At 41.7% G+C, this 568,839-nt stretch overlaps 7 protein-coding genes and 6 long non-coding RNA genes across 90 annotated transcripts; 6 read left to right on the top strand and 7 right to left on the bottom strand.

Annotated features, from left to right (window-relative positions):
• Positions 1–5,957: 5,957 nt before the first annotated feature.
• Positions 5,958–213,702, top strand: EHBP1 (EH domain binding protein 1). Of its 31 annotated transcripts, none has more exons than XM_086879111.1 (25): positions 5,958–6,225; positions 7,274–7,686; positions 34,527–34,584; positions 43,096–43,191; positions 52,052–52,105; positions 83,240–83,421; positions 85,285–85,424; positions 91,345–91,449; positions 92,155–92,277; positions 100,315–100,567; positions 106,977–107,160; positions 132,445–132,623; positions 133,253–133,301; positions 139,362–140,276; positions 142,187–142,330; positions 159,768–159,915; positions 167,390–167,506; positions 170,325–170,452; positions 173,137–173,278; positions 173,429–173,535; positions 176,207–176,330; positions 203,727–203,826; positions 204,947–205,020; positions 212,414–212,528; positions 212,646–213,702. In XM_086879111.1, exons 2-25 carry the CDS (start codon positions 7,583–7,585, stop codon positions 212,734–212,736), a joined length of 3,732 nt encoding a protein of 1,243 aa, XP_086735237.1. In that variant the 5' UTR covers positions 5,958–6,225; positions 7,274–7,582; the 3' UTR covers positions 212,737–213,702. The 31 variants fall into 31 exon arrangements, with proteins under 31 accessions (XP_086735237.1, XP_086735238.1, XP_086735240.1 ...); XM_086879112.1 differs by having other exon boundaries at positions 173,140–173,278; XM_086879114.1 differs by having other exon boundaries at positions 170,328–170,452.
• LOC147655126 (uncharacterized) lies at positions 207,978–213,121 on the bottom strand. The gene is made up of 3 exons (XR_015283825.1): positions 212,090–213,121; positions 210,362–211,583; positions 207,978–210,114 (listed from the first exon to the last, which is right to left on the bottom strand). It is a non-coding gene; the product is annotated as an uncharacterized LOC147655126 (long non-coding RNA).
• A 2,474-nt stretch (positions 213,703–216,176) lies between the features above and the next one.
• Positions 216,177–220,540, top strand: OTX1 (orthodenticle homeobox 1). The gene is made up of 4 exons (XM_086879146.1): positions 216,177–216,254; positions 217,390–217,876; positions 218,395–218,546; positions 219,217–220,540. The coding sequence occupies exons 2-4, from the start codon at positions 217,780–217,782 to the stop codon at positions 219,973–219,975; spliced, it is 1,008 nt and encodes a 335-aa protein (XP_086735272.1). The 5' UTR covers positions 216,177–216,254; positions 217,390–217,779; the 3' UTR covers positions 219,976–220,540.
• Positions 220,541–221,369: 829 nt separating this feature from the next.
• On the top strand, positions 221,370–231,154 carry LOC147655127 (uncharacterized). The gene is made up of 4 exons (XR_015283826.1): positions 221,370–226,212; positions 227,567–227,596; positions 228,144–228,297; positions 228,436–231,154. It is a non-coding gene; the product is annotated as an uncharacterized LOC147655127 (long non-coding RNA).
• WDPCP (WD repeat containing planar cell polarity effector) lies at positions 224,950–372,509 on the bottom strand. Of its 16 annotated transcripts, XM_086879157.1 has the most exons (23): positions 372,255–372,481; positions 370,055–370,136; positions 359,416–359,525; positions 358,668–358,764; positions 354,961–355,022; positions 354,736–354,832; positions 352,213–352,298; positions 327,182–327,266; positions 325,479–325,523; positions 322,128–322,198; positions 321,818–321,877; positions 313,546–313,660; positions 310,106–310,239; positions 305,642–305,833; positions 296,360–296,969; positions 292,075–292,263; positions 289,479–289,602; positions 270,623–270,686; positions 264,538–264,640; positions 240,155–240,290; positions 233,536–233,630; positions 232,012–232,040; positions 224,950–226,032 (listed from the first exon to the last, which is right to left on the bottom strand). In XM_086879157.1, exons 8-23 carry the CDS (start codon positions 327,240–327,242, stop codon positions 225,982–225,984), a joined length of 2,079 nt encoding a protein of 692 aa, XP_086735283.1. In that variant the 5' UTR covers positions 327,243–327,266; positions 352,213–352,298; positions 354,736–354,832; positions 354,961–355,022; positions 358,668–358,764; positions 359,416–359,525; positions 370,055–370,136; positions 372,255–372,481; the 3' UTR covers positions 224,950–225,981. The 16 variants fall into 16 exon arrangements, with proteins under 16 accessions (XP_086735283.1, XP_086735274.1, XP_086735281.1 ...); XM_086879148.1 differs by lacking the exons at positions 352,213–352,298; positions 354,736–354,832; positions 354,961–355,022 and adding an exon at positions 238,740–238,874; XM_086879155.1 differs by lacking the exons at positions 352,213–352,298; positions 354,736–354,832; positions 354,961–355,022.
• On the top strand, positions 372,485–383,998 carry MDH1 (malate dehydrogenase 1). Its single transcript, XM_023923240.2, has 9 exons — positions 372,485–372,781; positions 378,162–378,260; positions 378,545–378,641; positions 379,602–379,777; positions 381,101–381,223; positions 381,336–381,512; positions 382,587–382,700; positions 382,911–383,000; positions 383,356–383,998. Exons 1-9 carry the CDS (start codon positions 372,779–372,781, stop codon positions 383,479–383,481), a joined length of 1,005 nt encoding a protein of 334 aa, XP_023779008.1. The 5' UTR covers positions 372,485–372,778; the 3' UTR covers positions 383,482–383,998.
• Positions 383,999–388,417: 4,419 nt separating this feature from the next.
• Positions 388,418–394,168, bottom strand: LOC147655128 (uncharacterized). Its single transcript, XR_015282573.1, has 3 exons — positions 394,093–394,168; positions 390,051–390,177; positions 388,418–388,662 (listed from the first exon to the last, which is right to left on the bottom strand). It is a non-coding gene; the product is annotated as an uncharacterized LOC147655128 (long non-coding RNA).
• Positions 394,169–405,589: 11,421 nt separating this feature from the next.
• On the bottom strand, positions 405,590–407,476 carry LOC147655129 (uncharacterized). Its single transcript, XR_015283827.1, has 2 exons — positions 406,970–407,476; positions 405,590–405,732 (listed from the first exon to the last, which is right to left on the bottom strand). It is a non-coding gene; the product is annotated as an uncharacterized LOC147655129 (long non-coding RNA).
• A 2,655-nt stretch (positions 407,477–410,131) lies between these two features.
• LOC111926539 (uncharacterized) lies at positions 410,132–412,235 on the bottom strand. Of its 4 annotated transcripts, none has more exons than XR_015283828.1 (3): positions 411,996–412,235; positions 411,178–411,578; positions 410,132–411,076 (listed from the first exon to the last, which is right to left on the bottom strand). It is a non-coding gene; the product is annotated as an uncharacterized LOC111926539 (long non-coding RNA). The 4 variants fall into 4 exon arrangements; XR_002863046.2 differs by having other exon boundaries at positions 411,178–411,320; positions 411,996–412,228; XR_002863047.2 differs by lacking the exon at positions 411,996–412,235 and having other exon boundaries at positions 411,178–411,320; positions 411,447–411,989.
• Positions 412,236–412,307: 72 nt separating this feature from the next.
• UGP2 (UDP-glucose pyrophosphorylase 2) lies at positions 412,308–432,738 on the top strand. 5 transcript variants are annotated; one of them, XM_086879195.1, is made up of 12 exons: positions 412,308–412,380; positions 418,484–418,611; positions 419,140–419,247; positions 422,379–422,498; positions 422,577–422,687; positions 426,074–426,259; positions 427,757–427,890; positions 428,530–428,827; positions 429,807–430,004; positions 430,193–430,435; positions 430,819–430,923; positions 431,655–432,738. In XM_086879195.1, exons 6-12 carry the CDS (start codon positions 426,179–426,181, stop codon positions 431,760–431,762), a joined length of 1,167 nt encoding a protein of 388 aa, XP_086735321.1. In that variant the 5' UTR covers positions 412,308–412,380; positions 418,484–418,611; positions 419,140–419,247; positions 422,379–422,498; positions 422,577–422,687; positions 426,074–426,178; the 3' UTR covers positions 431,763–432,738. The 5 variants fall into 5 exon arrangements, with proteins under 5 accessions (XP_086735321.1, XP_086735319.1, XP_086735323.1 ...); XM_086879192.1 differs by lacking the exon at positions 412,308–412,380 and adding an exon at positions 412,767–412,956; XM_086879193.1 differs by having other exon boundaries at positions 412,310–412,380; positions 422,379–422,687.
• A 2-nt stretch (positions 432,739–432,740) lies between these two features.
• On the bottom strand, positions 432,741–479,882 carry VPS54 (VPS54 subunit of GARP complex). Of its 7 annotated transcripts, none has more exons than XM_086879169.1 (25): positions 479,695–479,870; positions 479,277–479,360; positions 470,895–471,056; positions 469,951–470,056; positions 469,815–469,859; positions 468,321–468,399; positions 465,635–465,669; positions 464,191–464,322; positions 461,378–461,763; positions 457,379–457,505; positions 456,228–456,335; positions 453,866–453,921; positions 452,257–452,353; positions 451,447–451,784; positions 449,455–449,584; positions 448,831–449,012; positions 448,006–448,118; positions 446,636–446,699; positions 444,570–444,675; positions 441,183–441,270; positions 440,164–440,285; positions 439,979–440,059; positions 436,660–436,767; positions 435,725–435,819; positions 432,741–433,937 (listed from the first exon to the last, which is right to left on the bottom strand). In XM_086879169.1, exons 8-25 carry the CDS (start codon positions 464,314–464,316, stop codon positions 433,832–433,834), a joined length of 2,433 nt encoding a protein of 810 aa, XP_086735295.1. In that variant the 5' UTR covers positions 464,317–464,322; positions 465,635–465,669; positions 468,321–468,399; positions 469,815–469,859; positions 469,951–470,056; positions 470,895–471,056; positions 479,277–479,360; positions 479,695–479,870; the 3' UTR covers positions 432,741–433,831. The 7 variants fall into 7 exon arrangements, with proteins under 7 accessions (XP_086735295.1, XP_086735293.1, XP_086735290.1 ...); XM_086879167.1 differs by having other exon boundaries at positions 464,191–464,248; positions 479,695–479,838; XM_086879164.1 differs by having other exon boundaries at positions 469,815–470,056; positions 479,695–479,882.
• LOC147655130 (uncharacterized) lies at positions 473,517–493,563 on the top strand. Its single transcript, XR_015283829.1, has 3 exons — positions 473,517–473,585; positions 476,658–478,750; positions 490,967–493,563. It is a non-coding gene; the product is annotated as an uncharacterized LOC147655130 (long non-coding RNA).
• Positions 493,490–536,696, bottom strand: PELI1 (pellino E3 ubiquitin protein ligase 1). Of its 20 annotated transcripts, none has more exons than XM_086879187.1 (12): positions 536,347–536,650; positions 528,195–528,337; positions 527,650–527,844; positions 526,509–526,619; positions 524,013–524,177; positions 502,690–502,919; positions 501,385–501,529; positions 501,013–501,142; positions 499,377–499,478; positions 497,203–497,400; positions 496,898–497,086; positions 493,490–495,920 (listed from the first exon to the last, which is right to left on the bottom strand). In XM_086879187.1, exons 7-12 carry the CDS (start codon positions 501,453–501,455, stop codon positions 495,354–495,356), a joined length of 1,257 nt encoding a protein of 418 aa, XP_086735313.1. In that variant the 5' UTR covers positions 501,456–501,529; positions 502,690–502,919; positions 524,013–524,177; positions 526,509–526,619; positions 527,650–527,844; positions 528,195–528,337; positions 536,347–536,650; the 3' UTR covers positions 493,490–495,353. The 20 variants fall into 20 exon arrangements, with proteins under 20 accessions (XP_086735313.1, XP_086735314.1, XP_086735304.1 ...); XM_086879188.1 differs by having other exon boundaries at positions 528,195–528,333; positions 536,347–536,640; XM_086879178.1 differs by lacking the exon at positions 502,690–502,919 and having other exon boundaries at positions 536,347–536,671.
• Positions 536,697–568,839: the final 32,143 nt, after the last annotated feature.

The following is a 568,839-nucleotide window of genomic DNA, read 5'->3' on the forward strand; positions in this document are numbered from 1 at the left end:
GCCACCCCAGGTCCCTCAGCTGCTCCTCCTCAGAACTGTGCTCCAGACTCTTCCTTTACTGCCCTTCTCCAAACACTCTCCAGCACCTCAGTGTCTTTTTTGTCCTGGGGGCTCAAACTGAACACAGGACTCAAGGTGTGGCCTTACCAGTGCCTAGTGCAGGCAGTGATCACTGCCCTGCTCCTGCTGGCCACATTATGTGCTGTTTATTCTAAAATGAGAGGGAGGAAGGCATTCTTTGCCTCATTAGTGCTGCAGGATGTTGTATACAAGCATAATTATACTCTGCAAAAAGGCCAGGGAGACCACACAGGAAGGGTATTGAAAAACTGGAAAGGGTACAGGAGACACCGAGCATGATAAAAAATTGGAAGTTGCTATTTATGGACAAAATACAAGCTGCTCCTTCTGTTTTTTCGATTTTTTTTTTTTTTTTTTTTTTTTTTTTTTTGAGAAGACAGAAGCAAGGGCTACTAAAAGGTGCAAAACAATTTAATGGGTATCAAAAGGTAATGACAAAGCAAGGATCACTAAAAGGTGCAAACAATTTAATGGGTATCAAAAGGTAATGACAAAGCAAGGATCACTAAAAGGTGCAAACAATTTAATGGGTATCAAAAGGTAATGACAAAATTCATTCAGAGCTTTGCAAGCTGACTGACAAGCAAGTTGATAATAAACTTGGAGGAAGCATCACTGATCCAGAGTGTTCTGATCTGGAGCAAGGAAATGTTTTTTGTAGCGTGGGGTCTCCCCCATCAGCACCCCATCTTTGCTCTTGCTTCCACAGGCTGAATTGCATTTTGACTTCTGAATTTCAGGAATGCAACTCCTGTCCTTGCCCTCCTCTGCAGATAAATACAGCACGCCCTTTACCGCTGAGTGCTGTGGGAAGAATGTCAGCCAGACAAGAGAGGGGAGATAAAAGAAAGACAGGTGAGGATGTTTTTCATCTGCTCTTTTTCTGAACCATCCTGCTTGACTTTGCCTACAAGACTTTGGGCAGTGGGGTTAAGAGGAGCAGGCCAGGGGTACCCGGTGCCTCTGGGGTGGCATAATGAAGCTGGTCACAGGAGAGCAAAGGGGCTGTGACATGAGGCTGCCTCTTGGGAAACTGACATTTTGGGTACCTCTCCTGGCACAGAGTCTGGAGGGAAGGCACAACAGGGTCTCACCAACCACAGCAAGGAGAACAAACAATCTGTAAGAAAGAAGTGCTGGTGAGTTACCCCAGCTCCTGGCTCTGCAGATTGCTTTTGGCAGCAGGGCTCTCCGAGGGGGCAGGCTCTGGATTTCACAGGGTGGGTGCCTGTACACAGCTCTGCTGGGATCTGGCCTGGGCTGGGAGTGCTGTACAGCTGAGCTGGTCCATAGGCAAGAGCCAGGCTGGGCTGCCTGCCTCAGCCTCGGCAAGAGTGGTAACCAAACACAAGCCCACCAGAATGCATCCTAACATCTACTACTTTTGCTGGCAAGGCAAGAACAAATGGTGGTGCTTCTTAAGTGTGTGTGCCTTGGGCACAGCTGGGAGTGTTGCTGAAATGATCTGCTTTCGGTCTAGGCTGTGATAGGAGCTGGGCTGTCTGGTTCTGCAGTGTGGGATTTGCCTTTTCCCAGCTGCCAGTCTCAAAGTCAAGCTTTCACAGCACAAATAAAATGGGATATTGCACACACACTACTCCTTTCAACTATCACTGATATTTAGCAGAGGGAATATTCAGAATATTATTCCCTCCAACACAGAATGGCTGCTGGGTGTTACCAGACCATGTGAAATGACATCTGAGTGGAATTTTATCAGCAACAAACAAGAAACAAATGAAGAATGGAGGCTTAAAAAAATTCCTTTTTTTTTCCTATCTATACTGTGATTTGTTATGTATATCTATACACATATATACATATACACATGGATTTTTTAATTATTGTTGGGATCTGAAGAAACAAAGAAAATGAGCAGACAGTGTAATGTTACTTGTTACAGAACAGAATGTTATGGTGTCAAACACCAGTTAGGGACATCTTGGGGAGCATGAGGATGGTATTTTACACATATTACTGTGGTCAGTGCAAATTCTGCACTACTTTCATTAACAGAGGATCAAAGGTTTGATGGGATCTAGAAATACAAGGAGGTTAAAACATGGCAGGTGTAGGTAACCTCATGTACACAGACCTTTGCCTCAGAAAGCAGAATGTTCCTGCAAATCTGACATAATCCAATTCCTTGATTTCCTCAGTGACATTTCTGCAGGCTCACGTACAGAAGGACAGGGAAATTGAGATTTATGACAGCTATTCCTAGCAAAGGTCATTTCTCGAATGGTGAACAACATGTCCTTAGTCACACTGATGACGAGGCGTTGAAGGATAAGGGAGAGGCTGGAGAGCTTTAATGCTTGACAGGGAATAACAGAAATAGAGCATAGATCATCTCTCTACTTGGGCCAGGAAGCTTGAATTCTTCCACCACCAGTCAAAGCCAGAGAGCAGGAGGCAAAATCCAGAAAAAAAAAATACACAGGGATTTCTGTGGAGATTGTGAGGGAGTCTGAGTGTCCAGATAGCAAGGGGAAAAGAGAAGCCACAGAGCATGAGTTTTTGGATAGTAAAGGTATCCTCAGTGAAATCAGCTGCTTATAAAGAACGGGGTCAGGTTGCTCTGGGGCCTCCCTACTCAGCCCCACCAACTTCCCAGTTTGAGCAGTTGGCAGCATCCTGTCCTATACCACTTCCAGAACAACACAGATGATACACAAACAACTCAAATACACACAAATACACTTCCTCAGCTTTCCTTCCATAGGCAAGGAAGGCAACAGGAAGGCAGCAGATGTCACGTGCATATGGTTTAAATAGATTGTGTCATACATATTAAATAATAAGACTGTACCCCTCTATTCATCATGACTATTTTTCCTGTTTGCATAAGAGAATTTGACACTGTACATAAAATGAAGCACCATTTTTTTTTGTAATCAGGACCCTTCTGGGAGTTAAACAAGAGTTGTTCACTCAGCTACTGACCTTAAAAGAGAGCATTGGGTACCTTGGTTTAACCAGCTTTGCTTGTTTTCAAGCTCATAATATTGGATTAAGTAAGAATGAGGCCGTTTCCCCAAAGCTTGGCTCAGATTCTGAGCTGAGCTGAGGTTTGAGCTGGGTAATTGTCACAAACCAGGCTTGTGGCCAGCAGGACCAGTCAAGAGATATTTGCAATATGAAGTCAACACGGGGGTTCCTTGCTGACCCATCTGAGTGCTCTGACCCAAGGAGGAGCTTGGGGACTCTTCATCCATGCCCCTGCTAATCCCTTTTTGCCATTTATTGGTGCCTCTGGGCTGTGAGCTGGCAGCAGAAGTCACAAGAGCTTTTGAGTTGGTCTGATGATAGATTCAGTCCAGTAACCTGAGAATGCTGTGGTGGCCTCTAGCTTCCAATCTGTAGCTAAAGATCTTGCCCTTCCTCCCATAGTAATTCCTCACATCCTCTGAAATCTCCTAAGGCTTTCCCCAAACTTGCAAGAACTGAGGATGGCTGCTCTTAAAAACTGTAAAATAGATAATTTGTAGGATAATTGCCTGTGTTGTATTTTTCCACATACAACAAAGGCAAAAGCAGCCTTACACCATGTACCCCCCAGGCCTGGTGTAACTTGAATCCAAAAGCTATGAAGGAAATGGAAAATGTTAATAAATAATGATGTTTGAAACACAAGTCACTGAACAAACCACCAGACCATCTGTGTTTATTCCACTGGGCAGAAAATGTATATTTTACAATTATTACTTACTATATATTTACTTACTATTATTACTTAATATATATTTATTATATTATTTATTTTACTTTACTTTCCTTAGTTTGAGACAGTAAGATCTTGGTCATAGGTATGTCTTAGGAATTAGCCTGGGTGCTGCAGGTTATTCAGGAGGTAAATCAGATAAGCTCACGGATTAACTTTTGGTAATAGAATATTGTTGTAAAGACAACTTTTATAAAATCAGCACAACTGATTACTTGATATTTCACTGGTATGAAGAACCAAGGTTCTCCTCAGGGACACCAGAATTTTGAATTGCCTTGCTTGATCCACTTCACAGCTGCCAGTTTTCCATCTGGTATTTTCCAAGTCAGAACCAAGCATTCGTGTGCTCCATACTGCATGTTCTCAGTCTGATGTGTTCTGGAAATTCTGGCCTCATTTCCCAAATCCTAAGCAGGTGATCTGCACTTAAAAAGCCCAGTGATGTCTCCCTCAAGTGTGTTGGAATTACCCTGTGTTACCAGCTGCAAAACTGGGACAGATATGTTAATACAAATGTACAAAATCTTCAAATTTTAACTTCAAAAATATTCAGGGAGGAAAAAACCCCAAGATTTTCCAAGAAAATCTGTATGAGTAGTACAACTATCTGCAACATTTCAGTGTAACACTTTAAAAAAAGGAGAACCACTGCCTCTTCCAGGACAGCTCCAAGTGCACACCCTCTGGCAGCTGGGGTAAAGGCTGAAGAGTAATACATTATAAGCAAAGGGCTGACCTTTTCAATAGCCTAAATATTCAACCTCTCCAAAGTAACTTAGCTCAGCTTAGGCCTGTAGCCATCCACACATTCTTTCTCTCCTTTCACTCCAGCCACTAAATGCTGGCAGCCTCTTCGATATGCCAGCATAGCGAGAGGCAGCTTAGGGGAAAGGAGGAAAACACTGGGATAAGGAGCTTCCCAGACTGTGGATCAGGTTCGGACTCTATTCGGTTTGTCGTAGGAAAGAGCACAGAGGACTGCAAAGCCCCGAGGCTTCAATTTTACAGCTGCTCTCGGAGCTCCACTGCACTATCTTCCTTATTTCCCTGTGCTTCCACTTGATAGCTGGCTTAATTTCTGACTTGGCTGGCTGATAGGTTTAGGATTAACTCCCAGAGATCGCACAACCACGTTACCCCGACTCTGGAATTCACCTACAGCAAATGGCACTTTGGGATCCCAACCTTAAACACACCTGTACAGGTGTCCAGAGGGCAGGTGGGGCAACAGGCAGCGGGCACCAGAGTAAGGCACGGGTTAATTTTAGATTAATGCTGGAACCCGCACCGAAGGTTTGCATCTGGGTCCCGACACCTCCCTCATGGCACTGCAGTGTTGGAGAAGCGCTCAGCCAGCGTGGCTAAGGGGAATTCACAGCCGCATCCCACAGGGATCACCGCTCTCGCTGCTCCGTTCTCCCCTGCGGATACTTTAATATCAAACTGCGCAGAACATCCAGCCCCCGCCGCCTGGGTGCCGTTCCCTGAGCACGCAGGCTAAACCAGCCAAGAAACACCGTCCTGCCTGTGGTGTTCCATTTCCATCAATTTCCCATCCGCAACCGAACTCGGGAGCGCCAAAAGGACCGGGGCCTGTGCTGCAGGACTCGGGTCAGGCCCGGCGCTTGACCAGCCCCTCCGCGCGGGGACTGTCCCTCGCCGCGGTTCCTCCTCCCCTCCCGACGCCTCCATCCGGGGCCGCTCACTCCCTTCAGCCGCCCCACGCCCACCTCGCGGGAGACATCGTTGGTTCCCTCCCCGGCTCCCTCCGTCCCTGCCCCGGCCCTTCCCTTCCCGCCGCTCCCCGGCCCTGGGGCGGCGGCGAGTCCTGGGGGCGGCGGCGGGGCCACGCCCATTCCCTGACAGCCCGCTCCTCGCGCCGCGCCCTTAGGAAGCGCCGTAGCCAATCGCCGGGCGTCTTCGCGCTGACAGACGGCCGTACTGACCTATAGAGTAGCCCCGCCTCTTCAGGCTCTCTGACCAGTCAGAGCAGAGGTAGAGCGGGAGATGCGGGAGCTCACCACCTCCCCCCTCCGCTGCTCGGGATGATTGACAGGCACAGTATCCACAGGACTGCGGAGGGCCCGCGATGGGGCCAATGGCGCGGCAGGGGCGGGGCCCCGGCGGGCGGCGGGGGCGGCGGAGCGGCGGGGCGGGGTGAGGCGCGGCGCAGCGCCGGCAGGAGGGCGATGGTGGCGGCGTGAGGCGCGCTGCGACCCGCGCTGTCTGCCCGGCCGGCGCGGAGAGCGGCGGGGGAGCGGTGCTCGCCATGAGGCTGCGGGAGGACGGGGACAGCCGCAGGGCGCTGCCGGCGGCGGGGCTGCTGCAGTAATGGGCAGCGGCAGCGCTGACTCTCGCCTGCCGTGTGGTGCCAGCGCGCCCGCCCGGCGGGACCGCCCGCGAGGAGCCGGCGGCAGGTGAGTGCCGCACGGGGAGCCGCCCGTCCCTTCCCGCAGCCGCCGCTCCTTTCCTTGCACCCCGCCGGTGGCGTTTTAATTTTTAAACGGCTTCGGCTCCCGGCCAAGGGCGGGGGGCGCTGCCCCGGCGGGCTGGGCGCGGAGGTGACACGGGCTGCTGAGGCGGAGCGGGGCGCTCCTCGCCCCGGGGCTCCGTGGGGACCCCCCCTTCCCAGGGGCCGTTCTGCTTCAGGTAGTCGCCTCGCCAGCCTTGCTGCCATCCTACCCTCACTTCTCGCCAGCTGCGGCCAGCTTGTGCTTCCCTATATTCCTATTGAAAAGGCTTTTCCCTCCGCACCCAGCGCAGATGCTGCTTTCTTTCGAGGGAGGAGACCCACCTGTGTTTCTCTCCCTTTTCACCTCCCTGATGATCATTCCTCAGTGCAGGATGGAGAGACATTTCCATTTCAACATGATGCAGCGAGGAAGATGGGGGATCCTGGGTAGCCAGGACTCGGGAAATGCCCCTTCCTCTCTTGTCCTCCTCCTCACCCTGGCACAGGCATTTGGGCAGCAACACTCCCTTTCTGTCTTCTTGGCTGATCCTTCTCTTTGGACAGAGAAATGAAAGCTGGAGGTGTGTTACAGGAAACAACTGTTACACCTTTTGTCATCAAGACAAAGAACTTCATCTCCCCGTGTCCCTCCCTCTGGGTGCATATTGGCAGCACCTCAGCCACTTTGCATTGCTTCCCGGAGATGCTTCACAAGGATTCGGTGTGGCCCTGAACTGCCCCTTTTTGTTGTTGTTGCCAATTATGATGCTGCTGATAATAGGATATGTTGATATGATTCTGAACAGTCTCGTGGTTTGAATTCCTGAAATTGCTGCAGTATTTTTATTTATTTAATTGAGGGGGAATGTGTGTAAGTGAGTGACAACAGGAAGGGGGTATGTTTTTGTGGTTGATTGTAGTTGTTTGAAAGGTACGAGATCACGTGCAATTGCAGCACTTAGTATGTAGTGTTTTAACCAATGCCTTCTCTCCCTGTCTTATTTGTCTTCCAGTCCTGCAGTCTTCCCTTCGCCTACTGTGTGAAGAATGATGATTCCATGAGGGAACTTCTCTTCCATTACCTGTCTACTGCTACTGCATGCTGCTCCTGACCAGTGATGAGCCATTCCGCTAGACTGGGATTTACCCTGAGGAGGGGAGAGGCAGAATATGAATTGTAGACATCCCATCAAGTTTCTCACACACTCTTTTTACTGTGTCTGTATATAAATCTGCTAATATCAAGCACACACGCTCTTTGAAACCTACATTGGTATTCACGCAGTTGCTGCTGTGTAAGAGGACTGGTATTTCTCACCATCATGGCTTCAGTTTGGAAAAGACTGCAGCGTGTTGGGAAACATGCATCCAAGTTCCAGTTTGTGGCCTCTTACCAGGAATTGATGGTTGAGTGCACCAAAAAATGGTAAGAAGCAGCTCATGTTGTTGTAAAAAACGATGGAGTAAGTTGCTGGTGCTGAAATAGGAAGGATGTGGCTCGCTGTGTTTTGTGTGGTAGGTGCATTGCTCTCGCATCCCCTTACCTTCTCTTGCCAGCCCATTGCAGAAGTAGCTGCATGAGCTGTTCTTCTCAGTGACTACTGGCTTTGCTGCATGGTTACCCTGGAATCCTGCTGGATTTGTTCTGTGCTATTGATTTTCTAGGCTGGCATTGTTTTTACCTTGCAGAGGAGGGTAGTTTGTTAGCCTGCATCTGTGACTTGGCGTGGTTTTGGTTGTTGGGTTTTTAGTGCGGCTTTTTTGTTGTTTTTTTATTTTTTTAAATTTTTTTAAAAAAATATTTCCCATGAGCTGTTTTCCAACTTCCAATTCAGCTTGGTGACACTGAGGGTTATCTACAGACACTTGTGTTTTTTGACAAACTTTGTGTTTTTGGAGGCTTTGGAGATCAGTCCTGGACATAGTGGTCATGGACATATGGGTTGGATGCCCATTTTGATTTTTGACTTCCTTACCTGAGGAGGTCATGTTTCTCCTTCTTTTTCATTTTTTCTTTCCAGCTTTTAACAGGAAGAGGCAAGAGGCAGGTCTTTGGGAATTGTCTTAATGCGTTTGTTTAGTCAGACAGGAATTTTGGGTGATGGTGGTCCAGTTGGATGGCTTTGGAGCTGACTAGACAGCAGTTAATGGTGTGGGTCTGGCACATCATCTTTCCTGTGCAAAATGAGCTTAAGTAAATCTTCTAGGCAAGACTAGAAGCAGCTTTTAAATAGCCAAGGGGAGATCTCCATTATATAAATGCTTAACTGCTGTTTTATATGTTTGGAATATTGATATTACTGACATAATTCCTCACGTTAGTGTGAGCATGTAGTGTCAGGGGAAGAAAAAAATACTTTCCAGACCTTGTGGACTGAGATGTTCAAATTGCCTTGTAATAAACTGCAGGCTCCTTTCTAATACTTGGCCTTTCTTCTTGTTGGCAAGTTTGGCACTTGCATTGGCTGCTTTCACTGGTTATGAGTAATTGCCTCTACAAACTTAAATTCTATCTCTTGGAGTAGGAAATAGCTGTCAAATATGCTGGAAGGCTGCACACTGCTCTGCCTTAAAGAAACACTGTCAGGTTAAACATTTTGGATTTTTTTTTTTTTTTAGGAAGTTGTCTTCATTCCTAGAATGTTTAAGAAACAGAATTGTTCTGGAAGTTGAACTTGCTTTCACAGAATAAACTACAAATGAAAATATTATAGAAGTTGAAAAAGAGTGTCCTGATTATCTCATGGGACCTCCTGTCCCAAAGAGGCCAAGGAGTTTTTCACAGTGATTTTAGTTGATTAGGTTGATTTCAGCAGTTTGGTTTATTACTTATTACGTTCTGTTTGCATGAACTAAGCTGTTTTAGGTTTCGTTTTCATTTTGATTCACTTGTTGCTGAGAATTTGCAGAATGCTTCAGCACTGAAGTATAAGTCCTGCAGAGAAATGTTTGCATTGGAATTGCAGCTAACCCTTCCTTGGTTTAAGAGAAAGTCATACACAAAAGTTCTTATGTGAAATACCTTATTATTTTAGAAACAGGCACATTATTGGTTAATCATAACTGAGAGTGCCCACCTAGCAAAATGTCTGTGCATGGAGTAGTGAGAGAGCCATTCAAAACCTCAGATATGGAACTAATGTTTTGCAAAAAGGTCATCCTTCTGAACCTTCATTTTACATTCTTGAGTTTAAATATAGACAAGATCAGTGCTTGTGTTGGTTATTACAAAGGAACATTATGGTGGTGAAATGTGGATGAATTCTAGGAAAAATCACAATAGGGAAAAACATAACTCACAAAGTCCTTTGACTGTAAGCTTTTTGATTCTGCTTCCTGTTATTTTTGAGAATCTAAACAAAAATGTTCCTTAAGCATGCAACCTAAAATATTATATTTCTGCCGTAAATCAAACTTCCTAAATCAAACTTCTATAGAAACAAAGGGTTAAATATTTATGTATTTTGAGATCCTTCAACTAAGTGTTTCCTTAACTTTGGAGAAGATGCAGTTTCTGTGCATGCTGACAGGATCACTGCTTCATCTGTTTCTAAGTCTTGGCTCAGAGTTTGGCCCATGTGAGAACAAAACACAAGAAATGAGCTCCATATGCTGTTCTTGCTGAAAGCACTCAGTATATATTAAGTGTCAGTTCTGTAGTCTGTAGTTTGTTTGATTGAAATGTAGTAAGCAGTAAGTTATTTTAATGTACTGGCATTTTAACAATGCAGTGTTTCTGGAGGAAAAGAATGCTCCATTCATATTTTAAAATAAATGACAACACAGTCATAAACACACTGGAACTGAGAAATGTCTGTGAGCAAGGATTGTGCATGACCAAAACAGGCTGTGTGCCTCTTTGTGAACTGCTATCTTCTGTTAGGTTTGCATTTGTCTGGCTCTTCAAAAAATGACCTCTGTTAGAATATTTTTGTACTGATTGTGGATGGTTTGCAAGGTTGGATGAACTTCTGATTGGCTTTAACACTCTGTGTTTCCTCTGGACTTGTATTGATTGGAGTTTTTGTTTGTTTTTGTTTTAGTTTGTTTTTTTTTAAATTTGGTTTTTAAAATAGCTCCTGCTCTTTTTTTTTCTCGCATTTTCATGGCACTGTGAGAAGTTGCCACTGCTATGGTGTTGCTGCTTAACTTTTTAAAGGATTATATCTAGGTACAGCAGCATTTAGCCAGATTGGGCTGAAACCTTTTCTTGCTTTCTCTCCTGTCTATAATTTCTGATTCTTGTCCCTGCTAGTGATTATGGACAGCCACTCTCAAATGATTGCTTTTCATTGGTGTTGTGTTTGGGGGAGATAGGTCGTGATGGAGTGTCCAGTGCTGTCACTGTTCCTTATTTTTCAGATAATTAACAGGACTGAGTCACTTCTGTGGCATTTTGGCAGCTGCCACTGACCCAGACCTAATTATTGTGGCTGCTCAGTACCTTTGAAAAATTGAACAGTTGGTTTATTTAGAACCATTCATTAAAAATAAATAAATAAACAGATGTAGTCTTGGTCTTTAATATGGATTAGTGACTCCTGCTACTGCAAAAACATAATACTTTGCATTAATCATATAAGCAGTTGATTTTTTTTGAAAGGTGCTTGCTTGAAAGTGCTGGAGTGTGTCATCCTCTGTTTACCCTTGGACTAAGCTGGGGCAGCTCAGGATTTTCCACACAGCCTCACCATTGAACTGCAGCCCTGGCCTGAAAGGACCACGTGTGATACGAGGGAGTTAATTCAGTGCTTATCCTCAGTGCAGTCATTGAATAAAACCAGAAATCAGTCTCATTCATTTTGCTTAGGCTTCTACAGAAACAGCTGGATTTCCTGCTCTGTGCTGTCAGGGCAGAGGGTTGCTGTGTGGGGCAGGAGTGTGCTGGGCATTCCTGGCAGGTGGAGTGCTGTGACTTATGCAGGGGACCCAGTCCAGTTGCCTGAACATTGGTGTCAGACCCTCGTTGGGATGCCTTTGGGTTTACTGCCGGTCCCAGCTGCCAGTTTGAAGAAGCCCAGGTCTCCTGTTGATTCTGGTTCAAGCTGCCAGCCTGGCATGAATCTCTTGTATACCCTGGGGCTGCCCAGCTGCTGGAGGCCTCTGTTCAGGCAGCTGAGTTGCAGCTTGTCTGAGATCCAGGCTCAGCAGAGGAGGAAACTCCTCCTTTGGACCAGAGGTCAGTCCCAGTACTTGGACCTGAAGCTCTGATAGCAGTTTTATAGAGCTGATGAAACATCTACTGCTGAGCACATGAGCTCCTTAGGGTGGCTTTTTTGTTTCCTTATTGTTGTGTGATATCTCACAAGTCAAGGACTCCATGGAGGCTTCAAATGTAATATTGACTGGTTTCCACAGAGAATGGCTGAACTTAGAGAGTTGAGGTTGCCAAGTTCCTAACTTGTTGTTTACTGGTCGCTTTTATGAGCAAGAAAGCTGCTCACCTCAACATAGGCACTAGCTGCTCACAAAGGCTGGAAAAGAATAAACATAGAGGCTTTTATACAGGATTTGTATTCAGGGGTTGCTTTAGAGAGAAAGAAATGTGTTATTTTTGTACAATGCTTATAATGTCTGTCATTTCTTACGTGAACTGCTTTGCTTTTAAATCCTGCTAACAAATACAGTGAGCTATGATGTTTAAAAGGGTTAAATTTTTCATATGTTCAGAAGCTTTAACTGAAGACAGGCTTCATGGCCATGAGGCAAGTTGCCTGTTTTTATATCGATTAGGTATGGTCTGAAGTAGGTTCTCTCTTTTCAAATACACATATTTCTCTTTTGGAAATGAAGTAAGGCTTAATCTCTTTTTTTTTTTTTTTTTATCCCAAAAGGCTTTAGCCATCTGTTTTCCTCTTCTATTGTAGTTTCATAACTGGATGCTGCAGGAATCTTAAGATTTGGCATGCATTGTGCATGGGAGAGAAATGAGCTTTTTGAGATTCCACGGTTCACAGTGATCTGCTTGCCTTCTGCTTGCTGCTTTCCAGCAAACCCCTCAGTGCCGAAGGCCACCAAAAGAACTGGGCTTAACTGGTTGCTGTAGAAGAATCCTTGTTTGCCTGCATGGGGTCAGGCTGTCACATTGCTCAATTAATTTTCTTGCTTTGCACGGTTGTTAGAGGGGATTTCATGAGTACCTAAATGCATTTGACTATAAAGGATGATCATATTGAATCTCTTTGAATTAGTTTTGCTGTGCACTGTGCTGTTGTGTCATGGGCTTGCTCTGCAGAGTTTTTGATCAGATTGGGGTGTTGGTGATGTAGGTGTACTGTAGCATGTATAATTTGTGCAAGGAAAGCACCATGCAGTTTCTCCTGTGTTTTGTCTTCTGTTCTTCTCAATGAAATTGTACTCTGACCTTATACTTTTTATTGAGTTCTGATTCCACACTAAATAATGTCCATTTACAAATGCACTTCAACATTTTCTTTGTCATTCATTTCTGGTTTTGACCGAGGATTTTTTGTGGGCTTAAACTGTGTGTCAAACGTACTCTTTCCAAATAATCACCACCAGCTGCCTTACAGCTGTCTTCCGCCTTTCTCTCTGCAGTCAATTAAAACACATTTACTATCCACACACAAAAGCAATTCTTCTCTGTCATTTTGCATCTCTCTTCTTTGTATCCAAAAAAAAAAAAAAAAAATCCTTCATTGCAGGATTTTAGAAAACCTAGATTCGCTCCTATGGACTCTTGCCTGATTTCTGTCGGCAGGTTGTCTACCAATCCCAACTTCTTAATGCCAGCTGCTTTCCTTCCCTACCTTGCCAAGCTCCCCTCCTAACCCTTTTTACAGCCTCGGGTGTGTTCCATGGAGCACAAATAAGGGATTTCTCATCAAAGTTGCTGGCTGCAAAGACATTTCAGTAGGAAAGGTACGGGTGTTCGTGAAATCTTTCTTGCTGATGACTTTTTAGGTTGTCAGTGCTGCCCATTTATACCCATTTTCTATTTGTAGCGAGGTTTTAGGAATGCTTGTGACTCAGTGTCCAGTTTATAAAAGAATGCGTTGATGGATGCAGGCACAAAGTATCTGTAGGGTAGAAAGATTATAAATTCTTGTTCTGAATTCTGTTTGTCTCTGAGAGACACATTTCTTTAGAGCAAGTCCTTGTTCCCTGCCCTAGCAGTAACAAAAATGATTAGCAAAAGCAGAAAATGTTTGATTGTATCCAGGTGTAGACAATTTTCATTTAATGGTCAGAGTGTTGAAGATGTCTCCTTGAATGAATAAAATGCACTAACTTATATTCTAACATAACTTTATTTTTTGAGAGAGAAACTCTGTGTGTGTGTGTGTATAGCTTTCTCATGGAACTCTTGGAGCAATTAAAACCTTGCTCTGTTCCTGCAGGCACAGTGGTGCACACATGCAGTAAAGAATGTGTGCTGTTGATTTGAACCTAGTGGACTTGAACTGCAATAAAGATTTACATTTTTTTCTTGGGTTGGATCCTTGTGAATATTCTTTTCAGCTGTTTGTGCTATGAGGTGAAATAAAATTAAATATTATGACATTGTGTAGGCCTCATGAGCTGAGTTTGCCATCTCTTAGACGGTTCAGGCTGTTTAGTGCCAGTGTGTTGCTTCAATTAGTTTTTAATTGGTTGGAGAGAGCTGAAGTCCCTTTCACAGTTTAGTGTGAATAAGGAGAGAAGGAGGAGGAGGAGGAGGCTGGTAATGTTGACTAAATCTGAGAAAACTCTTCTTATAAAACAAACCCTTCAGCTACGGTAGTAAAAGCATTCTGCTTGGGTGGCTTTCTGAGAATATGGGGGCGGGTGTGTGTGTGTTTATTTACTTCTAAAAGCTTTCCCAGTTTACTCTGAGGAGAGTGTGTGAAGTGTGTGTTTGTTTCCCTTGCCCCTCTCTCTCCTTTCACTCCTTGGGGCAGAAGCTGGCCCTGGCAGGCTGTTTGCTACCTTGTGGGACATTCCTTGAGCTATCCTCTGCACAAAGTCTGTCTTGTGTGTCCTGGAGTGGACTCTGAAATACAGGAACTGTGCAGATGAACTTTTGTTCCTTATTTTAAGATATGCGCAGAGCAGTAGGGTAAATAAAGCTGTCCTTGTTTTCTTCCTCTTGTCTTTATTTGAAAAATGTCTTTCTGCAGCATACAGTTTCTGTAAGTGCACCAGAGCCTCTCATCTGGAAGCTGTGTGTTTTGGCAGTTGAGGTATAGGGTAGCTGTGGCTTTTGGCACCTGGAGAGGTATTGCAGGGATTTGGGAACCGTGGGTTAAGGACGAGCTAAAATTAGCAGAGCCATAACTAACATTGCTGTTGTCTAAGGCTCTGACTCATGAGGTTTTCTGGATTCAGGAGTGGAGCTGGATGTCACTATCCCTAAGCAGCAGTCGAGCTCTGCCCTGAAGCAGAGGCAGTGTGACAGTGAGGCTGCGAGGTGTGTTAGTATTAAGTGCCATCAACTTCAGCTCCCATTTGTGAACTGCAGCAGCTGAGGAGCAGGCACACCTCCCTTATGCTGCCCTGATGCAATGGGGAGGAAAATCTGCCAGAGCGGTGAGATGAGCCACAGCTTCAGGCAAGAGCATCTTAGAGTGCTTCAGCTAAATCAACCAGATCCTGAGTCAGTGCCCTGTGCTGTCACTGTAGGGCTTCAAAGTGCACAAGCTTTTGAGATGAATCAGAAGTACGTGCCCTTCTGAACTACAGTTTCTAGCTGCCTGCAGACCTGTAAAGATGAGCAGCGCAGAAGTAATTCTCGTTTGCCTGTTGAGGTTCTTTTTGTAGTGGAGAGTCATTATTGGGGGTTCTTCTTGTTTCTAATTTATTATTATTTAAGGAGACTTTCTTGAGGATTACTCCAAAGCTACGGCCAGGCTCTGCAGCTGCTTAACTGTCTGCAGCTGCTGAGCTGCAGTTTCTGTGGCTCTGTGTATTTATTTTAGCACAAACTGGTTTCGGGTTTTATTTCATGTGCACGCTCCTGCAGACGTTCTGTGGGCTTTGTTTTGGGCGAGCTGCTGTATCAGCTTAACGGCACACAAGCAGCTCTGACCTTTCATTTCTAATGGATCTGTTTTGAAAAATGACTTTGGTGCTGACCAAACATCACAAGGGCAAAATAATTTCTAGTTCCAGGAACAACTGAATTAGAGCAATCCAGGGTATTTTAAGACTCTCTCCTACCACATCAGTTTTGGCTCCTGTAGTGCTGCTGCTCATTTCCTGTGTGCCACCTCCACAAGCACCTGTAATGAGCAGTCACCCTTCATGTTCAGTGGCTTCTTTTCTCACCCAAGAGGTGCTGTTTGTTGCCTTGGTGCTGTAGGACGGGTCAGAGCTGTCTGGGGCTGCCAGATGGGTGGCACTGGCTGCTGTGGTGGGAGATGTGGGTTCTGATGGGTGTGCAGCTTTGCTGGGAGTGTATATTCATCTGCTCCTGTTGGGACAAGCCCCGTCACCTTTCGCCTAGGCCAGGCAGACGAAAGACATTCCCTAAGTCAGCTCTTCCATTAGATATGTTGCTGCCTGATGCCCCAGGATGATAGCAAGGCTTGACCTTTCTTTAGGGCTAAGACTGGTGCTGTCACGCCTGTTTTTACATCTGGTGTCGTAAACTAACTTTCCCCTCCCAGCTGTGCTTGGGAAGAGTATTTGCATAGCCAGTACTGCTAATACCAAAAGCTGTACTGAATGAAGTAACTGGAGAATCTGGATCATTGAATCTAGTTGGCAGCACATTGTACTCTGCCACTCAGCGAGTATTGTGAATTTCCTTGACTTCCAGTGTCTGCTTATTGAGTAAACTCTGAATCCCTTTGTTTATGTCAGTACACAGGAAGAGATTTAAAAGAACAAAAAAGAGCTGTCAGAACTTCTCTCTTCCAGCAAAGATCTAACTCAGATCTGTAAATTTCAAAACCAAACTGTTGCTGATTTATCTTTGGTTTATTAGCAAAGTATTTAACCTTGACAGCTCCTGGTGACACCTGGCATGGTTTTAGCTTTGGAGTTACAGCTCTGGCCATGCTGACAGGTGGGCAAAGGTATTTGGCTGTGTTTTCTAGCTGTACCTGTCTTTTTATCAGTTGTGTCTCTTGGAAATCTGATTTAGTGGTTTGTCATTTCCTGTAGGTAAATTGAGCAATAGTTGTATAAAGGTGTGAAAAATTTCAAGAGAACAAGATTTCTTAACTTCTTTTTCTCTTCAAGAGCAGATCTTAACTGGATAGAGTGCTTGGAGTAAGTGTCTCTTGAGTGAGTGAATTCCCCTTGCATTCCTTCATCTTTGACATGTAAGAAAATTTTAAGAATGAGAAAGGCCTGACCCATTTTTTACCACTTCCTCTCATACCACAAAAATTGAAAGAATTTATAACAGTGTTACTTGGTTTGGAGGCATATTTAGGATGGCTTTTTTTTACTGTTAACACTTTTTGAAAGATACTTTTTAAAAACACAATGGTGTTCACACACCCCTTCTATCTCCCCCCACCCCCTCCTTCTTTTGGGGTTTGTGCATGTGGGAAAGGGAATTAGGGTTGTAAGCTCTGCTTTTATATATTTGTTTGCTGGTGGGTTTTTTGTCTTTATTGCTAAAATTTACTTTATTCCCAGAAGATGGCTACTCTGAGCTCCAGTGTCTACATATCCATTCAAGATACTGGGACAGACAGACAGTCTTAAAACAATAAAGGGATTACTTCCTTTTCCATAGATTAATTTTTTTCCCTGTACTAAATGGGATTTGATTTTTAAAAATTCTTAACTGAAGGCTCACCAAGAGTAATCTTAACACTCTGAATTCTCATAGCCACTGATGCAATCAAGGGAGGTTTTGCTGGAGGACTGACAGTGTCTGATCACCCATAGTGCTAGAATTCTAAACGTGCACTGCTTGAGACATGGTGCTTTCTTTAGTCTGTGACTGTAAGGCTGTCCTGTCACTGGTGGGGGGGAAAGGCAACTTTTCCTTCCTGCTCCCACACATCCTTCCCTCTTTTCTGGGAAGAAAAGCTGAAAGTGTGCAGCTGCTGCCAGGAGAGTGCTGGAGTAGGGCCCTACAGAGAGCTGTGTGTGAGGGACTGGTCCTGACACATCACCTGCTACCTGTGGGGCTGTGGCAGCCCCCTGTGCCCCACTGCCCTGTCAGAGCCTGCCACAGCTCCACACCAACACTGCTGCCACTCTCCCAGAGAGCCAGGACATCCTTTTTCTCCAGGCATACAACGCTGTTGTGGTTGACAGGTCCATGATGTCAGTGGTTAGGGTTTTCTGCTGTGTTGTTGTTTTTGAACCTTGGGCCTCTCCCTTATTTTTAAGCTTTGCTTCATAGAGGGAAAGTTTTTTTGTGATGTTAAAACATGCCTGAGTTTTCTGTCTGGCCAGCAAATTTAGCATTGCATCGGAAAGTTTCAGCAGGCAATTTCAATTAAGGTTTGCAGGGGTGGAAATCTCCAGCTATTATTTCCATGGGTTGTGTGACAAAGGGCCTCTGGACAGAAGAGAGGAGTTTTGGTCAGGCCCTATGGCTGCAGGTAAAAATCCAGTACATTCTGACTTTTATTACACTGGAGAATCTGCAAGGGCAAAAGCTGCTGGCTGCCCAGCCTCTTTCCCTGTGCCTGGAACTAGGGTTTGTGTCAGTTTGTGCTTCCATGTGGCCATTTGTGCAGTGTATTTTTGGAGCAGGGAGCTACTAGATACATTTCTGTGCTTCTATGCTCCCCATCTGTTCCTGGAGCCACCTCCTGCTCTAGCTGCCTGGGGAGAAGCTGTATTGCAAGGGAAAATGGCAGTAAAAGCAGGCATTACCTGCATTTTCAGTGTGAGGGTTATCCAGTCCTGGTTCTGGGTGTTCATCTGACCCATCAGCAGTCATTCAGTATTGCTGGCAGTGGCTAATGTTGTAGTACAGTGGCAGGTGACAGTGCAGTCCCTTGTCTCTTTTCCTGTTGCTCTACTGGAAACAGGAATTTTTGCCCATAGCTTCAGTGCTGTTGGCTGGAGTGGACCCTAATAAAGCATTTACAGTACACAAAGCGTGCTTCCTCCTGGGCACAAAAAAAATGCTGACTTCAGTAAATAAATTTGTTTCAGACAAACTTCTTAGGGAACTAGATCATGTGCTGTAGGGGGAAGAATAATACTACTTTTAGCAACAGCTGTTAAAAAGGAGGATGCGTACTTGACTTGCAGTTAATGGTAAAGTCAACGAACTGTAATTTAAAAAAAAAGAAAATAATCTTGAGCTATTCTTGACTATAGGAAGACTGCAATTTATCCTGATTTGTTTGTGTTCACCTCATTGTGAGAAATGTCACTACCTCTTATGGTTGACAACCCCATTAAGACCTAGAGAAGCAGAAACCTGCTGCCTTGTTAACCTCATGGAATGAGTGTTCTACCCTCGTCTTCCTCCTGTGCTGTGACATAGATGAGCTTAGAGAAGCCTTGGTAGGTCTTCTGTGGAGTTAGTTTCTTCTTTGCTGCCCTAGGAAGCCTTTTAAAATGGTCAGCCTTGCAGCTTTTTCATGGAATATTCACCTGTCTTGTTTCAGCATTGCTTAGAGATGGGCAGGATGGGCTGTGAGGTGATCTGAGCTGGTGGGGAAGCAGCAGGGGAGTGGGGGAGTGAGGAGCAGAACGTGAGGCTTTTCTCCCTGTTTGAATGTCTTCTGGTCAGTGTGTACAGGGTAAACAAGGCAGATCCTGATGGGTTTGGAGATACAAGAACAGAGACTTAAATGTGAGCAACCAGTGTGTGAAACAAAAGTAATTATTTCAGAGAAGAGCCACAGAGCCTTCTTGTGTTTTTCTGCCAACATCATCTCTGATTAGCTTGGGTTTTATTGGTGGGATCTCAGCTCCTGATACTGAGCATCCCTTCCAGTAAAGAAGTTAAGGTGGGAAGAGGAAGGTTTACGGAACTTAAAGAAGGTTTCTAACACATGACAAAGAAGTGTCACCTGAGCATAATAAGTACAGGCATACAGTTCAAGATGTGGTGTGTATGTATAAAATCAATGTATGTAATGGAACCATTTTCAGGGGATGGAAAGCTTGGATGTTTATGGTGAATAGCAAAAGGACTGGCTGTTGCTACTAAGGGACAACTTTTGTCCACATTTGGTTACTCTGGGAGACTTCCAGGTGTGCTGTGGCGCACATGGGCTGAGCAGGGCCGGAAATCTCGCTTTCTTTACAACCTCAAGCCTTCTTGCTGGTTAATTAACTTTGAAATAGTGAAGCTTTTTATGTTACTGAAATACTCAAAATTGTAGCAAGCCCCCAGGCCTTTGTTCTTCCATTGAATACAATCTCCATAATCAGCTGTAATCAGATTTTTGTGTTTTATTCAGGCAGATGTTTGCTGACCCAGGCCATGGAAAATTCTTATGACCAAGTGTGCCCTCTTTAAAATGGGAACTCACTGTGTCACATTGAGCTTTCAGACTTGATTTTGCTGATCAAGCAATGTGCACATGTGTGCTTGGACCTTGTCTGGAGGCAGCAGCTCCATGGTTTTACTGTGCCTGAGCAGTCATATATGGCACACAATCCCTATGCTTTGCCAAACACATATGAGTGCTTCAGTTTCATAATTCATGATAATCACAGTTCTTTCAGAAACGGTTTTAAAGGGGAGGTTCCATCTTCCCCTGGTGAATGCTCATTAGGATTTCACCTCTTTTTGAGTGAGTGAACGAAGAAATCTAAATTTAAAGTGTTCTGGGAATTCTTTTCTGTGCTGAATGAAAACAAACTGCTTTATTTAAATATTTCTACCTTTAGGGCACAGGTAGAGAAAGTCTGGCTATTGATATGATATTAAAAAATTCTGAGTATTCTTTTTATATTCATTTTCTAAGACTTACAGCTTTGCAAATAAAACTGCAGTATGTGTCAAGCCTTCCCCCATGCAGTTTTATTCAATTCAAATTTATGTTTCAATATCTTCAAGCTGATGCATCTTTTTATTGTCATCATATTGTATTTTCCTCACTGTATCTCTGTACATGGTTTTCCATCCTGGTGCCATATTCCAGTTTCCAGGTGGCTGATGTGAAAAGGAAAGGAATAATGCAGCATACACAATATACACATGTACTCTGGAACTTTAATTTTTTTCTATCCCAATGCAAGTTCCCAGTCACAGCATAGAAATTTCAGATGGTGCTCTCTGTCTTTCTTCAGATGTAGCCAGAAGCAGCAGAATGATTTTTAAGAACACTGAAACTAGAAGAGCTTGCAAAGCTGTACAGGCTTACAGTTACTAAAAGTGGTAGTAAAAGTTATTCTTGTTCCTTATGTAAATAGTTCAGTGTCAGTCAGTTTAGCACCTTCTTTTGTTCAGAGCAGACTTGATAATTGATAATTTTTGATAAATTTTGGACATTTTTCTCTATTTAGGTTTTTTTTTACTTGGAGGGTGGAATAGTCTTTGTTTTTCTTTCTTCTGGAGTGTGGTCTAATGGTAGAAACAAAAGTCAGAAAATCCTGGTTCTGCACTAGGCTTCCTTCCAGCTTCCCTTGTAACTGTGCACAAAAGGCATCTTTTCTATCACTCCCTAATTTGTGTGCACGAATCATCTTTCATCAACTTTTCTACATTTCACATCCACGGTTACTTATAAGAAGGATTTATATCTCCTGTTAAAGGCCAGATGGTAGCAGCTCTCTGTTCAGTGGTAATGGTGTAAAACTACAAAATGACACTTTGCTGTGTGGAAATAAAGTGCTAACGATTTCTCTGTGCAAAAATTCTGCAGCCACACAGCTCCATTACTAATCCAGTCTTACAAGACTGATGTGTAATAGAGAAAAATGATCCCTGTTTTAAGTCTCTGGAACTGAGATACAGAGAAATTGTGCAGAAGGTGCAAGAAACACTCTCTGTACTGATAGGAATTGTACAAGTGCAGATTTATGATAGCAAGGTGCTACGTAACTGAAGAAAAAGCTGCAAGTTATGCTTCACAAACTTAAAAGAGTGGCCCCTCCCTTTCTCATTTTTCAATATGAATCATGTTAATAATGAGCTTTTTTACAGGTGTGTTTGGTCAGAGTGGAAACTGTTGTAGGTCACAGTATTGAGGTAGAGCAGGACCAGTGGAGTATGTGAGAAAAATGGAATCGATAACTGTGGAGGGGAGATGACCAGTGATCATTGATCTACAGTTACTGGTTTTTGGAAGGTTTTTGTTGTGGGGAAGGTTTTTTGTTTGTTTTCTATTTGCTGTTCAAATTACACATCCAAGGGGTGATATGTAATTAAGAGTTGTATTCACACTCTCTGGATTAGAATTGCTGATCTTTTTTTACCCCCCTCTCTACATTGCTGTAGAATTTATTCTGTAATTTATTTTCTGCTTGGACTTTGTATTATAGCTTTTTCTTTCCTATCACATCCATAATATTGGTCCCAAAATGTAATGCTTCTGGAAGAATGTGAATATCGTGGGGGTGAAGGGAGACATTTTATTTCCTACTGTTAAAAAAAAAAATGCCAAGAAATCTATGCAGTGTGTTTGTTGCTATTACTTTACTTGTTTATTGGTCCATCATATCTGTCCTGTGACTTATTGTAGGAAGAGATAGGGTAGCACATGAGACGTTTGAAATATTTATGAGGCTAAACTGCCAGAATGGCTCTGAGTTTGGTCAGAGACAGACTGTGTTTTTGCCTCTTGACTGTCTCGAGAGAAGCAAACCCCCATCTCCATTCAGAATTGCCAGTCTGGTTTTGTGGCTCATTCTTGAAGACCAGGATTTTACAGAAATCAAATACTTCAAAGGCAGAAGAAAAACATAAGTACTTGTTTTATGTCTGGTGTTGTTAATAATGTGATGAAGCTGGCCATGTGTCATCTATATTTTCCTGGGTTTTTTTCTCTTTGACTGAACTTTTTCTCTGCATTGTTTCAGCAATGTGAGGTGATGTTGCAAAAGCCAGTGTCTGGCTCTGATTTACACTTGGACTTCATTTTCTCCAAAACACTTACTTCCATTGGCTTTGAAGTTTAAGGGTTTTGGTGTCCCAAAACATTTTTTCCCATCGGCTGCATTGAAGTGAGTGAATAAATTCACACCTCATTTGGTGCTGTATTGCTTGTCAGGCTGCAGAGCAAACAAACACAAACCCTGTATATGTCAAAACTTACCCCTGGCTGAACAGACAGAGCAAGGAGAAATAAATCTCCTGACTTCCTGCAGTGGAAGGGGCTAAAGGCTTTGGCCTGCCAGGTCTCCTGTCTGTCTCTGTCCGGGCTGGCTCCAGCTGAAGCTGCAGTGCTGAGCACAGAGGTTTCAGTTCCTCAGATGGATGGCTTTAGGGAAGGAAAGTGGCTGAGAAAGTGTTGGTGCTGCACAGGGTAGTGAGTGAAACAGCAAGAACTCGCTGTGCCAGTGCCCATCTGTCAAAGCTGGAGGGACAAGGTTAACAGATCGAGCGGAGGTGGATGTTCTGTGGAAGGTCTTGTCTGTGCTCAGAAAGTGGAAGAGTTAAGGAGAGCTGACTTAAAGCATAAAGTGCATGAATGAAGCCTTGCTGAGTTACACTCAATTCAAGAGATTTGCTCATCACTTGTGGTAGCCTTGATTTTCCTGAGTGCTGCTCCATGGGCCTGCCCTTTCTCTTGGGAGCTCTTGTGGGGGTGAGCACATGTGTGTGCAGTGCTGGCCCTGCCAAGCCTGGCCTTCCATCTGAACACTCCAGAAGAAAATATGTAAAAATTTTGCAGGCTTCAACTTTTGAGCCTTGTTTGTTTTAAAGATGAAAAGTGCATTTTGTATAAAATACGCTGAAATATGTGGAAAATCTTATTTTGCAGAATTCAAGGAGTTTGTGTGCCCACGCATCTCTATTGTCCATGTTGATGATTCTGCACATAGCTGGTTCCCCCCACCCCCCCAATGCTCTATGAACTCTGCACAGCTAAAATTGATTCTCATTCCCTTGATGGTTGGCTTGCAGAGTGGATTTTATTAATTTGGCTGCTTTGACCTTAACTAGACAAATGTATTAAAATTCCTGTTTGAAACAGAATAATTTACAGCAACTTATCATAATTTCATTTACTGTAATACTCTTCTGAAAGCTTGAAATTAAAATTTTTCCTCCTGTTTATCCTCATTTAGTACTAGATACTGCAGCCCTTAATCTGGTAGGAGATGTGTGCCTTTCACTGTAAGGACACTGTTCCTCACTTAGCACAACGAGGTGTTGCAGTAGGTTTGAGAGGCTTTGTCTTTTTCTTTCCGTGGATGGCTCTCATCCCTTTGCCAGATTAAGAGTGTATTTTCCTCCAGAAACCAGTCTAGCTTCCCTTTTTATTCACCTTTCTGCTTCCAAGGAGAACTTCTTTACACACCAGACACATTTGTATTTACAGATAAAAAATTTTTGAATTAGAGTAAAATTGAAATCTAGGGTGAAACAAAATACTTAATCTTTTAAGCTGTACGCACTGTGGGATAGAGTGGCTCTGTCTCTTTATCCCTTTGCCTCATTTAATGGTACAAGACTGGAATCCAGCCTGCAAGATATCAAATCCACATAATGAAAAATCTGGCCAGCACCCAGGTGTCTTCTCTGGCTGAAGATGTTGCTTTACAACTACCCCACGGTACAGCCCTTCAGCTGTGTAAAGAAGCTAGCAGACTAAAACACAAACAGGCATTTCACAATAGAATGGAAAAGGTACAGGTTCTGTCTGTTTTAAGCTGAGATAAAATACCATCCATGACAGCACAGAAAGAAAAGAGAAGGCAACACAGTAATCAAGGTAGTGGCTGGCTTTAGTCTTGGTCCCCAGTTAAAAATTTGACTTTGAAGAAGTTGATTATTTGTGTCTATGTGTCTTCATTGGGAATGTAAGTAAGGAAAGGACAGTGTTAATTTTTAGCAGCTTAAATCTCAACAATTCTGTGTATAAAGGACCTTGAGGAGTGTCCTCCTGGTGGTTGTTAGTAACCAGAGTGGGTACAGCCTGGGGTACTGAAATAAAAGTGAAGGACCACTACTCAGTTCCCTCTGTAGGGATGCTGGGACAAAGGGCTGCCAGGCTCTGTTGTTGGGAGTGTCTGACTTGAGTGAAAGTTAGTTGTAACAGAAAAATATTTTATAGGAAGATTATTTTAAGAAATTCCAACAGAAAAACCTGTCTGGCTGAAAGGTACTATTTTTTTGTGTGTTTTCAGCATCAAGCTGAATTCAGCTTTAATGTAGGTACAGTAAGTTTGCTTTTTTAAGTGAAAACCATGCTTAAAGGAGTCAGAATTAATATGCTGTTCCTTTCCAGTTTAGCTGATCTTGAAATGAATACTTAAAATCCAATTCAAATTTCTGCTAGGCATCTTACAAGCAGCAGTTATTGGCAAAATCTGTCTAGGTCCTTAATTGTTGCTGTTATTTTTTTAAATTTAATTTAATTTTATTTTACATTTAATTTTTATTATTTTACATTTCAAAATAGAGGTCTTTTAGTTACGTTGGTGGTGGTGGTTTTTTGGGTTTTGTGTTTTTTGCTGTTTTTTTTGTTTCCTCCCCCCTTTTTTGTTTTCAGTTTATTTTTTACCGTATCAAGCCCCTAATGTTGGCAGGAGGTTTTGCTTTGTTTGAAGTATCCACCAATAAACATACCTTTTTTCCTAGCCAATACTTGCTGCTGGATATAAGCCATGGGTGTTATTTTGAAGGCATTAATTAAAAGGCTTGGTCAGTTTTAACTTACTAAAAATAATGCAAATTTTTAGACTTTGGGTGTACAAAGAACTGTTGAGCTGTAAATGGAAATAATCTGTGTTGTTTTTGAGATTGACTTCTGTAATCAGAAGTGGCAACTTTTGTTTCAGGAGGCAGCTTGGAAGCAGTGTAACAATGTAATTAAACAGACTGAGCTAGAAGAGGAGGAATTATTCTAATTATGCAGTCTTTGGAACAGTTATTTAGCTGCAAATACCAATTGAATAATTTTATTTCTTATGTCCATACCTCCATCTTAAAACAGCTCTTGAAAGGTCATCAGCATGAAATGGGGCATCTCCTGGGAAATGATCATGGCAGTTTCCAGTTCCCTGGAAACCACATACAAAAATTTTGTAAATCTAGTAATTTTTTCATTAACATCCAAGAAAATCATAGCTTTGATGTTGACAACCATCTACATATAGCTTACTGCTGCTAAATTTGCCACATTAGCTCATTCTCGATTTTTATGTTTTGACAGTCTCACTAAGCTTGGAGAAGACGAGGTCAATTGAGGCTCTGGGTTTTTTTGTTTTGCTTGGTGTGCAAATGTGTGACTTTGGTTGGGATGCAAGTTATAGTGCAAGGTTCTTGTGTTTCTCTGTGGTGCTTTGAGGCTCTGCCTGCTTCAGAGATTTGCAGTAGCTGGTGCATTATTGCAGTTGGTAGAATGTTCTGGTTTTGTGCCCCTGGAGGGTGACAGAAAGCTGTGTTGCTTCCACTGGCACCCCAGCTGTTGAGGAGTGCTCCTCCCAGGAGCTGGGTGCTTTGCTGAGAGCAGATGATTCAGTCCTGCTTGGGCATACAGGCAAGGGGATGCCAGAATCAGGGCAGAGAAAGCTGTTTACAATCTCATCCTTCAGCGCCTTCCTTCCCCAAAAGTGGGTTCATACTGCTTGATGCCATGCCTGTTGTGGCTGTGGCCAAGAGCACCGGGCAATATTTTCTAAGTCTGCTCTCCCAGGCAGCGACAGGGCAAAGGAGCTAGCACAGCTTGCCATGGTTTCACTAGGCCCTCTCCACACCCCCCACCCCGTTCTTTTTTTTTTCTCCTTGTGATATTAATTTGCAAAAGCAAAAGGAGGCTGCTGACAGATGAGGAAGCTTTAATTGGGGAGCTCACTCTGCATAAGCCAGGAGTGCCTATCTCTCAAAATAAATATGGATTAATTTAGGGCTCAGTAGAGTGATCATTTGGAAAACTAAATATGAGTTTGTATCACACCAACCCTTCCACACTGCTCCTGTGGCAGGACACAGCATACCAGGAATCTGCCCCTCAGTTTACCAAATGCTTGTGTTAGGCTAAAGTCTTCTGCGGGGTTCTGTGTAACTCCAGGGTTTGCACTGTCTTTATATCTTCAAGCAAAGATTGCTAAGCAAGCTTATTCAAGCTTTTCAACCCTACAAGTATCAGAGGCAAACTGCTGTGTGTCTTAGCACACATTTGGTTCTTGTAGATATCAGCCTTTTTTTTTTCCTAGCTTGTGTAACCATCTCAGTTCCATAATCTGGGCACCTGAGATGGTGATTAGAATTTAATCTTCCAGACAAACTCTATGAATTGGTACCATTCCACCCATGCTGCCCACTCAGAGGCTTTTAGTGTGTTCACAATTTCTGTGCGTCTTCAAATGGTAGAAGTTGCTTTGTGTAATCTAAAACATGCCCTTAAGTAAGAAAGACAAACAAAACCCTTGTGCTCTTGGTTTGGAAGGGAGCTTTAAAAGAAACAAGGTGCCAGATTCTTCTGCTCCTGCATTTGCAGAACTGTAATCTTAGGGATGTGTCCGTGGACAGCAAGTAGAGAAGGAGGCATTAATGCACTGTAGCTGCTGAAACTTGCTTTGTCCGAGTCCTAATGTGGACACTGGAATTTCTGTAGAACAGGAGTATAAAGCTTTGTTCATGTATCTGTGTGTAAATGTCAAACTTGCTCAGTCAGTAAGAACAGCAAAGATCATCCTTCTCTTTAATTGCTCATGGTAGGCTATGCAGAATTTCTTAAATATTTTAGACAAATTGGAGAAGGAAGTGTCTGTTGTGAATAGTTGATGTTCCTGAAACTGTGGTTTTGGTGCAAGATACAATTTTCTGTTCTAGAGGACTGACAGAAAAATAATTTCTAATCTCTGTTTTTTGCAGACTGAAAACCAGTAAAGCCTTCTGTTTGAATGCTATTTGACACAGAAATAAGTTATGCAAAAGGGAATAGGTCCAATTAAAACTGACAGTGGTGTGCCAAAAAGTCTCTTGCATATTTTTTAGTACAAAAAGGTATCATTTACGTGGGAATTTTAAATGGGTTGAAACTCTGTCAGTCAAAGAGTTCCATTTCAGTTATTTTTTAAAATACTTTCTATCATGAGAATGCACCTAACAGTTATACTTCAGTGCTTTAAAATAAGAAGGGGTAACACTCAATTGGTCATCTTCAGTAATGCCTGTAAATTATTGTATAGAGATGACTTTTGGTCTATAGGTGGAGGTATGAGTAGGACTAGAAGGGGGAGGCTTGATGTTGCTCAGTGTCTGTCTTGAAATTTTCTGGATGCTGTATAGTCAGTGAGGACAGGAGATGGAATTTGAATTCAAAATTCCTTGCTCAGTTTGCTAAAACTCTTTCTGGAATTCTTGTTACTGATCTGTTTTATTGTGTAATGGCACAGTGGACCCCGAGAGGGGCAGGTGATGCTGACCAGCGGTGTCTGCTGAGGGAGGGGTGGGATGTGGAGGTGCTGGGGGGCTGCATTTGGGTTCCAGAGCAGGGAGATGGTCAGGCACTCACCTTCTCACACCAGCTTTGAAATGCACTGTTATGCCTGAGGTGAAATAGCGTGTTTTTTTTCTGGCTGTTTGTGTTTATTCACATGGCATTTGTCAGGCCCCAGCTCTGCAGGGAAGGGGGATCAGCACGATGAGTTCAGCGGGTTCACAGCAGGTCAGGCCCCAGTGGGCTGTGCAGGCAGGTTTGTGTAGTTCCTCCTGCTCTGCTCTGCTCTGCTCAGAAGGAACAACCTACCAACTTGAAACAGAAAGGTCTGGGATTTTTTGGTTTTAAAAAAAACATTGTTTTTTTTCCTTATTGTTGAAATGTAGAATAAATGTACTTGGAAAAGAGCATAAAAAGGAAGATCAGGCATCTGAAAAAGATCTGGCTCATGGCAGCAACTTCCTGTGAAATTTCCACTGTAAAGCAACACTTTCCATTCAAGGTTTGTCTGAATGGCCCTGCTAGCCTGTGCTCCTCCCTGCCAGTCAGCCTGAGCGGAACTGACTGGGGAGGTTGGTATTACAAACAAGCTTTCCTGGAGCAGCTCCTGGGTTTCTTAGCCATGGTTTGGTTTAGAGTGCTGTGTGGTGTTAGTGAGCTCTGGTGTGGTAGGCTGTGTGGGGTAAACATGTGGACAGAGCATCGCTGGAGTGAATGCCTGCCTAAGGGGAGTGTCTGTGATTGTGCCAGGGGGAGATAAGGAAGCCACGTGTGGCCCTTCTTGTGCAGTACTCAACCCCCCCGGTGACATTTGGACCAAGCAAAGAAAGCTTCCACGTGGAGAGCAGCTGGATGGATGGGACCTGAAATTCAGGGATTAGTCAAAGCTTCTTTGTGGTAGTGCCAAAAGGATGGTAGAGAACACAATTTCTGAAGACCAGGGTCAGTTTGTGGGTTCTGCAATGTAAAATTCTCTTACAAAAAGCTTTAAGACAAGACTTTGTTAGATAGTTCTGGAGAGGTTTCTTTGCTGCAGTAACTCTTGGAAAAATGAAGTAAAATCTGCCCTTGTCACTTCTTTCTGAATAATAGATGAACTTGGGTTTTGTTTAATTCAGCTCATCCTGCAAACTTCATTTGTGTTTGGTTTGAGAAAACCAAGTAATCGGCAGTACATGCTACACATTCCACACTCAGCCTCGCAAATAGACGCTGTGCAGATCCAGTAGGTCTGACTGCACTCGTAAAATAGGTCAGAGTGTCTTGCTCTTTCCCTATTTTGTATAAACCAAGAAAAGCCAGACTAGAGCTTCTAGTAAAAGTAAAGCATAGTCTTGAGATGCAGGTGTTGTAGAGGCCAGTCTATTTAGCAGCAGATGTATTAAAAATCTAAAATTCACTTCACAGGGGGATTTCTGGTCTTTCAACGCGCTTGTGTAGTCTTGAAAAAATCTGTAGAGACCTCTGGTGGGAAGAAATGGAGGAACTTTCTGTGCTAGAAAGTGAAAATGTAGAGATGGATGGATGGATGTCAGCTGTGACGTCGTCTTGCTTTCCCTGTTTTAATGATTTCTCTTTTGAAATTTCCCAGGCTTGTTAAAACTACTGAATAGTTTTAATGATAGAAGAACAAACTTTGCCTTATTTTAGGGGCTTGATGCAAAGTTCACAGTAAGTAGTATCGAGAGAATGCTCCGATAGTCTGACATAACTCTGGGATGGCACAGGCCTTACCCAGGAATCTTTCACTTCCACCATGGAATTTAAGGTGATGTGGAGAAGAAGACCCCAGACCCCTTCCTGAAATGCGCAACTTTCTTTTGTAATCTTATAAAATTACAAAATCTTACAATTGTTCATCTTACAGTTATCTCAGAGGGGTTTTACCTGCACTGTGTTTTATTCTCCTCCTAATGTCTCTGGCTTTTGCCATCAGTGCTGTACCTGCACTCAGCAAGAGGACTCATTTGGCAAATGCATCAATGCATGACATCATTCCTACAGTATCACTGGGCCTGTTTAAAGCATTGGCAGTATTTGATTGCACTTCCTGCAGTTGTAGGCAGCTGTGAAATTTCATTGATTGTGGTGAACAGGAAATTCTGAGGGGAAAAAAACCTCAGTGCAAGGCTTGCAAAAGGCCGTGGCCTGATTAGATCCTTGGCTAATGGTAATACATGGCAATAGTGCAGGACCTAGTGCAGAAGACTGCACTGCAAAGAGCGCTTTTCAAAGTAATTAGCTGTAAAATGAGGAAAAGCAACGTTCATTTCAAATTAATGGTGGTATAGAACCAACCACATTTATTTTTAAGAGACCATTAGACAGCCTTGCTGGCTTTTCAGCAGTCATGTAGAAAGCTGTATGCTGGTGGGGCGGGAGGATTGGTCCCTAATGGAAATTGTGCATGGCATGCTGGGTTGCACAATGCAGAAGGGACAAAAGGTTATTAAAAAAAAATTCTTATCAGAAGTACTTTGACATTAGTCCTCAAGAAATTATTTTTATCCTTCAATAGGTGCATCTGCATGCTATTGTGCTAACACTGCTGCTTCTCTTATTAATTATACTCTTTTAAGCTTGCTTCACAAGAGTAATCTAGCAGCCTGTGAACTAATTAATGCAGTTCAAATGTAACATAGTAAAAATAAAACAGCTCAGCTGAAAAAGAAAGAAAAGGAGAGGGGATAAGCAAAACTCAACACTTCGGCAGTTTGATGCCAAAACAAACTTGCAAGGCTGTACAGTGTGGGGTAGGTACAAAAAAGATATCTTCTACATTTCAGGCATTTAACAGTTATTGAGTGTTATGAAATGTAGCAGTACCTTGCTACTAAGAAATCCTGTTACTTGCTTTCCCAGCTTTAGCAAAAGGTTGTTAATCACTGGTCTTGCTGTTGGCTTCAGTGGTCTGAATTAAAGTTAAGTGCATTTACAATTCTTTCCAACAACAGATTCTAACCCCAAGTCTTCTACAGCTTTTTGTCATTGAACATTAAGTTTAGTGGAGCATTATGTCCTGGGTAATGTTATCAGCTTCTGCTAAAAGGTTTACAAAACAAGAGTTCACAGGAGACTGATACATTTCATGTTCTTCCTTTACAAGTGATGTTTGGAGAGTTCCGTAATCAAAATATTGTGCCAAACACTTCCTAGAATGGTCAAACCAACCCACAAAAGACCTTGAATCTTGCACAACCTCCTTTCAGTTGGTAAAATTTGTAGTGTATGAGGTGCTGATCAGATGACAGTTTTTTTCCAATATGCAGGATGTTTTTATTTCATTATTTAATAGTTGTGGATATGGCAAAGTTTTATTCCAGTATTTATTTTTTTTTTCTTTTCTTTTTTTCTTTTTTTCTTTTTTCACATGGGTTGTTTCAATGGGAAAATGGAAGGTACCAGAATCATGACTTTCATCTGACAGGAAATTCAGGCTTGGTTTTGAATTATAAGTGTTTTATAAATCTGTATTTTGGATCCCATGTTAATTGTTTAGTATGCAGGGCAGTGATGAATCTCTTTTTCTGAGCCAGAAACCTTGAAATCAATCTTCTCTGCTTCTTTGTTAAGTTTCACTTGTAAATAATTAATTAAGTTTACTACTTGAAAGTAGTAAAGAACTGTCTTTCTTCAAGAGTAGTTTTTTTGTGAAACACACAATAATGAGTAAATACCAAATACAGGTTTATGGTAAGTTTTAGAAAATATGATCTTTTGGAACCAAGCTGGATCCTTCAACCCTTGCCACTGGATCCATGCTCTTCCCAATGACAGTACCTGATGTCCCAGTGCTGATGGCTTCCTTTAGCAGCTCCCTCTTCCAGGGAAGTGCTGCTGCTTTGGCAAGGCTGCCTTGGTGGGAAACGCACAGCACCTCCAAGGCAATGGTGGCAGGTTCCAGCACAGTATTAAACATTTCTGCTGAAAGGTCAGTGGTGTTGAACTGATAGATTGACACAATTACTTTAATGGGGAAATGTAGTGTCCGGCTAAAACCCAGTTCTCTTCTTCTACTCCAAATCCATTGTCTTTAGGTTAGCAGTGTGTTATTCCTTGCTGTAGGCATACTGGCTTTGCTGAATAAGTGACTGGCTAAAAGCTGGTGGGTTAAAGAAATGAGAAATGTCATTTGTACAGCACAGGAAATTATTATTATTTTTTAATTGCTGACCATTAACATTTGTTCAGCTTGCATCATTGTGGATTTTGTATTTGGAATGATATCCAAGTTCAATAAGTAAACTTATAAAGATACTAAAACTGGTCTCCAGACTAATTCTTCAGAGGTGGTTTTATTTGCTTTGATTATTGACTAATGAGCAGCTAGGTTTATGATGTTTAAAGGAGGGGAGAAGTCTAAAGTAGGAAATACTACCTAATGCTTTCAATTAGCAATGTGCATTATGTGATATTGGCCATTTCCTAGCACTGAGATATTATTAATAACCTTGAATGCAAATTTGCTGACTAAAATATGAACTGGGCTTTTTCTTCTAGAGGTATATTGGCATAGGAGAGCAATGAACAGACTGTGGTAGGAAAGGTTGCTCTTGGTGTAGTAGTCAAACAGTTATATGAAGATATTTTAGAATTGTTGGATTTTAGGATTGTTGGATTTGTTTGATCTATTTAAAATTTGGATTTCTTCCTTGAAGAAAATCCCTTAGAAGAACTGCTGTGGTTTTTGTTAGGTTTCAGTGAAGCATGTGGTGTACAGAGTGGGGACACTCATCCTTTGGGGTATTTTCTTCCCTTCTCATCCCATTTAATTTTGCTAATTTTTCAATCTCCATATTGTGAAGATCTTCCTTGTTTTTTTTGATAAAGTACCTCTGGGTGTGAATTTCTCTCATACTTGAAGCTGAAGGAGTAAAATATTCTCAATACTTAACAAAGTAAATATACTGGTGAGAGAAATGAGGGGAGCAAATGCTGCTCCTGCTCGTCCGTCAGCGTGGCTTGGTCCTCTCAGTCTGAATTAAAACTTTAATTGGCTACTGCATGTTGGTGCATTTCTGTATATTCCTGGCAGAAGGAGTTCTTCAGGACTGGGAAATGTTGCTGGCATGGGTTTGGATTGCATTGCTTGGGGGGTGTGTTGTTTTTCCCTGGTGGCACAAATACAGTTCCCGTCAAAGGGCTGGTGCTGGTGTAAGCCAAAGATGAGAACCCTCCACCAAGTGAACAAAGAGCTTTCAAGTCCAACAGGATGACCAAGCAAAATTTTGCAGAAATTGTGAGCAGGGTCAGCCTGCAATTTAAGTCACGTAAACAAGGCCACAAGAGTGAATTTACAGTTTAAAATACAGCAGATTATTTCACTTTCAAAAAAAAAAAAAAAAAATTAAGCTTGTGTCCTCATTTCCTTTGCATGATCTGCCTTTTTGGGAGAGCTTTAGTTCTGGTGGGGTTTAAATGTGAATCATGGGTGAGGTATTGTTTTTATTGTAATATGCAGAAATGATCAACAGCTCAATTGAAAAGTATGTATGAAAGGAAATATGGCCAGTACTTCAGTGCCTAAAATGATTATTAAACCAGTTGGGGTTTCATTTGAAAAGTTAGTTATTAAGTAGGTAGTCTTCCTATGATGAAATAGCAATGGGAACACTGCCTTTACTCAGAATATTTCTGTGGGGATTTTGGGTGCATTTTTTAATTGTGATTTGAATGTATTGTGTCTTTCCTTTTTCTTGGCTACACCCATCTTCCCACTATGATTTATTTTGCTGTTTGCTTTAGAAATGCAAGGATTCTTACACTGATGTCTCAAAATTCTGAGCAGTAATTTTTTTCCAGGCAGAGTTGCATATGCAGGTTTAGTACTTTTAAGTGGAGATGTGAACTCCATTGAAAATCATTTGTGGGTGGATTTGCAGCTGGGCTTCATGAAGGATTTCAGGTCATCAGCCAGAAAACAAAGCTGGAATGGTGTCAGGAGTCTGCACCAGAGGGTTATAGGTCTGGAAGTGGGACCAGAAGTGTGGTCCCAATCATACAATGGGAAGTGTATCATGGGGGGAGGGTGGGAAGTCAGGAAGTTAAGTCAGTATCAAAAATCACTCAGACATAACTGTAAAACTAATGAGGTAGATATAATAAGGGTAAACTACTAACCGATAAATAACTCCTAAGAAATTTAAAGAGAAAATAGTTTGTACTGGAAGGGTTGTTTATTGAGGTTTCCATCTATATTCATTGCAAATCCCAAATAAACAATTGCTTGGGAAACCACACTGATTTTCAGTATGTTTGTCCTTCGGAACATAAGTTGAGGAAGTGCTGATTTAACTGTTGTTGTCCAAGGAGATTTTGAGGAGTAATACAGGACTTGATTCTCCTGTTCTTTAAGTTATTCAAGTAGAAAAATTATCCTTTGTGTAAGAAAAAGTGAAATTACCTGTTTTCTTTGCTACTTGCAAGTGACTTTAATATATCTGTGTAGAAATTCAAGCTAAAATTTGCATTAGTGTTTATTTTGGCTACTGGAATGTTTCCATGTTCCATGAAAGAGTCTGGGTCCTGTTCTCTGCCCCATGGAAGAGTTTCTCAGGTGTGCTGCTGGCTCTGGGGAAATGTCCACAGGCAAGGAGAGCAGGAGGACAATGATGACATTACTGTGTGAACTGGAGGACAACCTTTATCTATAAATACACATTATTTTTCCTGTTAAATGGCTGATGCTGAGAGTGGTTTTTATATGAGCTATATTTAAAAGAGCATGTTATCCACTAAGGATGTCATTATGTGTTGCAAGAGTTTTAATATAAACAGTTTATATATATTGATCTTGTTGTATTTTAAGCTGTTTCTTCCTTATCTTCAACAGGCAGCCAGATAAACTAGTGGTGGTTTGGACAAGAAGAAGCAGAAGAAAATCCTCTAAGGTCAGTTGATTTCTTATTAAGTCACAACTTTAGTGACAAATGGGGTCAGTGGTTTGAGGGAGCAGCCAAATAAATAAATAAATGAGAAGTATTTTAGTTGTTGAATTTTCTTTTTAACTCAATTTGTACATAAAGTTCAGAATAAACTGCTGTTGATGTCAGTGCTAATTTATGGGAACCCTTAACTCTGATTTTAGCTTTGGTTATTTGTTTAGCAGAACTGTATTACCATCAATTCAATTCAGTTATTAATTGCTAGACCTAATTAGAAAGGAGAATTGGTTTCTATACAACAAGTGTAATAAAAAAAAAACTAATTAAAAAAAGTAATAAAGAATCTGACATCCCTGCAATAGGCAGATAAAGCCTGAATAAGAGGCTATTTCACCTGAAATGCTACAAATAAAAAAGAATAAAAACAGGGTCTTTCAGCCCAGTAGTGTGTCTTTGAAGTGAATATTCACATTTTATTTCTACAAACAGTGTGGACAAACCTGTGAATTTGTGTTTCATGAGTAATAACTTGGTAGTCTGAAGAATAGAAAGCTCTGAATGAAGTCTCTCCAGTTTCTGATAAAGTTTGTCTTTCCTGGGGATGGGAGTGCATGCTGATTCTCCCCTTCCCTGGAGAATCTCCTCTTCTCTTTGAGATGACTTGGTCTTAGTTGCTCATGTGGCTTCTTAGCCTGGTTGGATTTATTGCTAATGATCTTGTCAGAGAGGAAATTTTGGAAGTTATAATAATTGTTTGACTCTTCAGTTAAAAAAAAAGATGGTCTAAGCTTCTTTTTTTTTTGTATGTGTATTTGTGTAATACAAAATGATATTTCAGTGAACTCTGTAATAATGGAGAGAAGGCATCCATGATAGAGAAGATACCTTGAAATAATTGTGTTGAAGAACTTAAGTATTTAGAAAATGGGATACACAGTTTTCTATCCTGCTCAGGAGAGACTTAGGGTTTATTTTTTACTGGTATTCCTCTTTTTCTGGCCTGTTTTTCTGATTGCCATGCATATTTGTTGTATTTTGTCTTTTTACTTGAGGTATAAGCTATTCCAAGCTATTTTAGATGAAGACTGGTTCCTGACTGCACAACTAAATGCTGTGCATCCAAAATTCTGCTTCAGGTTTTGAAAACCCAAAGGTATTACCTGATGAGTAAACAAGGGTGTGAGCTCAGTCTGGTACCTGTTCCTGTTCCATGTTCCATACTCATCAGCAAAGCCAGTCAGACTATTCCTGTTTCACTGAAGCATCAGCTATCTCAAGTTCCTTTGAATTTACACGGTGTGTATCTAGGCAGGAAGTGCTGATGTCAGTAACTGATGTCTGATGTGGCTCACTCTATGATAACCTCTCTGATTTAGTTTCATTTAATTTCATTTCTGTTGCACACAGAGATAAAAGTTATGTCAAACAGTAAGTGCAGTGCTTAAACAAGCTTTGTAACCCTGAAAAGCTTGGTGATAAACAAGGTATTTGTTCATAAATGACTGTTTTGTTGGGATTCAGAAACAGAACCTGTAAGAGAAGTCCAGCATGGCTTTGTGAAATGATGGGTTTCTGCCTGTCATTTTATAGGATCCAAATGACAGCATTTCCCTGAGGCTACAGGGTTTTCTGGCATTAGCTCAGCCTTCTGGGCTTTACGTTTTTTCAGCTGGGCCATAAAGTTCCATGATATGATCTCACTTTTGGTCACCAGGCAGTAAACTGGCAGATTTAAACCTGAGACTCAGAAAAGTCTCTGGCTGACTTAAGTCATGTTTAGTAAGATCCCACAAAGGTACTTTGAAAGTTGAGTGGCCCCGAAACCTGGGCAGTGCATAGAGTTAATTTTAAAGCTTAGGTAGTTGATGTGACTTGAGTGGTTTGGGTCAAAAATTGTAGATCAATAAATATTCTTGATCTCTTAGTCATCCTGCCAGTAAAATACGTTATTCAACGTACTTGTTTCATCTAATTGCTTTATTGGAAACAAGTCAAATGAATATTTCCTCTCTTTTTATTTTTGGTGGACACTGGGTTCAGTGAGTACAAAGCATTAATAATTGTCTATGTTTTTCAGCTTCTTGGGTGGGAGGAAGGGAGGGATGAGATTTTAGCTTACTGTAAAGATGTGAAGACATTTTTGGAGGTTATGTTTTCTGAACTTTTAGGTCATTAGGGTTAATGAGGGGTATTGCCAGCAGATAGTTCACAAACTCACAAACATGGTCCTTTGGATGCTCTTCAGCAGTTCTGTGTCTCATTTCTACTGGGAAAGTACAAGAGATGTATTGAGCAAAAATGTTGTGCAACTGGAAGATGGAGCTATGGATGTCCACTGGGATGCCTGCTCTAACTGGTGTGATTTAAAATGCTGTTGAGCTGAAAGCTGAGTTCTTGATGTCCTTTGAAACCCTTGTTTTTGTGGGTTTTCAGGATTTTGATATGCCTCCTGCCCCACATTCTCTTTTTCCAAATAAACTACAGTGATCCCTTTATTAAAAGAAATAGAGGCATCATGTGCAGGAGTCTGAATATTTTTCTTCTTACAGTGGGAAACATGGAATAGGAGCTGTAGATATGTTTAATTACATTAAGTTTCGAAGTGTTGCAAATGAAAAGCAAATACTCATTTTGAAAGAGCATATAAATAGCAGTCTGATGGGTGGATGGATACAAGACCATAAATATATCCAGCAGTTACTGACCTTAATGCAGATTTAAGTTACTTACAGTTCTATTTTGGGACCTGCTCTCCATGGGCAAGTCTAATTTCAATGTATTTCATGAGGTGTGTCAAGACGAGGTGGCTCTGTGTGATTTGGCATCCCCATTGTGTGTGCCAGGAATTTACATAAGATGGTGATTTGCACTTCTGCTGTGCTTGGCAGAATTACTGTGCAGTCCTAGAACCAAAATGAACTTTCAGCTTGGGGAGGGTGGGAGTTCCCTGTCTGCTGGTGCAAATGTCGTCTGTTTGCAAAATCAGGTACGCTCTTGAAGCTTTATTTAGATGCTGTTCCGCATCCATGGTTTACAGAAGGTGCAGCTGTGGACTTGTTTAACTCTTTTTCTGGCACACTGGAAAGTTGCCTGCCCAGGTTTTCAGGCCCTGGACTTTTGGACCTCTCTCTCTCTCTCTTTTTTTCTTTTTTTTTTTTTTTTTTTTTTTTTTTTTTTTGAGTGGTGGAAGTATGTCTTTGTTCTACTGTAGACCAAGGGAAAAATGTGTTGAAAATATGTTTACCTTTATTTCACTGAGATGCTCTCAAATTTCCAGGCTTTGAACTAAGAAATTTCAGTTTGACAATAGATGTTGCCATGATGTCAAGGAGGTACTTTCTACTATTCCTGTGAACATGCAGAGGCTTATGGTTGAATTACACACCTCAGAAAAATCAAATTTGCACTTGCTTCTGAGAGCCTGACAGAATTATTCTTCAAAGATTCTTTTCATATAAAAGCTGAAAGAAGGTGCCTTGCCTTGATTTCAGTACTTCTGTTGCAGGTTTATGAAAAATGGTTTAAGCACAAAGGAGAAGGAACAATGCTGAGAAGAGGGAAAGAACTTGAGCAGTGAGAAGTAAGAGCCAAGAGAGGCAAAGGGGCAGGGAGTAAAAGGAATCCCTTGTACACAACAGCAGTGTGGCCAGCATTTTTCCAATGTTCCATCAATATTGCCATCAATAAAGCAGCAGCTGGATCGCCTGTTTTGCTGTCCTTGGCAATCTGTTGCCTTTTCTGGCTACTTTATTGCCCAGTGCCAGCCCTGCCTGGCCCTGGCAGGCTGGAGTTCCAAAGGCGTGTTGTGACCCTGACATGCTGGAGACCACCACAGTTCAATAGTGCCACTCATGGGGCTTCTCAGTTTTTTAGTAAAGTTACAAGATCATGCTGTGATTGTAATCCCTGACTGTAAACTGGAGGTCATTAGTACTCTTCTTTATTTCTGGGAGTCACATAAAGTTAACTTGTGGTGACGTTCTGAGGTGCAGTGATGGCTGTCCCAGAAAATGATAAGAAAAATAACTCTGTGTTCAGGTTTTTTTGTTTGTCTGGGCTTTGATTTTTTTAATTTGGTTGGTTGTTTTTCTTTTGTAGTAAGAAATCATATAGATGATGTGAGAAACTGATTGAAGAAATGGGGCAGAGGCTCTTTATCTGAGCATCATCTACTGTAGATGGTGAATAAGGCAAGATTTGGTGAACAAAATAGCATGAACCATGTATTTACTGCATGATGTATTCATCATGTATGTCATGAATGTGTGTGTGTGTGAAATCAAGCTTGAAGAAATAGCCCAGTCCTAGAGAACAAGTGGTGGTGATGAGTTTTTGCTCATTCCCCAAGCTTAGCAGTCTTTCTGTAGCTTTTTAGCAGTAATGCCCATATGCACAATGACAGTTGTAACACACGTGCGTGCCGATGAATTGAAGACATTCATGGGAAGACCTGTGGGAATCCACTGGTTTCCTTGTCTGCTCTAAAGGAGCACTGACAGCAATGTGTTGATCAAAGGCTGCCTGGAGTTTCCAGGGCTTTGAGCTTCCTTCTTTGGCACGTGCTGGGTTTTTTGGACTGCATCCCAGGGTATGAGTGTGACTGGAGCGTTGTTCTGCTGCCCAGCCTTTTTAACTGGTGGGCCAAGCACAGGGATTTCAAGATGATCGTGGGGGGGATGCAAGCTGTAGTCTGGAGTATGGTCTTTAATTTGTCTCCCTTTGTGACACTGAACTGCAGTTCAGAAGAACAAGAAGAAGCCTTTCACAAACTGCTGGTTTCCTCTGGTCTGAGGGAATTGGCAGCTTTTCCCAGTCCATTCTTTTTCCAGTAGGTCTGTTAAAAGCCATATACAACTCTGGCTGTCTGGGATGGTGAATGACTTTGGTGAGATGCATCACGTGGAGCAAATCCTTGGTGTTCCAATATTCCAAAGCCATACTGCTGGCATGGAGGCACCAGATGAAGGATCTAGCTGATCTAGTCAGCTCTTCCTCTTGAGGTTTTTTTGGTTTTTTTCCTGTCTAAGTGTTCTGCCTGGATAACACTGAAGAAGAGGGATTATCCTTACAAGCTGAGCTGCCCTAAGCACTGCTGGAGCCAGCTGAGCTCCTCCTGGCTTCTTGTGCCCTGAACAGCCTGTCACACTGACAAGTAGCAGAGCTGGCCTGATCACAGGCAGCTGGCAAAATTTTATAAGGAAAAAAAAATCAGAAGTTTGCTGGCTCACAATAAAGCCACTCTTGTGGCTGCAGGTGAGGAATAATCCTAGGTCTGTTTCATATGAGTTTTGCTTTTAAAACCCAATATTGACAGCTTGGCAATAAGAACATATTTTTTATGCACAAATATAAGCTGTTCCATAATTTGCAGCAGGGTCAAAATATTATGGTCAGCTCTAGTATCTTACTGAAAAGTAGCATGAGATTGTCCTGCACAACAGGAGGAGGCAAGGTGGTAGTGAAGAAAGCAGAAAAAGAGATGAAGCATCTGAAAGTGCAAGCTCCTGAAATAATGTAGCATCAAGTCTGTCATTCCAGTTCAAGCACAGCAAAACAGCAGAGATGTTCTCATCACAGGTGGTGGATTGCAAAGCTGGCTGCCTGGATTGGAACTGTTGTTTTAAAGAGAAAAATGAATCTTAGAACTGGATAGTCTGAAGTGTCCATGCAAGTCTGTAGGCTTATCTCCACTGCCTTATCTTTAAGAGATTTTCTCCTCTCCCAGTCATCAGTTTTGTGCCAGAGCAGTGGCGTAGGTTGGACAATGTCATTCACAGCCCTACTCTATTTATAGGGTATTTCAGCAGCCCCTCCTGTAGCTCCTGTTTCCAGATTTAAAAGCTTTCATGCTATATTGTCTTCTCTCATTTTCTACTGGCAGAAAAAGGAAAGAGTTGCCTTTTGCTTTGAAATGCAGCAGAGCACTTCTCTTTCCAGACCATGGTTCCCATCCCTCAGATCTGGAGACAAGTCAGGCAGGGCTGTGAGTGAGGCACCTGCCTAAGTAGAAAAGTCTGTCTAAGCAGAAGTTACTTCTACTTAGCTGCCCTTGCCTTGACTTCCAAGACAATGGGAGATGGCTGGTGAAGACCAGTAGCAAATGAGGAAAAAGTGGGTCTAAAGGCACAAGCATCCAATGGAAAATGGAATTAGAGGAGAGGATTAGGGTGGAAATGTACTGTGCAGATGCAGCATCTCGCCTCGGCTGAGCCCTGACAGCCAGTCCTTGTCACCTGCAGTGGTGGCCGGATCCAGCTCCAAGTCAAGGTTTATAATTCAGCTTTTTGATACAGGCCAGATGTAACTTGAAGAAACAGCAACACCGAGGTGCCTGGCGTGAGAAATGTTGCATTAGAATAACACTCTGCATCTTAATTTTAAATTACTGTCATTTGCCAGTCCTCTGTGTTTCTCTGGCTTTGCTTTCCCCTTTCCCTTTCTCCTTCCCAACAACCCAGACAGTCCTTTTGATGTTACATTTTTCTGTCATGCTGTTTGTGTGATACAATATTTATTTTTCAAAGCCTGAGGAAGACTTTGTAACATTCATGATCATAGAACAGCTTTGCTTTAAAAGCTCATTAGTTAGAGCTTGTCTCCTGGTTGTTGCTTTCAGTGACAGAAAAACATATATATCCCTGTGTGTTTATTGTGTCTCACTGACTTTCCTGGTGGGAGGAAATGCTGACAAAGGGCTTGAAGTGAAGTGTTGACTGCACCGGTGAATGCTCATTTTCTAGGTTTTTTTAATAGATGGAACAAGTAATCCTCAGCTGAGCAGGCTGGCAGTGCCTTGACCTCGGACAGGAAAAGTTTGACATAATTGTCTGTATTGACCAAACCCATCAGGAAAACACAGGTTTCAGACACACCATGAACTCCAATTATTTTTGTGCAAACTGGTACCTGGAAAGAGGATGGAGTGGCCCCTATGGAGGAGAGAAGTTAGTGATTTTACAAGATGCTTCCAGAGGATATGGCAGTGAGCTTGTGCCTGGCTCTGGATCACTGCCTCGTGTCTGCTGAAGATCTCTGTGGGCAAGCTGGGAGTGATTCAGGGGGCTGCAGGTTCTGTGGGACAGACACACAAACTGCAGCTCCAGAGTCTGTGGTAGTAGTGACATCTACTGTGGTGTGTTTTGCTGGTCACAAAATACCTTTTTCTTGTAAAATATATAAGTTTTGTTTGTGTTATTTGGTGTTGTTTTCTGTTGTTCAGAAAGTGCATCCAGGCCCTCTTTAGAATAATGAGATTAGACTGAAATTCATGCAGTAAAACCACTAGAAATTGGGTTCTTTCAAGTTGCTCTTATTTTAAAATTTCCTTTTTTTTTAGGTGCTCCAAGTTTCTACTCTGCAAGCACAAAGCATAGACACTCACTGAAAAATCTGATCTAATAAGGCCTCTTTGGGAGCTGCAGTTTCAAGCAGAACACCAAAGATAAAAAAATATGTGATAAAACCAAAGGAGAGCTGGCAGCATTTGGCACTCCCTGCTGTACATGGTCGCAGAGAGCTGCTGCCTCCAAAGGGATGGGGCTGCTTCTTCAGCTTTGTCTTTCTCACTTAGGTACAGCAAAGTCATCCTTCAAGCTGCTCAGGCTACCTCAACATCCCTAAGAACCTGAGTCACAGGTCTTGCTAACCTTATTAAAGCAGAAATATGTTCTAATATTCTAATATTCAATTTGAATCTGAAGTTCTGAGCATTGGAAGGAGTATAAAATTGCAATGACTGATGCTCTAGAATTATAAAAAGAAGAAAGCCAAGTTAATTGGCTTCAGGTAGCAGTAAATAGATTGCACAGTCTTTCCTGATAAAACATCCACATGTTTCTAATAACACCCTGGCTAAGTAGCTGTCACTTCTGCAGCAGCATCCTTCCCTCATTTGTCTTACAGCATCACAAAATAGATTAAGTTACGCTTGGAAAAAGGCATACTTATTCCAAACCAGAGCAGAAATGCTCACACTAATCCAAACTGATGCTCAAAGGTAGACAGGTCCTCAGTCTATTTAACTGTTGGGTTTTTGTTATATTTTCTAGGTGTAGGTACCCAGCATATTAATTCTTTAAAAATTAAGTGTTTTAGTAGAATTATAAATCAAAGTTTTCACTTTTCTTTCTGCACGTAAAACTTCTTGCTCCATTTATGTGTAAATGTGATTAGACCTGCACTATGTGTTGTACACAAAACAATACTCAGCTTGCTACAGAAGTTCTGACCTTACAGCCTTAATTTTTGTAAGGTTTTGAGTGTCCTGACCTGTGCTATGTAATAAAAAAGCTGAGTTTATGATATTGTGAGGAACAGCTTTAGTTCAATGGAAAGGTCTGAGTTTCCGTACTGTCATTTTTAATTGTGTCCTTTGAAGTGTTCAGTAGAGTCATGGGTTTAAGAGCGTGACTCTATTTGAGTCAGTGATATGTTACTTTTACCTGCATGCCCTGGGTCCTGTGGGAGTCAAGTCATCACTTTTATAATGGCTTTAACTGGGTATTTTTCTTCCTTTAGGCACACAGCTGGCAGCCTGGAATCAAGAACCCATACCGTGGGGTGGTGGTATGGCCTGTACCTGAAAATGTTGAAATTACTGTGACTCTCTTCAAGGTATGTTTTTTTGAAAGCATAATCCTTACTATTTCCTAAAAAATACATTAAAAATTCAGTCTGGAAATTTTTAGATTATAGTCACAAGGTCTAATCTTGCTGGTTTTATGTCATTAACCACACAGCCTTACATTCTCAGTTCAAATCTGGGTGAGAGGGATGGTCTGTTCCCTGCCAAAGCTGACTTCTGTAGTTTAGTTGACACACTGAAATACCCACTGAGCTGATTATGGCGAGGCATTGGCACAGAGTCCAGCACATGTGTAACTGTGCACGTAGTACATGTGTAAGGACTTGGCATGGGTTACAGCCTGGTAGGTTTTCTCTAAATACTGGAAGGCAGAAGTTGTCATAACACAGTCATTTCTAGACTTCCTTGTTCAGTTTCAGTGCACACTATTGGCTGCAACAGAATCCAGCTCCTCATTTCCCATTATTTAGAATGCTACACAACCATCACAGTGCTGATGTGATTGCAGCTGTAAGAGTGGGTGTGCAGTATTTGAGCAGCACAGAGAATTATAAGATTTACAGGGAAATTTTTTATTTTTTTGAACTTATTTTGCATTTGTTCTACTAAAAAAAATGCTTATTTGTGTGGCTGTGAAGCAGGAGGAGGAAGTTATGCTTGAACTTATTTCTCAAATATCATTGGGCAAGGCCCTTTCTGCATAAAGATAAACAATGTAGCTTTGCATGCATGACAGTGTAGGAGGCTGAAGATTTCAGAGATTTTCATTCCATAGTTTTTCCTCGTTCTTTACTCTGGTGCCTTCATCTACATTCTGGCTGTTCTTATGCTTAGCTGCTCCCTTTGCAGCTTAGGGCAACGGTAACATACTTCTTTCTAATTAGCAATATTTGTATTTTTTTGTCTTGGGGAATTTCCTGAGCTTGGATGTGGCTTCTGATTAGCCTTAGAATGGGAATTAATTACTTGGTTCATTAAAATTAAAAAAAGGGGTTGCCTTATTTTCCCCCCACTTTTTTTAATTCCTGCCCTTGGGATGAACACAAACTTCTCAGGTTGGCAGTGATCATAAACTATCATAAACTTGTCTCTCAGCAAACACGTAGTCTTCAAATGAGATTGAAAACTTCACTACCAAAAATTGGTAGGATCTCTGCTTGGACTAAGAAAATTGTCAGCTTTATGTGGCAATGCTACGTGTCTGTACAATCTGAATGTGGTTATGCAACACTGTAAATGTTTCTTGATATTTTCAACATTTAAAGTGAAGCAGAAATGTACATAAATCTTGATGGTGATTATGATGTTACCTGAAGGATGAGAAATAAAGTTTTTTTTGGGTACAGCTCTGTGATACTGTGGCTTTGGAATGAAGGTGTCTTCCAGCCTTCTCTTGCCATTCCATTTTTTATATACAATTTACATTTGTACTGATTCAGGGTTCTGTTACGTAGAACAGCTCAGCAGCCTTGTTAGTTGTGTAACTGAGACTGAGTAGTAAGGGATGGAAGGGCCTCTGGAGCCAGTGTCAGGTATTAAAAAAGCTTAATTTTACCCTGCAGGCAGATCTGTTCACTAGACTTCTTCCTCTACCCTAAAAATGAGCCTGCCTGTCACAAGAATTGGTCTGGGAAGAGGAGTGTGAATAACCCCAGCAGCTGTGCCTACTGTAAATGGTACTCACTGGTCTCTGGGGGAGTGAGCACTGGATTTATAATCAAAATGTTGAGAACCCTCACACTATCAGACAGCTCTTACTATAAAATCTGCTCTAATTGATCCTCCAGCTCTAACAAGAGTGTCTGTAAGTGGCCAGGTACCCTTTGTTCTCTGTAAGGGAATGCATGGGTGGCACAGAGCAGTTTGTTGAGCAGGCTGTGTGATGGCCCAGGGGTGCTGTACCTGTGTCAGAGCAGCAGCCTGCCTGCCTGAGCTGTGAGGGCCAGGGGATTGCAGGCAGAAGATGGTGTTGGCCCAGTTCAGGCTGTGCCCAGTCCCCTGATGGCTTTGTTGGCTCTGTGGTGCTTCAGCTGCAGCACAGGACGTGTCCCAGCACCCACTGAGCTGGCATTTCTGTAGTTGTAGGTTCTGGACAAAGGCAGTCAAAAAGAACTGGCTGTTTGTCACACAGCTGGTGCATTGTGTGGGCAGCGCTGGAGCAGTGGGAAGTGTGTGATGGCACTCTGCAGCCGCCTTTCTGGAGCTGACTGGGAAGTTGGGTATTTATATTGTTCCTTCCTCTAGAAGAAAGGGGACAAAAAGGCTGAAAACAGTAAAGCTCAGAAAAAGAGGCTGCTCATCTTGCAGTTCTGTAAAATTCCTTTTTGGAGCCAACCCTCTGCGTAGGAGGGTGATTATTGAAGGGTTGGCACTTTGCAGTACGTGCACTCGACCTGGCCTTGTTTAACAACCAGGAGCTGTTCGCTTTCACCACCACCTGAGAAGCTCAGGGAGCTGCTGCCTCCGTGTCCACCCTGGCAGAGCCCAGAGCTGGGAGCTGGCTGCTCCCACAGAGCTGTGTAGCAATCACAGATAACAAATGAGTGCTGTTGGGAATGGAAGGAGGGGGCTCCAGACAGACAGCTATGTGTTGTGGGAAATGATTCACACACTAGTGGCAGTGCATTCGTAAGTGGCTGTTGAAATGTGTTGCTGGTAGGATTAGGAGATAAGTCAAGGTTTCAAGTGCTGATGAGAATGTTAAGAGTCTCCTCTCCAGCAGTCAGCTGTGGACACTTGAGAGCTGGCTAAGCAAAATGCCTGTGATCAGTCAACAGATGAGATATTCTGCATTATCTGCACAGCCCTACTTTGGGTGTTACCTTGTTTACGACAACATATTTGTAATTCTTGCACAAGCAAAGTACTGAAGAGATTACAACCTTCATTTAGAAAACTTTAACTTCAAGTAATTTTAAGCTTTTGTTTGTTTGTTTCAATTAATTCTGGGCTGCTGGTAAAATTTCATAGTGTCCTGGAGTCATGTGGGGAAAAGCATCGTATGGATATATTGATCCAGCTTCCCTTGACTAGCTGTAGCTCCTGCCCATCCAGCCACTGAAGTGCTAATTACATAAAAAATTCCATCTGTTCTGAAAGTTTAACTTTTTCCTTTGCTGAGCTCCACACTGATGTTTAGTTATGCCTTGGGTTTTTCAACCAAACTGGGGAGAAAGAAACATCATGAAACAATAAGCCTATTGTGCATTTGAAATCCATAATTTGTGGTGCTTTCATGGAAAGATTCACAAGTGCCAGAAAAGCCAGAGCTGAATTTCCACTTTTTTTTTTTACCGTGGTTGTGCTCCAGAAGTTAATTTTTTAGAGTCCTTACATTAGGAAAGTTTAACTACTATGTGTGAAAACTTGTATACTTTTCTGTGGGTTTATTTACAAACAGAGATCTTTATCAGCTGAGAGAGATTTTAAACCAGAAATTTTCAGTGCTTTTGGTAAAGCTAAATGAACATCAATTGTACCATGAGGATTTAAATTGCGACATCATTATTTTCTAGCTCAAAAGCAAAGTGACTTCCTGAGCAAAAATGTTTGTTCTTCAGGAGTAAGCATGGACTTTGCTTCATTGGATTACACAAAACACTTGTTTTGTCAGTAATGTACATGGTTTAGCACACCAATGTCCATTGCAACGGCAGGGACCATTACCAACTCTTAATTCCAAGGTTTGAAAAAGACATTTTTAAAGGCATAGCTTTCTAAGCACACACACAAAAAAGTTATGTGTAAAATAAGAATTAAATAGATGTTCAAGGCATACTTGTGTAGTTGAAAGTATTCCTGTCCCCACATATTACTCAGAAAAAATCCCTGTCATTCTTCTTGAAAGCCCAAGTCTATCATGCTTTGATTTTATAGAATAATAATTGTCCATGCAGGAACACAGCACCAAAGGCAATGTGTTCTTAGGGGAGGAAAAAAAAGAACCCAAATCAGCCCCAAACCTCTTCATAATGCCATTTCTTGTAAGTAAGGACCAAGTTCAGGTTCAGAATATACTTATTTCAGTTTAGGAGGGACCAGGGTCTTGACCAGATACTATGGAGAATATTCCATTGGAGCGAAAACCAGTTCCATAGGCAAGGTGTTGTGTGTCAGACATAAAAATCATAAGCTTGGGGGAATAAGCACATTTGCATATAAAAAAGTTAAATTGTTAAAAATGTAAAGGATTAGTGGGGGACTAATTTTAAAAAAATATTAAAAAAAAAAGAAAAAGATATTCAATGCTTGCTGCCTTTCTCAGAGGCTTTACAGTAAAGTGTGAGCTTGGTGTGGTGATGCACAGGGATGTTTCTGCTGGTCTCCTCAAAGCTCCCTGCTTCCTGGCAGCTCCAATTAAAGCTGATCACAGTTGTATGTGATTTTCTAGACTAATCAGACCTCTGTAATCGGCACTGAAAGCAATAAGAACTGGGTCAAATTCTGAGTCTTGTGCAGTTTCAAGCAGGCAAGTACAAAAGCTGAGGACAGATGCTGGAGTACCCAGAGCATCTGCTGCAGGTCACTGGTAAAGGGAGATCACACACCCTGTCAGCGTTTGATGTGATTCACTGTGACAGTCCTTAAGTAGTTATTCCCCAAGAAGAAAGACTGAAGATTAAGGCTGGTATGAAGTGATCTAATTGAAAGACAAGCTTCAAAAACCAGGAACGCTTAGGGAGGAAGCATGGGGAAGGAAAGGAGGAGGGGACTAACAGTCTGAAGGTCTTCCCTACCCACTTGCCTGCTGATTAGGAAATGCAGCAGTCCCCTGATATGTCCTTTGTTCCTATTACAATAAATGCAAAAATAAATCTGAATATAACCTGAATTTTTGGAGAACTTTTACCTTTGTTCAGTCATCTGAAACCACTTTGTCCTCTGCAGAAAAGATCTAGTCCTTGACAGAATGGATTCATGATGGGCTGAACAACAGAGAACAGAAAAATGTATCTGACATGTCCTTTCTCTTCCTAATCCCAGAAGAGTTGACTTTTTGGGTAGTTGGCATGTAGATGGGTAGAATGGTGTCACAGAAAGAAGCTGAGGGGTGGGATTGCAAAGAAAAGCTGATGTCCTGTCTCTTGCATAGTTCCCTACTATTTGCTTCTTACCTGAGTGTTACTTTTGGCACACTAAGGTCATCTTGTGAGACAAGAAAGAGAGGAAAAAAGGGTAGAGAAAAAAAGGCTCTAAAACTTAGTTGAAGATGCTGAAAGGGAACATCAAACTGAGACAGGAAAATGGGACCCATGTCTTGGTATTAAAAATGATGGATTTTTTTTTTCTCATAGTAAAATGAAGAGGAGCAACAGGCTGTTCAATCCATTTGCCCTAATGTTTTGTTTTCAGTTCTTGGTGAAACCATAGTGAGTGCTGGATAGAGTGTAATTCTGCATCTGAGGTATACTGGTGAAGCAAATACACATTATTAAAAAAAAAAAATCTTTTGCCAATTCCCATTATTTTACAGCGAGATGTGAGGCAATTTGATCCTTAATCTTTTTAAGTAATTTTCATTATCATTTGCTTTTAGGAAATAGGAATGAGGTCTGTTTATAACTCTTGACTTTAGGTACTCCCAGCTTGTATCTGCTTGAAGGTGAGGTGAGGTTTTGTGTGCCCTGTTACCAGAGAGTGCTTTCATACAGTACTGGAGCTTTCCAAAGGCTGCTATAACCATTACTTCTGGAGTTATTCTTCTTTGGAATAGCATTTTTTTCCCTAAAGCATAGTCTCCTGTATAGTCCTCAAATAATAGTTTGCTAAATACATCACATGAGTTTTATGTGGGGAATGAATGGAGAATATGGATTAGCCAGTGAGGGAAGTATGTGGTGGTGTGGATTTTTTACTGATATTTGCTCTCTTCAAATCCAAAATAAGATGAACCATTAGCCAGATTTATAGAAACATCACCTGTTATGGAGACCACATGAGGAAATGTCAGCCCCAAATGTAACATGTTATTTGCAGTAGAAACTGTTATAACTATAATCATACAAGAAACTGTGTTATAACTATAATCATACATGTATCTGTTTACATGACCACACAATAAAGTCCTAAGTTAATCAGAAATAGGACTCTATGCTGTTCCTTGGACTTCTCATAAAAGCATTTTAGTGGAAGAGTGAAGCCACTTACATGTCTGTTGCGAGGAAATCCTGATGCTTATATATATAAAATTATTCAGGGTTTCCTCTTTCTGGAGACATTTAAAAACTAATAAGAAACTTTTTTTTTTTTTTTAAATCTGGATTTGGCTTTAAATCTCAGATATCCTACACATATGCAAAGTGTTCATGTATCAGCATATTTAATACTCTCTGAATATGTGGTAAGACTGTTCATGAGAGAAGTCCTTGAAGCTTTTAAGAGTTGTTTTGGGGCAATACACTGCATTTATCTTCCTAAAGTGTTCACAACTTGCTTTCAAGTGTGTGCTAAAATGTTGAACATTAAGGAGTCTTTGCATTATACAGTGTTATTTTGCTCTGTCAGATGATCAGAAATACTCAGCAGAGCACCTGGTTCTGTAGCCCTCAGAGGTATGAGTTTTATTGCCACTGACAGAGAGCTTGGTTTGACTTTGTAGATTATTGCCTTGCAGAAATAAAACAGGGAGCGTTTTGTTTGTTACGTGGGATAAAATATTTGACTTATTATAATATAAAATATTTGGATTAATATAATATAATGGAATATAATATAAAATATTGGAAGCAGTTTTAGGTCAGCCTGTGAGCTTGTCCTAATAGCTTTTGGGGGAGTTAGGGGAAAGAAATTTAGCAGGATGAAATATTTAAGAGTTGAGTCACTTACTATGGAGTAACTTATTAAAACAAAAAGTGGTTAATGATCCCATTAAATCTCATTATGTCATTTCATGCTGTATCAAAGGAAGCAATTAAACAGAAAGGTAATTGCCCCAGGTTAACTCCTAAAAAATGTAAGTATTTAATAGCTGGATTACAGAAAGTTACATCTGTAGAATTTATACAGTATACACCAAACCCGTAGGTATGATGTACTTTATTTACATAATGCAGAATTCCACAAACCTGATTAATGTGATGGAGTGATAATTACATAATCTGATATTTACAAGATATGAATTGGAACATGGAGATACCTCAGTATAATTTTGTATGTATCTACTTGCCCTTCTGTCCTTATGGTTACTGATACAGCATGTTTTGACACTCATTTGCAGTATTTAAATTATTATCCTTTTTTAAAAAAAACTCTTAAGAGATTTATTCACCTATAAAAACAAATCATCGGTTTTGACATAAGTTTTTAGCAACATCTCATGTTCTTTCACTGGAAGTGTTTTACAGGGGGGCTGCATTTTGGCTGGGTTTTGGAGGAAGGATGCACAAGAGGAGATGGGGTAATATCCTCCTACAGGTGTTACTGTAGTTCATCCAAAGAGGAGGTTCATTTAAGAGCACACTTCCCAAGTATTTTGTGTGCTGGAAAAATTAAAGAAAAAAATATTTTTTTTTCTCTGGTTGTTGGTGCTATAAGCTTGTTACTTACAAAATATTTTATGTATTCAGAGAAAACTAGCTAGAAAGTGGCACAGTACTTCTTCCTTATTGTTTGACTTCAAAGCAAAACTGAAGTGAAACAAGGGTTAAAACAAAGACTAAGATAAGGTGAGTCAATAAGATTTAGTGTGAGGCTTGTAGCATTCTGGAAAGAAAAGGAAGATGGTACTAAGGGATATAATATAGTAGGAAAAAATCTTGATGCATTTTGTTAATTTAAAGCAGCAAGATGGAATTGCTGTGCTTGCTGTAGTGTCAGGACCAGTTGCCAAACAGAAGCAAGAAAACTGAGATGCTGAGGGGGTCTGATATATGACATTGGGAAATGCTGATGATATGGAAATGAGATTTACTTCCAAACACCTATGGCATGCAAACATCAGAGGAGAATTGAGTGTTTTCCTGTAACTAGAAATAATAGGATAGAATTGAGGTATAGCAAAAGCAGGTTTCATGTCAAAAGAAAGACTTGAGACACATTTTCTTAGTGTGAGACTCTATTTTGCATGAGGAGTAGAAATTTTGCTGCAGTTGTTCAGAACTCAGACTGGATGATGAAATTTTTTTTTAAAAAAAGTATGTTGTTTAAAGTAAGATCCTTGGTAGAGGATTGAGGGGAACAACTTAGTGTCCTCTCCACTGTTATTTTACTTTCAGACAACAACAATACAGACCACTCCAGCAGACTGAAAGCTCATTAAATTAAAAAAAAAAAAAAAAAAGCGCCAAATATATGAACTTCATTGTTATTTTTCTTCCTGTTAGTGAAAATGTTTTCTGATCCTCACATGTGATATGATAGAAATGTTGTGAACTCAGTATAAGTATTGAAGACATCTGCAGTGGAAGGAGGTGCTGTGCTGAAGCTGTGACTTTGGATCTCTCTTGTGCTCATAGAATCCGGGCCTGAGGAGGTTGGGGTGTGCATCTACTCACTCCAGATGGAAGCAAGTGGCTCCCTCCACTGTTACCTTCAAGATTTGGGTTTGTTTGGTTTATCTGGGATGTGAAACTTGAGAATTAAAGAGAGATTTTTTTTTTCCCTGTTTATTTCCCTCCCTGAATAAAAGGAAACAGAATTACAGGCCTTCAACAGCATCAACCTCATGTTTGTATCTGTAAAAGTCTCTATTAAATCCTCACTGGCAGTTTTACCCCAATTTGTTCATCATATAGTGGACATTCTATAAAGCCTACATCCTAGCTAAAATATTTCCCTCTGGCATCTTCTGTGGGTAAAAATAATTCAGACTGTATGAAAATCTTGGCTGTGTTGCAGTCTCTTGCATCCTGGATTATTTTTAGACTCAAGTTCTCTGGTTTGTTTTTCTAGGATCCCCATGCTGAAGAGTTTGAAGACAAGGAATGGATGTTTGTCATAGAGAATGTAAGCTGGAATGTTTTCTATATATACTGTTTTTCTATACATACAAGACTGAATAATTTAAAAAGATTAAAGGGTGTCCAGATGCTGAAAAAATCTTGAATAAAATTTGAGCAGCTGAACCACTGTAAATCCTAGCTCTGTAGTAATGAAGGCTTATTAAAATACCTATTGTTACATTACAATTAAAATACAGGAGAGGGGAGTGCTTAATTTTTTCCCTGCAAGCATCAGTCTGCCTTGCATTAGTTTGCTGTGAGCAGTGGAGTGAACAAGTTCGAGCTGGGTCATGACTCACTGTTTTATGGGCTGTGACACATTACTTGTGTATGAGCAGGGCGGTGAACAAGTCAGAGCTGGGTTATGACATCTGTATGTCCCAAATGGCAGCTCTGGGCTGGAGTGCCACTCTCTAGGGGAGAGCAGGGGCTCGTTGCTTGCCTTTGATGGGTGAGTAATTTGGGGCAGGATGGAGCAGCCGTGGTCACACAGTGAGGAGTGCGAGTCGTGAGCTGCTCCCTGGGATCCCTCTGCATGTCCTGTGCACAGAGTGAAAACCCAAAAGCTGCTCCTGCGAGTCTCTGACTCCTCCAAGCCAGGAGCTCCCAGAACTTGACAGAGAGCTGAGTTCCTGAGGGCTGTGCAAACAAGAGGTTTGGCCAAACTGCAGTGCCTGACATTGCAGAGAGCAAGTGCTTCATGAAGTACTTTTTTCCTTTCCCTTTTCTGTGCTGGGCCACAGCTTCCGCTCTGGGGCTGAAAAAAGGGGAAGCTGCTTTACCTGGGGTTTTCTTGAAAAAGGAACATTGTCTTCAAATAGATTTTAAAAGTTTGTGGTAGCAAGGTAGTGTTCATTGCTCATAAATATAGTTTCATTATGAGCTGTTTCTCAGGAAGATGATTTCATTTTTATGTTGTTTTTAAACAAAAAAGAAATTGCTCTTCTACCAAGTACTACCACATAGCACTGAAGTGTGGGGAAGCAATGGATTTTGCCTTTTTTACCTAAAAATGCTGCTTTTTCTTGTCAATATTGGAAAATTATTTGAATGTCTAAAGCTAAGGTTTATTCTTATCACAAGTAACTGAACATTTAAAAAGGCTGAAAGCAAAGTGCTTTATTTATACTTTCGTTCTAAATGTCAAGTTTCTATTTTCACATGAGACACTTGTTAACACAAAACACAGTTTAGTTACTGAGTTACTGTTTCCTGGAGTTTCCTTTTCTTTCTCACATAGTTTATTTTAATCGGGGAAGTCTCCATCCTCAATTGTCACCATACAAGTGGCTCTGGATAAAACAATGTCAGTGCATTTCTCAGCCAGCCCCTCTGGGTATAGCTGGATTTCCTGTGACGTTGCAGATGATATTTTTCAGGGTTTTATATGAGGCATGTAGACTGAGTTTGTGTCCTGCTTTCTTTACATGTCTGTGTATTCCATGCAGAGGTGGCTGCAGACCATCTGCTGCCTGCTCTCTGCCTCACGCCTTTGCTGAGCCTTGTAGGGCAATCCTCTGTTACATGGGAACTTCTTTACAACCTCAGCTGTGCTGTTAGTTCATCTCACAAGAGCTGCCAAATAGTCACTGGCAGGTAGATGTTTATTCTTTGATTGGAGGACATAGAAATAATATCCTCAGAATAATAAATTTAACAGTTTTATTACAAAAAATACTGAGAGCTAAAGAAACTATAAAGCTGGCTGCTTTCTTTTTATTTTTTTTTTTTTTCCCTTTTTTTTTTTTTTTTTTTGCCGGAAGAGATGGAGAAACTCTTTTCCCAGGGTAACAGCTCCACTTAGTGGTGGATGAAAACATGTTCATCGGTTCGAGCAAGACGCAAATGTTCCAATGGCTGGCTGACATTCCAGAGCATGCAACACCTGCTTGTTAGAAACAGGGGAGGCAGGAGGTTGTTCTCCTCACTCCTTAAATTATAGGTATTTGCCCTCTTTGGGCCTAAAGTGTCATTTGCCTGGTTTTACAACAATATATTTGTTATTTACCTGACAAGACCAGGTGACCTTTGGGGAAGACAGGGACATTCAGAGTCCTTTGGGACCTTTTCTGTTTTGTCCAGGGATGATTTCTGCCCTGAGAAGCTGCAGGGCTTCCTTTCCTCTTTGATCACCAATACTCAGAACACAAAATACTGAAGTCTGAAGAGCTTAGGGCTGTGCTTTAGTTGTAAAGCTATGTAAATTCTGCTAAAATTTTTGAGTTTGTTTCTTTTTTTTAATTAGTATTAAAGTCAGTCTCCAAAATTATTTTGTTTTGCTTCAGTATGGCTGAGCAAAGACCAGGTAGAAGAGATATACAACTGCAGTTTGATACCTTTGCAGGCAGATGCTACCAAATTCCAAGGTCCCAGGTGGAAGGGCAGCTTTGAAACAAAGACTTAACCCCCGAGAAGAGTTCAGCTGACCTGAAGTTTTGGGCTGTGTTTCTTGCTGTCTTCAGGTTGTTTATCTAATGGAATGAGAAAGGGATAGGAGGGAAGAGAGGAGGTTTAAATTGGTCCAAAGATGTGGAAGCTTTCACTGGTTCTATGCACAAGAACTTTGTGCCAAATAAAGGTATCTGAAGCAATGGAAAAATGTCATTTTGCTTCCTAGCATGCTCAAAGCATGGAAAAGTATTTAAGAACATCCACTGAAGACAAACCATACTGTTTACTTGTTTGCTGGCAGTTTTATAGACAGTTGCTTCCTACATTCTTAATGAAACTGTGAAAGAGTCATGGAATGTTATCCGACTTGAAAATGCACAGACTGTGAAACAAGTTTCCCAGCTTTTTGTCAAAAATATATTTGAGCTCATGTTTGTGTCTCTTAATAGCATAGTAATATATTCCAAAGTTAATAGTAGGCTTCTCTATCTTCCCACCTGTGCTTATGTTTCACCGTTGTCCATAGGTCATTCCCAGGGCTCAGGGCTATGGTGAGCAAGCCCTTTCCAGTAGGAAATTCCACTGACAATAATTGCTGTTATTCCTGACACGAACTGTAGCCCTCTTTTTATGTGGCAGGCCTATTAAAACTTGGTCTTCGCTAATTCCAGGCCTACAGGCTTGGCAGATGAATGGAGAAAAATGCTCTGCCTGTTGTTGAAGCTTTGCTCATGGATTCCTGTGAGTTGGAGCTGGAGCCAGCCTCACCTGTCTTGCACTGTTGCCACAAGGCAGCATAATTCCAGACAAACACTTGCATAAACAGTTTAAAAAAACATAAAAAATAATTAAGGTGGGCTCTCTGCAGCACTGCCAGTCAGCCTCTTCCAGTGTTCCATTGTCCATGTTGTGGGGAATCATTCTGGCCCAGATCTTGGTTGATACTCTTGAGGCTGCTCATTTTCTTAGCAATTACAGCTCTGGAGAACAGTCTTTGCTCCGTGTGGCTGGAGGCTTCCTCCTTCTTTCCTCTGACTAATCGACCCCAATAATGTGACAGTGTTTGCATGTGGGATTTCACTTCCCATGATTGCATTAGCAGGTCATTAGCATTCTCTCTCCACGGATTTGTTTATGTGGCTGAGAGCTCAGTGTCCTGCTCTGCTCCTGCTGCCCATGGCTTTCAGGAAGTAGCTGTGCCCAGCTCTGCTTGCACCCTGTCACTGGCCTGGGGAAGCATTCCAGGCAGAATTTCCAGGCTGTTCTTGTACTGATACATTGGAAACTGGACTGACTTCTGCATCTGTCCTTTCTAGAGAGTCCTTGAAAAAGCTTTGATGCCTTTTTAGACAATATTTTCTAATAATGCCCATTTGAATAGACCCACTCAAACTTCTGGAATGAGAGAAAAAAGGAGTCTATAGAGTTTGCTGTTCAAGCTGGCCTTGAGGGAAAAGTTGCAAAGAGTAACGAGTTTAGGCTGAAAATACAAGATCTGACTTTTCCTTCTGTCTGTTGTTCTTGTAGCTTCAGGAGCCCCAGCCTAGAAAGAGTTCTGAATTGACCTCCACTCAAATATCAGCAAAGCCTCAAAATAAAAGAAACATTACAATATGTTACAGAACAATTGACATAAACCAGCTTCATTTTATTGGAACATATGTGTTCTTTTGTGGTTGTCATCCCCCAGTCCACCCTTCCCCCCGTCACCTCTGAAATCCTGAATCATGGTTATGATGATTTCTCATTTTGAATGCCCTGGAGCGTGTTTTATCCCTCAAAGGTTTGGGGAGATTATTTCTCTCTCTTAAAATGCCTGGCATAGCACCACAAATGGTGATCATAACATCACAAAGGTGATAAATAAGGTGAAAGTAACAGGAAAGAGAGGGCAGGTGGTGGGACATAGAAATGAATCTGTTTTTAGTCTTAAAGGAGACCAATTTTAAATGTGATACAATAAAATGAGGTATTAGCAAAAAGTTTTCATCAGATACAGCTCTGAATATGTTGTTTTCCAGATGAAGCTTTTAGAGAAATAACTCATTTGAATAGGAACAGTAATTAGCCCAGATTTTGTGGGTGATTGAGTACCTTTTACTACAGAACTGCTGGAACACTTAACTCTCCAAGGGCAAGTTTTGCCCTACGTCTAAATGAAAGTCCAAGTCTAATCTTCCCACCTGTTTCTGGAAGTAGATGTTGGGAAGCAAATGCCGGCATAGCATAGGGAATTGAAATTCTGAGTACTGCTGATGCCATTTGCTGGAAAAACCTGGGGAAAAGACTGACATAGGAACAGGACAAATTCCTTACTAGCTGATCAGTTGCTATATAAGAATTTATTACTGAATCTTGGGTATTTCTTCTAGTGCATCTTTGTAGCATGTGAGAGCTTAAGTTTAAATTGGCTATTTCCTTTATTTAAGAAACAGTAGTAAAAGCCTCTCTATCCATTTGTTTTGTACTTTTTGCTTGAAGTAATGTTTTGCTTAAAATAATAATTGATCGGGTTAGATTTTTCCTGAATTAAATGTCTGCATTTAATATATTTAGAATAGCTCATAGTTCAGACATGCTTTCTTGGTCCTTTAATTCCCCTGTCATATTCTGCTGTGTGTGATTATGTGAACTGTGACTAGCTGCCTGTGTAAATTAGGCTGAGAATTCTGGTTTAGATATAGCTAGGAATTAAATGCTGCTTTGTCAGCTGTCTCACTCTTGTTCTGCTTTAAATGTAATAGAGATTCAGAAAACCTGTTTTACTTTTAGTTTTTGCTTACATTAAATATTTAGCACTTTGTTCTAGTTGAGAAATCTCCGAGATTAGGCCTTTGGAGCAAAACTTGCAGAAATTGTTGTCTTGATTGGCTGCTCTGGCTGTAAGGGAGCCGGGCTAGGAAATCTTTCTCAGAGGCCTGATCCTGTGCTTTTCCAGTAATACACTGTTGTTCCTTCTGTGCTCCATGATGGCCTTTCTGGGCAGTTTTAACTAAAAGGGAAATGCTATCAAGGGCAGGGTCCTGGCTGTGGAAAGGAGCAGGAGAGAGGCTTCTGCACAGGGTGGATCACTCTGGTTTGGGGTGTCTGAGAGTCACACAGGGACTCCCCTGTGTGCACACTGACCCTGCGGGAGTTCCTTACTTAAACAATCCCCTTGGATTTGGCATCTTCTCTGAAAAGTACAGAAGATAGTGGAAGTGGATTGCATGCTTCAGTTCTGATGGAGAAATTCTATACCACAGGCTGTAGGATAAGTAAACCACCACCTGTATTTAGGGCAAGTGTTACATGAGGAAGGTGTGAAAGACTCTGGGTATTTTCCCCTCTACATGGCCCAGCACAAAGGAGAGGCACCAGCAGCCCTGGTTCCAGGCAGGCATTTTGAGGGCAAGAGCTCCATAAATGGTTCTGAACAGCACAGATAATTAATTGACATTTTGACCCACAGCCACTACTGTATCCCCAGGCAAAGCCTGCTAGTGTTCACTTAGGACATACAACTTACTGTCTGCAATGACATTTTTCTTCTGACCAACCCAAGACTGTGCTCAGATCACCTGGAATTAAGTCCACTGTGAATCCTTTTTGTCATTAATACATAATAACCTATTAAAGCAGAGCTGAGACATGACAACAATCTTATTTAAAATAAGAATTTTAGAGAAATCATCAAAATAACTACTAATATCTCTAATTAACTAATTAACTTTTTACACTATAATAGCTTTTTTTCTATCCTGACTGAAATGTGAGTTCATCAAACTCTTCTTTACTGTGTTTTTTCAAAAACAGTTATGAAAATTTCCTTTTGTTATTCAATCTTTATCTCCTAAGTGAAATGCAGTGTCCAAACTGTCCTTTAAATAGTGTTGCTTCTGATGCTGCCTTAATAGCTGCACTAAGTGCATCTATATCAAATATAATTTGACAGATGCTATGGCAGTTTTGAAAACTATATTTCAGCATTTTGGCTTAACATTTTCTGGTGAAGGAGACATCTCATTTTCTGGTGTTTATGCTACAGTTACATGGGAGGGTCCTGCAAGTGGCAGCTGGAAAGAGCAAGCCCCTGGGCTCCAGGGAGAGCGCCCTGGGTGTGAGGCTCTGGCTTAGTGCCTCACAAAGTGTGGTACACCAACATACGTGGCAACATTTAATTTCTACAGTTATTATTGATTCACAGCAGTAAGGTACAACTGTTTTCTAAATTGCTTAGAACCATTTTGTTTGGGTTTTTGAGAGGAGGCTATTTCCTTCTGGAGGAATCTGTCTCCTGTAGCTGAGTTGTACAAGGCAGCTGATTGGAGTTGCTATCAGTGGTGTCCTTTGCCAGCTGGAGGGGGGAAGCTGATAAACAAGGCAGACAGCTTTGGAAACAAGCCTCTAATGCTACATTAGGCATTTTTAAAACCAGCAGTGTGTTTCAGCCACTCTTAGCATATGTTTATTCATGGAAAATCAGCAGAAAAATACACTGGCCAGCGCATGCAAGAGCCAGAGTCTGCATGAGGTCGTTTCTTTCTCAGACATCAAATACGATGTATCAAAATAAGAGTGTCTTGGTAATTGTTTTACAGTGGGGTTCTAATCATACTCCAGGCATAAGCTGAGACAAACAACTTGCCTTTCAATAGAAAAGTACTTGCTTTTTAGCTTGTCCAGCTTGCCACATTTTTTCTGGTTTTATGTTTCTGAGTGTGTTTTCACATCTCCATACAGTCATGGCTGTGTGTTTGCTCTTGACGCAGTTCAGAAAATCATTATGTAAAATAACACTCTCTGGGGCAGCATTATGATGGATAAATTTCATTTTTGACCTGGTAACTGTATGGTGTTAAAAAACCAGCATATACTGCTGCCATATAGTACAAAATATTCAGTGTGGAAAATGGGAAAAATGGCAGTGCATTTAATGGAAAATATTTTTGACATAAGTCACCTTCAAAGGCAGGTAATCTGGGAGTCAAATTGAATATTTTGCTTGATTTGAGATAATACCTTGCAATTGCATGTGCTCATGATACAGAAATATGTGTCAAAAAAAGAATTAAAATATCCATTATTGTGTAAAATGTAGCTCTGGATTAAGTAACTGGATAGGATTGTACATGAAAGTAGTTGTAATTTAACTGAAAGCATATTATTTAAAAATAGTGGCCACCAGCAGAACTATAGCCAGCTGACAGGAAAATAAGAGTTCTGGCCTCCTGAAAACCCTTGTTATTAAGAAAACCATCTGGCAGTGTAATAGCTCTGAGTGTTATTTCTTTCAGCCTCTTATCTTTGGTTGTTAGCTGTCTTAATAGAGTTTAATATAATAGAAATTAATTGACCTCCGTAACTTAATTGATGCCATTTCATTCATTTTCTTCCCAGCATATTCTTCATTCTAAATTGATGCTACACCATCATATTGTGTTTTCATGTGAAGTTTCTCCTTTCTCATTGTTCTGCATTATCAGTATCTGAGCCAATATCTGAAATCAAATGGTTTCTTGAACCTTGACAGGCAGTAGAAACAAACTTTTTCTGGTTTATCTTAAGTATGGTGGCAACCTGAGTCTTGGCTGGAAAGATTGCCTGAATAAAATGGTATTGAATAAGGTGCTCTAAAGGGCATTTTGTAACTTATCAGTGTTTTCTCTGTTTCCACATATTAGCAAATATATAAGATTAAACTGAATTTTTGCCAAGTGTATGACTCATACAGAGATGTACCCCTGAACTCAAAGGTTGCTGTTCTAAGCACAGTGGACTATATGTCCTGGTTCTGGCCAGGACAGGGTTAATTTTTGCAGTCTGAGTGGGAAACAGAGTAGAATGATTTTCCCCAGTTTCACTCTCCTTTTTCCTCCTTCAGGCCTGTTACAACAGCTTTTGAGAATTTTGTGTTTCCCCTGGATGCTAAGGAAAGCATTTTCTTGTTGCTATGTCTGCTATGACTTCTCAGTGCAGTCTGCATCTGCTTAGAGTCAGGACAGAGATTTCTGGGAAGGTCATTCAAAGATCTGCCCCAAGGGTGGACAGTCATGAGTGCCATGGCATGTGGGAGAAAATGGGCCAGTATTTGGGTAAATTTTCTGCTCTGATGGTTTGGAAGTTCACCCCTGAACAACAACGGGACGCTGGTGAAGTGACAGAATATTTGCAAGGAGAATGCTGTGGCAACTCCAGAGAGGAGCAACTTCTTGCAGTGTGCTGGGTCCTGGCTGCTCTTCACTGGACACAGTTCAATACTGGACAGCATCCTCAGGGGGAGGGGGAAATCAGACCTACAGGCACTGTGGCCACTCAAACTGAGCTGAGCCAGAGTGACAGCCTGTAGCAGTAGGTCCTGTACAGAAGGGAAAATCCAAGACCAAATCATTTTGCATAGTGAGGGGTGAAGAGGAAGCAGAGCCATCACAACAGGAGGAAGAGGCAGGGCCAGAGACAATCACCTGATCCCTATCCCAGACTGAGCTGTGAGATAAAGATTTCAGCTGCCAGTCTGCTGAGCCCCTGGTGTCCTGGCTGCTCCAGTGCTGAGATATCATGGCCCATGGTATGGAAACCAAGCACCTGGGATCCCTGGAATGTGGGCATTGACAAGGGGATTGGGAAGAGGACAGAAACTCTTGTGTCTCTGGAGGCCACTCCTCCCAAGTGTGAGGGAAAGATCTCCCAAGGATGATCTACTAGTACACACAGGCATGTGGGGTGCCGTGGAGGAAGGTACCTGGTACCCGAGACAATCAGCTGTGCTGGAGGTAGTCTATAAGGGTTCAAATTACAAGAGTCCCCTGTAGATCCAGATGAGGTCCATAGGACACAATCCATGTGGTGGAAATTTGTATGGAGCGTGTCATTGTTGTGTGCCAACTCACTGGCTTTGCTGTCAATGAAAGGAGAGCAAACAGTGCTTCAGGTGACTGCCCTACTCCAGCAATATGAAAACCATCTCTTTGCCTCCCCAACAACCTGTGCCTGAGCTGTGGAAAGACAATCCAGGACTGTGGACAGACTGGAAAGACTTGAGTACAGAGGAAATGTCCTGTGTCCCACCAGTACAGACCAGAGTCTCTGCTACTGGGAGCACCCTGCTTCTTGAGAGAGAGGGCTCACACCACGAGGTACCCTGGGGCTTTATCTCCCTGATCACAGAGAGAACAAGAGGAAATGGGATGGAAAACCCACCTGTGCCCTGGCAACATGGGTGTGTGAGTTGAGAGAAGAATGACCGTCAGAGGAAATTCCTCAAGGGTAAATGCTGCTGCAGTTTCCAGTGGGCAAGTCCCCAGACAGGAGGGGGCAGGCAGGGAGTGAGTGGAGCATGGTTTGGAGAGTCTCATTGGGAACACTGAATCAGGGAGAACCATTCCTTATCCACAGCACTATACTTCAGCAGTTATATATATATATAGAGAGAGAGAGAGAGATAGATATAGATATACATATACATATACATATATGTATAAAAATCATGATTTGTTTAAAGCCTGAAGGTGCTACAGTTGTGTGTTACATTGCACTGTTAAATAGCAGTATTTCTGCTTCTGGAGGGTTTTCTGTAGAGTAGAACTGAGAACAAACCAACCTGCCCTTCCTGGCAGAATGAGCAAGATGGATGGCAGGTTTTCCAAGTTTGATTTAATACCATGTGCAGCATAGCCTGAGATACAGCTAAAAGTGTCTGACTTTTAGGACTTCACCTGCTAAAAATAAATACATTTAATAGTTTTCATAGATTTTCTTTAAATACTCAGTTTTTATAGTTTTAATGGTTTATCCTATAAGAGTATTCTGCTCAGCAAGGGATAAGATTAAAGAAACTCTTAAAGCTTTCCTCCCTAAAGCAAAACAACTCCATGAAACAGTCTCCAGTCACAGGAAGGGACAGCACAAAATTCAAAGAACACATACAATATTACATGCACATACAAACCAGAAGTGATGTTGAAAATTGTGTGAAGAATTGTGTCTCCTATTTTTATCTGTAAAGTAGACCCCTGAAATGAAAATTAGTTCTATCTGCTTTTTTTTTCCCTGTTGAAAAGTGAGACATTATTTGAAATGGGAGATTCGGTAGTGCTTTCCCCTTTTTGAGTGCTAAATAAATTCTGCAAAGAATACAAAAAGAACATAGAAATCAACTATCATCAAAATCTGTATGTGACAAATCCCTATACCTTTTCGCCTCTCTTCCCCAGTCCCAGGTTGTTTGGGTAACTTTCCCCCAATGCTACTGTTCCAGTATTTGCTTTCCTCTTTTGTGTAGTTCCATGAAAATGAGAAGTTCAAGGTGCAAGACATGGCAGATGACAATGGAAGGGGAGACCCAGGGAGGCTGGATGGGCAGGCACTGCTGGCAGCAGGGAGAACATGGCTCTTCAGCTTTTTATACTTTGGAGCCAAACCCTTTCAGAAATGAAGAGAATTGTGTCTGTCTTCATCAATTACATTCAAATATTTTCTTGGTATTTTCATTGCAATTGCAAGATGGAAGGTAGGTGTTATTTTAAGTGACAGCTGGATTTCTGGAAGTCATGCCATGGATGGACATGATCTGGGAAGACACATCTGGGTAGTCTTTAGTCTCATCCCTATCATACAAAACTTCTGTGTCTCATGGCATGTTCAAAGCCTTTTTCCTGTAGTAGCAAAATTGCCACAATTTTTAAAAAGACACCTCTCTTCTTCATTGGGGGAAAAAAAAAATCTGTCTTGGTGCACTGAAAAACGAGAAGAAGGAAGTCGAGGGGAGGTAATTCTGCCTTTCTTCTCAGTACTGGAGAGGCCTCATCTGGAGTGCTGTGTCCACTTCTGAGCCCCTCTGTACAAGAGGGTCCTGGAGTGAATGCACAGGAGGGCCATGGAGATGTTGTGGGGACTGGAACATCTCCGTTGTGAGGGAGGCTGAGGGAGCTGGGCCTGTTTAGGCTAAAGAAGACTGTGAGGGGCTCTTAGCAATGTGTATCAGTATTTGAAGGAGGGTATCAAGGGGATGGAGCCAGGCTCGTCTTGGTGGTGCCAAGCAAAAGGATGAGAGGCAACAGGCAGGAACTGGAACAAAGGAAGCCCTACCTGAACATGAGGAGGAAAACTTCACTGTGACGGTGACTAAATGCTAGACAGGTTGCCCAGAGAGGTGGTGGAGTCTCCCTCACTGGAGATGGACATCCATCTGGACAAAATCCTGAGTAACAATGCTCTAAGGGGACCCTTCTTGAACAGTGAGGTTGGACTAGATGATCCCAGCTATGGTCCTTCCCCACCTTGCCTACTTGGTGAATCTGTGATTCTTTGAAAGGGGTTTTACTTTGGTTGTGGTTGTTTTTCTATCTGTCAGGCAAAGATGAGCTGGAGTAACAGGCGGTGGTTTAGAGCTGGTGGTATGTGGCAATACCGTATCTATATGGAAATATATACAGTTGTGTGGGTGGGATGGAATGTTTGTGCTGAAGAGTGATCTGTAAGGGGCATGGTTGCTTCAAATCGCTGAGTAATGCTGAAGATATTCATCACTACCACTCCAGCAAAGAGCTCTGCATTATCTCCAGGTTCAGTATGAGATTAACAATCTTTAACTCAGTTTGATTTGAAACTGGGTATGGTGGCACAAGAAACAGCGTTTATTCTCCCCATCTTGTGTGAAACCCCCACTCTGTGGCACCCTTCTCGTCCCTCTGCTAGCTGGTTATTAAGGCTGGTCTCCACTGGTGCACAGTGATGAGCAACGTGATGGCAGAAATTCTGAAGCCAGAATAAATGCTGAATAAATATAAATGCTGATACAGACTGGTGAGAAACAGGAACATCTTCTGTGTGGTGGTGCCGGCTATTAGACTGGACCTTAGAATTTGAAAGGAAGGAAATGAAATGGTGTGGGACCACCATCTCTTAGCGTCTGGATTTCCCCCAAAGATTTAAATCAGGGCAGAGTTTAATCCACCCTGAGCAGTGTGCCCTGGTGAAAGCCTGTGCAGAACACTAACTTTGCATAGTGCTGGCAGTGTGCTACAACCACTTGATGGCAGCCTTTGATTTGGTACATGCCTCATTAGCCGGAGCACAGTGCAGTGTGGCTGTAGTATTTGTAATGGAATAACACGTAAGAACTAAAGACTGCAAGGTATCTGGTTAATGTAGAGATGAAATGAATGAAACAGCAAGGCTAAGCTTTCCTGACCCTTCATGAGAGAATAGATGAAAAAAGGAAGAATGAGGTATTGTGCCGAAGGGAGATGATGAAATTCAAGATCCACACACATAATCTCTGGCTCAGCCTCTGAAATGTTAATCCCTGGCTAGAATTATTTGAGCTGTAGATTGCAGTTTATCATCAAAATGGCACTGTGTCAAACAATACTTCTTGTATGTGTGATGTTTAGAACTATCCAATTTTAATATAAAATGGTTCACAGAGCACTGTCTAACATTTAAGTAGCAACTCGTTAAGATTAGGTTATTTTTGCTTATTTATGTAGACTCGTGGTAGTCATGTAGATTTCTATTCCATTGATCAATCTTCAGGTATTTTAGCTATAGAGTATGTTTAAAGGAGTGACCTGTTTTGATCAGAACAGTGACAGGTGATGGGACTTGATAGTAATTATAACACAAAGTGGCCAGAATGGGTTTTTTTGAGGTGCTCAGTTAATTTTTAAAATTAGGAAATCTGCCAAAAAATTGTTGATGGCTTAGAAATCCCCAAGATTTAAGAATAAAGTTTTGCTGGGTTGTGCAAACAATTATTTTGAGGTTACAAAAAATATTTTCTCATTATGTTTTACAAGCTAGAATGCCCTTCAGGTTTTTCTTTACTTGCTTTTAAAGTATGCCAGTAGAGGGAGTAGAAAAATTACCATCCAGTAAAGATAAAATATTCAGCACTAAAATTCAGCCCTTTCTTCTTTAGAAATCTTAGTTTTCATACTGAAATCTGTTACTGAAAATAAAAGAAGATAAGCCCAGTTCAGATAGTTTCTGAAATGTAAGGCTGTGTGAGAGAGCGTAAGTATTAGACAAGAATGTTTAAATCCAAATATATATTTAGAAATATGAATTGCAATAGCAGGTTTCTTTTCCCCTGAAACTTATGGTTTGTTGGAAACTCAGAAAGTGATTTTATTGTTATACCAGATCCCAACATGTTTTAGTGCATGCTAAGTAATTAATTTCTCTGCATTTATTTTGAAAAGTGGCCTCTATATAAATGTGCAATTAAATCATGTGAGGCTTCTGTGAACAGTTTAAAACTGGGGGAGAGTTGTTCTATTGTCTCACAGTTTTTTTCTTGCTAAAGGTGAAAGACTGAGGAGAAGGGAGGAAGTGGTGGCGTGTGAATCATGCCAGCCTGGCAAATTTGTAATTCCTCTGCGGCAATTGTTTCAGAAAGTGCTGAGTTTTGAAGCGGAAACTATTTGGGATCTTCACGTGTTTAAAAAAGTCTGTTTCTCTGTGGTGGTGGTAATTAAAATCTCCTCTAAAAATATGCCAGTATCAACAAGAGATTTTCCAAGTGTTCGGCGTGTTTGGTTCGCAGGTATATGCCCGGCGCTTTGGGATCGCAGGCCTGACTGAGCAGTTGTGATGGCTGTGAACTGAACTATGAAGGAGACATTTGTCTTGGAGTGGGACCTTTTGTGTTAATCCTTCCAACCTTTATATCCAAGCATTTCGGGATGATATTTAGTCAACGAATAACTTGTATTGTGCACTTGTGATCCCTCTCCATCAGAAACGGGTGACTGTGTGGAATAAATATCAGATAAGAATTTTTATTTTATTTTTTATTTTTCCTGCACTGTGGCCATTTTTCCTCAGAGGCTGGTGCTTTAGTAGCGCATATTGTTTCTAGATTGGGATTTGTAAATGGGTACTCAGGAGATGAACATCATTGCATTGACTGTATCTGTTTATTTGTGCATGCAGTTGTTTTCTGTACATCCAAGATAAACATGTTATCAGAGTATTTCTGAGCATGGATATTCACGTCTTAAAATTACACATACCAGTGAAGCTTCACTGCAGTCTGCACAGCCCAGACACAGTAGGCACAGAGTATATAAACACAGTCACTGGTTTTGCTGCTTTAGAAAAGGTATTTTTCTCCTCTGGCTGCCTTTTGCATGTCTCTGTGGTGTGAGTTGCTACATAAGATTGCTGGTTTTGGTTTTTGCTGCTGCATCAGCCTTGGTATTTTAGCTGTTCGGGCTTGCACTCTGCCTTGCTGAGGTTGTGCCTCTGTGTGAGTTCTGTGAGTTACAAGGAAAACATCCATGCTTTCAGAAATGGGCACGGGACAACATTGCACAGAGGCATATTTTGTGCTGCAGCATCTATTTTTAATAGATGCTTGAAGTTTTTTGCAACTTAGAACCAGTCATCCCTTAGCTGAGTCTTTGGTTTTGGGTTTCTTTGAGTTAAAAATATTTTTAAAACTTTACTAGAATCAAGAAAGCTGTGCTTCATTCTTTCACATGGCTGTGAAAGATGAGACTTGTGTTTGATAAATGAGGAGTTCAAATTTGGTTTGATAGTGGCCTATTACCAGGTATTCTGACCCCTAAATTACCTATGAATTTTTGAGGGCCAGGTTTGATTAATTTAGTAACACTGAGCTACTTAAATGTTTAAACTTCCATTACATTCAAGATGCCTGATTAAAATTCTTGTGTCCCGTTTTGCAGCATGGTGCTAATTAAACGTAAAATCTGTCTTTAAACCAGAAATTGTACAGAAGCAAGTCACAACAAATCTTGATAGTGTTTTGTGTTCTGGCTGGAAATGGTATGAACAGCTTTTAGATTTTTCCAGGATTTGTACATGGATTTCACTGTCAGGGTTTAAAAATTATTTTCTTCTAAGTTAAGATTTCAAGTCACTGAACATAAAAGGAACAAAAGAGTTTTTTAACTTCTTGTCTCCAAATTTTTTTCCAAGTAATTCTTCTGTATTTTAGAGCTGCAGATATCAGGAAAGAAAATAAATCCACATTTACGTACAGCGCCTGTGGATTTTTTTACTGAAGCAGAGCTAATGGCTGTCAAAAGAACTTCTTTCTGAGCTTACTGTGATGTCTGGCTTCTGTATTTCTTTATAAGGAGTGTTCTAAAAATAAACAGCGGTAATCAGTCTCTGTTATGATTTTAACTCGAAGTTTATCTTTCAAGGAACCCCAAATTTAGGTGCCTGAGCAAATTTTGACTGGATAGCATCGAACCCCGAACAGATTTTTGCTGTACATGTGAGCTTCTGCATTCCTGAGCTAATTGGATGTAAAGTGTCACGTACAATTGTAGTATCTATTGGTGAACCTGGGCAGACAATAATAATTACTAGGTTGAAGCTTGTTTTCTGTTGAAGCCCAACAGTATACCCTAGTTTTTGTTTAGGATAGCTCTGGTTTAATGCTAGTTTACAATTATTACTCATGGGGCATTATCATTTCAGATCTGTGCATCTACTTTTAAGGTATGCCAATTGCTGTAATTAATTAAAGTGCTGCAGATGCTGCTGGTTAAGCCAATTTAAAGAACAGAGCGTGAATTTCCAGTTATGTGAGCTAGATAATGATAATGCCTTAACGTGGCAGTCGCTCCTGTGAGCCAATTACTGCTCAGATAGCTGAAGCAGGGCTGTGGTTCACTCTCTGCCTCCATCCATTCTGAGAAGACACGTCTCCTTTTTTATGCCTTTTGCTGCTGAGTAATCTCAGTTTTCCTCCCTGGTTATGGGGTGGTCCGACTGACAGCTTTTACTCTTAATAAGCTTAGAGGTAATAATCCCAGTCCTGTAGGTCACATGTACAATATGCCTTTTAGTTTCATTTTTTCCTGTTCTAGTTTTGCCAAAACATCAGGCTCCCTGTAATATTATATGAGTGCTGATGCTGACTACCTGGGACTGAAGCACTACTTTCTGATAATTGATTAATGCATATGTCTCGTAAGTGCTTCTACGTAACAATAATTATGAGATTAAGTCTGCTTATGTTTGTGGGGTTTTTTAGTTTTGTTTTTTTATTTGCTTTTATCGTGGAATAATTTAAAGTGTGTATGGATCAAATATTAAGTTAATTAGCACTGATATTTTTTTCGAATCCATGAATTATGTTAACTTCACAGCCAAAAAGTAGAAAAGAAAATACTTTCATTCAGTATTTATTAATACTGAATAAGATACTCAGTATTTATTAATTTATTGTTGTGTTTGTTCTAGATAGTGACACGATATATTAATAAACAAACCATCAGGAACATCTTTGCCTTTTGTACATATGTGAACTTTGTTCTAGGGGAGTTTCAGAATTGTTGACAGTGCTTGTGCCTGTAACACTCCAGGAATGTTCATGGGGTAGCTGGAATATGGAGAATAACACCCTTTTAAAAGAATGTGTGAAAACCGATTATTTGAAACTGGCATTTACTTTGAAGCACTTACTTTTACAAGTTATAAATTGTGCAAGTCTAATAATAATAAATTTAGTTCGTTTTAAGAAGTGGGGAGTGGTGTAATGTGTGACATACCCGCTGTTTGACTTGCCAGTGCCCAATTTAAAATTTCAGGCTTAGACTGGGGAGAACCTGTGCCATGAAACATTTCTGTATTTTCCAAGACAGCTCTCGGACTTGTGTCAGGTAGGTTTGAGCAGGGCTGCTGACGTGCCAGTGCCCTCAGGAGTGGCAGCACCGCGGAGAGGCTGAACCTGAAGGAAATGCGTGCGGCCGAGTTCATATGCAAAGTGGGGAGAGAGTGGAATTTTCCCAGAATCGAAGCAGAAAGAACAGGTTTTCATCCTGGATCTGTAAAAGTAAAGCCTTAAAGGTCTGGGAGGCCTCAGGGAGCCTGGGGAGATGCATGGAGAATGGGCCCTGGAGAGAAACAGGGGAACATTGTTTTGTGGTGGGTGAAGCTTGGGCCCAGACAGAGAAGGAGGAGGAAATTGGCTGCAAAGGAGAGTCCATAATTTCTGTGAGGGAGTGGAAGAGAACAGAGTGCACTACTTAGATGTCTCTGGCCTCATTCCAGAGAATGGAAATAAAGACAAGAAAGTGCATGTGAGCATTTATTACTTTGTCCTTTTGTGTGTTCTTATGTGACCTGAAGCAAAGGGGAAAAAAAAAAAAGTTTTTGGAGCTCCTTAAAGAAAAAAAAATTATATTTGTCTCAGTTCAACCATCCTCTGTCTGCAAGGAGCTGAGTTCACACAGACTGGAGCAGGAAGAGTAAATCTCCACATAATACTGCATAAAAATGCAATCCCATGTGATGGCTGCACCGTTCTCAGTATGCTGCTGTCAAAACAGGTGGTTTCCTGTTCCGTCCTCCCTGCTCCCCACTTTGTGTACAGCAGCCCCTCTGTGTGCCCATGCTGGTGTTCTCCTGGCCTTTGGAGAGCTCTGTCTGACCCAGCTGAAACATCGTGGGTTTTTTTTCTGGGTGAGTTTTCTTCTGGTTTAGGGAGAGGAACTGGGTCATGAAAGAAGAGCCAGTAAAGTGCCATGGCTGGTGCAAGGCAGGAGCCTGTGGCTGGAAAAGTGGGATTGGGTTTTGGTTTGGAGACAGACACTGTCTGATGGCTACAGGTGGAAGTTGTCCCATTGTGTCTGTGCTCTGGATGAGGGCCATCGGGAGGGATGTTCCTGGGGTCCCTCATGCTTCTCGTGCCCAGCAGGATCCCCCAGCCTGTGCTGCAGTGGGGCTGCTCCACGTGGGCCTGGCTGCCTTCACTGGCCCATTTCTGTCTGCTCCCTTTAGTGCTGGAGGGACCTTCCTCCAGATGGGTTATTGGGCTCTTCAGGTACCTGCCAGCTAGCAGGCATCTCCCTTCATGGGGAACAGAGACCTTTCACTCAGAGACCATGCAGTAACCTGCTTGGTCAAATTTCCATCTGTTCTCTCCTGTTATCCTCTCATGCAGCACTGTGATATTTCAGGGGCACCCTTAGTAATCACCTGCTTCCATGTGGAACACTAGCTGTCCTTTCTAAGCCTAACTTGCATCAAGATTCCCTTGCTTTGGCTGTTTCTAGCCTCATGCTGTGGGAGGACTCTCTCTCCTTGGCAGTGAAATTGCAGAGTCTAAGTTCATTCTTTCATTTTGGTGATGTGCAAGAAAGATACTGAACAGACTTATTTTTGTGGCATAGGAACATTATCAGAAGTTTTATATGACCACCAGTTGTTGCTGAAAGTTTAGAAAAGAATGAATGTGTGGCCAGACCTCCTCCTAGCCCAAGTAAGAGCTGCCCTCACTGTGTATGGTTACACTAAAAATAAATCCCCTCTTGCAAAAGTATCACAATGTTCTGCCTGCATGCGTGTTTCTGTGGGCTCGTGTTTGTTTTCATGCGCTGTAAACCCCAAGATAGAATCTCCTGGTTTATAAGGGCTAATAATTTGTTCCCAAATTTAACAAGGTGCTTAGTCACATGGCTTTCTTTAACTTGGTTTAATTACAAGTAGTTTGTGTACTTAAAGTTAGGCTTGCACTTAAATACCTTGCTGAACTGAGGTGCATCCTTTTTGGTGTTGCTCTGTCACTGTGTTTAATAGACGTGGAGCATTTATGGGCCTTACTGAGGAGCATTTATGCACATGTTATCCTGTGATAGCTGGAGTCAATGACAGCAAATCAGGGCTAAGTTCTCAGTTCTGACTGGCTGTAAATTTACATAAGACTTCTCCAGTACATCTATTTTTGTTGAATTTTTGATGTAATAAAAGACAAATTCTGTAATTATGATTTGTTGTCTGTCCTGCTTAATTTTGCAGTCATTTTTAGAAAAAGTTTTATAATGCAAGGTATGTTTAAAGAAATCAAATTGTGGGGCAGAACTTGAAAATTCCTTTTTATTATATTCAGTTTGAAATAACAATTGTTGTTTGTTAAGACTGCACCAGATTGCTTTGGGACACAAAGCACTCAATGCCCAGTACTTGCTGAGAGGAAAAAACCCAAAACGGCTGTATCAAGTTTTTTGCAATTAAAAATCTGGAAAAACTTGTTTAAGAAACTATTAGCCCAAGAACATGCATCTTTTGTCAGTATAATATGCAGCTCTGAATACAACTCTTTTTATCAAGAGTGCAGTGTTTCATATTTAATCAACGTAAAATTGAGTGCTTCCCTCCCATGAATGTAACACAGATCAAGTCTCAGCCAAAGCAAATAAAAGAATGAATGCTTTGTTAATCATCCATAACTAATTTGTGCATACACAGAAAAAATGAAATCTGTTTTTGACAAGACCTTTTTCATAGGAACAGCAAGGGAGAATTGAACATGTAATGTGCATTAGTAATAGAGAATAGCAATGGGAAGATCTGAGGTGTTTGCTTCAGACGACTTCTATTTCTTGATAGTAACAGTATTTAACAGAAACCTAAGATAAGAGAAGGGTGGCTTTTTAACTTGTTTGCCGAAATGTAATAAGACAAACCTGTGCTGAAGCAGACATAGATGGATTCTTGTATGCCTTGCCATATATTCATAAGTATTGCAGGGAACTGCCACATATCTCTGTGACAAACTCAGCTAATAGATAATACACAGTGAAGAAAATGTTAAATGCATTGCTTCTTTGCACAGGCAATATGATTGTGTTGCTCTACTGACAGTGTGGTTATGGTTGATGGGGCAGCTTCATTACAAACCCCTGTTTTCAGGCTATTGCAGCATCAAAAAAAAAATAAAAAAAATCACCCATTCGACTGAAATTTTCTATGCTTGTCAGCCTTGAGGTGAATTTTACTTTAAGTACAAAGTTAGAAGAAATCCATTTAGCTATTTCCCTGATTGAAACAAATTTGGAGAGAGTGAGGGAGGGAAGAATGGGCTTTCAAAACCTTGAGGTTTGTGTTTATTGCTGAGATGCATTTTGGAATGCTTTATGTTTATCCTTGCTGTTAAAATACATACTATGTTGTTTATAAACATAGATATAAATAAATAACTGCACCTGCACCACACACTATTCCCGCTGCTGTGTGTGCACAGGGTGTGACAGCTGAGGTGCCTGACATGTGTGAGCTTGTCCCTATTCCAGCTTCACACAGATGTGAATTTTCAGCTGCCTCCCTTTTGCCCTGCTTGTGTTCCCACCCTTTGCCCCCTGCTTCTTCTTGCCAGCATCAGACTCGGCTCGCCCATCAGCAGGGCAGCACTGGTGAGATCCGCAGATCCCGTGGCTTTTTCTCCTTCCTGAGCTCTGCAGAGCAGCGTGCTGTGCACAGGAACCATCCCCTGCCAGCCACACTGCTCTGACATAACAGCTGGGAGGAGACTTGCATATTAAAGCTGTATCATGGAGGTTTTGCCCCTGATAGCGAGCTGCAGGTTTGGATAATAGAAATAGTAATAAAGTGGCATGGGCAAGAGAACTGTCTTTTGGAATGGAGTCAAAGGCAATCCTTCCTTGGAAGGCTGACTGTTCCAGAGGGGATGTTGTAGTGAGGATCACAGCCACAGAGCTGAGGGCAGTGGTGGCCTCGCAGTGTGTCCCCTTGGTGGCAGTGGGAGATACAAGGAGAGGGAAGAGCAACAGCAGGTCCAGCAATTTCTCTGTATTTTGAGGCACTTTTCCAACTGTGTTGTATCCTGTTGTTGTTATGTATTCTGGTGATTTTGGCACATGCTGTGAAGCTGTGAGCAAGATGCAAAAGAATATAAAAACCACAGTCATGAATTTAATAATGGAGATACATTCATGCTGCAATAATATTGCTGATGTGTTCACTTTGAAGAACATTATTCTGTCTTTTATGAAGTGGTTTTTTGGCCTATCTCTGAGAAATTCCTGAATCAGTAACTTGACCTGGAGTCTCTGGTTCTGCCTAGAGGAATGTTCATGGTGTGAGCATCACTGCTCAGCACACAGCCATCAGGTGTTACAGACCATTCAGCCATTTGCTCCGGGCTTTTGCAGTTAAGGTTCAACTTGCAGTATGGAAAAAATACAAAGAATCAATAATATCTTCCATTGACACTCTTGCAGGCTTTTCTCTGTGGTAAACCTTGCAAACTTTGTCATTTAACATCGTGCATTTGCTCTATGGAAGTTATTGTCAGATGATAACAACTGGTTGACGACACACTGGTATTTTGAAAATCCTACTTTAACATTATATCTATGCTAAATAATTAAGTCTTACTCTGGAAAGATGAAAGTATATAAGGTTGTTGGAGAAGTTAATCTTTTCACCTTGTTTCTTCTTTGAGGAGTTTTACATCAAACTTGCTTCCTTGTTGGAGATTACAAAGAAGCTGAATAATGTGTTTACATTTGCAAGTTTGTTTAAATAATTAAGAGTTAATTCTGGGGCCTGTATCACGTACACTTTCCTGCATGGTATTTGTTTCCTCAGGACAAGGTTTGCAGGTAGGCTTGGCCTGAGGTGCAGAAACTGTTCTTACTATTAAATTGAATTCACATTAAATATTCGCTTCTGAGCTTGAGGTATTATTTCAAACCAGCCTTTTTAACATTAAGGATTCTGGTTATTTGGCTTGAAGTGACACCAAGACAAAGTAAGGAAATTTAGAGACTGGAATGGAAAGAGAAAAGAAGCTGTAATCAACAGAAGGGCTTTTCATATCTGAAACTAACAATAAATCAGGAACCAGTTTACCCCTTTTTTTAAAAAAATAAGTCAATTATTTTCCCTTAAAGACTGACTTCTGTTAGGGGACACTAGCTGGACATCTCTCTTGTATAGCTCTTTGAAAGTGAAGTAGCACCATTCATGGGAGACCTTTGCACACAGCAGAGGAGTGAATCAGGACAGTGGAAGCTTCCTGTCAGGCGAAGTAGAGCTGAAGTGCCAGGCATTGATAAGTGAGTTTAAATGTAAACTTTGTAACAGCTATTGCCTATTATTTTAAAACAAAAACCAGAGAAGAAACTCTGAGTCCCTTTATTTGATACATGACAAAATGTGGAGTTATGAGCTGCTAAGCAGTAAATAAAATCATGGTTATAAAGTCAGCTACCCTGTCCTCCCCCTGGAAAGGAGGAGGTCACACAAGAGAAGTGTGTTTCTTACACCAGTTTCTGCTAAATGTTTGGCAGCTAACTTTATCATCTGCTGTTTCTCCTTCTCTAACATTAGGTGAATTATCTGTATTTCTACTTTTTGTTGAAGCTAAGTCTACAGAAACACTATACAGTTATACAGCAAACGCTTCAAAAGCAGGGAGGAACATGAGCCCAGCCTAGGGAAAGGGAGCTGCTCCTGGGAGCAGAGGGCACAGTGTGAAGGATCCAGCAGGCACACAGCTCCCAGGAAATGAGGGACTGTTGGCCTTTGCTGAACTGCCAGCCCTGCATGCTGTGCTTTTCCCAACAGCTACGCCTGCCACATGTCAGCAGTCAGTATCTAGACTACTTTAAATCTGCTGCTTTGGGAGGAAAGGTTTGAGGATGTAAGCAGCCAGTTGGTGATAATAAATTTCACTGCCATCTTCAACTGAACTTCCACATGCTTGTGGCCCACATCCATGGCAAAGTAAAATTGTACAGGAGTTTACAGTAGGAGTTACTCTTACAGTTTTTGTTATATAAAAATGATTTTTTCTTGATGTCTTTTGCTTGCTAATGGTTGTTACGTGGTAGTTCACACAGGCTTGCACACAGCTGTACCCTGTTCCTTAGTAGACCTGGGGGACATGGTCACATCCCTGGCTGCTGTGGCATTTGGGGAAAGGAAAGGAATGGACAGTCCCTAATGTGGAGTGATCCCAACAGCAGAAAGTGAATGGCTGTGAAAGGGAAGTGGAACCATTGGGGCATTAGTAAGCTCAGCATGCTGGGATCTAGACTTTGCAGGAAAGGATGTCCTTCTGTTGCTGCTAAGGGAAACAGGATAGTCATGTATTCCAGGGCTCTTGAGTGGTACAGCACAAGCTGTGGCTCTGCAAACACGAGCAAAAATTAATGTACTTTGCAAAGATACAGTAATGCTTGTGTCAGTCTGAGTTTAGCTGATCAAAGGCATCTAAGAGTAAATTTAAACCTGTCATAGAAGAAGAGAAACTTGCACAGCATCTCTAGGGGAAGTAATCTGAAAGAGCAAAAAAAGCTACAAATACTAAAGGGAATATTTCTCAACTCACTTATCAATCTCCTGTATACTTCTGTGGGAGAGTGTTCAGGCATTGTTCCTACATGACTAAAGAGTCCAAGAGAGAAAGCAATTGAAGATGCTATAAATGGAAACATAAAGCAGTTATCCATGTCCTATGCAAGGTTCAGTATTTCAGGGTTCGATAGTTATCTGCTACTTATTAAAATTACCTAGTTCACCTGTAACTTTTTTCTCTGTTTTTCTTTGTAAGCAGCAAGCCCACTTTAGAAGGGGATACCTGTTTCATACACATGGTCTATTAATAAATAGCTCAACTAAAATTTTAATCATGCACATATTTTGCCATGTATCCAGTAGCTGTCTAAGAAGCTTAATAGTATTTTCTGCTGGCAAAACAGGACCTCTGAATTTTCTTGGTGCTATTCTGCATAGTGTAGATGAATTACCTCAATTTATTAGGTATTGTTTCTTTTTCTCAACTTCCTGTCTGATGTTAATCATTGGAGATTTCCAGAGTCTGTGAATGCAGAGGATTAGCCTGCGAAGATGAATGGTTTGTTGTTACCTACAGCAGGTCAGTTGTGCACACCCACGGGTATGATTTTGGTCAGAAAGAACCTTTCACTACCTGCCTCAGTCTCTTGGGGTGCCACTGAAATCTCATGGAGCCATAAGAAGACAAAAGCTCAAGTAGCATATAGTGTTTTCTCTTTGCTTACTGAAATTATTGTCTCTGCTTATGCTACATCAGAAACAATGTGTGGTGCTTCCAATATAATGATTCATCAGTGTACATGCACTGTTAAAACCAAAATGTTGGTGTTTCTTGATGGAGTCTTCAAGCTTTAACCTAAGATATGACTAGTGTGATAAATAGTTTGGTAGAAGGGCTTTGGTTTTGACAAGGACAAAGGTCACTTTGTGAGGATAACAAATATATATTTATGTCATTAAGGGTAGCTGTTTCAATGTTTAAAAATGTTTTGTTTCATTCCAAGCCTTCATGTCTAGGGCTCCAGTGTTTCTGATATGTGCAGAATTTTTTAAACATTAAATTCTCCATTCAAATGCATCATAATTCTTAATAATATTCTGGATACCTTGAACCATTATTTGCTTTTAAACAAGTTTTCAGCAGAGATCGTGTTGCCTTCATTCGGTCCTCCAAATCTCCCATCCGCCTGTCTAAATTATTTTAACTGACATAGTTTCTAATTTACTCTCTCCAGTTGAGAGAGCTCCCTGTAGCTTGTCTATTTTAGCATTTAATTGCTGTATACTCTCCCAAATTAAATTCTGTAGTGATCCATTTTGCTCTGCTGGTGAAGCAGTGATCTTTTCATCTGAGCAAGATGGTGCGTGTGGCTCAGGCGCAGGGCTGGCATCCCACGCCGGGAGAGGGAGAACCTTCCAGCTCCTCTCTGCTGCTGGGTGGGGGCTGCAGGGGCAGGGGACAGCTCCAAAACAGTCCCCATTTAATTCTGAAGCCAAAGGAGAGGGAAGGCCATTGTTTCTCTCAATGAGTTTTTAGACCTGGACAAATTGCTTTGTCAATTATTTTCTGCCAAAGTTTGCTTCTCCTTAAAATCTGCATATCTTTGTGGGCTTTTTAGCATTCACTTTTGTAAAAGATGAGAAGGGAGTCCCTAAAAATATTATGCTGTACATTTTCCTTGTTTGTGAGAAAGACAATAAAAATTATTGTTCCTTTTGACAAAATAATATCCAGTAAGGAAACTTGTTGTCTTCCCTAGTTAAGGTGTCCTTTTTTGGATAATGTTTGTACAGTGATTGCTAATTACTTAATATATTTCTATTAAAGGGGGACCATTTGCTATCCTAAATAGTCCTAAATAATTAAGAACTTAAGTAGTTTTTGACCTGGTTTCTGCTGAATGGAAATGTTTTCCTGTTATTTCTCAATATGTGCATGTGTAAAGGAGGGCGCTGGAGCCTCGGGGGTTACAGACAGCACAGCGGGGTCGCAGCTCTGTGTAGGCAAGCTGAGTTCAGGTGTGCAGAGGTAAAACACATCCTGCTGATTTCTCTGGGGGGAGTCTTTCCCCAGCCCAAATAACCCAGAGGAATATACCCCATGAACAAAACCCAGCCAATATTTTTGATTCTGTGTAGCTCTAGAAGCTTGGAGGCAGTTTAACAGAAAATACAAAGTTGTTTCTTCCTTATTTGCACCTCTTATATTAACCTTGAAGAAGACTTGCCAGTCAGTTGGTAAGTGCAGGATACACGATCTTAAAAAATACATTTTTAAGGAAAGAAGGCTGCATGAAATTCACATTACAGCATTATTTGTCTTTCCTATAAATTGAGAATGTGAGTTCAGACCTTTCGTGTGAAGGTGTTAATCTTTTGGCTTGCTTCCTTTGGAACAGAGCTGGGCACTGTTTAATAGTGTGACATGTCTGTCATCTGTGAGCATCATATTCCCAGTAAAAATGAGCTGTTTGTTTTACAGCTGTGGTCCAGGCTCTCTGCACCGAGTTCCTTAGAGTATTTTAGTCCTGTTTGTTGTGAAAGGATCTCTTTAGTAGGGAAAGATGGGGATGATTCCTAGACAAGGCTCGTGGTACATAGCACTGCTCCACATTGTTCTTGTTGCAGAAGGAGATCGGGCTGTGGGAATTCTTTATGCCAGGCAGATATTTATAGAAGGGTGATACTTCCTGTGTAGTAAGTTTTGGGATGCCTGACACTGCTCAGTCAGGAATGTTGTGGCAGGAATAATGCATGGTTGCATTACTGAAAAGGAATTTGTGTGATAAATGGGTCTGGCCCTGTATCTGTGTCAGTAAATGCAGCTTTGCTGGTTTCATTTGAGTAGTTTGGCCAGTGTTCATTTTCCCTTCTCCAGCCTCAAGCTTTGTAATATGATGGTCATTTGAGGGTTTGTGGAAGGAACTTAAAATGCTGGGGAGGGATAGTGTTGGGCACTGCTCCTTGAAAAACCACTCACAGCTTTTTGCAGTCCTGTTTGCAGTGTGTGTCTGTGTGTGCTGTCAGTCCCCAGGCTTTGGCAGAGCCGAGCACAAGGTGAGAGCTCGTCTGAGCCTGGCCCTGCACTCGCAGCTTGTGATTCCTGTGGCTTCAGATTGACCAAAATTTGTCATTCTGATGGCACTGCTGAATTACACTTCTGTTGCTATCTGAGGTGACAATGTTTTTAAAGTCTGTGCAAACTCAACCAGCATGCTTAGAAATTGGGAACTACCTGAGTTCATTATTACTGATATTTTTCTGTACAAAAAAGGAATGCAACTTTTATTGATTTACTGAGTACTGCTTGTTCTACATATTTCTTTGTCTGAATTCAGAAATCAAAGTACTCCAGGGTGTTGGCAAATCTTTCTGTTTTCTGTAATAAATTTTGTTTCCCTAGCTTTGAGTTTGTCTTCTTATTCCATAGTTTTAAAAATTTTCTCTGATTTTTCCTGAAGTACCAGGATGCATAAGTGTCAACCACTCAGTGGGCATAGTGCAGAGCCAGCCATGTGCTTCATCCTGCTGCTTTGCTAGCTGGGAATAGCTGATACAGCTTGGTGTACTGCCTAGATGGGGTTATTTCACCCAAAATATGGTGTATGTTTGAGGCATTTTGGGGACTGTGGGGAGTAGGAGGAGGAGACTCTCAAGGGAAGTGAAGTTGCTTGTGAGAGAAAAGTGTAGAGTACAAAAGCAGAAATTCCCTAACACAGGAGAGAAGGATGGAGGAGTATTGCTGTGTGTTTATGTGCAGCCTTTACTCTTAAGTGAATTACAATGATCACTTTTGCAAACAATGTACTTTTAAATACTATGCAGGTTTCTCAGAGCCTGTGTGACTGTATGTTTAATTGACCCAACACAGCCATTATTCTGTAGTGCAAGAAGATAGGCCTGCTGTAGTTCCTGCTAACATGCCAAGTAGTTATATTTTTAATAATTTATTAATGATTTCTAGAAGAATCTAGGTGTGCTGTTTCACTTGTTAGAAAACTATACAGTGACAAATATGAAACAGCAAAAAATGGTTGTTGACCAATGCTCCACCTATTCTCTTATGAGTTCAGCAGTGCCCATTCTCAGTCTCAGTAGGATGTTTGAGCTGGAAGATAACATAGAGGTATTTGTATTTTACTGGCATTGTATGTTATCTTCTGTCTTTCTGCAACATTCAGATATCATAGCTGATTTTATTTGCATAAAGCATCGCCTTTTTTAAAAGTACAGGGTTTTCTAATTGCTGTTTCCTTACAGAATGTGCTCAGTCTTCACTATTAAGTGTTGCATTTTGTCACTTCTTTTATTATTGCGTTGAATTGTTTCTCTCTTGTGACTTCAAAACTGACTTTTCATGCCACCCTTTCACAAAACAGGATGTGGCAGCCCTGGTAGTCACATGAATGTAAAACACCTGGAGGCATAACAGAGCCTTACACAGTTTAAACTTTGATTATATAGGCAAAACCAGGAAAGCTGAGCCATTAAAACATTTGCACTGGGATTCCTGCTTGACTTTCCACATGGTCATATGAGACACAAGTAAACACCAGACCAGAGTATCCTACCTAAGTGGGCTTCTCTTTGGAATAACTCATTCCAGTTTACTGCTCAGCTTTTTCTGTCTGCTCCATTCTTGGATTATTTTACCCCTGCTAATTTAAGAGTTACCTTGCAACAAAGTGTCTCTGTGTTTCTGGAGTAACTCAGATTCTGCTACAGGAAGCATGTAGGTTTTTTGGAAGAAAATGCTACTGTCTTTGTAAGAAGTTGTTATAGCATGCTCTGACATTTAAAGACAATTTTTTGGAAATTGGTTGTGTGAGAGAAGAAAACATAATCCATTGGGAAATCAGTCATGGACCTAAACATCTTGAGAATATTCTTTTAAGGTGTAAACAGTTTTTCGTGATCTACTTATACTTGTAAAGCTTAAAAGGAGAAAACATTGGAAAACTTCTAATGGACTTCACTTTCTGGAAGAGTAGGGAGGATATTCTTAAACTTGCATGTGAAGCAAAATAAGACTTGAAAGATCAGACACTGCCTATTTTTTTTATTTGAGGGGGTTTTTTTGTATGATAAATGTGCAAATTTGGATTTTTGTTGGCAATGGGAACTTGGAAAGTCAGCTTCTGTCTTTGGCCTGCAAAAACGTTATGAAAATAATTCATTTTTTAGGAAGACTGAATTCCATTGCCAAATGTATCTTGTTCTTCACAGCACATCAGGATATGTAGTGATAGGAAAATCTTCATGCTCATGGCTGGCTTCTTCTCTTTGTCCTGGCACACTGCTGCCTGCATTCTCATCTCCCTTTTCCTCTAAAGCAGCTAACACCAGAAGATTCTGTTAGGAACTGCTGATGATCATCTTCACTGGGAGAAGTTTCCTTATTCTCTTCCTTTTCCTTATTCTCTTCCTTATTCATGTCTCTTATTCACTCCAGATAATCTGAAGGTGCAAATGACAAGATGATCATTTGTACAATAAGTAGATACTAAGTGAAAATGTAATTTTACATAATTTCAAAATTTTTCTGCCTTGCTAGCTGTGTCTAGGTTTTGCATGCTTGCAAGTTTAAGGTTGTGTTCTTTCTCTTCAGAGCCACCATTGAATTGGAGATTGAGCTAACTTATCATGTTTGCTTTGACTTTTTAGTAAAATCACTTTGATGAAGACAACATAACAGATTTACCAGATTAGATGGTGTGTTTGTAACAAGAGAAAGTAGCTCTGCCCCCAAGTACCCCTGTTTTTTGGAGTCGCTGAAGCATATTGGTGTTTCCTATGGTGCTTCCCCCAAGGGACTTAGTGGGAGGTCTGTGTGTTGCTCTCATGGCATTGGGTGCATATAGCAGGTGAGCCAGCACTGAGAAGGCATTTGTAGCTACACAAGGAAATAAATCCAGATCTTTGTTGAATTGGGGATATTCACAGCTGCTGAGAAATGATTTTCGTAGTCAGACTGAGAGGAGCACATCGGAATACAGGCATGGTGTGGCTGAACAATGATTCATCTGGAAGGCTGCAAGCAAGTACCCAGATTCATGATTTGTTCTAAGATCTGTTGATCTTGCTAAGATCAACATCTTACTGTCAACATCAACTATTCAAAATATTCCAAGATGAGTTGTCTAAGATCCTGTTGGGTGTAGATGCCTGAGCAGGCACTGCCATAAACCTTGCATTTGGTATAACGAGTTATAATGTTAGTTGTTCTAAAGGTATGATATAATAACAGATTATTATTATTATTATTAATATCTGTGTAATAATGGAAACTTCCTGATCGTTCTTTCCATTTTACACATTGTCAGAACCTTGGACCTTAATCTTGCTCTTTGATTGACAACTGCAGCCAGGAAAAGAGCACTCGTATTGTTTGTGAGAGTCGCATCTGTTCAACTTGATTCAGCTGAGAGTATTTGCATATTCTTAAGTATTTCTTCTGAGAGGGCCTAAATCCTTCTCAAGTGTTTGATGCATTTTTGAAATTCATTCATAAGGTATCTACATGCACTAATAGTTCTGTATAATATTGCTGTGCATAATCTGTCAGATAAGGCCTAGTTTTTTAAACAAGGTATTCTTTGGGGATGACATATTACATTCTGACTTATTCTACTGGGCAGAAATGTCAAGTACTTTGAAAAAGAATGCTTGAATGTTTTGATTGAATTAGTATTCTTTATTCAACACAAATTGTCAACTGCAGTAAAATGTAGTCTTACTGTGAAAACATTTTTCAAAAGAATTAATGGCAAGGTTTTTTTTGTTTTATTTTTCATTACTGGAGTTTTTTTTTACATAAAATCATCCCTTTCCTGCTAATGATGATATTAGCTAGAACAAGGGAGTAGATTCTTAGATGCATTTTAGATTAATTAGTCTGAATTGTTAAACCATAAGCAACACCTTCATAATGAAATACAACTTAGGCTTTTCAAATAAAATTTTGGCTTTTATCTTTATATGTTTTGCTCTTTATTTTTTCCTTGCAAAATTTTTATCAGTGTTTTTGGAAGTATTGTCAACTTTAGTTTCAGAAACCTTTCACTCTTGATAGTACACGTACAACACTAATGAGAAAAAGCACTGCTCTGAAAAGTACTCAGGTATTATATTTGAGCATGGAACACAAGCTAGATGACCTCAAACCATTATGCAAAGAAATGCATGCATGGTTGAAACCTATGTCTTCCATAGGCTGGAAGTTCCAGTTCCAGAACTATCCAGGTTTGGACAGAGCAAGTCCAATTTGCTGGGAAAAGAAATGGAAATATATTCCCAGCAGTTTAACTGGATGTGTGCTGTGGATCTGCTTCAAGCTCAAGCCATCAAAGACATCCTAGGTCTTTTCATGGGACACCACTAATAACAATGGACAACCTTTTTTTTCTTTTTTTTTCCCCAATTGCACTAAGGAAGTGTTCATAGTCCCACCACCATGAGTGACTGACATAGTTTAAGAAATGGTTTTCTGTCGCTTGACAGGGCCATAGTGTTTTTTTTTAAAAAAATCCCCAAAACCAAACCAAAACAACAGAAAAACAACAAAAAACAAACAAGCAAAAAACCCCATCAGATTTAATAAGTGCATTTTTTGTTTTGTGCACATGCAGGTTTTAGTGTAACAGCACCTTTTACATTAACTTTGTTTCTCTTTTGCTTTCAGGAATCTCCTTCTGGACGTAGAAAAGCACTTGCCACCAGCAGCATCAACATGAAGCAATATGCCAGCCCCATGCCTACACAGACAGATGTCAGGTTAAAATTCAAGCCTTTGTCTAAGAAAGTGGTATCTGCCACACTACAGTTCTCCTTATCTTGTATTTTCCTGAGGGAAGGAAAAGCCACGTAAGTTGCTGTTTGTTGTTTTTTTTTTTTTTTAAACCAGATAGCCTGCTTTGTGTTGCTTTTCAAAGAATCCTTTGGATAAAGAGCTCTTTCTATATAGAATGGTGGAATTTGAGAGTATCCTTCAGCATACCTATCATTCCTGCCATACTTGGTTTCTTAACTGAGTAAAAGTTGTTTCTAACTCTGTTTTCAGCCTTGTGTTCTTCAGAGACAAATGGCTTGTGCTTTACTCTTACAGATATTTTAACTAACAACAATTTAAAAGTATCTACAGGTCTGAAATGAGTGGAAGTGTGTGTTTAATGTGCATGTGTGTGTTCAACATTTGGCAGATTTCAAGCTAGCCCACTGATATTTCACAAAGAATGCAATAAGGACAAAGCCAGTTGGAAGGTGAGGGAGGGTGGAGTCAGAGTAAAGATTTTGGGTTGAGCACAAGAACATCCTGTGGAAAGAGTTCCCTTGGGCTCTGATTACCACTTCCTTGACTCACTCACTTGATTCTGTCCCTTATTTCAATGGCCTTTAGAGGGCAAAGGATACAGATTATTTTTGCAGATGCTGTAACCTTTCCTGCAGTTTCTGTCAGATTCTAGGTGTTGGATATTCATGTGGCTGGAGAATGGATTGTTTGTCACAGTCCTAGTTTCAGCTAGGGTAGTTTTGTTTTGCCTTTCTGTCTCTAGAATATGGCAGTGTGAGAATGGCAGAACAAAAAGAGATAGATGGGGAAGCTGTTCTAATGATTCTTCTGTCTCTTCCTAAATTTCTTTTTCTTTCCAAAAGACTAACAGTTTACTTCTAGCTTTCAATATTCTGAATGTATTTTTAGACATTGCCCACTGCAATATATGCCCAAAACACATTACATGAGCTCCTTTCCAGGCTGCCATGTTAAAACATTTTGACACAAAAATTACTTTATCTGCGTGCTTTGAAAGCCACAGATGCATTCCTTACTATTAATTCCTATGACTGTTTCCCTTCTCTGACTAACCTGTTGTAAACCACATCTTGGCATACCATATAAAAAAGATATTTTTGAAGTATTTAGGTGTGATTTAACATGGTTAAAATGCAGCTGAAAATGAGGATGGAAGAAGTCATCAGCTGATAGGCTCTTAAACTTAAAACTGAGCAACCAGCATCCATGAACTATACAGTAAATAGCTATATTATGCTGTTTCTGGGTTTTGAGGCCATAATTTGTAAAAATGAATCAATTTAGGTTTGCATGTATCTTCTTCCCATGGAAACTGGTAGGTTTCAGACTGAAGACTGTAAGTCAGGCAGATTCTAAGTTATTGACAGGGCTTTCATAGTACCTTGAACAAGGGATGTGAAAAACCTGCTCTTTATGAAAGCACTGGAGCATTTCCAGTATGTGCAAATAGACACTGCCTTTTAATCTTGTTAATAATTTCAGATATTTAGAAAAGGGATTTTAATTTCTGTAGCAGCATCAGGAGTTATGAATGAATGTAGATACTGCTTGCAGCATGTGGGCAGTAGGTCTGACCAAGCATTTTCATTTTAACCAAAGCAGACCAGGCAAGCATTTACCAGCCTTTCTGGGCTGGCTTAAAAATTTAGGAAGCAGTTGTTAAGGTAGCTCTTGATGCAAAGCAGGATTTTTTTTACCCTTTACAATTTTGATAATTTAAAACTTTCCCTTCAGTAACTGATATATATTTATGAGTGTGTTCATTTTTTTTTCACTGTATTCAAGATCAGATCTGATATCATAGACCTCCGTGAAGAAAACATCAAAATATTTAAAGAATTTTAAAGAATGCAGTAATACCAGATGTGGTATTAACAAGCTGCATTTTAGTCCCTGATGTAATGTTTTTTATTTAGGGATGAAGACATGCAAAGCCTGGCTAGTTTGATGAGTATGAAACAAGCTGATATTGGTAACCTAGATGATTTTGAGGAAGACAATGAAGAAGATGAAGAAAACAGAGTGAATCAAGAGGAAAAGGCTGCAAAAATTACAGGTTGGTTTTACCACAGGCATTGTAAAATATAGTTTCTTTTGCTAATTGTCCCATGTTTTAATTGTCCCATGTTATTTATCCTTACGCTGTATTTTTATTTCACTTTAAGAAAATCCTAATGACCAAAACAATATTTAGGATAGCTTGATTGAAGAGGAACCCATCCATAACTCAATGAAGCTTGGATTATGAATCCAAGAGTGTTGGTTTGTGTCTGTGTGTCCTGTTTTTTGGAGAGAATTGACTAAATAGGTAGCATTTTAGGGAAGCAAAGAACCAGTATGAACAGAGGAGCAGAAAAAGCAGAGGGAAAGGGTCAGTGAACGAGAAGACAAGAGGAGAGGCTCAAGTGAAATGATGAAGGCAGTTTGTGGGAATAACTGCGAAATGAGTTGTGCCATGGACAGATGCTGAGGTTCTGCTCAATAACATGGCAATTCCAGGCTGCAGATTGCTGCCTTTTGGGTGGGGGTATCTCACGGAAAAGAAATCAGGAGGCTGTTAAAGGACTTTAATGAATTTGATAGTGAAGTTGTTTGAAGTGAGATAGTGTAACCACATTTGAATTGCTGATGAAAATGCTTAGTGTGTCCAGGATAGCTGAACTAATCGAGGCAAGTCAGATCAGGATGAGATGGTGTTAAATTGTTGGTAGAGATCAGTGTGTAGTATTGCTCCAGATGGGTTCTGTAGGAGCTCTTTGTGTAAAGAATCAGGAAAAGAAAATTAACTTCTGGTGCCAGACTTTATAACTTCCAACGCTCTTTTAAAATGTCTGAAATAAAGGGATCCTTCTCCAAAGTGGGGGAAGAGAATCCCAAGTGGAGAAGTGAATTGTCAATCTGTTCTTGAAAATTCAGAGAAACATCGGTTCACTGTTATGAAACATTACTTTCATCACTTCTTTTTGAGCTTTCATTGCAATCAAAAGGTTCAGCCTGAAGCAGTTATTACTTAGTTACATTTAGTGTTGTGAAAGGATGCAAATATGTTTTCTGTATGCTTTACATATTCAATTAAACATTTTTTACCCTGGCCAAATCTCTAGTTATGCTGTATGTGTCTGGCACAGAGCATAATGGAAAGTCTGGAATGAAATATCTGAGAAACCAAGATAATGTATTCTTGGTCAGGGAGCAGAGATATACCAGTCTGGTCACACTGAAATCATTCTACAAAGACTTCTTTCCCAGTGTAACCAGAATAAATCAGATCACAACATCAAACAAAACCTGACATGTTCACCAGGCCATTGGATAATCCAGAGTAGGCCAAATTAAGGAGAGGTAATGTACAGTCTATAGAAACTCCTGTGCTCAAGGGTTTTATTAGGATCAGCCTGGGTACTGCGTTGAGGACTACAGAAAAACCATATGCAGAAGGACAGCAGGTGAAAAGCATCAGATCTTGCTTCTCAACACTTGTTTTTGCAGCATTCAACAAGGCTACAGGTGATTCCTAAAGAGGCAAAAATCTGATCTAGCTTACACTAGGCTGTCTACTATCCTTTGGGTATGGAGTGAACACCCCTGCAGATAGATGGGAAGAGTGAGCTGGCTGATGTGCAACACAAGCTATTTCAGAGTCATTTCAGCTTTTCCATCTGCCATTGCAAAGGCCAAAATGATCTGTTGAAAATTAACAATACCTCCTTGAAAGGCAGAAGTAATAAATACTTCTGGAATACACAATTTCTGTGCCTTGCTCAGCCTGCTCTGATACTGTTTTCTCACTGTACAAGGTGGGAGCACTGAGTTGGTCTTTTTGTAAATGAATCGTGATGTGGGGAAGGTCAGCCTGGGACTTTTTCTTCTTATGTTGGTAACAACAGCTAAGTTGCTTTATGAGCCTGGCTAGCTTTTCCCTCCTTTGGGATGGAGAGGGATGTTGAAGGGGAATGAGTGCATGAAATTTCCCAAGCAAATGGGAGAACATGAAACATCGGGCAGTAAGTAAACATTAATAAATAAGATGTAAAGTATCTATTTCAACATGTGTTCAAGACTGATTTCATTGGCAATTGCAGTGACTCCTGTAATAAATATAATGAATGGGGAAAGCTAGGAGAAGAGCTGAGGAAGCAAGGGAGAAAGAGGTAGGAATCATGGTAGAAAATCAGGAAAAAGTTTAGAAAGAAGGAAATGTAACAAAACTGATGTAGCCAAGAACTCTTTCAAAAACAGTGTTCACAGAATACCATAAAGTTAATTGAGGAAGTTACATAACCCTTTTAAAAGCTTTCTGCTACCAACATTTTCTCCTCTTGTGCTGTGTTGGGTGTTGGCAGCTGAGGAGCTGGAATGCTTCACTGACTCAGAGTGCCCCGCGGCAAATCCCTCACCTTGGTGCGCCTGTTTTCCCAACTGTAAAACGGGGATACTGCCTGTAACACCTCACAGGAACGATGGGAGCAGTACACAGCTCATGTTTGTAATTGGGCTTGGAAAAGTAAAGTGCAGGTAGCAAAGAGGGGAGGGATTGTTCTCCTACCTTTGACTACAGGTTTTCTCACAGAAACAAGGGATGGCTTGATGGCAGAAAAGTTATCGTTCCCAAGGTTGCAAAAGGTGCTGCAAGTCTTTTATCAGACACTGCTTCTTTTTGCAGCGTACAAAAATTTTTGTTGGTTTTGTTTGTGGCTTTTTTTCATTGTGCTGAAGTTGCAGTTTCATAGATGAACATATATATCCACTGCTGGGAGAACAAGGGAGGTCTGCTATGTGGGGCTCTAGATGGTGCAGGTGAGTTAGGAAATGCTGCTTCTCTTCCTTGATGGGTTGCTTAACTTTGAGTAGGTATCTGTGCCTCTGTTTCTTCAGCTATGAAGTAGGTGGTGCAATACTGACTAACCTCAAAAGCACTGTGGAATTTGGGGTGGTCAACATGGAACTGTTGCCATACGACTGACCAGACTGAAAGATGTTTTCCTTTCCAAGCACTACTTTCACTTGGAAAAATCTCCCTCCTTCTCAGGCTTTCCCCCTCTTCCTTCCCAGTATTTCTTCTTGAAATTTTTCATGTGTTAAAGCTGTATCTCCCCCAGCTATTCTGTGTGAAGTTGAAAATTGTTTGTTGCCTTGAATTATTTTTCAAATATTTAGTTTCTACACTGTCAATATACATGGATTTAAATCTCCCAGAATTTTAAATCTCCTGTGCTTAGTCTTCAGTGGAACACAAGACAGCTCGTGCTTGAAGAAAATGTGCCTCACAACTCACAAACAGGGCAGTAATAAATATGTTGCTTCTCTTAATGTTTTAATTCCTACTTAGAGCCTCATGCTGGGGTTAATAGCTGCCTCCTGCTCCATCTGCCCAGGAGCACAGTGGCTGTCCTGGGGCACCACATGGAATCAGCAATGTGCCCATGTGCTACCTATTGCAGGAGTCTGAATCCCAGCATGTTTCAAGAGCAAGCTTCTGGATAACAATGTGTGCAACCCTTTTTTGCAATTTAAAAAACCATACCTCTCCTGACAGCTTGTAGTATATTTCCTCTTTTTCTTTGTCAGGATCACCAAGCTGCTTGGAAAAAAATAAAAAAGAAAGAGAGAAGAATTAAAAAAACCCCCAAAAACCAAACCAGTGATTTATGTGACATACTTGTAGAACAAGCTAATGTGTGTTTGTAGATAATGAGATTTATAAAAGATAATATGGGATATAAATCTCCAACCTACCATTTCCATACTCCAAAATATGACATAAACCATTTAATATTGTAATGAGAAACATTGTAGTGCATATGGGTGTTTAGGTTGGCAGATAAGACCAGGTGATTCAGACCACATCAAAGAACTCCCTCTTTTTAAAGCTCTGAACTTAATTTGTTATTTTCTGACAATAAAAACTGAATTATAATTGTTTTGGGTTTTTTTTTACATGCTGACATAATAAATTGTAAATCATGTCAGCATCTGAGCCTGTTTTTAACTACTAATTCGTTAGTACTGCTGTTTTATGAGGTCAGCTCTGTTTTATTTGAATACAGAAAAATATGTTCCATTGTCTATCTCAAGTCTTAAAAATTCCCAGAAGATAGTATTACATTATGCTGACTTCTCAGGTGTATGTATGGTTTTTTATTGAGAAAGGTAAGTTTTGGGGTAGTTTTCGTGTTATTTTTTAGGATAATAGTCTTGTATTTTGGAGCCAAAAATAAGGAAGTGAGGATGATTAAATTAACTCTGTGTAGACAGATATAAGTGTAATCCCATGTAAGCACATTTATGCTTTAAGGTCAGGATCAGGTGGGAGGTGCATTACAGAGGAATTCTGCTTGAGGTTTGTCACTGTCAGCATTTAGGATGTCCAGTAGATATTGGCAGAGGAGGTAATTTTCCTTGGTAATTTTCAGATCATCTTTGTAAAGCCGTTTAAATTTGCCAAAGTAACTTTTTATCCTTGTAACAGAAATACTATCAGGTTCTGGTCTGCTTTGGGCTTCAGGTTCTTTGAAGGCATGAAATCAGGAGGGGTGTCAGTGTGTCAGCTATAAAAAAACCAAGAAGCAGCCCCCCTGACTAGGAAATTCTGAGTGGCCATGAACACCAGCATGCATTGGGACAGTCAGGATACTACTCAATTTTTACCTAAGTTCAATATCTTGCTGCCTAAAACTAGTTCACTGAATAAAGACAAAATTTTGCTTTCCCAAACAAAAGCCAGATGAGAAAAAGTCAAGTTCAAAACAGCAGTAAACTAAAAGTGTTATTGAGAGGTAACTTCTGTACACAAGAAATTAAACTTTAAAGGAAATACAAGAATGACTGGCATGAAAGCTTTAACTTCACTGGTGACACCAGAAGGCATCATTTATTTCACTGGGAAAAGACAGGAGATGAAAAAGACTGTCAGTGGGGCAGTGATACTCCACAAGCAGGATCATCTCTCCTGCACAGGTTTCTCTTGCCTGTTTGTCATCTGGAAAGATGAGGAAAGCTGTCCCTTCTCCACAGAAACTTACGCTCAGGTCTCTCAGAGATGCCCCAGGCTCAATCCCCATTACTACAGAAGCTCCATTTGTCAGATGCTGTGGATGGGATTGCGTTAGGGGGGAGCAGAGAGGAATTTTTCCCCTTGGGACAGAAGCCTCTCAGAACTAGTTGTTTTTTTGTTTCTTGCCTTCCAGAATTATGGAGTCTTCCCCATCTTGACTAGAATCAAACATTAACACATTTTAAAAATCGCTAGTTCATGGCAATTCAGAGCTCTCCATTATGGACAGAAGGTGAAATAGGATTTTAACAAACAGCAAGGTACTACTTATGTAGTATTACAATGAAAATTCAACTGATATATACATTCAGTTTGCATTCTCCTGGCACATACTGATCATGTATTTTAGAACTACTTAGGTAAATTCAGTTTGTCATAGATCAGAATGTAATGATGACTAATCATAAATATTAAACAATTAGAGTGTGTATATAAATAAAATAAAAAAAAACCATAAAAATGCATGTTGTATAGGTTAGTTTTCTGTAACCTTATGGGTTTGGGAGAGAGAGAAATTGTTTATCCTGGGTTGGGGTGGGGGGGCTGGTTTGTGTAGATTGACAATGTTTCATATTCAGGTTTTCTTCATGAGCAGGAAAAATCTTTAAATTATATCTAGTACATCTATCTAAAATTTCAACTGATGTGCATAATACTCATCCTCATAAAACTAACTATTGTTGCTGACACCATAACCTGGCTAGGTTTTGTTTATGTCTTGTTAACTGGGTTTCATATTAAATTATCCCTGAAGCACCTACACAGGTACTTTGCTGTAGTTATATAATTGTAAGGATTCGTTCTAAATCTATTCTTTTACCCTCTCTCCCTCGCTCTCTCTTTCTGGTAACAGTGTTCGTTCCACTTCTGTTTCATTAAATGCCCTTACCTTACATTTGTCTTGACTGGCTTCTATTTACAGAAATTGTAAACCAGTTGAATGCTCTGAGCAGCTTAGATGAAGATCAAGATGACTGCATAAAGCGAGCAAATATGCCTTCAGCTAAATCAGCCAGTTCCTCTGAAGGTCTATGAGCTTTCATCCTTTCTTTCTGTTTCTGATTGTATTTACTGTGACCCATTACCTTTTGACTCCTGCCTGTATTCAGCTGTCAGTTTTATCTCTGTGCTTCCACCCAGCATGACTCTCAGTAATTTGTAGTGCATCCAACAGGTAACAACATGATAGAGAAAGAGCCTGTCTCCGCTACAGCTCCGTTGTCATCTGATAATGAACAAGAAAGAAAAAAAATTACATAAAAAAAGAAAGAGAAACCACCAGACCCTAAGCTTAAAACATTAGTTGTGTAGTCAGTAATTCTTGACCTTTCTAAAGTGACAAAATGTCCTCTTTCTGCTTTTATGTGCACGTTACATCCAAAAATTAAAATTTCCTGCCGATAGTTAGCATGTATGTGAATAATCAAAATCACCGTATTTAGCTTGTTAGATGTTCTGCAACGTTTATTTAATGAAGAAAAGAGAAGGCTTTTTTAGAAGTCATTTCTGTTACATAATGTTCTGATCAGAAAATAGAAGTTTCATTCATTTCACCTTTTTTTTTTTCCCTTTGTTGATGTACTTACTGGACTGTGTTAACTTAGTCGTGCAGTTCGTGCCATACCCTGGTGCAGTGTTTCGAGGGACTGTTGACACGGGGCTTTTTGAGCTCCAGATATGTTGGATGAACAGTTTGTATCTATTGTAAAACAATATTCCAATTTGTTTGTAGAGCTTATCAATAAGCTTAATTTTCTGGATGAAGGGGAGCAAGACCTGGCCAACTCCAGCACGAACCCTTTTGGTGATCCTGACGCAGCAGAATTAAATCCATTTGGAGACCCTGATGTAGAAGGTAATGAATTTCTTTTACATAATTCATTGCTACTTGCAAATGCTTTGTGAAACATGATTTTTATTTCTGTAGGGCTAGAAATGTAAAATTTTAATTGATTAAATACAATTATTTCATGTAGCACTGAGGTAGCAATAGCAATGGTCCAGTTGCCACTAGAAAATTGATTTATCCTTTGAGGCACACCCTTTGTATTGAGGTGCATTCTGTGTATTTGCCACTGGGGGCTACCAGTTGAAGCAGAGACTTTTAGACCTATCAGGTGTGTTACTAGGACTCACCTTATGTGGTATGAATGAGCAACACATTCTGTCAGACAACCCTGCTCCACGTGGGTGATGGTTTCTATGATAATTTCCTTCACTGCAATCTTCTGCATCACAGCTATTCTTGGTTAGCACTAATCTTCATTATTACAATTTAATTTTCCCTCTTTTATTCTTCCTTTTTTTTTGCTTTTATAGCTTCCTCAGTTAAGCCTTCTGGCATTGTGCCTTGCACCACATGCTAGGTGTTAATCCCCTTTCCAGACTGACATGCCCATTCTTGTTCCACTTGGGTGAGATGTACAACCCCTGTAAATTTTTAATCTGATAAGATTTTGGCCGTGAGGCCAGAAGGGAGCACCAGGACAGCAAACATCTCTGCTGTCCTCAACTCCATGCCCAGATATGCAGGCTCCCATCTACTGGATGTTTCACTTCTAGCTTGCAGTTGCTCAAAAGGCCAATTCATAGTTAATTCCCAAGTTTAAAGCTGTATTCAACCTTTCCTGTTCAAAGCTCCAGGACTTTTCTTCCTACAGAAAATTCCAAGTCACTCTCTTATGGCAGTGGAGAAGAATCACACTGAGCAGGAGCAGCCCAGGGTGCATCCAGGGGATTTCTAAGGTCAGGTCAAAGAGAATGGGCTTCCAGGCTGTAGTTTACACCTGTGGTCACTCACTTTCTTTGGACAAGCTGAATGTTTACTCACAACAAAGTTTTTCTGCCTTCAGAGTCCACAGAGAATGATGTGGGTGGGGATCAAGTCCTGTCATACTTTGGCTGTGGTGTGACTCACAGCTTGTATTTCTGAAGCAGGGACATTGCACTATCTTCTGTATTTGGCAACTGAAGCCATAAAGCCACTATCTCCCTATTATCAAGTTGTCAGGTTTTTCTAGAGCTGCAGAAGTGAGTTGTTTCAGCTTTGTAGATACCAATTTAGGTTTAGGTTCTGGTGTCCTAATCTTTGGCTTTCCTGTCTGTCCCTTGACAGTGAATTCCCTTAGGATCATGGAAGGAAACAGAATAAGTGGGAATGTAAATCCCTCTGGTAGTCCATAAAAAAGTTGCTCTAAGAGATTCAGCCTATGTTCCTTTCCTCCTTTCTACTTCAGAAAGGAGAGCTCCCTTCTCCATGGAAAAAGCTGTATAAGTCCCATCCTACCTAAATTGCTTTTTCCAAACCCAGCTTTTCTTTCCAGAGAGAACCCATTCTGGAAGAAAGCAGTGGGTGTTCTGGCCACAAAATGCAGTCACTCTTTCTCCTCTTGGGGACAGAGAGAAACAGCTGGTATTGTTTCTTGCTACTGGAGATGCTTGATAACTTGTAGCAAGCTCATTATGAGCAGCCTACATCCAAGACATCAGCCTGCTTGCCTTCCTAAAACACTCTCAGCATATCAGGGGAATGTTTTTTTCAGTTGACTGTGATTCTTTTGGTGACATCTGCCTTTACAGTATTCTTCAGTCAGAGGTGTGAACACTTTTCCATTTCTCTGGGTCTGTTCTGTGTACTTGGGGCAGTCTCTGTGATCAGACTCTTGGGTCCCATCTACAGCTGTGGGCAGCAGCGCTGAGTTATTGGGTGTGTGAATACCAAGTATTACTCCCACACAGTCACTGCCATGCAGCAGTCAACATACCATAACAGGACAGTGACTGGGATAAACAGGGTGTCACTAGATTCTTCCTACTGTGTCATAAAACGTTTTATATTTGGGAGGAGTGGACCTTCAATAAGGTTCATGTGACAGTGTCTTCCTGGAGCACTAAACCAGGCTGAAAGATCTGAAAGATCAGCTGAAAGAGTGATTCCAACCTGTCAGACAAAGAGTTGGACATCTGGTGTGGCATTTTTAAAGCTATTATGTTTTGATGAGTGGCTCCCAAGGGATCCTTCTTTTTACCTCAGACACCTCTGAGAATCACTGGTTCTTGCACTCCAGACCTGTCTTGTCCCTCTAATGGGAACTGGTTGTGTTCCCATTACCTTGCCTGGCCTTCTTGATGTGTACCTTTCCTCCAGTCCTCTTCCTCCACAGAAAGTTGAGGGGGAGAAAAAAATGGTGCTGAGGCAAATTAAAGAAGATGGTTTTGGTCTTCAGCAACAGTAGGAGTCTGCTGTGTGTTTCTGTGGCTAGTTGGATCAGTGTCTCTATGGGGAGCACCTAGACATTACCATTTTGAGATTTCCCTTTGTTTTGAAATGCATTTTGAGGCTACGCAATATCGTAGCTGTTCTCATCCTGTTGCCCAACTGCTGAAGGCTGCCCTGTTTGTGTCCCATTATTCACTCATGATTCTTTTATTCTGAGACCTCAGTGGAACTTTTATTACTGCCATCTCTTTCTAGGAAGCTCTTTGAGACTGCCTGCTTGTTTGCTTTTGCATCCCGAAGTGAATGTAACCTTTTTGGTGGCCACCCCAGAAGCTTGAGAGCATGACAGAGGTTCAGGAGTTTAAGGCAGGCTTTCTCCTACAGGCTTAAAGAGTCACATTACCTGTTTCACTTGTCTTGTGATCTGCTTAAATCAAGAGATTAACTTTTTATTGTGTGCAGGGATGAAGTATTTTTCTGTTCACTTACATGTTAGTCTCTTTATCTTTTTATCTGGACAAGGCATAATCTGGAACTTAGACTTTGCGAAAGTTCAGAGTCTTCTGTAGAATTTGTTACTTAATTTCCCCAAGACGTGCAGAGCAGCCAGCTGGAGCCTCCTTTCCTGACTACTTTGCCATCAGATGTGAGGAGGCATGATGTGCTATTTGGCAGAGATATTCCTAGGATATTCCTATCAAGCCTGTAGTGTGTGTGCTCAGAGTCACCCAGAGTATGAATATGTATGTATTGACAGTCACTCAAAGACAAAGGAGGATTACTTGCCAGTATATACTTGTTTCCTAGACAGATATTTCTTGTGCCTGTTCACAAACCAGCTACTTTCCCTCTATCTTCCTAATCCCCTAATCACTTAACCCTGGGAATGTGGGGTGGAGAGAAACTAAAGGCGTGAGTGTCTCCAGCACCCGTGTGCACGCTGTAGGTGTGGTGTGTGGCAGAGGGTCATCAGCAAGCTGGCTCTGGATGCTGCTGGGATTTAGAAAGTGCTCAGTGTCAGTGATTTTACACACACAGCAGAGTGAATGTGCATATGAACAACTCACCTCAAAAAAATTGTCAGATGTGTTTCTTGGCTGACATGTCAAATTGACGCTTATTCGCTCTACATCTACTAGGTCAGCTAGACATTAGAAATCTGGGAAAATCAAAAAATCATCTCTTTGAACAGTGTATCTCTACAGCTTTATACTAGAAAACCTTTACATGATAATATGAGGACTGCCTTTTGGATTTTTAGCCACAGTACAACATTATAAAATTAGTTAATTTCTGTGCAAAGTATTTACGGGGGGAAGTCAGCATGTACAACAAATGAAAGTAGAAAACCATAACACACTTTTATCACTCCAGATATTTTTTTTTAATTTGCTGGGGAATACAAATTTTTAAGTTGCATATAACCTGTACAACACACACAAGACATGAGGATAACTCTTTGCTGGCACCCTCTGTCATTTAGATCACCATTTTCTTCAGCAGTGTTATTTCATCACCTTGTGTGGACTTCTGAGCTCCCTGCAGCATGTTTTACACTGAAAATGAAAACAATGTTACAGTGCAGCAGCAAACCCCAAATTGTTCAAGGGTAGTCCTGCACACAGAGCAGGAGGAAAATGGTGATTCTGTCCCTTCTATTTCTTAATGAAAAGCAGTGTGTTGTGAGTGTTTGAATAAAAGGATCAGAAAATCACCAGTGGTGATCCCATACGGGGATGTCAGTCTTTACTCTTTCTAGAAGCACTGGGCAGCTCCATCTCTACTCTGTGCTGTTTGTTTGGTGCTCACATGCCATGGTGCCCGTGTGCCTGCCTGCCAGTCAGGCAGCCAGTGGCGTAACCGAGTACCTTTCACATGTGGCTTCTTCTTTCATCCTCTGCCAAGGGGAAAGTGGTATGCGCGATGTTTTGGTGGAGGTTTTGTTTGGTTTTAAGGGATGTGTCACAATATGTTTGTGTTACAAAAGGCAAGTGGGTTGAAGGGCAGGGTGAGTTCTGGAGATGCTCTGGCTGATTGTGCAGATAGGTAGTGCCAGAATGATTATTATCACAAGCAGTCTTTCTCAGTGGAGTTAGAGCAAGTAATATTTCCAGAATCTGGCACAAGAGCAGCTGGTGCTTCTACTGTAGTAATACTTCTACCTCTCTTGTTGTCACTCCTACCCCTGTGGCTTTATTGCTTAATCATGCAAAATTATTTTGTGTTTGACCCTTGATGTGCCAAACTGGAAGCATATATTTCTTTTTTTTATTTTTTAAAAAATTTGTACCAGCGTAGAGACTGGTGTCCTGTGTGGATCTCTGATGAATGATGTGGGGAAAGCAGGGGAATATGTGCTGCCTTCTAAATGTAAAAGCAGCTACAAGAGGGAAATAGACCCATTCTAAGCTGTTGTGTGTTTAGCTTGCCAAAGTGCACTTCTCAGCATCGCTAGCTCTTTGAGAAAATGAGTCTGTTACAGAAAAGTGACAGGTGACAGTGGGTGTGGCTTTAAGAGCAGAGGTGTTGAGTCATCATCATAACAACTTAATTTGCTATAGAGAGGCTTGTGATGACCAACATTTGACACAAAACTAGTTCTAAAGGGTTTCAGAGATCCCATGGGAGAGAACCTGTTTGGGTTCAGGTAGGGACCCTTGTGGGAACCCTCCCTCTCTGTAGGGACATTAAAGGAAGCAGAAGGAAAATAGTATCCTGGATGGCAAGAATAGAGAGAATGAGTAGCCAAGTTAAGGGTCAAGTCAGGGCTCTAGCTGAGCCTCTACAAAATCCTGCCTATAAAAGTGTCTTGAGAATGATATTTTTATAAGCTTTATTAATTTCAGCCTGCATGTAGGAATGTGTGAAATATTTTAGTTAATAAGAAGCCAGAGGTATCTGAGGACTTACACGTAACACTGTAAGGCCAAACATGTAGTTCCTGTTGAGCCAATGAAAAAGAAAAATAATTTTGTCATAGTTAGGGTTACAGCACTTGATCCAGTGTCGAAATAGAAAGAATTGCAAAAACCATTTGCATTGCCCCTTAAAATTTATCAGATTTAAACAAGCATTTAACTCATTGTTTCCAGGAGACACTTAAATTAAAAATAAAAGTTTACACCATAGTTTTAAGAGGTTGTTTCCCTGAATGTTTTTAACTTCAGGATATATTACTGACTTTCCTTCTTGTGGGTTATCAGAAGGTTTCCCTCAGGTATGATAATGTGTATTTATCAACTGATTCCTGTGCAGGTGCAATGATCCATCATATGGAGTTGCAGAAGCAGCTATTCGTAGTTGCCCACTCTCTTGATAAAATATTCTAATATCTGAGCAAAGTTTAAAGTAGTAAAAAGTTTGGTTAAAGCTTTGTCAATAAGCCACACTATTTGAACAAGGTATCAGTCCTTTTATCTGCATTTCATTAGTTATTTTTGCTTTTTGTATGGAACTGTCTTCTGAGGACACATCTCCAAAGCACTTCTGCTTGCTCTAGTTCACCAAATCACTAAATGTTTGGGTAATATTTGAGTAGTATTCTGACCACTATGAGCTTCAAGGCATGAGCAGTATGCATGTAGGGTATGTGTAGCATATACTGTATATACAGTATACAGTAAGGGTGGGATTTGACTCCTCTGACTTTAAAAACAGTTTGGAAATATGTCTGTAAGCTTTGAGTGTCAAGGAGTCATCTCAGCTGCAAATACCCACACTGAGGACATCTCAGGGCAAGCAGAGTGAAGCTTTTATTTGCCTTGACCACCTGCATTGGACACTAAAATGACCTGAGTCTATATAGAACCACTTTTCCAGTTTAGCTTAAAGTAAATGTACAAATATATTTTAGATATTGGGCTCTGCTCTGATACATTTAATCTATAGTACTCCGATGGATTCTTGCTTGATTTGATCATCTTTGTGTTTTTAAGAATTTCTGCCTTAAATGCTCTCTTCCCTTGTCAGTTAAGCTATAGACCTTGGATATTCTTTCACTGTGGCTTTCTCTGAAACAGCTTTCTTAAAAGGGTGTGGGTTTATGATCACATCACCACATAAACTAGGGTTAATACACATCACCTGCTGTGCAATAACTGCACTTTCTCCCAGGGTAAGTTCCCAGTAGTTTGCTCCCTTTTCTTGAGGGGTAAGCATTTACTCTGGGGTAGGAGTGAACACTTGCACTACAGCTGACACACTGCAAACACACACCCTTTTTCCTGCAGCTGTTTGTGTTCCTGCTCCAGCATGGGTCTCCTCCACAGGCTGCAGGTGGATCTCTGTAGTCCTGAGAAGAGCTAAAGCCTTCCCTGCTCCGAGCCTTTGCCCTGATCTAGGGACTAGTCCAGTGCATAGATAGGTGAAGTTGCTACCTGCAGCTAGGGATTGCATTCCTATCCAACTAGGAATGGCTCTGGTTCACACTGTAGGCTAGAGCTGGTCACACTGCTGGGGTAGGGCTTTCCATCACCTTGGGCTGTGCTAATGGCTGGGTTCAGGGTGAGCTGGATGTTTGCTGTCAGTGTTTGAACACTCACATTTTCTAGCAATTCACCAGGATTAGCAGCTTTGGTACATCATCCATCCAAACTCAGATAAGCACGGTGCTTCCCTTTGTTCTTTGTGTCACTAGAGGTTTTGTCTTCCCAAATATTTCTTCAGTCCATCTTATTTTTTAGACTCTTGTTCAAAATAACTTAGAGTTGTTCTGTTAAACCTTAAAAGTATGTTTAGTTCAGTTTAGTAACCATACTTCTGAAAAATACACATTTTTCATGAAGAATAACGTGGATATGATTATTGAAAGTTAGATTTTAATGACATTGCATTGAAGTTCCTATTTGTGTAGATTTTGAAAGTCCATCACATGCAGTATTGAACAGAGCTGCTGTTTATTTGGTGCTGCAAGAGGAGTAAAATTAACATTACTAAGTGTCTTTGTAACAAATGTTGTATTGCTGTATGGGGATTGCATTATTCAGTATCCAGAAGCCATTCACTGTAGAATAACAGATGCCACAGAAAGGACATTACACAGAGAACAGCATGCAGCTCCAGCTTGCCAATAACTTTTTGTTGTGCAGCCCAAATAAAAGATGAGTGATTTGGTTATCTGCCACTTTAGGGTTAATTTAAATTAATTTTTACAGAGAGATTATGTGTTGTTACAAGGGGCAGATATGCTTTGAAATGTAATTACTGGTCGTACTTAATAGCTCATTTTTAGTTTGGTAATTTTAAGAAATGAAAAGGCCACCTACTTACTATCACCATTTTTAAATCCAGCAATATTATGAAATACAGAATGTCTTTTTTCTTTATTGAAAGCTCAAAGAAATAATTAGGAATATTTTGTTAGGACACAAATTGGCTAGTAGTTTTTTTTGAAAATGCTTTAATATCTGTTGTGATGCCATTTATATGACAAACAAGAAAACTAATAACTAATGTTGAAAGAGCTGTAAGTAAACTCTTTCAGTGAGAAAATGAAGCCTATTCAATATAGTCTAAATTAAAAGACCTTTTAAAAGGCCTATTTTTGAATAAACAAGCATGAAAATTCACCTAAGGCTCTTTGTGTTTTGAGAGTTAAGAAGTAGACCTTTTCATATGCCTTCAAATTTTTAATTCATTGAATCTGTTTAATGTTATTTTTTTGTTATTTGATAGAACTTCACCCTGAAAGAGCTTCATCTTCAAAGCCAGAAGAAAGTTTCTGTGTTGACAGTTACAATCCCTTCAAGGATGAAGATGCCCCAGAGTACTTAAACCCATTTGATGAGCCGGATCACCCGCCAGAAGCACCTGGAAGTGTAAGAGATTCTCTTCCACAACCTGCAAAAAGGAAAAATGTCAGGCCAGTGGATATGAGCAAATACCTCTATGCAGATACCTCTAAGGCTGAGGAGGAAGAGCTGGATGAGTAAGTATGATTCTCCATCTTTCAGCAGCTTTGCAGGCATTAGTAGTGGGATCCCTGGCTTAATCTTGAGGTGTATTGGGTTGAAGCATGGTGATCCTTAATCACCTCCTTAGGACAGACTCATCCTTGGGGAGCTCAGCAGCAGGAAATACCATGCCCCCAGGTCATGCTATTCAGCTGAACATGATCAGTGAGGAAACTTTCCTTCGCCTTATTGATAACAAACGACTTGATAGGGAACAGGTCTGTGGACCTTTCTGACACTTCATGCCCTGACAATTGCAAATGAGCCAGAAATTAAAGGAGCAACAGAGCTTGGGCCTTCCTCTCCTATTTGCCATTATTTTTACTACATAAAATAATAGTTTTTGCCAATGATAACAGGGAGTTTGTTTTATCTTGATGCAGTATGTAAAAAGGGAGAGCATTTTGCAATCTGCATAGCACATTTTTGAGAATCTCATAAACTGAATATATATGGGGAAGATAACACTATATGTGCATACTTAGGTAGTTTCTTTCAGCATATAAAACTTCCATAAACTCACACTGATTGTCTTGTATTATAGTATAGCATCTATCAGGAAGGGAGAGCTTTTTGCAATTCCTGCACAGCTTGGGAGGTTGGAAGCTGTATCCTTAATCCTTGTTTGTGGTCATTAGTCACCAACCACACCACTCATGAGGCAGTTTATGGTGATTACAGCTGAGCAATTTTACAGACAACAATTCTAATTAATATTTAACTTTACATTATTTAATGAGATTTATCGTGGCATGACATTTGCATTACTTTAATATTAACAGAGGTATGGTATCATCATCTTTCTGTTTCTCTGTTGGTAGCTGTGGTCTAGGAAATGGAAGGATTCCCAGGCACTCTAATAGAAACATATGAAGGGCTCTGCAGAGTTTTTCCTTCTAAAGCTCTGCAGCCATGGATTTAATGTTGATATTTGGTCTGTGAAAAATAAAAGCAGCTCTGCCAGCTCCATTTGTCAGGACAGTGCCTGAATAAACAACACTGGCTGCTGTGTCTTCAGAGCACAGTGTGATCACACTGGCAGCCACACCAGGCATTCCTGGTCATTCCCTGGTCACCAGAATCCATAGGGAATAAAAATGTGTGTATTTTACACCCACCAAGATACAGGTATACCTCTATACCTCTACCTCTACCTCTCAGCAAAGACTGAGAGGAGCAGAAAGAGAAAAAGCCACATGGATGAGCAAGTGAAGAATTTTTTCTGTTTGCTGTTCATGCTTCCATTTCCACCTTAAGCACATCTTTGCCAATGGGGCTTGTTGGCAGGGCTGTAACCCTTCATTTTGCTGTGTACTGGACTTTAGCCCTTGGTTAACAGCAGCCTCCTTCTTGTTTCAATGACTCCATTTGCTTCATTGTATTTTTTTTCCCCAAAGATAAAAATAAATTCCCCATAGGTGGATTCTACTTGAACACAAAGGTGGTCTGTATTCTCATGGTAAAGCAGAGTCCCATGGGAAGATCAAAGGATAAAGAGTCAGTAAACACTGTAAAACCAATTTTTTACATCTTTTACATAAGTCTTTTATGTTCTGACCCCCAAAGTAACCTTCCTCTCCACATTTTCCTCTGAAGTTACAGGAGCAATACATCATACAAAAAGACTTGGAGACCATTTGTTGAGTGCATTGGGTAGAAACGTGGCAAGGAGAACCCTTGAATGTTTATACTGAAACTCCCTCGAGGAATAAGCATAATAATAAAAGTCCAGTCTGGAAACATAGGACATCTAATATTAGATCACATCTGCAAACACTATTTTGACTCATCTCATGTTCTTAATTTTCAAATTTTTAAGTAGAAAGCTTCTGCTGATGCAGGGTCTGGTGAGCACCAAAGACAAAATTTTCACAGGCAGTGCCAGTTGGTGGTTTTTGAGTGCCTTAAGTCATGAGGGTTTGTGTCCAGATATGTATTGTTTTTACTGACTGTGAATATTGATGCTTTTATTATCTACATAAGTGGGTAGTCTTCTTCCAAGCCTGTTGAAGTCTAGGTTTCCATGTCAATTTGTGGGAGATAGTTCCATAAGAAAACATGATCTCTAATGGAATGTGTTTCTTTTGTTGATTGTAAATAAATTCCCTTTCCAATCCCTTACTGTCTCCTCTGCTGGCTTATCAAAACAACAATTAATAGCATTGGATTTACCTGCCATTAACATTTGTTGTCTTGTCTGTCTCTAGCATGTTCACCTTTCCTTGTCACTTGTCTGAGTGCTAACTTTTTCGATCTCTCTTCATACAGAAGTCTCTTCATCTCTCTAATCATTTCCACCGCCCGTCTCTGGACCTTGTTATTTCTTCTGCTATGTGTCTATTTTAAGATGTCTTGACTTGGCCTGAGCAGTGTATTCAAGACAAAACTGAACAACTGAGTCCTATCATGAGAATAGAAAACTTTGCATGTTATTTTCAACCTCTCATAACATCTTGTCTTTTGATTTTTTAAAAATTCTGTTCCATTTTTGACTACCACTGCTTAAGGGCAGTCTCCAGGTGTCCTTTTGAACCTATAGGTGGAAGGCATGAAATGGAAGAAATGGAAGGCTCCTGATTTATTGATTAGCAGGAAATACAATGTATTTTTACCCCCATGTCTTAAATGTTTAATTTGCGTTCACTTAATGTACTGCTTGGCATTTTCCTCTTACATGTTGTGTGAAATGCAGTGTTGTGTCCTGAGAACATGGACACACCAGTTAGCATCAGGACCCTTGTCCTCCTCTGCTCTGGCAGATACCTAGTTCTGATTCTGGACTCGGAGCTTACACGAAGTGCCCCAAGAGCTGAACTCTGACTCCAGTTTTGTAACAGACTCTCACTGTAATCCTGTAAAAGGTACTTGGCCTCAGTGCACCTCTGTGAAGGATTTACCTTGGGTAATTTGCTTCATTGGAATGTATTTTACTAATACATTTGACTAATACATAATGTTTGTGAAGAGAACTAACACTTCATAACACACACACAAAGCCCAGTCATGGACTCATGTAAGCATCGCGAGGCATTGTGTGGCACAGAGGGACCTAGGTGAGCCAGAACATCTACTCTGCTGCAAAACTGCTCTCAAAACATACTTCCTCTGGCTAATTTCTCATACCTACCTAAAGACAAGGGACACATTTTCCTCTTGTTGCTTTGGACATTTCACTCTTAGTGGAAGATAGTGCTTTTGCCTTTTTTTGAATTTCTTACATTAAAATCCACCTGTTAGTGAAGGAGGGCACACCTTGTGAAGTTAATTATTTGAAAATAGCACAGCTCACAACTGCTTCATGTATAATGCTTTCAACCTTAGTACTTCTAGTTGGCAATATTGCCTGACCTTTTAGCCCTGCCATGATGACAGCTTTGGGTTTCCTCCTCAGTAAAATGTTTATTTTTTAATTTTTTTTTCAGCTAACTGGTAAGACTGATCAAAATAATTTTTAAATTGGTCAGAATAAAACTTGCATTCCAATATAATTTGTCTCAGTGGCTTCTTATCTCTTTAATCACTGTATGGCTTAGAATTATGCTGTGTAATTGGCAAGGCTATCCAGTTGCTATCTGCTGAAGTTGCCTGTTGCACAAGAAGCCACAAGCCATTTTGTCACATTGTCAGTGACAGTTTAATGCCAGGTATCTTGTCAGGTCTGAAATGTTTTAATTTTGTGGAGGACAGTCTAGTGTCTCTTCAGACAAATCATTTTATGTGAATCCATTAAATAACTTCACAGAGCCAGTAAATATGGGGCTGGCCTCAGAGAAAAGTGCTTTAATATTTTCCAGCTAAGGCTCTTTTCAACCAGACTTTTCAGATGCTTAATTTCTTGTAGAGCTGTGTGGAAGCTGTTGGACTAAACTCTGCTGTGTGTATCAGTTCTTCATGACTACAAACCTCATAGTTTGTTCAGGAAAGAACCATTTTGGTTGTTTTTTTGTGTATTGGTATTATTTTTCAAAAATCTTGCTCTATATTTGTAAGACCAATTAAGGGTAGTACAGAGAGGAAAGTAGAAGGTAGCACATGTGCATGTCTGTTCTGTGCATGTACCTGTGTCTGTTTCTGTGACCAAAATGTGGGGGTTTAGTCTGGCTTTCAGGCAAGTTCTTCTCTAGAGAAGAAGGCTTCTCTCCTTATAGCACTTCCTTCTGGTGGGTACAGTTCTTCAGGATGACACCTGCAGTGCAGGCAGTTCTAGAGCTTAAAAGTTCAAAAGATGATTCTTCCAAGCCTGTTTACTCTCACTGATAAGGTGTTGGGCTTTTTCTCATACCGAAATAATTTTAACACCTTACAAATACACCTTTCTAATTCAGAGGTAAATTCCTGCCAAACATGCTGTGCCTGTTGGCTGTTCCGAAGGCTGACTTGTTGAACTAAATAAAACCTTGTGCTGTCCTATAGAATGCATTGTTCTCCAGCCTTTATCTCTTTTATCTTCATTTTCACCTCCCTTTGAACTCTCTGGTGTCTGAAGGCAGCTGACCTGGGCTGTCAGCTAAATTAGAGCTACTGACAACTGCATGCATTCTCCACTCCAGCCTGAATACCTCCTTTTCCTACTGCCTTCCATGGAAAACACCTTTCTGTTTATTTATTTAATTTATTTCATTTTATTTATTTATTTAATTTATTTAATTTTATTTAAATTATTTATTTAAATTTGTTACTTTGGTTGCCTTTAGTTTTGATTGCACTGGTGGCTTTGCACTTCACAGGCAGCAAAGTGGAAACACCTGAAAGTTGCCTTCAGTCAACAAATGAGTTATTTTAGTGTTAGTCTTTCCTTTTGCTTCAGAAGTTGGATATCTTTTTCTGTAAGGAGCAGAAGCAGCAGGTTCTTAGAAAGGTCTGGAGATTTTGTGCCTGATTTTCACTTACGTGCTTTGGTAAACATTGCCTTTCAAAAGCAGATTTCTGTGATGTGCGTTATTAATTACTTGCTTTTTCTCAGTGAGAACAGGATGACTGTAAATTGCAATAAAATAAACTCTAAAGTTTGTCTATGAGACTGAAAGATATTTTCATATTACAAGTACAAAGGAGAGAAATTTGGTGTTGTGTGGAAGGCAACTGGATGAATAGTTGTTTTTTTACTGCTGCTGTAGTTCTTAAAAATAGTGTGTGCTGGCTCCTGACCCTTATCCTGAGAGGGAACTTGTGAATGGATCTAGCTAGGTAGGCCCTTATCTAATACATTAGTGTTTCCATCCAAAGTTGAATTCTAAGGGACTTCAAGGGACTGAGGTTATTTGTTGTGGTTGGTTACACTGCATGTAATAACTGTATGCAACTAGATTGTTTGGAATCATAGTTTGAGATATGTGATAAATATATGTTCCATGAGAAAGAGGGACTAGAAAAGAATAAACTAACTGTCCAGATTTTGATTGCAAAATATGAAAAGCAAATAGTATTAAAAAGGAAATAATTCAGTGCAAAAAAAGATTTCCTTAAATATCCTTGCAGGATACAAAGCTGCTGGCTCTACTAAGTGTGTAGAAGCCATTATTTGATATATTATTGATTGGTTGATATTTGATGTATCAAGCTATCATAAAATTTGGCTGTGGAGGTATTTATTTATTTATTTATTTAGGGTAGTACAAATGCAGAGTTGGAACATGAACACACAAATTAAGGATAATTCTTTGGACTGCATTTGCTTGGTGGAAGATGCTTACTCTGTAATGCTCTCAAATAAGGTTTGGTTATAAAAAGCACTTTCAAAATAGACAGGTGATTCCTGCTTATGTCTGCAGAGACATATATGCAAGTCAGATGTGGATTTCTTACACTATTCTCTTACCTAAGGAGTGTTCTTAAAATGGTGTGGTGCCTGTAAACTACAGAGTTTGAAATATACTTGAGGCTGAATGTGTACCCGTGGAGGCCAAACTTTTCAAAACTGGACAGCCAAGAGTGAGGCCTCTAAAGCCCTGTGGGAGCATGACTGTACCAGTGGGATGATTCTTAATTGTTCTAACCAAGCTGTCTTTATTCTGTTCATTAGAGTGTTAAACACCCAGCAGCTTCACTCACATTCTTTGGTATTGATCTTGTCATAAAATCAGATCACTCTTTGATAGATAGCAAAGTATAATTGAAGAATTAGCTTTATGCAGTTGATAAAACTTCTGCAATTTACAGGACTTTATAAAAAATATGGAAATTATGACTGAATAATGCAGTTTTAGCTGTTGTAACTCACTTTTCAATTGTATGAAAATGTAGTATTTAAAAGTGTATAAAGGTTAAACATTCTTATGTGGGATAATAAAAGCATTTTAGTCATTGGCTTTCCTAAGCAGGTCTTATTTTTGGTTTTATTTCCAAGGAGATAGCAAAGAAATGTGTTTCCCTTCTTTTAATTAGATCAAATCCATTTTATGAACCAAAATCAAGCCCTGCTTTAATTAAAGTTGCTCTGCAAGAACCAGAAAAGAAGATGAAAAGAAAGGCTCCTGAACCCCCAAACCTCTTGCCAAAGACAGAGATGGGCATGGGTGAGAACATTTCAGCAATTCCTGCATCAAGGGAGCTTTCCTCCTCTCCTAAGGTAAGCTTTTCTTACCAAAATTTTGTCTTTGTTCGTAACAGTACCTTTCTGTGCATTGTAAACATCCTGTTTATTTCCGCAGGCATTTTAAATGCTTTGCCAGTATTTAATAAGGTATTGGCTTGTCTCTATTCACTTGGATCATAGGGAGGAGTAGGAGCTTGTATTTTTTCTTTCAGGATTTAATGACAACAGTAACAGCATCTGCAGTTTCAAAGAAGTGAATCTTCTAGTAACCAATGTTACAGAACAGCTGGATATGCTGTGGAGAAGGAAGAAAATCATGTTGAACAGTGCTTTGTCCTGATCTAGTTTAATGCTCCTAAACCTTGCCTCTGTTGAAGAGTCTGTCTCCACATTTCTGTCATAAATCTGGGTTTTAAAAGCTTAGTACTGGATACAGTTTATTTGTATTGGGATTAATATATGTCCAATTCCAAAGCTATGTTGAAGTAATCTAAAAAAAGAAAAAAAAAAGAAAAATTAGTCTACCTTAAGATAAGGTTAACTGTTTACTAGGAATGTCCAGACTAAAGATACTTACATATGCACATCCATTTATGTTTCTCATGGGAAAATCAGAGTTAATTTCAGTGGAAGAGGTAACGTGAGGTGTGGGTGTTTTATTACTGCAACAGCCAACTTCTGTCAGTGTGGATTTCAGCTCCAGTGTTTCAGCAGTTAGCACCACTTGTGCTTTTTCTTTAAGCAAAGTAAGCATTTAATAGCATAAGTTAACAGACCTTTCTTAGAAATGAATGCCATATGTTGTTTTAAAGGTAGGAAGATGAGGACAGAACACCTCCCTTCCAGTGTGTCTTGCCCAGTGTATTCACATTATCCTCTGGTTTGCCTTGAATCAGAGCTGTTGTACTCCACTTCCAGAACTGAGGGAAGCTACTTGTCATATCTATCATTTCATTGTGTAATTACTCAGCCAGATTGCTCACATGTCCTTGTCCACTCAGGCTCTGATCTTGTTGTCATTTTACCACTCAATCAGGCTAAAGAGTATGAGACTAGAAACCCAATCTCTGTCTGCTCACTGCAAAACAGAACAGCGGGGTAAGACCACAAGTACACTTCACAAGTTATTCTTCATATGCAAAGCTAAAACCAGGGATATATGAAATCAAAGCACAGCAGTTTTATAACACTCTGAAATGGGGTTCAGCCCTGTTAGTTGCAATTTCTGTATGAGTTTCTGCAAGAAAAGTGACACATTATTTGATTTCTGGTGGAGTCTGGCTCTTGAGTCAAGCAGAATGGCCAAAGCAAAGCTTTCTGGTACTACCAAGACTGTGAAGAGACATGTGTGGAGATTTTTATCAGATTGTTTGGTGGAAATCATGTCCCCTTTGCTCATTGTTTGAAAGGTGGTTTTTTTGCAGATGTGTATCCAAGGAAATGTGTCTCTCTGTTTTATAAGTGTCCTCACTGTGCTGAAATAACATGTTAGTACCAAGTTTGGTTGTTGTAGTTTTTGTCTTCCCTAGATCAAGCTTTAGCATGTCATAAAGTTGGAATTGATTAAGAAAAGATTCAGGATTGAATTATCTGAGAAGACCGTGCTGTTATGGACAGTCAGGTAGTTCCTGCTTTTCTGTGTGGTGTTACCTGGTGAATTTTTTTGGTGCCTGCCTGCTTACAGCCCACCTTTCTGCCCCTGAGGCACTGCTGAGATCAGCAGAGGTCCACGTACTGAAACACTGATTTTCATTAGGGCTGGGAGGGAAGGTGGAGCTCCGTGCTCACATGTTCTTTTATAGGAAAGCTTTAATTAATTTTTTTAACAGGATTTTGGAGGATAGGAGACATTAGGGAAGGGTCCAAGGCAGATGCAGGGCCCTGGTTTATTATATTACAGTAGAAAGTTTTGCTGAGTGGGTGTGTTAAAATATTGTACGGTCACTTGCAATGCAGAAAGCTTTCTGTAAGCGTAGTCTCTTTTCTGTGCTTGAATTGTTTTGCACTCAGATCAAAAGCACTTTACTTGGAATGCTTTTTGAAATTTGGAAAAGTACTGGCATTTAAAAGAAAAGAAACTTTTTTCTCACAGAACAGTACAAAACAGTGCCCAGGTGGGACTTGGAGTGTTGGCACAAATGACTTGTTTATTGCTCAATAATAGAGACAATGTTTGGCAACTCCAGAAAAACTTCCATCCAAAGGTATAGGCACTATATAAACATGAACGTAGTACATGCCCTTATGTAGGAGATTAGTCCTATAGAGGTAAACTTAGGTAGAAGGAGGTTAAATCATGTGTCTTAGTGTTCTGTCCAAGTTTGCTGTGCACAGAAGGCTTTGTGAGTTATACCAGTGGCTAAGTGGTTTCAGCAGGTTCAATTCCTTGTCTTGGTGGTTGTCATAGGAAATGTCTGTGGAGCAGAAATGCTAATCTTTAAACTACACAAACGCAGCATTAATATTCAGAACTTCAGAGTTTAAGGAAAGATATTCCAAAAGCTCCTTTGCAAGTCTTTGTCAAAGTATTTGATGCTCATTTTTCCTTCACATCCTATCAGTGTTTGTCATGTTGGCTGAATCCAAAAAACACAAACACTCATTGCCATCTACACACCAGCAAATTTATTAAGTGATGAGCAGTCAGTTACCTGTGGTAGCAAACCCTTTCTAAGCCTCTTCAGTGTCTTCCCCTTGAGCAGGCCCTTTTGATCACTTAAAGATCTCCTGTCAGCTGTATTGGTGAGGAAGGGTCAATTATCTATCTTAGATAAAGGCAGGGTTTAGCACTCTGTAGAGGTCCAGCTCTTCAGCTCACAGAATTAGCTAAGTATTTGCTATATCTGAGTTTGGAGGAAGTTTTGCTTTGGAATGTTTTTATCTATTCACACTTCCTAAAGGAATATCTTAATTCTCTCCTGTTTTGTGTACCTCCTCCAAACTAATCTGAGTCATCAGAGAGAGCTTAAAATGCAGAGTCTGAGATCTGGAGTTACCCCACAGTTAATCATCTCAAATGACTTGAAAACTATGGTATGCTGACTCTGTTTAGGTGAGTCTGACAAAGTGCAAAGCTGTAATTAAGCTCTTCAGTCATCAAACTTCTACAGTGCTGTCAAGCCCAACTGTGCTGAAGCCTTGTTGTGCATGTTACTGTCATACATCTGTTACTGTTCTTTACACGGTTTGGATAACCAGGTTCTGCCTTTCACAGAGGTGATAAACATTAAATTTCCCCCACTTGCTGACTTTGTGGAAAAAAATGTGGTCTCAGTCTCAAAATGTGGTATCAGACCAGTACATAGCATGTGTATTGGTGCTCATCATTGCTTTAGCTGATTACAAAATACACATAAGAACTCAAGCAGGGTGAAGTCTCAGCCAGTTTCAAATCTCCTCTCCGCATGATGTTGAATTTATTTGAAAGAAGATCCCAGAGCTGGCAACTATGTCTCGAGGTAGAGGAGCTAAAGCAGTCTGTCTCTCCACAATCAAGGATTTTATTGTCCTTGTGAGAATGAGGGGGCAGGAATGCTACTGAATTTAAGTAGGAGGTAAAGAATTATTTACTAGGGAACAGGAAGAAACAGGTAAGCTTCTTCAACCATAGTTATTTTTAAGTGTTAGAAGAAAATACTTCTTGTCCTGGATTAACATATACTCTTTGACTCCTTTGAAGGATAGTATATGCCCTTCACTTGAGGAAACAATTCTGAGAGAGGCTTTTCTTGGGATTTGGTATATTCAGTTTATTGCCAGACTTTAGCTAAAGCTCTTGTTGATGTCTCATGAAACCAGGAGTTTTCTGCCATTACCATTAACTTACTGAGAGCAAACGTGTTATATTTGGTGAATCCAGCTTGGTCTCGCATCCTTTCTCCCACCTTCAGGGTCTGGAAGCCTGTGTTGGTTAAGACATGCCTTACAGAGTAGCTGCTGCAGGCTGACAAGCTGCCAGCCTGGGATTTGGGAGCTCCCAGAGTTCCATCTCACAGTTGCCTGCCCAGAATCTCTCAGTAAATGAAACTCCTGCACTCCATCATGGGGATAGATGTTTCTCTGGCAATACATGATTATAAGAACAGACATAAAGTTGATATCAGACCAAAAGATGCTTTTTGAACTATACCTTGAATGGATTTTTAGTTATTCCTTGCAACTGATGAAGGTGTATGGCACCAGGACAGGATGATAAATCAGCTTAAGACTATCAGTATTGTATACACCATTTTTGCCTTTATTAAGGTCATGGTGTTGCTAGTAGTCATGAAAACACTGGAATTGGTTTTGGTGCTCTTAGATAAGAACTTGTGATGGCCTTTTAAGTCAGTGGATGATGAGAATACACATTCACATAGCAGCCCAAAGCCAATAGTAACATCTCAGTTTGTCATTATCATTGTTAAAGCTCTCTCTGTCTCTCATTTTATAACTAAAATTAATTGTTTTGCATGCCAAGTAATAATCTGCTCTCTCATGCCAGACAAGCTAGCTGGTTTAAGCTCTAATGAAACATTTACAGGAAATACAGAATCATTTTCTGCATGACATGTAATGATCCACCTCCATGCAGTATCCTTGGTAATCTGCTGTGTATCTGCAATGCTTCAGGATGTTCAGGCTGTCCAGAAAGATTTCTGCCTGATAGTCAGTTTGTCCTTCAAGCAGCAAAGCAGGTACAAATTTCTTCCTTATCAAAGAAGATAAATTCTCAGATACTTCTTGAGGGAACAACAAGGAACCTGTAATTTATTTTTTTTTCCTCATTCATTCTAAGCCAGAATAAATGCTTAGAGCACAAAACATGTAGTTTTAGTGGAAGGGGGAGAAGTGGCAGCTTCCCCTACAGCTCCCAAGATATCAGGGTTCCTAAAGTCTCCAGCTGCTTGATTTCTCCACTTTTATTTACCTTAAGCTTACCAACCTTATGTGACCAAACAGTAGCAAGTCTTCCTCCTACAACACACATGCAGTAATGCAGCTGAGTGGAGGAATGACAGTAAATTCCACATGGGAGATGAAGATCACTCACTGTCCCTTGGTATCAAAAGTATCTCCAGTTGTTCATTCACATAGGAACTTCCCAGCTCTCTGGAACATCTTCTTCCTTGATTTTGCTCCTTTTCAGCTTCAAATTTGCTACAAAGGAGCCGTACAGCTTCTTTTCATGAAATTTTTGTCACTCCCTTTGTAGACAGATGGTTCAAGCCCAAGAAAGACCTGGAAGGTACTGGATAGAATTGGAAAATATCTGCTCTAATGAACTTAAATTAAAAAAAAAAAAAAGGTACTCTGAGAAAATCTTTGCATGCAGCCCAAAGACATTTTTTCCTTTAATAGCAAGAAAGACAAGCTGCACACATAATATGAACAGAGAGATAGTGAGATAATCATATGGAAGCACAGACGAGTCATTCAACTTGCTCCTTTTCAAGTGTTAAAGGATAAAAGAGGTTCCATTTTTTTAATCCAATACTTAAGTAATTCCCTATTACTGTTTTCATGAGTTTTAAATGGTGTTTATGAACTTGACTATGTTGCCCTCATATTATTCCCATGATTTGTGCTAACATCAAGACTGTAGAGGAAACCAAGCCCTTCCATGTTCTGTGTGGCTTTCTGCCCTTCTGACTGAAGTATCTTGTGCCCATGCTGTCACAAAGATTTAGGTGCTGCGCTGTAGTCACATTATCTCTAAGAGAGATGCTTCCTTCAGAATTTGAGGGTTAAAACCATCAACAATTTGCCCAAATGTTCCTGTAGCAGGAGTTTTTCCTAGGACTGAAGCTGAGCTGAGCTGCTTCCATGTTCAGCCTCTTATTTCCCTCTTTGTCCCAGAAGCTGGAGTATTACCTGGATGGAAACACATCAACGTGGTGGCTCATGCCACCCTGTATGTTCTGCTCCACAGGGAACTGGTCCAGGCTGTGTGCTGGACCAAGGGCCAGAGAAAGGCACTGCTTTCTGTGACGATTAAATGCTGCCCAGGAGCTGTGAATGGGATCCTTCCCTCTGTCATGAGCTCCTTATGCCTGGTGCTAAGCGAATCTCTTGAACCAGATTTTGAACTGTGGTGGTTTGTTTGTTGTTGGTTTGTTTTGTTTTTTTTCTCAAGTTCACAGCTTTATCCAACCCAGATAAATTAACAGAGCTGTTGGCCTGACTGAAGTGCCATGCAGCTGAGAGAGTGATGCTTTCTGTCACATGAACTATCCTAAACAAACAGTTCTCTGTAAGGTCAAGTCTTAGGTGGCTCAACTGAGGACTCAAAATCATTAGCATACAGTAATCTGGAGGTGGATTTTTTGTGGACCTCAGTTTTTATTCAAAAAAATATATATATGCTATTATACAAAGGGTATTAATAAAAATGCATTTGTAACCATAATTTGAACACTTAATTTGGCAACTTTAAGTGCTGCTATTTAAGTGTTTGACTTTTTCTTCTTTAGGTCCTTATTAGTAGTGGGGATGCAGATAACAGGTCTCCAGAGCTGTCCTGGAAAAATATTTTTCATTGCAAATTAATATACATAATGTTCAGGTTGATAAATGTTTGACTGCTTCTGCCATTTTCATAATTGCTCTTTAAGGTATTTGTGCATTATTGGTGCAATGGTAGCTCCTGCTGAAATGGATGGAAACTTTGTCAGTGCCTGCAGCAGTTCTGGGTTGCACCAGTTACCATTTCTGCAAAATCCCTTTGCAAGTTAAGGTTTGGTAACTGCATCAACGTTGTGACATTCCAGCCTTGCTTTTCATATTTTAAATTTAACTTACCAAATTATAGATCTTAGATTTGTTGTCATAAAATGCTACTTCAGTATTTGTGGAAAAGGTGCACTGAGATTTCTGGAGTGCTGCATTTCCTAAATATCAGTGCTTCCACGGCAGTTTGGTTTCCCTCCCAGACAAGGGGATTGGGCACAGCCACTCCTTGGCACAGCTGAAGCAGTCCAGGCCTCCCCAGACATCTAAATGACAGCTGCACTGGGCCAGCTCTGGTGAGATCTAGGCCATCTTCTGGGAGATGTTGTCTGAAAATCCTTACCCCCAGTGAGCACCTTTTATTTTACTCTATTTCCTGTAAGTTATTTGCCTTCTCTTCTCTGGCAGAAAGGAGCTGTGGGGAAGCAGGCAGATGGCACAAGACCACGGGTTCCTGATGTAGGTGCTGGAGACCCTTCTGTGGTTTGTGACCTGGAGGGCTTTGATTCTCATGCTGGGCTTCACAGACTCATGTTGAGTTCAAGCTTTGCTCTTTAAAAAGTGGAAGAATTAAGGAACACTTCTCCTCTCCTAAGGCCTTCTTAAACCATCATCAAAACAAAAATCCTCAAAATCTTTGCAACAAAAACCTGGAAAAAAAAAATCTGTCTTTTTTCTGTACAGTTTTGATACCTTATTTTCAGGTTCCTTAACAGGAGCCACACATGCAGAGTACAGGACAGCTTTTAAAGTGAAAACTTGATTCTTTCCAATGTTCCCCTGCACGTAACAAGGACCTCAGCACAATTTATAGAAGTTGACATTGTGGCATGTGAGCTGTTACCTCAGGCTGAGGCCTGTTTAGATAAAGTCCTGGGTGCTCTCTCCCCCATCCGTGGCTCATCCATGGCCCCCGTGCAGCCCTCAGTGAAAGGAGCACATTAACAATGTGCCTGGTTCTCTGCTTGCCTGAGGGATGGGTTTGGTTCATCCTGGTTGGCAAGCACCCCAAATTGGAAATAAGTGTGCATGAATAAACACTGCTTTGCTTCTGTCATGATGAGTTATGGACATATTACAAAAATAATTATCTTCCCTTCATAAATCAGTCTGATAGTTAACTTTGGTTTGCTTACTAATTCACTGTTCCTGCTAAGTGTTCTTTGGTTTGGGTCAGATGCTTAAGCATAGGAATAAATCACAGGTCTAAGCCAGAATGCTTTTTGTTGCAAGAAAAGAAAGTCTAAAACCAAAATAGATGCCATTTGTAAGCAGATCTGTGGTGCAATGATGCCCCTAAAATAATATATTTGTATTATTCTGCCGTGCTTTGTAGAAGTATTTTTAGATAGAATTTTGCCTAATTTATTTAAAATTGTGATCACCATTAGTTTTAGGTGGGCAGGTTAGTGAAACAGATTTGTGAAGCTAGATATACTCAAAGGTAAAATCCAGAAGAAAAAGGGAATCCATAGGTGCCAGAAGCCCAGCCTTGGGGCGTGTGAAACGCTCAGGTATTCTATGTGTATGTTGCAGTCATACCCACCAGCAAATGCAAGTTAAGCACAAACCTTTTTAAAGGGAGAGAAAATCGAGTCAGTTAGAAGGAAAATGTTGTATTCCTGAGTTGCAAGGAGAAATGTGTTGCCAATTCATACTGCAACAGAGCTCTGGTGACAAGAGGCTGCATAATAAAGCGAGTACTTGTGCGATAGTGCCGGCACACTAGCTGCATGTTCTACAAGAGCATTTTTTAGCCATGTTCAACAGTGTGCCTGCTATCGCTCCTCCATTTGTTGAATTCAGGATGACCTTTGCATGAATAAAGTCAAATAGGATTAAGGCAGGAATTTTCAACAATGGGAAAGAGCAACAGATGTAGCCGACTTTGAACGTGGGAGGATTGTTGATGCACGGTTGCCTAAAGGGAGTGTCTGTGGTGACAAAAAAAGGGGGGGAAAAACCCAACAATTTCCTAAAATATTAACCGCATAAAAGAAAAGAAAATAAATAGAAAACAGTCCAAAGGAACTGAGTGATTCTGGTTTTTGTTGGCATCAAGCTCAAGGCAGGGTTTTTTGATTCACTGCCTCCTTTTAAATCTATTTCTCTCTATTCTTTCAGCAGAACTCTGTTCTCTGCAACTGTCACTATATGAGCTGTCTGAGGGGTTTGTGGCATGTACCTTATTTTTAGATTCACATTTTTTCTGAGTTGTTCTAAGGAAAACAAAAATGGAGTATACAGGAAAAAAGAGATGTTGTTTTGCTGGAGAACCAGCCATTTGAATGCAAAATCCAGATCCTGCTAATATTTTATGGTTTGATTTGTCCTGTGCAGAAGCATATAGCTGGATCTCAAGTGAATACAGTGCAAGCACTCTGTAATAAAGTGGAATAATAAAGTGGCACCCTTAATAAATGGGAAAAAAAGGTTAAAAATATATTTAAAGCAAGAACTCCTTCTGATTCAACTTAAGTAATTTTATGTGTCATTATATATACCAAGTCAGTTTTTATCTCAATAAAAAGAGGACATGCAAATGTATTTTAGTTTTTATTTTACTTTCATTATTGACAAGAGCTGCTCTGCAGTTTAGCAGATAATTGTGTTAACATCTGAATGATACTTCATAGTTTGTAGTAATGAGTAATGCACAGAATTTAGATATCATTCATATGTCTAATTCAGACAAATCAGCTTTGAAAGGCATGTGTAGGAAAAGCTTTTAAAGTGTGAATGAAATCATGTGCTCTAGCTCAATGAAAGGGCTTTAAAGGAGCTAGCTAGAAACCAAAGCCATTAAGGAAATCACCTTGTAAATGTTACAAAAAATATTGGTGAGCTTAATATATTAGCTCAACTTTAATATTTAAAAGCTTGATTAAGCACTCACTGATTAAATGCTTACACCACTTTAAAGAGAGCTATGGTGTTGAGAGGGCAGTCTCTCACAGGGTAGAAATCATTTGGATTCAGAGGATGTAGCATGGTGAAACATCTTCTAATACAACTTATCTTGCCTCTCCCCATACTCCTTTAGAGCAGAGCTTGCTGGGGTGAGCTGTGAGTTCCCACTCGCAGATGCTGTGCCACAGGATACTCAGTAGTTGTAACATGTCTGCCATCCCCAAAATAAGGAGTGTTTCAACAGACACAAACACCCCCCTCACCCAAACACAAATAAAATCAAAACAAAAAAATTACCCCAAAACCCCCTGCTGTTACCTGGGGTGGAATATCTTGAAGAACACAACTCTCTAGGTACCAGAGGCTTCATTACTATTTTTTTTACTTTGGTAAAGGTCTTGTAATGTTTAATTTTGAGACTAGGAGCAACTTCATATGCATGCCTGGCATCTTTAGCACCAAGAGCACATCACTGTTGCTTGCATGGTGTGGATCAATGCCCACTGTGGCTGTAGAAAGTTGCCTTTTTTATTTCCCTGCGGGCTGAGTGTGGGGACCGACGTTAAGCTTACAGATGTGTACACAACTGCTCAAATTGTGCCTGCATAACTGGGGGAGAGGCTGTCACAGGCACACAGCACAGCCACAGAAATACATTTTGAAGGGACGTTTGGATGCTGACTATTACACACCTGAATTTTCCTGAGCATTCTTGAGACTTAATGCAGAGTCCACTGAAGGCAAGGGGGAGTTGAGGTCCTCTAGTTGCCCCTCAGTTTTGTCCCAGAGCAGTGAAATCTTTCCACCCAAGGTTCCAGGAGTGTGAACTGGGGCAGGTTAGAGTTGTTTCTAACCCCTTGGTTTCTTTTGTATGCTGAAAGGGCAAGCCACAAGGAGGAGTACACTCACTTTTTCTTGGGTAGGCTAGCTAAAATCTTCATTCTTCCTCACTTCATCAACACCTTTTGAATAGGCTTTGAAAAGAGGAACTGTAATCTTAAAGCCTTGTAAGAGTCATGTTTCTTGGTTTGCTTCAATGCAAATACATCCTTAGAATCTAACTCAGCCAAACAACCTCTAAAATGTCCTAAAATGTTATACCACCATAAAAAATTATAAATAAAAAGAGTGTTCTATTTTTGTATTCTTTCTTTTTTTTCCAATTAGCTGCCTTGTATTTTATGCCTCTGGAGCATAATGAAAGTAATTTTACTTAAAAAACACATAGTCAGAATGTGTTGTTGTTATTTCAGGTAAGCTTGGGGTGGTTTTTATATATTGAGAGGAGCGTATATTTTCTTTCTGAGTGTGTATATAGATACATACAAAGGTATAGCTATTATATGTATACCTTTATAGCAATAAATAAGTATTATGTATATATATGCCTTTATATAAAAAAAATATATGTTTATTATCTACAGTCAATCTTTCTGGAAAGTGAATTCAGACACCAATCCAATAGAGGTGGCTTATAATTCAATCATAATTCAAGTGTTTTGTTCTAGAATCAGCTTCATAACTCAACCATATTCCATAACACCATGAGCCCTCTTCCTAACATTGCCAAAGTGCTCTTAGGAACTCTGTGAGAAGCTTTGTTTTTATCACTGTAAAGCAATGTTACAGAATTGGTGTTTTTCTAAAGTGCTCTCCTGGCCCTCTGTGCTATTGGTAAATCGTCTGTCGTGGTTGTCATTGACAGCAGTGACTCAGTGACATAATGGGATTCAATCTTTTATTGAGACATGGGTGCAGATCAGAACCCAATCGATAGGCTTACATATGAAAAACATGGCAAACCAAATATTGTTGCAATGCTCAGCGTGGTTGTAACTGTAACCACAACTTTTCCACTCTATCTAAAATGTTAAAGGAATATTGCCACTAGCATTTAAAAAACAAACAAACAAAAGTAAGAAGAAAAATTGCTTTTGAGGGGTTTTCAGGGAAGGAGTTGTCTCTGCAAATGCATTTAACTGGTTTTATTTCTTTTATTTTATTTAACTGGTATATTTCTATATAGCAACAAGATTAGGCTTTTATAAAGAAGTTGTTTGGGGTTTTCTTTTAGGACAGTGTTTTTTTTCTGTGTTTACATACTTACCATTATTTTCAAAGGTAGTACCGGAATGTGGAATAGGTGTGAATAATAGAAGATAATTCCAATGAGAGCCTCCAGATTTTTGAAATGTTCTTGCATTTCTGGTCTCCTTGGATATATAAGTGGTTGATTTTAAATCCCAACCTGTCTTTTTTTGCAAGCATTAAAGAGTCACGGAATGCATACAACACATGGGACATTATAGGGTTACCTTGAGAGAACTTCCATCTCTTTTGGAAGTGTTTCCTTCCCTTTTTGGAGGAAACCAGTACTATGACTAGTCCCCAGACATACAAATTTATTGCTCTGGATTTTGGGTCTTGTGTGAGTTTCGGTATTTTGGGGTTTTTTTGAGTACAAATGAAATGTAATTCATCCTTCATCACCTCAGTCTCACTTTCTCTGGCAGTTGCTCTGCCAGCATTTCATGCCCAATGCAGAAGAAAAAGAATAAAGCAAGATGATGCAGTAGGCCTATTTTCTGACCAGATTTCACATCCTTAAGAACTTTAACATTGTCCTTGCTGCTACCTCTGCATGACTAATGGACTGTGTGGATCCTCAGACAGGTGATCTAAATGACACTGGAAAATGCTTATCTGCTTGGAACTATTTGAGAAATAGATTCACATTAAAAAAAAAAGGGTTTAAATGGGTTATTTTCATCTTTATTGAGCAAAAAGAGAGTAAGAGATCAAATCCTACTATAGTCTTATTTTGTTTTGTCCTCAGCTTAGAAGATACATTTAAAAACTGGTGATAAGTTTGTCTATGAGTAGTAGGTTTCGATTCCATAAGAATTGACCTTTTTTTTGTAGTGGTTAGTTACAAATATTTGCTTTTGTCTGATTTTGGACATAAAATGCCTCTGTAGTGTTCCATAACTTAGGGACAGAGATAGCATTCCTCAATCTGCTTGCAGCATGTTAGACTTCTGTTCTGAAAAGTCTTCTTAATAGCCAGGCTCTACCAGCTGCAACAGAGGTTTTGGGAGACAGATGAGACCAACCTTGCCTACCTGAACTCCTCCTCCTGCTTCCTCCCACCCACTCCCAAACTTGCAGAAGGGATTGTTAAGTACCAGCACCAAACACTGCCAAGGTTTTATGAACAGGAGAAAATAAAAAATCACTGCTAAATTTTTTTTAAGTATTTACATGTGGTAAAGAAAAAAAACTTACGTGAATGTAACTCATTGAGAACCTAAAGTATGACTAAATCAGCATGCACACTCTGTCAACTTGTCATTCTCCCCCTAGAGCTTCAGCACTTCTGTTTGAGTGCTCTGTAAGTTTTATTGTAACTGTAGGGAAAATTGCTCTTTGACCTCCCCTCCTGTACAGCTTTAAAGGGAAGGTAGATGTTAATCAAATTACATTGCTGTGCTTGTTTCCTAGTCATGTCTTGGCTGGTGCTTCTGAATGTTGCCTAGAAGTGTGAAAAGCTTGTGTTTTTAATTTGATGGGTCCTACACCTTTAAATAATTTGTAGAAGCTCGTGTAACTTGGAACTAATGCTCAGTATTAGAACAGACTTCGTAGATGCCACTGGAAGCTTATTTAGAGCAGTTGGCTTTTATAAATTTACCACAGTTAGAAATTGCAGCTAGTTTGCTGTGTTACCAGAGCTCTCCCTTTACATTAACTTTCTCTTCCCTTTATTCTCCCCATTTCAAAGACTGTCATAATCATTTAATCTCTCATTATGCAATTAGATATGTTGCTACACATTTATTAGCAAACTTTCTGTCAGACTAGTAGTAATGCTCTAATTTACACTTCCCAAAGCATGGAAATTCCTGTGTAGGAATGAAGGCTCCCTTCTTTTCCATCCACCACCTATCCCGAGGTGCTTGTGCAGTGAAAAGTATTGCAGGAGACTGAGATGTGTGAGTGATAAGTTCTCTACATGTTGTAACAGCTGGACATGATCAGACATGTTGAAGATGATGTATGAGGCTTGAGTGTGAGTTTTCTGCATTTGTGCTAGCTGAAGGTTTACCCTCTGTAGCTTCTTTGGGCTTCTCTGATAAATCTCATCTCATGCCCCCATGCAAGAAAGAGCAGTTGATGCCTTCCCCTGATGCTCCTTCTAATATCTGTCTGAAAGACTGAAGTTTTCTGGTGTAGTCCTTCTGTCCAGGTGTTTCCTAGTTCTGCCTGCAGATGAGTGTTTGGAGTCACAAGCAGCTCAAACCCAACACATTAATCATTGCATCATCTGGGGACCAATAGAGAACCTGGCAGGAATGCTTAGTTTTATTTTACACACTGTGTAAACTAAGTCCAAAAGGCACTTGAAATGTAACACTCTCTTCCATTTGTGGAAGCTTGAAGGCATAACTCCACTTAAAGATTTTAATCCGATGGACATTAATGTATTTGGGATCCAGTGATGTCATCTGCCTGTCACTGGGAGTTAGTGACAGTTAATGCATGGATTAATGATTGGAACAGTGTTGAAAGACTGGGGAGTCATGGATCTGTATCTCTGGTACTGTCTGAGAAGTACAGACTCCAATCAGCAATGCCTATGGAGTTGTCTGTTCAGGAAAACCCATCAGGCCATTATCTGGCTCCTGTGCTCACGAGTATTGTGTACACTGCAGGAGTAACAGTGCATGCTGAAAGCCCTGTCTGGTTCTTCACATCACCCTGTTGTAGCAGTATCCTTCTTTTCTCACTCAGCTTGGAATACTCCATGTACGTATGAGCCACAAAATTTGTTTCTCAAAGTTGAAATCAGCATTTTGTCTCAAGTCTTTTACGATTACAATAGTGTATATATTACAATATAATATTGTAATATAATACTATTACAATTTGCTGTGTAATGTTTTGCTCAAAGTGGGTTTTTTTTATTTATTTCACAAAATACTTTTTCATGGGGGAATTTAAACCAAGGAAAAGGAACAAATTCTGTAGTTCCAAATATCAAGCTATTTTTAAAAAATGTTAACGTAAGTACTATGTCAAGTTAATGAAAAAAGCTATCTCTGTGGACAATGTACTAATACTTAATTCAAAATTTTATGGAGTAGATCCTAGGGATCATTTAGGAGTTCTACATGTGCTAAAAAAAAATGAAACCCAGAAGATTTGACTGCTGTGCATTGCTGTAACACCCCTGGAACGTGGCTAACGCCCAATTACTGCATGCTTAGACTTGGATGGGAATTACAATTGAGCTGTAAAATATTTTGACAGTTTCCAACTGTTGTGTGGTTATTAGCCAGGCATCATAAGAGAATGAAATAGTGATTTGATTAGGTTTGTATCACAATCTGCTTAAACAAGGACTTTCAACATAAACATGTAGTGTAAAGTGTTAATCAGAGGCAGTATTTAATTATTAGCAGCTTTTCTTGAGTTCTGCAGGAGAGAATTCCTCTCTTCCAAAGATTTTGATTTCTTAAATGAGACTTGCCATACCTTTATGCTTCAGCTTTTCATTTACAAGCTTTTACTTGTTGAGTGCTAAAAGCATAACCACACCAAATTTAATTTGTTGCATGAAAATTATGTGTGTATTTTTCAAGAGGATAGATTTGACAGTGTTGAAGCTAGAAAAGCTTGTGTTAATTACATATTATAAAACAAAAAGGATATTTTCATTTAACATGTATTTCTCCTTTTAGCTGAACAAGTCCTAGCAATTAGCAAATTTGAATAATGTAAGAATTCCTGGAAAAATATATGTTAAGCCAAGTGGCACTTGAATTGCTGGTACTTCTACATGTATTTTTATTTTGAAATGAAACTAATAAAGCAAAAATATTCAAACTGCATGCAAATTAAGCTCCAGATTGTGCCAGTCTTGTTATGTTCATTAAGCCATTGAATCCTTGAGTAGTGGCTGTTATTCCGTGGGGACTATTCACAGAATAAGGGACTATTCAGAGAGGTAAAGATAACAATCTGCCTTCACACTGCTTAAATAATGCTCATTCTGTTGGGCGACTAAAGCAAGAATATTCAAGCCTGTCATTCCTTAATTTTTCACTTGCTTTGTTTAGTAATGCTTTTTTTGTTTTCTGTGTTGTTTATGAATGGTGCTTGAGAGTGAAGCATTCTGTTTCTGGTAGGGAAGGCTTTTTCAAGTGTTGGCATCCTGTCTTTTCTTTAAAAAACCTTCTAAGATAATCTTTGTCTCTCAGTTCAGTCTGTGACATCTCTGCTGTGGCTGAGAGCTGATTTGGTTACCAGTGTTGCTTACATGTTGCTGTGTGCCTAAATGCCTCATTTCACCCAGCTGGAATTGGTGGGGTTTTTCTGACTGTTGTCCTGAGTTTGACCTGAACTCTCACCTTGCAGATGACAAAACCTTTGTAACATATCCTAGATTTTAAAGTGGCTTTGTGACTCTGTGCAAATGTGCTGACGGGGAGAGAGCCTTCCTCTCTGGCAGTCCTCATGAGGGGCAGTTCCAGTGGTGGGGTTATCCTCAATAGCCAGTCTCCTAAACAACTCAGAGAGCTGTAACGTGAACAGTTTTTAATTTGGAGAGTTGTTAGTGGTTATGGAACTTCCTGTGTATTCAGATAGCTGTGTGCCAGGAAAAAAAGCAAAATATGCTGTGCTTGCAAGGAGATCTGATTGACATAGGGGAATTGGTGCATGAGTTGCTTATGGAACGATTAATACCAGGACCTCCATGCTGGTATTAACTTTTAAAATGGGAAATAGGGTTTTTTTTTGGTAGGTGATTGAACAGAGAGGCCAGTGTGAAGTGTTGCATGGTGGGAATTAGGTGTTTTCCAGCTTGCTTCCTCTGCGGCCAGAGCATGGAAGGAAGCTCTGCCAGGCTCCTGGTCCCTGCTGAATGGCAGCAGCCCATGTGAGCTGTAGGCTCTGGAGGTAAGGGACACAGAAAATGTTGGTCTGAAGCACATCCAAAAGATCTTTCTGCTTGCACAAAGGCTAAGTTCTCCTTTACAAAATGAAGGATTTCTGCAACCTGTTGTTAAACAGCAATGAAACATCCATGGACTTCTCAGGCAGTCTTGAGTGCTTCATTATACTGCATTAGAGATTGCTTCTCCTGATGTCTGACCTCTAGCAACTAAAGCCTGTAACTTTGGTTTAGTAAACACTGATGTGGGGGTCAAAGAGTTTGCTTTCTTCTTTGAATTTTACATACTTGATGACTGACCATGCTACCTTCCTCTATCTTGGTACCATAAATGACCAAAATGTGCTTCAGCTTTCTTCATGCTTTCCCCCGCTCCCCACTCCAATCTTTCTTTGGGCTCATCTTCCTTGCACTCTTCTTCAGGGAAAACTGGATATAAAATTTTTGTTGTGGTTTTGTTGATGCTGTATGGAGTGGGAGAGTCTGTCTGTGTCTTGCCGGCTTTATTCCTGTCTGTACATCTCAGTACAAAGTTTGTCTTTTTCACAGCAACCTGATGTTGTTGACTTTATGTTCAGCTTGAACAGACTGTTTCCCCCATATCCTTTTGTGAAGAGCTGTTACCTAACCAGTTCTTCCTCATCCTGCATTTATGTAAATGATTACTCCTTCCTATGTTTCACTTGTACCTATTGAATTTCATACTGCTTTTTTCAGAACTTTACTCCTTTTTATGTTACTGAAGTTCTTCTAGTGCATTCAGTGTCCCTCTCAGCTTCTTGTCCAGTGCATCATTCACCTTCCCAATTCAGACTTGCACCTAATCTAAGAAATACTCTTGCAGAACCCCTTTTAATGCATAATCCCAAGAATCACTTAAAACTAGTCTTGGATATAGTTTTCCAGCCCGTTTTGCACCTATCTGAGTCTCATTAAAGCTCTGTTTTCCATGCTTCCTTTTATGAGAGCATCTTGATCAATTAAAAGAGCTTAGCTTCATCTGTAACCTGTTATTTGATGCTTCTCTATTCCCTGCTTCCCTCTTGTAGAAGCAACTTGGACTACTAGTCATGATTTGTTGATGACAAATTAATGTTTGTTGCTTGTCTTCTTTTAACTTTCTTATTCTAAGAAGGAGCTTAATTATTTGTTCCACCTCTTTTTAATTTGCTTGTCTGCATTCTTGCTATTTGTCCTTTATCTTATGCATTTAAAGACTAGAAGGAAATGTAGTCTTTTCCTACTCTTCTAATATTCTCCCCTGTGTTCAAGTTTCCAAACTGACCATTAATTTTGGATGTTGTTTCATATTGGTTCTTCCAGTACCTTAGGATTACATTAAATGTGTTCAGCTGATCTGAAAGCTTGTGGCTTATCTAAGCTGTTTCCACATGGGGCTGAAATCTGACCTTTCTGTATCTGTATGAGTAATGCAAGTCTTCAACTTCCATCTGATTTGTGGAATAAAGACAGATGTAGAAAATAGTACTGAGCATTTCAGATGTAGAAAAAAGTACTGAGCATTTCAGATGTCTCCCCATCATCTGTGGACAGCTTCTCCTTACCACTGAGGAGGGAAGCAATACTTTTGTTTATCTCCATCTTGTGATTGTTTGCATAGAGTCAGCCGCCTATGCAGTAGTTTATAAAGGCAAAAACTTGTATCCATGAAGTTCTCATTTATCTCTTGCTGTCCTCAGGAGCTTTAAGTATATCCATCTTTATGCCTGGTGCCAGCTCATGGGTACCAGCACCTTATTCAGGACTGTAAAATACACCGATTTTATTTCTACAAGAGATGTACTGTGGCCTTCAGAGGTACTGTGACATCAATACTGGGCTTAAAAAATACTGAGTCCTCTAAGCACACCCAAAAAGAGATTGTTTTCCTTTGTTACTGCACATACCTGCACAAATCTGGCATCTGTGTTGTGTTCTCAAGTATTTAAAACAAAGATTTCTCATAGGTAAAGGCTAATGCTTCCATAAATCTGCCTATGGTTGTGCATTAATGCAAATGATGCAGTAGATTTACAAAATAGGTAACTATAAAGTTCTGAGCAATGTCACCTTTAATGAGCCAACATCAGAAGGTTGCCTGAAAACCATGTCTGTTGAAATGTTCTGAAGAGTGGGATAATGACTTGTGTTTATTTAATGGCTCTGTCAAAAGAAATTCCTGCAAAAGCAACAAGAGTTCACTGTTTTGAGGAGGAATTGGCAGTGACTCTCATTTTTAGTTTGCCTTGTGCTTTCTTTTAGAAGAGATTCTTGTGACCTTTTCTGACAAGCTCTAACACTTCCATTGTTTGCTGCAGGCCTTTGAAATGTGGCAGAGATAGCCTTGGGCCCAGGGAGGTGCGTTTTGCTAGTTCAGTTCACATTTAACAAAGTTAAAAGCTTTGAAAATTGCTATTCCTCATCTGTGGTTTAAGTTGCTTAATTCTGGCAACCTGCCCAAAACCCTGAACGTTCCCATCGTGGCAGAGAGCCAGGGATTGTGAACCAGCAGCATCCTGGTAGCTCATCTGGGCTTCCAGCACAGATTATATGAGAGCAGAGCGTTCAGCCCACATGCCACCGGGACAGCTGGAGGAAGGAAGGTGGACACAAGGAAACTGCCTGTCTTCTGAGAGCAGAAAAATGAGGCCCCATCCCTGCATGTCATCTGTTCATACTGTTACATTATAAATACGTGTAATCATCAGAGACCGAGCTCCGTGTTCGCTTCTGCTTAATGGTATGAGTTACATACCTTTTCTTGAGATTTTTAATTGAAAACACGGTGTTCAAAACAAAGATTATGCAACCTCAGGGAAGAGAAGCTAGGTGAGCCTCGTCCAATCCCTTTTTAATAGTTCAGTCTGAGAAGGAGATCACTGTAACTTTTTTCCTGGCTGTACTGACCATCAGGTGAAATTACTTCCGCATAAGTAACCAATTCATTATGTTGCCTCAGATTTGTTTCTCTTTTACTAGTTCATTAACATAATCTCCTTGCAATTAGCTAATAAATTTAGGGCTTCTCAGCCTGGTGAGGTAGCTGCCCACACTCCTGTGCGGTCCTGTTCTTCTCTGCTAAGAACATCCACGGGGGAGGTTGTCATCTGGAAATAAATTGTCTGTCTTGCTCTTAATTGATTGCCACGAGCAGACAGCCTTGTGTCCTGTTGCGCAAGCGAGGCAATTGTCCAGCAGTTGATGTGTTGTGAATTTTGGTTCTGAAGGTTTAGAATTTAGTTCTGAATTCTTGGGTTCTTTCATCCTTTTAATCCCTGACGATGAAAACCAAACCAAAACCAAAAAAGGCTTAGCTAAGAAAATGTTACTTCATTACTAGACAAAGTAGAAGGCAAAAGGAGGCTACCAGATAATTACAAAAGTTACAAAATGAAGTACTTAGCAGTAGCCTTTGTTACTGCAGTCTCTCCCATCTTTGTGCACTGGATACCTGTAGGTTATATATGTGTGCATGTTTCATTTGTATGATCACATGCTGTAATTTTCTACCAGACCATTTCCTCAGCGCTCAAAGTAACCAGAGGCAGCCATCTGCAGGCTTGCTTTCCTTTCTTTGCCCAGGCATGGTTTGGAAAAGCTCTTTCCAGGCTCCTGGCCATCAAAATATATAACAGGCAACTGAAAACCTTTTTGCATAAAATAATCAGACCTGCTTGACCAACTGCTAACTTGAGGTGTGTCCCAAGGATTTCACCTTCCTCTTCACCTTGCCACGTTCAAACATGAGAGCATCGTGTCAGCTCAGGCAGATGTCTAAATGTTGGGTTGTGATTGAACATGGACTGGTTTGGTTGTGCCAAAATTAAACCTGTAAAGTGATAAGCAATTAAAAGCTTATGCCTAAGGCTTTTGAGATAAAAGTTTATATTTTATTGCATATCCACATTAGCTGTAGGCACAATTAGAAGAGTGAAGAAGGTGAAGTTTTAAGATGTCTGCTGCTGATGAAACCTGGAGGTTACCTAAATGCTTGTTATTAATCATATATAGGAAATAAATTCAGTGAATCTGTAACTTGTGTCTAGCAGCTGGGTTTTTATATCTCCTTTATTTTTAGGGACAGTAGGAACCAGAGTCATTTTGCACCATGCAAATAGAGAGCACAGAGTTAAAGAATGTACTCCTAAACTGGTAAATTTGTTTATCAGAGTAACAGAATAGCAGAACTAACATTTCTTTTTAGGAAATGTGTATTTTCTAATACATGCATGATCTTCCCTTACTAGAAGCAAAGAGCAGTGTCACTTTTATTTTGATGTGTCACTAAATTAATTGTAATCTTATGGTGACCTGCTATGGAAAAAATACCTAACCACCCTAAGTAAAGAACATCTCAGCACAGCTGGGTCATGAGCATGTTTTCTCTATTTTTGGAATAAAACAGAAAGCAGTTCTATTCTATCTTTGCAGGCTCTTTCCATATTGTATTTGATATTCCTGTTACTAGTAAAAACTTTTGACTTTGGCCCAGACTGTTTCACAGCCCAGAATAAACAAAATTGAATGCATGTTGGACATATACAGACCTTGCCAAAGGCATAAATTCTATTAATTGAGTCATATTCAATTTCTAATACTCCCAAGCTAATGGGACATTCCTATGGGTGAAGTCCTGTGTTATTTAAAAAATAATATTTTAGAATATAATTTTGAGGATATAAAATTATCTATTTGTCTGAAACGTATTTGGTGTCTTGTCTTTCTATTGCACCTTTATACAGCCTTTCAGACTGTTCAGGTGAGTTTCCTGAATGTCATCTACACCCAGCCACATGCTGCACATTTTCACTCACCTTACTTTTCACTTTTCACTTGTGCCTTACTTTCATTTACCTTATCTTGCATTTTGATGGTTGCACAATTTTCAGTGAGCCCAGACAGCTTTGTGGTTTTGATAGGGGTACGGGAAAATCCCTTTTATTTTGCTCAGTCAAATAAGTTAGAGGCCAGCCTGTACTTGCCTCTTGAGGGGGAAAAAAACTTGCTTGTTCATTGTTTGTAGGTCTTCCCTATTCTGACTTTCAGCTCTATCTCAATCTGAGCTTCCTCTCCTGCAGTTAATTACCAGTCCTGGGTTGTTGTCTCAGCTCCTTTCCTCTTCTAGCAGTTGTGTTTGTTAATATAAAACTCAAACCACATAAACCTTCCACCTAGATTACAAATCTTTTTTTTTTCCCCCCTTACTCCTCTCAGCATATTTCTCTTCTAGGCTTCAACACTCTTGCTTTCTTTAAACACCTCTACCCCCCATGCAACTTGTCTACAAGCCCTTGAGGTCCTCAGGGCTTGAGGTCCTGAGCCCCTAAAGTCTTCATCCTGGCTGTGTCACAGTCCCAAAGCCCCATGTTCTCATCACAGTTCCAGTCTTGATTTTCTTCTCCTGAGTGTTGGGCTGTGTGTCAGAGGTGCAGCTCGACCCTGGCTCTGTGAGCCATCGCTGTGCCTGGTGCTGGGTTCCTCAGAGCAGCAAAAACAACTATTTGAATATTTTCAAGTGTGGGGATGCAGCCTAATACTTGAAGCTATTGTCCTCTTGTTAGCATAGAGTAATGGTCTGATGGGATAATCTCCCAAGAGAAAAAATGCATACACTATGAAACATATTAACTGAGCTTCCAGAATGTGTAAAAAGAAGAATAGAGCCTTCAGTGCTTTTGTTGAGTGTGAAACGAAGATATCCTGAAGCCAGTGCTGACTCCAGCTGATAAATCCATCCACATGATGCTGCGTTTAGATCTGAGCTACCGTGTGAGGGACGAGCTCTGGAACCTCTGCGCTCGCCGTGCGGTTGCTCCACGGCTGGACAGAAGCCAGTTGTGTTAGATTCCATGACCTGTTGATCAGTGAGCAGCTCTGGCAATCTGGTGTGGATATCTTGGGCTTTTTATATCATTTCCAGCCGAGTTCGCAGGGACTTCGGCTTTTGAGCTCGAAAAGGCAACTCATGACCGCTGTGTCGTTCAGAAGAATTGTGTGGTCAGTGCTGAAAATAAGGATGTAAGAAAAAGGTTATTAAATTTTCATTTCATCTGATTAGTTCCTGCCAATCATGTAGAGCAAATACATGCTAGAAATAGGCACTTGGTAGTAATTGTGTTTGCACCAAGCCAGTAATTAATGTGTCCAATGTACAAATATGGAAAGAATGTTTTGCATAATGATTTTTCACACTCGTGAAAAAGAACCAAAAACTAACATTTGTTAACTCCTCTGAAGGCATGTCCAAGTGCTCATACACAGTTCTGCCTTTACTTCTGTATTTCCATTGTGTCTGGAGTTGAATGCTTTTATCATAGATTAAATAACGAAAGCTTTGACGCAGGTGGTGATTAGGAGCATAACATTGTGATAGTATTAACTTCACCTTTATCAAAAAAACATGGACTAATAAGAGTGAAAAGAAAACCTTATACAACTTCTGCTTTATCAGGTAAGAGAAAAGAAAATTGTGCGTGGTATGCACGTTATGCATGTCCTAAATCTTCTGTATTCTGGATGAAGTGCTTTTAGAAAATCTAACACAAGTGGAAAGATGAACACAGAAAAAAGCTCCAGTCTAAATATAGATTTTCAAGTAATTGCAGTCTATCTCTTTAAACATTGATAATTTTAAAATAAATTTTAAAATAAAGTGTGAAATTCTGCTAAATTTATTGTTTTAATACCTTTGTGTTTCCTTCTGTAAAGCCTGGTTTTAAATTCAGGTACATCTTCAGTTTGTTAGTGAAGTAATTAAAGCATTTAAATGGCAATATTGCCTAAGGCAATTTCAGAGTTAACCAGAAAGCATTTAGGTGGTGACTGGAAAATACACCATTTTTGTTGAGAGTTTCATCAAATAGTATTAAGTCTTTCTAATTAACGTTTAATATATCTCTGTGACTTGAAGAAGTAGCTTTTTTCATTAATAATTTGTTAAAATATCACCTTTCCACAATTCGATAGTGCTATTTTAGTTATTTTCCCTCAGTAGTGATATTTCAATATATATAACTTATAATAGCAAATATATTTTAAGTAATACAGCACCTTAAATTTGAGGTCAATGATTAGTTACTGGGTTCTGCTTCAAGTTGTAAAGAAAACAAGAGAAAAACAACATCTTAATTACTTCACTGAATCTGGAGTAACAGTCTGGCAGCTGCTACGTGAAATTTGTTTCTCTGATTAAAATCTTGTGTGTGGTAAAGTTTATGATTTAATGCTGCTTTTCCTTCCCTATTTTGTGTATCCCTGTTAAAGCTGTTAATTCAGTGTATTTGGAGATATTTGTATCATTGTTAATGGATTCGTTCATGCCGATTTGAATTGTTGACAGGATTACAAAATGTAAGCACTTTCTAACAAGTTATTTTGTACATATGATGTGGCATTAAAAAAAAAAAAATCTCAGCAAGATATACCTTTTGAACTTTGTAAATGAGTTAGCAGTGCTTCTGTCTGGTGAGGAGGGTAGTGTGTTTATACAACAACTTTTTAGGGCTGATTGTGACAGTAAATGAAAAATTACTTCCCTGGCTCTGTGAACTCTTACTTTCCCCAGAAGCAGTGAAAACAAATGAGCTGATAGCAGCTAATTGCTGAGCACTGACAGGCTTCAGTCAAGGGGGGGCATCGTTGGTCTTTCAGAAATTGACAATAACAAGTAAATCCATTTGACCATAAACTTAAGTGGCTGTGATACAGTAAATTACTTGCTCTTAATTTGTCTTAATTTGGGAACTCTTTAGCTCTAAAGTGCATCGAGAGCTTGTTTGTTGTGTATATATGCTTTTAATTATATTACATTGAATGAATAGGGGATGTCAGTTCTTTCACTATAATTCAGATGTAGGATTTGCATCAGTCACATTCTGCCTGTTTGATTAAATCTAAGGAGTCTTAAAAATGATAGTATTATTTTTCTAGGGAAATAAGAAGTGTATATGTCTTGAAAACATCTGCTGCAATCAGTATGCTGAATTTGAGGAGCAGCGGATAGTCTGACAAATACCAAATGCCCGAAGTGTTCTATTTTATTTCTTGGCTTATGCCCACAAAAATGTTTCTAAAAGGATCAAAATAACCTTTTTTAAAATGGTTGTTATTAGCTAATGATGATCTAATGGTTGTTAGCTAGTGCCACTTGTTAGAAACCATCCTCTGATAACAGTTTTCATCTGAAATTCCTTTTCCATGTAGAAAAGCTAAAGCCTGGAAGAGGCGGCTCTTCCGGTACGGTTGGAAGTGGCTGTTCAGAAACACGGTGCCATAATTACCTTTATGCAATCACTCACTGGCACAGAAAGGGCACCAAAAACTCTCCTCTGGAGCCTGTACCAGAGGAATCCATCAATCCTATGTCGTGACTTTGATTGTGAAAGGGTTTGTGGGGACGCTTTGCCACGGCTGCATTTTGGGAAGTATTTCTAAGGCTGTGTATCACAGGCTGTGCAGGGCTGTGCCGTGTTTCAGCACTGGTACAGTTCTTGGCCTCTTCCCCTGTGTAGATCTGGAATCCTGTATATCTGCATCCTTGGGAGACAAGTGCCTAGGGCAACAACTGTAGATAATAACTTGCGATTTGTGTCTTTTGCAAGTTACAGTCATTGTAAACTGACAGCTGTGAAGGACCTAAACTCACATCAAAGGATACAGATCATCTAGTTAGGTCAATTAATGTTAATTCTCATCTCCCATTAAATTCTTTTATCTTCTCTCTTTTTCTTCTCTTTTTTTTCCAGCCAAGCCCAATACCAAGTCCTGTTTTGGGGAGAAAGCCAAATGCTAGTCAGTCACTGCTCGTGTGGTGCAAAGAAGTTACAAAAAACTATAGGGGAGTGAAAATCACCAATTTTACCACGTCGTGGAGGAATGGTTTATCCTTTTGTGCAATATTACATCACTTTAGACCAGACCTAATGTAAGTTGTGTACTCTTTGCCTGCATAAGCCAACTCTCATAGAAATACTGAACAATTTTTAAACTTAAAAATCAGATACCAGTGCGTTTTAGGTGCTGAACTGTTTTCACCCTTTGCTTTCAAGCAGGGAACCGTCCTTTCTAAGAAACCAGGTTTATGAATGCTCAAACTTTGTGACCTCTTTGCTCTCCCTTGTTGCATAAACAATTATTTCTCCCCTCTCTGTGATTTGTTTTTCTCTTCTTAATCTTATACAAAGAACTGACTTCAAGATGATTATGAGAATTGCGCCAGTGTTGAAATGAGATGAGAGGAATAAGCTCTTTGTATGCTGACAAGGACGGATTACCTCCTGGTAAATTTGGTTGTCAAGGCTGGCCTCTAGTCCCTGCCTTAACTTCTTTTTTAGATGGAGAGCTTCAGGCGATGAAACATGTAATCGGTGTTTATTTATTTATTTATTTATTCCTTTAATTTTCCACACTATTAGTTTTGTTGATTGAATTGCTGTGAAATTGCTAGTTACTGTATGATATTATTGTATGTCAAATTTTTAGATTTAGTTTGTTTTAAAAACTGCTGCTTTTATCAAATACTGTATATACCCACTGTGCCATTTTCTCCCTCAGTGACTACAAGTCCCTGAATCCTCAAGATATTAAAGAGAACAACAAAAAGGTAAGAACTGCCAGGCAAAGAAAAACCAAAAAACCTTCCAAAAAAACCCATAGCATCAATTTTGACTTCACTGCAGGTTTTTATTAATTTTGGGAAAGTGCAGTTGTTTTGTAAGGTCATAACTGCAGCTCACAGAAGGTATTCGACCTCCCGCCGTTCAAATCGGATGCATTATTGACTCGGGTTTGTCATGGTTTTAACATTCACAACAAGTGCGAGGCTGGCATTCGAGTTTAATATTTGTGTGGCCTACATTAACTGTGAGAGCAGAGGAAGGGCCTGACCAGCCTTCTGTGAGCACTGCTCTGATTTTTCCAATCAGCCACGTAATTAAAAAAATGAAAAATGTAACTGCTTTTGGACTGTGGCACATGAGGCTTCTCTTGCTGTTGCATTAACAAGGCTCTGGTAACTGGGCACAGCTGATGTTGCTTTGATGGTGATTGTTATATTTTTAAAGATGAAATTTTATACCTATTCTTATGCTGCATCAGCTGAATGATGGGCACAACATGGGAGGTTTAGGATAAAAGGTATTACTTTACAAATAAATGCTAGCAAAAAAGTTAAACGCCTTGTGCTGTGCAACTGTTTTAAACTACTCTTTGTAGGTGCAAGATATAAAAAGTTTCTCTGGAAGAAGCAGGAATTCAGCTTGGGAATCACCAGAAGACTGTTTATTTCTGCTCACTATTTTAGACATGTTACAAGCTTCAGTTGGGCCCTAGGGACATGTTTAGAAATTACAATTTTCATGTGAGTCACTGATAATAAAATTGTTCCTGAAGATCATCTGAAAATTGTTTTAAGTATCAGGCTTCTTAATGCTGTGATTTTATTTTTATACTGCTTTAAAAGGCACTAAATTTAACTGGGATGAAGGTACAAAAATATACTTTGAATAAATTAACCAAGTTCAATATTGTATAGCAAACATATCTACAATCTAGTATTATTTACTTACGTGGAATTTCTGAAAGTACTTTATTAAAATTCATGTTGTTTATATTTTAATGTGCCTGCGCACTTATATGTTAGGCAGGGAGTTACTTGTCTTTAATTTAGTACTTAAGTATTATAAATAATGAAATATCCCCAAACTGCTCCTATCTAATGAGTATTTGGCTGATGATATTTTTTTTTCATAATAATAGGAGGACTTAAAATGACCTAAGTGGATTATCTGTGACATCACAGTATTTTCTGTGACCATATGTTTTTGTACTTCAAGTTTTGTTGAGCGTCTGGCCTAATTAAGCCGGATTATAAAAAAAGAAAGAATAGATTATTAATTAAAAATGTTAGCAATATGATCAGTCATCTTTTCTTTGTGAAACTGTGGTGGCAAACAGTGAACTTTTTGGCCTGTCTTTCTAACAGGATATAGTTCCCAGAATTGAAGAAATAGTGATTGTTGTTATTGTGCAGTTTTTTTCTTTCATCACTTTGCCAGCCTTTGCCTGACAGCTACACTGAGTATCTCAGTTGCTTCCTGCAGATTTATTTCCTGGTCTCACACAGTTCTGCCAGATAACCCCGTGTGCCCTTGGTTGGAGTGAATGCAGCACTGCCAACAATGGCTGCCTAGAAATTCCATGCAGATATGTAGCACATTTGACAATGATTCCTCCTAACCAATTAAAATAACATCTTTGGATGAATAGGATGATTTTCTTTGTCTGAAACAGCTCTTTTTTTTTTTTTTTCTTTTTTTTTTTCTTTTTTTTTCATGTTTTTCTGGCTCTCCCCCTCTCCCCAAAAGGAAAACCATAGATTAAAGGTTAACCCATAGGAGTGTATCTTTTAGAAGTGCATGACCTTGTTTGTATTTTAATAGAAAAAAGGAGAAATCTTAAGAGACAACTATTTCAGTGCAAACACTGAGTATAATTAGAGATGGAAATACGCTCTTACAAAAGGCACATCATTGGAGGTTCTTTATAACACATACCAAGCACTTGCCAATTGGGTGCTGCCACTGATGCTGAATATAAAAGGGTATTTACCTGTGACATCTGATCTTGGCCAATATGTCAGTGTGTTACAGAGCTGGGAAATGATTGGAATAATGCCTGTGGTGCTTGTGCTGATGGATCCCAATTGATGTCTGTCAATCAGCTTGTCAGTAAATTTAAAAAAAGAAAAAACTTCATTGGGAGATAGGTAAATAGGCTTTAGTGTCCTGAATATACATACATGAAAAAAATCCCAAACAACTACTACATTGGCATCAGTCTGGATTGGAAGATATTTTTGGTGCACATTGCAATTCAAATTTCTATCAGGAACAAAAGAGAAACCAGGATTATCTTGGAGAAAATTACAAACACTACAGGGATACTTTCCCAGCTGGTCCAAAGAGTTGTGCTTCTGCTTAAATCTCAGATGTAGCTAACTACCCATATTGTCTTCCTAGTAGCATTAAACAGCTAATTTAATTTAATATATCTATTTGATAATTATTAAATAATAATTAAATTTAAATTAATAAAAAATATATTAAAATTACAGCATACTGGCACTACAGTTCCTTATCATCAATAGAAATATTTGTGTCGCTAATAATGTGTCCTGCACTTTAAAAATATAAACTAAATATAATACTATATAATACTATATAATACTAAACAAGACTTGGGCTGGATCTTTGACAAGATGAAGGAATGAGAAGTAGAAGGGCACAACAGAGTGGTTCTAATAATGAATTTCTGGTTTAATTAATGTTTTGAGAAGCTTATTTCATTTACTGTGTGGGTATATCTTTTGGATGTTCAATTGGCACTTTTAATTTTTATGATGCTTCCCAGTTCTTGACCACTTCTACCAAATTCCTCAATACATTTGAAATTGAGTGATCATGTTAATAAAATATTCAATTTTTAAAAGGAATCCTTTTAAATTATACATTTAAATAGAAGAATTCAGACTCACAAGGGTAGTATTGAGTCAAAATGGAAAATATTCCTTACCTTGAAGTTGGAGCTATGTTTTTATAATAGGTGTTCATGCTCACCTCTACAATTTGATTCCACGAAGTCCTAAGAACATATCTAATTGCATGTGTAGGAGATGCTTGTTGGCATCAGTAGGATCATGTAGGAGCAGAGTTAAACATGCAGAGAAATAAACATTTGCAAAAACTGAGGCTGAGTTATGCCTTTGTTTAACAAAAATAATTTGACTTGGAAAATTTACTGTTAATACCGTGTTACCAACTAGATAGAAATATGATGCATTTATAAATATGTTGGAATATCAGGAAGCTCCCAGCTTTTCTAGCAGTGAAGGAGAGCTCATCACATACTGCTGTATGGGCAGACACATCCAGAACACACAATTGCTATTTCTAGAGCTACTGGCTGTAGAACATTGGTGTGCCAATCTACATATTTAGTGTACTTTGAAAGGAGAGAAGCAAAAATACAGATGAGAGTGAGAGGGAATGGGAAATAGGTGTCAGGCATCAGCAGGAAATAACTGTGTTCAATCCCAGGCATCACCAGAACTGAGCAGCCAACAAAAAGTGACTGCAGCTGTGCTGAGAATATCCATCATTCCAAATTCAATCCTGCTGTAGTGTTCTTCTAAGGTAGAAGTAGGTACTTCTAAGCAAGTACCTTTCCTGACAATCCTGAAACACTGTCCCTGCCTTCATTTTATAGACCCTGGGAGATACTCGTAGAATTTAGTTTTATTAGCATGTAAATAAGAAATTGAGAGTATAAAAGGGGTTTAGGTTAGGTCATGACTATGGGCTTTGGCTGCCCTGGACTGCCTGTGCCTGTCCTGTCATTCTTCAGATGGTAACTCCTACTACCTGCAGTGTGGGATAACAAGTTATTTATGCCACTGAATCAGCACTGACCCACTTAGCAAACAACACATCCTGGTGTTACCTTTAGTCTACAGACAACGCAGATGGCTGGCTACGTGTTTGTGCCCAGCCTGGTTTCTATTGTCATGTGAACATTCATCATTCCTGGTATCTGCCATGCCTTAGGCTGCCCACCCAAATCCCTGCACTGCTGTCCCTTAACTCACTGCTCTCTGCTCCTCATATCTATTCAGTTCCACCCATCTTGTCTCTCTCTCCTCCAAAGCCAGCCTGATCCTGCTCCTCCAGCTCTGTTTCCCAAGATGCTGTAAATGGCAGCTGTCCCTCTTCTCCCATCTGAGTTGCTGCCATTCCCTCCCACCTCTCATTCTACATCTGAGTTTTTATCAGCAAATACATCAGTCAGGTTTGCCACTGCTGCTCCTATATCTAAGCATAGCTCTGTGTTTATAAATGGCATAACAGTCTCTCATAATAACCTTCCCAAGAAATACCACACCAAATACCAACAATGATTTTAGGCTAAATTATTTTGCATGGGGAGAGAGCCAGAAGAGCTTCAAAATAAATTATTCAGACAATTTCTATGTCTAAACAAACTCTGTCAATCATTTGTTATAATGATAGAAAAATTACTTCACCTAAAGTGCTTTGGAAAGTTACACCTGAGCATGAGGGGAGGTATGCAGAATTTCAGGAAGGTAAATTCCAGCTTTTGGAAGCAGAGTTTGAAAAGCAGCTGAAATGAGAACTATTTGACCATTGAGTAGGGAATGACATTGCAAGGAGCAGAGAGCCTCCTTTTCTCAGAGCAAGGAAAATATCCAGGTTTGCCAGGAGCAGTCCAGCCCAGCCCCACATTCTGTTTCACTGTTGAATACTTAGTAATATGAAAACCAAGAAGATTTAAAAAAGCAACCCATAATTGTTCTACTTTTTTTTTCTCTATTCTTCTAAAACTAAAGAAATTAAGGAAAAAATGTAAAGTTGAAGAGTTGAAGCCAGTGATGTGTGTTTCCTTGTGAAAGGACAGATTTCTCATCCATGTCTTAAATTTAGCATCTGCTTTTGTTCAAAACAGTGTAGGATCAACTGTGAACATTGTAAGCCCCTTCAGGAGACGGTGAAAAGGAGCTGCAGGATTCCTGGGGGAGGAGAAGCCCACATGCTTTAACTGAGTGCATCTACGCTAACAGGAGGCCTTTTAAAGGCTTCCTTGAAACACAATATTGTCTTCCAAGGTTAATCCAGGATAGTAATAATTAATTGTAAATTGAGAAACGGCTTTAATTCTTCAAAACTAGAAAAACCTGATGCACCAAGCCCACTCACTTAAAGGGCCAGCGGTAAAAGAAGACAATGTGGCCTCACAAAGCAGGAGGCTTGCAACTGTTTAGCTTTTAGAAAGTAAAGTGAAATGGGAATGATTTTCACTCTCTCTTTCTTATTAATTTAGCATCAACAAATGTTTTTAAAGTGCATTTGCTTGATGGATTAATGTGATTTATGTCTAGTGTCAAGTAATCTGTGGTGGTGTTCTTTTTGGCTATCTGGACATAGTTTTTCATCAGCAGGAATCACTGCAATTACATGACCAATAGAAGGCAGAAGGTTGATCATCAGTGATAAAGCTCAAGATGGATTAGTGTCGTGTTTCTTATATCTTTGTTCCTTATCTTAAAAAGCCATCCTGAGTTCCTTTTTTTTTTATGGTCCAACTCTTAGACTTTTTTTGTTTGCTTGTTTCCTGCTACTTGAGTGAGAAACATTTAATATATTGGTAGGATTTCCTAGTGCAAAAAGGGTTTTCAATCTGGGGTTTCATGAATAGCTGTTTACTCATAGAAGTGTCACAATTTTGAGTAACAAAAGATTTTAGTATAGTATGACATTGACGTATGTTAAAAATATTTAAAACAATGCCATTTGAGTGTTTTTGCTGGTTACATTCTCTCAGTTGGCTTTGCTGTGAAGATATCCCGGGACATACGTAGAAGCCCTCAGGAAAAATCAATGAGCTGGATGTTGGATAGTGCACCAAAAAGAAGTAATGACAATAATGAAGCCAAAAGAATAATAAGTAATAGTCAGAGCCACGTTCTCCCTGTAAACACTGGATGTGTTTTAGGCTTGCTTGTTTTGACAGAAACTTCCACTTGCATTCTTGAGATGTTATGATAGGTAAGAAACTGCCACACTCATCTTTATTTTGTCTGTCTTTAAAGGCTTATGACGGGTTTGCCAGCTTGGGAATATCGCGATTGCTGGAGCCTTCGGACATGGTTTTGTTAGCCATCCCTGACAAACTGACTGTTATGACCTATCTCTATCAGATAAGGGCACATTTCTGCGGCCAGGAACTGAACGTGGTTCAGATAGAGGAGAACAGCAGTAAGAGCACATACAAAGTGGGTAACTACGAAACGGACACAAACAGTTCCGTGGACCAGGAAAAGTTCTACGCGGAGCTGAGCGACCTGAACCGGGAGCCCGAGCTGCAGCCACCAGACAGTGGCTTGGCAGACTTTGCCTCGCAGGACGACTCTGTGTTTGTAAATGACAGCGGCGTTGGCGAATCTGAGAGCGAGCATCAGACTCCTGATGACCATTTAAGCCCAAGCACAGCTTCCCCTTCTTCACGCAGGACTCGAAGTGACACGGATCCACAGAAATCCCAGCAGAGCTCTGGAAGGACTTCTGCATCTGAAGAAATTGGGAAGTGTAGCAGTACAGAGACAACACAAGTGCAGCCTGTGTTGGGAAGGAAAAAATTGCTGATAACTGACACTTTAGACTTCAGTGACTTAGCACATGTCAGTGATCAAAAAGAGGATATGTCTCCCACAGTTGTTTGTGAAGATAACAACAAGAAGAGACACCAGAGCTTAGACAGTACCCCTGGTTTCTCAGAGCAAGAAAAGCTGGGATGCATAGGATCTACAGAGAGCACAAGAGCAGATCCCAGTTCACCTGTCACAAAACCAAGTTTATCTCCTACTTCTAAGCCTGGATACTCCTATAATATGGATACAGATCTTGCAAAGAAACCACATGCTTCTCCGAGGCAAACAGAATCTGATTCTGACAGTGATGCCAGAACAGCTTTAAATCATGCAGATCAAACTGCAAAAACAGCCCAGGTAAGACATTTGTGAATTAGGGTGGAGGTGCTGTTCAAGTTCTTTCTCTGTGTTTGTAATTTACACCAAATCTTCAGCATAAATGGTGAACTGAACAGTGTATTTTTATTTTTGGGCAATAAATATTTTGCCTGAGAAGTAGGTGGTGCTGAAAAACAATCATTACATGAAAAATTAATTTATAGAAATTGTCCCACTGTTGATCTTTCCAATCTCTCTCCAATTAAAGAAATTTGTGTTCTCAATTATCTCAAAGATGGCTCCAAAGCTTTTGCCACTGTCTGTTGCAACTCATTTCCTTGGAGTGTTGCATACTGAAGCAAAAACTGGAAAACTATATCAGTTCATTAGGAAATGAATTGAATAAGCTTTGAATACCTTAAAATTTACTAAAGATATTTCAAAATCTTGTCTGGGAAGCCACAGAGTCTCATGAACATAGCCAGGATGATGAGGTAGAAACTCCAGACTGTTAAATTATGCTGCTTTCCATTGAGTGGCCTAAGGCATGTTACTTCACCACAATGTCATTTTCCTTTCTATAAAGATAACAGTGTATGCCCACCTACCTTGCAGATTTATTGTGAGAATGGAAGTTGAATATTACATATATGCTGAGTATTATCAATAAATCATATCATCATAAAAATATGTAAAACATGTTATCACCTCCACTTACAAAAATGCCAAAGCAGGCTTATAATTTTACCCCTGTGAAGTTTTCTTGAATTTGGGCTTTGTGCCATTAGCTCTGGTAAGAAAATAATATATCCAGTCTTTTGGTAGTGTGAATTGCTTCAAATATTTTTATGGGTTTTTTTCCTGAGTAAGCACCATAAACATAATATTATTGCAAGAGAAGCAGTCTATAGATGAGTGACAATGGCCAAATATTGGTTCCAGAGCCAGCTAATTTCTTTCCTTTAATCAGTGAAGTCTTGTGAGGTTTCTTTTCATCATCATCATCGTCATCATCATCTTTGTGTACTGGATGAGAAAGGAGCTTGGCCCATATAGAATAAAAGAGCAGGAGGAGACATGAAGATTTTCATGGACAAGGGTGTAACAGGCCAAGAAAAATCAAGAGTTGGCTTTAAAGGCAGTTCTTTGTTGTTAATTATTGGTGCATTTGCACATGGGCTCCCTCTGAACCTACACCCAGTTGTTGGTTAGAGTCAACCACCTCCATTTCCACGTGGTTGTTGTAGGTAACACCTGTCCCAGCCCTAGCCATGTAAAGGCCTAGAGATGCATTTTCCCACTCTCCATAGTTGCCCTTGACTAGGAAACCAGCCCTTGGGAGTGTGTCTGCCTGGGAGCTGCTCATGTCGTCATGTTGCCTGTGCAGAACCCCCTTTTGCTATTTCTGCTCTGCAAATGTGCTCCTTTGTATGAAGAGGGGACTTTGTTGTGCATATTTATAAATTCAGTAGAAGAAGATTTTTTGCAGGGTTTTTTGCCTTGTACCCATCCTCTTTGTGTTCAATTTAAGTTATGAGTGAGTGGTACCCATATAAATAGCCAACAAAGCATTTTTGTTGAAGCCATATTTGCATACATATTAAAGTAAATAAGTAAACACATAGCATGTTTGACATGGCTTCTGTGAAGCCAGCTGGGATTTTTCCACAGTTGCAGTTTAAAGGCATTAAATGTTGATAGAAATTAAGTTTTAAGGGGAAGGAAGAGAACTCCTATTTACATTATAAAGGCCTATAACTTTTTTTTTTTTTTTTTTTACATTTTGATCATCTCTTCATTTCTACAGAACGCTCTGTCACCTCATGAAGTCATAATTCATGTGGCTCCTGACCTTTATTGTATAGGAAGGCCGCTGGCTATTAACTACTGTGTAAACATTCAGTACCCTGAGGCTGCCTTGCTGTTAATTATATTTCTTTATTTTTAAGCAACGTATGTTGTCAAGACAGGAAGAACTTAAAGAACGAGCGAGAGTTCTGCTTGAGCAAGCAAGAAGAGATGCAGCATTAAAGGCAGGGAATAAACAGCTAACCAGTACCCTCATCCCAGCCCGCAATAAGCAGCTGAACGATGTAAGAAACATTGGCCAGTCTTGCAGTTTACAGAGTTAAAATGCATTGTGTGTGCTGTCGTTGGGGGGGGACGTGTCCTTGCGGAACATTTCTTCTCCGCGTTTGACGTGTCGTGTGTCCTTCATTCACTTTTAAAACCTGTTTCTCCTGATGTTATGGCCAATAGAAAGGTGCCTCCCACTTCCCTAGAAGCGGAAGTCTGGGAGCACCTTCATTGATTGGCACTGCAGTTTCTGGTGGGATGAAACTCAAACATTTCTTGTTAAACGATAGTGAGGTAATTTGTGCTATTTCTGATTACTTCTCTTTCAGTTAATGTAAATCATTTCCTTGAGCCTCTGATGTGAGCTCCTTGCTGCTTTAGAAGTGTTGTTGCAGTGAATGGAGCTGCTTGTGTCAGTCTTGTAAAAGAGTTGATGAAACGATTCCTTTTTATCACCAAAGTTGATTATGCTGGTGAGGGGGGAAAGTGGAGCTGGGGAATGAGCTCCAGTGTTGAAGCAGCTGTGGTTGCATCTCCAGTGGCTTTCATGGTGACCTGGAAGGATCCCTACTCTCTGGAGATGAAAGCTAATTAATTTTTATGCAAACCTTTGCAATGCAGGTTTTGTGATTCTAACTATTGCATGTTAGAGACTGTACTGGCAACTGAGAATGTAAATGTGACTGAAAAATAATGCTACAGAGAAAGGCTGGAATCTTTACAGATTCCCTCCTTTCAGAGCCAAGTCCTGAGAGGCAGATTCTGCTCTTTACAGGAATGGGATCATACCATCAAAAAATGAAGACAGTGATTTGCATGTTTCACTTTATTTTCTTAATTCTCTTGGATCCATGCTGGCTCTCCTTTTTTGTAGAAATTCCTCTCTGTAGACTTACACTTCATTTTACTTTGAAATATATTTGTATATGCAGACAAGTCTTATTTATATACTTATTTGTATAATGATATATAAACTTAACTTTTCTTACTTTGTTTTTTAAGTTTTTCCTGGATATGTATATTTTAGTATAAATTTCACTTTGGATTTTTTTCTAAATTACCTTTTCATAAAGAAAACACCATCAGAGGAAAATTAGTATAGGCAGCTACTCAGGCAGAAACAACTGCAATTAAAGTTGCCTAACATTTTTTATTACAAGCTCCTATTTTCAAAAGTTTTACAACTTTGCTAGTATTTCATTGTTTGAGCTGAAATCTTCCCTGTCAGCTCTTCTGCCCCAGGGTAGTATTTTTAAATATTTTTTTTAATGCCAAAAAAATCCCTGTTCAACTCTTTTTCTGTATTAGATTGGACAAAGCATTGTTTTACTCATATTAAAAATAGATAAAATTCAGAAAGATGGTCAGATTCCCTTGAAAAATCTGTTCAAAACAGTCATGTTAATACCACAGTCCTGTCAGAGAGCTTTGAAGATCAGAAAAGTTCCTAAGTGTCGGTCAAAATTGTCTGCATGGACACTGCCCAGCAAGATCATCTTTTACCATTGCTCTCCTACGGATCAAAGTCCCTCCTGATGCAGGTCATAGTATTGGGAGGCAAAACTTTCTCTTTTAGACTCAAACTCTTGATAATGAAATCCAAACAGGAATAAAAGGAGCTGCCCCAGTGACATACAGAGAAAAGAGGTGCCTTGGGTAGGTGGAAATGGGAAGTTAGACAATAATGAAGATGGTGTCCAGGCCATGAAAACCAGCTGAAGGGCAGGAGATGGTGAAGGGTTTTCAGGGTGAGAGTTAGGACTGTAGTTCAGGCAGCCAGATTACCCATGGGACCTTACTTCATTTGTTACAGAAGCTGAAAAATGAATTAGAAACCGGCAGGAAGGGGAAGGGCAATCTTTTAAGGCAGCTTGGCATAGCCAGAGTTTCTTACTGCCTCCATCTGAAGCTCAAGGAGAACTGTCCTGGAACCATGAATGGTCCTGGCCACTCTGAACAAACTGTAGTGGGCACTCTTGACTTGAGTTGATTGTCACATAAGAATGGCAAAAGCCCCTCAGCTCTGAAGTGTGTTGTGGAGATGTGATTTGGAGACTCTTACAGTTGGTATATAATAATATACATTATATAAAGCTGTGTATAGCATAGATGTATGTTATTTACATATCCCTACACATGCAATATTCTGAAAGAGAGTGCATGTGTGCGTCAACATCTATAGGTATATGATAAAACAATGATTTCTGTTTTCCTTTAACACACTTGATATTAGTAGAGATGAGGCATTTCCATTTGATGTAGTTCTGCCAGTTTTCTACAGGTCATTGCTCATTTGATTGTTCGCATATAGCACAGGCTTATTTCTATTCATGGCTTTTTGGTCATTAAGGTTAATAATAAGAACTTTGACTCAAAGCAGTGTTGTATGTGTCAGTGTGCAGTAATGTGTAGTAGTGTGTTATCCAAATGAGAGTTGTGATAATGAGAATAAGCATTTAGTAGTGGAAATTGGACAAGGCTCATTTTCAGGATGGATTGAGATTCAAAAGAAAATGGTTTAAAACAGGAAGATCTAATTTTAAATAAGAAAACTTTGAAGAGATAGTTCAGGGACAATACTTTTGAAAGTAACTCTTGAAGTTTGCAATTGCACCTTCTTTCATACCTTCTCAGAAAGAGCTTTAAGCATGCTAGTCTTTCAGGCTGTGCTCTGTCAGTCACCCCAGCTAAGCAAAGCCTGTGGAGTCATTAGTGACTTTAGAAAAGTCTCATCTCCTAGGCCTTGCTGTTTCCACTTTCCATGTGTCATGTGAGAACCAGGAGTTCCAGCTTTCCCAGTGTCCAGGTGAGAGCAGCGTTCAGTGCGTGGGGTTGGACAGTGTCCACGGTGAGGACGGGATGTGGTGCTGCTCAGGGTCAGCAACACGGAGGAAATTTCCAAATCCCTACCATGGCCATAAATACAGGTTTATTTGGTGTGTCCCCACCTGACAGTGTTCCTCTTTCTCCTCTAAGCACGGAGCACATTTCTCATTTCTCCCATTTCTTCCCTCCTTCCAGCATGGTAGAGGTTTTTTCAGTGTTATGTCTGCTTATTTGGTGCTTCTCAGAAGCCTTCAGTCTCAAGCTGTATGCATGCCAGACGGCATGGGGAGGTATGTGTGCAGGTATTTGAAGTTTTAAGAGGAGACTGCATTGATCAGAACCTCCTTGAAATCATGCTCATGGTTTGGGAAGATCATAGCTGTGTCATTAAAATTGATGCAGCCCTTTGGAGACTGGAAGAATTAGCTTAAGAGCTCTGTGAACAGTTACTGATCCCCTCATGGATCCCTTTCTCTATGGTAGATTTATAAACAACTCAGCCTTTCTGCTTGCTTTCTTGATGTATGTGTGCATGTGGTGACTCTTTTACGAGATGCTTCTGTCATTTGCAATCTGATATAGCAGCTGTAATCACTTAGCTTTTAACCAGGAGAGCCTTTTTATTAGCTTACTCATTTTTATTTAACTTGCCTTTTCTCATGGTGAATATCACAGGGCTAGAAGGGACATATCTGCTCCCACCAGATGCTGTAAAATATCAACCTGCAGTGATGGTTGTTAGCAGCAGCAGCATGGCTGGAATGTGATGTTGGAAAGGTGAGGAGATTGGAGCTGGACTATGCAACCTATGCAGCAAAGTCACAGGCTAGAGTGACCACAATGAGTGGGAAATATTCAGAAGTCATGGCCCTAAATGGCCTTCTAGGGAGGGGAATCCTCATCTGCAGAACATGGGGTGGAATCTCTAATTCCTGAATCTCAGCATAACTCTGCTGTCAGCAAATATCTGTAAAGGCCGTTGGCAAAATCTTCTTATTTTCTTTTAGTGACTGGGCCACATAAAGAATGGAAATTTACTGCAGCTGCCATTTACTCTCCAAACTCAAATGGCTATGGTTATGGAGTCAGCATGATTACAGAGAATGGAATTAGGAGTTAAGAAATGCACAGGCAACTTTAATTAACCTCCTTTGTGTATATGCATTATGATGTAGTCTTTAATTATGTGATCACATACTATTTTCCCCAAAGCAATTGTGTCTCATTTTCCTCAGAGGATAGAGGTGATGTAGAAGAAGGCTGTTTGTCCAGAGGACCTCTGTGCTTTTGATTGCAGAAATTGGAAGGTGTACGACAAACGAAGCAGGGACTGCAAGGAGTGAAAAGATGAGGTCATGGTTAAGGTGCTTGAAAAGAATTAAACGTATTTCTGCCTTTACCTGAGTTCCTGATCAGTGCCACTAAATCTTTTGAGCCAAACATCCTCCAGGTGGTCACTATTTGTGTGTCCTTCCTTTCTGGATTGCTTTGAGGCAAAGGTTTGATTTGCAGATACATTAAGCATCCAGATCTGTCAGGTAAATCAATTGGAGTTGTGCTTGAGACATATAAAGGGCTGTATGAAAGCTTAGTATACTGAAAAAAAATCCAAGTAATAGGCTTCCCAGAGCAAGCACCCAGTGATAGATCCTTTTAGCTGGATCTCTCCGTCTCAGTTCTCATCAGAAGAGCAGGGTAATAACTCCTCCACGGCTTGTTGTGAGAAGGCAATGTGATTAATGCTCTTGAGGCTCTTAAATACCATAGAGGTGGGCACTGTAGAAAGAAACCAAGAAGTTAACAATTCTGTCCTCAGAGCAAGATTTGAATATTGTGGTGTATATAATAATGCTATGTATTGATGGGCCTGCATATTGAACAGTGAAAATAAACCAAAGGACTTAACACCACTGGGTAGAGCTCAGGTCTGGGCTGAAGACCAGGAGATAGTGAAAGTAAAAGGTGGTGCCACAATAAGACTTTGTTTTAGAGGCTACAAAGCAGGATGAAAATTAGGATTATGCCCACTAGCTTTATTTCTGGCATCCCCTAAATCCTGTGTCAAATTCTTCTAACTTGTTTTTGTAAGGTGGACAGCTTTAGCGGGGAATGCTGTATCTAATGGAATTCATGAAAAATAGGGCTAATCTGGCAAAGGATGTGCTTTTCTCCCTACCAGGGGCTACAGATAGTTTCTGAAGTTATCTGGATTTTGCATGAGCTAAGGGTTCCACCTTGGTGAATTTAGGTGCAGGACTGGGCCACCTATATATGGATTTGGCCAAAAATTTTGCATATTTAGGATCTTTCTCGATTCTGGGATGCAGGAGTTCAATAACATGATACCTGGAGGGAATCAATCTGTCTTCTGCCTTTTGTGAAATAGGAAAATAGTCATTCTTTTTTCAGAACAGCATTCAAGTACAACTACACTAAAAATTGTGAGGGACTCCATTTGAACACTAAGAATTTAAAATAAAAAAAGAATAATACAAACTGACTTGGAGGGGGGGTGGTTTGGAGAGTAATTCTGAGGCTGCTGCTGTGCTTAAGTGCAACTGTTGCTACCCTGCTTTCTGTACAGAGAAAGATTTGGGTTTAATTATCTCTGGTACCATTATTTTATATTTATTCAAGTTGAATGGCAGCAGTAGCTGCCTCAATGTGTATATATTGAAAATAAAAAAGAAAGATTTGAAAGAGCAGTGCCAATTACGTTTAACTCTTTCAGTAGATTTTGCAGATACAAAGTACTTGACCAAAAAAACTGTTTCCTCCAAGCGAACACAGTGCGCAGAGGGCAGAGGAATGGCTGTGCTGTGAGATTGTTTCTCCTTGCTCAGAATACTGCTTTTTATTGCTCCCTTGCTCAAAGGACTTGTTGCAGCTGTATCTAATTCATTTTTAATAAGCTCTTTCTACTTCAGGTGTCAATCTGTTGTGCCCATTACTTTTCATTTTCATAAATATTTGAGTGCAGAATGATAACTTTTTTTTTTTTTTTTTTTTGCGTGCACTGGACTAGTGGAAATGGAAGTTCTTTTTAGAAAGGCTTCAGAAACTGACAGAATCTGAAAGGAGATGAGTTTTTATGATCTTTAATTTTGGTTGCATACATTTGCACAGATACCAGATATGCTAACTGCAATAAAATAAAAACAAAGCATTATTTTAAATGCTCAGAAAAAAACCACTTTAATAAATTATCCCATTTATTGATTGTGTCTGGCAATAATCTGCTGCTCCTCTGAACTAATGAAGTCCAAACTGTCCAAACTTATCTCCAGTAAGAAAACTGTAGCCAGCATGGAATTGTACTGAAAACAAATTCTGAGTAGACAGCAAAAATAGAATATTTCAATTTGATTGAAAGGTGCCTTAAACTCAAGGTAGAAATGTGAGTGTTCTTTCCTCCAATTATATTTTCAGGTTCTTGAAAATGAGTACAAAATAGCTTCATTTAGTATTTTTCTGTGTCAAACCAGAATCCCTACTTCTGCTGCATTAGGAAAGGTATCCAGTTCACTGCTGGATTTTTTGAAGTCTCCTCAGTTGGAAAATAAATGTCTGTAATTGAGGTGGTAATGTTAATTCATTAAAGGAAATACTTTCAAGTTATTCCTATCTTGTTTTTCTTTAAAAAAATAGATTAAAAAACTGATCTTTATTAATTAAACATCTAGCATGAATTTATTGAGGTGTAGGACTTTGCAGGTGGCAACCTTGGTCTTTTAATATTAATTGGAAAATATTGATTGAAAAAAGACTAGTCTGTCATGCTGATAATTGCAGCCAGATTTAGATATGATCATTAGATCTTCCCAAGATTATAAAGAAGGCGTTACCATCTAATTGGTAAAAAGATTGAACATTATTTTGGTAATCCCTGAGCTTTGGTAACTTATTCCCTGTTGTTCATTTATATGTCTTGCCTGTATGCCACTATAAAGTGGTTAAGTATGGTGTAAGCTGATAAGACTGTGCCATAGAGTATTTACATTTCATGAGCATTCCAAGTTTTATAGTTGTTTTAAAAATATACTTTTCCCTTAACTGGGGGTTAGACCTGCTCACTGAACACTTCAAACCCACAGCTGACCTGGTGTTTACTTCTTTATAGTGACACGCTAAGGTTGAGATAGTCTGATCTCAGTTCCTTGATGGCAGGAACAAGCAACTTGTTTTATTTAATGTTCCTCAATACATGAAAAATAAAAATAATCTGTAACTTTCCAAAAGGGTTCTACATCTTTTGGCTTCATATTTGGTCTGTTTAAGCACTTTCTTACTATAAAGTTGTGATATTTCACTGTACAAAAATATTGCTGTAGACAAGTCCATGACATAGCCAGGAAAATAAATCAATTAGAGCAAGTAAACTAATTTTTAAGAAGAATTAGTATGCACCATCAGTTTTATAGCAGGAAGGATTTCCTGGATAAAGCATAACCTTTGATAATGCACGGCAAATGTTAGCAGTTACAGTTTAAGATACAAATGCTTGAGCTTCTCAGCTGATTTTTATTGCTGTTATTTCTATAAGATGTATCTCTTTACACCAGTTAAGGATCTGGCCTAAATGTATAAATTTATTTATTATGTGGCTGTAAATTCAAGGTGCTGCACAGTCTGCAGCCGTACCACTAACTCGCACGCTGATAGAAAATAAGCTGGCAGTTTATTAATGGAATTTTAAGATCATCTGAACAAAATTGGTTCCTAAATTGTAGCGTCTTCTATTCATTTATAAATATTAGCAAAAAAAGAAACAAAAAGTCTCTGTTTCAGAGCTATCCCTTTGTGTGCAGAGTGAGACCCGGGTTTCTCAGCCCCTGGAATGCTCTTTTTCTATCGCTGCTAATAGCTGTGGACGTTTTCCGTGTGGATGTTCAGTACACGGTGTTGTGAATCCCAGGATGATATCGCCATTACTTAGAGCTGTATTTTGCATTGCCTATTCTGTGATTGCTCAGCATGCACAAGGGTAGAGTTAAAATCTTTATTCATTTCATTTAAAAATGTTTCTTTTGTTCTCCTTATCGTGTTCTGGCTTTCCCAAGGATATATGCCTTGAACGAAAAGTCACATGTGCATTACTAATTGTGTGCCATTGTATTTACAGTTCCTAGTGGTGGCACTGTGAAGCTACTAATTCTTTTGCTTCACTTGATGTAAAATAATCTGAGTGTCTTTGATAGCAGTGAAACAGTATTAATTGTTTTGTACATTTCTTGGTCACTCTTCTTAGGTGGTCTTCATAATCTATTAGAACTTTCAGCCAGATTTTTGTAATGTCATGCCTCCAGCAGTGATTAAATTGGTAATTAATGAACAGTCCTTGGCAACATAAACCACATCCCGTTAATTTTCCCTTTTGAGTTTTTCGAAGTTGTCGTCTCTGTCAGAAAGCATTGCGCCACCTTGCTACGGCCCCTTGGCATGGAACCACGGCGACGGGATTTTTTGCAGCCATTAGTAGATCAGAGCAGTAATTTCACAGTATTTTGGTCAGGGTAATTATAGTACCAAGTACCGAGTAGAGTTGGGAATTCACACAAGAAGTCCAGAAATACCAGGTGAGCTTCCTTGTGTTCACTGGGACGTTATGATTAGTTTAATTGGGCTTTGTTTGATTTCAGCCGCGGAGACTCTTTGTGCCACGGCACTGCAGCCACTTTCCACTTTAGTGTTTCTGACCTGCATTGACAGGAACTGGTGCAAAAATGAGCTCTTTGAAGTGGGACTCTTTGGAGAGGACACTGAAAAAGGGGAAGAGTGATGTGTAAGTAGTGTACTGTAGCAAAGCGCGACACCAGGCCAAACACCCTGCGCTTTGCGGGTGATGTGATTCAAATTCTTTCATATTTTCAACCAGAACAGATAACATTTCTGCTAAATCTGTGCAAATCTCGAGTAAATTACTGCATTTAAAAACACAATCTGTTTTTAATCGCTGGCTTTTACGTAGCACCTGCTGTTCTACCTTCCTTTGAAGATACAGTTGTTTCTCTCACCAGAAATTCTGTGAATCGTCTATTTAGTCCTGCAAACAAATCTGGGCGAATGCATTAATGAGACTGCAGCTGCACTTAGCAGTTCACATGTCACAAAATAGTAGGTAAAGGCATTCATACTTGAGTGACTGACTATAGGTGTAGTGGCCTTCAGCAGTACATTGTGCACATTAAACTTTAAATAGTCACTTGCCTGTTGGCTTCTGAATGAAAGGACTGTCACTGGTCACTTCTCCTAAAGCCTTAATGAAACCAAATAGTTTGCTACGAGTTTGGGCCTAACCATTGGGGTGTTTCATGCAGTCTTGTCAGTTGATGTTCATGAATTGACTTGAACGAAGATCAAAGTGTTTCTCAAAATGGAGAAGCGGGGAGAGAGACAGCTCCTTCAATTGCACCACAAGAGCTAATCAAGCCATCAGTTCTTTATGCACTCTGCGTGCCTTTAGAATTTAATACCCAATGGTTTGTCAGGACAAATTGAAATTCGGGGGTTGGCGGGGAGCGGGGGGGAGGTGGGGAACGTCCCTCCTCGGCCTGCTGAAAATAAAATAAGCGCTTCACTCTTCTGGAGGATCGTTTCGATAAATTTTATCATTTAATGTAAAACTGCAATGTTGATTAAACGTTTGGGGTTGAAAAAAGGAAGTTACGGCGAAGGATTCAATGCACCTTAGCCCTGAGTAAAGATTCAGGTTCAAAGTGAAAGAGAAACTAAACTCGGGGTGATTTTTTTGTTTCTTTGATTGCTAATGAACTTTTTTTTTTTTTTTTTTGCCGAGACATTTTAAATTGGATTCAGAAGATAGATTTTTGAGTGTCAGTTAAAACAAAGTCATGTGAAAATGCCTCTCTTTCTGCCTCCCTCCCCTTCTCTCTTTTTAATTGATATGATTTAGGCAGAGGAAAATGGTAAGGGGGATTTTTCTATTGCAGAAGCAATTTTTAAGGGATTTAGTCTTATTTAGCCTGAAGGTCTTCACACTAATGAGAGCACTTAAGTTACGTCCAGGCGTTGATTAGACAGCTCATCTATCAACTGGAGCATGAGAATTTGTATTTTAGGTACCTTTTATACATTATAAAATTTTTTTTATTACTTTAGACTTTATTTTCTACAAATCTTTAATTGCCTTCTTTCACATGCAAGGTGTCTGTAACTCAGCTGACAGAGTACAAATGCAAACAGGGAAATACTCAATCGTTTGATGTTGAGTACATTTTGATACATTTTGATATTACCGAAATTTTGACAATATTGAAACTGTATCTGTAGAAATTTGCGTTCTGGATGCAAATTGCTACCAAGATACATTCCTTAAACCACCACAACCTCCCTCTAAGTCTAAATGCATTTATTCAGAAATCACAAAATTGTATATGTATTTTTAAATGCCCAGCTACTCCCCCCACCCCCAAATTGTGAATGCTCTCTCTACCTGTAGTTTTTTTGCCATGTTTAAAACACAATAGCATCTTAATTATTTTCTGAACCATTCTGAAAAGTACAGCTTTTGTAACTTTTTGACATTTCAGGTTTAAAAAAAATTAAAACGTTGCCACCAGCTTGCACTATGAGCAGCCTGTAATAACAGTTAAAAAAGCTTTCTGAACTATTTGACAAGATTTCTTAGTGCTGAGGCCATATGCTGTAGCCTTTAAGCTATTTCTTCCTATCAGTTTCATTATCACCTGCCTCTGAGTCTCCAATATCATCAGTAAGCACATGCAGAATCATAATTATGCCATGTACAAGTTCTTTGATAACATGTACAGTTTTCTTCTTAATTCTTTATCAAATGCATTGATCGTGGCATGTGTGCATTGATCCAGGTCCACCATCTGGCTGTGTGTGATAAGCACAGTGGCATCTTTGCATTTCCACTGTCATTCATTGCGCTACAATTTGGCTGCAGGGGAGTAGTGGCTGGGATTAGCCCTGTTCTGCTACTTACTTGCATTTTAAGTTGACACCTCTACAGCGGCTCAGACCACATTACAAACTGAAACACATACGCACGACTTAGTGATGTGACACTCCTCAATAAGCTTACTCCACTAGCTACTCAACAATCTGTAATTGGATTTGTAGGAATAACAGCAAAAGATTTCCTAAGAATTGCTGGGGACAGAAGGTGAAGTTTTCTCATTATTGGCAAAAGGCTAGGTATAGATCTTAGGCGATTGGTATTTTCCATTAAAAAAACCTGCCAGCAGTTTGCAGGACTTTTTAAAAAAAACAAACCACCAGCAAAATAGGGTCCAGGGAGATGTAGGGTTTGCACTTGTTCTTTTCATTCTCATCACATAGAAGCAGACAGGGATCTCGTTACCCTCCCCCAAAAATTGAGAGAAGCAGGGGGGGGAAGGAAAACCAACTTTCGGAGGCTCCCTGCAGCCCGCTGGCTTTGTTCGGCTGGGAGTGACCCGGGAGCATTCCTCAGGAGGGCACGTCCCCTCCCTTGGCGCGGGGCTGCCCGCCCGAGGAGGAAGCTTCCCAGGATGGCAGTCTGAGAGATGCTGCTCTCCAGCTTACGCATCCCATACACTTGCCAAAAGTCTTTGTTTCATAACACTACCTTTTTTTCTTTTTTTTTTTTTTTTTTTCTTTTTTTTTTTTTCTTTTTTAAATTATCAAGTCAAGTTTACACAAGAGAAAATCCCTTAAGTGGAGCTCGACGAATGTTGACTCCTACAATGAGTAAGCAGCTTTCTTAACTTCTGTCTGTAACTCAGCTGTGGAAAGGCACAGAAAACTCCATCTTTAGCCCGTTCATCTCGGATCAGACGTCCTGCCCTGTCTGGATGATGGCACTATTTTAGGATATTTCTGAGTCTGCATGCTTCAGCCCCTCTTTGGGGGTCATGCCAATAGCGCTGACAGTCACGATGACAGGCAGAACAAGCTCATGGATCCCAGCACCTTAGGTGATTGTTGACCTTAATTATACTTCCTGGAAGGGGGAGAGCACAAACTTGCCTAAGCGGGGAAAATTCCAGGAAAGAAATTAGTGGAGGCCTTTGTCTCTGCTTTTGGTTTAGGTCAACTTTCTCCGTGGTGTTTCCTGGGAGCCCTGTGGTCGGCAGGGCTGCCCTCGCAGGGTTCTCTGGGAGAGCAGCTCGCGCTCTGCACCAGCGCGAGCGAGCGACGACAGAAGGAAAACACAAGGTGTTTTTTGGAATTGGGGATCTCAGCCTGCCCCTGAAACTTGCCGTAGAGCCAAGTGCAGTGTGAAACAGACGAGATCACCTCTGTCACAGAGATGTGCAGCTCCGAAATGGTTAAATGGGTTAAATCTTATTTATCTGAATAGAACTTGGGGGCTGTTTAGCAGAATGCTCCAGCACAAATACCTGTGGTTCACTTTGACGTTACAATTTTTTTGTTGGTTTCTTTACTTATAAATACTTGAACTGTTAGACCTTTTACTTTTTTCTCTGAGAAAGATGTATTTGTACCAGATTAGAAAAGCTAAACTGTTTCTTTACATTGAATAATCAGCCTGTCATGACAAATCTATCTACTTCTGCATGAGTAGGTGCCAGTTTGACTAGCTTCTTTTAGGCTCACACTGGGTTTTAAGCTGGATCCGTGTGCATGACTGGCAGTGCATTTGTTGGACCAGATCTAAGGAGCCAGAGAGCGTTCAGCTCCTTTTTGCCTACAAAAGAGCAGCCAGACAACCAGCAAGAGGCCTTGGATGTAGCACAAGGTGATACTTACTTAGTCAGACATTCTTTTTTTCAAATATTTTTTTTTTCCATTCAGTAAACTAAGAGTTTTTCAGTTTCACAATGACACAAGGAATTAAATTATCAGTGGATTGTTTTTCTACAGCCACCGTTCTTCACACAGAAATAGTGTACTTAGTGAATTGTAGGTTTTCCAGAACAACATAAAATAATTTTTAAAATTAAAAAATAAAAACAGACTAAATTGCTGGCTACTTCTTTAAAAATGCCTCCTTAGTTTAAGGAGATATTTTCCATTTTACAGCCACACCACCCCATTTTATTGTGAATTTTGGGAGCTTCTTTTTCTTAAGGGGGACAACTTTGTTAAGATATTGTTTGTGATTCTTCTGATTTTAGACTTTGAGCTACTTCTGTGTTCATTCTGTCTTGTTTCATCAGTGTATCTGTGCCATAGCTCCTAAGCCAATAGCTACTTAAGCAATTTGATACTTTTTGTGATATGCATTCATGAAAAAAATATTTTCAAGCTACATGCAGTTTATGGATAGTGAGGTAGCTGATGTAGACACCAGGCAGAAGGCAGAAAATACCCAAGATGTTTATGTCTGTCTTTGCTTACCACCTCCTACGATCTGAATAGCCACAGAAATCCAAAGCCACTTTTGTTTATGCCGAGTGTTCCTTGCTTAGCAATCCATATTTTGCTCACTACCTGTGTATTTTGAGCTGTTCCGAAGCAGTGGTAGAGACCAAACATAAATGTGATCCCCAGGGTGATCAGAGATTTAATCTGACCAGATGGGACAAACTTGAGAAAGATTTTGACTTTCCACTCTGTTTTGCAACAAGAAAGGCTGTTTTTTTTTTCTCCCGTCCTTTCTTTGTTAGCAAAGGCAGAGATCAGGCCATCCCCAGAGGAATGAGCAGGTGTGGCCATTTACAAGCATGTCTGGTTATATTATAAACCAACATAAGAAAAGTTTGAAATGGTTTGAAAAGATCTGCTAAACAGTTTTAATGTTTCATCCCAAATCCTATTTACTCAAACAAGAGCCGATCAAGGTCACAGTACAACCCAGCCTGCTCAAACCTTTAAAGCTCGTGTAATTTTATTTATTTTTATTTATTTATTTATTTTTTTTATTCTGTCTTCTCTTCTAACTGAATAGGTACATTTTGGTAATCCTTGCCTCTGGACAAGCACAGAAGTCTTTCTTTCTGAATGGCTAATAACAGAGCCGTTCTTCCTGTCTAATGATGAAAGAGGTGGCAGTCAGGTTCTTTCTCTTAGATGTACTGTGCACTCACGGCTGACCACGAACCATTTTGAAACCTCCAGCTTCAGGAATCGCTCCCTCTCATACAATTCTGGTTTGATTTTGTTGCTGTGGGTTATAAGTACATTCCCAAATTTTTTAAATTTTACTTTTGTCCCCCAGTTTATGGGCACAGTAAAGAATTTACCTTTTAAATGTCAAACAAATGCAGTTCGCCAGATTAATTTTTCTTTAATATAGTGAAAGGATGATACATTATCAGAATTCGGGTGTAAAGTCAGTTTGGATCCTCCCAAAATTCTACCAAAGGAGGACTGATAATCCCTGGCAAAGGTTTTGTGTTTTTTTTTTCTTTTTCATATAAGAAGATTGCAAAATTTTTAGTCATTTAAGGAGACGGTTTTAAGGGGGTGTGGGGTTTTTTTTTGCCCTGAAAGACTCCACCACTCAATATTTTCCTGAGTTGGGCAGCTCTCAGCTGGCTGGGTAATGATCTCAGAAACTGCCCTGCCAGTGTTTCACATTTGAATTCACCTTCCCAAATCCACGGCATAATTTTTGGCCAAAGTAATGTCAGTCACTGCCGTCTGCGGCGAGTACAAACAGGACCCCCTAATGGCAGCCATTTTTATTTGTTTCTTAAGATCCAAAGGCTGCTGAAAGAACAATTGGATAAAGTTGAGGATTGGAGAAGCTTGATTTTCTTGTTCCAGTGAAATGAAACTCCCGTCCTTTTTTTTCTTCCCCTTTCCCTTAAAAGCCGGAGTCAGCTAGGGGGTTGTAGCTGTGTCAAAGCCGTTGGGATGCCACTGCTGATCACTTTAATTACTAGGACTAAGGAGGATAAAATTAAAAGTAGCACCATTGAAGCAGTGGAAGAAAGCTTGCCGAGATGTCAGTGAACTGTGAAATATAAAAATTGCATACCAATACATTTTTATAGGAGGGAAACAAGGAATTACATTACTTATTCGTGAAGAGTTTGTCCTTAAATAGTGAAGTTTTCCTCACTGTGCATCTGCATGGCAGATCTTTAAACCATTACAAAATAGTTGGGGGGAAATAACAAAGAAAACTGTAATGTCTCTGGCATGTCAGATTCGTGTCAGAGGGTGGAAGATTTTACCGAGTTTTCTTTTCAGCTGTACAGGGAAAAATAAGTCACTGGATGTGTGTTTGCTTGGTCCTTTCTTGGTGCAGTGCTTCTTTTCATATCTCCTGGGTTGTTTTATTGTTTTTATTTTTTTTTTGTTCATGCCTCTGTACCTCTCTCAAGTGCTTTCCTTTCCAAATTCCAGCTTGAAATGCCATTTAACTATTTTTCTGTACCTCAAAACTTAATCTATCTACTTTTTCAGCTCTCAGTTTCATTGCTCCTTCTTACCAGTGATTCTTCTGCCAAGCTCAGTAACCGAGGGTTCAAATACCTGAATTGAATTTAAGCAAGAACTAGGCTGGTTTTTTCCCTTATCCGCTGGTGATGATTGGCTTAATCAGCACAAACACAAGCCACCATAATCTGTGTTTGCTTGGAGATCCCCAGGATGTTAATGACTATGCTAATAATTCAGGATACAAGTTCTCTTTCAGAAGAAGGGGAGGAAAGGAGATGGGAGAAATCAGACAGCTCAGTTTAGGGCATTTTTGTCACAAACACGTAACTGGCCCTATTTTAAATTACACGTGCTGAAGTAGATTAAATTGTTTGACGATAAACCACATGAAAACCTTAATTTTGTACATTTGTTCTTAGAAGTCATTTAAGACCACAAGTTCCTATATCCAAGGAATTAGGAATATTAGAGATTTGAGCAGTTTTATTTCAAGTAAAATTCAATGTAATTAATGTTACCAAATACTGTGGGTTGAAATAAAACCATTTGCTGTGTCAGTTGGCTGGCTGGAAATTAAATTAAATTGATCTATTATATTGCATGGGGGGCAGGGAAGGGGGTGAGCTTTCCAGTTGTCTTTCTAATGTGTACTTTACCAAATAAATTTTTGATAGAACTGTTGCTCTGTGCCTTCTGGGAAGTTAAAGGGTGAGAAAGCAAACAAAGCCCATGTGCCATCCCGCTGCCTCGCAGGGCTCAGGCAGAATTGTCTTTCCAGGGGAGGATATTAGGAGAAAAGTAAATCAAGGCAATCTGATAGGGAATGGGGACTCTGTCACTCAGAGGCAAGATATTGTGCTGTGTCCATATACTTTGTTTACTGTAGGGTTTTATGAGTTGTAACCTGCCCATGCAAGCTGTTAATGAGGCTAAATCTTTCTGCTTGAGGATTGAATTACAGCACACCTCTGGGCTAATGGTTATAAACAGAAAGTCCCATTAGGGCTGCATTCTGATTCAGTCATTTGCATTTTTTCTATTGTGCCGGGAACAATGCTGAGTAAATAGCTACAAACAAACAATTTACATGGAAATGGATAAAATGTACCTAATTAGTATTTTGCGCTTGTTTTATTAATGATTGCTTAAACTAAATAGCACTTAGCAACAGCTCTCACCAGGCTCTGCAGGTGTGGGATGCTCAAGTTTCTGGGTTGGTGGGATGGCTGCCAGAATGGCTCTCCAAAATTAGGCAGTTTGTTATATTCTATTTAGTTCAGGTCAACAGCCTATACATGGGATTTATCCAGGTCATTATGTCAACAATACATAAACTTACTGGCAGGTTAGCTTTAAGCCAAGCACTGACTTTGTTGAACTTTATGAAAATTTCTGATGTTGAGGAAGGGGAAAACCAGGCCTAACTCTGCAAAAAATTCCATCCTTAAGGTGAAAACTGAAAAGGTTTCCCTTATGGAGACTGTGGAGCCTTATAGATATGTTTAAACCCATCTTTTTATGAAGGTTTTTTTTTATCATGGTGGCTTAGTCTTTTACAGAATTTCATGCTGCAGGACTTTGTTTATTTATGTAATTTAAACATTATCATGCTTCTAAGTTATGAGTTTTAGTGGTACAGCACTATCTGGCATGGTTCCAGTATGATTTCTTTAATTATTGACCAGAACCCCACTAGTAGCATGTTTTAAAGAGATGCAAAGTCTTTTCTGCTGTGAGAGCATCTATTGTTCTATAAGCACTTTTCATTAGGAGGTTTTTTTTTTGGTTTTTTATAAAGAAATTTATCCACTGAAGTCAAGGAACATGCCTCAGATTTGATGCCACTTTATACTTTGAAGTCAACTTGGTGCTTGGAGTAACCAAGATAAATATCTGGCTTCTCAGTTCAGTTTTGTGACAGAATGCTACTCAGAAGAGTAATTCAATTTAGTAGCCACGGTAAAATTTCACTCAAATCACTCGTTGGGTGTGATTACTTTGAGACTAAAGTGTCTGCAAATTTTCATCAAGGTGTTTTTGTAGAACATAATTTATAAAAGCTTTACATTGAAAATCATCAGGTTTCTAATGCAGTAATAATTTGGGGAATGCTTAAAAAAAAAAAAATAATCTGACGCATGGATGTCTTTAAAAATTGTGGTGTGACACCCAACTGATATCGAGCGTCCTATTTATAATGTGGGCCAAGCACCATGCTGTAAACCAGTTCCTATCATGATGATCAGATTGAGAATGAAATTGCATTTCTGTCAATTACTGAGTTGGCAACTGTTCAATATATCTTAGCAGCAAGATGAAGAGCGGCGTCGGCAGCTGAGAGAGAGAGCTCGTCAGCTAATAGCAGAAGCTCGATCTGGAGTGAAGATGTCAGAACTTCCCAGCTACACTGAAATGGCTGCAGAAAAGTTGAAAGAAAGGTCAAAGGCATCTGGAGGTGAGCTGAGGAACCTTGTATCTTATTCCTATGGCAACCTAGAAACCAGAGACCTTTTTGGGTATCACTTTTATTCACACTTCAAAACGTTGTTGTTCATCAGGTGAACGTATCAAAAGACCTGGCCATAGATGTGTTTCCTAAATCTACCTTGTGTCACTTAATTTCCAACAGTTAAAAGAAAAGCATACACGGGATTGAAAGGAAAATATGTTCTGTGAATGAGTAGCTCATATTGGCCCATTATTTACAGATTTCTCATTACCCACAGTTTTTTAGAGTTTCATGGTTGTTAGTGTTCTTCAATATATATGTTTATATAGGAACATGGGCGTAAATTGGGGGGAAAACAACATTTGAAATATTTAAGAAATATTTTTTATTACATATTGTTAAATGTTATATATAAATAATAAATACATGTTATTTTTTTATTAAATGTGTTCAAAAGAAGAGACTTTTAAAGGTGGCCAGTGAGAAGTGGGGGCAGCAACCTTTTGATTTTGAACAGAAGTCTTTTGCTTTCTTTTACAGGTTTTGGGTTGTAATTTTGCTATAATGTTATTAAACTGACTTTGAAATACCATTAAAATTCATATACCTGCCAGTGCTATGAGCTGGAGTAATGTAGTGTCACTCAAACTCAAATGGGTGCTGAGCACACGTTTCGGTGCAGGCTTCTTGCTCTCTTAATGTCTTCTACACATTCTAAGGCAAATAGTGTTTCTCAAACTAACTTGTAATCATAAACCAGTGTGTAAGGAAAATTCAGCTTGATACTAACAATGCATGTAGGTTCAACAAAAATATTTATTTCTTCTCCACTACACGTATTTTGTATGCATAAATATTTAAATACAGTCTTACTGCACCCTAAGCCCTACACTTCTGTTCTATTTAACACCAAAGAGAAAGCAGTGAGTTGTGCATCTCCCTTTGAGTCTGGTCTTCAGTTTTACACTCTTTGCCCCATAAACCAAGTTTTCCAACATAACTCTCTTTTGTGACAAATAGAGAAATTACATCCTTGATGGCAGTAAGTCAGGCTGAGCCAAATGACACAGGACTTGAGTATTATATAGGCCATGGTGTTCCTCATCCCTCTTCAGAGTTCATGACTCCCCAGCCTACATTATTTCATTACTTCCTCCTCACTGTTTCATCGTGCCTGTACATGGCTTTTCCTTCTCTGAGAGTAAGGTCTTTGTCTGGTTCTGCCCTGGGTGCTCAGCTGGATAGCAGTGACCCTGTTTTGTTCCAGTGACTCAGTTGTAGACTTGCTAAATATCCCAGTGTGCTGCTTTCTGGCATGTGGTTGTCCTGTTCATATTTTCATCTGTATTTTGCCATTGCTCTTCCTGCCCTTCATGCAATTTGTAAACAGTCTGAGAGGTAGCTGTGCTTATATATTAAAATAAATCGGTATTTGTAGAGGGAGATTGCATATGCACCCAGAGAATTTAGTGTTACTGAAAGACCAGATGGTATCAGAACTGATGACAACTCATTTATAAAATTATCACCACTCTACCTATTGGGTTTTATCCAATGCAACAATTTCATAGCTTTCTACTTTTGCTCTGATTTGTACTTCCTACTTAGATTTTTCTTCATTCATACAGTAGTTTGGCCAATCTATTTGAACTTCTCTTGGACCTAAAGTTTTCATTCCCTGTCTTGCTTTATCCCTCTTTTCATGTCAGTGTGCATTTTATAGCATTTTCTTCTACTTCCTCCTCCTGAAAAATCTTTCCTTATGGCACATCTTCCACATAATTCTACCACACCACTGGTATTTTCAGGTGCTACACCAAATCTCCCCTAAAGAAATTAATTCTTCTAAAATGTAGTAGTTCTGTGAAATGTCACCAACACTTAACAGACCAAATTAATTGGAATTACTTCTGGATTTAGTCTCCTTAGTTTTTCAATTTCCACCAAAAATGAGAATTTAATAGACAGTCTCCTTATTACTACTGGACTTTGAATGTTTCCCCTAACTGCATTCACATTTTTATTGTGTAGAGTCCTGTATTCCCTACACAATACCCAAGACAAGCTTATTATCTTGTGTCTTCCAAGCTCTCTTGTCCATTATACATCATTAATCTCTTCTTCTGCATTGATTGCAATTACTTTTTGATTTACAAAAAGGGAATGTACTAAACAATTTTACTCTCGATTCAATTATTTGAGAAAAAAAGTGACTTTTCAGCTCTGGGATTCTGGAGTCTTAAAAGAGTAACTTCTTCCTTGCAACTGTAGGTAAAAGCATGATCTCTTTCATTGTTTCTATATGCTCATTAAGAATTTCATGCTTTGGCACTGGTGCAATATTCTTTGTTAAAAGGCTTTATTTAACCAAGGTCTGAGAAACTCAAATGACTACGGCAAGTTGAAACTTTTCTGGATAAGCAGCATCCCCAGCTATGAAATCCAGTCTTTTTCATAGGTTATTTGGCATGTGAGACAGAAAACACTTTTTCCTGCCAACTGCCAGAGGGTTTGGGATGGCAGCTTCAAATTTATTAGATGTCCTACTAGCTTCAGGCTGATAAGTGGATGCCTTGAGATGGATCCAGGGACAGTATCGAGATAGAGATCCAAATATCCCCCCTTTTCCTAGCAGCAGTGGGACAAAGGAATTGACATATTATCTAGGAATTGTCCCTGAGCAGTGGAACACCCGTCTGCTCTTCTCAGATTTGGGTGGTGTGTTTTCTTTACTCTCTGGCACATCTCCATCCTTTATTTGAGCTGGTGTTGGTGTGAGGAAGTGGCTCGGACCCAGGGGTGGTGAGGACAGGGTATGTTCAAGATTTCACTTCTGAGGCAATGATCTTCAGGGAATGTGCATGGTGGCACAGCCTTACTCATCAGGCTTAGTCTCCAACTCATGGAACAAGTGTTAGGTCCTTAATATTTTTAGTAGACAGTATTTCTATCTGTCGACAGTTACTGCTGTAATTTCTTGTCCTGACATCGGATTTCTTGTACATGGAACCAGTATTTCAACTCTGCTTTTCTTCCATTCCCCGCCTTTGCTGCCTTTATTGCTGTGCACAGGCTCCTGTCACATCCTGTAGCCTTAAAGCAAACTCTGTACCTGAAAGTAAATAAATATCTCAACATCCACAAGCCTGCAGGACTTCCCAGAGAAAATGCTGAAGGCTGGAGATACCTTCCCTGAAGAGTGAGTACTTTTTGTGCAGCTTCTCCCAGTAACGTGATCCAGCCCCCATCAATGCTTCTGCTTCATTATGAAAATTATTCCTTTTTCATTTAATCTAGAAATTGATGCAGTCAGCTGCAAATCCTTCACATGTGGACCGGCTTAAACCAAATCAAGAGAATATGAGTTTAACCACAAATTAGGCCTGACCTTGATCAGATGTAAGAGCTATAAAATGCCTCTGGGTCCCTTTCCACCATTATTCTGGCATTTCCACATGGTTCCAAAGGATACTTATTTCTCTCTCTGCAGTCCAGACTGCAATCCATGCTGTGCAGGAGATGGTCAGTACTGTTAAGTTGTTGACTCAATCCTTTATCTTTTGTTTTGTTCATTGATTCATGACATAGTAAAGCTTTACTGTCTTTCTAGGATTCAAATTTAAATACTTTTCAAGGAAGCAGTTCTTCAGTCATTTTCTAAAGTCTGCCCTGGTTCTAGACCAAGTGCTTTAAGTTTTTTGCACTAGCAATTTGTTCTTTTCATAAAAGATATCTGTTATCTCTTCGTCATGTTGTTCCTTTTATCATTTATAATTGCAAAATCTTGTTGTAACATGCTCCCTAAACACATTTCCCTTTTAATACACTGGAAGAACATTGAACTGGAAAAAAACCCTAGAGTAATTTAAATCAAGGGATCTAGATTTTTAAAGATACTCGAAAAATGTTGAAATGACTTCAAATTACTGCTTTTAATTGATTTTTTTAAAATAAAGTGTAAATGTCCTGATAATCATATTCAGTCAAAGTCTGCCAACTTTAAATTAAATACTAGATCAGGTCATTATCTGATACTAGAAACTGGTGTCTTCCACGTTGCCATCTCTTTTGTTTCCTAAAATGATGGTGTCAAAGGCAGTGCTTCTGATCTCATCTCGCTATATTAAATTAAAGAAAATCAAATTATCTAATATAAGCATTCCCTTAGTATGCAGGAGTCTTAAACCCTGTCATCTTGTTTAGATTGTTTTGACATGTCTAGCATCTGGTGGGATGACTAGTAGCTGAGAGCTGACCTTGTGAGCTGACTCCTTTGGGTGATTCCAAAAGTCATCGCCTGCTTCTAGGCTCCAGGTGGATTTGGTTTCCCTCTGCTGTGAAGGTGTCTCTCTTTCTTCCCTTCTACCTCTTCCAAATGTAGCCCAGTCATGCTTTCAGTGTCCCCCTGTGAACTCCAGGATGTATTTGACAGTAGCATGGCCTGAGTGCCACTGGATTTCTCCAACACCATCATGAAGGATTTGTAATTGTGTGCAAAGTGAAGCACCTCATCAGAAACAGTAGAGCAGCTTTGAAGGAAATTCAAAACCATCAGATTTGCTGCTGTTGTTGCTTTACCATTCTCTGTTTTCTCTTCAGTCTGCTTTTTATCCCTTTACTGTTTGTCCTTTTATCTACTTCATGAAGATCATTCTGTGCAGTTCTGCTTTGTTCACTTACCTCTGCACTTCTGAAACCACGGGGAGTCCAGATCTCAGGATCGCCTGTGTGAGTTTAAGTGGAAACAGAAGGGGCGTCTCAGAGAGCTGGGAGTGTTTCTGCCCACCCACTTCCACACCTGAAGCACAATCAGTCCCAGGTCTGGTCACAGATCTTGGATTGACTGGCAAGACATGTTCTTCTCCATCACTCTGGTTCAATATGGGACAGCTTGAAAGAAAGCTGAGTCTTCTAGAGACCAAGGGGAACACATGGAGGGGAGCCCAGGGAAGGCATGGTGCTCAGCTGAAGCACAGGGGTGCTGCTCCGTCACACACACAACTGATCTTGGATAAGACACTGAAGTGGGAGCTTCCTTCTGTCTGTTGCAGCAAGAGCCTTACCCTATGTCAGGAGAGGTCTGTGGAAGTTGTTGGTTAGTTACAGGGGAATTGAGAGAGAAGATGGTTAGAAAAAAGTAATAGACATTAAAAAAATCAACAGGCTTCTAAAATGGGAATTATAGGTACTGTAGAGGTGAAAGGATAAAGATACAGTTGTATGACCTTCATTACAGCAGTGTGGGCCTAAAGTGTAAGCTTCAGGGCTAGGAATGAGGTTGAGTGTGTTTCCAAGACATGAATGATCAGCACCAATCCTGGTCCAAACCTCTGTGATTCAGAATTTATCATGGTACTCTATTTAGGATCCTTTATGTTTATATGATGTTTGAATATACCCATGTCCTGTATTTATAACTTGTATTTTTTTCTTGTCTTAGATATTTTAAAGTTCATTTAGTTACTTTCTCTTTTGACAGACTTTAGCCAACTCTTCTTTATCATTCTTACACATGTGCACACATACATAGGGAAAAAAAATGTTAGTGTAAGTCTGAACAAGTGTAGATAGCATTTGATATGAGACTTAAAAGTGAGTAAATACAATGCATCTACTTACTTTGAAAGTATTAATCTAGCTTTTATGGACTTGAATTTCATTATATATTTGTATTGAAAATGTGAGTCAGGATTTTTTTCTGGGTTCCGCTTTACAATTCAGAACTTGCTATTTGATCTTCTTCAGGTTACTTACTCTTTCTGTGCCGTAATTTAGGTACATCATCATCATCATAATTGTAATTATAATAATCACCTACTTCATAAAACATTATGGGGCTCATTTACGAGTGATATTCATAAGCTGCTCTGAGAAACTTGGTAGAAAGATCCCATAAAATATAATTACAATTATTATTTTATTTAAAATATGTTTAGCTTACAAACAAAGCTGATGAAAAGTTGTGCAGTAAAGCACTTTTAACTTATTCATCAATGGCTTGGATGAAGGGGCAGATGCCTGCTCAGCAAGTTCACTGGTGCACGAAGCTGGGAGCAGTGGCCGATACCCCAGGGTGCTGAGAGCCCTTCAGAGGGACCTGGACAGGCTGAGATGGGCAGGGAAGAACCTCCTGAAATTCAACCAGGGCAAGTGCAGGGTCCTGCACGTGGGGAGGAACAAGCCCAGGCACCAGCACAGGCTGGGGGTGACCTGCTGGGCAGCAGCTCTGCAGAGAAGGACCTGGGGGTGCTGGTGGACACCCAGCTGTCCATGGGCCAGCAGTGCCCTGGGGGACAAGAAAGCCAAGGGGATCCTGGGCTGCATTGGGAACTGCATTGGCAGCAGGTCAGGGAGATGATCCTGCCCCTCTACTGAGCCCTGGTGAGGCCAGTCTGGAGTGCTGTGTCCAGCTCTGGCATCCTCAGGGCAAGAGAGACACGGAGCTCCTGGAGAGGGTCCAGCAGAGGGTGACAAAGATGATGAAGGGACTGGAGCACCTCAGTTCTGAGGAGAGGCTGAGGGAGCTGGGCCTGTTCAGCCTGGAGAAGAGACACTGAGAGGGAACCTCATCAATGTCTGTCAGTGTCTGCAGGGAGGGGCCCCAGGATGGACCAGGCTCTGCTCGGCGGTGCCGGGCAAAGGGACAAGAGGCAACAGTGAGAAACTGAGGCACAGGAATGAGGAGGAAGAACTTTCCTGTGCAGTGCCCAAGCACTGGGACAGATTACCCAGAAAGGTTGTGAAGTCTCCCTCACTGGGAATATTCAAGAACCATCTGGATGCAATCCTGTGCCACGTGCTCTGGGATGGCCCTGCCTGAGCAGGGAAGTTTGACCAGATGACCCACAGGGTCCATTCCAGCCTGCCCCATCCTGTGCATTTGGGAAAGCAGCAGTTCATTGCTGTACTCTCACTGCACCTGACATAGCTGCTTATTGAGCATGATGTTCCAGGGGGTAGCATTCCTCCTTGTACTAGAAGAACACTGGCAAGTACAAAGTGATCACTGCTCTGGGATGCACTGTACAAGGTGAAGAGTAGCAAGTCTCAACAAGCTGGGAACTCAGTACCTGGAGCCTTTCTCAGGAGACAGGAACTCAAGGTCCTTCTGCTGCCCAGAGACATCTGAACCTGCCACATGGCAGCTTTGGCATCCATTCTGCAATATGGAGAACTGGGAACCCGGGGGAAACCATTTTGATTCAAGTTACCCAGAGGTTCAGTGCAGAGAACAGACGCTGCTGAGGCCAGACTGCCTTTATTGGAGCAGGAGTTTCCAGCAGAGACCCCCATATGTTTAATGAATTGCCTCAGTTTAAAGATAAATCCAGAAGTGGACAGACTGGAGTCTTCTTCCAGACTTATTTATTTATTTTCATTTTTTCATAACTCAGCTTGTTCTCTGAAGCATTCATTTTTTTCAGTGATGTGTTGCATGTACATATGAAAATACTAACCTTAATGCTGTGTGTTCCTACAGATGAGGATGAGGATGATGATAATATTGAGATAGATACTAATGAGGAGGCTCCTGAATGCTCTGTTACTGGAGGTGGAGATGAACTTACTAACCTAGAAAATGACCTTGATTCAACGGGTAATTTAAATAATGGCTATTTTGTGTATTTTGCATGACTAACACTCCATCATCATATAAATACTGATGTGCTGCTTGTCCCTCTGTCAGCTTTATTCCTGTGTGCCTTTTCAGGTCTTTTAAACCCTAATGTTTAATATCCTGCATTCATGTTTAGTTGAAATTTAAAATTAACGAAATCATTATTTCCAACAATGTCAGATTTAAATGTCTCCTGTTCTTTTGATGGGGAAGTGCACCTAGGTCACATTGGTAAAGCAGAGCCACCTGAAAGCACCCTGCCTGGGTTGTGCCAGGTAGGCAGAGGGATGAGCAGTGGTGTGGGTGACTGCCACCCTACACTGCCATCCTGGCCCATCTGCTCAGGGAAGAGGAGCAAATGTGGTTTTCTGTGTTCATATAGACTTGGTATCTCTCTGGTTCCTTCCCAAGGACCAATTCTTGTGTTTACACCTTGTTGCCCCAGTGAGGGTATGCAGGTATAAATATGAGCAGAAGCAGTCTTATTTACTTAACAGTGTTCAAATAAGAGGTTTTATAAACATGTGAAGTCCACAGGAGTGTTATTCCACCCCCTTTCAAAAATCTTTAAGCCCAGCTGGAGTTTAGGTGATAAATGTGGTGCTTTGTAAATTGGAATCTTACAGTTAGCTCAGGCCTGGAGTAACTTGGCCAGCACAGGACTGTGTCTTGAAACAGGCAGAGCAAGAGAAAATATCTTCAGCATCCTTTGGCTTGATTCTGCCCGTGCCAGCTAGACCCAAATGTGTAGTCCATAATAAGTTAAATCAGAACCTTATTTAGTGTTTTTTTATTTGTAAATTAAACCAACAGTGATGTGTATATGGCATGTTCTAGTCTTGCTTGCATGCCAAAGATTCGAGTCATGTCCTTTATTTTTTTTTCTATTTGAGGATTTCCAGACACATAAGAAAATATATTTAGTGTTTCCAGCACTTGAACTGAGCTTACTTAAATCACAATCCTGTCAAATGATTTTCCAATAAAAACTGGTTAATTTTAGGAGGAATACAAACTGAATAAGCGCATATTCCTGTCCCATTGCTGCCCCAGTGACCTACCAACATTTGTTTCTGTGGGCTGCAGGTACCTTTTAAAGAATACAAACCCACTGCCCAGTGCTCCATGTCCACCATGGGGAGACATTCTGAAAAAAAACTGGGACATTATTTTGCAGTTCAGTCTGCACAGTAGCCAAAGGTACAGACAAGTAAGAAAGAAGATGGGCAGTAATACAGTAAACAGTCTAGTGCTGTGATAGAAATCAGACTACGTGGATTTTAGTTTAAATCTTCCAATCATACCAAGTTCTAATAAAGGATGAATGTCCTGGGAACACCCAAAAATACAGCTATTAAGGGACATTTCACATTTGGGATCATTATGGACCATCTTAATTAGTCCCCTGCTGAATCTTAGCCCCTCTCATCTCTCTCAAGAAAACTTTATTTTTACTCTTTCTTGGTTCGAAGTATCGCTTCTGTCTGTATTTGTCAGTACTTCTACGTGTTGTGAACCTCTTATTTCATAGTTATTACATGGAGTTTATGCATAAACCCACCAGAATGTGCATGTACTTACATGTGAGCCTCAATTAAGGACACCCTGACTGGGTGTGCCAGAGGAAAGGGAAACTATCCTGCTTCATAATCCAGCCCAGCCCATGGCTGCTGGAGACAGGCAGCGTTCGACTGCCTGCATGCCAAAAATGTTTCGGCTAATATGCATTGGAGTACTCCAAACCCTGGAAGGAGCTGTGTGGCTAAACAGTCATGACTCCACTTTCCACACCAGCTGGAAGTCACCAGCCTGCAGTGAAAAACTCACGTTGTGCACGTGGGAAACCACAGGAACTATTTTTCCCTCTGCCTGTGACCCAAGGCCCAGGTGTAAGTGCATCCCATGTGCAGGTGATGCTCCCCTGGCTCCAGTGCAGGGGTGATTCCTCACATAGGGCTGCATGCAGAGCGTGTGTCTGGGGGCTCCTGTGCCAGTGTTCCTCTGCCTCCTTGCCCAGGGACTGCTCCACAGTCCTGTGCTGTTAATAACTTGTTATTAACACCTTCCTCCTCCTTACGTGTGAGCATAGGTAACTACATGTGTAGGTGTGTCACAAATTAATACAGTCAATATTCACATACAGAATGAGCATTAGTGGATTAGTGGGAGGCAAATTCTCAATTGCTATTTATTTGGGCTCTGATCCAAATTACTAAAATTTATTTAAAAATTTGGGGGCTTCAGCAGACTTCGAGTCTGTCCCTTTGGTGCAGTTCTGAAGCATTTTATGACTTCCAGTTTCAACATACTCTATGAATCACAGTAAAGTATTACTAGAAAGTAGTCTTTTTTGATACTGAAATTTTATGAGAAGCTGTGCCAAGAAGCCTTAGGATGAATTACTAGTTCATAAACTTAAGGGGTTATCGGTATGTAAATTATATGATAAATTGTCATCTTTAAATAAATGGCTTTTTAACTGTGTTTTTATACCAAAATGTAGGTATGTATCTGTTGGGAGTTACTTTAAATGTTATCTACTTTCTGTATTTTTCATCTGCTGTCTGCAAGCATGTTTACTTGTTCAGCTGAGTGTCCTGTATGTTTTCCAAGAAAAAAAATAATCTATGTATGTTACACAAACCTGCACCAATCACAAAAACAATTAATTTTATTTTTTTTAAGTTCAGAATGATAGCAAAGTGAATTAAATCTACCTTTTAAATTGCTACATTGTTGTAGCAAGTCTGCATTGAAATGCATCTCACTCTGTTGTATGTGGTATTTGCATATTTAGCAGAACAAAACAGTAAGTTGGTGGATTTGAAGCTGAAGAAGCTCCTAGAAGCTCAGCCACAGGTGGCAAATTCACTCTCCAGTGCTGCTCAGAAAACTGTAACAGATAGCTCAGAGCAAGACATTAAGGTAAGTTTTGCTTAATACTTTTGTTTTGGTACCTCTGTGTTATGATTGAGGGTTTGTATTTTGTGAGGAGGAAAGTAATTTCTTACCAAATCTTTCCAAGTCAGAAACACAGAAAATCTTCATGGCAGTGCAGTTACATGGTTTGCAATGCACTGGGTTTTTTCCTGTTGATTTATCAACACATTTTCTTTATTTTTTTTTTCTTTTTTTTATTTTTCCTTTTTAATATTTTTTTTTTCATCTTGATACTTGTCATTGGCAGAACAGTAACAGATATAAGAAGCTCTCTCAATTCTGCCTGCTCAGGTTGTTACTGATATCAGAAATGTAGCACGGGCTCCATCCTGCTGCTGGTGCAATCAGCAGCCAGACTGCCTGACTCAAATGGGAGTGGGGTTGGACTCTCAGAGATTTGGTTCCCTCCCAGTCCTGGTCCTCTGTTTTTCCTATATTAAAATTAAGCTGCGGTACACTTTAAGGGCTTACATACTTTGGGTGCTCGATGAGTGCTTCTGAGAAAAACAGACACGAGTATGTGGTGTATATGGGCACTTTGCCTATTCTTAATGTTCACCACTTCAGCATAAAGTGCCCACCAATCAATTTTCCATTTCATTTTCTTAATTAGACCCCTTGTGTTCTCGCTATTCTATTTTTTTAAAATAGTCCCTGTATGTCATTAATATCCCTATGGCTCTGGGGCACTTCCAGTTGGGTATAACTTTTCACCCACCTGCAGTCTGTGGGGAGAGCACTGCTGACTGAAAGGATTTCCTTCCCCAGATACAGAGATGCTTTGAAGTCCCAAAACAATGACTTTCATTGCTTTTCCCTTACACTGTCGGTTCCTATAAATTGGTGATGAAAGTGTGTGGCAGCAGCAGAGGACTTTCGGTCTCTATCTTTGAACAAAAGGAAGCCTGGATCAAGTCTGATTTTTGCGTTCAATTTAGCTTTCTGCAGTGGATTTAATGCAAAATGAAGCTGGCCCAAGAATAATACAATGGATTGAAAAGGCTAACTGAATTAGTGGGCTTAGAGGAATACATTTGTAAAGTGGCAGAAGTCCCCAGTCATAAAAAGGTTTCTTAAAATGGGATTTACTAGCTAATCACACTGATATTTTAGCATGTTGCCAGGCCTAAAAAATTAGCCATGTTTGTTTATTTTGGTAAAGACTCTGGTTTAGGCTGTCAGATGGTTATTATACTAATAACAGGAAACCACCTTTTATTTAACCAAAATCTTATAACCACCTGATCAGTGCAGCTGGAAAGTCATCCAGAGGTATAAGCAATACTTGTTTAAGCCTTAATTCTGTGAAATGACATACAGGCTGTCTCTTAGAGTAATTTGGTATCACCTAACCTGACAAAAATGGTATTTCTCTTTATGAAAAGCATTTGTGAAGAAGTTGATTCTTTTTAAGGTACTCCCACAAAAAGGTGCAACTTAACAGTTTATCTCTGCGTGCGTCTTTTCTAAGGAAGAGTTGAAAGGCGGCGTTATAAGGAATATATGGTGTCCATCTGTTCTCATGGAGCTCTTGGCATTGAGGTGGATTTGTTTTTTAATAAAATGCAGTTTACAGGTTTCTAAATGAGGCATTCTGTGTTTGTGGAAAAGGATAAACTGTTACCTTCCCTTGGGGATTGTGTATCCCCGGCCTCCTTGAGGCGAGAGAATAGGCCGTTGGAGAACTCCCTCATTACCAATTGTCTCAATGCAGAGGAAGGGCAAAGTCTTGGTAGCTTTTGATAACCAGTTTCAGCATTCAGCAGGCTTAGCTATTAGTCATGCATCTTAGCCTTTCCCTATTTACTTTCAAAACACTTAATAAAAATAATAAAAGATTAGGTATAAAATGAAATATTTGTTTGGTACACAGCACCTCGGTATCTGCAGCTTCCACACACCACAGTGGTTCAGTCTTCTGGGATATTTCGTGTTGATAGAATCATTTGAATTTGTTACCAGTATTAACATAGGAAGCCCTGGAAAAGATAATTGTAGTTTCCTTAGCTGTAAAGGGCTTACTTACAAATCTGGCTTTGGAAAGTTATAGCTGATGAAATGCAGTTCAGTGGGGTAGCATTATAATCCTACCTTTTAGACTTCATCCAGCATTAGTGGTTTATCTCAATGGGCATAAAATTAGAAACTAGTTCTTCTTGTCATACAAGTCTATAGGACTAGAGAAAACGACAGATTTCTGTACCGGGCAGGGAGAGAGGCTGAAGGCAACACGCTTTAAAACGATACAGATCATGTTCAGGGGCAGAGACGCCGCGACTTGGCAGCAGCACACGTGGAGCTTGGCACAGAAAAGGCGCAAAGGAGCGATTTTTTGTTTAAAATCGGCATCGCTGGCGAATGCCGGTCACAATGAAGAGGTCTGCTTGGTAAAGAAGTGGAGAGTTCTGCAGGAGGGTGCCCACAGAGCAAAAAGCCAGTCCTTGCCACCACATATTAAACAAAAAAAAAAAGTAAAAAAGGAAAAGTTAATCACTCTTCTGCTTTTTTCCCTGCAGCTGATACTTCCATCCAATATAAACCACGGCCTGAGTTGTGAAATCCATTCTGTAAAAGCTGTGTCCTGTCCCCTCACAAAAACGTACCTTTCAAATTAATGTCTTCCCGCTTGTAAACAAAAGAAACTGTTGTGTGTCTGGTTTTTTTCCCAGCAGAATGGAACAGAGGAACATCGTGCTGAGCGATCACAAAAAGCAGCAGAACGGTTTAGAAATCCTGTTGTGTTCAGCAAGGACTCGACCGTCAGGAAAACTCAGCTCCAGTCTTTCAGTCAATACGTGGAGAGCAGACCAGGTAGGAGAAAATATAAAACCTGTTTTCCCATCTTATGATTTAATAATATTTAACAATAAATATATGAAAACCCGATAATGTAAGTCCACATTTCAATACATAAATATCAAGCTTTATAATAATTTTACATGTCTTTTCCCTTTTTTCAAGAGATGAAAAGGCAGAGATCAATACAGGAAGATACAAAGAGAGGAAATGAGGAGAAGGCTGCGATAGCTGAGACTCAGAGGAAGCCATCAGAAGATGAAGTGCTTAATGTATATTAATTTTTTGTCTGGTTTCATGATTGCTGATAATTCCAAACTGTATGTGGAAATAGTGCCTTTATTTGTTAAAATGAGATGTTAGGGTTTTTTAGATGTCAATCTCCAGTGCATTCAAAGCAGAGTGAGAGGGGTGCACTGTTGAATTAGTCTGCAGTGTGGTGATAATTGTCAGATAAAAAAAATGAATTTTTCAGAGTTCCACAGCCCCAGCTTCCTTGAGACATTTCCATCAGGGCACTTCCCATAAAGAGATTCCAGTATTGATCTACCGGGAGGATTTTAATTATTACAATAGCAGATACCGCAGAGCTGCAGTTAGAGGGAAGAGTCACATGAGACCTGCTAGAATTTCTCAGCCAACCCATTTTGTTGGCTTGGGTTAATGGGTGTTCAACCTTTCCATTATCCAGATCAGCCGTGAATTACTAGCTGAATGATGTTTGCATTAATATAATATATATGGTAATTTCTTCACTTAATTAACGGGGAGGTTCAGCTCAGTAGGGGTATGGGCTGATCATGTGTAAAATTGATTTGTGAGGGAAATATTTGATAGACCGCAGGGAGAAAGCTGGTTTTGATGGACAGCTGCGGGACAGAAGCAGGAAGAACCAAGTTTTAACCTGAATTTTTTTTGTCTGAAAGCGCAACACAGCCTTTGAGGGTGGTTGTTTGTTGCTCTCCACAGTTTATCTGAACACATTTGTCATTTTTGCTGAGGCAATCTGGAACTGAGTAGCAATTTTGTACCGCTGTCATATCTACACCAAAACATCGAACTTTTTACGAGCTGGAGTTATTTTTAGCCCAGTTGTACTTTTGCAGAGCTGAAAAGGTCTGGCACAGTGAGTTCACATTATATATGCAGATGATACACATGAACTCTTGGGATATTACAGCCTGACACAGCATTTCTTTTCATCTTCTAATAGCAATTGTTAACAATTATACATGCTGACATTAGGGAAGTTTTCACACTATTTTCAATTAATTATACTTGATGAAAGGCAATATATTGCACATCACTTCAACTCCCCAGACTGACTTTTTTTCTTTCTTCAGGGTCTGCTCTCAGGGAGTTTTGGTTTTGTTGTTGCTGTTTTTCTGGCTATACAACAGGTAGAAAAGTGTTTTGCATTAGGGACACTGCTGTTGACTTTTGTGTAGGAAGAGAGGAACCAAATTATTGTCCTTAAATTTGGATAACCCAAATTTCAAAGTTCAGTGCTAGTTACTGGTCCTGGCAGCTCAGCCATGCTGTTAACTTTCACTTTGAACATGTCTTTATTTGAAATAATATCCTGATGTATTTATTATGCCTCTTGCCTGAATATGAAGCTGATTTGATTATTTCAGACGCATTTACAGAAAAAACAGTTGAAAATGTTCACTGAAAGTATCTGAGTCCCTTATGAAGCAACAAGTTAGTTGTTTCCTAGTAGGGAAATAAGTCTCAAAAAAAAAAAGCCTGTGTATTTTTCTGTTCACAAAGGACAGTGATTTTTGTTTCATCCTTTACAGGGTGTAGATGAAACATGAAATATTTTCGTCAGAGTTTTTTTTTTACCTATTTAAAACATTCACCCAGGCTCTGGGTCAGGCGTAGGAGGAAAAAAGTGCATGGAAGGTTACTTGGAAGGAGTAGCATGTTTTTCTTAACTTATGCAAAAACATGCTTCAGGAATGACATTTCAGCATGGGGTACAGCCACAACACTGTGTGAAAGTTGTTGAGCCATATGAGAATAACTTGGAGGTACTGAACACCTTTGCTTGAGCCCCTACAAGACAGCCAAATAGCTTTGGAAACACTTGGAGCTGTGTGATCCACACTTGGAGCCGCTGAGATGTGCAGGGCAGTGCTGAGGAGTTGCAGGGTACAAGAGGCAAACTTGTCTTGTTAGAGTGTTCCCACTCTAACTTCTTGGTAAAGTTCGGTAGGATTTATCAGCGTGGCATCCCTGGACTGCCTCCTGGCCAGGTGTGACTGGTGCAGAGGCAGGACAGCACCTGAGTGCCTGCCCAGGGCCTTGTCACCACTTTCCAGGACAAGAGTTGCAGTTAATTAGTGGTGTTTTTGCAGATCACCCTGTGGGCAGGCCAGTTCCTTCAGCCAGAGAAACCCAGAGGGGCAGGATGGCCCAGGCTGGGGGCCCTCAGTGCTACAGTTGGCTCAGAAGAGCTAAACAAGCCAGGGATCTTGTTTGGGGTTTGGTTTTAATCTTAAAAGCCCACTTCTTAATTGTCATTAGATACTCTTGTGCTAGTGTTTCTAGCCTAGAAAGTTAACATTTTAAAACTGAATCACACCTGAATGGAGTAGAAATGGCACATTAAATAGTGCTTTATTTGTATTACCTTTCTTTTCATGGCATTTTGTTACAGCAGCTTTTATGCACTTAGAAATAAATTACAGGAATTTCAAAATAACTGCCAGCTAGTAAAAAACTGCAGAATCAAATGTTCCCTAAAGAAAAAAACAGGGTGCTTTAATAAACAAATAAGGACATTTGGCAAAATTGTAAAGTTTATGAAATGTGTTAGCTTTTTGGTAGTGAGCATGATATTTGGTTGTTTAGGTAAGTGCCTTACTAAGTGTTTGTGGAAAGGAAAAATGCAACTTACAAGTGATGTTTTTTCTTCTTGTTTGTTCTCTTTAACAGAAAGGGTTCAAAGACACCAGTCAGTATGTTGTAGGAGAATTGGCAGCACTAGAGAATGAGCAAAAGCAAATTGACACCCGTGCCGCGCTGGTGGAGAAGCGCCTTCGCTATCTCATGGACACAGGTACGGTGCCCAATTACACTGTAAACAGTTTTGGCAAATTGAGCGTTCACAAACTCTTATAGAGTTTTGGAAGTGTGAATCTTTGAAGCCTGAATGTTCAGCAAAACTGCCTTGAAAATAAAAAGGCTGCGATTTGCAGCCACCTCTCTGGGCCCTGGTGATAAGAGTGCCTTCATGGGAAGTGATAACTTGCCCTGATACCGTGTGAGCCAGCACTATTGAACAGTGTGCTCATCCATGCAGAGTTGGAATACACATCTGTGCCTCATTGATATGCCACTGCTTAAAAAAAAAAAAAAAAAAAAAAAAAAAAGTAAGATCTTCACTGTTCTACTGATTCAGTGGGAAAAAAAATTTGGCCAGCTAAAGCCATGTACTGCATGAAGCAGCATAGTACATGGAGGAAGGCTCCATTGACTAGATCACTGAAATTTAAGAATACTACCTGGGTACTGATGCTCCACAATTATTTTATTTGTTTATTTTCAGGAGGGTGGGTTTTAAAAATCTGTGATACTTGGTGTTGTAGGTGCCATTGAAAGGATTAAAATATATGGGCAGTTTTTTGTTAAAAGCATAATGATTGTGACTTCAATGATGAACTTTAGATGGGTATTAAGTGCTGGTGGTCATCAGAAGTGGAGAGGTTAAACCATAGCAATTGGAAACAAAAAGTGCTTTCGTGTTTCAAAAATAAATAGTGTTGTAGGTCCAAAAAAGGTTCTTCCTGTCCAGGGGAAAAAAAGTTAGTTGATCCAGATTACTTTGTGGGTAAGTTGTCTTTGTAAGTTATATGGATATCTGATGTTATAAACTTGAAGCCTGTCTTTAACTGAAATAATAGGTTTTAAAGTAAACTTGAAGCAGTGTTATGTTTTGAAATACAGATGAATTGACTTTAGTTAAAGTTCAGTACTTTGAAATGAGCCTGCCACTCGTATCCAAGTATTAGGGTGTTTTTTTCAATGTGTTTACCTTCTCATGTGCTGAGGTTGTTTGATTTCTTAAACTATGTTTACAAAAACATGTAATTCAGAAACTGTTTCCATGCTGAGTGGATGCTTGTTTAGTAGGACTTTTACGTATGATGGTCTTTTGAAATACTTTTTCAAATGCATTCCATCTTGATCTTTAGTTATTTATCTAAAAAAAAGTGTGTCTTATCCTCCACATTCTTGTGAACTTTTTTATATTTGTGAAATGTATGTTCTGCACAAAAGAGCCAGTACAATATTTCACAAGTCTTATATGTACTCCAGATAGTACCTACAGATACATATGGAGTCATCAGCATAGCACTTGGGGATTTTAAAAACTCTAATAACCATGTTATTATTTTATTTCTGTCATTTAGTCCATTTTAAAAGAGATTTCTTACTGATTCTAATTTCTTGTATTTTGAAGTATGACTGAAGTTGCTAAATTCTTCCTATCAGACCCATGATGAGGTTAATTTTTTTTATAAGTATCATGCATAAAATAGGAGTCTAGCACACAGCTGGAGAGTAAGTGTAGTTTATAGGTTTGTGACTGGAATACTGGTAAATATCCATCACTTCTTGTAATGGGGAGAAGAGGACAAGTGGTGAAGTCATAATAAAATATTTACTTTTACTTTTAACATTTCCTGAGCATTCAGGATTTAATTTAAAGCAATGGATTTGACAAGTCAATTATGAACATCTTATTTATGTTCTCAGCTAAAAAATGCAATTTAGGAGAAAACATGTGAAAACTGGACTTTTTAACCTATAGTTATAGCCTTGAAAGCAGGGCTTCTCAAACTTCTCTAACTGTGGTTCACATCTTACCAGAAAGCCTTCAGAGGATCTGGTGAATCTCATCTCATTAGTGACTCTCTTTGTCAGGATGGCACTTGGTTTTCTCCCATACCTCTCAATGGGAAGTAATTCCTCAAGCAGACAAGTTAGGAGCTTGTGCCCATGTCTTTATCCCAGCTTCCTCTATTGGAGTCTGGGCAGCTTCACCCCAGTGTCTGACTGAGAAGAGGGATCTGGAAACAAAAATTATGAGTCAACAGCGTATAGCCTGCCAGCTTGCCAGGGGCCACCAAGTGGTCTGTAAAGCCAAGTCTGAAGGAAGAAAGTAACCACAGCATGGTAGCTAGCAAAGCCCTGAAGGGCTGTTGATGATGATCTTGGGATTTTGCAAATACTCCCTTAGGTGTTGGTGCATACCAGAAAGATGACAAATACAGAATGCTGCCAGCTCTCAGATATTTGGGGTTTCTGAAAATGCAGGCTTTAGAAAAAAGGAAGACACTTGGGCATGTGTAGCAGAAAGATCCTGAAAACTCAACATGAAGTACAAGAGTCACTAATGAATTGGTTTAATAATTAACACTTTTCTTTAATCACATCTCTTTCTTAATTTTGTAGTGCTTGGGGGTGTAATATTGGAGAACCTCAGGCAAGTAAAGGTTTTTGCTGACCTTATTTCTCAGCAGTTGAAGGAGGGTACCATGCTTGTACATTTGTGTCAGGAAGGGCTTACACTGAGTGATCCTAGCAACTGTTTGGAGGGTCATAGTCCCCATCAGTGTGGGAGCACATTTGGTATTGGGATTTTCAGCATTGTTTCGATGTGTGCCAGGACCATGCAAGATAAATTAAACAACTGAGAGACTCCCATCATGACAGTCATTTGCCTTGAAGTTAACTTCAGGAAGAAGGTAGAGCATGGTCTGCTCAACCCTGTTGTGTCTGCTTGGGACTACGTATTTTCCTTCTCCACTGTGCTTGGCCTGGTTGTTTATTAAGAATTAGGAAGAAAGCACTGTCTTTTCCTTCTCATCCTTCTCCAGCACAGAACTGGGGGTGTTTTTTTCCAGTGGGGAGACTCTTTGCCACCTGGCAGCTCTTCATCCTTAAGAGTTCGGGAGTCCTTTTTGTTGCTTAGCCAGGAGGGATTTTTTTTCAGGCGGCAGCTTGAACATTGTTCTGTATCATTCATTTCAAATCACACATTCATTTCACAGAAAAAGATTTTTGTATCCTCTTCCCATGTATCAAAACATTAGTTTTAATGTTCCATCTGTCTTGGTGGGAATTTCTTTACTATGGGCTAGTGATAAGACCAGAAAGATATAGTGACTAACCGTTGGACACTGCAGGCTTTGATAAACGTGGAAGAAATCATATGTTTTCACCAAAAGAGAAGCAACTGTAAGTATAAATAAGATATATTCTTGGTTAGATTCCAGTTAATGGCATTGTTTGACTTTGTTAGATATTTCACTTAGGTTTTAGAGAAAGTTTCTAGCACTTAGGATTGCAAATAAAAGGTTGAAAATGCCACCCTGGCTTTGATAGGGGCACAGTGGCTGTGGGTATCTGGGAAAAGTGGATCCTGGAGGTTCTCAATGCCCCACTCCCTTTCTGGCATGAACAAGGAGGAGAGGAGTCCTTGACACAACTGCTCTCCATTCCCTAGCATGCAGCCTGGGTTGCAGAGTATCCATTCCACCACTGCCCTAGGAGCTGCTGCCCTCCATAAGGGAAAGGCATCTGATGAAAATGGGGCTGTAGGAGGACAGCCTAGGTCCTTGTCTGCACATGCATTGCCATTTTCCTGCTCTGCTAGGAAGCTTTTTTGGCTGGGGAAGACAAGTTTCTGGCTGTTGGCCAGAAGGGAGCTGATACTTCCAAAGTTCGTCAGCTAGGCACAGAGTTTGGAACTGGCTGAAGCTTTGCATTTCCGGTGCCAGCTGCTCATGATTTGACTAGAAGCACTTTCCTAAGATGTGTGACAAAATAAAAGTTATTAAAATTCCTGGGTTGCTGATTTCCATTTGAATCTGAGTAGTAACACTTTTATTAACATCCAGTAATTTATGTCAGCGGTGGTGTAACCTCAGTCCTTAGTCTTCGCACGTATAATGAAAATGTAACCTCACCTTGTTCCAGCGCAGTGTGGCTACTGCTCCATTGCAAAGCTGTGAGGGGAATCAGTGCTTCAGTGCCCTGAGCTCCCTGGAATAACTTCATGGCACAGCTGTTGCTGTCGGGATATCGGTAAGGGTTTATAGGAGGGATTTTGCAACATCCGCCCTATGAAGCACAACACCACAAAAAACTTGCTGGGTGCAAGTTTTTAGAGAACAGGCAGCCCAGATGATCAAGTAAGAGGAATGAGTTGGATGATGGAGTATAAAAATCATGATCTAATATCATTGATTTTTCTTCTTCCTCTGTTATAATGGCTTGAAACTAAATGATGACAGAGGTAGGATTATCTTGCTTTCTTTGGGATTGTATTTCCCATGTCGTGCCTAACCTGCTATGGGTAAAATAGTTTTGTGTGTGCCTCTGATAGTGTCTTCCTCCACTGCAAATTCTTTTATCATTGCATTTTAAGGTTTCCATTATCTTGATATCCAAGTGCCAATTAAAATGCAGAATTATCACATAGCACAATTAAAATAAAAGTCAAAGAATCCTGGTCCACAAATCTCTTATCTGAAATTTATCTCTTTTTCAGTCACTGTTTCTTCACTAATTGCAAAAACAAATATTTGAAAAAAAATTGTAGCTATCAGATATTTTGTTATCTGGCCACAGGGTATGAAGTGTTTTTAATTGTTTTTCTGATTAACTTCAAGCTCCCAAATTCAAGTAGAAGCATATTTGTGTTTTCCATGTGAGATTCTGTACCTTACTAATGGATGAGTATGTCTGTGGTCCTGTACAAGGATTAATGAAATAAAAAAAAACCCTCTGCCGTTGCTGATTGACCACTGATGGTAAATGTAATTGAATTAGCAGTGCACTAAAATAAATGTAGACAAAATAAATATAGACAAGAAAATCTGGTGAAAGCTTCTGTAATGTTTTAGATTAATAGGCATACAGAATTCTTCACATTTTTTATTACGTTGTCCCTAGATGAATTCAAAGTAATTGGGGTGGTTAATTTTATTTACACAGAGCCGTTCACAGCGCATTAAATAATAGAGATAATTGAACAAGAATTGTCAAGTGTGTACTGATATCAGACATATTACAGAAGGGAATGTGCATAAAACTTCATTTCTATGCAGCCATTGTTTATGGTAATTAAGTACACAGATTTATCCCTTGGTTGCCTTCCAAGCTTATGGCAACTGCTATTGTTGTGCTCCATTAATATGTAATCAGGAAATAGTTTAATTTTCTAATCTGCAGTTTGAGAATTCACTTTCTAACAACTCTTAATTACTGCATTGCCCTAATGATGCTCATGGTTAGGAAAACTGAACCAATAAACTCCATGGAAGAAGCCAGAGGGGATTATACTTCCAGAGGTGGTGCTTACTTAATAAACTTGTTATGCCTTCACCAGAGGGAGCTCAGTGTCCTTCAAAAGCAACTAATTTTATATTTCAGAGTTGTACATACCCACGGTGCGAAGAGTTAACGCGCGGCGTGCGGTGGGGGTGGCTGCAAACGTGATTCACTAGAGAACCAGATAAGCGATACTATCACCATTTTGGTATTTTTCCTACTTTATACTAATTCTGGAGTTTAATTGCACAGGAAATAATGCAGGTGGTTTAATCTATTGTTTTAAACTGTCCTCGTGGGTTTATTTTCGTCAAGTTTGTTTTCGTTCATTAGCCACGTTAGCTAAACGCGGTATCGTGAAATCTTGCAAAGGCAGATAAGCTCTATATATTGACAAGTATCTCATAGTTACTGTTTTCAGGGTGAATCTTAAACTGTAAAGGGATTTTTTTCTTAGTAATTTGCATTCTCCACTGGCCCATCATTCACCTTGATTGCTATTTCCGTGCTGCTGCTGTACCTAGTGCAACTGTAATGACAACACTGAAGTTATTTTGGGTCTGTGCTATTGCTCTATGATGACAATCCAGCCACTGGGATGTTGCAGTCTATCTGTGCTGACCCTGCCCAGGAGCATATGGTCTTAATGAGATCTGTAAAATGGGAGTTAACATCTGCTGAGACTCACCATTGCTGTGGTATAATACACCTTGGTGGTTCCTCTTAGTGTAGCTAGTCCTGTGGGGTGCATCTTGACAAGTTCTGCCTTTTTCGTGGCAATTAACTGTGGCTTGAGAGTCTTTTACACATTTATCTTCTGAGTTTGGGGTGTTGTTTATTTTTCTTCAGCTTGCACCCAATTTCAATACTGCATGTACTCAAAATGGGGCAGGATTGCCATCTCCCAGCCACGTTTCACCCCTCCTTTTTCAGTGCATGAGCTTCCTTGTCAGTAGGACTAATTACACAGTGAACCAAAAAACAAACATTAGAAAACCTGTAAACACATATGTTGTGTCACTGCAAATTAACTCTTACCAATCAAAAAAGCAGCATACGCTTTGTTGTCACATGTGAAAGGAAAGTCACATGTATTAATTAGTTAGCATTTTACACAGCTTTGAAGATATAAAGGACTGAGGTTTGTAAGAGGGAAACATTTGAATTTCATAGAAAAGGAAAAAGGTTGAGCTGAAAAAGTACAGGCACAAAAAGAGTGTTAAAATAGCTGATTTTAGTCTCTTGCAACAGAATTAAGTTTTCCCTTCTCATATTAAATCTCATCCTGGGATGAATTTGTATTCAGTCTTTTTGTTGTAATATTTTGTACTGTTCTTTGGCTTTTGCCAGTGTCAGGGCACTAAAACTTGGGTCCCAGGAGAAATTCTCTTCCTTCTAAATGTATAAAATAAAATGGACATGTGCAAAAGGTTTTAAAGTGATAGCATTTATGTATTGCACACAGCAGTGTATGGATATATATGCTGTGTTTTGTTTTAATAGCAGTCCAGGACACATATATAATGGTATGTTACAGTCTCCAAGTACGTATTTAATTAAACCATACAAGTTGTCTAGCATCAGATAATAAGAAATAACACAGCTTTCTGCTTGTCTGGCTGTGTAGCTTCGGAGCCATAAAATGCGCAGTTTCCTTCTATCGGAGTACATGTAGGAAAAAAGGGGAGACAAAAGTGCTGGCTGACCATCAGGTAGCTGAGAGCCAGGGCTGTTGTGTCAGCACCAGAGTTTCCCTCTATCTCCCTCATCTTCATCGCAGTCAACAGCTGTGGTGAGCCTGTGCCTTACAGCTATATTATCTGGAAGCCAGGTCTAGAATATATTTTTTTCTTGGGCAGCAGCAGTATCTGGCTGGTTCTTTGGACAGCTTCAGGGCTGGCTGACTGACACCATTGTTAAGCACGCTCGTGTCTGTGAAACTGGTTTTTGGAACCGTCTCAGGGTCAAGTTGCCAGTAAACTGTGTAAGTTGCTTTGTGCTTCAGGATGCTTTTTTTTTTTTTTTTGCTTTCTCTCACCTATTTGAATGATGAAGAATGAACTCTCTGTCAGGTTAACAGAATCAGTCTCTGTGCTTATTGCTTGTGATTATAATGCATAAGGGTGACTTGTTTTGGATATTCCTGTGTCTACTGTATTGCCTCAAAGGATAGGTCATTGACTGATTAGTAACCTCTTTGCATAATTTTCCCTTGTGAACTCATTCAAGAGTGAATTTTCTACCTATGCTGTTGCATTAAAATCTGCATAGAAAGACAAAAAGAACTTCTACCAGAACAAGCTGTTATGCCCAGAGATAAAGCATGCATTCAGAGGGCTGAAAATGGAAGCAAATAGATAAACATGTATGTATCATCAGGATTCTTTTCTGCACTAGGCGAAAACAAAGATGTGGATGAGATTCTCTGTTCCATTTGGTGACTGCATTGCTGCTCTGGTGTCCCTGGGACGCTCATTCCCAACTGTACTCAAATAAATGGCTTTTAATTTTTTTTAACCTGTGAGATGTGTTTGTCCATTAAGTTTTCCAGCAAGCAGAAGTGCAAGGTGGTATTCAAACATGCTGCAGCAAAGCACATGCATTCAGAAAAATACATCTTCCTTTATTTGTGGGATGACTCAGAAATACTGCTATAACCCAGGCTGTTAATGTATACAGAAAGAGCCAAATGCTGAGATGGGAGAAGCAGAGGTAGCTCACTTGAAATGAATTAAATGATCTCAGTTTTAGAGCAGAAGGAGCTGTAATCTTACACTCCCTGTTTTCGTTCATAACCACAGCTTCTGAGCTGGAGCGTGTGGGGACACTTTCAGGCACTGAGCTTTTGTACTCAGTAGTAAAGTATGGGCTGAGACCAGACCTCCAATCTCAGCTCTTTTACAATTGCTGTAGATTGCCTACTAATATGTAGATTGCATACTAATATACTAATACTAAATATTGCACCTGTACAGGCAGCTTTCTTAGGGGATGGATATCCTAAAATAGACCTGTATGGCTGTACAGAACACATCTCTGCATCAGGTTAGTGGTGAAAAACATTTGGAAGTAGGATCCGTGCCCCCTGATTTCCCTACACCCAAAATGTTTCACCTTTGAGAATTTAAATATTATTTCTGCTTAGGAGTCAAACTGCTCATCATCACCCTAGTTTGACTAAAGATTTAAGCTGAAGTACGTGAGCAGCATAGAATACATTTCTTGCTCAGAAACACAAACAGCTAGCCAGGCTCTAAGTATATTATCAGGCAAGTTCTTTCAGAAACGTATTGCTAAAGAAGCTTAACATTAATTATTGTAACTTTGGGAAGATTACATCCACACTAGCCTTGTAAGAAGCAGCATACACTTCTTGACCTCCAATGCTAGAGCTTTAAGACACAAGAATGGCATTTTACCAACTTTAATGGGATAACCAGTATTAATCTTTCAGCAGTAAGGGAAGAAAAAGTGTTTAGAGTATAATACCCTTCTGAGTTCTGATAGAGGCTGCCTGTTGTGTGTACTGCAGTCATAATTCATTTGTTTCTCTCTGTTGTTTTGGTTTTGTTTCCTTAATTATTTAAGGAGAAAATCATACTAGATTTTTTTTTTAACTAGCCAATTTACATATTGGCTTCTAGCCCCAGCCGTTCTTTCTGTTTGAATGCCAACTTTTTTATGTGGTCTGTTTTTTAAAATTTCTTGCCAGCAATATTTGTGAGAGCTCTGCTGTATGTCTAGTAAAGAAAAGCACGAGAAGTTGCAATTGCCAAGTTGCAGACCTTCCAAAATTAATGGGTTTCCCTCACTTCAATTGAATACACGGTCTGCGAAGTAGAAAGAAAAAGATGTACAGTATGAATGGGAGCTCGTATCTCCCCTCGTAGCTGCACTGCTTGGGAAACACTGGAGTCTGCCTCTGCCGAGGTCAGTTGTTTACCTTACATAAATCTGGAGTAAAAGTTAGAGTTTCACAAGGCATTCTTAATTAAAAATTAGGTTGATGCTGATGTGTGCTTTGTAGAATCCATAATGATCAACTCCCAAATAAAGAAACTGCAGCAGGATTTCAAGCACATCTCTATTTACATAGTTCAGCACATGAGATTGCTGGATTATGATTAATTTTAATAGCTACATTAAAAAATACATCTAACATCATTCTTAATTAGAATAATCTCTAAAGCCAGTTAAATGTTTCAGAAGACAAACAGTTTAATTAGCTAACCTACAGAGGCTCCCCTCCCCCAAATGTGCAGTAGTCTTAGACTTGGTGTTAGCCTTTCAAGCAGTCTTAAACAATCGGATGAAAAGGGATTTTAGGAAGATTAGAGGACGGGATGCTTTAGACGTTGTCCGTTAATCATGAGATATGCACCATCTACAAAGTTTCACAAAGAAATGAGAATTTAAATAAAATTTACTTTGGTTATCTAGTTAGCATGAATTACAAGTTATAACATCCAGTGATAAGACTATTTAATAAATGTATTCTTTTAATTGTTGATATGAGCAAAAGTACATGCTGGGGTGTAGTAGCAAGTGATATACCAGATTAACATTCTGAAAGGGACAATGCTTTTTTTCCCAGAAACCAGGCCTTTGTTGAACTATCCCAGGGTGCCACTAGAATTTTTTTTTTTTAAGGGATTCAACTGAAACTTCAAATAGAATTGTTAGAGTTGGATCTTCAATTTCTCCCCTACCCGTCTTCAAAGTGGTTTCTTTTTACTTTTTTTGTTTTGTTTTAATTTAAGAAAGATTACTTCTGGGGCTTAGTGTTTTGTTGGTTTTTTTATTTGCTCAGGTACTACTTTTCTTTTTTTTTCCCAGACCTAAGGAAGGCTAAACAATTTATACCTTCCTCTCCTCTGCTTTTGTGTTTTCTGCTTGATTTCTTCTTAGTTTAAAATTAGAGGATTTTTTTTTTTTAAATCTAAAGTCTACTGGGAGGCAATAGGTACTTGCAAACCTTTTTTCTGAATCTGCTACATAAATTCTCCTTTCTTATTTTTCTTGGAAGATCTGCCATTGTCCTTTTAATTGTTGAAGCCAAAAAATTTATGTTTCTCACCTAAAATCAGTTGCAGCAGCACCAGCAGCATCCGAACACTTCTTTTCTAGACTGAGGTGGCTTTATTTTAAATAAGTCCCCTGGCTTTCAGTCCCTATCTACCAACCCTGGGGGGGACTGCTTACCTGTGCAAAAAAGCAAAGGCCAGCTATTAAACAGGAGACATTGACCTCCTTTCACTCAAGTCCCCTGAATTTGTGACAAACAGATCCATAGTGTATGGAGCCCCTTGGGAAAATGCAAATGTCAGCAAATCACCTCTTTTAACATGGGCAGGCTCCAGCCCAGTGTCACACCTACTCTGGGATGTTGGAAAGGTGTGTGTGTGTGTGTGTATGAGAGGTAAGAACTCGAGACAAAAACAAAAAGAGGGGAAAAGAGAGGAGAAAAGAGACAATGCTGGATATCCACAAGTTGGCTGATGTGACCCTGTGCCACCTACCAGTGTGCTGGCTGTGACCCAGCGACGTGATACTCCAGCAAGCTGAAAGAGATGGCTGTCTCTGCTTTCTTTTGGCCTCCCAAGACAGCTGCCTGGTAGGGACCAAATGGCAGGGAAGAAGAATATCTGCCTCACACCTGCTTTCTCCAAACTGCCTGCCACAATGCCACCGTGCCCACCAGGCTCCCCTGGGAGGCAGTCCTGCCCCTGGCCCCCTCTCCATGGAATACCAGGACAGGATAGTTCAGATAGTTTTCTCTTCTTCAAAACATCATTAGGATTGAAAAAATGAATCTCTTGCTTGCACATTTTGCATAAATACATGGTAAGTTATCAATTGATGTTCAAATAGCTTAATTGAGTTTGAGGGGGGAAAGGTCATTTAATTGGTCTATTGAAATGTTAACAGAAACAGATATGGCAAGGGATAGACTTTAATGGCTGCAGTGTGGCACTGATGTCTGCATTCACTTGCAAAATTGTTAATTAGGGCACTTTGGTAGTTCATTTGCTTTTGTATTGATGTGCTTAGTCCAACGAGAGAAATTGGGTTTTATATGGCATTTACTTGGTGCAGCAGAGGTTCTCCATACAGTCAGCAATGAGGAAAATGTGTAAATCAGAATTGGGTTATGATTTGTGACAGTGTCTTCATTAACATCCTGCTGGTTATGGCAGTCATTTTCTAATGGCTAGGGTATTTTTGCATGTGATTAAGTTTGATACGTTTGGTTTCTTTTTATTTTTAATCATTGTAGTTGTGGACCTGAATGATGCTTTAATAGTGATTTTTTTGAAGTTAGATATACAAATCTTTTTAATCTAGATAAGAACAAAATGCACAGCAAAACAAGGAATTACATATCTGTTTTGGGTAAGCCCTGGAAGGAGGTGTTATCTCCTTAAATGCATACCAAAAGAATATATGCAGTTGCAATTCCTGCCCCACAGTCATCAGAGCCAGTGAAATTACAAAACCACTCCTTAGTTGTGCCTTAGTTCCATCGAGCCTCCCTTACAGAACATAAACCTTTAAGGTATTGGCATTTTGTCTGTGGGAATGGTGAAATTGCATGGAGTGTCCACTAGCATTTTTTGAGGGCGGTAATTGCAAGGATTAATCCGGGTGCTGTTTCCTAATAGACTTGCTGGATGCAAAGCTTTATATTTGCCTTGGCTGGAAGAATGCTGTATTGAGTACAGTTTATAATAATACACTATACCCTAGGTACTCTGTATAAACAGAGGCAGCAAGAAAAAAAAAAAGGGGAAATGCAAGTGGCTGTGAATCATCACTTTTACACCAGGGATCCTGTTGTCCTACCAGAACAAGCTGGGAGAGAAGAGGACATTTTGCAGCAAGTAATGTGCTGATTTTAGCAGCTCCCAATTGAAAAGGACTTTTAGTTCATTTTCCGTATATTGTACTTTCACATTTGGGTGCCGCTTCTGCCGCTTGCTTCAGCCTTCGGGGCTTTGCTCTGTAGTTTTTGATGGGGCATTTATTTAAACTCTAGGCATTCCTGTAGTCAGAGTGGACATTGGCTTCATTCACTCATATGTATTTGGGAAAGTACTTACATGAAGATCACAAATATGCGCAGCACAGCTATCTAGTTCTGCAAGTTTAATCCCAGCCCCAGAAAGTTCCATTGTGGCCCTATGCAAATGTATTTACATAGGAATGGGTCTTGGGTCCTTTAAGAAAGGCAACAAAGTTGGAAGACTGAGGCCAACAAATAAATGAAAGTTTCTCTAAATCCATTGGATAATAGAGGCAGTGTTAAGGCTAACCACAGTGTTGAACTAAACAGAGGGATTACTCCTGGGTTTTGCATCAGTTGTTTTCTGCCGGGTGGCCTCACTTGTCAAAAAAAAAAAAAAAAAAAAAGAAAAAAAAAAAAGTTTAACGGGCAAACATTCACATGGCACATTGAGAAAAGAAGTATGCTTAATTCCATCAAAGCTCAGAAATCAGTCATTAATTTATTCTAACCTCCGATTGTTGGTCATTTGTGAAACATCTGGCCTTTAAGTCATAAGAACCTAAACATAAATACAATGTGAGTTCTCCTGAGGATGGAAGCTGGGTGTAGTGGGGGTGCCGTGTCAGCCTATGTACGTGAGCACGAGTGCACACATGTGTGTGTATTGCAGAGCCTGCAACTGCCACTTCATTTTGGAGACTTCGAAACATATTAAAATGAATCCTTCAGTTAATTTACTCTCAAAATTAGATTATTGTTCATTTGCATCTTGGAAAAGTTCTGCCATTCAAAAGAGTCTCTTTCTTCATGGTGGGTTAACAGTTAGATATTTAGCAATCTTGCAGCTTGCTAGTCAGAAATAGTTTCTAATGAAGTTGAAATTTGAGATAGAAAATATATAAAAGCTTTCAGGAAAGACATACCCTATTTTCCATATGGCTAAGTAATTGTTATGATATTTGTTTTAAAGCTGGACTTAGACACTCCTGACTGCCCTCTAATTTGATATGGCTGGTCCCGGCGATTCTTCTGAAGGAAACTTTCGTAGTAGAATGCAGTGAAGGAGATAAATAATTTTGCAGCTATAAGCACATGGCAAAGTATAGAAAATAATTCGGTCGCCCTTACTGTCATGCAGATAACAGTCTTCAGGTTATTTGCTTCTGCTGGGAGTTGGAACCCAAGTGAAAAGGAACTGAATGTTTAAATGGAGATTTGAAATAAAGGTAGCATCTCGGAGCTGACAAAATTTTGCCTTTTGTTAAGAGTAAAACTGCTATTTAATTCTCAGGGTTAGGGTGTTGTTTTTATTTGTGGAAGAATTATAGTTCCTCACGTAGCTCAAATGTAGCAACATCTCCTGTGATGAAATTTCTTGTGTTTCACACGAGTGAAATGAAAGGCATAGAGTGAAATTAGATTATAAATATGATGGAAAAATTTAGATGTGTCAATCCACATGGGAATCTCAGAGCTTTCAGTTTGCAGGCACTTGCCTTCTTGTACTTATTTTTTGTTTGTTTTTTAAAGACCTCTGTGGCCTGACCATTTGCTTTTCTTGCTCAGCAGAGGCTGCCTGCAGCTCTCAGGCTGTTTTGACAGTAGAGATAATGATGCTGTCCAAATGCATAACAAAAAGAAAGAATTTTGAAGGTTTTCTATAAAGCAGCTCTCTCCCTCAATATTTTTCCTTTCCTCCTTGCTAAGTAAAGATATATTGAGTCTGCACTCCATTGTGAAATTTACTGTATTCCAAATCAAGATCCATTGTGTCTCCTTCCAAACTGGGTTTTATCCTTTCCTACTAAAAGGATATCTGTGATTTGGCAGCATGGCACACATTATAATAAAAGAAAAAAAAATCTGATGGGTGAATTAGGGGTGACTTGATATATTTTTAGCCTTGTCCCTGCCACAGTATGGCTGGAATTTGGTGATGTGGATGGGAAGCATGTGGGAACCCGTGGGCACTCACATGTTGCACAGTGCGTGTACGAGCGCGCGTGTATGCCCTACCCACCAACACAGTACGTAAAAAGTCACGTTTCAACTTTGTTAAAGCACTCATTTCCAAGGCACTGATGTCCAAAGTATTGGTAGGATAGTGGAGATGAGAGGGGGAAAAAAAAAATCTCTTTAAACAGCTTGTGAAATGTAATGTTTGAAACGGTTCTTTGAGAACGTGCAGATTATGGCTTGTGTAGTGACTCTTCCCAGCTCTCTGGGAAATGAGCTGTTGACATTCTTTTGGGTCATCATCCGAGATAGGAGGGCAACCACAAGGATTTAGCAGATAAATTCATCCAAAAAGACCTTTATCCATTTCATTGCAACTTGGAAACGTTCATGTCGAATAGCAGCATTAATGTAGCCCTTTTAGCCCTTCAAAGTGAGCCTTATGTTTAAAAAAAATAATAAAAAAAAATGACCAGAGTAATAACTTCTATAGGTCTTCTAAGAGGTAATTCATTATTTACATAATTCTGGAGCATAAACCCATCTTCCCTTCAAGAGGCTCTGAAATAGAATTGAGGCTCTTATACAGAGTCTCTTTTGAATTCTAATCAACTGGATCTGTCTCAAATTCATTTCTAGTTTATTGTAAACAGTGGAATTTAAATTAATTTCTTCTTATCTTGTCTTTTGAAGAAAACTAGGAGCATGTTTAAAAGGTTTTATTTTTAAGTGTAGCTCAGACTTTATTTTATTTGGCTATTTTGGGGGGCTTTGGGGGTTTTTTAACTTTATAAACCAGGTGTCAGGCAGAATGGGCTTTGACAGCCAGATGACAATTATGCATTAGCATAGGTGATTATGAAATAAATAGGAAAAAAAATTACTTTTTTTTTTTTTTTTACTTGAACTCAAATGATACTATGAATGCAAGGCAAGGTTCCCACAATGCACTGTGAAAACCTAGGCTAACAACCACCCCGCTGCGTTGAAAACCCCAAAAAAAGACAAAAGCACAATGAAATAGAAAGCTTACCACCGGTAGCTTTCAAAACGACAAACTAGGCAAACTATACATCTCCACCACTCCAATTTTGTCAGAATGCTAATGAGCTTGCTCTGATCTTTACTCGGCTTCCCGTGTTTTCTACATCTTCAAGGACCACATGGCGCTAGCAAAATAAAGACAACTAAATGAGAATTTCGAATGCTTTTTGTGTTGGGACCTGGTGCCTTTCAGTTGACGCACTCGTTGAATATTCTCAACTTAAAAGCGTACAACAGGGGGCTGGGTATGAACTTTTTAGCAGGGGGAAATTTGTACAAAAGTAAATGAGTGTGATGAGGAAAATATGAGAAAAATTTCTGATTAATTTCCACTCTATAATATCAATGACACCTTCAGCCCCTCTCATACTCCTCTAACAAGAGATGCTGATAAAAGATGAATGATTCTGTGTTGTTCGCAGTGAATGTTTAGTGGTTTTTTAATAGCGGCATTCTACATAAAAGACACCAGGAAGTACTCCGCATTAGCAGTTGAGATCACTAGTTAATAGGATGATGTCTTTTAGCTTTTGTCACAAGATTATTAGAAAGGATGGGTTTCTGTTCTCATCCCGACATACTTTAGAGTGCTTGTTGAGCACAAGTGCTAAAATACAGGTTTCTCGGTATTGTTTCGCATGCAAAGTAAAAGCTCTTTAAATGCAACACCTTTTACTTTTTTTTTTTACCAGGTGATTTTTGTCATTGATCTCTTATTTGCCCCCTTTAGCTGTATTAATCACTTGGAGTGGTCTGCTTCTCAATGGGGGCTTGATGATGTATATGTGTATAGATTCACTATCAAAAAATAAATCCCTTATATGCTCTGCCCCTTCACAACCCTGATTATCGAGCTGTATTTACCAGCCTGTATTATACCATCTTGAATGCTCCTTACTGGAGTCGCCCAGTCTGCAAGAGAAATCCGCACTAGAGTAGGGAGGGGTGAGCTAGGAGGAGGCATCCTATTCCCTAAGCCAAATTTCATCTTTCAAAAACAATTGAATTCACAGTTCTCTTTGGAATTCCCAGAAGTAAATGCAGATTTGTATTCACCAGTGTCAGGGCTTGGGGAGGAAAATGATGAATGTTCAGTTTTGCCTGAGAGATGAATTTAAAAATTGGTTTTGTTGCCTCTTCAAGCTTGCAAGCAGACAGTATGAAAAATATCTGTGCATGTACAAAAGGAGGAAAAAAAAAAATCATGGTCCTTTCATACATTTCATATCTTGCCTAAATGAGGAAGAATGAATCAGTAACACCATAAGTTTTATAGCAGTTTGTCAGCCTTGCTCTCCTGCACTGCCGTTGTGCGTGGGTCAGCAAGATTAATCTCAGGTGAACCGAGAACTTGCCAAACCACGAGAGTTGATAATGAGTTGACCAACCATGTTGTGAAAGAGAAAGGTGCACATCCCAAAGCAGAGCAGGAGGAAGGACAGTATAATTACAGCCTTCCTGGCAAGACAGAAAATGTAAAAGTATCACTGAAAGCAACACTTTTGATGCTTTTTACATTTAGCATAAGCAAGTGAAAGCAGTTCAGAGAAGTTCTAGATACGTGAATGCTACATATGTGGTACTGGTTTGGGTCCCTGCAGGTGCTGGTTTGTAACCTTCTCTATTGGAAATACCTAACAACTAGGAGACTGGAAGGATATTACTGATAGCAGTTTGTGTTGGGTGGAAGGAAAGGTTTCTGACTTAAGCAAAAGATTTTTACTCTAACATGATAACAGTTCACAAAACTATGCCTTGGTAGTTACTGCTTGTTTTGAAAGCAAAGCGATACTCCAAAGCATTTGTTGAGATGTGTCTCTCTCCATTGTGTAGAAATGTTAACTTGCTGCCAGGGTTGTGGTAATGGGAGTTTTGACAACTACCAAAACCCCGGGTGAAAGAAGTGCAATGACACTATGGCTGAGGTCTCGTTCACAATATGGTAACTGTGCCTCTCTGTTGCATCCAAGTGTGACTTGGCTGACCTGGGGCCTGCAGAGCTCTCTGGAGATGTCTGCTGAGACACACAGTGCAAAGTCATTCATCAGAGTTTGTTAATGCAAATAAACTGGTTCACCAGTGAGCTTATTTTCTGACAGGAGTCTTCAGGGCCCAGATCACAACACATAGACAAATTTCTGCCCAAGTATGCATTTTGTATTTGCCATAATCATGCATTTTATGAGTGATTGAGAACATCTTGAGTTCTTGGGGTTTTTCATCCTCTCTCCAGTTTCCCTTCTGTCATGTTGCCTCCACAGTCTCTGACTGGCAAACTCCTTCCAATATCCATCTGTCCCTTTCCATTAACAGTTCCTGCAAAACGGATTTGCCTTTGGTAAAGAAAGACTGTCTGGCCATGCTTTTCCAATTACCCAGTGTTTCTACAGCTGAGAAGCTTCCACAAAACAAACCTCAGAGTTTGTCTCTAGTTCACCACATCTCTTCAGTCTTAGGTCTGTGCATTGGTAGGCAAAAGTTCACAGGAGGTGACCTTTCCAAGACCAAACGTGGGCAGCATGCGTGTTCAGCCTTCCCAGGCCAAATTCATTAAATCATTAAAGCGGCTCAGCAGCAGCAGTGACCATATTTGTTTTTTTCTCCAAGTAACACAGAGTCCCATTGGCTGGAGGGACTGAGTGATAAGTCAGCCTCCTCTCCATGCACTTCCCTGGCTTTTGTAGCCTCATCATTGCCTTCAAAGAACCTGTCAACAGGTTGAAGCCAGCTTGGAGAGTCCAAGTAGAGCATTGCCTGCATAGCAGGAGACTACTCTGGGAGAGCCTTAGGCACTGTGAATAGGCTTGCAAGCCTTCCAAAAGTCTTACAAGACCCAACAGACACTTGCTTCTTTTAACTGATTTCCATCTTTCTTTGTGGTGTTGCAGTATAAATGCTCTTTCATGTGGTAGGCATAGTGTTTGGCTTTCTGCCTGGAGTTAGCTTTCTCTACAATCAGTGTCTGCTGCAAAGTGAAGGCGAGGAGAAAGGCCCTTCGGTCACCCTGAGGCTCCTGGCCCACAGTGCCACTGCAGAGACCACTGTTGTTTTTTCTTGGGTTTCTCCCATATACCACCAAAAACACCTTTTCTATCAAAACTGGAAGCTGAGGGGCCTTGGGACACCTCAACCTAGCTGAACTCACCCAGCTAGCCCTGGGAAGGTTTGGATCCCAGAAGTACAAACCTGCCAACTCCCAGTAAGAGTACACATTTTCATTAATACAGATACAAGGTCACATTCGTTGCTTTCATCATCTCACTTCAGGCAGTTGCTTGGGTTAAATTTAGCCCTGTCCATCAAAGAAGTAACTTTATAATGTCCACTACCCATTTCCAGCTCCAGGAGAATCTGTTCTGAAGGAAGTAAAGCAACATTTGGTAAAAATGGAATAATATGCTACCTAGTAGAGCATACTCCAGTGACTTTTAGGTAAACAGCCTCTCACTTCTGTATCTTACCCAGCTATCACTTGCCATATGAACAGGTAGTAAACTGTTCTAAGGTGTAGTTATGAGGTGTAGAGAAATTACTATCAGTCATGACAAAGCATTCAACTCTACTTGTAAATCTGCAAGTGAAATAATTCATCTGCCATACCATCATCCCTCTCATGCTGGATTTCCAAGCATAACCTACCCTTTTTTCCATCATTTCCAAAGTCTGAGTGTATCAGTTAATAGTGCATGTTTTCCTGTGCTTAAATTTCTTAGGAAATTGTGCTATGGGAGAAAATTTGGGTACATAGAGTAGCAGAGGGTGATAAAGCACAAGTGTTGGTTTTACTCAGTGCTAGGATTCAACGCAGGCAATTGTCCTTGAGGCATCACTTTCTTACAGGAATCCCCAGGTATTCCAGTTGAATCTCACCTTTTGTTGCCTGAATTCTGGGGCACAAAGTTTCTTGGTCTGGATTGATGGTCTGATATTTAAAATATATTCATAATCTTTATCCAGTCCAGGCATTCTGTTTTGGTTGGTTTTCTGTTCTTTTCTACTGGCTGCTGTGATGACTCGTCATGTAGAGAAAATCAGTGGTCTTTCAGGTTTTATCTTTCACAATTTGTCTTTTTGTGGAAGTTTCACATGTGATAATTTCAGGCTACCCAGATTGCAGGCCACAAATGTTTGTCTTCCTATGAGTCAGTCCCACTGCAGGTAAATAAATCCTCACACGTGCCGAGATGTGGTCAGAACCCTGACCTTCTGTTTACACAGCTCTTAAAATTTTAAATAGCCTCTCTGATTTTTTTTTAGGTTTCAGAAACGAAAGAAATTATAAGTTTCCTGCTTGATATTAAACTAATTTGATGTGTGCTTGTGATAAAGGCATTTCCTTTGTGGCAGCTCCATTTCATTAGGGTTACAGTACTTTTGGGGGCTGAAATAGAGTCAGACAATGTGCTGCAATGTAACTCTGCCTGGCAGATTCTTGGCAGTCGATTCCTACCTTTATGAGACTCCATTGTGTGGACATCAATGTCTCCTTCTCAACTGCTCTCAGACAGCAAGTTAGTGGCCATGAATTTGCCTTTCTAATGTTCTTAGGCGTTTTCCTATCCAGCTCGAACTCAAAAACTTGCACGAGGGTTTCATCTGCTAGCTACCACTTCTGCAATGGCATCTAAATAACAGTTCCACCTGCTTATCTGTTGCTGGCTCTTCTTGTTCATTTGCAGTGGTTTTTAATAACTGAGGAGGTCTTCCTGCTCTGAAAGAAGAAAATACTCTGGGAGAAAGCTGGGTATGGTAATCTCAAATGGGAGGCCTGAAGCTCGAGTTGGAGCAGTCCATCCATTCATGCTGTAAGGGTTCTGTTTTGACACTGATTCCTTGGAAAAAATACTTTATCCAAAATCTGAAGTTTTCCACCAAAGGTAGCCCTCTGAAAGCAGAGGAGGGTGATTTTTCAAAAAAAAATTTCAAAAAAATTTACCTGAATTTCACTCAGTGAAAAACTGTAGACCACTGGTCATTTAAAATTTTTCACTGTAGCTTTCAGTTGTGTCAGAGGCATTTTGCAGTAGGTCTCATGTAACTCTACTGTACAAAAAGTATCTGTTGTAAATATAGGCTTTTCTGCTTAAGTATTTGTAAAATTCAGTAGCTCATATGAAAAACAAGAGCTCATCTGTACATAAGCTGTTCACAGTGAGCAAGATGAGAAAACTATTAAAATCAGTGGGAAGTCTGCTGCTGACTTGGAAGCGTTTGAGACCTTCCACCAGCCTTTGTTAGCAATGTGAGGTTGGTCAGCTAAAACACCCAGCACTGTTTCTCATCCCTTGCCGTGTTCCCTTTCAGTAAAACTGTAATGGCCACAGCAGATCAGCTCCACAGTCTGGTCCAGAACACTCCACTGTAGTGGGACAGGTGTGAGTTGAACCTAGGCAGGGGAAAGAATCTATGCAAGGGCCAGTCACAGGCTAACCTGGCCCCAGGGAACATTTAATTTAACCTCTAAAAATTAAAGGTTAGCTTCTGTCCTAAAGCAGGAGGATCCAGTTCCTACCTCCCATGGGTTTTTGTTTGTTTATTTGAATATTTATTGCTGCAGCTTTGCCTTTCCATATTCAACACTCAACCTGGTTTTAATTCTTGCTGAGCTCTTAGTTTCAACATTGCCTCGTGGCGACGAGTTCTACCGGTAAATGATGAGGCTTTGAGGAAGGATCATTCTTTTTATCGGTTTTAAACACACCACCTTCAATTTCAGTGAATTTCCCCAGGTTCTTACGAGACAAGATGAGACACATCCTAGAACTATTCTTTATTTGCCATTCATGTTCTCCTTCAGGTAAACAAGCCGATCTCTGAATCAAGTCCACTTGCTCCTAATACACAAACTTGTAAAAACTCGTCCCTATGATTGGGTGAATGCAACTTTTTTTTTTTTAAGCAGACAAATAAAGACTGGGGTATGTTTTCAAAAGACCTTCCTGTTAAATTTGTGGAATTCACTGGCATTTGAACGGCTCTCAGTAGTCACCAAGCTTCTGTCAACTACAAAATAGCCCAGAAAGAGGAGCAGAGCGAAGTCGGCCAGTTTTTGTTGTTATTTGCCCCGCTCCAGTTCCCATGCACTGGCATTCTCCTGCTGGCCTCTTCACCCAAGTGTGTTGAGTGAAGAAAGCTTCTTCTATTCTGTTTTAAAACTGTGTGTAAACATCAGCAAATGGATGAAGAATGGGCTCTGTCTTAAGTAGGTTGTTTTTCATGTAGTTCTGTTGAGGTAAATGGGGAGACATGGGAAGGTTTCTGTGTTTAACCATGACACCATGGCACACACACTACACACAGTGCAAATAAAATTTAAAAACAATTACTACTTAAGACGGCATACAGAGTGATTTCTGTAAACCTGTTATTTCTTGCCAGACTGAATGGGCTGGTTTGGGATGCTGATATAAAGCCTTTATTATTTATCCTCTACAGGTTGTAATTCATTTTTGCACAACAGCTAAATACATTTACATTTAAGGATTTTAAAAAATATTAATCTATTGTCTTATCATGACAGATTTACGATGGTATAAAGTGTAGAGGAGTTACTGTATTCATCCATTTACACTGTAAACTAATCTTGTCCCTGCATGTTGTTGCTTTTTCTTCCTTTTAAGTGGTATTCTCAGTGTTTTGTAGCACTTACTTCTCTGTTTTCTTAGCAATGTACAGGTTTACTATGTTAATCCATATTGGGTTTACCTAATGTCTAGCTGCCCAAACGGCTTAAAAATAATGGGTCTAATGGTACATACATACACTGGTAGCTGGCTGAGTTTGAAAGTACTTTCCATAGGAAAAGAAAAAAAAATTCTTTCAGATTGAATCAGAAGAGACATTTGTCAAGATGCTTCTTATTTAAATAATTTAAGATATAATTAGCTGACAGTGTAAACAAAAATCCATTTGTAAATCCAGAAGAATATGAAGGAACATGTGTTTGTAAAAGACTGTCAGGAAGCTGTACTACATTAAAATAAGCTAGTTGCTTATATTGTTCTGAGAAAATGGTAATGTGTTTGTTACCACGTGTTTCTTGAGTATTGTAGAAGAAAATTGACTCAAGTTGATTTCAAATAACAATCAGAAATATGTGTGATGAGCCACAGGAGAAAGGAAAAGTATTTGGGGTTGTGGTTTGTTGGTTGTTTTTTTTCTTGGCTATCACTAAAATTCTCACTATCAGTACTTTGGCTATCACTAAAATTTGTTCCAGTAAGGAACAAAATTACCAAACTTTACGCTGCAGCCTTTACTGAATCCTGAGCAGGAGCTATTACAGCTTGGAATCGCAACTCAGAAGCCAGTAGGAGCTTCTCATATCTGAGGGCAGAATTTAATGTCTTGTGCTATTTGAGGCTTGGTGTTGGGCTCATTCCTAATCATTGAGGAGGGTTCTGGTAGATGTCAAGTGAAGAGAAGAATAGAGCACGCATCCTTCACCACTCAAGCCAGACAATGAAATTAGAAAATGGCACTGGGAGTTGATGTGAGAGAATTCCCTTGGATTCCTAGAGGAAGAATAAAACAAGAATGAATTAATTAAAAAAAAAAAAAAAAAAAAAAAGTAGAAAAGAAAAGAGTCGGGGTGGGGGGAGACAGAAAGGAAGAGAGGAAAAAGAAAATAAATGAGAGAAACCCTGCCAGAAGCCTCCTCAGGTTAAAGTCCGACATTAAAAACTGTATTGACTTTTCACATAAAGGCGCGTGTACTCACTGTTTCATCTGAGTTTCTGGTGCTGCATTTTTCAAATCTCTTACCGAGCAGTTTGCATGCATATGATGTTTGCAGCACTGCCCGCTCTTATTTGAAGACTGTTTTCAGAAGTCATTATTGAACTATAGGATAAAAAGGTATAAGCATAATTACGTGTTAAAGAGAATAAATATGTTCTGCTAGATAGTTAACCAGATGAGGTTAAACAAGATAAGATGAATTCTGGTCTTTTTAGAAAACTGGCAGTCTTCATTTTAAGCTACAATGTAAAGTGCTTTATCCTGAGATTAGGTATTGTGGCAGAAGCTAAAACTGCCTTTTTCCCCTAACCATGCCAGAATACAACCTCCTTTTCTTTCTGCGCTAACAAGACTGCTTTACCACCACAGCCCACTCTAAGTAATTAAATCAATCCTTTGTACTTACCGTATTCTCCTCTAGTGACGGTACTAGATCTGATTATATGCTTCATGCATATTCAAAGTACAGCACTGACAGCTCTTTAATGAGCTCTTACTTAATCAGTACGAACAATGTTCATCTTGTTCTTTTTTTCCTCATACATTAGAGCTAGGAACAGTTGGGGAAAAAATGAAACATCCAGCATTCATTTGAAAAATATATTGTACTTTGAAAAGTGTCTAAGCTGGAGAAGTTGCATTCTGCCCTTTAAAAGTCTGATGGACAAATTGGATTACTAGTATTGGATTAAATAACAAATGGTTAGAGGAGAAATGAGAAAAGCTCGCTGTGATCACAGGCTTTAATATTTTTTGTTACTTATAAAGCTGAAGGGGTCTTTAACCAGTTATTAAAGTCAGGATTAATTTGTAATGGTCCAACTTACTAGCTTTAAAAGGGTTTTGTTGTTGTTGTTTATCAAAAACAATAGTGTAATGCATGTATTATGGAAAAAATTTAAGTTTAAGATCTGTGGGCTATTTATAGATTTTCAGCATCTTGTACTGGCTTAGATAAGGGGTTTGCATGTGTGGGATCGATTTGTTCTCAAGCATGGGGTTTTTTGCTTCATTTAAATAATCTGTACAGTTTGTTGTGGGTTTTTTCCCCAAGAACAACACAGATACTTTCCCAATTTAAATTTTCAAGCACTTGTAGCAAGTCAATTAAATACTTGTTTTACACTTGGAAAGTGGAAACAACAGCCACCCCAGCAGCAGCTTGGGTTTTACAGAGTGAAACCATATTGAAGAAAGGCTTTTTCTAAATTTTTTTTTAGAAATTGTAAATGTGGGTTTAGCTTGCAGTGTTGCTGCAGTAAGAGCACTCACTTTTTCTTTTTTGAAAGTGTTTCATGTGCATCCTTTCACCAAGTAGAAAAATGAAGTAATGCTCTAATGCTAGTGTATTTGCCGAAGAGTTTTTTTAAATTTCTTATATATGGGAGTTCATCTTTATTTTGCTTACTTGAAAGAATTTGTTTCAGCTCTGTGCACAAGAATTTAAAAGCTGACAGTCAACAAATAAAATATCAGCATTGACTACTATTAATATTGCACACATGTGTCATTTCACTGATCAAAAAGGCTTTCGCTGGGGTAAAATTGGCCTTTTTCCAAATTGCAAGCTTTTTCTCAGCTTTTTCTTTTTTGCTCTTTCTTCTTTTGTTGCTGCCCGGGGATTTGTGCCTATCGCAGCCGATATCACATGACCGGTGTCAGGGCATCACATGGGTCCAAAGCGAATACAAAAACAGATTTAAAATTCTGTAAAAACAATCAAGACTTTGTTAATTCACTTTTAAACCAGCCCATTCTATGGATATTGCATGTGCTTTGGTGTCAGCACAGATATATTAAAATAGGCACCTGTGCAGATCTGACATGACAGCTCCAAGCTTTACCCAGATCTTTTCTCATTACATGTTGCAACTAACTGTGTTTAGGAGGAATGCATTAATAGAAAGAAGATTATGTCTTAAGTTTATGTTCTTAACCTGAAATTGCGTGGTACGAAAGTCAACGAAGTCAGATCCACCATTGAGCCAAACACTTTGGAGACATTTATCTCTCCCATTTCTTTTTCAAGGCTTGCAAAATTAAATGCAGCAAGGGCTTGTATTTATAATCTTTCAGCCAGACATCCCAGCCCACCCCAAAACTAAGAAATTGATTGAAATATTACTGTAGTCACAGATGTTTTGCCACATTGCTAGGAAAAAAAATCTCATGCATTACAGAATAGACTGGTCATTTTGCAAGGGTGAAAAAAAAAGGAAAAAAATCCCCTTCTTCTTGATGACTCCCCTAAATAAGTTTCAACTATTTGGTGCATTTCAGCGAAAGGTTGGTAATACTGATTATTATCTGCTTCTAAATGCAGACCCTGTTAGGTGGACCAGTATAGCAGCAAGGCCTTTGATCTGTAACTTACCAAAAATACCAAAGTGTACTGAACTGCTGAGTTTTGTTGTAAATGCCGTGGTGTGGTATTTTACACACAAAACCTGAAGTGGAGATACCGGGGGGAGAGCATTTCTACACGTCAGATTTCTTCCTTCATTGCTCCATTGCCCCAGGAGCTGGGCCCTGCTGCTTTTGTGTGGAAAAGCACTGTGGGTCCATCCACACTTTGGGATGCTCTGCCCTTTCTGTCTCACTGTTGTGTCTCTTCTAGAAAATTGTGGCCCTAAAAGCACCGTTCTGGGAAATTTCATTGACCAGGCACTTTTCCCAGGTAGATAAGTGGATGTGGGTGGATGTCTCCTATCAGAAAGGAGAGCATGCCAAATGTAACCTTTTCCTACTGTGTGGGTCCACCAGTTCCACCCCAAGCTGACCCACTTCCCTATTCATCCTCTTTTCCTGCCCTTGTGTGGATGCCTCATGGCCACTGCAGAGGGGATCAAAAGAGTTTGAAAAGGTTGATAAATGAAAAGAGAGAAGGCTGGAAGGCTTCCCTTGCAGGCAGGAGGCTCACAGCCTGGTGAGAATGCGATTCTCCACCTACGTCTGGGCTTGCACACTATTGTGGCATTGGAGTGTGAACATGCACGTGGTGAAACACTCCCATCCAGAAACTCAATGCTTTGATTTAGGGCAAAATGATATTTTTCAGGTGTCTTTCCAGCTCCAGGTGCTGCAAAAGGCTTCTCTGCAACTAGGGACCCTATGGTTTAAGTTAGTAAGATAGCATCCCCAAGTGTGCAGCACTTCGCATCAGAGATTTCAAACCCCTTTTACAAACACCTCTTAATTAATTGATTAACTCTCAGCACCCTTGCAGGATCAGTACAGGTGTTTATTACCATATTGCACACAAGGTGCTTAAACTCAGACGTCTACCCACACTCTCCCAATGAAGCACTATCAAAGCTAGGAAACAAACTCACATGACCAACCTCATGCTCCTTTGCTTCTATTCCAAGTTTATTCCTAGATTCATTTTAACCCCGTGGAATGTGCGAGTTCCATAATTCAGTGAGGACCATGTAGGCCTTGCTCTTCACCTCAGCTTGAGGGATGCGAATGGCAGGTTTCCAGAGCAGCACAGCCTCCACAAAGGACTTTCTCCAAGTCACTGAGCTCAGAGAGGGTGAAATTTGACTCAGCAGTCCTGCAACGTGGAAAGGACAGCCAGGAGCCTTCTGGAAACTCATCTGCTTTTTGCTCATGGTACAGGGGTGGTGACACAGAGTCTTAGAGAGTCTGGTGGAGCTTAGCACTGCCTGCAGGTGGATATGAAGAGTCCTGATGCTGATCCTGCCTGGGATGGATGGGGGCTAGGGAAAGGGGTACTACTCCATGCATACACATATGGCACTCTTGGGTACCTGGACCCAAGATTTTTTGTATTTGTGCAGCTGCTCCCTTTGGTTGCATGTTGAGGAGAGGAGCAGCTCTTTCCAGCTCATCTGGAAGAGTGGCCATGAAGACAGAAGCTGAGCAGGTGCCCACACTTTACCAAGAGTTCAGGATTAGCATCTCCTCTGCAGCTACTTTGATCCCTGCCACATCATCCTGACTGTGCTGGGTTTGCATGGGTGGAGTGGATCTTGCCTACAGGGATTGTTTTTGTGTTTGGTGATGACCAGACGTCTTTTAGCAGTAAGAGTTTTTCACTGGAAGCGTTGCAATTATATAGTTCATTTGGGAGAATTTAAAATACACAGTCCTTTTAAAAGGTATTTATTTAGGTCAGGGCATCAGCATGATAAAGAACACTAAAATGTATCCTGGAGGATGACTGCTTTCAAAGATTTATTTATAAAGCAGGCAGGACTTGCAATTATATGATATTTTTACCATTTGAGAATATGCCGTGTCATGCTCAGTGATACTGGCAACTGATACTCCAAAACCTGAAGTGAAAATATGTACCTCAGTTTGTGAAATGCCACATAAATAATGAAGTTCTTTTGATTGCAGGAAGAAACACAGAAGAAGAAGAATCTATGATGCAGGAGTGGTTCATGCTGGTTAATAAGAAGAATGCCTTAATAAGACGAATGAACCAGCTTTCTCTTCTGTAAGTACAGATGAACGTACATATTTACAAAAGGATGATTTACTCTTCAGAAAGATGTAAAACTTTTTTTACTCTACCCTTTAGGCTTCAAAAAAAAAAAACCCTCAAAAGTGAGTAGTGTGGATGTGTTACACATCGAGTAACTTGTTTTTCTCATATTTCAGACTTGAAAATGAGAAGCATGCAATGACACAAGATTAGCAAGAGCTGTGAAAAAAGAAATTAAAGAAATATTAAGCACTGTTAGATTTTCAAAAGCCCAACAGTAGAATAAAATTACATTTTAGAAATGCACAGATAGATTTGGATTGTGCCTCAGATGAGACAGATGAAGTCTATTCAGAGAGAGAGCCAAATTTGAGTCACTACCTGCTTTGTAGAAAATCCTCAGTCCCATCTCTGCTGAAGGGATGTCAGTAAATCAGTCATAGTGCAGTGATACCACTGATACTGCAAAGTAAGGACAAATGAACCTTTTCTCACTGGCAGTGTTGAGGAAGGGAGAAGGTGCTGCTCATTTTTAGAGGCATTCTGCCCTGAGTGCTTCTCTTCCAGCTTCTTTCAGTTTGATATTTCTTTCCATAATGCCACCTAGTGTAGATGCCTGCATACTTCCCTGGGAAGAGCCTCTGCTCACCTATCTCCTGCTGGGTCTGAACTTGACAGAGGATTTTACCTGCAAAATATTAAGCTTTCTAATCCCTTGTCTAATTTTTATTGTTGATTAGGGCAGAATGTATATAGAATAATACTTCCAGTATCACATTATCTTGGTGAAGAGGTTGAGGCTGGAATTTGCTCATTAGATCTAGGGGAATATTTTATAATTTGGACATTCCACAACAGCCGTTCCAGAGATGAATATGAAATAATTGCATCCTGTAGTGCAGTGGAGTTAAACTGACAGAATTAAAGCTGACCTTACATGAAATGAAAAGGCCCTGTTCCTGAATAGGCCACCTGAGCCAGATTTTAAGTTTGTGTATCATTTGTTTGGAGTAGCTTAAAGTTAAAGAGAAAAGTCAGTTGCGAGTCCTAAAATCAATGTAAGTTAAAGGTGCTTTTAAGTGTTTAATGATTTAGTAATTAACATATTGATGAACATTTGCAACTTGCCTAGGGAAAAAGAACATGACCTAGAAAGGCGCTACGAGCTGCTGAACCGGGAGCTAAGAGCAATGCTGGCTATTGAAGGTAAGAGCAGTGCTGGGGGCTGAGGGGGAAAAGTGCTCACTGCAGGACAGGTTTGGCACCTGGAAGTGCCAAAGGTGGAGGCTCCTCTGAAGCCCATCAGTAATGCTGATATTTACATCACTTCAACTGATAGCACCCAGCAAGTGTGCTGAGGCTGCAATCCCCTTAATAAGTTTTCTTAAGGATTTTAAAAAAAAATGAATTAAAAATATCCGAGGTATGGGACAAAGTAAGGTCTTGTTGCAATAAACTTTGCAAACGAAGTGATGAGGAAGTAGAGAGTGTGTCTGGGGTTTACAGGTTTTTGTTGCAGTGGTGCTCTCTTGGCTCTCCTGCGGCATCGTGCTGCTTTTGGTGCCGCAGAAAAAGGAAGGGGTGAGCCACAGAAGAGGCCCTCTTCCTTTGAATGTTTCAGACCTGTTCTACAACAGTAACTCACTGGGGGGGAAAAAGTCTCATTGGTTTTGGTGGTAAAACACTACGTTTGTCGAGTAAATATTTCATCACAAGCACCAGCAGGATTAGTGCGATCCTTTGCACAGAGTTTCTCCCTTCTCTGTGACTCTCCCCAGTTTAGTCACCTCACCTGAATGGAGGTAACACTCAGGGGAAGATTGACATGGGATAAATGAAACAATTGCACCCTTTCCATAGGGCTTTCCAGTGAATTGTACAATAATCCTTGGGATGATTCACAATAAAAAATAAACATCCAGATAGCTTAAACCATTGCTTGCATTATTTTCTTATTTAAATATCTTAAGTGTTTTCTAATGCTGCACCACTTATACCTCTCAGTCACAAATGCTGCCTTACAGTTCAAAGATGTTTGCTTTAAAGTTAATCCTTTGGGCTCTGTAAAATGGACCTTTTGTCCAATCAATGCAAATTGATTTTGCTATTCTGTATTGACCTCTCAACCCTTTGACTGTCCATGGTAATTTCTTTCTTCACCTGATAAGGTACCTGATCCATAATAAATCAATTCTAATTAGTTTGGAGACTTCACTGGGAGCATAAGTTTGTTGGAAAAAAGCAGCAGGTTTCAGGTAGCTTTTTCATATCTCTCCATCTGTAGTTATATTTTTTGCATAAGATTGTCTTCACTATATTCTTGGATAATCCTGAGTCATAAATATATACATTGCTTTTTGCAGAGACAAGCTAGATTAATTTGGAATCGTACTGATGAAATATTTAAAACGTAAAAACTAGAGAGGAACTAAGAGATCCTGGATTTAAATCTAAATTTCCGATGTTTAATTGCCTCATACGTGTGTACTGCCTCGGAATGTCCTAGCAGCAGCCTTTGAATGTCTAGCAGCTTGTGCCATTTACACATTGTCTGGAACAAAAATGTTTTTTAATTTCTTTTTGTAAGTTCAGAGAGGGATGCCCAAACTCCAGAAAATTATAATTTTTTTCCTCTCTCTCCTTTTTTGGTTTTTTTTTTTTCTGTTTTTTTTTTCCTTTTTTTAATATGCTAGTGGTAATATAGTAAACAGAGGTTTAGGATTCAAACAAAAGTGATGGAGAATTTTGGTTATTTTGGAGGATTTTTTTTTATTATTTATGCAACAAAGTTCTCATTTATCATTTTAGCTCTCAGTGAGATTACTGGTTTTCTAGAACTTTTAACAGTTACCTGCTTTTACCCAAAAAAAATATTAAAGGAGAAACTCTTCCAGGAAAACACCTGTGAAAACTCAAATACGCATTTGTGGCATCTCGTCTCTCGATGGGTGCATCAGTGTTTAGTGTGTTCAGACGATGCAAAGATGCCGTTTTTGGGAAGCACTGCTAAAACCACACCATTTGCAATGTGATTTCTCTGGAGAAGCAGGGGCTGCCCGGCCAGCCCAGCACTGTCGGCTCCGAAGCCATTTAGCTGATTGCTAATGAGTGCTTGGGCTCTCTGAAAGAGTTGAAAAGACAGATCTCACTTTTGCCAGCACCAGTTCCAAAACAGAAGTATAAGGGCAGGGAAAAAAATCCATATGTGTATATATACACATGCACATATATATGTGTGTGTATATATATATATGTAACAGGATGGGAGCGGTTTGTTTGTCTAAAAGAAAAACAAGAACGCACCAACCCAAACTGGAACTTTAAGAAGTCTTTGAAAGGTGGTAATTACTGTTTTGGTAAATTGCTCTAACTCTTCCACGCGTGACTATGCTGTTTAAAAATCTGTCAACCAATTTACTTAGCTGGTTGATGAGAGGGGGGAGGAAAAAAAGGAGAGGAAAGCGCTTTGCAGAAGGTGGGAGCCTGCTGATGGCAGATAAAGGCGGCTGTGCCGTGCCTGCTTGGGCAGCGTGCGGGCAGCGCTGGCGGCCGGAGGCGCTCCCCGTTCGGATGTTCAGTGATGTGGAGACTGTGGCTCCTTCCCGGCCGCTCATCTGCAGGCACCGGGAGCTGAATGGCCTCTTGGAGGGTTACGGCACTTCACGAGGAGCACATGAATGACCCAGGGTGGTTAAAAAAAAGGCATGCTCCCCCCCTCCCCCACGGAGCCGTAGAGATAAGAAAGGGAGAGTTAACGCACTGCCTGCTCCCAGCTAGAAAGTGTTCCCCTTGGACTGGAAACCCCTCACTAACAGGCCAGAGAAAATGCAGCTAAACGGGGTCCCGTTCTCACCTCTGCACCTCCCCGGGTGTCCTGCCTGGCTCTTTGGAGCCAGCTGCTCCTGTACACAAGGTGTTGCTTTTCAGAGCCTGGTTTTTACTGCGGCTGCAGCCGAGTGCCGGGATGCCTCACTTGCAGCTACCTTTCCTCTCACTCCTTTCTTTTATATTTTTTTTTTCAGTCGAGTTTTAATGCCTCCTTAGAAAAGATAAGTTCATTTTTGCACACCTTGGGGTGGTGTGTTCATTTTCTGCCCAAGAAATGGATCTTCTTTCGGATTTTGTACATCTTGATTTATTCTTGGCTTATAGTTTGAAGTGGGTGCTCTTCTAAAAGGATTTATGCATAGGTTCACTATTTTTGTAGTTATGGTTTATATGATAAGCTTTTTATATTTAAAATCAATATGTAATCCTGTGGAGGAGCTTATCCTCTAAAACCCCATTTGTAAATCTATTTTAGCTTTGTTACACCGCGCAGCCACAGTATTCCATAGATTGATTAGGTTCAGCAGCAGAATCCTATCAAATGGCCTGCTCTGATGATGATGCAAACTCTTTCAGGATTGCTAGTTGACTGGAACTAAAGATAAGACCTGACTGCAATCCCCCAATGTGCTCTTTACAAAACTAGTGTTAATTTTCATCAAAGTGCCAGGCTTATTTATTATAGTAGCAAGGTTGAAGGTTTTACTACGAGAACTTTCGACCATTTCTATTAAAGCATTTCTATGGGAACTGGACGTCTGTTTGCTCAAAGTAATTATCAGTTTAAGCAGTGGGGGAAAAAGGAAAAAGACAATATGAAGTCAATGAAGATGAATAATTGAAAACATTCTTACTTCAATGTGAATTTAGCAAACTCTGTCATTTTAAACTGCCCGTTGCAAGTGGTGGCACGGGGGCTTTAGCTTTCAACACTTTTAGCTCATATACAGCCTCAGAGCTTAATCCTATTTTTGTCCAGAGTGTAGCTTTTATAACAGTATTATTCTGAAATCTTCAAATTAATCACAGCCCATATTGTAGCTTCCCAGAGCTGCAGTCAGCCTGGGTAACTATATGTGACAGGTGTTACAGGTAATCCTGGCTTAAAAGGCACAACAGGTAGGAATCAAACTTGAACACAGTTGCTTTTTTTAAACATAGGGATGCTTCCCAAAACTGCTGCCCAGCAGTATTTTGTTGGATAAAACAAAACTGCAAGGTAGTCACCTATAAAATGTTATTTAAATACTTGGAGTCAGTTATCCTTTTAACCAATTGCTGCTTGACTCTTTATTTATTTTGCAGGGAGGAAAGGCAGACTCCTTTTCTAGAAATGGAAGTAAAATTGCAAGGGAATGTTTCTGCCAGCAGGTTTTCCCATGGTGTATTTCAAACATTAATAATAAGCAAACGCAGAAAAAACAAACAAAAACCAAAACAAATACACAGTTTTGTTTCATGAAATCCTAATAGGACATTATTTACTTCACAAGGTTGTAAGATAATCAACAAAACCTGTAGCACTTGGGAAAGGACTTAACAGGGGAAAATAGTGAGGGACTGAGCAAATCATAAATACTGAAATATTCTGACTTGTTTGCTCTTTCTAAAACTAAAGTTGCTGTTGCAACTGGAGAACGGGGGATGAACAAACAAACAAACAAAAAAGCTTTAAAAATAAGAAGTGAAAACCATCAAAATTGCAAAAAATTATATAAATTCCAGGAAGGGACAGTGGATTTCAAATCCGTTTTCATCCAGAGCCCAGATGTGCCGGGGAGAATGAGTCCCAGCACAATTCCCAGCAAAGCCAGGGGAAAGTGAACCTGGAAGTTGGGGACCACGTCTGGGGGGAAGCAAACAGCCTTGAAATCCTCTGCCATGTGTCTCTCTCTCCTTTTCTGTCTGGATTGCTGCCGTGGCCCTTTTCAGGACGGTGTTGTCATGCTGAGATCTCATTGCTTGTGAGGGGCTTTATTTGTGGGGCAAAAAGCTCCGGTTTGGGGAGGCTCTGACGCGCAGAGTGGCAGAGCAGTGTGTTTTAAATGGGTTGAAGTCAAGGAGTTTTGACCAAAAGGAACAGAAGGGAAAGCAGTAGTGAAAATCGAGAGACCTGCTCCAAGAGGTAGCCCCTAAAAGGCTGCTACCCAAATTAAAGCAGCTTTGTGGCAGGAAAAAATGGCTTGGATTACCAGTAATTTTGGCTGCTAACTCCACTTCTAATCTGTGTACACCTGAGAAGGGTGGAGGGGAAAGGACACGTTTTAAAAAAAAAAAAAATATATATATATATAAATGAAAAGAAGGAGAAGCAGGAAAAGAATGAGGAAAAATAAAAACTCGCGGGAAGTTTGGGCAGTGCCCTGCCAGGCCGGTGCTCGGGGAAGGGCTCTGGTGGCCCGCAGGACGTGGCCGTGCGGGCTCGCTGCTCGCAGCGCCTGCACACACGCGTGGCCCGGCTTTTCCTGCGTGCTGCTTTTCCTGCGTGCTGCTTTTCCTGCGTGCTGCTTTTCCTGCGTGCTGCTTTTCCTGCGTGCTGCTTTTCCTGCGTGGCCCGGCTTTTCCTGCGTGCTGCTTTTCCTGCGTGCTGCTTTTCCTGCGTGCTGCTTTTCCTGCGTGCTGCTTTTCCTGCGTGCTGCTTTTCCTGCGTGCTGCTTTTCCTGCGTGCTGCTTTTCCTGCGTGCTGCTTTTCCTGCGTGGCCTGGCTTTTCCTGCGTGCTGCTTTTCCTGCGTGCTGCTTTTCCTGCGTGCTGCTTTTCCTGCGTGCTGCTTTTCCTGCGTGCTGCTTTTCCCGAGGCTCGCCCGTGGGCCCGGCTGCCCGGGCAGACGGCGAGGAGGGCGCGATAAAAGCGCTTACACATTCCTGCCTTTCTGCCGCTCTTCCAACCTTCATTGCATGATGATGCATCTAATTTTTAATTTGTAAATACAAGGCTGAATTCCCTCTAGCACCACTTGCTTTCATAAAGCTTCTGAGCAGTTTGCTGTCTTGAATAAATTTGGCTTTGGAGGGGGGTCAGGGGGATTTGAACCACCGCATTCTTGCGGGGTTTGTGAAGATTCACATGGTAACCGGTGGGGAGCATTGTTCGGCTTATCTGAATAAGCACCAGCCATGTGAGTTTTAACATGATCGCCCAGGGCAATGGAGAGCTCGGGTGGGTGGGGGAGAGAGCCAAAAGGACTGCACCCTCTCTCCCCTTCGCCTTCGGGAAGCGCGGCCGGGGAGGAGGAGGAGGAAGACACCGCCGGGCCGGTGGCGATGGCTTCTCCCGGTGGTTGGTTGGGGTTTTTTTTGGAGCTGGTGTCCTCTTTCCCTCCCGCTCCTCAATTGTCCTGCTATCTCCCTCATAATCTACTGCTCCTGCTTTTCATTGTTTACCTTCTTAATGAGGGAGGCGGGGAAGGCTGGGGCTTGACTGACAGCGACAAGCCCTCGCGGTGTGGCTGGAGAGCCGGAGGCTGCGGGCGGCCCCGGCCGGAGGAATCCCTTTGGGAATAGCGGGGCTGCCCGCCCGCCGCTGCCTGCCGGGGCTGGAGGGGCCCCGCGATATTCTGTAGCAAGTGTATTTTTACTTCAAAGTGGGAAATGCTAATTAAGCGATACCTGCCTTTAAAGTTAGCGCGCAGCATATGGCGCGCTGTGTGAGATTCCTCCGGCCGCAGAGAGGAGCCGGGCTGCGGGAGCGGGCATTCATTCCTCCGGGAGGGCAGAGCCGGCCGTGCCCGCCAGCAGGCACAGACGTGGGGGAAAACAAACCGAATTTTACACTAAAAAAAAAAAAAGGAAAGGAAAGAAAAGAAACCCCCACCCAAACGACCCCAAAATCTCTGCTGCGCTCCCCCAAGCCAAGGGGGGCGAAACGCTGCCGGGCTGTGCTTGTCTCCGAGCTAGCTCCGCCGGGGAGAGGCCGGGCCGGGCTGTGCCAGGCTGGGTTGGACTGCACCGGGCCAGGCTGTGCCAGGCTGCGTTGGGCCGGGCTGTGCCGGGCTGTACCGGGCTGTACCGGGCTGTGCCGGGCTGTGCCGGGCTGTACCGGGCTATACCGGGCTGTACCGGGCTGTGCCGGGCTGTGCCGGGCTGTACCGGGCTGTGCCGGGCTGTACCGGGCTGTACCGGGCTGTGCCGGGATGTACCGGGCTGTGCCGGGCTGTGCCGGGCTGTGCCGGGCCGTGCCGGGCCGTACCGGGCCGTGCCGGGCCGTGCCGGGCCGTACCGGGCCGTGCCGGGCCGTACCGGGCCGTGCCGGGCCGTGCCGGGCCGTGCCGGGCCGTACCGGGCCGTGCCGGGCCGTACCGGGCTATGCCGGGCTGTGCCGGGCTGTGCCGGGATGTGCCGGGCTGTGCCGGGCTGTGCCGGGCTGTACCGGGCTGTGCCGGGATGTACCGGGCTGTACCGGGCTGTGCCGGGCTGTGCCGGGCTGTGCCGGGATGTACCGGGCTGTACCGGGCTGTGCCGGGCTGTGCCGGGCTGTGCCGGGATGTACCGGGCTGTACCGGGCTGTGCCGGGCTGTACCGGGCTGTGCCGGGCTGTACCGGGCTGTGCCGGGCTGTACCGGGCTATACCGGGCTGTGCCGGGCTGTGCCGGGCTGTGCCGGGCTGTACCGGGCTGTACCGGGATGTACCGGGCTGTGCCGGGATGTGCCGGGCTGTGCCGGGCTGTGCCGGGCTGTGCCGGGCTGTGCCGGGCTGTGCCGGGCTGTACCGGGCCGTGCCGGGCCGTGCCGGCCGCCGCTCTCACCGCTGCTCTTGTTGTGCTTCCCCCGCAGACTGGCAGAAGACCGAGGCGCAGAAGAGGCGAGAGCAGCTCTTGCTGGACGAACTCGTTATTCTCGTTAACAAACGGGACGCGCTGGTCAGGGACCTGGACGCCCAGGAGAAGCAGTGAGTCGGGCAGAGGGGGGGTCCCCGCGGAAAGTTTGGTCCAAGTCCGCGGGCGCCGTGGCCGTGGGGAGCGGGGATCCCGCACAGCCCCTCACTCACCGCCGCCTCTTTCCGCAGGGCCGAGGAAGAGGACGAGCATTTGGAGAGGACCCTCGAGCAAAACAAAGGCAAGATGGCCAAGAAGGAAGAGAAATGCGTTCTCCAGTGAGCGGCCTTCCCGTGGCGGCAGCGAAATCTCAGCGCGGCTCTCTTATGTTCTTGAAATGCCGACATGAGACTGGGAAAAACAAAAAAAAAAACAAAAAAAAAAAAAAAACAAGAAAGAAAAAAAGAAAAAGATGTTTTGAAAAAAAAAATTAAACTTTTTTCCATTTTCTTAGGCCAGATCTAGGCTGCGCCGGGCCCCACTCCGTTGTTTTTTGTTTTCCATTCAAGCGAACTCGCGTTGTCCCATGATTTCCGTGTGGGCTCAGCTCTCCTGCCGAAAGCGTTGGAAATGGAATCGCCGAGACCCCTGGCGTGCGGGCGATGCCGGAGATGGGCGGAAGGAGGAGAAGAAATAGTCTGTCCTGGTTTCTGTAGCTGGAGGAGGGCTGAGTTTTGAAATAAAAATGTTTTTGTCGTAATAGGATTAGAGAGGGGGATATAGGAAAAAAAAAAAATCATTGGGAATGGTTTCATCTAGTCCTGCCATATGTAATACTTAATAAGCTACCTACATTTTATAGTTGGGTCAGATCCACCCCAGTTATTATTAAAAATGTGCTGTATTTACCAGTGGTTTATTACATCAGTTTTACATTTCCCCGGGAGTAGAGCCGAGCTGCTCTGGTTTACTCGGGGGGCTTCTCCCCCAGAGCTGGCACAAAACCCTGGGAGCGGCTGCGAGCGGAGTGGGGCAGCCCGGGACAGAGAGCGGCCCGGCCCGGGACAGCGCGGCTCTTCCCACCCGCGTCCCCCCGCGGGCCGGACCGGACCGGACCGGACCGGACCGGACCGCTCCGCGTTATTTATTGCGCCCGGCCGCGTTCCCCACCGCAGCCCGCCCCGTCCGTGTGCCCCCAAGCGTGTCCTGCGCTCGCATCGTCCCTTCGTGGAGCTCGTCTCGTTTATTTATTACAACACCGAGTCATATATAAAATTTTCAATAAAACCCGAATCTTTCTTACCGTAACTGCCGCTTTCCTCTTTACCTGGGAAACTCCCTTCACCCCTCCCGCCTTCGGTGGGCCGGGAGGGGGCTCGGGGGGCGGGAAGGGAGCGATCCCGGCGGGGGGGGCAGCGGAGCTCCGCGTCCCGGGCCGCCCCGGCCGCCGCCGCTTCGCCAACGCAACGAAACCCGGCGGGCGGAAAAGTTTTTCGTTTGATTTTAATAAAACGCAACTCGGGGAGGGGGAGGTAAAACTTTTCCCCGCGGGGCCGATGCCGCCCGCCAGCGGCGTGGGGGATGCGCGCAAGGAACGCGGGCGCGGAGCGCGGAGCGGGCGGGAGGAGCCCGAACCCTGCGGGGTCGCGGCTGCCGCTCCGGGAGGGATCGGGACAGCGCCCGCGGCTCCTGCTGCTGCTGCCCGCGGCTCCTGCTGCTGCTGCCCGCGGCTCCTGCTGCTGCCCGCGGCTCCTGCTGCTGCCCGCGGCCCGCTCCGCGCTGCGCCCTGCCGCTCTCGCCAAAAAGAGTCCCCCGTGGAGCAGGGAAGCGCCCGGTTTTGTGCGAGCGGCCGCCGGTGCCGCAGGATGAACCGGCCTGGGGGACCGGGGGCTGCCCCGGGGCGCGCAGGTGGATTTGGCCCCGCGCTAAGTTTGGGAAGATGCGCGGAACACCCCGGCACCGAGGGGGCTGGGGCAGCGGGCTCCGCCGTGCTCTTCTGCCTTCCCGTAAAAACACGGGAGCTGGGAACGGCAGGAAACACTCCGAGGGCTCCGCGGCTGCGGAGGGGAGAGAGAGGCAGCAGAGCCCGCGGCGCTGCCTGCCCGGCCGGGCACCGGGAGCTGCTGAGCCCCTTGGGGCGAGGGGGGCCGCGGACGGGCATCCTCTCCTCCTGGGGGTGCCGGTGTTTGCCTAGCGTTTAAAGCGAAAAAAGTAACTCAGTCTTTGGGCTGAGGGAAAAGTTAAGTGCGTGTGTCCCCCGTCCTTCGCCCCCAGCCCGGCAAGCCGGCCGCAGGAGGCCGGACAGAACTGCCCCTGCCCTTCTCCGGGGCCGGGGTCGCGCAGCCCGGCCCCCCCGGCCCCCCCCGGCCACCCGCGGCTCCCGCCCTGCCCGACCTTACCTGGGCACAGCGGGGAGGGCGCCGGCTCCGTCCGGCGGAGGGAACGGGGGATCGGAGTGGCCGGGACCGTCACCTCGGGGGGGTGGCGAGCCCCGCGCCCGCCCTGCCCGCAGCCCCCGGCCGAGCCTGCGGGGAGGCGTCCGCAATTGGGGATTGGGTAACCGCGGGAGTTGCGGGAGGCTTAGGGGGGGCATGGATACTCCCTGGTGGGGGGGGGGGGGAAGAGCCTCGGGGGGAGCTGCTGCCCGCCAGGAACCGGGCTGCCCCGGCTGGGCGAAGTGATGGGAAGGCGGCGGGGGCGGGGGGAGCGCAGCCCGAGCCAGGAACTGCCCCGGCAGGACCGGGGCAAAACTGGGGAGAGGGCCTGGAAGGGGGGAGAACTGCCCCCGCAAACTCTTCCTCCTCCCTCCTCCTCCTGCCTTTGCTTTTTTTTTTTTTTTTTTTTTTTTTTTTTTTTTTTTTTTTTTTTTGTGAATGGGCCGCGGCGCCTTTCTTACGGGGAGAAGCGCCCCGTGTCTCTGACTTTTGCGGGCTAGCTCGCTAACCTCCTTCGCTCTCTACTCATCGGCTCCCTCCCGGCCGGCTTAGACGTCTCCCTCCTGGAGCAGGAAAAAGATTTGAAAAGAATGGAAAAAAAAACTCCAACAACAACAAAATAAAATGGGGGGTAAAGTCTTCCCCCCGGGAGACCGCGCTCCGATCGGGGCCGGCGGGCAGCGCCTTTGAACATTAGCTCGCTTTCAGCTCCGCTGCAATTAGAGGGAGTTGATTTGGGGAGACCAACAAAAGCCGCGCACCGGAGCCTCTTTAGAGGTCCGGGGCCGCTCCGCCGCCGCCGCCCCGAGCAGGAGCGGAGCCCCGCGGAGCCCCGGTGTCACCGAGCCCCTCTCCCCGCCCCGCCCGCTCGGCCCCGCCGTGCGCAGCAGCCCCGAAATTCGGGGCACGCGGGGAAAGGTGCGGTCGCTGTAGTTTTATTGGGATTTTAAAGCACAAAGTTCGGGAGAGCCCGCGGGCATCGGGATGGGGGGGGCGCGACACCGCCTCCCCTCCTCAGGAGCTCCCTCCGTGCCGGCGGAGGCGGCGGCCGAAACTTTTCCTGCGGTCTCCCCGGGCGCCAGGGACGCGCAGGGCGGCGTGGGGGCATCCCGAGGGAGGGAGCAGAGCTGCGCGGGGCCCCGCACGCCCGCCCCCCGCAGCCCTGGCCCGGCCGGCCGGCGCTCCGCGGTGCCGGGCTCGGTGCGCGGGGGAGCGCGGAGCGGCGCGGGGCGGTGCGGAGGAGCCGTCGCCCCGCGCTGCCATTGCCCGGGCGGCTGTCAGTCAGGCGGGGAGCGGCCGGGGATTGGCGCCGGGCTGGTTACGCAGTTGCTTTGCGCGCACATACAAGGGTAGGGCCGGGGGTAGGTGATCAATCCTCATCAGGGCCGCGGCTCCATCGCCCCGACAGCGCGGGCCGCCGGCAAGGTAACGCGGGGCACCCCGACAAGTCGGGGGTGCGCGGCTCGGCTTCGGGCAGCGCCCCCCCGGCCCCCCTCCCCAGCCCGCCTCTCACCTGCCTGCCCCCCTCGCTCCCTCCCCCCGCCGCGCCCCCTCCGCGCCCCCCGCCCGCTCCGCCCCGCGCTGCCCCGCGCAGCCCCCGCCGCCGCCGGGCGGGCGCTCAGTCGCTCCGCAGGTGGCCGCGCAGGTGAGGCGGGCGGGGGCGGCGGGCACCGCGCTCACCGACGGGGCGGGCGGCGGCGCCGGGACGGAGCGTAGCGGGCCCGCGGCGCCGTGGGCAGGGAGGGGTGGTGAGCACGGCCGGGCCGGGGCCGCCTCGGGATTTTTTTTCTTCTTCCCTCTCTTCTCCACTTTTATTTCCCTCCTCTTCCCCGCTCTCTCCTCCCGGGACGGGCCCGCTCCGCCGCGTCCCTGACAAAGTTATGCAACGCCGGCTCCCGGCGCTGCCACCCGACCTGCGCCCGGCCCCGGCCTAGGGGGGCACCGCGAAGCGCGCCCGGCGCCCCCCGGCCCGCGGTGCCCCGCTGCCCCGGCTGGGGGGGAGTTCTCTCAGCCTGGGCAGCGGGGGCTGCCCCCGGGGCTCGACGAGGCCGCCCGGGGTCTCTCCGCTCCTTCCTCTCCTCCGCCTTATTTCGCCCCCGAGCCCGGGCGCTGCCGGCTCTCTCGTGCCGTGTCCCCCCCGCCGGCCCTGCCGGAGCCCCCCGGGCGGGCCCCGCCGCCGTCCCGTCCCGGCTGCCCGCGCTGTCGGCTGCCGGCGCGCTCTTTTTTCCTTTTCCCCTTTTTAACTCTTATCCATTTCTAATTAAAACGTCCCCGTCTGCTCGCTTTTAAATTAATTATACTTCCCTCCTCTGATACCTCCTTTTGATTCCTAATCCAATTATCTTTTTAAATAATTGCTTTATCTCCCCCGATCGCCGGGCACTGTTGCCGCTCGGCACTTGCGCGCGACTCGCCTTCGTTTAAAATAAAATAATAATAAAATTAACAATCGGAAGCCGCCCTGGCGGAGCCCCCGCGCCGGGTGGGCGCAGCCCCGCGGGAGCCCCCGGCAGCTCTCGGGCGGTGAAACCTCACCCGCTTCTCTCCGCTCTCTCCCCAGGCGCTCCGGCCTCGGCTCTGCGCGGGGAAGAAATCTGCCTGTTTCTCGATCCTCGTTGTTATTTTGATTTTTTTTTTTTTTTCCTTCGTTTTTATTTTTCTCTCACTTCACCTGCGATCTCTCGAGGACCTCGTGGCGGTGACGGCGGGACGGAACGAAAAAATTTCCTTTCACACCGACTTTGTGCTCCGTTTTTTAATAGTCGTTGGCTTTAAAAGCTTTTTTTGCCTCTCGTTTGGGTATTTTTTCGGGGGCTCTTTTTGTCAGTGTTTTTTTTTTTTTTTTTCCTTTTATTTGCCCCTTCCCCACACCACACTTTCGATTTGATTTTTTTTTTTTTTTTTTTTTTTTTCCTGCGGGACTTTGGAGGAAAACTGCCCGGCTTCTAGCATGATGTCTTACCTCAAACAGCCTCCTTACGGCATGAACGGGCTGGGGCTCACGGGCCCCGCCATGGACCTGCTGCATCCCTCCGTGGGGTATCCGGGTGAGTGCCGCGCACCGTGGCCCCCCCAGTCCCCCATCCTCCAGCGAGCGGAGCGGGAGAACTTCCCTCCCGTGCGGGTTTGGAGGAGCTGGTGGGACCGTGGGGTTTAGGGTGGGTTGTGGGCTGGTTGTTTGCCTGCACTCCTGCCTGGGGACATTGGGGTCTAGCTGAATTTCCGCCTGTTTTACCCCTGGGGTGTCTTCGTTATCCCAGGGATATTTAAGGATAAAGAACTTTCAAATTGAACAAAAAAAGAAAAAAAAGAAAAGAAGTAATTAATTTCCACACAACGAAATCTCCCCGTAGTTCCCGCTGGAGCCAGGCCTGACCCTTCTCCAGCCCTGTGCCCCTCGCCCTGCCCGCAGCGGGACGGGGTCCGGCAGCCGGGGGTGTGCGGGGACACTGCTGCTCCTCGGGGTGCGCCTCCGGCCCCGGGCCCGGGGTCCCCGGGGCTCCCCCCGTGCCGGGGAGTGCGGGAGGTGCGTGGGGGCCCAGCGTGACCGGCGCTCATCCCGCAGCCACCCCGCGGAAGCAGCGGAGGGAGCGCACCACCTTCACCCGCTCGCAGCTGGACGTGCTGGAGGCGCTCTTTGCCAAGACCCGCTACCCTGACATCTTCATGCGGGAGGAGGTCGCCCTGAAGATCAACCTGCCCGAATCCCGAGTCCAGGTACCGGACCTGCGTGGGGAATCCTGCTCCGCTGTGGGATGGGGGATGCAGAAGCACCCCAGCTCAGCGGGTGCTGTGCGGACCGGCTGCTCCATCCACACTTATCCCTGTTTCCTCGGGCCACGGATGCGTGGGGGTTCCCATCTGCTCGTCTGTCCCACTCTGGGGACATTTGGCCAAAGAGGGAGCATTTATCTTTTATTTTTTATTCTCTTGTATTACTTTTATTTTTATTAATATTTTTTCCATCACCCTCCACCTGCTCCAGGGCACGGCAGCCCTACCACCTGGTAGGTGCTTCCCAGAGATATTTCCTTTGGGCAAGGGTCAATGGATACCCAGGGGGTCGGGATGTGCAGGCAGCACCCGATGCAGATTTGTCCCCCAAATCCATATTTTGTCACTGTGTCAGGGATATGCACGAGCTGGGACGCTGCAGCCTTTGACCCTGGCCATCCTTGCTTTTGGCAGGCTGCGGGGCGGCCGGGCAGGGCTGGGATGATATCTGGGGGTGCGAGGAGTGCGCAGTGTGGGTGGGCGCTGGGCGCACCGGTGCCGGGGTGAGGGTGGCTGGGTGCTCGCAGGCCGAGGAGCCCCTCCCGGGGCTGTCTGGGGCCCTGCTCACCCCGCCGCGCTCCTTGCTCCCCTGCACCCCGTTTTCTCCCCGCAGGTCTGGTTCAAGAACCGCCGCGCCAAGTGCCGGCAGCAGCAGCAGAGCGGCAGCGGGGCCAAGAGCCGCCCGGCCAAGAAGAAATCGTCGCCCGCTCGGGAGAGCTCGGGTTCGGAGAGCAGCGGGCAGTTCACGCCGCCGGCAGCGGCCTCCAGCTCCGCCTCGTCTTCCTCCTCCAGCTCGGCCTCCTCAGCCCCGGTGGGCGCCCCGGCCTCTCTCAGCACCCCGGCATCGTCCATCTGGAGCCCGGCTTCCATCTCTCCCGGCGCGGCTCCCGCGGGGGTGACGGTGCCCGAGCCGCTGCCGCCGGCCGCCGCCTCCTGCATGCAGCGGGCCGGCCCCGCCGCCCCGGCCGCCTCCGCCTCCTACCCCGTGTCCTACAGCCAGGGCGGGGGGTACGGCCAGGGCTACCCCGCGCCGCCCTCCTCGTCCTACTTCGGGGGCGTGGATTGCAGCTCCTACCTGGCGCCCATGCACTCCCACCACCACCCCCACCAGCTCAGCCCCATGGGGCCCTCCTCGGTGCCGGGCCACCACCACCACCACCCGCTGAGCCAGAGCTCGGGCCACCACCACCATCACCACCACCACCACCACCACCAAGGTTACGGCGGCACGGGGCTGCCCTTCAACTCCTCCGACTGCCTGGACTACAAGGAGCCCGCCGCCGCCGCCGCCGCCTCCTGGAAGCTCAACTTCAACTCCCCCGACTGCCTTGACTACAAGGACCAGGCGTCCTGGCGCTTCCAGGTCTTGTGAGGGACCGGTCACCATCCCCCCCAAGCTGCCGCTGACCCCCCAGCCGGGGACTCCCCACCGCCTCCTGGGCAGGACTCTGGCTGCTCCTCCTCCTCCTCCTCTTCCTCCCTCTTCGTTAGCAGTGGCGATGCCCTGGGGAGGTCCTGCCGCCCCCATCTCTACTGACTGATATTTATTTGCTTCCTGCGCCACTCCACCAGGTTTATTATAATTATTATTTTTTTAAACGCGACAGAAGAGGAGTTTAAAAAAAAAAAAAAAAATAAAAGAAAAAAAGGAAAATTAAAAAGCCTAGCGTGTCCCCTGCTGCCCCCCGGGCAGAGGCGCAGGCTGGCTCCTGCCCTGCCAGTGCCCCCCCAGCTTTGTGCGGGGACCCTCAGCCCCTGCGGGTGTGGAAGCCCCGGCTCGCCGGTCCTGTACAGCCTCTTGCCGCGGGGAATGATGTAAATACTCGGTCCGTTCCAGTGACCGCGATTATTTTTAGTTGATGCTGTTGGGTTGGCATTTATCTAGAGTCTAACATGGGCCAGAACGTAAAAAAAAAAAAAAAAAAAGAAAAAAAAAGAAAAAGAAAAAAAGAAAAAAAAAAACTTTTTAAATTTCAATTTTCTTCCCTAAAAAGAAATGAATGTTTCCCGGTCTCATGTCCTCCGTCCATCCTCGAGGGCTCTGCACAAGCTTGGCTGTGCCGTCCTGGGGCTGAGGGTGAGAGGGGAGGCAGCAGCCATGAGAGGTGCCCAGAAGGGAGGCAAAGGGGGAGGGAAAGGCTGTCCAGCTGATCCGAAACCTGCAGACCAAAAAAAAACCCAAAACTTTTGGAAAAAAAAATAAAAGGAAAGAAAAAAAAAAAAAAAAGCTGAAAAAAAAAAAGTTTTGGTTTATTTTTTGGGGGGAGGGTTGCAGGGATAAGCAGCTCTGGTTTGGGGCTGGGGAGGGGGGCACGCACGGCTTTTTGGAGTGTGGTTTTTTTGGTTTGGTTTTCGTTTTGGTTGTTCCGAGCCCCCTGTGGCAGCTCGGGGCCGCGTTCCTGCTTCCCCCGCCTGGGCTGGCGCTTCCCGGCCGCGGGGACAGCGACAGCGGACGTGTCCCTTTGGATGCCGTAACCCCTTCAACTGTAAGGCAACCCCCTCCTTTCTTCCCGCCCGCCCCAATAAAATCTAAACTAATAAATGTAGTGGTGTCGTGTCCTCCTTCCTCCCTCCCGCCTCCTCTTCCTCATAGAACTTCCCCGGGGGGAGTGAGGGGTCCCAGCAGGATGGGGATGGTGTGATGGGTTTGCGAATGCTCTGCAGGGAGGATCCATCTCCGCTTCTGCAGGTGCGGGCTGGGGACTCGTTCTTACGTTAATTGGCTCTTAATTGGTTGCGGATTTATTGGTGCCCCGTGGTGCTGATGGGGCTCACGGGACGGGCAAGCGCTGCCCGAAATTGCGATTTTCCCCCAGGCTCGGTGGCGCAGCTCCCAAAGTCGGGAGCCACGGGCGGGTCTGGCTGCCGGTGGTGGGGTGAGGGCTGCTCGGACATCCAGCCAGACCTCTGTCCCTCTGTCCCTCTGTCCCTCTGTCCCTCTGTCCCTCTGTCCCTCTGTCCCTCTGTCCCTCTGTCCCTCTGCGCGGGTTCGGCACCTGCGCTTCCAGCCCGGACTCCCGGCCGTACCGTGGTCACCCGCTGTCGGCTGCGGTCCAGCCAAGGAAGGCAGGGAGATGAATTTTTTTCCCGTGACAATTTTCCCCTATTTTTATCTCCCCCCCAGACCTTCCCTTCAGTTGTTGGAGGCTGCCTGTTGCACAGGACCGGGGACGTGTGGACCCGCGGGCCACGGCTCCCCTGCTTGGGCCATTGATGCGCTGCTCGAGGAGCATCCCCAAATCCCCATCCTCCTCCCCGTGGTCCTGCAGTAATGCCCACTGCATCTGGAAGCTCCGGGTGTGTCCCCACCGCTGGTGTCCCCAGGCAGCCTCGGGCAGTGGGGACTGCAGTGGGGTGAGGGGTGCCAGTGCTCCCCGCGCCTGCTTTGGGGAGGGTTTCACCTCTCCTCTCCTCAGCATCCTGCTGGAGAGCCAGCGGGGCTGGTGCTGCGGTGCTGCGGGGGGAGAAGAGTGGGATCAGCCCCAGGATTCACCCGCCAGCCCCCGTGCAGCCTTCCAGGGTGGTGGCCGTGGCAGAGCCCCGAGGCGGGGATGGACTCCCGCACCCTTCGGAGCAACAGGAGATGTGGGAGGGGACGAGTGACTGAGTCAATGTTAGGGGATTTTTCTTTTAAGTGCTTCTTTTCCTTGTCGTCTCCTTCTGTGGATATATACAGATAATATGTAAGCATTTAAAAAAAAAAAATATCTATACCTTTACTATAAAATAATTGTTCTCTTCTGCAATCACCAAAGTGTGGCTGTACAGGCAGTTTGAGCCACCTGTGCTGGCTCCGGGTGCATCAGCCTATGCATCCCCAAGCCCTTCATTTAAAGAGGAAAAAGTTAACACAGCGCTCCTGGGGCTGGGGAAAAAAAAATAAATCTGTGCTGGGCACAAAATGAACCAGAGTTGCCCTCCCAGGTTTAGTAAGCACATGAGAGATAAGATCCAGCAGGTTTGTAACACACAATCCCTCTGACACACACCTTTTGTCTTCTTTAAACAAAAATGATGCACACTTCATCATCCTTAAAAACTGTGTTCCACTGTAACTCAGAAAATCAGTGATGCTGAGACACAGCCAAGAGGGGAGCCTGAATTTTGTTTTTGGTGACATGGTCCAAAACTTCTTCATCCAGTGCCCCACAGTGGGGCTGGGCCAGGGCTCTGCTTTGGGGTGTTCCAAGGGATCCCCTCACTTTCCCCCCCACCCCGATTTAGGCACCAGAAACACCAGGTGCCACTGCTCAGTGGTTTATCCAGCAACTCCCACGCTGCAGTCTGGGCATTTTCCTGTCCCACTCACACAGAGCATGGTGTTGAAGCTGGCTGCTGAGCAAGGTGGCTTTGGAGGCACAGAGGACACCTGCTCCAGATCACACCAAATCACGGCTGTGTCCTCAGTTCTTGGCTCCAATTCAATTTTTGTTTCATTTTTTTTTTTTTTCCAGTCACTGCCGGCAGGGCGGATAAGATTTGACTCCCGCCTGTCGGTGGCTGAGCACGGGCTGGGAAGGGTCATGGCTGGGTTTGGGGGAGCCCAGCACCCTCCCTGTTTTACAGACTTCTCCCACTGTGGGCTACCTGGAGGCTGGCGCAGGCACTGCCACCCCGAGCACGAGTCATGGCAGGTAAGGTGGCACCGTGCCTGGTGCCCGGCTCCAGGGGCAGGCGCCAGCAGGATTGCCAAGCTTTTTAGGGCAACCCGGTTCTGAGAGAGCTGCCTACTTGGCTCGTGCCTCACCTCTCCAGCAAGAAGGCTGCTGGGCGTATGGCTACCATGATTTTTTTATTTTTGTTTTTAGAAATGAAAATCGCACTTGATGCGGGAGCACGGAGCTGCCGAGGGCTGGGTCACCCCCGGCAGCAGCACCCGCCCCTCCCGAGTGCCAGAAGCTGCCTCTGCCTGCTCCAAACCTGGGGCTTTCCTGCCAGGAACTGCAGGGTTTGGGGTGAGCAGGAGGGGAGACAGAGGGGAGAACATTCCCCAGCTTGGGCTGTCCTTACCTTTTATGCCGGTGCTTCAAGGACCTGGAATAATCCATGACCTATTTGCTCTGCCCTGAGTCGTGTCCCTGCTCTGCTGTAGAACCCCTGAGCGTGGCAGGGAGCTGGGACAGGTGGTGATGGGGACACCTTTAGTGGGCAGAGGCTGGACAAGTTTGCTGCCGGCTGGGGTGACCAACTCCTCTTCTGGGTGCAGGAGGTGCTTTGGGAGCTCAAACCATTACGGCCGAGCTTGACTTAAATTATTGAAGAATTATGGCTAAAAATCCTGTTGTAAGTTTCAGAAGTTGTGCCCACTAACACGACTTATTACAGTTATTTTGTAGGCAGCCTTCCTGGCAGGGAGCAGAGAAAACAGGTGATTACAGCTGAATAAGGAACCACTGGTTTGTGGTTTTCCCTGCGCTGACCTCCGTGTTAGCCAGTCGCTGCTAATTCATACACTTTGAGCAGCAATTAATGCACATAAAATCCCATGTTGGTTCCAAACCTGTTTTTGATTTTGTCAGTGAAAAGTCTGCAGGTGAACCTCCCAGCTGAGGAAGCTGCTGTACTGGAGAGCTCTCCTTTCATGTTGAACTGCCACTGCTGAGCACAAAATGCTGTGGGGAAGGAGGAGGGTGAAAATGGTCACAGGGCTGAAGCCTAAAGGGAAACATCTGCCCATTTTCACTTAAATCCCTATTCAACACTTTTTTTTAATTTTTTTTTTTTTCCTGGACAGACAGGACTTTTCCAAGAAAACCATGTGAGGATATTTTTTTATGAAAAACTGCAATTTTAGGAAACAGCATTCTGGACCTTATGTACATTTCTAGTATCACTTCCTGTATATTTTTAAGCTGAAATCCTCTTAGCATGCAAAGTAAATAGATTATGATATACTGAAGGATTAAGAATCACTGTCTGGTGTCAGATTAATCCCTCATATAGACCATCACTTGTACTGACAGAAATATGGCTGCAATTCAGCAAAAGAGCTGTATGGCAAGGCGATGTGTCGCAGCCTCTTAGGCAGAACAAGCCCCCCGTCACCGCGGTCCAGCGCCGTGCCGTGCCTTTTCCAGAAATTCAATTTCAATCTGTGGGACATTAAAGGCACACTCCTCTGCAAGCTCAGCCCTCACTTCCTCGGCTCTGCGTGGGGAGGTGAGGCAGCAGCTGCTCTCTTTATTTGTTTCTCCCTGTTGAGAGTACAAAACCCTACGGGCTGCAAACCCTTGGCTCCCTTCAAACCTCAAACCAAAGCGTCTCTTTTGAATACAAGCGTGGAAAGGTGTAGGTTGGGATGGAGTGGAGAAACAGTGCAGCCAAAATCACCCATCAGGCAGCAGAATTTTGACTCATAAGGGGAAAATGGACCGTAAATATTTTATTTGGGTAAAGGCAGAATTTCTGTTAATGAAACACTTGTAATGGCTTGTGGGTTTTGGGGTTTTTTACATTTCATTCTCAGTCCATCGTACAGATTTGCTCACCGCATAAAACCAAATTCAAGAAGCTCTCTGGCTTTGGGTCTCAACCACCCAGTGCTCCCCAAAAGGCTCAAGATTAACCCACACATGTGCCTATGACAGAGCTCAAAATAACCGTGTCTGTACACTCTGCGCTCCATCAGGTGGTGGGAGGGAGGACCCACGATGATGCTTGCTCCTCTTCACTGCCAGAAAAAAAATAGAGAGGGCTGGCACAGGTTCCCTTCTCAGTGCATTTTCTCTTTGTGGTTAGAGGAGGCAGATTAAAATCTGGACTCCAATGGAATGATGCTTAAGAGGCTCCGCATCTTTTTTTCAAGGCAAAATAATGGTTATTCAACTAAGATGATATATCTAGATATGAAAATTGAGAGCATTCTTTGAAAAATGCTGCTAACTGTGAAAGGCTGCTCTTTCACAGAGGTATCCTGAGTGAAGATCTTATCTGCTGGTATCTCAATAGGACGGTTTTCAGAGCCTTAAGTGGAAATTCAAATCTGCTTCCAAGTGAAGATTGTAAAAACATATAATGCATAGAGAATTACAGACTTTCTCCTGAAAAGCTTATGGATTCATCCAAGACACCCCACCAAATTTTTCAGCATTGAGTTGGTACAGTACATGGGGATCGGCGATTACTCGCTATTTTTGACGCCTTTGATGAAAATGTCACCAAGTTGCCCTCCACAAGCAAACAAAGGGCACTTTGTGCATGGACATATCAACATGAACTCAGAAATAATTTGGAGGTCTAAGAACAGGGTATTTTCTAAGCCTGGTGTTTTGTCATCTGCCGGTGGTCAGATCCAAGGCTGGCTGGAAGTTTGCTGAAGGACTTCCCGTGAACTTCACCGCCTCGGTGAGGTTTCCTCTTCTCTGCTTTGGCAGCTCAGTCACACCAGCCCAAAGTGCACGATCTGGAGAGACCCGCTGTCTCCAGTCTCCTGAGGGGGAAAGACAGGCAGGATCAGGCAGGCTGCAGGGAGAGGCACAGGGGGATGGAAACACAGGTATCAAAATACCACCCGACCCAGGGAGAAGAGATAATTGTAGACACTGTCCCACTTTGGCCTGGGAATGAAGGATGTAGCCCCAAAATGATGAAGACTGGCTTATCATTCAAGGTAAGGCATTTCTCATCTGTTTTTAAGCCCCTTCACACCCCCCTTCCCCTGCTGTTCTTGGGAAAACCAGGGGCTGCAGCTCCAGGGACCGTGCATTGCATGGTGTCCCCTGGGATGTGAGGGGCTGGCAGCCGTGGCTCCACCTGCCTTTGAGACCACTCACCTGGTGCTTGGAAGCTTATTGGCAAAAGAGAAACTTTAGGTTTTTGTTACCTTTAATTAGGCTGGGTTAATGCCAGCCTGTGGCCAGCCAGGTTTTAAAGTGGGGATGGCATTTTGCATTTCTCACACAATGCAAATGCATGATTTAAGCACAAATCCTTGTCCTGCACTCTGTGCCTGTGCAGGGTGGAAGCCTGAGCCCTCTGGTTTTGCAAAGGACATGGTGATGGGGAGAATGTGTGCCACCAGCAGAGGTTATTTCATAACCTGGGCTAGCGTGCCTGCGAAATGCATGAAATGCTTTGCCTTGGAAAGCGATGTAGTCTAGTGAGTCATTGCTTTCTTTTGAATTACAGATGAGTAGCCAGCTCTTCATGATGCAAAGAAAAAAACTAGGTGTGGAGCTGGAAACAAAGGGAAACGTGTGTTTGTCCTGTCTCAGAGGGCAAAACACACTGGCTGGCGTGGGAAGAGGGGGTGGGCTTGGCCCCAGAAGGTGGCTGTCAGGGCTGTGTCAGGCTGTGGGAGCACTGGTGAGGGTGGACAGGGCTCATGTCAGCGACTCCCTGGCTCCTCGACTTCAGGAAAGATGAAAAAAAAAAAAGAAAATCTCCTAACTCTTGAAGCTTCACAAGGAACCTTTACCAGAGCAGCAGCTCCATCTCATGGCATGTGCACTTCACCACAGAGATAGAGATCTCCCTCTAAAACTGCATTCCCTCCACGACTTCCCTACCTCAGCTTGGTGGGAACAGCAAAACAGCAACAGCTCCAAACAAGCTCTGTATGGACATTGAGCTTCCAGCCCATGGCTTGGCTCTTCCCTTGCAGGGAGATGGTGAGAGGTAGCCCTGACAAAATACAACTCCTTGAAAATCCCCAGAGGTGTTTTGAAGATGGTATGAAAGTGTCCCTGATGTCCCACCTGAACCAGCGCTTGCATCCCAGACCCCACTGGGTTATTCCAGTGTGGAAGAGTGAAGCACAGCCTCACCACTCAGACTTCTGCTTAGTAAGGCACCTCTCTCTTCAAGGAGGTTATGAGGTGCCTTCCTTGGTAGCAGCCCTCATGGTGGGGCTGTGTGCATGTGCCTTGGGTTTTGGGTGGCTTCAAGCTTTCTGTGGGCTCTCCTTGCTCTCTGAATGACACTTGCTGCAGGCTTCAAAAAATATGTTTGTTTTTTTTTTTCAGTGAAGCCCTGAGGAGCATCAATGGCTGAAGGTAAGGAAGGGGTGGCTCATTTGTCCCTAGAGCTGTGTCAGGGCCTTATGCAGAGGGGTTTCTGCTGGTGGTTGCTCTGGGGGTTAAGAGAGTAGGTGGGCATGTGAATGCAGGCTGGAAAAAGACCCCACACCATGTCTGACCACGTAAGAGTTCAAGGTTGTTTGGGTAGGTCCCCTTTCCTCAAGGTGCAGGGTCCAGAGTGCATCAGGCGGGTGTCTGAGCTGCATTTGTGATTTGTGACTCTGTCTGGGGAGATGTGAACAAGAACCCCGCTCTGCAGACATACCTACTTGTTTTTTTAAAAAATACTTTTTTAAAAAATACTATTTGCAAACCTCTCTGGTCACACTAAAGCTGACCTGGCGGTGTGGTGTGGGAAGCCTGTGATGTGGCATGAAGCTTGTAGAGGTATTTAATGTTAATCAAAGGCTGAAGAGTGGTAATGACTGGAATCCTCCTCTGATATCTGCATCCCTTCAGCTGTAGCACCCCAGCAATAAAACATGCTGTAACAATTTGATGAGAGTTGATTTTCATTGTGCAGGAAGAGGGCTGTCCAGGAACAGGGGCAGCCAGCACTGCAGCGCTGCTCCCTATGATAATGAGCTGCTAGTCCTCCAGAGAAGGAAAACATGAATATCCTGACAGGAGAGCATCTACTTGTGCCCTGGAGAGTTCAGATCGTGGGGCTTTTCATGGTAATGATGTGGTCCCGCTCCGGCAGGCGAAGGGAGGAGCGGTATGGGAAGGCACACCCTGTAATTGAAAAGCCACTAAGTCATCTCGGACCTGCAGGGATAGCAGGATGGAGGCAGTGGTTTGCTCTGTCTCCACAGGTCTGAGGCAGAACAGAGGATCCTTCTACTCTTCTGGAGTGGGAAATACAGAGAAACCTCTTCCCCGCGCTGCCGTGTTGCTCCCAGGAGGCTACGCTTTTTCTCCTGGGATTATTCTCAAGGGCATGATGAAGGTGGGAAAGGACAAGAGTGGGAGAGAGGAGAATAAATGAAGGAGCCCCAGGAAATTATTTTAAACACCTTTTTTATTCAGATGAAGACTGCCTGGTTCCAGGCCGCAGGAATGACTAGGTGGAAGGACATGCCTGTTGCTAGGATCCATAGGTACCATTCCTTTTCCCTGGGAATGCCTTGTTTCCCTTGAACAGCATAATACAAAACCATTCTGGCTGATAGGTACTCAGCCGAGTGATGATACATTAAAATTAGCACCTGGTAGCCATAAGGAGCCATTGGCTTCAGTATCTTGAATTGCCTGGTGGAAGATCAGTCTCTGGTCCAGGAACGAGGCAGCAGCTGAGATTTACATTTTCCAAAGGGTCTTGTTTGTACCAAGGTAGGTGACCAAGGTGTTTGGAGCCTTGATTTCACTGATCCAAGTCTGGGTGCTGCTACATGGAAACTCTGAACCAACCTACACAGTTGCTCAAGATTACCAAATCCCAGAAGAGCACAGACCAGGAGGGACCTCTGGGACCACCCTGCTCAGAGCAGCAGGGCTGGGCTGGGTCCCAAGCAGCACGGTCCTCCAGGCCACCCTAATCTCACCTCCAGGATGGAACATGAACACCAAATCCTGGCTGTTCCAAATATTGTGGATGGGATTCTCACTCCTCATTTGCTTCAACCATGTCACCTGAGGAGCCATACCCACGCAAGCCATGCACAGGGCAAGGAAAGCCACAGTTTATCCTCATCCCTCCACCATCTGTCTTCATCCCCACCTTTGTGCTCAGTGGTGGGATGCTCTGGCCAGCCCAAAACCAGTCTGGCAAAGCCACATAGACTGCATTTGTCCTACTGCCAGCTGACAACACCTCAGCAGCCCTTTTCCACCGTCACCCTCACACCATGGAGCTGCAGGCAGGACACGGGTGACCTGTGCTGGTGCTGGAGGGACACAGGTGACCCCCATGGTGGCACAGTCCTGCCTCTGAGACACTTCTAATGCTTTCCTCCAGAAAACAAATCTTGTTCAACAGCTTGAGCACTGCTTGGCTGTGTGACAACCAGTTGCTCTGGCAGGTCACTGGGAACAGTTTGTTGCACGATTTCTACAGTTTCAGGGAGGAGAAGCTTCCTCATAGCTGAGAGCAGCAGCGAGTGAGGAGTTCACATGATGTGATGCACCTACAGAAGACAGGCCCTTGTCAGATCCATCCCTGCTAAGGCCTCAGTGGCCATTTGGGCTGGGAATAGGTCATCTCTGGCTCCAGCTTTCCCCCAACAAACTGGAAAAGGAGGGCAAAGCAAATCCTCCAGCTCACAGCTGCAAGGATCTTCCTGCAGAATTGCCTGTGCAAGAAGGGCCGGGTTTTGGGTGTGCTCCCCTTGGGTGGCACCAAGCCCAGTATTGTGTGAGCTCCCGCTGAAGCAACATGTGGGAAGTGGTGTCAGGGGGATGCCAGCCCAGGGAAGCAGGGGGATGAAAGTGGGACCTCAGGAATGGGTTGTCCACCATGCAGCAGGCTGGTGGTGGTGCCCAGGGGAAGAGCTGCTGATGGTGGTTGGATTTGGGATGGGTTGAACAAAAGCCACAGGTTGGTCCAGCTAGAAGGATCTGCTCTGATTTGCTGTGTGTTGGTTCCTGTGCTGGTACTCAGCTGCTGCAGGACTTTTGAATTTCCACAAGCCATTAAAAGTCAGGACAAAATGTTGATGGAAATGTTTTCTCAGAAGCATAAAGTTAGTGTTACACGGATGCTGCTCTTCTCCAAAAACCTTGGTGAGCACTACAGGGCTCCCTCTGCCAGCTGTCTTCCTCTGCCACCCACAGCTGCTGCTCCCTTCTCTGGGTCCAGAGCAGCTCAGATGGAAGTGCCTCATTTTCCTGTGCACAAGCAGCTCTGTGATGTGTGCTGAAATCCAAATACCTACTCCCAGGTCACAGAGGTCACACTTCGACCCACCAGCTTTTAGACATGGTGACCACTCAGTTGAGGTAACTTTTTGGAACCAAAGAACACTTTAACCACTCCCTTGGGTAAGTCCTCAATGAAGTGATGGCAAAGCTTTCTCTGTACATCACTCTCCTTACACAGTCTGAATGTTTGGGCTTGTGGATTTCATTGTTATAGTCCAGAGAGTTCACATTAACTTCTCAGTTTATTAATTCAGCTGCTTATGTGAAGGCAAGGAGATCTTCCACAGGGCTTGGGGAAGGAACAGTTAACTGCTGGCTAACCCAGCTGCAAACCCAGGGATCCCACCAATGTCTCCAGACCACCACTGCTGCTGTGCTTTACTTCACTCTGTGTCCTGAGGCAACCAAAATCATCCAAAGGCCAATGAAGAGGTCCTGTGGGATGAGGATTTCCCTCTGGTGTGACCCTGGTGTGGTGAACCCTGGCACCTGGTGCCCATCCTCCACCCAGTGCAAATGCACAGGGGCCTGCAGGAAGCTGCAGAGGTGGGGCCGCTGTGTGTTCTTCCTCAGTGCTTCAGGACTGGTAGAACAGCTCTTAGAGCACAATTTTACTTGGCACAGGCTGGTTTTGTAATGAAAGAAATAAATAAGTGCCATCCTGCTCTGCTGGGAGGTTGAAGTGTTCCCTTTCTTTTTTTTTTTTTTTTAATGATCTGTTTGCACTGAGGCCAAACACTGAATACTTTGGCCTCAAAAATAGAAGCTTAAACAGGAATTGTAATTGTGAGGAGGCTAAAACACAGGCACTCTTGTGCCTTCATCCTTGCTGCCATGAGATTTATAATTTGTTATATTTTACTTTATTTTTTTCTTTAAAGTAGAGCTGAGGAAGCGCGTTTGTGCTGCGTGCTGCTGACTCATCAGCTCTGGAGAGAGGCTCGCCCTATATCCGCACTCTGTCTGCACCCCACTGACTCCCAGCCACCCAGGATCCCAAATCAGGCCAGGAGGGAATGTTCCCGTGGCAGATGAAGGACAATGAGGGGCAGGGTAGGGTTTCCCTGCCCACATGGAAGTCTCCTCCTCTCCCCCCAGTGAGTTTCCTGCAGGCTGGAGGTGGGAGCCAGTGTGGGAGAGGGGACATGGGCCTGGAGGCCGGCAGTGTGGGAGGGGATGGACCACCTCTACTGGCAGCACCTTGCAGTTAAATCTGAGTTATAATGAAACCATGGGGTAGCATCTCACTCCTTTTCCCTGCAACCTTCCTCTTGGAAGTGCCAATCCGAGTGCTGGTTAGCTCATGTAAGATAAACGTGGAAGGAGGATGAGACTTTCATGTGCTGTGCTCAGTACAAAGCAGCAGGTGAAGCTCTACTCTAGCAGAACCGTATGGGAGCATTTCTACCAATTCCAGCAAGAGCCCTGCAGGCAGACAGCTTGCAGGGACAGGCTTGGGGAGTTTCAGGAAGCTTCAAACTAGAGTAAATAATAATACGCAGAAATAAAATAATAAATCAGAAATGGGTTACCTGCTCTGAAGGAATGGGTCTCGTATTTCCTTAAAAAAAAAAAACAAACAACAAAAACACCTACTAAGTTATTTACAGTCCATTTAACTCACTGAAAAACCCAAACAAACAGAGGTATTAGGTAACTTTCACTTTTTTGATAAAACAAAGCTTTTTCATATCATGTTATTCAATGGATGAATTAAAATACTTAATATATTGCTTATACAAGTCTATACACGTAGGATATGCATATTCCCTCAAACACCACAACAAGTTAAAGCAACCATGATTTTTGTGGATGAGGCAGTGTGGAGATGCAAGGCCACCAGCAGATCAGGGATCCCATGTACTCCCAGCTCGGTGGAGAGCTGCGGCAGGACTGGGATGGGCAGTCTGGGACAGTCCTGGCTGCAGGACACCTCTCCCTGCAGTGGGGGAGGCTCAGCACGGGCTGCCTGCCTGAGTGCTCACCTCCTGTCTTGGGAGAGCTGTGTGCTGCCAGGCTGCTGCAGGAGCTGCTTCAGGCTGAGGCTTCCTGTTACAGCTTGAGCCCAATTAACAGCTGCTAACATCAAAAAGAAGTCCTGCAGCAGGCAGTGTCCTTCTGCCCTTTGCTTGGTGCTGTCTGTGGTGTCTTCTGATCCCCACGCAGGGCACATTGTGGTGCCCTGGGATGATTCATGGGATGGACAAAAGCTCACGGGAAAGAAAACTTTTTAACAGCTTTTTTGGGTTGGGTTAATGTGCTGTCAGCTCCCTGCATGGTCCTGAGACTGTGGGAAGCAGGACTATCCCATTGTGGTGGTGCAAGCTGCTGGTTCAGCTTCAGTGCAAGGTGGAAGTGTATCCATAACTGGCTTGTTTGAAATGACCCCTTTCAGCTGTGGCCATAGGAACCACCTGGCCTTCCCGTGCCTGGAGACTGGCTCCATTCCTACCTACCTGTCAGTACAGCCATGGGACACCCGGACAGGGCAGGAGATAAAAATCCTTGTCTCGCCCCTTGTGCAAACACTCTGACCTATCCCTGCCTGGCTGCCTTCACGGGACAGCTCTTTAACCATGACCTTCTCGTGCTGGACTGCTCCTCTGCTGGACTGCTGCACTCCCAGGGCTCTGATGTGATGGCAATGCCAAGTGCTGCCCAAGCAAGGCAGCCGCCTTCGCTTCCTCCAGAGCCCCGCAGGAACCGCCTGTGCTGCTGCTTCCCCAGCCATGGAAGTGGGGAGGCTCTGCTGCTGCTGGCTCCTGCACAGGGGAACAGAGCCACAACAGCTGGGACTAACAAACCCTGCCTGTTTGTGTTAAATCAGGGATACTGCTGCAAGATAAGGAGATTCAGGTGATTGGTTGACTTATTCTGCTTTCCATGAGCCAGTATCTGAGTCCTCCTGCCTTTCCCCGCTAGGAACGCACAAACCAAGCTCACGCTGCAATGCCTTGTTTTTTTCTCCTGGACCCAAATGAATTTTCAATATATAAATTACCAATATCTCTAGCTTCATCCCCCTGTGCATATTTGAAAGAGACTTGTTCACTTACCTTCCTGGCTGCTGGAAAAGGTTTTCTTGATGAGGGAGGTGGTGTGGCCATCTGCTCCAGGCTCAGTGTCCTCTGCCTGTCTGTGGCTGGTGGGTCTTGGAAAACAAAACAGAAGTGATTGAAAGGGAGGGAGAAATGACTGCAGAGTTGGGGACACACTGCAGAGCAGAGCAAAGCTCTTCTGTTTGTTTTCTATCTTTTCAAGTATACAGCAGCCTGTGTAATTTCCTGGCTACAAACTGCAGCTCCTTTCTATCATATGCCAGTAGGTTTGTTGACTGAGTGTCACTAGGATCGCTCATTTGGCCGTGCAGTCCCTCCAGCACTGTCCTGTCATTCACAGATGAGGTATAAAGCTGGTGGTTTTTTGAGTAATTACAGTTTTGTTAAGCAGGACAGGCTGGGGATGTGCAACACACATAGCAGGCACCAGGCACTGCTGGCAGCCCTGCACGGAGGAATTTGGGCAGATGCCAGGAGAGGAGAGTATCAGACCCAAAATACAGCACTGATTTTCTGAAATTTTTGTCCCTACACCACTTTCATCACTGAAATCCAAGTTGTGAAGGAGGTGCAGGGAGGAAAGCATCAGCTATGTGCTATGGAAAAGGCAGATGGATTTTTTTGTTTCGTTTTTTGTTTGTTTTGGTTTGGGTTTTTTTGGGTTGTTTTTTTTTGTAGGTTTTTTTTTGGGTTTTGCTAGTTTTAGTTTCTTCAGTCATCATTAATCTCTGCTTACACAGGCATGTGGAAAGGCAATCCATTCCCAGTGCTGTTGAACTGGAAACCTGGAAACCTGGGGGCCACATTGTGCCATCTTGGCTTGCTGACTCGCCGCTCGTCCTGCCATCCACAACCTGCCAAGTGCTTGGTGAAGTCCAAGGGAGCATTGCTTTCATCAAGAATGAGTCAAGTAGAGAAAATAAACTAAACATCCAATGCCAGGCCAACTGGGAACTCTTTTGGGAGGATTCTCATCGTTTGGGTAGCTTTTCCTCCTCTGTGGATGCAGTCATGTCTAACCCAAGTAGTGTTTTACTCAAGGGTGACTTTCAGATACGACAGCGGTGTAGCTCTGAGAATAAAAATGCTTTTGTGCAGCACCCAATTTCTTCACTGCCACAGTGCAAAACCTCACTCAGCTTTGATAATACAAATAATACATTCCAGGCATAAAAAGCCCTTTATTACTGCTAAGAACATAAATAATTAAAGAAAAAGCTGAGGTTTTCCCAGTGCCTTTGTTTTCCCACTACCAGCCAGAAGACAGCTATGCAAGCAGCTGGGCACATGTAAAGCAACTAAAATCACCTCTCCTCATCAGCCTTCTCGAGACAGTTTTAAGCTGCAGTAATGCAACTCTCCCATCACACTAAGCTTTATTGGTTCAGTATAAGAAACTAAGAAACTTCATTGGAGACCAGATTATGCTGGTTGCAGAAGTGGGGGGATTCTTCTGCTCTTCGACCCCATTATCTCCTCTGTCGTGTCTTGATCAGCTTTCTTACACACAGCCTCGGATTCTGCCGAGACCCGCAAATTGCTTTTTTGGCTGCCAAATTGCCATAACCCTTCTATTTTTATATTTTAAAAGAGCTTAAAACCCTCCATCCTCTTTGGATGTGTCTTTAAAATTGACCAGTACTGGGAGGATTTCATGTATATCCGAAGGCTTAGAAGAAGATGTTACCTCTACTGAGCTTCTAGTTTTACAGTCAACAGACATAAAAAGCCCAGCAGGGATAAAAGGAACTTAACCAGTTCAGTCTAATGCATATAAATCTACCTAAGAGCTCAAGGCACTGGAAGTACTCAATGCACTACATTTATCTGAGTCTAAGATACAGAAATGGGTCTTCAGCACACATGCCACATGTCCCATTTTGATGCCAAGTTAATATGAATTAAGAGACTGAGATGAATAAACAAGGTCAGTCTGGGCTGGGCCAAGTTGAATCAATGTAAAATAATTGTCAGTATTTTCTGTCAGCAATGCTGGTTTATCTTGGCTCAGGAGTCTCGGTGCTATAGATTATAAAATGTTTTCAGTGGAACAGTTGGCAGACATTTTATTGATTTTTCTTTGTTTTGTGAATGCTGGAAAAATTTCCATTAAGTATACACGCCGTTCATGTGATGAAGCCAAATTGCTTTTTCAAACTTTTCTTTCTTCAAGTGTGCTAATGCGTTAATACATTAGCAACCTAATTTAATCAAGAGGACCTTTGTCTGGAATCAAGAGGCCATGGAGCACACCTTGATGCATCTTGAGCACTTATGGGCTAAGAAGAGTTAATTTTGTGTTTTCAAGGTGCAGTATGCACACTGACTGATTAATTTGCCCCTCTGAATTTGGTAATGTATTATCTCAGTTTTATAGATGTAGAAATTGAGAGTGCAACTTTGCACAAAGCCATCTACATCTGCCTGCTGTTGCATTCTCGAGGCATGTGAAGCTCCTGGGCTGAACAGTGGTGAAGAATGAGAAGGAAGAGAAGGAAAGAGAGGGAAAGAGAGGGAAGGCTGCAGCAACCAGGCAGGAACAGCACTGGATCCAGCTGAGCTGCTGGGTCCCACTTCTGACATGAATTCCCTCTGCTACATTGCCACATCCCTGCATCACACCTATTAATAGAGTTAATTTGGAACTGAAAACTGCTCAGGCAGATAGAGCAGCTGGTAGGATTCACCTGGACCTGGCAGACGTTATTCCTCAACCTATATTTCTGCTATTTTAAGATTTGGTTTGCTTCCTGGTTGAAAAGGACTTTTGAAAAAGGTGGAAGCCATAGCAGTGATGAATTCTTACTTTAATTGCACAGAACAGTCAAGTAGGAGTAAGAAATCAATTTATTGTTGTTTTTTTATGTGACACAGAAAAGGGGATGCTGTGGGATAACTATAATTCCCTCCCTCTATGGTGATCTAATAATCAACATACAGGTCTGAAAGATGCTATTAGAACTTCCTAAGGTTTGGCCAGTGATGCTACCTGTTCAAAATATACAGACATGAGCTTAAATAAAAACTTTGTAAAGAAGTAGGAATGTGTGTATGTTTAAGAACATAATCAACAATAAAGTTTTATGATAAAAATCACTGTGATGATAAACACTTTTGCCTTCTATCCTAATAACTTGTATTAAAATAATAGATAGCCTAATTAAAATGGGAGTAGTTCTGGTTTGGGGGATGGGGACTAGGTAGATGGATAATGAGTGAAAAACCCCTCCAACTTAGCTTCAAATACATCCTGACACTGCCAACAAATGGAAGATATATAAGTCCACAACACATTATGGTAAGGAAAGAGGATGACACACTGATGGGGAGGAAACCCACACTGCAGCTACCAAGTAGCTGTGGCAGAGCTGTGAGTGCAGTCACAGCTCTGTGTGACTCTGGTGCCAGACTCTGACATGGTCACAGGCACTCACTGGTTGACTCACCCAGAAATAACCAGTCTCACAGGCAGCTGATCAGCTCCTTTGTGTGGCTGAGGGAATCAGCATGCTACCTTGGTCCTCTGAACAACAGCATCCAAAATATTCTCCTCAAATACAGGCTTCTGCTGCAGGGTTATGCTGATCAAAACGTTTTCATAAACAGATAACAAGAATCATGGGAGGACATGAACTTCCAGGCTTAAACATAGCTGACACTTGGAAAGAGAAAAGGCAATGGTCAATGCCAAATGTAAGCCAGAGGTGAGAGCTTTATCTTATAAAATTATTCCCTGGACTGTGCATTGTTGGTGGTGTTTAACTGTAATTTTATGTTAAAGAAATCAGGCAGCAAATGAAATGCTGCTTTCTGGAATGTTGTCCTGAAATCTTTACTGCCCATAACTTTGTGTGTCTGTGTGTATGGCTCAGAAAGCTGACAACAGCTCTCCACTGGCAGCAACACCACTGCTGCTTCCATAAAACATCATGGAGTTAAATCAAGAATAAGTTCTTAGAGAAAGAAACCCTTGAGATTGTTTTGTGAATGATTATGTTGTTTCTATCCTTTCCTTCCATTTTCTGTCCCTGTCTTCATCCCAGATTATGGCTTTCCTGGTTAAGCAAAGGAGATGATGATGTGAAGAGTTAGTTGAAGTGATTTTTTTAATCACACAGCCTGAAAACTGGGCTTCAGTAACACATATGGAGATGTCAGACTCCCTGAAGGGCATCAGAAACAAGGTTTATTAGGCAAATGAAATGTGTCTTCTGCTAGTCTTCACAGGGCCCTTTCTTGCAACTTCTGCCTAGATGTAACTCATGAGATATGCCTCAGCTGTCCCGAGAGCTGAAATACAGGGAAGAAAGAAAAATGTGCTGGAGATGAGCTTCCAGAAAGCTGAGTGAAATTCAAATTTGAGACAGCATCTGGGACTGACAGGGGTGTTTGTGTTAGAAATGCAGTAATGTAGTAATTGGTGTGAGTAGTTGGTACAAAGACGTAAAGCCAAGGCAGATAACAAGAGACTCTGAAAGAAGAAAGAACAGCCATTGGATACTCTTGCTGAACAACTGCAAAGGCATGGTGTGGTCTCTTACAGGAACTTGAAGAACCACTGCTACCCAGAAGAAGCCGATTACAAGCCCAGAAGTCTCTGGTAATGCTGGAGTATCTGGGACAGAGAGATGAACCACTGCAATGACCGCAGAACAGAGAACAGCCCTATTTATGTAGGGTCCAAACACTAAAACTTCCTTTTTTATAGAGATTTCTTCACATTAAGAAGTCTGATGCAGACTTGGCAGCAGATGCATTGTAGAAGAGCAGCTCTGTGAAACTGGAGGCAAACCAAGCCACAGCTGGGTGCTTGTAACCATCTGTGGCTTTTTTTAAGCACAGGGGAGAAGTTGTTGGAGTCACCTGTACCTCAGCAGGTGACCTTCCCAGCTGGCTGGTGTTGTCACAGGGAGTGCCTTCGAAACCTAAACTCTTGTTGGCAGGCTTCAAGCAGCTGTGGCCAGCCAGGAGAGCCGTGAGAAGTTTTCTTCCATAGCATTGTAAGCGGCCACCAAAATCTCCGGCCTCTCCTGGTGGAGGTCAGCGGTATCTCCGGGTGTCTGCAGGTGGAGGAGCTGGTGTATGGGTGGGAGCTTGCTTTATGCTCTCCAACCAAAAGCCTTGGGAAATCCCAGCCATTTATGCAGCTCTGGCAATTATAAGGAACCACTCCTGAGGCTCAGCAACTTATGGTGACCCACCTGGGAAGGCGCAGGCAAACGTGGTCAGGTGGGGAGCCCAGGAGTTGGGGCAAAGTTGAGCTCTCAGCCTCTCTCCCGAGACGCCTGACGAAGGCAGACGTGGGACTGCCAGAGATGTGTGAGTCATAGCAACCTCTGAAAGGGAAAAGGTGAGCAGAAGGGAGGGAGGACAGCGTGTTTATACCTTGGGATCAGAGGCGTGTTGGGATCAGCCTCAGCTCTGGTGCGCTGCTAAAGGAGCTCCTTTTATTGGAGCACTTGGAGAGCCCTCTGGAGCCTCCAGCCTCCAGCATTGAGACTGTCTTTATAATTTCCCCCTATAAGTACAGTGGCATCTTCATCCCAAAAGCTAAGAAGGAATAACTGTGCACAGTGTTTTTAAAGTCAGGCCCATCTCCAAACCCATTAGATAGCTCTGGAAGCTTTAGAGCGTGTCCCGTGTCCTAAAAGTTGTAGGCAATGCATAAAATAAATACTTCACTAAGGTGGTGCAGTTGGTAAAATGAATTTAACACTGAATACTGAAAAAGCTCAATGTCCCCATGTGAGGGGAGCCAGAAAACTAGTTAACATACAGATTTCCAGAAAGAGAAGGAAATGTGTGTTTTGCCCACATGAACTGTGTGTTCAGCACAGTTATGTACAAACAGCTGGGATGAATGCAATGTAGAACTTCAATGTCATACTCACACCAGATTTACTAAAAACATTCCTACAGACAGTAGGCATAGAAAACAAAAATAAGTCTACATAAGATTATATACTCACTGGGAACAAATAACTGTTTTTTTTCTTTTCTATCAAGAATGCACAAAGGAAAATAACAAAAACAAATGCTTTTGGAATCTTTGCAGAAGTGCTGTTTCTTTTTAATTTCCTATCCCTCGCAAGGTGGTGTGCAGGTTCACCAGCAAAGAAAGCATTGGAAAAAAATCCCAATTATCAGAACTGTTGTTTCTCTCATAGCTAGGTTCAAGGTTTTAATCAGCTTTTGAAGAAGGGCACTCTCAAAGATCTTCCCAGGGATTTTGATTACAGGCTAGTGATGTGCTTACAGAAATGTGTAAAGATCATGTCAGGTTTTCAAAAGTTCTGTTCACCACCTGCAACTGTTAATTTGCTGCATTTCCATTGCTGTATTTCTCTTTTCTCCACATTCAACGAGCAAGGCTGCCTTTGCCCAGATGATTTAGTCTGAAAATGGCTGTGCTAGTGTGTGTTAAAAGCTTGCAAATTGTCTATGTTTCTGGAGATTTCTTTGTGTCTATGCTGTGCCCTCTGGGCTTCCAGGTTTTTCTTAAGTTCTTAGTGTGTTCATGTTTTATTGTGCTTACAATCACGATGCAGACAACAACTGCAGTTGTCAGGAAGGTTTAGAATATCAAACATACATTTTGAAACAATTCAGAACTCACCTGTGGGAGCAGCTCTGCGCTGGTGGTCTGTCAGCAGGGCTGGGAGCAGGCAGGTTGCACCCTTCTCCCCGCTCTGGAGATTGGTCAGCAAAAGCTTCACAAGATGGGTCCTCTTCATCTGACTGCCCCAGAAGTTCTGTGAAGATGAATCAGGATATGTTATCACACTTACTTCATCTGAAAGTACCAACCAAGCTGCCAGCTGTTTGCCTTGGATGCCCGTAAGGACAACGGTGTCCTCTCTTGCAAGGGACCAAACTGAACGGAAGCCCAGATGCTTCCACAGCTTTCACCCTTGGCTTTTCCCTTGAAAAGGAGGCCAAGGAGCCAATGACCAGCAACAAGAAACAGGTCCAAGAGTTTTTGAAAGACAGAGACTGTGTATTGGCTGTAGTTAGCAAGGAGGAAATGCTTTCTCTAAATTGTCACCTACAGAAGGTCCAGCTGGCTGCCAAAGGCTGCTGCATGAGCATTTTCCTGATGCCATAGGGATCAAAGTCTTATCAGTTGGACTAGTTCCTCAGAGGGGTAGGTGTAACTCCTTCCTTTAAAAATAAAGGCTTCCCTTAGCTCTGTTTTAAAATATTTTGGTTCACAATCAAGACCTGAAGTCTTCAGTAGGTGAAGCATGGGCATTCAATTCCAAGTCTGAGCACTGTGGTAAAGGAAATGGTTTAAAAATATCTGAACTACTTAAAAATATAGAGGAGGAATCGTATATTCTGAGACTTAAATAAATAAAAAAATCAATCAAACCACAGGCTAGCAGAGTTTGGATTAAGGAAAAATAAAATCCTGTTACAGATAAAGACTTTAAAAAGATTTTTCTCAAAATCGTAAGACCCTTTTTCATTTTTTCTCCTTCTAATCCTGTTCTGCTCCCCTTGTTCTCTGCCTTCTTGGATCCTGTGTAAGCTAATCTGCATGATACCCATGGTGGCACTGTGGGCAGTGGGGAGGATGTAACACCCTGGTCACACTGTTGGTTTACATTTCATCTGGAGACCCAGAACGCTCGCTGGCTTAGGAGGGCAAATCTCCTCATAAGCATCTCTGAACCTCCGAATCCTAAAAATCCAGCACCGTGGGATTGCTGTGGACTATTCCTACTCTTCATGCCACCTAAATATTACTGGCATCTGTGGTGTGAGGGAGGGTGAAGTGTGGCAAGGTTTGGCTTTCCCAGGTCGCTGATGCTGTCTGCGCTGCTGGTTCCCACCTGCGGAGCAATGTGGGGAATGGTTGAAAATGGCCAACTCGGTTGAAGGCAGCACACCTCAAGCACACACACCACACTACAATAAATAAAGGTGCTAAACCAGCACTGGTGCAATTTCTCCTCCATCCTGAATAAAAAAAATCCAAAGAGAAATAAAAGCAGAGGAGAAAACAAATGTACGGGCAATGCTTTACATCTCAGAAACTCAAATCCAGGGCAAGCAAGGGAGGTTTCTCTGGAGATCTCTTCCTGGAGCCTTGCAGAATGAGAAGCCAAGAGAAGGGGAGGAACAGTATTGAAAACTTATAAAGGTTTGTGAGAAGCTGCTTTTCATATCCATGAAGAGCTCTGGGAAAGGGCTTAGACAAAATTCCTGTTGATGGGAAAAAAAATAATTAGGCAAGATCCACTGCAGGTCTTGTGCAATAAACTTTGACACAGCTCTCACTGCTGTGCTCCCACCTGGAACTGAGTCTTTGGTCCTGAAGAGCCTCTCTCTTCACTTGGCCAGAGTTTGTGAAGAAACAGAATGTTAAATCTTTGAATTTGCAAAATGTCAAAGCTCAGATATATGGTGTGAGTCAAGCAATCTGTAATTCATTTTTCTTTTCTGTTTTTTTTCTTTTTCCACTTACTCAGTAACATCTAAGGCCTACACAACTTACCCCCTTAAAGCTACAAACTTTCACCAATATATGATGTCCATGACTTCTCCTGAGCCACCTCTCCTGAGGCTAACCCAGCTCCAAGGAGTGGGAATATTTCAGAACATAAAACCCTGAGAGATGCTGAAAGAGAAGTGTGTATTGAGAAAAGAAACAAACCAGAATTGGGTCAACTTTTTCTTGATCTCTTTCCATCACACTACTGATCTGTGTTTTCTTGTCTCTGCTGAGAACCAGTGCTGAGTAAATCCCAGTTCTCACACCAGTCACTTCACTGTGACATGCACGTGCTCCAGGTGGTACCCAGCAGCTTTTTAATGGGAAGTGGGCTATAATTTGGATGTATAGAGTCCTTGTGTGCCATATTTCTAATATATGAATGCTATGAGCAATTAATTATAGCATGGCCAGTGACTCTGATATTTTATGCCGTGGATGTAGCACAGGCACACCTTAAATAATGCTAGTAGATCCATGGGAGCCTCATGGAAAACAGAGCAGTCTCATCTGCAGGCACAAAACCAGGGGAATATCAGGGTTCTTACCCACAGGAGTGTAAATAGATTTCTTTGCACTTTCATATCTAAAATAAATATCTGGAACTGACCTCAAGTTATGAGCATTGAACCTATTGTGGTCTGGGGATACAGCTGCAGTGTGGATGCCAGGAGTGGTTAAAAGCCACAAAACCATCAGATATGAGCTATAGAGTAAAGAAATAAATATTTTTGTTGTGGGACATGGACTCTGCTCCCCATGAGATGTACTAAAGCAGGAAGAACAAATGCACAAGGAACACTGTTTAAACAACACAGCCCTTCCCAAACTTGAGGCAACATACCCCACTTTCAATTAGGGAAGGATTTTGGCAACAATGCCACAGAGCAGGGGGAGGGTGGCGGTCCTCACATCTATCATGAGGGCTCTGGCTAGGGTTTGGTGCTTGAGAGAGACCTGACTTTGCACTAGCACTGGAGAGATCATAAGTTTCACTTAAGATTTTGTATTCAGGCAATCGCAGATATTCCTTTGCCTTATTGCGTAATAAGGCTGTTTAAATTCTAAACTATTATTCTAAACTTATTATATGATAAGGTCTGGGGATTTCAATCTGAATTTGAATTTCAAAAATCTGAGAGTTAGTATTGTGCTAATGTTGTGGTTTCATCATTAAAGTAATTTATCAGATGTAATAATATGAACCTTTTGTGCTAAAATTCTTAAAAAAAATCCCACTTGTCTTGACCAATATTGGGATCCCAACCATACAATGACACAATGCATATTCTACATTTCCAGAATTCAGTGGTAACTGCTATTGCTACATCTCACACCTGCCTGAAAGAGCCAAATATCTTTCTTTACAAGTCCACTGAAAGTTCTCCTACGCTTTAATGAGCAGGATGCTCTCTAGGTAATGCTTGCAGGTGATGAGATATCACACCTTGCCTGCTCACACATCTGTCATTATTTAACCATATCTATTCTCTTTTGAATCTGTGTCTGCAAATCGGAAGCTGTTTCCATTCTCCAGGTTCCTGCACTGGACTTTCAGGGATAAAAATGCATTTCAAAACGTGCAAATCCATGGTAAAACGAAAATCTCCTTTTAATATTGTTTGCAAAATTGACAGCTCTACTTAACAGCAGCCATTAAATTATTTACAAAGTAGCAGCTGCTCTTGTAGCAGCCTTTTTTGGGCGTGAAAAATAAACTGGTTGATAAGTGAGAGATAAGCCATTTGACTTCCTCTTTGTGTGCCTGGCATGGTGCTCAGAGCCAATTCTGTACAATCTGATGTTTACAGAGCAATCCTCGTGTACGACCTCCTTAGGCAACAGGGACACAAGAAGCCTTTAAAACGCTGAAGCAAGCATTTAATCAGAACTCTTCATGCTGATCTCTGAAAAATTCAATAAGTTCAAAAAATGTAGCTCCTTCTAAAGATAAAATATCATTCTCTTGCTTCAGGAATTGCAAATATATCCCAATGAACTCCCTGCGAACCACACAGACTTCAGCCACATTGCTGTTTTACTAAAAGAAAGAGAGGTAAAGAGTAACATTTTTCCAAGAGAAACAAATCAAGTGTCTGAAGAAATGCAAATAGTTAATTCAAGTGAGTGCTATAGAACAGCAGAATTAACTAACAATCACACTTTTTTTCTTTTAAGCTTTTAAACAAATTCAATTTTTTTTTTAGTTGAATAGCTAATTCTATGTAAGTAAGTTCATATCCCCTCTTGTTATGCAGTAACTCTTGGGGTTTTTTAGTTTTTTGGGGTTTTTTTAATTTAAGTGGTTATTTTTACCTGTTGAATTCAAGCTCTCATGATTTTATGAGGTTTTAGGGATTTTTTTAAAGGCTAATAACTGCTGCCAAAGGCATGAGATTGAGCATGATTTCACACATTATCAAGTTGTGGTAACTTAATGCTATCCCAAGTTTTCTCAAACTACATTAAGCTATTTTTAAAGCCACTGCATCAAATTCTCCTGGTATCAAATCAGTGGGAACTTCCATTGCTGATTTGAGCGTGGTCAGCTCTTTTTTCTGGCTTTCTCCTGAAAAAACCTTTCTAAATAAACATGTTCCAATAAAATTATTTCATTTCAACATATTCCTGTAGGGAAACCACAGAGCTTTGTTTGTGAGTGTAGAAAAATGTAACTCTAAACTTCTTTGCTTCTTCTGGGCTAGTTTTCCATGAATTTTCATTTTAGATTATTTTTGTGTTGCTTTGTTAATTCCTAAGGCTGAAATATTTGCATTTGACAAATACAAATTGGTACAAATATTGGTTTTATAGTACTTCTAAAACTCATGGAGAACAGCTGTTACTGTTCAGAGAGCTGGGTAAGATTATTCCTGAAATTAAATCTGAATATCTCACAATTCTGTTGTTTAACATTTAGATGCCTGAGAAGATGAGGCACTTCAATCACTTCTAGTAGAATCAATCTTTAAAAGAAGCATAACATATCATTATTTCACTAGTTGGGTAGTAGGGGTATTAGCAGCAGCAAAATTGTTTTAGTGGGTGTGGCAGGAAATTTAAGAATTAATATAAAAGTTTTGTGATAAAATTAATAAGTAGATAGCATTTATAAACAACTCCTTTGGTTGTTTTTTTGTTTTTTGGGGTTTTTTTAGTGGTTTGTTTTGTTTTGTTTTGGGTTTTTTTGTGGGGTTTTTTTGTTTGTTTGTTTTGTTTTTGGTTTTTTTTGTAGTGTAGACAGTTATACTTCACTTAGCAGTTTTCTGCAGCTCTCTGTGAAACCTGGTATTAAAACTTTCTGCAAATGGAAATGCTGTCTACCATTGGCTGAGATTTCCATCTCTACTACTCATTTGCTCTAATCATACACAGAATTAAGCTAACCACTATACTGCCTGAATGGTTAATTTTATATCTCCCTGGAGACTAAAGTAGTCAGGTTTCTTAGGAACTACCCCAGCAGTGCCAATATTAATTAATTTTTTTTAAAAAAGGTGTGTCTTACAGGGTGACCCAGATGTGGTAGTACCAAGCCATGATGAGTCTCCAGCTGGAAGAGACTGAACAACCAAGGATTTGTTTCAATTCCAGGCTGTCTCACTTCAAAGGCTTGACTGGTGTCTCAGCAATAGAGATAGTGCACCTCTAGATGTTATCGGGGTTCCCAGCCCGTGTGAAGTTTGCCGGGCAATCCTGGCAGTGGTGAGTGGTTCTCCCCTCCCTGTGGATGCCTGTGAACCAGCTGGAGAGCCAGGATGAGCAACCTACGGCTGCTGCTGCTCAGCAATTACAGCAGGCACAGGAGGGAGGACAGTCCTGGTGACTAGGCAGTGTCTTTGTTTGGTAAGTGATGCTTTAGGCACGGTCTTTATTTTTTCATTTTTGGTTCTTTTAATTTTTTTTTCTTTTTTTCTTTTTTTTTTTTTTAATTTTAATTTTTTAAATTTAATTTTAATTTTTTAAATTTAATTCTAATCTGTAGAAGTTGCTGCTCTAAAACAAGGCTGTGGAAAAGCCGCTGGCGAGCAGAGACATTCCCATTGTTTGGGGTGAAAGCTGCAGCAGTGGAAATGTGGGCGCGTGCTTCCGAGCATCCCAGCGAAAGCATTCAGGGAAGGTCTCATTATTCATAAGTGATGCTCCAGAGACTCCACATAGGCAAAAGCGCCTCTGGCATTGCAAGCCCCAACCCACAACGGGCAAAGCCGGCACTGCCGAACCTGCGTGTTCCTTCAGCTGCTCTCCGTGACGCCTGTGCATGGGGCACACCCTCTGCTTGGCACTTCCAGCTCAGGGACCCAGCTCCTCCACTCCTGGCTTCTTGCCCTTCAGGCATCCAGAGCAGGGAGAAGTGCTGGCCAGACCGGAGGCAGGTAGGCTCCAGGGAGAAGAAAACCATTTCAAGGGGTTAATTGAAAAAGACAAATCTGCAAACACGAGATGCAGAATGGGAGCCTGCAAATGAATGCTGCCAGCTGGAAGCTGGCCAAACTGATAAAGCAGAAAAGAAATTGAGGGTTAAATGTTTTGGATGCTGAAGGCTTGGAGTTCAAAGTGGAGCTCAAGGAAACTCCCAGCCACCAAGTCCATACAAAGAGGCTCTAGGCAAACACAAGCCTTCTGCCGGACAGCTTTATCCTAAACAGTTTCCAAAAGGCAGTGGTTCAAATGCATGATTAAGGGATGTCCTTCAGCATCTGGGAGCTCTTTTACAAGGAAAGATGATGCCCACAGGTGAGCTATGGCTGAGGGGCAAAAGGAGTTGCTTTCCACAGGGAATAGGATGAGAAGTGCATCTGCCCACGTTGGCTTGGAAGAACAATGTGTAACTGTGGATGTATTTTCATTGCTTGGTAGAAAAGGCAGAAGGGAGCTGGTCCTCCAGGCCGGGAGGTGAGGGCAAGGCTGGAGGTCACTGCTTTCCCAGGAGTACTCTCCTGTCCATATCAGGAGTGGAATGCTGATGACAACCCATTTTCCACCAGTGATATAAAGACTGAATTACTGAAATAATAATTTTTGCCTAAACCCCAGGGAGAAAACACCTTGGATTTTTCCGCCCCCCCCCAAAAATCTGGTTTAGATCTGAATAGGCTACTCTTTCCCATGTGGTGGATTGGGAGCAGGAAAGCTGCCTTCTTCCGTTGGATCAGGAAGCTGGACTCAAAACAGAGGATGGGACAAGTGGTGATGTGTTTCTCTGATAAAACTCTCTGTGCCAGCCCTTTCTCTCATGGTTTGGTGACAAGGACCCTGAGCTTCCCATATTGTCCTCCCTCCCCTGTGCAACCAGCCACCTTGGCACCTCAGAAAGCCTTTTTTTTTTTTTTTATTCAGCTCCTAGTGCAGGAATTGTATTTATGGATGGGTAAGTAGTATCCACACTTTTTGAGCAGGTGCATAACGATGCCATAGCATTGGAGCAAGGCTAGAGTTCAAGAGTTAGGTAATTGTATCTCCCTCAAAAAGGAATTGCCTCAGACCAGTTAATTTGTCAAGATAACGAATTGCAGCAATTCTCCTCATTTGGAGCTGGGCCACTAACACTGATCTGAACTGTATTTAAACTCTTGATGACAGAGACTGAAAAAGATATTGCAATACTGGAGGTACAGGTTCCTAAAGCAAAACTGCATCTACAGCTGGAGCTGAGAGGCAGCAAGGGCATGTGAGTACACATCCTGCATATCCCTTAGATATGAAGAAATTCCCTGGGGCACTGACTCTGGTGCCTGGGCAGGCAGAGTTCATCTTGAATCTTGGGGAGTGATTGAGGTCCAAAAAGGATAATGTAGTACCCATCAAGTCTGCTTCTGCAATGTGAGATAGCACAAGGAGAATTTTTACCTCCCCCCTTCCAAATTAAGAAATACACCCCAAAAAGACTCATTTGAAGTTTCTGAAAGCTTTCTGGTAGCAGCAATAAAAACCCCTCTGAGGGCCTGATGCTGGGATTCCCATGGCATTGTGTTCTGTCATGTATGTCAAGTATGGTTGCTGCCATATTTTTCTTTTCTGTGCCATAGCAGGCATGAACAAGTTTGGAGGAGAAGAAAAGCAGAAGAAAGCTTCAGTGAAAATTCAGGCTTAGGCCAATGACTGTCCCATTTCTGATGAAAGTTAAGTTGACAGCATCAAGTAAAAAGAAATGATGTATGTTCTTGTGCCAGACCTTCTCCTCTGGATGCCAGGCATTCCTTCCTCCACAAGAGAGACATGGACCAGAATAAATCCTGTACATTGACCCAGGGGAACTGAAAGGAATCTCTGACTCCTGCCTTGCAATGGCACACCCTCTCCAAGAAAACAATGGATTGAAAACAAAATTGGTTGTTAACTCTGTGACTTTGTCTGTGCCTTAAAAAGCATCAACACGAGAAATTTGACAGATTATTTCAGAATATTTCTGCTCAATGGCCTACTTGGGAATGAAATTACTTTCCATCTTATTCAGAATAATCTCTCTACCTGTAAGTGGACTTAATTTAGAAAAGCAAAGTGGCTTTTATTTTGGAATAAGCGCATCCACAGGCAGAGTTCTTTCCAAATAGTTAATCTGGTCATTGCCACATGTAAACAATTTATGTAAACATAAATTGATGAGGATGGTAAAGAACTCATGAAGGTATGGTCTAGGACTCCTTACCCAATTTGCAAGCAGACCTATCTTCCTCAGGGCTATTATGGTGATCAACAGACCTTACAGAGAGCTAGGTTCAATTTAAACATAGTCATATGTTTGAAAAAGAAATGAGCTTTTGAAAACTGCTGTCCCCCAAGTTCTCAGTCTATTTTACTTTGGTTGATCCTCACTTTTAAATATCTGTCAAGTGGTAATCTAGGATTTAGTAGGTCTCAGAATTGCTGATTGCCCATGGGGTTGGATCTAAGGCGGATAGGGGGTGGAGGTGAAGTGTGTGCAGCCTCTCTTGGAGCAGGCGAGTGGCTGCTAAAGGGTGACTTTACATTGCCTGCAGCTGCTTTCTTGGCTTTGGCTAAAGCAGGCAAGTCTTGCTGTGTGCAGACTGCAGAGAGGCTTAAATGCTAAGGTAGAAAATTGTGGAAAGAACAGATCTTTTCAAGGTGGGTTTTCATTTGTGCATCGTGTTGGGTGCTTATCTCTTTTTCTTTCCAAGACTTTTCTGCTGCTCAAGTGCTCCTGCGAGGGAAAGGACCACCTCAGATGGGAAATCTGGGCTAAGACTGCCCTGACTGTGTTTGCCATGGCTTACATGTTTGTCCACACGGTGTGGCAGCAGCAAGAGCTATGTGGGAGATGCAAAGTGACCCAGATCAGCATTCCTAATTCCTGCAGCCATGCTACCTGTCCTGTGCAAGTGATGTGAACCAAATACCAGTCACGTTAGAGACTGACCTTGTTTTCTTGGAGAAACCCGTGTAAAAATGGATATAACAACACTCTTGACACTTACCTCACAGGATGTTGTGAAGCTTAATTAAATGTGTGCAAAAGCATTTCGAGATCCTTAGATGAAAGAAGTTTTTATAAATGCAAATTATAATAATTACGGCTAGTAACCACCATCAACTACTGAAACAATTAATTCAGGTTGCCACAGGCCATCGCAACAACGTGTGCAAAGAGGAATCAGCCATTTAATGACATATATGTTGCGTGAGAACTCAAAGCCTTAAAAATACTGTAAAGAGGAAAAAACTAAACACTCAGGGCTTGCCTCTGAGGGTGCCATTGGTGGAAGTTTCCTTGACTGTTTCCATCACCTCCGTTTGCATTGTGATTTGTTCCCAAAAAGAGCCCACCTCAAAGATTTCATTGCTGGGATTATTTTATGTCCCTTTGATTTTTACATTTAACATTGCAAGAAAATTGAAAATTACTGTAAATTCCTTGGCTCACAAAAATTTGGAAATACATGAATAAAATTCTGGTTTTGGTTAATTCTCCCTTCACCTAGTCCCTCCCTCCCCACAAACACACTCTCCCCACCCTGCATCCCCAGCCCACTTGGAGCTTCACAGAATAGACTTTGGCTACAGGGCATTATCCAGCTGACTTTCCAAGGGTGAAAACAAAAGCCAAGCAATCAAGATGTGTCTGGCCAAATACTTAAAGGCCCAGTGCACACATTTAGTTGACAGCTGACTGAAATCTGAACCATTTTGTTCAGCCTTTCTTGTTGCTTCGAAACTGATTTGGGCTTAAATAGCTAAAACCTACAGGTGTTTAAATGCCCTCCCTTGTCAGCAGAACAGCCTCATCAGATATGGTGTGAGGATGCAGTCAGACTGGAAGAGATCTCCAAAGACCCCACAGGTGAATCCCAAAGAGCAGTCTAGCCCACCTGTGGCCCTCAGGCTTATTTTGCTCGCCTTTAAAGACGAAAATTCAGAGAAGTAGGAGTTACTAAGCACCCAACTTACCAAAGCAATTAGGCTAAATGCACTGCAGCTAGAAATTTAAGCAATGCACTGAATTTAATTTGAGAATTCATGGATGTACAACTGAAACCTTTAACATTTAACCTAGCAGCAAATTAAATCAGCTTTTTGACCAAATGAAAAATTCTATGCTATTGAAGTTTGAAAAGTGTGAAGCACACACCTATTAAAAGGAGGGTTTTTTTCTTTTTCTTGTAATGAAGAAAAACTTGGGACCAGTTAGTTGCCTAATCCAAATAATGAAAAAATGGGAATACTACCTGTAAATAGAGCCCAATTTATAAAACATCATTGCTTTCTAACCTCTGCCAGACTGATGTATTTGTAGTCAGTGGGTTTCACAGAAAAAAAAAAAAAAAAAAAAAAAAGTAACTCATGCTGGAAGGTTGTGTGGACTAAACTTACTCTGATATCAACAAGCTTAATGTGTACCAAAACTGAAAATTCTTACATGTTTTTTTTCAGTTGCTTTAAAAGTCCTGACTTTAGGATACTAAACTGGTAATGTCTCAGGTAAGATTTCATAAAATGAGGGCCAAGTTTTTATGGGGTCTGTGTGTGTCTCTGCACAGAAAATTAGCAACACTGATGCAATGCATAGAAACATGCTACACAGCTGGTACCAACATGTTGTTTTAAACCTGCAAACCCTCAAACTTTATTGTGATGTGTACATATGGAAACTCTGTGCTTGACACATACACATATTTATATACCCACACAGGATATGCATAAGGGCATCCTGGAATCTGGAATCATAGAATATCCTGTTGCTAAGCTCTCTTAATGACACTTCTACACTGCTCTGATCAATGTCTCTTAGCTAAATCCTATAATATAAGACAAAATTTGGATGCATTTTCTAAATGTACCTCAAGGCACTAGGACATAAAAGGAGTTGAGGTATGAGCATGCCTTGTTTTACCCATCTCCAGAGTGCCTTGACCAACATTTTACAGTTTACCAGAAAGGTGTGGCTGAAAAGGCACTGAAGCAGATACAGGGGCAGGCCTCCCTGATATTTGCATCCTGTCACTCACCTGCTGCAGTGCTTTGCTGCACAGACTTGCTGATAACCACCAGCACATTCTGTGGTTTGTGTGCCCAAAGGCTTCAGAAGCTGATGTGACCCTACTGGCATGGAAAACCCCAGCTGATGGGTTGATACTTTCCTTCCCACCCTTCCCACTAGAAGAGACTGTTTTGAGGAAAACAGCTTTGGAAAGGGGACATGCTACACTTCATGTGCCCTGTTGTAGGGAAAATGCAACTTTGCAGGAACAGTGGGGTTTTCATTACCAGGCTGCTCCTTCCACTCTCTGGGAAGATCTTCACCTGGCTGATATCCTTCAGTTACAAGAGTGGCAAGAATACCAGAGTGCTTTTACCTTTTCAAAACCTCAAAGAGGTAGTTTACACTGTACACTACCTCCTGCAAACACCAGTACTTTCTTCCTGCTTATATAAAACCGTGTCAGCAGGAGCAGCGGCTGTGGACACCGCTTGGGAAGCTCAAAGCCCTGGAGGGAGCTGTGGGCAGTTCCTGGCATTGCTTGTGCGTCTGAAGGTAACAAAAAATGAAAGTCCATGGGAAGCAAAGCAAAAAACCTGATGCCTTGATGCCAGGTGAAAAAAGTCCCCATGGCTCCTGCTGGTGTCTCCTCACCACCTCATTTCATTCCCTTTCTCACTCCTCTTTTCACTGAAGTAGACAACAGGAGTTTGGAGATTAGTTTCTGTCTAAAAAAGATGCTCACCTCTTTGGGAAAAAAAAATTGTAAGGGAAGGTAATTAACCTACATTGCATTCTCTGATATCTGTTAAATACAGCATTGCTTGTCAGCCACTCCTTTCATCACTTAAAAAGCATTTTGTATCCATGGGAAGCAATTAATGTTCCATGGGACAAAAATGCCCTTAAAAAGGCATATTTCCACTTCCCTGCATTGCAGCACTGATCTTTTTCCTTCCTTACATGCCACCACCAATCCTTCTCACAGAGGTGTGCATCATCCAGAGATGTTAACTTGTACCTGGCTTTTCCTGTGCCCTTATAGTCCTTCCTTACAGCCTGACTCTGCTCCCTCTGCCTCTTCTCTGACTTCAGGTAGAAACCCTTCCCTATGTTTTCTGGCACATTTTTGGACTGGTTTAGGCTGCAGTTGGGAACTCAGCCCATTGCAGGGAGGATCCTGGCACCAGGATACTTTCTGATCTGTAAAGAGTTGCTTGAAGCAACGTTCACTCTGTAAGAACAGTGCTCACTGTAAAGCAGGCTTGCAGCCCTCTGCTGCTTTCAGGTCTATTTGACTAATGTTATTGCTTCAAAACCAGCAAAATTACCTTTGGGCTCACCTAAACCAGCTGAGGCAGTGCCATGTAAGCAGCTTGTGCCTGGCCCTTGAGGCTCTTCTTATGCCTCTCCTGGGACCCCAATGCAGCAGGGTTACAAGCAGCCACAGTGGCCAGTGCTGGGGTTTTAAAAACTGCTTGCTTAGCTGGCTTTTCATCTGTCCCCTTTGTACCACAAACAAGAAGAAGAAGAACCTGATCTGAAACCACATGTGAAAATAAGGATCTCTTCCATTTATATTTCTGGAGTCAAAATAGATGTGTTATACAGCAGGGCCTTTCGAGCCCCACAACAGCACCGATATAAAGGTTTAATCACTGCTATTTAAAATAATACAAAGCAAAGGTGATCTAGGATGCCAGTAAACTAGAGCAGAGGAGAGAGCTTTCTAGGCAAGCTGAGTGGCATAAGCAGTGGGAGAACATCATCGTGGCAACTCTTAATATGAAAATGGTCAAGGATTACTTCACGGTCTTGCAATAGCAGATGGTTGGAGCCATTTAATCAGGCATCTTTTCTGTTCCTAAAGCCTATAATTATCTGGTATAAGGACAACATCAAACTGGCACACGAGTTTTTCATTTCCCATCCCCAAATTGAAGCGGGGCATGGCTACCAAATTTTGGAAAGCTTTGCTCTCATGAAGAGACCTGCAACTGCCCAACTTGGGGAATTATAGCAGAGGTGGTACCTGAGTATTCTTGTCCTGGCTAGGATTACCCTGGGCTGTGCAGTGAATGCTCAGAACTAACCCCTCCTGTGCCATGGAGTTACTAGAAATCTGGAAGGAGGTAAAAGAAAGGCCAGCTTGCTCAGATGCTTACCACAGAAGCATGGTGCTACTTGAGATTTAACCTATGAGAATAAAGAAAAATAACACCAAATTTAAGCCATGTTCAGAACCTGTTCCCTTTCAAAACAGAAAAGGTGAAGGCAAAGCTGAATCCCAATGATCTTCTGGCACATCAGATTTTCTGATCCTGGTGAAGGCCAAGCTGTTTAACCATTATGTTGACCTGATCAAAATCTGATTAAAGGTGAAAACATTTGCATTTCCAAACATAAGGCAAAAAAAAGAGGTTAGCCAATGAATACTCAATGTATTCTGAATGCTGCTACTGGAGAATATTTTATAAATTAATTTTCTTCTAAAAATACTTCCCCCCACCCCCAAACCCTGATTTATATTTTAAAACTTTTAAAACTCCCAAACAACCAAAAACTGTTTGCTACATTTTGGGAAGTGTCTGAAGCTTTGTTTAAAAAGAATTTCATCTTCTTGGTATACATAATGTATTTTACTATTTCTTCATCATGCATACTGCTGATACACCAAAAAATGGCACTATTCCTGAAAAAAAAAATTTCCTTAAAAGTTTTTTATTCTTCTCTTTGGAATGAGTTGACTTCAAGTTGAAATTTCTAATACAGTATTTTAAACAACTTGTGAAGAATTTGTCTATAAGCACCAATATTGTCAGGCTTCAACTCACACAAGTAATTTAACATTTGCACTGGGCAAAGCAGTTTACCTCCTGCTGACTGCAAATTACTGATAATATTGACTGTTTCTTTTGCCCCAAAATAGGGTGAGATCAGTGTGTGCAGAACCTCTTCTTCTGGTTTTGTAAATATTAGTCTTCTTTGACAACTGCAGCACCAGGAACCTGAGACATGCTGAATAAAATGCAGACAGACTTATCTGTTAGTAAATAATTTCAATTAGGAGATGGAAAAACACCGGAAATAAAATGTTTATTGCTTTCTCCGGCCTTTCCTTCCCCTCAGTTTCACACTGTATTTTCCCTGAGTGGACAATGAGAAGTTTAGGATGGGGGTGGTATCCCTACACACCCCAGCCTAGCCTTTGTGTACCATGGTTGTTGTCACACTGACACCTAATGGCAAACACGAACGAGAGGATTACAGCTGATTTCCCACGGGTGTGCTTTCACCCTCTGTGGCAAAAATTACAGAAAACAAGCCAGCTTAGGAAATGGACTTCACCTGGCTGTGTGCTCAGCCGGAGGGAGGTGACAGCAAGGGGACCTGGCATGGGATGGGGCTGAAAGGATGGGCAGCCTGTCACAGAGAGGTCACACAGTCTCCAAAGGAAAGCAAAACCATCCGAGGCTGAAATGAGGAGGCCAGAGTCATCCAGCGGGTTGGTGATGGTTGTAAAGGTCTAATTACATCCAGTTCTTTAACTGCTGTCTTGCTTCTAATCCCAACAAGTGGGCAGCAAAACTCTCAAACACACACAGGAATAGGTTGGGGCAGTACAGTTGATAATAATATATGAAAATAAGGCACTGACTAAAGCCTGTGCTTCCTTCATGACTGCTTGAGGAAACCAGGAATTTTTTGGGAATGTTTGACTCTTAAAATTCTGTTTATTACAGTGATCAGTGTAGTGTCAACTCTTCCCTTACAAATCTGAGGCAATGGCAGCACAGTGAACAGGGTGATCTGGGCTCACATGGCAGCAGAGGGTGCCCATACAGGCTCCAAATTTGCCTTCATGAACTAAACATTTTGCCTTTTGGTGGCTAAAAGCAAGGGCCTAAGGTAAGCAGGCTGTAGCACTTTTCTTTGGCCACAGTGCATCCTATGCAGTAAAATAAGTAATTAACTGTAGCCATCATCTTGCATCTGGTTGATAAGAGTTTGTGTTATTTAAGCAGAGGTGTGGTGAAATTTCCCAGTGAACTTCAGACATGGTTTAGGACTAGGTTCCAAATCCTTCAGTCAGAGGGTAAGCTCATGTAAGGCTCCTGATGGCTCACCACCCCCTACCAAATAATGTAAAAAACACATCCTGGGATTATTCTACAAAGTGTCTGGGAAGGCCCCAGAATCTCCTCTTCATCTGGTGCACTTTATGTGTTTTTGGAGGTCTCCAGGCGGGATTTTAGCAACAAGAACATTAGCAAGAGCAAGGACTAAATTCAGCAGAGGTAAATGAGTAACCATAGAAAGACCTAGCAGGAGTTTCATTAAGTAAAAAAATGATCTAGTTGTTGGGAAACAATGTTGTTGTTGGGAAACAATGTTTAATTTTTGAAAAAACGTAGAAAAGCCATGCTTAGGTTTTTAACACAAAACTACAGGAAAGAATACTGACTTCCATGTTCCTTTAAAATTTTTTAAACTATCAGTTAAGTGGTTAATCCATGGAATCCAATTTCTGCCCTACCCTAACTTTTTACTGATGTTGTGGTGTCCCTGGGCTGGGAGGGCAGGAGGCAGAAATCAAGCAGCTGTTGCAGTTTTGATTATGATGAAGATGAAAAGGTGGGACACTGGCAGTGTGACTGCAGTAAGTGACTAATTAAAGTGAACACCATACATGCTTGTAAGCTATCATTAATTATATCTTTCCATCGTATTAAAATATTTTGCCATTTCATAATATCAACATTGCAGAGATAACCAACTGCCTCACAATCTGTTTTTAAGACTGAATTTATAGTTTGAAATCTAGTACAGATTCAGGACATTTGGTGTCTTGAATGCTGTGAAAAATATTATTGAATGGCAGGTATTATTCATGCATGAGTTGGGGACTTGCAGAAGTTTCATGGCACTGAGATTTAAAGTAAAAAGAAGTGTCAGTGCAGACTAACTGTCAGGAAGGATATTTAGGGAAAAATACTTCAAATAGTTGAAATTAAATACAGAGGGTATGTTGAGGAAAGAAAAAAGTCATCAGTTTTGGATGTACTTACTGCCTTGTGCTAGGCACTGCAGACCACTTTTTTACCAATGGCTTTTCTTAAACAGCTTCCTTCGTTTCATCTTCTGGCCAAGGTTGACACTTTAGAAAGTGTATGACTGAGAAGAGCAGTGGATGCAAAGCTCACCCTTGGGCCCCATTGAGCTCTTCACTATGGATTTCACCAGCTGTGTCCTGATTAGAATGTCCCAGTCCTGAGACGGGTTTTTAAGAGGGAACTTGGTTTTGTTAGGCTGGAAGCACTCAACAAGAACCAACATCAGGTTGTCAAACACCCTAACACCTGTGGTGGGAATTTTTCAGGGGTGAACTCTTCAAGCAGTCTCTTGTGTAGGAGTCTTTGGAGGAAAACAGCCCCAACCTCTGCTTTTGCCGTTGGCAATTTCACAGTATTCCCACATAAGGACCTGTGGTGTGCCTGGGGAGCGCAGTGAAAGAGGAGAAAATAAACAAATTGTCCTTCAGCGTTCTTGTTTGTTTGTTTGATCTAACACCACATGTGCGAAGGTTCTCATATTTACAAGAGTCACTCCTTCTGAGCACAGGGATCTTCAGCTTTCCCCTGATGTTGTTGACTGTGCTCTGCCTGATCACTACTTCTAAAACTCACCTGCACAGGGAACACTTGGAGATCATTCTTTGGTAGGTCATTCTAAAAAGCCTTAACGCTGAGAGACAACAACCCACCACTAAATTGCCACCTCACATCAGCCCACCATCGCACCTCTTTTCCCATCCCTCTGCTGTCATGCAACTGATGTGATGAATTACAGCCTGTCACATCACGTTACATTACGCAGAGCAAACAGGACAAAACACATACCAACTGCCATGCAAATATGTGTTTGCCAACGCTTTTCAGCACGCAGAAATGCAACCGGCGAGTTCCCCGTCGGAAAGCGAGAGGCTGAGGGACGGCTCCAGGGTGTGTGAGACAAACATGCCCCTGACACACCGTGAGCACACAGATCCACAGCTCCCAGCCAGCTGCAGCAGTTATGAAAGCATCTCCTCCCTGTGATTACTTTTTTTGTGCTTTCAGACAAAAAAAAGAAAAGAAAATAGAAAAAAAAAAAAGGCAGCTGCGGCTTCTTGTGATGTCATGAGGCAAAATACAAATACGTAATAATTCCTCTGGCTTATGTTCAGATTTGGAGCTATTTTCGTGACTGGCCAGATTTTGGCTGTGTATGTGTAAATATAACACCCACTTATGTACACACACACACGTGCATGCTATGAGATGTGTGAATATATACTACATATATATTATGTGGCTTTTGACTGCAGTCTTTTAGACCACATGTGGGCCTTTTGAAGCTAATGGGAGATTTACCAGGGGCTTTTTCACAGAGCTGTAGGCAAGAGTGGAATCCAGAACACATGAATATTATACTATTATGATACAGTATAAATAATCTAGTTTGACCTACAGTGAATTAGAGGCTATTAAATTTCATCCAGAAAAACATGTGTTTGACTAATGCATAAATTGTATTTGGCTAAGACCTATTTCCCAGAAAGGTATTCATTCAGTCTTCATGCAGACACTTTCCATGCATCAATTTCTTTGATAGTTTGTTTCAACAGTTATTTTAACTATGTGTGCCTTCTATTTAAATTTACTACAGTCTATGCACTGAAGTCAGTGATGAGAAGCCAAATTCCTACTTAAATTCCTAGCTACAATGTCAACAGTTTGAGTACTGACTTGCTTCTCTTCACTTCAATGCCATGCCATGGGCATCCCTCCGAGATCCTTTAGCCTGAACTATTCTTTATCATGTTACATCCTCCCCCAAGGTGTAGCTCTGTGAATTCCTTTCACTTTTAAAACTTCCTTCTTGATCTGTTGCCACCGAAAATATGTTATTTACTTGGTAATTAGTGTCATCTATTCACTGTGGTCTGTGTGCATTAACTTGGCTAGGGGTTATAGGGATAAGACGGAATTATACTGAGGAGATGTGAGTGACCTCACATGCCTTGCAATATCCTAATTGTTAGTACAATGAAACCATATCAGATACAGACAACTCCTTTCAATTTTCAGAATTTGGAAATAATGTAATTTCTTTTATATTTTTGGTTTTTTATAAACTAGTCATAGTATGTGGCTTTAGGTACAAAAATTGGAAGCCCCTAAAACTGGCAAAAAAAATAGTTAACCTATGATTTGTGGTAAGACTTTTTCATAATCAATAGGGCATAATTTTACTGCTGGCAGACATTACAAAATATGAGGATCATTAAAATATGAAGGAGAAAGTGTCTTCATTTTGGGCATATAGTTGTGCTTTTTAAATCAGTTCTGCAGTGGGCAAGAATATGTCACTATAAAGAAGGAAAAAAAAAAATGGAAGGCCACGACAATTCTAAAACTTGACACAAAACTATAAACCTCTTTCAAGTGAAGATACGCAGATCTTTGTGGAGACCTCTGCAGCTAAGCAAACCAACTAGCCTTTGATGTACTTATAATTATGAGGGGCTGAGGATTATGTCTTTAGGCAAAGCTGTCTAGCAGTGGGAAGGTATAGATCAAAACTGACATCATGACACAAGCAAGAAGAGAGGTGAGGTGAGGTGGAGCCAAAAATAGCTTGGCATTACTGTAGACTTCAAGTAAAACAAACCACTCCACTTCTTGAAAAGAACACAAGGAGGGGAGCAGTAAGTGCCTGTAACCCTCAAGAGAGTAAAATCCTCAGTACCAGCTGGAAATTTAAATATAGGATGCAATGCCATGAGGGCTGGCTGCTGCCTCCTCCTCTTGAAGGCACTCTACACCAAGTAGAGTGTCCTTCCAAACCAGGTCTTTGCAGATGGCAGCAGTCCTGGTCACACCAGACCTACCCATGAGATTGTTGCTTGCTACAGTCCCCATCCAAAGCCCCCTGAAGATGGCAGAAATCCTTTCACTGTGTTTAGTGGGCTCTGTGTCAAATGCTGTGTGTGGCTTGATATGTTCAAGAGAACAGTTAAATAATTTCAAATTACTATGGATCTTCAAAGACACTCATCTTGGGTGGCTCAAAATTAAAAAGGTGCTTGTGGAAACTAATTTCTTGCCATAGGTGAACTGCCAATCATACTTAGAAAGCATTTTTCATTAAAAATGTTTTTCTGGCTCTCTGGGGATAAAGTCACATTATTAGAAAAATAAAAGCAAAGGGTTTAATTCCTGAGGTTTTGATTGACTTAAACTGAAAACAGAAATAAATAAATAGGAGATCTAACACTTACACTGAAGGGGGCAGACTCTAAAAAACTGGAGCATGAATAGGTGTCCCCTGAGTCTTCCCAGATCACAGTTCATCGGTGTCTGGGACAATACCTTTGAAGCTTGCCGTAAATATGTTACACAGTGAAATAAAAGTCATTAAATAAAGACCAAGATTCTCTTGAAACTTGATAGATGACAAGAGAAAGCTGCACGTGCCAAGGAAGAGCAGGAAATGAAGAAGGCTTTGCCATCAGTGTCAGAGAGGGTACATGAGGGTGAGGAAGAATATCACTTGAGAGATGAAAGGAGTCATTATGGATCAGAGGAGAAGGAAATGTTACTAACTAGGCTAATGCAAGGCCAGAGAAGGTTAAAAAAACAGGGGGACAATTCTAAACATGGTCTTGAAATGCAAGCAGGCTCCCCAGGACTGTCAGGAAGAGGGGAAGATCTGAGTAAATGATAAGTGATTTGGAGGTAGCAGACTGTAATGCAAGATCAGACTGGTATCTCAGACAAAACACCATAGGATGTGTCATTATTAATTATCACAAAGAACATGTAAGCTGTTCAATATAAAACACTACCACAGAACTAAGATAAAATTAATTAATTCTCCACTTAGGGTTCAAAACTGGTGGTGTTCCTTGCTGGTAAGGTGAAAAATTTAGGGTCTCTACATTTTAAATGTCATTTTACAAACACTGTGGGAAATAAGACTTCAGTCTCTGTGAGAACTGATAAGATTCCCTATCTCGCAAACTGTATGGAATACTTCCAGAAATATTTTAAAATTCTATTTTAAATGGAAAAACCTCAAGCGCTTTCATGAGACATTAGTGAACCACCAAAATGTTAGTCAGTCCCATCTAGCATTTCAGAACAATGCAATTATCTGAACATCAGTGTTTTTGTTAAGATACCTCTGTTAGAAATGTTGCCTAAACATTAGTTACTAATATTCTGAAATTCTAAGTAGAAATACAAGGTTTCCCAATTTGCCTTTCAACTATGCAGCAGTTATCTGTCTTGTCACAACATGAATCCCTTTTGGGTGAAAGCTGTTGATTTGAAGGTTAAAATCACCTTGCTAGGCCCTAATGTAATTTGTTGGAAGTTGGCCTTGGGAAACTTTCTGACACTGCCTACATATGCTTCTTGTTGGATATTCATTGAGCAATGATGTCTGAAGGGCTGAGTTCTTCACTTCCATGATCATTATTAGCTATGGCATTTCTTAACAGGCTCTGCCATGTCAGTTCTTTGCAGCTCAGGTTTTACATTAGCAACCCACACTTTACAGCACCAAGCAGACTCACTCTCCCACCACAGACAATACTCTTCCAGAATAGCATATGCCAGGTTATGCTCATAAACAAAATTTATTAGTAACCTACATATATGCCAATATTGAATAAATTATTTATTCTCTCTTTTAATCAAGTGAAATGAGGTGCACAGCATACATTTTAGGCAAGGCTAAATGAGAACTCCCTGACCTCATTAAGGAACTTGTGGATCTACTACAGAAATTATTCAACAGAAAATCTTTGGAAGAAGAAACCACAGGATCCATAGCCAGTGGTCTGTTGATCAAATAAGAGTGGGGAAAGAGGAGATGGCTAATGCCATTTCTGAGATGTACAGTACCATTACTTCAATCTTCTCATCCCTAAAGATGCATTTTCACAGGCTGTCAAACATAAAATCTTATCAGAATACTTATCCTCAGAAGATTTTAATCAGATGAACAAAATATATGATTCTCCCAAAACCATATTCACCTGACACTTCATCTTGCTCAGCAATATTCTCACCAAACTACTGTGCTCTGGAGGTCTATCTGTTTTCACCAGATGCCCACAGACATCCTTAGCTTTGAAGGTGCCTTCTTCAAAACAGTGTCCAGCAAACTGCAATCACATGATAATGAACTAAGAAGAGCCAAAATTCAGGAAATCTTAAAAAAATCAACCTATTTTTAGTTTTCTCTTGACACAAATACTGACATAATATATGTGAGGAATCTACCCCTACAGGACTTTGGATGATGTCTATAAATTTTAGATGAAATTATATTGTCATCCTACATTATTTGAAGGAGCTTGAAACTTTTCCTGAAAGTCAGAGTTTGAAATATATTATGCTTGAAGCGCACCCTGTACACAGAAATATCTTGACAAATTATATCTGGGGCAAGATGGAGCCTCTCAAAGGCTTGGGAATCAGCCAGAAGCACTGACTCATCTTATTTGCAAGCAGTGCTGATCTGAGGTTTGGGGATGGGCTAGCTCAGGAAATTTCATCAGATGTTGACATATGAAAATGGTTCACTTTATATATATATATATATATATATATTTAAGAAATAAGCTATAGAGGTGTCTAGTATAAGCTCAGTAGCACTGGTTGCACCTTGCTGCCTCTCTTGGCTTAGGTTACTGTCTTCCTGTAAAAGCCTGAAGTGGGTATTCAAGAAGTTTGGGGAGAAGTGTGACCATTGGTGAACTGAATGGATGCAAGCTCCAGAGCGCAGGGACCAGCTGAAGAGGACTTGGTTTGGGAAGAGGTCAAGGGACACAGACTTGTTTGAAACCGCATTTTAAAAAAATTCTGGCTCAGGCACGATTTTTTCTCCCCCTGTCAAAGTATTAGAAAAATACAGCAATTAACATATGAAGCACTTATCATTTGTTTTTGTTGGGTCCACAAAGTTCATACCTCATGTCAACATTTTTGCTGATGACAGTTTATGAAAGAAAAGCATCATTAGAAGGGACGTTGGAATAAAGTATAACAAAACAAAACCTGTGGCTGAGATTTCACATGTTTAAGGTGAGATTGAATCTGCAGCAAAACAAACTCATGGGAGATTCCTGTTTATTTTCATACAAAATGAATTGGATGCAAATTCATTACTGTTTAGAGAATGAATCTCAGTGACAGTTTGTCCCTGAGGGCATTGAAAAGTATTTAAAATCATCCTGATAGTTAATTATTCAGCATAAGTCTTTATCATATAAAATGACTTTAATAATTTATGCTAATGGGGCATTGTAGACGTAACTGTAGGACTGGTCTGGAGGAGGGGAAGACTGTGTCTGCACATTTATAGCTGAATTGTAGTTACACATGTGTGGCATTTGATATGCAAGGAAGGCATCTGTGATCACCTCAGTTCTTTTCCCTACCCCTCTCCCTGCGTGTTCAGCTACAATGCTACAAAAGGCTCTCACTAAATTTACAAATAGCCCAACTTCAGAAATCTAGTAATCATGGTAGTTTGCAAGGAATTAAATGAAGATACAAATTAGAGTTTGAATTTTCTGGATAAAGTGTCAGGGAACAGACAATGATCAGATGCAAGTCCTGGGTATCTCAGTTATATATGGTGCAGCACATAAATACCTAGGAAGTAAGAGAGGAGAAGGCAAGGGAGATGTAACTGCACACTTTGAAGTGCCAGTAAGGGATGACCTAAACAGGTGTCCTTTTTTTTGAACTCTAGTGGTGAAAGGGCTTGCCCAAAAGCCCAGTTATGGTGGAAAAATAGCTTTAAGTGACTTGAGCATGAAAATCAAAGACCCTGAAGAAAAGAGTCCAGGAGAGGCTCTGCTTGATTCCTACTCTGGTGAGTAGATTCCCTCTGGAGAGGGAGGGAGGTGCTCCTGTATCGCAGTAGCCTTGAAAGTCATGGATTTATACAATCTATAGAAATAACCACATAAATGCATATATGGCCTCTCTGCATTTCTAGGTACTGGAGTGGCATTCCCTTGTATGATCTGGGTAAACAGGGAGATTTATAGATGTACTGTCCTAAAAGAATCCCAAGTTACCCAAAATCTCACAAGTTTTGTGACTCTGACTCATAAAAAAACCTTTTGAGTTTTAATCCTATTCTACTTCTTGACATGGAATAAGGACAAAAGCTCAGTGCTTTCCTCTAATATTCAATGATGCAGTAGAATAAACAAAAGAGAACTGTGTAAGTTTTATGCAAACATTTTTAGGCTTTGTGGGTTTTCTTGCCTTTGTCTCTAATGGAGGTCAGCTCCCTAGACATAGACACCTTCTGCTTGGCTCATGCTATAAGAAAAATGAATGAAATCAGAATGGTCTCGTGTGCTTGCATGCTTTATGTCAATTCAGAAGAAACACAAGGAAAAGTGAATGAGTTGTGAGTTCCCCTGCATGAAAAGTCATCTGTGTTTTAGCTATTAGTCTCACACTTAGCAACTTTAGCATCGACATTCCTTATGGAATGGTAAGAATCCCACTGCATGCAAAGCTGCTGCTGTAAAGCCAGGATGTGAAGCTGTATTCACATCAGTGAATGTTCCATCTGAGTGCTGCCAAAGTATGCCAAAGTTGGATGTGGCTCCAGTGTGCACCAGCAAGTATTTAGAGGTGAGTGAAATTGCCTTCAATGTTGATATGAGCAATGATTTTCAGATTCAGCCCCTTACCTCTCGCACTCAGTTCAGTTTGTACAGCCTGAACTTTTCTATATAGCCACAGCATAAATCTTTTTGCTTCATAGATATCCTCACACAGGTACTGAAAGGCAAAGCTATGTGATTTTTATCCTTCCTTAGTTACAAATAAAAATACTGTTTCTTAGTCACAAATAAAAATCCGGTCTCACTTTCAAAGAAAATAATGCAATCAAAACAATAACCCCTCTACAAATATAACAACATGTTCTACAGGATAAGTATTGATTAAAACAAAAGGGCTTTTTAAACACCATTAATTCTTACCAATTCCAGTAGTTATTGATTCTGCATCAATGTCATTAGCCTTTCTCTTTGCCACTTCAGCTAGTGCCAATTCACCCTTATCTAGAGCAAGGTAATGGATGTCCTTTGGAAATAAAGAAGAAAAAAGATTAATCTAAAATGAATCTCAAAGGAGCAACAAAAGGGATTTTGAAAGAAAGAGGTTCTTTTATTATTTAGATCACAAACACAGATGGAACTGATGAACCTACCATTATGTTTTAATTCCCTCCAACGCAAATATATTTCCTTACTTGTGCTGTTGAATACAGCAATGAATAAAACACTGACCAATCATGCACTGATAAAGGCAAAGCTATTGACCAGTGTATGAAAGAAACCAATCTGTCTACTTTTAACATAACTTCTGTTGAATTAAAAGAATGTTGATAGGTGGTGGCTCTGTGTAACCCAGATCTGAAGTACTGGAACTCTCCTGGCTGACAGTCTGTATTGGGAGCATGCTAAATGCAGATGTTGTGCTTAGAGACACGGTCTAGTAGTGGACCTGCTAGTAATGGGTTAACAGTTGGACTCAGTGAACTTAGAGGCCTTTTCCAACCTTAATGATTTTATGATTTGAAGGTTTTCATCTTTAAGGGACTAATTTTTGTTTGAATGTTGTCATGGACTCACTGTTGAAGGTTATTTCCCTCTCTGTTCTGTGGGTAAGGTGATGATGGTTCTCCCTGTGATGATATTGGAGGTAATAAGAGCAACACTGGCTGCTCAATGCTTTTAACATCCACAGGGTTGGCGCGATTCCCGAGTCACTCCTGAACAACAAGGGACTTTCTACAAATGTATTCTAGCATGAATAGTTGCTAATATTCTGGATCTAGTCTTTTATCTTGAGTCAAAAATCAGAGGGCTGCAGCAGGGGTGTATCGTTATATAGAATTATAGAATGGCTTGGGTTGAAAGGGACCTTAGAGATCAATTTGTTCCAACTCCCTGCCCTGGGCAGGGACAACCTGCCCTTCCACTAGGCCAGGTTGCTCCAAGCCCCATTCAATCTGGCCTTAAGCACTTCCAGAAATGGGACAGCCACAGCTTCTCTGCGTGACTTCTGTTCCAGGGCCTCACCACCCTCGCAGGAAATAATTTCTTCCAAATATCCAACTTAAACCTGCTCTCTGCCAGTTTAAAGCCATTCCCCCTTGTCCCATCACTGCATGCCCATGTCAAAAGTGAAGGCTTTTTATTGCAAATTAATATTGGAGGTGAAAACCACATGAACTTCATAGGGAGCTCATTGTGGGAGAATATATTCCTGCAGACAAACTACACTCTCACTGCCCTTGTATTTGGTCCTCAAAAAGTAAAAGCTCATTCTTGACCATTAATCAAGAGACAATTAATCCCCTTCCCAGCAGACACATGCTGCACTCTGCATGAACTGTGACATAGAAAGTGAGGGAACTCCAACAACAGTTGGCAAAGGTTTTTCCCCCACTACTTTGTTGAAGATGCCATTTGACATCCAAAGATTTGAGTCATTCCCTTGTTCTGCAAGCCATCTGCTTGCAGGAATTTAGAGGGAAAAAGAGTGTTTGCTGGAAATATTGACCTCTGCATGCCATAAAAACAACTATATTCGCCCTAATGTGGAAGATTTCAGGTGAAACTGTCCTTCATGAGGTGAGTTTACTGCCACCTGCATCAATATGACAGAAACTCTTACAGAAAAAGTGAGTTTACTCTAGAAAGACACGTTTAGATGAAAAAAGTGATAGTAATAGTATTAGGAGAAAGATGTGCTGCTTTCATTAACCCCTCATTTAACAACAACAACAATTTTAAAACAAAACTGAAAATCTTAGAGATATGGAGATGGTTATGCAGGAAAGCCAGGAACTGACTTGCAGGATCTGCAGAGTATGCAGGAGACAGCAGTGTCTTCTCATCACAAACACAGGTGTGACTTAAAAAATGTGCAAATGTCTTGGAGCAGAGTAAAGGGTTATGAACTTGTGGCGAACTCTGTATTTCCTCTCTTTGTAGGTCTAGCTTGGTTGTCAGGAGAAAAGGGCCTGAGCAGCAAGGTATGATTTCTATGAAGATTAAACAGCAGATACTGTCGCCTTATTTAGATAACAATAGAAAACCCAAGGGCTCTTGGACAAGTCTGAACTCACAGAGATTTGGATGTACAGGCAGACTTATTTAAAATACATTCTGACAATGTTTAATGATTGTCTTTTTGTAGCTAAAACTATGAGAAGCATTGTATAGCCCCATGCATTTTCAAAGAGTAAGCTTGAGGATGGGGTGGAAACAACTACAGAAAATAACCAAGTTTTGTCAATGAAGAACTTGTGCACTCTGTGAATAAAATCATCTGTTATTTCAGGTCTTGGTTTTGCCCATTTTCTGGTTTGAGTAAAAAAATGTAAAGGTGTTACATATCCATCATTATTGAACAGGAGCCTTGTAAGAAATAAAGGTTAGCAGTAGGTTGGTAATTTGCTTTCTTTGTTCCTCAAGTTACTGGTCATGAAGAATAAAAAAAGTAGCCTTTGACTCATCTCTAAGCCAGCTTAAGAAAGAAAAGTTTACAGATATGAAATCTCCTAATTAGACCATTTCAGACCAAATTTAGGTGTTTCTCATTCAAACAAACCAGCAAAAGTGGATTTTTCTAAGAATTTATAAATCTCTGAGTAGAATTAAACTAGAAAACTAAAAAACAGAAAGAAGATGCACCAGATTACAGGGTGCTTTAAAGAATGACACAAAAAAAAAGAATTAAATTATCTGAATATTCATGACAGATTTTTTTTCACACAATTACCTAAGAATTTATAAGTCCAAAGGTCACATCTCTCTCAAACACAATGGTGACAATAAAAACAATTTCCAGCTGCTTATCAGAAGCTTGCTGAAAGGGCTCTATTTTATCATTTAACAGTTTGCTTACTTTTTGGACAACTTCCCTTTCCCCGTCACCTTTGTGACTCACAGAGCTGGCTGTTGGTGAGCAGAAGTCATTTGAAACACGATGTGCATTTGTCTATAGGATATTTCTGGGCAACACTCCAACATTTCTTCGAAGCATGCACTTTCCTCATCAGTGTATCACCCAAGATCTGACAGTTTTATTAACGTGTCTTTTCCTTGCATTTTTTGCTACCTTTGGTACATGGGATGGCCTTTTGAATTTTCAGCAGCTGAGAGCTGGAACGCACTATAAAAGCACTTCAAGCTAACAACCTTTCCACTGCTTGATCTTTTCTGTCACAGATTGGATCAGTCACTGTCCAATAAATGGAGCTGTTATTAGTAATATTATGTCCTTTTCAGTTTTATTTTTTTATTGAACTTCGTAGGAGATGATATTAATTGATGGACTTGGATGTGAAGTGACGGTAAAGCTCAGGGAGAGACACAGCGGTGTGTGTGTCTTGCTATGGCATCATCTAGTGATGCTACAGCTATAGTTTTAAGCCTTTTTTTTCCTTCTTTTTCATTTCTTTGAAAGAATTATCCTTTGGGTAACATTCTCTCAAACTTCTTTGCAGTCTCAAAACAAATAATGGAGATGTTGTAGAGCCCTGTTTGGTGAAATTGATGCTCAGGGTAAATTCTCTAAGATACAGACATTTTCTTAGAACTCTCAAGTGGTGGGTACTCAATGTTTGCATCCTCCTCAACTTCTGTTGTATTTATTCCTCTCTATCCTCTCCTTTTTTATTCCTTCTCTGCTCCCCTTTAATAAACAGATTTTTTTCTTTCTCATTTTGCTTATGTCATCAGGTATCTTTATTTAGACTACTCTTTCTTCTTGAAATCCCATTAAATTAGTTGGGAATAAAGTGATGTGACTCCTAGAGCTAGCTGAGGTTTTAAAAATGGATAAAACTGCTTTAAATATATGCAAAATCAAATGGTATATTAGTAATTGCATTTTGCCCTACATAAACAATATATAGGAATCATTCAGTATTAAGCAGAAAAGAGGGATGCACAATCCTTGCTTAGCAGTAGCATTGTCATACTAATGGGACTGTAGGGTTTCAGGGAACAGGTTATCTAATTTTCACACAGTATTAAGCACAATGACGCCAAAATTCCCCAGAAATTACCATGGCACAAATAAATACTCTTAATGACCTATGCATGTTTAAACTTCTTGAGTCCTGTACTTAGTGGACTTGCAGCAGTACCACTGTTAGCTTATTGTAAAGTTTGTTCATTAGTGACTGACTTAGACGATGAATTAGCAAAAGGACATTTCCCCAGAGGAGGCAGAGATGTGTGCTGCTCATAGCATAATTTAGGGGCAACTATGAAGAATTTCAAAGGTAATGCAAGCAGAATGAGGACATTAAAGAACTGGTTTTGATCTCACAATGACATAAGCCAAGAGGAACTCTTCAGAAATACAGATTTATGTTTAAGGGCATTGCTAGGATAGGAAATGAAGAGTAGGTGTTGAGAGAGGAAAGGATGGAGTTAATTGTTTTGTGAACATTGAAACTCCTCTTGAAGAAAGTTGGAGAGACTTTTTGGTGAGAGTAGAACATGTTACCTATCGCTTGTGGAGCCAGGTACTGACAGTCCCTCCCTCTTGCTAGCAGCTGTGCACCCATCTCAACACCCAACACTGGTGTTCCCACCCTGGCACAGAGGTTCTTCCTTAATCCTGCTGTCAGCAGAGGGAAGGAAAGAGAAAAAGATCATGTGGGAAATGCTCTCAGTCATAAGAGAGAGGGCCTTTGATGGCAAATGCTGTGACATTTATTCTGTCAGAATGGCTAAAATTAGGGAGTATTTATTATCTGTACACTTGGAGAGCCCTTGAAAAAAAGCTTTAATCTGCTCCAGACATACTACAGTTTGAATCTTATATGTGGCTGCAGCAGTGCTTAGCATGATTAGGTATAAAATTTGTATTGAAGAGGCTATGTTCAATAAAGAGAGAAAAGGAAAGAGATGATCTAAAAAGACAGAAAATCGAGGGGAGTAAACATAGAACATGTAATGAATTTCCTAAAAGTCTGACATTTCCATCACATTCTTTTGATGCATACTTAGGAAAGTTTATCGCAGTATTCACATCTTTCTAATTAGATGGAACAAGCCAGATGATTAGAGCCGTGAAAAAAACATCAAAAGGTTCACACAACTTTTTATATAATTAGAAGGGAATTTTCATAACCCCTAAAAGCAGGATTTAATTGTGTAATTTAACATACAATTTAAATATCAAGATCAAACTAGCAGGGCAAGTGACTTAATGGGATAAATGATATTAACATCTAGTGTCAAAGCTTAATTTAAACAACAGAATGTCTTCATTATGCAAAAGAGTCAAGCAAACGAATCGTTCAAAGGGCCTTTTTTTCAACAAGCCCTTTCCTATTGTTTCTTTGAAAACAATGAAATCAGCTGTGGAGCAGCAACATGCTGAGAGACTGGGAGAGCACGACTGGCTTTGTCCATCTGACCTCACTGTGACATTGTGGTGCAAGATCTTATAAAACAAGAACCTCCTGCAGTGCTCACACAGAGGACCTTTTAAGAGCTGGTTAATTTTACTTTTGTAGCTAATTAAATGGGAGGGGGCAGAGAGTGCATGAAATGTTAAAACCCTTGTGTTGATGCTGCTGAGCTTTGTTGTTTTAAAAGTACCAGCAGAAGCGTTCATAATTTGTCACTTTTCACAAAACCCCAAGAGACAAACTAAGAGCATTCAGGATCCCCAGGACATGGACAGCTCTTGTGTCCAGGACTCAGCAGTTGAACTTAAAGGAACAGATTAGAAATGTATAAGCTTATTAGAGTGAAAGATGACATTCACCCACATCAGGTCAGATGAAGAAAGGGAAAGTTTAAAACCACAGACAATAATTCCTAGAAAATTAAGAATAGCCTGTAGGCCATGCTGGGGAAAATGTCAGTGACTCTGAAGATACTCAGTTCCTACTGATGAGTTTCATGATGGCAAAGGTAGAACAGCCCTGTCTTCAGTATGTGTCCTGGAAATGTCCTGGAACTGCTTTAATGTGTGCAAAAGCTGACAACTAATATCCTCCAACAGTCTCTGTCTCCATGAACAACTCACCATGAACAGGTCCCGAGCACCGATATCAACAGCAAGCAGAAATGCTTTTTCAAACCTCTGATACCTGAAAGAAAAAGGAAACACATCACTTGCTGAGGTTCATTTAAGAGCTGCATCGTTTTCAAGATTTTTGTTCATGTGTACAAAGTCCTTCAATGCTCACCAAAAGTGATGTCAAAGCTTTATTGGGGAAACTTGATAGGCTCATAGTCAGATTGCAGAACTGTGAGGGAGGACAGTGACTACCCTTAACCTTTGTCATTGTTTAAAATCTTCACCAAGTGGTTCAGTGTTGAGTCCCATCAGATCTGGTTGAATCTGAAGATCCTAACAAATCCATCCTTTACAAAGATAGCAACCACAACATAGATAAACAGTATCCCCAGCAATGCTGGTAGGAACCTCAGAATCCTCTACAGAAAATGCTAATCTCAAATTTCACATTACTTCAAAGGTCCCTGTAGAAGTTTGCACCGAGTTTTGTCCTTGCAGACCCCTCAATACAGCTCTCTGAAGATGCTAAACCAGTTGAGCCATGAACCCTTAGGGACTAAAACAGTGATACTATTTTGTCTCATAACTACCTTAGCCCAGTATTAGCACAGACTCCTGAGAGTTTTCTGAGATCCTACAGTGAAAAAGATTGCATCAATGAAGTAAAATAAGAAGGAAAAGAGCAAAATCACAAGTGAAAATTATCTCTAGGTGTGCTGTAGAAGGCACCACCTTCTGCATCACCCAGAGATGCAGCAGAGCAGGAAGGGGGCAGCATGAATGTGGAATTTCACCTTTAAGGACCATTCCTTTGGCGGGTTGAGGCCATGCCTTGATATCCACAGCTTCTTCCATTTGTGGCAACAGACTGACCCCTTCATCCTACCCAGACACCACACACCATCTCCTGGGAGTTACAGCAAATACCCACACAGGATAGAGGGACTAGGCAAGGGTGTGAATATCCCAATCCCTGGGAATTCCATAGAAGCAGAACACAAGCCATCCATCAGAAGCTTTCTGAGGACACGTGCAACATTGTGCTGGCAAATGCTAATCCCAATGGAAAATTCTGCATTGGGCTAATGTCTCTCTTACACTAGGTGTGGATAACCATTATGTGACACTGTGTTACGAGAAAGTGATTCTATCTGTACACATTTTCCTCTATTGCACATTTTTAACTGTTTAAAATTAGCTAGATTTGGTGATTATTTATAGAAATGCAAATACCCCGATTTTATTTCAGTTGGGCGGTAAAAGATTGATCCCATACAGAACAATTTTGTATTTGTCCCATTACAAAGTGGATATATTTTCCCCCTTTCCACCTGTTAACAATTTCAACAATGGATCAGTTGTGGACACTTGAGGTTTGGAAGGAGATAACTTCTTTGTCCCAGTGGGGAAAAGACACCATTGTGATTTCTCAGGGTTAGAAAGGTGTCGGCTGTGCTTGTCAAATGAATATTGTCAGACAGCATCGCATGGATGCCAGATTTGTACAGCTCTGTACCTTGGTGGTGTCACAGGAAACAGTGGGCAGTGCAGCAGCTCCTCCTCAGGCCGGTGTGAACAAGAGGAAAGATGGGAATCCTCCTTTGCCTGGGTGGGTAAAGTAATCCCATATGATGCACCACACCGGGATTCCTGTTCCCGGCCAAAGCCTCAGCGGTTTCCTGGCTCCCTCCTGTTACAGCCTTATCGCTCCCCTCTCCTCTACCACACACTTGGAATGATTCATCAGATTGCAAGATAGAACCAGAGAGGACTTTTCCTCAAGGAATAACATTCGTGACAAGAAGGCATAATATGTTAGCTTAAGTAGAAAAGGAAATGCACTCTCCAGGTGAGGTTCCTAAGAGCTGGAGTGGGGAGCCCTTCCCTCCCTAAAGCTAATCTCCCTGATGTGCCTTCCAAGTACTAATTTGCAGCCCTCCTCACAGAACCAGTTTAAGGGAGGGGAAGAGATAAATTAAAATTAACCTTTTGATCACCAGGGAACAGGCAGTGCACCCCCACTTTTTCATCCCTGTCTGTCTATCTGAAGCTTTTCAAAATGATTCCTATGCTGGATTTTCCATCAGAATACATTGTTTTGCAGTGATGCTTTTGAAGCTATGCTTTAATTAAGCACCTGTTAAAATATGTGTAGCTTGAACAGATATCATGTTTATATTTTTTCCTGGCATATTTTTATTTTCCATTATGGATTAAATACACATTCTTAGTACTTAAAGGGGAAATTGGAACTGAACAGAACCCAGCTATGTGACTGGCTAAAAAGAATGTCTGTGTCATTATTTGTTATTTCCAAAGTTATCACTATATAGACTATTTGAATGACATTTGCTTTAGCCAAGGAAAAAACAAATGCCAGCAACCAAAAAATATAAAATAACTTTTTCATTTGATTGACTTGCAAAACAGAAATATGGCCTTAAGCCATAATTTCTTTGCAGTTTCACAAAGATTTCAATTATTTTTCCTTTAATCAACATACATACTTCAGTCTCATTATGGCCCCTATTCATAAAAGTGTGATGTTAACTCATTATTTTCAGTTCTGTACTAAGGAAAAAAAAAGGAAAAAAAGTGACTATCTAAGGAATGCTCTTCACAAACCAAGAGTGTTGCAAATAACAATCACAGTTACTTCATAATTTATTATAAATTGAATTGCCTTAAAAGAAGGCAGATGTTACAAAGAAGAGTGACAAGTTTGCTTTACTTAGGACAACAGTATTAAATCAGTCAGGAATATCCAGCATTTTTTAACCTAACTTTACTAGAAGATAATTGTTATTCTGAAACCCTTAGTTATTAAAGTTTTGTTGGTTTTAATGTACAGAAACCATTAGAGGTCTATATAGCATGAGACCAACCTTAAGTTAATAATAACTGTTTTAGAAGCATGTTTTATCGTAGGAAGACCTCTTACTGTTGCTAGCACACTCACTTATCAGTTTATCAGCACCTCAAACAAAATACCCCCAAGTAAAATTCTCCCCCTTTTTGTTCTTGTGCCGCAGTCACCAGGTACAACATTTGCTCTCTAAAATGGAATCTCCAGGGCCCTGGTGTTGAACAGGGTTCAACACCTTCCTCCACCTTGCCCCTTATTGCTTGGTTCACAGTAACTCCAGCAATCAAGACTTACATGAGTCTTGAAAAAGAGAGATAAGGAAATCCACCTGCAAACCATGACGTTCAGCCACTTGTTTGGTCAAAGTGACAGGCAATAGAAGTATGACCTTCAAGATTAGAACTCTGAAACTGCAATTAACTGTGTAGGACACATAGGAAAACATTTCCTTGCAAGTAGATACAACATTAACTTCAAATTCTTATATATATATAAAAAATACTGTTATTATACACATTCTAAAAAAAGTGTAAAAAAATTTCTGTTAGTATGGGCAAGGAAATCAAGGAGAAATGTGAATAATATAACAATGGGCATGTAGGTCAAAAATAGTCAAGGTAGAGAGGAATCCAGACTTGCTTTCCATGGTGAAGTGACAAACATGCTGCCTGCCTGTATTTTGGGAATATGACTTAACTGAAAATATTCCAGGAAATCATTTTATTTTAAAATAAAATATATAAGTAATAAAAAAAAAATAAAGTTATCTGCAACTTCAGAAAGGACATTGTGTTCACTGGCATAAATAATAAAATTAAATGCCTGGGATTTCCTTCTGTTGGATGTTCAGAAATAAATAAATAAATAAATAAATAAATAAATAAATAAATTTGAAATACTGTTGATCAAAAAAATGTGTCTGGATTGCAGTCTGCAAAGAAGGGGAAAGAAGTATCTGGTTTTTAGAAAATGTTCCACAAATATATAAAAAGGCAATTTTTTTTCATCTGTATTCCACAACTCCTAAATTGAATATGGTCACTTAAAGATAGAGATACATTTTTCAGACTGAAAATGGTCAACTTGAAAACACTTGTAATATTTAGCCATAATATTAAAGTGTCTCGAAAGACCTCCAAGAACTAGGAAAATGAAAAAAAAATCATGTGGAGGGAGGAGGAAGGGAAGGGAGAGGGAGCTCATGCAGGCAAGCAATATAGTGCAGAAAAGGTGGAAACATTTCTTTAGGGACTAGTTACAACCGACAAGCCTTCTTAGACATGCTCATCAACCATGTAAGCATATTCCTTGTGCTGGGCTGATAAAGGAGGGCTGCAGCAGTTTTTTTCCTTGTCTTCAATAAGAGTACACAACATTTAGAAAATAATCTGCAGGGGAAGAGCTGTGTCACAAATAACATTTATAAGGCAATTCTTTTTAATGGAAGAAATTTCAGAGTCCTCCTCATCTCACAGTCCAATCAAGAGTGATATGCATTCAAAAAGTGGATATTAAATATGCACTGAGCAAACAGAACAGGAAAAAATGAATATTGAAATAATTTACATGTAATCAAACTACACTGAAATTAAGTTTTAATTGTTCAGTATTCCATGATGCATATGCAGATTTTAAAGTATTCAGAATATCAATCAAGTGTTTACTTACATCAAGCAATTGTATTTAAGCATACAAAACAGATGATGAAAATATGTTCAATCAGCTACAGCTCCCAACATTTACTGCTGGGTTTACATGATCACTTTTAATTCAGTTATTTCATTTAATATTTCAATTTAATAGCTCATTCTTTCATTCAATTTCTAGGCATCTTGCCCATTTCTTAAACACAATAATAATAATTATTCATAAAAGGCGCTGTTTCCTCATAAATTCTCATATCAGCAATTTTTGGAACAGAAATGGTTTTCATGCTTTTTTCCCCCTTAAAAAATGTTGTTATTATCTGAAATATTTTCCTTTTAAATTAGACAATATTCAAATAAAGAACAACATCTGCAAAATGACTCTGAACCCCATTCTGTTGGAATTCTGAGCCAGAATAATTACAGATTATCAGGTTAAAGAACCTAAAAAGTGCGTGGCTATGTTGCTAAGTGGTTGATTTAAATGGGGACAGATTAGTTTTTCACCAACTGTTGAACACAACACCACTGATTTTGGCATGTAGCTGTATGTCAGCTTCAGAGCCCATTTACAAAACCAGGGCTAAAAGGACTTACATGTTTCACAGGAAAAATTCTCATGTGCAATGACATGACATTAAAATGACAACCCTGAAATCCTACTGACCTCCAAGGAGATACTTTAATGCAAAATTTCAGTAAATTCTGAAGACTTAGATTGCTGTGTATGTATTGCATGTAAAGTATAGTATTAGTCAAAGATTTATATCCTGCATTTTATATTGAATGCTGAACAAGTGGCACTTAAGAGTTCCTGGAGAGGAATAAATACATCAAGATCTCATATTTCTTCAAAAAAACCCAGTTAAACAATCAAAAAAGCTCACTTTAAGCAAAAGACAACCAAAACCTGAAAAGATTTTACCCAAATGAGTTAAATAAGTGAGTTTTACCCAAATGAGTTAACCTTAAATAAGGTGGTTGTCGAAAATTGAGTGGAGCCTGAAGACCAGGAGCTCTCCAAAGAACCTATTTTATGCTTCTTCCTGCTCAGGCTCAGCACAGTAACTCTTTTTGTTCCCAAGGTACCCTGCCAGAACATGCTCCAGAGAACACTGTCCTTCTCCCAGCAGGGCATCCACGGTCCCCTCCCAACAAAGGTTTGAACCAGAGGCCATGGGGACCACGCTTGGTGTTCAGCAGTGCATGTCTTGATTGGCAGAACTTCTATCTGCTGAACTTTCACTGCAGCTTTTTGGGACACAGATAACCTCCTGCATTCTATTTAACCCCAAGTGGTTGCTGATTTTCACAAAACTTGCAGGCATTTGCTTATTTCTGAGACTTCTACCCTCTGTTAAATTGGTTGAGATTCCCCAATGATTCTGAAAGTTTGTAGAGAAGTGGCAGAAGGATCAGTGGAGGCATTGGAAAGCTCCACCCTCTGAGATGCCAGCAGTATTATTTTGCCAACCTCCTGCTATTATAGCACTATGTTTTAGATTATGAGCTCCTTTGAACAGGACACACAAACCTCTGAGGAGAGTTCACAGCCTTGTTACCTTCTATGATACCGACGAAGAGAAAGTGCTGCAGAGCACACCAAAGGCTAATGGAGAAACAGCCACTGGGTCTATGTGTGTGTGAGTCAAGGGGATAATCTCCTAAATTGTATCCTAAATTGTATTTTAGATGCAGGAGCTCTAAAGGTTGTCCAGGTATAATCTATACATCCCTTCAGGCCCAGATTTAGCAAAGCATTAATGTATGGGTTTATGACCTATAATTTTCCATGGGCCCTAAATATGGGCATATTAAGTGAAGTGATGTATTTGTGGCCTGAGTGACTTGTTTAAAAAGAAATCCCTTATGGAACCTTTCAAAGGTCATACACAAATAGGTCTCAGGTAAAGTCAGTGAATAACCATGAGAAAATAGAGTACACAAATACAAAAATATAAGTATCTCAAGGCACCCAAAATTTCTGTCCCTTGAAAGATACTCTCAGGTATCTCTGACCTAAAGGAAGTCCACCCATAACTTCATAGATTGTTGGGCGTAGAACTGAATGCCCTTCACATCAAAGGGTACCCTCTGGTTTGAAGCAAGAAAGCAAACAAGCAAACCAAATTAAAAAAATAGGAAGAAAGCGAAAGCTAATAAGGGAAGCCAGACAGTATGACTCTCTGGCCAGAGAAAGCCCTTGAGGGCTCTAACTGGCTGTGAATCTTGAGGTCGTTCCCAAACCAACCATAAAAAAAGTTAATAATCTTACCATGTGATTTCTATCTTCTAGGGTGAAATTCTGCTCTAGGAAACCAATACCTATTATTGTGTGAAATAGTTCAGGTGACTGCCTCATGTACTTCTTCTCAGGACAGAATTTTGAGTCAGATTTTCAAGTGAACTAAGTTATTTTTTGAAGTAGTTTAATTATAAGGGATCATTTAAACCTTTAAAATACATACTTAGCAAGAAATAGTTTAGATGTATGAAATATTCTAGAAAAAGCTGTGGGTCTAGGTATAACGAAAGGTATGTCATTTATTTGTTGAACTTTGCTCAAATTAATTATAAACCAGCATCACATGGACAATGTGTGACATAAATGTTCTTAGAATCAGGATCTCTAAACAAATTTTTCTGAGGTGTAGGTATGAGGCACTTCCACAGTGTCATAGTGTGCTGGTTTATAAATAATTTGAGCAAAGTTCAACAAATAAATGACATATCTTTCATTATACCTAGACCCACAGCTGGTCATCACGTTGGCTTGTGTTCTTGCAGGATGGGCCACTGAAGTGTATGACTCAATCCCCTTCCTACTGTGAATAAGAATTCTTCCATATCTGTCAAGTGCTCTGAAATTTTCCAGAGCAGGTATCATAAAAGTCTGGATAACATAAATTTATTACTATCATAAAATATTATTACATACATTGAAACTATTACAATTTCTATCTTTTTCAACTAGATCCTGTCTTTTCCTGAAATCTGTACTTCCTTTCAATTTCCTACACTCCTTATTTCCTTTTTCATACTCATTTTCCTTCAAGAGAACATATTTTGTTGCCATAGCAGTATTTCCCTACCTTTTAATTTTATCATCGTGGCTTTCCTTCAGGTTTCTCTAAGCTGCAACCAACACCCACCCAGCAAACAGAGGCTTCCCCCACCGCCAAACCTCTTCATTCCTCCAACCTCTCACTACTTAGTAACTTCTCAACAGCGTATCTTTATCTTTAAATACAGACACACTCTAACATACTCTTCCAAAGTACTCTGGGCTAAAAACAGGTGTTAATTAAAAATGCTGATAAGACTCAGTGACACCTGTTGTTTCACATTTATTTTACTCAACCCTGTCTGTTAAATCCTAGCCTTTATTGCATTAATTCGCTTCTGCTTTTCTTCTTTTCCAGCTTTATCCCTCTCACTCTGGTGATCATGTAAACTTAACAGTATGTCTTGAAAGCTGGATTTTATTGAGCAAACATATCAGCATGTCTACACACTAAAGACAGCTATATAACAGAGGCCCAGTATCATCGCTGTGGTTAAGGATGAGTTGCTGCCTCTATAATAAATCCCTATTGTATACGTGTGATATCTCTGCAATTTTGAGCTGCAGCAGATGGAAATTTGGTATTAAAGTTAAGATGAACAGGCCCTTTTCCTCCTTGGCTTTCTATGAGGTACAGGGCCAATTCTCCCTCATGCCTGACGTTGGATAAGATGTGCTTTTTTAGTGCTAAGACTTCTTGGAGAAAATATATTTGCTCCATATTTTCTAAAGCTGGCTGCCTAAAGATGAATATCTACTTACAGAATCATGGTGCAGGGCCAAGTTTTGAATCACTTCCTGAGTTATGGTTCCATTAGAGTATATTTACCTTTTCCATCTATGTTTGTCAATATCCAAATTATTTCTTTATAATAAAAATTGCAGTGGTAATGCTCATACAATTCCCACACGTAACAGCTCCATTACAGCAAATATAGCCACAGAAGAAACAGACAAAATATTGCCTGGAACTTACTGTGAATTTTGGCACATTTTTGAGGGAGAAAATGGGAAACTATTGAGTTTGATGTGCTTTTTCTGCACAGCACCATGTCCAGAACATAAAACATAGGAACAGCCTTTTGCTGGGACTGAAGGCACTCCTGACCTAATCCCTTGCCATTAGCTAGGAGAGAATATTAGAACAGGGCAAGCATATGGAGATACTTCCCTAAGTAGTCTTCTAGTCTCCAACAATTTCTGGTTCAGGGATTTGCTGAGCCAGAGGTGGTTTCCAGGCTGGTGTTCCAGCCAGAATTCCTCTTCTCTGAGCCTTGCCTTTGAACTCACATACAATTTTATCATCCACAACATCCTGTGGTAAAGAGGTTCATATTTTAATTATACATTAAGTGAAGAATCACTATATTTTTAAACGACCACATGTTAGCTTTGCTTGATGACCTCTATTTTTTGTATTAGAAGAAGCAGTGAGCAGTCATTTACTGTGCTCTTTCTCCCTAACACTCACAATTTAATAGATCTCTATCTCTGCTGCCTCCTCTTTAGGTCGAGGAGTTCTAGTCTATTTAGCCATTCCTTTCACTAAAGCTGTTTCATGCCTTTAATCATCCTGGCTGCCCTTCCTAAACCTTTTTGAGTTCTACTATATCCTTTTACAGATTATGAGCCTCCAAAACTACACACAAAATGCAGGTGAACTGAAGTTCACTATTTTCTTGCCTAGTAAGAATTCCTAGTTTGCAATGTGCTTTTTGTACTTCTGCTGAACAGTACACTGAGTATTTTATAGCTGTAGAGTTATAGGATCAAATTCTTCTTCCAGAATAATTTTGAGCTCAGATTGCATCTTACACATGAAGATTTGAGTCACACACCACTGTGTACAAAGTGATTCACTCTGAATTTATTTGCATTTTAGCTTCAATTTTGACACCATGTCACTGCATCCTGTGAAGCCCTTTTGCTGTTCTTCACAGCAGGTCCTATCTTTACCAGTGTTAATAATTTAGTGTCATTAGTAAATAGCAGCTCACTATCTGCTCCTTTGCCAGGCTACTTTATAAGTATAGATGTGCTATGCTTATAGTTTCCATTGGTGACCTCCATGACAACTGACCACTTACTCTTACTCTGTTTCTTACCTTTTAATTAATTACTTATCTATGAAAGGGAAGCTTTCCTCTAATCCTGTGGCAGCTTAGTTTCTTTAAGACATATTGGTGGGAGATGTTCCAAAAAGGTCTTCAATGGTCAAACTTTCATCAGTAGCAGCTGGATAGCCATTACTCATATGATTGCTGACATCAAAGAATTTGGAGTTTTGAGACATGACTTGCCTTTACAGAAATCCTGCTGGCTCTCCCCCAATAAGTTATTTGTCTGTATCACACATTTTTATGTCACACATTTTTAAAATATATTTTCTACTAATTTCACTGGTACAGAGGCTGGACTTACAGGGCATAGCTCTCCAAGGTCTCTCCAGACTGTTTTTAAAACCGACTTAATATTTTCCCTGTTTCTGTCCTCAGGTGCTAAGGTCATTCTAAATGTGAGGTTACACACCACAGTGAGTACTTCAGATGTTTTATCCTTTACTACCTTTAGAAATTTTGAATTAATTTTACCTAGTGCTGATCTCTAGTTGATACTTCGGCACTTAGCAGTGTAAACATTCAAGAAACATTCCCTTCTATCTTGGCCAACTAGTCAAAAGGAGATTTTTAAAGAGATCTGCATACCTGTCTAATTTTTGTATCTTTTTGTGAACCTTCCTTGATATATTTTTTCTAGTCTATGTGCCTCTCTCATTCTATTACAGAAACTATCTGAGCATCTAAGATCTTTCTGTTAACTGGCCAGTAATAATGTGATACAGGAGCTAGACATTTACAGCAAATCATTCCATTTATCTTCAAACAGCTTACCTTTACATGGCTAATTTAAGCTAATTAGGTAGGCTCCTTTTGTAGTTAATTGATAGGGATAGGCAGTGACGTTTGACTCTTCACGCTTATCTGAGATATCTCCCTTCAATGGGATTACTCATCCTTTGGGTGCCCATGTCTTTATCCTAACTACAGAGGAAGCTCAGATGAGCATGTAGGACACATAAATTCTACATTATTAAGGCATGAGAGGTGCACCCCCAAGACACTACATCCAGTTATTGGACAAATGACTATTGCTGACTTTCTTCTAAATTTTCCTTCTGGTGTTCTTTCCTTCGCAGGCTCTTGGGTTCTGAAGAACCATAAAAGGCAGATCTGCATTTGAAGACAGAAAGCCTAGGGCTGCCTGACTATTCAGTTAGCTATTCCTGCAGGGCACTGGATGGAAATGGGAGGAAAGTCAGAAAAAAAGGCTGAGGGAGTGAGAGAAAACTGATCTGATGAGCTGAGTTCACAATAGAATATTGCCAGATGGTCGACACACAGCAAAGGGAAGTGTAATGGTGGTGCTCAGGAAGACTTTGAAGATGAATGGAGAAAAAGTGTCTTGGTAAAGAGATGAGACATTAATTGATCTGGAAAGACATCAAAGAAAAAAAATTTAAATTCAGTTCTTGGTCAAGACCTCAAATTAGAGATTTTTGAGTATCACTCTAAAAGAAGATGCTATTAGTGACTAGGTGGAGTTGATGGAGAGGGAGAAACTGATGACCTGGGAAGGCTGAGGCTGACTTAGAACAGCTGCTCAAGGGGGAAGATACATTGCTAAGAACTAATTTTTGAGGGTTTTGTCCATGAATATTTGCATTGTTTCTGCACTCAGTGTATGTCCAAAGCCCTTAAGATTTCAGGGAAATTGCACAGCTGGTACAGCAGGAAAAAGCCACCTTACAAGGGCAGATTATCAGTTACACAACACAACAGTGGTCTCAATGTGGGCTCAGCTTCTGAAAGTAGCAATATCAAAGTCAGATTAACCAGCATGTGGGAATAGATTTGGCACAAACAACATCAGTCCAGTGTAGCTATTTCATGTTCCTTTTTTCTAGTGCAGTCCCATGGGTGGGGACGTAGCAGAGAACTGGATGACTTCTGGCACTCTGGGCAACCAAACTACATCTGTTGGCTGTGCAAAGTGGCTCCAGTTTACAGCAGCTCTGGGACTGCTCTAAGTGTGTGTAAGGGACCATTCTTCCCATTCTCCAAGCAATGTCTCTCCCATTAAGTTGAGCAACAAACCTTGCCCAAATCTCTGACAGTTATTTGTCATGGTTTATCTTCATGGCATTTTGTTCTCAAGCAATGATGACATGTAAATCATTGTCCCCCCCAACCCAATATTTTGCTCATTAATTCTTACATTGTAATCATTACTAGAGAATTAAATCCTAGAGCCATTCCTGTAGCATCAAAGTACTTGACTAAAATTGAAAACTGTGTTGGAGCTGGTTTACAAAAAGAAATCATTAACAACATAGGACTGAAGCAAACACAGTCTAAACTTTTTATGAGGTCTTTAACCTCTTTAATTGCAAAAATAACCTAGTTCCATTAAATAGGTGCCTTTATTTCTTGTTTTTAAAACAGGTCAAGAAGCATGACCAGGGGAATCTTTTTGCGTGTAGTTCCATCACAGCAATATAAATTCTCATTTATCAGTGCTCTGGTAATATGAAAACCTTCGGTTTTGATCGTTTTTCAAAAGATGACAAAAAAATGACTCTTCAAAGTTCTCTCCAGAAGGTGCTACTTTAGTGAAAATGCTACTACTGAACTTAATCCTATAGAGATGAATTCTGTTCATGTGGCCACCATAGAGAACCTGACTCCCATCAATGATCATTTTATCTGAAGGCATAATTTAATGCCTAATAGGTTACCTTATGAATATAAAAGACATTCTTAGTCCTGAATCATGTAACCATTACTGTTTATACATATTTTGTGACACACTATGTAGTAATATAATTATAGATTCTACTTCTAGGGTGCTCTTAAAAAGGATCATAAAAGCTCTTTGCTCACTCTGTCTCTCAGTTCCATACAGCTGGCAGCAAACAGGATTGGGAACTGCTCCTATGGAGCTGTGACATTTTTTCACCTTTGATTTAGGGTCCTATTTAGGATGGAAATACTCACAGTGAATATCTACTTTGGAGATTGCAGTGTAGTGATATGGGAACCTGCTTACCAAGGGGTAGTTAGTACTGCATTAGTGATGTACCTGCAGGGCAAAAGAGCTTTATTTTAACTTTTCAAAGGCTGTCTTGGACTTAAGTGATAACTGTCTGTGTCCAGGCATCATGTCTTGTAGTATAGCAGTGCACTTCAGAACTCCTGAATAGTGAAGTGGTTCCTAAAGATCAGTGGTAGCTGGAAGGAGGTCTCCCCTGATGCTAATGACCACTTACCTTCTCATCTTCTTTAAGTGTGTTTATTTACAGAGGAGCCCTATCAAGTCCTGTGTGCAAAGTCATATCACTTGATGAGCGTTCTGCCCAATATGAAGATAATTTTTTGCATTTACCCAGTAGCATCTTACATGGAACACTGCGAAGAGTAAAACATTTCTGAGATTTGTGAAGGAGTGAAAACAGCAAAAGTAAAAACATGGTGGAGGTTCTCATTTTTGGATTCATACAAAGGAGAATCTTTCATGAATCCATCCAAAATTCTACCAGTGAATGTGAACAGAGTTGAACTTTTCTCTTGAAAGATGAAAAAGCACTATGTTTTATATGTTTTATAGCAAAGCTTTGCTTTGTAGATAAACATATTTGTATTGTGGGGAAAAAAAACCAAATTACATTCTCTTAATGAAATTATCAGATTGAAAGGTGCAAATGGTTTGAATCTTACTAGTTTTCCATGTAGGGGAAAAAAAAAAAAAAAGAAAAACAATCCTTAAACTGAGTATTCACAAACACAAAAACAGAATTACAAAGAAGGAAAGGGCACTGAAGAACCGCAGAACTGTGTCTGCGTCTTAATTCTGCAACTCCTGCGCTGCATTTTAGACTTTACTTTCTAGCCCCTCTCTCAAAAAACGGAACGCAACAAAGCAGGCGCGTGTTTGTGCCTGTGTGTCTGTGTCACACAAACAAGATCATTTCATGCATTAGAAAATATGACAAATACAATTTACGAATGCTTGATCAGAGTGAAGCAAAGCCATGAGTCAGCGATGCTGCAGTTAACGAGTGAAGAATTGTTCCATCCCATTCCGTGTTCCGTACACGGCTACATGAGGCTGTGAGACAGAGGCAGGAGGTGGTGCAGCCACTCCCCCATCACACCAACACACATAGCAAAAGGGTGGGGGCAGGGAGGTTACAGCTCCCCAAGGCTTCCCAATAAATCCACCTCTGCTCAACATTTTACATAATGATATAATGCGTTATATTATTATAAGCAGTGACATCATAATAAAATACCAGAGTGCTACTGAAGTGGCAAGGAACACCTAAGATACATTTCTGTACTTGTAATTCAGTTCCTGTATTTTTTAATTATAGATAAGGATTTAGAGTGAAAATAATTATTCATTCCATAAATACTGTTGTAATGGATCCCTGGCATATAATTAAGAGCCCTTTAATTTTAATTTTGTATACTGAATGCTTGTTTTTGGAGGTATTCCATATTTCACATTCAGGGCCTATACCTGCAAAGCTCTAAGCTTCTACTTTAGTGGAAGCTGAAGATGATGTGTGGCTTGCAAATTTAAGAACTTAGCTTTTATAATGATGGATACAAATAACATGGCTGAGTCCAATACATTGCAAAGAATTTTTCTTCCTTCTAATTGTGATCTGTTTCAATTGTGCTGTCAGTGTTCCTTTGCCCATCTCAGCTTGGATTGGAGCATCTTCTTTCTAAAGTGCCCTCATGCCTAAAGAGAGAATCTGCCATCACAGAATTCAGCATTTTCTAGAAACTTACCTCACCAATGGCAGAAAAATAGACAGCCTATAATCTCCTTGCTAATGTGAAAATGGATGTTATTTGCAACTGAGCATGCAACCTTTTGGCCTACAATAAAGAGTAAAATCACTGGCACGTGATTTTTACTCGGTGAGGATAGCCCTTTCGAAAAGGTAACTGTATTTCTCAATTCTAGTAAATACAGACACATCTTTAAAAGTACAACAAGAAATGGCACTTTTTTGGCAGACTCAGCAGGCAGGTCAAAGACTGTCTCAGCATGTAGAATGAATTAATATTTCTCTCCCGTGAGTTGGTCCTTCTAAAAAGGCTTAAGGCAGATTGGTGGGGTATTCAAAGGAGAGGGGGGTGAAAACTTCTGTTTATATGAACATTTTTCAGATTTAGATCTCAAAACATTTAAGTGTTTTAATGTTTTAATCTTGTATGAAAGACTCCGCCCTTCCCTGTCCATCCCTGATGTGTCTGGTCTCCTCTACAGCTCACCACACACATCCTAAACTGTCTTCCCCCATTTGGCTCTGTGCTGCCACTCTGCCCATCTTGCAGGACACTGTACATTCCCACACCTGCCTTCAGACCTTTGAACCAACAACTCGTCTTTTACTCATGTTCCTAACCCCACTTCCCTGACTCTTCCTACCAAAGTTCTGAGTTCTTCCTAATTCCTTATCTTCCAGGTTTAACTTCTGTGAATCTGCTGCTTGCTCTTTCTGAAGTCCAAAGGAACTGCAGAAGGCCCTACTCTATGCTAAGAAATACTTTTTGAATATCAGCTACAATTTAACTCCACATAATTTAGAAACACTATACTTCCTCCACTTCTTGCTGCAATAATGTACAAAATTATCACTTTGCTTTTGTCTCCTCATGCTCACAAGAAAGTAATAAATGACCCCTAGTCAGCAGCTCCTCCCAGTTGTGCATTGTCTGTGAACTTGCTCAGTGTCCCTCCCAGTCCTGTGTCCAAGTCATTTTTGGAGATGTTGAAGAGCACAGGGCTGAGGATGGAGCCCTGCAGAACCCCAGTAGTGACAGGTCCTGAGTCTGATGTCATCCTGCTCACTGTAACCCTTTGTGCCCCAGCTGTGAGCTCACCCATCACAGGATGTGTTTATCCAGCTGGGGGATGGACATTTTGTACAGGAGGATCCCATGAGAGACAGTACCAAAAGCTTTACTGAAATCCAAAAGCATAACATCAACTGGCTTCTCTTGATCACCTCTTGATCTTGGGTGGAAATCAGCTTTGATAAGCAGGACTTGAAGCTGGGCTGGCTGTGACCAGTGACTGTCTTGTCCTTCAGGTGCTTTTCAACACCTCCCTCAATAATCTTCTCCACAATTTACCAGTCACTGAAGTGAATGTGACAGGCCTGAAGTTTCCAGGGTCATCCTTCTTGCCCTTCTTGAAAACTTGGACAATCTTTGTCAGCTTCTGGTTAGCTGTGACCTCTCCAGATTCCCAAGACAATTCAAAAATCATGGAGACAGGCCTCACAATGACATCAGCCAGCTCTCGGAGTGCTCTCCCATGGGATGAATCCCATCAGGCCCCATGGACTCATGGGGGTCCAGCTGGAGCACTGGAATGGTCCTCAGGGCTCAGTTCAGGGCACTGAGAGTGGAGTCCCTTAGCCCATCACTGGTGCTGAAGACAAAGAAAGCATTAAACATCTTTGCTTTATGGCCCTGTCAGTGAGGTGACCATCCTCATCCCATAACAGGCTGATGCTATTGCTGCACTGACTATTGCTACTAATGTATTTTTTAATGTATTCATGTATTTTTATGGTCTCTCATAGTTCTGGGCAGCTTCAGCTCCAGTTGAGCTTTGGCCACACGAATTCTCTCCCTGCAGTGGTGAACAGCACCTCTGTATTCCTTCCACATCCCCTGACCTTGCTTTCCCTGATAAACAGGCAGTGGGAGGAACTCCTCATTCTCGGTGTCCTCATGGGCATAACAAGGTGACCTAAGAAGGCAGGAGCATAATTCCCTTCTCACTTTTCCTCCTGTTCTGAACCCACAGCTGTAAATCAGGCTTGCAGGAGTGCCTTGCCTAGTCTATCACAGACAGATGTAATAGCAGCAGTTGCAACTTTCATGTGCCTGAATTAGTGGGCACTGTGCCTCCCTATGATCCTCCCAGACATTGCATCATGCCTGGATGGCATTCACTCACCCAGAACCATGGTTTACCATTCCCCAACAAATCTGTAGTTCTCTCTGCTTAGCCTACATTTAAATCATTCTAGTCACTTAAGAAAACATCTAAAAGGAAATAAACACCAATTAAGGCACAGCCACTTTAATGCAATAATGATCAGCTCTGAACATCATTTCCTTGCTTTCTATCTGATAAATCTCCCATATTTGAACATTTAATTTTGTACTTAGATGATGTCTTCTGAGATAAGCTTTAAGCATTACCATCTGTTCTGCAGCAATCACATGATCCTATCACTTTGATTTGGTTGAATACAAATCCCTTTGAAAATAGGAAAACAGCAAAATAACACATTTGTTCCAGAAACCACCACAACTGTAGTTTGTTCAAGGGCTGCTTTAAAGTGGGAGGCAAAAGACACGAGGACACTCTCATGCACACCTCTTGCTGTGCCCCACACTGTCCAGGCAGCATTCTGACACTGAAGGTTCTTGTTTTAGGAGGATTGAGTCAGTGTTTCAGCTGCAGCCTCAAGGGCTGGCAGCCTAGCTGGGGCCCCATGCCTCTGCATGCCTGCTAGCACTTGGAAGCAAATCCTGAGTCAGAGGGAATGCACCTTTCTCTTGCAGATGTAAGAGCACTAGAGTTACACCTCTCAGCAATCTCTGAGGCATTTTTCCTGCATCTGTCCTCTGCAGGCAACTGGCCCATGGCCATGGTAAGTTGGCCACTGCCACAACAGCATCTTTGCATCTTTCCTGCTGGTTTCTAGGAGAAAGGCAATTAACAGAGTTTGTACCCACTGTTGTGGCCACCTGTGTTAAGAAAACACAAGTGAAAGGCTGGTGCACATTATGCAAATATTGGATCATTTCTCTACAAGGAATGATTTCCCCACTGGAATGGACCTGTTCACCAGAAAGATGATTCTCTTCAGACTCAAAATGTAGAAGACAATATAGAATACTCTTCTTCTAGATTTGAAAAAAAACCACATTCTATGCTATAAAAAATAACTTGCTTTGCCTATGCAGACAATGTATATACAATATGGATGAATCACTGCAAAAGGGTGCATTGGAAGTCTTTCGCAGTTATGCCCATCTACACCCCTTCTCAACAAGATGTTACAAACATTTTGCCATTCAGAAGGTAATTTCTGCTTCTTTTCATCCACTGGATAATTCTCAAAGGGAATACCACAGCTATATATGTGAACAGGTTAAACTGCTGCATACCAGTATTTATAATGGATTGGAAAAAATACAACAGTAAACCAATGTACTATAAATTCCTGCTGAATTTGTTAGTATTTCTTGTCTGATATCAGAGCAGTTTCCCTGTGAAGACAAAGTGAGGAAGTTGGGGCTGCTCAGCCCAGAGAAGGGAAAGTTGTGTGAAGACCCCATAGCAACCTGCCAGTATCTGAAGGATCCCACATGGAAGCCAGAGAGGGACTTTGTCAGGAACTTGTAGTGGTAGGACAAGGAGTAATGGCTACAATCTGAAAGAGAGGAAATTTAGATTGGATATATGGAAGAAATTCTTTACTGTGAGGGTGGTGAGGTACTGGCACAGGTTGCCCAGAGAAGTTGTGAATGCCCTGTCTCTGGAAATGTTCAAAGCCAAGTTGGATGGGGCTTGGAACAGCCTGGTCTAGTGGAAGGTGCCCTTGCCCAAGGCAGCTGGGTTGTAACAAGATGACCTTTATGGTCCCTTCCAGCCCAAACCATTCTATGATTCTAGACCATTCACAGACAAATTTAACATTGCCTTTTTTCCTTTTATTTTAATGGCACCGAAAAATTAATGGAATGTGAATTTATATATGAGAATTTTAAAAGTGAGAATAAAAAAAATGTTCAGATTTCAGTGGTGCAAAGACAAAAATGTCCTGGACCATGCAGCATTATTTTGTGTTCTCAGTGTTTTCTCCAAGTTTATATGGTCTTTCTATAACTAATCTGCAAGCAGTTGGTGAATATCAGTCTCCCAGAAGCATGTAATCTTTTTTCTATCAAGCTAAATGGGAAAGGGTGATTCATTTTAGACGTACTGATGACAGAAGAGCTCTCAATAGCACTTTATCTGCATTACTTTGTTTGAAAGGAACAGAGTGGAAGTTAAACAAACATTAACAATGAATGCATTTTTTTCAGGAGTGGTCCTCTCGGAAAACGTTAACCACATTAAAGTAGGTGGTTATTGAAATATGCAATTGATTTTAAGTTGATAGAAGATGAAACTGCCACTCACCTGAGCAGGTGGTGGAAGAACCTTCTTGCATATCTGCTGATGGCGTCCCTGTACTCCAGCACAGTTCTATCCAAGAGAGGCCTTGTTGGAGCATAAAAGGTTCCAAGGCTTGCCTCAAGCTGTGCTGTGGAATTCAAACACAACAGCAATGAAACAAGCGAATTAGTTTCAATTACAACAGGTTGCTCATGTTTGCAGTCAGTCAAATTCCTCAAACAGTGATGAAATGTGATGTTGTTGTAGGACAGATTAAATTAAAATATGACAGATTGTACAAACACAAATGTGCATACAAACTTTGGCTTGGAGGCATAGCTGACAATGACTTTGAGCAACAAAAGCTATCAAAAGGATAAAGAAGTCTATAACACATCCAGTTCTCACCAGCAGCCTACAACTAAAAGTGACTCATGAGACTAATACAGTGTGAACAAGATTGCCCAGTAGAGATCAACTCTCAATTAGCTCAAATCGTCTTTGTCCTCTTAGGCAAACAACAAGGGAGTTCAGTTTTTCAGGGATTATTGTGTTAGGTCAGCGGGTAACAGAACCCTCTTTGTCATGGCCTTGAGGTCTAAGGAACCTCCTTCAGCCCACATTTCTTTAAAAATTTTAAATAAAAGGGTCTAGAAACCCTAAGGGTTTGACAGCATGTAGTGGTGGGAAACAGGAAAACCTCCCTTGTAATCAATAAAATAAAGCCCTTTTGTTACACGAGTTCTCTCTTCTTTAAATACTTTCTGACTGCTACACTCTACAGCTCAAGCTCGTAGGCATTTTTCTACACATTTTTAATACAAAATTATAAACAATACAAGTAAACATACAGTATACTTGTGTGTCCCACATGCTTAGATGAAAGGAAATGAAATGATCAATAATATTTATGCTCTTTGACTTTTGCTTGAGAGCTAACAATGTAGTACAAGGCCTTATAGGCTGAAAAGGAAGGATTTGTTATATATGCATTTGTTGCATATTTATGTTGTTCTACAAGAAAAATGTATTCTCATTGATTTGTCATAACTAATGTTTGTTTGAACTAGGCATTTCTGTATTGAGGGATGGTGGTTCTTTACTTCCAAGCATAGTTACATTTGATTTTATTAGGCTTGATAGCGCTAAATGTGCTAATAGTACTGTGTTAGTTACACAGGCAAACTGTTAGTAAATTAGTTCTGTATTATCTCCAATCTAGATAGTAAGATAAGTTGAATATTAAAGGTATTTTCTTTCAAACCAGCAGTCAATTTAGATTGAAATAGAAAAACAAGCCATACTCTCTTGCCATTGCTGTTTTCTTGACAGCATGTTTCGTAGTTGTGAAATATTTCAACCGACATGGAATATGAATAACTACTAGCACAGTTATACATTCATTAAATAGCCCAGCTTGATGTAGAAGGCAGGATAAAGATCTCAAAGATAACTGCCCCATCACTATAAATAAAAGGTCCCACTGGGTTTTGTTAATAAAAAAGAAAACAAATTACCATGCCAAATTTGTTAGATTTAGATAGAATAACTCCTGGATGGAATAAAATTCTGTCTGCTGTAAACAGTGTTAGGGAGCTGCATGGGGGAAACACACAGACATCTGTTTATAATGTACATATTTTTAGAAGAGTATCATAGCTTTTCACAGGTCCTTTTCAAAGCATGTTTTATTTAGAGTCTATATGTTGCGTTTGCAACACAGATTTTTTAAAATCAGATCCCACAAAATGGGATAGCTGATGGCTTGGCAGCAATGTAGGACACCTTGGAGTTTTTCTATCATCAAACACACCAGAATTCTAAGTATTCTCTCTTCCCACAAAAGATGCCTGGTCTCCAGCTGTCTGCCTGCTAGACTGAAGGATAACACCTTCACTAAATCAAGGCACTTCAAATCTTGAAGTCTATTGAGTTTCAAGATAGACAGCAAATCAAGAGGAAGGCACCACACCAGGCTGCAGCAGAGACGGGGCTAAACCTAAGATTCATCATTTCTTCTGAGGGACCCCAGCTACTACTGCAGGGGGCTAGATTACAGTGAGGACAAATGCTTTAATCCTAAAGGAGGCAGCAGAGGATAGTGTATTCAAGGCCTTTGCATCTTGTAATGAAAGAATGACCCTTTGAAAGCACCTGAAAAAACATACCAAAATCTCTTGTCCCCATTGCAGGAAAACATCCCTCCTTAAGTTGGTGCTGTCTCAGCATGAATATAACACAAATTTTTCAATACTTTATTAACTAACCTTTGTCTGTAACATAAGCTAAATTTATAGAATGTAATGAAGTTACAGAAGATAATGCTAGTCCTATATATATATTAAGTAATGCCTATAGCATAGATATATACATATATATATTACAATGCGCATTTAGTGTCACTGTTGATATAAACTAAAATGTAATCAACACATCAGTCCAGATTTTATTGAAATTACTTGTCTACAATGACATGTGATTATGAGGCACCATAATCTGGCTGAATGTCTGGATTCTCACTACTGTCTTCTTCATACAGACAATAAATACATTGTCATAATCCACACATGAATTACCAAGACACCACAAAAATCCATTAGGAATATAAACAGTCTCTTACCTTCTCTGGCTGGTGTAAGCTTTTGTTTAAGAAGGTGGTTGCAAATGGCACTCAGGCAGATAAAGCACTGCTGCCCCATCGTGTTCCAGTTCATGGTGCTCAGGACATTAACTGCCTCCTGTATCTCATCGTAACGAATGTACTGGTGGATGATTTCCACAAGGCCCAGCTGTCCTCTTGTGAGCACACCTTTAACAAGAAATATTACAAACAGAGATAATGGGTTTATACTTTGGTACAGAGTATGTAAACCAGTAGCTGACTCCTTTTCAGCACAATTAGAAATAGTTGTCATAATTTAAAATTAATGTTTTTCAGTATTAAATGTTTTATAAGAGATAGCACCTTACTATCTTACCCTCTATCCAGAGGGTGCTGGACAGCAGAAAAAAATCATCAATGAACTTCAGCACATGGATACTGAATGAACATTGCCAAAAGTCACTGGTGGCAACACCACATAATGAAGTTTGGCTTAGACAAGGTAGAACAAGTTTATTTGCAGTTTATTTCTTTTGTAAGGTAGGTAATAAATTCACTTTCACAGCATCTCCCTCCTGTAGGGAAATAACTGCTGGACAACACTAAACCCTAGCATTTGCCTCACACAGATGTCTGTGTCTACAAGTGTAGAGCAGCTCCAACCTCAAAACAACTCTTACTCAATTACTCTCCATATTGCAACTGCTCTGGAACCTCCTTCCAGCTTGGCAATATTCTCTAAACAGAGCATTTTTTCTGAGGGGATACCATGGAAGTTATCAACATCTTGATACTATAGACCTTTGAATTACAATTGCACATGAAACCAAGAAAAAGCTTGCCACACAAATGTTTCTTGATTTGTACATCTCAGCTTCCAAACAGAAAAGGTGACTAAAAAGCTGCAGGAAGTAATGTTATTTATTGTCTCTGTCTAACTGAATGATCATGTAGCATTGTCCACACAGCATTTTAGCAACTCCTGCTCACTTTGGGTCATCCTGCTAGAGTATTCTTTATCAGCCCTCCTCCAAATATTAGAAAGAGACCAGAATAAATGTACTGTTTTTCTCTCTTTAAATAAAAACATAGTTTTTGGGTTGTCTTTGCTGTTGGTTTTTATTATTTTTTTTTATTATTTTCTCAATTTATATTCTGATGTCGTTTGTTGAAACTAAAGATATGGGAAAAGTTCTGATGAGAAAGGGAACAAGATGAATTTCAGTACTAGTCTTAAAACCATAGGACTGGCTGGGGGAAACAAAGCCTAGTAACAGAGAAAAGCAGACCTGTTACATATAAAACATACCTCACCAAACATTCGTAACTGTTGTGAATACTGTTTAGATGTGAAATAAGAAGTGAGGGAAAAAAAGGGGAAGAAAACATCCGAATATAGCTTGAGGAGAAGCAAACTGCTGAGAAGTTGCATATACAGAACTGATGTTTTTGGGGAAAAATCTTACATATTTATATCTAGTAACAGAGAAGTACTTAATTTTTTTAGCACCATTAAAGAAAGGTTTTCTATTGTATTTTACCTTATATTTGTATGTATTAAAGCCTATGGATATTATGCTGGGTAACAGCCATGTTTAACATGTTAACATTTAATAGTTATGGCAGACTTTATTCTTCCTAAATGTTTAGTGTTTGTAAAATATTACAGCAGCTGGGCAATCTCCACATTAACCTTTCAGCAAAGATGAAACTACTTATTTTCATGTTAATTAAATACAATACTATATTTAAAATGCCTTTAGAGGCCAGCAAAGCTGAACCACTGGCACCAGCACCACATTTGGCATTATTCAAGATCTGGGTTGACATCAATGATGAGAAGCCGCTTTTGGAAATGAGTTTGGCATTAGACACCAAAAATATTTGCCATTAGTGTTTGAGGGTATGTTTAATATGACTTTTTCCTGAAATAAATCTGGATAAACAGCATAATGGAGATTCACAGAACTTGTCCAAAACCATAATGTAGCTGGAAGTTAAAAACATATTTGTTTGTTCTCACTGACACAGTTTCTTAACTGACTTCTGTGGGAAACAATTCCAAGCCATGTGTTACTCATGCATTTTATTTCAGTCCTGAATGCATGTCTGGGTCTTGCTGTCATGAACCCCTAAATTTTTGCTAGAATTTATTTTTGCATTTAATTAATTTATTTATTTGTTCTGCATTATTTCTTAAGTAGCAGAAACCTAAAAACTGCTGAGAAGAGGGACTCACTAATAACCACAGTGCTCCCTTGGCAGTGTGGCAAACTGAGGAGATGAGGTGTAAAGCTGAGCAGCAGGATGAAACAGAAAGCAGCATATTTTTGCACGGTGGACTACAAAGAGTGAGAGAGGGAAGAAGGGAAAGAGCTTTGCCTTCTTCCTAGAAGAGATTTTACAGTAATTATACAGAATGAATTTTAAAATGTGATAACTTTCAGCTGTAGAGGTCAACATCTTCCCATTTGGATGCTTGACTTCTCCTGGGTGGTGCGCTTCCAGGCAACCTGCTTGGGAAAAAGAGGTGACAGCCAACTCACTGCCTAATTGATTTAGGAACAGTGCCCAGGGAGACAGTCCAATTAAGTTTACAAGCTGGCAATTAGCAGGAAAGGCCTCTAAATCCCTATACTGAGAGCCTGCTTGCCTTGGTAAGAACATAAATGTGCTAAAGATAGCAAGGGGAAAGCTGTGAATTCTGGAAAGCTGTTGTGAGAAAACCTCACCAGGGAGGGCTGAAGAAAAGCAAGGTAGAGGTGGGTAGAGTGCCTCCTGCTCAACTGCATCCCACCAAATCAGGACAGAGATAATTTAGAGGATTTTTTTTTAAATGGCCAACATGCACAAAACCATCAAATAGCTGTTATAATTAGTGTTCTGGGGTACTCTGTAACTATTAAACCTGTCATTGAACTCAATGCAGCTAATTATCTCAAAATAAATGATAAGCCGTAAACAGGTTTTTAAATAGTTTTTTTGGATAACAGCAATAATCTGGATCAGCTCTTTTAAAACTACACAACTATAAGTCAATCCAATATTATTTTTTTTTTTACTAACATCCTATTATATTAATTTACCTTTTTGTAGTGGCACACTTGGTTAAATTTTTTTAATTCAGTTTTTCAAATTTTCAGGTCTCTGCTAATTTTAGAGAGTTTTTTCCCCACAAAAGCACATGTGTCTCATTAAGTAAAGAAATAGAGTAGATTTTCAAATCTTACTATCACCTAGGTTGTTGAGTCTTTTGGTGTGTTGTTTGGTTTTGGTTTTTCTTTTATAAAAAAGGCTTCTTTCTAATCTCAATAGCTTTATACAAAAGAATCATTAAAAACTCCCATAAAGATCTACAGAAGTAATCCTGTTTTCTTGGACAGACAATGGGCAAAATGCTGAAATCTTCCAGGATGGCTGTCTGCCCTGCTGAAACACTGGCTTGGGAGTCAGAGGGTTTAAACATGATTATTTTTTTAGCTTTCACAATGGGCTTGCACCACTGTAACTTGCCTGACTTGAATGAAATGAATACAGTTCTCACTGATGAGCCACTGCAGGGGTTTTATTCTTAGTTCAGCCACTGTGTAACTCTTGGAAAGCCCTTTAGCTTTTCTTTACTGCTTCTTGTTTTTCTGCTTGTAAAAGGAAGCTAGTTGTGGTTTTACTCTTTTAAAGTCTCTTCACACCTAAAATAAGAAGTGCTATATAAATTCTAAAATTAGCTTTATTACTTCCTTTATTCACAAATCCTTGCAAATTAATTGAGAGACCAAACTTCTCTGAAGGTTATGAAAAGCATGCTTGTTCTGTGGAAAGTCATCAAAGGAAAGAAAAGGTGCAACTTCATTTACTGAGGCCAGGAAGAACAGAATACTGGACAAAAATACATCACACATGCAAAAAAACATTTGGTAAAGAAAATAGCATTACTATTCTATTATTAAATATAGCTTATTTTAAACTGTTAGGATTATTACTACAGAATGAATACAATTCTTAAGATTACATACTACAGATTAAATGAATTTTCCAGAGGAAAAATTGTTGTGTTTTATTAAAGTAGTGAGGAACATTATGGGATGCTGATCAGACAGCGGATTGGGGTCCTATTCTATGAATAGGAAACAGTATAAAGTTATTGTGAAACATAAAGAATTCCTTGGTATCTTTAGATATCTTTGGAACAATTTGCTTTTAAGGCTATGGTCTCATATACTTAAAATTAGGGTGTTCAAAACCTTGTGGGATACAGATGTTTCTTTGACAGCTCAAGGTTCAACAGATATGCTTAGTAACTTACCAAGTTTAAAGTGAAGCACTCCCAAGGGTCCTTTATCAAATCTAACCAACAAAAGATTGTGAATATCCATGCTGTCAGGACTGGGAAATGCACCTTGAGGAGCAGCCCACTGGATCTGGATGAGGCTGGTGGGCACCTCACAGTGTTTACTGAACTGCAGAGTTGCCTCAGGTGAATAGTCCTGTGCCAAGAGCTGAATTTTAACTGGGGACAGCGCCGTGTCAAAAAGCTGCAGCTCCCCTTGAGAGCTGCCAGCCACCAGCACGGCTCCGCAGGGGTGGTAGGCAATTACGGCAGGGAGCAGCTCTGCTTGGGCCAGCAGAGTCACTTGGCTGTAGGCTTCGTACAGAACTACTGACGAGTCTTCACAGCCCAGCACCAGCTTGTCTTCTGTCACATCCCTGCAGCAGCTGATGGCCCTGGCTCGCAGGGGGATCCTGGTGACGGCGGCGCACTGGATTCTGTTCCTGACGCACTTGTAGACGCAGCTGTCGGCCATGGGCTCCTTGGCTGCGGACACCGAGCGCTCCACCGTCAGCACCTGCTGGGGCTGGAGACAGCTGAAGCTGGCATCCAGCGGGTCCCACTCCGTGCGGACGTAACTCAGCACCTGGCAAAAACCCAAAGCCCTTTGGTACTCCTTTGTAGCCATTTACTCTTAAAAATTGGCTGCTGCCAATGCGCTTTCCTGTGGGTCAGTCACAAATAGGCATTCTCAAAATGGAGCTCTGAAATCTACTCTTTTAACATTCAAAAGGTTAATTCAATTGATTAAGAAAACTCTGCAATAGAGTTTGAGACATACTTGTTTGTCTGGATCTATGTAACAGGTTAGCAGAACAGAAGATAAAAGAGGGGATGGTCCAAATGGTGATGGTAAGAGGAGAGAGGACAGATGTAAAAGAATAACTAATTATTCACAAGTGGGCTGGGGTAAAAATCCAAAAATTCCTGGAAAAATCTATAGTAAGTTACTCTGAGCATCGAGCATAGAAGATTTTTGATCATTTGCTTTGGGCCATGGTAACAGAAAATATTACACTGTAGTGGTGGAAACAATGGCATGTTAAAACAACACCTACTATACATTGCCAAATGAGTAGGTGGTAGATGTTCTTCGGTGCCATACAGTTTTAGATGCAGAAAAAATGAATTTGTGATAGCAGAAAAGCAGGGACTATTACAGGGTACTTGAAAGTTAAACGAATGGGAGGAGGAACACAAAGGCAGAATGTGATAAAAAGACAGCAGATGGCAAAGAGCAAGAACCTGCAGTGTGGAAACATGGGAAGTCCCCTTAAGAGGTGGAAGCAGCAGTGGAGACCAATGAAGGTTCATGTACTATGATAAATGGGTTTGAATGAGAGATGTTGTACAGGATTTGAGCAGGGAAACCATAGGAGAAAAAACAGCTGTAAGTAAGTTACAGATGAGCTTATGAAAAGCTATTTCATAAAAAACAGAGAGAAAACCCATGGGTCTAGAAGAATTGGAGTAGTGGAAGTCAGTCAGAAACTTGCTGGTGTTTGTTCATGCAGAAATAAAGACTGAAAGGAAAATGTGAACCTGAGCTGAGCCCTGCTCTCATGTATACCCAGGGCAATCTCCACATTGTAAATTAAAGCTGCTGACCTGCCACAACTTTTGGAAGCCCCTTGAGACCAGTTGGTATGAAAGTACAGAAAGGGGTAAAAAATGTGATTAAAAGGTAGAGAGAGGATGAGGAAGGAAATCTAGAAATTTCAGGGTGAAAACAGAAAGGCACACATAATGTTAGAGCAATTTAAATTTTATTTCCACAGTTCACAAGACCAACTGAATATGCAGTTTAGCCTTTCATTCTGTAAAGGAGAATAAGCAATTCAGATATTTTTTTGGCATACCACCCATTGCTTCTAAAGTAACTGATAAATTTATAAACAAGCTTTTTGGGATGTTGATCAGACTGATTAGGATGTTTTGTTCTGACAGTTTACCTCTTTTGTCAGCAAAAGGGTTTCTCACTCAAAAAAAAGAAAAAAAGGATTATTGCAATTCTCTGGCTGGAAACCAGATGACAATTAATACAAAAATATTTGCTACTTTTAGATGAGTAGCTAGGGACATGCAAAGAACCACTTAATGTAAAAGCACCTGATGCAGAAGCCAATGCAACCAACCTGTGAAAACCACATTAACCAATCTCAACAGAGATCCATGAAAATATGTATCAAAGGGGAAATAAAAGATTACATTACTTTTATAGTCTGAAAAACATTTTCTCACCTCAACCATTCCCTCACCAATGGCTTAGCCTCTGCAACTAGTCATTTTATGCCCACAAAACCTTGCAGTGGCTACCGTGCAGATGTTAGAACTGCTGAAGTGTGTTTATTAGGGTGTTAAATTGCATGGCAAGGAAACTCCTAAAAGAGATTATTCTGGACAGAGGATTACTGTAGCCACAGAGTTCTCTAACTCCAAATAAAGACAAAGTGAAGTATTACTGTTTGTTCTGCAGTTTTCCCTAGGAGCATGTATAGAGACCCAGGTAGCTCCCTTTCAAATGTGTGAAACAAATCTTGCCCAAGCAAGTCTTCAAAGCTTCCATAAGTTCAGTGAAATGAGCCTTGAGGCTCTCTGGGACTCACATTTCTGTCTTCCTGTGGCAAGTTTCAATGTACTGCGTTATTCTGCTACATATTTTGACCCCAAACAAGTATTTTTCTGTGGACAACTCTTGAAAAGCTGCAAGAAAGTCATGAAGATCTACACAATAATCAGGCCTGTGAGAGATGAGAGCCTGAAAACACTATTAAATTCTGAAGAGACTGGCCTTGAAGGTTAAAGCAATAGAGAAGAAAATGTGTGAAACATGGATTTTACAACTCCATAGGAGTGCCTGGAGGAAAACAGCAATGAAAACAGTCACAGAAAAAAATAAATGTTGCCATATGATTGTCTGAGAATCAGCAAATAAACTGGATCAAATTCATCATTTTGTCCTGTCTTCTTAGAGCAAAAGTAGGACAAAAATGATGATCACTACCTTGAATTTCAAAGGAAGTAAAATCTTTCATTTTGGAAGACTAATTTAATGAGTCTTGAGATGAGAAGCTTCCTAGCTTCACTTAGTTTAGAGAGCAAAACCTTGAAATGAAGACTAGGGTAGGTCTGGTTGCTGTATGCAACACAATTCTAAACTAGGAAAAAGTTCCTGCAAGGAGAGAAACCCTTTGTTGCCTTTCAAAACATAAGGTTTGGCATAATGTTTAAACACATAAGGTTTAAAGGAAACCTTTCTAGACACTGCTGTTCAAATTCTGGCTGAAAACAAGAGAAACATTTCTCCTCAGATTGGAACAGATAAGCTGCTTCTCATGCATCAGTGGCCTCATGTGCCTCTTGCAGGAAGAGAACCAAGCCGAGAGACCTCTTTGTTCTGCCTTCCAGTTCTGCTGAATGTGTCTGGTATTCAGCATTCTGAAGGTGAAAAATGAATATTCTCTTTCATCTGAGAGGGAAGATTCGGGTTTCTCTGTCAGAAATTAGTTTTATTATTCATTGTTCATGCCACTAACTGGAAGACTAAAGCAGAGAGACACACAACTACAGAAACATTAATAATGCTAAGATAATGCCTTTGAAAGATAAGAAGTCTAATAATCAAAACTTTTTTTTTCCCCAAGAAGATGGTATTCTGCCAATTGTTTTTCTATCTGGTAAGTAGACACATGGTAGTAAATGTAGTGCATATTACATTTAGCATATTACTTTAGCTTTCCATTTAAAGGAATCCACTGAGATTCCTTCCTGATGAGCAGTAGTTCTCTGGAAACAAGGTTCTCCTAAAAGGTGACATTAAAACATTTAACAAAACATTTTTATATGGAATGGGAAAACAAAAGCTGGAAGAATTTCCTCAGAAATGGGTAGAACAGGTGTCATATTTGTGGAGAAGGGGACAAGGCAGTGGATCTGAAAAGAAAGAACTGTAATATCACAAGGCAGGGTGTATAGTCCATTCAACATTAAATACTCCCCATAAATCTTGGACTAAGCACTTAGCCTTGGATTTCAAGAAAAGATTTCTGGAAGTATTTTGCATGAAGTAAAACTAACTACTTTCTTTAAAATAAATGCATTAATTTAAAAATTTAAAAGTTCTATTACATGAATGCTGGATAAAACACAGTACATACATTTAAATACTGTCCATGTAATTTATACATATTTCCTTTATTAATGTAGCAGTCATGCACCACTACTGCACATTTATATTGTTTTTCCCTTGCAGTACTGCCCTGGACTCTGCCTCAGTTCATGAGCAGGATGAGGGATGCCAGGTTCCCAAATCCTAGAGCCAGGAATCATAACTATCCAAGTAAAGGAATCTGTTAATCTTTGTAAATAAAAGGCCTGCTATGCTATTTAAAACTCTCTTTCATTTTATGTTTGAGAGAAATAATAGTGCTAGCTTGTGTGAGCAGTATCACTCTTCTCAGTGAAAATCTTTGAGCACTTAAAATTGAAGTATTTTGCATAAAGAGCTGGGAAAGGATAAAGTCCACATAGCAAAACAAGTAAGAGTTTTAACCAGTAGTTCTTAAGCAGAAAATTGGCTTACCAGGCAGATGAAAAAAAAGAACACAAAAGAAACATAGAAATGAGCTTGCTGTGACTGAATTGTGTGTCTTTCAGATGAGAAAAAAATGTTTGATTTATTTTATGGATGTTAAAAAAGTGCTTATTGAATTTCACACAGTGAGGTTCCAAATAGGAACAAACATTTTAATTAGAAATGTGAAGTAGGAAGTGTGCTGCACACCAAACTAAAATAGTTTTAAATATGGCCCAGTGAAGTTGGAAGCAAAAAAAAACCCTAATCAAAAACATTTCTAAATAAAAATGAAAGGTTCCTTCTCTAGTTTACTTACTTGGCTTCATTGTATCTACAGACCTACAATCTTATTATTTAGATCTCCAGTCAACACTTATTTTCTTTCAAAATTTACAATCATCATCTTTATCCTGTATTATTCATTGAACTTCTAACCCAATGTGACACTGAGGATTTCACATTCTTTGCTGTATATGTGTGTGAAAGGTATTTCAGCCATCCAGACACACAGGGTAGATGTTTTTCTGAGCACTCCAGTAACTGTAGGACAGCTCACACAGGAAAGATCTGCTGTGCTTATTTCACAAATCCGAGGCACAATGTGAAAGCAATAACTATTAAATATTATCTCTTGGGAGAAAGAAAAATAATATTCTCTCTCAGGGAAATTATTTTTTCCACAAGATTGAAGCATAATTTCAGTCATTCCCACTAGCTCTAAATGGAATGAAAATAAGAATGGCAAAGACAAATGCAAAGTGCTACAGTAACTGAGCCCTGGCATCAGCACCTCCTCTTAATTTGTGTTTGCAGAATAAAGTTCATGTTGATTTGAACATGACTTTCTCCCAAAGCATTTAATCCAAAGATCATTTCACATCAGATCCTATTCATTCATAGCAAATTGTCTGAAATAATTTCTGGAAGATTCCTCTTCTGGTTTTGAAATCAAAACACCAGCATTATCTCCACAGGGAGACAATTTAAATAACATCCTTTGATTTTTGGTACTTTAAGGTTAAAAACACCCAACAAACCCCAAACAAAATAAACCAAACAAACTCCCAATAATAAAATAAATAAATTAGAGAATGGGTGAGTTTACTGGAGGAAATGCATGCACACAGGAAAGCAAAGGTCCAACAGACAAATACTCCTGCAGCAACATGCATTGCACACCGAAGCAAGGTCACATGCTACAGAGAAAAGCACTTTTATTTCTTCAAGGGACAATTCTTCACCAAATCTTAGAGCATTCAACAGAGTAAACACTGATCTCAGACAAAAAAAAAAAGATAAAAATCAGCAGAATAAGTCAAGATTTGCAAGAAAAAAGTTATTTCTGTTTCTTGAGGAATAATGGTTACCTGTAGCCTTAACAGTAGTAAATGCTAAAAATATAAAGCCATGTGGCAAAATTCAAATCAAATTTCTATCAAATCTAAAATTTCTACTAGAAATTTTCTAATTTCTAGTGATTAAAAAGTAAAATGTATTTCCTTCCCTAAATTGAAAAGCTGCTGAAGCACACAAGAGCCCAAACACTCCATGTGCAGTGTGAATCATCCCAGCACAGAACGTGTAGGTACAGGTGATGATCATGATGAGGGCTTGAGCTGTCTCATCCCAGAGCTATTCCTGTCCTCATCCTAATAAGGATTATTAGGCTGCCACTCTTCTGGTGGGCAGCCAGCATCACTCAGAAAATTCTTCCAGGCAGGAAGTAGTACCACATAAGTGCCCATTTGCCTTTGCTCTGCCCCAGCAGCAGGAGTGGCAGCAGCTGGCAGGATATTTTGTGGTTTCTGTAGGTCAGCACTGAGGTGATGGCTGTGGGGAGCATCCATTCATTTCCTTGGGCTTGGTTTCATAAACCAAACATGCCAAACAGCTCTTTATGGTCTTGTTATTCAGCAATTCCTGTTTTTCTCCTAATTCTATATAATAATGCTATTTTATCCAGCTGATACTACTATTTTCAAGTGAAATGTTGGTGGTATTACTTTACTACACTTCTTTTGGATAAATGCTCTAAGTAAGTTCATGCTTGTCATTCTCCTAGTATTTACAATAATCTTTCACTGGGAGCAAATTAATATTACTGGTCAAATATGATAAGTATGGATTTACTTTCATGAATAACAATGGCATGTCCAGTTTTTATTTCAAATCTGTATCTGAGGAATACTACAAATGACAAGGTATTAGAAGCAAAGAGAGGCCAACAAGCATGATTACAGAACCACTGTTTTTTTGTGGTATCTGACCCAGAGAATAACTGTTTGCAAGCTGTCTAGAAATGTTAGCTGTGTTTGGTTTTTTTCCATGTATAAGCTATCAAATGTCCTTCAGAAGTTAAAGGTGATAAGTTAAAGTTTCCCTCCAAGACTGTAGGGGAAAAATGCACCTCAGTTAAATGCAGACTGGGGGTTGATGCTAATTCTACAGATTCTGGGTTATGACATTCTCCCTGAATGTACAGGAATTTAATCCCTGCCCATAAGGAACTCAAGAGAAATCAAACAAAAAACCTCAAGCAAACACCACCATGGGTGACTCATCATGGACATATAGGCTAAATGTATAGGCAGAGTTACCTGAGGCTTCCTGAGCATCCAGGAGCTGAGTACATGGCACAGCCTAATTGACAACCAGCAAGACAGTTCGTTACTCATCTATGACTAATTTTTCCATAGCTCTGCCATAGTGCTTGGTATTTTATTGATAAACACAAGGAAAAAAAAAAAATTAATCCAAAGATCTAAGAATTAAAACAGAAAAGTAGAGACAAAGAATCAGAAAGGGGAAAGCAACTGAACAGTCAAATCCAGCAGTGCTACTTTTAAGAAAGTTTCTTCTATTTCTGTTACAATATAGGCCAAATTAAAATTATTATGACTTTAAGCCTAAACCCTCAGGGAATGTTCATTGTCACTACTGTGTAAAACACCAGTGATGTGCTTGGGACTATACTAGAGTTTAAACCAGAAAAGGATAAAACAAGGTGTATTGAAAGATGCAGGGGAATGATGTGATTTGGCAATCTCCCTAAAACATATTAAATGAAACACACAGAGCTTTAAACTGTCAGGGTGGTTTCTGTTAATTTCTTAAAAGAAAGGAGTCTCTAAAAAACCATCTCAGGAAACAGAAATTGCAAACTGCTATGGTGGCATTAGGGAGATTTCTGGAAGACATGGGGAAGAATAAAATAGGCACAGGAATGCTGCTGTCAGAACCTGGACTTAGAGAAGTCATGGTAAAAAATAAGGTCTGAAATGTTAGTAGGATGAAGTTTCATAATAACTGGCACAGGGCTGGAAAAGCTTACAAAGAACAGCCTCACATTTTAGCTCCCAGAGTAATTTTTTCTGTGTGATTTGGCATAGCTGCAGGGGAATGGAGAACTGCAGGTGTAGATCAGGCAGAGGAGAGAGATGAGTCAAAGATGACCGCAAGTAGAGAGAGGTCAATTGAAAAGAAGTAAAGAAGGCAGAGCTGGAGGTAATTTAAACTTCAATTCTACAGTGACTAATGACAGAAATAAGAAAAGAAAAGCTGTCTCAGCTACCTTTTCTCTTCACTTTCAATAGGTAGAAAATCCCAAGGGAAAAGAATCTCACTTAAATGAATATTAGTTATCAAAGTAATAGTTCCAAGACATTAAAACATTTACATCTTCCCTAATTAAAGAGAGGAGGATGCTGTTTGTAAGAGTAGCTTATTCTTAAGTGTTACTTAGGGATTTTCCCTACAGGGAAATAGTCTGCAGTAGCTAATCCAGAACAGCTATTTCACAGCTGATCCTTGAGTTTGTGCTCTTCTCCTACAGTCAGTGCCTTTTTAGTCCATATTAGAAGTGGGTAAAGATAAACAGAAAATAAAATTCCAAATACAGAATCATCTATACAAGATGTTAGTCCAGGAAAGCTTTTACATTTTAAATTCAGACTCTGGATCTTTCAGAGTATGCCCAGATAACTTCATTTTTATATTTCTACCTAATAAAACAAATTGGATTCAAACATTCTTAAACAGATTAAACAAAAATTAAATATCTGAAATTAAAACATCTGCCTGTAAATGTAAGCAAAGCAGGTGTCAGGAGGAGAGTCAGCTTGTTGCTTTGTCCCAACTCATAGCTTACATTCCCACCTGTAGATAGGGAGTTTTAACTTTTCCTTTGAGAAAAATATCAGTCCCTGATTTGACCAATACCCAAAACAAAAATTTAACCACCATCTGGGCAGAGCTAATATTTTATGAAAAACACTTGAAAGAGATGTAAATTGCCTATCAATTAACATGGCAGTGTAAAATAATTGCATCAGACATACATGCAACAGTTACAATTGCTAATTCATATTAAAGTTTTCTAGTGGAACTCTGACACTTCTATTTTCAGTTTCAGCAGCACCAAAGCTATTTCATGATAAAGACCTAATTTCCTGACTACATTTCTCAGGCTGACAGTTTTGATGTGAAAATAGTAAACACAGTAAAGAAGGTGCTTTTCTGTTAAATAAAAAACCTTTGTTTTTACTATTAGAATATCTGATCTTCCTGTCTTATGTTTTAATCATATCTATTCTTTATAGCTACTCGATTACGCATTTAAGTTGAATAGCTCTTTCTTTAGCAAATTTGAAAAAATCATGTAACAAGACAGTTCATCACTTTACCTCCAATTTGCCATGTGCACAGCCTAATAGCAATAGGTTGGCTCTGTCCCTCTGACAGGAAATAGGAGACCAAGGCCATGCTCCATCACTAGCTGCTGACCACCAGCAAATGACCAGATCTTGCATAGAGTTTATTGCCAGGTGACGTTTCATCCTTCTACCTTCTGGTCCAAGTATATCAACATAAGAAATCTGATGGAAGAAAAAAATGCAGGGAATATTGGAGGTGATTAAATAACATGGTAGGAGCAAATGGGGGTGTTTACTTTGGATGTGTGAGAAGGAATGTATATATACACAGAGAGCTGCATACATATATCTTCATAGAGGCTGTCTGTAAACGTGAAAAATATCTCCTCAGACAGAAAGACATGCTCACTCTTTTATCTGTGGGGAGGGGATTGGGATGGAAAGGAATATGAGTTAAGAAGGAATTTACTGCAATGACTCCAATCAATACCAAAATGTACAGTCATGGTTGCTTGACAGCATCGACCTCCACACAGGATTTAAGCTTAGCCATATTAAATGACAAGTTCTGCAAAGCTGACCACGGAGCTAAGGCTAGTGTTTAAGACATAATCAAATATTAAATATATTCTACAGTATTTGAGCAAACATATATCTTTCTTCTTCCTCCCCAAATTAAAGAATGGAAACACAAACATCCGCTTTGCAAAAGAACATATACTTTTCTGCATAATGTGGATGAGCTACAGCATCATGCGTAAAGTTTATGCAGCTCTTGAGAATTGTGCCTCTTTCTCAGGAAGGATTTGTGGAATTTATTATTCAAACTCTGTTATTTGGAGCATGGTTATTTGAAAACATGAGCAGTGCACCATCTGGGTGACACATGCCAAGGAAATATAGATTGCACCGCATTTCTGCTTAAGGAATTAATGGAAGGTTGATAGCTAGGGGAAAAAAAAACTATCTTGCCATTGCTGGTCAGCAATAATCGAACCACTTTCTGGGGATTAAGCGCATGGCTAAGCCTACTGGACCAGACACTAGCAAAGGGCAGGGGGTCTTCTTATCAGAGAAATGCTTCTGGAGCCAGTCTCACTACATGACAGATTGCTTTCATATTCCTGTCTGCAAGGCAACAAAGGCTGGCAGTAATGCGATAATGCCAGAGTGCAATGGGTGTTAAGAACCCGTTGCATTTATGTATTGTATTTAGTAAATAATCAGGCTCATCCAAATTGTGATCTCAGCTCTCAACCAAGGCCATTAAAATCAAGGTTAATGCTTTAATAATCCTTTGCTGTTTTTTATATGGTCAAAAAGAACCCTTTTCTATTTGCATGGTCATAATATTATTGACCTCTTCATCCCATGAATACACATAAAAAGGAACTGAAATCAAAGTAATTACCAATGTTGTTCTCTCATGGTAAACATTTAACTCCTTGTTCTGTTGCCTTCAGTAAATTGAAATGGATTTAAAAAACACAGACAGGAAAAACTTGAAAACAGTCAATATTTTTAGAATATCCTGTGTTTTACTTGTCAAAATATTTTAACAGATAAAGATAAAACATACATAATAGTTAGGATGTAGCTGCTATTTGAATTAGAATAGCTAATTTGGTGACAACACATTGATTAGGCTGGAAAAGCACATATACTTCCACAAGTATTAATTAGTCCTGCATTGTAGTGTTAGCTGTTAATAACAATTGCACATGTCGTAACAGCCACAGATCTTTGTTGACCTTTATGTCTTGCATTAGACATGTCACTCTCAAACATGGATTCATGTCACTGAGAAAAGGCAAATAATAATAGTTGGTTTTTATATTTCGCTGGTTTTCAAGACTGTAGTCATTCATATAATAAGTCTTCCTTTATTGCTTCAAAGGGCAAATAAAATTCATGGTGGTATCAATTAGAAAGGAAGAGCACAGGGAGGTTAATTCATTCATTTAGGTATGCATCGCATAAAAAACTCAACTTTAATAAAAATATCAAGCTGTGATGAGGAAAGCATGGTTGACTTGTTCTTATTATTGGCAGAACCCTGGCAGTCCAGCACTGCTGCCAATTTTGCCCACCATGAGCCTGGACATTGAACAATGTGAGATTTCTTATCATTACAATGACAATATGTCAGAAATTTAATTATATCATTATAAACACTTTCCTCATTTTAGAAACGGGACTGTAAACCCAAATACTACATTTCTCAAGACTATGCCAAAAGTCAGAGGCGGAAATGAAGGTTACAATCAAATTCCCTGAATCTTGGCTCCAGATTTTAATCCTGTGTTAGTTCTATATCAGTGCACACTACGTTTCTTATTCAATTTCTCTTGAACAAAATCTCAGCTCTAAAGAACTCTTTTTTCCCCTAAACCCACAACATTTGTAATTGTTACATACTGTTACATACTATTACAAGTTTGCACAGTTGAAATTGAGGACCATCCTATTTTTTTAGCGAGATTGACACTAGTGCTATGTCTGTGATCTTTCAGTTTTTGAAGTTTGACCAAAATCAGCCATAAAGAACTCTAAATCAATGCAGAGAGCTGACTGAATATTATTGCAGAAGTGAATAACACTTTCTGCAGTCTCACACTGGTGCAATTCTGAAGATAATAAAAATTATATTTAGCTGCCTAACTAGCGAGCCTCACACAAAAGAACATTCAATTAAAAAATGCAAATGCCTTTTTTTTGGCTGGTAGAGAAATATTCCATAGTGATTCCCATTGATTTCAAGAGAAAGCAAAGGGAATTTTGTGCATGGAGGTGTCTTGAGAAGCTCAGCTGTGTCAGCAAAGAACTGAACTTAACAACCGTATTAAGGAGCGCAACAGATACTTCTGGTTTTTCTAAACATTAAGTCAGGAGCTGTGGCCCCACACTTCAATGACAAAGGCAGTTCACCACAGCTTCTTCTTTAAAATTTAGTGCTGTTAAGAGAAAAGCCCCGCCACACACCACGCTCGTTCCCAAAGCACAGCCTCAGTGAACGCCACAGGCCAGGCACAAGGCACAGCATTTTAAAGTAAAGTATGTATCAGCTCAGTTCCCAGTGAACAGTGAACTGTCTCAAATCCACGTTATAGAGGTTGGATCAATCTTGCAAACACGAGCCATTGCTGAAAAGAGGCCCTGAACTGAAACAGCCTGGAAAATGTATTAGATATTAATCCTAGCAGAAAGTATTTCTACCAAGCAAGTTAAAACACATTATGGCAAAACTTAAATTAAACATCTTTAAAAAGCTTGCCTTGCAGATGCAAGCTCCCTTATGTGAGGAAGTAAATTACTGAGGGGTTGTCAAGGGGAAAATATTTACCAGCACAAGATTGTTTTCTTTAATGTTTATCCAGTCTGAAATAAATACAAACTCTCTCTTTTGCTCACATCTTTCTACATTTCTTGGGAAAAGGCTTGACCCTTCTTCATTCTTGCAGTGAATTGGATGCAGCCCCTTCCCTACTTCAACTGTTCAAAGTTAATTGCCTTGGCTGATTATTTTTTCATATTGTTGTAGCACCAAGCACTTCCACCTAAGGAAGTGGTGTCTGGATGCCAAAGTGCTTATGGCTGAAATCAGTTATGTCTGCCCAGCCCAATCCATCCACAACACAGTGTAATTCACCTTGAGATGAGCTTGTTCCCACTGACCTCCAGACTGGTTAGTTTAAAGCTCAGCTCAGCTCTCTCTAGGCTACCTTTCAGCTGCTGCTGTCACTGTAGTGAAGACACACCCCCATAAAAAGGGCTGCAAAAAGGGACTATTTCAATCTCCACTGTGCAACTAATGAATTGAGACACCAAGGCACCGAGTCACTTGCCTAAGGTCACACAAATAGTGGCCAGTGGTGAGAAACTACTCATATCTTGATTCCTTCTCACTGGCTTAATTCTAAAAGCAACTCTTCCAACAACACCATTATTGTAACTAGTGGGGAAATAAGGATTTCTGTAAAGAATTACAAGTCTAGGACCTCAGACAGGTGACTGAACTATCAGAGCTTCATGTGTTTGTGTCTGTCAGCTGAGCCACACTAACTGACTGTGTGTGTGTTTTAGCCCACAACATACAAGAGGTAAAATACATTTATTTAAATCTTTTACACTGAGGTTTACCATTACAGACTTTGCTTCATGCTTGTTAGATGCCAAGAATGTGCCAAGGGTCACTTACTGCTGCTCAATGGACACAAGGTAATTCGTCAAGCAGAGGTAACTCAAATGTGTGTCTGAGCCTGAAAATAAACACAGTAGAAATCTGGATCCCTTGGCACAGTATTTTAACTCTTTAACTAAGAATGGCATTGTAATTTTTATTGGCTTTTCAGTAACTGCCATTTTTAGAGTTTGAGCTGTTCTGATCAATTATACAGGGGTTTGCAATTAATGTGGCACTACAATATCAGTGAACATTAGTGATTCATGATGTACAGTTCCTGCAATACTTGCAGTCACCATTGGCAGCTATACCTTAGAGTCCAAACAAGAGAGTTTTTCCAGTCTTTTGTTTACATCAGGAGAATCCATTGCCTTTGTAAACTGAATTAAGCAGAGTTGGTTATGGTCCTCAAATGACAAGATGATGAAATTGTCTGTAAGAACAGCTGAAAAAAAAAAAAAAAAAAAAATTGTCAGTACTGTAATACCTGTCTCTAGGAATAAAACAAAGTCGTGAACACTCCACTGAGACACTGCAAAAAGCAATTTTTTTCAAGACAGTGTCTTAAATATTACACTGAAAGCCCTGTAATGTCCTGAAACATATCAGTGTGTCATCCTGTCAGGACCTTCTTGGAAATGAGAAATAAAGCCTAGGGAATACTCTGATTACATACACCTGAATAAATTATCTCCTATCAAAATGCCACTACATTCAAATATACATTTTATGCCCTTCCACATTAATTTTCATCTCAGTATCTATTCGGTCTTCAGTATTTTTTTCTTCTTATGGTTGCATCCACCAGTAATTTTCAGAAGGACTTCATATAGCTTAGCTTGTGTTAAGGTGATAAATGCAAACTAGGACTCGAGGTGTATGTGGTATTTTGACATTGTAAGGTTCCTGGTGCTGCTGCAGACACCAAGGAGGCTGTTAAATGCAGGATAAGGCTTTAGAGGGGTTATGAATTCACTGAAATCTTCACATGGGGTACCCAAACAATACAAGTAATGATGATGGAACAGACTCCCTTGGAGTTTGGAAAAGCTCAGTGGAATCCCCACTGTTATCATAGGGGGTGCTAGACCTAATTAGTTCAATATAAAAGTGATTAACTAATCTGTCAATGAAAATTACTTAGAAAACTGTATCTAGGATTTTTTTACCCAGTTATTTGAGCAGCACCCACACTTGAAGAGGTGTCTGAATATGAAGTAAGTCATTGGGGTAAGTATTACCAGATCACTGACAGTTTAAAATAAAGCTAGAAAGCTGTGCTCAGATTGTAAACTCAAAAACCTCTCCTAAAAGGAAAATGCCAATTAAAGTGGAACCAGATTTAGAAACAATCAAAACTCTCCGGAACAACCTCTGAAAAAGAAACTAAAAAAAAATTAAAAATTTATTACTAATATCCCAGATTCTTAAATCCAAATTTTATATATCCTTAAGTTAATTGACAGCTTAGTCTTAAATCTAAACATGGAAAACTGGCTACTCAGCTTTGCTTTTCTTTAGTCTGATTTATAACCACTTGCATTTTCCAACAGTCATGTCCTGGCACAACTCTGAAGTATCTGGTATGCAAATGCTAAAGGGTAGAGTTTACAGCCAAATAATTGCCTTTGAAATGTAACATTAACACCAGATATTTTGGAAAAAAAAAAAAAAAGAAAAAAAGAAAAAGAAAAAAGTGATAAAGCATCTGATAAAGTGATTCAGAAGCTATAACTGAGATCCTGCACACACATGAAAATTGAAAACCACTGAATATGGTATCCTCAGTATGTATGTACACAGTTAAAATATTTTGATGTCCTAACACATATGGTTTGCCTTAAAAATGAGCTGCAGTGCACCTTGGTGAAATTTTGCCTATAAATAATAAGAATCAGGAGAACTTTCTTAGAAGCAGAAGGATTATAAAAGCAATAGTAATTCTGTATTTTGTGCACACAATCTGACCTTTATTCCAAATGTTAAGAGGACATGCTACTCTGAATGAGAATTACAGCATTTCATAAGTAATTCTGGCAGATTGTAACCCTTATCCATTTCTACATATACACAATTGCTGAAGTAAGAACTAATATTTTTATACAGGCTTCTTGTGCTAAATGTAGAATTACTCTTGGCCAACTTTATAATCACAGCCATAATTTGAAGTCAGATTTGGAGAGATGTGCTGTTTCATTGAATTAAAATTAATTTCCTCTAGGACAACATTATCTCATGTTTCACATGAAAGGATAGTTCAGTATAAAAAATTGCATTTTGAGCACTATTTGTGTGGGTAACAAAAGCATCTTCTTTTATTGTTCATGAAAATAAAAACTGTATTGCAATGAAAGTTATTGAGTGCTTTGCTTTTACTCAACAGAGGCAGTTTTATTTCACCTACAGACTTGGGTATTAGCAAACATGGAGGTTTAAGAAAACCTTGAATAAGTGAAAACAAGGACAAAACATTATATAATGCTATTTATATAATTAGTACAGTTGTCCAAATGTATTAAAACATATTTGTTTCTTTACTGTTGTTTTAGTTGTAAGCTCATTTAGTTAGCAGTATTTTCTGAACAAATATTTCTATGCCATATGAATCCAAAGTAAGACATGATCCACATGTTTTCTTTTTTATTAGTTTTTTTAATGATAAAGTATTCCAAATAATTTCCACAAACTACTTCAATTTGGCAATAACCTTAGATTCCATGTTTTCCTACTTTTTGCTACATGAAAGTAGGAAATCCTCCCCCCAGGAATAGAGTGCAAAAAATCATAGATGGAATTAGCAGTCCAGTAATTAAGGTGAAGAGTGAAAAAAAGAAGACAAGATAGTAAATGTGTTCTTTGCTCTCTGTGGAATTAGTTCATAAAAAATGTGCAGAGGGTTAATTTTTTTATAAATAAAGATTCTACTAACGTAGTTACATTCATGCTAATTTTCAAGACTAAACTACAATATATTTATAAGAAAAGATCAGAGAGACACAGTGTTGTAGTTTCTTAAAACCTAGGCCAATATTCAATAGACACCTGAGTAAAGAGAAAATTAAATCATTAAATATCAAATCAGAACTGAGCACATATTCTCACTAGAAGGATGTAATGTGGGTCTACTCTTAAAGAATTTGGAAGGTAGTGTACATGTAATATGGCTCACACCAAAATTTCATATTCCTGCTTCTGCAGAAGCCAAGATACCAGCTGATTTCTCAGTGATATGAGTCATATCATAAAGCTGTGGAAAACAGAGACATTTCTGTAAGTTTTCTTCTGCATTAAATGAAAACTTAATTTTTATCAGTCACTAGTTAATAACAATAGTGAGATTCTGGGTATCAAGAAACTAAATCAGAACACCTCCACATAACTCATCCAGCCTTTTCTAATAACAACTTTAATAATAACTATCCCATGCAATTATTCAATTGGCTAATGTTTGGTTCTGTCCCATTTTCCCACTTACGAAATAAACATGACAAGTTCAAATGGCATGTTCACAGCGATTACAGTGTAAGAAACGGAATTTTAGAAACCCATGCAGCATTTGACAAGCCTGAAAACTTTGATGTTAAATATTCTTAAAGTGCTCTTAGTCCTGAGGGTTGTAACTATAGCATTACATGCAATTACTTGTTGTGTTTGCAAGTCCCCAGTGGCAATAATTAGTCTACCTGTTGACATACTGTTTCTCTACTCTATTGTTAATGTAGGCAATTGATTTGCACATGGGTGTAATTACCATCACTGATGGTGTCGGAGATGAGCTTCCCCACCAGGGTCCTGTCAATCACCACCTTCTCCAGCTGTGGCCCAGAAAGGCTTAGGGACACCAAAATACCTGAGTGAAAGAGGAGCTGAATCCAAAGAGAAAACAAGACATCAAAAATCATTAATAAAGTGAAACGTTCCAAGGTACATATTAGCAGCTGTCCATTATGTAGTAATCTAATTTTCAAAATTACAAAAATGAATTATCATTGATGTGAAGATGTCTTATAATGACTTTGAAAGCTTTTCCAATGAAAGAGAGAGATGTAACACAACACTGAATTATAAGGGTACAAGAACTACAATTGCTGAACACTTGAAGAAGTAGCTAAGTCCCCAAATGTTACATAAAATGTACTGAATTAGTCTGTTAAAAACAGAGATCAAAAATTTGTTCTGAAGGAGGGAAGAAATTACACAGATCACTCTATCATCCCTAGACCTGATATTTTCTGTATAAAGTAACTGCATTGCCTGCACGTAAAAAAAAATATATATAAAGTAGGGTTTAATATAATTCTATATTATTATCACAGATTAAAACCAGCACATTTTTGCTGTTCTTATTATTTCTGATCATTCATATATTGCTTAAATAAATAATTGTGCCCTACCACAGAGGTAGCTGTGAGCTTCCAATAAATCCATTCACTCGTTGACATAACGTTTTAGATACCTCTCTTAGAAAGAAATAATTTAAACTATTGGACAAGGTTATTTCAGAGTTAATTGAATATTCATGCCTAATTAATTTAAATTAAATGATACATATAATCTTGCAGACTAAGTCACAGTATTCATCAAGCTCCTTCTTATGCAATATCTTCTATGAGAAAGAGAATGCTCAGTGGGAGGAGTTATGAAAAACATTTATTTTTGCATAATTAAACCATTAGTCATTTTCTGAGTGCAACTACTACAGCAAAAGAATTCAGAAAATAAAGCCCATGAAAGGAATTCTCAGTGGAAAGACCTCTGCAGGCAAGTCCAGAGGGTCCACCAAAGGCCAGGAATCTGGGACTCCAGCTCTTACTTCTACCTAGCAGATTTTTAAAGAAATCCCTGTGCTTTTAAAAAACTTAACTACTAAAGAAACACTTGGTCTTGTAGGAGAATTTGGCATAAAAAAAATTCCCTGTTTGTTTTGTGCAGGAACTGCGAGACAAATATGGTTGCAATATAATCTTCAGTACTTTCTTGCAGTGAAATCCACTGGATAATAAAAAAAAATATGGGGGACAGGAATGGAGTGATCTAATTGGGCATGTCCCTTGTGCAATGCTCTGATCCCCACAATTTAGTCATGGAAACTCTTATTTATATATATTTTTGCTATATTATTATACCACTGTGCTCTCCAAAGAACAGAACATGTCTATTTAAACAAATTATTTTCCTGCCCTAACACCTTTATCCAACATGTTTAAAAAATACATTCTAGTGATGTGTAAAGCAGAAACTATAAAACCCTATGATGTGAAATTAATTTCTAAGAACAAATGATCAGTTCCCATCCTGTCAAAGTCTAATCATACATTCATTTGATAGATTCATATAGTCAATGTCTCAATATTCCTTGTCATGACAGATGTCCTTTAAGGTTTTGTCCTAGTAAAAATGTTAGACACGCTTACACTCATGCAGCTTTTATTACAATCTTTCAAAACTTCAATTTGTCCTTATGTTGAAGTTAGATTAGATAAAATCACAATTTATTTCCAACTTGGTAACATGAAGTCCAGCAAGGTTTGACTACAGTTGGCTATAACTGTCCAAAAAACCTGCTGGAAAAAGTGAGGGTTGAAACCCAGGAGCTACCAAACTGTGATGTAAACAACAATTTAGTGAAATTACATAAATACTCTAGAAAGCTCAGTTCTAAATAACTGAATGGATATCAGCCTGATAGAATAAAACATTCCCAATCTTTCAGGGATAGTACAGTCAGGGTGTAAATTCACTTTATGCCTATGTATTAATTTCCTGGTAATGGCATAAATTGCCCCTGTTACAGAGCTAGAACAGAAATCAATGAAAACCTCTCCAGTGTTTCATGACAAGACATTTATATAAATATAAAATGTTGTGCTAATGGGTGTGCTTTGCTTTACATTTATGAATCTAGTCATTAAACCAGTGTTATGGATTTTCAGTATTGTATAGATCTCTGTGCTATCACTATGGCATGACAGAATCACAGATAGTATGAAAATGTAGTATCATTTCCATTACTTTTATTGTTTCTCCCATTGTGCTCCCACCTTCTTTCATTTTACAGCAAAACATTCTTTCACATTATTCTCCTCAGAACTTTGAGATATTTGGGAAATCTTAAATTGTATTTTAACAAATTTTTGTTATAACTTCCTCTTGTTGGTCCTTAGGTTTAAGTTCATTCTTCTAGGAACTTTTAGAGTCTAAATTTAATAAGTTAATCAGAGACTTTACACACTCTATTGCAATGCAAGGTTAGTATTTCATCCATCTCCCTTTAAAAATGCTTTGAATTACAACTGAGATTTTAAAAAAATTAGTTTTTAGAGTTTACCATGAAGTACAAGCAGGCACTTAAATGAAACAGGGCAGCAGTGGAGTCACCACCCCTGGAGGTATTAAAGATGTGTAGATGTAGAACTTAAGGGAAGGTTTTAGTGATGAACTTTGGAGCATCAGGTCAACAGTTGGACTCACTCTTAAGGGTCTTATCAACCCTAAATGATTCTATGATTCTGTGCTATCTTTCATCAAAAATATTCTGTAAAAGAGAAAATATTTACATGCTCAAAGTGAAACCACTATTTCAATCTGCTACGTCCTGTGTAGTCTGTGCAAAGACTGTTCCATGATAATAAGATTTAAGTGCTGTTACACATAAGCTTGCCTAGTTAAGCTCATATTTTGGTGGATGGAAGCAGTCCAGTCACAAGTATGAATGAATATAAAGCAAATAGGGAAGATTGCAAACTTGGCTTGAAGATGGATACACAGTGATCCAGCTCCAAAGGGAACAGCCCATCAATGCTAAGGAATAAAAGCCAATGTAAGAGGCATTATTTACACAAGGCACTACATCATTCCATCTAATAGATATTAAATCAGGGAAAGAAATTCACAATGATGAAACACATCATAAATTTTTCAGATTCAAATACTGTGATGGGAAAAATAAAATCAGAAGAGCTATCTTCAGAGCTTAAACAGTCACAAGATGTTCCTAAACAAAATATGAAAGCATGACTTCATACCTATCGGAAGGATAAGACAGGGACTTTGTACTTGAATGTAGTCTGAGCAAAATGTTTGGGCACCTGGTTATTCTACATACTGGGAAGGAAGGGCCACTTCTCTGTTACTGAGGAGTTGAATATGAAGACTTTGATAGAAAGGATTATGTGTTTTATATGCCAAGAATTGTTGTCCTCTGAGCAAGAAAGGCATGAGCAGCAGAGGATACTCAGGGGAAGATTTAGCCCTTCCCTTCCCCGATAGCAAAGTGCTCCAATATGTATTTGAGATAGTTTTTATTAAGCAAAAGACTTAAGTACAGGTTCATGACTTATGGACTTTAGTACAACTTAAGCATCTACTTAAGTGGATCCCTTTATCCTCAGAAGCCTGAGCCTTTCACTCCTCATTCATGCAGCTCAGCTGCTTATCAGCCCTTCTACCTAAAAAGATACCTGTGGAGCAAAGCCAGGATTTGCTTCTATCTGATTAAAATTGGAAGAGAAGGAAAATATGCCTGCAAAAAATATTGCTGCAAACTGTTTTCCCTTAGAGAGCCTAACTGACAAAGGAATATGCAAAAGGAGAAGAGAATTGCAAAGCACTTCTTGTTCAAGCAGGTTCCCAGGGTTTTTCCCCACCTCTTCATTCCAGATTGCTTTCTTAGCCACCCCACTGTAATTACTGTGTTGCATGCCTTATTACAGATGAAGTTATTGTTGTTACATGTTACTGTTTCACAATAATCAATGCACTTGTACTTCTAGCTCCAAATATCTAAAATCACACAACACATTAATAGCTGTGATCAAAAGCAACCAAAAGAATTTAATATGAGGGCAGTGTTCCTCTTAGTAATTGGGGATGGGTGCTGGCTTCTCGTGTATTCTAGACAGAATGTCTTGGTTTTGATATCAAATGTGCTAATGTCACATATGTGTCTTCCTAAACCAGCTTGCTAATGGGCATTGTAGCTGATAGAACAAGCAAGAAAATATTGCTGTGTATCTCAAGTCAGAATCCAGTTCTATGTCGACAATGGCAACAGAAAAACTATTTATACACATACATAAATTGCAACACAAATACAACTAAATGAAATCAAAACAATTTAGCAAAGTATACATAAATCTTCTTCATTAGCAGGTAACAGATATGATTCATAACTAGTGCTTGGCTTTTATACAATAAACTGTATAACAATGTTGGCATGTGTTTAATTCAACATCATAATGCAAATGTAAAATGAAAAAATATTTGGAAATCAAATGTTTCAGCTAGACCTCATACATTTTTACTGCTTTATATTATAAAATCTAACCTTAACCAATGGCATAATTTCATAGGAAGATTTCTTGATTTTATGGCAAAACTTAAAAGCATTCCAAAGAATTAGAGAAGGAGACCAAGACAAGAACAGCCAGAGCTGAGCTGAATAAACTCAACAATACTGATTAAATTAATTCTTTAGGTTACTACTTCTTGGCAGAGAAAGCTGAGGAGTACAGCGGCATCTTATTGTAAAGACTTCTTGTCTTTTTCCTGTCATCCTTCTTTTATGGTCTATTTATATTCCTTTGACATCAGCTAACTGAAGATTACAGGATTATTTCAGCAACTCAACACAGGTCATCAATGTTGGGGGTCAGAAGTACGGTACAGAAATGGTGTGGGTTCAGATCCTATTGGAACAGAGCTAAAGAGAAGACCTCAGTCCTTCAGGACTCAACTAAGCTCTTCTAAATACGAGAGCAAGCTCCTTGACAAAAATCCCTGTACTGTCTAGGTTATGTTTACATGAACTAGCACATCATCTATTTCAGAAACTCTAAGCAGTGCTGGAATGCATACATAGGACTGCAAAAATAAAAGGTCATTGAGGTTTTTACGGCAATGGACAAGGAAGTAAATATGTAACTTCTAATGCTTCTAATCACTTCAATCAATGTGATTGCACACCAAAAAATTAAAAAAAAAAAAAATAAAAAGGTAATAGGATAAATTTTGATGCATAAAATGAAATACTAACTAAGGTAGGAAACCAGGCCAGCATTATGGTCATTCTAGGCAAACTCATATATAGAAGAGCCAACTTTGAGATATACAGTCATGCAATGGACAAAATAATCTGCAGGCAAAACAACTGGATTCCTCACTGAGGCATATGCATGAAGTCTGGTTGGCCATTTGCACATGAACAATTAACATGACAGCACTCTTATTTTTAGCAGATGCACATTTAAAATTACAGCCCCTAATTTTTGCCTGTGGGCCACTTCTGAGATGGAAGTGCTGGAGGAAGAGTGAGGTATTAGGAATAGTGGTATATTTAGGCTACAGAAGGCATACTGGCAGCATCCCTATGCTTGTTTTACACAAAATCTGTGGAAAATCATACCACTGTTTTAAAGGACAGTCTTGTTTTCATTGCATCACTTCTCAGTTTTCTTTCTATTTGTCTCACTCAAGGTACAGCAGCCATTGAGTTTTTGGAAGGCACATTCTTATTACAATATAAAGGGAACTGCTCCTGGTTCAGCTACAGATATGGCAGATTCAAATATAAACATCATTTAATGAAAAATGGGAAAATGTGGCTGTTAAGTACTTTAATTTCTATAAAGAAGTTTATTTGACATTGTATTACTACTAAAAACAGAGGAAAAATAGATACTATAATTAAAACAATATGCTCAAATTTAGCCCCAAACACTGAAATTATGAAGATCAGGGTAATTTCCTACATGTTCTTCATGCTGTTTGTCTGACACATTGCTGTAACTCTCCAAAGTTAATGCAAATACAGACTCTTCCCACTAGCTCTGGTATTCATCCAAAAAAGGCTGTGAATACAGCAGTGTTATGCCACAGATGACACCATTGCGTGGTGAGCACTCTCTGCTGAAACAGTTAATTAGTATTCAACTTAGAATTAAAAAATAAATATACAACATCTTCTCCAGAAGCTTCAGAACATTTGCATCAAAGAGGAACAGTCCAATTATTGCTGCCAAATGCTCAAAGACAGATGAGCAGCAGAAAAACAAACCATCTGACATCAAAATTGATAGAAGACAGCTTTTCTGTTCTAGACTCTTCCAAAAGATTCATTTTTCTCTATTTTATTTTCATTTGTTGGAGGTCTTTTATTTTCAGGAAGACACAAAGTGGAATAACACAATTGTTTTGGCAAAACATTCTAACCCTTGTTAGAAATTTCAATAATCAGTCACTATTAAACAAAAAACATTTTGTTTTGTGATTGAGAAACCAAGAGCAGAATTTAAGGACAGAGAAATAATTATGATTTTATCTATAACTTTCATTCTGGTTATGTTATAACCTATACCATCACTTATAGTCTGGTCTTAGAAGCCATCTGAAAAAACACCCCAAATATTCAATTTATTAAACTACTGCTTTACATGGCTCAATACCTAATACTTTAAGTTGAAAACACCCATCTCTTTTCTTTCCCATCTTGTAGATGAAATAAGAAATAAATTAAATTGTATTTGTCTCATTCATGTTGATGTAAGCCTGAAATAACTTAGAGGATGTGAAGTCAAAAAATAAAGAGTTTTATACAGAACTGATAGTCAGCCAAAGGTGTTATATTGTAAAGGCAGGAAGACACATGTTGGCAAGAAGTTTACTTTTCCAAAATATGTATTGCACACATTGCAGGTGGATGCTGATGAATGGGAGGGGAAGGAAAATGGTAAAGGGAGAGTGGACAAGGAAAGCAAATGAAGAGACAGCAAACTGGGATGCAAATGAATGCATGCACAGCTAATTGACTTGGTATTTCTTAACCAAATTCCTTTCCTAATCAGAACAATAATAACAGGAAAAAATGATTCCCCCAAATTAGCAATTAATATTTAAATCAGCTCTAGAAGATTAACATTCACAGATACATACTATGTAATTTGTATGTGAATGATATACATTTACTAGTAGTGAGATCTGATAGGCAAATGTGGCTTAGACAATCATATTTTTATTATTGATATGAAAAGTCTACATAGCATTTGGCATGTCAAGCATTTAAAAATTTTGCTATTCCTAAAGGCATTTCTGGAATTTTAGCTGTACAGTGTTTGGATATTTAACAATCATTCTGCTGACACACATTTGGAACTACTTGAATAAGAAGAAAAACTTATGAGTCTGAAAAAGCATAAAATTTAGAAGACAAAGTTCCTTTTTTGAAACAGTAATATTGACAAGTATTCCCCATGCCAAAGCAATTTCAAATATGATGCATTTCCTCATGAAGCTTGTATAAACATATAAAATTCACTACATAAGTTTTTCAGAAGAAGCACATGATTATGGAGCACTTAATTTTCAGCTTCCCTCTCTGCCCTACTGTTCTGTTTTAGCAAAGATGTGAAAAAGGGTTTCTTGTACACAAAATGTGGAACTCATATAGCCAGAGAACATAACTATTTGTGTGCCACATGTCACAATATCTTTTATTCTGTAACTTGATTAATGATCTAGTTGGTTTAGAGTTATAGCTTCCCTTCCATATTACACAAGCATAAAGTAAAAAAGATTTGTGACAGCTATGTAGATAATTAAGACATAAAAATAATAAAACACAGATTCCAGACCAGCCTATATATTTTAATACATAGCTGCTCTCTCAGCCTGCTATTTTGAGGTACAGGATGTTTTCAGTTTCCCAAAACAATAATGGTAATAATAACAATAACAATAATAATAGTCATCATTATCACCATCATCATCATCATCATCATCATCATCATCTCACAGAATCAAAGCCTTTTAATGTAATTTCTTTGTGTTGATAAACCCCAGGCTTTTTATTTAAAGCATGTTTTTCAGGGTAGAAATTTAAATAAAGCAAATTTACTTAACAAGGGCCCACATATTAAAAAAACTCCAATGACTTTCTGTGTTAACATTTTAACACTACTGCTCCCATCGCTGAATGGCTGCTCAGCACCACTGACTGAACACTGCAAGACCTTTTGATGACACTGTACCTGACAGGTATGTTTGTTCTTCCATTTGCTCAGCACACATGGACTGTTCTGCATTAAGTCCTAAAGGACAACAGAAAACAGAGAGTGGAGTTGGCAGCACACATTGTCACTATCAGTTAACAGACTTCTGATTTTCCAGTTTACAGATGAAAAATGCCACACAAAGATGCAGCTGTTTCAGAAGAGCCCACCAGACAAAAGCACATTTATCATCCCTGGGAGAGTTAGATCTTTATGAAAATTAAAGCTGTTGAAAGAGGTTTGAAAACCAGATTAGAAGTTGCTGTGCTTGAACCTTTCTGAACCCTACCTCTACCTCCTTGAGAGCATCTCGCAGTTTGTCCGGTCGCTTGGTTTTCAGGATCCAAGGATAATCTCGAGCTGTCAAATGAAAGTGAGGGGAAAAAAAGAAAGATGGTAGAGAAATATGTACATATAAGTGATTGTATGCATATACATGTGTGTGTGTGTGTGCAAACATATATTTATATATGTCATATTAAAAAGTTCTATGACTTGAACTTCCTTTTCTGCAGAAACACAAATCCAAGATTTCAAGGAGTTACCTTACATGTGAAACTTACCTACAGCTGGAAGGAAGTGGCCATGGTTTCTACTGTCAAAGGATCTGTTTTCAGAAGGCCCAATCACAGGAACAGTTGGCATGCTCTATCCACAATGACCATGATTTCCCGATGGCAATTGTGTGCAGAGCTTACCCAGCTGCTAGGCACTTGCAGTGAAAAACTATCTGCTGCTCAGTATATTAACTCAGTTTCAAGTTTCAAGCATCCTAAACATATTCTAGTCTTCTGAACTAACATTTCATTGCCTAATTTTAAAAAGCAGGCACTAACATGTCTGCAAAATATATATGCATGAATATATGCATATATAGAAGTATTAACAATAGGCAAATGTGAATGCCATAACTTATGGAGTCTAGTTATTTACAGGATGTTCTTGACAATTTGGTCTGAAGAATCTGCCAAGTCAAGCAAAGAAGAAACTGTATGACTGCTGAAGTCTTTTAACAAATTTATTAGTGTTCAGCACACTATTGTGAAAATTCTGGCCTAATACATTAATTCTAGCAACCGGGAGGCAAAACTTCCTCTGGAGTTGCCAGTAATTGGTTTGTCTCATGGCTGAGAATCAGGCTCTAACAACTTGTGAAATTTCTTCATTTAAAAGTGAGCAGTTTTCTGTTCATAAGTGTACAATAAAATCATGAGAAACTAGAACACATTGTTTATAATCTATTCCTATTTAAAGGAAACCTGATGAAAAGTTTTGAGCTCCAAGCTGTCAGTTTGGATGCCAACTTCCAGACTGAATGACTTAGCAGTTATGCTTAAACCTCCCTGCAAAAAGGAGCTTACAATAGAAGTGCTATATAGTGAAAAAATGAAGGATTTCATATATCAACAAAAGAGGACACCAGCATACAACTTCTCTTTGTGTTTCACTGGACTGAAGCCAGCGTTGGTGGAACTGTTATGATAATATTAATTAGGCATGTAAGATCACATTTTCAATGGTGCCTTCATAGATACTGGAATATTTATCCACATATGCAAAATGGGAAATTGTCTGTAGAGATACCAAAGTATCTGTAGAAATCAACAGCTGTGAATAAAGTTCCCCAGTGCTCCTCTTTCCAAAATGGGCTGTGCAGGCTTTGTGCTGGGGGCACCCCTGCATTCCCAAGGACAAGGAGCAGCAGCTTGAGCTCCTTTTGCCTGTCACACATGTAAAAGGCACCACTGGGGCTGCTGGTGACAGGATTTATCTGGGCCTGCTCCTCCTTTCACACATGCAGCCCTGTATGATAACACTACACTGAGCACATGTGATGCAAACCTGGGAGGCTCCTTCCTGCCTGGAACCCTCCCTCAGCTCCCCACCTTCCCAGAGCTGCACTGATCCAGCCTTACACAGCATCCTCTGCAGCAGGTATGGATCTGCCACATGGCAGCAGCACCTTCACACCCATCCCCAGCAGGGCTTTAACCTGCTCCAAACACACCTTGCAGTGATGGGGAGAACTAATCCTTCCAGAACATATTTTGCCTTCATATGCATGCACAGTTCCATGGGAATTTTCATTTGTTTAAGCTAACAGCATCGACATTGCTCTGTGAAGTTGTCTAAAAGATCAATTAGATTTTTCAGAGTTGTCATGTAATAATGTTTGACATTAACAAATGCTCTGAGCGATGTAGGAGTTGTAAAACTCGAGCTGAAGAAAAGTTGTATTAATATAAAAATCTTTTAACTGTCACAGTACTGCTCTGTGATAGCATGAACTGAAATTGCTTTTAACCAGGTAATGCAGGGACAGTGTAAATGTTCCAAAGCTGAAGGCAAATGTTTCCAAAGCAAAGAAGGCAGCTGATTATTAATCTGGAATTTTATTTTGGATGAAAGTATTTTAGTTACAATTGCCGGTTTTAAGCCAGTTGGTGTTGCAAGTCAAGAGATGATGGGGAAAATGTTTATTGCTCATCTGCTAAGTAAATTTCATAAGGAAAAATCTGGATTATTTCTGTGATTCCTTTTGACAATGGACTTGAAAAGCAATACACGCTACCATGCTTAGCGACAGGAAAAAAAAAAAGGGATTGCAAATATACCAAGAAGGAATAATTATAAATTTTCAATTGTTTTGTGCTGTGTAGTTCTGTGATCATCAGTCTTAGCTGACATGTGCAGAAAGTTACATTGGAAGCAGCCTGAGGTTATTTTAATGCTCTTCCAGAGGCATAACCAATCCAAATCTGCCATTTGATCTTACTGTAAGAAGAAACTCAAAAAATATCCTTACATTCTGCTAGCTTTTGCTTCTCTTCTAAGTAACTGTGCCTCATCAGTGATGCAAGGGAAAGAGGATGGAAAGATGAATTAATCCCTACAACCTCTGTCAGCAAATACTAATATTAGACAGAGGGCTGTCCCTGTTGGATAAAACACAGACATTTCCAAAAGAATCAAGGCAGCCCCGATGCCTTCACCCTGTAAGGCAGGTATCTCAAATTCGCAGAGCAAGAAAGGCAGTCCCAGCCGCACGGGTGGCATCGCCGAGCCGCAGCCGCAGGAGGTGAGCCGGGTCCGGCGGTCCATCAGCACAGGCACGGGGTGAAACAGCACCGCGACAGGCGGAAAGGGGGGGAAACTCCAGCCCCACAGCCCCTTCGGCCCGTGGGGAAACCTGCAGGATTGGCAGGATTAATCGGATGGAGGAAATGGATGGCTCGGCCCGGAATGGCCATTGCGGAGGGCAGGCAGAGATGCCCTCTGCTGGGATCCCGGCGATCACCTGGCCGTGCGCTGGGCTCCACACAACACAAAATCTCTTAAAACCCCTAAGAATCCAGAGTGTAAAAAATCCCGCAGAGGTTTCTAGTTACATAACGGTTGGTTTTATGTGAATATTTTTTTTTTTATTTTATTTTTTCTTTCTGTGGTTTAAAAAGTTTTTTAATTTTCCTACATAAGTTTTGGGAGAGAACTCTTTTCTGTGTTTCCTTACTCCATAGAAACACAAAGGTATATACAAACAAGAAATTTGAAGCTGCATTTTTAAGAGCAAGCAGTTGGTGTCAGACATTGAATATCCCTAAGTTTTGTTTAGTTACAATTATGGTTATTTATATTTTACCTGGTTCTTTCTTGTCACAGTACTGGTGGATGCCAATGTCTTCATCTGTACAATTAAATGGAAATACATTAAATTATGGATGTGGGACTAGAAACAGAACACAACTTAGAAAGCAAGGTTCAGCACCTCAATTTTTGCCTGCTAAAGCAGGGTTCAGTGTTAAAATACAAGCACAGTATATAGCCTGAATACAATTGGGACTTTCAAAAACCAGCAGAGAAGGGATGAAGAAGGATGTGACAAGCCCTTCCATTTATCTGGAGCTGTCGTTTCCCTTACATATGCTTAATTCCCTTCCAGCTGCACCAAAGCATTTTTACCACCTTCCTAATTAGCATATTTTGTGTTCTTTCACAAGAAGAGGATCATAGTGAAAACTGTATCTTGGAATAACTTTAAAATGTTTCCTGATGACTGACACAGCTGAGCTAAAGACAATGGGTTGGGGTTTTTTAAGATTCATGAACTCATAAAGCTGCTCTTTCAAAGGACCCAATATTCTTGATCTACAGGTATTATCATCTAGCTGGTTCCTGTGGCAAAGAAATTTGGATATTTCAGCTGCACAGGGACTGCAATCCCACCAGTCAGTTGCTGATATGGCTGACAGGTAAACATGGCAAGCTCCATTGGGCAGGTCTAAGTACAGCATTAAGTTGCATTGTTTTAAAATAATTAGTTTGTCACTGCATCCATGTCCTCCAAAAGACAGACAGGGGTATTCCGTGGGGAGAAATTCCTTACATCAAAAAATAATGTAGGAAGCCACTGAAAAGGCAAGCAGGTTTTAAACCAGGACATCATCCTCCCTTCTGTCTCAAAATTTTTGAATGAGGAAACTAGGCAATGAATAAATGGAAGCAAGATGGTTAAATGTGGAAAATAGGCACAGTACTCCACAGCAGAGCTTTAGATACAATAAATCACAACAGTGTTTTTACTTAAACCATGATATTTTTTTCTATGAAATACAGCTTTTAAGTTTTTTATGTTATTATTGTCAACAGTTCTCACACAAAGATAGGATGTCAAGGCACACTGAGTCAATATTTCAGTAATAACATTCAGCTGCATACCAATGGATTATTCAAAATAATATTTCAATAAAATTATTGTATGGTACAATTAACATGATGTGTCATAAATAATTTTTTAATATAGTCCACTTATAAACCAGTGGGGTTTTTTAGAATTATATTTTAGGAATAGCAAAGCAAGATGAATGAAGGTAACTTAAACATGGCTAGGAATTAGTCCTATGTCTTTTGGAACAATCAGTTAATAAGACCAATGTATCCTTGCAAGTATGAAATTTCAAGTAATCATGCAAAATACCCAGAACACACAGTAATCTTTTATTTTCACATTGAGTACAAATCACAATGTCTCTGCAGTTCACTTGACTGTGGATCATTCACCCAAACTAGTCATTAAACTGAAGCTCACAGTCAAGTAGGCCACAGCTTCCCGAGAAAGAAATGTATCCAATCAATATAATCTTAACATTTTTTTTACTTGATAGGATGCTCCAGTTCCATGACACAAAAAGCAAAGAAGCTGACCAAATTCAAACACTGTATTGCTGCTAATTTTCGTTCTCCCAAGTACAAAAAACACTTCATTCTGGTGTTCAGAATTTTGTATTACTTTAATTTCCATCAACATGCTCTGATGATTTGTTTTAGTAACAGAAAACAGCTCACCTCTAATATGTAAGTTGGTCTTCAAAGACCACAGAAACATCTCAGTCAGGCAGAAGGACATCTGGTGATATATGGAGCCTTAGCACTAGCAAAAGAATGAAAGGAACTGCATGAGCCAGTTTCTTACCCTCCATCACCAGTGAAATAGTGAAATGACAAGTATTTTGGAATATAAGTGCTAGAAGAACCTAGCACTGATGGTATTTTGTTGTATGTAAGCTGTAGCTTTTAATTGCAATTTAAAATGAATAATGCATGAGGAAGAATAGGATAAGTAACATAATATGAATGCATACACATCAAACACAGAGAGAAAGCAACAATTCTTTAAATGTACAATTGCTCTCACTAAAGCAAATAACTTTGTGCTTGACACTTCTAGTATACACATTATCATCTATTTTTACTGTATGGTTATCACCCTGACATGCAAAACTGAGTCCACTACTTAAATATGTGGTTTAGATATGAGAATTTGACCTTCAGGCCAAATCCTTTTAACTCTACATTAAGAAGTGTCAGTATAGTCAAGAAACAATTTTGAACACAGTATTTGCAGTTATATAATAATAAACACATGTGTATATATATATGTAATATATATTATTTCTAATTATTTATATATATATATATTAGTTATAGTGTCAAAATAAATTACATCTTTCTAAATAAAAAACTCCAAACCACTTAGAATATTTATCAATTAGAACTGACAAAACAATAGATGTGAAGCATATAGAATATGAGTTGAAGTATTATGTACATTGCTATTAAATGCTTGCTAAGCTTTTTTAAGCAATCCCTTTGAATATTCCCAGAGGAGGACATGTAGTGTTTCAAAAGAGCATTGGGAATTCTCCTAGACACCGTAACCAGCAGACTCCCCTGAGTGATTTCCTGCAGTGTTGTAGTCATAAATGGGCCACCAATCAATTATTTTCACTTCTGCTAAACCTGGGGACCTACTGAAAGCTGGAATGAGCAGAGGTGTTTACACAATGCAGCAACCTTTAGAACCACTGCTAGTATGGTACTATATTTAATTTTATTTTTTTTTAAGTAGTATCCTCATTTGGTTCCCATGAGTGCCATTTAGATAATGAATCAATTCAGATAATAATGGCAGAATTTTTATCACGTAGAATATCAGACCTTTATGTCAAGAGTGCTACCATGAAAAATATGTGCAAGAATCTCAGGTAGCACTAAGGCAGCTGGGAGACCTTGAGGTATTATCACTCAAGCTAATATTTATGTTTGAAGAACTGCCTAATCCACTGAAATAGCACCAAGTGGAAATAGCATTTTCTTTCCACTGATCCCCAAACGTACAAAAAGTCTTGCTGACTTAGTAAATCCCATAGTTCTGTCAAAAAAACCCCACAAAAACAAAACAGAGGAAACAAACAAAAAAAGCTCACAAAAAAAGCGCACATACACCACACACTTAGTAAAAGGAATATACCTTTATCTTAGGTAAGAATGAGGTTTGGAAAAAAATGCAGGATTAGAAGCATGGTGGTCTGTTGAGCGTAAGAACCATTTTTGGTATAAATATAATTGAGGGCAGCCCCTCTTTTATTATGTGGACTAAAGTAAAAGGAGATTGTATGATATAATTTTATCTGTTTTCTCACTTTTTACTTACTTAGCAAGTGAAACAAAACTTGCATTCCCCAGGGCTCATAGATCCTAGATTAGAATCTCTCACTAATGGGAAGTGATCAAATTGAGTGAGCTTTTCAAAATCCTATCATGGCTTGACTAAAAACCCATACACCTTCAAGTGGCAAATGATCTGCTCAGCAGGAGAGAAGGGACATCTTCCATGAAGCAAAATGTGGTGGGGTGACCCTGTCTGGACATCAGGTGCTCTCCAAAGCTGCTCTTTCTCCTCTGCTCAGTGGCACAGGAGAGAGAAAATAGAATTAAAGGCTGTGAGGTGAGATAAGGGCAGGGAGAGATCACTGACTGTCTCCTATCATTGGCAAAAAAGACTTGGGGAAATCAGTTTAATTTGATACTGAATAAAATAGTGAGAAATAAAATAAAATCTTCTCCCCACTACCAAAATCTTACTGCACAAACCCAAAACATAAGGTAAGACTAGAAGACTTTGGCATGACAGATAATCTAACATAAAATGCCTAAATTTTTCCAAAGCTCTTCTATGTAGGCTCCATGGACACTTCTAATTGTGTCCTCCTATTGAATATAAAGCCACCAGGAAAGCTGAGTGCCTTCCCACTTAACAGGTCAGAAAAGAATTCCAAATCCTTTTTTTTTATTGTCAGACACACAGAGGGAACTTGCCAAAAAGCAGAAGCAAGTTTTCAACTGGGCACTAAACACTCAGTGTCCAAGATGCATACTTTTAAGAAATTTTTTCCTCAAAAATGTGAAAAAAATAGATTTTGTAAGAAAATGTTAAAAACTCAGACTTCTAAAGAACACCCTTTCAATTCCACACTGAATAATGAAGAGGAAGCAAAATTCTCTTTGTAACTAAAAAGAGATATTTGTCAATTACCAGAATCTTGAGAGTTTATATATTTTCTTCTCCCTTTCCTTGGACTCTGAGCGCTCACTAACCATTACCGGAATGCTTGTTACTGTTCCAGTGAAAATGGACAACTGCCCAAAATACTGTTCCAGTCTAACAAACTCCAATTTGAAATACCTTCTGATTAGTAACATTCTACAGTAAAAATAAAAAAAAGAGAGAGAAAATTTGCTTCTGTAACAAAATATGGCATTGTCAAGTCTGAGTACTTTTTTCAGAGGAATTATTATTTCTTCTTCCTTTTGAAGGAATACATGCCAACTTTCAGTGTTATGCAACTATGTCTCACCATTTCCCACATCATTATATTCCAGCACAATGGGGATGAGGATGATGACGACAAAGTGATCTTTTTGTATTTGAAAAGTGCCTCTCACAATTTACAATATTCCTTTTACTCCACAAGCTGGGCCCTGCTATTGCAAAGAAGGTAGGTGTGAAAAAATAGAAAAATTCCTCCCATGGAGCTTTAAGCACTCTATCCCTCCCTCTTTAAATTTGATTAGAATTCAGAAAAAATGGGTTGAAATAACTCTTCTGTTAAGGTGAAACTGGAATTCAGTTTAACAGCTGGTTCTTTTTCTGGCTCATACAACATTTACTGTCTGCTTTCACAATACAACAGGGATATTTTAGTGGTTGCAAAAGCTTACTGACAAATGGAGATGTTTTGCAATGGTCAGCCTGTGCCAGTATCTGCATGAGGATTGTTTTGTCTTAAAAAAATCTTCAGTTTGGTAACTATTCATACAGAAAATAACTGCCCTGCCACTTTATAACATCAACAAATGCTGAAATTGATACCAAGAGTCCTCTCCAATGCCTCCAATATAGGTTGTCATGACAAATAATTAGTAACTATGCACTGCCTGAGTGATCCATGGCACTGGTGCTACATTTCTTCTCTTTCCAGATCACCTGGGAGAGTGGTGTGCTTGTGAAAGGCAGGGTTCAGCTCCCAAGGTGAGAGCATCCCAAAAACACCTCTGAAAACATACTAGGAGCAACCTAGAGCTAGAGAACAAGGGATGCTGACAACAACAGACCATCTGAACCTTGAAGTTCAGGTGTCAGTAGCATGGCTCAGTGTGACAGCACTATCCAAAGTGTCCCTGGAAGAGTAAACCCTGTAGCTACCATGATACAGGGCAGCCTGTAATGCCTATTCCATTGAAGGTGGGCCCAGGAATGAGCTCCCAGAAAACCAGCATTCCTAGTGAAAGAGCAGTAAACAAGGGGGATCCTGTCCAAAATATTGACGTTGTTTGGGACACGCTCCTAGGAGTGGAAGCAAGGTAAAATACAAAGCCAGTCAGGAGCTGGTCCCTCTATGCCACAGCAAAGTCACAAAACTGCTGCAATGGTATCCATACATGTATTAGATGAGGTCCTTCAGATACGGGGTTGGGCAGAGGTTACAGGACAAAATATCCAAATAAAAGAAAACACTGTAGAATCCAGTTCCACTACTTACATGTCATCAGTTTTTCTTGGCAAATAATACAAAATCAGGAATTATTTTATAAAAATTGTCATGGGCCACCCTTTTGTGTTCTCCTATTTCATGGAAATACACAATCATAGAATATCCTGAGTTAGGAGGGACCCACAAGGATCATCAAAGCTCAACTCCTGGCCCTGCATGAACTCTGGTGAGCCTGTTCCAGTGACCAATCACCCTCTGGGTGAAAAACCTTTCCCTAATATCCAGTCAAAACCACCCTGACACAGAGTCAGGCCATTCCTTGTCCTGTCACCACAAAGAGATCAGTGCCTGCCCCTCCTCTTCCCCTCATGAGGATGTTGAAGACCCCACTGAGGTTTCCCCTCAGTCTTCTCCAGGCTGAACAGACCAAGTGACCTCAGCCACGCCTAATTCAGCTTCCCCTCCAGACCCTTCACCCTCCTTGTGGCCTCCTTTGGACACTCCCTAATAGGTTAATGCTTTTTGATGTTTCTGGTGCCCAAAACTGCCCCCAGCACTCGAGGTGAGGCTGCCCCAGCTCAGAGCAGAGCAGGACAATCCCCTCCCTTGCCCAGCTGGCCATGCTGTGCTGATGCCCTCCAGGACATGGGTGACCCTCCTGGCTGCCAGGGCACTGCTGGCTCATCTTCAACTTGCCATTGACTGGGATCCCCAGGTCCTTTCCATGGCACTGCTCTCCAGCCTCTCATTCCTCAGTCTGTACATCCAGGGCTGCCTCATACCAGGAGCAGGATACGGATTGCTTTCATCTTCCATAAGTCTAATTTTTTTCAGAGAAGTGGAAAATGTAATAGCTGCAATGAACTCTAATTCACAAAAATACATATTTTTTCATTTGATTTTGGATTGATTACACAATAGCTCTACTAGCTGTAGATGCCAGAGCAGATTACCCTCGGTCTTACTTCTGTCTCCCTTCCTCCACCTCTCAAATGTTAACATCCAATCTCTGGCACTGCTACAGCTCACTCACAATGGCTAATTTTTAACCTAGACACCTATTGTTCAACAAACAAGGTAAGTCATCAAGTCATCCTACAAAACTTCTCTATTTCTGTGAAATAATATTTGGAGTAAAATCACTGCCTGTTTTTTCTTCCTCTTCATGACCAATCTGTCCTTCACCAAGGAGAGAAACTCCCTGCAGCACAAGTACGATTCAAAAACCTAGTATTTGACTCTGGAAACTAAAGTTTAGATTGAACTACCTGTATTAGAACAGTAGCTACTAGCTGTATGCTTTCTGTTGATACAACAATTTCTTTGTGTAAAACACATAAAATAAAATTTTAGGCATACTGTCTTTTACATTTTTAAGCTACATCAGCTTAAAATTTAGTGTAATTATTCTTTTAAAAATAGACCAGTTAAATTTTTTCCTATCATGTTCTCACAGATAAAAAATGCAAAATATTCTCTCAGTCTTACAAGACAAGCTTTTATAGCTGTATGAAGCCACAGCCTGTTTGATATATAATAAAACTGAAAATAAAGTTAGTAAAATAATGAGAATTCCTAAAACTTCATTTTGTAGTCTGGCATTAAACTGAAAGAATCCAGTTTCTTCCTTCACAGCTATAAGTTTTTATACCAAGTGTCAGCAGCAAAGCAATTACAAGAAAATGCTTAATTTATATACATATATTGATAGTTTTAATTTGGTTTCTTAAGAAAAATGCTTAAGAAGGATGCTTATGTCTGTGTGTCTGTCTAACCTTTTAAAGTTTTTAATCCATTGATCTAAATGAGCATCTAAATTTTGTTTCCTCACAAAAGAAATTGTTAAAAATATGTAATTCCTGAAAATGTTGACCCGATCTGCAGGTGGGCACAAGGAAAGACTCCAGAACTGAGGCATGCACAGGAATAGTTCATAGGAACTTTTAGATCTGTGCCAGCTGGGGAATGTTGCTGTGTGCCCAGCTGGATGATCCAGCAAAGTTCTCATCTCTGACCCTGGCCCAAGTGCTTAGAGTAGAGCATGAGATGGGCACATGTGAACCCACGCTCCTGTGTGGAAATTTACTAACTACAGGAGTCAAATCAGTTGTAAGGCCTTGGCTCAATGGGCCCATTGGTAAGATCAGCTTTGAATTTTTAGTCACACCACTTTTAAATTTCACAAATGTTTGGATATGAGGCAGTGTGGAAATAGCAGAGTGACACAATTTTAGTTAGGTTAGAAGTTCAATGGTTGCAAAGATGGCATTCTGCTCTACCCTCCCCTCTTGGGATTTCAGGGACAGTAATTCTGTCACCTATGCAGGAAATAAGATATTGGGACTGCATTCTTAAATGTTTCGTTCATTTAATTGCAGAAGTTTGGGTTTATTTTCTGGTAAGTATTGGTTCCAGTCTCCATCTCACACATCACAGTAGCAAAGCCTGAGATGTGTGTACCATCACTGGAACTCTGCAGTGCCTTAAAAAATGCACCTGGGTTGGAGTTTAACTTCCAGTGAGCCTGTGGTTAAGCACAACAGTGAATGCTGGTCTATAATTCCTGATCAGATCAAAACCACCTTGCTACACAAAGCAAAAGGCTGACCTGATCAACAAACACAAAATTGAATCAAACAGGAATGAATCCATTCAGTAATGGCAACTGAAAGCTGTCTATGGTAGTCCCTACTCTTACACTGTGTTGGCTCCCTGATACCTCTGCTCCCACTGCCCCTTCCCCTGTACAAGCAGGCTTGGGCTCTGCTTCCTTTTCCTCCCTTTCTCTTGATGCTTGTTGAGCTCCAACCCATCACCTGCAGTTATCTCCTTCTGAGCCCAGGCCAGTCCCTTCTCACAATTAGTGCTCCTGGCACTGAAACTGCCTGTCCGAGGACCTGGCATTCTTAGTGGGCTTCATTCTCATGTTCATTTACTCCTCCTTTAAATCCCTTTTCCATTGAGAAAAGAACTGTAGGTTTTGTAGCATAAATGAAAATTAGATCCCCTGTCACTGAGACCAACCTCAGATTTCAAGAAGTAGAAATACAGGCATGCTCTCTATAAATCTATTCAGTGCATAATAATTCATGTTACAATATTGGTAATATAGAATATTTTCAGCAAACACAATAAAAAGTTGATCAATTATCATACATTTGACTCTCTAGGCAAATATTTACTGTTGCTACTTTTTTTCTCTTCAGACTCTAATGATTGAGAATATTTTTGCCAAACACATGAATTAAGCATAATTCTTTTAATTATTCTAACTTCCCCAATCTAAATAGGAAAACTATTTTGTAGATGGGTGAACAACACACAGGAGCACTCTGTATCAAAATACACACTGAAACTTCTATTGTAAGAAAGGCCTAAATATGGCTTGCAGAATAATCACAGAAAGGAAATACATTATCTGATAACTCAAGAATTCTGGCATGAAAATGATACATTGCAAATTTATTCCCATATGCTGTAAAGTTATATTATGTTCCATTAAATTATTATTGTGAGGTTTGTTTTATTGTTTTGTGAACCTGAAAAGAATCCTCTTTTTTGCAATGACAGTTCTATTTACTGAGCTTTCACACTTTAATATATTTGCATATTTAACTAAAAAATATACATATAGCTCCTTAAGAACACGAAGTAAGAACACTTATAATCTGTAAATGCTCTAAAAAATGTTCTGTAAAACAGAACAAACATTTTATCTCCAGCTGATACCAATTATTTCTTGCACAATTAATTGGGCAAAAAGGCACATGGGCCATTATTCAGAATGGGAATTGTTGGCTTAGACAGCTGTCCATTTCGTCCTCTGCACTCTGAACTAAAATATCTGTCTCCTAGATAGAGGGTGCTGAAGTTCAAGGACGTGCAAAAATACTACAGAAAATCTATATGGGGTAACTTGTTGCCACCAAATTGATTGTTCATGTGTCAAAACCAAGGCCTGGTTTTTGCTGAGTTATCACTCAAGTAGAAGATGACAGAATCAGAAACTGAATTCTGCCACACTGCCGTGGCTCCTGCCTTCAGAAACATACTTCCAATACACATTATTGGTCTGCTCTTTCGAAAGACAGCTATTGATTAACTGAACTGATAATAAGATTAACAATGGTGAAGCAGAATTAATTTGAGGGAGGTAATGCCATTTGTCAAGAAGACACTTAAGTTTATGTATCAGCCACACCTCTGACAACCTTAATGAAGCTAAGAGCTGTTCTCCAATTGATACTGCAGGCAAGTATTACAATCTATAACAACCCTCAGACAGAGTGGGTGTGAAAAGTTAAGAAGGTCACAGAAAATAGATATAATTGACCAGGGTTTTTACTTCACAGAGTGAAAAGTTCATATACACATTTTGATAAAGACCCTGAAGGCCTTTATATAAACCAGATAGTAGATAAGTGATCCAAACTACAGATATCCAGTGCTGACACGACATAAGGCAATTACAGAAGTACTAAATGTCAAGCTGTTTTATGACATTCTTTTAGATAGTAATTGTTGTTGTAAATAACCCAATTTTTCAATACTAAAGGTCAGTAGGTCATAAAATTTTGTAGCAGTGTTTTCTTATCACCAGCCAAAGGAGAAGAAAACAAAATCTCTCTTTTTTTAAACTAAGCAGAAAGAAGGTGGAAGGGCCTGCAAATAATCCAAGCACAGGAAAAGTCCTTGCTCTACTGCCCTACCATTGTTGCAATTCCTGTTTGCAAGGAGGTTTATATGGGCAGGTCTTTAAGCTTAGAACACTGGTTCTCATTGAAAATGAATGATGTAAATGTGTAGGTTTACAACAGTGCTGCAGACAGCAGACCTAAATAGTTTCTTTCCATTGGTGCCTCTATGCATTGGCATCCTAGCCTGGCAGCATGGGCTGCTATGAAAAAAAAACAGCGATCAGAGCAACAGTTAAGTCCAAAGCAATGGGTTAAACCACAGTTCAGTCTGAATTTTAACTATATTTATAGGTAAATATATTGCAAACATATAAAATATATAAATATATAAAATATATTTTTGTATATATATAACCTGAACAAATAAGATTCTTCTCTATTTTTATGCAGTGTTTCAGATGTAGCTATCACACAACTAACCCGATCTGTACAGATGTCAGGTAAAGAGCAGCACTTGAAAATACAGCATGAACAACTATTGAGTTTTTAATTTATGAGCTGTACCAACTAATTTCTTGCTGAGCTGTACAGCTCTGGCCTTTAACATTTTATACCCTGAATATTCACTGAGTATGTGTTTAAGGAATTTTCTAAAGAACATTGGTAAACACATTGATTTCATTTACAAATCTTGCAAATTTGCAAGCTGCCTTTAAAATAATAGAAATGTATTTCTGAGTATATTGTATGAGTTGAATAAATTTACTAGAACAGATTATTTTTAGATCTATAACATCTTTAAATGTTGTTTTTTGCATTCCTTTTTAGAAAGTTTTACATTTAAAAAATTTCCAGTAGCTATTTTATGTTGACCTATTTTATTCAGAAGCAGGAAATAAATTAGGCAAGCAATAAATTAAGATTTACTAATATTTGAAAATCACCTTTGAATAGCCTTTTGCAAGGCTCATTGAGATTCTTGTTTGTGAACATTTATTTTTAAATGGGTTTTTTTTCTGCTATACTTGAATTCTAGTTAATCCAGTGAGACTTGTATCTTGGTTTCTTCAATGTAATATTAAAAAAACTACAATGCTTGTGTGTCAGACTTCCTTTTAAGAAAGATTTGATTGCAAACACAAACAAAAAGCTTTTCTTCTTTTGTACTCCTTTATGATCTTCAAACAAGTTTCTATGAAAAGAACTAGTACTTTTTCAATTTTAAGCCATACTCACCTTTGCAGTTAGGAAAAAAATGAAAATTTCATGTTACAATAATTAATTCCTGATTGTAATGTTACAGTATAGTTTATGTTGTATTCTAATTATGCAGATATGCAAAAGGAAAAATAACTTTGAAGAACAAAATGAATTTGTTTAAGCGTTTTCATAATTACAATGAAACTGTTGAACAGTGGAGTTGTATATAAACTAAAATATACACAGATTTTAATACTGAATTACAAACTCTTCTCCCACCCTTGAGAAAACCATGACAGTAAAGTAATCAGTCTGTAAGTATGGCTAGTTTCAGAAAACTATCTCATTAAAAATGCAAAATGGTCAAAACTCAGATCAGCTTCATTCTACCTCTCACAGGAGCAGAGTAAGACCAGCTATCAGTCAGATCCCTGCAGTTGCCTTTGCCCAGTATTTAAAACAGTTTTGGTCTCAAAGCTGTCCTACAACATAGCAGTAAATGATTTACTAACTTCCAGCACCATTCCTATACATTTGAGTATCTATAGCCAAGAGAAATCGAGTTTTAGGATCTGCAAGGAGATCACCTAAATAATGGACAGCATCCAAAACTTTTAAGGAAAATTTTCCTCTTGCTAATAATACTATCACCATTGGATAAATACTGCTAGGTGCCACTTTATGATCAACTTCATCTGCCTGAAAAAGAAGGACATTACAGTAGCTTTATTTCATATACTAAAAATTGGTACTGATGGAGAGGCAATTTCAAACACCAGCCCCAGTTTCATGAATGCAAGGATGGAGTGAACCAGTAGTTCATCTTAGCTTCTGTAAAATAATGTAGTGATGGAAGTCATAGGTATTATGTATTAAATGAAAATTAAAATGAAAAATGGATTTTTGGGCAACTCTTAATACTTCAGAAACAATCAGCTAGATTACAGAATCTTCCCAACATGTAGTCAAATTATGGAGAGAAATGTGAATTGGTTTCCCCCTGTTTTTTCAGATAATACTGGTGATATGCTCTCTGACTTCAGGCTTATTGTCTTACTAGTTCAGCTGTATATTGAGGGTGTTTTTTTAGTGGACAGATTTAAAAGTGACAAGATACACAGAAATAAAATATGTGCCTCCTTACTATCTTTAGTCACAAGTTAGAATATCCAGTATATTTGCTCATCTATTCTTTCTATTCATGACAATGCTTATTTGCTCTACTCCCATCATTAACTAATGGATTTATGGTACTTATTGGGAAAAAAGTCATATGAAGCAGCTCTTATTAATATAAGAAATATTTACTGAAGGAATCAATACTGTTAAAATTATAAAGCATAATACCAGAAGGTGTAATTACCTTTAAAAAGTATAAGATTAGGTAGACTATGTTTTCAATTAATCAGTCATTGTTACTTGGTTCTAATTTTAAAATACAGCTACTCAAATATGCTGCCAGCAGAAAAATCCACGTAGCTCATTTTTAAAGAGTTTCTAACTTAAAATGGGATCCTATTCTCATTCAGATCAGAAGAAAAACTGCTACTGGGTCAATTGGTAAAAGCTCCTAGTGGGAGGAATGTGCACACCAGTATTTTGTTCCAATATTCTGTTCTGATTTGCACAAGGCTAGTGCCAAACACATCAGATTGGGGCTGAATTATGCTGGGCAAACTATAAACTGTTGCATTACAGATTTCTTAGTATCTTCTTCTGTTGTTTTCATAGGTCTCATCTAAAAATGTTTTTGAAAATCTATGAACAACTACCTTTAAAATGACATGACATAACCTTCAATGCCCAATACCTTCAAAGCACTCACATACTTCCAGTTACCTATGTGTTTATTCAGAAGGTCCAAATTTTATATAGAAAGAACAGAACTGAATTATTGGATATCCAATATCCAGTAATTCACAATATCCAATAATTCAGTCCATACTAAAGAAAGATATTTTACTTTTCCTAGGTTTCATTCTCAAATTGAAAAAAAATTACTTGAGTCAGAATTAGACAGAGCAGGCACTAAAGCAAAATGTACACCTTTTAACAGATAAAATAAATATAAATGAGTATCAAACAATCTCTTGGAAGAATTAGAATTAAATTAGTTATACAACAATGCATGTCAGCTTCACAAAGCACACCCATTGATGCTGAAATTCACATTACCTAAATATGTATGCAAATACTAAATTCCCAAGCGGTTAGTGAAGATGACGTCAGGAAGATTCACCCATTTTAATTCCATGTGCTCTTGCAATGTAAACACTGCCTTTTGAGAAGAAAGGTTCTCACAATCTCAGAAAATATATTGTGCTGTACATGTAAAACTGGAGACAGCAGCACCAGCAGCCCTTCATGTAAATATGCTACATATTGCCATATACTGGTGCAATAAAGATGTGGACACATGCCCGAAGGGACATTTGGCTACTCTTTTTAAGGCTTAGGAGGCTATATGGCTCCTAAAGAAGCTCCTGAAGAAGGCTTTGATCCCTTTCCTTTCCAAGCTCCGTGCCAGTTGCTCCAGCTGTCAACAAACATTTTAGTCTTGATGGTCTTTGGAAGTTTGGGCAGCTTTCAAAAGCTGTTGGATATCAGAAATCCTTACCTTGAATCTGAAAATTAGTGCAAAGATGTATCAACTTCTCCTGGAGGAATATTTTCAGAATCACCATCTCCACAGGCTGGCTTTAACAAAGACTTGCAGGTGGCAGATCTCTTTGCAGAGTGCTCGTGACCATTCCTGGGCATAGAACTGAGATGTACTGCTTTGTGCTATGTTCCACTTTTGAATTTTAATGGCTTTTATTCAATCAGTCTTAGGAACTGATTCCATAACAGCAGAATTTTCTCTTAGAAATCTTTTTATTTCCATTCTCCTTCACTCACCTTGCACCAATGTCCTGGGTCAGAAGTGCAGGCTTTAAATTTGTATTCCTAGGACAAACGGCTGTAAATCCTGTTCCCTACTCTGCTGCCTGCACATTCTTACAGCAGAGACACAGCATTTTTAAGTTTGCTATTGAATGGGGAATCATGATGATTCTAGAGAGAAAAAAAACCCAGCTGTATTGCAATGAGAGTTTTATTTTTAAATCTTTACTGGCAATGGCAGTAATTTGCAAACTGCATCTATTTTACTATTCTTGCTGCAAATATATGCAGTGAAGTTATAAGGAATGAATCTATTTCTAAACAAGGCAGTAATAATGTGGCAAGTGCTATAATGTACAGATGCTCATCTCTGACATTAATTAGGTAGGAGACCAGCCCATTTTTCACTTGCATGGGGTCCATGTACATTTTCTTTTGTTTTTACAGTAACAATTATGAAATGTAATAATTTTGCTGTTTTGAATCTTTCCACCTTCTCTCAAACACCTTTAGTTATCTGCATCTTTATCCTCTGAATTCCAAGAATAGCAGTTCAGGAAGGAATGCAAATTAAAGAAGAAAATGGATAATTCTAGGAAACATAAAATGATTCCTTGTTAAATCTACAAATGCTTAAAGTTAAGTAAATTGGGTTTCAAGGAAAGAGAGCTCCTTGGTGCAGAAGCACCCTCTAATGGCTGGCTCCTGAGTGCTCTGAATCACGACAGGAAGAGCAATTTAACAGCTCCCCTAAAAAGCAAGGGAAACTGCCAAGATACAAAAAAAAAAAAACAAAAAAAAACCAAACCAAAAGCAAGGGAAATGCAAATATATGTATACACATATTCACATTTCACATACAGTCTCTGTTGCATATCCTTAACACAGAAAAAGAGCATCATGAATCTGACCAATTTCTTTCATTAGAGTCTGTATTTCCTTTTAAAACAATATTCTCCATTTAGTATATAAAATAGCTTTTTATGTTTTCCTAGGTTCCAACCATTCTTCAAAATTTAAAGACAATCAGAAACTGAATTTTCTCTCTTATCTCAATTAACTTTTACGAAAGAAAAAGTTACTTGGCTTTAAGAAAAATGCTGTACTAAGCCTAAATCTTAATTTATGCTAGAAGGAATATGGAAGTCAGTGGGTTCAATGCTCTGCACAAGTTGGTCAGCTCTGAAGGTGCATCCCAATAGAAAAATACTATGTAAGAAAATAAAAAACCCTTTTGGTGCTGAAGCTGTACTAGAAATGTAAACCATTTCTGCTATCTAAAAACATGCTTTCATAGATATTTTCCCCTTCTAGTCTATGCTTTTGAAGGGTTTTTTCAACGAAAATATCCAAAATTTGCTTATGTAACTGCATTATTTTACCTCCACACCAGCATGTGTATTTAGCATACAGCCTTTTATTATTAACTGTGAAGTATAATATCTCAGTGCTCATACAAAGCCAGTGGCAGATAGAGCAGTTAATAACATGAGAGTAATGAGACTAACGGACCAACTTGCTTCTCAACATCACTTTTCAAATCTCTTTGGGCTAAATTTTCAGTGTGGGGAATTAGCCATAGAAATCCCATTAACATTAATGAATGTTCCATGGTTAACTCCCCATGCTCTGTGCTGAAGATTTACCCCTATATCTCTAAAATAAATATGTACAGATGCCAAAATTCTTTTTATAGAGCCTGAAGAAATTAAGGACTCTATTCTCAAATAATTGACTTATGCACATGTATCTTTTTCCCCCATGGATCATCTTCTACATATCAGGATGGGTGTAATGTCTGCATTATTCTCATTGAATAGATTATCCAAAGTGCATGTTTACTGTATAAAGGCTGGGTTTAGCTAATTGCATATTTTACAGAAATAACATATAGATTGAGTTAGATTTTTCTCATCATTAAACAAACAGTGGTTGAACAGTATTCACTGTCATTGAGAACAGCATGTATTTATACTTATATTTCTGAAAATGTAAGTATTAAGGAAAGTCAATAGTCTGAAAGAATTGGAAATTATCCTATACACCTACCAAAAAGCCAAAATACAACTGGGTCAACAGAAGTGTCTGCAAGCAGTGACTGAGGCACTGTGCAAAGATGGGGAACAATGTTTGATACCTTGACTATGAAAATGTGGATGTGCGAAGGGCTTCTAGGACCAAAATCAGCAGCTTCCTCCTGTTTTTGAAAAGCAGGGATGAGGGACACATTGCCATCATTTTTTTCCCCCATTTGCATAAATATACCCTTACTATTTTTAAAGTATTAATTTAGAAGCTTACTTTCCCAGTTAGGGTCATCATTTCAAGCTCCACTACAGTTTAAAAAAGAAGTGCCAAAACAACTGCTTCAAATCATATTCACTTGATAAAATTTGGAATAAATCTTCAGTGATGCTATTTTCAGACATAAAGATTTACCTTGCCTTCCTTAAAATTACTCTTCTTGGAGATCAGACTGGAATAGATCAGGTATAATACCCAATTTTATGCATCTGTCCTGGAAACAGTGTGTTGGTGTTACCATTATAATCTCAAAGAAGAGAATCTACTTTCCTCCCTGAACACAAAACCAAAAAAATAATTTACATGGAGCCTGTATAAATTGTTTTATCTGAAAATAATATACCAGCTAAATGAAGATAGAGGAAGCCCCCTGAAATTATCCAGTGAAACCATATTTGAGAAAACTCACTCAGAAAAAAGTACAATTCTTCTGGTTATACCTGGAGCCAAAGATGCCACATTTAGACAGAAATTCTTTTAGCTTATGAGCAGACTCTTGAAATCATATCTAGATCAAAGATTAAATGTATAGTCCTCCTAAGAATATCAAACTATGTGACCATAAACCAATCCTCTTTCAATAGCAACACATTTAGACAGATTCCCCCTTTCCATTGAAAGGTCTTTCATACAAGCCTTTCATAGCCAAGATAAAAAAGGGAATTTTCCTGGTAGCATTCTTCACAAAAATGCTTTCAGCTAGGACTGGGAAATCTGGCATGAGGTAAGGTCAGACTGGTGGGGGTGGGGAGCAGAATCAGTCATGTAAACAGGTTTTATATTGCATTTATTACAAACTCCCCTTATTTTCAGTTGCTTCTTTGGAAATTAGCACAACCATGACTGGATTAATTCTCTGTGGGTTTCCCTCTGTACTGTTATTGAGCAGTCATGGGAAAACTCAGCCAAATGAGTATGGCTCTAGTGAAGCCATACATCTATGAGGAAGGGCAATCACCAGAACACAGGGTTTGTCTAAAAAAAGACATTCAAACAGATAGGGCACTTAAGCTGACCTCCCTGAAGTGATGTCCTCATACTTTAATTGAGCTAAATTTTTGATGTTTTATGTCACTGTAAATGAAAAGGAATAATTCTATAGAGAATGTTTGTTGGTTTTCTGGTTTTACAGACACATTCCTCCCTACCCTTCAGGCAGCCTGTCACTCACTGCACTGCTTCACATCTGAGCAGGTCTTGCATCCATTCCTGTGCACCCTCCAAGACTATGTAGACCTGCTGAAACCTCTCTTTAAAGACAACCAGGAATGTGTCTTTTCAGTACTATGAGAAACACAGACATTACAGGAGCCACATCTTTTTCATACCTTCAGCTCATGAAAAAACAAAGGGCAAAGACTTTTGGCACGCCTACGTCCAGCATTTCCTACCCGGTGGTGCAGAGTCAGTGCTCCCTTTGCACTGCTGCATCCCCAGAGAGGGATGCCATCCTGGCAAACAGCAGCAATGTTATCTCAATTTTTTTGTTCAGTGGTTTTTGGAACACAAGTCTTTACCATCTCCTGGAAGCCGCCTCAAGACACACTGCAGTGTCAAGACACATTGCACAGGTTTATCCATAGTGACTAAACTGCTGACATCTGTTCTCCTCTGACCTACTCCCATGGGCAGTTTCAGCTGAAGGCCTTAAGTATATTTATCCATACTTGATGCTGTCTGCTTGTAGCATCCCATAAAACATTTTTCCCATCAAGATTTTATTTTTGCATAGGGTAGTGGGAGAAGGGGAGAGAGGATAGGCATTTTTGCTTACCCAATATCACTTAAATGTGTTGAGCACTCTATTTATACATCCCCACTGCTGTTTCATTTCACAGCAGCCTCGTCCCTAAAAGCATTAGAAATTTCCACAACAATCCCAACAGCTGTTTCCCAATATTCAACTAGTTTGCAACTGAGGGAGCCTTCAGATGGGAACGGCAGAATGCCTGTTGGCACTGCCAGGAGCTCCCCTGTCTACCCAGCTCATGGGAGTGAGTTCAGAGATGGTCAGTGGCCAATGTTACTCTGAATTTTTGCTTCCACCACTGGTCATCCCAGTTGTGCATCATTACACTGCTTCCTCATGCACATCAGCAACCAGCTAATCTATCCCTAAAGCAGTGCTCCACCAAACAAAGCAGCTTCTGATAAATATCCTGGGGAAGGAATGACTCTCTTCATCTACCTGCTCCTACTTCTTCAGTAGCTGTATGGCCATAACTTCAAAAGTTTTATGAAATCACAGGCCCAAAAGCATCTGTCTACAAGACTAAACATGTGCAATCTAATTCCCATTAATGATTATCATGATCTATGACATATGCTCTGTGCTGCCTTACAGCAGATCAAAATGGAATAGCAAAATTAATGGACGGGGGAGACGAACCATAAATTTTCCAGCTTTATTCCCAATATCAAAATTTCTGCACATACTGCAGGCATTGACATATGAAGAATTGCACAAACATGTGAAAAAAAGCAACTGCTCCACATCATGGAACTGAGTAACACATCATTGCACGATAGGCACTACCTCCAGGATACCCCGTGGTTAAATTACAAAAGAAGGGAACACAAAATACATCACTCCAGCACGCTGAAGTTATAGAGAGGCATTTCACTTTGACAGAGTCAAGTTGCTCCACATGGAGTAAACAAACTATTCCGGTTCCCCCAAGTGCTCTTCATATCTGACAACACCTTTCTATACAGACCCATAAGGATCAGGAAGAGCCTGAGATACTGTGATTCCTGCATCAATACTTGTTTGAGGACTTTTAAACGTAGTTCATTGCTGTGAAGTCTCACAGCTGTCCTGGCCTTTGTCCTTTCCAAGGATTTGTTCATGAGATGTGTGATATTTAGTAACTACATTCCACAGTTGTCAGCCTTCATTCAGGATTGCAAAACACACACCTAAAAAATATTACATTGCTCGATCACGCTAACACAAGTCATATTAATTAAGAATATGTTTGTGTAATTACATGGGAGAGGTGCTTTGCACAGCAGTTAAAGTGCATGCAACATCTATAATAAGCAACCCTATGTGTAAGATATTATTACAGTACAGGATTCTTGGTCTGAAAGAAAGAAGTAATTTGAAAATTGATGCCAACTCTTTGGTGTTTTCTAGGTCACATAAATTATTATTAGGACCTGATATATTTAAGTAACAAAGCACATTAAATAATATTTTATCTGACTCAATAGGAACAATCATTCTGTAGCATTTGCTGAATAAAGTCAAACACATTTCTTCCAACAAGTTAATTAAAAATGTGTCATTTATATACAGCAACCAGATCTGAATGGCTATTGCAAAACTTTGATTTTCTTTAGACCACTTTACCTAAAAGAATAAACATTGATGCAATAAAATTTTCACACCTTAAAGTTATAATGATTACTTTGGTTAGAGCTAACTCTTCTCACAGATGCAACAAGCAGAGTTGCACACACTTTGTGATAAAGATTTGCAGGCTGAAAAAACTGTTAGCAGGACAACCTAAATGTCATTAGGCAAGCCAGCTCCCCAGTTGCTGCCCAACCAGGGAGCAATATACAGGAATAATGTGCACATGCTCAACAAATCCATTTTTATGTTTTCTTTTTAATTTTAATATCAAAGTATTCCAAAGCTCAATTATGCTTCATTAGTGAAACTGTGACTATCCCACTTAATTATTTTAATATCTCAGGATTAGACAAGGAATGCAGAATTTTGGTAAAGCAGACAATGAAGGAAACACACTGACTGTTCCAAGAAAAAAAGCTGTATTTCATGTTTTGAGCCAATCAACGATGAGCCACAGATATTGTATTACAGATGATTGCTTTAATCCTAAGGCATTTTAGGGTGTATTTGAAGTAACACAAGGGAAGCTTGTTTTGATATATTCACAATATAAAGCTGCTAGGAGATGGTTCCTAGATTCACACTGTGAGTTAAGTTCTCTCTCCCACTTTGAAAACAAAAGAGGAGAATACTTGCAAGCAGACTTAAAGTCAAAATAAAACATCAATTTATCACACAGCTATTTCCTAAGAGATCCCTTTTCCTTCTGCGTATCACAAAACCAGAACTCCAGGCACACTCCCCTTCATCCTGCTCTATAAATCTTTCATTTAAAACAGCTAACTTCTCTGCACATATTTCTCACAAGTTTTTAAACACCATTTTCACCTTCACTGCCTTCAGAAACTCCACAGAAGCACAACTTTACACAATGGCACCACCTTGTGTTTCAAATACTGATTTCCAATCCTAGTGCTGACCTCAACTTCATGCCTTTCCCTCACAGTGGATGAAAAATAATACAAACATATCAAATATGGTAATTAAAAATTTTATATATTATTTTAATATATAAATATTTTATACAATACAACTATTCCTTTCAAATGAGACTCATCCCATTTTCTGCCAGTTTAAATTTGTGTCTTTCATACCCAAAATTACCTATAATAAAGCCTCTGCAAGCATATTTTTAATTTAGTCCCTGGTTGTTTTTCATATAAAAGAAATGTTTAGATCCTGATGGATAACCTGTTTTGGGGTCAAAGTCAATTAAATTGTCTCTAAAGCGGAATTTACCTGCTTGGTTAAATGGAAATCAAGCTACACATATATGTATCTTAAACCATTATCCAAGAAATGGATAATTCAAAAATACAAGTCTTGAAAAAAATGTTTACTTAAAAGATTAAAGGCAGACATTATAGTATTAGTAAAACATGTCATCCAGTGCCCAACCTTTTATTGTTATGGGCAGGGTGGCAGCCTTGCCATTTAGAAGTGGCAAACCATCTTACAACTCTACTTAAAGTTGTGAAGAACTTTGAAAATCTTTATCTGCATGAGCTGAAACACAAGTAAGTCCTCAACAGGTTGACTTCATTTTTGGAAGTGAAAAGTGAGGTAACTTTGCCCCAGAAAATGGTTTGGTTGTTTACATTTTACAGCGTTACTCTTTATCTTTGAAACTCACTCACTACTATACCTAGGCTGGATCTTAAAAACAAATAAATCTGTGAACTTTTCTTGGGAAAACACCCATGTTGTTCACAACTGCTCAGTAAAAGAGATCAGTTTTAGTAAAAAACATCCACAAAAGTTCCATTTCTACTTAGGATGCTCCAGTGTCCCTGTTCTCAGTGCTGATTTGGCAGTACCTAATACTTTCAGCCCTCTCTTAAAAGCATTACACACCATGCTCTTCAGGCTCCTCATTTCCAATAAAAGCATTCTATTATTCCCAGACCTAGTCCAATGTACACTGGATTCTGAATAACCAACTTGTCACAATCTAAACTGCTAATGGTTCTCCTGTATCTCATATGCTCCTCCTCACAAACCTAACCTTTGCTTCAGGTGCAGTCCTTCTCCTTATTCTGCTCTTCCACCTGCTCTTTTCTTCTTCATCTTAATGTAATTAATTTTTAAAAAACAACCAGCCACCACCACCAACAATGAAGAAACCCCAGCTGTATCTTTTATATTACTGGCTTTACTCAAGTCATATTTGCCCAATAATAAATAAAGGCAGAATTTATAAAGGCAAATTTTGTCAAAAAATACCTACATGTTTCCTCAGATATTTATGAGGAATTCCACTGGATAGTATTTGAGGCTGCTGATATAATGGTCACACATGCCCCTTGAGTCACCAATATCATGGAAACACCAGTTTTCTAGAACCTTCTCATGCAGGCTTCTGCACGCCTTTTGCCAAAATTTTTTAGCATTATGCCTTCAAAGGAGCTCCAGGAGTGTGAGGGTCCTGACAACAGAGCTCTTTAAAAAGGGCCAAAGCTGCTGATCTTCCTTCAGCCATGCTGGCACTACTGCTTATAAGACATGAAAAGGAAAATGTTCAATTAAAAACCAGTTAAATTCCATGAACCAGCACACCAAGCAACCATACAAACAGTTTGCCAGTGCAATTATGCTAGTGATGCAAGGACAGAATGAGAGCTGTGTCAGCTGCCAGGGCTGCCAAAAAAGATGCCTCTTAAAACTGCATACTCAGGAGCGATATAATGGGAACCTCTGATATGGGCAAGGCTTTTTCAGCTGGAGTCAGCTGGGCACAACAGCTCCACAAGGAGAGGACACCTCAGAATGTGCCTGGAACAGTCCTGTTTCTCCCCAGCGTAGCAGAAGAAGTTGAGTGGACAGTGTGACCTAGCAAGTCTGTCTTCTACCAATGATTTATCCTGAGACGTCTGTACTCATTCCTTCTCCCCACTGTTCAGCCTCCTGCACTCCAACACCACAGATGCTGCATAAGAGTTGCTGAACACACACAAATCTGGCAAATTAAAAGTAACCCCAACCAGTAACAGTTTACATTAATATGCCAGACTATAACCTGGGATGATCCAACTTGTTTTTATAAGCAGCATAGACTGGAACAGGAGGCATCTCACAGTGACATGTTCCTCACAGACTGAGTCACGCTTGCAGGCTTTGCTCTTCTGTTCTGCCTATTCTCTGTTCTCCATATGGTCAGGAGGGGAAACAACTTTCCCCTGTGAGGCCAGATCAGCAGCAGCACCTCAGCATGGCCCAAATATCTTGCACTGATACAGGCAGGTTAACAGCAGCTTCTTCTAGTATTTTTTTTCTTTCTGAAGAAAAGGCTGGGGACAGAACAATGGTTATCAGTGGTCATGGTTATCAATGGTTATAGCATCCATTCAGCCATTAAAGGCAAAGGAGTGAACAAACTGAAGACTCTGACAAACATCTTTGTCCTTCCTGGGTAAAATGGGATTGTAGGGAATCTGAAAATTTTAATTCACTGCTTTGCTTGGTCACAGCCCTGAAAAATGAGGCATACCATGTCAGATGAAAATCAAAAGGCAAATAGAGGCACAAATGAACACAAGGCCACATGATAACTCCATATCTGTCAACTGAAAGGCCATAAAGGTGACAAATTCCTAGCCAAGCTGATGATGATTACAAAGAAAATAATGAAGAAAAAGAAGAATAATGGTGTTTTGACAGATATACTAAAACCTGTTAAAGACTGAGTTTCTACAATGAAACTCAGAAGCATGGCAGTCACTACACATCCCATCCCTGCTAGGATGAAGGCCTTTCACATTAGATTACCATTACCCAATTCCTAAAGTAAATATGGAAGAGCAGAAAAACTGAATACATACTCTTGATCAAAATATCATAATCAGAGAGAACTGCCATTGATTGCATGCAAAGTGCAAATGCACATCAGAGCCATGGCTCCTGTTTAATACAAATAAACTTATTAGATCTGAAGAAGTTTAAAAGTTTTTGAGAACTCTTTGTTTGGGTCCTTTATAAACAGAAAAATCCCAATTGCAAAAACCCTGATTTCCATGAAGGTAGAGAAATCTTATACATAAATTTCTTTAAAAATACCTTTGTTTCTGCAGGGTGCATCTAGAATGTGAACCGGACTTCTCTGTACAGCCAAGTATTGCAGTACTTAAAGCCTTAAATTGTTTATTCTTTGTCTACATTGCTTTTGAGTGTAAATGCTGGGAGACTGAGGGAAAGGCTAAAGGATACATTTGCTCTAGTTCTAGAGTGTGCCAGCTCTTGAGCAGAGCAGATTATCACCAGACAAATGCAATAGCTCATACCAGTTGTACCCCTAATTCTCTTTTCCTTGGCAACAAAGGGGTTCTCACCCTGTTGCAGAATGGCTAAGCTGCTTGTGAAATTGGAATTTCACAGTCCTGCCCTGATGCAAAGTACAGCTCAGTGCCAACAGTGCACTTGCACCAATTTCAGCTTTCCATCATTTGCCAACTGTACCCTGTGGACCTGCTACATAAGCACCTGAATTGTTCCCAAAGCAGAGGCAGTGCAAGAACCACAACAACCATCCCAAGATAAATTGTCCCAGATTGTGCATCAGATCCCTGAGGCACCTCATGCCCCTGTGAGCCCAGTTTAGAAGGAGCAGCATGTGGCACTCACTGGCTGATTCACACATACAATCCACCTTAAGGGGAGCCTGAAGATATTGCTAAGAGTTTGATGAATCCATCACACTGATTGCTTAATGCAGATGGTCACACATGATCCTTCATTTCTACGTAGATTTACATAGCAAACGTGAAAGAAATAGTAAAAATTCCCTTGCATCCAGAAAGGGGATTTAAGAAAATGAGTTCCTTCTTAAAAAACTAAAAAGCCTGTTAAACTGTTGTGTTGCCTAGCAATTTGTACCTATGGCACTTGATATCCTACAGAGGGCAAACACTATTGCTGTGTTCTGACACCCACTGTCACTCAAGGTGAACTGAGATTTCTCTTTGCCAAGCTATGACACAGATGGGAGTCCCAACAACATAAAGCCCTGTCTAATTCAAAGGATCCAAAATGATAAAAAGTTTAAGATAGGAGAAACAAACAGCAGAGCTGAAGCATATTATCCGCAAAAATCTTCCAGGTACTCATTAAAGGAAAGAATTATTTACTTTATTTTTCAGGCCCTATATGCTGATCAGTCAATGCAGTATGACTCAATATAAGAGGAGGTTTTGCTGTTAGGCAGAAACAGAGCAAAAACTAAGGGAAAGGGGACAGTTTTCTGTGTAAGCTGTGGCAAAGACCTCATTTTCAATGCTGGGAAAAAGTCCAGAATCAGAGAGGCTCTTGCTCTGCACTACAACAGGCCATCAAGTTCTATTGCAGACATTTTTCTTTTCTTCATTTTCAGACTTCACTTTCTTCTCTTTGTAGCTCTCATCCCACCTGACAGAACAAGGCAGACTTCCTGCTCTGCCTTACAGTCTTCTGCCATTTCAGTGCAGCTATTGATAGGATCAGTCAGGATCAGTCTTTGTGAAGAGAGTCCAGCTATGTCTGTTGTGCCAGGAGTCAATTTCTGCTCATTCACGTGCAGGTGGGCCAGTGGCCCAAAAGTGAGACAAGTGCATTCACTGAAGATGCAGGCTTTGGAAAACTAAGTGGTGAAGGTCTCGCAAGCCATAGACAAAGTCCAATTTTTCAAAACCTATTTTAAATGTCTCCTCCCAGGAATAGATATCAGTGTCTTCATGAAGGGGGAGAACCTTTTAAAATATTAAGAGAAAGTCCTTGGCAATTTTTCCTAGCTTCATCCTTAAACAGACTGGCAAAATCTTTTTACTTCTTCCAAAAATTAAGAGCTGTAGATGTAACATACTTCAGCTATAGCAATTAAGGTCAGAACCAACTGAAAATAAGTTCCTACAAAATTAATCAGGCAACTTTTCTGATCTTACCTAGAGCAAATCATTCAGCCTACTGAACAATATCATTGTCAGTTACATATTTGGAAATGTCATTTAATTTTTTTTTGCCACTAAATGATTCTCAAATTTATGTGGACTTAGATATAGATATTATGCTGTACACAAGAAATAAACAAAGTATACAATTGGCAGCAGGTAAAATCCTTCCTGAAACAATATTTGTAATGTAGGTACTACATCAGTCTTTATCAAAAGTGGAATTTTAGTGCTCCATAAAATTATGGTTAGTGTCTATCTTTAAAAACGTTAAGTTTTGATATCTTCTCATAAATAAAATGCTAACAAAAATGTAAAAAATTATGTTTAGGTTACCTCTCTTGAAACAAACCAGCAGTTAATATTCCTTATTCAAGCCTATTTTTATATTTAACATTACTGATACTAAAATCTAAATAATATTTAAATTAGTTACCTGAGCTAGAAGAGGATCTGAATTCTGATTTGACTTGGGATAAAGTTATTCTTTGTTTCACAGAGAGAAAAAGCTCATAATAAAATTATTGCCTCAAATCTTCCTTCCTTCCCCTCCAAAAACAAACCTGATATTTACTTTTTCTCCTTCTTCTACAATCTGAGGAATGTAAACCATGCTTGTGTTCACAGGGACAAATAAAGATGACAACAAAGGCTGCAATTAGAATAAGCATCTGATGTGCTTCCACTAAAACATATACTTCAGGTTCTAAACAATATGCCACTCAAATGGAATAAACCCTACCTGACACAAAAATTGCCAATGTTTGTCATGTCTGAGCACATTTTTGGACTAAATTAAACAAGCAAGTCTTGCCTTTATCAGGTCTCCTAAAAGAAAAAGAACATTTAGTGGATTAAAAAGCAAGTCCATGTGATGTGTTTCTGCTACTTCTTCTTAAAGAGAGAGTTCTGGGCACTTGTAAACTATGAAAATTATTTTTTTTTAAAAATGGCATCTTGATTCTTGGTGGATTTCACTGGCAGTTGTGTTTGCAGCTTTGAAGTCTCCTCCAGGTCTGTCATTTGGTAAGGCTGTTGATGGGTGCCTGGGGTGCTTTGTCCTCCGGGAGGCTATTTTCCTTTAATTCATCTCTGATTAGAAGCAATTTATGCATTTTCATCTGTTTTATGTAAAGATCAAAGGGATCATGGTTCCCAATGTCGACCCTATTATAGACAAAAGGGGAAGGCTGCACATTTTTGCTTGGTTGCAGTTTAAGCCTCAAAGCACCCGTTCATACTACACAGTTCTTGATATATCTCTCATAAACCAGTGTTTTATATGGAGAACCATTTGCTTGCCTGTAAACACCTGCATGCTTTTATATTTATATAAAACTAAACTGGGGGATGAAATTCCCATTCTCAAATCTGCCACAATATTTTTTGCCCAATGAGAACAAAGAGATAAAAGTTTAAATTCAGTATTGCTGTAACAATACTCCTCTTACCAGTCCCATTAATAAATCTATTGCACTTCATCTAATCACAAACTGACATAGCTGGCCCTGCACCAGAAAGTCTGTTCAAAGCTTTCTCAATATATATTTTCTCTCTCCAAGTTACAATAGACACTGACTTTTATGCAATTTAAATAGAAATTATTCTCAACACAAAGATAAATTTAAAATATATTCCAATATAATCAATATCCAGTAACTCTTGATATTAATGACATTGATATTAACATTGTTGTCACCAAAACAAGATCAAGAATATAGATGTCACCAAAGCTTACCTGAATTGAAAAAACCTGCATAAGGAAGTTTTATTTTATTACTGTTTCTTTAAGCAAACTCAGCCCATATGCCAGCAAACATTCCAAGATGGGAAACTTCCAGGATGTTGTCCCAAACCATTAAAGACACATTGTAAATCCAAATGCCACGTCTCACTTCCAATCAACCTAACTCCCTCTCCATAAGGCTCAAATCATCCTTTGTCTTACTAATCATGCATAGAAAGAGGGAGAAAATATTGTGAAGGCTGATAGAAAGTGGAGAAAGCCCTCCAAAAATCCACTTAGTTGGAAGAGGCATAGCACTATGTTTGGGAAGGCTTCCCATGTGACAACATGGGGAGAACACTGGTGGCTCATGATACTGAAGACAAAGAATTAGGATTGTACTTCATCAGCAATTCCCTGAAGAGGATGTTCCAGATGAGGGACTCCTAATAAATGGTGGCTCTTACCTTGAGCACAGTGGAGTCTACCCAAGTTTAGAAACTTTGCTAAAATAATCATGGTCATTCTCTCACAGAAGTGACAGAGGGGCTGCACAAAACAAGTGAGGTGCAAGAAAAGAGCACTAAAAAAAAAAGATGCCCAAGAAGAGTACAGCTTGTTTGTTATCAAGATAATCCTAAACAGACAAGAGTATTTAGAATTTATATGCTGAAAAACAGAAAGAAAAAGTCTATCACATTGTAAAGGACTTTGCAATTTTCTCCTCCAGGCCCAGGAGAAAGAGGTTTTTGCTCAACCTGAGTTAGCACATGCCACTGGAAAAAAGAAAAAAGAAACACCATCACTTCAGGGAAGTGATGAAACTAAAGAAACTTGTTACATTTGCCATGGATTAAAAGGAAATAATTCTTAAATGTGTTACAATGTTCCCATGTACTTATATTCTTCCATAGCAGCCACTGCAGGGATTTTGCTGGTAATTCCCAATCTCCCAGAGCCATGCATGTGGTAACTCACATTCAGTGCAAACAGGGAGGAGAGATCTCAGTGTTCTCTACAAGGTAATGGATATTTTTATTTCTTTGCAACACAGAATTACCCTTAAAAACACTTAAAAGCCTTGAAAGCCACAGACACAAAACAGGACAGACTGAATTTTCAGCTTGTATCATAAACAGCACCACAATAAGCTCTGTTTTTTGACAGTTTCTAACACATCAAACCCAAAGAACAGGCAGAAGAGGTACTAACACACATCCCTGCCAAAATACAAAAAACTCCAACTTATAGGACAATTCAACCAATAATTATGGTAAAGTTCCTCAGGCTGTCCATCTTACCAATAGTAAAAAAACAATAACTGAGCTCTTGGAAAACGTGCCTGAATTCAAAGCAATTTCTAAGCAAAAAGAGTTATAGGGAAAGAAACACCACTGACAAAGAAAACACAGTTTGCAGAGTTCTTGAAATTTCAACAGGCAAGGAAACTTATGAGGTATTTAGGAATGAACATTCCAGAAGAAATGTAAAGACTGCAAAAATAAAAAGTTGGGTGCTGCTTTTAAAAGCAAAAATTACCTTGAGAAAATAGATAAATGTCCAAATTCATTTCTAGGGAGGAAGAATGCTTTTCCTTTTTCAGGTCTGACTTGTCTCTGCCCAGGGATCCCTTAAACTGCATTCAGAGACATGCAATCAAGTTTATATGGTAAAGGAATGGGAAAAAACTGCCCAAGGGCAAAAGGAAGGTCCTGTTTGGGGGAAGGCAGTGGGGTAGGGGGAGACCAGGTGAAGAACCCTTACCTTTCCTCTCAGAAAGTTGTTAAAAGGCCTTGTCTGACTTTTGGTAGAATTCAGGGTCTTTACTGCTTAACAGAATTCAAGAAGAAAAATTACTTGGGGATCTATTCAAATCTGAAAGGATAAAACTGAAATTCTATATGTGACAAACTGACACAGGAAAAAAAAGAGGAGCTAGGAATTAAATGCCCCTCACTTGTTGCTTGTTTGCTTTTGTTTTTTAATCACTTTATGATCCCCTGAAACCACAAAATGGAAATATATCCATTGATTTTCCTCTGAGACCTCGGACCAACACATTTGAAAACAAAAAAGGGGAAATGGGTGACTTGACTGAAAATGGTTTATTCTTTATGAAAAACAAAAATTTGTCTGCTAAAAGTAGCTAGCCTAGTTCTCTTCTTGTGGAATTCAAGAATTCACCCCAAACAACTTGAAAAAAAGCTTAGTTTGGGTAATATATACATCTCAAAACACTGATGTGTTCACAGCTTAAGTTCTTATTATAAGGGCAAAATGGGATAGAGAGGTGAGAACTAAACTGTTTCTATATATTGCAACCGGAAAACAAAATGTGCTGCCCACAAGAGGATAAGCCATTCATCAGACTACTGAAAAGTAAAATTTACAAATTTGTCCCACCCATTCAGTAATTTCAGATTAAAAAAAAATTAAGAATTACATTGTGACTATAGTGAAGTTTTTCAAGTCTATTTTAAAATACAGTAAGAAAACAAATTCCTTTAAAAGCAAACTGAAGAACACGTGATAAAAAACTAGTTTTTACTCTAATGAATACTGTATTTTCAAATTCCCTGTTTTTCTGGTTTAGGCAAATAGAGACAACAATAGGATTACAATGATATACTTCCAGATTTGCAGTCAGGTGTCTAATAAATCACTCGAAAACCCCTTAGCAATTAAAATTAAAAATCTTGTTCTAGATAGAGACATGCAATTTTATGTAGCAGGCTGTTAGAAATAAAATCCAGTTAAAAAAAAACAACAAACCTTTTGTTCTCAAGCATTTACATCTTGGATTAATTTTTAAAGATTTCTATAAATCTTCAACATTGTTCAGATATACAACATAAACATGAAATGTGGCAAAAGTCGACAAGTTAATTTATTGCACCCTGTAATCAACAATCTATGCTGATCTTCAGAAAAGATAAACTAGAAAACAGTTCTGTATAGGAGATAAAAGCAAATGGGAAACTCTGAAAGTGTTCCAGAAATGCAAATGCATACATCATTTGTGCTAAAGGCAACACCAACATTCTCCCTTAAACGAAGCCGTATATCAACATGTAAGAACAAGGAGGCATTCTTCTGTCAGCAGAAAACAAAGGAAACGTTGCCCATGATGAATAAGCGATCAAACTGAAAACAAGATGGCAACAAGAATTACGCACTACTTAAAAATTTATTTTCAGTTTTCTTGTATGCCACAACACATACAGGTTGTAATCCAAAGGACAGACAAAACAGTGAAGGGCACTGCAACTTGTCTGATTTTCTATGCATTGGTGATGTACAAGCCTGTCACCCTGAAAACTCAGCTTCTGAGCTTGCTGACATAGTTTTCTAAGATTTTCCCAGGACAGTAACTGTAAACATAGAGATGTGTACATTCTTTCTGTTACACGTCTTGTGATGGGCATCTCTCACGGCCAGTGCAGTGAGAAAGTGTTATCCTGACCATCCAACCCCTGGCCGTGGTCAGAAACCTATAAATCCTCCTGGGAGAAGAGATAAACTTTCTCTTCCTTTCACCACACCTCGAGCTGTGTCCGTGTGATCTACTCATCTCCAGCAACAACACAAGCCCAACCTCATATTCCCAAATCTCCATGTTAGGTTCTCACTTTTCCCTAGGGTTTCCCAAATTCCTTCTACATTACATTCAGCTCGGTCACTTCTTTGTAGCCATGACCTTCGGTTCCCTTTTCCTTCCTCTCCTCTGCCACCGCGTGCAACTCTGGTGCCAGCCAAGCACGAAGCAGCACCCCGTGGCTGCTCTGGAGCCTTCTCAGCCATCAACACCTGCATAGTTAATGACTGATAGCAAAGGCCAAATTGAAAAAAAAAATCCTGAGCTCAGGTTATAGTCTTGCCTTGAGCAGCCAGGAGAAGGGAGCACCAATTTGCATTTCCTTGAATTTAAAAATTTAACACATTCACATTTGAAGCTTTTAAGATCTCTACCATATCCACCAAATCCATCTAGTCAGCCAATAAGCTCCAAAAATGAATGTGGGAACTGGAAGGTAGACTGTGAACTTGTTCCTTCAGGTAATCAAAAAAAAAGCTGTGTCCTTAGCAGATTTTACTTACATTAGTCAGGTTATGATAAAAAAAAAACAAACCAAGAAGGGAAATAATAGTGTTCTGAATATAGATGTATCTGTTGTCTATCTGCACATTAAGGCTGCTACTTTGAGCTAAGTTTAGTTCATCATTTGAAGACAGGAAAACTCTCAGGTACATTTCTTGTTAAATACCTAAGGTTGCAAAGCCAAATTAATTCTAGTATATATCTATATGTACGTGTGTGTGTGTGTATATATATAATATTTTATCACTCCATATTTACTGATTTCAACCATAATCTCAACAGAGATTAAAGCATAATCCCAACAGAGGCACAGTTTTCACGACCAACAGAATTAGTATTTTCTCCCTCCAGAAGAGCAAACTTTTACAAACCCCAGCTTGAAATCTATTTTTGGCACATTACAAATCTGTTTAGCTTTAACACTGACTAGAAAAAGTGTGTCACTTTTAAAAATTATCCATTAAATGATACAACACAGTCATTAAAAACACCTACTCTTCAAAGCTCTGAAAGATTTATTACAGGGTAGGTGTTGTAGGGTGAGCAACAAACTGCTTGTTCCCTGCTCCTCCCAGAGTGTGTTATCCCATTTCAGCTGCCACAACTGAAATAAGTACGTAAATCCATAATCACATTTCACTTTTGAAAACTAGAGCATTTATAAATTGGCATTAGAACCCTGAATTTAGACACTCTGTGATTATGACAAGACTCCACTGTACATAAGGCATGCTACTGAGCAATAAATGCCATTCTCTAATTCATTTTTGAACAATGCAAAATCTTAATAATAAAAAGGAATGTTATCGAAGCTCTGAGGAAAGGTGCATGGATGAGTGATAAGATAAAGTATCTTCAGATAAAAAGAATGAAGGGTACTCATTATTCAAAGAAAGAAAAGGTAAAAATAGCAATACACCTCTATGTGGTGAAAGCCATATGTATTTCAGGATCTTTTTCTGCACCTTTTCTAAAACATAGGCAAAAATGAGAACAAAATTTGATTATTAATGCATAACAGATGTAGTAAGTGTCACAAAACCTACTTTTTGGTGTGCATGGATATGCCTTTCCCCAGAGGGATAAAGCTCCTTATACCCCATTTCTGCTATATCCAACCACAAACCTGGGCAGATCCACTTTTTCATCACTTATACTTCACAGCAAAAGTGTGCCCTGGAGCAACAATCCTAAAAGGCAAACAACAACTCATTTCATAGCTCTTGCTTAAGCGCAGAAAGTGAATTCTTGTGTATTTCTCAGAATCAGAAGGAAGTGGCACACATGAGAATGTTTGTCAAGTAAAACCTGCGAGAGGTCCAAGAACACTTGAAAGTGTCAACAGGACTTGAGGAGGCGAAAACCACTCAACTTTTTCTGCACAGAAAACAGGACAATAGTTGTCATGCTGAGGAAGCTGCCTTAGTTCTTGCCGAGCTCATTCCTGCTCTCACATTCCCAGGCACCAACTGTAGTTAAAGAAAAAAAAAAAAAAAACCACAGCTTTTTTTCTTTCATACTGATTCATCAAGATAGTTGTATCTTTTTGCAGCATGATGAGTGCCTAATTACAATGATTCAAATCTCTTGTCACCTTCAGGCTAGACTACAGATAGCAATGGGTTTTAGCCAGAGCAGATAGGGAAAATGAACTTGACACAGCATGCAATGGTTTGTTAAGCACGATATAATATTAAAAACATCACTCCCCTTTTTAATCTAGCCAGGAGGAGGAAGAAAAATCACATGATTTTGAGTTCAAAGTTGCTAAATCCCTTCTTCAGCAGGGGAACATGCTTGTCTGATTACATTTTCAGGTTGAATGCATTTGTCAGTCTATCACCCTTCTCCACATTCAGTCCTGTTTTGAGCTCTGTTGGCTTCAGACAGCTCCTTCTCCTGCTAATATCACTGTAATTTCTCAGAAGTTCCTTCAGCCTACTCCCATTTTCCTTCTTGGGAAATGGTTATATGCAGGCTGGGCCCTCTAGTGCATGGTGATGTTAATGCACCACATTCCCAGCGCCCTTGATTTGTTTTCCTCTACCAAGCCACTTCTGCCAGAGCATCTACTCCGATCAGGTGCCTTTGTCAAGAGGACCCTATTTGTGCTTTCGTACCTTCAGAAGGAGGAGGAGCTGAGTGACACCCACTCTGGCTGTCCTGTGGCTTCTTGCCAAGACTCCAACTCAAGCACTCGGCCCCACGAATGGCAACTTCTGCTAAAACCCTGCAAAAAGCATCAAAAGCCCAGCAGGAAATGTGGGAGATGAGGACAGAGAAACAGCTTCCTCACCAGGGACAGAAATGAAGAATTGAATCTGAATAATACTTCCAATATAGATCCTTTCTAAAGCCAGTGACCTGCACTACCTTTGAGATCAGAGGGCTGCACACAACCAGCCAAGGTGGGGGCTCTCCTTGCTGTTCTTTCAGCTTTGGCTTAAGAAAGAGAGTAAACCCCCGAGGCTGTGATTCCCTCAGTCACTCTGCTGCATGTCCTATCCAAACCCTTCAGCATTAAGAAAACCACCTTGATGCTCCTCTACCACATTTTTTGATTCCTCAGGTTCTATTTCACGACCATTAACTTAATTATCCATATAATCTCAAACCATTTGCTTGTCTTTCACTTTTAGTTTCTTAGGATGAAAAGGACCTTGCTAACAGGCAAAACTGAAGGTTATTAAAATGCTTTAAATAAAACCCCTGCAATTATACTTAGAAAACCCAGATATTTTTACATCACTTTAAAAATTTAGGTTTTTAGAGTAATGAGTGAAATGTCTTTAAAATAGGCGGTATTATGTACATAACTAAAATTTACATTGACAAAGCCTGCAATAGTCCAGGGGGAAAACATAACAAAACACAGCATAATAAAGAAACTGGCAATGGTACAAAATTAGTGTGAATGGCATCAGAATAATCTGCACTAATTCTCAACTCTAGATATAACTTCACTGTATCTTTATGATTTCTAAACTGATAACATCATCAAAGATCAACAAACATAGATATGAATGTCCTCCTTATGAATGACTGCTCTTTGCACCCTGATGAAGCTTTTCAGCCACAATCTTTAACAAAGAAGAAGGAAGTCCAATTGAATAGAAACTCTCAGTATAGCCCAAGTTGCACATTTTGTTACAACTCCCCAGGTTACTGACAACTAATTGCACCTCTTGACTGCATCACACCCAGGCTACGTTGTTGAAAGAAAGAAGTCTTTTGGTTTGTTTTTAAAATAGTTTTTAAAACAGCTTCTGCCAGCAAAGGCCTTCCCAGTTTTGGAGGAGAAAAAGTCATTACAGGAATCTTGTAAATGTTGCAGAACATGAGGGAATAGCATAAAAGTGACCAAATTTGCTAATAGGTTTGCACTTACCTGATGAAATCATTGCAAAGTGGAAGCATTTTGAAACTTGCTTTTCTTTCATCTCAACATTAATTTAAAGTCTTCTTTTGAAACCTTCAAAAAGCGTTCATTCCTATTCAAGCTGTGTATATGATTCGTGTCCAACAGGTGTTACAAAATATGAGAAAGTTTTTGAAAACCAAGGATGGTCTTAGATTTAACTGCTGTGGATCCATTTAACATAAGGATCATAACCTGTCCTCATGGATTTTTTAATAAAACAGAGTTTAATTTATACCCCTGACATTTAGCATAATGGAATAACAACTGTTTATGGTTTCCCAGTCAATTCTTGTAAAAATCTGGATGTGGTCACAGAAATTACAAATCTGCATTGTTATCTTGAAAACAAAATTATTATAATAATTTTCTGCTATTGCAAGCAATTGTCTTTAATTACCTCAATATATATTAATTGTCTGAAAAGACAGGATATCAGTATGAATAGCACTGGTTTGGCAGCCCCCAATTATGAACAGTCATTGAAATGGTGGATGTTCTCTCTATTGCTTTCCTTGAAAATATGAGATCTCACAGAACCTTGACTACCTTGGTATGTAATAAAAAAAAAAAAACTTAAAGAATAAGGAATCAGACAATATCAAAAATTTCAAGTGGTGTATTTGGATCTTTCAATTATTAATCAGTTCACAGTTTGAGCCCCTCTTTCTACCAACCCATTTCTCATGTGGCTCCAATTTACACCACGGGTAAATGGCAATGTAATGAAAGCAGTGGTACTGAGCACACAACTTAGTGCTTTATAGTTATTCTGGAGATGGACATATAAGGGTGCCTTTACAGCATCAGTCAATCACTGGGAAATAACTTGCTTTCATGAGGTTTCAAAAAAAAAATAAATAGAAGAATTGGAATTTTTTAAAAAAATCATAGCAGTTACCCATTACCATTATTTCTGTTACTGTATTAAAGATCAGCTTTTGCAATCCTCTTACTCCATGTATTCCAAAGAAACTTTTATAATTTCCAAATTTTGGACTACAATTTCCAGCAGCAAGATTATATTTCCCACACACACCCCTTATTTTTTATATTTTTTTTTAATCATGTGTTTTGGGTTTGCATGGCAAGATTTTGGTAGGAGGGGCTTTCAGGGAAGGAAGCTGAGGAAGCTGCTGGAAGCTTTCCCTTTATCCAGCAGAGATGGTATTACCTCAGGAATAACACAGTTATTTCCTCATTATCCTACTCTGAGCTGATTGATAATAAATTAGACTTCCCTGAGTCAAATCTGTTTTACCCATGACACGAACTGGTGAGTGATCTCTCCCTGCCCTTATCTTGACCCATGAGCTTTGCGTTGTATTTTCTCTCCCCTGTCCCACTGAGCAGTGGAATGAGAGTGGCTTTGGTGAACACCTGGTGTCCAGCCAAGCCATCACAACTTTATCCAGGATCTCACACTGCATTAATGCATTAATTCTGGGCAGAGTGGAGATGTCTTCTCTCCAAGGAGAGCTGTGACTGACCATTCTAGCTAGCTGCAACATTTGGCTCTTTCCATTTTCACAGATGTAAAAGATACGACTAAATTAACTTATCCACACAAGTGGCAGAACAAAATAAAACCACTAAATGGCTGCAGTTGGGGGAAGTAGAGTTAAGTAATTTCTGTATTTTACACAAGCCTTTATTTTACATAAGTCTTTTTAGGACTGATACAATATTAGGATCTGTATCACTTTTATCTGTGGATTTCTTTTCCCAAAATCTTTGTCTGAGTTGGGTTTGCTCAAATTAAAGTCACAGCTGTGCTACAATTCTGTGTGATGATTCCTTTTCATCCATGTTCATGTTAAGGGAAGCAGCAATATTTTCACCATTATCATCATTTCTCAAATTTTAAACAGAAGACCAACGGCATAATCTTCACACTAATCCATGAAACAGATGACAATTATATATTTGTTAGAAAAGATGCAGAATTTTCATTCTTCTGTTTCTTTGCCCTATTCAGCAAATACGGAAATATTTCCTTTCATTATGATAACATTTCTTTGATCCCAACAAAGAGATTTTTGAATTTTCATAGTTAGAAATACATGTAGAATAACTAATTTACATGGCCTCAATTACAAAATGACATTTGCTGCAGTTCATCCATGATGAAGGAGTTTTAACATTCACAGCATGCCATCTTCTGAAAATCAAGCAGCAGCACTTCACAGGTAGGCCACTCCTGGAGCTTTATGCAAAGTCTGCACTCACATGTCCTTGAATTCAGAGTGACTAATAACCACAGCAAGGTGCACATTTTAAAAGAACATTCATGCTGAAGCTGGCATTTATTCACTGGCATTATGGGTGGCATATTTTACAGGCTGCTTCTTAAGGAATATTCAACCACCTGCACTTTGTGTGTCATCACACACACTGAAGCTGAATGTGTTGCAGTTTTGGTAATCGGATTCAGAAAACAAGCATGACTGAGTGAAATTCATTTGTTAAGTCATCTACTAAATAGGGATATAAATTGATATATTACAAAGGAGAGAGACAGAAAAAGACACTTAAGGGGTTTCCCAATATCACATACAAAAAAAAAAAAAACAAACCCACAAAAAACCTGCAAGGGGAAAAAGTTTATAAATATCATCAATGACAGATGCCAAAGAAGCTACTCCAGCAAGATCTGTATAGAATATAAATATTTAATTTGCTCTTTGATGAAAAGTCAATTTATCAAGTTATTCTGCAACAGTCCTAAAAAGTAAGGTCTGCTTACTACCTGAGTATTTATTCAAATGAAACTGCCACCAATGTCACTGTTTTATAGCTGTCCTGATTTTGTATTTTAACACAAGAATGCAACTATGTTACAAGTTTTCCAGTACAAGTTTTCTTAGACTGAATTCCACAGGAAGAGACATCTGCCTCAAGTTGAAGAGTAACAAAGTTAACAGCACTCCTAAGAGGCAGGGGACTTTGCCAACAGTGTTTGAGAACATTCTGAGCTTTCACATAAATTGTGTCACAAGCTGCACCTCATTCACTGACATTACATCACTACAAATATTTTCTCAATTTCAATATATTAATTACATTTACAAAGGATATATTCCAATATCTAGAAAAAAAAGCCAACTGCATCCTGGGCTAGGTAAAAGGAAAGATGGCCAGCACATTGAGGGGGAGGACTTTCTCTACTCTGCTCTGGTGTGACTCCACCTGCAGTGCTGCATCCAGCTCTGTGGCCCCCAGCAAAGAAAGGTATAGATCTGTTAGGGATGGGTCTAGAAAAAGAGCCACAGAAAATGGTCAGAGGAAAGGAATAGCTCCCCTTCTTAAAAAGGTTGGAAGATTTGGAGGGGGGGGTTAGTCTGGAGAAGAGAAGGCTCTGGGGCGACCTTATGATAGAGTATTAATACTTAAAGGGTGGCTTATCAAAAAAGGGGAGAGGCAGTTTTCACATGAGGTCTGGAGGGCAGGAGTTCTTATCAAGGGCAACAGTTCTTATCCAAATGAGTAGATTTGGATTAGATACAAGGAAGAAATTCCTTACTCTGACGGGGGTGAGACCCCGGAACAGGTTGCTCAGAAAAGCTGTGGATGCCCCAGCCCTGGCAGTGTTCAAGGCCAGGTTGGATGGGGCTTTGAGCAACCAGGTCTAGTGGAAGGTGTCCACAGTGTTTTGGACTTCAAAGGGCCCTTTCAAAGGTCCAAACCACTCTGTGATTCTGTGATAAAAGCAAGAGGCAACTCATTGCAATTCACTGCATCTGGTCAAGTTATTGGAACAAAAACTGGCAAAACAATGGATTGGGAAGCACATACTTAAATACACCGCTCATCTAAGAAAGAGTGGAAAGAGCTTTGTACAGTAAGCTTTTTTTATTTGTGCCTGCTTTTCTTTATACTACTATTTAAGGAACAGTCAGGATAACCATTAACAAAAATATAGAATTTTTTTAGTTGACAATAAAATTGGAAATAACACCACATAATGTCATTATTTTGAAGTCCATACAGACCTATTCTTCCAACACATATTTCTAATGTATTTTACAAGCCGTCAACTTCTCGAGCAAGACAGGATCAACATTTACAAAACCACCCAAGTGTCCTCCAGAAATGCAGACTGTCCTCTACAGGTGCAGTTTTTAAATTGTAATCATTTCTGTCTAAAAATTATGCTACCAGATGGCGTTATTATACTGCAGTGGATACTCCTGCCTTCTCAGAGGCACATTCAAATAGATAATCATCTCTCAGATTTTACTCACTACAAGATAATGTATCACTCTACTCATTCAGAAGTTTGGGCACAAGTGCCTGGCACCAACAACAATGGGGAAAAAAAAGCAACCTTACCAACGTCCAGTAGGTCCCAGTTCACATGAAAAGGGATGTGGCGACTCAGAGCCCACCAGTGGCCATCAGCAGGCAAGCTGATGTCCACCAGCACTGCAGAGGGGTCCCAGCTTTCATTATAGGAATCAGTGACATTTATTTGGCAAGGACAGAGCCTAGCATTGCAGTTAAACTACTGGTACCATTAATGACACTTCACTAATTTATGTCCCACACAGCTACATTGAACAAGTAAACCATCTGCAGTATGCTGCTCTTCTGAATTTTCCCTTCAGGTTTCAAGTCCCTAAATCGCATTCTCCCCAATCCAGTTTGTCAGGCAAGTCACAAGTGGTCCAATTTCATAGGCAACTGACCCACTACTGTTAAAAATCTTCCTCTTGTGAAACTCCACAAAGGTATGAAATGTCACAGTATTGGCATTCTCCTGGCCACAACTCTATGACCGTCAAGTGCAAACAGAAAAAAAGTGAGCAGCAGGTGGAAAAGAGCCCTATTCTATTTCTCTAAAGACCACAGATCTTATTTTTCCAACAGAAACATGTCACTTGTCCTTGCTCTGGCAACACTGAAATACTTGGTAAGAAATATGTTCAAGCTAGTGATTTTATAAACCTTTTAGATACACTTTTATTCTTTCCCCAAATCTTGTAAGCTGGGGATTCACTTCCAAAATAGCTTTCCTATCAAATACAGCATATATATAGGTTATAAACCCCCACAGGTTTAATCAGCATTTTTTTTACAGAAGTTCACTAACAGGTTTGCCAAATTACCCAGCCCAGAATTGTGTGCATATATTATTAAGTCCCATTTTCAGTTTATATATTACCTGTTTCTTAAGAATATATTAGTTCTTCTGTTTGATGTTTTATATACTTACAAAGATACTCAAAAATTCTGTCTTATTAAGAGAAAAATTGCATAGAATGAGAAAAACTTATTAGGTAACTTTGGAATCTTTTAACTTGTAAATTAGCAAAGAAAGCAATGAGATAAGTCTTTGGGAATATATTTGAAGTCTTAATAAAAGGGTCAGATTACAAAAAGCCATAGTGGGAGTATTATATGAGGAAGCTTTAAAGTTAGTTGCAGTGTATTAAAAAAACAACACTCAAATAAATTATTTTTCACTGCAGTATGCCAAGTTTTTGGAGATAGAACTAAAATTGGGCTTTCATTTTAGACCAAGTAAAGCATAATATGAGACTATAATACTGCATCTACTAGTGAGATTCAAATGCCCATGGTGCTGCAAGAGAACATTTTCCCTCAGGCATTTGAAATTTAATGCTTCTTTAATATTCTCTGTTGGATATTGTTAGAATGGAATTTCAAATATTTCCTGCAATTTGAGTTAAAGATTACTGAATAATGCTGAGCAGCAAAAATTTTTTGAAGCATACATCTAAAGCTGGCATAGTAGCTTAATGTCCTGTTGTTTCTTGCTTTAGTAAAATTAATTTCTTCAGTCTTCAACCACGAATTCATGCACCACCTGGAGATACAAACCCATAATTTAACTGTGGTGTATTTCTAGCTCCTTTGCCTAACACACACAGAGGCCAGACCCTGTATGTCAAGCAACTATAAAAGGAAAAGGCCATTTCAGAGCAATACTTGATATTCTCCCAAATCAAACAGTAAGCAACTTGAAAAACAGTATCTGGCCCATTATTGTAAATAAATGGGATTACAGGCCATGAAAAAAATGCACATGGTCTATTAAAAGTATGTATCTATTATATGGAGAAGAGTAACACCTTTCCAACAGGACTCAAAACATTCAAAAGGCTTTTATCCAATTAAGGTCCAAATTTTTCACCATAGCTGTGTTAGTGCTTTAGCATGGCTACTCTGTACAGATAAGGGTAGATTGCAAGTTGAGCAAAAAGACATAGTTGTATCATTCTAAAAGGAAAGTAGAAAAACACCAACTGTAACCATGATTCCTGTTGCTTGATTACTTCATGGAGAAGCCTCCTTCATCCAAAGATGCAGGATCTTTCCATCATTTGTGTCATGATCTAAGTGACCAGTTTCCCATTTTGGGCCATTGTTCCCTTCTCATTCATACTGGGCACATGACTACCCTAAATTCAAATTAGCTAATTCCTCAACACCATCCCAGCCTGACAGGACAGCTCTAAAGGACTTCATGACAGGCCAAAAGTTTCTAACATTTTCTTCAAGCATGAGCCTGAGGACCATTCTCATGGGTTCCAACACAATCCTCACCAACATTGAACTAAAAAAAAACAACAAAAAATAAATGCCTGCCTGTTTTTGAGTAACAGGAAGCTCCAATTTGTGTGGCACTGGTATGGACAATAGAGTCCACACAGCTGGAATCAGGGGTGTATCATTTTATTCAGAGATGGGGTAGTTTAGCCCTACAGTGTGCAACTGAATGAATACAGGCATGTGCAGAGAGTACTTGTGTTTATGTGAGCAGAATGAATAAAGACAATCTCTTCTTTCTCTACTCAAGTATCTGTAGACACTGGATATGGTCAGTATTATAAGCATATATGCTACTAAGGCCACCCAGAGACTCTGCTGCTGCCTAAAAATCAGTTTGGATAAGGTTTCCAAAAGCAGGCCAGATATCAAAATGAATTTGTTAAACAGCAGAAAAAACTCCATACAAGAAACAAAGTGTTTAGTTGCCTCTTACACTTATTACTGATAAATTCATGTTTGAAATTTACATTTTACATATGAAAAATGCCATTAAGATAAAAATTTATCAGCATTTTCCTTCCGTAAAGAATTATATTTTATACAATTAATGATTCAAAAAATCAACACCATAAGACATCATTCTCCTTCCACCAGTATTTCCAGGGTTATTTTCTTTGAAGCACTATTCAATTCTTGGGAGGACAAAAAGGAGAAAATTTTAGTCTGTATACTGACAGCTATTAAGAATTCAGTTCTGTGAAAATACAGAAAAAAATTCACAAGGATGTTGTAAAACAAGCTGAAATATTTGAAGCAAACTATGTGACAATAATTCATAGAAATAAGACTAATGAGAAAAACTCTTGTAATTATGCAAGAGATTTGGCATGGAAGAGCATTCCTCAGTCATTCTGACATGGAAAGGATGGACAAAGGATGCAGATGGATTCACCCATCTGCACTGAGCCTAGAAAACAAAGTCATCATTATGGTTGCTAACTTCTTGTTCAAAATGTATTACTTGATTATTAGGTTATAATGAACAGATGCAAAATAAAGTCATACGAGAGAAAAAGAAAACATTTATTTTCAGTAGTACTTGTTTCCCTTGACTAAAGTGTTACACTTGACTAAATGCTTACCTCATTAAAAAAACTCACAAGAAGATCAGCTTAATGTTTAAATCTAGTGGGGGGAAGGGGTGCTGGTGTCCAGGTTGAGGTTTTTTTAATGTTGCAATGAATTAACTTTAAGAGTACAAGGTTTGCTTTGGTAGAACTTGAATTGTTACATAGGTCATCTCCTCTTTAGAATATCAATCTGCCTCTTCTCCTCCACTCAGTGACATTAGTGAGTAGAAAACACACATATTACTGTCACAAAATCTCTGTTTGATCAAGAGAAAGACAGATTTGTGTTAAGGTAGAAAAATCCAGCAATGTTACTTCTCATGCACCAGGAACACAACTCTTCTGGTCACTTTGCAACAATTCAGACATCAACTCTGCTGAATTTACAGCCAATATGCCAAAGTCTTTGCACCATGTGTGCGTGCCCATTGTGGTTGTTTGGTTTGTGGCTTAGTTTTGTTTGGCTTTGTTTTTAAACAGAGATTCTCTGTACCCTGGGCCATGTAACAGCTGTCAGAAGAAAACCCTCCAAAAGCGGTGCTCAGGTGGTGGATGAGTTCAGATCTTCCAGGGTCCCTCAGCTCTGGGGGTGCCATTATGATGCCACTGTGCCCCTGTGGTCAGTGATGGAGCCCTGAACTCCTGTGGGCACCAGAGTGCACCAACCTCAGATGTGACCGTGCACACACACCAGAGGAGGCCTGAACTCCCAGTGTCCCCACCAAATCTACAGTACCTGCTCATACTGTTAACCTATTTAGGGAAAATGAAGGAAAAAGAACTTTCTGTTCACAATTTTTATTAATATTTGACTCGTTAATAGTTCACAAAGATTACTAATACATATTACATGCAAGCTACAGATCATTTGTCTCTCTTTATAGGCAGCAGGCACTTGAGTACAGGATGTGTTATTGCATCCTACCTATTAAAAACATGCTGAAGGTTGTAGAAATCAATTAATGATTCATTACCCAACTTCAACTTAAAAACCAACTAAGCTGCTGAGAAATTAAAAATAAGCAATAAAAAATTAAACCACTTCCACAGAAGGTAAAATTTCTCCTTTAGAAAGAAAGTTGTCACCACAGCAAAAAGAAAATTTGGATTATAAGTAGAATTTATAGATTAGTTTCTTCATGACATTTAATATCCATGCAGTATTACATGACTGAAGTTTAGAAATGAACAGTGAAAAATTATATTTGGGACATTAGCATTAGGAATAAAAAATTCCACAACCCAGTATTAATTTTCTAAACTACAATTTTAATAGTTCTCACTCATATTTATATCTGTATATTTTAAAAAAATATATTATAAATTTCTCAAATACTTTAAAAAATAACTTTTGATCCTTTTAATTCTATTTTAGTATTTTTTGGTAATGTTTTACCTTATTTCTAAAAAATATCTTACTATTACTATTACTCTCCAGAATGCAGAAGAGTTTTACAAAACTGTTTCAATTCCAGCATTTCTAGATTTGAACCTGGCCATTGTATAGTTAATATTTCTTTCACAGTCTTGTGAATTTTAAATGTTAATTAAATGACACAAACGTAGCTACAAGAGACATGACTTGGTAACAACAAATGTAAGTAAATGCATTAGATAAAACACCTGTATTAGACATAGAGAGGATGATAAAAGGAAAACTTCACAAATCATTGAAAATTGAGTGTAAAAACTTACCTAAAAATATTCATCAGTTTCTACAGATGGCAATGAAGTAAAAGAAAATCCCATCCAAAATACAGTTAAAGAACACAGCCAGCTGTTAACAGAGAATAATTTATTTTAAAATATTTTTTAAAAAATTAAGAGAGAATTCTGTCAGATTACCCTTCAAAACTACTAGTTGCCTTAAAAAATAATACTTAATCCCCAGAAAATGGAGATTAAAACATCTTAATATTTCAGTGTTGTTTAATTAGTGATTTCCATGTAATTCAGTATCTTCTGAGTGCAAAAATTGCAAAGTGTTTTAAGAGTTAGCTAAGAGCCCAATTCACATGCACACTAAATTTCCATTACTTCATTTGCACATAATGTTTCCATTTATGCAGCTTTTTTGCTTACAGTGCTACACAAAAGACTCATACTAATGAAACATTGGGGAGCATTAAATATTATTTTTTAAAATTACATTTAAATTTTTCCTTGGAAAACATTAAAGCTTAATAAGTATAAACAAAATTTAAGAAGGAAATACTAGAACTATTAAGTTTTGTTGACTTTAAAAATTACACCACATTCATAAAAGGCAACACTTATCTTTATCTTCAGTTAAATCAGTACAGACAACTGAGTCCATCTTGGACTAATTATACTGGGATTGAAAATAAACTGATCAACATGCTTCTGACAAACAAAAGCATTTACACATGGCTTTGCATCAAAACAAATCTTTCAACACAAAATAACAAGGTTTGCTGTTCTCTCCAACAGCAAATAATTCCAGGAGCACAAGTTTGGGCAAAAAAGGACCAAGAATGAGTCTTACCTACAGAAGGAAGTTTGAAAGTTTCAAGCTAAGCTTTTAACTGAAATCCATTAAATGAATACAATCTGCTATGCTGACACAGACAAATCAGTTTACAGCCTGCTAACATTGATTTAGCTGAAAATTGATAAGAAATCAATTTGCACTGAACCAATTATGGTCAGTGGAAATTACCTTATGTGGGTCCATATCAGGTTTTGTGTATATTTAAATCTTAAACAATCTTAAATAGTATAAAATAAGCCTGCACAACGTCGGGGCGCAGAAAAGGTTAAGAGTCATCAGGGCAAAGCATTTTAGGACACTCTGGAAAACTCTATGTTAAACCAGCTCCCTCGTCCTTACCATGCTTCTCTACACTTCACAGCAAGCCAGCCCGCAGCCCTGCTTGCAGCTATTTGGTTTTCAAACTCGTCCACAGAAGGGAATTTGGGTACAGTCTTCATTCACATTAAAAACGTACGGTTACTAACCGATATAAATCAGTATAGCTCGACAATTTAAATAAAGCCGGTACGACTGTAGCTGCTGCACTCTGAAGTTTGCCGTGCTGCAGAAGCTGTCAGGTGCTCAGACTCCTTCAGGCTCACGTTCTGTCTGAGCTGTGGTGTGAGCACGACTGGCAGCAGGACTCGCTAAAACGAGAACACTTCGCACCACAAACATCAATATTTACATTTTACACCCCCTGCCCTAAAGGACTAACTTCCCTGTTCTGTCACAGGACCGAAGAAGAAATTGCCTCAGTATAAATGTGCCTTAGATTGTTTTTAAAAAATAATACTACCTTTGATAAGGACTAGAGTAAGATTTAAAACTAATCCTATAGATGAATACCAGGACAAGTGAGATCTTTACTGAACAACTAACAGGGAATCCTATCAGGATCTGAGGGAAAAGAAAAATCATCTGTGCTATCCAAGACCTTCTTTTACACCCTAACAACACAGCTTATGAAGCTCTATTCTGCTATGCCAGTAGCAGCCTCCCTTACAGTCCGACCAAAGGAATTTACTTCACTCAGCAATTCGAAATACAAGTAAACGAGCAGCTTTATTTTTGTAGACGTGATCGCTAGTTTAGCCACGCAGTTCTACCAGCGGAATAGCACAGTGTAAGCTCTCAGCTTTCCCTGAAAATAAAAAGGAAAGGACCAAGCAACAGGATGGCAGGATTTCACGAAATGTGGAGCACCCCAGGGCAACGAGCCGGCAGCTCCCCAGAGGAGGCCGGGCAGGAGGGAAATGAGCGGGAAACGCGAGGGGAACGCTCTGCCCGCCCCGGGCTCGCGGCTCCGGGGGCAGGCGGCTCCGGGATGCCCCGGGGGGACACCCTGTCGGGCAGGGCAGGGCAGGGCAGGGCAGGGCCCGGCCGCACACTCGCACCCACCGAGCGCTCCGAGTTCGCGGGGCGGGAGCGGCGCCGCCGCCACTGGGGCCTGTCCCACGCGTCACCGCAGCAACCGCGCTCACCGCGCACCGCCCCCCGCGCATGCGCCGCCGCAGCCGCCCGTCAGCCCATCGCGCACGCGCGACCCGGGAAGCCCGCGCTTGCCGCAGCCCCCTCCCCTCCCAGCCGTGCGCACGCGCAGCGAACAGAGCCGCGCGTCGCCCCCTAACGGCCTAACCCCTCCGGCGCCGCACTGTTCTTCAACGAATGGGGCGCGGCGGGAGCGGCAACCGCCAATGGCGTACGGGGGCGTGGCGCGCCTCCCCTGAGGCACGCTGGGAGTTGCAGTTCTCTCCGGCATACGAGCGGCGCGGACCGGTGGCGACTACGACTACATGCCCCAGGCGGCCACGCGCGGCCTCGGGCCCCGCCCCCTCACGGCTCCTTGGCGCAGCGCTGCCACGGCCGCAGTCGCGCCGCAGAGGTGACCTCAAGCAGTATCAGGGCTCGTCGCTCCCGCAGACATGGTCGGTACCGGGCCCGCTGCAGTACCGCGCCCCTCGGGTTCCTTCGGTTCGGGGCAGGGAGCTCCGGCAGGTGGAGGTGACTCCGAAATGGCTTCGCCCTCCCCGCCTGGCCGCGGTGCCCCCGGGTGGGCCCGGGGAGTGAGGGGCAGGGGTGACCTGGAGGTGGTCGTGGCACCCAGAGGAGCCGGGCCTGGCGTCGCCCCAGGGCTCATCGCAGCCCCCTCGAAGCCGCGCCAGGGTGACCTTCCAGGCGGGGACGTGGGGTCGGTGCCGGCCTGGCGGCGGCTCTGCTCCCCCTCTCCCCAGGGCCGTGTGGGGGAGGGTGGGATGTACCCCCGTCGGAAGCCAGCGAGCCTCCTTGCGCTGGGGCTGGCACTCCGGAGGGGTAATCGCGCCTTTTCCCGGCGCCGCGGCTGCCGAGATTGCCTTCGGGAGATGGAGGCTGTCCGCGCCTTCGTTCACGAGGCGTGAAAGGTTTTGGTGCGGTTCTGTGTTAGCTCAAGGGAAAGTGCTTGTGAAATGTCTGTATTGGTTCATCCCTGTTTGCTGTCGGAAATCCAGTTGTTTGTTCAGACTCTCTCGATTGTCAGGGAGTCCTTCTGGTTCTGCACAGAGGTTACAGAGGTGAACCGCAGTGCTTCGCTTTTCTGCAGCATGTGTACATATACAAACCTGCACAGAGACCTTGCTTTCCTTTCTAGGCATGAAAATGTCTCGGTTTTTCTAGACTCAATATGCTGTTATTCAAACCTTCACTTTCAGTATTTTGCAATAGAAAGGATGCTTGCATGCTCTGAAATGTGGCTTATTTCAGCTGTACCCTAAAAAAACCCAAAATCTGTAAACTTTATCCTGCTTTTCCACTCTTTCTATTGAAAATGTGAATTTGCAGGAGTGACAACATGACAGCAAGTTCTAGTTTGTATTTGAACTCTCAAAGTGTTGGCTGACATGGATGGGCTGGTCTCAGAAAACTGCTGGTTATAACTTTGATGTCCAGACTTTTCAGAATGTCGCTGTTTTTATCTTGTCTTTGCTGTTCAGATTGTGCATGTGGTGTTGCACAGAGGCTTTAAATTTCTGAAATACAATCATCTATCAATGCAATCACTGTTAGCTCAATGAAATGGAAAAAGTTTTACAGGGCACATGTGTCAAGGTCGTATCTTAAGGAAGGAATGCCTTTGGAATTGCTTTGGTCTCTGAACTGCAGCACTGGTGCTGTTCTTCAGGTGTACAGCTGCCTTGCTGAGACTTTCTACTGCATTTCCCAACATGTTTATTGTCACCCCATCTCTGCTTTAAAGAAGGGAGAACAAAGAGAAAGTTTCTTAGGCAGACTCTAGACTTTGGAAGAGATAAAGATTTATTGTAATGATTAAATAATTCTTGTAAAGCAAGATGAGAATAGCTTAGTTGGCTGTAATATTCATTAATGATGTTAAGCTGATGGTTATAGATGAGCTTATCAGCAATAATCTTAACAGAGATCTCTCATAACTGCAATTAGCAATGCAAAGTCTATCACTTGTGTAGTCAGGATGTTCTGTCACAATGTTTGATAGGTTGTGAGTTATCTTTTACTTACCTTTGTAACCTGAATTAGTTTTGCAGTGCAGTGCTGTTTGCAGGTATGGCAGTAATGTTTTAGGTCCGCTGATATCAGCTCTAATCATAGACCTATCTGAGGCACTGAGTTCTTAAACCAAAGTGTGTGGGGAGGACATTAAGACCTCAGCTCCATCACTTGATATTGGAGGCTATCTGTGATAGTTTAGAAGGGGGAGAAATCCTACATTTGCTAGATTAGATGAAGAAGGTTACCTGGGGATGCAATGCTCAGTCGTTGGGGTTTTGTTTTCTCATCCTTTTTATCATTTCTTTTGCTACTCTTTTACTTTCCTAAAGCTTTTTAACTGTACATGGGTTGAATGTGGAGTGGGGATGGCTTTGGAACAAAATAGTTCAGCTAGTTGTTGCTTAATTTGTCCTCTAGTTTCTGTATACCTGAGAGTGAGTAAAGGTCACCCCTGCAGTTACCACAGCATGAAAGTCCTGCAGGAGCCAAGTCACGGGTTAAAGCGCCTGGACATGAATGTCTGGAACCTACAACTTCTATTGGGGAGCTTCTCATTTCTCTAAAAGTAGCCTCAGACACTCAGTGGGACCAATTTTAATATGCGATATAAGGTTTTTTTGGTGAGAGTTATCCACATTTTGTAAGAAGCATAACGGTTTTGGTTTGTTAATCCAGCTTCTGGATTTAAGAGAGAGCATGAAAGTTTCTTTGATGCTAAGTGCTCACAATTGGTGCAGGGGTAAAAAGGTCTGAGGAATTCACTGAATCCAATGTGCTGAGGGTTTGGAAAGGAAAAACAGGTTGGCAGAACTCCTCACCTTATTTTAGTTTATGTGTTTTTCTCCTCTAGCACCAAATGGGGAACAACAGGAAGGATGGTAGTAAGAAAACATAATTATGTTGTGAAAGTGAAGCTGAGTCATGACTGAAGGTTTGGGGTTTCTTTTAGAGGCTAAAAGTAAAAAATAATAAATAGTCCTGTTTCTTACCTTTTTTATCTTCTACTCCTTCTCTCTCCTGTTATTATGCTGAATACTCAGTATAATGCTAGTGGATAGGTTGGCATTTTTTATGTTTCAATCAGACTGGCTTATAAAGTTCATAGAATAGAAGAAAAAATCTCTTTTCCTTTCCATCTTTTTTGACACTACTTTAGAATAAAGAGCCTTGAAATCTTTCTTCTATTCACTGAAAATTCAGAAATCAATTCACACTTGATTTCAGATACCCTATAATGTAAAGAAAACGTGTTTTGCTGCTGCCTGTGTGAGTTCTGGATTAGTTTAGCACAGAATCACTTTTTATATAATGGGGATTTTGCCAGGCCAAGGTTTTGCAGCACTGTAACTTTCCAGTACTTATTTCACTATCTCGTGTGGTTAGCAGCCTTAAAAGAGTGTTCATCGTTCCATTTATACAAACAAAATGTGGATTCTTCTTGGAAACATGCTGGAAAGTTGGCTTTAAAATTTGATACTCATCTTAATCCGTGTTGTCCATCATCATTCAGATGTTATGGTACATCCCTGCTCAAGAGTAAAATACGAGAACTATTTTGGGATTTAAAGCAGCAAGAGTTGATTATCTGCTCTCCTTCCCCTCATAGTGGAGTTTCTATGAAGTTAGGGGGGGTGTGACTTATAGTAGGACAAGTTCAAAAGAGAATAATGCACTTCAACACCATATAACGGGTAATTGGGTAATGAGATATTTAAAGAGTCATCCCCATAATGAAGCCTAGGTCTTAAATCTGCAAGTTCAGTAGTTTTAACTTTATCATTTTTGCTCTGATTTTATCTACTATGTGATAGAACAGGGTAGGTGGCCTAATTTTTTTAATTATCCAACACTAGTGTGATGCAACTGTGCTTGTCTGATCACTTCTGCAGAGGGAATATACTGGAAGCCCCACATAGTTTTCCTATAAATATCAGTGACAGGAATGCTGGTTGGGAATGATCTGTAGAGGTCATAGAGTCTGCCCTCTTTCTTGGCCTATGTCTGGAAGTTGTCAGTCCAGTCTGATGGTGAGGTTTTTACCACTGATAGATCATGTCATAGGTGTTTAGGTCTGGGCCTTGAAAACTGCCAGGGATGAAGATTATACAGACAGACCCTCTGGGTACCCTGTTCTGCTGCAGCAGTACCACATAATCAAGAGTATTTCTCTTCATTTGTAGTTGTTTCTACTGTTTGCTACTGTTGAGAGGTGTTGGAGGGCAGTGTTATTTTTCTAACACCCTGTGAAAGTTTGGTGGTCTGCTGTTAGATCCCCCTTATCTTCTACCTTTCCAGACTATGTCCAGCACCCCCAGCCTCATCTTACAGACCATGAACTCAGGTTTCCAGAAACTGATTCAGTATTTCACCACCACTGAGTGCAAGACCTGTCTTTGCTGTGCATCTTACACTTTTCATAATGTAGCCCAGAATACAATTAAAACACTTCTTTCACATTCAGTTATGCCTGGTCTGTATCTCAAATGATCATCTTTTAATTTTCTGAGAAAGTGGGCTTGGCATTCCAGCAGGCTGGTCAATCTTGTTCCTGTCCAGCCACAATCTGCCCCAGCCGAGTTGCCTCTAACCAAATAACGGGTTTACAAGACACTAGGTTATGAATGTCCTTTACCACCATTTTGATAGAATCACAGAATGCTTTGGGTTTGAACAAACTTTTAAAGTTCATTGGTCCACTCCCCTGCATTTGACAGGGACATCTTCAACAAGACCAGAGACCTGTCCAATTTGACCTTTAATGTTTCCAAGGCTGGAGCAACCACCACTTACCTGGACAATCTGCACCAGTGTTTCACCATCTTTATTGTATATTGTATATTTCCTATCTAGGTCTGTCATCCTTTAGTTTAAAACTATTGCCCCATGTCATTTCATAATGGGCCCTACTAAAAAGTTTGTCCTGGTCTTTTTCATAAGTCCCCTTGGAGTATTAAAAAATCCACCCTGGTACCTTCTCTTCTCCAGGCTGAACAACCCAAACTCTCGCAGCCTTTAATTTTCAATGCTGAATAACCTCTGGATTTCACCCGGTCCTGGTTCTGCTTAACAAAGTGGCATTTTACTACAGGGCAAACCATTTTTCCCCTCTTATTTGCAATATAGTAACATTTTGGCAGTCTTCTCCCAGTCTTTTGTAGTTTTGGGTCAGTTTGACAATAGACAGTTGTATTATGGATAGTAGTATCTGTATTTGTTCATAATGTAGCTTTTGTCTGTGGATTAGTTAAATTCGCTGCCTAACAGTTTAGTGTGGCAGTAGTTTTAAGTCCACTAGATTCTTTGGTTTCTGGCATTCAGTCAGTCTTTGGTTGCAAATAAGCATTCAAAAAGCTTAATGGGAACAGCCCTCAGAATTGAAATAATTCAAAAAATTGAAAAGCAGCCAAGTGTCACAGCTTGTAAAACTTCTGTAGTAAATTTCAAGTATGAATGGGTGGGGTATATTATATTATATTGTCTTATGTTAAGGCCATGTTGTTAAAGAGAATGCAAAATTTTCCAAAGACATCGTTATTCCTGGCATTTTGCAAGTTTTCCAGGAGCAATTCTTAAGGATCTTTTTGCAATTGTGGTCTGTTTCTGTACAAGCAAGCAGAGAAATCACTGGTGGTTCTAGCAGAACCAGAAGTGTGATCCCGGGAGCTGGGGCTGATCTGCCTTCAGGCACACGCTTTCATCCAGGTCAAATAATCATAACGTTGTTGCCACAGTACCTTAATTTTGAACTGGTGTGAGGCTGAGGTGTGGAGCTGTGGGTAAGGCTGTGTCATTTCCTTGCAGGCTGAACCTGTCAGAGTGCTGGTGACTGGAGCTGCTGGGCAGATTGCTTACTCCCTCCTCTACAGCATTGCCAAGGGCGATGTCTTCGGCAAAGACCAGGTAACTCTCGCGCTGAATTGCGCAGGAATGAATGAATGTCAGAACTGCAGTGCCTGAGACTAGTTTCCTCATAGACACTCAGAATGGTTTACCAATATGCAAGTAATTTCTTCTTTAAGTGGGAAGTTCTGCTCTGTTATGCAAGCTGTCAGTTGTTGGCTGTGCTGAAGTTGTTTTCTGCAATTGGGTTTTAAATCTTGCTTGAGGTAATGGCTGAGTACAAGACAAATTCATTTTCAAAACAGATTGAGCCCAGCTTCACTAAACCTTTTCTTTCTTTCCAGCCTCTTATTCTTGTGCTGCTGGACATCACTCCTATGATGACGGTACTGGAAGGTGTGGTGATGGAGCTGCAGGACTGTGCTCTGCCACTGCTCAGAGGTGGCCAAAACATTTTTTTCTTACACCTACAAGATGCTGCAGTGCAGTTCTTGCATTTATGAGTCCCTGCAGCTGACAGGAAGTTAGGCAGAGGAAAATCTTAGATGATCCTTCCTTGGTTTTGTGGAATATAATCAGTTTAACTTAGCCTGATAGGAAGAATGACATCAAATAGGTTTTGTGAACAGAATTGGCAATGAAGATGCCTTGGTTTATATCATCTAATCCTGGGCTTTCAGCCTGGACAAGAAATTGTCAGATACTTGTGCATATGTGCATTGTATTCTGGCCCAGCAGTGAAATATATATATATATATATATATATATATATATATATATATATATATAAAATATCATTGCTATATTGTGTTATTGTGCTAAATTTTAAAAAAACCTAATTTAGTCTTAAAAATATAATCTGTGCAAAGACACAAAATAAAAAACCACTCCTCAAGCCATGTAAACAAGCGGAATTCTAATAGTTTAAACAAGCAGAAGAAAGGGAGCAAGTAGGTGTTAGTGTAATTGCTATAACATATGACAAAAATAGCATGTAGGTACCAGCTCTTGTACAAATCAAACCTTCTCTGCTTTGAATTGTTAAAGGGGAAGCAAAACTTCACTTGCATTGGTTCTGCCACTGAAATTTTATTGCAAAAGTGAAGAAAAGCATATGTACTTATATACACATTTTTAGAGGCAAATGAAATGTATCTTTTACACAGATTTCTCCTGTGTTTTCCACTTTAGATAAATATTTGCATATAAAACCCATTTTCTGGCAAGTATTTAACCTGTGGAGGTAGAACCAAATAACTATACTTGTATTTTTGGAAGGGGAAGGTGGTGATATTGTCAGATTAGATTATATGCTATTTATGCACAAAAGAATATTCCCGTTAGAACTATGCCATAAGTGTTTATCTTGCTGAATTCTTTTCCCCCTTTCCTTCTTTTTAGAGGTCATTCCAACAGACAAGGAGGAAGTTGCATTCAAAGACCTTGACATAGCAATTCTGGTTGGCTCCATGCCAAGGCGAGAGGGCATGGAGAGGAAGGATTTACTCAAAGCAAATGTGAAAATTTTCAAGTCTCAGGGTGCAGCCTTGGACAAGTATGCCAAAAAGACTGTCAAGGTGAATATAGGAACTGAATTTAAAACATTAATTCTCTGTTATGTAAAGATCTGGATACATTGTAGAAGAATATTGCACAAGCAGGAGCCTGTTTAGTGCACGCATTCCTTTACTTATGCCCTGGAAAATAGACCACAGTCAAGGGTAGATAAGAAACAGAATATTAAATAGGTGGATGATTTAGTCATTCATTTCTTTGGTGGAAAAGGTGAGTCTTACATTGTATTGCTGTATTCCATACATACTCTGAACTGATTACTACCAGTTTGAAAAGCAACCCCATAAAACTGTATCTAAAAAAAATAAGCAGTCTTTTGCTCGTTATCTCTCTTCTCTGGGAGAACTGAATTAACTACATGCAGCTGCCTACTTCATATCCATCTGTGTCCTTTAACATAATGACCCTTAACTTCAGTATCAATATGGAATTACAGTTGCACAAAAATCAGCTTTATTTAGGTTGTTTGCATCTTATTCTTTGGAGCATTAGAAGATTTTAATTGTTCTCTCTCAGATTCCTTCAGCACAGTTAATGGGATCATGTGGCTGCTCTCCCACTGCTCTTAATCTCAGACCCAGACTCCAACTGTGCTTTGTAACTGACTTTTTAATGTCTGCTGATGAACTTCCTACTGCTTCTAAAGATGTGTTTGCTTCTTTATCCAGTTGGAATAAAAACTATCAATATAACGACTGCAGAGTAGTGAAGAAATTCCTGAACTCCCTTTCAAAAGGGGAAATACAAAGGGAGGTTTGCAGATCAGCTTGCATGATTTAGAGTATATGGAGTTTGACATAAGTCATTTGAGGCACAAATGAAGGATGAATAAAAATCAGTTTTGCATAGTAATAAATTGATCTAAGTTGAGGCAGTATTTTATTTCTGACTGCCTATGAACATCAAGATAAGTAACTGTTCTGGCTTTCTTAATTATAAAGCAGTCACATAAAGCAGTGGCAGCCAGTCCAGAAAATACTTAAAAGTGGTTGGTTAAAAGTGTGCATGTCTGTCTTTCCCTATATCTGGTAGCATTAGGTTTGAAGCCAGGCTGTAGGTCAGTGTACAGATCTCCCTTGAAGTCTTGCTCCCTTTCACATTGGATTTCAAGTTAAAGAAAATACCTACCTGGAAAATATTTTTATGTGCAATTATAGAAGATTGGGTGTCTATGAATGACACACTTAAAAAATAATCTAGTTGAAGACAACCAAGAGATTAGAAAACTTAACTTTTAGGTACCTTCTTTGAAGGCCAAACAATGTATTTCACTGAAGGGAGATGTTTTGAAGAAATACCTACTTCATCTTTCTTTTAATTTTTAGGTTGTGGTTGTTGGGAATCCAGCGAATACCAACTGTCTGATTGCATCAAAGTCAGCTCCATCCATACCAAAGGAAAACTTCAGCTGCTTGACTCGTTTGGATCACAACAGAGCCAAATCTCAGGTAAAAAGAGCTTATTTTGTTATCTCTGCTAAATACAGAGCAATGCTTTCAAAGAAGCCTGTGAATTGAGAAGGTGAAGTCAATGCAATGGACATCTTTAATTTCCAATTAGATTGCTCTGAAACTTGGTGTGACTGCTAATGATGTGAAGAATGTCATCATCTGGGGCAACCACTCCTCCACTCAATATCCTGATGTTAACCATGCAAAGGTAAATGTGAAAGGAAAGGAAGTTGGAGTCTATGAAGCTATAAAAGATGACAGCTGGCTGAAGGGAGACTTTATCCTGGTAAGGATTTAGATTTTGCCTCTTTTTTTTTTTTTTTAAATAGTCATTCTATTAAGTGCTTGTGCTTTCTCTTCATCTGAAATTGTAAACAATGTAACTGATGCAGTGAAGCAGCTCTTTTCTCTCACTAGAATAAGCCATCTTCAGATACCTTGTTGCTATCAGTTATTTGCTCTTTGAAAATTCAAGGCAGGAAAGTATGTAACTTCTGCTAGAAAAACCCAACTGGAATGCTGAAAAAGATTCAGTAAAGAGCAAAGATCACAGCTCAGGTGAAACTTGTGTGACACAGAAGCACCACTGCCGTTTCACTACAGTGACTTTTTGTAGATGAAGTGAGGTGCTCCATTTGCTGTTCTCCACCCACAGGAAAAGGCCAACTACTCATTCCTTGCTCGTGCATGTGCACAGACACACACACACACACACACACACACAGAGTTTCAATTCTAAACACATGGCATCATCAGCATAATTTTGAAAAGGAATCTGAAAAATCTAGAAAATGCCTGCAAATGTCTTAATGTAGGGTAATAATAAATAATAATGTAGCGAGTAAAACAAAATAATGGTATTAACTGATCAAGAGCACAGGCTACCTTAGTGGAATATGAAGGGAAATGGATTACTAAAGCCCTAGATGAATAAAGCTTTAATAAAACTATTAAATTTAAAAACTATTAACTTGAGTATGTGAGTTAGATTCGGCTATCTTCAGGAATGAAGTTAATTGTATGTATTAAGTATTGTAGGATTGAGACCAGCAAGTGTTTCACATTGCTGTTCAGCAGAAGACCTTAATTGACAGTGTGTTGCTTGAGACATCTGTTACTGTTGACATGCACAAAGTCTCCTGGTGGGAAAAGCTTGAGACATCTGCTTGTTATGAGAGAAGTCAGCTAACTGTTAAGCTAAGGAATGAGCCTCTGAAACATTCTGTTACATTTGTGTTGGCAAAACTCTTCTACATTGTATTTCTGGATTGTATGCCATGTGTTTTTTCAGCGTGTGGACCAAGCCATGATTTTGCTGCTTTACAATTTAGTTATGTTAGGGTTTTTTTCTTAATTGCAGACTGTTCAGCAACGTGGAGCAGCTGTTATTAAGGCCAGGAAGCTGTCCAGCGCTATGTCAGCTGCCAAAGCTATCTGTGATCATGTGAGGGACATCTGGTTTGGCACTCCAGCGGTAAGATGTAGCTATTGATTGCTTGTTTCACTAATGCTTTGATTCCTTGCCCACCTCACTGAGCTCGGGTGTATGTGTGTTCAGGGGAAAGAATTTGTCTTTTTCTGCAGTAGGTTGTGTCATAGGAGATAAAGGATATGGAAAGTTATGAAAATTTTGCTTGTTTCCAGCAGTAAAAAGTGTATTTATCTCTGACTTTTTTGGTTTCAGGGGGAATTTGTTTCGATGGGAGTAATTTCTGATGGCAATTCTTATGGTGTTCCTGAAGACTTGCTATATTCATTCCCTGTTGTGATCAAGGTAACTAGGCTGTATTTAAATCCATATATCTTTTGCAATACCTGTTAAACTGTCACATGAGCTCGTTAACTGCAGTGTGGGACTGCAGTTGCTGGGATGTGGAGGTTTAGCAGTCTTTCACAGAGAAGACTCTTATTAACCAAGTTAACTTGATCGTCGGCTAAGTGCTGGTAGATGAGTACAGTATGACATGACCAGCTGGTGCTGGTTGCATTCTTTATCTGAAATAAAATTAACTGCTTCCTGATGTGGTTTTTAGGGCCATAAGCTTTGTTCTTATGCCACAAAGTTTCTTTCATGCAGACTGAATGAAGCCTGTTCTTACATGGAGGGTTTTTTGTTTGTTTTCAACCAGGACAAGAGCTGGAAGTTTGTTGAGGGTCTTCCTATTAATGATTTTTCTCGTGAGAAGATGGATCTTACTGCTAAGGAGTTAGCTGAAGAGAAGGAGACTGCTGTGGAATTCCTCTCCAGTGCATGACTAGATCAGGAGGAAATACAAAATCATTTAAGAGTGGAAGAATCGAAAAGCCGTCTGTAGGTCTGCTACCAAGCACCACTACTGTATCCAAGTCAACTGTCTGTGGCCATTGTGCATTTTAAAGTTCATATGCTTACTGGTACTGTCGTGCCTCTTGAGTTATTAGCAAAATATTATTAAAGAAGTAAAACTAGTTTGTTGACCAAACTTTTTGTCTGTTCAATACTAGTTGCTTTCTGTGTATGGTACAGGATAATAGTTTGCCTCGGCCTTGGCTTTACTAACGCACAATCTGAGTTTTGATTGGAATTTGGCACTACTGGAACACGTCCTAGTCCGTGATCACTTCAGCATCCTCTGTCTCAACTGAAAATGGAACTAGAATGCCAGTAACTCTCCTTGAACCGGTAGTTCAGTGACCCAAGTCTATCACTGGACAGACTTCAAGTAAATACAGTTCACTCTGGTTATGCTTACAATGTTTGTCAATAGAAATATTAAAAGTTGTTCAATCAGATGTTGGCTAAGAGTAGTCTGTTGCACTTTATTTGCATGTTTTAGTTATGTAACTAACACGGTTTGATAGTACGAGATAAAAAGCCCTGAAAGCCTATTTTAGGAAACCGAGGGAAACAAAGCTTTAAGCATTACTAGCTTTCGTAATCACTAACCTTTCCCTTTGTCTGAGTTGGTGTCTGTCCTATTCTAATACTTGTACTAAAGTAAACCTTGGTCTGTCCTATCTGGAGTCATTTCATTTTTCTCTTTTGGTTTGTTTTCATTTAATGAGGATTTGAAAAACAGAACTTCTTTGACCAGAAAAGGAGAAGTTAAACTGAATTAGAAGCAAATTGAACAGTTTCTTTGAGGACTTACCAGCCAGAATATAAAATAAATCAGCAAACATCAGTAAGCTTATCCATAAATACAAGTCTGCTCTCAGTATATTACTGTACCTATTATGTACAGTGACAGTGATGCAGCAGAGACTTACACATAGAGGTGAAAGGGGAGAGAAGCATTTCAGAAAATGGGAATGTGCTGCAGCACAGGGCACAGTGAGTGAACACCATGAATGCTTATGAAGCAGCTGTTGCAAGCATTTATTCATTTCTGCAGTCTTAAAAATAGACAGGAAGTATTTTTTTCACTGTTTTTCTTATTCCTCTGAGTCCCTTAGAGTTAGTTTAGTTTCCACAAGAAAATTTCATACACCTGTCTTTTCATGACAGTTTGGGCACTTCAGCAGAAATTGGGGAGGGAAGAAAAGCTGCCAATGTATTGACTGCCTTCTGGCAGTTCCATGCAAATTCAGTAAAATTTCATTTCAACATGAGCTCAGGGATCAAAGGAATTCATTGCAGTAATTACCATGCTACAATTTATTTTAAATTAAGGTATTTTCATAGTGAATATTACAGGAGATATCTCCAGTGCACACTGTTACTTGGTATAAAAAGGCTAAGTAAAGGAAAAAATGCACATCTATTCCTGATAAATATAAATAAGGGATGATAAATGCTGCTAGTGTGCTTTGTGCCATACCTCCTGTAGCATCACCACGTAGGGAGTTCGCTTTAAGAAGGAAAATCTGGAAGATCTGGCTCTTCAGGGTTTTTTTGATGTCTGTTTTAAAGCAGCCTTTTGCAGGAGACAACTCACTTCTTGTGAAGTAATGCTTCTAACAATGTATCAGAACACTTGCACACTTAATAGACACTTGCATTACTTGATAGAGTAACTCTCTCCTGATACACTGAACTCAACAGTTGCACTGACATTTTAACTCTTCTGTTGAGCGTTAAGCACCGTTTCTGTTCCCTCCACACGTCCATGAACCAGTTCCACAGGCAATCTGTCACCTGCTCATTGTCCAGGCAAACACTTTGCTATCCTGCTACTTACAAACTACCTCGTGGTGGATATTCTTTGTATTGGAGGTAACTCTCCAGTTACTGATGAGGTATTTCCAGGACATAAAGACTTTCTGTGCAGGAAAGGATTTCACATCCATTCTTCATTTGCTGATTACTTCACCAAGAGAACAATAGTTAAGAGCTCAGGCAGGAGCTCCTGAGTGAGTACATACAGGCATTCTTTGAGAAACTAATCATGGGGGGAAATTAGGGCTGGAATTGTCAGATCCACTTCTGGAAGGTTTCTAGATGGAGGAGCTGAGAGCATTAGGGTTCCTGACTGAGTCTGTCAGCAGAAGGGCTCCCAGGGAAGGCTGGAAATTTTTCAGCCCAGCTGGCATGCCTTGTCATGGAGTGTCAAATCCCTGTATCCCAAATCCTCCCTTCATGCTCTTGAAAGCTGCACAAGGCAGGCTGCTAATCTGGTCTCTTTGTGCTTTCTTGACAGCTTTCCATTCCCAGCAAGAATTCTTTTGAGAGGGAGAAGAAATAAAGCTTTTCCCCAAATGAACAAAACACTGATTCCAAGTTTCTCTCGAATCATCATTCTTCTCCCAGTACAGCTGTTCCTGCTATTTCTTACAGTAACTCAGGTGAAGTTGGAAACTCCAGATCTCACAAACGAATCTAAATCAACATTATGCTCACCACAGAGCTTCACCACTGGATGGAGTTTAAAGGCACCACATCATATCCAATCAATAGGTTTGAATCTCACTTTCCTCAAGGGAAGGCAGGAGAACTTCTCTGGCAAGTGCTTTCAGAGCACTGGATTTACAAAACAGAGGAAAGAAGTCCTAAATGAGCTTATTAGAATTATTTCCCTTTTCCTCCCCTCCCTCCCACCCCCCAACCCCCATTTCCTGTAGTTTGGGGTCTTTTTTACATCTATAGACACATTTTGAATTCCAAGCAGAAAATCCTAGAGGATAGCTACACCTCAGTAGTAATAAAAGAGGAAGTTACATAAATGTAACTATTTGCAGCTTGAACAGAAGATACTTTAAGTACCACTTTTTAAAAAAATCAAAACATTCCAGCAGCTCTTTAAGTGATAGCTTTGCACAGTAGCATGATAAAATGCTACTGAATTAGAACAGAGGCTGAGCAATCAGCTGCTAAAATAAAACTATAACTGCAGGTAAAGAGAGAAGTGAACAGACAGAGATGCAGTCTTCAGCTTAACCAGAAATAAGCTCATTGTTTTGTTTTTACAGAATCTTTAATTAATTTATAACTAAAAACTTGATTGCACAGATGCTTTCTTTTTTCAAGTCTGCTTACCATAATCATCTGTACCAAGACCACCTTAAATCCTAAATAAATTGTAAAATAAATAAATACAAATAGAAGTAATTTTACAGTGCATGTTTTCTTGGAGCCTCCAGATGGAGCTAGTAGAGAGGGAGTCAGACTGGGAAAACTGTTTTCCCCTCAACCTGTAAGCCTGGAGAATAAATACCTGTTCACGAGAAAGCAAACAAATCCCATTCTGCAAGAGGCTGGGGGCCCAGGACACTCTTGGACAGGACAAGGAAGGTTTTGACGAAATATCCACATTCCCACCAGTGTGGACACCTGTCTCCATGCCTTTGAGATGTCTATGTGAAGGGTGGCTTCTCCATGACAAGCAGAATAACCTTTGGATGCACTTGTCACTACCCTTGCTTGGGAGGTGTCCTTCTATTCCATTCCCCAGTAAAAGCACTTGAGAAGAAGTTATAAATTCAGGAAACAAGTTCCACTGTTAGCTCTACAGGAGCCCACAGCAGCCAGATGACCTGGTTTTGCCCCTCAGCTTCTTGTAGCAGATATTTGCAAAAGGAGTTGAAAGCCCTGGCTGGAGGATGCTGTTCAGGACATGGTCAGAGTTTCCTGTGCGGGTGCTTTGGTGGGATGGCCAGGCACCAGGTGGCACTGGCCTGGGAGGCAAGTGCAGCCATCTCTTCATCAGCAAGCAGGCCACAAGACAAGTAACCCTGACCCATTAACTTCTCCTAACTGGAGAAGCTAAATCCAGGTGAAGATGGCTGTGCTACTTTTGTGGGCTTTCAAGAGAAAAGCATAAATCCTCCTCGTTACGAAATACCATCATGGGAAAACCAAATGCTGTTTGGTAACTTCTCTTTGGTGTGGTCTGGTGCTGGGGCAGAGCAGAGCATGATAAACATCTTCCTCTTCTGAGAACCAAGAGCTCTGCCTTCCTGAGGAGAGGTGAAGGACATGAGCCAGAGGCCACCTCTGTGTGTTAAGGGCTTGTTGATACCACTGAATGGAAATAACTGGAGCAGGGAGGAGCCAGACAGGCTTACCAGGCATTCCCATTTCTCTCTGCAAAGCCACAGGAGAGGAGGTTGGCTTTTCTTGGCAGGTGCTAGGCATTTCTCTGCATGTTGCACAAACACAGAAATAATTAATACAAACTCCTTGTATGCCATACTCTTGTCTGGCTGCACCATTGTGAAACTAGACATGGGGTAAATTCAGTTTCTTGTTAGTGCCCAGTCTGGTAACAGTGAAATCCGGTGAAGTGTTTGATCTCAGCCATCACAAACCAGATCCCTGTGAGTGAACTCCTGGCAGCACCTGCCCAGTGCCTCCATTCCCTGCCCTCTGTGGGGCTGGGCTGCTGTCCACAGACCCACCTGCACCAGCCAGCAGGAGAAGACAGCAGCCAAGCACTGCTGGTCAAGGGCATCTGAAAGGGTGGGGGGTTCAAACTCAGCCACTTATAATTTCACTAGATGCTAAACAAAACGTTAGAAGAGTTGGTCTAGACTTGTCCCCTGTACTTCCTACCTCCAAATTTGACTTCATGTCTCCCCTCCCAGCTGTCACACCGACAGCTAAAATACTTCACACAGGTGGAGGTGCTATGAAGAGGTGATCCCTTAAGGCAAACCAAAGGTGCCACTTGAGCCACGAGGTGTCCCCACAGGGCAGCTGCAGGGCCTTGGAAGGACTGGAGGAGAGCCACGAGAGGACACAATCCTGGGCATGAAATTCTTAAGTTCTTACTCTTTATTTTTCCCTTTTTTTTTTTTTTTTTTTTTTTTTTTTTTTTTTTTTTTTAGGTGGTGAGTGTTTATTTTTGTCTTATTCTAGAAACAGCGTTCCTCTTCTGTTTGGGGAGAAAAAGATCCAATCTTTCCCAGTCTTCCTAGGACCACTAGCTGCAGCAGGTGCAATGTAGGTATAGAGGAAAGCAGATGTTGCATTTTCCTTGTCCTTCTCTGGTCCCACTGCTCTGCTGTTCTCAGTGTGCCTGCCAGACAGATACAGAAATGATCTAGAGAAGTGATGCTCCTTGGCCAAACAGTAACTTCCCCAAAAGGAATCATTTTAGCACAGAAAATGTTCGTCCTAGCTCATGGTCTTTTCATCCAGAGAGCAAAAGGACTAATTAGGGCTCATTAAGACTAACTAGCTCCTTACAGAGATGACACCAAATGAGTCTTGAGGGTACCAATTCTTGCTGCTGTATGGTTATTTCTACAAGGTGAGATTGGGAAGAGTTCCTTTTGTGTCCCAAAATATGTAGAATTTGTATCTTTTTCTGAGCAGCTCAAATCCTCTTGGTCAGAGAGGACAGCAGAAACATGAGCCCTTTGTGAAGCTCTGTTTGGTAGACAAAACCAAAAGCACCACCTTGATGTGAAATCAGCCTTTCCTTTCTTTTACTTTGCACCCAAGCACAGAAATCACGTTTCATTTTGGTTCACAGAGAAATCTTTGATGATGGAATAAAATCCCACGGATTTCATTTCTGTTTGGTGAGTGGTGGGGAAAAGAAGGAGTCTCAGAATTTCTACATTTGCACTTGACTATCAGGCCTCCAACCCTTCCTGCTATTAATTGAATGAGGCTCTTATGCTAAAACATAACACAAGGTTTGGCTGATGATGGTGCTCCTCAGCTCTGGTTGTTTTCCCTTCCAAACTAGAGAAATCAACAGAAAGAAAATCTGTCAAGCAGACAAAAAAAAAAAAAAAATACCTGTTGGAGGGTCTTTCCAAACTTACAAGCGGCCCGCATTCAGATAAGGCTCAGAGTAACCTCTACTCAAAGTCCATGGTCCTTCAGCCTGGTCTTGTAACCCAGGTAATGACCTTGGCCACAGGATAAGTGGGTTTATCTTGGCTCCTGGCATGGAAATTGCTGACAGGGAATACAGGGAGCTGAAGGGGGCACACAAGTTTACTGCTGTCCTGTATCGACTGTGGGAAGGTATCCCACAGCTGAGGGGTAACTGCAGCTCCTCTTCCAAATCCCAGGCCACAAGTGACACTGTCAAACCTCTGGGAGTTGACACTTGTCCCTCTTGAAGCATCCCAGTGATGTCCTTCCTTGACACATTCATCAACACAGATAATCATGGAAAAACTACTTGAATTCTACAGGGGAAAAAGCTTGTCAGAAATACTGCCTGCAAAGTTTTCCTTACTATGAAAAGTACTGCTCATAAAATCCCCAAACACTTTGTCCATGAGGGAAAGGCTGCCACGTTCCCAACTCTTACTGCAAACACTTCCTTCATGTCGTGAGTCAGCTGGTTCCTGGTGTGCTCACAGAGCAGGTGATGAACCCCACACCTACCCAGGGGTAAAATGTCTCTTGGCAAAGGGAGTGATACCTGAGCAAATAATCTGTCACCTGATTCACGTGGCTCCTACGTGGTGCTCCTCCACCTGGGATTCTGGCAGCGCTGCTGGGAAGCAGGAGGGAAAGGTCAGGGAAGTGAGGACAAAGATCCAAATCACGTATATCCTCAGGCAAACAACTAAACAAAAAAAGAGTGGTAAAAAAAGTAGTGAAAGATTACTCAATGTTTATCTTGGCTTTTTTTTTCTTGTTTTTTTTTTTTTTATTTCACTGGCAAGGCAAACACTGGGGTGTCATGGCACAAATGAACTCCTTGATATATATTTTTAAGAATGTCAGACTGAAAAAGGTCAAGAAGTGCAGTTTGAGTGACTTCAACCTGAAAATGAAAGCCACAGAGATGCAGCCTGATCAAAGCTGCCCTGTGGTTTCCCAGCCACTTTTGCTATTGATTTTGACTGGGTTTGGTTATGGACCTTGGTAAAAGCGGGGCCAGACACAAAATCAATGCTGCTTTTCACATGTATTTTTCAGTCCATTATATGCTATTGATAGCACCTGGTATTTTTCATTATGACAAGTTTTTATCTTCCCCTGGTTAGTTCATGAGCTTTGTCTTAAGATACTTTTTGCCTTTCCAGTAGGTAACATTGTACTCTCCAAACAACTTATCTGTAATGACATCCCTCATTTTCGGTAGCTCCTTTTCTTTCTGCATCGTGTCTTTTTGCAACCATCATCTTCCATTTACTGCAGATAAAAGGTCTGTTCTTCTGTTCCCCATTTTAGAACATGTTGAGAATGCCCTTGTGTGTGTGAATTTATGAATTCCCTTGTTTTTTCCCCACAGAAGGTATGTTTTTGGCTCTAGCACAGGTTAACAAACCTTTTGAAAGCAAAATGAAGGAAGCTAGTCAGAAACAGCAATTAAGTGTGGATTTCAAGAGATGGGAGAAAACAAGTAGATGTATACAAAGAAACTGTGACTGAAGTACACAAAAACACTGGCTGAGCCCCAAAAAGGGGTGACACAAAAAAGAGATGTGTGATGCTGTTAGAAGCCTGTCCAGAAAGATAAGGACATCACTTCAACTTAGGAGGAGCCAATTAAGTGGAAATGAGAGGAGTGGGAAGAGAGCCAGGCTGGTCTTGAGGGATAATCCTAAAAGCTACTGAATCTAGGAGAAGGGGAACATGGACAGAAATAGAGAATTATGGGGAAATGAGGAGGAGGACAAATCAGCCCTGTGGTAAGGAGAAAGCAGACAATGAGACAGGACAGAAGGTGCTGGTGGGAGGTGGAAGTAGGACAGGCAAGAGGTCAGAATGTGGAGATGTCAGGAGGATGATGTCCCTCTCATGACCTGGCCCACTGCCTGGGCAGGTGTGAGGAGCAGCAGCAGTGTCACACCCAGCACGTCTCTGAGGGAGGCTGGCAGCCACCAAGCCCCAGCAAAGGCCACAAGGACACAGCAGTGGGAGCTCGTGGCAGGGGAAGCGTCCCTGCCGCGCGGTGCCTCCGCCGTGTTTGCTTTGGCGTTGGCAAGGCAAACGAGATCAGCCAGGAAAGAAGCAGAGGGCAGATGGCAGCCAGCATGGCTGGGGGGTGGGTGGTGGTGTCTTGCCTCACTGGAGTCACAGCATGAGTGCAGAGACAGAGGAAAAAGTGCTGCTTGGACAACTCCAATTGACACCCCCAGGGAGAAGCCTGGGCAAAAGCCAGCAACAGAAGCTTCAGGGAAGGCTGAGGAGGAAATGGTGCAGGTTAAAAAGCAGGACCAAGGCAGCGACAGCAGGAGAGCCTGCACTTGGAAATGTCCCTAGGTACAGAGTTGGGGCAGGGCTTATGAAATTTTCCCGAAATTCCATGAAAGAGAATGCTCCTGTCATCCCCACTAAGCCAGCTCTTTCGGTTCAGTAAGGAGCACATGGGGTCTGTAAGGACCCTCTGTGCTGGAGAAGGCTCTTGTCCTTATTCCCACCCAGCCCTTTCTGCAGTGGGATCCCCCTCTGGACCCAGCAGGGGTCCAGCACAGCTCAAGGTGAGAGTCTGGAGGGGAAGAGGACAGGCATTTCTTCCATTTTTGGCCACAGTTCCAGCAGCCAGCCGGCCGTATCTAATGGCCAGTTCCACCCAGGTGTGCAGAGGTGCTGGAGGTGACCGGATGCCAGCTGGCTCCATCTCCAAGATGTGAATGCCTGGTGTGTCCTGCAGCAACCCTGGGGCTGCGGCTTGCTTGGAAATCAGCCAAACCCCCCTCTGCAGCAAAAAGACAATGTAAGAAGAGGCAAGAGCCCGAGATGGAGAAAGTGGCATTGAGCCGTTCAAGCTGTTCCCATGTGATTCTCTACCCTTGCTTTTCTAAGGCAGACCATGCTTTGAGCACCCAGCTAACATGGAGCAACCAGGACGTGCCTCGCCTTTTCTCCTGACTCATATCCTGCTGTGGTACGCTGGGTACACAGAAGCAGAAGGTTGTGATGCCTTTCAGGCCACCATCCTTGAGTCAGGCTTGTCTGAGCCCACGAGCTGACCTGCCAGAAAACTGGGAAGGAGGCGGCTCCCAGGGTACCACAGTTCCAGAAAACATGTGCTCATTACACCAAATGGAGGCTGCACTTTGCTACTCAGACTTAAAGGCTTCTCTTCCATTTATGTTTCTTTGACAGAATCAATATTTTAAAGACAAACTATTTGGCCAAGCCACTGTTTTCCTTCCAGACTCCCTGGGGTGAGCACATTTGTGTTAGATTTTATACCCAGGGACAGGTTTTTCAAAGTTTTATTACATTTACATGAGGGGGAGAAGGAAAAAGCAAATTATTAATCCAAACCATTTCTACCTCTCACTTATCAGTTGATGGAGGATATGATGGGGTTGTGAGAGGAATTTCCACAATCCTGCTCTGATTGTTCTCCCACAATAACTATTTTAACATCCTCTCTGTTTATATAATCTCTGTATAATTGCCACTACTTTGGAGCACTTCAAGTGGTCATCAATTTTCATCCAAGCAGAGGAATGAGAAAAAGATCATAAGATAGAAAGGCCTTAACTATGATTGCATCCACTACTACCAGCCCTTCCTTTTATATGTTTTTCTCTTGTTTTTTATGATTTGGTTCCAAATTTGCATCATTTAAGAGGTGACCATTTCACAGGTGAATCCAGATTTTATTTGCTATACATAAAACTGGATGTGACACTGCAATGAAGCACTTTGTAAGAGTTGTAAGGGAAATCATGCCAGCTTGGGAGAAAGGAACGGTTTGGGTCTCTCTCTCTGGAGAGTTTCATTCAAACAACTTTTCCCAAGCAGTCGTAGAGCAGACAGAAAAGAACTGTAATTAAAAAGAGCTTACAAATTAATCTCAAGGTTAAATCAGAGCTGGAAGGGTAGATTAGACGTTGCTGTTATTTATGTAGCTATTCACCCTACCCAAAATGGCAGCATGGATTCAGCTCTGCTGAAGGCTTTATTCGCTCTCAGCACTGTGCATAATAACTGAGCTCCCACATCACTCAGCTCACCAAAACCACCACGTTCCTGGGAAAAAGAGCTTGTGTTAGATCTAGAACAAAGTGGAGGCACTGCAATAACTGTTAATTTTTAATCAGCAGGAGCTTTCCAGCCCTCAGGCACAAGCAGGAGCTCGGGAGCACATCCTCTGTTCACAGTGAACATGCACTGCCCTGGTGGTGCTGAGGATGGAACCTCAGACTTCTCAAAGTCCCTTTGATAAGATAAACTCAGCCAACCTAGGAGCTGTTGTTCCCAGGGAAAAAAAAAACCAAACCAAAACACCTTAATATAAGTTAGTTCTGCTTTCTTTGCAGTTGTCCCACTTGATAATGAGCTGGATTTGAAGAAAAAACAGGGATTTCCCTGGTTACAAAGAGCAAAAACTCACTCTTCCTAACCACCTAATGAATTTCTAAAGCAATATTTCACCTAGTCTTCTGTTCTTCAGGGCTGCCAGGTGATGGGCAAACATGGTCATCCATGGCCATCTGGGAGGGGAGGATCAGCTGGGGCCGAGCCAACCTTGCTTTCCAGCATTGGCATTTGCCCAGCCCTCGTCAGCTCTCACCTTCAGAAGAGACTTGGGACAGAGTCACGGGTCTTCTCTGCTGCCACTTCAGCCAAAAATACTGGTCCTGACTCCTGAGGATTTAGAGAAGGAGTGGATGACAGGTGGAGGACATAACATTAGAAAGGAGATGATATCTTTATAGCTTGTTCTCCAAGGAAGCTGTTGACCCAATGGGAATACATGAGAAGATAAAAAAGAGGAGATTTGAGATACTTGGACAACTTCAGGCTGATGAGATCTGGACAATGGTAGATATCACATCCCTGTCAGGAGCCTACCCAGGTCAGAGTGAGATTTGGTGGAAAGGCATCTATGGAGAAGAGTGACAATGAAGTCTGTCTTTTGAGTTTACAGCCCAGGAACAACCCACCCTACAGTGTGGAACACATCCTGGATTGTTGCTTTTAGGGAATTTGTGTTGTTTTTCCATCTCTAATTCAGCATGAAAATAGCTGGAGTTTCTTAGAGAGCTTTTTCAAGAAGATCGTAAGAGTCACTAAATCATTTTGTCTCATTTTCCCCTGCAAAACTCCTGTCTTCCCTGCCTTGCCTCTGCCAGCATGTGAGCATCTCCAAGGTCTCAGTGTCCAGTGTGACAAACGCCACAGCTGCTCTGCCTCATCCCCTTCATTCCATTTGAAAAAGTGACGTTGGAAAATGGTTTGTCTTCCATTTCCTCATCTCTGGGAACCCACTGTGGCAGGGCAGATCCACATGCCTGTCTCACCCCAGGGCCAGTGATTAGCAGCTGTTGCATTAGAGCTGCTTAAGTGGGCTCAGCCTCAGAGGCTCAGCTCTATTTATAATCCGAGTTCACCACCAGGGCTGTGCCAAGTAATGGACACGCTGTGGGACGTCATCCTCACAGGGTCCTTACAAATCCTTGCAGTCCCTCAAAAGGTGTTGAAGTGCGTAAGCACAAACAAACGCACCCTTAGGACCTCAAATTGTTGCTCTTGGCTCTCCCACAAAACCACTGCACTTGGCCTTGGGTGGCAGCAGGTTTTTATGTTTGCCCCTGGCGGGTGGAAGGGCCGTGCCAGCCCGTCTGCAGCCTGTGGAATGAGAAGGTGGAAAGGTGGCTGCAGGGGATTGCCAGCCCAAACAGGGAGTTCAAACAAGGGCAGGTTGGAAGAGAGCATCCAGCAGGGTGTTGTATGTGCCTCCATCTGGGTCATCTCTCATTTTGGGAGAGGTGGCAGGGCTCACTGCCACGTCTCCCAGGAGCTGGGGAAAAGTCACGCCAACAAACAAGGATCTATTTTAATCACAGCCCTGACAACTGTCCCTCCTCCACGGGGGTTTGAAATGTCACCTTAAAGACAGGGGGCTTGGTACATGCTGTACAGCTTAATGAAAAAAGTCATGTGGAGCCTCGTGGATAGAAGTTTGCTGAGTTATACTGGGAAAATTAAACACAAGTCACCCTCTGTCTGGATTTGGCATCAACACGTTTATCATACTGAAGTAGTTTTCCGTGTGATGGTAGTGAAAGGCCAAATTCTGTCTCTGCGTAGTCAAACACATGTGCTGTCATTGAACCCAGGACACTGCAGATGGATTTACTTCATCAGGAATTGCTGCCCCTTGGTAGCAGCACACAGTTCTTTAATACCTGCTGCATGTGAACCCCTGTGGAGCAGATTTTGGTTAGCGTCCCTCGCAGTTTTCTGTGGGTACTTTAAAGTCCAGACGTGCTTAGCCCTATTATTTCCCATTAAAATGGTGGATCTCTTAGTGGGTCTCATTATAGTTTGAATTTACAAGTCAGCCTCAAAAAAAAAATTGTATTTGAGAGGAAAAATTCCTCTCAGATAGTTAGAATGCCTGGAAGGAAGCACTGGACTATGACCCTTGTGTGTTCCTTCCAACACAGGATCTTCTATGACTGCTCAATTCAGAGGCAATGTAGAGTTTTAATCATTGCACCATTTTAAAGCTTAAATTCCTCTTGATGTTCAAGTTTTTTCCTTGTGTTTTGCCAGTTAACACTTAGGCACAGAATTAACTATGAAGGATGGACTTTTACAGGTTCAGTCCAAGTGTTGCCCGTATGAGTACAGTTGCTTGCTTATACCCTTCTTCAGAGGATTAGGAAATGAAATCTCTTTAACTGAATAGCACTGGCTATCTAATTTCCACTTCTCATTTCATTGACAGCAACTGCAGAATATCAAAAGAACAATATATGGTAAGAATTAATGACACATATTTGGCATCTGCTCCCAATAAAGCATTTGAGGAACAGACAATTGGATAAAAAAGGAAGTCAGGGACTGCAAATAGGAATAGCACTTCTTAAGGACTGATGACAATTGATGCTCTGTCTCCTGCACTAGGAAAATATACTGGTGTTTTACTGCTGTGTTTGTTATTTAACCACAGGATAACTCACAGCCACTGAAAATATTCCACTGAAGTCCTAGTGCGCTGCTGAGTCCAACAAGTGTGTATTTTTAAGGGGGAAAAAAAGCAGAATTGTCTTCTCCTCCCCATCTGAAAGGGGTACAAGAAGACCAACGCCACAGGAGCCGGTGGGACTGGGATGTGGAATGGCTCCAGAGCCTTCCCTGTCTCCCCTCGCAGCAGCCAGCGATGAAAGGCGCTCTCAGCAGGAGGGGCCATCAATGCCAGGATTGTAATGCAGCTTTCCCTCCCTTCCCGAGGTCCCTCTGCAGCCTTCCCGGCACAGAGCTGCCTTTTCAACAGCCCCTGCTATTCCTGATTTTTTAACCATCTCCTTATGGGACCAGCCTGCCTTCGAAACACCACAGGGGACACAGCCAGACCCTGCTCCAGGAGAGCAAAGTGGGAGTAAAATGGATTAACCTGGAAGACGTGGAAAGCTGTGCGTGAAGAATTACAAGCCATTACTTTATTACGTGCTTGAAAAAAAGGTACAGAGAAACCCAACTAGCTACAGCTCCACCCAAAACACATGTGGGAAAGATTTAATGGGAGCCATGCACTGCCAAACTCCTCCCATGCCAGCACCCCTCCTTCCCAGCCTGGTTTTCCTAACAACAAGCATTGCTGCCCCGTCTACTGTTTAGCTCTGAAGCATCCAGTGCCCCCACAGAGGCTGTTATGAGCCTAATTTATATTTGCTGTTTATGCTGGGACATTAATTTGCCTGGCAACCAGGGATATTTTTCCCATGCTGGTTTACTATTATTTATGTGCATTCACACTGGCAGCTCTGCTATGTACAAGGTTTATTGGGGAAGAGATTTGCTGGGTTTTCCTCCATGCTGGCTCCTCCATGGCAGCTCAGCTGGCTGCTGGTGCACTTGTTGGAGCAAATGGAGAGGTACAATTGAGCCAGAGAGAAAAAGGCGTCTGTTTTCACTTTGCTCCACCTTGACACTTGCAGATGACTATTTTCAAAGCACATTTCTCTCTGTGGCAGTTCCAGTCACATCTACCTTTCTCTTTAGGTGCCCCCACCCAAGGCACCAGGGATCTCTTGATGCCCTCTCTACTCATACACCCCTTTTCCCACACAGAGCTAGAAGAGGGCCTAGGAATGGTTTGGGACAGGGAGGGCTGGCTTGGCCGAAACTGTTGTGGCTGTGGTACAATATTACTACAGAGGTGATAGTTTGAGAATATCCCTGGCCACCTCTGCAGTGTGAGTTAGTATATGCTGGTGTGAAAACAGCCTATGGGTCCAGGGTAGAGGTTTTGGACTTTTTCCTCTGGGGATTTTGGGTCCAGACTGGGTTGATGGAGCAGTTCCTCCTGCAAAGACATTTTCTTGTCAAGGGGAGCTGGCAGCTTGCATCTCCTCGCCTTGGGAAACCTGAAGCTGCAGAATATTTCTGCAGCTCCTTTGATACCTGCTTTTGTTAGGCACAGCTCCACAATTATCCTGCCCAAGCTGGGAACATGCATTTGAGATGTTTTTTGGTACAGGGGGCCAAGTGGCAAAGAGCAAAGTTGTAAAACACATTCACTCCTTAGCCGCCAGCCACATCCCAGATGCTTTGGAGGAAGGTCACCAGGCAAGCTGTGGGCTGGGATGCTCTGAAAGGCTGTGCTGAAGTCATGAGTGACCCACATCCCATGCTGCTGATGTAATCACAGCAGAACTGCAGGATTCACAACAGTGGAAGATACAGCCCTGATAACTTAAATTCTGTTTCCATGTTCTCTGCTTGCTGGATCTCTCTGGGTTTGTTTAGGTTGGAGTCTCCACCTAAGCCCTCCTGAGCTTCAGAGGAGCTGGATCAGAAAGAAGCAGCTGGGTCCTTATTTTAGAAGAAGCCCCAGATCAGGCTCTGAGCACTTCATATATGGGAGAAACACGAATCTGAATTTAGACACGCTGCTTGTCATAAAGCAGAGAGGCAGACAGGTGAGATGGGGTCCAGCTTGCAGGAAGGGACAGCCTTCCTGCAAAGGTGCAGCACACCTGAAGTGCTCCCTGAGCTTCTCATGGCCCAAAATGATCCTCTTGCATCTGGGACAAGGAAGGGGTTCAGGACTCTTGTCCTTCTAGCTGGTCCAGAGCTAGAGAAGAGAGAGAAGAGAGAGAAGAGAGAGAAGAGAGAGAAGAAGCACTGCAGCTGAAAAGGATAGAAAAAGTTTAAGGTACTTGGGGGAAACAGAAGGAAAGCAAGGGGAAGGCGTCATGGCAGAAGAGAGTGGTTAGGGAAAAATTAGGTTTAGAGTGGGAAATATCTGCAGATAGAAGTCCTAGGAAGAAAAGTGAGGGATGAATGTGAAAAAATAGGAAACCACAGGTCACCAAAGTGACTGCAGGAAGGTCTGTAAATGTGCTTCTTTCATATTGGCTGTGATCAGGAGATGAACCAAAAATGTTCCAAGACCCAGCTGTGCCTGTCCTTTGGCCTACTCTGCCTCTCTCTCCTGGAACAGCCCTTCTTCTGGATCAAATATTTGGGCAGGTGAGGGTAACAGGAAGGTTTCAGGACATGAAGAAATCTTTGCTTCTTTTTATTTGCTTCTTTTTAGTTGCTTTAATTTGAGATTGTTAAACCATGTAAACATGTATATTTATTTAAACTGGAAAATGCTCGTACACATACCTAAATGTGTTTTTGTACAAGCATCTCTTCCCTCCATGCAGAAACATCTGGTTTCTCAGCTCTTTGTCCCACTTAACCATAATTCTTCCTTTGAAAGCTCTGGCATCAACAAAGCTCTATGGAGCTCTCCCTCTGCCCATGGAGGGAATGAGGCTGATCCCATCCTTCCACTAACCCATTGGATGTGGGGCTGGCACTGTGTTATCCCACAGCTCATACCTGTTCCCCAGCAAAACCTTCCTCCTCAGGAGAAAAGTCCTTCCTAAGGTCTCTAACCTGCTGTTGAGCAAAGGTGACCACAGAGTTTTCCCTTTGCCCAAAGCACTGCTGTGGAGGAGATGGAGTCCCAGTTTCCACCAGCCATTCCTCCAGGGTCCAGGTCCCCGATACTGCCAGCTGGGCATACTGGTTTAGCTGGATTTTCACATTCCTTTACGTGTCACAGGTTATTTCCGAGCAGCAGCGCTGCCTCTGCACAGGACAGGGCTGATCTGCCCTGGGAAGTGAGTGGGAGGGAATGCAGTGTTTTGGCTCCTCTGTCTGAGCTCCTGTGCTACCCCAAGGCTGCTGCCCAGGACCTCGAGGTGCCTGGGGTGAGTAGAGCTGTCGTTCCCATGTGTTCAGAGACCCCAGCTCCCTCCCTCACCTCAGGCTCAGGGAGGCTGGGGTGGGATGGTGCACACTTGCCAGCAAAACGCTTTTCCTGCATTTTATTGGCAGGGATGGAAATGTAAACCATTGGCTGCACTTATTTGCTGACTCAAAGCTGTGATAGCTGTAATCCAAATGTCACCAGAGCTGTAACCTTACATCAGGTGGCGGGGTCGTGGGTCTCATGACTGCTGTCATATTTTTGGAGCTGTGCTTAGCCCTGAGATAAGGCTTCCCTTGCAACTTCCTTTATCTGCAAAGATCATGGCCACGTGTGTGCAGTCCTCTGCCCTGGGACACACCACTGGCAGCTTCTGGGGGGCTCCCAAGGTGTGAGGATGGGGCAGCTCTTGGGCTGCTGGGGCTGGTAGGATCCTCTCTGTTGAGGAGAGGGTGGCTCTTCCCTCTTAAAAGGCCAAGCATTGTCACCTTGTACCCAAATGGTCACTTCCAGGCCACAAGTGCATCCCTGGCACTTAGGTTTCAAAAGGTTAGCTCTGTGGACAATCTATTGCTATGAGTTATTTGGAAACAATATTGGAAGATTATTTCCTTTCTCAGTACTACTAAAATGGAAAAGCTGAGCTCTTCTTTTCAGGTTTGTATCCAGTTCAAAATACCTCTGAAGTTTAGGGAGCGTTCAGTGATGGAAGTTTGTCAGAGTCAATGCTGAGGGGAGTTTTACTGGCTTGTTAAGGTTAAGACACCCCTGGAGGCACCTGCAAATGGACTGAGCAACATTTTTATTCTGCTTTTATTGAATCAATATCAGTCAGCTCTGCAGGTAGTTGCCTGAATATATTTTGTTTTGTTTTTATTCTTTCATTTCACCTGGGGGCAGATGGGGCCTTTGAGAGCACATCTGCTGGTGGTCTGTGATGTGTGCCAGTCCCTCCAAATGCATATGGAGATCCCATTTGCTTAAAGAGCATTTTACATCATCCCAGGGTATTTTAAGGCTGGGTCAGTGTAAAGTGGCTTTTGTATTAGGGAGTATCAGGCCCAGGGATTTTGTAACTCCACTTACTGCAATTCTTATAATCAGCTTGAAATCCCTAATTAGCTGCATTAATGACTCAGCCCTGCAGACAAATCTTGAAGGTGAAGGGTGGCATGCTGGAGTTGCTCTCTTATCTGGGAAAGGCTGTGCCTTTTTTAAAAGGAGAATTGAGCAGCGAAGACATTTACCCTCTCCCCAGGTTTCATTAAAGGCATTAAAAGCCATTTGATATGTTCAAAAGCCTTATCCACCTCTCTTCTGCTCAGATCAGGAGTCTCTCCAAATTAGCTTTAAAAGATACAATTGTCCATTATTATTTGGGCTTCCTGGAGGCCACCTGTTACATCATCTTTTCAGATCCATCAGGTAAGGCCCGGGTTTGTTCAGGACCATGGTTTTCCCCAGGGAATTGTGGCACCTGGAGTGCAGTGGGTGATCTGCCTGGCTGGATCCAGCTCCAGGCTGGTCCATGGAAAAGTGGCTTGGGAGGAGAAATGTGTCCATTCTGCACAAATTTAATTAAAGCCTGACAAGAGAATGGAGGAAGTTCTTGACAAAAGGGACTATGAAATTTGAAAGGAAAGCTGCTTTGCTGGCTCTCGTGGAGTGAATAGCTGCTGGAGTTTCTTGGGTCCCCATAAATGGCTATAATTTGCTTTTCAACAGCTTCTACTAATGGTTTTGCAGAAGTATCTCATTAAAGTTTATGGGAGCTTCTAATCTTCCAGGACTCTAAAAAATGCAGAAGTTGCTCTGTGCCTTCTCATGAATTCGTGAGCTGATCTCATCAAACTTCCATCTCTGGAAAAAAAAAAAGCCCTGTGCTTATTTCCTGACAAGCTGTTGTGTTTCCAGCTCGGTGGCTTTGTGTTCCCACTTCCCAGACAGTCAGATGAAATCTCCTGTCCCATGGGGCTGCAGCCAGCAAGGGGCAGGGGAGACCCAAGAAGGTTCAGCCCAACCCTGGAGGCGTCATTCACTTGAGAATTCAGGATTTTAATGCCTGTTGCAAGGTTCTCTGCTGCTGGGCAGGTAAAAAATGGTCAGTAGCAGGAAGGGTGCTGCCGTGCCCAGCCCTGCAGTGCAGACCCTGCAGCTTTGGAGAGTGTAGGGCTGTGCGGGGCTGCTGGGGGGCGGCGGGGGCTGCAGCCCCCTTCTGCCCATAAATACTGGATGTGGTAACTGCGTTCCTCATGGGAGGCCCCTAAAAGAGGGAGCCTGGGCAGGCGGGAGCGCGGGGTGGTGCTCCCACAGCCCTGCAGGCTGCCTCACACAGCTCTTGCTTTGCCGTGGCTGCTTTTGGGACGTCTCTGCCTCAGGGATGAGCTCTCCAAAGGGTCTGGAGGGCGGATTCCCCCCAGCACCCCACGGCATTCCCGGGAGGTTGGAGCCACCTGGGGGCAGGGAGAGGTGGCTGTGAGGAGGGAGGGTGGTGGCCCTGCAGCTGGAGGCAGGGTTTGGTCACACCGTGCAGCTGCTGGAGCACGGCCACCTCAGCACCGACACCGGGACAGAGGGCAAGGAGGACAGCTGGCACCTGTGCTGGGCTGGGCAGAGCTGCCACGAGCTGAGGACCAGCCCCTTGAGCTCCAGGCTGAGCAGGAACAGCACCAAGCAAAAATGCCACGTCTCCTGGTGGTGTAGTACCTCCTGCCAGCTCAGCTTAACCTCTTGCATGGCCATTTGACTTTCTGGTCTTGATTTTTTTCAGCCTCTTTCCCTTTGCATGAAAAAAAAACCCCTTTTTTAAATTTTATTTTTAATTTTTTTTAAAAACTTCCTTCTCAGTTCCCACCTTCCCAAAGGGACAGAAAGACAAACCCTGTCTCTAAGCCCGGTGTGGTGGAACGTGGATGAGAGATGCCAAAGCTCGGTCTGGCTTGGTCATATTATACATACAGCTGTATATACATACACGTGCAGGGCATTTTCAGCTGCTGCCTGGCCCAGCCCTGGGTCAAATCTTTGAGGCTGACAAAGCCAACAGCATCATCCCCTCACTGCCACACACCGGAATGTGGCCCAGCACACGGGCCACCACAGTAAATCAACTTGCTGCTTGCCTTATTTGAGGCTTCCAGCTGGCAGCACTGCAGCTCCCGTGGCGTGCCCTTCCTAACAAATCGCTTCCCGAAGTTTTCTGCTGAAAGCTGCAGGATTTGGCTTCTCAGAAGCATTTGTATGGAGTGAGAGCCCCCCGCTCCCGCCGGCTCCTCGCACCCTGGTGCCGCCGCCGTCTCTGCACAGCCTGAACTTGGCAGCGCTGGAGAGCGCTTCCCACAGCTATGGATAAAGCTCGGGGACCCTGCCTCTGCTGTGGAGCTGGTTCCCCATCAGTAGGGCCAAACTCCTGTGAAAGCCTCCTCACTCAAGCAGAGAACGTTTATTGCCTTTGATAAGCTTGTCAAACAATTCTGGCTGTTTCTGGATTTCTCCAGCAAAGACATGTAGCAGAAGATTAAACTCACTTGTGTTTTACATCAGAGCTTAACAAAACTAGGGAAAAAAAGGGGGAAAGTGCTCTTGAACAGGTCAGGTGTGGTTTAGCTGTGGAGAAAAGCCTGATTTTGAAGCAGTCACCTTCATACAGAATCACAGAACCACAAATTGGAAAAGATCATTGAGTCCCTAAGGTCATTATGTCCAAACATTAAATATTTTTGAATGAATTTGATCAGGATCCATTTGCAGAATGGGAAGCACTGTTTGCTTTCAGGAGCTGTTGATGGGGCAAACTGCAGCTCCTGGAGCACCTGGCATTATATGCTCCTGGCAGTGAGCATAGCCCAAGGCAGTGGAGGCACCCTGGGTCTCCTGTCCCTCAGTAGCTGTGGCTCTGTCTGTCTGTCTGTCTGACTGACTGTCTGTCTGGAATGAGGCTGTTTGCTCAGGCTCCTCACTGGCCTCATCCTGTCATTCAGAGACCTGGTTTCCTATCCTGACCTCTATTTCTGAGCAATGATCCTTAGGAATCACTCACTGTGTTTCCCTTGACAAGGGTTTTTTGGGCAAGAACCTATCCCAACCCCAATGGAAACCTGATCAGGACTGAAAATTTTAGGACACCTCTGTGAAAATGTACACAGGGTGGAAGGGTCTGGCTTCATATTTTTGATGTTTCATCCCTCATGGCAGCACTCAAAGCACAATTTCACTACATGGGTTGCACTTTGATAAGCACGTCCTTGGAAATGGATAAAACATTAAACATGTTTCACAATTAACAGATAGATTTATCATCCAACATTCAAAGAACAGTGATGGGGGCAAACTTCAACCCCCTCCACCCTGAGCTTGGTTGGAAAGGATGGCAGCTGATAATGCTCCGAGAGGATTTGAGCTGCCACCAGCAAAGCCTGAACAGCTGTGAAGTCATCCAAAAGCATCTGAGATTCTGACTTCACCATCATAAAGGGTTTATGCTGGTAATATCATAGAATCCCAGAATGGTCGGCATGGGAAGTGACCTTAAAGTTCCAAAAGCCCCCCTGACTGGGCAGGGACACTGATGTGCAGTGGTGTGGACACTGTAAATGAATTGTTTCCTGATGTTTCATCTGGCTTCTCCATGACTATTTAGTAGCATTAAGAAAACATTTTAGCAGGGGTTCCAGCTGAAGTCTTTTGTCTCTCTCTAACTAAGGAAGGGAAGCAAATGTGGCCTTAAATAAAAGGAGTGGGAGAAACTGTGAAAAAGGTTGTTTCCGAGACGGGGCTGGGAAGTCCAGTGTGGAACAGGCAGAACTAAAGGGGTGAAATCCACCCATTTCCATTGAAGAAGGGGTAAAAAAGCAGGGCAGGCTTTGTGAAGAGTCACTGTCTTACCACAAAAGTCCTTGAGATCATTTCCAAGGGGCTCCAGGGAGCTTGCCTGGCAGTGGATGACTTGGGAAGAACATGGAAGAGGTTAAAAACGTGTCTATTTGTAGCAATAAATCCATCATCTTTTCCTTTCTATTGTAAACTGTGTTTTTGGAGAATGCTCCCAAAATGAGCAAGTCTAAAATTAAACCAAAATTAATGCAACAAGTCATTAATAACAACTCTCTGATCTGAAATGGGTTAGCAGCTGGCACTCCCTGCCTTCCTCCTAAATCTCCCTAAATATGAGCACCTGAAGGCACACGGAGGGGCTCGACAAGACCACGTGTTCCTTGCAGTTTTCCCTCGGGAGCAGGACAGCCCCATGGAGCCATGGCTCCAGGCTTGAGGCCATCCTGATTTTGGTCCAGCACGAGCCTGCCAAATCCCACAAGGACACCTCATCCCTGCTCCGTGGAATTGCTGCAGCGTGACCTCGAGAAGGTGTCACTCACACCACGTGGTGTGTCCGTGAGAGGAAACTGTGGGGAGGCATTTGGCTGCTGGGGAGCCCCACGTCACTGGCGGAATTTTGGGATGCAGCAGCTCTGGTTGTGGCTTTCCATTGGATTTTCCTAATCCTGTCACCCCAGCCTGCAGCTAACACAAAGCAAAGCAGCGAGTCATGATTGTTCCTCCCGCTCCCTCAGCAGCGGCGCCGAGGATGTGGCACAGGTGGAAAGCGGGAGGTCGCCACTGGCCCTTTGGGCTGCCCCACCCTCAGGGTGTTTGGCAGCACCACCATCAAGGGATAGGCTTCTGCCACTTGAACCATGGGCCCAGAAAAGATCTGGTGGCCTTGAGAGATTTTTATATGCTTGAAAACAGGTGACATTTTGTTCCTTACTCCAGCAGTGGCTCATATAATCCTGCACGTGCCAGGGAAGGAGGCTGGTGATCTACCAATAAAGGGAACAACCATTGCAAGAAATAAAACCAAAATTAATTTATTTTATGCATTTCAAGGGGGAAAAAGGATCACGTGGACACACTGGGGCTGGTCTTCTGCTTGGTTTTGCCGTGTTGCAGGACTAGAGTTGGCTGAAGAGCACCATTCCTTCTCTGGGACAAACTCTGTTGTATTGTTTTACAAGAAAAAATATTCAGAAATGTGGTGAATTGGGAAAAAAAAGTAATCTCTCTGGAGGGAACATTGGGGGGAAGAGAGTTTTGCAAAGCTTGGGGTTGCTGCAGAAGCCTGGGCACAATCCCAGCACATGGGAGGGAAGGGCTGCTGGACAAACAGAGCATTGAATGGTGCCAGTAGGTCTTTCCTGTGCATTTCTGCTCCCTGTTTGCCTCAGGGATTAATGTGTGTGTGCAGGTTAATAAACTCAGTAGCAGTTAGAAGGAAGCTTAGATTTTGTTTTGCTCTTGTTTGTGCCTCTTTGTATTTGATATCGCGTGGTTAATACAGAATTGCACGTGGAAGAAATAGATATGGAGGTAGTTGTTGAGTAAGTATGCAGCCAAATTATTTTTTGGGATAGCTGGGAATAGGAGATGGGCATTTTTAGTACAGATAAACCTGCTGTTCTAATTTGTGGTTAAATCACCCCATAACTAAGGGTTAACCTTCTCTTTCACCTTAAGCCTCTGCTGCTGCTCAGTTCTATGAGAATATTGCATACTTCCCTTCTCATCCAGATTCTAATGTTACCTTAAATTAACCTTGCTTTAAAACTTACTGTTAAACTTTGAAATAAAAATTAGAATTCTCTGCATCTTGTTGGATGAAGCATAAACTAGTGTGTTTAGGCATGTGTTCCTTAACTGCTTGAAGATATTTCCTGTTTTCTTAATCTGAGATATTTTATTAAGACATGTCAGTAGTTTAAGTTTCTCCCATGTGATCGAGAACAGGAGCAATCCAGAGATGATAACCAGACAACTTCAGCCGTAGAAAGGGTCCATCAGGAACCTCAACCAGCCCAGCAAAAGTGAATGCCAGAGCAGAAACAGAATTGGAGCCAGGCTCTTCTCAGATGTTATGCAAGGGGCAGTAGGCACAAGGTTGAAGAAGATAAATTTCAGTAGGATATCAGGAACAAATGTGTTTTCCATGAGAGTGATCCAACAATGGAGCCCAATGAGGACGTGGAATATCTGTCTTGGGATATGATAACCTTGGCCCTGAGCAACCTGATCCAGCAGGAGTTGGAGGTCCAGAGCTCCAGAGGTCCCAGATCTAGAGCTCCTTCCTGGCCTCTGTTTTTCTGCAGATCCATGACTCTTTAGAAAAACCCCTTGGTCTATTGGTAGAGAAACCTGAAAAACTACAGTAACTCCTTCAGTCTTGTTCTTAACTCACTTGTTTGGTGCTTTTCATAGCCAGGTTCACCATGCCCCAGTGCATGTCCTTTCTTCCTGCATGTCCAACACTTCAGACCAAATTACTGGCTGGTCAAACACCTCCTCATGCTCCACTTGGCCAAGCAGAGTGACCTGGAAACCACCAGTCTCCCCTTGCCTCCAGCTGCCAGGCAGGCACCAAAATCCTGCTGAGATGTTTCACTGAACCCACAGGAGGAGTGACCAGCAGTGTTAGTCCCTAATCCTCTGGGCTAGGAAGTTTTGATGTCACAGTCAGCCTCAGTGGGGCAGCAAGGGAGGCTCATCACCCAGTGGCTGAGCCCCATTCCTTGCAGACCTCCAGGGCAGGCCCTCAGCACCAGCATTCCAAGGTCCACCACCATGCCCCAGGCTGCAGGGAGCCTGCCTGACCACCCTGCAAACCTTGGGAGGTGAATGAGCCTGGCATGTCCCTGCAAGGCTCTCCCCTCCTGGGATCGCTGGGTGGGCACACAGATGGGTCTGAACTAGGTCCTGGATCCAGTCCTGGGTGCGCAGGGGAGGAAGGGGAAGGCTCTCACCCCGCTGCAGGCGTAATGAGCCTTTTTTCTCCCATGTCTCCAGCACTTGGCTTCCAGCCCTGAAAGGAAGAGAACCGTGCCAAGAATTTCCACGGCTGTGTCCAACAGAGCAAGCTGACACCTGATTTGCTGTTAATTATAGCGGTGGGAATAGGTCCAGGGGCAAATGTGAAGGGGTGACAACCGGGTGGCGATAAGGACAAGACTCATCTGTCATTTGTCATAAGGGCTTGTCGGGAGGGTTTTGTTTCCTGTGAAAAAACAGTAAAAAGGCTTCTAGCACGCAGAGAAGCAGCTGGCAGGACAGGACCTATAGAAACCCTGCTTTCCCCTCTGGCTGTCTTCCCCCAGCACCTCCAGACCAGAGAGGGCTGCGTTGTTCCCAACACCCCCTCCCAGCCCCACGCCAGGAGCGCGTTTTGCGTGCCGGCATGCCACCAGGCGCCAGCCACCACAAAATTCCTGCAAGAAGGGAGGTAAAAATAGACCCTGAATTATTCCAGACCTTTTGTCCAGCCTATCTGTGGGTGAAATAACCCCCATTCTCTTGTGAGGCCTGAGCAGCTCCAGCCATTCCCAGCACCACCGAACCCCCACCAAACCCGGAGAGCCTGCCCTCAAAGCCTCTGCTCCATTCCTCTTTGGATAAGTTCCTTTTCAAGAATGCTGCTGCTCCAAGGGGGAGCACCCAAAACCTGTAGATGGCCCCTGCTGAGGCTGTCAACAGGAGATTTTTAGGTGCAACCAGGCTTATTTCTGATTCAGTGGCTTTCAGCTGTTGCTGCAAAGGTGTGCTGTGTGTCCTTGCTTTAAACATGGAAAAGAGACAGAGAGAAAGGCATAGAATTAAAAATATTATCTTAATTTAATTTAATTTTATATTTTATTTTGTTCCAGCATTGAACCAGGTGGAGTTGAACAATGGCTATGTGAGCACGGCATGGGTAGGGAGAATCCCATTTCTTAAACTAAAATGAAATGAAATGTGAATTTTCATCCCTTTTTAAATAGAAGGAATTCAGAAGAAGGCAGTGACAGGTTTCTGCACCTCATGTTGAAGCCCTGGGGTATCACAGACCGGTGCCACAGGGATATTTTTCAATGCTGCACTTTGAAACCTTTGATCTGTTGGGTGCTATTAAACTCGTTAATGCTTTACGTCCTCCCCGGCTGATGCCCGAGCGCGGACTGCTTGGACTCGGCTGCTCCCCAGCCCGCAGGGACAATTGGAAGAGGGAGTGGGAGCGATGGTGCTCGCTGATGAGCCTCCGCTTGTTTGGGAAATACTGCAAATGGGTGTTGGTCAGGAAACAAAGCTCCGGAGCAACCGGGAATGTGTCGGGCGGCTGCTGGATAAACAGGAGCCGGCAGAGCTCAGGTGCAACCGTGCCCCGTGTGCCCCACCCAAGGGAGCCCAGAGGTGGCCTTTTACTGCTGCCAGTCACTCACTGTCCTTCTGGGCCAACATTCAGATTTAAAAAAGAAAAAAAGTCAAATAAAAAGAAAAATTACAATATATAACTATACGTATTATACAGGTTTTCTAGACCTGTATATTGTATTGTATAATACTGTATATAATATATAGATACACTATATATATATAGTATAATATTGTATCATTTCTAGCACATCCATAATATAAATGTATATAGATTAAATATATAGAAACATTTAAGTAATAGATGTTTATATTACATACACACACACGTCCTTGGGGATCCCTGTGTGTATCATGTCTATGTTGCTGGATGCCTGGATGCACCTGGAATTACATGTATATAATATAAATTCCTGGATTTATATTGTAGGTGAAGTTGTAAAGATACGTTTATATAATATAGAAAAATATATGTGTATAATATACATAAGATATAGAATATATATTACTACATATATGCATATCATTATATATATGTATCATTACATATATACATGTTACAATATTATATATTATGTATTTGTATTATGTATTGATATCATATATATTATACATACATCTCTAAATATATAAAAATATATATATATAATATATTACTATTATATATTACTAACAAAGAAATGGCCATAAAGCAGCTCATTACCATTTATATTATTTGGACAATAACAACAACAAAGATTTTTCTATTCTTCCCTAGTCAGTAAATTAAAATGTTTACACCTTGGCTTTCCAGCTGCCTCCCAGCCATATTTCCTTGGCATTTGCACTGTCTTTTCCCCATAAACATGTATTTCCATTATCTGCTGACCCTTCTCAGCCTGAACAAATCAGTTCATTGGCAATAAATGAAGTGGCTGAAAAAAAAAAAGGAGAGAGGGAAAATAAATGTCCTCAGTGGGAAATTTCATAAGGAGGGCTAAGGAAGAAATAAATGAGTGGTATCAAAAGGGGATGCTTGGGCTCCAGAAGAGCTTTTCCACCTCCCCTTGTCACCACTAACCTGCAAGCCAGAATGAGCCCAGCCAAAAACTGACAGTGCTGAGCCAAAACCAGGATGGGGAGAAAGGCTGGAGTAAGGGCAGGGACAGGACCAGTACTTTTGGCAGCATCTCACATTGGTGTAAGCTTCTCAGCTGATGAAACCAAAGGAAATCACTACTACTGTATTTATTTATTTTATTTACAAGGCATATTTACGAGGCAGTTTGTTTATGAGGCATAAAACCAGGCAGGGGTTTGGTGCCTCTATCCCGTTGTTCCTTTGTGATGCAGCCCTGGGTTCCTGGAAGATGCTGAATGCCCTGGCTGAGATGGTGACATCAGGCACTGGGGGAGCAAAAGGTTCTTTGTCATTTGGGGCAGTTAGACCTCTCTTTGACGTTCCTCTGTCTACTCAACCCAAAATTGCCGCTCCCTGCGCATCCCCAGCTGGTGATTCAGGAGGCTGCACAAGCAGATAAACCTCTCCCTGAGTTTAATCTAGCTCAAAAGCTTTACCAAACTTTGCTGGTTTTGGACAGACTCGTTCTGGTTACCTCAGTGACAACGACAGCACCAGCGCTCAGTCTCAACTGTTCCCTTCCTCCCATAAACCGCAGAAAAGGAGTTTTTCCCCTGGTTCCACCACAGTGAGATGGGTTACTGGAATTAGTTTTATCTCTGCTTATTATCCTGTAAGTCATGCTTGTAATTATCCTTTAAAATGACAGCTGTACAAAAGTTGCCCCAGTCCTATCCAGAGATGATCTAGGCTATGTTTGGCTTGCAGGTGTTGGATGTGGGATCATAGCAGAGCTGAGCTGTAGAAAGAGAGCAACAGGTTTAAATCAATGTATTTTAATGAACAGAGGAAGGACAGGACTGGGGCTGATCTTGCATTTAAGATAGCAGCAAGCTCCCATCAATGCCTAGAGAAAAGGAACAGGATTTTGCTGAAGTACTGGAGTGAAGCCAGGACTTTTTTCCTGGTGGATCCAGGAGCATCTTCCCTGATGTCAAGAAGGCAGCATGCAGTGAGCCCTGTACGGTACAAAATGAAAAGGGCTGCTCCCAGGTTCAGTGGATTGGGATGTAAAATTCGCAGGGTCTTTTCATTTTTGGTTTTCTGAAAAGCAAAGAAACAGGCAGATGCAGAGGTGAGCCATCCCACCCCCAAAATGGACTGGCTCATCCTGGTGGTTACCTGGTTTATCCCAGAGAACTTACAGGGAGCTTCAGCCAGGAGGGATGAAATCCACTCTGCCCATCCCAGGAAAGGGATCCACCTCTTGAAACTGGAATTCAGCAGCACCCTGCCAATTCCCACACCCTCTCCTCCTGCTAACAGGGCACTGGTCTGCAGTTTGATTCTGTGTGGATGCAAGGATTCAGTGATGTATTACATATGATTTGATATAAAAGAATATATCACAAGGCCATATAGAGTTGATAAAAAAAAAAAAAAAGAGAAAGTAAAAACCAGGGTGGTGATTTACCTGCAGGGTGCTGGGGGGTATTTATGGCAGGCAGGGTCACAGGGGTTTCTACCACAACTGGGTGTCACCACAGTGCACAGGGAAGCCCAAGCACTACTGGGAAGCATCTTCAGGCAAAAATAGGGGAAATATCTGACAAAGAGGGAAATCACAGCCCAGCTCAGGAGCAACACTTGGCCTCTGGCACCTGTGTGCTTCCCAGGGCTGCTGCACCAGCACGGCAGCTCCCCAGCCCTGAATGTGGCCATGAACCCGGGATGGAAAGCCATGGGTGGAGATGCTCTAGCTCACGGTACACTCCATAAATCAGAAATACTTCAATAAATCAGAAATACTTAACAGAATCACCGAATCAAGCGGGTTGGGAAAGACCTCTGGGGTCATCGGGTCCAAGCCAGGACAGAACACCGCGGTGTCGGTCAGACACCGAGTGCCACGTCCAGCCTTCCCTAAAACACCTCCAGGGACGGTGACTCCACCACCGCCTCCCTGGGCAGCTCGTTCCAATGTCCGATCACCCTTTCTCAAGAAATTCATCTCACTGCCCACCCTAAACCTCCTCTGGCGCAGCTCGAGGCCGTGTCCTCTCCTCCTGCCGCTGCCTGCCCGGGAGCAGAGGCCGGGCCGCAGCCTCCTGCCAGGGAGCTGCGGGCCTCGCAGGCTCCCCCGCGGCCCCTTCCCAGCGGGTGCAGCGCTCCCGGGCCCGCCGCTCTCCGGAGCCGGAGCCGCCGCTCCCGCCCCGCTTCCCGCGGCCGCCGCCGCTCGGGGCCGGGGGGCGGCCCCCGGGCCCCGCCCACTTCCGGCGGCGGCGGCGGCGCGCGAGGGGCCCGCCGGGATGGGCGCGGGCCCCGCCCCCGCCGCGGGGGGAGGGGGTGGGCGGGGGCGCGCGCGGCACGCGGGTCCCCGCCCCCCGCCCGCGGTGCCGCAGGACGAGGTGGGTTCGGCGCGGCCGCCGCCGGCACCGCCCGGCCCGGGCGGGGGCCCCGCGGCGCGGCCCGGCCCGGGGCGGCGGTGGGGCGGGGCGGGGCCGCCCCCGGCCTGGCGGCCGCGCGGGGCGGGCGGAGCGCGGGGCGGCCGCGCCGGCCCGGCCCGGCCCGGCCTGTCCCGTCCCATCGCGTCCCGGAGCGGGGAGGAGGAGCCGCGCCGGGAGCTCCCCGGGGAGGCGGGCGGCCCGGCCCGGCGGGGAGGGGAGGGGAGGGTCGGGGGTGGCGAAACCCGGGGCGCGGCGGGTCCGCCTCTTCCATTGATGAAATTTAAATTGCTCGGGGTTCGCCGCCCGCCCGCCGGCCCGGGAGGGACTGCTCGGCCGAGGGGCAGCGCGGCGGGCGGGCGGGAGCTGCCAGCGAGGCCGGGGTCGCCGCCTCTCCCGCCGCAGCCTCCGCAGGGGCGGCAGCCGCGCTCCGGCCCTTCGCTGCCCGCCGCGGGGCGGAACCCCCCGAGCGAGGCGCTCCGTGCTTGCCCAAGTGTTTGTGTGTTGGTCAAAGCGCGAAAATGTCGGCTCTCGTGAAAGGTAAGCTGACGCGCTTTGTTTTTCTCGGCTCCTCCGCCGTGCGTACGCGGGGCTGCGCTGTGTTTTGGCTCCGCTGCTCCCGGTGGCTCGGGGGCAGCAGCCGGGCTGCGATGTGCCCGGGCTGCCCCGGAGCCCTGGCCGTGATCCGGCGGCGGGGCCGGCCCGGCTGGGCTCTGCCCGGCCCGGCCCGGCCCGGCTCGGTTCGGCTCTGCGGGCGCACGGCGGGACCGGGCGGCGGGGCTGTGCACGGCCAGGGGCTGGGGCATCCTGCGGGACCTCGCCAGCGCGGATCGCCCCTCTCCGCTAAGCCGTCTGGTAAAGTTGCGGGAGGATGGATGCCGAGGTTGAACGTCTTTGCTATTTCTCTTTTATTTTCGTAGTTTTTTGCTTGTTTTGCTTTTTTTTTTGCCTTTTTTTTTTTTTTTTTTTTTTTTTTTTTTTTTTTTTTTGAGGCTTGAGTGTGTTTTGGTGGTTTTTGATGCCGGTAGGCTCCGGCGCTCTCCTTTACTCCTCTCGGCATGTGTGAGCGTCTGTGTGTACGTGGTCTCAGTTTCGGATTCCCTGTAAAGCACGGAACCAGCCCACAAGAGGTCATTTTGGGAAGAAAAATTACTTTGGTGCATTGCCGTTGCAGTTTTCTTTCCCTGTTTTCCTGTATTCCTCATGGTGCGGGTGTGCTTTTTTGTAATGAAATACGTGCCTGTAGGGTTCCTTAATATAAATCCTCACAGGCCTGTCCACAGATGTAATGCTGCCTGCAGAAGGAGCACGAGTAGCTCGTTTTCTGTACAGACTTGGGTGTTGCAGGCAACTGAGGCTCTGGGAAATCAGTGTCCCTCACACGGTGGATGTCCGGGGCTGGACAATGCTGGTTGTGTGAAGGCATCACCTGTCTACAAGTATCCTGTGACACCTGGGCAGAAAGCTGGCAGCTGGAGGAGGAAAGTGTTTCCAGCACGTTGCTCAACTGGCCACTCTGAAAGTTATCTTGATAAGACCTTGTGAAGTTGATGAGGAAAATATATTGCTAATTGTTCTTTTTAAATGGAATTGGCTTATCTCAGACTAGTGCTGAAGGTAGCCATCTTGCAGGGAAGTGCTGATATTTCTGAAACGGAATGCTGTAGAAACCTATGTAAAGATCATAACTGGTTTTTAAAATATTACCAGAGATTTGACGATCCCGAAAGCCTTCTAAAAAAACCCCAAAACCATCCACTGTTTAGGTACTCTTTTGTCACGTCAATAGTACTAAAACATATTGTCATGTCAAGTGATATTTTTAGCATGAGGATCATCTGCTAAACTGGGAAATTTAGCAGTGTCTGACTGTAACACCTAAACTCTTGGTGTGTGCAGCTGGCAAGAACAGCTTCCTGGGTTGCAGATTTCTGAGTTAGCTCAGGGTAATGTGCTCATCCGTCAAGAAGAGTCAGAGCATAAAGGTTTCACTTCACGTATGCTTCAGTCCAGCGTGTGTTGGCAAATTTTGCCTCTAGTAGTAGGAAAATGTTTGTAGAGGCTGAGTGGGTATGTTCAGTTCTAAAATTCCAAGTAGTATTCGTTAGCATGGCACGCTAGAGTGTGGGTATTTAAAGAGACTTTTATCCCTGCCAGAGATAAAAATTGCCTTGAACTTTAAGCGGAATTGTTGGAAGTTAAGGCATTCACTCTGTACCCTGAGCACAGAGTTCAAGGATAGAGCCTTTAAAGTTTAGCTGAGTGTTGTAACTTACTGGCCACCCTTCTTGGTTTTTATGCATTAGTTTGGCTTCAGGGAGACTTAAATAATTTTCTGATGTAGGTCTTTCTGTATACTTACTTGGATTGTAAAAGTAATCACAGTTTTTAACCCTCAGCCCAAGAGACTCCCTGCTTTTTCGTGAGAGAAGTTCTTGCTTGACTTGTCCCACAAGCCCCTCCTGTGCCGCCTCCTTGTACACGTCGTACCAAGGCAGTGAAGTTCCCTTCTGAGTGGATTGATGAACGAAATTAATCAATCTTAACATTTTCTCTGCTTTTAATGCAGAGTAAGAGGAAAGACAGCAGAAAGGAAATATGTGTAAGCCCCTCAGTAAGAGGTGACTGCTGTTCTGTTCTTGTGCAGTTTTCCTGAAGAGACCTGCCCCTTATATTCTTTCTGGCAGTGTACAAAGTCCTCCTTTCTATTAGCTTGCTCTGATATACCATGATTTGTTTTCTCATACGTCAGTTATAAAATAAGGCATCATAAACCTGCCAGTGCTCTTCTGTGTGCTGTAGCTCGTGCTGTGAGGGCAGGGGCCAGGTTAGGAGTCAGAGCAGAGCACAAAAGCCTGCTAGAAATAACAGTAGGTGGGGGCAGGAGGGTTGGAGTGAAGTTCTCCATGCGTCAAACACCACCATGAACTTGACTGAGGTGCCCTCCTGTCTCTGCTGCTCAGGGGAACACTTTCTACCAAAAGCATTAAAATGAGATAGCCTGTGTGGTTGACTTTGCAAAGCCCAGTGTCCTCTGAAGTTTCAACTATTTAGTCATGCTTTTCTGGTCTGTGCTCATTTCCTGTGTGGGCAGGTCCCCCAGGAGTCTTCCACTACCTTGTCCCACCCTTTTCTTACGTCTGATGCGTGTTCAAGAACACTGGTTTCATAAAAGTGGGCTTAGGCTGAAATATGAGGCATTGGTTGCGAAATAGCTTGGAAGAGATATTTCTTTTTTAACATAATTTGGGATTTTATGGCCACATGTATCCTTGGAAATCCCTTTCTGCAATTATCCGTCACCCCAGCCTCCCATCTGATTTTTAGAGGCACAGTAACTACTTTTTATTATGGCCTTAGGAAATTTTAGCTGCCTGCAGGAAAGAACTGCTTTCAGATATGCAGTTGCACTGGCCTTTCAACTTCCTTGTTGCTGCTGGGTGAAAAGGGAAATCAATCTTCACCTAGGCTGTTAAATTCAGCTGTAGTTTGTGTTAAAGGACTGCCGTTGTCTTTCTGCTGGCTGTAGGCTGAGATGAGTGAATACCATCTCCTTCCCAAAAGCTCTGAGGAACAACTAGAGCCAAGTTTGCTGATATCGTGCACCAATACTAACTACTCTGGGGAGCCTTTAGAGAGTGCAGCCCAAGTCCTGGTGGTCATTCCAAGATAAATGCTCAGAGCCTCTGCCTGACAGTGGCATGTTAAGAGCACAAGAGCTGTCGCTTGCTGTTTCTCTTGGCTCTTAGTTACAGTATTCACATTCTTACCTATGCAGAATTGATACTTTTCTTGCACCAGGCAAGCACATGTTTTTATGGACTCCAGCCATATCCTTCCTCTCTCTTTCCCTGCAATAATAATAATTGGACTAACAGCACTAGCAATGCTCTGCCCGAGCCACCGTGTCCTGACACATTGGGTCTGGACGAGGCCGTGGGGTCCCAGCAGTTGCTAAATGTTAAATGTAAAGCCTAAATGTCCCCCACTGCTGCTGAAGGGTACGGCACTGGCAGCCTGGGGTTCTGTGAGAGCTGTCCCATCCAGCTGCTGCTCTGTGTGCCTGATGCCTGGTGTTGGAAAAAGCAACAGGTCTGCTTTGCTTTCCTGCGAGGATGCTGGTGATCAAATGTGTTTAGCGTTTGCTCATTCAGTTTGTGAAGAGCTTAGAATATGACAGAAAAAAGAAGAGACCCCTAAACTAGGACATTATTATATATTTACTTTTATGATGACTTTTAATTTCAATTTGTTTGTGATGTTGCTTAGTCTCTTAAGTGCTTTTTCCTGGTAGACACAAATCTTTTGGCTAATAGGAGCAGAACAAGCTTTTCTTACATACATGGCAGCCTGGGGAGGCTGGCTGTGCCTCCCTCAGCCCCAGTGTGTCCCACGGCACCACCGAAGGTCTCTGCTGAGACTTGGGATGTGCAGAGCTCCTTAGGAGATGAGTTACATCACACTGGGAGCCTCAGATGTTCTCCAGGCCGGCGAGAAATGGCCACTGTTGTTGCTGTAACAGAAGTGCTGTATTATAACATGTTGCAGGGAGGGTTAGAAACATATGAAAGCATCTCCTGGTGGTTGTTTCGGTGGGCATCACCCCAAAGGGCAGGAGTGAAGGGAGTAGTTGTCGCAGTTTGGTGTTAGGCATGAAGCTGGTACAGACCTCCTTGTTTTTCTGTAGGAAAAAGTGCTTCCCAGTGGAGAGCTGCCTGTGTTTTCACACATTTGACCTGGAAGGATATGCCTAACAGGCTTTCAACTCTTACCTGCTTTTACTACTAAATAAAGCATTTGATTAAAAAAAGGACCTATTGTTCAGTGTACTGTTCATCTTGAGCTGGCGTTTTCCCGTGTTGCACCACACATACTATGTGCACTGCAGCACTTGTCTGTCTTTTTTTTCTCCCTCCCCTACCTGCAAAACAGTGCAGTCAGGAAAATGGCTTCTGTGGGCTTCAAAGCAAGGATTAGATACTGTCACTGAGGCTGAGGCTGTGGAATACTTTGCTTAGAAAAAGAAAATAAAATAAAAATTGCATTAAAATGAGCCATCTTTGGCTTTCTTAGACATTCTCAATAGAAGAGCCTTTTAATGCATGTTCTCAGTAAGTAGACTTTAAATGCAGGTTCCTCTTCTAACAATGTTTTCTCTCAGTGTCGCTCTGTTCACTTGTAAAGTTCTCTTCTGTCCCTTTTTTGCACTAGTATTCAGGGTGTTTCTAAAATCCAGCTATATTTGGCAATACATCACTCCCTCTGTTACAGGGAAGTGATCACTCAAGGGATTTGGCAGTAATTAAATTAACTGAGGTCTTTAGAGAACATACTCAGAATGTCTTTTGAGAATACACTCGCTTCCAATGCTTTGTGTTGGAAAATAAAGTCTTGTTCTCTCCCAGTTCTTTCTGCAGGGTGGACATGATAAAATATTTGTGTATTTACTCTTTTTCACGTTTGTGGAGTTTATCACTTTCAAAAACAAAACAAATGCTGAAGTGATAGACAGCCCAATTTTCTAGGTTGCTTAGTAACTGAAGTGCATGCTGTCGTGTGAAAATACTCATGACAAAGTAAGGGAATGTTTACTGGAACAAACAGAAGATCCTGTGAAAGTGCACTGTATAAATAATTAAAGCATATGTTTTTATTTGCTTGTGGAACAGAGGCATACCTTCAATCACAATGTTCTACGTAACTTTTCACTGAGAAAATTCTTCTTTTTCACATTTCTACTTGCTAAAGTGTGTCGATACGGTAGGATGTGACTTCTCTAGCAAAAAAGTGCAGTGTTGCAGATTTTTGGATACTTCTTGAGATGGACCATTGGCCCTTTGGTGTACTTTTGAGTTTTGCAAGAAGGGTCATTATTCTTCGGGCCCAGTTTAAGACCTGTTCCCCAAGTAACTAGGAACAAAAGCTTTAGATTCCTGGAATGCTAGCACAGTGACAAAACAAGACTAGATTTTATGAGTTTATCAGTCTTTTAAAATAAAATAGGAGGCTATTTGTAATCTAAATAAGCTATTTTTTTAAAATTAATTTTATTTTATTTTTATTCAAGATTTCAGCAAAGCAATGTCTCAAGCTGGCTCCTCACAGTTTCAGGAAGTCATTCGGCAGGAGCTGGAGTATTCAATGAAAGTGGAACTCGATAAGATACTTGCAACTGCACACTCAAATGAGATAGAGGTAAGGAGCACAGAGTGGATGTACTCAGAGCATGAGGAATGGGATGCAGGGCATTGAGGCAAATCTCAGAAAGGAGATAAATCCTTATTTTTAGGACGTGCTCTGATCCTGTGTGGAAGAGTAGCCAGGATACAGTGTCAGTAGGAGACTTTCAGTTACCTCTAGACTGGGTGACAGAGTTATTAAGTGTTTAATCATCTTTAGTTATTAAAGGTTGTGTGTAATCTTCAGTGGATTACAGAAAGGGAGGGTAAAGCTGTCATCTTAAATGTTGGGCCAAATTTTAGTGGTTATGATTTTGACAAAAGACTTGTTGTGGAAGTATCCAAGTTAATTTTGTATTCTGAGTTTTAGTGAAAATGAGATTTTGGTAACTTCTGGAATTGTACCTAAAGTTCAGCATGTCTACTTCAGTGCTAATGAAATTACTCTCGTGAACAGACTGTACAACAATTTGTAGAAATGCTTCTGTGATTGAGTAGGTGTGCATTGAATACCAGCATTAACTAATGCATTTCTTCTTTGTAGCATACTAAAAAGGACCTGGAAGGATTTAAGAAGCTATTTCATAGATTCCTACAAGAAAAGGGACCATCTGTAGACTGGGGGAAGATTCAGAGACCTCCAGAAGATTCTGTAAGTTGTGATTAAGTGACAGTTTGTAAGGAAAATAAAACTGGTCATTGCTAGTTAAGATAAATGATGTATTCACCCATCAAATGGGTCCCTCTGCTGTGGTTCTATAAAACCACGTAGGACAACACTTGGGGTTCTAACTGAGAAATAATTATTTGTTGACATATGTTGTATGTCTTCCTGAACATCAGGTTCTGCTTAACATATGTGTCAAGTTCTTTGGTATTTTTTTGTTAGCTGCTCTGGGAGCAGGGGAACAAAATGGGACAGATGCCACCTCACCATTTGGTACCTTCTCTGGAGTAAACTTGTGTTAGAGGGGAAGCAGGGAGGACTGTTGTTGTTCCCATTTCCCTCCTGCCCGTAGGAGAAGGTTGCACGTCTCAGATGAGACTGTTTCCAGCAATCCTTTATGTTTAATAATTTGAAAGGGACATATGGCAAGTGGGCTGGGTAATAGAGCTCATTTAGCAACTTCTGTAACCTGCAGCAGTTCAGCAGAAGCGAGGGATCTGAAACAAGGAGTTGAGTGTGGGGGGTTTTGGAGCCTGATTTTCTAATGTTGTCATGTTGTTGTAACTTATAGCATGCAATTTGAGCCACTGCTGAAAAAGCACTATGTATTTTTTCAGCACTGTTTAGTATTAAAATAAATACTTCCTATTAAACCTAACCTCATTTTATTGATTCATCAGTGGCCTTAGGCTGTCCTTTGACTCTTGTGTAACGAATGGTGTAGCCGTGCTACAAATCCTTGCTTTTCCCAGCGTAGCTATCTTGGCATATTGCAGGAGTACTGTGTGCTCCCAGGCCTGTGGTTTCTCTGAGGCTCTCTGTGTGCCTCAATCGAGGCTCTGTTTCCCATGAAAGGCAGGCTGTCCAGTTACTTCCAGAACAGATGCAGGGCCGCTCTATAAAGCGTTGAAGAATGATGCTGTTTTAGAGCAAGTCTAGGGTTTTTCCAAGGTTGAGTGTTTTCTTTTAACTTCAAAAACATGTGATGTCTCTCTTTTCTGTACTGTAACACTGAATGGAGTGTTGCTCTGGGGAGAGAAGTCTGCCCTCAATGAAGAGGCCAGGGTGGGAAATTGGAGTTCTAGATAAGATGACTTATAAGGAAGGCTGAAGAAAAGGGGATTTCTTTCAGTGTAGAGGGGCTGAGACTCTGGGGAGGGGCGATAGGTCTTTTAAACATGTAAGAAGGTAGTTAGGACAATAAAGGGATAAACTCTTCCCTGTGCCAAGTGAAGGCCTGGGATTAAATTACAGATATTTGATGCAGGTGAATGGCAGCTTTGTGGAGAGGAAGAGCTGTTGTCTATTTTTCAAGTTTTGCACACCTTCGGTGGAAAAACTTACAAGTTCTGGAAGTACCCAGGTAGGACATCTGGAGCAGATGTCAAACTGGAGGTTGTGGTAAGGCTCTGAAGTAGGACTGGGGCCATATTCCCAGGCATGGATATTCCTAGGCATGGCAAGCTGCTAAAAAAGAACTGAGAGAAAGGTCTAGCTTAAGGTCAGAGGGCTGAGTGGAGAAGGGCAGGATTAGAAAGAGTATCCGTCTTTTTCCTTATGGCCTGTGCTACTCATTCTCAAATGTGTCCCTGTAGCAACTTTTGATGAGAGAGAAAGGTAAGAATTCTGCAAAATCAGATCACTTCTGGTCTGATGAGATGCCTGCATGATGGTAAATGAAATTTTGCTTCCTAGCATGAACTCTTTAAGTCAAGTGATCATGCTTGATAAGTGCCACAGAAGAGAGTTAGGGCAAAATACCTGCAAACAGACTTCCTCCCATGCCTTCTTCACTTCATAGTAAATACCCCTTTCTTTAGGGATACTTGGATTTTCTGATCTGACAGGAGGTGGGTTTGAGTGCTTATGAAAACTGAGAGCAAAGTGAAATTTCTTTATTTTGTTTTTCTCCTTTTTGCTGCCCACAAGATTTATATCTCTCTCCCTGCTGTATCCACTCCCTCCTTTTTTCAGGGACAATCTGTGGAAAGTGAAAAGGGTTCCTCATAAGACACATTCCAAGGGACCTTCTCCCAGATTTTTCTTTGCTGAGGAATATGACTTGTGGAATTACTAAATAAAAGTTGATTTCCTGAAGACCAGAATTTCAGAATTACTAGTCCAGTTGGTATGGGGAAGAACAGTATGAGCTTTTAGAAGGGGTAAAGAGGGATAAGTTTTGAAGGGCTGCAGTACAGAGTTCTTTGGGACAGGTATCCATCTGTGAACGGATATTTCACTCAGCATATTTTGTCTGAGTGCTTCTGTTCAGTTCCAATTGAGTTTTCTTTTCCTAGCTATAAAACCTCAGAGCATATTCTCCGCCTGCTCTTGTTAGAACAGTGCAGGGGTTGGTGTATAGAAGTGTTTGCTGGTAATCTTGCAAGTGATTTATAATTGCAAGTGATTTATAATTGCCTGAAGGGATGACCTTGTTTTATGAGGTGGTGGGATGCTTGGCTGCTTGGAGAATCTCACACTGCAAGGATCATGGCCTAGAAAGCACCAAATTCTCTGCAGTGTGAATTTATTTGCCTGTGATTGTTTTGGAGAATTGCTTTGCTGCTGGGAATTCTGGCAAGTATAATCTTCAGCTGATCCCTAGGAGAGCAAAAAGCATATGTTGAGGCATCTATGTGCCTCTGTGTGTATAAACACACAGACATACGTGTGTATCTGTAAACAGAGGCACACCAAAAATCTGCCAGAGTGTGGGTTTGTTGATTTTTTTTTTATTTATTTAGCAGCTTAAAAAAAGTTCATGATTAGTTTATTGGATTTATGGGCTTTGTCTTTTAGGTGGGGAAGAGTGTTTCAGGCTTTTGCCCAGTGCCAAGGGATCCTGTTGTGCAGAATTCCTGGTCTAGTGTGTTATGTGTTGTATTTGTTCTCTGAATGAAGCTTCTGCTTCTTCCTGAAGACAAGTAAAGGCTCCTGTCAATAAAATAGAACAGAAATTATTGCTTTGTAGTATTCCTGTTTTTCTCTGCAATGGGGGATTTCATCCCTGACCTCCACATTTTCACAGTGTATCAACTTATACTGATGACAGTAACAGAAGATTGAACCCATTTCACACTATATTGGTAAACCTCTGACTTGTTTTTTCCTTCCAGATGCTTTGCTTTCAATATGTCCAAAGGCTTGCAGTGCTAGCTCGCATAGTTAGGACCCATAACTGTTACAGTCTCCAGAGAAGAAAGTACACTGAGAGTGCCAGTTAACAGGGAGAGGAGGTAAAGAATGTGGACATGGCAAGTGTAACTTAATCCCCTCCATGTAGATTACAGCGATCTGTTTGTTTGAATTGGAAGCAATAGCAAAGTCCTGCTGGGAGGCCTCTGAGAGAACTGCAGTGATCAAGTTAACCTCAGAACAGCAATGCAAAACCTCATCTGGGATGTAAAGAGAGCATCTGAAGCAATGTGAGTGTGAAAGGAGCTTGTCTATTAGAGCCTTTGTTTTTTTCTTCCTCAGTGGTTGGATTCTTGTCTGCAACTCAGGTTGTCACCTCAGTGAGCTATATCATGAAGGAAAAGAATGAATGTTATGCCCTTACTCAAAAGCTAAATATCTTCTTAATCTTCCAGTTTGGAAACAGGTTTTAAGGGTTCATAGAATCATGTAATGGTTTGGAAGGGAGCTTAAAAATCGTCTTGTCCCACCCCCTGCCATGGGCAGGGACACTTTCCACTAGACCAGATTGCTCCAAGCCCCATCCAACCTGGCCTTGAACATGTCCAGGTATGGGGCAGCCACAGCTTCTCTGGCTGACCTGTTTCTCTGGACCTTCTTCCTAAGATCTGATATAAATCTCTCCTCTTGTAGTTGGAAACTATTCCCCTTCTGTCCTTATCAGCCTGTGTAAGAAATCTCTCTTCCTCTGTAAGCCCTCTCCAGGTGCTGGAAGGCTGCTGTAGGGTCTCCCACAGCCTCTTCTTCTCCAGGCTGACCACCCCAGCTCTCTCACCCTGACTTTGCAAGAGGGCTGTTCTCTCTCTGATCACCTTTGTGGCTCCCCTCTGCACTGCTCTAACAGGCCCACAGATTTCCTGTGCTGAGGACTCCAGACCTGGGTGCAGCCCTGCAGGTGGGGTCTCATGAGGGCAGAGACCTCTTCAATTGGTGCTATTTCTAGAACTGTCCCTCGGTGCTGAGTAAATGTTTCCTCGAACTGTAAGTACATATTCACTCCCAGGGGCGTCCTCCTTTCCGCTCTGCCCACGATGACAGCCCCGATGCTCATTTTGTCTGTCTCTGACAAACTCTTGCAAGCCTCCTTGCAGTAGGAGTGGGCTGCTGGAATCTGTTAGTCAAACTCCCAACGTTGCCTCATCCAGGCTGTTCCAAGAAATCACTTCTGTGACATTGGCTGCAAAACAAAAGAAGCTGCATATGTCATCTTAGAGCAGTCCCAAAGCAGGGCTGCCAGACGTGTCCCAAGCGAGTAACACTGCAGCCATGCGTCTGTAAGACATGTCATTCCTGCCCCTGGCTTTTCCTGAAGAATTTCCCCATCAGCACGCACTTGTCAAGCACACTGTTCCGAACCCTTTGAGCAAGAATTGATTTTTATTGCTGTGGAGTGCTTCTCCAGTGGTGTATAAGCTTGTGGGTGATGAGGTAGTTGTGCATATTGGTGCCTGCACGTGGCTGGAACTGTTGGGTTGATAGAGCTCCCATCCAGCAGTCCTGGTGCTGCAACATTCCTGCTGGAACTTGACTTTTTGTTATTCTCTGAATTAAAGACCCTTCAAGATCCAGGGCTTTGTTGCCAAGTTGACGTTTCCAATGCCTGTGCCAGAGGAAACTGAAACATTTAGTGAGGCTGAGTCATAAATTTTGTGTTGTAACTGGTGCAGCATCCAGTGAACTGAGTCCTTGATGGAGCTGCTACCTTCTTCAGGACTTTTACTCTGAATGCACAAGCTGGTTTCAGGCATGATAGCAAAAGCATCAAAAGGTAGTCGGCACTTTAGCAAAAGCAAATGATTTTTGAGGCAGTCTGGCCCTGAACTGGGTGTCAGACTTTCTGCTTTTTGTGAGTGATGCAAGAAGAACATAGTGAGACTTGAAAGTTGAGATAATTTTTTGGATGTTCAGACAGTGTCAAAACATCATGGATGTGACTCACATCCCACCCAGCTAAAGTTCAAGATGAAATGTTTTTAATCCATGTACAAGTCTAATGTAGGGTGTTACTGCCCTTGGAGTGGATGGGAAGCAGTAAATCTGTCTAGGTCCTGCTGGTGGCAGAACGTTCATCGAGCTTCCTGATGTACCTCCAAGCCATTAAACGCAGGATTTATCATCCTGTTGTTAATGAGCAGTTGTTTTTCAGGGTGTTTCAGTCTGAACATAATCTCTGTTGTTGACAAAGCACAGCAAGAGTCTGCATTTTGTGCACTTCTGTTCCTGAAAAGTTCCTGGCAGTTTGGAAGGAAGCTCCTGCCTGTGTCCCCATGAGAGGGCAGTGATTGTGGTGCTGCTTTCTGGCCTCCACGTGGAGTTCTCTTATCTTGCAGTACAATCCTAGAGGCTTTCCAGGTCCCATCAGGCAGAATTTCCCTAATGTGAGGGATCTGCCCTGATCTGCTGCCGGTGGTGTCCCGGAATGCTGGAATTGTGCAAGCCTCCTCTCTACCCCCGCATATCCCAGTAAGAAATACGGCTCTTGTTCCAGGGCAGTGTGAATTTCCATTTGAACCCCAGCCCTTGCCCAAAGCAAACACAGCTCTGAAAACTACTCTGTATGTATTTGTTTTTGGAAACCAGTTGTGGATCTTACACACACCCCTTATCAGAATTAAAGTAATTTTCTAGCAGCTAGAATGCTACAGCACTGGAACACCAGGGCTTTTCATCAAAAGAAAATCTCTAGAAGGGCAGGCTAAAGGATAATTGTATTTATTCTGCTCTAACAGTTTCGGCATGATTCTTACTGTGGCATTGTTACCATTATTTCTTTGACTTAGGTGCTTTGAATTAGGGGCCAGCAGTACTTAATGTGAGGCATACTGTCATCATGAGCCTGATTTTGCTTTCCTCATGAGCCCCAAATGTAGCCCAGACTGTTCTGAAACCTGTAGGAAACAGCTGTCAGTGAGGTAGAGGACTCCTGTAAGGTGTACTATGAGCTGGATGAACACATTCTGAAAACAGCAGAATAAGAACTGGAAACTCTTCCACTTTGTATCATGCTGTCGGGAGAAATGAATTGTATCCAGAGTAGTGGCTGGAATAAGAATCAGTTTAGACTGAGTTAAAGAACCAACATTTTCCCAAGAATCTTGCCTTTGACAACCTCAGAGTGCCAAAAAAAAAATAAAATAAAAAAATCTATGAGACTCAGCTGCTCAGGGAAAGAAGGTTATATGCCTTGCATGTAGAGCCTGGTTCTTAAGTTGTGGCCTGACTGAAAGGGCAGAGGGGCAGTGTTAGATGGTTCCAAGGAAACCCCCTCCCCTTCTGCAGGGCAGGAACAGGGTTGTGACAAGTGGCATAACTGGCCTGACTTCTTCTCATCTGAATGAAGTTGGTGGTGCCTGGTGTCACAAAGTCTATAGAACCTCTTGAGAAAAGAGGTTATTGTAGTAACAAACCCAGGTTATTTGTATCATAACAAATCAGTTATTGTAAACTCACTTTGCAGATGTTCTTTAGTGTCATAAGGCATGTGAATAAATGTGGGTTTTATCACCAGATTGTAAGTTTTGAAAGTTTTTAGGAGAAAGCAGTTTCTTTCTGAATGTCTGACTACTGTTTTTTTTGGGTTGGTTTTTTTTTTTTTTTTGTTCATTTGTTTTCCCAGATCCAGCCCTATGAGAAGATCAAGGCCAGAGGCCTGCCTGATAACATTGCTTCTGTCTTGAACAAGCTGGTGGTGGTGAAGCTCAATGGTGGCTTGGGCACAAGCATGGGCTGCAAAGGCCCCAAGAGCCTCATTGGGGTGCGGAACGAGAACACCTTCCTGGACCTGACGGTGCAGCAGATCGAGGTAATGTGGGATGAGCTTTGCTCGCTGCGTTGGAGGAGGCAGCACACACTGAGCTGCTCCTGCATGGCTTGTTCAGAGGGATCAGGTGGAGCTTTGCCAAAAGAAAGAGGAGAGGGAGACAAGGCCTGGTCACGGTGCTGGGGTGAAGCGGAGAATTCCTTTGGGAAGAGCAGACACGGAAGGGACGGTGCAGTCAGGGATTGAACTCAGTGCCCCCACGTGTGTCAGCACAAGCTGTGATCCAGCCTGTGCACACCAGCCTGGACAGGGGGATCGTGTCCAGGAACACAAGCAGTCACACTGTAGAGCTTGTCTGGCCTGGGTAGCTCTGGGCTTGTTTCTGACTCCTCCAGCTGCAAGTTTATCTTTTCAAAAGAGGGGTTTTTTAATGTGCATTAGAACAAAGCTTTCCACACCAGCTCCAAGTTCCTTGATGCATTTAAACTCCTGTGCTGGAAGAGGTTGCTGGCATTTTCCTCTCCATCTAACTCACTGTCCCATAGGATGGCCCCTCTCCCCCTCCAGTCAGGCCACAATTTAAGAAGAGCAAAAGAAAACAACAGCTGCTGGTGTTGGGAGAGGACATTTTGGCTTATGTTTTTAATGCTGAATATTCCTCTTCCAGCAGATAATGAAGACAGTTATTAGAGTAGGAGGTGGGGTGTGCCTGCTCCATGGTTTCTGGAGTGCCAACAGTTTTTGCCTCAGTGTGATGTTTGGAGTGGCTCTCCCATGTGTGTGAGATGGTTCTATGGCAAACTCAGATTTACATCCCACTGATGCAGTCCTTCTTCCAAAGCATCACTGTGGAAGTCTCTGACTCCACCAAAGTGTAATGATCCCAAATGCTTCAGCAAAGGAGGGTGAGCTGATACAGAAAGCTTAAAACTCACTCAAATGTCTTTTTATTTTCCCCTCTGCACCTTCTATTTTTGGTGGAACTGCTATGATCTCTGATTTTTTTGCCTTTGTTGTGCACGTGGAAATGCTCTTACGTATTTCAGCTCCATGCCATAGATTCCCAAATAATTAACACGGTGACATTTAATTTATTATGTGCTCTTGATACAATTGTCCATCTCTGTCTGCCAAGAAAACTTGGAAGTGCTTCCTGTGCAGAGACAGTATGGAAATGTCACCTTGACAAACTGCAGCAATTTGATGGAAAACATGCCTTTTGTAATCAACAGTAGCTAAAACTTCAAATTATCATCTTGTGGCATTGTGGTTTCAAATTTTAAACCTCAGTGAAGGTTTAAAAACAAAGATTGACTAAAGATGCATTAATTAGTGTGGGTCTCATCTTTACAACTAACGAGGATATATTTTCCTTTACCTGATTTATTATCCTTTCTGTAACAAAAGTGCATCTTTTCTTTTTCCCATGCATTCATTATTTCCAGTCTGTTTCACCTAATTTCTTTCTCCCAAAATCTCAGGTGTCAGGAGTTAAAGCTAATAATACATGCTGAATTTACCATTTATTTCCCATCTCAGCATTTAAACAAATCCTACAACACCGATGTTCCTCTGGTTCTCATGAATTCCTTCAACACGGACGACGACACAAAGAAAATCCTGCAGAAATACAGTCACAGCCGTGTGAAGATATACACTTTTAATCAAAGCAGGTATCAAAAGACTTCTCCACTTGGGGTAGAAGGAAAAACTAGTTTGTTTCTCCATATTCCAAATGGGGTGGGATTTGAGTTAGAGGTACTGGGGCAGCAGTGATGTCTTCTGTACCCATGTTCAGTCTCTTCTGGGCCTCATGGAGAGACTGAGACATCAGGGGGTTGGGCAGGGTCAAGGGCAATGTACTAAAATTGGGGAGAGGGGGGTGTGTGGGCCCCAGTTTCTAAGAAATGTACAAATAGTGGTGTACTGGATGCTGGCCACTTGATTCCTGAATTTGCTGTTGGTAGCCTTGGGCTCTGGAGGGAGACAGAGCATGGTTCCTTACGAAGAACAAACTCTAATCCAGGTGGCAGCTGGGGTCAAAGGTGTGTTTGATATGCTCTGAACCTGCCTGTCAGAGGAAAGTTGGTTTGCAGTGTGGCCTGAGAACTGCAGCTGTAAATCCTTGAGTAGATAGATTGCATTCTGTACCTTCTCAGTGACGGCTCAGGATTTGGGTGAATCTTCCAGTTCAGAATACCCAGGAAAAGCATACCTCCAGAAGCACATGGAGCTGCACCTTAACAGTAGTATTTTGATTTTATGCTAGTCTGACACTGGTGAGAACGTAACAAGAGCCATTGTCCTCACAGGTATCCCAGAATCAACAAGGAAACTCTGCTGCCAATAGCCAAGGATGTCTCTTACTCAGGAGAGAACACAGAGTGCTGGTACCCTCCAGGCCATGGAGACATCTACGCCAGCTTCTACAACTCTGGGCTGCTGGACAACCTCATTGCAGAGGGGAAGGAATATATTTTTGTGTCCAATATAGATAATTTGGGTGCCACTGTGGACCTTTACATTCTTAACCACCTCATGAACCCACCCAATGGAAAACGCTGCGAATTTGTCATGGAAGTCACAAACAAAACCCGGGCGGATGTGAAGGTAAAGGGAGATGGGTGAAAGTCTGAGTGTGTTGGTGGCCATCTCCAGCCTCCTCTGAATCCATGGATTCAGACATACACCCAGTCTCCTCATAGCTATTTTAGGCACCATTTAACACATCAACTCGGATCTAATTTGAGATGCACAAAATCAGCAAGTTTAGGAAGTTCTAATTCACGGAACAGATTTGATCTGTGTTCTGGGCAGCAGCAGACAAGGACAGTCTGGGCTGGACTGGAAGCACAAGTGATTTGTGCAGGGTGCAGGTCACAACCTCTGCACCTTCTCTGAGCTGTCACATACACAGGGGCAGAAGCTTGAAAACGGCACTGAGGGCTGGGATGCAGCAGTTGTGTCTCACAAAACTGCCCGAGCCACTTCCCAACCCTGCATTGCACAGCTCTGTGTGGCACAGCTGCCCATCTGCTCCTGCCCTAACCCCAGCTTTGTACAAAGTCCAGGAGTGACATTTCTCAGAGGTTTATGACGTATATCAAATACTTGTAGCCTGCAGTAATTTGTCCTGCAACTGTGCTCTTCCTCTCTTCTTTCATATGTGAGAATGAGGATTTGGATTTTCTCTGTGTTCATTGGGAAAGCTCTGACTTAGCCCTATAAAAGCACAGCAGTGCACTATAAGAGTACTTAGATTTAATTTAGCTTTTGCTCCATCATCTAACAAAGTACTGCTGAGGGTGATTTTTGACAACAGCAACATTTGCAAAATATTCTCAACAACCTTCATTAAAGGAATTAACTGTCTTGGAGTGCTGAAATATGATCGTTGGACAGTCCTGACTGTACTTTAAACATGCTCTATAATTAGTAACCTGGTAGCTGGTTACTAAAAACAAGAAATGTGTTTTCTCTGGGGTTCAACTTCAAATGCCAGCAGACCAGTGCATCTGCCTGTGTTGAGGGCAGGATTTCTCTGGATTCTCATGAACAGGACTTAAACCTTCTCATTTGCCCCTTGCAGGGTGGCACGCTGACGCAGTACGAGAATAAGCTGAGGCTGGTGGAGATAGCTCAGGTCCCTAAAGCACACGTGGATGAATTCAAGTCTGTGTCGAAATTCAAAATATTCAATACCAACAATTTGTGGATTGCTCTGTCTGCAATTAAAAGGCTGCAAGAGAAAAATGCCATTGACATGGAGATCATTGTTAACCCAAAGGTAATCAATCAGCTGGCAAGGGTTTATAGGATGTTGACCCAAACAAACTTCTAGTTTCTGGGTGGGTAACAGGCACTGCTGTGTCTCAGAGCCAGACTGGGGGTGAGGGTGGAGCTCTGGCTGACGTTGGGCTCCAGTTCTGAGCGCCAGGACCTGCTCCATGTGTTCACGTGAGATTTCTCTTCCAGACTCTGGATGGAGGCTTGAATGTTATCCAGCTGGAGACTGCAGTTGGTGCTGCTATCAAGAGTTTTGAGAACTCTCTGGGGATAAACGTACCTCGTAGTCGTTTCCTGCCTGTGAAGACCACCTCGGATCTCTTGCTCGTGATGTCCAATTTGTACAGCCTTAACGCGGGGTCTCTAACGATGAGCGAGAAGCGCGAATTCCCAACAGTGCCTCTTGTCAAACTGGGAAGCTCCTTCACAAAGGTAAACACCTGGTGTTCGCCTCTTTGAATAAAGATACAGTTCATAGCAATAAGGAGTGAAAAGTGAGGTTTGCCTTATCTACCTCTGCCCACCTGGGCCTTCCCTTTTGCTCTTTGTAAAGGCTGTGAGAGTACAGGTATTTCCTGTGCATGTTGGGTGCTCCTGCACCCCTCAGCTGAGCAATGGGAGGTGAGCTGGCAGCCCCCCACCGTTCCTCACACTTGTTTCTGGAGGAAATCACAGTTACAAAGTAGCAACTTTTATATTGAGTCAGATGTAGGTTACAGGGAGGTTCCTGAAGAGTATTCAAGAGGTTCCTCCCACGCTGGTCTTTATCCACAGATGGCTTTAAAACTGTCTCTGTTATTTCCGCTTTCCAAAAGGTTCAAGATTACCTGCGAAGGTTTGAAAGTATTCCAGATATGCTGGAGCTGGATCATCTCACGGTTTCAGGTGATGTTACATTTGGGAAGAACGTTTCATTAAAGGTGAGTGTGCAGTGGGGATGCCACTGCAATAAACATGACTGATCTCTGCTCCTTGGCAATCGATCCTGCGGCAGTGCCTGTACAGAGTCCATGGGAGCACTCCTGGAACTCAGTCCCACCTCCCTTCCCAGGCTGGCCTTACCACACCTTTTCAGGCCTTTTTGCATCGCTTTGGGATTCTTGATTTATTGGTAAATTAGGAGCTGAACAAATTAAGTTTCTCAAATTCTTCCTTAAGATCTTGCCAGTCCTGGCAGCACCTGCAGTTCTCTAGGGCAGTCTGGCAGGTGACAGGGCTGGAAGGTGGTGCTGCATCAGCTGGCACAGGCTGTGGGCTCTGAGCTGTCCCTCTTTTGAGGGTCCCCTCTCTGAGCTGTCCATGCTTTTGCTGTCCAATTGGAACAGGAGCCTTCCTGGGACACAGCCAGGGGTGGGAGTAATGTTTTTCCACTTCAAAGCAAGCAGACATGATAAGAGCCCTTAAAGCAACCATGTGTTCAGTAAGTTACCAGTCCTGCTTGTGGGCAGACAGGCTCTAGCATGGTAATTAGAGGTTCCCAGTAATGCTTGTTTAAAACCTTTTTCTGGGGGGAAAAGACCCCCAAATACAACTGAATGCACTCAGGCACTGGCTGTGGTACATCTGACACCTGACTGCTCCTCCAGACCACCTCTTTCCACATCAACAGGTAACAGGTTTCTGAACCCTGTTTTCTTTTCTGTAACCCCAGGGAACAGTCATCATCATTGCAAACCACGGTGACAGGATTGACATCCCAGCTGGAGCTCTACTAGAGAACAAAATCGTATCTGGCAACCTGCGGATCCTGGACCACTGAGTCCAGGAGAGGGCACGGTCAGGGCTGGGGCTGCAGCGCCAAACCAGCCTCACCGTGGAAGAACCTTTTAAGCATTAAAAATCTAAGTACACAGAGGGCCTATGCTTTGTCATCTTCACAGTACCCTGCAGTATTAATTTAAAATTTTCTCTTGCTTATCTTTAAGCAGCCACATAAGCGCCATGGATGTGCGTAAGTAATGCTTCAGTCCTTAAAGAGATTCTGTAACTCAGTTAATATAACCTTGAAGTGCAATACTGTTTGTCTTGCGGGAAGATGGACAGATCTTCTTTGATAAGAAGTTCAGAGGCTCGCCTCGACCATTCAGTAGTTTTGAATTGCTTGTAACTGCAGAAATAAAGCTGTGAAGCAATACATGTGGGACAACATGGTTGGCAACTCCTGTGACGTTTTAGGAAGGCACAGTTGAAAACCAAAAGTTTCACTACTGCTAAACAGGCTCTTAAAACCCTGTATTTCATGTGCTCACAACCTGTAGCCCTCTTCAACCCCCCCCCAAACTACAAGTGGGATGTCCTATCCCAGTTGTATGTCGAGGTACTGGGGTAAGGCTGTCAATACCTCCATTTCCGTATCGTGAGAGTGGGAATCATCCGTGTTCCAGACTTGCCCAAAGAATCCAATACTTGAGAAAAATGCCTCAGTAGCCACGTGTGGTGTTTGCTTTTTCACATCCCATTTAAGACTGGATCTCCTGTTAATATCTTAATCTTTGATCTGCCCTCTTTTTTCAATAAATGGATCACGTTGACTACACCTATGTTCATATTGTCACAGCCATGTATGTTAATTTATCTTCTCTTGAGTTTCTAAATTTGTACAGGAATCGAAATCCCTGTCCTGATCACTATTGATTTCTTAATGTTTCTCTTGTATTTACATGCAGACAACTTTATTTTATAAGCTTAGTATAACACTGGTATGTATCATTAAAGAAGTTGGTCTTTAAAAACAACCGTGATTTTAGAGCTTTATTTCGACTGACAACGAATGACACGTGTTATGCTACAGGTCAGCAAGCCTGGCTGAGGGCACCACAGGCACACACACTGCAGCAGAGACCATTCCATCAGACATGATCAGCTCAGGGTTAGGCACTCGACTGGGGTCAGGTACAGAGGGGTGAGGTGAGAAACACAGGCACTTGTACTGAGTACTGACAGCCTCCAGTCTGTTAAAGGTAGTATTAAAAACTCCACAATACATTGATTTTCAGCTGCATGGTGCAGCCTTTTATAAGCAGCCTAGAAACTTTTAAATTCTTCCTGCCCTGTTCTTTGTGTCCAGGTCTCTCCCTGCTGGCAGGGCCCATGGGCAGCTGGAGGTGGCCATCCTTACACCAGCCTTTTTCCCACCTTCCAGTTCCCCAAGGAGCCCCACTGCTAGCCTGTCACTGCTAACTGAGGGTCAGGTCACTCCTCTCTCCCACAGGGAATGACTCTGAGGAACTGGCCCTTGCTTAGAAAAACTTGTCTCCAGATTTTAGGTCCTGAGAAATCCCCTGGAACAGGACTGCTCCCTAACAAAGCTGAATCCTAGATGCGAGCAATCAAAAGACATTTATTTATATAAAGTTCTGTAAAAAAATAAATTTTAGAACAGTATAGTTTCATAGAGAAAAACATTTTCTACAGAGTTCCAACTGCAAGATTTTTATATTGTACCATCATTAAATAAGGTGGGACACCATGTGAATTTCATTGCACTAGAAGAAATGCAAAGCATCTTTTTAATATAAAGATATACAGAGCATTCTAGACAACTACAGCTGTGTTACAGCTATGTGTTCTTTTGGATTTGGTCCAAAGAAACCTGAGTCTGTTTCCAGAGAGAATGAAAAAACATTGCACAGACAGCTGATCACTTGTTTCTTGCTGAAAGAGACTGGCAGGATCGCTCCCTGCAGCTCCCTCTGAGTCTAAGCTCCCCCGACTCTCAGTCCTGCCCCTTCTGGGGCTCTGGGCTCAAGTATTCACCTCACTGTCACCACGCTGCTTAGAAGAAAGTCAGTCTGTTGTCAGAGCCAAGTGACTGCTCCCAATGGATTATCACCTCTTCTGCTCCCAGATTTCAGCCATGTTTAGATCTAAGTTGTTAAGGCCTTTCAGAGCTTGAAGGTTTCCAGTGTAAAAAGCCACATCTGAAGTAACCAGCCTGCAGTGAAACACACAACAAGATTAGAATGTGACCCCATCACATCCACCTGGAGTGCCTGGGCAAGCAGACAGGGTTTGTTGAGGACTTTGGCACACAATTGTTACAATACATGTTCAAATCCTATGCCTGGATTAGACATTTTAAGTATCAGTTCAAAACTGAATGCTATGGATGTGGTTTATTTTACAGCAGTGATCATCCATAACAGGATTACTGCTGGGTATAAAACTAGTTCTAGGGAAGGGAGATCAAACCATGGGTTCAGAAAACTCAACAGGAATTAGGCATTTAAAACTTCTATTCTCTTGCTGCAATCCCAGGCTTATCTAGACTTAAACCCCCAATTCCATTCCAACTAAGAATATTAATTATTGCAACATTAACTTCTGTATTCTGGAAGGGAAATATTGTATGATTCTAAGATTAAGGTAAAAAGCAAATGAACAGCACAACAGCTGTATTGTTTATAACAGTTTATACAGAATTAGAATCTCTCAGATACTGTTGAAACATGTCAGGGATCATGATACTTCTTGCTAGCAAGATGCAGGAACAGAAGTTGCATTTACATAGTAAAAATTTTAACCAGGATTCACAGGCCTTGATTTTTACCATTATTACAGAAATAAGCAGCTTAAACATAATCAGAAAACCATATTAAAAACCTGGTCAGTGAAGGCTGGCTGCAGAAATAGCAGCAAGTGCCATCCAGGGTTTGATGTTCCCCTTCTCAAAGAGCCCCACCTCCCTAAGAGATGTGTCTGAAGTCCAAAACTGCTGCCATCAGACAGTCCTGGGCCAGCTGAGAGCTCCTGACTGCTGGGAAACAGTCCCAGCACATCACCAGGAACACCTGCCCTAATCCTCCTATCTGAAAGAGATGCACGCAGCCACAAGGACAGAACAAAACCAACAGGATGAAGACAGCACAGCACAGCACCGTGTTTGGGACTGGAAATCTCAGTGAGAGACAGCCCAAGCACATCTAAGGGCTCTCACTACAGCTGGGGCTGCTTTCATTCCATTTGAAACATTATCAACTTTCTTCTCTGACTTCTGCAACCTAAGACTATCTTTTCTTGTGGGCAGGTAGGCCCATGAGTTTTATTCACCCTTGCTACACTGCAAACACATCACTGCCCCCAGGTCATAAGGAACAATTAAAAACTCCACTGTTTCAAGGGACAGTCCAACTGACAACAGAATTCAGCCTGCAAGAAGCTTTTCCTGAAAGGTGGGGACAGCAGGCACAGCCAGGCACCCTCTCTCACAACAGGTACCACTGACCTGTTTGGGGATGGAGTGGGCTGTGGCAGGGAAGGGAAAAAGCTCTCTGAGCATAATCTCTGTTTCAAATCTAGTTCTGCTCTAAAAACCATTCCTGCAGAGCTGCCCACTACACAGATGAAACGCTGTCTTCTCCTATTTTTACTTTGCCAGCACCATGAGTCACCATCTGCGTTTCAAAACTGTTTCAGGAATCACACAATTCCTGCTAATTAAACTGTGGCTGTTGCTGTCACACAAAGGGAGAGAAAGTACTCCACGAGCTGAGGACACCTACAAGCAGGTTTCCAGTCGGATAATGTCCAGTTCCCAGTCTGCTACCAAGTGGACTGCACTCCTAGCTACTGTGGAGTGGCACAAGTCATGTCCTTTACTGTAAGAAAGCTCCAAATGGGACATACTAAAACATGGAGCTGTGATTCTGCAATCCTGATTTCCTTGCAGAAGACAATGCCTGCTTATTGAAACATTGAAAGAAGAGAAGAGCCCCAGCTCACCCGTTCAGAGGTCCTCCATCATTGACCACATTGAGGTGGGCCAGCTGCCTCTTCAGGTGGAGTTTGTAGCTTGCGTTAATTCGTAAAAACAACATCTGGAAGAAACCACAGCAGCAGAATAAGGAACTGTGCCCATGCTCACATCACTGCCAACACCCTCAATCAGTGACTTTCAGTTTTTTCTTTGCAACTTGTGTGATTCTTCCTTCTGCCAGTGCTTTGGCCTTGCCTTTCTGGCCACGTACAGTCTGTAAGTTACAGGACAGCATCACCTACTTGTTATGTGTGGCACTTAGAGGACACCTTCTTTGGAACATGAACTTTTCTCCTCTGCTGTCTAAAGTATCTAGCAACTTGTACTAAGCCTAGAAGATAACATATCTCGTTCCTGTGCTAGAAGGGACCATTTAACCTAATATGAAAGAGAAATGACAACTTGTGTTCAATGACTGGATCGGTCCTTCCCGTCCTTAAGATTTGCAACTCCACAGTAGCAATGACTGCAGCAAAATCCTGCAAAAGCACATCTGGTACAATTCAGGTGCAGAATACATTTAGGGACTTTTGGAAGCCACTGATTCTTAGCAGTGTTACAGAATAATCCTCTCAGAGGGCTGCACTCAAGCCATGAAGTGTTGCCATTTGCATAGCATTTCAGCACTAATTCCTGGATTGCCATCTCTAGACATTAAAAAGGCAGCTCAAAATCCTGAAATCCATACTTTTTGTGTGCCTCATCATTCTCCCTACACACTGGAATGCTTCCTTCAGCTCAGCCCAAGCTGTCCGTGTGACTGCTGCCAAGGCCTTTAACGTGTGGGTTTCACCAGGACTCAAAAAAGAATTCCCCTCTCCCCAGATAAAGTCTCTCTTGTTCCCAAGTCCATGTGCATTTCCAAGTGAGCTGTGAGATGAAGCTCAAAAATAACATTCACCTGAGTTTGCTCCTCAGGAAGGAGATCATATATAGCTTCATGCATCTTTGCCATTTGCTTGCAGATATTCCTGAAGCATGCTGAAGGAACAGGGGCTTTCACTTCATACTGGAAATAAACACACAACCAGTTAACTCCTTTCTGCCACTTTAAAATGGTTTATGTAGGAGAGCTCCCAACAGCCACCTGTTTTGCTAATAACATCAGGAATCAAGATCCATTTAGCACACCACAAATTAAAAGGGTGGCTGGGCATGATCTGATCCAGCCAGGAACAGCAGATGCAGTGGCTGCGAGCTGGCTCTCTCCTTCAGACTGGTACAAGCCAATAACAGACAAGCACTTCTGCCTCTGAGAAATGTGCCCCTTGAGTACTTCCTAAGAGAATTCTGCTTGTCTAGGATCATGCACATCCCAATTTCTGAAGAATCAAGGAAAGGAAACCATAAATAAATGGAGACTCCTGAAATCTCATCTATCTGCCATAATAAAAACCCCAACCATATCACAATACAAAAAAAAAACCTCACAAGAACATTGCAGAAATCTCTTGGAAAGCAAAGTAAAAAAACCCATCCCTTCTCCCAGTGCCTGAAATCTAAGAAATAAGGCATTGGAAAACACCAAATGGCATGGGATTTGCTACAAAGGGAACAAAATTCTTACATCCCCACTCTGGATAGGGAAGATCTGAACAGGATTTCAGAAACACTGAAAAGCTGTCCCAGGACCAGTGAAGCCAGCTCTGCAGTTCCAAGTGGAGAGGCTGTGCCATCACAGGCCTGGGTGACACACTGGCAGGTCACCTTTGGGAGGGTGACACTTCCCCGTGGAACCTTGCACAAATCAGGAAAGAACTGAATCGTTTTAACTACATCACTTACAAACAGATTGGAGGAGATGCCTGCTTTTACGTGGGCCTGAATTGTGAAAGGGAACAAAGCTTGTCAGAGCACAAGAGAAAAAAGAAATGGGGAATTTTGAGGAAGTCTTTACAGAAAATCCAAACCAATGACCTAATTCTGACAGAAGTAGCAGAAAAATAACACTTTCTGTTCCATGGAACAACCACCCAGCGTGAGAGATCAATCGTGCCTCACGACAAGGAACTTAAACAAGAAATTGTTTCCAATTTCCCAGCACAATGTTAAGCCAGAGGGAACTGGGAAGCTGCAGCAGTGGCTCCCACATGATTACAGCCACACCCAACTCTTCACTGTCAGGGGGAAAAGCAACAGCCCCATGAAGAAGCCCCAGATCTCCCAGCCATTTTTATCTGCAGCTGAGGTCAACACCTTTAATACCACAAGGGATCAGAAAGAACCTCACTGCTCTTCTGTCCAAACAGTCACAAGACAGCAAGTTCCAAGAGAAGCTCAGAACTTGCACTGGATTTTTTCCATTCATGGTAATGGATGAGCCCTTCCCATTTGTTGATTTTATTATTTCCACTGTTCCTGTAAAAACCCCATTCCTGTTGTATTTCCCTGCCAAAGACAGCTGTGGGGAGGAGTCTGTGCTGCTGTGAACTGCCTTGTCTCAGTGGCACTGGGTGAGGACAGCTCCCCTGCCATGGAGTTCCCAGGGGAAGCAGAGGCTGGAAATGCAGCAGTAACTTGCTTGTATTACCCAGTGCCAGGTCAGTATCCTGTCCACTGCACCAACTGTTCATTTCCTACAAAGCAGGAATTTCTGGGTTTGAAGTGTGCCAGGCACCCACTGCTATGGAACTCACTCGTGAGGATTTACACACCTCAGAGCAGGTGACCACTTCATCCACAGGACACTGAAATAGCTGGACTCAGAAAAACACCTGAATTCAGGAACACACTAACATGCCTATTTGCAAATGTCCTGGGTTTATTCTCTTCAAAGCCTTCAGTGCCAAGATTTCATTTTTTAGGAACAAGAAGAGCCAAAGGATGGTATGTGCTAGGAATGGAAGAAAATCAACCATCCTTTGGTCCTGGACTCTGTGGGCTCCATTCATGTGGGCCAAGCACTGTCATTCAGCCTTCAAGAGCTCTAAAGGACAGGAGCAGTCCCAGTTTACATCCTGTGCCAGTTCCCAAAGGGACACTGGGCTGTGAAGATGGAGGGACAATAAAGGATCAGTCCTCCCTAACTGCCATCAAGAACATAAATTGTGTTCCTGCTCTGTTGTGTGCTACACTTGTTTAACATCAGTAATACAAATTCTTGCATCTGTTTTTTATTCTCAAGAGATACAGTAACCAAACAGCCATGTTACTTTACATAACAGCTACTTTTATGAGGGACAAAACCCCCCAAAACATTTTTTTTAAATGTAAACACAATAGGAGTGGGAAATCCCAATTTAAATGCTTTTGGCTATTTTTTTTTCCACCCTAAGTTTAGGCAGCACTACTTGACAGACCAAAGAAACAGATGAAATGAAAAAGCACAACATAAAGTAACAATAAAAATAAGAGAAACAGCAAGGAAGACAGAAATGCTGCCTGTCCCACTACAGCTCTCATCAGCCTGTCCCCAGTCTCTGTTCCCCTGCTTCTCATGAGCTCCTTGTAGGAAGACATTGGCCCAGGCCAATCAATCAAATCTGTCACTAAAAAATTAATTTATTCCTGTCATGAAACAGCTCATTTTTTTCCCCAAAACCCTTAGATCCAAAGCACAAAACTAAGAGCTTTAAAAGGTCATGTACTTTGTGTATCTGTGGGCCAAAGAGGTGTCTCAGTGTGTTCTACCCTGAGGTGAGTCAGAGTAGATCCAGCCCAGGACCACACTGCAGCACTGCTCAAACACCAAAACACACCAGGAGCACTAATGCTGCTCCAGAGCAGGAACTGCTGAGCACAGACCTCCAGTCCCCAGAACTGCAGCCCAACAGATGGGCTGGTCCTTCCCCGCCAAAACTCTTCCTCCTCAGCACTTTCCTGCTGTTTCCTCAGCTGCTGGAAATGCTGCCCTCACTGCTGGAAAGAGCAGGAAACAGGACCTGCTGAGCCTGGCTGCAGACAAGAGCTGTCAGTGGTAAGAGAGCACTTTAGCTCCTGAACACCCGAGCATCTGTGCCAGCCACAGCACTGCTTTTCCTGCTGAAGCAGCCAACGAAACATTTTTCTGGGAGTGAAGGTGACTGACACCCAGGTGGCAAATGTGAACACAAGACACATTCATGAGAACAGCACAGAGCTTTCCATGTATATAGTTAAAAGAATTTCCAACAAGTCCTGGTTAGTAAAGTTTAAGACTCCATTTGAAACATCTAGACTGTATACAATGAGACCTCCAGTTGCAATTTAGAGAGTGTATAAGTATTTCCATAAATCATTACCTTGGATAATAGTTTGTCAAATAAGCTATCCATTATGGCAACGAGCTTTGCTGAAATTTCAGCTATGTGGTCATGATAATCCTGTAAGGGAAGAAAGCAGGTTTCATTTTCTACTGGCATTCATGTTCTTCAGAGTACAGTTGAAAAGCAGAACTTTGTGCTCCAGGAAATGCCAGAAGAATTACCTTTGTGATGTGGTCAAAATGCCTGAGCATGCTGAACTGCTTCGGCTGCAGCCGAGCCTCAAAATGAGCCCTGATAATGGGAATGTAGTGTACGATGAGCTGGAGGCAACGTGAAGAAAGGGCTGTGAATCCAGGAAGAGAAAAAACATTGTTATCACACAGGAAGTGTCATTTCTGTATGGACTGTATCTCCTTTACATAAGCAACAGACCTGACACAATTTAACTGAGTGGGCTTTTGTCTGTTCTAAAAGCAGAGAGGCATGTGTTTCTTTCCCTGGGAACCCCTGCCCAGTGAAGATGCCAGACTGGTACCCAGCTGCCCACACCCAGCTTTGGTAAGATGGGGTAAGGGACAGATCTTACAAGAGGCTTGAGTGTTTACTCAACATTTTGGGCCCTGAGCACACACAGACATCGGAGAGATCTCTGAAGACCTGACTCATCAGCCACTTAACCTCAGCAACCACATTCTCAAGGCAGCAGTGTTTCTGCTGCAGTGCTGAACAAAACACCCTGCCCTGCCAGCACTGACCTGCCCTGAACCTGCTCCTGCTGCAGTGCCAACAGGATCCCAGAACACCAGGCTTCTCCCAACAGGGCCTGAGCCAGCAGCAGGATACACACTGGTGCCAGTGTGGTCACCACACTGGCCAAACATGTTGCAGCAAAAACCTGGCCCAGCTGTGGCCCACAGCCTCTCAAACCCATTCCCATCAGGCTGTTCCCTTTCCAGAAGGAAAATACAGACTGGCAATCTCACCAGTTTCTCACCCTAAAACATGGAAACTTTAAATTTAAAAAGCTGCTCCAAACCACCAATCAAAGGCTCTTAATTTCAGAAGGAAGTTTAAAACTATACTCCAGGCAGGTAACTGGCAAGGTCTTATCACCCTCTGTGTGTACACACTGCCCCACAGCTCAAACACAGCTTATCATAGATATTAAGAACTTTCCTACACTTGCATTTTCAACAGACAGGGGAACAAGCTTTGACATTTTAAATATAAAAATCCATACCTAGGTTTTTTGTAGTGATTGTTTTCAAGCCAACAACTTGTAATGCACCGGCTCCGAGCACTAATTGGCAACTTCTAGAGTTGAAATACTGTGAGAAAAAGAAGGACAGTGGAAATGCATGTTAACTCTTTATAAACTACAAAACCCCTCAGTTTAGAAACACCATCAATAGAATTTTGCAAGATTAAGTAAGTTATTATGAAGGCAAATTCCAGAGTTTTACTACTTTTCCTCTGTAAAGTAGCCATGTAATATCAGAGTGGAAAACATCAAGACAAAAGGTTTCTGCTCAGGCTCTTGACCTTCTCCACTGCTGATGTTAAAGGAAACTTGAAAGTGCTGAAACTCCCTCCTGCTGAGGTGGCTGAATCTATGTTTGTAACATTGTGAAATACTGGATTTAAGAAATGATGAAAAGCCAATCCTGTAAGAATTCCAGGTATAGCTGACAACTCACATTTAGACTTTACTAACTTAATTCCAGGAGAAAAGAAGTTATCATTAAAAGCACATAGGCCAACAAAGCCTCTGGACAGTAGGACAGTTGCTATCAGCATGTTCTGTCTTACACTGGAGTTCTGCTTCCTCACCCAGCTTGAGACTCACTGGGTGACGCAGCAGAAAAGCCACTGCTGCTGTCCCAACTCCTGCACTGAATGTAGAGCAGAAGTCCCATGGCTCATATTTGAACAGAACTGCCTGTAGACATTGAGAGGCAAAACTTAGAGAGACCTGACCCTTTCTCATACACCTGAAGATGGAGAAGAAATTGTGACAAGACTGCCCAGCAGTTTTTGTCTGCAACACAGAGGACTGTCCTCACAAAAACCTCCTTTTTGAGGGCAGGGGGGATTATTCTGCTCCTCAGGTCTTTCTTCATGATAATGCAAGAACAAACCCAAAATTCCAACTGTACTTGTATAAAAAGGGAAAATAATTTCCTGGCTATTGCCTGGTATCAGTCACAAAATGAAGGCCCACAGAGCCACCGTGAACCGCCCCTGCCAACTCTGGGCTGCCAGAATGGTGCATCAGGGCCAGAAAAGCAACCCAGACCTCATGCCACAACAGAACCACAGCTACTTGTGGCCCCTGATCAGAGAGAGGCATAACTTACACTGCTCTCAAGACAGAGGGTAGGGGCTGAAACTGCTTCACATTCACTTCATCTTCTCCAGAAAAAACAGAACCTTTTTCTTACACCTCTGTGTGGACCTTAAAGTAGAATCACTGAGCCAAAGGCAGCTGTATCTCACACAGCCTAAGCTCCTCCATGGTATTTAGCTCAGGTTAGTATTAACTGTGAGGCAAACCATCAAAAACCTGGTCTGTGTAAAGGGTGCTGGACACATGTAGTGTCCCTGCCTTTTGTGGGAATGACTGCTCCCAGATGGCCTGGTGCAGGCAGAGCAGTGAGGAGCAGAATGCCTGCAACAGAGCAACACCTCCTCCTTGTGCCTGCTGGGAGGAAAGCATTCCTGCACCCAGCAGGAAGGCCAGGAGCCTTCTCTTGTCTGCACCACCTGAACAACCCCAGTAATTACAGCCATGTGTGCTCAGTATGAGCCCCTAACATCACTGAGGTGCAGGAGAAGGGTCTGGAGCACAAGTCTGATGAGGAACAGCTCAAGGAGCCAGGGGAGCTCAGCCTGGAGAAAAGGAGGCTCAGGGGGATCTTTTTGCTCTCTACAACTCCCTGACAGCAGGGTGTAGCCAGGTAAGGGTCAGCCTCTTCTTCCACAAGCAACAGGAGAAGAGGAAATGGCCTCAAGTTGCACCAGGGTTTGGATATTAGGGATAATCACTGAAAAGGCTGTCAAACATTGGAACAGGCTGCCCAGGAGAGTGGTGGAGTCACCATCCCTGGAAGTATTTAAAAGATGTGTAGATGTAGCCCTGGGGACATGGTTTAGTGGTGACCTTGGCAGTGTTGGGTAAATGACTGGACTTGATTGATCTTAGAGGTTTTTCCAGTCTAAAGGATTCCATGATTCCTCTCATACACAGCTGTATTTGAACTTTTCCTTCAGGGTGCAGCCACAGCCCATAACTGCCAGGAATTTCATTACCTGGAAATGCTTTCTGTTTTCCATCACAATCAAACCTAGCACTTGCTACTCTCAGTTTGCTGGCTCTGACAGCTGTCAAACAAAAAGTACAGTGCCAAGAAACCTGGAGTGGCTCGATTTTGTTCCAAGTGTAATAAATGAGCTTTTATTTTTTCTACCTCTTCTTGACATCTGTCCAATTGATGGCACCTTGCTCACAGATAAAAAATACAGTAATTAAACTGCACATGATGTTTGAATACCAAGAAGTAAATCACAAATGGCAGAGCTAGAATGAGGTAAGGTAAGTAGAAGGAGTTATGCAAATCTGGCCAAGTTTGACACATTCACTGCTATCCTACCTGTGAAAAGGTGCTGCAATTCCTGAGGGAAGCAGCAGCTGGAGAAGGAGACTTGAATAGGGGCTAGCTCAGATATACTGATATAGCCTTGGATAGTGCTTTTAAAAGGGAGAATTTGTGTATGAATCTGAATGACAACTGCAGAGAGCAGTCTTCCCTGCATCTGGTTATTCAAACACAAACTATAAATAGGACAAATATTTAAAGGTCCATCTCCTGGAGTTTGTTTCCCCTCTCCTACCCCCTACCTTATGTAAAATCTTCTGGAGATTGAATCTGCTTGTTTTTCATTGATTAGGCTCATGTTCAGAACTCATATACCTGATAACAACCTTTGTGGGCAAAGATACAAGTGAAAACCTTGACATAAATTAACTGTTAGGCTTTGGAGCCTATACAGATACATGTATGTGTGTGTGTGTATCTATATGTAAATATGACAATTTTAAGGTGCATTAATGTCCTCCTTTTATTATTGATTACTCATATTACCTTGCAGTGTCTGGGCTTTACCAGCTTTCCTCTTCTCTACTGAGAAATAAATGACAAAGAGGTCCTGATGTTTCATCATCAGAACCTTCATCCCAAACTATTTTTCATGCCTCTACTGACTATACCTCTACTGATTTGTAAAAACCAAGGGACTTCTTTCCTTCCTCAATATAGGTATGTATTTCTGTGGCATCTGGGATCAAACTGCTTTTTCTTCAGCAGCATTAATCCTACACACAGTCTGAAGGACAGGCAGCCATGTCAAATACTACTAGATGGGATTTCCCATATTCCAGGTGAACAGCCATCTTTAATGCCTTTGGCTTGAAAGGTTTCCTTATGGCACAGTAGCAAACACAATGATTCTAGATAATTTTTATAATTTATATGAAATCAGAAAAACATATGAGCATTATTGAGAGTAAGACATGTTCTCTGCACCCTGCCTGCCCCTGCTGGGCACTGGGGCACATTTGGAGCCATACCTTCAGTAAATCTGACAGGCGGGTCAGCATGTCAGTGGTGATGGAAGGAATGTTATCCACACACTGGCAGTACTCCAGGATTATTCTAATTAGCAGCAATACTGTCCTGAAAGAGAGGAAACAGCCAAATACGTCATCCCAGGGCACAAAAGATGCTGCAAAATCAAACACAGGCCAATCATGTTGATAGACAGCTACCCAATGCTGAGATTAGAGCATTGAATAAATCCACTAACTGATATGGAGCAGAAGTGAAACTTAAAAAGAGATCTACATAGAGATAGTTACAACCAATACCCATTCCACAGGGTGGTGTGTGTAGAAAGTATTTTATATGAAAGAAAATCTCTGAAAAATATGTAATAAATGCTAAGGAGTCACAAACAGAGAAGGCAGCTGTGAAGAAAACAGCACCAAATATTCCAAGATGCTCAACACCTGTAATTTCTCCTGAACTCAGCAGGCACTGGAGAATTTGGGAGCTACTGGATGGAATTAAGAAGGCTCTCCATAGAGCAAAAGCATGCTCCTTTGAATTCAAACACACAGAAGGCAGGAAAATTGACGCAAGATCAAACGTTCAGAGAAGATATTTTAACATTTCAAAAAGTTAAATCTCTTTCTTCCTTTAGGCAGTAGAGTGCAGAAAGATGATAACAAGTCAACTGAAAATAAACACCTGGAGAATGTTTTGTGAACACGAGGCATTTGTGATGAATGCATTCTATTTAATTAGATGCAGCGAAACTGGATGTAGAAGTGTGTAGAAATGAAACAAGTATTTGCACCGTGAAGCTCTCAATTGCTTCACAGAGCTAAATATAACAAGTTTCAAGTGAGCAGAGGTATGTTATCAAACACATCATATATTAAGCAAATTTCATCCTTTAGAGCAATGCTTCTACTCGACCTGAAATGCTCTTCAGCAGTGATATCATCTGCCTGGCATAGAAGTTCTCAGCCACCAGATTCTGTTTCCAACTGAACAATGACACATCATCGTGAACCAACTCATAAAATGACAGCTGGTCCAAGATATCCTGTACATCACACCTTTTAAGTTTGGTGCAAATTGATGTTAGAACTCTAGGGAGTGAGATCTTCCAGGCTTTACTCCCTCTCCAAAAACACTCTCATGCATAATTAATGCTTAAGCCTCAGTCTCTGGAAACACAGCATGCTTTTAAATGAAAGAAATAAGTGAGTATCATACATTTTAAAATGTCTCTGATAAAACCAGCTTTAAGAAACCACTTTCCAATTCAAATCAGCCAGAATACTAAGAAATAGCATATTCAGCTTCTGAGAGATGGCCCATATCTTATTCTGAATAAGATAAGCAACCATTCACTAGTGGACTTAGGAATTTTGGTACTGTCCAGCCTGGAGAAAAGAGGGCTCTGGGGAAACCTGATTGCAGCTTTCCAGTACTTAAAGGGGCTTATAAGAAAGATAGGGACAATCTTTCTAGTTTGCTGGTGACTGGACAAGGAGCAACAAGCAGTTTTAAAGTAAAGGAGAGTAGATTCACACTAAACAAAAGGAAGAAATTTTTTACATTGAGAATGATGGAACACTACCCAGAGAGGCAGTGGATGCCCCAGGCCTGGAAACATTCAAGGTCAAGTTGGTCAGGGCTCTGAGCCCTGTGCAAGGTGTCCCTGCTCACTGCAGGCAGGGTGGACAAGATGATCTCTACAAGTCTCTCATCCCAAACTGTTTTAAGAGTCTGCAATTTTTGCCAGAGATAACCCAGATTGCAAGAAATAACAGTGTGCTCAGAAGACAAACCTGTATTTTCAGACGTGTGTTTTCATAAAATAATTGGAAAAAAATATTCAAATAAAATTATATATTAAAACCTAGCCCTTCAGGGAAAAAATGGCGTTTAAATGTAGCAAAGAGCTTGTAGTGTTTTATAACTTCTGGGAACCAAAGAGAAACTAGTCTGTGAAAGGAGAGGGATTTATAATTTAAATAAGATTACTAAAGTTGTTATCATTCATCACAGTTCTACTCAAAAGTTCTTGCCAACTAACCCACTAAGAGAAAAGAGTGCATCTTACCCAACTGTTGCATATTTTTGTCCTTCAACAATAAGGAATTCAGCTGGTTTTCTTTCTTCAGTAGCTAGATATTTTAGTAAGACAGGAAAAGGATGAGTTGAACAAAAACAAGTGCAAAAAATTCTGTTTATAAAAATACAGCGTTGCTAAGGTTTGCAAAAACCCACAATCTTTGTAGCAGGCACTTCTCTCTTTTACAGTATTTATTAAATAGCTGATCACCCATCCAAAATTTTGGATGACCCACAGTTACTTCATTATCTGCTATGATTTTAGATCAAAAATATCTCATAGCCCCACAGTCATTATGGACTTAAAAACTCCAAATACAACAGATTACACATAGAAGAAAGGCAGAAAAAGCCATTAGGTTTTCTACTATATATTCTCAAGTGATTTGCTGTGTATATTAGTATTTTAGCTTCAAGTCACTTTTTCCTCAGGCTTCATAACAGGAGCTCTTACTGATGCAGTTTTTCACATTAAATTATCTGCTTGAAGGAGGCTGCGGGAGGTTTTTTTACGAGCAATGGTTGACAAACGTATTTTGGTGTCGTGTTCCATAACTGGAGTGATTATTGCTTTAATACACTCTGTTATCTGCTGTGTTCCTTCTGGGAGGTCAGGGTTTTTCCACCATGACATCACTGTATTTTCTTCCTTCTAATCTCTTGACATTTTTCTCCCCCTCTCTGCTTGTTTTCTTCCTCTTCTGGATAGTCACTTCCCCACCCCCATCACTGCAATATTGGATGAGTATCCCCATGAGGTAAGAAAACATTAAGCATTCCCACTGTGCACACGGGGAAGTGGGGCAGGAAAAGGAAAGAGTTACTTCTCTGAGGTCAAAAGAGGTTTCTGTGGCAAGGTAAATAATTGAAGGAACGTGAAGTTTCCCTTCCATGAGCAGCCACATGGCATGCTGCCTTCCATTTGAACTGGCAGATGAAGAAGGGGGAAGGAGCAGGCTTTGTTTCATACAAGGAGGGCTGAGCACATGCACATGCTACTCAGTCCCTTGCAATTCCTTAGCAGTACCTTGTGGAAAAAGACTGAATTTGTGCAGAGACTGCAAGCCTCTGCACTGGGAATATTTGTATAAAAAGGCAGCTCACTCCCTGTGGCAACACTTCTGGGCGTTTTCAAAAAATAAACAGATAATCTTTCAGCACAAGACATCTCAACACCAGTAATAGGAAAAAAAAACAAAGAAAAAGAAAAGAGAACAGCTATCAACTTTCTTCTCATCCCCCCCAAAGGACAGCAAGCAAACACAGATCCAGCATGTTATCAGAATATGTCCATCAACATTCAACAGCAGAATTTGCAGATAATAAATTCATTTCACAGCAAGACTGCAAGACACACACCTGTTGGTTTTTTTTCAGGGAGAGAAATTCTGCCATCTGACACTGAATCAACGAGGTCCTGGAACTCGGCAGGAACTTCAGCTTGCTTCCAGCGCTCGTTGTCCAAAAGCAGGCTGGTTATAAACACAAAAGAGGAAGCTGAGAAAGAAATACCTTGTCTTGACACTTCTCTTGCCTGTAAGGCTAAAAAACATTTTTTAAAAAAAACACTGGCCCAAAATGTTATGTCAGTGATCTTCATGAGAAGGAGGTGCCCAACAATTGTCAGCAGCAAAACAGAACACTGTGCTGGTCTAGAGGTCTCACAGTTGGTTCATTCAATCTGCCATAAGGGACCAAAAACTACACCAGGCAATAAAGGTCTTTATGAGATCGTTGCCAATTAAGTAATGTCTAAATACTGGAATTTTAACAGCTTTTGATGGATGAGAGCAATCAGACTTGATGGATGTTACTGGCCAGGCTGTTCCTCCGAGCAGTTTGTGTTTGTTTTTTTTTAGAAAACAGCTGAAAGTGAATTATTCTTAAACCCCTAAAGCAGAGCAATCCTGTCCTTCAGTGTTACTTTTGTGTACTTTCTCTTTTTTAAGCCATTACTGTACTTACTTAGGCAACTGTAGAACAATCTTGAAGAAAGCAAGTTATGAAAACAGTAAAAGTCTAAACCAACTGGAAATAATTTGGGCCTAATACAGTTTTTCCACCATTTGCTTTTAAGTATAACAATCTTACTGATGTTCTAGGCAATGAAAAATTGTGTTCGGCTGGCATATGATACATAAAATTATTCATGGAAGAACACAAAGACTGTCTACCCAGAGGTACCTTAGTTTTGTCTTCCTCTCCTCATGAAACCTATTCACAAATCTATTGGCTTGACTCTGAAGGGCTCCTCTCAAGGACATGCTTTTCCTGCCACAGATCTGCTCAGTATCCAAGATAAAGCCTTCCATCAGGCGAGAAAGAGTAACGAACTCGTTGGAATTCAGCTTCTCTAGGAAGCCATCCTGCATGCAAAGAAAACCACTGTAAGGAAATAACACTACTACAAAAATTCAGAGACATACAGAAATAACTAGTCAGCATGTCTGAGGGTTACTACAGTTTGAAGAGGCACATTGTTTAACCCTACATGTGACAGACAGGGTAGACTGCAGAGCAAGCAGCTACCTTGTCAGACACAGACATTCTCTACATGAGGCATCAAAGACAGCAAGTCCGAATATTAAGAAGAGAAATAAATAGGTAGAAGAAACCAACACTGCCTTGCAATGATTTATGTTAACACTGGTGTCCTCTGAGCATTACCATGCAGAGCCTGTGGCAACAGGAACAGTTCCTATACTCCCATCACAGATGCCATCTCAGAACCCTTACTAAAGCAGAAACCTGGAAGCAGATGCTCACCAAGCATGAGGCACCACCAGCAGTCTGACCCAAGCTCCTCACCTTTGCCCTTGCCATGAGGAACTTGACTGAACGATCGTGGCAGATATCAGAGGCGTTATAAAGTAATTCTTGGATATTGTTTGCCAGCCTGACCAGCTCCAGGTCAGTAAGTTTCATGTCGTCACTGATCCTACAAATGACAAAACCAGTTGGCTGAGCATCAGTTTATGGAGCAAATGATATTTTTGCACACAGGAGGAAAGAGCCTTGCAGCAACTGTCAAATGCAGTCAGTTCATCACCAAAGTCAATTTACACAGATGGGATCTTCTAAGCTGCTGTCAAGGTCCTGTCAGCCCCTTGTAGGAGGGAAATGTATAACAGCACATCCTTTCATTTTTTTTTTTATTTTGCATTCTAATTGCTATTAATGGTCTAAGAGTAAACATGATATAGCCATTTCTGATACAATAAATGTAATTAACAATTTACTGAGTTAAAATTTACCCAACTCCTGTGAGACTTGAGCCTCACAAAAATAAGACAGATAAACCACAATGTCAGCATAAGACAGATAAACTTCCACTGCAAGTGTAAGGCCTGAAAGAGATACTCTGCACTCCCCACAGCCTTAATCTACAGGCTGTCATTCTATTACCTCTTGAGACTTCAGGCTCTTAAGGTAGTGCTTTTTAAAAAAACCTTGTATGACTTGTTTAGTGGTACAAGGCCAGCACTTAGCACAGCTTTGCTGTTCATGGTTCATGCCATTAGTGAAGATCACAATTTTCTGGGCCAGCCCAAGGACTGACAGCACGACAGAAGAGAACCTGGGACACTACAATATTGTTCTGTGAATTTTTATTATCCTGCTCCAAGCACAGAGCAAAGGTGCAAACAAAACCAGTAGAGTGATGAAGTAAGCTGATTTTAGAACAAAGTTATGCAACCAGCCTCAGAAACAACTTTACTCCTCAGAAGCTCTAGCTGGATGGTGTATTTTTAGCCAGCTTGGCAAAGTGCTCCTGACTAGTTTGGATCCAACCCCCTTCCCATTCCCTGCTCTTCCATGTAACCCTGGACTCCTCTTCACATTTCATTTCTCCTCCAGCACACGACAGATGTTCAGACATACAAAGGCCTGTGCTTTACGCACAGCATATTTATTTTAAATCTATCTCCTTCAGCCAGCATTGTCATTTGGTGGGGAAGGTCTCTATCAAAACTAACAGCTGCTTCAACACATAAGTACAGATACTCAAGGACCAAGCAGCAAGAGCAGGCCACTTGCTGTCTTCCATCTCTCAGCAGGGTAACAAGTGGTATTTCAGTTTTGCTTCATATAACTCTGTATCCAGACATGCTGGCTTTTGAAGCGGTTCATGCCCGAGTCCCACACACATTATGCCTGGCTCTTTTCAAAAGATATCTCTGACTTGCAGCCACAAGTAAGGGGTACATAAAAGGATGCCAGAAGATTGGAATTCAGGAGACTGGAGCACCACAGAGCAGTACTGCCTATGTAACCAAAGCACTGAGATGGATTTATTTATGCAAGTTAAATCAGTTGATGACTAACAGAAGATTATTTTCCTAGAATTTATCAAGGTGTATTCCATGAAGCCATCTTAAAAAAATAAACAAACTTAAAAAAATAAACAAACCACATAGGGTTTTAACCATAGGGAACTTGGAACAGAAATGCTTCTCCCTGCTAAAGGTATGACAAACAATCTGTTTTTCAGGAACTCACATCTCTCCTGCTCTCTACACAAGCGGCCTCCCCAGAAAAACTAATGGAGAAGGGGCTCTTTTCTGGAAGAAGTGACATGAATCAGTCCCTGTACCAATTCACATGGAGGTGAAAAAAAGGGCAAATATAACAGTGCACTCTGATGGCAGTCTCTAGGGGGAGAGCTACTACACTTCACCTACCTAAAAAGCACACTCCTCCAAAGTCATTTTTGTACTGTGTGACCAGAAACAACCGCCTGCACCTCACCCCTCGTTCCGGCCACGCTGCTAGGTGGAGACAGGCAGGGTGTTCACTCACATCATCTCTACTCCTCCTGGAGTAACAGAAGAGGACGTGTGCTCCTTGCTGGACGAGGAGTCGGTGGTGCACTCTGGCTCTGAGACGGAGTCACTGCTGCAGGGCTCGCTGTTGGGGGACGTGTTCCTTTGAGAGGCCGAGTCGGCTGCTCCGGCCGGGAGCTCCCCGTCGCCGAAGGCGTCGCTGATGAACATCCCCTCGTGGGTCAGGTAGGCCACCTCGCTGTCCACCACGCTCTCCTTAGCAGAGTTCTTCTGTAACGTGTCCTCCAGGTCTCTGGTTTTTTGGTTCTTGTCTAGAACCAAGAAAACCACGCTACGGATAGTATTTAACGTTGCCTAGAATGAAATATAACTTTTATTACCAAAAAACACCCCAAAACCCAGTACCACAAGCTTGTGCTAGAAAGAGATTTTCTTTTGCCCACAAAATTAAACTAAATCCTGGCTTTTCTTTCAGTTGTGTAGTTAGTATTTAAAGGCAGACCCATTTGTCTGATGGCAACTGATATCTGATGTTTCTGAGACAGGTGAAAGAAACCTCATTTGAAGCAATCTAACACGTACAGAAGTCCTGTCCTAATCCCCAGCAACTTAGAAGTAATCGAGCAAAAGAGGTATTATCTCTTTGTCACTGCTCTCTTTGTTAGCACTAATCTTTTTGCTCTGGATGCCGATATTCACATCTCCTTTCAATCAGAAGTTTGAACTCTACAAGCAAAACCAACATCTTAAGACTTCAAATGGAAAAGCAACTTCATTCCCTTTCATGCCTGAACTATATGAAGTTCTTTGTAAATGAATGTCTTACCTTTACTCTCTTGAGGAAGATGGTGAACTTAGAAAAAATATTCTTCAGTAAATCAAACCACTGAGGAAAATTCATCATCCTCATCTGGTCTGCAAGCCTAAAAAAAGAGCAGTATTCAGCAAACAGCAGTTGTTTGCTGGCCATGATGCCTACTGGCACATAAAGGGAAAGAAAACATGCTTTAAATGGAATTGCAAATATAAGGAAAACTGTGTATACTTTTACCTGGCAAGCAACAGACACCACCTAAACAACAGTCATGATCAACACAATGTAAGTGAAGTGGGGAAGGAGGGGTATAGAATTAGATCATACTATAAGAAAATAAAAGGTTCACATTTACCCTTCAGTTCTTTCCTGGGCATAATGTTCTCTTCCCTGGCATAGGTATGTGTTACCAACAAGGGGGTTAATAACACTTTCACAAACCAGGTGAGAGGGAAAAAAAATTACCAAAAAAATGACATGAAAATACTTTTCAAGTGTTAAAAAGCTGTGTTATTAAGCCCATTCAAAGGCTCAATTTGCAAGGCATTGCAATGAGATCACTTCTGCTATTAAAATACAAGTCAGCTGTTTGTGGCAAAAGGGCAGAAAAATCATTGACAGAACAAAAATTAAACCTAATAATAGTAGTAATACATAGTTAGGACCCAAGAGCAGAAGACTAAACACTGGAGAAAAGTGACCAAATATCCAGTGCGTAAATATGACCCTGTGCCCAGTCATTTCCCAATCTGGGTATGAAATCCATGCAGGTTTTGCAACTCTGCTTTATCAGCTGGACTATTTTTATTATCTTGGGGTAACACTTTGCTGAATCAAGTGAATCATAAAGCCATAGAAAAACCAGAAGCTGGCAGGGGCCCCTGGAGCTGGTGCCTCTGGAGCTGCCTTGGCCAAGCCCTGCTCAAGGCAGGTCCAACTACACTGGGTTGCTCTGGACCCTGAGCTCTGGGTCAGTCAAAGACTGACCATATCCCAGAACAGAGATTCCACAGCTTCTCTGGGCTTGTGTTCCAGTGTTTGACCAGCCTCATAGGGAACGTATTCTCCCTACTATTCAACTGGCATTTTTCATCTTCCACATTGTGCCCACTGCCCTCTGTGCAAACTCTGAGAGGAGCCTGGCTCCATCTTCATCTCTGCTCTGGCATTTGCCTTTGCTGGGCTTGGTGAGGTTCCTGATGGACCCTTCCCATGGATAAAGTTGTCTGGTCTCCTCTCTGGATAGCTCCTGTTCTTGATTATGGAGGAGGAACTTAAACTAAATGACATGTTTTAATACTAAATCCCAGATTATGGCAACAGGAAATGCTTTCAATTGGAGATATATTCAAGAGATATATGCTTCATGTAGTGAGATTCACAGAATTTTAGTGTTTATTTCAAAGGCAAATTTAAGGTAACATTAGAATCTGAATGAGAAGCAAAGCACTCCCAGAGGGGGACAAAAGAAGTCTTAAGATGCAAGAGAAGCACAATCCTAATTATAGGGAAATTTAAGTAAAAATTAGAACAGTAAATTTATCTATGCTAAAAAACATACTATCCCCACCCACCACCACCAAAAATAAAACCAAACAAAAAAATCTGGCTGCATACTTACTTAACAACCACTTCTGTATCTATTTCTTCTATCTGCGATACCGTATTAACCACACACTGTCAAATTTTAGGGGAAAAAAAAAACAAAACAAAAGAAGATCTTAGCTTCTTTCTAACCACTGCTGAGTTTCATAACAAATACATTAACCCTTAAGTTAAATAAGGAAAAGTAAAATACAAAAAGACATACTTGTATCACTTAACAACTTGTTTCTCTAAAAAAAACCAAAACCAAACAAACCAAACAACAACAAAAAAAAAAATTAAAAAAAGAAACCCCCCAAAGTAGCTGGTGCATACAAAACTGGCCAGCTTCTTCAGGTCCCCAGTACAATCAATTTTCATTCCAAACACATCTACAGTTTTACAGCCATTTCACTGATCTCTTTTCCCATTACTTGTAAGTCCAAGGTACCAATCAACTCCACTCAGACTGAAAAAGGGCTTTTCTCCCAAATGCCAGTCAATAAACTGAACAAATGAGTGGTAGAGTGTGAACTCATCCTGCCTTTAAGCAAGTCTGTACAATCCCAGTGGTGACTGAGGGCTTCCATCTCAAGCTACATGGGTTTTACTTGTGTTCTGAATAATGGTGGTCAGTACAGAAGCTTCTGAAGAAGAACAGAACCTTGTTCTTAAACTATGCAGTGTGCTCAGTACTTACAAACTTCTGCTTTTACACTTGCCTGGCAACAAAAACCTACTAAAATTCACAGACCAAAACAGCCCAGCAATGCATTTGAAGAGGAAGCATATTTGAGGTGTGGCAAGAAAACAGTTTCCTTTATTAAGGAAAAGTACCCCTAAGAGTTGAGACAATGGGCCATCATACAAAAGCACTGCACAAACCACACAAGAATACTCAAATCCTGCCTATTTGCTTTCATGGAAAGAAATATACACTCAAATTTGATTAAACATTTTCTATTATTAAGCAAAGGGGAAAGCTGAAAAATCCAACCTACATTTTCCCAGCAGAATGGGAAAAGCATTTCGAGACTGAGAATGAGCAGAAAACTAGAAGTGCTACCTGTCTATTATATGATCAAATAAAGAATCTGAAGGGAAAAAAAAAGTCTCCTTATGACTGCTGATACAGGCTAGTGAAAAGCCAGTGGAAAAAGGCAGGTGAACAGCTTTATCCTGCTGTTATTGATTCTTTTTTTTTTTTTTTTATTTACTAGCAATGTAGGCCTTTCCACCTTGTACAACCAGATCAACAGAACCATGGGGCTGAAATGTGAAAGGGATTGGAACAGCCAAGTCTGGGCTTAAAACAAAAACCTTCAAACAGTATTAAAAAACCAAATCCAAACTTTTAAAAACTGGGTTCCCAACCCAGTTCACAATCCAGCTGTGAACTGCAGACTATTCTATGAGGACAGGAGATGCCCTTACTCAGCACCTATCTCCCAGCCTTTGAGATACAAATCAGAGGGAGTTCATAGCATATCAGAGCATAACTCCTTAAATAATCACCTATCTCTAGAGAAAAAAAAACAACACACAATATGGGGACAAACAAGGTGAGTAAAACTGAAAGTACCAAACACAAACCCTAAGTTCAGCCTAAGATCTATTTGCCAACAAAAGTCATGTCACTATCGAAATTAGCCAATGTATTTCCCCCAAAGAAGTAATCTGAAATTTATTCAATTATTGGTTTCAGTTGGTTTTATCAATAAGGTTTTTTGGCTTGAAAGATACCCTGCCCTAAATGGCAAACCACCACACCAATGTAAAAAAGGATTTGGGGCTTAATTTAAGCTTTTTTTAAAGGTAAGCACTTCTACCTTCTCCATTACTTCACCTTGCGCTCTCAGAGAAAGGCAAGGATATTTTCCAACCTTTTATCATGTGCCTGTGCTAGGTCTGTCTTAAACATTAAGGCAAGAAATATTTTCTGTGCCATTTGCAGAGAATTCATTTGTTTAAACTGGCAAGTTCTTTGATTCTCCTTTAGGTGTTTACACCAAGAACTTGAGGGCTTTGCTTTACAATGTGTTGAGGGGGAGAGGTTTTTAGTGTGGTTTTGGAGTGTATGTTTTGTTGTGGGTTTTTAATGAAATGTAGTGTTATGACACAACTCTACTATTTTGGAGAGTCACATATTAAGAGAAGGGAAAGTTCACAATAATGTTAATTTTACAAAGAAAACAGGGAGCTTATGTTACCTACACCTTCCAAAAGTTATTTTGCAAACGCCTCTGTGCTTCAGGGAGCCCTTAATTATCTGCAAGCTCAGCTGCTCTGAGAGACCATCAGACACCAAAAAATTTCATCAGAGCTGTTCTAATGACTAAAATAATATATGCAAGGGGTAGAGGAAAGCTCGTCGGGTACATTAGGAATGTTTGTCTTACCTGTTTAATTATATTCTTTGCAGTATTAATCATTTCATCTCCATATATTTCATAAAAATTCAGCTTCCTTTGTTTTAGAAGTCCAAATACTAGAGATACAAGTCTCTCCTATCAAGAAAAAAGAAAATTAAAAAAAACACACATGAAAAATATCAAGGTGAAGACAAGAAACAATTTTAAGAAATTGCACAGCAGTAAGGAAGTTCATATATCAAGCACACAGTGAACAGCATTTAAGTCAATCCAATTCCTCCAGACTAATGCCAAGCTTTGCCTATACAAAAAAAGTTCCCTGTGGCAATACCAGCTGAGCCTCTTTCTTCCACCCCCTTTCCTGCCAATTCCTCAACTGGGCTCATTCACAGGTTCTTAAACCTGTGGATATTTCTAACCATGAGTGAGTTTCCTGATCCTGAGCAAGACTGACACTAAGAGTGAGAGGCTGGCACGCTGCAGCACAGAGGGCAAGAAACACAGGGCAGAAATGGGAGCACTGTAGTGCTACTGCCAACCACTAGATCTCATGAAATGGATTAAACAAGGCTGAACAGGTCATAGGCTCTAGCAATTACTAAAGAGCCCTACAGGCAAAACCCAGAAAAATATTTTCTGGGCTAGAAAGCAACCACAATAGCTTAATCTTTGTATGTTCATAATCTTCAGAGGAATGAAGAATATATAACTATATCTGTATTGTGAATGGAGCTTGCATATGCTTGGTATAAGAACCCAAAAAAACATGGGGAGACAGAATGAGAACAACTTGTAAATATCAGCTTTCATTGCAAAACTGAAATTTTACAACCTAGTTGTTGAGAGTCCATGTTCTTTTCCACTTACATGGAAAAGACATTACGCAGCCTTACATGGCTTAGGTTCATGAAGTGAACTCGGTATACATTTAATCAGAGAAAAAACTGATTATTTTGAAAAAATAAAGTGGGCCTGGATTGCAGTTCACAGTTTAATTAGAATTATTCAATCTTACCATGCACAAAAATAAATGGGCAGGGAGCAGTGTGGATAAGAAGATAAATAGTCTAAAATTACAGTGTTGCTACTAGGGACCTGAGTGAATTAGTTGGTGCTAATTAAGTATGTTAAAGATGCAAACATATTCATGAGACAGTTTATTTCAATAACAGACATACCTCTTCTAGAATTTGGCAATCATCTTCTAGGGGTCTATTTAAATCATTGCGAGCATAAGTTGAAAACTCTGCAATCATCATTTTATCTATCAGCTTTTCCAGTTCACAAAGCTGTGAGCCAAGATGCCTAAGAAAAACAGCCATTGAGATATGAGCTAAATAATCAACCTGAAAATGAATCATTAGTTCACAGATGAAGAAAATAACCACCCAGCAGGAAATTTCCATGCAATCAACGCTGGCTTAATGGGAGGCTCCAATCTTTCACTCCTCAAAGCAGCTGAAATCATGCATTTTTCAGAGGCACTGTCACCTTACACCAAAACATATGGACTTGAATATTGATGGAGGATAAAATTTGGAAGTAGGGCTTTTCTTTTTTTTTTTTTTTTGGAAGGTGCCAAGTACCTCTGTGCCCAATGAGGTAAACCAGAACTAAGAATACTCAGTACTTGTCAGTATAAAGGTGGCAAAAAGAAGGAATACTTCTTTTGCTTGTCAAGTTCCTTAGATCATCAGTCCCCAAGTTCTTCTAATTCAAACATTTGAGCTTTTGATGTGGTCACAGATTAAATTCACATGACAGGATGGCTTTCAGAGAACACATAGGAGTTTTTAAACTTGCCAATTTTTATGCTACTCTAAATGAAAAATGTTTTTCCCACGAATGGGAGACTTTAAACCATATTTTGCAGACTGTTGTCATACAGAACCACAAGGGAATTTCTCACATCAGAAATGTCAACCACCCTTTAAAAGTGAGAACTTCTGAGATGTCAAACACTCCAGGCTTTCCAACTTCCACTAACAGCTGGGAACAAGTATCTCTAAAAATCAGACTGCCTTTGAACAAAAACAAACAAACACAGACACTTTGCAAGTGAGAATTAAGAGGAGCTGTGATATTTTAGAGAAGTCTAGATACAAAATGGGGGGTGATGAACATGGCCTTCATTCAGTGCTGGTGTAGCTGGATCCTTTGCTATCATAGCTTATGACTCTTGGCTCCTCCTCCTTGCAGAAATCCACATGGCCAGCACTGAGCTGAAGTCCATGAATCTTGCTGGATCTGAGTTAAGCAGATTAATTTATTTACTTTAATTTCAAGATGACCAGGGATGTACCTGGTTTTGAAACTGTTGCTCAATAAGGCATTGGAATGGACAAAGCAGACATATTTCAAGTATCTAATTTAAGCAAAAATAGTCTGTAGAAAATCCAAGCCAGTTGCATCATGGGCATTTCAGAACAAACACAACAGGAAAACAATCCCAAAGATTGTTATAACTGGAGTTGCAAAACTGACTGCAGGACTATGAGACACAACACAAAGGCTCTTTCTGAGGTAAGGGTGAAGATGCTCCTTGGTACATTATTTCTGTACCTGTACTGAACTGCACTGAAACACACCAAAACCTGTCCTCTCAAACCCCAGCTATGGAAACATCCAACAACAGCTCTCACCCAGCACCTGCCCTCACCACTTTGTCTAAGAGGTTCTAGTCCCTAGCAGCCACAAAAACCCCTCCAACCTGAAACATTCAGGAACAAGTCAAACCTTAATTCTCACTCCAGCAAAACACCTCGGTAATTATCTCTTCACAGGTACCACTCATGCATCAGATCCCTTCAATGAATACTGAATATGACAACCCTATCATGTAAAATGGTGACTGCAGGGTAACAATACACAAATGAGAACTATTTTTCCATGTGTCTGTGTTTTACTGTATAAAATACTATACCAGTGTGGCTTGCCAGCATACCTGTGAAAAAAGAAAAACAACAACAAAACAAAAACCCGAACTCCCCCCCACAAACAAATAAAATGACTGTCTCTCCATCACCCCAACAAGGACTGTGAAAACGATGCAGAAAGTGTTTTCACAGATTTTTAAGTTAGTTAACACATTAGCTTTCTTCTGTACAATTAAAAGGGTGAACTTGAAAAGGTTAGAGCTCTAAAACCTTAATTCTATCCTAGAGTAGTAGCAAGCAGTTAAAACTGATATACATCATTAGTGACATGAACCCAAACTAAAGACACCAATATTACTTCACACAACCTTTATGGTTTTTTCATTTTTTGCTACAACTAGAAACAAACTACATTTTTCTCTGCATACAGTATGACAAGGGAAAATTAACTGACGATCTGCGTAGTTTTCTTGCTGCTTGGTACTAAATGATTCTGACAGGACTCAATTGAAAACACCAAATTCTACAAGCTGTCAGGGCAACACTAAAACAAGATGTTGGGGAGGTTTTTTCCATCAGATATTTAGTAAACAAATAGTAATTATTTAAAAAATGTGTTACTGCTTTAGAAGTTTCTTGTTAAAAAATAAACCAGGTATTCAACTACTTGACAACTGCATCATTCTTGCTCAGAATAAAGCAAGAAGATCCCTTTGGTATTTCTTGGGAAAAGCTGAAGAATATGTGCTTGCCACCTATTTTATTTTTAGAAACACAACTTTCTACTGAGAAGTTTTATCAAGACTTCCATCTTCCTGCTGCACATTATTTCTTCACACAAGCTATATACACAGGCCACTGTGAGATTTGGAAACTGTGCTGGGCTTCTCAACTGCACTTGCATTTCTGGTGGGGTACATGACTTAGGCAGCCCTTAACTCAAGCCTCTACTGTCCAAAGCAGAGAGGACAGTTCCCACTCACATCACTGTCTGTAACTACCAAAACAACCACAGCTAAGCTGTACTCATAGAAATTACTCTTTACAGACAAGATGATTATCTACCTGCAAATATGTTCCACGCCTGAGGGTAATTTTGAAGCAATGACACATTCTTGGGACATCATGTCAATCAACCATAAGGACAGGAGAACAGCACTCTCTGGTGACAGAACACATATGTTACCCAGCTGCAAAACACAGCTGATTCTGAGTGATGCTGTCACAGGGCTGCAGAACAGCACTGACTTGTCACCAAGGTCAATACACAGGTGACTCAGTCAAGGGTGGTGCACCAGAATCAAGTGGTTGACAGCAGGAACACTAAAGAGAACAAACTGCACTGAGGTCTCTGAAGAGAGCCACGTTACACTTTTTAGATAATCTGTTTCTAGATTTTTTAACAAAAACACAACAACTTTATCTAAATAATTTATTATCTCTTTTAATTTTTTTTTCTAGTACTTTTTTCCTGAGATCTTTTCTACATAAAATTTGAGTGTATTTCCAGACTAGCTAAAAAGGGTGTTAGGAACTCAACAGAAGAGATGGACAACAACAGTAGCTACATAAAGTTTTGAACATTCATGTTGCAGTTACTGAGCAGCAACCATGCTTCCATTATGCAATCTGTGGGCCACTGGGCTGCAGGAACCATATAACCTCTAAACAAACCACCCCTCACCCAGCACCGACTTAGAAAACTTAGCACACAGCTCCTCAGCTGGCTGATGCAAGCCTTGCATCTGATTTAACCACACACTGCTTCTGCATCATGCCACACTGGCAGCTTTGCATGCACCACTTTTAAACTGTCTGTATCTTATGATAGCTTCTTTTACATCAGCTAGAAGGATTCTACTGTATTAACACTCCTGCATGCTCCCTTAACAACTCCAGCCCAGGTCAGTCACATGGGCCCAAGGACCCATCCCTGGGGTGCTGCCTGCAGGAGGATTGCAGACCCCCAAGTGGAAAACACCTCTCAGCTAGAAGCCATGCAAGAGGAAAGTCCAGCCACAGCTTTGCTCTCATCTCTGCACCCCTAAAACATCTGTAAACCAGAACAGAGGACAAAGCATTTATATGTCACAAGTTCATCCTGCTCCAAAAAAACCCCAAACCATCTCTGGCAAAGGCATTAGTCACACTGCTTATGCCACACTTACATTTTATACCTTCTGTATTAGGTCCTCTATGAATGAATGAATGAACAAAGGTAGAACAAATCCCTTCAGCCAACATAATGTGCTCAACACATTCCAGCTCTGCATTTTATGTATTTCCTACATGGTTACCTACCGGAAACTGTGAATACCTTGAAGTTCTTGCTGTAACACCTCTTGTGTTGTTGCTATTAAGTCCAAAGCTCCAACGTACTCGGAAGTGGAGAGCAGCAACTGTACTGTGGGCTGTGTTTGGTGTACAGTAGCCATTAACTTCAGTTTATTGTATGCTTTTATACAGTTATTTCTGGTGAGTGACAGTCTTAAAACTCGAAGCGATCCTTCACACATTACTTTATCAATTTTAGAGATTTTCTCTCTAAGCAATTTTACAGCCTGGGAGGTTTTCCTGAGGTAGTCCTGCAACTCATGCTGAGAGGTCATTGCATGAAAAAATGCTTCTGAGCGGAGAGAAATCTGATGAGCAATATTGACTTCCACAATGTCCAGATAATGGCTCAGCTGGGAAGAGGAGGGAAGAGGAAAAACCAACATTATTGTTGTGGTCTGGAAGCTTTATCACCATACAAATACACTTTCAGAGTACTTGTCTCATTGTGTCATGAGGAAATTTTGCTAATAGAAGTTAAATTTCTTTGTTGTTGTAACGACTTCTTTTTAAATTAACTTAAAATCACTGTGGGAGGGCTGATTTGATGCCTTTCCTGCTTGAAAATAAAAAGAAAGAAAAGCAAATAGATCTCAAATATCCAAAGTTTTGTACCACATGGTTGCACACTGGCCATAGAATATGGACAATAACCAGGAAACACCTCTGGATACTGGCTTGGAACCAACAGTATATACATGCAGATATGCTATGAAATTTGGGTCACTGAAACTGCTAAAGATGCAGCCACTATATCTGAGGACACACCACTGGTATGGTTGGCTCTGCTTATTTAAAAAGCTGTAGTACCCTCTTTGTACAAAAATCTCCAGGGTACCTCTGGCTGCAGTTGTACTTTTGCCAGCCAGCTGGAATTAGTACTAAGCCTATTTCCTGTGTGCTGGCACGGTTGGATTCCCAGAGACAGGGTACACCTACATGTTCAGAACCTGAAATCCAAATTCTCTGTGTCCAACAGTTACCAGACCACTGCGTTGGCCTGATTTTTTGATTGTAAAAGCTCGGTGTTCTGGCTTATGCTGAATATGCAAACTCAAAGGACTGAGACTTTAGGATGCTCATCTGAATGTTAATACTCAGATGACCTGGTTTCTCAGAGGTGCCGAGCATTCAAACCTCCTGCTGAATTCCAAAAGGCCAACCAGAGATGGAAAGGAAATCAGCTGAGAATATTTCCTTCTTGGAGTTATTTTTATACTGCTTCCTATGGATACACTTGGGATTTATACAATATGCAAACTCACCTTTTTTTTTTTCCCATCTAATTTAATCAGAAGCCTCCTCCACCAACCAGCTGTGACACACCTAGCCACAGGGAAAGCCAAGACAGACTCTGACACAGGGATCAGAGAAAGGGCTATTACAAATAATTATTTATGTGATTGTACCAACCAGATGCCCCAAGTCCCTTCACTATGCTAAACAAGGTAGAATAAACAGAGCAAACAGCACCTGCCTCAGAGAGCTTACAGTCCCAATGTAGGGCAACACATGGGAGGAGATGAAGAAGAAAACATCATGAGGAAATTTTTGAAGTAGATCAACAGCAGTCCAAGAGGCTGTAAGCAGATCTGCTTAAGGCAAGGTTTTCAAAATCCTGTTGGAAAATGGTGCCTGGAGCTAGGGACAATTATGGCAGCAGGGTGTGTATTTACATTTGAAAAGTGTAAACCTCGTGCAGTTCAGAGGCTTTAAAAAGTAAAAAAGAAAAAAAAAGTTCAGGCTAATTTCAGTCATACGAAGCAGTGTTTTCACTCCTCTGCATCAGTGGCACCTCCTGAGTGTCCATCCTGCTGCTGCCAGGCACATTTTGGGAAGTTCACAGCATATGCCAGACATTGCTTTATCATCTTCAGACAGCAACTGCCCCAGAAAACTCCAAAGAAGCCTTCCTCCAACTTTAGGTGTTGAGGACAACCTAACGAACCTTTGAGCTCCCTCCAGCAGAGCCTGTCTCTTCCTGAGCTGGCAGGAGAGCAGGAAGACTAATTCCCAGAAATTTGGAAACACCTTCCAGACAATCTCATGTTATTTTTTTCCTAATGTGCCCCACAGACTTCGAAATTACTCAGATTTTCTAAAAGCATTTTATGGGTATTTGTACTGTAAAGATGACTTATGAGATTTTCGATAGTATGACTACATAACTAGCAAAAAAAGATAGAAATTACTAAGAGCCTTCTGTTTCCAATATGAAAGAAACAGCTCTGCTTTCATGTTCTCCTTTGTGAAATGCAAAAACAGGTCAGTGCAGACAGCAACAAAAGTAAGAGGAATCTCCTAAAGCACAACCAGCATAGGGTTTTGTATTGCTTTTAGTACAGAAATCACAGCGCCTTGAATCTGAAATATTCCTGAGATGCTGGAAAATAACAGCCTTACACAGTGTACAACCTGTGCAATCCAGCTTTGCCTTCTCACAGAACTGCTCTTCCTCCCTAAGAAAACTACTCCACACCCCTGAAGTTCTCAATATATAGCTGTTTCAGTAAGATACAGCTGTTGTGAAGAGCCAGCTGTCACATCATATACAAATTCTTTTTTTATAGATTTGATAGATTTACTGAGAAGGGAAAAAAGTTCTTTTTCAGTAGGATGCTTCCTGCATGACTGACTAACAATCTGCAGCCTGATGTAAAATGAGAAATAGCAAAGCCCACAATGATGTCTCAAGAAACACTACACAGCAGGAGCCATGGAGGTCCTTTGCAGTATCCACCAGCACTGATGGATAACCACAACTTTTGTCCAAGTTGTACCTTTTCTTGAAGTAACTTGGAGGAAGCTGCATCACGATTTCCTTTTCCACCAGCGGTACTAAAATGAGACCATGGTAAAACGGCATTAAATGTTAAGGAATCTTCCAAGGCAAAATCTGGTTTCATAAAAATCTGAAACAGAAAAACAAAAGAAATAAATGTGCCTCACTCACCCCTATATTTTTTGCCCCAGTTAAACATATCTCCTGTCTCTTTAAGCTAACGGAGACCTCATTTGTTGATTTCAGAATCCAGACTTTAATTTATCCAGGCAAACGGATTCATTTCAGACCTTACAACCAATGTACTTTAAAAGTTAGTGTGATCTCACAAAGTCTTATCTTCCTGAAAGTCAAAACTCCAAAATTACATATGTATTCAACCACCTGAGATGATCTAAATGCCTTGAGTGTGCAAATGTAGGCAGCTTTGAAGTGCAGGTGGGCCCTCTCAAGGATCTGAGCAAAGCTTCTTCACTAACAAGGGCATCCTGCTGCAGATCTGCTCATTCCTGGGGCCACGGCTCCTAAGAGGCTGATGACCCAGCCAGCTGTCAGGGTGCAGCAAGTGTTCCCTGGGAGGCAGTAGAGCCTCAAGCTGACACCCTTTAACCAGGATGTAGCAACCATGCTTAGCACAGGAAGAGTCAGTAAGTAACATGTAACATTCATCACACCTCCTGGAGAACTATTAATCTAAAATTCTCTCTGATAACATTATTTATACTTGAGAATACCTCGAGCTTACAGGAGGCAGTAGAAGCCTCTTCCTTTTATTTATGAAGTGTAATTTTAAAAGGTTCAACACAGACTGAAGCATCACACCACACTCAAGCATTCTTGTTTCCTACACCTTAAACACTGCAGTGACAGCTACTCAAGTCTCAGCCTACACAACTGGCACAGAGATGCTGACCCATATTAATACTCTGACTTCTTACTGTACCTATAAAAAAATTATTCAGACTAAAAGGGAATCTGGAGCTGTGTCTTTTGTCAACCTGACACAAAAACCCACATCATATATACTCTATGCTTATACCCTTGATCAAGGATTCAAGCAGTTAAACCTAATGCTGAGTTGTACACCAGGCAATATTTAAGCTTTTCTCAAACTCTTCAGTTTTCCTTTCCTCCTAGACTGGCTAATTCTGCTCAGCTCTGAGGTCTTAACTTCATTTATTTAAAGATTAAAAAAATCATGGTATTTGTGTTATATTTTAAGAGAAAAACTGACACCACGGAAACAAAAAGAAAGAAAAAAAAAGACAAAGCAAATCATCCTTAGTCTTTCAATTCTGAGCACTACAGATCCTCTTGAGAATCGACCCAAGTCATCAGTGAGGACAAAATTTCTACAAAGGACAGAGAACATGCATATATCCAACACTTTCTCACTGTTTTAAGAAAGCCTTACAACAGCTCAGAGTGCACAGAAGCCATACCTTAGGTACTTGCTCCAGATCTGTCCTGGATTTATCTAAAATTAAACAAAACACAGGTAGTTATTCATGAGCAAACAACGGGAAACTATTCCCTTGAACAAGTGAATCATGAGGAAGTTTTCAAGACAACGATGCCACATTCCTCACACAGGGGGAACAGGCTTACAAACTGAAATGAAACTTTCTGACTGAACACGAGAACTTTGATGACATGAGGACAATCAAGCATTGGAGCAGGCTGACAAGAAGGGCTGGGTACTTTGGGGATTTTCTGGATATATATTTGTAGATATTTTCTGGCTATTTCTATTTTTCTTGGTAAAGTTTTGCATGGCTTGGCCTGACCTCAGCTGAACTGGCTTTGAGATGGCAATTGCAGTAAGGGTCTTCTGAAGTCCCTGCCAACCTGACATATTCTGATTCCTTGAAGTGCTCTTTTGTCCTTTGCAGTTCAGGTCTCATGCTTAGACTACTCAAAGGAGCTTGCACTTGGCTGCTTTGGCAGTGTCAGTGTTAGCCATACAAAGCAATCCACTCAGCACTTCACATTCATTAGTGCACTGGCAAAGACCAGTAAAAGATCCTTCTAACATCACCCCAGTTTTAATGCTTTGGACTGAAGCTGCCCATATAATCACTTTTGCACAGCACTTGGAGACTGAGTGCACAATGACTGTCTAGAAGGATGAACAAGGGCTCGGGCCAGGGTCCCAAGCAATGAGCAAGCAGCACAGCAGCACTAATGCCCATGGAGTATGCCAACCTGACAGTGGCAGAGGGTGAGTGTTGAGCTGGGAAAAGAGTTAATTCATTATATCCCAGCAGAACTTGAAGAAAAGGCAAATTCAGATTTTTGAGCTTCAGCCAAAATCCCCTGTCCCACCCTTATTAATTACTTTAGAGGGCACTATGAACAGGGGGCACACTGGGGGACAAAAAAGTTGAGGAATTTAAAAGCAGCAAGTCCATATCTCTGCTGGACAGTCTGCTCAACCCCGACCAACATGGCAAGTGCTACCTCAGCATCAGCTCCCACACTGCTCTCTTTGGTTTTTACTTCATTTGTTTTTCACTTTATTTGTATTGAAGTTCAAAAGGCAACCTTGGAATCATCCTGCTGTCCTCCTTTGGAGCCTTTGGACAAACCAATTCTTAAAGAAGTGAAAGGTCAAGTCTTGTGAGATGGAGTTGAAGGAAGACAGGAAACAGTAACAGCAGAATTTATAGAAAATCACAAGCTTCAGTTTACCAAATGCTGCTTTTGCTAGGAACTGTCCAGTTACACATGGAACTCCCAGTTACTTTGCTGACAGTAATTTTCTCTTTTTAAAAACACTCAGACTCATTTTAAATGGATTAAACTAAGACTGAAGAAGGCACTTTGATTTTGCAGCATGCAGCACAGACTCATTCTGGAACAGTTATTCCAAAGTAACACCAATACAGAGAAAACCCTCAGAAGGGTTTACTTTTGCACAGAAGAGGAGGAAGAAAGTCAACTGAAATAACTTGATCAGAAAGAGTAAACAACCAAATCCTTTTTGCTGTATAACCTGTAGACATTGATATAGATAAGACTTATCAAATAAGGACTGATAAATGAACCCTTTTATGCTAACGTTTTTGAGAAAGTAAATTAAAATAAAAAAATAAAAACTTGTCTCCAAGTTATGAGTGTTTCTTTTCCTTTTACATGTCTTTTTTTTTTTTTTTTTTTAAATTTATTTTGCCTCTTGCCTTCCCTCCTGTCTAGTTTTCAATTAGTTGAACTAATTTCATGAAGTCCTGAAATTCAGCCTTCACATGCAGGTTTGAGCTCCCCAGCACAAGGCAGACCTAGACATATTGGAGTGAATTGTGTCAAGAGCCACAAAGATGATCAAGAAATAAGGAGGAGAGACTGTTTAGGGTGGAAAAGCCCAAGGGAGATCAGTGTGCTTAAAGACCTGATGAGGGGGTGCACAAAGAACACAAAGCTGATTTTTCTCAGTGGTGCCCAGTGCCAGGACAGGAGGCAATGGGCAGGAACTGATATGTGAAAGATTTCCTTTGAACACAAGGAAGTATTTCTACTGAGAGGGTGGTAAAACAGTGAAACAGGTTGCCCAGACAGATTATGTAATTTCCATCTGTGAGATTCACAACCCAACTGGCCATTGTCCTCCCATAGGTGGCCCTGGTTTGAGCAGATGGTCTAGACTAGATCATCTTTTTGTAGAGATACAATTTCCCACCTCAGCCATGACGTGACTCTCATGGCAGAGATACAGGAATGGCACTGCAGCTCTCCACTGAGAATCCAACAGGTGATACAAATTTGATGCAACAGTTTCAATGGATCTTAAAACATAAAGCAGTTAAACAAAACATTGCCAGGGCCACAATGACCTGCCATGAATCCAAACATACCAAGAAAATGTTTAAAAGCAGGTATCACTAATGTTTTGACCTATAAAATGTCAGCAGTGGGCACAAATACTTCTAAGCCTACCGTGTCTGAGTTTTCAATTATTGTTTCAAAGAAATCATGAGCTATTATTGTACATGAAGATCTCAAGCATCAGAGACAATTAGTACATTATAGAATCAATGATGATTAACATTCATAACACTTGCTACTGATGTTATAACATACTGATACAAAAAGACATCACTTTTTTATGACTAAAGAAGGCTTTGACTGTACCGTGAGTGTGTAATAGTGTCCTGTCAAAGGAATCTTTAGGAGTACAAATATTCTTGCACCTTTCATGAACTTTCTCTCTCTGCAGAAGAGAAAATATATTAAAGAGTTATTCTGATGCTTAAAACACAGATTATTTGGAGAAAAACATTTAGTGAAACGCAACTAAATTATGCAAAATAATTCTGCAAGTTCACAGTATTTTCTTTCCCTTGTAAGCTCAGACAAAGTTTGTCCAGGTGAAAGGTACCAAAAACTTCAGCCTATAGTGGATGTGTTGTTTTTTCCTGTATCTTTACATCTCAAGAGAAAATGAACACAGAAGTTATTGAAGAGGTGTAATAACATAATGATATCCTATCATAGATCAATTGTAATTACATACACAAACACTCATTTGCTGACTAATCCAGAAATCACACTAACACACAAAGAATCCTCTCTCATTGCTAAATCAAATTGGATGAAAGTAGAAATTACTTGCACATATTACTAATGAATACCTTGCTGAAACCACATATCTTGTTTCATCATGCTGAACTTTGAATTTTCAACACCACCAGGGATTACAGTGGTGAGAAATTGTTTCTAAAGAACACCAACAGATTTATGCTAGAAGCTACATCACAGCTCAGCTTCAAAATCTTTTTTTATTTAGAAGTCACTGTGTGAAGTACTAATTTCAAAGAATAAAATCTTAAAACATTTTAAATGCTGAATATGTTAAAGGCAATAGTTCAGTTATAGACAATTCCCTCCCACGATCTTTAATTATAATTACACAAGTAACACTTCCTGCAGCTAATTCTGAACCAGAAAAAAAAAAAATAAGGAAGTTACAAACCAAGGAAGCAGAAAACAGCAGGAGACTTCTACATGTTCTTTCAGTCAAAAAAAAAAAAAAAAAAGAATACTACATACTTACTGACAATAGTATTTTTAAGAGATTGTAGAAGTCTCCTACTGGTCCTGGTGTCCTTAGATGTAGCTTACACTTCCCTGTTACAAAAGAAATCATCAAGATAATAGGCCTCTTTATAGTTTAAGAAGTTCATGTATAAATGTTGCAAAGTTTAGATTGAAGAGTCCTAAAAAATATCTCCAACCCTCGCTGCATGTAGTCATTTGATCCACAGGTCTATGGAGAACACTATGTTGCACTGTAGAGCCCAATCCTTAAACAGCCCTTACAGAAAAAAAGGATTAACGACCAGAAAGAATAAATATGAATGGCAAGTCCTAGTGCAGAGCTCAGTACTCAGAAAGAGAAGTTAAAAATAACATGAAATTGCCTCAGGACAATTTAGAGAGTATTTTCCATATGATGGGTTCTGAGATTATAAAACCAGAAATGTCTAACGCAGACACAACCAACACTGAAAAATCAAATTAATTATCAGCTAACCATACAACAGGCTACTAGCAGAGACAACCAGATTAGAAGAAGGATCTCTTCCTGGTCCTTAGGACTATGTGCACCTAATTGGAGGTTCTTACCGGAGTGATTTCCTGTTGGTATGATGCAAAATGTTCCTTGGTGATCTGTGGGAGGTAGAATGAAGGCGTGACTTCAGTGTCCACAAAGTCCACTCCCCATGTTTTTGTAAAGAAATCAGATTCCCTTTTTGCTAACCTAGGATCATTTAGTGCTGCTGGGAGATTGACTTTGGAATGATAAATAGTCCATCTTTGCTGATCCACAACTAGAGATGGGCTGTCATGTAAGTTATTGGGATTGCCTGCAGCACAAAAGACAAGACAGTTTGTTAGCGTAAGAAACAAAGATGTAGCTTTTGCTAAAATGTGGTTCTTAAGCAAACCATATTTTCCCAATTACATACAGATTAGAATTATCTATGCAAATGACAGATGATACTCTCCTTCTGCAACAATTCACCTTGTATTTCTTCTATGAGATTAACCAACTCAAATTTGAACACAGAAGTAGTGTACTGACACTCATTAAATAGATTCAGCTCAACATTAGCTTCTACTGATGAGAAAAAGATTCCAACCACAAACATATTTCTAATAATCTGATCTTGATCAGAATGACAGCTGTAATTCATTAGTATGCGTCATAATTCTTAAGATCCCATCCCACCTACTCCTTTGTGTAAACCAAGCTTTAGTGCAACACAACAGCTGAACTGTGACCTAAAATCTGGTTTAACAACAGCACCAGAGACTTAGTACTACAGACAGGTCACTTGCTTCCTCCTGCAGATGGGCTGGGATATCTCCCAGAAGGAATGCAGCCAGGCTCCAGGCACACAGGACTGTCCAGCTCTGTCAGACTGCACCCTCTTCTTACATGGAATATGGCTCACAGCTGTAATGTGGAATCATGCAAGCAAAGTCCCACCTATAATGGGGGCATCTTAAAACAAGCTGCAAATAGTCTCTCCTATTGCTCCAGAGGGACACTGGGTGGTATAAAAAAGAATCACAGCATGCTTGGAAATAAGACTATGCCTTAGTACACTACACCCAGTATACAAGAAATATTGCCTGGATAGCTGGCAATGGTTCAGCAAACTGAGCTGCTTTCTCCCTCTTCCTGCACACCAGCATTACCTGTGGGTTCCTTGGGACACACATCCGGCAGGGACTGCACAGGGTGAAAGCGTTTCGTGGCGTCCACTTCTTTTTTAAAGAAAGCATCACTGCTGTTTGACTGAGGCACTGGTGAAGAACTGTGGCTTGATGCCATTGCATAAAATCACCACTTGATAAAAGCTAAATAGGAAACAAGAGATAACAAGGCTTTAATAAAGCTCAGGGGACTTGCTGTATCAAAACAGTGACACTCCAGTATTGTCTTTAACTGCAATATTTCAACTGACACATTTCAACAACAGGAGAAAGTTTATTTTAAGTATAAAAATAAATGGCAGAATGTAACTTCATAGTCTGTTCCTCACACACCTGTGGGTTTGGAGGACAGCCCGTCCTTGTGCACAGCACTAATAAGATGTTACATTAGGGAAAAAAAGCAAGTCTTTCAGGCACTTCTTCCTTTGTTGCCATAACTATTGCAGCCATAGTGCATACATTCACGATAGAATTTCCTCTCAAATATCAGGAAATCCTGTATTTGAATCAGGAAAACTGACAATTCAACTTCTATGGCTGGCTAGTAAAGTGCAGTTTATTCCAGCATAATGTATTTGCACAGGGAAGACAATTAAATCATAGATCAAAAAGCTCCAGAGTAAGCAAAGTCCTACTAATTTTCAATTTTAAGATCCCAATTTGAAAATAAATAGCCTTAAAAATTTTACACCAGGGCTGATCTTAATGAGTTCTTTCCACCTGTAAAGAAAACTGCATCTCCATCAAAATATCAGACAGCAGTACAACTATTAGAGGTTTGACAGTTTATTAAAGCTGTACAGCTCAAGGAGTGCCTGTTCAAAGCGACCCATCTGGATCCTCCCCTTTAAGGAGAAATTAAACACATCTAGCAAGATCTTAGCACTTAACTAATAACCCATAATGGGCACTCAAATTGCTCACTACCCTGTGAAGGAGCACAAGAAGATTAAAGACCAATTTTATCTTCAAGGGCTAAAGCGGGCACCAAGGGATGCTGTATCTCACCGTGTCAGCTTCCAGCAGCATCACACATATTAAAAATCTCATTTGGAAAAGAAAAAGAAAAGGTTCTACTTTCTAATCAAGGTTGAAAGTGGCCTACAAAACAATTCTAAAAGAGATGTTCAACTATAACAGAGCATCCCAATGAAGAGGCCCATAATAAGAAAAACTTACTAGCAGATAGAGAATGGGAACAGTCAGACAAAAAACTTTCCCAGATATCTGATAGATCTTCCTTAAATACCATAAATCACTAATCTCTCTCCCCCAAAAACCCCACAAAATCCTTTTATCAATACTTTTATTGCATTTTCATATTCTTATGTATTCCCTTGACATTTCCAAAATAACTTCTTCATTAAGTTCTTTGCGAATGTTTTAGGGTGGTTTTGTGAAAAATCTAGTATATGATGACAAAACAGTTATTATTTTAGCATTCTTAAAAAACACATCCAGTGCTACATTGCCATGACCAAGTCTCCTTGCTCCTCAAGGCATACAGTAAAGTTTTTTGCGCTTGGAAGTGCTTCAAAGTGCTGTATTTGCAGTTTTTCTCCTGAAAAAGCCTCTGTAATATGAGTCACAGTCTGCTCTAGTCAGATGTATGAGCAACTAGGGCAATTTGTAGAAAGCAGTGAAATCCTGTAACTTTTGCAAGCCTTTCATTAAGCCTTTCTCTGTTCCAGCAATGAAGTACCATCTAAAAGAATTGTCTAGGATATGAATTGTCTCAACTACATAAATCTGAGTGGAGAAAATGATATCTGTGTGATGCTAATCAAAAATTTAAAAGAAAATTTAAGACTTGAGAGTAGCTCAACACCTCAGCATTTCACAAACAAGCTCTACCTACTCTTGCATATTTTCATTACTTATCACCATGAAATATTCACTGACAAATCTCAAAATAAAATGAAAGGAGTACAATAAAATGCCAGTGCAAGCAGTAACCTTCATACTGTTGAGTGGATTTCAACAAGATATAAGGCTTCATAGGCAGAGGCCTTCTTAACTGGCATGCAATCTGATGCTGTACTAAATTATTCATGCTAGCAGCTATTCTAGTACCCTCATAAGTCAGGACCTTGTGGACAATTAACCCCAATGAACAACCACAACTGCACAGGAAAAAACTATTCTCTGCACTGCCCAAAACCAGGCATTCCTCAAAATGCAGTCCTTAAATTGCCCAAAAAAAGTATAACTTCAGAAAGACAGAGAAAACTGGACAACAGTACCTGAATTAAATCCATGTTACAAAGGAATATGTGCCAAGCCCATATAAAGGCAAAAATCCTGCCCTACACTCATCTCTGTGCACTAACCTTACCCAAAACTAAAAAATTTAATTTAATTTATTCACCAACAGAACAGCAGCTCCTTGTGCTCCATTACTAAACATTTTATAGACAAATGAATCTATAACTAGTCCCCAAATTAACATTTTTAAATGATACACAATGATATACAAATTTCCTGATTTAAACATACCAAAAAAATGAAACTAAGTGTTAATGCAGAACAAAATTTCTGCAGAGTATTTTAACTCATTCAATTTCCCATGAAAGTGAAAGGCAGGTAAATGCAGTTAACTGCACTAACTGTGCAGAATGACAGGCAGGTGAATGCAGTTAACTGCATTAACTGTGCAGAGTGAATTATGAAATGGTGAGTCCCCTGAGTCTCTTACTTAAAACAACATATGGCTGTAGTAAGAATATGCAACTGTGTAACTTCTTCACATCAGTGTTTAAATTATATACAATTAAAATGGGTTAGATCAACTGTGTTCTCTCCAGTAATTACCATAATTTACTCACATTTTGTCTAGAAATGTGTATTAAACTAATGCAATTAAAAAAAATGTTTTGAGGTTAGACGTAAGAGTAGTTATGGAAGCTGGAACCCAGGATTATGGCTCTATTTGCAACATGCCTTCAATATATTACATCTATTTTGTACACACTGTATTAATTTCCTCATTTAAAAAGATTATATTAAATTACACTGTCACTGTAATGACTTTATACTGCTGAAGTTAAACCAAATCAGCCATGGCAACAATGAAAATAGCTTTGATGATCTGAATTCACAGTATTCCTATAGTTTGAGCATACAGAGTTGCATTTCAACTTACAGCCTCCTCTTTAAAAACATTCTTGTTCAGCAACGTGCTCAGCAAGTGACAATATGACACAGCTGTACAACACAGCATGGAACAGAATACTGTGGTGACAAGAGTAAGAGCCACACATTTGGATACTGCAGAGTCAGCGAAACAGCAGATCTGTGAGCTAGCAATGCATTAATCACATGAGGTTATTTCTGAGATGACTACGCTGTGACTCTTGAGTTTCACACCCCAGGTTTCAGCTGTTGGAAGAGAGCACAACAACCAAGTGTATTACTCAGAAGTAATTGCACAGGGTGGTTGTAACTCCGGAGAACATGTTTATTTTTCTAAGTGTCAGGACTTGTACAAAAAGTTCTTCAGAAACTGCCTTCCCATATTCTGAGTGTAATTATTCACATGCTTTGCTTTTTCAGTATCATCCATAGAATCTGCTCTCTGAATTTTATTTTAGCTTCAAAAATAGTGACACCTAAGACAAGACACTCAGTGCTCAGGGGAAAGAGCCCCCAGGGTTCCAAGTGAACATGCAACACTGAGCAAGCTTTCCTTCAAGTATTCCCCATTGTCCACAAGGAGCCACACTTGGACACCAGCAGGCACTTTTCAAGGGGTATGCTCTGCATCCCAAAGGTAAAGCAGGAGAAGTTTCTCTGTGAACACAAATGGCATGCTAAAGTCCCTGCTGCTTGTCATGGCTTTGGCAACAACATGAAATGAAAATATTTCAAGCACTCTTCTGGATACCCAACATGCTTTGGAATAGAAAACTATCAGAAGCCACCCACAAGTCAAGCTAAAGCATGATATTGCATCATTTCTAGAAGATATGATAAATACCAAAGACACTTATTAAAGAAAAGCATACCTGAAACATAACTAAGATAAAAATGCACAAGGGGGACTCCTTCCAGGACCTCAACAGCTAATAAATGGCATGTTGTTATTGGCCTTATATATTTACTCAGTCCTCAAAAGTTGAACTCTCCCTATGTATTATTACACAGGTCTTTTTGCTAAATCAGCAGGATTTCACCCTGTAACAGGGCGACCATGGTACGAGTAAAGTACACCACTGCACCCTTGTAAGGCAATGTGAGCCAGACTGCACAAGCTTTCACTTTTTTTTTAACCAGCTAATTCCTCAGGCTGAAATTTCCATGCTTGATCCTGGTGCCCCGAGACAGGCATCTCTGCTGCAGCAGGGGAGCCAAGGTTAGCTTGGAGCAGAAACACTCGAGCAGTTTCAGAGACTGAGGTTAAAGCTGCAGGAGCTGTTCTGCTAACCCAAGCCCTTTCCGAACACCTGCTTCCACCCTGGGGTTTCAGAGGACAAAGATGATGACTGTCAGGGGAATGACAAGGAGAGCTGTGATTTGTCCCCATGGCAAGCCACCTACATTTGGAGCACACTCCAACATGAAACCTCTTCACACAACTTAGAGAAGAGACCATATGAGCCTGGCCTTTCTGAGAGCCTAATAAACACATTTGTATTCACAAACAAGCACATATTTGAGTGCATTCTGCACACCCTAATAGTATCCCAAATCTTGTACTCTCACACTGAGGGTGAACCTTCTCTGCAAAGTTAGCATGACTGATAACCACCCAGGTGAGCCTTGCTGGGATGAAATCAACCCAACAAGGAAGCAATGTATGAGTTACCTGCATTTCCCATCAGCCCTGCTTAGCCACACATGCTGTTATGCCCCAGCAGATTCTGTAACTCCTCAGACTGTGCTACTTTCCCAGCAAACTGCAAAATGGGGACTGTGGAAAAGCAAGAGCACTTGAATAGCCCAAAGAGTAATGCCACCACCCTCCCCTTAAATTGTCTCTTTCACAAGGCCATCTCAAAACACTCTCCTCAAACAGTGAAACAGGCAAGAAAAAGTGGTAGTGACTCCAAAGAAAGAACAGAACAGCTGCATCCCAACTGCAAAGCACCATGGGTAGCCTACATGGCCAGGATAAAACAACATCTGACTTTCATATTATTACATTTTGTACTGGTTTCTTTTGCCCTTCCCAGCTGTAGCCACATGAACAGCAGATTAAAAAAAAAAAAAAAAAAAAAGAAATAAGAAAAAAGCTGTAGCTAAGCTTCATTTCTTTAAACAGAAGAATAAGATCCTCTGAAAAGAATTACTCCAAAATGTCCTATCACTGAATAATGTGTTATTACTTAAAATAATCCACAAGTGTAAACATTTTGTCAAATACTGGAAAGCAATTTATCTCCTTTTAGACAAACTATCTGGAAAGTAGTATTTCACTTTCATTCAGGTACCAAATAAACAATTATACTAAACACTTGTGATGCCCCCACTGCAGCAAATGTACTTCCTCTCATCTGGAAACCCAACCTCCCAGTGCTGAACACTAATTTGAAATCAAAAGGCAGATTCTGTGCTGGAGAAACAGAATAATGACCTACAGCTATTTAGATCATTATGAACCCAGTTCTTCTGCACCAGAGGTGTCAGAATCATTCAGAAACAATCATCAAAGCAGTAAAAATATATATCAGAAAAGGCCTTGTGGTTAGTTTCCCACACCATCACACACAAGATGAGAGTGAAGTCTCTTTGTACTCTTTTTTCCAGGCATCAGCATTAGAGCGTGCATTACCCCTTGGAAAACAGTGAAATATGAGCATCTTACAGAGCTCCAGAGAGGTCCACACAGCTGAACAAAGACCAAGGAGCCCCAGCAGGCATTCCTGCTATGAGTCTGTCAAAGGCAGACTGCAGAGCAGTGACATGTGGAGAAAAGGCAGAAGAACTGCACCAGCCCCAGCAAAAATCACAACACTGAGGGTGACAAAAGGAGTCTGACAGATGCTCACGGCAATTTGCGTCAACAGCACGACTCCCTGTACAGCCCCTCCACTTGCCATCATCAGCAGGGCTAGGCTCCACTTATTCTTTAGAAAATAACCTCCTAAAAATATGAATTTTCATGGCAATTGTGTCTTTCTGAAGCATTGCCCAAGTCCTGAACTGCAAGTGGCTATGAGGAAGCCAAATAAAAATATTTCACTGTTGGACATCATGCATAAAGCTGCAACCAGAGACTATCAAAAAGCAGGCCCAGGGCACTTCACATCAAGTCCTGACAGAGGATGCCAGTCCACTGTCTCTCTACAGGCCAGGTACTCTGCAACCAAGACCACCTGAACTTTAACTTGGTGAGCAACAGTGTGCCACCCATGTCTGTTGATAGTCCTTGTATTAAAATTAATACCTGCCCAACAGAAGATAAACAAAACTGATCACCTCTATTCACATCACTTCCTTTTCATCCCTCAAACAGCTTCTGTTGACAAAAAGAATGAATAATTCCATGGCATAAAACCCAGAATGGTCATGCTACACCTAGAATGCCAAAAACCAAAAGGAAGGTCTTATACTGCTGCTTACAGCGACTCTATAAAAATGATGGAAACTCTCTAACATGTTGCAAAGTGTCAGATATGCTACTCCAATTCTAATATTCTAGCCCTAACACACACCCACACACATCCAAAATGAACCCTTTTTTTTTAAATTTAAGAACCAGATTGATAGAGAAAGATATTTAAGCTACTAGGTGTGAGTACTTCTTTGGAACATCTGATCAGTACATGGACCTGTCAATTTTGAGTACAAGGGAAACACATTAACAATTCTTTATCTTCTGCAGAGAATATTCAGGTGTCTTTTTTTAAATCTAGCACCTAGGTGAGGTGGGTGCAGAAAGCTAAAAATAGGAAGACAAATCCTAGATTTGCTGGTAAATATGTCTTGGACTTACTCATATGAAACCCCAGAAATATCTATGTCCAATATCCACACTCCTGCTCACTCTTTCTGCTCCATTCATAAAACAAGACAAGGAATAAACAAAGTGTATAGAAAAAAAAAGGAGAAAGGAAACCAAAATAAAACTGTGAGCCTCTCAACAGGAAGGATGATATGATGCTCATGGGCCTTCTCTCTTCTTCAGAATAACAGCTCCTCATTTTCCCCAAACTCTGTAGAAGGAAAGCAGAAGTGGCCTCTTCACAGAGTTGCTGCCCCAAAAGAAGAAACAATACCTACATGATCATGATTCCATTTCCCAACCTCTTCCTGCTCAAACTGCCAAAGAGAAGCCTGCAGTCTGCTTTCTCCACTCGTTTCTAGCAATTCCTGACATTTTCCAGGCAAACAATATCTTCCTTCAACATTGGAAATGTGCATCTCCTTCTCCTCCCATGAAGTTTGTGCTTGCCAACAAGGCAAGATTCCTGCACACATGCCAGACTCCCACTACAGAGAAAGATGGTGCTTAAGACAGAGGGACACTTGGGACAGATCCTGTTACTGGCAAATGCAATGGGAGAGGTAGAGATGCCTCTTGTGCAACCTTCTGGCCTCACTGGGGAGGCTGCCCAGCAACTTTTGCATGAACAGCGGTGGATGTCCTGTCAGTCCATTTTACGCACTGTTCTCCTACACCAACCTAATACCCAAAGGATCTCAAGACCTTTTGTCTGCACTACAGTTTTCCAAAGAGTCACACTGACTCTCAGGTCACAACAGCAATTACTGCAGTCACTACAACAATTAACATACTGCGGTTGGGTTTTTCAGTAAGAGAGCAATTTCTCACCGGGTTGCACAGCAACAGCTGCTCAAATCCACAGGACTTCTCATTCAGGATTTCATCAGTACAGGTAAGACAGTAAAGTCAATATACCGCCTATGCTAGTAACTAAAAGAAACCAATACATGCAAATCTGTAGCCCAGTAATTACTTTGACAGACGTTAAAATAGACGTTTTATACTTATTTATACTGGATTGTGATAACTCTATGTCCTGCAGCAGAAATCCTAAATATTTAGAGAATATAAGAAAAACAGAGAAGAAAAAGGGACTCAGCAACATACTCAGGCCCAAACTGGGCAGTCAGATGGTAAAAGTTTCTGATGGGATTACAGAAGGTTGGTATTTTAAAATCCCACATGTGTACTTCTCTCAACCCCACATACTGTATTTGAAAAAAGAAATGCAAGAAATTAATCTGCCCATCACACAATTTTAGGATCATCTACAAACCCAGGAACCCATCGCATTCCTACATGGCTTATGGAACCAACAAACCATTTAGCACTCCACATCCCAGTCCATCCTGGCTGCCATGCGGCAGAGAAAACCACTAAATACTTGCTCTAAACGTTAGCTCCCGAGCCGCCCATACCTTACGGAGAACACGCCAGGAGTATCTCCCGGAGGCCGTCGTCATATCTCTCCCCGTGGCATCGTCGGGAATGCTGCCGGGGTCCTGCGGGACAGTGACCGCATGAGGGAGGCCCGGCCTCACGCCGACACCTCCGCAACCTCCCCGCGCCCCCGGCGGGCACCGCCCGCTGCCCACCGCGGGGTTACCATGGAAATTCAGACCGGGGATCTGCAGGGGAGGAGGGAAACCAGGCCGCGGGCAGGCCCCCCCCGTCCACCTCCCCTCGCGTCCCTCCGCTCCGCCGCCCGGCCCAGGCCGCCCGGGCCGCCCACACAAAGGGCGCCCGGGGAAATTAAACTTTGGCGGCCGCTCCCCGGGGCAGCCCCGGCGGCGGGCGGGGGCGGGAGGCGGCGGGGCCGGGCCCCCCGCGCTGTACCTGCGGCGCCGGGCGGGATGCGCGGCCTAGCGCGGCTCCTCCGCCGCGACACGTCGGTGCCCCCGCGCAGGGCGGCGCAGGAAGGGCCCGGGCGGCGGCGGGAGGAACCAGGCCCCGCCTCTGCCACCGCCCGGGGGAGGAGCCGCGGCCGAGGCCGGCGGAAGGGGCCGCGCTGCCGCCGCCCGCCCGCGGTGCGGTCCCGGGGCTGGGCCCGCGGGGGCCCGCAGTGCCCACGGCCGGCGTGTGGGAGCCCTCGTCACCGAAACCCCCCCGCCCGCGGGTGCTGCGCAGCCGGTTTGACTCGGATTTATATTTTAGGCTGTAATTCTCCGCCAGGCCACAGAAGCTGCTGAAATAGAGGCATAGTTAGGTCCTACTGAAGTAGTAGCAGCCTCCTGCCTGATCGTGCCTTAAACACGCTTTAATTCTCGGCCGTAGTCCTGTGCCAGTCATCAAAACACGGGGAAACTCTGGTTGATTAACAGCAGATTCTGGCTGTATTTAACAAGCATGTGGCTATGGGCTGCGTGAACGCAGGGGTGTGGAAATCCATGGGTTACATGGGTTCACGCCTCGGCTTGCAGCTCACTGACTCGTGTTTGTGTCTGGTGCTGGCCCCAGACTGGGCTGAAGGTGTTGTTCTGCTCCTTGGTGGTCAAGGCTGGCAGAGGTTTGTTCGGTACAGCTTGTTTTGCAAACTCAGACAGTAAATCCCAAATGAGGTATCACCAGCATCAGGGACTCCTTGGTGACTTCCTCGAGAGACGTGTCTGACCTGGCCAGTTTAAAGAGCAGAAAATGTGACACTGCCAGAAAGAAAGACTAGTTTAATATTACTGTTACTTCACAACTGTGGACTTCAGTGTCAGTGGCCATCCATTATACCTTTCGTAGACATGCTTTAGAAAATAAGGATGCACCTTCTTATGCTTCAGAATTCCATCCTTGGCTTTCTGGCGTTAATATTAGCACAGCTCAAACATACTTCATTGTAAGCTAGAACAGCAAAAGCAGTCAAAAACCACAACTATGTTGAGTATTAAATGCTTGTTAGGAAGCCAGTGGGGATTTCCCTCCAGCAACCTGCAAATGTCATTCACAATATTTTCATAGCATATTTTCCCCTACCTGGCAGAAATCTCTTTGTGCCTTACAGCCTCCGCTGTGCTCAGACACTCCACATGGGCAAAACATGGTGGCTTGGGGTTTTTCTGGGTTTTTTTTCCCCTTGGGGATCTCATTAGATGGAGTCTGTCTGTCTCCTAATCCCTAAAACATTACACAGCAGCAATAAAGTGAGCAAGGAGATCACAAACATAGCGTAAAACTGATTGCTGTGTATTGATCCAGACTGCAGAACGACTGAGTTTGCAGAATTAAGTCATGTGGATAAAGGTAGGGAAATAGGAGAAGCTGTAGGAGGGAGGTGGTGTTAGCCCTGTCCTCCCCAGGAGTTCTGCTCTATGTTACTTGCTGTTGACTGAGACAAAAGTCCTCGGCTGTGTGGGTCGAGGATGGCATTCCTGCCTCAGCATTGCTGCCAGCTGGCTGGGGGTGTCTCCGTGGCTCCTGCAGCTACTCACAAGTGAGTTGGAAAGTTTGGATTTGCCCAAATGGACTTCACAGTTTGCTTTCAGTAGTCTGACCTTCTGGAATTGGACCTGAGAGTATCTACATAACCACTTTCCACTAGCAAAGAGACAGATAGGAGGGTGTGGAAAGAGAGTGGAAGGCAAAAGTAAAGGGAATCCCCAGAAGAGAAGCAGCTGTACGTGATTATTAACTACAGATGCTGGTTTTGAGGGGAAAGCCCTTCCTACAGACTTAGTGGTAAACCAATTTTTCCCTCTCTAGCCCTATGGGTCAGCCTGAGGCAGAAGGTGAGTCTTGCAGAATGGATACAATTTTCCATGCCTCCCTTATATGAATCATGGGTTGATCCACTCACTGTTGAAATGTGTCCAGTCCTGGTCAGCAAACTGAGCCAGAGCCAGAGCCAAGTCCGGCTGTGCAGGACTGACCTCAGTGCTCAGCTGCTGAGGTTCACAACGTTCTTGCAGCATCTTCACTGAGTCAGGGAGCTGTCCTGCCGGGTTCATCTCAGTGAATTGTCAGAACAGCCTTAAGAAGAAATTTTGCATCAGTTGCTTAGCATGAAGTGACCTTTACATAGAGCTGGCTTACCCCTCAGCTGACACTTGTCCAAGGAGCCCTGATCTAGCTGAAAAGCTTAGGTCTGTGCTTCTCTTGCACCAGAGAGGTACTTTCAAAGCCAGTGATTCATTGTGTCAGAGATGCAGGGGAAAGCCATACCCTCAAATTGACATTTAAGCACCCTCCCATGACCTTTAATGTTTTCCAGTTGCAATTAAAAGTGTCTTGTTACCTGCTCATGCAGGGAAACTAACAAACTGTTTGATTTTCTACCTTATGCTTCATTGGCATTATCTCTGAGCTAAATGTTGTTACTGTTCTGCTTCATTTTGTATTAACAGCAAAGACCTCTGTTCCCCTTGGGAAAAATAAACTAGAGCTGATCTTCTGATCTTTGTGGATCAGAAGGAAAGGATGACAGCCATGGGATTGCCTCCTGCTGCTTGCTTTTCTGACTGTCACCTTTCTGCTAAACCCTGTGGTGGCAGTGACAACACCAGTCCAGCCTGAGAAACCTCCTCTCCTCCAAATTGTAGGAGACTCAGTGGGTGAATTGTGGAAACTTTGAGAAGAAAGGCTGGTTTAAAGCATAGCAAAGCTCCTGAAGGCACGTGGCGTGGCTGGGCTTGTGAACTGTGGTGTTTACAGCCATCGCTTCACCAGCAGAGCTGGTGAGGTGAGGAAATTCTGAGTCAGCCAACCATAGTTCACTTGAGCTGTTGTCAGTCTACCTCCTCACGTACAGCTTATGTCCACAAAGTCTGCTTTTATGGGAGCATTTCAGATATCTGTGCTTCCTTCTGATTGCCAAGGGCCACGTCAGCTCTGCAGGGCAGCGTGACTCAGCCCAACAAACACGCATACCCTGGGCACACAGGACATAGTCCCACAAAGACTCTCCCAGGGAAAAACTCCAACCCCAAGTAGCTTTAGCCAGGAAAATCTTTATACTGCTGCTTTTTCATCTGTATGAGTTAAACTGGCATTCTTACAAAACAACAGAAATATGACAGGGTTTTTTCCTACACTCAAGCCAGCTCAGGAGTCTTCGGTGGAGTCTTCCTGGAAAAGAAATGGGAAACAGTGAGTTTTGTCCTGTAGAAAACAAACAGTAAAAGGAAAAAAGTAGCTCAATGTTTTCTCAGATGCAAGAGACATTAAAAAAATAAGGAAATGCTTATTACTGTTCAGTGGCAGAACTAGCAGCCAACTATTGTAAAAGCTGGGTCATCTCTAGGAACACCTGGCCTCCTTTCTTGAGATGTCATAGTGTTTCAGAAGGTCCTTGCTTACAGGATCCTGGTACCACTTGCTTTCAGTTTTCCATAGAAAACCTTTGCTCAGCTTGTAAAAAAATGAAGAAAGTACTGCAATCCATAGGGAATGTGAGGGAAAAGAGTGATTAAATGTAATTAGAGGGGCAGGTCCCCCAGGAACACTGAGTGTAGTGGGTAATCTTGTCTCTAAAAGAGCAGCATTAAACAATGATAGGAACAACCAAACTTCGAGGAAAAGCTCTCCTTGGAGGAAGCAAGGGATATAAAAGAAATATGTAAAATAATGAACAGTGCAGAGAAGACAGATGGAGAGTTTCTGCTCTTCTTATCTCAAGTGACGTGAAGGGATATTAAAACTGAATATTTCATGCCAGTAGCAGGGAACATATTTCCAGGCCTTGTTTAAGTGGAGCATGGTGCTCAGTGCCACGAGAAACCTTTCAAGACAGGAGCTTAGGAACACACAGAATGGGATGGCAGTTTTATAGGGCAATGTTACTGTCTCTCAAAATTCAAACAGATGACAATCAGACCTTTGTAGAGAAGACATGACTGGCCCAACTCAAGGGCCACCACCTCACATGGCTCTTTCTAGGACAGTTTGTTAATAGATTCCACCAAGACACTGTCAGAACATAAGGACAGCCCATAAAACTGGGATGCCAAGTCTCTCCTGTTGCTCCTGAATGCCCTGGCATGCATTCTTCCATGTCTGCAAGGGTAGCAGAGGTCCTCCTGGCTCCAAGTCATTCCTCAGCACCTTAGACATGCTGCAGATGTGGCTGCATTTCACACAGTTCTTGGTTCTCTCAGTCTCCAGTGAAGAGGCTGTGTAAAATTAAAAGCTCTTTCTTCTGTATCTGGAGTGAGCCCATTTGATCAGACAACACTTAATTCTGATGGAGTACATTAATACCTGAGTCATCAGGGGCTCTGGCTTTCTTTATGTCAGCTTTCCAGGCTAGCTTTGTTATGTGCACTGCTCCCTTTGAGTCCGGCCATAGCCACTCCAACATTACAAAAGGAGGGATTCTAGTGGGATGCTTTCAGGAAAGTGTAATGGGAAACAGTCTGGTCCAAGCAGCACCTCAGGCAAGCGGAAAGCTCCTGTTTCTGAGGTTACATGTCAGTCAAAACAAGCAGTTTCAAAGCAAGTGATGGTTGGGAAAAAAAAAGAAAAAAGTGCAGAAAAAGTGAACCAAGTTGGTACCAAGGGAGCAGGGCTGGCATCTTAGTGACTTTTAAAGCGAAGAATTTGATCCTAGATACCACAGAGTTCACTACAGGTTTTATTTTAAAGATCAGAGATAAAGGCCCTGAACTGTAGATGTTTTTAGACTTCGTTCTGCTCTAGGTTGCAAGACCTGTAGGTAGAGGGTACAGCCAAGTTCACTTGCAGCTAGTGTATCACACACACTGCTGAGAGGAAAACCACACGCCTTTCTGCATTTTAGAGCTCTGCAGCTGAGAGGCTGTGGAATGACGTGGGTGCCTAGATTAAACTGAGGAAGCAGTACCCTCACTGCAGGCTGGCCCAGCCAGCAGCTTTCTGAATGGTGCCTCAGTCCTCTCTTTGACCTTGACTGAAAATCCCAGGGATTAAAGCAGGGGGGGAGCATAGGGGAAATTGTTTTCCTCTAAGGGCATGGTAGGTAACAGCCATTATTAGGAGAGGGATCTGTGTGAAAAGCATCACCAGGTCTTTAAGTGCACAGTTTGTCTTCACTTGTTTTACTTTGCTCCTACCCTGAGCTCATCTCAGCTTCAACGGGACTGCTGGGATTTAAGTCAAATGTATTTCCACCAACCGCTTTGCATTACAGCAGAGGGCAGCCTTTCCCCAGACTTCCAGAAATGAGGAGTACCTGGATTTCAGACAATCGTGTCTTTTCTTGTCCCCTGGCGTCTGCTAGGATCCAGCAGAAGCCTCTGTACGAGCCCAGCAACTGATTCAATGCATCTAGAGACAGAAACAACATTGAAATCTCCTCCTTGCATCTTGAATTTGGAGAGCTTGGCTTCTCACCAGAGGGTGATCAGCTCTTGCACCACATCTTTATTCATCTAGGATGATGTTTCCCTTCCAGCTTATATCAGAGTTCAACACTGAAGCAATTAAAAATCCATGCTAATTAATTTCTTCACCTTGACAACAACACACAACAGAAAACACATCATACTTGGTGGGGAGTATGTCAAAATCAAAGTGACATTTCTCAGTGCTTGACATGCTGTATTGAAAAGCACCTCTGTTAAGAGACCTACGCAGCTGGCTGAATAAACTGTGGTGTGGGTGAGGCCTCAAATTACTTCATCTGCTGGTGACTTTTCAAAAGAGACTCAGATATGCTCTGTGGATTCACCCAGCCCTGAAAAGTCAGGAGAAATGTGATCAGCACTCTTCTGTCCTGCCCCTTTTTGTTCCAGAAGAGGAATGCTTACTGGGACAGGGGTTTTTGAGATGACCATAGCCAAGCTCTTTCTAACACCTTCTGGGTCTTTGGAAGCATTTCTCATTGCCACATAGCAGGTCCCTTGTACAAACTGTGTTTTTATACCTACATGACTGGGATTAGTCAGGCCTAGGGGTCTGTTTCACAAGCATGAGAAAGATGCAAAGATATCTTCTTATGGGAGGCTGCTCCTGATGGAAACACTGAAGAACATAGATTTACTTCTACAGAGGTTCTGCTTTCAATTTCTACTTTTTATCCTGCTTCTGTTCTCACAAAACATGTTAATGGCATCCAGATGCTTATTAACACGCTTCCTAGTAAGAACCAGAGACAGGAAATACAGGCCAGATGAGGAAGAGCTTAAACAACAGCTAAGAGAGATGAGAGGAATCCAGACTCAGCAAGGCCAAGTAAATTTTACTCTGGAACCTTCAAGAAACAAATCAAACTGGTGTCAAATGAATGACACAATAAACTCCAGGGAACAGAAGAGATCCCACAGGACCAGAGAACCTATTAGCAATATTTAGGAGGATGTCCAAGTACAGCATTAATTAATCTTAAAGACCCACATAAGCCTTAAAGCAACTGCTAGGGGCTTAAAAAAACCTAACAGGCCGTGTCTAATCAGCTCCATTCCTCTCTTTGATAAGGCAGCTGGCCTGGCAACTGGGAAAGGGAAGTCACGGATGTGCTGCATCTCCCCTTGAATCACGCTGGGTAAGGCAGCCACCAAAGGAAACAGTCCAGACAGGATTGCTGTGAGGTGAACAGGCAGTGGAATTGTTTATGCTCAAGGTGTAACATCCATCACGTCCCCAGCTCTGTGTGTCTCATCAGCCACTGCCAGGGGAACATCAGCTCCCAAAGTCTGGCTGAAGAGCTAGGAGACTGGATTTCTGGGTAGATAATACCGTGTGGGATAGGAGACACAGGGAGACAGAGTTAACTTCACACAGGAAATCACCATCAGTGAGGAAATGACCCCAATTCCCCATGCTATACTCAAGGCATTGGAATCCAGGAGCATCTTTTCCTTACAGGACATGCATCCAACTCACCCCCAGTTCAGCTTTTAATGAAAAAAAACACTTAAAATACTCTCCCACCAATGTACATAGCCCACAGACCCTGCTGCAGACTGCTGCTTCCAGCTGTTCCTCACAGGAGCCCTCTCATCCTTTGAAAGCTGCCCTCCTCTTTCCCAGCTCTGTAGAGAAATCTGGCTAACGAGGAATCTCGAGGCCATTCCACTGCTGTTCTCCCATTTTCCTGGCTGCATTCATTATTAATAGCTCCTCGTTAAATTTTAATAAAATGAATATCAGAGGTTTAGGGCTTTGTAGGCACCTTTCCTCCCATTTTTTTTTTTTGTACCAGGTCTATTTGTTGGACAAGTTCATTCAGTGTCACACAGGGGAAGGTGCCCATTGAGACATTTTACAGAAAGTTGCTTTTTTGCTTTATTTCCGAACTCTGCAGAAGTGCCTGGAATACAAAAGCTTCTGCTTTGAGTTGCTTCCTTTTCCTTAAGAAAGCAAACCCCAAACAGCAGGTAGATATTTGGTCCAAACTTGCTCCTCAGTTTACTTTAGTAGACACAACTTTATGAGTTCTACAATTTTATACTAGATTTGAGTTTATGAGTTCTGTAACTGAACCATGGACCAGGCTGCCTGGAGATGTGGTGGAGTGTCCATTATTGCAGATTTTCAAAGACTAAGCATGTTAAACACTTGGAAGAAGTTATTTGGGTAGAACTGACCCTGCCACAGGGCAGATGAATGAAGGAGAGGACCTTGCATGCATCTGTGTTTACATAATGAACAACATATTTTTAAATCAGCTGGTGCAAAGAAACTTGCATCTCAAACTTGCAAAAAACTTCTTTGATGCAACCTGTGAGCTTTTATTTGTTGTTTGGTTGGGTTTTTTTTTAAATAGTACAGGAACTCCAGACACACTGATTTTTTTGAGTACCAAGAGCAAAGGTGGGTTAAATATGCCCCATCCTGGGCACTCCCATAGCTGCTTTCCTCTTCTTTTGCTATACCCTGGGGAAGCCAACCTCAGACATACCACTTTTATCCTTCTATTCTGTGAATGAGCCACTAAATTACAGTCTGAAAGATTGTTTGGGGCCAGCAGAGCCTAAGCCTCTTGCATGATACTATTCAACATATTTTTTGCTGCAGAAGCATAAATAGAGCCTGGCTTTATTAACCATTAGCCTATGAAGTTAAAAGTGTAACAAAATGCAGACACACACGGGCTATAAATATATTTATGTTGTTGTGAAGAACACTACTCCTAGGCCTCTATGATATGGAAAACATTACACTGTTTAAATAATGTTTATTTAGCAATATTGGTGTAGGGCCAGAGGGGATGGGTTGTTGTTTGGGTTTTTTTGCTTTAGGGCTGGCACGGGCTCCAGGCAAACCCCCATTCCGCAGAGGCACTTAGCCTGCTCCGGTGACGGCTTTCCCTGGCAGGCAGCGGCCAGGAGCTGCCAAGGACTTTGTCATGAGCGTGATTCATCATTGCCCAAAGGTGCTTCAACACACCTTCTGCTGCTCCTGCTCCAGAACAGGTGGAGTGAGATTTCCAAGCGATAACGAGTGACGCTGGCAAAAAACGCTGAGTAACACTGAAAGCCCCTGGAGCCATGGTGGAGCCGACATCGTTGGCACTGCTGATCCTGGCTCCTCAGGAAAGCTGCTCTGGATCCACTTTTATCATGAAAAAGTGAAAAAGCATTAAACATCCAAGGCCTGGGTGGTTATGTGGCATTTAAAGACCTGCTGCTTGCTTTAGCTCCCCTTCAAAAGCAAAGCAAGCTGCTTCAACAGCTTTGCTGTGCAGAGCCTGTGCCCAGCTGTGTCCAGGGGGCCACAGAACTGTGGGAAGGCCATATCCCTGTGACCCATCTCAGGCAACATTTATCCTCCAGCAGTGGTCACAGGTGACAGCACAGCTTCATCCTGGGGTGGGACCCATGGACATTCCCCATTACAGAGCAGCACTCCAGGGAAAGGCCAGCTGGGCAGGAGAGACTGTGACCTCTCAATCCACAGCACTTTAGAGCCTTTCAGCCCCTTTGAGGTCACAGCTCAGGGGACTGTCCTGGCAAAACTAGAATGGGTACACCTGCATCACAGTCCTATGGAAACTGCCAGCCCCTGTGCCAATGGGAAGCACAGGACAGAAGGGAAAAGGGCCAATTAAAAAGCCAGGCTGCCTCTGTGTTGCTCAGGGCAAACTGAACAGATGATGGCATCGCTGGAAGCTGCATTTGCTTTTAATTGTCCTCATTCCACTGAATAACTAATTCCCTCCTCCTCCCACACAACAGCACAAAAAAAAAAAAAAAAAAAAAAGCATGGGATTTTTGGAAAGGATGAGTTGACTCAATTCCTTTCATCAAGCACATGACAGCAAGCTGCAGTTTTTAGCTTTGCATCCAGGCAAGTTTAGAATATCACTGCATGCATTTGTTTTGTTTCAAATCTTCTGGGATCAGCTAAAAATATTGTTTTGGAGAAATGTAGATATGGAAGCACTGAAGGCTTCGTGTTCATCCAGCTGCTAAACTGTAGCCAACCAAAGGGAATGACAGTGGTAGATCCCAATAGTAAGATGGTTATATTAAAAAGTTATTTTACAGAGAGCTGAGAAGTGGGAGGTGCTTGGAATCTGAGCATGATCCAGGGAAAGAAGTGGATCCCTTCAGCCCAGAGACAGGCTTTACAGAAGACTCAGCTTTCATGAGCTGTTTCCCAAGAGCCCAGGAAAGCCACTGTTCTTCCCTCACCCCTGACCAGCTTCTTTTACAGCATTTTCCAGGACAGACTGAAGGGGAACACTACCTAGGCTGCAAACTAGGTGACCAAAAAAAACCTCAAAATACATTCTGCAGAGCCTGGGTCCAGCCAACATGGGTCAATGCATTAAAAGTCACATATTTTAATAGCATCACTTAAAGGCATAACCACAGCAAAGACGATTGAGAAACTTTCATATAAAACATTTGCGCAAAGAACTGAATTTAATTTTTTTTTTCTTTGGGGGGTGTTGTTGAAGCAGAAACAAGTATCATGTTCAAGACAATTGTATAAATAAGCAGACAGAATCTTGGGAGTGTGTAGCAAAGAAAACACAGATAAAAAAGCTTTTCCCACTGGTTTAACTGTATTTAACCACACTCAAATCTGACTGGCAATGGGAGCTACCATGTCCTCCCTCCTCTCTCTCTCTGTGCCGCTCACACTCCGTGCAGTGTTCACAGAGAATCCTCAGGAGTCTGGCATGTGCCATACCAGGGCTGGAAGAGGGGAAACCTTTTCAGCAGTCCTTTCCACTACAAAAAGGAAAAATAGACTATTCTGGCATGAGTTCTAAGTCCAAAGAACTCCAAGCTCATTGTTTTTCTGGAAGGCAGCAGATCTCCAGTAGCGATCTCAGCACAGAATTGGTACTACAGATGTAGATGAGGTAAAGGAAGGAAGTCAGAACAGATTAATAATTTACTCCTGCCTCAGAGCTGTTTAGCGACACTAAATCAGCAGAAGTATTCAAAATAAAAACATTACAATATTGCAGGCATTGCCAAATTGCAGAGAAGTTGCATTTACAACAGGAAAGTCCTTCTTTGAGTTGATCCTGAGGTCATTCTTACTCCAATGAAATATCCCTACACTGGAGCAATGGGCTCTCAGCAGGGCTGGCAGAACACAGGATTTGATGATGCTTTGCTGCTGCCTCAAACACATCCTCAACCAGCAGAGCCAGGCAAACACCACACCCAGCAGAGTGATGCTGGTGCTGGTTCCCATCCCCTCCTGCCAGCCCCGCAAGAGGGGCTGTAGGACAAGGACTGAGAGCTGGGCACAACAGCAGCAAACCCAAGAGTGGCAGGGAGTGGGCAGGGAGCTCCTGACTGCCAGAGCTGGCACTTTGCCTCTGGTTACTCATCTTCCCTGGAGCTTAGCCTCAAGGACTGCAGCCCCAGGCGAAGCCTTACCTGATCCCACAAGGGCTTGTGCTGGGCAAGGCAAACAGGACCTGCTTCTGCCAGCACCTGCTCACTGTGACTGCAGAATGGGCTGCATTGCCAGGGCTGGAAGGCACAGGGAGGATGGGCAGCAGCAGCTCAGGGGAGCCCAAGGCAGGAACAGAAAGATTCAGGCACTGGTGTTTACAGCTAATGCCATTCCCTAATGCTGCACCTGATCCCAGCCTCAGGCATGTCCGAGGCCACTGGTCCTGCTGCGGTTCCCCGAGGCTGGGTTTGGCATGGCTGCTCTCACAGAGGCAGCACCTTAGGCTTGAGGGGATAAAAGCCCATTTTTCCTGCTCTTTAAATTTGCCCCCTTTTGCTTTTAGGCCAGAGAAACAGCAGAACTGAAGGAGCTGGCTGCTCCTGCTGCAGTAGCACCCATCAGTGTTTCCCCAGCTCAGCTTGTGGCACCATCCACGTTACCATGGGATACTGCCTTCCAACAGCAAAGTGATGTAGAGAGCTGTTCTCTGGGAGAAAACAGGCACCTGAGCTCCTGCTGCTGCCCTGGAAGCAGCACCTGGGAAGGGACAGAATTGCTGCTGCCCCTGCACTTGCCAAGAGTCCCTGATCCAAGTCACAGGAACCATCATAGCTCCTGCAGAGGTGCTTTCCCAGATCTTCTTTACAGTATGCACAACAGTGCGGGTACAAGAGATCTGCTACAGTCACAGAAGAGCCTTAGAAACTGCATTTCTAGGATGATCACAGCCCTTATGTTAAAGCTGAGTGCTACAATTAAAAATAGACGAGCTCTGCCAGTGTTTTTACAGAAAGGGATGAGCCAAGACAAGGACCACAAAATCTGGTCTAATTCAACAGCAACCAGGCCTAATCTGGGCTGAAAGACAGCATGCAAGTAGCTGTAGTCATCGGGGTAGATTTATATTGCAAACTGGAAATGTATTTTTAGAATTGAGCCTGGAAAGTGTCGCTTCAGAAGGAGATCAAGCTTGCCATGGAAGGATCGTTATGGGATTTGCAGAGCACCTTCCAACACAGGAGTCTCCTGAGGTGACTTCATGTTAAACCTTCCAGAAGGCCAGGCTCATTCCTGCAGGTGCAGCAAGCCCAGCACAGCTGGGATGGGAAGACCTCATCCCCAGCCTGCACCACACTGCTCAGGGCCACACCAGGCACTTGTGGGCCTGCTCCAACCCAGTGGCTGAGTCAGCAACGGAACCAGAGCACTGTTATCCCCAAGGAAAGTCACAGCAACCTTCCTGTCCATGCTCCTGCCCTCCTGCCAGCACCCTGTGCTGCCCTGCTTCTGCTCTGGGGAAAAAACCATAAAAACAAAAGGGCTTTATTAGCCAGCTGCTGCCTTCCAGCAGTGTTAAATCCATGCAATTTCCTACAGCTGAAAGGCAAATTAGTTCATTAAATCACCTGCTTTACACATTGCACTGCACAGAACAGGGCTGCCACACACAAACCAGAAGACTGGCTGCTCATTTCCAGAGGCACTTCTGCAGGGCTTCACTGAACTTAAAGTACCTACACTAAATGTCATTTTCCCATTCATTCCCTTATTAGTTCCTTATACCTGCAGTGGTCTCCCAGGGAATAGTCCTGTCCCATCTGCTGCTTGCACCACCAATGCTTCTTGCCAGCCCAGCAAACCCTTAAAAGCAGGTGAAAGCCACAGAGTTCACCTGGGGCTGGGTCTTTGCAGCTGCAAGGGGCTGCTTTAGGCTGTCACAAGTGGAGCTGTGATTGTCTTGAAGCCAGCAAGGTGCCACCTCTTGCAGCACCAAAATTTGTTCAGAAGGATTTGCCTTAAAGTTCAGACTGCTTCAGTCATCTGTTTGAGTACTTTTAATCTGAAATACACTTTACCATTTACAGAGGACTATTGCAATTGTTTATCAAAGAACAGAAGCCTGGGGAAACTCAAACAGGGTACCAGAGTCAGAGGTGCTGTTGTTGGTGATGCAACTTGCTCCTCAAACTACTCAACCATTGCTATGTTGCCTTTGACAGTAGGATTTCCCTCTCTCAAGTGTTTGAGTGCCCATGTTCTGCCCTTCTAAAAAGAGGATTAACCAAGTTCAACTTGGGTGAAGAAAAGTACAAAACAGCAGAATGCGGGGCAGACTGAAGAGTGACCTTAGCCTAACACTCCCCAGAGATACAGCCAGTTCTGCTCAGACACCTTTGTCTGGGATGTCTTTTTTGGGGGGGTAAGGAGTGGGGTAGAGAACTACAGTGTAAGCATAATATATCATCTTAAATGGGGATGAGCCTTAACAAGGGCTGAATGTTGGGCATGACCGTCTCTTCTTCCCCTCTGTAGCTCCAAATGTACCCAACTGCACCCCTGGCTCCACACCAGCCTCCAGCTGGGCCTCCAACACCACTTCCCATATTCCTCCTACCATCCTGTGCTCCATCTGTGCTCACAGTTCAGCTCTGTGTTACTCATACTGCTTTGTAGCTGTCATCGTGTCCTTTAGTCATGTTCCTATAGTCAACAAGATCAGGACCAGAGAAGTGTCAATTAGACTTTGTGGAAGATAGAATCAAGAGTTTTTGTCATTTTCAAAGAGCCCACACATTTAGTTCAGTTTTTGCTTACACATCAGTATTTGTAACTTACTCATTTAACTGTGTCTTTTAAACAACAAACTCACCTTTAACACAGAGTTAAATATAAAACACATTGAGAGGACACATCTGAAAGGAGCCATTCAAAGCCATGACCAGGGAAAACATCCGAAGTCTTCACAGCTGCTGCTTCTCTGTGCTCTTAATCCACATGAGCAGAACAGAGACACCTGAGGTGACAACTGAAGGGCCACCCCCAGCCACCTTTCCCATCTCTTGGAAACAAAGCCAGAGTCCCAGAATTTCTGTTTTTGAAAAGTGTTTACTCACGTAGTTTAAATAAATTAATTTGCAAATAAAAATTAAAACTACAGTATACTATAGTTTGAATAAGATGATTAGAACAACTACAATACAGGGATTTCTTGCTGCATAAGTTTCATTACTTAATGCATATAATCTGGAAAATGTCAAAAATCAGTTATATTTCTATGGAAAGGGAGTAACAGCAGTTACTTGTCCATGACAGCTAACTCAACTTATAGTACAGGTTTCCTGACACATGCATTTCCTGAGTGAACCAAACAATATATATCATTTCTTTTTAAAAATGGAGAAAGAATTGACAGTCAAAGTAAGTAATTCATGACATCTAAGCAACACAGGTCTCTTTAAACAAAGAAAATTTTAGAACAGCTTCAAAAGAAAAATGAAAGCTTTGCTATAAAGTACAGAAATTTGTTACTGTCAATTATACAGTACATTTTTTTTTTAAAAAAAAAAAAAAGTACAAAGCTGGCCAAAAAAGTTCAAATCAATCCTAAAATCGTCAGGTTGCCATGAAGCACAGTGGGCTGGCAGCAGAGCTGCATGTAGTGCACTGGTCTTTTCTGGTAGATACAGCGGGGAAGGAGGAGGAGGAGGAAGGGGAGAGCACAGAGAGACCAGAAACCAGAGCCCACGGCAGCATCTGACGCTGAGGGTGTGAGCCCAGCCCAGCCCCAGCTCTCCCAACAGACTGCCAGCTGTGCCCAGCTGCCCCAGGATGCAGGGACACGGCTACACATCCCCTGGCTACCAGGCTCCACCTCTGTTCCACATGTGGCCCAGATGAGCATCTGCACCTGGCAGAGGGGCAAAGGCCAGGCCTGAGCACCCCCCCCCACCTGTCAGCATCCAGCTGACACAGCCCTCTCACGCTGGGACTGTGGCCAAGTCACAAACTGCTCCCCACACACGGGCATCCACCTCTCCCCTGGTCCCTCCCCCACCCCGAAACAGCAAGGAACAGAACAAGCCTCATCTCTCTGGTCTGTTCATGTTTAACACTGGAAAAACCCTCACAAATGTCACTAATGCTAAATAAAGAGAAGTGTTAGCGTGAAGGGAGAAAAAAATCCTTAATCTAGACTAAGTTGCATATTCGAAGAGTCTGGTAAATATTCTCCTCATAACCAGATCTTAAGTACAGTCCTACCAAAAAGACATTTTAAGAAGTCCTTCTTAGCTACCTTTCAACACGGTTAAAGCACAACTTTATGCCATCGTAATTTGCATTAGCTTTGTTTAAAAAGCATTTTAACTATTCTAAGAACTCAGTATTTTAGATTAAAAGATTTTTCTACCGTTTTCATCCCACGTTCTTCTCCATCCAGAACTACTCTACACATCCAATTGCTGGATGTAACACACTATGACCATGCTACTCTCTAAACATTCTAAATATTTTCAGTAATAAAGATAAATAGAAAAGAGTTAATATACATGTTATATTTTACAATGTTTGCATCCAAGCTGTAAACTAATGTTCTTTGAACTATTTACCCTCCATATACAAAAAGAATGAAACACCTTTCAAACACTGTGGGCATGTGATTCAAAAACCATTAAACCGAAGGCATTGAAGTTCACTCTACAACACTTTCTTCACCTCTTCAGAAGTAGTTATTAACTAAAAAAAGCAGGATGTCTCCCCCTTCTCCCCCCATTTCTTCTATTTCCAGACTTTTCTCAATAAAGAGGGATTTAGCTGTTGTAACAAAAAAAACCAAAAAATTCTTCATCTTAATGCAAACCAGCAAAGCCCAGAGAATACGAAAAACAGTTGGTTTAAAAATGAGAATCGCTTAGCTTATCAGTTTACTGCAGTCCTTGGGAACACCTGTGTTAGTCGAGAGGCCCTTGGAAAATGAGCCTGATGTAACCCTGCTCACCAGCCAGCTGATGCGCACAGAAGGGACAGGCTGCGTGAAAAGTGTGAGTACCATGAGGAAGAGGAATTTGGGACCAATATGCAGTTGTCTTTTCTGAGCACACGTGTCCACACGGGCTGAATGCATGAGTTGGAGGTCCGGCATCCACATAAAATCCCGCTTCACACCCGAGCCACAGAGGCACGTAGGGGCCGACGGAGCGGCACATGGGGCACTCGCGGTCCTTGCCGTCCCTCTCCTCTTTGTTCCCCCAGTTGTGGTAGCCGTGCACGTGGCCGCAGTTCAGGTACACCCACGGCTGCTTTTCATCTACGACATCTTTTCTCTTCATGCTGGGGAAGGCCAGGGTGTTGAAGCCCACGGGGCACTGGGGCCTGGCTGCGTTGATCTCCTGCCTCAGAGCCTCCAGGTGCTTGACGGTCGGCGTGCGCGAGAGCCCCTCTGCCGTGCGCCACAGCAGCGTCGCCCCGCACAGGTCGATCAGGGAGCCGTCCTGCAGCTGGTTCGTCTCGTTCTCAACCTTCACATGAACACAGACACAGACAGCCGTCACCTAAGGGTCTCTGAAGAGTAACAACGTGCACTTCCACAGTACAAATCTGCCTAGAAGAGCCATCAAACTTTCAAGCAGCTTCTGACTGTCTCCACAAGACACCCACAGAGAGCCCAGTATCAGCTTCTCTCTGCCTAGTTTTTTTTATTTTTTGGAAAAACCCCATCCCAACACCTTAAGAGATTAATGTGTGCATTAAAATAGACCACAGTGAGTCAAGAAAAGCTCCTCTCCCATCGCAACAACTTCCTATTCCATCCCTATAGTGCTCCCAACTACGTTACTTGAAATTCCTCAAGGAGTATCACAAGACTGTTTTAGTTCTCCATCATATTTTAGACTGTTTTCTTAAAACACCCCTTTACATATGGCTTTCCCCTCATCCCATTAGCACTTCTAGCTAAATATGCCACTTAAAATGTGCAATGTAGCATTTCTTTTTGATGAAACATCCCAAGTCACACCAAACCCAAATATCTCCGGGAAATGTCCCCAAAGCTTTGGAAACAAGAGGAAGAGGGAAAACTCAGAATGCCAACATGGAAATAAATACCAATAAAATTATAACTATTCTTCATTATTCTATATAAAAGGAAAAGTGGGAAAACCTAAAAGCATAAGCTCACAAGGGAGAACCAGGAAAATACTTGTAGAACGTGCAGCGGCCTAGGAGAGTTTGCAGAAATACAGAGTAGATTGGGAACTCTGTTTAGGAGAGCAGCCTAGATGTGCAATGAAGTACTAGTTTGCAGATAAACTCAGTCAGTTATTCGGGTTGAGCTGAGACACTTTTGTGCACAGAGACACATAAAAAGCAGTGCAACTAACTGCAGAGGTGACAACTGCATGGAATTCCAGCAGATTCCAGCTCTGTGCCCAAACTGTAGCCCTTATGGCTGCACCATTTTAAACAGGTTGCATAAAACACTGGTCACTCCTCTCACCATTTTTCCCCTCTGTTGAGCTGATCTGGTTTCACGGAGGCTGAACACATTCCCACACACAGAAATCTCTCTCCACACCCCTGGCTTGGAGTCTTCTGTGAATCCATTACGAGGGTGCATAACAAGAACTCCATTTGTTGTTAGTCCATCCATTTGCCCATCTGATGTCTTCCATTTTGCCGCTTTCTCCTAAAAGAAATCACATCAATGAGAACCTTTAATATGGCTGAAGTGGAGTTATGAATTAGTTTAAAAAATAAACCTGCACTTAGCTTTCAGTGGAAAAAAGAAAAAAATTCCCTTACCCCAAGAAAAATGTTTTTTGAGGAGTCAAATCCTGCAGCATATATTCTTGCCGTAAAGGGAGGGTTACGTTCACATATGATTCTGCAGGCAAACCTTGATATTGTGCTCTGCACAGATTGTGTATCCGAATTACTCTGACTCCCAGGAACTGTATCTGTTACTACAAAGTCTATAGGACTCTCCGTTGACCGACCAATCTGGAAAAGCATTAAAAAAAAAAACTGGTCAGAGATTTGTCTTTGGGTCAAGGACTATTCAAATTCAAAGCAATTAAAAGCAACAATACAAAAAACATTACAGTTTAAAGCATTCCTGTCCACCAGTCTATTAATTTAGGTTTCTAAAGCTTCATCTGAATTGATGAATTTTTCTGCCTCCAAAAGATCAAAGTTATTCTGAAAGCTGGGTACAGCCAAATGAAGGAAGGAGAAATAAAATGATGTAATTAAGTCAGTTCTGAGATGATTTCCCATTGAAGGCCTTTTCATCAGAGAGGTTACACTTAGGTCAGGCAGACCAGCTGCAGGGGCACCAAAACAGCCAGGGAACAGCAGTTAGAGGACATGCAGTCACTTTTTATTGCCCAAAACATTCTGAATGGTGCCAGACTAAGTCAATGTATAGATGTGTGAAAATCAGATTACATGAGCTGTCTCTTCAGCTCTTGCAGGCACTGAGAAGCAGCAAAGTTTTTGTGAAAGGCCAGGTACCAGGTGGTTGTGGTGGAGAGGGGCTACATTTACACACGCACAACACAAGAATGTAACATCTGAGTACAATCAGCTTTTCCTGGTAGCTGTACCTCCTTTTCTGGCTGCAGAGAACTATGAGTTTTGCAGTCCCACAAAACTGTACTGAGTTTGATAGAACTGCACAGGCATCCCTGCTTTTCCAGTCAACTTATCTTGTACTTTTCCTTGCAAAGAAGAAAAGTAATAATTCTTTCCCAAACGTTCACATAGTTTGGTTTAAAGCCCCCTTGCACGCTACTACTCTCACTTCCAGAGCTCTCGGTCTTTGAAAAACGGTGGCTATATTAAGACTGATTAACTGCTGAGCAAGAGACCCAAAAGCTTGAGGGTTTTTTTTGGTGAGGGCAGGGGAGCTTTCATGAGAGTAAAACTGCTTTGTCAGAATTTATTTTTCTACTGCTTCTTAGGTAGGATAACCCGTGAGTACACGGGGACTGCCAGAGGCGATTTCAGAGCAGTGCACATGCCAGAGCATGCCTGAGGAGAGAACACTCACACAGACATCAGCTTATGCTGCAGTGATTTCATTACAGTCCTTTTGCTCTGTTGTAAGTATTTGCAGTTGCAAAGCAGCTTCCTCCACCACTTCCCAACACCTGCCACCTCCTTAGATCCTGCAGTGGCGTCACAGCTAAATGCTGTGACAGCAAAACTCCTTGCCATAAACTAGTGGCAACAACGAGGGGAAAAAAAAAAGCTACGCAAGATCAGAGTCTAGGAATCAGAGAGAACAAAGCACACATTAAAAAGAACCCCAAAACAAACCCCTTCCTTTTGAGAAAAACAGGAAACAATTATAAGATATGAGGGCACACCACAGCTGCAGATGTGTTTGTGGTCCCTTCTCATACACACAGGAACTGCAGCGAAGTTGTGAACTGCCATCATCAGCACTGAGGCTCCTCTCTTCACATTGTCTAGTGCTTTAGACATTTCTGGGTTTGCTTAATGAAGTTCAGAGTATTTTTCATATTAGTTGTGCCAAAAGCTTTCCTGTGTTTCCACACTGTATTTCTTCTACCCTGTCTCCAACTGGCTGATCCCAAATCCCTTTGGAACTTCGCTTCTGGCATTTACAAGTGCTTAAAGAGAATGGTGCCCTTTATTCTTCATTTTGCAAGGAGGGACTACGAGACAGATTATGTGACTTGCAGACCAGCAATCAAGGGCAAAACCATAATCTTGTGCATTAGTCACAAACCCCCCCAACTTTCACCTTTGCCCAAGACTAAAAGAGAAGTATAGACACACACACTTGTTCACAGGATAGCCTTTGGAATGAACAGAATTAAATTGCTCTGAACAGTGAGTGCAGAAACTGACACACACAAACTTCTGGGTCTGAAGGAAAAAGCCTCCTGAGATGATGCCTTGTTTGAAACTACCAAAAATGAGAACACACACACATTCACTTCACGTACCTGGAACATATCTGTGTTGCTGTCATGAGTATATTCAACTACTACTGTCTGGGCCCGAGACAAAGTGTAAGATATGCTGTGTTGGTCCTTATTACTTATTGCCTGAAGAAAAATACCAAATATTATTGAACCAGTGCACAATAATTCTACAGTATACAGCAGCAAAGCAGCCTACATATAGATATATATATACACCAGCCTCTTGTGCTACTTAATGCATTAAGGCAGATGGTAGTTAATGACACACCTGCAGTTCAACTCCACAAACCCCAGTCCTGGCCACTAAAAAAAAGCTGCAGGATTGATTCAGCAACAGACCAAACTGGTCTCTTCACCACATGCTGCAACTAAACAAACATTACCAGGGCATATTATTAGTCATATTTTGTGTTAAAGCAACATTGGCTTGAACACAAAAAGACAAAACAACCAAATGCAAAGGCTAAAACTGAATGTAACACCTTCATGGCCATCTCAGTGTGAACCTGGCTAACAACAAAGTGAGGACAAAAACTTAGGGACTTCATTCTAAAAACAGGATTTGAGTTAATACTAAAATCAGTAATGACTGGTTTAAGATACATAGATTAAAAAATGGTGGTAAATAGTGTAAAACAGAGAAACTCAACATAGGTTGCAGAAGTTGTAGCAAAGGCTTGTTTGTTATTCTAGATGTTCATTTTGCAATTACCTTCTAAGAACTAACAAACACGTCTAAAAGTGCTGCTTTTAGACCATAAAAAATTTGCAAAAATAAATATTCTTTTCACAGAGCTACAAATGTAGCTCTATTACAAGAATTTCAGTAGAAAAATGCTTCTGATTTCAGAATACTTTATACCGTTCCCTGAATTTAGAATCAAGATCCTTAGGTGTCAAGGTATTCTGGGAGTCAAACACTTAACACTGCCAGATTTGTTTAAAGACCTGATCTTGTCACTGAAGTTTCTAAACAACCACTAAGCATCCTCAAATTCCATTGTTTTAGTAGAAATGCTCCATTAGTTATTGAACACAATTGCACACACACTTGAATAGCCACAATATTCCACAGTAATACCTTAACTATGATGTGTTAAGTTTTGACATGAAATACAGTTCAACTTCAGGGCCTAAGTCCTTCCTTTCCTGCTTCTTAATGGGAACTCTGATTACAAGCCCTGTGAAACATGCCCTGCAAAACCCACCTGTCCTGATCCCTGGGGAATTCCTACCCACTGGATGGAGCACCAAGTGCACGTGGAGCTTTGGCAAAGGATCATTTAAAAGTCAGCTGCACATCAAACAAAGTTAGCCCTGAAGCAGAGTGAGTGCAAAACCACAAAGTCTAGAACAGATATCTGTACAAAGTTTGGAAGGAAAACAGAATATGAAGTTTTTTATATAACTAGCCTGTGCCTAGAGCATTCATGTTTCAAAACTTTTTTTTTTTTTCCTGGCCATGGCAAGGACTATGCACCAAATCTTCTTTGCTGAATTGTTTTTTGCTAACCCTGACAGGTACTAAAGAACTTTGGATAAACACAAACCATTCCTTTCATAGTCAGATATTTATGCTGTTCAAACCATTTCCTAACAGTTCTTTATATGGCACAAGGAGAAATCAGACATACTTGAAGGGAGAAATGGAGCTTACCTTTGCTGCTTGAGGGGTACAGGCAATGTGCACAGTGCTGGGTTTCACCCCATTTGCCTTGGGCCTTTTAAATAAAGCAAACCTACTTTTCCTTCTTCCTCTATCTCCATTTGGGAGAGACCCATTGTACCTATCATAAAGCACAGAAAAATAATAAAATCAATCATCTGTGTATTACTTAGTTTCTCATGAGATACAGACCCACAAAAACTTTCATTCCAAGCACCAGGTATTCTCAATTAGTATAGTGTTACTAATTACAGATTTTCAATTAATCACATTTAAATCAAAGAATTGATTAACACAATATTGAAACATGCCCACAGGATTGCAGCACAGAAAATCCTCAGACTCTTACACACAAACACTTACCCCAATACAATCAATTCACCATATTTGACTGGTGCTTTTGATGGATGATTTTCTTGATCAGGAGAAAACATGAGCTTAGCTAATGACTTCTTCTCAAACTTCAGGTCTCTGATCAAGAGTTGTGGCACACTTTTTTCATTATTTCCTGTAAAAATAAAACCAAAATTAAGTGTAAGAGAAAATACTCTACTCCAATTACACAAACTTGCACACCAATCTGATACCTTAGGAACACCATTTTGTTTTGGTTTTGCCTGAAATAATTTTTAAAAACATATATATATAAAACCACACAAATTAAGACTGAATTGCCTTGAAGAACTGCCAGATCATCAAAAAATTAGTTTAGAAAATTCCACTATGGCCTTAAAACATCCACACTTGTTTTCCTCCATGCTAGTTTTTAGAATAAATGACACATAGTTTCATTTATTATACTTAATTCAGCTGTTGAAAAATAAAGCCAGATAGGCATTAAATTTAAAGAAAAAAAACACAAATCAAGACCAGCCCATTAGCTGCAGAGGCAGAAGTTTTCATTAGAAGTGTCTAATTCAGAGCTTTCCAAGAAGTTTCTGGATTTGCATATGGAAGGAAGTTGTATGACAATTTGATATTGAGCCTACCATAAAAGTTTAGGGTGTGCAATGTGATCTCTCATGTTTAGCCAGAGACAGAAGCGATATAAACATATGTTTTAAAGAGATTTCCTGAGGGAATTCCATGTAACTCCTAATGAAAACAGTCCTGAAGTGCATTTTTTTACTCAGACTTCCGCTTTGAGGAACAGTTCATATTATATTTTTTACAGCTTCTCATTAGTAGCATTTCCAGACACTTTTGACCTATGCAGCTCATGTCTGACCTTCCTCTAGAGAAAGCCTACCCAGCAGAGCACTTGATAAAGTGCTTGATAAAGAATAAGGCTGACGAGAGCCTGTTTGAGGCTTTCTTTAACAGAAATAAGAACATTCCCTTGGTCCTTCCAGTTAAGTTTTCATACCAACTCCAAGAGCTGCTAACCTTTTTTGGTACTGATGGTTAACATTCTGCCTTCTGTGCAAATGCACTTTTTGACCCACACAGCACTTTTTGAATCCTGTCATCAACTTTGATCACAACTACAGTGCTGTATCTCCACTTTCTTCCACCTTGACTAGACTGTGATTATTAGCAGAAGAGATGTCATCATGCAGATTTTATCTATCCCCATGTTATGTTGTAAGAACAAAGAAAAGGATGTGGCAGTGCTTGACAGCCTGCTCACATTTGTTCAGAAGCTGATGCAAATATCCCTTTACTGACCTTATCTCTACACCCTCTCCCAGTCTTTGCTCCTCCACAGAGAAGCTTGGCCTTCAACATGTTTTCTCAAATCTACAAGCTCATATTCAGCATGCATATGTTGATTTCCATCTGCAATCAGCTCAGAGTACTCTCTAAAATCTCTTTCATGCTAGTCCACATATTTGTGAGGGCTTCTTATTAATACAGGCAAAGACATCACACTGTCCCCAAAGCATTTGCTATGATGCCTGCAGAACACAACCAGGAGAATAAATAGAAATATTTTAGTTTCTCCTTTCATTTCTCATTATTTTCCAAATCTCTTCTTTTATTCAAGTCTGAGCACTGTAGATTTCATAGTGCTTGAAACAAGTTAACTGCAGCTTGTCTTTGTGGCTAGCACACACAATATTACAACAGTACCCTGACCCACTGAGAAGTGAGCACATTGCAATAAGCCTTTAGTACGTTTAAAGACACTGCTGTGACATGCCTGTGTCCCATCTCCAGAACAGTGACACCAAGCTATTTCTGCTGCCTGGGAAGCAGCGAGCACTTTCACTTGGCAGCTGTCCTGGTTCAAGCCTTAGGATACCCATCACTCAGCTGTGGTGCTGATAGTGAATTTTACTGATCCAACAGTCTCCCCCGTCACACAGGAACAGTGGCATTGGCACAGGAGAGAGTCAAGGAATGTAGTTTGCTCCAAAACATTTCTGGATTGCTGACCCAAGTGTAGCAGTAACTCCCCTGGGATTGTCAAGTTACTCATTGTTGTAGGTTTTGCCTTTAGAATTCTAAACTGAAGACACTAAAGCAAACTTATCACATGAAAATGTGACCTTAAATGATGCCAGTAGTCACAACACATTGAAGTGGAGAATGCCCCATTTGATAAAGAGAGCCCCACAATATTAACTGTGTTCATAATTTTCATTCCAGGACCCTCCTTGCCTCCTGGCATCACACCCTGCTTTGGAGCACCACACACGAAACTTTGTGCCTGTGAACACACCTCAGGGCAGTTTTACTGACATTAATACTGAACTATATAGATCCCAGTGTTTCACAGTGCTCAGTTCTTTAGACTCATTTCCCTTCTGAAGTATTTCTACTTATGGAGTATAAATCTTCATGATTTATCTGTATATAAAAATAAGGATATCTTTTCTATTAATTATTTTTACAATCAACTTCAGCATTTCTTGCTTTATTTTAAGATCTTCTTGCATTTTATTTGCTTGCACAATTGTCTTCTGAAAGAACTCATCTTCTCATGTCCTCCCCATATGGATAACTTATTTTCTGCTTGAATACTGATCTTCTTAACAGCCCCTCCCCTGCAATTCAATCTTCTTCAGAGACAACTAATTACATCTTGGCCAATAGTTGTCCTCTGCCTTCACATTTAACAACTCACAAGAAATACTGCCATGAAACTACAGCAGTGCCTGTAATGAATCAGCATAGGACTAGGAAACACCATGACACGGTAAGCAAAGATTTGAACAGTATAACCCCATATTACTCTGTTAAAGAGCTAATCCTTTCACTCAGAGAAAGTGGGAAGGCAAACATTTTAAATAACTTTAGCCATTAGTACAAGAACAGGTTTGGTGCAGCTTCTCCTCTTCCTCCATTTATCCAAGTGAACATTTTTAATGGAAAACTAAAAGAATACATGTCTTGGTCTGAGTCAACTTCAAAGGCTCATGAAAATAGCACCCAAACAGTTAAAGGAGACTCTAACGCTTTACCTGCACAAGTGACCAGAGAACTGTGCAGAAGTGATAAAAGGGGTCAGCAGTTCCCAGGACAGACTTCAGCAATACCAGGAGTTATACAGAAAATCTGAGTATAAGGAAAGATGTCCCACATCTATTGCTCAGTTCCTCTTTAAAACATTTTCTTTTGCTTTACATTTAAAGAAATCCACTCAAGTTTATTTTGCACATGACGGAAATCCAGTTCTTACTAGACTTCAGGAAGACTTGAGCATTAGACATCTAGAGCCATCATTAATAACACATCCTGCTCATCATCAGACTTTCAAAAGTCTGTCTGGAATGTTTGAACTTAATTTTTTTTTCTAATGCATCTCAGAACCTTTATGAGCTTCACACACCACTTTCACAACTGCTACACCCCTAGGTTATCTTAACTCAAGCACATACAAGATTCAGCACTCCTAAAAAAATAATCAGTCCAACATACACACTACTTCTTTTCCAGTGTGATTGGCCTGCTGCACTGTACCCAAAAGGAAAATATTTTTGTTCCCAGAAATAACAAAGATCAATTATATCCTTCCAGTGAGGTCCTGAAGATCAGCCCAAGGGAAATTTCATGTCTCCAAATAAAACTCAAGCGTTGTCCCAGTGAAGATGAGCCTAATCTGCCATGGGATAACATCTCCACTCCTGAAACAACGCAGGCTTATGGATCATTTAAAGCTGAGTGAAGAACTTACTTGAAGGAACACTGCAGAGCAGAAGAAAAGGATCCACCAAAATATATAATGGGCCTTCTCTTGTAGTATAACCTATCCAGTTTTTTATTCCTGGAGTACTAGTTTTCTTCAAAACGAGTACTAGTTTTCTTCAAAAAGGCTAATTGAAAAGACAGCTTGGCTCTGAAGGGCCAGTATATAGCTAAGGAACCAACAGTTTGAACAAAACAAGCAAATTACATTTCTGCTGCTTTTTGCAGCAGTGTTTCCAGACATCAGTGGAACAGACTTCAATGGAGCAAGCTCTGAACAAGACTCTTCTAAACTCCTCCAAGTACCTTCAAGTACTCATAAGGAATAAGATGTCAATTACAAGATCTCATCTCATCCAATGTTCTTCCAAAAATCATACAAGTGGTAGCAGCAAACATTTCATGTTAAGATTTCTGCTTCTGCCAAAGAGAAGAAACTGAAGCCTGAAAATGCTTACCTTTGCACAGTCCTGTATTATGGATTTGAAAAGATTTTGAGAGTAAAACAACTCCCATGGCTAAAGGCAGGCACAACTGTTTGTGGTTAGCCCCAGACCACAATGGGTAACAGTTAAAATCCTTCAGTATCAAAAATAGGAAACTGGAACAGGAAGAACTCATCAGCAGGTAATACCTTTTTATTCTTAACACTGGTTCCTCTGGGGGCAGCAGAAAGTTCAATGCTCAATGCTCACATGCAACTGTTTTGAAGGACTGCAAAGTGACAACAACTGAGCTGAGAAAAGCATTTAAAATTTGTTTGAGGAAAGCAAGTCTGGCTTCTTACAGACCTTCCTGCTCTCTAGTACTCAATGAAGTGTGTACTTCACTTAGTGAGTATTTCAAAGAAGACTGCTATAGCTGAGAAAGCAAGCCACAGATTTCTGACTCCATTCCAGTAGAAGGAAAACTCCTATCATAGCCTCTCCTGTCTCATGCAAATACTAGTCCCTGCATCCAGACTATCCCCTGGGAAGACCTCCCATACAGCACTTCAGAGTGTGTGAGGTTAAGAGCTAACTTTCATTGAGCACATCATTTTCCATGGGCGACAGAGACAGATTAATTTCAGTTGGTTTTGAAATATCAGCTCTAGCTTAACCAGTCACCTGCAACCATTCAGCTGCCTCTCCTGGTCATGAGACTCACTCACAACTAGTCTTTACTTGCTTCAGCAAGTCTTCAGATTTTGTTTGAGTAAGGCACAGCACCTTGTGAATTAAGTTTGCTATTTTGTAGACCAAGTACAGCTTCTGGAATTGCAGCAAGAACAGCAGTATCTTAATGGTTAAAATGGGGTGGGGGAGGGGAGAACATAAATTCAATGAGCCCAAGCAGAGATTCATTAAACACTCGGCTGCAAGCTAAAAATACTAGAATAAAAGTCTCTTTGTAATAAATTACCGTCATTTTCTAAACACAGAGCCAGCATTATAGGCTGCTAGCAACTGTAGCTAGTGCCAGACTAGCCCTTTTCTAAAATACTGCATAGAAAACCACTTTCATAGTATAGAAAGAAGTCCTCTGTCAGTGAATATATTAAAATAAAAATATGCTGATTCAGATGCAAAAAATGGGAATTTTCCCCTCCCTTTTTATATTATATTTATGTTCTATATCTACATATTTTAATGTTTGGATTTTTTTTTTCCTTTTAGAAATAAAGCACACGACATTTTATCTGTCAGTGTTTTTATTTTTTTTACTATTTGCAGTTCTGCACTGACTATCCTTGCAATTCTCACATCCAGCTCTTCCCTCACCAATTCTGTGCTAAACCAGAGGGAATAGGGACAAAATGGAATCTAGTCCTTTTGAGAAGTACGCAGTGACAGAACAAGAGGCAACAAACAAGACACAACACACAAAGTCCTGATTAGCTATTATGGGAGGGAAAAACCCTCAATCCACAGAGGCTATGAGAGCTCCATCCTTGGAGATAGCTGCATGTGGCCCTGAACAGTTTCATCAAAGGCAGTCCAGTCCCATTCTGAATCCAGGGACTACACCAGCCAACCTTCCAGTCTAAATTATTCCAGGAATACAATAAATTTTAGGAAGACCACACAATTCTATCAAAGCAACTAGAATATGCACTTTAGGTGCACTTTTGACCAGTTAGACAAAAAATTATAAGTAACTCCATTACCAATGAAACAAGATTTTATCCTTATCCCTCAGGATTTACAGGTTAGTGTCTACAGCTTTACTTGGATTTAAAATTCCATGCTGCAAACAAGCAATTCACATTGAATAGTGTGACAATACCTGACAATACACAAGTAGGACCCAAGTTTGCCAACATCCACCTACACATTTAAGCTCTTTATCACTCCAGTTCCCACTAGGTAAGTCTCCTGTGACTGCAAGATCAGAAACCAACATCCTCTGAATATACATACAGTGTTTCAGCACCGCATATTCTCTTCTATGGTTACATCTCACCACTTCAAAGGAAAAATCTTGATTTTCAGATTTAAACAACCAGAATACTAAAGCTAAAGTCACTGTGAGACACTAACAAGCTGTACAGAATACTAGTCTCTCAAGATGAAGGTATTTGCAAGCATGGAAGGAGAAGGCAGCAATAAGTAAAGAGAGAAGGAAAAAAAAAGTAAGAAAAAGACGAAAAAAACAACCCAAAGCCCCACAGTAATTCCCAACAGACTGACTGCATATTTGAGTATGTTCTCCCACCAAGCCCAGGTTGCCACGTTTCACAAAAAATATCAATAATGTTACTGATCATCACTGGTGCAAGCAACAAGGAGTCAGCTCCTCTCATCACCATGTTTCTGAAAGTTGAGACAAAGGTTGAAAAATCAATTTCTTCTAAGTGATGGGTGAAGTAACTTTCACCACTAGAAAATTTTTCTCCTTTAACTGTTTTTCCTATGAATTGTTTTGTAAGCATGTATTTAAATAGTTTTTACTGAAGTGATCACTGGGTAAAAAGAGCATGTTTATCAACCATGGTTTTAACACTTCTCCCAGTTTCCAGTCAAAAACAAGCTCACGTTTCCTTCCCACACACACCTGCACCATTTTAACATCAGCAGGTTTTAGACTCCACTTTTGAGATTAGCTACATCCTGTATACAGCTTGCATCCTTCACTACAGATGCAGAGGGGTGGCACAGTGAGGCATATAGTGCAACTTAAATGCCTATCACTTTAAATCAATAGCCATACACTACCTTTCTAAGGAAGGAAAATTCATTTTCTTATTCATAGAAAAGGGAGTTTTTCAGCATCAAAAGTCCCTAAGAATAAGCCTTGGGAGTGTGTAGTATCAGTCCAGCCTTTTGCCTCAGTATGGTTTATTATTTCCTTAGTCTGTACTGTACACCTTTTCCTTTGTAACTCAGAATAAGCTGAGTCATCCACTATACACACACAAGTGTCTTACAATATGAAAGCAAGACAAAAACAAGACATCAAAAACAAGACAATGAGGCCAAGCTCTGAAATGAGCAGGGAGCTGATCCCGCACAGGACACCAAGCATAAACCAATGCAACAGCTATCTACTACTATGCCTTGAGAACATCTGTAAAATCTCAATAGAGAAGTTTTTCATTGTCATAAACAGAAAGAAAGCATCTTTTTACCATGGACACCTGCCATGAGTGGGCTGGTCATCCTAGAAACAAGTCATGCAAGAGTCAGAGCACATACACACACAAAAAACCATTGTCTGTAGACACTTTGAAAGGGAAATTAACTTGACAGACAAGAGAAAATCTGTTTTGCTCTAAGGCCACAGCTAATTTTGTCCAATCTAAGAAACAGCAGTTTTGATTGAATTGGCATCTAGCATTCTGCTTCAAGTTCTGTTCCAGCCTCAGAAGCAAGTCTGAGAAGTTCTCAGTAATCTCAGGAAAGACAGGAACAGTGCCTTGAGGACAAGGAACCTTGCTCAATGAGCAAGGGTAGTGTTTTACAACAGGACTTCTATTATAGACACCTATATGAAAATCTGTACTTTATGATAGTACTCAAAAATAGCATTCCTCTTCAGAAGACTGAAAAAACCCAAACAATCTAAGCACAGGGGCCTCTGCTAACTTCAGTTCTCTTATTCTGAACTGCTACTGATGAGATGAGAATGTAGTTGGGTGTATTAAACCTGGAAGATTTATGTAATCAATAATGATCCACTCCAACAGGCTGACAAAAATCAATTCTGAAAATATTCCCTTGGAAAAAGAAATAGTCCAGAATTTTTTTCAGTTATGAAAAGTAGCAGCTGATCCTCCTCTGAGGAAACCACGATAACCTCCTACGGGTTATAAATGATGTAATTCAGACTGCGTGTGGGAAGCCAAAAACATTTGTCTTTTAGCACAAGGTGTCTATTTTAAAGCTGTCACTGCAATATTATCTGTATCCTTAATTAGCTGAGAAAGTTCTTCACCAGTTAACCTGCTCCATTTACACGCAGTCTGAGCCCCCTTGCCCCCCATCTCCTCCACGTCACCTTTCGGATATAGCAGTGACAACACGCGGAGCCTCGCACAGGGCTCAGCCCCTCCGGTGCGAAGGCCGAACGCCACAGCTTGTCCTTGCTCCATCAGCTGAACTACCTGTCAGAGTTACTCACACAAACTACTTCAGAAGATAAATTTGCAGCTTTCTCCATGAAGTTCTGGCTACACTTGCACTTTGCCTGCTAGTACGAACTATGCTGAAAAAAAATAGAGTTTTGATTTTATTTTCATTTCATTCAGATTATCAAATGAAGTTTATTTGTAACCTGTAACCTGTATGAAAAAGCCATAAAATAATACTACATAGAGGCATGCTAGGAGAACATCAGGTGTTCCTCTGTCACAGCATACCTATTTGTATCTTTAGAGAGTGCCTTGCCAAAGTACAAAAAGAAAAGAAAAATCCTTCGTACAATACTAGTACAGAAGTACAGTTCTGCTGCAGAGAACTCTACAGTTTGAAACCTTTAACATTATCCTCTCCCCTGCTTCAGACAAATTACACAGTATTACCTTAAAAAAACCCAAATGGCAGTCTCAACTTTCACTTAGAGTCAGCCACAAGAGTAAAACTTCCTAGGAGTTAAGACCAAAGCAGAGGCTTCTTGTTCTTACACAAAGCAACGGAGCTTTTCAAGTCCAGGAAAATCTGCTGCCTGATGCACCTGTAATGGAATATATGGCTGAGGAGACTGGGCTTGAAAAGACCACAATGACTTTTTGTTCTAGATGCCTGAACGTTACAGTTTTGCTTTTTATGAGTCTCAGACTTCCTGATAAGGCAGTTCATGTACCAAAGTATCTGCCAAATAGCTGTTTGTATGACACTAAAGTCTTTTCACACAGCATACTACACTATCTTACAAAAACAGGAGTTACAGTCATATTTAAATCCTTTTTCTCAGTTTAGACAACAGAAATATTCAACAGCTCCATGAGAAATTCCCCTTGGTATGATTTTGTTAGGTAATGGCAGTGTCAAGGCACCCTGCTCTGCACCCTAAAAATGAGAAGTGACTGACACTTCTTATGATCAAAGGGCACTTGCTATGCTGAGCACTTTAAATGTCTCTGCCTCTGGTGGAAGGGGAGCCTGCAAACACACTGCCCGCTCTCAGATTTCTTTTCCACCGCATCACTGAAAACCACTGCAACTGAGGAGACTTTTAGAAGAGAGACTGAAACAATACCACGCTAAAGGAGAAAAGCGACGGCATGCAGAGCACTTACCAGGATATTTGTGTCCTTGCAGTATTCCTACACAGTAGAGAAGAAAAAACCCAACTCTTCGATCTTGTTAAAAATCAGCTGAAATCCACCAACTCCTTTAAACCCCCAGCAACTGCCAGACTGAGTGACTGCTCTGTGTGCTTTTACTTGAGCCGTGGGAAGCGCCTCCTGCCTCAAGAGGGGCTGGCTCTGCCTTGCGTAAGCTGGGTAAACACCAAGGCACCACACAGCATTGGCTGGAGGCAGAACGAGCATCCTGCTCCTACTCCATCAATTCATCCATCCCTGGTCCCAAAAAGGAAAAAAGGAAGCAGAGGGTGTGTTGAGAACAATACTGCAGCCCAATTGCCTGGCAGCTCTGCAGATGAGGTTCTCAGAGAAACACTGATTTATTTCCTTCTCTTACATAACTGTACCCATGCATGCTATACCTTTTCTTCTTTTTTTTTTCAAACCATAATTTATTAGCCCAGCTAGCTTTCCTCACCTCCCACACAAAGAGTAATTTCTTAATACACGGAGAATTATACCAGCAGAAACTCTTCAGGCATTGCTATCTCCATTTTCACTAATACTGTAGGACTGGACACATGACACACCTGCAGATTCCACCAGTGTGTACTGGACCAACTGTCAGAGCCAATGATTCCACTACAGCTCAGTCCTGTAGGATGAACGTTTAGAAAGGCAAATCTGCATGTGCCAGACCAGGTTATGAGCTCATTTCTCATTCCACCAACATCAAAATCACTGCATCAAGCCAGTGGGTGGGATAATTTAAATGTCTGAGCCATAAAGTGGTGATCAAGTTACCACAGCTTCCAAGTTACCTCGTGGAATTGATCATGCAAATGCTGTGAGGCTGCTGCAGTCACGATGAGACACAGCAGCTTAACCTTTACATCAAGTTTTATATCACAGCTGTAGTGGGTGAAGAAGGGGTACCTGGTTACCCCAGCTCAAGCAATGTAGATACAGCCTGACATTTCACATCTGTGTTGTACATGTAACTGTTGCTCCTATTTCTGCTGCTCCCTCCTTGGCTTGCCACCTCAATCTTTAAAACATAATTTTATGGACTGATCTGCCAACATTTTAAAAACTTTGTTTATCTGCTCTGTTATTTTTTACCTGGATCTTTTCCCCAATTCACCTCACAGTATAGCCACTGGGTAACACTCAAACCTAAGAACTGTCAAAACAGCTTTTCTGTTCATAATGCCATAATGTGCCATAATTTGCAGCTCCACAGAAGTCAGCTTCACTGCTGAGAACAAAGTGAATGCATCTGTATTTTCTTTCTTCTCAACTTGTACTCCACAGCAAACTTTCCCCTAAGTAATATAGTATAGCTGTCCTGTTACAGGATCTTGTCACCTACACAGAAAATTTAGCTGCAAAACACCTTGTCATAGGTTACTTGGATAATAAAAGAACACATAAGTTCAAAGACACTTCTTTTTCTCCTACCATAGATGTCACTTTGCTCCACAGAAGTGGCTGAGCCACAGCTGCTGAACACCGGAAAGTATCTGGAGAAACACTGATGGACAGGTGCCCCCTTGTTTCCACTCTTCTGGTCACCAAAAAAACCCACAGAACTGAACACTGCTCTGAAAAGGTATGGTCATCATCACAATTATCAGATTACTAAGCTGGCAAGGGTCTAAGAAAAAAAAAACAAAACCACACACAAATTTCCAACTATTTCAACCCAAATAATTTTGCTTATCTGTTTGTGTATTTATTCTGTAATCCCATTATACCAATGTAAATGAGGCGATAGGGACCTTCTGCATCAATCTCAACAGAAACACCAGAGACTTATGAAGCCAAATCTTGAGACTTAGGTTGAATCTTTCTCCCTGCCAAAAATCAAGAGCCTCATGCTACTGGCACACAAACCCACAAGCTTTTCCACTGGTAACATACAGATCATTAAAATGGCAATTTTTACTGGGGTAGAGGAGTCACGCCACCCCACCTCTCCCATCGCTTTCAAGTATTTTCTGTTTTGTCCCAGCCTATAGTTGGCAGCTTGCATGCTGTTTTAATCAGGGTTAAGGGTTGCTTTTGTGATTTTGTTTTAAAAGAAAAAGAAAAAGGAAACCACATCAGGACTGCATTAGTATCACTTAACACACAGATATGGCACCAAGAGTACAAAAGGTGCTCTGTATTCAGGTATTTAACTGCAGTGATTAGTTACATTGCTATGACCACTTTCAGGCTGCATTACTTTTCTCACACAAGTTGTAAAACTTGAGTTGTACTGTTTCAAAACATCCTGAAAAGCAGAACTTGAAGAGTAATTTGCTTCTAGAACTCCTTTATTCTCATTTTACAGGCACAGCTGTTCAGTGTTCAGGTTAATAAGCTTGTAGATTACTTTATGCTGCAGCCACCTAAAAAGCAGCTGCAGGTGGATTTGCTTTCTGCCACCCCACCCAGCCTCCTGCAGATAACAATCCTTACCTGCCTCCATATTAGTGACCCTCTGGAGCTATCAGGCAACACCACATAATGTCCTTTTTATAGCTAATCATTCCCCATCTTAATCCAGGCTTTTTGAAGGTTTATTTTGCTCCTGGGCACACTTCTACGTGGCTGCCTCTAAATCTCACCCAACCAAAGTTTGAACAACCTTGTCGCCCTGCCTGTGTTTACTCACAGCCATGCTCTACTCAGCTGTTCTTGTGTCAACATTGTCCCCCACTTTTATGATGAGGAGGGTATAATGTTTTTCATGGAATCACAAGAACTATGCCATACCTTGAGGACTGGAGGCAAATGCCTCCAGCATGCTGTCGCTAGATGAGCTATATCTGAATTCTCCTGGAGTACAGATACCATGCCAGACTAAAACAATGCAATCTGTAGCCCAAAATATCACTGCTAATTTCATGAAATGATGCTGAACTGCAGGGGAGGTTCTTTCCTTGAAGTTGTTAAAGAAATAAAGGGCTGTATCGTCATGTTCTTCTATCTGACTCACAAACAGATGCTGTACAGTTTGATACAATTACGTGATTTCACATGACATTCAACATGAGCTCTGAAGAGGAATGCATTTCTGGCTGTTCCAGCTAAAAAGACAGCCGTAATTACAGACAGGGGCAACAGGCAACACTATGGCTATAGTGCCCAGACTGGCAAGAATCCTGACAGGCAAACTCTTCATGCTGGAGCTAACCTGACCAGTATATTACTGTTACATTTCAAGACTGGCATTCTAAACACCTGTTGATAGTTTTATTCAACAAAGCATGCAAAGAGTGGAATAAAAACCCCACACAAGATAAGAGCTTGAAATTGCTGCACACAGGGTATATAGAAACAGAGACTGAAGGAAAGGGAAGACAGAAAAGGGAGCAAAACACCTGGTGGAAGACCAAGACGTGTAATGATCACACAAGGGAGGTATATTTGTACACTGAATGTTGAACATACACTATACACAATCTGAACTCCGTTTCCCATGAAGTCAGGGACTGAACTCTGATCAAAGCCAATGATATCCCAATAAGAAAAATATTTCATGTATTGTAAGGCATTAACACTGTTAGGGGGTTCCCAGAAGCCTAATATCAGGTGCATGAGGAAAGAAGAAAGAAGGGAAGATTACTGACTTACCAGGCCTATTAATTTTTTATTGTGTTACGTCACATGTAATCTCTGTGCAAGAAGTTCCCATGTCACGCTGCTAGTAAAAAGTCATACTACAGTGTTTTAAAGAGATTATGGGGGGGGACCAGCCTGAAGCAAAGAACATGCTATTTAGAGTATACAATAGAAATGCTAATCAAATAATCTGCAGGAAGAGGAGAAGGGAAGGAAATGACCTAATCCCCTGCACTACTGTGTGGTGGCTTATGGCAAGAAGTAAGAAAGTTCTTACAAGGGCTGAGAAAACAAAGGTCCATTGTTAGCGCTATTGCTTCCAGATAAGAACCCTTTTCTGCATCTTAAGTTTCTGTGACATGTAGGGTAGATGGTACTTTATGAACTCTTCTACACTGACCACTTCTGGAAGGGGTAGGAGAGGTTAATTAGATTTGCAGGACAGCTGAGTAAAAGATCTAAATAGAATCTGGAGTTGTTAAGGCACAACAAACGCTCCTTCAAACAGATTGGCCAACTCTAAAATGTTGTTCATTCAGCCATGGTGATCATTAAGCAACTGTGGAGTAATTTGTCACCGAAGCAGCCTAGTTACAGAGTGACAACAAGTCATCACGCTGCACAGAGGCATTTCCCGTCACAGGAGTCACACTTTGCCATCAGACAAACCTAAGGAGCATTTCTTACCAAGTCCTGTTCCACCATTACATCTTTGTGTGCCTGTTCCTCAGCCCACCAAGGAAGTCCTTCACAAGAGAAATGGGGCCCAATGAGCAATTCAACACAGCAACTGTTGCCCAAGTAAGGCATTTGGGAATTAAGCTGCTCTTAAAAGAATGCTGCCAACCCCAGCCAGTCACCAAGTACCATGCAGCCTGCTCACACCTCCCCTGGCCCCTGAGAAAGTCAGGAGAATCAGGGGAAAAGGTAAAACCCTCAAGTTAAAATAACAACAATGAAGTAATCAAAACAAACTAAAACAAAGAGTAATAGGGAAAAGGGAAACAACATAAAAGGAGAAATTAAGAAAAACCAACAAAGTGATGCACAATTTCTCATCACCCCACTGACTGATGCTCAGACCATCCATGAGCAGCAGCCAGCTCCTTCCAGCCAATTCCCCCCAGTTTATAATATTGGCCATGACGTTGTCTGGTATGGAAATCCCTTTGGCCAATTTGGGCCACCTGTCTTGCCTATGCTCCCTCCCAGCTTCTTGTGCAGCTCCTGGCTGGCAGAACATGGGACCCTGTAAAGTCCTTGATTCAGAGTAAGCACTGCTCAGCAAAACATCAGTGCATTAACACTACTATCATCCTAAACACAAAACACAGCACTGTACCAGCTGCTACAAGAATTAACTCTATCCCAGCTGAAACTAGGACAGATGATTCTTCACCTGGCTCCAAATACCACCTGAAGCATCAGATGTGCTGAATTCCTAAAAATTCAAGACCGAAAGAATGATAGGCAAAGCTTCATTCTGAAGAAAGCACACTTGTTTCCAAAATCATCAAACTGATGCAAGTCATCTGCCAAATCAGAGCCATACAGATGTAGTTGCACCAGGCTTCTTTCCAAGACAGTAAACTTTAATTTACAAGGTACCTGGAAAAGATTGTAAAAGATTCCTTTTTAAATTCTCCAGGATAATTTCTGGTTCAATTAATCTTGGCTATGCACAAGCACTTCCTTAAAGAATTTTTTAGATATTGTTCAGCAATCTTTCATCATCAGAACCCAGATTCACTGAGCTTTAGGTATTATGGTTTCCCCTAAATAAAGAAAAGGAGCCCAAATTTGAATTCATTTCCAAGACACAATTTCTGTACTTGCAAAACCTTTAAGGTTATAGCAGAACTAGCGGAACCTGCATTACCTGAAATTTTTCATTCCTACAAAGCCAGATCATTTGACCATGGACCTGTACAGAGAATCCTAAGACAGATGCTAGAAGTAATAACACTTTCAGTTCTGAAAAATATCTATCTCAGTGATGGAAACCATTTTATGTTAGATTATTCATTCAGATTAGGAAAAAAAAAAAGATAGGAAAATAATTCAGTTATAGAAATTTAGCTATAACTGGCTGTCTCCCCACACTCACATTCTAGGGAAAAAATATGCTAAGAGGGACAAAGTTTAAAAACTATTCAGTACCATTTCTAATCAACTCCCACATCACACAAACAGATCTCTTACAAGAAGGCAAATATATTTTCCCACAAAGAGATCATGAAGCAAAAAGTAAAGTCTATCCAACAGCCCTGTTTTCTCCTAAATTCCTAACCACACTTCCTAGACTCTTGACACTCACCATTTTGACCGTAGTCCCTCTGTGATTCCAGTAAAAAAAGTGCTGCATAACCTCAAAACAGCTCCACTCACTTCTGTACGTCAGTGTCCCAAGTCCATAGTTCATACCTGAATATTTTGCAAATCACTGCTATTAAACATGACAATCTTACTATATTCTTCCTCATTTCAAGCTTTAGACAGTCTTTACACCAGGAAGAAAACTTGCTCCTTTCTAGACCTATCACCTCCAGCATTTACACATAAAAGCCTATGACCTGTATTTCTCTGGAGAGCTGTCAGAGGGCTGCCTCCTCTCTGGCAAGCCGAGGGTCAGGTTTGCACAGTGGCCTGCTAGGAGATGTCAGAGCTCTGTACAGACACACAGGATTCAGCACCTCTGTCTCCTGTACTTCTGACCATTTAGGAATACTTTAAGTACTGTTTTATGAGCTCAGGTATGGAATAGATGTTACTTTAGGCTGTAACCCAAGAGAACAAGAACTGATTACTTGTCACATGCAATAGATTTGCCTCTTCTAAAAGAGGTATACTGAAATATATCCAGATACACTAAAAGCTGCCCCTTAAAAACTAAGGTAAACCAACTTTTATGCTAATACAATTTGCATTTATACATAAACACAAAACTAACTTTTTGCACACTTTAGTTCCCATGTGCATCACCTCCTACAGCCAGCAATTCAAACAAGACAGTTCCATTACATTATCGTGTTGGATCACCTGCCTGCTCACATTTTGTTACTACTCAGAAAAAAATTCCATGCCAGTTGATCAAATCTTTTTCTTTCCTTTCTAATCTCATAGGCAATGTATGATCTGGCATATACAAGCACAATACTTTACTTCCTACACTTCTAATCCAATTTGGGTAAGAGGTTTACTGCTTATAAAAATAAACAGGCAGTTGCACTTCACCTCTATGCAGGCACTAACACCTAACAAAAAGAGTCATTCCCAAATAGTAGCAGTTCAGTGCTAGAGATGCCATCCCTAAATTCTATTCTTTGGCTGAGACAGAAATGGTTGCTTCTTTAGAGGTACAAGGGAGAACTGGTAGCTACTCTTGGGTCTTGTCACATGCAATGCTTGGTATTATTTTGCCAAACAAAATAATACCAAGCAAAAATACCAATTTCCCAGCAAAAAAAAGCCCAGGACAAAATATTTCACCCATGGAGATGGAGCTATACTATTTCTATGGGGACCCAAGGGACCACATGGTCAGGTTTTAATTAAGAGCTAAGGAAATAATTATGTTTCACATTTGACTTACAGTTGCAAGTTTTCAAGGTCATCACTAGTTTCAAATTTTCAATTTTCTATGTCCAAAGAAAAACGTTACATTCAAATGAGGGAAGCTATCTAGCTCAATATGTCAACTTTAAGTTAGTACAGGCTTCAGTTACAACCAAAAGAAGAAATATTCCCAAGAGTGTGGGTCATAAAAGATAAGGAAAGACATTTTAGCACTAGGAGAGTGGCTTGTTTGTTTTCAAAAGAGCCAAGCATTTGAAATCTGTATTGCTTCTTGTCTATTCAGCATATGTCAGACAAAATTTAGCAGATGAAGACAAAAGTAATTTTAGATTGGTTGAGTACAGCAATAGTGACAGGCACTGTGGCAGAACATTTTTCCAGCAACTGCCAAAGTGATGCCACTTTGATACCCATTGTGAGGCAGTGTTAAAAAGTTCAGCTGTATTTTCATGGACCACTCCAGCATTTTCAATGATGCTACATCACATTACAAACTCTAATAACACCTTCAAGTGGAATTTAAAAAAACTTCAAAATTTGGCCTAGAAACTGTCTTAAAATTGAGGTTTGAGAGCACAAGTTCAGCTATTTCTCTCCAACTAATGCTACTTTATTTACTTGACATAAAATGTTCAAGCAAAACAGCTCAACAATTTCTTCTGAACGAAAATCCAGAAAACCCCTAAAACACTAAACAAAAGCCTGTGTTTAAAGCTCTGTCTTGGCCAGGACTCTGGCTCTCTGTACTTACCAGCTCATATTTCAAAGCTACCTGGAGAAGCCACCAAAGCAAAAAAAAAAGGTTGAACAGTTAAAGATGGAGTTAGATTTGAATGAACACAAGCATGAAACAAAATCCACATTTCTTTCTTATTCTGGCATTTTTCTGCCATGCAGAAGTATCTTCACACTTGCCAACTCACTTCTAGGAATGACCTCTGCTTTGCACTTTGTACCTGTACGCCTTGAGAGGCAGACTTTGTGCAAAGAATTACTTGTTTTCTTTCAAAGAAGAATTTTTCCATTAAGGAAATAGGAAACACTGTTGGGCAAATAACACCGAAAAGAGCACACAGCCACAAAACCCGGCAGTTTTGACAGCACCACAGCCAAGTGGTTTTTGAACAGTACCAGATGATTCAGAACACAGTAGTACTTCAGTGAGTTTGGAAATAAATTTCACGTGATTTACAGCATCACTTATTTATTAACCACATTGACTGGTTAATATAGTACAGATTTCTTCCTTTCTGAACCTTGGGAAAGAGATTAAGAGAAGCCTCCACTTTAACCCATGGTGTGCCCTCCAGATATGCTCACAGGCTACGTTTCGCTATCTTCCACAGAAACCTTAGGCCCTGTTTTTCTCATACAGCGAAGTTAACAATAACAATCTCATCTGGAAGAGCCATTTCACTTGCCCCTTTTCAGTCAGCCATTCAGCCCAGACCCATTCCTCCCAAGAAATCTGGCTCTTCAGAAATGATCTTCCCAAGCTTTTTCCGGGTAGATTGGACCTCTCTGGAGTGATATTGTTTGTGAACATTGTTTCAAATTGCTAATAGCTACTCACAGCTCAGCGGTGCCTCGTTCACACCTATTGACAGAGGTTTGTAGTAACCCTGCTCACATTCAATTTACTCATTGTCATCAGTTACTCTTATGCCTAGTGATGCCTCCTGCCATCCCTCGGTAGAGCAGAAGGCTCTGAGGTAATGAACCATCCTAGGCAACCTTAACTCAAGAAGTCACTACCCAGATTCGGCAGAGATGTCTGATACATTCGAGCTTCTGGACCAATGCAAATTCAAAGTAAAACAAAACAACCAAAAAACCCCTCAAACATTTAAGGAATACCATCTATGTAATTAACTATTCATAGACATACTAAAAAAACCTAAGGAACTTCAAGTATGGCAAAGTCATTGCAGCCAATTTGACACTTGACACCCAGCATGACTTTATGAAGTGACAGGTGAGTTTTGATGAAAACTCAAGTTTGTCAGGCTGATCAGAGCTGCCTTAAGCACTCACTGTGTGTTGCCTCAATGCAACTTAGTGGCAGAACAAATTTTCAAGCATGCTCAGTCTCACTCCAACCAACATCAATCCCAGCTGTAGGACAGATATTCTCTAAACATAAAGAAAACACTTCCTTTGGCTCAGCAGCCACTGTTGTACCTAAACTTTTTAAAACACTGAAGTCATTCTGTACTTTTAGCACTTCACTGATGGAATTGTGTGGATTACACATCCTCAAAATAAACCTTGAACCATACAAATAAATAAAGCACTGTCAGAAGCTTGCTCTCCTCAAATTTGTAATAGGTATTCCTTGTGTGCAAATATGACTGCTAACAAAAAAATGCAAGGTCAGCCACTCTGAAAGGTTATCAACACTATACAAATGTTACAAAACCAACATGAGGAGTATATCAGCTCAAATAATTTTATTAGTTTCTGAGGTGAAGCATTTTTCTTTTAGTAGCCACTTCCAAGATTTTTCATTGTTAGAAAGGAGGCACCTCATTTAAATTGCAGAAAAATTAAAAAAAAAAAACAAACAACAACAAAAACAGGTAAGCACAAAAAAAACAGTTTTCTATAACAGTCTTCATTTTAAAACTAATTTGAGACCTAAGCTCTTCATTTTGAAAGTACAGTTCAATATTCTGGTGGGAAAGAACCTGTAACTTTATATCTAAAGTTATTTAACTTTAGTTTTACCTAAAATCTAACCGAGTAGCTCTCTCCTATCAGGAACAAGATACACTTTTTCATTTACTCTGAAGACTAATGTAAATATTATAGGCAAAATGTAGACATGCAACTGTTGACACAAAGTTTCAGCCCCAAAACTTGCCCAACAAGAACTGTGAGCTAGAGTTCAGTGCTTCTGGAGCAAAGCACCACTTTAGGGAACAACTGCACATTCCCAGTTTTGTGACAGAGATCTGTATTTTACTGCTTCTGGCATTAAAACTTGCAACTAAGCATCCTTACATTTGCTGTACTGAGATTTGCCAAAGTCCAGCTGCAGGACTAACTATATGTTTTATTTGTTCTAGGTCCTTCTTTTTAAAAACAGGACTGAGACTAACATGAAGGGGTACAAATTCAGGAATTACTGGATTTCTTTTCATAGCTAGTCCTGTTTCTTCTAGTCATTCTCCCTCATCTGTAAAATCCTTACAGGTTACTTACTAATTATTTTATTAGTACATTTATATAAATGTCTTTGTTTTCCAAAGACATAGCATGGAGCTTATTCCTTAATTTTTAATAAAGAAGTCTATCTAAACCATAAAAATTGTATAAGAAAAAGGCAGCAAGTCTCACCCCCAAAACAATACCTCTATGATTGTATACACTGAAGCAGCAAGATTTGTCTTTACTGGCAAAAAAGTAAGGTCCAGAATACAAAAGTTAAGCGAAGATAACAGAAGGCCTAACACAAAGGGGCATTGAAATATTACAGTCAAAACTCCCAGTGAAGTGGCAGCCAACTGAAATCAAAGATCATAAGAAAACCTTTCTTGTTAATTGAAAGCAATATGAAATCTCTTTTTGACCACAAATGCAGAGTAACCTAAACCAGCCCCAGTGTAGAGAACTGAATCCTTTGACAGAACTTTAGCCTTTCAGGTAACTGCCTACAAACTCAACATGCCCCAAAGATGGTTTTTAGTGTCACAAATGAAGATTCTCTAATTAAATTTTAAAAAGTTAAAATACTTGCAGCCTGTAAGTTTATCCTAGATTGGAATTCTGCAACAAGATACTCTTCCTTAAGTGTCTTTTTAAAGCATGCCAAAACCATTAGTTAAAAGGATAATCTAAATAAAGCCATTATTAAAAAAATAAAACTACATCATGCCATGGCTGGAACAGCTAAGGTACTGGTCAGCAAGGAAGGATTATTTCCTGGCACAGTAACAAAGCAGCAGACTTAGTTCTCCCTCTCTCTTTTCATTACTTTATTAAACCTTCCCAATATTTCACAAAAATAATACTGAGATTTGTAGCTCATCTTGTTAGCAGATGATCAACTGTACAAAAAAAGCAGGACTTTGTTTCTAAGCATACCATTAAAAAAAAAAAAAAAGCATGCTAAGTCAGGGAAAGAAATTAAGAAATTGAAGCCCATATTCTGTTTTTCATCATCTACCAGGTCATTTCACCAAACCTGATGCTTGAACCCAATTATGCAGGTGTAAGTAAGGATTCAGCTGCACTGAAGGCAACTGAATTCAGCGGCATAAGCAAGATCACTATCAGCCTACCTATGCAAGACTGTACTAGAACAAATCTTGGCTGGACATGTAATTTAATTCACCACTCTGATCCTGGATAAGCCCCAGACCTTCAAAATAATTACACTACTGTCAGAGACAATGTTCACTGTCAGGTGGAATATTTAAGTTGCATACTCTTTCTCTGAAGAGATGAAGCACTCAAATGCCAGATACACTCCAGCTTTTCAAGCCACCAGCTTCAACACCGCTTCACAGCTCTTCCTAGAGTTTTTCTAAGAGTTTTTTGGCCTATGTACAAGTACTTGAACACAGCAAGTCTTCTCTGACCACCATGTTTCATTAGATAGAAACTTCTTCCTAATGCATTTTCCAACAAGACTCTCGAGCTTATAAAACAAAGCTGTAACATCTAGATCACTTTCAAAGGTCTAGACCATACTGCACTACCTCTAGAGCTTTCCCTTGAAACACACTTGCTGAATTAAGGAATTTTGGACTAAGAATTCACTCATAGAAAAACTTGACAGCAAATCAAGAGGCACAGTGAAATACAGGGCTGATCAGAAACTAAAATAAATATGCAGCATGAATTCAAGTCAGCAAACTCATGCTGAATAATGAACTGGTGTTTCCCATACCTAAAATGTTTCAAGCTGTTAACCACCAATAGTGATTGCTCATAACTAGTTTCAAGACTTTGGCAGTTGAAACAGAAATAGCAGCCATTGAAGAACTGAAAGCTTTGATCATGGAAAACATTATTACGATTAGCATCTCATACCTATTTGCTCCAATTCCCTAAGATGTAAAATAAAACTGGTCTAAGCAAGATAAAGTTGATGTTCTCACAACACCACATTACTACTTTGGTTCAAGCAATACTGAGAGGAGGCAGCAGCTGTTGTCCTCAAACCAGAAGGCTAAGGAAAAAGACCAAGCCACAGATACATTCACAAACAAAGCTACAGAAAGCAATGCAAGAATTTTAAGTCTACCACATCAGAAGGATATACAGTCAGTCTAATAACAAAACTTAAGGCACAGCTCCCTGAACCTCTTAGGAAACTCCCACAATTAATTTGTTTCCCTTGAGTTAGTGAGAAAGCTCATGGAAAAACTCTGGTCAGCAGGTCTGGAGTAAAGACAGGCCAAGGAGTGCATAGCTCAGATCTGGGGAGGGGGAGCTATGCGTGTGCACAGTCCAGGGAGATGAGATAGAGAAGGCATCGCCCTCATCAGGCAGTAAATGTTGTATCAGAACCTCTGGAAACAACCTTGGGTAGAAATCCAACATTAGGACATGAGAAAGTAAATTTGGCACAGTTTAGAAGGCATGTCACAAATATAATAACCCACATTTTATAAAAACTGTGGTTGCTGTAGAGAGATACTATCCAATGAACTACTTAAAGCATTCTCTTTCACTTATTTTTAAAAAATATAGTGATTAGAGAACAAATATCTTTACAGATAGTTACAGCAAGACAATAGAAGTAGTTTGTATTGTTCTACACTCGTACTTTTAGCTGCTTATCTCAATCAAAATCTTCCAGAAGTAAATACACACTCTATTTGAAAGGAACTCTGGAAGTAGCTACCAAATTCTCTAGATGAAAATTTTGGCAAGAAGTTCATGTGCAAGTAAGAAAGTTTGTTCTTGTAGAACAACTGTGCAGATGCAAACTCACCGTGTCCAAGCCCCTCGAGATTGTAACCGCGCTTCCACTTGGATTTACGATACATAATCAAAAGTCTCACGCGCAGAGAGAAAGGGACCTGTTGATGATGGTGGCTGTCAACAATGAGCTGAGATCAGTTAGCTGCTAGTGCAGACAGGACACCGATTTTCAACGCTGTGAGAGAAAGCCAGAGTGAGACCATATGGTTAAGCCCCATCCACATCAGCAATTGAGAACTGTCAGCTGGCAGAGGCACAGGTAGGAGATCTACCTGTCACTCACAGCCACTGTAAAGAATGGTTTCGCAGAGGTTGACTCCGTGTCTCCTGGAACAAATGTGTCTTTGAACACAGCATATACCCTTCTCTCCAGCCAGTACTCCTAGTGCAAAGCAATTCAAACACTGAGTTCTTCAACATTACTGAGGGAATTCAGTTGCCACTTGGTGTGCTCAGGGTTTACTGAAATTCAAGAAAATGTTCTGGAATTATACTGGATAAGTCATAGTTTTACATTTACAGAAGACTGCCAGTTGCAGGTAAGCATTAGACAAGCACTGTCAGCAGACACCCTGGCTGTGTGTTATTCAAAACCGTGCAAAATAAAGAGATGAAAGGGCTGGCTCTAACTTCAAACTACTTGGAGTAAGGGGAGTTGGACCAGATGAACTCCAGAGTTCCCTTCCAAATTCTTCTCTTCATTGACAAACCTGGCCACTAGCACAGAGGCATGACCTTTGCATGCAAAGACAGAAGCCCTGCATCACAGAGCTATTATTTATCACCTATTTGCATGACTGCAGGAATGCCTGAACTTAATTGTTAAGGTATAGCAGAAATACATTCTGCAGTTGAACAATTTTAAGGTGGCATAAAGCACTGCTGCCTGAAAAAGCAGCAGGCCTGCCCATGGCCCAGGAGCTACATGACACAAGGTTCTGCACAACCATGTTTTCCATAGACGCACGCTCCAAACTGCTTCTAAACTGTATTTACTCAGTGCTGAGTGCACCTGAACAGACAACAGGAACAAAGAGCTGGGACTACCTTCCATACGACTGTGTTCATTTCCAGAAAAACAGTAAAATTATGTATTTTTAAACCCATTGATCAATGAGTAGTGAGATAACAGGGAATAAGAATTTATTTCTCAGCAGTACTTAAAAGCTATGTTAAATCTTGAAAAACAAGGAAATTTACTCCCATTTTTAACTACAGATAATTTTGTTTTCTCACTCTTCTATTCAACTTATTTTGTTCTTTTAGGTAACAGAAGCTGTATTCATCACTAAAAGACTGCTTAGTACAGCAATAATCTTATTAGCAAGCATATGGAGCTAAAACTAAGCTTATATGAAAGATGCTGTAAAATTAAGCTTGAAAACAAGTACAGTAACAGCCATGAATGAAAAAAAATAAAATTCAGTCTCAGTTAAAAAAACACACTTGGAAAAACCTATAGATCTGTCTTCACCAAGGCTTAGTCATTTCCTGTACATTTCTTCACAAGGCAGTATTTTGTTTGCTCCCATTAATGTGAGGTACCTCCATAATCAGTTGCTACAATAAAACCTGGGATACACCAACATTAACACAGGTTATGGTCCAATTAGAAAACTCTTCCACCAGCAGTTCTTCTGAACTGGTCACTTGTTTGCATGCTGGAAAAGCATCTTCTGACACTGCCTGGACAAAGATAACCTGCAGAAACTGAACAGGCTCCAAAAGAGACTCCAGTACATGGGGTGGAATGAGAAGACAGGTGTATGTCACAAAATACAGTCCCTGAAGATAGTGAGATAATATCTGAAGATTGTCAAAGTTTAAGTAACATTCCCAAAGACTAATCAACATCTCTGAGGTGGAGTAAAGGGTAAAATAGACACCTGACTTAAAACCATGCTTAGTACCTCAGCATAAGAGTGAGCCAAAGAAAAACCACCAACTGCCATGGTTAAGCTTCCAATACAGTCTAATTTGGAATTTCCACATACTTTAACTACAATGATCATTATTAATAGGGAATGTAGAACTCCCTGGGATTTTATTCAACTCAAGAGAGACTCTCCCACTTAGATGTAGGTCTCTGAAACACTGAGCAACTTTACCCTCTGCTAGAGTTGTTAACGTTGCAAACCAGAAACCAGAACAGACTGCCATTTAACAAAAGCAGCCTCAGCAGAAGGAGTGAAAGGGAAAACCCAGGATTCACCGAATGCCATGCTGCTCCACATCAACACAATGGAGGGGAATCCTGTTCCACTCTGAGTGCTATGAGCCATCTGGCCAGAAGCCATGCTTATGCACAGCTACTTGGCTTTGAGAGTTGAAAATACAAGATGAACAGCCAAAATCTGAGGCCAGCAGACACAGCTGTCAGGCAGGGATCAGCAGACCTGAGGACTGACTGTAGCATTAGAAACACTCCAGCCCATATTGGTTGGCAGTTTTGCACTATACCCTATTCTTTCCCTCAGTTATTTCCTTCCTCTCTTTGTCTACCTACCATAATTCCTACTTGTGCTCTGCTTCTCTCCCCTATCTCTTCCGTTTAATGTCTCTTTGGAGTCCAAGGTCTTTCTGTCAGGCTTCTTTCTATTCATACAGCATGGAAGTGCTGAAAAATCCAAGTTCACAATTTTTAGTACATTCAGTTTCTCGTCTCAGTATTTTAAAGAAATCAAGTTTCTTGAAAGACAGTTGTCAGACTCTGCTTTTAACAGTCCTCGGCCACAACATCTCAGTCAGTATTGAAGAAAGGAGTTCACAAATAATGCAGTGTGCTGATTTAGCTTCTACAAATGGAGAATCTGGCCACTGCAGAGATATCTGATCTACAGCTCTCACTGACATGAACAGACCCTAGCCACACAAATAAGACTGTCATGATTCCTGCAAATTCCTGCAGGGAAAAAAATGATGATAGCTGATTGGATGGAACAGCTCTAAGAAAAATCAATAACAGTAACTGTAAAATCTAAAATTAAAGCAAGTCTGTTTTTGATGCTTTCAGTACACATGGTACATTAAATTTGGCAAAAGCCCAATGGAACATGAAGTACTTGTGGACAATGTCTGCCAAGAGCTAGAAATATAGTACTTAGTCTTTAAAGAACAAACAGAGCACCTCAGTTCACTTCTACTTTATGCATCTATAAAAAAAGTTAAATCAAGGTGATCTTTCTGGGGGAACATTTGTATTAAATCTAATTGGCATGCATTGTACAATGCTGAATGGAACCCATGCCCATTAGCAAAGAATCACTATTTGTCATCCTATAATCCCTTCCACTTGTGAGAAAAGGTTAAAAACAGATGTTAGACCTCACCACGTTCCAAAACACTGTGCTTTCCCGCTCAGCATCAGGTTTGTGCCTCACATAAGCTCTCTATGTGGACCTCAGCCATGCTGACACTTCTAAACATCTGACACAGTGAAAGCAGAAATAAAATGGGAAGCCTGAACTCAGGGAACTCATGCTGCACTATCATTTTTTTCACCTACCTTCACATTTGTTGCTACTTCATTAGTTTACATGCCTCAAAGCAGAGCAAGGTTTGATTAGTAACAGAATACTTATTTGCATTTCTGTAGCAGCCTCCAAACATTAACAAATTAAGCATCAACACACCTGTGAGTTCCTTACCTTTCTTGAAATAAGGACAAAAACAAGAGAGAAGCCTGACATCCCTCTGGGGCTTTGGAGACATCATGCACCATCTCAGCACACAGGTTCCTCTCCCTGCCGTCTCCCATATCCTGCACTCTTTCCTAGCTGAACAGGAGAGTGGAGCACAATTCCAGCTTTGTTATGTCTCAGCCGCAGCCCTGCCTTGGGAAACTGGAGCAGCAAGAGAAAACAGGCAATGCTACACTTGACATCAGCCCAAAGTGAGGCAAGAAACTTCTCATGCCATCTCAGCTACATGTCAGCCAAGCACTACCTGAATCTTTAAAGCTATTATTTCTTGGTGGTTGATATTTTGAAATATATAATGCAGCCTGATAAATCTGTTACTCCTCCTCATTAACAGCTGTAAAATAATAGCAGAATGTCTACAACACTTGCTATTGTGGACTCAAGAGACTGAAAGACAGCCCGATTGGTCACATGACTATTAACATGGTAATGTTCACTTCTCCCTATGACTGGTGTCTTGGTTTTAAAGTAAGCATTAACTCATCCCTCACCTTTTGGATCAGGCTCCTCTCTCTGCTCCTGTTTATACACTGGCAACTTGAACAAGCCCCTCCCCAAAGTTGGGGGGGTAAGGGAAAGGCAGCAAAAATTCTTTTAACACTTCCCCTCTTGAGGCAGAGGTTCCTCTTGCTGTCTGTGCACATGTGAGAAGAGTGATATATGAATGCTTATTTCAGTGAGGAAAAAATTAAATAGCCTATATATATCAGCACAGGAATTCAAAAGTAGTTGCTGTATCTAAGTCACAAATGGCTTATAAGCCCACACTTTCTACTAGAGCACCCTGACCTTTCTCAGCCAGCAGTGAGAGGCACAAGAACCTACTCTTTGCTCACATCTGCTGCTCAGAAACCCTCTGACAAAGCTTAAAATACAGGCACAGTACTGACCGTATAAATATGCACACGTGCAAGAAAAAAAATGTATAAAAATAAAAGCTATTTGTGCATTTATTTGCCTGCATGATCAAGCTGAATTCCTCAACTTCAGCAGGTGGCTGACAGCCTTAATACAGCAATACATCACTTTCAAAAAAGACAAGAGAAAAAACCCTGTTACCCTCACCATGGTACACTCCCAGCCCTCAGGAACAACCTTGAGCAGCTCACAGAAACCTCATCCAACAGGCAACAGCTCATGCTGCACCAAAACGAAAAGCTGAACTGGAGTGATATTTCACATCCACAAAATGCAGCACCTAATAAATACTAAAACAATTGATGTGGGCTACCAGCAGCATAGCAATTACCTTATTATTAAAAAAAAAAAAAAAAAAGAACAAAGAACCAGTATGATGGATCCACCTACCGCAGGAATCAAGAGATGATGACTTGGCCATGAAAGTCATCTAAGCACAAAGGGGTGATCACCTGTCTTCAGACTAATATGCATTACAATGTAATTTGTCTTAAGGCTTGGTCTGCTAATCCCAGGGTACAAAGTGCAGTTATAAATATATATGATATGTATATCTATCTATATATGTATGTATATTAAAACACAATCTTTTAACTTTAAGAGGCACAAGGACAGTAGACTGGAGCAGGAAGAAGTCTATCTCCAGCGTCAGCACTACCATCACAAATTTGCCTCAACATCATCACACGAGAAAAAGAACAAATGAAACATTAAGTGTCTGCTCTTGGGCCTTCTGGTTCTCTGCACTACCTACTGAAGAACTGTTACACCGTCTTACGCCCTGTTCAAAAGCAGTTTTTAACTGTTCTAAGTTTCAGGCCATTTGAGCTGGTTCTCTCCCAGCTCTTTACTGAAAGTACATGAAAAAAATAAATAAATAAATAAATACCCTCACAACTAGCGGCTGCCGAAATTAGGTGTTACCACAATGACTTGTTTTACAGCTGGACTATTATCTTCTCCCCTTGTAACTATTTAACTGCACAGACAATGTGTTCATGCCACTTGTGGGCATGATACATTTTTTTGTGGACTTCTGAAAGCAGCATCCTAAAACTGAAACCAAATTACCAGGAAAGCTTGATCATGAAGATGAAAACAGCAGCACGGACTGAACAGTTGGTAACTCTGGCTTCTCAAATATTACGTCAACGACCCTTGTTTCCTACACAGGAGGAACTACCAGTTTCTATCAGAAGATTTTGTAGCATGTTCCTAAATTCAAAACATGGCAGTTGCCCAGCAAAAAGGAGTCAGATCCAAATCCAAGAGGGAGCACATACCCTACCTCCAATATTAGTAAGGTTGAAACCACTTTATTCTTGTACTGCAGCACAGAAGTTCAAAGTCATCTTCTGCTAACTTTAAAGTACAATAGTATTCTAAACACAGAAGCTTGTGTCTACCTGCATTTATTTTCTTCCACAGTGAGCACTCAGAGTATTTGAAGTGGCTCAGGAAAAAAGTAAACCAAGCCAAACAGAGAAAAAAGATTAGCGGGAAATGACAGAACTGACATTTTTAGAATACAGCAGTTTATCTCAAGAGGTGCATTAAAAAAGCAAAATGAGCAACAAGTTCTTTCAAAATAAGTGAATTACTCATAGTAAGCCCTCATATACAATAAATTGTGCATTTTTACCCCTAACATCATACCAATTAAATAATTCAGCTCTATCATCTGACATAAGAAACATTGCTTATTTTCCCTGTTGAAACTTGTGTTAAATCATGATTAAGACAATAATTACTCTTGTAAGGAACTACAAGTATGGAACTACAGCTGCTTCAGGTAAGTGGAAAGGATATCAAGGTAGCATGAGACAAGAATCTCAGTATACATATTAACACTTAAAGAGAAGAGAAGCCTTGAGATTTCTTAGAGAAAATTCTGCAGGGACCACTTTATCATTTAGCATGAACAATTTGTCCTAGGACAAAGAAAATACAGATGCAGTACTCAAGACTGTATGATTTTAAAAATCAAGTCCTTATTGTTTAATACTGCTAGACTATTAAAAGCAGAAGGACCTGGGAAGAGAGAAAGTGGGCACTTAAGGGCAGACCTGCAACTGCCAAAAAGGCATGAACTTGACACAAGGAAAGGAACTACAAACATATGGAACCCCCTAAGCCTAACTTTGTGACTAGTTAAACCTTGTCTTACAGCATCCCATAGGATGTGATGTTTAAGGGAGCCCTGTGTGCAGGCTGCACAGGCACACAGGCTCCCATTCCTAAAGCCCATAGCTCTACACAAGCTAGGTGCCTTGCAAGCTGTTCCAGACAATTCAAGTGTTCACTGATCAATTCCTGGGGAAAGCTGACCAGCTGGGTGAAACATTTCAAGTTAGATCTAACCCAGAGATGCCGGTATGACTGCCCTGACCCCAAGAACAATGAAGCCATTAGTGTTTTTGGCCCAGATCAAGGGGTTACCCTCCATGGGGATAAGCTGGCAGGGACAAACTAACCCAACAGCTGCAACTTTCCAGTTGCTCACTACATGGTTCAGATAATTAAGCAGAAACACTGAAGAGACAAGCAGGACAGTGTGAGATGTACAAATCACACCACCAAATTTCTTCTCACTATGCCTTCAGAAATTCTTGCAGGCCCTGAGCTCCACCAATGTCAAATCTTGACAGCCTTCTCAACAAAAGCAAAATCAGTGCCCTCAAATACAATCACTTTTCCCTACCTTGTCCATAAAGTAAGGAAAATAGGTACCCCAGATATTCAGAAAAGAGTATTTTTAAGCATTTGTAATAAAACCCAAAGAGTTATATACTTACAGAAACATTACAAACTTGAAATACAAGCAGCTAAGTACATCCAGACAGATGAATCAATTGGCAATGGAAGAAAAGAAAAATCTATAGTGGTCTACTTAAAAGAAAATTCTGGCTAGGAAGGGATTTGTGTTCTATTATTTTTCTGGGTTTTGGTTGCTTTGGGTTTGGTTTTGTTTGCTGTTCTGTATCTTCAAGTCCTAGCTCCAACAAACTATCACCCAGAGAATCCTACTTGACTAACTTACTCCAAATCCATAACCTGCAAGTACCTACATATTTATATATCCCATTCAGTCAAAACCTCAATCAATCCACAAAATATCATTATCTAATAGCTATTCATATTATCAACTACCCTTAATAATAACAACCAAAAAAATATATTCCAGAGATCATTTCTGGTTTGGGCCTTTTTGGCTATAGCCTTTCAATACCCTCCTTGCATTCCTTGTGTTCACACAGATTTACACACCCCGATGTAGCAGCACCTCCCTGCCCCAAATATCTCTGTACTATTAAAATATACTTCTCACAAGGAATGCTTTTCTCCCTTCTAAAAACACATTTGTGCAATTAAATTATATAGACAAGGCTGGCACAGAAAAACATCTGGCTGGCACAGCTGTCTAGCCACCATCAAGGCAGACCAAGAGCATTTTGAGCCAACATTGACACATGTCCCAAGTCTTCTACAACATACACAGGTGAACAAGGAAAGTGAGTGTGAATTGAACAAATCCTCTTCCTGACAGGAATATAATTACTGGAACAGAGTAAGAGGTTTTGAACATTCCTAACCTAAAAACTGCAATATAGCTTTAATTAGAAGAGTAAAATTATAGGATACTCCCAAACCACAGCCAGAAATTCACTGCAAGGTTTAGGCCTCTCTGCTCTCAAGTAGGATTCAAGCCCAAAACTCAGCATTTACATAAGTACCATGGGTGGCATTCAAGTCCCTGTGATTAAATCCAGCAGCATGGATTAAAACCAAGGTCAGCAGATTAACTTTTATTACCTGTTCATGAACTGAGCCGTGCTCCTGCATGGCAGGCCCCAGAGGATACCATCAATCCTTAACCAAACACTCCCACCCAGGCACTGCATTCAGCCTCAACCAAACAAGCTGCTGACTCCTTCACACTCGAGCCCACGTCCCCAAATGCCACCTCACATGCCAGCCAGGAGACACTGCTGGAGCAGGACTGGTATTGATGAGCACCTACCTCCAGCACAGTGTGCCAGCAGAGGACAACAGCTTTCCTGCAAAAGCCTGTAGTTTTCAGTCGACTATTTCACAATCACTCATCACTACAGGGTTATTCCAGAAAGGTCACTTTGAGCAGCTGGGAACATTTATTTGGTGCTCCAAATCATGTCACATGGGTCAGCAAAACAAGGTCATGGCATAGGGCTCACCTAGGTAGCCCAAATGCTGTGCACTCACTCATGCAAAGCACCCAAGAACCTCTGCCTACCTGAAGAAAAAGTTTCTTTATAAACCAATATAAATACAGGATACTTGTAAAAGAACATACAGTGTGACAGACTGTCATTTTTCTGCAAATCAAGTTATTGTCAAAGAGTTTTTACTGCTTTTAGCATAAGGCAGAAACAAGGTAGAGCTTGCATTTTTTTAAGTTTAGGAGGATTTCTAGCAGGACAAAGAGCTTCCATCTTTTGTAACTTGAAAGAAGGCTTTTGAATACATACATTCAAACATTTTAAACAAGAAACACAATCACTTTTAACTACTAATTGCCACATCCATCACAAAACATTAAGGCCACAAAAAATATGCCACGATGTTACCTTATTGTCCCAGCCCACCCCCAAGCACCCACTGGAGAGCCAACAGCAGCACAGGGACAGGCAAATGCATCCCACGAGTTGCCCACCACCTCCTGAGAGGCACAAAGCCACTTGAGTTTTACCCAACTGACATGATTTTTCATAATTAAATTGCTATTTTACCTTCTTCCCCATTCATCTTTCCACACAGGTAGACTAACTGGGCCTGACTGGAGACGCAATATTAATTTCAGTAGGACTGGGGAACTACAGTAGAAGTGTGACACTTCCTGGTGCATCCTGCTAACCGGTAGATTGAAAATAAACAGAAACAAGATCAGATGGAAACATGCTCACTTTTTTCCACTGAAACTCAGCAGCATTCAGCAGCACTCAACCTACTTCCTATCCCATGTCTTTGCTGTCACTTCCTTTGACAGTTTGTCAGCACGCTTGTGAATCTGGAGATTAAGGAATGAATGTCTAGGAGGCAAAAGAGCCGGACTTTTTCATCCTGATGTTCAGTCAAAACTTACAATCTAACCAGCAAGGCACACAGTGACCAGCCAGCAACAAGTATCTCCAATTACTGGCATCCAGCAGGAATTGCTAATCAACTGTGTAATTTTGCCTACAAGTATGCACTTAAAGGTGACTGATTTCTCATGAAACAGCCTCATTCTCCCTTTTTTAGCTCAGGGCATGGATTAGCGTCTACAAACAGCTCTGGGTTTTCCGCTTTCCTGTATTCCAGGGTTCTGAATGTCTGAAAAGACATTTTATATCAAAAAACACTTGTAATTAGCTCCTTACAAATGAATAGGAGTTTTAAATACCACTGGCTCCAAGCACATGATCCTCTATTTTGTACCTACAAACACAGTCACTAGCTGTGAATGCTGAAGTGAAAGGATCCTGTTGTCTGTGCCTGGTTTCCTAACAGAAACCAGTATCGCTACCAAAATACAAAATGGTTGTAGCAGAGGTAGTAAATTAAGTTCTTCTTTAACTGAAATACCAGTAGTTACTCAAAATGTTAATTTCTAAGATGAACACTAGCACGGTGACCTGCTGTGTTGAGAAATACATTCCAGTGTTTAGTAAGAACGGAAACATTCATGAGGCACACATGACACGACTTTACTCGGTGTAACAGTAGGTGCTCCTACATGTTTAATTCATTTGAAATAGGATATGTTGAAGCTTAAGGTACCCAGTAGCAACCTACATACAACCAAAATGCATTCCTAAAGCTTCCTGCCAGGCCATTCACACGACTTCAAAGAGTTAGGACACTTCTCTTGCACAGCACCAAGAGTGTCTAATTTTCCCACTACCAATGCTCAGCAATACCAAAAAAGCAAACCATGCTTTTTCTGGGGGGACAGTGGTGGAGAGGAAAGGGGGAAGTGTCCCGGGCAGACGTCTGAACTTTGGCTCTACATTACTCACCCCAAGATTGTCGGCCTAAAACATTACAAAGCCACACAGACCACACAACAACACATGCAAACGAAGATTTGGGCAGCCTGTTCATTTCCACTAACCTACCGGCGCCTTCTGGAACAAAAAGCAACTGAAGATGTATCATCAACAGGTCATCAGCCTGCTTCTTTGTGGGGAAAAAAAAAAATGCGAAACGCTGCTGAACAGAAACCGGAAACGGCCTTTTTTTCCCCCGGGTCTCCCCCCGCCCCCCATTTGCGTTCAAAATGGAAAAAAAAAAAAAGAAAAAAAAAAGATAAACCATAAACCTATCGTCCTTCAGATGCAGAAGCGCCAGCTTCTAGATAGCCGAAAAGCTTTGTAATTTTTCTTGCCAAGTAGTGTTTTTTTCAAGGCAGAGGAGTCCCGGGGGGGGGGGGGGGGGGGGGAAGAAAAAAAGAAAAAAAAAAAGGGGTGGCCTTTAAGGCCAGAAACACCAACATTACAGCCAGACTGCTTTTTTCTTGCATGTATTCCAGAAGCTGCATTTTGCAAAGGTGAAGTAGCTGCAGTTTTTGAGGTGGCAGTTAAAACAAAAACAAAGGGGGGTGGGAGGGGGGGGGAAAGAAAAATGCTTCCTGTATAAAAACATAACTGCTTTAAAATATACCCTTCATCAGACGAAAATTATTCGGCTGTAAACACAACTGCTCCTTCTCTCTCCTGCCTTTTGAATATCTTCCCTACAGCCGTTGCAGGCAGAAATGTCCTCCTCGTACTAGATCCTCCTGAAAACGCATTATTTAACTAGGTGAAAACAAGAGTGAAAAGAAAAACCGGACACAAGTTGCGCTGGACGGCGGGCTGCTCACAAAAGAGCCAGGGCTGAGGAGATGCGAGAGAAACCCTGCAATTCCTCCAAAATGCTTAAAATTAAAAACACAACTTACCTACCGCCCAGCTGGATTTTTCCAGAGTAAAACAGCATCAAATTTGGAAGAGATAGGGATTAAAAAAAAAATAATCAAAAAAAAAAAAAAAAAAAAGAAGCAAGCTTTCCCACCAAGATTTTTCAGGTTAACAACAGCCAAACAAAATCCCCCTTTGTTTTGTTGTCACCCGCCTGCGTGCTGCTCCCATTCCGCACTCCGGCACGGGAGGCTGCGATCAATGGACTTGGCGGGGGGGAAAACTCGTTCTTATCCCCAAAAAATAAACCACCGCCGAAAAAAAAAAAAAAAAATCCACCTCCGAATTCAACAGAACCCTGGTGTTCAAGTGTTGAGAGACTATTTTTTGCTTTTATTTTTTCCTTTTTTTTTTTCAAGTGATGTTTTTCCCGAGGGCAGACGGCTCGGCAGCCGCTCCATGACAAAGAGCTTCCCCAGCACACCCAGCCCCAGAGCGGGGCCAACTCCGGGTGGGTGGGAAGCAAAAAAAGATTAAACAAAAGAAGAAAAAAAAAAGAAGACAAATAAAATAAGACAAAAAAAACTTCCCAAACCCCAGCGGAAGGAAAAATTAAGAATGGAGAATTATTTTAGAAACAACCATAACAAGGGAGCCCTGCGAGGCGCAGTACAAAGCGCGCAGGGCGGCGAGAGGGGAGGAAGGAGCCCGAGGAAGGCAGAAGGGGGCAGGCCCCAGGCAGGCCCCCCATCCCTTCAATAGCAGCGCGGGGATGGGGCTCTGTCGCGACAGGCGCGATACTCACCCCGGGGAGGAAGGGAACGGGCAGAAGAGGCAGCCCACGCCGGCAGGCCGGGAGCGGGGGGAAGGGGCAGCCTCAGCCTCCTCACGGCCGCGCGGAGGGCGATAGTTCCGACTGGGCGACAAGGGAAGAAGGCTCAGAGCGTTCACCTCCGGCCGGCAGGGCTCGGGCGGGCCGGTGCTGCGAGCCACAGGCCAGGGAGCAGCAGCGGCAGCTGCCGGGAAGCAGAAGAGAAGAAGCCGATGGACGCCGCCGGCTCCGCCGCCCTCACACCGACTGCCGCGCGCAGCCCCCCCCGCCCCGCCTCACCGCGCGCCACACCGCCGGGGCGGGGCCGGGCGGGGCCACGCCCCTGCCAGCCCCGGGGCATGGCGGGAGTTGTAGTCCCATTCCCCGCCCCCGCTGAGCACAGCCCGTGTGCCCAAGCAGCTGTGTGCAGGTGTGTACCTGTGTGCAGGTGTGTACCTGTGTGCAGGTGTGTGTGCGAGTCCACTCACCTGCGCTTCGTGTGCTGCGCAGCGCTCAAAAGCTCACAGAGTCTCGGGCTGCCTCAAAAGGAGTACGGCCAGTAGGTTACCCCCCCTCCCATTCTGTTCTTGTGAGACCCCACCTGGAATAGCGCATACGGTTCTGGTGTCTCCAACATAAGAAGGACATGGAACTGTTAGAGCAAGTCCAGAGAAGGGCCATGAAGCTGATAAGAGGACTGGAGCTCCTCCCACACGAAGACAGACTGAGAAAATTGGGACTGTTCAGCCCAGAGAAGACGGTGTGAGAGCTCATAGCGGCCTTCCAGTACCTGAAGGGGAACCTTCAGAGGAGCCAGAGAAGCTGTAGTGATAGGACAAAGAGTAATGGGTGCAATCTGAAAGAGAGGAGAATGAGGCTGGATATTAGGAATAATTTTTTTTAGTGTGAGAGTGGTGAGACATTGGAACAGGCTGCCCAGGGAGGTTGTGGATGCTCCAACCCTGGCAGTGTTCAAAGCCAGGCTGGAAAAGATCTTGAGCCACCTGGTCTAATGGAAGGTGTCCCTGGCCAGGGCAGGCTGTTGGAACTAGATGGTCTTTAAGGTCCTTTCCAAATCCTTAACATTCTACAATTCTACAATTCCATGTGTGCACGTGTGTGTATGTATACACACATATGGATGTATAGAAAAATGTATGCATGTGTATATGCCCATATATGTATATATATACATATATATATATTACATATATGTCTTTCAACTGAAAGACCCTTCTAGCCACATAAACAAAGACTATATTAATTGATTTTGTTCTATGTTTTCTGTAGCTTAAGAAAAATCACAGCCTTGATGTGGTCTTCAATTTTTTTTCTTAAACATGGTGAGAAACAGATTTTTAAGGGAAATGGGAATTTTTACCATCACATCATTCAGAAAACAACATGGTCCTGCCTCAGCAAAACACCCAAAGTCAATGGAGATGCTTTTGTAGTCATCACACCATGAGCTGCTGAAGAATTATCCAGGGTCAGAAATATTAGTGGTGCCAGGCTGTGTAAGCTCTACCCATCATTAACTTGAGTTTCACTGGCCCTGGGGTTTTTAAGGAGAGATTAAGAGATATAACTTAAAGCTCCCAGATTATAAGAACAAAAGGGGTCTGGGTGATCATCCCTCATGATCTCTGGTGTAACCCTGCACATCCCAAAAATAGCTTTTTCCTCAAAGGCATTATTCTTTTAAAACACCTGAGATAAAAATAGCCCTGATGGCAAATTCACCACACCCCAGCTTTTGGTGGCTGCTGCAAACAAAGCCTGGTGTTAAAACTGAGCTCTTCTCAGAGCGTTTATTGGTTTGCCTTGGGATTTGCTGTAAATTTGTTCTCTGTGCTCGGCAGCTCACTGTTCCCTGCCACATTTCCAACCCAGGTATTTACAGCCCTCTGATCAGGGCACACTTTAATCTCCTCTTTGCTGAGCTCCCGTTACCGGCGTCACCTCATCCTTCACTACGGTGCAAGTCAGACCCTCACCCCTGAGCAGGAGAGTGTCCCACATCTCCCCACAGCTGCTGGAGGTTCCCATGGGATTCAGGCTCCAGGGAGTAAGGAACACACGTGCAGGCACGTGGCAGATGGGTGGCAGGTGCCAGCAATGTGGAGGCATGGGTGGAGAAGCTCCTGGCTCCAGCTCTGACATGGGAAACCTGCTGAGTCCCGCCTGTGAGCAAGTCATGTTTCAATCCAGGGACCAGGTGCTGCCTTTCCAGGGGTGGTGGGCAAAAGTTGACGGAGATGGGATGTGGAAGAAGGCAAGGGATAGGTGGGAAACCGCTGCAGTCATGGACAGGCACCGTGCTGGAATGAGCGGCTGCTGCCTGACCCCTGCGTGCTGCCTGATGTGCTCAGAGCTTTGCGTGTAATGAATCACTTGCCACACACGTGATGTAACACGACAGTGGTAACAGATCTCATTATTATCCAATTTACATGGGGAAACTGGGGTGTGGAGAGGTGAATATTATGCCTGGGGCATACTGAGACCAGATTACAGAAGGCCTCACGCTGCCCTCCCATGCTCACTTTACTAAGCTGTACAGGAATTAGGTGCAGCTGACAGAAGCAGACATGGACTATGCTGAGGAAAGCCTGGGGGGAGAGGATGAGCTTGGCATTCACAGTACAGAGCCTTGCCCCCAGCATTTGTGTCCTGACACAGCAAACAGTCCCTCTTGCTGTGTTGAATGGGGTTCCCTTCAGGTCCCAAGAGCTGCTCCAGGTTGCTGTCACATGCTGCGCTCTTCTGTAGCATCTGATGTGTTTCTCACTTTAACCCTTGGGAGGCTCTTTCCTCATTTGCCTGGCCATACCACCCTCCTGCAGGAGAGGGAATGATGGTGAGATATTTCCAATATCCCAGCATCCTTGCTGCAGCCTTGTCCCAGCTGCCTCAAGGAGGAGTCCTGGGTGCCAGCAGTGCCAGTGCTGAGCCTGGCCCTGTCCTGGGTGAGCACCTGCAGCCAGACCAGGGCTTGTGTCCCATTGCTGTGGGTCCATCTTTTATCTAAGTCTAAATTAGCACCTTTATGATGGATTTCTGTTTCATTAATTGGCCCAATCCCTTCTTATATCCATGCAAGCATTTATCCTTTGCACAACCCCCTGGCTTAGCACTGCTCCCAGTTCCCTTTTCATCTCGATCCTGCCTCAGGGTTCATTTCTTTCTCAAAGACGTTTCAGAGGAAGCTTAAGAGACAAATCAGCATTACAAAACATTCCTCTCATAGGAGAAAAAAAAATTCAGAAAGCTTTTCTCTCCTTACTTAAAAAAAAAAAAAAGGAAACAGATGAGTTTGGTGACTCTTTTCAGTATTTCCCTATATTTAACACATGTCCCTTGCTATGGAAAAAGGGCAATCACCACTGACAGCTTAAAGTCCTCTGCGACATGCCCAGAGATCTGGAGAAGCTGGTGCTAAAAACTGGGCTTCAGAACTCAGCTCCTTGCTGAGAGGAAGCCTGGGGGCTGCTTTTTCCTCTGATCTTGCCATGTACCCTTGTACCACAAGCTTGTACCACTACATGGAGAGACAGCAGGAAGCTGAAACATAAAATACTCAAAGTTTTGGGGGAGTCAAGCTGGACTGAGATGAACCAGCACCATGGATGATTCACTGGAAAAGGAATGGGAGGTAGGTAGACCATCACCTTTGCTGACCCATCTCATTTTACACCAATTTCCCCTCCCAGCACTGAAACTTGGAGCTGCGACTCAGACAATTGGAGCTCTGAAATAATCTTTGATATTTAAACAACTATTTTCTGTTTTCTGTCAGCCACACGCTGTTCCAGTGCTCGTGTCGAACAGGCTGTCTGAGTCAGATGCAAAATAAAGTGACACATGGTCCCCTCTAATGTTCCCATCGGAGCACGTATCGTCCTGTGATCTCACTGCGGCAACGAGGAAGCAGCGAAGGCTCTTGGCCAGGTTTCTGTGCTGCTCTTAACTGCATATGGCCCCAACAGCAACAGTTCATTCACACCTCACTGCCCCTCTCTATGTTATTAAATGAAATGATCCCCAGCCAGAGTGGCTTGGCTGGGCTCAGGGCCATGCTGCTAAACACTGCATCCCCTAAAGCACCATGACCAGTCCAAAACTCTTCAGAGCATCTCCTGACCGTGCCCAGATCATTTTCCAGACCTGGGCTGCCAAGTTCAACCTGACAGGATACTTCACCAAGTCCTCCCCAAAACCTTGGAGAGGCCCCTCGTTCCTGGGGAAGAACCTGTGTCCCCCAGTGGTGTCCTGGTGCCTCTCTAAACCAGCTGCCTCCCTAGGCTACAAAACTGAAGCTCACATCACCTTTCTCATCCAACCCGCAAGATTCCAAGGGATTCAAACCTACACCCAAGCAAATTTCATGGGGGACTGATGCTGCTGGGACTGAGCATGATGACAGGGTGCTGGGCAGCTGCTGGTGCCACAACATGCTGCAATTCCTGCCTGCGTGGGTAATCAGCGTGGCTCAGTGCCACGAGCTGTGATTAAGTCATTAGTCAGTCGCGTGAAAATATTTAAGATTACAAGTCGATGCTGAATTCCTTCTTGGAAGGGTTGAGGAAGTTAATATTTAGCTCAGGTGGACACAAGGTCAGAGCTTGTCAAACAAAAGACATGACGCTGTGCCCTGAGCGCTGATGTCGGCCTGATCATCAGGTGCTGGGCTTTTCCGATGTGCGCGCTAATTCCTTCGAGTTGTCACAAACTCAGCCTTGGGTTCATCAGGGGCTAATCATCAAATCATTGTAGAAAAATTGGAGCATCCCGAGCCTGGCAGGTGATTCTTCCTTTTCCATGCCCAGTGGTGTGCACTTGCACCTGCACTGCACTCAGGCAGAGTAAAGGGGTGGCTGTGCAATCATCCACAATCAATCAGGCTGATCGTGTTCGCCGATTAAATTACGTTCTTCCACCAGTTCTTAGAAATGTAATTTGCTTTAAGTTAATAAGCAAACATCTACCCTCTCAAAGTGTATTTGCAGAGCTGTAAAATCAAGGGGCACTTCATAAAGGGAGGGAGGGAGGGAGGGAGGGAGGGAGGGAGGGAGGGAGGGAGGGAGGGAGGGAGGGAGGGAGGGAGGGAGGGAGGGAGGGAGGGAGGGAGGGAGCTGTGGTACCAGCACAGTGTTTAGTCAGGATGCCACTGGGGTGTCACAGGAGTCAGCCACCTGGATGGACATGTGTGGATCCCCCTGACATACATACATACATACATTAATTGCTTAATTATGTGGAACAAAACTTGTAGTCCTTTCAGAAGACCTCCCTTTGAATACAACCGCAAAAGAGGAGGTTTAAGCAGAACATGAGACCTCCTGCTGTCCCTTTGCTGAGGACAAGATTGCATCCCATGGGTTCTGGGATATATTTCACTGCTTGGCCTTGATTGTGGATCTAGAGGGAAAGTTTGTTCAGCATTTGCAGTGATTTCTCCACCAACTGTGCTCTACTTGGTGCAGTAAGCAAGAGTTCCACCAGCAGCTCTCAGGTGCATCTCTTGGGTTGCTCAGGTGGGAGATGGTGCTTGGCTGCTGCTCAACATCACAGCTGTCCTCCCATGGACCATGTGTACACAAATCTCAACTTTCCCAGACATCCAGTCTCAAAATTAAAGTCTTTTCTCCCTCACCCCCTCTTCTTTTTCTTTTGTTCTTCTCTAAAACACGATCTCTGAAGCTGCTGTGTGGAAGAGCACATGCATTTTCCCAGGGAGAGGGATGTGGCAGCGTCTCCCCCTCACCCAACCCACAGCACAACCCGAAAAATGGAGGAGGCAGGTGTTGCTTGAGCAAGGCACGTTTAAATGCCTTTAATGAGGCAAAATGAAAACACCACACGTTGCTTGCTACAGCTGCTGTATCAGTCTGGAGGGTGAAGTAGTAAGAAAAGCAGGACATAATCAGCATGTGAGTGCTCCCAGCACCCACAGGATAGGTCCAGTTTATCGGTTGGTTGAAGAAACAAAACAGACTTTGACTCCTTGAAAACACACAAAACCACAGATGTATATATATTTTTGCTTGCATTCAGTATATGCAGCCAATGTTATGGGTTTTTTTGGGGTTTTTTTGTCATTTTTTTCTCCCCCTCTGCTTTCTGCCTGAGAACTCATCTGCCAGAAGGGCTGCTTGTTGTAGCTATGATTTAAGCCACATGAGCTGGCTGCGTGGTAACAGAGTAATACTCTTTCTTCAGCTTTCTCCCTCGAACAATATGATTAACACAGTGTTTTCTGGATGGCTTAAGTCTGTCAATCCAAGGAAGAAGTTAAAGGGAAAGAGGCCACCATGGGCTCTGTCATGACAAGGCTTGTTTAATCATTGCTCCAGGGAGATTTGCAGCCAGGACCTGATTGAAATTCCCCCTGAGGCCAGGCTGGCATAGCCACCTTCATTTTGAGGGTTGTGAGATGCCTACAGCGAGCCCCACAGCGGTCTGGCTGTGGCTGGGCTCACCAGGTCTTTTTTTGGGCAGTGCCCAAAGGGAGGTTTGGACACCGTTGGTGACATGGGTAACATTTTTGGGGGAGGAACTGGAAGGCTCCTACCAGCTACAGAGGTGTAGGGCAATGAGCTTCCAGTGCTGTACTCCGAGCATTTAAAATCTCACATTTTCTCCATCCAGCTGAGGGCTGCTATGGGAAAGGGCTACAAGCAGCTCTTGGTCTTTCTTCTCTAGACCTGCCAGTGCCCATTGAGTTTACCCCTTCTCTGGAGCCTGCATCTGGATCCTAGCAAATGGTTTGTCGTTTCTCTTTGCTTTTTAGGGCACTGCTGGATTTTGGAGTCAATATTTGGCCATTCATAACCATGCTATTCCATGAATTAGTCATTCCTGGACTAATATGACTGATATCAAATCCCCTTGCTCTCACCTAAAGGATCAAAATGTTTCATGGAGACACTCTTTAATTTGCATTTACAGTCACTGAACTTCATTTGGCATGATCTTGTCCTTTCAGCTGGGAAAACTTCCCTCCTTCAGCCCCTCAGTTTTACTTGGGCTCCCCTGAAGGAAATCACTGGGGTGCTGTAGAGGAAGAAGCCCTGCTCTGAAGGCGCCTGCAGGCTCGGGGTATGGCAGCCTGCTGCAACCCAGAATGAATCAGAGCTGTGAAAGCACAGGCTCGCTAGCAGGAGCCAGCATCCCACCTTCCTTGCAAGTGCTCAGCTCTGCCTGCCCACCAGCCACGACTCTGGGGGCTCCATTGTGTCCAGCATCATCCTGAGGAAGATGCAACACCAATCCACCCACTCCTGGTGGTCTTTGCCAGAACCCCCCACCACCAAACGGCCCCTAATGGTTTGGTGATGAATGACCCCTAATACATATTGGCTGGGTCTGTGACAATGGAATAACCCATTCCAGCACCACTTTGGAGCAGGCTGGTGGGCTCAAGCACTGACCAGGCATGGGTAGGAAGCGCTGGGAGCTGGAGACCACTCAGAGGCAGCACTTTGGATGTGGTTACGTCGTCTGGGGCTGCAGCAGGCTTTGACAGCACTAGAACGTTCCCAGCTGGACTCAGGACTGGGAAGCCACCCACATCACACTTGATTTATAAATATATGCGTTGTCTTTGGAGCTTGATGATGCCATTGGAGTAACCCAAGCTCATCCTCTTCCTCAGTGCTGACAACACTGGTGCTCCTCAGGAGGAGTGATCAGTGTGATGCCCACCAAGCCAAGGTTCACTGCCATCAGAAACAAGGCTTTGCCAGCAGGAAAACGAGAAAGTGGAGGGGCAAACGTGTTGTTTTTAAACCCCGCTAATTTCCCAAAGGGAAATTCCCTGCAAAAGGGGAAGAGAAACAAAACAGTTGTGGAATGCCTCGTGAGTCACTCAGACACACTGAGGTGTGGTATCACAGAGCTTGGGAGATCCACCCTTGCTTTGCTGGAGCCAAGCAGTTTCTCAGGGCTGGGTGTTGACACTGTCCCTGGGTACAGCAGCCCAGCCATGCCAGGACCAGCTACTGCTGGTCCTTGGCAGATCCCATCCCTTGTGCTGCTCTGGGATGGGGCACACAGTCAACCAATGGTGTTGTCTTGTACCATCCGACAAACCAAAGGGAATAACGAAAGATGCAGAAACTACATGAGCAAAACATCAGAGAGGCGAAAAGGAAGATTTTTTTTTGGATGCAGGCTCTTAGCAAAGTTGGGTTTGATCCCTGTGAGGCCAGGAAATGTAGGTGCGGTGTTTGTACCTGGTTCCAGTGGCTGCAATTTTCACTACGTAGCAACAGATGTTATGTAGCAATAATTCTTGGCAAATTTCAGGGCACTTGAGAAATATTAATTAATCTGCACATCAGCCTTGTCAGGTAGGCAGCTTAATATTTTCACCTGTGCTTTATACCTTAGGAAGTGAGACCACAAGAAAAAAAAAAGCAGCACTTTGTCCATAGTCACAGCACAAGCAGCTGCCAACATAAGCGCTCAGCAACTGCCTCAGAACAGGAGAGCTGATGCAAAGGAAAACCAAAGGAAAACCAGATAGTGCATCAGGGGATTCAGAGGAAGCACCTAGTTTTCAATCCAGTGAAGCAAACCTCAGAGGGACTTCTCTGCTGCTGGCACTGGCATTTCACAGCTCAGTTTAATTATACTAATCACTTTGATGATGACTCCTGACATTCACCTTCATTAACCACTGGCGGCCACGCTCAGCTGCTGCGACTTCAGAGCTATCAATGTCTGCTTTAAATAACCCATGAGTAAAATCAGCTGGGAGACACTGTGTCTGGGCTCTCCTCTGGCCTGGCCTGCATGGAGGTGGCTGGGAATGCAAGGCTGAAGCCAAAACTGCAGTTTAACCCTGGCTGAGCATAGGCATGATCTGTCTCTGGATGTCTTGGGGTGGAGAGAGCTTTCCTCTTTGGCACTGAGAACACTGGCAGCATGGAAGTGGAGAGCAGGGGTGATGTGCAAGGAAGGACTAGGTGAAGTCAAAAAGTCTACACCCTGGCACCATCACCCCATTTGTCTTGGGAATGGTGTCAGTGCTACATCTTCTGTTGCATAAACAAGTAGCTCATGCCATGGCCAGACTTTAGCCCAAGGGGTTTTTTTTGCCCCAGTGCCCGTTGTCCCCAAACAAACAGCAATTCAGGCCACACTGAAGGTAGTCATATCCTAAAGGCAGGGGATAGGACTGCTGGAAGGGCAAAGCAAAAGGCAGGAGGACATCAGGTGCCACAGCCATCCTTCAAAGCACAGGGCTGCATGGCCAGAGAGCAGCTGGACCCTGTCCCACAGCTCTGAGGCCATTGTTGTGGCCACACTGCCTTGCTGGCAGCGTGCTTTGCTTGCCTTAAACCAGCATGAAATGTAGGAAAATCACAAAATCCCAGACAGATCTCAAAGGTGTTGTGATGCAGCTGCTTTGGTTTTCCTTCCTTGTGGTTTGTTGTGCTGTTTCTAGCTTGTGATTCTCATTTTACTAGGAATGCTGCTGAGGGAACACAGACAAAACTTTCAGTGATGCCATTTGTCAAAACAGAGGAATTGGAGCTCTGCAGAATAAAAACAGAAAGCGAGGTGAGATGCTAATGCTTTGTACTTAAAGATGCTGCAGCAATACTAAATGTAATTTGTCACTTGTGTCTGAGAGACCCCAATTAGCTGAACAGGGTGATGATTTTAACCTGCTAGCAAGTAATTTCCCCAATACTGACCCTGCAATGTTTCTTTATGAGGGTATTACTTTGCAAACTAATGCCCACAACAAATCCACTTGTGCAGATTTTATTAGCAGGGACCCCCCAGTCACTCATTAACTGCTGTGACGTGCAAAGTGTTCAAAACACAGGAAGGCACCTGTTCATAACTCAGAAAAAATAAAACACATAAAACTTTTATATAGTAAAAGCAGCATCGTTTTAGCACAAGTAGAGCTGTTTGAGGTATGAGACAGGAGCAATGCTCTCTGTGCCTGCATCCCTCCTGAAACCACGGCTGGGATGCTGGATTTATGAAGGATGCACTGGGTACTGCACTGCTGCCGTGGGGCAGTCAAACAGATGCCATTATATCTTTGGTGCTTTGTCACGGGAGGACTGATGCTTTTTAAAACAAAAATGAAATAAGGAAGATGTGAGATAGTTTCACTTCAAGGGATTATAAGTGTTCCTTCATTCAGCATTTATAACTGGCCTTTTCCCGAGCGTGAAAGTGCATGGAAAAAATGGGTAATATTAAGACCCTGTTCTTTGGGAAGGAGATTGCCCATGGCGTGTCCTGATTGCTTCTCTTTTCCCCTGAAAATCCTTGTTTTGCACCAAGCTAGATTTCTCAGTGCTGGCTCAGTCGTGCTGTATATTTTGGCTGGTTTCTCTGCTGCACATCTTGGCTTTTGCTGTGACACGCATCACACGGTCTCTTAGGAACACAGTGGACTTTTGCTCTCTCAACTCAAGGATGTTGTCACTGCAGGCCCTTCCCATGCAGCCACAGGAGTGTTTCTGAACGCTCCCCTTGAGGAGCACACACCCTCCGTTCCAGAAAGGCTTTTTTTCCTCACTGCCAAACCACACGAGCAATGCTCCCTCTGCTTCAAAGGCAGCCCTGGGCTGCCAGAGCAGATGCTGGTGGGCAAAAGCCACCCTAGGAATGGACACGTGTGCCTGGGCCAGGCTGGCCGAGGAAGGAGGAGGCACTTCTGCCTCAGCAGAGCACCCAGCTGCTCTTAACGCCGCTTCAGAGGCAGGAGTTAACTTTCCCAAGTCCTAAATCCATAAGAGCTCACACCCAGGGCCCTTCCCAGCCCGCTGCAGGGATGGGCAGGGCTGCTCCCTCTCAGTGCCGGCTCAGGAAGGGAGGGGGACGCGGTGTTTGCCGTGTGCCCGAGCCCCCCGGGGCTGCCAGGGGAGAGCAGCGGCTCCCGGGATGCGGCAGGAACGAGCAGGCAATGCTTGCAACCAGGCAACCGTGAGGACACAGGCAGGAGGAGGAGGAGGAATCTCTTCAAGCCCTGGCTGATAGGTCTGCTTGTGTCAGGGTGGGGAGAGGACACGGCATCCTAGAGGCTTGGCAGCGGGAAGGATTGGGAGCAGGAGTGCCAGCGCCGGGCACACCCCTCCCCACATTCTGCTGCTTAACTCAGCACCTTCCTTCCAGCCCCTTCACTCAGCACCTTCCTTCCAGCCCCTTCACTCAGCACCTTCCTTCCAGCCCCTTCACTCAGCACCTTCCTTCCAGCCCCTTCACTCAGCACCTTCCTTCCAGCCCCTTCACTCAGCACCTCCCTTCCAGCCCCTTCAGAAAAGGGGGAGGAAATAAGGGGAAAAATGGAAAAACGCGATGGATTCACAGATTCCTAGTTTCTGTATGTCTTCCCGAATATGTATACAGATTTTGATCCAACAGACACACTATTTTTAGTGTCCTTTGGGGTATGTTTGGGAGCAAGCCCTTAACTGTTGCTGTGCTGCTATAGAAACCGTATCCATGTACACTGACATGTTTACAATTGTTTTAAACGCCATAAACTTTCAAGGGCAAAATCAAGCAGCTTATTTCCATTAAAGTAACTGCCCTGGTGTGGGTTTCTTCTGCTTTTACGTTTATTAATTTAGGACCCTTCTCAGCTTCACCCAGCCCCACGGAGCTTTTGTTTTGAGAAAGGTTTGCCAGCTCTTGCTGCCATGGTGCTTGGCAAACCTGGAACAGAGCAGTTGCAAATCTGGATTGAGGAAGAGAAAATTTTTTGCTGGCTCTGCTCAACCTCAGCCATAGGAGGGGAGTTTGGCATATGCCAGGGTGTCCATGCAGAGCAGAGCCTCCTGCCTGCCCATGCTCCATCCTGGGGCTCAGGAGCTGCTGTGAGAGGTTATTCAGTCCTCGTGGCCAGCTCATGTCTGTCTGGGACAGAGCAGCTGCCTAACTTTAAAAAAACAAAAAAACCCTTACCCCACTCACCTCCCCCCCCCCCCAAAAAAAAAACAACTGAAAAAAAAAACCTCCACCAAAAAACCCCAGCAAAGCATTTTGGTTTAGGCTTTGGGAAGAGAAAACAATTTTTTTTTTTAAAAAAAAATATTCTTAAATAATTCCTAAAGGTTAGGCTTCCCTGTCCCTTTTTTTTTAAAGTCACAATTTTTCTCCTATGACAAAAATTAGAAAAGGGCAGAGAAAAAGGGTGGGGGTTTTTTTCAGCATCCCAGGTGGGCAGCAGATGTGTGAGAGAAGAATTCTTCCCCGAATGTGAGATGGATGTCTCATTTGAGCTGGATGAGGAGCACAGAGTCCATCCCATCCTCCCAGTGTTAACCTCCACCTGCAAGGTGCAAAGTGCACCTTCCCTTGAAGTTCCACTCCCAGAACAACCATGCCAAGGCAAGGCGGCTCCATCCATGGCCAGGCAGGGATGGAGGCCTGGGGATACCTCAGAGTGTCTATCATTCACACCCCCCCGGCCTCCTGCCCCCTGTATGACCCCCATCCCTCTGCTGTGTTCAGCTGGGTGCTCTGGCAGAGACACTCACAGACTCAACCACACCAAACTGGTTTTCCCTGTCCAGGAGCAAAGTCCAAGGAAGGATTTGGCCTCCAGGGTCTATGTCTGCAATGAGCACTCCGTGGTTCAGGAGGTGTGAGCTTTGAAAATTGTCCTGTAAAGATCTCTGCGAGCTTTTCTAAGGTTAAGCTAGGTTTCCCCGAGCTAACTGAGATCAGTGGAAATCAGGTCCACATGGAAATAAAGGAAATAAGTGGGGATTTCTGCTGAGTTTGTTCCTAAACTGATTTAATGCCTCCAACCTCAGCACCACCTACTTTGTCTCTTTCTTGTGCAAATATGCCTGTGCTTACCTGATTATTATTTGTCATTCAACCCTGCAACGGTCAATTATTTGTGTTTGCTGGGTCATGCAGTGCAGAACAAAAAGACAACCAAATAAATAGCATCTGCAGTAACACCCAAACAGCTGAACAGAGGCAATGGTTGGCTGTGGGTGGCCATTTGCCTGAGCCAGCAGTTTCACCCTCCGTGTGCCTGCAGAGAACAAGAAAGTGGCCATCTGACCCAACCCCTACCTTGGTGGAGGATCCTGTGCTCTCTTGTGCTGTGCAGAAAGCCCCAGGTGAAACACCCAACCCCCATAAGATGCTTGTGCAGCAGAGACAGTCTCAGTCATGATGCTCTGGCCCCTGTGAGGTAGAAACCACAGTATTTAAATTTCAGATCTTAGCCCAGTGGCCAGTTTCGGAGTGGCTGGGTGGTGACAGGTTACCCCTATTGATGTGCTCACTGCAAAGCAATTAAAAGTCGGCAGTCAAAAAAACCCACGCTTTTTGTCTGAAGAACATAGCTGCCTGCAGCTGGATTTTCTATTCCCCCAGAAGTCCAGGCACAGGAGCCTGGCAAAGCTTTTCAGACCACAGAATGTGCCACAAAACTCACCTTGGGAGCTGCTTAGAGTGGTAAATATAAAGCACGTAGAAAGGGATGCTCCCAAAGGTCCTGTCCCAGCTGGGGTGCTGTAGGAGTCCTTTTACACAGCAAGCCAGGCAATGATCCCAGCACCACCATCAGGACAAAACCTGCCCCTGCCTCCCTCTTTCCAGCTCCCTTCCATGACCTAGAGTCTGGTCCTAGGTGACCCTGCTGCTGCATGATCAGGAACTCAGCAGCACTGCAGGTAAAACAGTCTCAGCCTGGAGAGCTCTGGCTTCATTTCTGTTCCTACCAGTTAACACCACCTTCCCATCACCCTTTCCTGAGCTGTTTGGGTGTTCAGGCATGAACCAGTCGGGTGACAATGCATAAATTAACTTGGCACTGCTCCATGGATTAATTGGGTGCCCGTGTGTGAGCAAGCCAGGCGCTGGCGCGTGACTCACCGGGGCGCTCATGCATGGACAGAAAGGGCTCTCATGTGTGGATTGGTCAGGCAGCCATGGGGGCACGGATGTGCTGCCCAGGCATGGATGATCTGGGCAGGCGTTGTCTGGGGACTCATGCATGAATTAATAGGGTGCTCATGCAGGCACACACCAGCTGCTCAGGCAGGAACCTTTTGGGTGCTCCTGTGTGAGGTCACTAGAACTCGTGGGTGAATGCAGTAAGCCCTGCATTTCATGCCCTACTCACTCCTCTCCTTGAGGATCATCCTTAAAAGCTGTTTGAACACAAATCCATGATCAACTTTACTTTCAACATCATCCTAATCCTAATACATAACGATTTCAAGCTCCTCTCTAGCTTCCTGCACACCAGACAGAGGGGTTAATACTGAAACAATGTGTGCATATGCACTAAATTTCACTCCTTGCCCCCAGGGACCAGAGAGCCTGGGAGTTATCAGCATTACAACTCCAATTTCTGTCTGTTATGAACTCCACCCCTTACACCATGGACTAGAATACCAGGGTCAGCATTATCAAAGTCCAAATGTACGTACTTGTCATGACTTCACCCATTGTCCCCGAGGACCAGGATGGAGGAATTAATGTTGCAAAAACCTGGATGCAATATTTATTGCAAACACTCATACCTGCAAAACACTTAGCCAGGAAGGCCACAGCAGTCTGAACAAATAACCACTGCAAACCCCAGCTATTGCATCGTTTACAAATGTCAGGCCTTGTGCCTGCAAGAAAAAAACATTAGGGCAGATCAAATGCAACACTTTTTCCATCTGTGTCCTCAGAGCTCTGCTCTCCCAGCTCACCAACTTTGTTTTTCCTGCTCCAGCTCAGTACTAGGAAGTGATGGTTGCCCACCTCCTGCACAAAACACTTGTTAATGACTTTTTATGCTTACTTGTAGGTTGTTCAGCTGTGTGTAAGTGAATTGAGCACTCAGGTGCAAATTGTTTTGGATGTGAAAACAGGGGCTCACTGGATGTTTATACATAAGACAATAGGATGCTTTTTCATGGGGGCAGGAGACTTCTCTGCACACAGCTGAGCAGGGGCTGCAGGGCAGAGCCACATCAGCAGTGGGTGAGCTCTGACTTTGGGCTGTTTAGCTTCTTCCTCCCCCTCCCCACAGCGCTGCATCTGCAAGCACAGCCCCAGCATCCCACAGCCTGTACTTTAGGTCATGCTCCTGGGGTTTCCTCAGCTGCTTCTGCATCCCAAAGCTCCTGAAATCCTTACAGGCAGGTGAGGGAGGGGCAAGAAGGGATAGAGGTATCTGATTGTTGGTGATATTTTCCATAGGCACGTGACACTGGTGAAAAACACTACATGTTTCTAGTCAAAGGCAGAGATTTGGCAATCCCAGGGCCAGCTGTGAATTCCTTTATTCATGTTAGTTAGCACCTTGCTTGGCAGCTGTCACTGCAGATGCTTGCAGAGTCACGACATGGAAATCCAGGCGTGCTAATGCAGCTCCAAGAGGCTGGAAGGGGGCAGGAGCTGGAATTATCCAAGTCACACCACTCACATACAGCTCCTTTCTGGAGCTTGTCCTCCTGTCCACCTCAGCCACCACCCCCACTAAGAGGTTTGACATGTGAGCCTCTGTCAGTGCGTCATGGGGACACTGATCTTTGGTGGCTCCCCCATGGTCAGCTCCCCATGAGCAGAAGTGTTGGGGTTGAGACACCTGGTACCAGCTGGGCTTTAAAGGTGAGGAATCATCCTGCTTACATGGAGATACCTCTAGTGCAGAGCTGCCTGGCTGGGGAGGTTTGAGAGTCCTGGAGACTTTCAAAAGCCCGGTGTCCTCTCAGCAGGACAAGTGAGCCAAATTATGGCAGGTAGCCGCTGATGCCAAGCAAAGTCGGGGCTGCAGAGTGGAACCTCCTCAAGGCTTGGTCTGCATCTTCTCATGAAGTGTGCAAAGTGCCCAAGACACTGTTCTCAGGGAGCAATGCAACACAGCACTGATACCCTCAATCCCTCTGAGCTGAGCACGAGCTAAGGCCTTACTCAAGGGGCAGCATTCAGCTGGCTTCTCAGCTGGGCACAGAACACAGCTTCTAAATTCCTTCCTCAGGTGACAGCACCATCAGGAGACACTCAACCCACCCCATCACAGATAGAAACACAGGGAGCCTCTGCCTGGAAACTGGAATAATTTCGAAGGCAGGATCACTGAGCACAGCAGGAATGTGAAATTATCACCATGGAGAAGTAGACTTCAGCTCGAAGCATCCCAAAACGATTTTTTCTAAGGCTCTGAAAATGGTTTACAGAAGCCATAAATGCACCACATACAGAACGACACCTCATGGCAGGATTTCTCTGTGTGAATGCCCAGGGAGGAATTCTTCTACATGTGAATTAATAAATAAATAAAGGCAACAGGCTGCCTGTATTTATCTCTACACCTACGAAACCTGCAGGCAGAGCATGCCGGTGTGCTCCTGCCTGGTGCCTCCAGCTCCGTGTCCCCAAACTCATATATTTCTCTGGGCAGTTTCTGAAAGCACCTGAGGGAAGTCACAAAGCCTCAGACAAGCCTTGGGGACCACCTGGTGCACCATGACAGGACACAGCACATCCCTTGCCCATGGCCACCATGCCCTGCATGGAGAAGTGTCCAGCTAGCTGGGAATGGGCACTTGGGGAAAACTGACCATGGGGGATGGGTGAGCCAAAAACAGAGGGCTTTCTTCACTGTATTTGAAGAAAACAGCTTTAAGGGAAAGAGAAGGAGTTATGGTAATAAAGGGAAGTCTGAGGGCAGGCAGGGATCTGCCTCCCATTGCAAAAGGCAGCAGGAGGTGGTTGCTTTGCCTGAAGACAGGATTAGCTGGCATTTCAAGAGGAGGTGGCTGGGGAAAGTATTTGGTAGGAAAAATCACATGCTTCAAGTGTGCACTGAAGTTTCAGGAGCCATTTTCATATGCTTCTGAAATATTTCCTGCTTGACAAAGCCACAGAGAATCCCAACAAGGAGCAGAAGAAGAGTCTGGTGCTGCCTCGTGTGGCATCTCTTCAAACAGCTCTGTAGGAAGGACTCAGAGGTTGCCAGAACAGGTATTTCTTGCTGCATTTTCTTCTCCAAGCAAGGAGACATCTCCATACACATTAATATACATAAGCATCTGGAGACCAGGCAAGCCCAGCAATACTGCCTGCACAAGAAAACCTGATATGTGTAAAGAGCATGAAAGGACTTGCAAAGCAGTGGTGGTGGGTTCTTACTCAGAGGCCACCAAACTCTAACAGGTAATAGGGCTGTGAATGTCAAAATAATTCATCAGGAGGAGGAAAACTTGAGTAGTCTGAGGCAAACATGTCCTCTGAGGAAGGATTGAAGAGCTGTGTAATAATAGATGAGACTTAAAAAATTGTCTGTGGCCCCTGGAAGATGGTCCCTGTGCAGGTTGGTGGGTCCTGAGAGGGTCTTGCTGCTGATCCAGAGCCGTGTTTAAAGCTCAAGCCATTGGGTTGATCTCAGCTGCAATAAAAGGAGAGGTGCTTCAAATGACTTTCACAAGAAAAGTTATCACAAACACTATCCATCAGCTCACCATGGATGGAGCATGATGGACTTTCATCCTTTCCTTTAGGAAGGGACAGGATCAAGATGAATTTTGTTCTTGCTCTTAGATCTTAATAGACTTTAAATAGATCTGTCCAACCATGAGATGTCCATATGTGCAACTCTCCCATTCCTCCTGCCTTTGTTGAAGACTGAAACCATTCCAAAAGAGCACTTCCAGAGGAAAGGCTGCCATTCCTTACAGATTTAAGAGGGCCCATGAGCGTGTGTTCCCCCTTGCCACAACTGCTGAACCACTCAGCTGGGGATCTGCTCAGCAGGATAGGCTTCAAAACACTTTTACAAGGGCTCTGGCAATAAAAGATGCATGTCAAGACAGCAGACAAAACACTTAAAAGGCGATTGGAGTTGAGTTTGCAGCCACTGTAGTTTATTGCACTGGAAAGCAGCCACCCATGGCTGGGTGAAATCTCCCTGTCTGCAGAAAAACTCAGGGTGCTCAGAGCCTCTTCTTCCTCCTCTTCCTCTGGTGTTGCAGGAAAAGAACCCACAGTCCCCATCTCAGGCTTAGTTTTGTTTTTAGGATGCAATCCCTTCCCCCTCCATTTTTTTTTTTTGTTTCAGCTCAGGCAGTTGTGTGCCTGACAACTCAAAGCAAAGTTATTTCACTCTGCTTCCAAGTCATTTAACTCCTGAAAATCAACTTTCACTTAGGACTGAAGTAATTTTTAAAAGCAAAGGTAGTTTCAAAAGCAAAGTTATTTAGAAATACTTTTTCATGTTTCAACAGTTTAAAAATGTTTTTATTTTGATAATTTTGCGGGTTTTTGTTTTCCAAAATCATTTTATTATGGAAATTATCAGTATAAGTTATGTAGCACTGGAAAGAAGGCTGCTGTGCCTGTGTGGCACGAATGACAGGATGAGGAATGCAGAGGTTTTGGGGAGTCCTGTGCAAGAGGGGCCTGCTCAGTGTGGGGTTTCCCCTCCTCCTCCAGCCCACTGACCCCAGATGGCTTTTTCCTCTCCTACAGGGGGTGTGTGCCCATGTGGACATGGTATGTCACTTCACTGCTTCCTCATGGTGAGAAAGATGTATTTGTAGCAAGCATTTCTGAAATTCAGGACTGAATCCTATGACCTGGCCCTGGTGTCCTTTTGGCTGGGATTAGGGGGAGGTCTCAGCATTCACTGGGAATTTGTACATAAAGATGCCTGTTGAAGGAGTCCCACCTGTATGAAAATACACCTTTGTCACAGGGTCAGCTTTGCACCTCCTCATACACAGCCCCCCAAAAAGATGCTTTTTGTTGCTCTGATGCAGGTGCGAGTCCCTTTCCCCCAGACCACGGAGCATTGGGAAAAAAGGCAAGATATTGACTCATTCAATAGAGTTTTGGCAATGAAAACATCTCCAGTGCAGGCTTCCTTGTGCTTTCTTTGTCCTGAGAGACCAACCCAACCCAACAAATACTGAAGGGAATTCAGACGGGCCGTGTGCCCAGTGCCCCAGGAAATCTCCACGGTTGCCTGGCTGCTCCCACCAGACCATGGCAATCCCATAAAGGCTGGGTAAAACAATAACACCGCTCCCTCAGGCCCCAGCTCAGAAACACACTCAGGCACTTGTAAAACCTCAGGCCTATACTTAAATCCCTGAGGTTTTATTCCCTTGAGCAGTGTTCGCTTTCTCCACATGCCGAGCCAGGATGCTCGTGCGCAGAGAGGGAAAACGCGGCTTCAACCTGCTGATAGCTCTGGTACAGGATCAATACCTGAACAGAGCACCTCTCCCAGAGGACACTGGAATAGATCTCCTACATGGATGAGAGTGGAGCAGGTTTGGCTCAGCCCTTCCACTGACACCATCCATCAGATAAGATCAGACCACAAACTGCCCGGACAGATGTTACATTATTTATTAGAGCAGGCTACTGGTCTGAGGCTTGAGGCCAAGAGGGAGGGAGAAAAGACAGCAGAAAAGATAAAAACACAGTATTTCTTAACCTCCAGAATAAAGGGGTTTGAGAAAGAGTATCACCCTGAAATTACAGCCTTCTGATTGTATGGAGTATTGTATTTTCCTATTATTTATCTTTTGATTGTTTATAATGTTGCTAGTTTCTTTGCTCATTTTTCTTTTTTTATTTTCTTTTTGTTAAACCAAAAAGAGTGAGATGTCGCCCTGAAAACTCAGCTTCTGAGCTTGCTGACATAGTTTTCTGAGGACTTTCCCAGGACAGTAACTGTAAACATGGATATGTGTACATCCTTTCTGTTACATGTCTTGTGATGGGCATCTCTCATGGCCAGTGCAGTGAGAAAGTGTTATCCTGACCATCCAACCCCTGGCCATGATCAAAAGCCTATAAATCCTGGGAGGAAAAATAAACTTTCTTCTTCTTTCCACCGCACCTCGACATGTGTCTGCGTGATCTATTCATCTTCAGCAGTAACAAAAGAGGGAGCACAAAGCATCTGTACAATTTATGCCTACATCAGATATATGTTTTTTATGAGTGTTTTCCTACTGTTCAATGAAGCAAGGAGACCCCTTAGTACATGGGATTACGCATTTCCCCACTCAGAGGTTCTGGGACCCCTCAAAAGACAAGCAGGTCTCTTGGCACTGTTTGACCAGTGCCCAAATTTGCCAAGCACCAAGTCACAAGAACTAGTGGACAACTACAGCTATTTTAGCTGAGTTTTCAGACCCAGTGGCAGGATGGGAGGTGAAAGACATCCAGAGGCAAATCCAAAACCAGTGGTGAAGCGTTTTTCTGGATGCCTTGCTGATGCTGGGGTCACTGGAGCATCTTCAACCCCAGCCCAAATACATATACATCGCTCCATGGGGACCCTGGAGGCAGCAGCTCGTCCTCCACAGCAGCAAGCCATGCCCAGCAAGCCCTGCTCATAGCACTGCCAGCTCACAGCTTAGACACCCCAAAAACAGCTCCCAGGATCCATCAGCTGTGGCAGATGTGCTCCACAGGGGAGGAGTGAGAGGTGCCTGCGACACCAAGATGCTGTGAAGCGACACGTAGTGAGATGGCATAATTCTTGGGCTTAATAATAATCATAAATATTAATAATATGTTGTTATTATTATAGCTGACAGAAACATTCAAGAAGGGGGTGACAATTCTCCATTTCAGCAGAGAATTTGCTGATTTTTCTTGAAGGTACAGCTGCTGCTGCCACTGCTGCAGCTTCCTGTGCTGCAGCCTGGCTGAGAGGGTACTGGGTGGGAATTTGGGGCTGCAGTGGTTGCTGCCTCCTTCCAGCAGCTCTGGGTGTGTGGCTATGTGCTGGAGAAACCTCAGCCATGGAGGTGGAGGCAAGGACAAAAGAATAGGAGCAATGGGAAAAAGCAGCACTGGGAGGTCTTGGTGTAGGGTTTCAAAGAGTTTTGGAGTAGCTGGAAATAACCGGAGGGGCCTGTTTCTGAGCAACTTCGTGCAACTCTTTTCTTGCATCAATGCAAACCAGATTGGGTTGGAGCAGGAAAAGCTGGAGGAGGTGATGTGGAGCTGTGCTCTGCTTGCTGCCACTGAGGTGGGCTCAGGCAGGGGAGAAGCCTTGAGGGCTGACAAATGAATTACCCACCAGAGGCTCATGAATGGACCACCGGGGGCTGGAAACTGGGACAATGCTGTGGGCACAAGGAGCAGCAGGAAAGAGAGGTGTCCATGGACCTTGCTTGTCCTGTTGATCCAGGCAGCTCTCTGGACACCAGGAGCCTCAGCACAGCCAGGCAGGGCCAGTCCTGGTGCAATGTGATTTTGTAGAGAGCTAAGGCAAAGTCTTGCTTCCCCCAAGTGCTGTCAGCTCCTCTGGAGCACTGCCTTTAGCAATGATGGGTTCTCTCCTTCCACCCTCTAACCTCCCCCAGACAATGTTTCCAGTGATTTCTGCAGGTCATATTGAATTTATCCCCATTCATTTCTTTTCATGCAACAATTTTTTTTACTCTCCTTCTTCCTCTTACGTGTTCCTCTTTTCCCCAGAAAAACCTCCTGTCCAAAAAGCCCTGGTGCCATGGTCTCACCCTGCAGGTGGCTGTCTGATGAATGGTGTTTATGACATCAATCCAAACACAGGACTGATACAGGATCAATACCTGAGCAGAGCTCACTCTACCTGCAGCATCAACCACCCAGGTCCCTAAAACTTGTCACTGCTGCCCTCCCTCTTCCTTGCTCCCATTACATCCATATCTCCTCCTCCAGCTTATGGTTATGAGCTGTGCCTGAGGTCCCACAGATCCCACGTCCCCTTGGGCATGCACAACTTCTTTGTGGCTGAAGGAATTATCCCTTCAGCTAAGACAGATCTGCTTAAGTCTCCTACCCTGCTGGGTAAAGAACAGAGTGCTCTCAGCATATGGGCGCTGTGGCATTGCTACACACCCTGAACCCTTTTCCCAAGGGCGTCACCCCCAAAAAATCACAAGTTAGAGCAATAGGAGGCATGTTTGAGAGTAGAAACTGCAGGAATCATGCACAGATGATATGGTAGGAGGTGAAGGGGAATAGGAGTGGTGCAGCCTTGGACTGGTGGCATTCCAGCTGGGATCATCTGCTCCTCCTCCATCCACCAAAGCAAAGCTTTCCCCCAGGTCCCTTCTGTTCACCCAGAGCTGGTTACCACCAACCAATCATGCAGGAACTGCACCCACCACACCTTTTATCCAAGGTGGGATCCCTTTAATGTGCCAGAGGTTCTCTCCCTCCCTGGGTGCCTTCTCTCTGAGCCTGGAGTGGTGCCAGGGCAGCAGGAGCAGGTGCAGTCGTGTCCAGGCATGATCAAAGCACTACAACAGAGTTATCTCCGTGCTCACTGAGGACCAGACAGGCCCATTGCACAAACACAAATTTTGGGGCTTTAATTAGCCAAGCAAGAAAACACTGCTCTGTCTTTAAAGCAATCTATGTCTGTTTAAAGGGAAAAACAAAGGCTTTGGAATCAGAGGATCAGGAGGAGGGAGAGAAAACTGAGCTCAAAATCATTCCATTGCTCAGTGGCATCGCTTTGAACCAAAAGATATTTTGAAAATACAAAATATTCCATCCCTCTTGTTCCTCCTCTGAAAATCAGTCTTTGGGGGTAGCAGAGCTCCCTTTCCTTGGAGGGTCCAGCTTCCCAAGGCATTGGGAACAGCAGAGAGGGTAGGTAGGGGTGAAGCAAGATGCCTCAAAGGAAAACTTCCTGGGTGCTGCTGTGCCATTGTCTCCATCAGTCATTGTCCCAAGCTCTCTGCCACCCAGATGTCTTGCACCAAAACCATGACCAGCAAGCTTTTTTTTTTTTTCCATCAAGCATATGAGATAATGACTTACATATTAAGATCTGCACCCAACAAGACACACATCTAAAATGGAAAGCTGCGCTGTAGAGGGGCTCAGGAGATCAAAGGTTTTTCTGCCTTCCTTGAAGTTGTGCTTGAAACAAACAACTATTCTTTTCAAATCCTGTATTTTATTCAAAGCTCAGTTGGAGCTGATGTCTTGCCTGTTTATTTTCAGTTGCTAGTGGTTAGTCTGCAACCAAAATAAGTATTTTCTTAATCCTTTCTTTGCAACATCACTCGAGGAATGGGATCCATACGTGTCCCCATGCCAGACCCTCAGGGTGACACAGGCTTGTCCTGCCCAGGACAGCCCTGAAGTCTTTCATGCATAGTCCCACACTGCATTTTGGAGATGTGCTTTGAGGTTTTACTGCTGCAATGTCTCAGTGCTGTCGCCAAGTGCTCACCACAGAATTTCCTCTATTTGCAAGGCTCTGCCAGCGGTAGCCCAGCACAGGCTGTAACCTTGTACAATTTGATTTTTAGCTCCAAGTGCCATTTTAGGCAGAACCCATTAAAATCATTAGGTGTTACCATATAAATCTCCATCTGCCACGTCACAAGGTGAGTGACATTTCCTGACAGCATGTTTCATCATCACAGGACCTATTTTTAAAGCACCGATTTAAAGTTGTAATGAATATTTCAGCATGCTGCTGAAACCACTTCTGCCCCAAAACCCCCTGAAGTTTTGAACTCTTTTATTCTACTTTTCCTAAGAAGGACTGTGACACTTCTAAGATTTGTTTATTGGAGTGTACCATCTGGCACAGTCCTGCATTGACTAGGGACACTTCTTGCCTAATTTCAGCAAGACACTGCATCCATAGTTTTTTTCACAAAGAACAGTGAGTGGTCACAAAATTATAAAATAACCCTGCTGATGGCTCTGGCTGTGGGTTACCCCATCCCATATCAGACATCAGAGAATCCACATGAGAGAGCTGATGAAAACCAGGCTTTCAGGTACTCTGAGCAGGTCACTCCTGTAAAGCATCTCAAATCCAGATGCACACTTCTCCTCTGTTTTATTTCCCAGATGAATAATTAAAATTATGGAGGATAAATAGAGAGGGACTAAAACACAACTTCATGCAAGTGTGCCATGTTCCTTCACTGTTTCACTCCAGGTCCTTCTCTTGTGTTCTTCTCATTTTTGTTGCTGTTCTTCTCCTCCTCCTTTTTCTTCATCTTCTTCATTGTTACTCCCACAACCGATTTCTGTTTCAGATGCAAACCAAACTCCAGCCACACTGGAAGCACTGCATGGCCTCCAGGTACTCCTGTGGAACAGAGATGCTGTGCAGATGCAACAGGAACAAAAAAAAAGGGAAAAGGGGTGTTTGCAGGATGCCCCACGCAGAAAATCTCCTGGAACAGGGATTTGGTACATTCCAGCAGGACTTCTTTTGCATGAAGATATCACAGAGGGAAGCAATAAAGGAAAGTTTCCTCCCTGTGCAAGGGAGCAGGGTAAGTCATGGAGCACTCACGACTTTCACCCAGACAGCTAGAAATGAGGGGAAGCTCCCTGTGTGGGTCCCAGCCCTGTCTAGACTCCATAGATGTTCACAAAAGGAGGATTACAGGCAAAAGAGGTGAAGGGGCAGGCTCCTCTCCCTGAAGCAGTGCAGTAATTGAGGGGAGACTTTGCTAAGCCGTGGTGCTCTGGCACCTCGAGGCTGCACCAGAGCCTTGCACTGACCTGCCCCTGTGGGAAGCAACACTCCTCTGGCATAACCCAGCCTGCCTTTGCCTCCAGTCTCCACTGCACACAGCCAGAAGAGTCTCTTGGTGGTGTGTTAAAACTAGATGACACAAAACAGCACCACTGGTGTGGCCCAAGGTGCTGTGCAGGAGGCACCGAGCTCCCCTCAGTTCCAGGGCAAGTGCTCGCCTGCTCAGCTCTCTGCATCAAGCTCAGCCCACAGCAGCTTCAGGCACCACAGCAAAAAGAAGCAAAACTGATTCATGAAGGGGGAGGTAAAAGAAATGAGTCAGGCTAAAGAGTCCTAAACCCTTCTTTGACCATCACATTCCAGCCTAACCTCTCCTGAAAGGCTTGCATGGAAGTCCCGTCAGCCACAGGAGGTTCTGGGGGATGAAATCTAGGAATGGGGTGAAACCTGCTGCCTTTGCAATTCTGACTAAAATCAAGGAAAATGTTGAGAGAAGCCTATTTAATGTGGTGGAAAGACTGACCAAGACAGAAGCTGAGGAAAGGGTGCTGTGGTGGCACCCAAAAACCTGCCCCAGGCATGAGGGGGCAGCTCGGGGTGAGGAGCAGAGGTAAGGTCATATATCCAGTACATATCAAAGTTCTGACAACTAGGAAAATGAGAAAATGCTGCTTTCCAATTCCCTCAAAATGCACTTATTGCCATCTCAGCAGATTCCTGTCACCCTCTGGGATGCAGAAACAAATTAGACCAGTCTGAAAGAAAAAGCAAGTATGTATTTTGCTGTTTTGTAACATGACAGACACTTCTGCAGTTACCTGGCTTCAAATAGGCATCTCCATGAGCAGATGCAGAAAACGCCCAACCTAAAGGGATGAGCAGCCTTTGCCTTCAGTCATCACTGACTGGTGAGATTCGTCATGCCCTTAAAAACTTGAGAGCAGGCTCAGCTGCTAACGCAAAAACTCCTACTTCTGATTCAAAACATGATGTAATTTAAATATCAATCATTTTTTCCTAGAAAAAAAACAGTTGAGCCTGCATGGCAAGGCTGTATATCTATGCTGCCATAAGACTTCCCCTGCGTAAAACAGGGAGACCTTTTGACCCGAGGGACTTTGCTTCCTGCGGAGGAAATCAAGAGGGAGCAAAGTTCACTGCGATCAAAATAAGCCTTGGCACAAAAGCAGATTTCCACATGCTTGCCTGTGTGTGAGAAGGGGGTGCACAGCCCCAGCAGCCCAGAAAACATCTGATCCAGAAAGATATTTTCACCGTGTCTTCAGATTCACTCTGCCTCAAGGTTGTCTCCAAGCAAAGCTACCATGGCACTCCATTTCGGTGTGATCACTAGCAAATCCCCAATCCCATGGTAGCTGTGGTGCCTTTGAGAGCCAGCAGCTCTCAAAGGGACTGGTGAGGGCTCTTGTGGTTGGTTGGTTTTGGGATATTTTAGGGAAACTGCCTTGGTACCTGCAGTCCTCAGCCAGCTCCAAGGCTTTGCTACCAACAGGAGTTTCTACCATGCTGGAGTTTGGTGCCTGGGTCAGCATCTCTGCATCATCCCTGTATCCACAGCTGGCCAGATGGCTGTCAAAGAAGTCCTGGGAAGAAAGAGATTTGGGAAGGGGGAAACCAGGATGTGCTCCTGTCTTTTTCCTGCCCTGCCACCAAAAGCAGAGCAGAAAGTGAAAAGGCCATGGGGTGGTGGGAAAGGAAATAAGTTTGAGGGTACTTGTTGCATTCCCTCTGCATTCCCATGACGGCTGGAAGCGGGTGAGCTGCAGACCACCACCACCTCTGGGGAGAGGAACATCCACTCGGCCCCCAAAATGAGAGCAGTTACCCAGAATTTTGGGGAGCAGAAGTAACATGGAGAGTATCTGGCATTGGCAAGTGATTGGGGGCAGCGATTTGTGCCTGAGTGACGGCAGAGCCCTGAGAAAAATGGGAGGGAGAGGGAGAGCAGCCCCTTTTATCAGCACTGGCTGGTACATTTCTCCCTTTTGGAGTAGGAAGTTGAGCAGCTGCTGTTGCTGGGATTGCAGGAAAGCATCTCTGGGCCACTTTGCTTGGAGGGAGGGGAGCAGGTCCATCCCTGGGGAGTCCCGGAAGGAGTCTGGCTCTTCTTGTCAACCATTTTTACTTTGCTTCCTTTAAAGGCTTGGAGGAAAGAGGGAGGGAGAGAGGACCCAAGCAATGTGGTCTGAAAGAAAGGGAAAAAAAAAAAAAAAGAAAAAAGGCAAGTTAAAGATGTGAAGTGCCTGGCAGAGACCCAAAGCACAAGAGCACAGAGACCGTGAGAAAAATGTAAGTTTGCTGTCCAGCTGGATGGAAATCAGATGTTGCTTGGGACTTCACAGGACTTGTAAATGAATAAAGGAATGGGCAGGAAAGGAAGGAAGATCCAGCCAGGCTGGAGAAGGCAAACCAGCAGGGCCTTGATCCCAATATGGTTAATATCCGTGAGACTTATTCCTACAAGCATCAGTGACTGTCCTGTCGCAGCATAAATCCTTCACTAACTGCTAAACCAGATCTCCTGAGAACAGAGGAGTGCAGGCTTCAGGGCTTTGATGCTGCAAGTAGCAGAGGAGGAGGAGGAGGGAGTCATGAGGATGGGGAAGAGAGCCATTGCAACCCTTGCTGGAACACAAGGGAGCACAGCTGCTCTGTGGCACTAGGCAGCTTCCAGCGCTGTTCCCAATTCCCCTCGTGGCTGCTCGGATATGTGGCCTGGGAATGCCAGGGTATCTGATGGGCATGGATGACCCAGAGGTCCAGAGTGGCAGAAGAAGGACAGAGGGATGGTGGAGGAGGTGGGATACAACCTTGGGAAGGTCTGCAGCAGGATGGACACAGCTACCTTTGTTTCTCAAGTGACTTTTGCTGTTCCACGTGCAGTCAGACCATGGGATACACCTTGAGACTGATGGAAGAAGTTTCCCATGCCCGTGCCTTTATTATACACATGCACACACAAATCCTTGAGGAACCACCCAATCTAGTATCTCCTGCAGGACCTCCTGTTTGTACCCACCTGCTAAAAGGGGAAACCCATGCAAGAAGCAGCAGGGACAGCTAAAGAGGCCTTTGTGAGCTCTGTATCACCCATGCCAAACAGGGGAAGGCTTAGAGACTTCTGCTAGAAACTCCTCAGAGCTGCTGAACACCTGGCTGGAACTGGCCTCTCCTGCATGGAGGCTGAAGGGGTCCAGGATGACCCATTGCTGGACTGAGTGAGCAGGTCCAGGGCAGGCTCTGGTTGGAGGCACAGTGCTCAAAGTGTCCCTTTCCATGCACCATGCTCAGCTTGCCAGGCAGGCACAAAAGGCCTGTCCTTGCCATTTCCCAGCAACTTGCCATGGGAAGCTCATTCCTGCTGGCCCTGGGCTGGGAATGGAGCCACCACTGGGACCTGCAGGGCTCTTTCTGTAAGGAAACAAAGTCGTGCTCCTTGCACAGGAGCCTGGGGACTCCCCAGCAGCCAGCCATGGCCCAGGACACTGCTGTGTGAAGAGCTGTAAATGCCAACAAGGATGGCTGCTGTCCCAAAATGCTCCCCACCAGAGCCGGCTTTTGGGGCCAGGGCAGTGATGTGCCCGCCCTCTGTTAGTGCAGTGCCCTTGGAGACCTCATGGGAGGAGATTTCAACCCTCTCCAGGGAGGCTTAAGAGGGACAGATGCTGGGAGTGTGTGAGGAGGCATCTGGGGAGAAAGGAGCATGCAGAAATATTCAGAAAGAGCAAGCCCACAGCTGGAACTGATGCATCATTAAAGCAGAGTGGAGCCTTAAAGAAAGAAACACAACGAAAACACCCCCCCCCCCCCCCCCCCCCCCCCCCCCAAAAAACCTCTATTTGAACACGCTCAGACCGTCTTTGTGACCTGCTGGGACCTTGCCTGGGGATGTCTGGGCTCGGGGCTCCCTCTAGAGGGTTTTGCACAGCCAGCAAATGGCCACTCCATGGCCTTGGGAAGGGGACGGAACGGGCTCCAGGGCTCAGCCCTTCCTTCCCTTGGGGTCCTGCTTTGCTTGGGGTGGCCTTAAGAGCATCCCCAAACTGCCCTGGTCCAGCATGAGCGTCCTCAGCTCTGCCAAGGGGCGCGGCAGGGGCAGACACTCGGTATGATTGCAAGGAAGTGTTTACAGGGATTATTTCAGCCAAGCAGGGTTTGGGGAAAGGGGCATTGGAAGTGATTTTGCGCTGTAGGTGCAGAGCTGAATCCCACCTTGGAGATCCTGCTGAGGGGCTGGAACCGTTCAGGGCCAAGCAGCATATCCTGAGGTGAGAGCAGGACTGTGAGCAGGAGTTGGATAAAGGCAGCTGGCCCTCACCTCTGGGCGAGGAAGGGACCTGTCTACACAGGCAACAGAGCTCGGAGCAGGAGCTGCCACCAGGAGACACGTCCCACCAGGAGGATCCCAGTTACAGACACCAGGATGAACTCCTCATCAGAGCAGCGCTGCCGTGAAGGAGCAGCCTTGGAAGAAGACCCAGCCAGCAGCCCATGGGGCAGCTCATCACAGGACAGGCTGCTCCTGGCCCGGGCTGTTTGCAAGGATTTGCTGTCACAGACTTGTCCTCAGACATCTGCGACTGCTCTGGCACCAGCAGGCATTTTCACTTTCTAAAACACCTGCTTGACAGCTCTCTGAGAGCTTTTTTTGTCATAAAGGGTGATTGTAAATCTTTAGGTTTCCTTGATAATAACTTAATTACAGCCCAGACTGCCCAAAGCAATGAGGCACTTCAAACACATCCAAAGCCATGTTAATTCATCCTTGAGGTTTTAATTAGAGCAGCTGCAGGGGTTGGTTGTCAGGTGGGAAGCATCTCACAGCCTTTTGGAGGGGGTCTTGGCTCTCCACCTCTCAGGCCAAAGTCACAGACAGAGAGATGTCACACAACAAAAAGGAGCACCAGGAAAGAGGACTTGGGTGTTTTTAAGATTTCCTGGAGCAATTTGAAACAAAACAATTTGAGGTCCAAACACATGAAGCTGTAGGGAACTTGAAATTCTCCCCAGGCTCTTGCTGCCCTGCTCAGCTGTGGCAGCAATGCCCAGCTCAGCTGTGCTCGACTATGAGCACATTCTGTTTCTTGTCTGCAAACAAATTCCAGCTGCCCTGATCCCTCCAGAAGGGACAGGAGAAAGCTGGGAAAGCACCACAAGAAGTTGCACTCACTTCTAATTCCCATTTTTTCTGCTGGTGAGAAAAATACACTTTGTGCAAGCCCTGGGAGAAGACCAGCAGGATCCTGGTCAGTGCCTACCTAAGGGTGCAGCAGTTACATCCCTACAGTTAAAGCCAGAAAGGGCTCTTGAAGGGAAAGTCACATCTTACTAACCTAATATTCCCCACTGAAAGGGTGGTCAGACACTGGAACAGGCTGCTCAGGGCTCTGGTAGAATCACTATCCTTGGAAGTGTTCAAAAAACGCTTGGATGCGGCGGTAAGGGACATGGTTTAGTGGTGGGCTTGGCAGCGCTGGGTTAATGGTCCGATTCGATGATCTCACAGGTCCTTTCCCACTCAAACAATTCTGTGATTCCATGATTCCAGGACCCAGCCGGTCTCAGCCTGGTCACAGCCGGTCCCCAGGCTGGCTGATGGTCCCCTTGTCCCCATTAGATGGTGCTCTATGCCCTCCCAAAAAATCCCTTTTACAGAGTCCGTTCCTCTGGTGCTGCATTTCCAGCTGCAGCCTCAGGTGGGAGGAGAACGGATATTTTCCTATTCGGGGGATGTTTTCCACAGCGGCAAAGCAGGATGGGCAGGGGGGTTTGAAGAACCCCAGGCTGCGTTGAAATGCAGTGGGAAATGCAGGAAGGAGAGGAGGTTGAGAAGATGGAGCAAAAGGCACAGTCATTTTCCCCCTGCCTGGAAGGTCCTTATTTGCACTCATTTCCCCCCGCAGAGGAATCATGAACTGGCAGAGGATGTCCAAACTTCCCCTGGCCAGGACTGAAGGAGGACGCTTTCCCCTCTCCAACCATGTGGGCGCAGGGTTTGTGAGCAAACACTTCCCAAAATGTTCTGGGAGCTTCAGCACCTGCGGGCATGGCAAGAGACCGGAGTTCTTGTATGGATGCTAACTGTGAAGCAGGGAGCACAGTGCCTGTGGAATAGCAGGCTGCATAACTTTCTCAATCTCCTCTGAGAAAGTGGCCTGAGAAATCATAAGAAGGAATTAAAACAACCCTCAGAGACAGAAGACGGCCTTGCAGGTGCTGTTTGTCAGTTTCTTGTTTTCTTACAAGAGAAAGTCGAAGAGTAGTGTACCCCACTGACCAATGATGGTGATGTGTTAGTTTACAAGATATAATATACAATAAGAGTTTTACTTTTCTGTGCTTTCACGTATCAGTCTATAAAATAAGATCTGAAGTAATAAACCCTAGGAAGGGAGAGAGAGAAAGAACTCTCCCGTTCAACTCACAAGAGAGTCTGTGCTGTTCCTCTCACCATTCCCAAGAGAGCGACATTCTTGTGCCTCCTCCATCACCCCTTCAAAAGCCAAGTGCCAGCCCCAGCCGGCCCTGCCCTCCCTTGGGCTCAGACAGGTTGTACCATCAAGCAAAAGGAACCCTCAGCCAGAGCTTGTGGAGCTGCAGGGAGCTGGAGCTCTGGGTGGGCTGAGTGACAGATCTGGCTCTGGGGAGCACCAGACACACTCCAGCACCCTCCTGGCCTCGGGAGGGAGGATTCCTCTTTAGGACTCAGCAAACTAAGCTCTTAAGCGGCGCTTGTCAGCCAACAGATAAACACACTTAGAGTTAAAAGTGTGTTTATCACCCTCTGATGGGGAATATGGCATGTGTTTATGTACAGCATGGAAGTGGAGAGGCTTTCTAACTGTGCAAGAGAGCTGCCCATGGAGAGACGTGGGCTGCTTTGGCTGGAAAAAGGATTTTCATGGTTTTCTTGCCTGATTATCTCCTGTGTTTTCTTCTCAAAATGTTTGTGGGGGCCTTCATCTTGAAGCCTCCAACCCATGAATCAGCCAATGGGTTTTTTGCACTTGTTGCTCTTTATGAAGCCTGTTCAACCCCCCGTGGTGAAGACAGAAACCATTGCCCAACAAGCCTTTCCTGAGATCCAGTTTTGCAGGACAAATCCCCCAGAGAGGCTTGTACTCTGCGTGAGGGATAACTTCAGTGTACACAGCGTCTCCTTTGACAAGCTGTCAAGAGGTCTCAAGACGATCTTTATTGCTTTACACACCCTGGTTGGGAAAGCTTGAGCAAAGAGACTGGCTTTGCAGGAGTCAGAAGCCAGGCCTCTTCTCAGATGTGGCATTTTGGGCACTGCCACCCTCCCAAAACTTTGTTAGCATCATTTCAGTGTAATCCAGAGCATGGACAATGTCTGCTGGAGATGCTGCTCACAACAAGTGCTGTTCCAGAAGGTAAAAACCCAGCACTGCTTTGATTTGTGATCGATCAGTGTTAAAAGACACGAGATCCCATCCTGGCTGAGGAAAAGAGTTGCCTTTCTATGAGAGGAGGGAAAGGGGAAAAAAAGATTCTTGTTTCACCAGCTGAGCTGGAGTCAATTCCCTGACCATCTCCATCCGAATGCCATTGAAGGCAGTGTGCTGGCAGCTGCTCCAGCCCTGCCTCACACCAAATGTATTTGCCTTTTGAGAGATGTTTGAAGATGAAGAGGTTTATAGGAGGGGTGTGAGGAAATGAGTAATGAGGAAACAGCCTTTAGGAGGCTGCTGGGGCCAGTGAGGAAGCCCAACCCTTTATGCCAAGCCTTGCATGTCTCAAGAGGCTCAACTTCTTCTGCATCTGGACAGCATCAGTGCAAGAGGGCAAGAAATGGAAGCTCCTTTTCCCCCATGGGCTTCTCTGATTGACACATCAAAGGCAACATCATAGGAAACCCCACAAGTGGGTCTCATCTTAGAGATGCTTTAGGGCCTTCCCAATGTGGACTCTCTTTATGCCAGCCCCAGGTCACAGCCCTGCTGTGAGTTGTTTTGCTGCCCTCAGGCACTGGATAGCCCCAT

Source organism: Cyanistes caeruleus, chromosome 2 (genome assembly GCF_971803275.1).
Source record: "Cyanistes caeruleus chromosome 2, bCyaCae1.hap1.1, whole genome shotgun sequence".
Taxonomy (NCBI): Eukaryota; Metazoa; Chordata; class Aves; order Passeriformes; family Paridae; genus Cyanistes; species Cyanistes caeruleus.

What these genes read in the sequence shown, in the direction of transcription:
- EHBP1 (XM_086879111.1), top strand. Translation starts at nt 7,583, where the DNA reads ATGGCTTCAGTTTGGAAAAGACTGCAGCGTGTTGGGAAACATGCATCC. An exon ending in GCTCAGAGCAAGACATTAAG is followed by an intron (nt 170,453 to 173,136) that starts GTAAGTTTTGCT and finishes TTTTTTTCCCAG; the next exon opens with CAGAATGGAACAGAGGAACA. An exon ending in CTGGACGCCCAGGAGAAGCA is followed by an intron (nt 212,529 to 212,645) that starts GTGAGTCGGGCA and finishes CTCTTTCCGCAG; the next exon opens with GGCCGAGGAAGAGGACGAGC.
- OTX1 (XM_086879146.1), top strand. Translation starts at nt 217,780, where the DNA reads ATGATGTCTTACCTCAAACAGCCTCCTTACGGCATGAACGGGCTGGGG. An exon ending in TCCCTCCGTGGGGTATCCGG is followed by an intron (nt 217,877 to 218,394) that starts GTGAGTGCCGCG and finishes CTCATCCCGCAG; the next exon opens with CCACCCCGCGGAAGCAGCGG. An exon ending in TGCCCGAATCCCGAGTCCAG is followed by an intron (nt 218,547 to 219,216) that starts GTACCGGACCTG and finishes TTCTCCCCGCAG; the next exon opens with GTCTGGTTCAAGAACCGCCG.
- WDPCP (XM_086879147.1), bottom strand. Translation starts at nt 327,242, where the DNA reads ATGTCCTTCTGCCTGACTGAGATGTTTCTGTGGTCTTTGAAGACCAAC. An exon ending in ATCAATAACTACTGGAATTG is followed by an intron (nt 240,291 to 264,537) that starts GTAAGAATTAAT and finishes TCATCTTCACAG; the next exon opens with AACTTCTGGGGCAGTCAGAT. An exon ending in GACCCATTCCTTCAGAGCAG is followed by an intron (nt 226,033 to 232,011) that starts GTAACCCATTTC and finishes TTTCCCCCTCAG; the next exon opens with GAGACTGGAGACAGCGGGTC.
- MDH1 (XM_023923240.2), top strand. An exon ending in ATGCCAAAAAGACTGTCAAG is followed by an intron (nt 379,778 to 381,100) that starts GTGAATATAGGA and finishes TTTAATTTTTAG; the next exon opens with GTTGTGGTTGTTGGGAATCC. An exon ending in TCTGGTTTGGCACTCCAGCG is followed by an intron (nt 382,701 to 382,910) that starts GTAAGATGTAGC and finishes TTTTGGTTTCAG; the next exon opens with GGGGAATTTGTTTCGATGGG.
- UGP2 (XM_086879196.1), top strand. An exon ending in AAACCCGGGCGGATGTGAAG is followed by an intron (nt 428,828 to 429,806) that starts GTAAAGGGAGAT and finishes TGCCCCTTGCAG; the next exon opens with GGTGGCACGCTGACGCAGTA. An exon ending in AGATCATTGTTAACCCAAAG is followed by an intron (nt 430,005 to 430,192) that starts GTAATCAATCAG and finishes TTTCTCTTCCAG; the next exon opens with ACTCTGGATGGAGGCTTGAA.
- VPS54 (XM_086879164.1), bottom strand. Translation starts at nt 471,030, where the DNA reads ATGGCATCAAGCCACAGTTCTTCACCAGTGCCTCAGTCAAACAGCAGT. An exon ending in CCAAGTTACTTCAAGAAAAG is followed by an intron (nt 461,764 to 464,190) that starts GTACAACTTGGA and finishes TCCTCTTCCCAG; the next exon opens with CTGAGCCATTATCTGGACAT. An exon ending in ATTTTGACCACATCACAAAG is followed by an intron (nt 440,060 to 440,163) that starts GTAATTCTTCTG and finishes CTTCCCTTACAG; the next exon opens with GATTATCATGACCACATAGC.
- PELI1 (XM_086879174.1), bottom strand. Translation starts at nt 527,716, where the DNA reads ATGATGTCTCCAAAGCCCCAGAGGGATGTCAGGCTTCTCTCTTGTTTT. An exon ending in CAAAAAACATTTTTCTTGGG is followed by an intron (nt 497,087 to 497,202) that starts GTAAGGGAATTT and finishes GATTTCTTTTAG; the next exon opens with GAGAAAGCGGCAAAATGGAA. An exon ending in CTCAACAGAGGGGAAAAATG is followed by an intron (nt 495,921 to 496,897) that starts GTGAGAGGAGTG and finishes GTTCATGTGAAG; the next exon opens with GTTGAGAACGAGACGAACCA.